Source organism: Cottoperca gobio, chromosome 4 (assembly GCF_900634415.1).
Source record: "Cottoperca gobio chromosome 4, fCotGob3.1, whole genome shotgun sequence".
NCBI lineage: Eukaryota > Metazoa > Chordata > Actinopteri > Perciformes > Bovichtidae > Cottoperca > Cottoperca gobio.
The window spans coordinates 6,920,025-7,496,740 of NC_041358.1; the positions used below are offsets into that span (position 1 = coordinate 6,920,025).

The 576,716-nt window shown below is 41.2% G+C and overlaps 11 protein-coding genes across 33 annotated transcripts in view; 7 read left to right on the forward strand and 4 right to left on the reverse strand.

The window, feature by feature from the left end:
- Positions 1-19,036: 19,036 nt before the first annotated feature.
- LOC115007580 (interferon-induced protein with tetratricopeptide repeats 1B-like) lies at positions 19,037-21,570 on the reverse strand. Its single transcript, XM_029430517.1, has 2 exons — positions 21,396-21,570; positions 19,037-20,467 (listed from the first exon to the last, which is right to left on the reverse strand). The coding sequence occupies exons 1-2, from the start codon at positions 21,401-21,403 to the stop codon at positions 19,162-19,164; spliced, it is 1,314 nt and encodes a 437-aa protein (XP_029286377.1). The 5' UTR covers positions 21,404-21,570; the 3' UTR covers positions 19,037-19,161.
- A 5,606-nt stretch (positions 21,571-27,176) lies between these two features.
- LOC115007583 (interferon-induced protein with tetratricopeptide repeats 1-like) lies at positions 27,177-30,530 on the reverse strand. Its single transcript, XM_029430518.1, has 2 exons — positions 30,329-30,530; positions 27,177-28,167 (listed from the first exon to the last, which is right to left on the reverse strand). The coding sequence occupies exons 1-2, from the start codon at positions 30,334-30,336 to the stop codon at positions 27,318-27,320; spliced, it is 858 nt and encodes a 285-aa protein (XP_029286378.1). The 5' UTR covers positions 30,337-30,530; the 3' UTR covers positions 27,177-27,317.
- Positions 30,531-32,198: 1,668 nt separating this feature from the next.
- Positions 32,199-46,096, forward strand: trmt1l (tRNA methyltransferase 1-like). The gene is made up of 16 exons (XM_029430506.1): positions 32,199-32,418; positions 34,463-34,570; positions 34,730-34,792; positions 35,701-35,814; positions 36,626-36,690; positions 37,193-37,349; positions 38,446-38,566; positions 38,673-38,752; positions 39,627-39,879; positions 41,172-41,384; positions 41,475-41,665; positions 42,323-42,389; positions 42,937-43,100; positions 43,187-43,252; positions 44,954-45,080; positions 45,552-46,096. Exons 1-16 carry the CDS (start codon positions 32,358-32,360, stop codon positions 45,739-45,741), a joined length of 2,040 nt encoding a protein of 679 aa, XP_029286366.1. The 5' UTR covers positions 32,199-32,357; the 3' UTR covers positions 45,742-46,096.
- A 1,703-nt stretch (positions 46,097-47,799) lies between these two features.
- niban1a (niban apoptosis regulator 1a) lies at positions 47,800-85,629 on the forward strand. The gene is made up of 14 exons (XM_029430452.1): positions 47,800-48,129; positions 67,966-68,096; positions 70,200-70,328; positions 70,448-70,562; positions 75,106-75,270; positions 76,147-76,262; positions 79,581-79,685; positions 80,000-80,162; positions 80,278-80,465; positions 81,806-81,952; positions 82,738-82,848; positions 83,479-83,586; positions 83,862-83,973; positions 84,064-85,629. The coding sequence occupies exons 1-14, from the start codon at positions 48,075-48,077 to the stop codon at positions 85,359-85,361; spliced, it is 2,943 nt and encodes a 980-aa protein (XP_029286312.1). The 5' UTR covers positions 47,800-48,074; the 3' UTR covers positions 85,362-85,629.
- On the reverse strand, positions 77,332-122,305 carry kifap3a (kinesin-associated protein 3a). Of its 2 annotated transcripts, XR_003832192.1 has the most exons (21): positions 122,168-122,305; positions 120,612-120,743; positions 120,314-120,459; positions 120,153-120,211; positions 119,913-120,054; positions 118,048-118,147; positions 116,411-116,535; positions 116,114-116,212; positions 115,366-115,544; positions 111,883-112,045; positions 106,903-107,003; positions 103,971-104,076; positions 103,773-103,885; positions 102,532-102,697; positions 100,727-100,852; positions 100,418-100,516; positions 99,671-99,756; positions 97,007-97,196; positions 96,803-96,893; positions 87,846-89,053; positions 77,332-77,342 (listed from the first exon to the last, which is right to left on the reverse strand). XR_003832192.1 is itself a non-coding variant. In XM_029430453.1 (20 exons), exons 1-20 carry the CDS (start codon positions 122,206-122,208, stop codon positions 88,954-88,956), a joined length of 2,364 nt encoding a protein of 787 aa, XP_029286313.1. In that variant the 5' UTR covers positions 122,209-122,305; the 3' UTR covers positions 87,030-88,953. The 2 variants fall into 2 exon arrangements, 1 of the variants encoding a protein (XP_029286313.1); XM_029430453.1 differs by lacking the exon at positions 77,332-77,342 and having other exon boundaries at positions 87,030-89,053.
- On the forward strand, positions 122,259-137,659 carry ntmt2 (N-terminal Xaa-Pro-Lys N-methyltransferase). Of its 2 annotated transcripts, none has more exons than XM_029430455.1 (4): positions 122,259-122,420; positions 131,553-131,725; positions 134,644-134,896; positions 135,418-137,659. In XM_029430455.1, exons 1-4 carry the CDS (start codon positions 122,273-122,275, stop codon positions 135,672-135,674), a joined length of 831 nt encoding a protein of 276 aa, XP_029286315.1. In that variant the 5' UTR covers positions 122,259-122,272; the 3' UTR covers positions 135,675-137,659. The 2 variants fall into 2 exon arrangements, with proteins under 2 accessions (XP_029286315.1, XP_029286314.1); XM_029430454.1 differs by lacking the exon at positions 122,259-122,420 and adding an exon at positions 126,506-126,867.
- A 30,545-nt stretch (positions 137,660-168,204) lies between these two features.
- Positions 168,205-173,599, forward strand: gorab (golgin, rab6-interacting). Its single transcript, XM_029430407.1, has 5 exons — positions 168,205-168,417; positions 168,565-168,880; positions 169,520-169,621; positions 169,734-169,874; positions 172,287-173,599. The coding sequence occupies exons 1-5, from the start codon at positions 168,363-168,365 to the stop codon at positions 172,735-172,737; spliced, it is 1,065 nt and encodes a 354-aa protein (XP_029286267.1). The 5' UTR covers positions 168,205-168,362; the 3' UTR covers positions 172,738-173,599.
- An 11,176-nt stretch (positions 173,600-184,775) lies between these two features.
- On the forward strand, positions 184,776-200,879 carry prrx1b (paired related homeobox 1b). Of its 3 annotated transcripts, none has more exons than XM_029429977.1 (5): positions 184,776-185,022; positions 191,520-191,695; positions 194,760-194,941; positions 198,309-198,374; positions 200,606-200,879. In XM_029429977.1, exons 1-5 carry the CDS (start codon positions 184,776-184,778, stop codon positions 200,736-200,738), a joined length of 804 nt encoding a protein of 267 aa, XP_029285837.1. In that variant the 3' UTR covers positions 200,739-200,879. The 3 variants fall into 3 exon arrangements, with proteins under 3 accessions (XP_029285837.1, XP_029285839.1, XP_029285838.1); XM_029429979.1 differs by having other exon boundaries at positions 200,531-200,639; XM_029429978.1 differs by lacking the exon at positions 198,309-198,374.
- Positions 200,880-216,443: 15,564 nt separating this feature from the next.
- On the forward strand, positions 216,444-318,641 carry pde4dip (phosphodiesterase 4D interacting protein). Of its 8 annotated transcripts, XM_029429097.1 has the most exons (44): positions 216,444-216,573; positions 227,854-227,906; positions 230,534-230,601; positions 264,000-264,110; positions 267,244-267,320; positions 270,936-271,059; positions 271,207-271,370; positions 272,542-272,656; positions 273,454-273,489; positions 281,365-281,502; positions 281,606-281,725; positions 281,949-282,041; positions 282,283-282,492; positions 282,636-282,794; positions 283,066-283,161; positions 283,474-283,611; positions 283,702-283,881; positions 284,252-284,446; positions 284,535-284,783; positions 284,952-285,117; positions 287,894-287,994; positions 288,731-288,897; positions 289,651-289,933; positions 290,021-290,198; positions 290,471-290,587; positions 291,595-292,072; positions 293,616-293,851; positions 293,989-294,037; positions 306,049-306,311; positions 306,824-306,973; positions 307,130-307,327; positions 308,568-308,849; positions 309,391-309,522; positions 309,845-309,964; positions 310,070-310,226; positions 310,965-311,089; positions 311,217-311,351; positions 311,482-311,586; positions 311,777-311,973; positions 313,892-314,023; positions 314,496-314,634; positions 314,821-314,867; positions 315,052-315,205; positions 316,368-318,641. In XM_029429097.1, exons 2-44 carry the CDS (start codon positions 227,900-227,902, stop codon positions 316,493-316,495), a joined length of 6,519 nt encoding a protein of 2,172 aa, XP_029284957.1. In that variant the 5' UTR covers positions 216,444-216,573; positions 227,854-227,899; the 3' UTR covers positions 316,496-318,641. The 8 variants fall into 8 exon arrangements, with proteins under 8 accessions (XP_029284957.1, XP_029284958.1, XP_029284951.1 ...); XM_029429098.1 differs by lacking the exons at positions 216,444-216,573; positions 227,854-227,906; positions 230,534-230,601; positions 264,000-264,110; positions 267,244-267,320 and adding an exon at positions 267,764-267,792; XM_029429091.1 differs by lacking the exons at positions 216,444-216,573; positions 227,854-227,906; positions 230,534-230,601; ... (4 more) ...; positions 272,542-272,656; positions 273,454-273,489 and adding an exon at positions 276,836-279,035.
- A 3,236-nt stretch (positions 318,642-321,877) lies between these two features.
- mast2 (microtubule associated serine/threonine kinase 2) lies at positions 321,878-484,550 on the forward strand. 6 transcript variants are annotated; one of them, XM_029429144.1, is made up of 32 exons: positions 321,878-322,783; positions 358,330-358,480; positions 359,071-359,264; positions 423,051-423,082; positions 440,863-440,954; positions 448,730-448,805; positions 450,579-450,599; positions 451,519-451,597; positions 453,126-453,280; positions 461,395-461,470; positions 462,062-462,271; positions 467,964-468,065; positions 470,238-470,370; positions 470,463-470,530; positions 470,777-470,880; positions 471,207-471,415; positions 471,497-471,635; positions 471,901-472,033; positions 472,255-472,420; positions 473,901-474,002; positions 474,190-474,312; positions 474,396-474,505; positions 474,895-475,049; positions 475,347-475,489; positions 475,753-475,926; positions 476,498-476,758; positions 477,669-477,895; positions 478,298-478,420; positions 478,828-478,964; positions 479,056-479,243; positions 480,018-480,550; positions 481,142-484,550. In XM_029429144.1, exons 1-32 carry the CDS (start codon positions 322,715-322,717, stop codon positions 482,699-482,701), a joined length of 6,045 nt encoding a protein of 2,014 aa, XP_029285004.1. In that variant the 5' UTR covers positions 321,878-322,714; the 3' UTR covers positions 482,702-484,550. The 6 variants fall into 6 exon arrangements, with proteins under 6 accessions (XP_029285004.1, XP_029285005.1, XP_029285006.1 ...); XM_029429145.1 differs by having other exon boundaries at positions 358,333-358,480; XM_029429146.1 differs by lacking the exon at positions 450,579-450,599.
- A 90,490-nt stretch (positions 484,551-575,040) lies between these two features.
- Positions 575,041-576,716, reverse strand: part of pik3r3b (phosphoinositide-3-kinase, regulatory subunit 3b (gamma)) — a 202,995-nt gene continuing 201,319 nt past the window's right edge. For all 7 annotated transcript variants that reach the window (XM_029430347.1, XM_029430346.1, XM_029430344.1 and 4 more), the window contains 2 exons: positions 576,481-576,651; positions 575,041-575,811 (listed from right to left, as the gene is read on the reverse strand). In XM_029430347.1, the coding sequence (XP_029286207.1) occupies positions 575,613-575,811; positions 576,481-576,651 (370 nt within the window). In that variant the 3' untranslated portion in view covers positions 575,041-575,612. The remainder of the gene's footprint in view (positions 575,812-576,480; positions 576,652-576,716) is intronic.

The following is a 576,716-nucleotide window of genomic DNA, read 5'->3' on the forward strand; positions in this document are numbered from 1 at the left end:
TAAAAGAAAGACAAAGTTGTAAATATCTACACAGACAGTAACTATGCATGTTCAACATGTGTTTGCTCAACAAGTACAGCATAAAGGTATGGTAACATTGACTAACAAACATATTACTCACTCTAATAGAAGACTTATTGAAGGCAGTACAGCTACCAAAGTATATTGCTTTATATAAAGGCACAACACATATGATAAGAACTGATCCAGTTTCAGTAGACAACAATATGTAAATGAGAAGACAAACACGCCAGAACACAAGACAGAGATATTGAAAGAGATGCAGAATGCAGCTATAAAGTAAGAACAAGCCGTTTGGACTAAGAATAATTACATACAAGACAGAGACGACTGACGAAAGAACACTTGACCAGAGAAGAACTCAGTACGACCAAGAGCATGTATAAATGTGTGTATTGAGACACGGTATTTGACCATGTCTCAAAAGGGGGAGTATTATATTGAAGTATTATATTGAGTAACTAAATAAATATGAAGGAAATAAATATAGTTTAACGATTATAGACGTGTATAAAATGAGCTGAAGTATTTCCAACACATACAGTAGACGCTATGACAGTAGCTAAAGTGTTTACCGCTAAATTAACTGTAAAATAAGGTAATGTGTGTAAAGGATGATAATAATAATAATAATGATAATAAGCTTTATGTAAGAATTGCAGGTCAAAGTACTTGCACTGCAAAAACATAAAACATTAGACAGAATAAGAACATTTACGGTACAATAATCAGTGTTGATGTAAATAAGTGTGAAAGACTAATGGTATAAAAGAACACTGGAAATCATGCCAAGTTTCCCTATCTGTGCCGGGAAAACTATCAGAGCCATATTTAGAAATATACCACCATTTGGAAAGGAAGAAGAGGGAGAGAAAAATATATCCTGGTGACACATAAATATATCACCACTCCTGTGAGAGACACTGACTCCATGAAGCAGAAACTGGACCTCTTCGTGGTGAAGTCTGACTACACAGGGAGGTGGTACCCATAGGGGCGCTTGTCTCACCATCAGTGAAGATTCAACAACCCGAAGTTTTAGAAGGGGACTGTGACATGGGGGTCAGAGTCATCACAGGAGGGTGAGTATAGCCCTGTACACCTGAGACTGCACAACCACATCAAATTTGATTTCTGTGACGTAATAACCTGTCCCTCTTCCCTAACAATATGCAGAACAGATCAGGTGGGCAGAGGAACACAGCTGCCACGGAGAGGAGTGACATGTAAGAAAATAAATGATTGTGATCCATTATTCCTCACCATCGTTTCATCGCATCCCAGAGATTAGAGACTGTTTGTTTTAGGCAGCAGAGGTTTTAGGAGCAGGTCCACAAGGACACTTTAGGATAAAGGTAGAAAACAAGAAGACTGCAATCTCCAAGCAGTCAGTAGGAAAGGATATAAAGATACTACAGTAAGAAATAGAATAGCAGGGAGACAGGATATGTGGAGAAGAATATGTGGCTTGACTGTAAACTGTATACCACTAGCTCAGTAAATATATAGTGTGTGTGTGTGTACCAATCAGGCCCCTCCTTGCTTTAAGCCCAGTCCCAGTAATACTCGGACCAATAACAGAGTAAACCTGTCTGTTAACAATGATGCACAGTGTAACAGAACCACTCAGCCCAATTTGCAAAAATCTCATTAAGAGATTTCCAACTCACAGAACCAATAGCACAAGACTGAAATATGTGCATTGATGACACTGGTCGAGTGTTTCTATGTTTGGCCCACAACAGGTCAAACTCTTGTGAGCTTGAACTCGGCTGAAGAGAAACACAGCACCTGGGGAGAGCTTCAGCTCCACAGCATACAAGAGATGCAGTAGGAGTCCCCCGGGGAGTGCCAGAGATCAAATTGGAGCAGGTTTTGACTCATTGTTTTTATGATGGGCAACTACTAATAAGAATGTGGACTAATTACATTCATTGCATCTAACAGAGGTTTATTAATTATTACAAGGGATGCCGTTAAGGGACAAGCTGAACAACAAGCAGCTTCCAGCTTATTGACATGATAGAATGTTTTTAGACATGCTCCGAGCAGAGAAAGGAGGTGTGTGTGCCATGTTGGATCATCCTGTTGCACAATTATATCAAATAATACTGTTTCAGAGAGATCAGTTACTAGAGCCTTACAAAGATTGACAACATTATATAAAGAATTAGCAGAGAATTCAGGGGTAGAGAATTAGTCTGGTGATGCTATGGAAAGACGGTCCGGGAGATGGAGAGTTCTCATGTCACTGGTATCTTCAGCATTAATAGCTATATCAATATTAATTTGTACATTATCTCCACCGATTTATATTTTGTAAATATTTATGCATTTTTTATATTCATGTGCCAGCTAACCCAGAGCAAATTCTTTGTAGGTGAAAACCTACATGACAAGAAAGATTATTCTGATTCTAAATACTTACTGTATGTGGATGTTGTTATATACCATAAATTAGAAGCCGCATGACGAGATTGATTGATTCCACAATAACAAAACAAATGTACACGAGTATCAGCCCCTCTCCATAGATTTATGCAATTTGATAGAACTAGCCTGATTACAGAACGGAATTGCATTAGACATGGTGCTAGCTGAAAAAGGGGGTGTCTGCAAATTGTTTGGCTCTGTGTTGTACTTTCATCCCAAATAACACAGCCCCTGATGGATCCTTTACCAGAGCTTTGAAAGGACTTGACCGACTCAGCAAAGAGCCAGCATCAAACAGTGGGGTACTCATAGACTATGATATAGAGCAGGAACACGACAGCCAGGAAGATGATTTCGTGTGAATAACTCTACAAAGTGTTCTTTGCTGCCATACCGAAGCCACTGACTTTATTGTAGTTACAGTCTCTCAGTCGTATACAGATATTACAATCTTATACAGACATTAAAAGTTTACTAATATTTACTGTCTTTTACTGGAAGTGTTTTTTATTATACTGAAGCTAATTGTCTTTATGCTGGAATAACAAATGAAGTTCTTTGGTTTTATACAGAAGGTATTTTTATGACTGGAATAAAAACAAGTGCACTATGAATGTATTCTTGTATACCATATGATGAATTTGTACACCACTCGGTGCCTTATATTTACTGGAGATTATACACACCATAAATGGTGTGTAAAGGGGGAATTGTCAGGTAAATTAATCCTGATCTTCATTAATCCACACTGGAAAGACTATCACATGTATTTGTCCTACCTCAATCAATATGTATTACGACACTACGAATATGTTTCTGGGGCACTTCCCCTTTAAGAGTAACAGGTCAACAAACCATCACTTCCGGACTGCTGACGGAGGAGCGTGTAGGCGCCAAACTGGGACCAATGAGAAGGTCAACGCCTACTCCATGTATTAGATGCGAATTTTCAAATGTTTGGGCACACCTGGAGCGGAGCCGTGAGACCGTAACGATGGGGCTTTTTGAGCCATGCGGTCTATGGAAACGGCGACGCGAAATGTGTCCTCAGCTGAGAATATTTTCTTTGTTTGACTTATTGCGTTAAATAAATATATAGATTACATCAGGAGATTGCTGTTTTGATTCGACATTTAAGCTCCGAGTTCTTCAGCTTCTTCCTACCCTTTAGTATCTGGCGTTGCAACCGTTCAACTTCAAGGTGATCCACAGGCCGGGTAACCGGATGGTTGTGGCTGATTTCCTCTCCCGCTCGGCGGAGGGGGGGGGGGGGGAGTTAGCTTGCGGCCGTGGGGGTGTGTGGCAGTGGGGTGTGGTTAGGGCGCCGGCTGCTGTGGAGAGACAGGAGTGTCCCAGCTGGAGGCCAGACAGCTGAACGGAATCAGGTATTCAGTCACATAATAAATGCACGGTGATGGCCTGGTTCTGGTCTCTTGCAGTAGGCTGGGTTCGAGACTCGACGGAGAAGCTTATGCAGCCACGACGCAGGACAGCCGGAGAGCAGCAGAGCGACCGACCGACAGGAGAGCGACCTGTGTCAGCTGTGCCTGTGTATAACCCGTACCTTTGTGAGAATAAAGCGTGTGTGTGACACTACCCCTCCTCTCCGTCATAATTATCCCTGACTGTGGACAAGAGGGTCCACACTTAGGTAAACTGAAGGTCATCATAAGAAACAGAAAATTGTATTCTTGTGTCTGGCTAACACCTGCCACCGTCTGAATTCTCTACCCCTCCTGTCTCTACCCCTCCTGTCTCTACTCACTGACTTTTTGGAACAATGGTGTCAACTTTGAAAGATAAGGAAAATGTATAAACTAAGAGGTGTGTGATTTGTTATTCAATCAGTCCTTGGACCGACTCGTGTTTGCTGTACTGTGTTGATTCTTCAGTAAACTCTTATTCTATTGAAACTCCTTGAACTCTGTTGATTTTTCAAAGCAATATAGAAGTATTGTTATAGTGTGGTGAAGATCCTGAGGACATCCGGCCCAAGCTTCAGGGATTTTCTCCCACAGGGGCCCAGGGAGAGGGTCCATAATGTCAATATTTGTTTTGACAACGTTGGTTTTTAAACTCTGAATATGTTGTAGATACATGAGGAAATCGTTCAGAAATCGTTTTTCTTTTTTGTAATGGAGTTTGAACTGATGCATGTGGACGAGTTCATTGACGAGCTTCTTCACTCAGAGAGGATGTGTGACATCATTCTGCCTCGACTTCAGGTACGTTTACACCACGTCTGTTCACACACTCACACACACACAGCTTGATTCAAGTGTATGGAGGTGGACCTGAAACACTTTGAAGAGAACCTACAGTGCTTCATTCATAACTAATATAGTGCTCATTATACATTTGTGCAGAAATACATGTTGTGCAATAATACATTTTGATTGAGGTGTACGAGTACATGTGATAATCATTAAATGTGACAATACAATCAGGAGTTTATTTACTTCACAAATTCCCTCCGTACACACCATTTATGGTGTGTATGTCATTCAGTAAATATAAAGCACCAATTGGTGCAAGAATACAGCATATGGTATGAAATAATACATTCTTAGTTGTTTGGTTTTTATTTCAATCAAAAACGTACCAGAATTAGAGAACAATGACTATAAAATAGGGAATACCTCAATTAAATAACGTACCTGAATTTAGAGAATGACTATAAAATAGAGAATACCTCAATCAAATAACATATCTGAATTTAGAGAACAGTGACTTATAAAAATAAGTATAAAAAATACCTTCGGTAATGTGACTTTGTCTTTGATAAAAAATACCTTTAGTAGCAGCTTTGTCTTTAATAAAGAATACCTTTAGTAACAGCTTTGTATTCTAGTATAAAAATCTCTTTTAGCTTCACCTTTTATTCCAGTGTAAAAATCCCTTTTAGCTTCATTTTTTATAAAAACACTTTTGGTATAAGACTGTAAATTTCAGCACACAGATAACATCAATAAAAAACAGTAGAAAAACAGTAAATCTCAGTATACCTGGAACATCAGTAAAAGACTGTAAATATAGGTAACTTGCAATGTCTATGTAAGACTGAGGTAGCTATATTAGACTGTACCTACAGTGTGAGACTAACTACAGTAAAATCAGTAGCTGAGGCATGGCAGGAGTGATCATTTAGTGGAATTTATTCACACGAAAACATCTACCTGCAGGCTTTGTCTTTCCTCCTCTAAGAGGAACTCGCCTTCTCCGTGCATCAAAAACTAACCTGCTTCAGCTCTCTCTTTGGTCAGGGCGGTGGTGATCAGCTTAGTGGTTAGGGTGCGGATGCATGGGATGCAGCAACATCCACACAGGATTAGTATACCTATCATTATCGGTATGATCAACAGAACGCTCAACACCATCATCTTATACTGACCAAACCAACGCTCCATGGAGCTTGTGAAGTAATTCTCTACCCCACTGTTTGAGGCTAGCTCTTTGCTGAGTGCGCTGAGTCCTTCCAAGGCTTTGGTAATGGATCCATCAGGGGCTGTGTTATTTGGGATGAAAGTACAACACATAAATCCAAACAATTTGCAGACACCCCCTGTTTTAGCCAACAACATGTCCAATGCAATTCTGTTCTGATATGACATCAGGCTAGTCTGCCCTAATTGCTCATGCACTCCAGTCAAAGCATCTACGGTGTTGTTTGCTAATCTCTGCTGGTTGTAATAAAGGTAATTAATCCAAGCTACATTTTTGTTGGCAGTCACTCGAACGAAAATGGACTCAAAACCCGCTGCAATTTCATTTCTAGCTTTGAATTCGTCAGGGACACCACGTGGTACTCCTATGGAGTCTATGTAAATTGTGGAGCTGAAACTTCCACTGGGAATAGAACGTTTACCTCGACTCAGGAGCTCATTTCCACTATACCGACCGGAGAGTTCTTCAGCAGAGATTGGCAGGATGTAGAAAGGCATTACCAACTGTATCAATGCACAGGTACCTACCCAATCTGGCGGTAGGGCTGGATACAAAGTGTTCGTACCACAGTACCACCATACGTCAGCTCTGGCAAATTTCATGACAGACATCTTTGCTCCAAACAACATCCCTCCGTGGGAAACCCTTAGAGTGGAATTACACCATTTCAAATGTCCTACCTGAGTGCCTGCGCCACTGGTCTTGGTGATACACTCATAATCGCCGTCATAGGCAAAAAATGAGGTGGAATGAAGTCAATTCTGGTCACTGGATACAACAGGGCCAGAGAGGTGCATCCTGCGGGACTGACAAGAGTGTACAAAGCATACATACACTGGAGACCTGCTGGGTCATTACTCAGATTCAATGGAAATGGAATAGTAACTAAACTAGGTCTAGCAGCGGCGCATGCAACAGTTTGATTGACCACTCTGTTCAACGGAGTATCTCACCCAATCTAGCCATGCATTACTGTCCTGATATCCTGTCTCCACTGCCATTGTTTCTTTAAGATTAGTGATGTTCAGATAAGTCACACTCATTTTCTTCTTTGCTAGTCCGGTGTACGTTTTCTGGGTCTTTTTCTCAACAGGGATTAAGCTTGGCTCTATTACCTTCAACCAAAACATGAACAGTGGGTCTTTGGCATCCTTTGATATTCCTAAATAGTACAGGCCAGAATCAGAGAGTTCAGGGTGGAAAACTGTGATGACCACAGGGTTACAATTTGTCGGATGCCCATTGCCGGGCAGAGTTCTTGGATCAGGATTAGGATTAGGTGGTTCTCTTTCACCACATTCACATGGGCTTCGTTTAATGATTCTCCATTTTTCAACCAAGGGGTGGTCTAGATTAATCCATCCCCCGTTTGAGTGTGCAAACACATTGGAATATTGACAGGGACACTTACACAGATACTTGGCTTTGTTGGAATCGCATTGTGTGCTCCATTTGAGGCCATTAACAGACATCATGGTGTTTACATCAAATTCAAACGAGGTGATCTTGTCTCTCTCTACTGTAACGGTAATCCCACCGTCTTTAATATCTACGGCTTCGTTGTTTTTTCATGCTTCTCATGCGTCTCACTCGTCGCGTTAGTATTGTGTTAGGGGGTGCAATCTCATTAGGGGATCGTTCAGTCACATCTTGGATTTGTTTAGTTGTCAGATTGTCTGGTGTGTAGTAAGCTTCATTTGGGCAAAGATTAGCTACTCTATTGCTTGGTTCCTTACTTCCTACTCTCAGGCAAAACTCCCACCATGTCAAGGGGAGCACTATAACAATTGTGAGCAGTGCTAACCCAGCTATCACCCGAGGGTCTCCCCATGGAGAGATTTTCTGGTACACTATTACCTCCGCTTATTTGTCTTTTATTGGTGGCATTTTTAACTGGTTTTATCTGCTATCCGCTCACTTAGACAAACACAAACAAATAATTGTGACAAGTGAAATTTAGATTAATCTAAGGACAATTTATCCTCTGGTGCTGATTCTAGATTCACAAATCAATTAGTCAGTACTGTTTTGTTCCAGCAGGTTCAAATCTTGACTAACTTCTGCTAAACAGCGAGAAGGCGCCAGTGCAGGTACACAATGTGTGAGGTGGTGCCAATTAGCTCCTGTTTTACCTTTTACCCGGAGCGCGTGTGAAGTACGTTCTGTCACCTCCCACGGTCCAGTCCACCTAGGTTCAGACCACTTTCTTTTGTGGACCTTGACCCTTACCCAATCACCTGGTTCAACAGGAGTCTCTGGTGGTTCGTCAGGTTTTTCTGCTGCTGCTTCCACCTGTGTAGACAAAACTTCGATGATTTTAGCCAAAGCCTTGACATATTCATCTGCCTCAATCTGCCATAGATCTAATACAGGACCGTGCCCTCCTTCGCGTGGAGGGCCAGGCATTGGTCTACCGGTTAACAGTTCATGTGGAGACAAATGTGTTTGACTGCTTTGTGAGGATCTCATTGACATGAGTGCCAAAGGTAGGGCATCTACCCACTTTAACTTGTTACCATAACATGCTTTAGCAAGTTTTCTTTTGAGTGTTTGATTAGCTCGTTCTACCAAACCCTGTGATGCCGGATGATATACTGACCCAAATTTGTGTGTTATGCCAAAATACTTTTCTACTTCTTCAAGTTTATGGCTCGTGAAGTGTGTCCCATTATCTGATCGTATGCAACGTGGAACTCCATACCTTGGTATGAGTTCATTTTTTAACCATTTGATTACAGAATTGGCATCTTCTTTTTTGCAGGGAATTGCTTCAATCCACTTAGTGAAACGATCAACCATTACCAAAACATATCTGTACCCTCTTACCACATTTTCTGCTCCCATGTCTGTATAGTCAATACATATCTCTTTGAATGGTGCATCTGGCACTGGAAAACGACCCATAGGACACTTGTATGTTCTTTTATTGTTAAATTTACAACAGGTATCACATTCTGTTACAAAGTTTTCAACCATCTCTTTCATAAATGGGTGCCACCATTCTACCTCTATGTCCCTTGTTGTTCTTAGTTTTCCAACATGCGTGGGGCCATGGGCTTGTTTGATCAACAGGTGACATAGTTTAGCTGGTGCCACGAGTCTGCCATCATGAGCTCTCCAGATTCCTTCAGTCTTGGTGGCTCCCTTATGAGCCCATTGATTATGCTCATAGACTCCTGCTTGTGCTTGCATTTCTTTGATGCTCTCCAAAGTGAGTTGCTCTTGATTTTCACTGTTCAAACAAATCATTTGCTGAGTGTAGCCGCCTGCTACTTTAGCTGCCTTGTCTGCTGCATCATTTCCTTTTGCCACTGCTGTATCAGTTTTCTGATGACCTTTGCATTTCATTATAGCAACATGTGATGGCAGCAGTGCCGCTTTCAGTAGGGCTCTTAATGCTTCAGCATGTTTGACAGGTTTTTTGGATGAAGTCAGGAAACCTCTTCTCATCCACTGGGGGCCGTCAATATGGACAGCGCCATATGCATAAGCAGAGTCTGTGTATACATTTATTCTCTGGCCTTCTCCGTGTTTCAATGCTTGTGTTAACGCGACTATTTCTGCAAGTTGTGCAGAGGCTGGCTGTGGAATGATGTGTGCTTCCAAAGTTTGTGTGTTTTCTCCACTTTGTTGCACTACAGCATAGGAAGCTACATTTCCTTCATCTCCTTTGTAGCAGCAGCCATCACTGTATAGAATTTTATCTGGATTATTCAATGGTTCGGTTTCCAAATCTGATCTAATTTTAAGATCTTGTTGTGAGACAAATGCACAGTCATGTGGGTCATGGTTTTCTGAATTCAGTCCTGTTGCCATGTTGATTGTCCCTGCCACATATGTGATGTGGGGCTTAGTTAGTGTTTCTTCTATCTTTACTTTTCTAACTGGAGAAAAAGTGAACGCTTGTGAGTTTAGAAACGCCACTACACCATGTGTAGTGTTTACTTTGAGAGGGTGGCACATCACCACGTGTGCAGTCTTTTGATTTGTCTTTGCTAGAGCAGCCAGGTGTCTTGTACAACCTGTTTGTCCTTGTTCAACATTGTCCAATTTTGAGCTGTGGTACATCAGTACATGTCTTTCTCCCCCTTTTTTCTGAAACAGGACTCCATTTACCATCCCTCCTGTTTCAGAAACATCCAAATGAAAATCATCATTGTAGTCTGGGGAGCATAGATGTGCAGCTTGTCCCAAGGCTTGTTTAGTCTTAGTGAAAGCTTCTTCGCCTTCTGTAGTCCAGATGAGCTCAGCAGTGAGGTTTCTGTTTCCTGCTTCTGAGAGCATGTCTCTGAGTGGTTGAGTCAGATTTCCATAATCTGGTACATGAGTCCTACTGTAACCCGTCAATCCAAGAAATGCCAACATGTGTTGTACTGTCTTTGGTTTTCCATGTGATAGGATTGAGGTCCTTTGTGCATTGGTTAGAGTCAGGCTGTTTGCAGAAATGAGTCTTCCCAAGAAAAGTGACTGATCTTCTTGCAACTTGAGTTTTTTCTTTCTTGACTTTCTATCCTGCTTCTGCAAGTAGTGTAAGGAGATTTGCTGTGGCTTCCAGGCAGGATTCAGCACTGGTGCCTGCGAGCAGCAAATCATCAACGTACTGTATCAGAGTTACACCTGGTGGCAGTTGTAAGCTGCTTAAGTCTTTTTTCAGAGCTTGATTGAACAGTCCTGGGCTGTCTTTGTAGCCTTGTGGCATTCTGTTGTAGGTGTATTTCTGTCCTTTATATGTGAAAGAAAATATGTCTTGTACTTCAGGGTCCAATGGTAGACAAAAGAAAGCATTAGCCAGATCTATGACTGTGAAGTATTTGTGTTCAGGATTGAGATTTTGAAGCGCCACATATGGGTCTGGAACAGGTATATTTTGTGACACTGTAGCAGAGTTGATTTTTCTTAGATCATGAACCATTCTCCAGCCTTTGTTGCCAGCTTTTGGGACTGGTAAAATGGGTGTGTTCCAGATGGAGTTTGAGTGTCTGATTACGCCAGCTTCTAGGAGTCCATTGATTGTTGCTCCTATTCCTTCAGCCTGCTCTCTTTTTAGGTTATATTGCGGTAACCAACATGATTGTTCTGTTTTGAGAGTCACTGAGACCTCATGATGAGGCACAAAACCTACATCATAGTCTCCAGTTGTCCACAAATATGATGGGATATCTTTGAGTGTTTCTTCCGTGTCAGGATGGTTGGTGTGTTCTCTTCCATGGTCTCTTTCCAATTCTTGTTCTTCCAAGATGCCAACATCCATACTGTGGTGAGTGATTTTCCACATCGTCTCATCTTCTGCTCTCCATACGCAGGCAATACTGGTTGGGAGCCAGTTGATTGACATGGCTCTCTTTATCATGGGACCTAAGGACCTTGCTTCAGATCCTACTGCCAATGCCAATGTGATATGTGGCACTGCTTCAGCTGATAATGCATACCATTGCAGTTGTTCTTTAGTGAGAGCACATAATGCAGCTACACCTTGAGGTCCCACGTAGATGTCCTTGACTTCTATTTGCTCCTTTGTCATGTTTCTTTCTTCCTCCCAGGCTTGTTGATACTCTTCGTCAGGTTGACGCAAGTAGTTATAGGTGCAGTGTAAAGGATCAAGTGGAGGTCCATATGGAGCTAATGTGTTGATCCAAGGCTTCCATTCCATGTAAGTCTTCTGGACTCCTGGAGTGTCTTGACCTTCTGTCAACAGGCGGCTCCAATACACTGTTGTGGTAGTTTCTTCAATGTCTTGGGTAGGGCTTGATGTCATCACCAAGATCCTTTGATCTGTTTGATACTGTCCATGCAGAGGTATTTGTCCAGGAAACTGTAGAGTCAGTCCATCACTGGAACATAGAATTCGTGCTCCAGTTTTAACCAGCAGGTCTCTACCCATCAGGTTTACAGGACACTTTGGGGAGAAGAGGAAAGGGTGTAGCAGGGATTGTCTACCAAGTACAGTGACCAATGGCATGGTATACTTTTGTTCTTCTGTTCTTCCCGAGTATCCAACGGTTCGAAGGGTCTTTGTAGAGAGAGGTGGTGTTTTTCCTTTCAAGGAAGTTATACAGGACGCTGTTGCTCCTGTGTCCACCATCAGTTCCATTTTTTCTCCTTCTATCGTACAGGTGACCATTGGTTCATTCTGAGCTGGAATAGCTTCACCTGCAGTTGGATCCTCTGGGCATCTTCATTGTGAGGAACCATCCCATTCCTGGGAATGTTCCCATGCAGCGAGTGGCATTTGGTGAGTGTTGGGAGGATTTCTTCCTCTTCCTCTACCAAAACTTTGCTGTCCTCTCCCTCCTGCAGGACCGTGCTGTCCTCTTCCTCCTCTTCCATAGGTGGGATGTCCTCCTCCTCTACTGTTAGGGAATCCTCCTCTTCCTTGATAGGAGTTTCCTCCTTGGTATGGGTTTCCTCCTCCTTGTTGCCCATACTGGTGGCAATCTTTGACCCAGTGAGATGCGCTTCCACAATTAAAGCATCCCTGTGGTGGAGCTCTTTCATAATTTCTGTAGCGGTTGTTACCCCCTCTCCATGCTCCTCTGTTTGGTACTTGCCATGGAGGTCCATTCTGAGGAACTTGTTGCTGTGTATGAGTCTGTATTGTTGTTTCTGGGAATTCTCCAGTATCGTACTGTCCCATTAACATCTGTCTCTTATCTTTCTTATTTCTTGAAGCCTCGGTGTCTTTCTCAGCCATTTGAGCCTTTGCCAATCTTCTGGTGGTTGTCAGATGTTCTTCTTCCTTCTGCACTTCTGTCTGCCTGTGTTGCTCATCATGATGCACAAGGTGCTCTCTCCAAAGTGCATTAGACATTGAGTCTAGTCCCACCACACTCTTCAGACAGTTTTGGACATGAGTAGATAGGGCCTTTATCACTGCATGTCTCCAGAACATGGTACATGATGGAGAGAGGTCATGTCTTTCTCCAGTGCTGTCTAACCAGACGCCTTCGCTTCTTTTCAGGAAAGCATGCATTTCTTCATCATTTCCTTTCTTTAGGCCTGTCACTGCTGTTATGCTGCGGGTGGTGGGAAAAGCGTCTCTCATAGCATCCCAGTAATGATTCCTGTGAGGATTGAAGGATTTTTCATCGTCCTCGTTATTGCATCCAGCGATGAGATCCATGTCTAGCATCGTCTTTTTTCCTTCCAGTCTGCCCATGAGAGTCCTCAAGTCTCCCACACAAACACGATCTCCTGCTGTGTATTTCTCAAATTCATTAATCCATTTCTGTGCTCCTGAGGTGAGGGGAGGCAATTTGGCCGCCAAACTCTCCAAATCACGATGACTCCAGGCGTGGTATATCATGGGTCCTCCTGGTGTTGCCATGAGTGGCATCTGTTGTGCTGCTCTTTGCTCTTCCATCTTATTTCTGGTCCTAGTTGAAATTGACTGTTCTTTCATCTTCAGTCGTCCTTCTACAAAGTATGTCTTGAAGTCACTCTTTTCTTCTGGGGAAATCGTGTTGAGACTCCTTTCAGAATTCCTTGAGCTTCTTTCAGCTTGTTCAAATTCTTCTTCATCCTCATCAGTTTTATCTTCTTCATACTCAGGTCCCTCCTTACTTGTTGCTTCTTCCTCCAGTTTTTCCAGGCTGTCATAGCCCGTTCTATGGCGTGTACCATCATGTTTGATGATTTCTCCCCTTCTTATTGCATCGTCTTTGCGTCTTTCATCCATTCGTACTGCTTCAGCTACCAGTATTTGCTGTTTGTTTGAAATGGTGTAATCATGGGAAACTGAGTATGAATCTGGGGTGCGTAGTACCTCTTTATGTGGATTTGGAGCAGGGTGAGCAGAATGAGAGGGAGAGTGAGCGTTGAGTAGCTTTTCCTCTAATTTTTCCTCGAGTAGTTGGACATGTTTCATCAGGTGCTCTAGTCGTTTCTCTGTTTCTCCCTCCTCAACTTCCAGACATCCTCCCTTTATGCCCATCATGGGTGCCTGTATTGGAGTGGGATTAACAGGATTGTGACTCGGTGCATATGCTGGAGGGGCGGAGACTTGTGTCAAATCTGGGTAGAGTTGAGATGTAGGCTGGACAGGTGTAGTTTCTTCATGTTTGGTGCCTTTTTCTTCTTCTTTTGCTTCCCTGATTACACAAATTGTCTCAGGTGCGGTCTGAGGTATGTTCTTGAAGAGTAGAAGGAGATGCATAGCTCTGGATTTTCTGTTTGCAGCTTTCAATGCGGCTTTCTTTACAGCTCCAAATCTTCGTTTTTCTCCTGTCTTCTCCCATGCTGTCATCTTTTGTTGATATTCGCCATTTTCAAATTCGTAAACTGCCCTTCTTTGGTCCTCACTTGGACCTGGTTGATCATCAGTTGGAAACAATCCTCTTTCTTGCCATGCGAGTAGTAGCTTTTCTGTCTTTGCTCGAACCTTCTTTCTTTCACTCGGTTTGGTGCAGGCATCCAATCGTTGGTACATTTGTTCTTTGTACTGTGCTGTGGACACAACCTTGACTTGCTTTGAGCTTTCAGATGGATCCATCGTGTTGAAAATTTGAAATTCCTCAAATGTTGTTCAGTCAGTGGAGATACTCAAAATTCAAATAAATTGAGCGCAAAATGAAAATAAAAATTAGAAATAAAAAATGTTTAAAGTTCAAAAATTAATTGAGCGAGAAATAAAATTAAAAGCAAAAAATGTTTACGTTTTAAATCTAAAATAGAAATGAAATAAAATTGTTTATGTTTTAAATCTAAAAATAGAAATGAAATAAAAAAAAATGTTTGTTTAAATCTGAAATAGAAAATAAAAATTGGAAGTGTAAATTTCCTAAGTTTAAATCTGGATTCAGAAATAAAAAGGAAACATGTAAATCAAAACCATAAAATGTAAATCTGAAATAAGTATAATCAAAGGTAAATCAAAGGCAGGACTTATTCAAACTTTTTCTCTAATGGGCAATTCGTGACAATTATTATAATTATAACTCTTAGTAGTTATTTGAATTTGGGTGTAAATTCAATTTTGTCCACCAGATGGAGGCATATGTCCACAACAAGAGGGTCAAAGTTCAATTTGAGTGTATTCGGTCAAAGGTCAATGGTACCGGAAACCCAAAAAAAAAAAAAAACTTTTTAATTTACGGAAATATAAAAACAGAAAATGGACTACAAGTCGAATCAATGAAACTACAAATTCTTTTTCACTCCTTGTGGAGAATTTACAGAATTACACAAATAGGAAATGGACTACAAGTCAAGTCAATGAAACTACAAATGTTCTGCGGCTTTGTCCCGTTGGAACTCCTGGTGGAGAACTTACTGTATTACAAAAACAGGAAATGGAATCGAATCAATGGAGCTACTGTTACAGCGAGCACACTCCGTGTAGGAGTACATCCCCTGGAGCCGGAGCCTTGTATTCGTTACTTTTTATCAATACACAAACTCTTCGTTGTAATGCCCAACCCCAAATGTTATCAGCGTGAGACTCAAGGTTCTGTTTGTTCCGAGGTGCTTTCGAAAGTCGAACAACTTCTTGGCGTTTGTATACGCTCGAGTTGCCGGCCCTGTTAAACACTCGTACCAACTAGTTCCTTCTGGTGAGACTTTTTTCAACTTTTAATAACCCCAACACCTTCCCGTGATTCCCCTTTATCTATCGATAGTCAAACAGTCAGTTTGCACGGTTAAATCTTCCGCTACAAACGTAAATGTAACCCCAAACAAGCGTTAGCTCCACGTTAGCTTCAGGCGGGCGCCTGGAGCTGTATAGACGTTAGCTCTAAAATAGCTTGACTTTAACGCCTCAATTCATTCACTTACAAACAACATTGCTTTTCAACAACTCACACATACATTCATCAACATATAGTTTCCAAACCACACTGCATTGATACTCGTTCTATGCCGTTATTATTGGAATAAATAGGGTTTTTATAGCCCCCGCTAGGAATAAATAGGGTTTTGATTAGCCCCCGCTAGGATTAAATAGGGTTTTGATTAGCCCCCGCTAGGATTAAATAGGGTTTTGATTAGCCCCCGCTAAAGAGAAGGTCACTCTTCTCCCACACAACCGAATTCCGTGATCTTTTAAACCACTTCAAAATGCTTACTTACTTTAAACTATGTGTCTATGGTCGTCTACGGAAGATGAATAAATATATAGTGAGACAATGGGGAATTCGTCAACCTCCTCCACGCAGTCACATCAAAATATTCACTGTTAAGGCTTTCTCTTTTTAACCAGAACAGGCCGCGTTGGCCTTTTCCTCCTGCAGACACCACCAGTCACTCAGACTGCGCTTTCTTCCCAAAGACTTGATATTTTAACTTTACACTATCAGATCGAGCGCTACTCGAAAACCTTATTTCTTAACCTTATTTCTTACACCGGTGTCACTTTTTAAAACCTTTTCTGTGCACAGTTTCATATGGTATTTTTCAAAACTTTGTCACCATCACTTCATCAATATGCAAACAGCATGGATAGTATATTTTATGAGACAGCGTTCAGAGTGTGTTCTTTGACATTTACAAGTACTATTGTTCTACAATAAACTATTGCAATTTCGTTTGTAACAGGTTTGCTCACCTTATCGTTTGTCAGGCCTGTTGTAAATGTCATTGAACGCACTCCTCTGGCTTCTCATCCAGTCGCCCTCGTGTCCAGAACTTTCAGATCATCACGTCACGGGGTCACCAGGTTTTGTTGGGTTTTTAGGCCCAAAGGGCGCTGAGGTAGTCTTTCAATTGAATCCAGTAAACTTCTAGTTGATCAAGATACTTATTTATTTAAAGTGATGATGACAGCAATATCAAAAAATACCCTCAGCCGAGGACACTTTCACACACCAAGTCCACAGTCCGAATCAATAAAGAGCCAGTTAGCTGTCTGTTGGTACAAGTGAAAGTGTTACAAAAACATCATAATCATTTTGCTATATTCTCTACAGAAGGGTGTCGTCGTCCCTCATTGGTCCATGTTGGCGCGGTTATGCCCCTTGGTGGGCCGTCTTGTAGGTGGCGAGATGGAGGTAGACCTGAAACACTTTGAAGAGAATCTACAGTGCTTCATTCATAACTAATATAGTGCTCATTATACATTTGTGCAGAAATACATGTTGTGCAATAATACATTTAGATTGAGGTGGACGAGTGCATGTGATAATCATTAAATGTGACACAATACATAATACATTTTGATTGAGGTGTACGAGTACATGTGATAATCATTAAATGTGACACAATACAATCAGGAGTTTATTTACTTCACAGTAATAATTGATAAAAGATGCAGATATAAACTAGGAACAAGATATTTAAACTTGCTCGGCACTACACTGACTCACTGCGGAGTTGCCAGTTTTGGCGGTCTATCAGCACTACAATGGTGAATGTGCTCTTGGACGGGTAGATACATGGTGGGCGAGTATAGAAATAAATTAACTTAAGCTCATTAAAAATATGTTAACATAAGCATGCTTGTGAATATGGACATTTGCAAAACAATTATTTATATCGCTAAATTTGAACATTTAAATTGAAGGATACTACGACCAACCTGCGTTAGTCCGGACAACTCGTTTCACCATTACATGCTAGTTTGCGTGTGTTTCTACAGACGTAAAATGGATCGATTTCTTATTAAAAAGTTGCACACCTGTTGGACAGAAACAAAGCGTGACCAACGAGGAAAATTAAGATTTGTCTTTGGAGCATCAAACCACCGTAAATCGAGAGGAAGATGCTGGAGATGTGGTTTGTGGACAGACAACAGCTGCTCCCGTTAAAAAAGAAAGGTACGAGCCATACAAGACGAGCATAGGAACATTCAGGAAAAGTGGACAGAGGAATTTTTATTTGTCCTCCACGAGTCGAACCCATTGTGCTTAATGTGCAAACAAACCCGCTCTGGTTTCAAGCAAAGTCAGGAAGTTACAACATGAAATACTCAACAAACTCTACGAGACATTACACATCCTTATCTAGCCTGTGTGAGAGGTGCTCACAGGGTTATCATGCATAGTCTAGTACAGTCGTATGCCCTCTCTACAGCCGTATGTCACCTCTACAGCCGCATTACACTACAACATTTCCCTAAAATAAAAAATACACCCTAAGTTCAAAAAGGTGAAGTCGAGTTGTATTGTGTTGTCTGCACCACTTATCAGTGATGAAAACACAGATGCCCCCCCCCCGCCCTCACGTTTCGCTTCTCTGATGGCGGGAAACCACACAAAGGCAGGAAGTAAAGGGAACTGGATTGAGAAACAAGAGGTAGGTACACAACAAAACAGGAAGTTACAACATGAAAAACTCAACAAACTCGACGAGACATGACATGACGCTCCTGGGATTTTATTTACAAGGAACTTTGTCAAGTAAAATAAGACATGATACAAATATTACAGCTGTGTTTTCAACAGTCTATGGGTTTCATGTTACACTATATTGCCAAAAGGTCGGCTGAAGATGCAAACATTTATACTTTGTCTTTGGGAAATTATATTATTAAACAAGGCTCCAATAAAGTTTTCAATCATCAATCAATAAATGAATTCATCTTTACTTGGGAAAAACTTCAGCATTTCTTTTGAGGAAATTACTGTTTTCCCCTGTGATTAGTACCAAATTATTATTTCCAAGGAATTATTCTGAAATCTCAAACATAAAATTCAGTGTTACTGTGATTTTAGTTTTTGGAAAACGATGAATTAACTAATGTTTTGCTTCTCTAAAGGTTTTCAAATATAATGTTGGCAGTAGCTTTAAAAGTTGTAGTTTGGTTGACGTCCAACAGAATGTCTTAGTAATGTATATTTCATAGTATTTATAGAGTGTACAACTGAGACACAGCTTACATACATGAAAACAATCAGTTGCATTTGGCTGTAATTCAGGTGATAGAACAAATTAAGCTCCATTACAAATCCAAGTTTTATTATTCACTAACATTTACAACACATTTGTACTTGTGTACTACAGCTGGCAGTTTTTCAGTGCTAATGTATAGGTATTTAGATATGTGTTGTCTTCAATGAACACTTGTTGAAACCTGCCTTAAAAGGAGACAGCTCAAAATATACAGGTTCTTTTGTTTGTTAGCCATTTATAGACTAAAACCAACAATGAGTTGATCGTATATTACATGTTCTGAGTGTGGGTGTTGCTGCCTTCTGGACAACACGACCAAGAGAGAAAAAACGTGCAACTTAATTAACGTGTAAGTAATCAAAATAATAAGTATATACAGATGTTATTGCTAATGCAATACCTATATTTGTTCTGGATTCAGAACCAGTGCTGTTAAAAACACTATGGCTCTTGCAGGTTTTCCAGAAACTCCTCTATTTCTCTACACATTCTGCCCTCGCCTCTGTCTCTAATGTTCACCAGAACTTTGAAGCTTTTCTCACGAAAGAAGGATTGTTGCCGTATCTCTGCCACCTGCATGTGATATCCGAGTGACCTGTTGCGATCCTGTCCATGGAAGTTTAAATGTTGTGCGTATTTGTAGTAAAGCATCCGTTTGTCTACAGGTTCAAGATCCCTTTCTAGCAGTTCCTGGTATATCTGCTCAGCTTTAGCTAGGCCATAAGTTGACTTTGCATATATATGTGCAGGGTCTATTTTCTTCTTAAGTGAGGAACGAGGGTAAAGAGAAATCATCTCTTCATGGAGACTGATTGCTCTGTCCATCAGGCTTTGTGTTGGAAGACTGTCATTGTCAAAGATCTTCCATTTGTAGCAGAGTGCAGCACATCCCTTCAGATAACGCTCATCTGGATGGTTTCTCAGAACCTCCTCTGCCAAATCAATGGCCTCATCAACAGATAAATAGTTTCTGTAAACAATAAGTAATGGTTTAATACCACTGTAGCGGCTGACAGGATTTCTCAAAACCTCCCTGGCTAGCTCACGTGCTTCATCTTCAATTCTTTCTCCTTTCTTAGCACATTGGTCGAGGTAGTGAACTGCGAGGTACAAGTTCTCTGGATCCTTTTCTTTGGCGATTCTCATTTTCTCCAAGATGTCAGCCCCCTGCTCTGTGCTGCTGTGCTCTGAAGCAAACATTAACCCTAAGATATGGCAGGTGTTCCACTCCACCATGTCCGGCTGCATCTCGATGGCCTTCAGGAAGTAATTTAGAGCCAGCGGCATTTTATCTGTGCTAAACCTTATGAAAGTCCAGGCTTTTTCAGCGCAGATCTCTGGGTGGAGCTTGTCCTGGGATGGAGATGGATATTCATTCATCAGGGCGTCAACCTTTGTCAGGTAAGCCTCACTCTCTGCTGGGTCTCCCAGGTGGTGGTGCAGCCAAGCCAGGTTCCCATAGTTCACCACTAACCAGGGACCCTCATCTGCATTTCTTATCTGGCAGAAGGCCTCTGTAGCCTTGTTGAAGAAACTCTGGGCTTCTTCAGTGAATCCCAGCTTGTATTCAATGAACCCCCGCAGGTTGTAAATGTGACCCAGCCAGCTGTGTCCGTCCTCGGTGCCAAAATCCTCAAACCTTTCCCTGAAACGTAAAAGTTTGGCCCTGCTGGTGTCCAGATCCCAGGTGAAGTGGCACTGCAGGCCCTGCAGTTTGGACACCAGTGTTGTTTGACTCTGAGCAGCACTGATGGAGAATAAAAATAACAATTATTAAAACACATCATCAGTAGGTTAATGTAATATGCTTTGAAGTTTGCTATGTTTTCATAACCACTGTTCATCTCATGTGGAGAAAAGGAGAAGGGAAATAAGGAATGGAGTAAGAAGCACTGAGTAGACAGCAAACAAGTAAACAAAGAAAGGAAAAATGAATGGAGCAGTCATAAGGAAAATAAAACATCCATCCTTTTTTCATTCCCTCTCACCAGTAACATTTTCAGCTCCTCCTGGGGGATCCCAGGGTGTTCCCAAGCCAGATGAGATATATATTCAGGGGTGCACATAACTGGTACGCAGGTACGCATGCACGGCACAAATATGGATAGCGTAACGTCACTTGTGTCACTACGCACCTTTGCGTACATGATAGGTCATCAAAACAACACATATTTCGTCTACACCTGTTTCTTGTCAACACTCAATGGAGTAGACTACTAGACTTGTCCAAAAAAACTAAAGACATCAAGCAGCTACTTTGGCGTTTCACCACATGCAAAATAACAGCAAACCGAGCCGGAGCAGAAGAAAATATTATTTTCTGAAAAGTGACTCCATGACGTGCGGTGGCTGGATGCTAATGATGAGCTTTCCGAAATGTGGTGCAAAATATACCGCTAGATATCCACATCTAGCAGACAAAACAGGTGCGTTTTATACAGGCTCGAAGAATTTCAATCACCCTTTGTTTGAAAAACATGAAAAGAGCAAGGAGCACGTTAATGTGGCGCAAGCTACTTAAACAAGCTAGAAAAGAAGAACTATCCAGCCACCCACTTGCTCCAAATATTAAATACAAGTAATCCAGATGCTGGGGCTCTGGGGCTTAATAATAATAAGATATTAAATACATCATAATGATTGTTATTACTTGAAAGACAGAAGCAGTTGCTCACCTCATCATTCAACTGTTTCCTCGACTCAGCAGTTCTCTAAATATTACTTAGTTCAGCTGGATTTAGCTCTTGATGCTGCTTTGGGTTCACTGGAAAAAAAGTCAGTGATTTCCAACTCCTGCTTTGCTGTAAATTATGAGATGTTGTTGAGCACGCAGCTTTAAATGTTGACTACGAAGTTGAAGTGAATGTCAGACGTTTAAAGACGCTCACCTGACTATTGTTTCCCAGGAATAGAAACCGAAAGCCACATTTCTGAAAAAAGAACTTAGACATGACTTATTAAAGTTTGTTGATTATATTTTCTGCTAAGTGAATTTCAAATAATTAGTTTGCTTTTATTCTTTAGAATAAGATGCCACATTTTTTTTATGGCTGCACCTTCTGATAAAATATTATATCATAATATAAGCCTATTCAGTATATGTGTACACTTTGAGCAGCAGTTGTCTGCAGAATGTCCCTGTCGGCTTAATGTGGAGCATTGGGGGTCCAGGTCTGTCCAAAAAAGTCACTGTGCCCCCTCAGCTTAATTCTCTCCCTGACAAAAAACTAAACTGAAAAACAACAACAAAACTGAGGTAGACTGTAGTTCAGGGGCCAACCAGTCAGAGGTTAAGAGCCAAAAATGTTACTATGGTACTGCAAAGAGCCACATCATACACACAGTCACAGATGTGCAACCCCCCCCCCCCTTCTCTCTTTGTTCTCAGCCTTTCTCTGTGCTCCCTCACTCTCTTCCTCCCCTCTCTCTCTCACACAGACACACAGACACAGACACACACTCAAAGACCCTCCCTCCCAAAGACACACACACCCTCACACAGACAGACACACATAGCTCTGCTCAGATTGTTATTGTAAATGTCACACACCATAATATTGAGAGAAATTGAATTAAACCTCTCCTACAAGTATTTAGGCGCCAGTTGTTATCAACAATGAACATTGTGTGCACTCTCACACACAAACTCTCAGTAAACAAATGTGAAAAAGTCTTTATCTTCCTATGCATGTTGCTTCTTTAAATTAGTGGGACTTCTGACATTCCTTGCCTCGAACAATCCTCCTCAAATCTGGCTTGTATTCCGTTGTGGTCACTCGAAGCAATTCTTTCACATGTGTGTCAGAACAGATCGATACTTTGATTGCACGTGTTTCAGGGTAGATAACACCGACTCACAGACGTATGTTGACCCAAACATTGATAGTAGCTTGAGCGCAGCCCGTTTGACATTGGGATATTTTTCCATTGGCACAGTTTTACAGAACTCAAGGATCCCTTCCCTCAGAACAGGTTCCAGTCGGTCTTTCTCAGAAAGTTCAATCATCTCCAACTGGGCCATCGCCTCGTCCGTGACTAGTGTGATAATAACTGTGTCGGAGGCAAACCAAGTGACCAAAGCTGAGGGAAAGATGTCAATGCTTTGCGTTAAAAACAATGTAGCCTTCAACTTCTGCGTTGATTTCAGTCGCAGTGTAGCAGACATGTTTCCTGTCTCGCAAGGAAGTACTCGTCGTGGGAAAACTAAAGCCACACAACTCATCCATCATCAAATAAATTGATGATAATAACTCATCAAATAAAATACATAAATCTTATAAACATGTCTGTACAAGTAATGCATACTTTAAATAAACATGTATTTCCTGAATGTATATACCCGTCCCTTATGTGTTTACGTTCACATTGGTGGCTGAGAGCTGTTAAGATATGGACGGAGTCCGGCAAAGAAATTCCCTTATTTTGAAATTCCAATGTTGAAAGGTATGGACTAGTGGGGCTTTCAAACAGTCCGTCTCAGCATTAAAAGGGTCGACGAGGAACGTAATCTTGTCCACTTGCTTTTAGCAGAGAGGGAAAATGCGCTAATTCTCCCTTTTGAAGAAGTGTCTTAGACAGTTTCAGTTTGTTAACACACGCAAATACACTTTGCACTAGGTCAGGCAGCATTTTTATATGAATATGAACTCTCCCACTCTAATAAAACGCCGTATGTTGGTCTTCATATTTTCACTTAGCTGTGCATTTTTCCCCTGCCATTTTAGGATCGAACTCAGATGGTCAGATATTGTTTACTCAGTGATAGGTTTTTCCCCCCTCGAAGGTGATTGGTTCACTGCATCGCAGGCATTTTTGTGATTGGCTCTTGGGCCACATCAAAATTAGATGCACTGTCATGCTCTCATACTGACAGCACACATACACAATGGAATGTACCTGAAGACCATTTTAGTGTGAAAAAACAGATTAAATTAAAAGATAAAATATGTAACATATTAGTGTTGTAGAGTGATGAAATCAAGAATACATTCACCTTTTCATTAAAAATAATAATAATTTTGATCTGAATAATGCTGTATATTTAGAGACTACAACAAAACTAGTCTTCTGCTTAACTGCTCTCAAAATAAAAGCCTGATGTATAAACATTGTCAATTCCGATCAAAAGTTTCAATCCTTTATTTGACTGTTTCCTTCCTCATCCTTCATTTATTCCTTGCATTTTTAGCTGTGATACTCCTGGAAGCATATTTTCTGTTTTGTAATGCAGAGAAACATCTTGCATTTGGTACACCTCATGTACGTCTTTGCAGCCCTGATGTCTGCATCTTTCTGCATGCTTGATATCCACCATCTCTGGCATCATGTGCCTTGCCTGCGCACAGATGGCTCTGGTTGTGGGATCTGAATGGGTTGTAGGGTCACCTTGACAGTCAGGAAGCCCAGGTAGCACAGGTGTGAATCTATATAGTTTGAGAAAAAAACTATAATAAACAAAATGAAATAATAGGAATAATAATTAAAACCTTACACTCATCTGATTGGATTGAATGTACAACATACATGCTACTCTTGGCCCACAGAGGCCGACATCTATCCTGCTCGTCCCTATCTGTCTAGGTACAGAATACATTCTGCTTCAGATCTGTCTCCTGCAACACTGTTGAGTCATTAAGTACATGAAGATGGTCTTGGTGTCCACTAGAATGGACATTAATAAAAGAGCTGTTATATAAAAACACAAATTATTTAACTGCTTTCAGAACTAATAATATCATTCCTAACAGGTTAATAAACAATATGATGTTCATATTAAAAAACCCAATATATTAACAGTATTTGACTTACCTCTCCTCTTTCGATAAAATGTTGTTGTTGGTATGTCGGCCATTTTGAATGAAAAGAAAGAGGAACTTCCCAGCATGTCACTCTAACCAATGACATATCACTGAAAAGCCCAGAATGTCCTCTGTACAATACAGCAGGGATTGATACAGTGGCTCACAAGAGTACAAGAGAACAAAATGTTCCACTACAGAGGACACAAGTCAATTTGGTCAGCACTGGTACATGTTTATACACTGCTCAAAATAATTAAAGGAACACTTTGAAACCACATCAGATTTCAATGGGGGAAGAAATAATGCTGGATATCAATACTGATATGAACTGGGTAATGTGGTAGGAACGAAAGGATGCCACATCGTTTGATGGAAATTAAAATGATCTACCTACAGAGGGCTGAATTTAAAGACACCTCGAAAATCTAATTGAAAAATTGATGCGGCAGGCTTGTCCATTTTGCTGAAATTCCATTCCAGCAACTCAAAATGGTACTCAGTACTGTGTATTTCCCCCACGTGCTTGTATGCATGCCTGACAACGTCGCGGCTCCTAATGAGACGACGGATGGTGTCCTGGGGTATCTCCTCCCAGATCTGGACCAGGGCATCACTGAGCTCCTGGACAGTCTGAGGTACAACCTGACGGCATCGGATGGAATGAAAAATAATGTCCCAGAGGTGTTCTATTGGATTTAGGTCAGGCAAACGTGGGGGCCAGTCAATGGAATCAATTCCTTCACCCTCCAGGAACTGCCTGCACACTCTCGCAACATGAGGCCAAGCATTGTTGTGCACCAGGAGGAACCCAGGACCCACTGCACCAGCGTAGGGTCTGACAATGGGTCCAAGGATTTCATCCCAATACCTAATGGCAGTCAGGGGGCCGTTGTCTAGCCTGCAGAGGTTTGTGCGTCTTCCATGGATATGCCTCCCCAGACCATCACTGACCCACCACCAAACCGGTCATGCTGAACGATGTTACAGGCAGCATAACATTCTCCACGGCTTCTCTAGACCCTTTCACGTCTGTCACATGTGCTCATCCTGGAGGAGCTGGACTGCCTGTGCAACCTCTGTAGGGTCCAGGTATCGCCTCATACTCCCAGTAGTGACACTGACTGAATACAAAACTAGTGAAAAACAGTCAGAAAAGATGAGGAGGGAAAAAATGTCAGTGGCCTCCACCTGGAAAACCTTTGCTGTTTTGGGGGTCGTCTCATTGTTGCCCCTCTAGTGCACCTGTTGTTAATGTCATTAACACCAAAGCAGCTAAAACTCACTAACAACCCCCTCTGCTACTTAACTGACCAGATCAATATCCCAGAAGTTTAATTGACTTGATGTTATACTCTGATTCAAAAGTGTTCCTGTAATTGTTTTGAGCAGTGTATTATGTGTTCACTTTGAGCAGCAGCTGTTTGCTGAGTGTCAGTATGAAGAGCTGGGACAGCTGTCACCTGGAGACACCTGCATTATGACGCTCTGCTGCTTCCACCTGCTGGTGTAAGCAGGTTATTGTTTGGTTCCCAACACGTTCACATACCTCTGTTATACAGCTTCATTTGTTTAATGCTCATCCATGTTAACTTCAAAATGTAAAGTTTAATTACCGTCCATCAGCAGCCTAAGTGCAGTACTGCAAAATGATGTGTCGTGTATTTGAATTTCTTGTATATAGTAACAACCAAAACAAAAAGAGTTTAAACTACTTTTCATAGCGTATATAATGCATGTTTATTAATTTGTACAATTTAAGCAAACTTGACATATTTTCTATACATACAATCAGTTGTATCTGGCCATAATATTAATTTTAAAATGAAGTATTACATTACATCACAGTTTTATATTTCACAACTCAAAGCTTTCAGCAAAGCAAATTTCAAAGGCTATAGTGTACGGTGTTCTTAAAATACAGTGCAAAGGAAAACATCATGGTTACAGATAGATAGATACTTTATTGATCCCGAGGGAAATTTAGGCACTCAGCTTAAAAGACATATGACATGACACATCTGTCACCCCCCTCCCCACCATTAAAAGTAAGAAAAAAAAAGAATTGAGAGAGTACACTGTGTAAACCTAAGCAGATTTATACACTAAGTTAAGGAAAACAACATCCATTCAAAATCTATTTTAACAAATAATTTCAACATGTTAACAATCAGTGTTAGTGAAGGATTCGGCGTGTTTCATAAAAATCAAGTGCTGATATTTTTTTTAACAGCCTCTGTCTTCCATTAACTACGAATGTTAACTACAAAAGTCCAGACACTTTTAGAAACCTGCCTTTAATGGACACAGCTCGATTATTAAGTACTTACAGATTCCTTTAGGTAATGCAATACCTATATTTTTTCCAGAAACTTCTCTATTTCTCTACACATTCTGTCCCTGCCTTTGTCTCTAATCTTCTCCAGAACTTGATGCTGTTCTCCCGAAAGAAGGATTGTTGCGGTATCTCTGCTGCCTTCATGTGATATCTTAGTGACCTTTGGTACTCTTTTCGATCGAAGTTTAAATATTTTGCGTAGTTGTTGTAAAGCACCTGTTTCTCTGCAGGTTCAAGATCTCTTTCTAGCAGTTCCTGGTATATCTGCTCAGCTTTAGCCTGGCCCTTAGTTGACTTTGCGTATATATTTGCAAGGTCTATTTTCTTCACAAAGGAAGAATGAGGGTAAAGTGAAATCACTTCTTTATGGAGACTGATTGCTCTCTCTATCAGGCTTTGTTTTGGGCGACTGTCCCTGAAAAAAATTATCTTCCATTTGTAGCAGAGTGCAGCACATCGCTTCAGATAACGCTCATCTGGATGTTTTTTAGAGCATCCTCTGCCAAATCAATGGCCTCATCAACAGATACATAGTTTCTGTAAACTCTTAGTACAGCTTTCATACCACTGTAGCTGCTGACAGGATTTATCAAAACCTTAATGGCTAGCTCACGTGCTTCATCTTCAATTATTTCTCCTTTCTTAGCACATTGCACGAGGTATTTAACAGCGAGATACAAGTTTTCTGGATCCTGTTCTTTGGCCATTTTCATTTTCTCCAAGATGTCAGCCCCCAGCCCTGTGCTGCTGTGCTTTGAAGCATTCTCTAACCCTAAGACATAGCTGGTGTGCCACTCCACCATGTCCGGCTGCATCCTGATGGCTCTCTGGAAGTAATCTGCAGACAGCAGCTTTTTGTCTGCACCGAACTTCATCAGAGTCCAGGCTTTTTCAGCGTAGATCTCTGGGTGGAGCTCGTCCTGGGATGGAGATGGGTATTTTTTCATCAGGGCGTCGACCTTTGTCAGGTAAGCCTCACTCTCTGCTGGGTCTCCCAGATGGTGGTGCAGCCAAGCCAGGTTCCCGTAGTTCACCACTAACCAGGGACCCTCATCTGCATTTCTCATCTGGCAGAAGGCCTCTGTGGCCTTGTTGAAGACACTCTGGGCTTCTTCAGTGAACCCCAGCTTGTATTCAATGAACCCCCGCAGGTTGTAAATGTGACCCTGCCAGCTGTTTCCCTCCTCGGTGCCGATGTCCTTCAGATTTTCACTGAGACGTAAAAGTAAGGACCTGCTAGTGTCCAGATCCCAGGTGAAGTGGCACTGCAGGGACTCCAATTTGGAGTTTGTTTTTTGACTCTGAGCAGCACTGATGGAAAATAAAAATAACAATTATTAAAAACACATCATCAGTAGGATAATGTAATAATCTCTAAAGTTTTCTATGTTTGCATAACCACTGTTCATATCATGTGGAGAAAGGGAGGAAGATAGAAATAATAAATACAAAATAATTGCAATACACATTGTACTATGTTTGAGTGTGTACGTGATGAATAAACATGATTAGATAGACAGCAAGGGGCAAAGTAAGGTAAAATAAATGAAGCAGCAGTAAAAATGTGGAAGTAAAATGATAAAGGGAAGGAATGGATGAAGAAAGGAGTGTCACATTAACAGAAGAGGAGGGAAAAAGTAGTGAAGGAGGCCAGAAGGATGAAAGGAAAGACCAAAAGGGATGAGGTAAGAGATAAGAAAAGATGGCTGAGAGAGGTAAGGAAGGAGGACACAAGCAAGGAAGGTATAGAAAGGTAGGAAGAAAAGTAAAGTAAAGACATTGAGTAAGACAGAAGAGAACAAGGAAGACAGGAAGGATGAAAAGGAGCAAGGGAAAGAAAATAGTTATATCAATAAATTAAATAGAGTTAGGCATTTCTCCAATTTCTCTACCATAATTATATCCAGTGGCGTAGCTAGGCCTATTTGTTTTAAAGCCCACCCAAATGAAAATCTAAAAATAAAAAAGTGCATTCACGTCTCATGCTCCTTCTTGTGTTGAAAGGGATTAACGCTATACAGATATTTTTAAATATTGTTTCCAAATCGCCCCAAAACTCCATTTCATACTTTACAATGTAATCTACCGGGCACTAAGGCCCTGGGGAGGGGAGAGATGGCTCAGAGTAAATCAAGGGCGCTAGGACCCTGGGGAAAAGGGTGCCGCCATAGACTGTATGGGTGTAGCACAGCTTTGATATCATGATAGATATCTGTAACTTCTGACGAGTCATGCTGGAGACCAGAGGTTGACATTTTGGAAGATGCACTGTGTGAAATTGTACTAAGTTATTAATATGTGTTAGCTCCTTAACTTTTAATAACTCTAGGAAAGGGAAAAGTGTAGTAACATTAGGTCTTCTATGTTTGTTGGTGTACTGTCAGTAGCCAATAGAAACTGGCTAGCTACAGAACAGCTAACGCTTGTTCACTATGGAAAACAATTGTAAGCAGGAAAGGGTGAAAAGTTATTCTAACAATCATAATCTGCCAATGTTCATTGATCAGGTGGATATAAGAAGAGTCCTAAGGAAAGGTGGCAGCTCTGCCACAGGCAAGCAGCAGCAAAGAACAAGTGATCATGGAGCCAACAGAGAAATGAGCAATTGTTGGATTAAATTGTAATAGGCCACAGTACTAGCTAAATAAATCACTAATGAAAATACATTGAAATTTACTTTAGTGTCTCGATCAGTTAATAAATCATTGTTTAAACTTATTTTAAAGGGTCATGCAGAAGGAGAGGCAGATATATTTTTCATATTAGTGTTGAGAGTTGTGCCCCCTCCCCTTACCAAGACCACAAAGTTCTATTAGATCTAGCATCTTAATTTTGCTCTCAAAGTGCACCAGATGCATACAATTCACTTTAAAATGTTTTAAAGATTATGCCCGGGGGAGCATGCCCCCGGACCCCCCTACAGGATGTGAAGTTCACCCTACTCCTAAGACATGTCAACACGACTAAGGCCAGGTAACATGGACCTGGTTAACATGACTAATATATTGACGACGCAACCAGCACAAAACACTATGGAGTGGCTTTGCTCAGTGCAAAACTCCCAGACTTACTTCTCCATTATCATGCCATCTGAGTTCCTTTAATGGTGATTGTATTACCATGCAGGTGCACACAGCTCCACCTCACCTCTGGGCTAATCCCACCCAAACTTGAAAACCTAGCTACGCCCCTGATTATATTCATGTCAGTGTGGAATAAAAATGACCAGAAAACGTAAAAAATAATAATACACACTTTAAACTCCCTATAAGGAAAATAACAAGACACACAGAAGAGACAAAAGTAAGTCAAGAATGAAGAAAGAAGGGAGGGAATTAAAACATCCTCAGTTAACTTCAAGGATCCATAATGTCAATATTTGGGGATCTATGACTCAATAATAAGACATTCAATAAATCCTAATTTAACTCATTAGTTACTCCTACAATAATATGCAGAAGCAGCTTCTCACCTCATCATTCAGCTGTTTCCTCAAATCAGCAGTTCGCTGGTAAAAAGTCAGATAAGTCCAACTCCTGCTTTGCTGTAAAAGATAAGAAGTTGTTGAGCACGCAGCTTTATATGTTCACACTGAAGTGGAAGTGAATGTCTGACGTGCGCATTTTTGTTTTGTCTAAACACGCCTGCCTGACTATCGTTTCCCAGGAATAGAAACCTACTGCCACATATCATCAGTCGTTTCTACTTCTTGATGAATATGATGCCACACCTATATTCAGAACAACAAATGTCTCGAGTTTCTCAAAAGTCGAAACTAATGTCAGAGGCGGGGCATTTGTGTTGTCGTAACAGGCCTTCACTTTCGTTTTCCTGGAATGAAAACATACAGCCACATGTGAAAAAACAAAATGATGACTCATCAAATATTGCCATGATATTTCCCCTCAAGAGGATTTAATGTTTTTCTTCTTCTTCTTGATGCTATAATATGATGCCACACTGAGTGAAATATTCAAAACCAAGATGCTATATTTTTTTATGAATGCATCTCCTCATTAAATAAACATTATTAAGATGTCATGTGCATTATCTTAAACACATTTCTATATTAGGTATATAGTCTTAGCCTACACTTGAGCAGCGGCCATCTGCAGAGTGTCGGTGAAGAGCTGTAACGGTTCCCTGGACATCTGCTTTATGACGCTCTGCTCCCACCTCCTGGTGTTGCAGGGTAAACACAGGTGCAATTAATAACATGGCCGGTTCCATTTAGATGCTGATCAAATGTTTACCCTGCAATGACATGGCTGCTGTGAAAAAGGCAATCCGTGTATCATTTTTTATTATTTTTTAAACCAGCAAACAGAAAAGAGACTGCAACGCTTTTTTATTTTTGCTCTTTATCTTACTAAATGGTTCAAATGAACTCTCGGAAATAGTTTCAAAGCAAAAGCCCCAGCAAAATTCATGTGATTGCTCCTGAAAACAACGTGTCTCCGGTGGGTGGAGAGTATGCATCACTGGAACCCTACTCCGGTTTGATAGTAGACACGCTCGAGAGTGGGTTGACATGAGCATTAACTTTCGCTGCCTTATCACTCAAAGACAGTCTTTTACCAGACAACACGCTGGTTACTGATTGGACGCTGCAGCTAATCATCTCAACATCACTGGAGTTTCATACCGCAGTGAAGACAGATCACAGACTAAACTCAAGTGCATCACTAAAGTTTTGTATTTTTAATGTTTTCTAATTCACCACCTTGATAAAGATCTGTGTTAATTGTAGATGTAAAGAACAAAACGGACCACAAATACCTTTCTTCATTTATAAGAAAGAAAGAAGAGTTCCGCCCTCCCCTCGCCCCTAATGTCCATGTGACCATTTGGTAAGTTAAAGGGTTAACAAGCTAAAACAAAAAAAGCATTGCAGTCACTTCTGTTTACTGGTTTAAGAAAGAAAAACGGTTGATCCCGAAGGTACACGGATTAAAGGCCTATAGTTGAACTGAAAAGCACTTCGATAAAATAAGCAGTTTTAATTGTTTCATCTTTTCATTTCATTTGACTTTTTGAAATGTATTTATTACTATAATTTTATACTTATATTATCATTAATATATATATATATATATATATATATATATATATATATATATATATATATATATATATTAAAAATATATATTTATTGTATTTTTTTAAGTAGTAGTATGGTAATGTGTAAAATCAGCATATTCCGGTGATGCTTATCACGAACATGCTTTTTTTTTTAATGTTTTCTTTTTTCATTTAAATATTTGTATATAGGCCTATATTATTTGTGTGTGTTACGTGAAGGTTCTAAAAATTGCATTTGATTGTGTAAACCTGTGTTGTAAAATGACAAATAAATTAACCACGTATTCTTGTAATCGAGTATTATGTTGAAGTCTGTTCGGTTCAACGACAGAATTCAACAGCAGTTTACGTTTACAAACTGCGCAGTTTACGTAAACTACGTACGACAGAACATTTCCTGCGTATTGCTGTAGTTAGCAATGGCGGAGCTCAAAGAGGCAGACGCCGCTCAGCTACACCAGGAGGACGTCGATATCAAACGTAAGTAAACTACACCTGCTTGTCGTTTCAACGCTAAATTTGGTACTTAAAAGTGGGGAATTAATTGTGGTATAGTCATTATCTGCGCTGTGCAGCGAATTAACGGAGAATTTGAGTTTGTAACAGGTTAACTAAACGCGGGCCTCACCACGGAGCTCCGCCATGGGACCTAAATAGTCAACAATAACAGCGACACAAGCGCTGGGGCTAATATTAGCTAAACCATTATCGTTAGCAGTTACCCACAGTAGTGTATCTCTTATCAGAGGCTTTATGTGAGTGTTGGATTTGGGTTTTACCCCACAGTTTTGATTGACACGGTCTCTTCACGGAGCTGCACTACAGGACCTCTCAGTTTGGACATCAACTGTCCGTTTTATTAACGGTTAAATGTCCGCGGAGCCGTTGGCCCAAAGACGTTGGGTTTAGTTTTACAACAAAATTAAATAAAAAAACAACGAGCGTTAGCTCAACTTCTGAGGATGGTAGGACTTAGAAAATGATGCAGTCTATGGAGCATAGCAGGGCTGTAGTCTGCGGCAGGTAGTATTGTATAACGTTCGTGTGTGTGTGTGTGTGTGTGTATGTATGCATGCATATATATATATATATATATATATATATATATATATATATATATATATATATATATATATATATATATATATATATATATATTAGGAAATAATGAGGTCATAAGACCCTCATCCCCATCAGAAGTTGACTTAACTTGACTTGTCAAAAGGTTTCTAAATTTGTTTCAATATATAGTTATATCCTATATCCTACTATGATTGGTCGTGTCCTCAATTTTATTTCTGTAAATGTGTTGGTTTTAACCACAGAGACGAGTTGTTTTCACTGTGCAACCCTGTGTTAAAATTACAAATAAGGAAACCTTGTAACGTTGTAATTATCTCCACCAGAATGATGTAGTCATATTCCTAGTACTATGGATGAGGCATTAACAGTGAAACATTTGAATGCAAATAATATGAATCAATTGAATGAATAAAATAAAAGGTGTGAAAAAGATGATATAGAAAATGTTATGTTTTTTTAGTTTGGACTCATCCTCAGTGTTAATAACAATGTGGCTACGGCCATGTGTAAAAACTAAATTACCTGTAACTTAGATCAGTGGTTTTCAAACTTTTTTGCGGCCAAGGCACACCAAAGACCAAGACAAAATCTCAAGGCACACCTGTGTTCATATCCGGGCAAAATACCCTCTATAACACATAGTATCACTGTTATCACTCCGTGATTTTTTTCTTTTTTTTATAAGGCCTATTGTTTCTATATTGTGAAATAAGTGTGTAGAACAAAGTACCGATAAAGTATTTTATCTTGGACAAAACTCATTGCATTAAGCAGTTTCTTTGCGTTGATTAGCAGATAGTATTATGTTCTCAGGGACTAGCCTACCTCTATTCACTGACTTTTAAGGAGGACATTGTTCAACACATGATAGTGGATTAAAACTTTCTTTAAAGATGGGTTTGTTCTTATTTTATTGAAAGACTTGGTCTCTTGTCTCTCTTTGCTGTTTCTTTTGGTAGAAATATGCAAACCATTTACTTTCACCAGTTTGAATGACAAACACTGCCAGCAGTAGGTTTTAGGGAGCCAATCCATTAATATTTAATCCACAACAATTTCGATAATTTAATAATAGTTTGAAGTGATTTTGTCAAGCAAAAGAAACATACATACTCTACTTGAAGTTTCTTCATTGTCTCAGAATTCTATTCTCTGTTTTATTTCACAGTAAAGTGTAAAGAGTATCTTTGAGTTTTGGGCTGTTGGTCGGACAAAACAAGAACTCCTTGCTTTTCATGATTTTCTGACATTTTGTTGTTTGAAAGATTAATGATTCAATTAATCATCAGTTTAATGATTGATTAACAACAAGTTAAGCTGAACTAACTGGTTTTTCAGTTTTTTTGTGAACTGCCTTTAACTGTGTAGCTGACAAACACTCCGTAAAATAAACAAAATAGTTAAGGGAACAATTTATTTCCCTTCCTGTCTGTGTGTGAAGGTGAAGAAGGTGGAGATGCACCATCAGCTGGCGACCAAGCTGCAGAACAGGCAGAGAAGACTGAAGCTGCTGCAGACAGCGATGCCAAACCCTCAACAACAACTTCTGGTGATTTAAGAAAAGCTGTTTGTGTGTTTTGATCAGTTTACATCAATGATATCTTCATACCATCTGTATTCACTGACTTCAAGGAGGAAACTTTAATGACCTGGACTTGAACTTTACAGATAAATGTTTTCTAAAAGTATTCTCCTTTTTTGCAAACAGACAGACACGTCTCCATCCAAACTAAACTGGATGGACTGGAGGTGCTGGTTGACCTCAATGGTGGTGAGTTCAGTTTTGCAGTAAACCTTCATCATTCGTCTCTTTTCTTGGGCTGTACAGAATGTCATTACAGAAGCTGTGACTATTTTATGACCTCATCATCCTAAAAAAATGATACCACACTGTTAATACAGGTGCCTGCCTCTCTTTGTGTGCGGCAAGTGGGAGAGAAAACACTTTTTGACTGCAGTAAAAAAAAAAAAAAAAAATATGGATTAAAGCAGTATTTGTTAGGTAAAACATGTTGTGAATTTTGGAATTGATTACATCGATCTATTGTTGAATAAATGTTGACTTTACAACACGCTGGAGTTATTGGAAATGTTTGGATCACACAAGTCAGATACAATCCTACGTAGCCACCAATAGAATATGATTCTACAAATAGCATACTACTAATAATATTGTGTAGCCTAATCTTAGTCCTCAACTGTGCCAAAATGCTCTCTTTAAACAGAATGAATAGACATGAAATAAAAGAAGCTGCGCATCATTCAAATGTTGATTTTGAAATCAAATGTTACATATGAATGAAGCTTTAAGCTATTTTCGGAGCAGCCCTGCTGTTTCTTTCTGTTTTTCTTATTTTGATAAAAGAAATCAGATAACATAGAAGAAGAACGTGAGGACATGTTGACTACTCGATTAAATAGTCATGAATCAGACTCTATTATGATAATTGATTTAACTGTTTAAGTCATTTTTTTATGCGAAAAATGAAACTTGTTTAAGCTTCTCAGTTGGTACATTTTGTGGCTTGAAGCTTCTTATCATTCAACTTCATTTTAAAAATACTTTTTATGTTACATTTTACAGAGCAAAGAATTAAGAAAAATTATCTGCAAATTAATTTAATGAAAATGATCTGTAGTTGCAGCCCTGCTTATTGATTTTGTGTTTTCACTCATCAGCGGGACGTAAGTCGTGTCCTTTGTGTCCTGAGGAGAAGTTTAAAGCCTGCTACAGCCACAAGCTCCGCCGACACCTGCAGAACCTGCACTGGAAAGTCTATGTGGAATTTGAAGGTAGGAATGTGAAACACACAGTCGCACACTGATGTTTGGCGATCAGGTCTGGCTCACAGTCAGTGTTCCAGTTCATCCCAAAGGTGTTGAGGTCATGAGGACAAGCTCTTCCACATCAAACTGGAAAAACACATTTGTTTATGGAGCTGGCCGTGTGTCATACTGAAACAGGAAAGAGACAAAAACAAACTTGAGGGAAAGTTGGAATAATACTGTTGTCCAAGAAAATAGCCACACAGGCAAACACTGTCAGTGAACATTAGTGTTGAAAGAATGACAATTTGTAATATCAATTCATCATTTAAATCTCTTATCGAGTAAAAAATATCAAAGATTTATTGGATTATCTGCTTTAAAAAAAGATTCAAATTGTTGTAAACATTAAATTGATTGCTTGAGTTATAGAGTAGGAGCATACTTCTTCCTACTCCTTTTCTGACATGTAATATTTATTAACGTTGTTTGCTGTTAATTTTATTTGTTTGTTTTTAGTTTTACTTATTTGTTACATGTTAATAAATAAAATGTCTGTTGGTCAGAGAAAATAAGCAGTTTTAGGAACTAACTTTGGGCATTAATCATTATATTTTTGTATATTGTTTTAGTAAATGTATACTGGTAGCTATGGGGCCTCGACCCTGAGAACATACTGTATATTGCAGACATACAGGTCTGAAAAAGTACACAAAGCTAATGGATAATGTTTCCCAGATCTGTAAACCTATATACATTTGTGTGAAAGTGACATCTAATGATATCTTGGTCTCATGAAATCATCATATCCTAATTCATAATTGTTTACCTTTAACAGGCCAGAGGATGTGCATCTGCCACCTGCCCTGCAGAAACCTGAAGCCCAGCCTCAGTGGAGATCAGGTGAGAAATTAGACACACAAACTGTCTGCAGATCAAGTTGCCTTCAGTCTGGAACAAGAAGAGCGAACACTGTTGCTCCAAGCTGCACACCACAGAGGAAACTCAACTCTCACATAAATCTTGTTACGCTACAGTAATACTTAATTTTAAGGGTAATGTGAGTTCTGCTTTGCAACTTTCATTTTGAAATGTAACCTCAATATTGTAAATCAGAAAAAAGATACTGGTTATTTTCTCTAAAAACTAAAATACATAAATTAAATGAATGTCTCCAATGTGCTTCCACCTAATCTCTTCACTTTCTGAAATATACATCCTTTATTCAGTCTATGCATTAACTTTTCCCAATAATTTCTGAGGTAAATTGTTGCAAAATCGGGATTGGTAATTATTAAATTTAAATACATGTCCTGCAACATGACAATACTGAGAAGTAGCTGCAGTTCTTTTCTTCTTTCACCGCTAAAATTTTGTTTCCTTCACCTGATATTGTTCCGTCCAGGCCTCGGGGAGACACGTGGCTCACTATCACTGTGTGGTGTGTTCTGTCACCATCGCCCGCAAGACGGACATGATCAGCCACCTGAAGCGACACGTCAACAAAGGAGAGACTGAAGCCAGCTACTCCGGGAGCTCGGACGTGCAGTTTGAGGAGCCGGGTAATAAACACTGACACCATCTTGGCACAACGTGCTTCACTGGATACACCTGAGCCGCTATGGGGACTCACAAGGAACAAAACAGAACAGAATAAATTAAAACAGAATAGGTCAGATTGAACCAACTTTCAGTCGACTGTTGGGGCGGAAAGTTTAAACTCCAAAAAATACTAAATCCTACACTTTCATGTCAACATCCAAGGTCTGTAGATCATGGAACCGGGTCGCTAAGTTTTCGTGCAGGGTTTCAACCAATGTTGCATTTCGGCTTGTCCACTTGCTTTTAGCAGAGAGGGAAAATGCGTTAATTCTCCCTTTTGAAGAAGTGTCTTAAACAGTTTCAGTTTGTTAACACACGCAAATACACTTTGCACTAGGTCAGGCAGCATTTTTATATGAATATGAACTCTCCCACTCTAATAAAACGTCCTATGTTGGTCTTCATATTTTCGCTTAGCTGTGCATTTTTCCCCTGCCATTTTAGGATCGAACTCAGATGGTCAGATATTGTTTACTCAGTGATAGGTTTTTCCCCCCTCGAAGGTGATTGGTTCACTGCATCGCAGCCATTTTCGTGATTGGCTCTTGGGCCACATCAAAATTAGATGCACTGTCATGCTCTCATACTGACAGCACACATACACACACTCACAAATAAAATTTGATATGAACTGAAGAGCCGCATGAAACTGGGCAAAGAGCCGCATGCGGCTCGAGAGCCGCGGGTTGGCCACCCCTGCAGTAGGGGGTCCTTAGCCTGAAAAACGTTGAAGATCCCTGATATATACGCTGTGGCAACACCCACAATCTTCCATCCTATGAGAGACGGCTACTAGCTGAGTGTAGGTACAAATACATTTACACTGCCACTGTCCCTCCTTCTGCTGAAGACATGATTTATGTCCAAACGTTGCTACTTATTAATAAGCTCTTAGTTCCATGTGCTCGTCCACATCCTACCTCAGTAGTCTCTCTGCTGAGGCATCGCTTGGAGTTGGTTAATCCTCAGAGATTCCTTTGTCCTTGTGCAAAAAAATACAAAAAAGTTCATGATGCCGTGATGATCTTTCTGTGTCCGTCTTTAATGTGTCTGCAGCGCCGTCTGGTCAGCCGTATGAAATCATGAAAGAACTTGGAACCAACGTTCAGCTCCTCCCGAACCACACCACCCCGCAGAAGAGCGACACCTATTTCAACCGCAAGATGAAGACCAACAGGTCGGCTTGCACACAAGACGAGTGCTTACAAAAACACATTTATGTAATAGTATGTAAAGTGTGATTACAAACATCCATTTAATCAGAGTTTCATTGTGTGTTTTAGGCAGCTGGTGTTTTGTTCGTTGGCAGTTCTGGCGGAGGAGAGAAACCCGCTCGAGTGTCTGGATGCTTTTGGAGCCACTGGTGAGATTTAATTGACCATTTTATTCTATATTACGTTAATATGTTACACTGATCATAAGCATCATAAATCACACAATTGTCGCTTTAGCTCGGAATTATTTTCTCCAAATGATCTTGTATTGTTAATATTATGTCTTATTTTAGTGTAATACATATCTGATGTTCCTCCACCTTTTTGTATTTCCTGTGTCACAGTTTGAGCTGTAATAAAATCTACTGTGACACAAACCGCAGCTGCTTTTTGCAGTGATACAAACCTGTGGTGTTGTGATACATTATTACGTATGACGTGTAATTTAGCCCAAAGATGTTATTAACTAAAAACAAGTGAAAAAAGTCTTCCTGCTGTCAACTTATTTCAAGAACTTAGCACGTTGACTCGATTCTAGTGGAGTCAAATTCCTGCGAATAAGAGGAATTATTTTACCCTCTGAAACAACGTGTTGATTAATCTATCAGTCGATTGTCATTTGTTTTTTTGTTTTTAGACTGTAGGTCGAACCAAATAAGTCTTTTAAATGTTTTTTGTATATATACATATATTTTATTTATAACTTTTCCAGAAAGAAAAGACACCAAACATTGTAGTATTAACAAACAGGAACATTACCTGCCTCCTTCCAACTGTCCTCTACACATGGGAGGAAGAGCAGACAAGTCGTTCGAAGTTGTAATTCGGGAAATTGTGATGGACATTTTCAATTATTTCTATTTTCTGACATTTATAGAACAAAAGAGTAATTGATTAACGGAGAAAAGATGAATAATGAAAACGATTGTTTGGTTGCCGTAGTTTAAAGAAAGTAAAACATTGAATCTGAAAGACTTGTTAAGACAAATGTCTTCTGTGTGCTGTATGTGTCCTGTCTCTCAGGGATTATGGGCCTCCAGTGGGCGAAGCACCTTCGTAGCGCAGTCAAAGTGACCATAACCGATATCAGCGACACATGCGTCAAAATGATCAAAGAAAATTGCGAGCTCAACAACATCCGGGTGGACGGAGGCTCGCGAGGCCCCCGGGGGCCCGACGGGGCCACCAGCGAAGTCGAGGGAGCGCCCGTTGCTACGGTGGAGGTCGCCAAGATGGACGCCAACGTCACGATGCACCTGTGGCCCTTCGATTACATGTAAGTAGGAAGATTTTATCAAGTTTGTAATTTCGATTATTTAGAGTCTTTAAGTAATACATTCTGACACGTTTGGGTGGAAAAGAGTGAATACAAATCGTGTGTGTGTGTGTGTGTGTGTGTGTGTGTGTGTGTGTGTGTGTGTGTGTGTGTGTGTGTGTGTGTGTGTGTGTGTGTGTGTGTGTGTGTGTGTGTGTGTGTGTGTGTGTGTGTGTGTGTGTGTGTGTGTGTGTGTGTGTGTGTGTGTGTGTGTGTGTGTGTGTTAAAGCCTGATATATCTTCTTTTTCAGAGCCATAGAGCTCCATTGTTGTCCAAAAACTATTAATAACACGTCAATGAGGCACACTGTTGTACTGGCTGACATGTTCCTTCATTACCATGAACACACACACACACTGTAGTTTATTCTGACTATATCCCACATCTACCGTTAATCTGCCACTTAAAATAGTCTCCAACAAATGCACTATTTCCTCCTCTTTGTTTGATAAAAATTTAGAGAGCAGCTGTTTTGGGAAATTGTTTAGCTTTTTAAAATCTTAAAAGTATATATTCATAACCCATTTTTACAGACTTCAGTAGGAACCAATGGGCTTGGAGTTGAGAACCACAGACAGGAAGTCTGAAAGTATTGAGAGACAGACTGACATGTTGGTTTGAGTCGGAAAACATGAGTTATTATTGGACAAATATAGACTAAATATAAACTCTTACATTTTTTAAGTTTTCATTGCTTGTATCAAACATTTGCCGACTACAGTAGTTTTGTAGTGGCTTGATTTAAGAAATATTATCAATTGTTATTTATTTTACCCCATTATTAATTTACACATTTTGCTTTTCTCTAAACGGAGCGTGGCCTGCATGCTACTTACACTTTTACTACACTTTTAAACTTTTACTTCCTGTTTTAGAACCTTTTATATTGCTGTGTGTGTATATATATTTAATGACTTTATTAATCACTTCTCATTAAGCGTTTACTACATTCCTGTTTACATTCACACAAATATATAATATTATATATATGTTATATTTTATCCCTATAGGTTAACTGCAATATTTTACGTCTTATTTCAACTTTTTTTTAAATACATATTTAATGAGCACTGTTGGAGGGAGCCTGAGATTTTCATTCCCAACGTCATCTGCTTCTCTGTGATTGTTGTGCATATGACAATAAATAACATGAAACTTCAAACATTAGGGTTTTTTAAATTGTGCCGAATCAAAGAAACTAAAGCTTCCTAAATATTTGCTGTGAGTGATTTGAATCTTTTGAATCTTTCAGTCACTTGGATCCGTTTGGGACGGCAGTGAACTACCTGGATGCTGCGTTCAGAAACGTGCGGAACCTGGGCATCATCTCTGTGACGTCCACCGACACATCCTCGCTGTACTCCAAGTCTCCCAACGTCACCCTGCGACACTACGGCTGTCACATCGTACGCACTGAGTACTACAAAGAGCTGGCTGCACGCATGGTGGTAGCCACTGTGGCCAGGTATGACGTTACATTTTGTAGTGTGTTTGTCCTGATGTTATACTGCGACCTGAAGAAAATGTAACCCTGAATTCTCGCTGTCTGCTAAAGAGCGGCGGCTCGCTGTAACAAAGGCATCGAGGTGCTGCTGGCGGTGGCGTTGGAGCATTTCGTCCTGGTGGTGGTGAGAGTCCTCCGAGGTCCCACGCAGGCTGACGAGTCAACGAAGAAGTTACGGAAACTGGTCCACTGTCAGTGGTGCGAGGAGAGAGTCTTCCTCAAACTGGGAAACATGGTGGACGGTGAGTTGGTTGTTGTAGAAGGCCGGCGTAGTTCTCTCCTCTCCGCTCGATCGTGAGCACCCCTGCACTTTATGGACACAAGTATTGGACCACTCCTCTAATCATTGAATTCAGGGGTTTCATTCAGTCCCATCGCCACAGGTGTATAACATGAAGCACCTGGCCCTGCAGTCTGCCTTTACAAACACTTGTGAAAGAATGGCTCGTTCTAATGAGCTCACTGAACGTGGTTCTGTAATAGGATGCACCGTTGCAACAAGTCAGTTTGTGAAATGTCTTCTTCTTGATATCTCTCCTTGATATTCCACGATGAACTGTAAGTGGTATTATTGCAAAGTGGAAACGTGTAGGAACCACAGCAACTCAGCCACGAAGTGTCAGACCACATGAAGTTACAGAGCGGGGTCGCCGAGTGCTGAGGTGCATAATGGGTGTAATGTGTAGGTGGCCCAATACTTTTGTCCATATAGTGTATGATGATCTTATAGAATATGATGCATTGCTGTAGATTAAACTACCCAACAGTATATAAAGGAGTTCAAATTAGTACAACCATAAACATCTACAGCAGGAATATGCGACATACACATTAATGTAGCAGTAATATTAATCCAATATATTAAATATAAATCATGTCTTATGTTGTGTTTCCTCCAGACACGCTGCCCTGTAACTGTCAAGGAAGTCTGCCTGGGAAGACGGCAGTGCAGCTGGGACCATTGTGGTAAATCACTGCACACAGCAGCATCAGTCACAGACAGACACACCCCGCTGAGCTGTTAAGATACACTACTGTTCACACCTCCGGATGAATGCTTGATTGTCCAGTCAGATGTCTGGGTGCACCTCTCTATATGTTTGAATGGTCTTTCATGCTTTTAGGTTGTAGAAAGTCCTCTTTACAAATAGATGTTATTTTGTATGAAATCACAGTTTAAACCGCTTCAATCTAAACACCGAGTAGACTGCAATAAATAATAATCAAGGGTCACTTACGCTTTCCTTGACCTGAAAACAAATTCAAAATCCAAGTTCCAACAGTATTCCTGTCATGCAACACTGTGGGGACATCGACTAACTGGAAGTTTGAATCATTTCATTTCTTCTTCTTTTGACGCCAAAAAACTATTTCAAATGTACACAATGTATTTGGTGTCTGAATTATACAGTTGTTTATCTCTAAAATAGCCCTAATTGAAGGATCGAAGAAAAGCATTGCTATAATAGGTGATTCCAAACTTTTCAATAGTTGTGTACGTGTGTGTGTGCAGGTCTGGTCCTCTGTTTAACACGGGCTTCCTGAGGAAGATGCTGTCGGCGGCGGTGAAACACAGCATGGATGACATCCAGCCGCTCGTCAAAACTCTGCTCTGCGAGTCTGACTGCACCACCCTCAAGTCTTTAGTCCATGGGCCGTCCGCTCTCACCAACCAGGGTGAAACATCCCCCCTCTCTTCTGTAACGTGTGATGTTTGTATGACAACACGCGTGTTTACAGAATATTCTGTTTCCTCTCTGCAGTGGAGTGTGGAGTCGTCATCAAGAGCCTACAGAGGGGAGATGAGTCGGGTCAGGTTGAGCTGTCTGGTGAGTCACAAGTGTTATCAGAATCAGTTTTATTGGCCATGCATGTTTACACATACATTGAGTTTAACTCCGAGTTTAAGTTGTCCTCAATGTACTTTTCCACAGAAATAGACATACATCTCAAAACAGGGACAACAAAGCTGAGCGAAGATAAGAAATAAAATAAATGTAATTACGTGACAGTTCATTTAGCTGACGTAATGTAGGTGTAGGTGGAAAAATAGATGTGAATATATAAAAAGCAATGAAAAAACTATGTAATGACCTGAGTTTGTACCAGTTGGAATTGTAGCCTTAAAGAGGAACTCCACATTAGATCGTTTTTTTCCGTCGTATTCATTATCGCACAGATTCTTGTTGTTGGATTTGTACCAACAACACTCATGTTGTGTGGAAAACCAGATTTGGGTTTAGCTCAAAAGTAGCTTGTACGTGTCTCTTTGGAGTTGAAAGATAAGATAAGATGGAACTTTAATTATCCTGAGGAGAATTGTTGTGCAGCAGTTGCATAACAAAGAAGGAAGAGTGCAAATACATAGAGGTTTTCATATAAAATGCAATATATATAAAGAAAAAGATCAACATTAAGATGCAAACCAAATCTATACAATGCCAGGAATGTGGTTAACTGTAAGAATAATACAAATATTAACTAGTGAACAGTAAGGTGCAAATCCAAAATATACACAATGTCCATGACTTATAAACAGGTTAAACGGTAAGGATCCTATATATATGTATGACATGACATAAAGATGCGTATAGGTTTGCTTATAAGTGTACATTGTTAATTCCAAATGTTCAGGAATTATAGCCCTGATATTGCAAAAAGCCACAACCTGTGGCTCTTCCTCAGCCGGGACACGTTCAAAAAGCAGAACACTGGCTGACCTGCTCTTTTCAACAAATAATATAATGACTGCTGTAGTAATGGTATCAAATACCAAAATACTTTTGGTAGTAAAAATGGAAAAAGGCCATAAATGACTGGAGCCATGTTTTTTTTGTAAAAGTGACTGATGGGGACACAAATTATTTTAATTGGTCCAGTATTGAGTGACAGCGCTGCAGTGTAATCATAACGGGCTATTCCACAACGTGAATGTACGTCCACTAAAAGTGCTTGTTTTTGCCAATGACAGGGTCAGATTGTTATTATATGTGTCTGACACCATTATGGAAAGAAGACCCTAAAGAGAAATAAAACGTTTTTCTTTGTCTCAGTTCCATTTATTGTTGCCCCTCTCACACGTCACCACTTATAAAGCAAAGAGAGGCTTATCTACAAGGAAAACTGTGTTTCGAACAGACCTGTTACACTTACTGTTGCTGTCCTCTAGAGGGCAGTGTAGCTCAACTGCACCCTCAACAGAGAACTTACAATGAAAATGCTCTGCAGTGAAAACCTACATTTGAATGACCTCTTTAACCTCTTAAACTCTTAATTTTACCCTTAAAAAGTTTATTTTACTTACAGAACAGCATTTCCCCACTCTATGACAGTTTGACTTACTGTGTACTCTATATTTCCTTGTTCAAAAAAGGAGACAAACTTTTTCTGTAGTTGCAGCATCACAACATTTTACGTTATATACACGTCTCCCCAAAATCCAGACATTACCTGCTGGGTTTAGCAGAGATTGACAATAATTCCTCTCAGTTTAGGTTTCTGTTCAGATCTAATTTTCAGTCTTTCTGCAGGGAAGAGGAAGATGGGAGAGGAGTCAGGGAATGTAGTGAAGAGGATGAAGTCTGAGGCTTCTCTGGATCACCCGCCCTTCTACTACAGCATCCACCGCCACAGCATCCGAGGAATGAACATGCCCAAGTAAGTGACCTCAACGAGCCGCACTGTTGCATTGGGTGACATGTTCCTTCATTACCATAAACACACAGTGTAGTTTGCTTTGACTCAATCCCACTAACACCGTGCTGCTGCCACAAATACTCACTAGAGCACCAGATGAGGATTCATCCGCTCCTGGAAATGGTTCCCAACTAATGCTCCATTTCCTCCTGTTTGTTTGATCAAATCTACAGTGAGCAGCTGTTTTAGGAAATTACTGAGACTTTAAAAACAATGTAGATGAAGAAAGATTTATGTCTTCAGTAGGAACTAATGAGCTTGGAGCTGAGAGCCACAGACAGGAAGTCAGACAGTATTAAGAGACTGAGTAACATGTTGTGCTCATAGAATAACACCAGATGTATCCTTTAACATACTGAAGATGTTTTAACTTTAAATACACACATAAAACCACTGGAACATTTTATTTATGTTTATTATGTTTCTGCACAGGTTGAACAAGTTTCTTCAGTACCTGACGGAGGCCGGCTTCAGGGTGAGTCGGACCCACTTCGACCCGACGGGGGTTCGAACCGATGCCACGCTGGAGCAGTTTAAATCTGTCCTCACAAAGTACAGCGTCCCCACGTACACTAATGCCACCGCCACTCAGACGAGCTTGAGCACGGAGAAGACGGTGTGAGAGAAACGTGCAGGAACGAGGTCGATTCACACAAAACCTTCCACACTTTGAAAACAAAACCGAACTGCTTGTCTCGTTTCTACTCCACATCTACGGTTTCTATTAACCTAAACAAAGTTCTGACTGCACTGATATCTAAAAACAATGTGGACATGCTTTTACTGGAACATTTCTTTAATCAAACCAAAACTGATGTGGATTTTACATTAAAACTTTATCCACTGTTTCTCTATTTATTTCAGATTTCTCATGAAAATCTACAAGTTGTTTTTTCCTTTTGTTGCTGGTGTATTGTCTTCTTTTGTTTCTCCTGTGTTATAAAAATGTAATAAAAATAATTCTGCAATGCCTGAATTTGCTGATTTCTCAGGTATGTAATGTCCTGTAATTCTTAATTGAGCCACATGAAATTGCTCTGTTTCATCTGAGAGCGATTACAATCTATTAAAAGAATAAAGAATTGTTATTTTTGTTGCATAAAGGTTTTTCTAATTTTTTTGTAATAGCAATCTAAGTCTCCTCAATTACAAATCCATTAACATAATGCAAAGCAAGGCAAGTTTATTTGTATGGCACCTTCCAACAAGGTAATCCAAAGATAAGATATAAAAGGCATTAAGCAACGAAACACAGGGCTACACAAAAAAGAAAAATCAAACAATAAAAATGACAGTGCAATTCATGAACAAATAGTCCCATGTTTAATTAAATAAAATGCAGTGGCAAAGAGAAAATGTTTAACTGCAGTACTGGTTTCCATAATGATAAAAGCATAGTTCAACTTTTTAAAGTCAGCAGGTGGATAACTGATAAGTAGCTGTGACGCCATTTAGGAAAAACAGAATCCATACTGTTCAAACTCGTCAGAGATGACGTTTGCAAAGTTTCCCTGGATTTATGGCTTTTGCTGGTGACGATGCAGCTAAGGAGTCAGACACTTACCTCGTCTGTGTGCTGGAGATCAATATGTCAGGGTGAAAAGATGATTTCATTTGACTGTATTTGTAATGTTTATAAGATGGATCTTCTTTGCCCTGTTGCCTCTGCTGATGTGGACATTGGACTTGACTGCTGGTTCTGACCCTCACAGGAGAACCGTAGTCGAGGAAGATGTATTGAGATCTGTCACTTAAGTTAAAGTAGCAATACCACTCTAGAAGTACTCTGTTACAAGTTAAAGTCATGCTTTCAAAATATTATTCGCATCACAATATACTCGAAGTAAAAGTTCTCATTATGCAGAATGGCCCATTTCAGAAAAAGAATATTATTGGATTATAATTAGTGACTCAATGTGTTCATCACGGGGACATATTAGGCTAATTTTCATACTTGTATTTTGAGTTTCTACGAGAACATATGAACATGCTTTAACCTTCAAAAAACACATTATGTTTCTCATACAGTCTGTCTGAATGCACCTGTCTTCACCCCCTGTCTGAAACACTGTCTCTTTAAGCCGCCCTCCCGAAATAGCTCAGTCTGCTCTGATTGGCATATGAGAAAAATAAGGTGCACCTTTGCAAAGGCCTGGGTGGAGATACTCAGATAGGGTGGTGTTAATTCTTATAAGCATGCATGTGATGTAGGAATTGGAGTCAAATCTGAAAGACTTGTTGAATCTCTAACTGTCTGGGTCGTCTTATTATCTCAGTGTGTGGGTTGGGAGGCACTCCAGATACCCAACAGTATGTGCACACACATACTGAAAAAGTCAAGTTAATATTGCAGCTAGTAAAGGTGGAGCTTCTTTTTTTTACATCTACTGCTACAAAGCTTAATCTAAAATAATGCATCATAATTAATTAGTTGATTTATATTTTGTTTTATTAATCTGAATCTGCAGAGTAACTAAAGTTATCAAGTAAATGTAGTGAAGTAAGAAGAACAATATTTCATATGCAAGTACCTCAACATTGTACCTAAGTACTGTACGTGAGTAAATGTACTTAGTTACTTTGCACCGCTGCAATACATAAACTATTTTCAGAAAATGAATGATTAACTATCTGAGGGCATTAACTAATATTTTGATGGCAGAATTTACCGCCACAATTATGATATTTGATCTAAATTAAATTGAATGGTGTCAAATTGTTGTTGAATTACGTAATTAAAGCACCTGATTACCCAGAGCATCATGGGTGATTCATAGCGGTAAAAAAAAAAGTGAGCTAGCTTTTCTGGCTGGACGTCACTGAATGACACAGTGTTCAGAGGAGGGAGGAGGGCGTTTTCCTCCTCCCTTCTTCGCTGCTGCTGCAGATCGATGTGACGGTGCTTGTACCTGAGGACTGAACCTTACCTGTGGATCCTCTCGCAGCAGCAGCACCATGGGGATCTCCACGTCCAGTCTGCTGGATGAGACCAAATCCAACTACATCAAAGGTAAAATTAAAAAACCCAATACAAACGTTCACGTTTTGGAGCGCGTTTTTGGAGCGAGGACGCACCGAGCTCTCCCCGCGTTTGCTTTAACATACGGCGTCTCTGTTGATTTTCTCAGTAAACTTCCCCTTCTTTAGCTTTGTGTTGTTGTGAAGCTTCACATATGATTGTTAGTGATAAGTGGATATCGGTAAATTAATCAAAGAAGTGCGTTTTCCCCCCTTTTGCGCTTCAGGGGAATCTGTGAATTCCAGCTTCTTGATCGGAATGTCTCATTCAAATCGAGTCTAGATCTCATTCAGCTGACAGTTTCCGTGGAAACAAACAGCCTATTATTTTCACCTGAACTTGTTTCTAGAGATCTAAATCTGTCCGTCAGGCTGTCTGTTTTCTTTCCACATAAATATTTACCTATATTTAAATCCCCCTTCCTCCAGGCACTTTTTCTGACAGATAATAAACTCTGGAGGGGATTTAATGCTGCTGCCAGTGTTTTCAGATCAGCTATCTGTGGGGCTGATCAGGTCACTCCTGCCTTTCCAGTCCTGCAGGGGAAAAAGAGAAGTGAGATGGGAGAGAGTGCCAAGACCTGTTAACCCCTTTTGTCTCCTGTGCTGCTGGGTGTGTCCCTGGGTGGATATGTGCAGAGGACAAAAGGTGCTTCTGCTGTTTTCATTGTGTACACAGTGAACACTACACAGGTGGGGATGCTAACAGGTGTTCATGCTGGGATGCTGGCCTATCAAAAAGCTCAGCTGAATTCGACTTATTTGAGCAAGAAAGTTGGTTTTAAGGAAGATTATGATGATGATGATGATGATGATGATGATGATATTTGATGTGCTTGATTTAAGAAGAAGCAGGAGTTTTGTTTTGTCACCATAGTCATATCTTTCGTATAATCAATGTTAGAATAACGGAGCAAGGATGACACAGTCAGCAGGTCCCCACATATCCAGCAGAGACCAGCTGACTGGAGGCATATTTCTGTAGTAGTATGGGCTGTGTCGATGCAGTGTGGATCAGGGAAGCTACTCATCTTTTTTAACGATTAATCTGTTTGTTATTTTTTTTGTTATCTTGATTACTGATTAGTCAACATCAAAAAGAAGTGAAACCCTTCACAATTGCCAACTAATTTTCTGTTGATCGATTTAATCGAGTAGTTGCAGCTCTAGTGTGGATGCATTTATGTTCTGGAGTTATGGATAATGCTCTCACTTTGGAAATAAATTCCCCCCTCGGGCTCAGTAACACCTCTGGGTGTCTGCACACACTTTGCCCTCAGCACTCGGGCTAAAGCAAGAAACAATCTAATGTTAAAGGGTGTTGTTTGGAGACACACATGCATCTCTTTTGTTTTACACCTGTACAGATTTAGGTGAACATGAACAGGTTTTTATTTTTCTGTTGTTGAGATTTGGGAGGAGGTTCCCGCAGCGCTTTACAGTGGAGGTGTCAACAATGAGAGGAAATGACTGCATACATATGACTGATATTAAGCTTCAGGGAAACAAGCAGCAGAGACTAAATGAATCCGGATTCAGCTCAGCAGGTGACGATGATTAGTCAGATTGTACGTTCACTTTGTGGAATCAGAGTGGCTTTAATCACGGCACAACATCAGCAACAGTAAACCTGTTGTGAGAGGCACAAGTCACCACTGCAATGCAGGTCAGACACCAGACTGACGTTAGTTTGATAATCATCAGCTGGACACACATTTTACCCAACAGTGTGCATCAAACAAGTGGGGTTGTGAGGTACTAATCCATATTCAGTGTATGACCTACGGTAGATGGCAATCTGACCGGAGTACAAGCACCAAAGTAAAGCAATGTACTGCTGTGGACGGGGTACGCTATGTTTAGAATATTTTCCCTGCTGTACCTTGCCGTCAGACGCATAACTGAAGTCGTTACATTTAGTGATGTCATGTCTCTGTTCACTGGCTGCTAAGCTAACGGCTAATGTTAGCTAGCTTTCCTCCTGCTGATTTCAACACATATTTGTTGTTCACAATGTAGCATTATCAGGGAAGAAATATGAGTTCCCTGGACATGTGGATAGTGAGTTTACTGTGTTTTTCTATTGTCCAGGGGACGGCAGTTAGTTTCAAACCCTTACGGTAGGTTACGACCGTGCACTACGGCACCTGCGGTACTGTAGAAAAATGAGTACCATCAAGTTTTCAGAATTTTGGCATCGACTATGGCTGTCTGACTGCAAAGTAAAGCATTAAAAATATTCTAAATATAGCGTACAGCGATGGATGTTTTTAGGTGGCTAAATGCGTTTTGCTGCTGCCCCCCCGTCCACAGCCGAACATTGCTTAGCTTCTGTGCCGTAACTCCAGTCTGCTTCTCTAAACTGGGGTTGTTCAGACCGCCATGTAGCCTACTGTAGGCAAGTCCCTCATACAACCCCACTTTAAAAAACTCTGAGCTATCTCTCTATGGTTGGATATTGAACGGCTGGACTTGTATCCGTAGCCCCATTTTGATGACTGCGATCAGAGCGTTCTAGCGCTTCATTCATGAGTCTGACATGAGTCTAGAAACCAGGTGTGTAGGATTGAGGCCATTTCTGGCTTCTTGGGTCACGTGAACAACAGACGGGGTCAATGCTCTGCAAAACCACACCGTTGTAAACAAACAAAATAAAGGTGAAAAGTCAGAGAAAGCTGAGAAAAAGGTTAAACACAAACAAAAGAGAACAAAAAACAAAATGGCAACAATGATTTTAAAAATGCAGAATAAGCTTGTGGTGTCCCTTTTTAGATATTTTTGTTGTACTCAGAAAAGATAAATAATCTTCTGTGAAAATATCTCCGTGTCTGTTGTTGATGTTGACACAGATTGCCGCTGCTGTTGCCGTGGTTACAGGACAGAGTATCATATGATGCAAATGGAAAAAGTAAAATTATTGATCCTATCCCACAGTTTCCTGTGAAGTGGAAAATCATGGAAATGTGTTTTATTTTTGTAGATTGTAGTCGTCACTGTAAACACCTCTGCCTGCTGGTAAATAAGATGCTGTATGGTCATGGTTAAAGGAAACCCGACTCTCTTGTTTAATGGGGTCCTTTTGGGTAATGTTTATCTCTGGCAGCTCATGTAGTTCTCTGTTGTAGAAGCAGCTCAAAGACTCTGTGAGGAGTCTGTGCATTCATGTTTGCCTCCTCAGTTTTTCCTGGCTGGCCGTTTAGTGGATGGCGAACTCACAGCATCGACACAGTGCGTCCATTTCTTGTGGTGAAAACATTCCTCTCTTCCAGTCTTCAGCAGTTAAGTATGTGTACTGGGCAGAGGGTGGGGTGGATGTGTACGGGAGAGTTTGTTGAGTATTTGGTGGTAGTTTTCTGGGTTGGGTTGGATGTCTGCAGTCTGCAGTTCAGTTTTGGTGGAGGCTGGTCCCTCCACACATTTGTCCTCTTTTGTGTTTGGGCTGTAACATTTTATTTTTCTTTGGTTTCTAACTCTATCTGACATTTTTTCGTCATCATCCAGATGGCCTAAACAATATAATTGCTGAATGTAACGGGGCATAACGTATATTCTATAAAACTGTCTATATAACTTTTACGCCGTTCGTCTGACTGAATGCATTTGATGAATAAAATTCACAATAATTCTAGAGCTGCAATGATTAATCGATTAGTGGATCAACTGCAAAATAATTGGCCACTATTTTGATAATCAATTAGATTGTCCACAATTTAATTGCTCGCGGATGCCATCGTTCTCTTAGACCAGGGGTGGGGGGCCTCCGGGCCGTATACGGCCCGCGAGACCATTTGATCCGGCCCTCGAGGTAATTCGTAAAAAGCACGCAAAACAAATCCACTAGCAAAAAGAACTTGATGGCAATATTTTAAATGGGCAACTGACTGTTTTTCTTGGCCAAGGTCAGGGTCCTTGAACACAACACGAGCGGAAAGTGTCATCACGTGGTCACGTCATGTCAAAAAACTTCAATATTAAACGAGACGGTCATTGACCTCAGTGAACGCAGCATGGCGAGTGTAAACAAGAGAAAGCTGGATGTGGAATGTCGCACTTTTCAGGAGAAATTGGACGAACGATTATTTCTATGTGGAAGTAAAAGGCCAGTGTGTCTAGATTGTGTGGACATACTTGCGGAGATGAAAAATAATCTTGAGCGTCATTACTGCATGAAACATGCCGAACTGCACGAGCTGAAAGGACGAGTGTGTTCGGATAAAGTTAACGCTCTTCGGCGGAGTTTGGCCCAACAAGCAGCTCTGCAGAGCGGAACATGACAACATGGAGAGATAGAGAGGTAGACCACCACACCAAGAAAAGACTAGTCCACCACTGCTGTGCAATTATCACTGCCATGTGCAATACTCACTTTATTTTCTATCAACCACTTAGTACTTATATTATTTTTTATTCTATTTAATTATTGTGTACTGCCTTTTTACTTCATATGTTCTTTTGCTGTGACAAGATACATTTCCCCGTTGTGGGACTAATAAAGGATTGCTGATAAAACAGAAAGAATACATGGATACAAAAGTTGCTTTTTTGCACAGCATAAAACAAAAGTAAAATGAATGGGCTGTGTCTTAAAGAAAATTTGCAGAAGTTATGAGTTGAATAATTAGTATGGCCCTCGAAGGATGTTGTAAAAACAAACAAACACTAAAATAGGTCCACAAATGTACTATGTCTGCGGTAAATATACCTGGGCGTCGGCCTGACCAAGTAAAGTCTATATGTGGGAAACACTGATGTAATTTTCCAAACCCCAAAAAAGACCCAGCATCCACCAGTTGTAGTTCGTCATTTGCGAAGATTTGCTGCGTTTCTTATGTTTTAGTAAATTGAGTATCTTTAGATTTTGGAGTCTTGGTTGAACAAAACAAGCAATCGCCTCAGGCTTTAAACTGTGACAGGCATTTCTCACAAGTGTTCTGATATTTCATAGACCACGTGATTCAGTGATTAATTAAGAAAATAATCAGCAGATTAATCGATAATAAAAATAATTGTTACTTGCAGACCTAATTACAATCATAAGAGATACTATCCCAATAGAGCTGAATGTCTTATTTTAATTGTCCACAAATGGAAAGAGGCATTCAATGTCTGACCAAAGAAATGTTGCAAACCTTCCATTGAATAATCTGGAACATTTTTTATATGTCAATTTTAAAACCTCAAAGGAATGCACCAGGATGCAACCCTTTAAAAAAAAGTTTTTAATACATCTGTCTGTACATTTTCTTTGGATGGATTTTACTACATCCAGCTGAACAAATGCACCACTCTCTGCGCTGTCATTGGTTTCTGCTTTCAACCATCAGACTGGAAAACATGGAGGCTGTTGTGAAACATTGTCAGATTTCTTCCAAACTCTCTCCAGCTAAATCGGATTTGTCTCTGATTTTGTTTCTGAATAAGTCTGAGGAGAGAAAAAGGCTGTGCAGATAGAGAACTGTGCTTAAAATGTGATCTGCAACTCCTACTTTAAATACTTGATAATGAGCTTGTGGAGGCCATATTTCACTAATTGCTCCAACATGTGTCTGTTGGGCTTTATGGATTCTCAGGGGATATTTTCCACACTAAAATTTAACAGCAGCAACAGAGTTTGTGAGATGTAATTTGACTCTGTGAGACTTTGAACATGTGGATCCCGAGTAAAGGAATACACCAAACCACAGGCATAGATGTACAATGATGATGTTTCTGAGCATCTTTAACATCTGGCATCGTGGAGACGCATGTTTGTCCTCCACATATTTCACCCAAGACGACAAACAGAGAAGCTCAACAGGGTTGAACATCTGCTACGCTGTGAAGTTTCTGCATTACTCAACATGTTAAACTGTTGAGTAATGCAAAAACATTGTGACTGCTCAGTGAGTCATGTGTAGGGATTGGTACAGAAACTGGTCTTAAACTGGTACTGGTTTCTGACTGATCTGAACCAGAATGCACATTAGCAGTGGGTGCTGGGAAAGTCATTTGTTACCGCTAATCAACAGTCCACAGATTGAATTGAACAACAAATCTGAGCCAAATCTGAGCCAGCAGCTACTGTTAACTGAGGTTCATTCGAGAAACATTATGATGTATGCAAGGTCTATTCAGTAAAGATTTTTATTGGGCGAAGAAAAATTATAACGTTAACATGATCAAATGTATTCATATACAATGAAATACAAATTGAAACTTGAATAAATACAGTTGTTTGAATGAGATGTTTTCACAGCAATATAAAATAGAGATCAGTGAGGGGATTATGATCAGATATGATATATGATCTTGATGGTATGATCTTAATTGCTCAGTCTTATTTTCTCTTTTGTATATTTACTATTGCACCTTTTCAAAAGTATTTATTTTATCCACTTTCTCGATTAATCGGTAGTATACTGGATTACTGAAATAATCGATAGCTGCAGCCCTACTAACACATTTATTATTCCCTACGTAAAGTCATCCGCCAATGATGACTAATTAGAGTGGACTAACTATATGAAAGTGAATGAAACGCTGTGTATAAATAGCTGTGTGTAATAGTGGTCACACAGATGACCCAGAACAAACAACTCCACAGTTGCGCACAACAATAATGTTGAAGATGACAAAAGTTATGTTTACATTCAGTGAATTCAGCTTCAACAAACATATTAAATGCATTTCCTTCCTCAGAAATAATTTAAAATCCAGTATTGTTTGCATCCATGTTTAGCTTTCAGTCTTCTTCCCCTCTAACTTTGTTGGTGCATTGTTGTGTTTCTTGGCGTCTTACTGCCACCTGTAGTGTCAGATATTTGCAGGAATGTGCATGCGCATCCTGTTGCTTGTGCATGACTTCTAGAGGTCCAAAACTAAACGGAGGACCTTTAACTAAAGTTAGTGTGGCTAACTGTGATGGTCCTGATTGTCTTCCTGCTGTCTAATGTAGGCAGCTGTCTGCTGTTGAGTGCCATAAATACATATTTTTACATCTGATGTGTTATTGCAATTAACTACCTATGCACGTGCAGTATATTGAGTCACAGCTAGATGTTCCTTTACAGAGTTGGTATTTGATTCTGATTGAGGTGATTCTTTAGTGGAGTAAAACTGTGACTGTGTTTGCAAGTCTCCGTAATGGCTTCAGAGACTTAGCTCAGTTTGCAGCATTACATCATTTGTTCAGGCAGTATGTATGCCATAAAAAAAAGATTATGTGTGTGTGTTTGTATTAAAATGCAAGACAGTTTGTTCGTAGCTACAAAACATTTATTCAGCATCACAGATTTCCCGAACATGGTTGTAACAGATGTAGAGATGTTTTTGCTGTCAGCTCTTCATGCTGTGTCACTCCAGCTGCTATTACACAATCCCTCAGATATTCAGAGAAGCTGAGAGGACTGAGACTTTCCCCCCCTTTTTAGATCTGAATCCACTGCTCTGCACAAAGAGAGGAAGCTGCTGCTGCTCAGGCTCTCTGCTGGAAACCCACCTGCTGTTTACGCAGACGGCCTGACCACACAACACAACGCAAATACTGCGAATCTGCTGCTATTCAAACTAATTTTAACTATGCAAACCAACGCTGAGTAGCCAAGAAAGTATGTATTTACAAGGGGTCCAAAGGATCACAAAACTCATGGTTAGTGTAACATGGATTTCAGTCACTACAGACTAACTATTTTCAGCACGGTCCCAACATTTCTTTTTACGGATCATAATTCCTTCTCCAATATCTATTTAATTTTTCTGTGAAAATATCTCCGTCAAAACAACTGGATTTATTCAAGTTTTTTCGCCCAAAACTATATTTTACAGAATTATATTTGAACATTTCATGATAACGTTATAATTGATCTTTGCCCAACTAATTTTCGCTGAATAGAGCATGAACACATCATAACGTCTCTCAATGGAACCTCGTTTTGGCTGCTAACTGCTATTGTTACTAGCACTCCTGCCGATTGGTGGTAGTAGTAGTAGTAAAAAAATCATATTTACTATTGTATTCCTGAGAGTGAAATATTCAGATGGATATCACTTTCTTGTCTTGTTTGTTAAATATGGAACTGGAATCAGGATGTGGTTAGCCTAGTTTAGCATAAAGACTGGAAGCAGGGGGAAACAACTAGCTTGGCTCAGTCCAAAGTAAAAAAACAACAACAACAACCTAGCAACACCTCTTAAATTCACTAATTAACGTTCTATCTTGTTTGTTTAAATCAAACAACAGAAATAACAGTTTGGGGTTTCAGAGGGAGTTGCGTGCCTAGAACTATTTCTGTTATAATAAATAACAGTGTTTACTTCTGCGCAGCGTCTCCAGCTATAGGTTGTCAGATATGGTTGGATATTGTGTTTGGATAAAGATACAATTTGTAAATCAGTCAGCTTTGGAGGCGTTTGTAGTAGGACTGCAACTAATGAGTGTTTTCATTTTAGATTAATCTGCAGATTATTTTCTAGATTAACCGTTTGGTCTATGAAATGCCAGAAAATAGAAAAGATGTCCATTAATGTTTCTCAAAGGTCAGAACCTTCAATTTTGTCAGTCTAAAACCCAAAAATATTCAACTGACTCCAGCTCTGAATTTAACAGACAGATTAATTGAGATCAAATTTTCTCGATTGCATATCCCAAAATCTTGCTTGTTTGTTTTTAAAGTAAGGTTTTGTGGTTTAAAAGTGAAGCTCAGGTGTGAAGAAACAGTCAGTTCCCTGGTATTATATGTAGTCTCATATCGGTTCATTTTGTGCTTCAAGCTCAGTGCAGATGGAGCCTTTTTGGTCCTTCAGCTGACGGTTCCTGTTTGTTTGCATCTTATTGAGTGTAAACACAAGCTTGGCGTCAAGACCTTGACTTTGTTCTTATTACATCATTCAGGTATGGTGGAATGCAAGCGTCAAACAGGCTCTTCTGATTGTAAAAGTCCCTAACGGATAGATTAGTTTATTATTGTTTTAGAAAATCTCTCGCATGTTGACGCCCATCCGAAGCTGCTTCTCAATTCTCATAATGAGGGTGTGTGTGAGAGTCGGTTGCATAGAGACTGTAAATAAAATCACATCAGGGCAGTGAAACCTGTCTGCTGTGAGGGATGTTTATTGAAGTAACCTTTCCAAGTGCAGCTCTCTATCATTACTGACTATTCCCCCTCTGCCTTGTGTCTCTTATGTAATCTCTCTGCAAACAAAACACAGAGCAAAGCATCCATTTGTCTAAGAGATAAATCCCTGACCATCTGTGAAAAACCCACAAGGTCCTTAAACGACACTGAACCCTCTTTCAATTTCTTTTTCAACCATCTGGATAAAAAATATATTGTGTCTGCTGCTAACCTTTTCCTACCGATATGGAAGATGGAGATGATTTAAATACATTGGCCTTTATACACCGGGGGCAGGGCTAATAAACAACATGAAAATGTGAAATACTCGCTTGCCAATGTTTTGTATGAAAACTATTCAAAACAAAGTTGCAATACTTGCTCAATTAAAGGTTTGAATAGATTTGGACCAACTTCTGAGATCCTGTCTGTCTGAGGTAAATGTGTGTATAGTTTAAGCTACTGTAAGCTATATTATTGCGTTAATTTGAGTTTCTTCTGGTAAACAGTTACATACATACATCTACAGCTTTTATTGTAAAAGGCAAGAACTGAAGGATCTGGTATGCTCTGCCTTTGTCAAGGTTGAAAGGAGTAATGAAGTTGCCGTCTTTGTTCGGACTACGGAGTCTCTGTGTTGTGGTTTTATAATCCTCATCTACACTACAGAGTATGGTTTGAATATTTCTGTAAATGGAAAAACAAGAAAGGTGTGTAATTTTCATGGACTTGTATTGAACTCTCTACTCTGCACCTCGCTGTGGGAGTGTCCATTCTCAGAATTAGAAAACGAGAGAACTAAATACAACAAATGCACACACTCATATTTCTGTCACACACACACACACACACACACACACACACACACACACACACATACACACTCTCATTCAGTAACTTGCTTAGTGTCTTGGGTAGTTCCTCACTGACAACACAAAGAGGCTCTTCTCTGAACGTCACGGTGTCCATGTTGAAGAGTGTGTGTGAAAGCACACATGACGTGCTGACATGCCAATGTTCCACACACACACCAACAGACAACCACAAGATCTTTTTTAACAAACATTTCTTGGGGTTTGATATGTAAATCTTACAATCCTCAAAGTGTTGTTACTCATTGAGCACAATGCAAACCAAAATCAATGCTGATTTTTAAACCTAAACACTTGATATAGAGTAATAATATTGAGTACATCACAAAAAAGACATTTTAATAGTAAATCTTAGCTATATATTAGTGGAGGTTGAACCAGGTGTGGTGATAAAGATTCAGTGTGCGCAGGTGAAGTGACTTATTTGTGTGTGATTTTGCATATTCACATTTGTCTTGTTTCAGCTGTGCCACATCTGCTCTGCATGTGTTTGCAAGGTCTTTGCAGAATTTGAAATTGTTTAGCAAAGGTGGTAAGGCATCCAGATTTGGTTTTGAAATATATTCAGTTAGTAGATGACGGCCTAAACATCAGCTGCACTCATTCACAGCTGCACAGAGACGGCACTGGTGAAAGTTACCAATGACCTTCTATTGGCATCAGACAAAGGACTTGTCTCTGTTCTTGTCTTGTTAGACCTCAGTGCTGCTTTCGACACTGTTGATCATGACATTCTACTACAGAGACTGGAACATTGTGTTGGTATAAAAGGAACCGCACTAAGCTGGTTCAAGTCCTATTTATCTGAGCGATCTCAATTTGTACTTGTTAACGATAAATCCTCCATGACAGCCAAAGTCAGTCTTGGAGTTCCACAGGGTTCTGTACTTGGACCGATTCTATTCACCTTATATATGCTTCCTTTGGGCCATATTATAAGGAACCACTCTATAAACTTTCATTGTTATGCGGATGATACCCAATTATATCTATCAATTAAACCAGATGAAACCAATCAATTGGCTAAACTTCAAGCATGCCTTAAGGACATAAAAACTTGGATGTCTAGCAACTTTTTGATGTTAAACACAGACAAAACTGAAGTTATTATACTTGGCCCTAAACGCCTCCGAAACGCATTTTCTAATGACATAGAAGCTCTGGATGGCATTAACTTGGCCTCCAGCACCACTGTAAGGAATCTTGGCGTCATCTTTGATCAAGATCTGTCGTTTAACTCCCACATAAAACAAATCTCAAGGACTGCCTTCTTTCATCTACGTAACATTGCAAAAATAAGACACATCCTGTCTCAAAATGATGCAGAAAAACTAGTCCATGCATTTGTTACTTCAAGGCTGGATTACTGCAACTCATTGTTATCAGGTTGTCCCAAAAAGTCGCTTAAGACTCTTCAGTTGATCCAAAATGCAGCGGCACGTGTATTGACTAGAACAAGGAAACGGGATCATATTACTCCTGTATTAGCTGCACTGCACTGGCTACCGGTAAAATACAGAATAGAATTCAAAATCCTTCTCCTGACTTACAAATCAATTAATGGTCAGGCTCCAGCATATCTTAAAGATCTCATAGTACCTTATAAACCAACTAGAGCATTACGCTCCCAGACTGCAGGGTTACTTGTGGTTCCTAGAGTCTCTAAGAGTACAATGGGAGCCAGAGCCTTCAGCTATCAAGCTCCTCTCCAGTGGAACCAGCTTCCAGTTTGTGTTCGGGAGGCAGACACACTCTCCACATTTAAGAGTAGGCTAAAGACTTTCCTTTTTGATAAAGCTTATAGTTAGGGCTGGCTCAGGTTTGCCCTGGATCAGCCCCTAGTTATGCTGCTATAGGCTTAGACTGCCAGGGGACACCTCCCTGCTCTCTTCCTTCTCTTCCTCTCTCCTCCCCTCCCTCTCTCTTCTTCTCCCTCTCTATCTGTATGCATTTATGTAAATGTATATTACTAACTCACCATCCGGGGTATCATCCCCGGAGTGTCTGTCTCTCATGTGGCAGGTTGCCACTGATAAAGTTTACGTCAGGATCATGAATCGTGACAGCGCCTGCTGACCTGGTCCTGCTGGACACCGGGAAGCCTTATTGACGTTTTCCTGGATTCATCCATACTTTCTATTTCTTTTTTTCCAACACAACATAATTTCTGTCAAATGTTGTATTTGTACTATGTTGTTTATCCTGTACACACGACATCTATTGCACGTCTGTCCGTCCTGGGAGAGGGATCCCTCCTCAGTTGCTCTCCCTGAGGTTTCTTCCATTTTTTCCCCTTTAATTTTAGGGTTTCTTTTTAGGAAGTTTTTCCTTGTGCGATGCGAGGGTCTAAGGACAGAGGGTGTCGTAACCTGTACAGTCTGTAAAGCACACTGAGACAAATGTATAATTTGTGATATTGGGCTATACAAATAAATTTGATTTGATTTGATTCAATATAATGGCATTTCCTGTGTGAAATAGCACTGCAGGTGCTTTGGGCTGGAAAGTTGATGTTTTATTTAGACGACGATTAGTCGATCAACAGAAACACTGTTGGCAATTATTTTTATAATCGATTATTTGTTAACTTAATTATTATGCAAAAATGGCAGAAAATGCTGTTTTTAGCCTCTCAATATTGGATATTTCCTTCTTTTCTTTGTTTTTATATCCTATTAAGACAGATTTAAGTGAACTACGTTGAAAAGGGGCCATAAACACAAGTGATTAGTTGTTTGTTGTTATACTTTTTAACATTTCAGTATTGAGAATTATTAATATTGAAGGTGGTAGAGCAGGTCTCTCCGGTGAAATGGAAGCTTGTAGTCGAGCTGATGAATCACAGCACACAACTCTCACTCACAGTTCACATACTAAACACTCACATACCAACATACTTTAGAGGATCGGTTGGCATGTTTTAAAAGTTTGTCTTGACACAAGACTCGTATGTTATTAAGAAAAAAAGTAAAGAGTTTTTTTTAAGATGTCTAGATGACCTGACTGAAGTTGTACACATTTGGCTAAAAAGTGAGTCCTTGACACACACCGCAGGATTATTCTGTGGGTTCACAGTTAAGATACACCTACAACATGGATTTGTGCACAGGTGTGGCTCTTCATGGTCCTGTTGAAGCGTTAAAGTAACTCTTTGAAGTTTTGAAGTGTGAACAAACAGTAGAGACTGGTTCTGTGAGTCCCAAAATGTGATGAACTATATTAACACAGTCATAGTTGGAAGAATGTATACCATGGATGTATTCAGGAAAATAACCAAATCTAAGCTTAAGATAGTGATATTTCATCCCTTTATGGCCGACACCAACACTCATGTGACAAAAATTCAGTGAAACTTTGACTGAACTGAAGTCTGTGTACACAGCAGACATAAAAGAGAAAGAGAGATTGTAGACTAAGTACAGGTTGTAAACATGTAAATACCAGTACTTCAATATGTATAACATGTATAGCTATCACATTTTTCCCAATATAAGTAACACTTGTGGGCACTTGGAAAATATTATTTTATAGATAGATAGATTACATTTCCCCCATTTTTTGTAAAACTAATTATCAAAATAATTCAACTTGTTTTTTCTCTTTGTTAAGGATATATGGCTTAACTGTGGTCTACCTTTTCCATAGAGGAGCAGGACTTGTATATGTGATGGGAACAAAGAACGCCCTGAAACTGCTTGATGGGAAAGAAGTTATGGTTCTCTGAGAATACACCTTAATATGTCTCTGCAAGTCTACTCAGAGAGGGGTGTTATGGGTAAAGATGACATCCACACCTGTCAACAATGTGCGGACATAAGCGGCCCTCAGCTGATTGGTTGATCGGTTGATCCTGTTCTTGTCATGAAGCAGGTAAACAAGGCCTTGAGTTAGATTTGGTGACAGTTTTTCCCACAAATGGTGCTGCATCTAAAGTCCCCCGTTGATCTGTGGATAGAGAGGCTGTACAGGGGCTCAGTAGTGAGTACTGTCACCTCATTGCAAGAAGGACCTCGCTGGGTTCTTTCTCTCTCCATGTATGCGTGGTGATTTTCTCCCGCAGGCCAAAGATGTGTAAGTTAAGGTCTGGACAAGCATCACCATATATGTTTTAGGTGTCTGGTTCAGTTTGTCAGGAGATAAAATCATTGTTTGCCTTTAGATCATGTTTCTGGTTTTAAACATTATTTACAGCTAAAATCTGGATTGTTGACGTTGTGCAGTAGGAGATATCTGAAACTGTCTGCAAACGTAACGTGGAGTGCAGAGAGTGAGGGTGTGTTTGTGTCTCATCTAAACTCTTGAACTTGTTTCTTCCTGTGTGCAAAACCTAAATAATGTGTGGGGAGCTAGTCCTTTAGGTTTCAATAATCTGAAGGTGCATCTTGAGCTAATACGAGAGTGAATGATTATTTATATTTATTAGGCCTTGGTTTGCTCAACCTCTCGCCCAGTGCATGCTGGGATAAGATCCTGCACAGATTAAGTGAACATCAAATCAAATTTATTTGTATAGCCCAATATCACAAATTATACATTTGTCTCAGTGTGCTTTACAGACTGTACAGGTTACGACACCCTCTGTCCTTAGACCCTCGCATCGCACAAGGAAAAACTTCCTAAAAGAAACTCCATAATTAAAGTGGGAAACATGGAAGAAACCTCAGGGAGAGCAACTGAGGAGGAACCCTCTCCCAGGACGGACAGACGTGCAATAGATGTCGTATGTACAGGATAAACAACATAGTACAAATACAACATTTGACAGAAAATGATGTTGTGTTGAAAAAGAGAAAGTATGGATGAATCCAGGAAAATGTCAAAAAGGCTTCCCGGTGTCCAGCAGGACCAGGTCAGCAGGCGCAGCCACGATTCCTGATCCTGACGTAAACTTTATCAGTGGCAACCTGCCACATGATAGACACAGAAACTCCGGAGATGATACCCCGGATGATGAGTTAGTAACATACATTTACATAAATGCATACAGATAGAGAGGGAGAAGAGAGAGGGAGGGAGGAGAGAGGAAGAGAGGCAGTCTAAGCCTATATCAGCATAACTAGGGGCTGATCCAAGGCAAACCTGAGCAAGCCCTAACTATAAGCTTTATCAAAAAGGAAAGTCTTTAGCCTACTCTTAAATGTGGAGAGTGTGGATGCAGTACTTTAATTTATTAGACATTACACAACTATGGGGCTTTGGGGCTTTGCTCCGATTTAAAAAGCACCAAGTATCTGAAAGAAAGTCACTCATCATCAATCCGAACTTTAAAACCATGAAGATTTATTATTTCTATGTGTCCCTAGGTATTTGGGCTGAGCTGGCAGGTTACGGTCAAAGAGTGGTTGAGCAACTTTAATCTGGATTAATTGTCACCATCTTGGAACAGAACATCCAGTCCTCACAGTGCATGCTCAGTGTTGGCTGCAACGCCCTTACAGTAACGAGACAAGGAAACGCCCATATCTGACTCCAACTGTGAGCATAATGTCACCAATGTATAATTGCAGTCTGTGGTTAAAATGGCTCCACCTTTACATCCCTGTAGTAGCCACAATAATGTGTCACTTGCTGTGTGGATGCGTCTGGAAATGGCCGAGTACATTTAGAGGCGATGTCTGTCGGCTGTGGTTAAGTTGCTCTGAATGACCCACTCGTGCTGTGTTCATGACACGCTTGTCTTTCTCTGTTTTGCTTTATATAATGTTTTTACGATGTGTGTTTGCCGCTCAGCTTTAATGAGCCAGGGGACAGCAAATGAGAGGCAGGCAGATGGCTTTCACTGGCTCATTTACAGTCATGCTGATTAACAAGAACGGTCCTTGCAAAAAGGCAACAAAACAAAAACAGAGCAGTTATTGTGAGTAATCTGTGTTTATTTAAATGAATCATTTATTGTTTTGTTTTTAAAATATCAAGTTTTCCGAGCACAAACTCATTTCTGAGGGACTGTAGGAAAATGACTGTGGGTGGTGAGAAGGCCTGGACTATATATTTCACTTTTTTGGAGTTTGAAGACATTTAAAAAAATATCTTCAAACCCAACCCATGACTACCCACACAGCCACCCCCATCTAGTAATAGTATCCATACATTGTTTCTCAATTGACTTTCCAGGCAATTTACAATAATATATCATATAAATATGGTAAATTTACATGTTTTTGCATTCAAGGATTTTATCCTTATCGCCAACTGCTAGAAGTTTGCTGTGTTTCTCCAAACTGACATTATTTGATATTATTGATCTTTCTGGTGATTCGTATGTCAAAGTTAGCCTTTAGGAACCACGGCAATCTTTTTTTTAATGTAATTTGTATTTATTTTTTCAATGATCGGTGAGAAGGCCCTCCCCTGCAGTCAGACTACCCTCCCCCCTTTTCTGGATAATTTTCACTCAGACTCTAAAACTGCTTATGTTGTCTGAACAGCAGTGACTGAAGCCAAAGGTATTTACATTACTATATAAAACTCCTCGCCTTTAACTCTTAACGTTTTAAAGGTTGTCTGACTATTTCATCTCCCTTTCGGCCACCTCTCCGTGTTTGCATAACCACCATTAAACAAACAGCGGCTTGAGATATTTTGCATAAAAAGCAGGCGAGCATAAGTTGAGGGCCGGCGTCGCAGCCATTCAAATCAACAGCAACGTGAACCAAGATGAACTCCGAGCAGAAAGAATCACTGAAGAAGAAGTTCCTCCTCCACCCTGAAATGTGTGCTTCAGCTCGCAGCACAGCTTGCAGAGAATGAGTCAGTCAATTATAACAGAAAACGTATGTGTCTCACAGCTGGCAGCCAGAGCAGACCGAACCTCTGAAGGACTGAACCAGCTGACAAATAAAACACATTTCCTCTCAGGGTTTGCTTCTCTGGTGTCTGTACGAGTTTCTGGTCCTCCCTGAGTGACTCACAGCTTCTACTTTATTGGATAAAGGTTACCCTCCAACCTGACTAGATGCTGTAGTGCAGAAGTAAGACAGCAGGCTGCACTGAAAGTTACATAAGCAGTGTCTTTGTTTCAGAGTATGTGGAGGACTGGGTGTTGTCTTGGTGGAAACATATTTGGGGATGCAGAATGGTGTACATACAGGGATCATAGTGGGTGCCTTTCACTGTACGGTGTTTTATCTACCACGATTTTAACTTTTCCGGATGATTTACCCCCCCAAATTTCTTTGCATTTTAGGGTTAAATTTAGTCTTAAATGATAGTGTTCATCCTTTTGTGGAGCTTTGTTTTGTACTCATGGTGTCACTAGAGAAGAGGTCAGGGGGTCAGCAAAACATTTGGATTCTCTTGCCAAAATATCCACAGAAGATCAGATGGGGAAACTTGTTGAGTGGTCTTATTGTGGTCCAGGTGAACAGACTCCTCACCAATGTGTGTGGAGCGTTACTGGTCAGGAGATGGAAACCACCCACGACTGGGAGCAGGATATCCATTCTTGTCAGCTGATCAGTGGGGGAAAGGCCTTGTCGGGGTCAACGGGCAGACGAGACACGGAGCTAACCTTTTTACACGCTGCATTGTTGAGGACTGAGGAAAAAACAAGCAGGTCCCCTGAGATCCTCCATCCACAGCTTCACACTGCAGCTGCTGGTGAAGAATCAACCTCTGCCCTGAACAACAATCCTTTAAAAAAAAAAAAAAAAACCTTCATTAAGCCTTCATCCACACCAAACACCTTCATCTAAATGAGTGACTAAATGTTTGGTATGGTGGCCAGAAATCTATTTTAAAAACTTTATTTCAAGTGGATTTCAAATGACTTTAACCTTAATTTCCACAAATGGAAACACTTGACATTCATTATCAATTCAAGATGTTATTAAAGTTGGGAGTTGGGGTTTACAATATGGCTCTGTAATATTTTCAAGTTTCAAATAAGGATACATTAAGGGAACTTCAGTCAGTATTCAGTCATTTAATAAGGCTATTTTAATGATAAACTAATGGATTATAAAGTATTAATGCCTTTTTTTTTTAATGGGTTTTCTGCATCGATTTAAGGAGTTAATTACCCTTACAGTATATACAATTTAATATTACAGCTTCCCCAAATGTAGACCTTAACAAAATCTTAAAATAAAGGTGCAAATTCAAGGGGTTCGCCAAAATTAAGGGGTTATTTATTGAGCTATAACATAATAAGGGAGGTTTTAATGGATTATCTCCATGGTTAATGGGATCTTTAAGGGGTAAAAATGTATTGAGATTTACAGAGTAGCATGAGAATCATCGCTGAATTTGACCTCAATTGAAAAATAAAGGTCCTTTTTAATGAATTCATTAACACATTTTAAGGTACAAATTGAGCCATTCATTCAGTTAGATACTTTTCTCTGCCCTGTTACTGAGCCACAGAAACCTCACATGTGTTTTAATTCCTCGACTCAGTTTTCTAAATTCATCTCAAACTCAGTGTGTTGGAGCTCCGCAGCTTCTGTTTCCATAGTGACGTGGAGTCGGGTTGTCGTGGCGCCGTGCCATCACCCCTGCTGTAAAACATCCCAGAGAGATAATGACAGAGCTCATGGACCCCGACATTAACACTGACTGCACAGTGAGGGAGACAATAAACAGCAGCCGCACGCTCGGGCATGTTTATCCATTAAGTGGAGGATGTGTCACTGGGAATTACCTCTCATAGTTTGTGGATATTGAGCATTTAAGGCCACGTAAATACTCATTTTGTGTTTTTATTTTTTTGCCCTGGTGATGTGGTTTGCAGCCGTGCGGAGAGAAGACTGACAAATGGGGAACTTTCTGCAGTGACTTTAACAGAGCTTTATTGTTTGTTGTGTTTTTCCTAAGAAACTGAATCCCTCCGCGTCAGGAATCTGGCCGGGTTTCAGCAGGAACAGAGTGAAATCTGAGAGGTTTCTCTTTTCTCTCAGTAATCATGTGAACGTACTGCCAGCTAGCCGTATTTTGACAGACCACAGCAGGGACTGAGGAGGTAGTGTGTCTGTATGATGTCGTGAGAGTGGACTTGGACAGAGATGCAGAGTCTGATTGGACATCTTGTAATCTGGATAGTTACTCGATTGCGATCCATAGAGACTCACAGCAGCCTCAGTGACCTGATTACAGCGTTATGCAGGGATCACCTCGGGTACAGTGTGATGTCATCTGGTGTTTGTTACCCAGGCGGGAGGAAGACTTTGGCATGTCTCAGCACCGACGAAAAGATGGAAAATGAGCGTATAGATGAGCTCAGGTTTTGTTAAAGAAAGCTTGTGCATGTGTTCCATAAAGACTTGAAAACGGTGACGATACAGGAGAAACTATTGTAATGCGAGTTGAATTTTGTTTAAAAAACATTCTCAAGAACAGGGACTGTTTCTTTTCATTTATGTTTCTCATTAGGTTCAGTTTTTACAGACTGTTGTAATCAAGAACAAGATGGACCGCTTTATATTTTGGATTGACTGATGTGTTTGGCTTTCTTTGTTTCCTTGTGTGTGTCCAGCTCGTACTTTACCACCCTGAATATTTGTAGCCTTGTTCATGTTTGTTTCCAAATGACTCAAAGGATCCACAGCCTTCCTCTTGTGTGACACCAGTTTATGAATCACTGACTTCTTTGTAGAATCTGATCTCAGGTGAGTACAAATGTGGCGTCTTTTGTGTTTGAGACGTCTTCAAACTGAACTTTCTGGTTCATATTTCATCCTCTACCTGCGACAACATGCCCACACTGGGCCGGCCTCTTTCTTTTTGTTAGGCTGAAACTTGACCAGGAGTTCAACTTCAATGTCTCAGTATTCAACACCCGTCCTCGAGCATAATCTGTGCGCCCCCCCCTCAATAAAACTATTCAGTGACTGTTCTTTCTGCTTCTCTCTCTGTGTGTTCCTGCAGGCCAGGCCGAGGCCGAGCTGAAGGAGTTCAGTCCGTACTACAGGAAGCAGTTTTCTGTGGCTCGTTTCTCTCAAGTAGAAGATGACCTAGGGCAGCACAAGGAGAAGATCACGCAGCTGCTCCAACAGAGGGTACGTGTCTGAATGTTTACACTGGTTCCAGACATCTGAGTCAGCATTCACTCTGTAAAAATAGGTCGCATGAATCAGAGGTTTGGTTACAGGTTGGCATGAAAACTGCAGCAGTAAGAACTTGTGCGGGTGTGACTAACATCTGTGACGTTATCCAGCTGTGTGAGACAGATGATTCAGTTCACCTATATTACAGATTTAGGAGTTCGGATGAAAAGCCAACAGCAGGATCCAAGAAGTACTCAAACTCTCTAATGAAAGGACTAATGGAAAAAGAATCTGTCCTAAATAATGACTTAAAAGTAAAAAAAAAGGTTATGTGCCTGCCTTTTTATCCCAATTAACCAATAACATGTGAACAAATTTATAAAAAGGTCAAGCTGAGGTGTTTTCTCCTGCTTTTAATCCTGATGAATATTTATCATCAAACCCCGTCTGTTATTTAAATTGTCCATAGACTTACTAGAAGGGCACAGAAGTTAAAAGGGGTTTTTCCTCCGTCCATGCTACACACTTCCACCAAGTTTCAGAAAACTCGGGCATGTCATTTTTCCGTTACCCTGCTGACAAATCAACAAACCAAACCGAAAATATGACCTTGTTGGCGGGGATAATAATAATGATTATTTGTGTGACTGTGATTTGACCCAGACAAGAGGCAGCAATTGGATGGATGTGTGACTGCCTGACATTTTGTTTTAGGTACAGGATTTAATGACTTTTTTTCAGTGCACCAGCAATGGTTTCTTGAGTGCGGAGTCTTGAGTCTTTAAAGGTCCTGTCACACAGTACGTATGCTGGTGCATATGAAAATTAGCATATACAACGTATATGAACATATACAGAGCCTATTGATGGCGTATCACATACTTATACAAAACGTATCAGAGCGAATGGCCAACGTATTCGATGAATGCCCAACAGAACCATAACGCATTCCTAGTGTATTGGGCTGTGAAAGGTTTTTGAACATGCTCAAAACATTTTCACAGCCTCAGCGTTGAACAACGTACACCAGCCTATTGCCGATATTTTTATATACACAGGCATACGTTTCCGCCATACGGCGAAGGAATACGCTAGGAATGCGTTATGCATCCGTTGGGCATTCGTTGAATACGTTGGCCATTCACTCTGATACGTGTTGTATAAGTACGTGATACGCTATCAATAGGCTCTGTATATGTTCATATACGTTGTATATGCTAATGTTCATATGCACCAGCATACGTTTCTGCCATAGAAACTATGTGACAGGGCCTTTAGGACTTAAGCTGGATTTATACCTCTCTGAAGATGCACGTAAATGTTTCAACCTATGCGTAGATGGAGCTGAATGGCCCTGTATCTCTGGATACGGGTGGGTCTGAAAGTGTTTATAGCTAAACCAGAACGTTCACACTCGAAGGAAGGTGAACATGAAGGGATAACAGCACACATCTCCAGGCAATCTCTCCTGGAAGACATTCCTAGTGTCCACATGGAAAGTGACAGGAATAGTTGTGTCAAGAACAGAAAAAGAGAGCCGAGAGAGAAGTTCAAACTCTGGCTCCTATCTCATCACAGCTGACCAATCACATCATGAAGTGTGTGTGAGCGTCGCTTCGTCGGTTACAGGAGATGGTTGAAAACAACTTAATCCACAGAACACAGTGAAGACAGTTTTTGGATTGTTTCTGCAAGTAGTGTCTAGAAAAACTGGTCACATGTCTGTTGATTATGAAAAGTTGCAGGTTCACTGATTCCTGAAGGAAATACATGTTTAGTTATTTTGGTTGAACTGACCTTTTAATCAATACAGTCGGATTATTGGTTCACAGTTCCCCAAAATGTTCATTATAGTTTATATTGTAGTTTGGAGATGTTATTGTGTATTACTATTAAACTTTCTCCAGTCACATTAAATACATGCTGGTTGCCTAATATTCAGTCATTTCAGGGGGTTTGTGTATAAAATACTTTTGTTTTGCTTTAACCCTTTTCTGAATAGTTACTTCAAAGAAAGAGACGTTCCCTGTGGAGAGAATTCAGAGGGAAAAAATCTTATATGTACAACATTTTTAGCTGTGTGTATATTGTATGTGTCCTGTGTGTGTTGACCAGGGCGCTCCTGAGGGGGGCGAGGTGCTGTATGAGGAAGGTGTCCTTTTCTTCGATGACACCAGGAAGTGGAAGGAGAGGTACGTGGTGGTGAGAGCCAACTACTGCCTGGAGTGTCACGATGGCCTGGAGGTGAGCGGCACAATCAACTGGCCACATGGATCGTATCTACACTCGTTTACAAAAGGACAGTTTGATCTCTGTTTTTGTTGTCGCCCTCTGTTCATTCTTCTTCTGTCCTTTGGCATCAGACCTTTGTTAAAGGGATTGCGCCGCGCCAGAAGCTGCTGCCTACAGGGGGCACTGTTCTGACTACAGAGGAGAAGTACATGGCCATGGTGGACACGTGCTTCCCTGATGACAGCAGTGAGTAATAGACGCAGTAACTCTTGTCATGGTTTGAGTAATCGAGAATATAATGAAAACAATACAGAGCATTGATGACTTGTACAGTGTCCTCTCTGTCGAGACTATATAATATAATTATTCTAAACTAGTTCAATCCATTTCCTATGAATATGTTGTCTGTTCAGCTGTATTTTAATAATGCAACATCATGTGCTAATATGCTAAAGATAGCCAGCAGGTGGAGTGTAAGTACAAATACACATTTCTATTAGAGCTGTACTGAAGAGTTTGAAGCTTCTTAACGTTGACATTGTTATTCTAAATCAAATACTGAATACTGCCAAGTTTTCTTTCTTTTGCATTCTGTTAAACCCTATATTTATACACAGTTGCACATAAAGATTCGGCTACACTAATACTATTAGTTTTACACTATTTGTAAGATTAGATTCCAGTGGTGGCTGCGTAGAATTGTTTCAGACTCGTGTGATCCAAACATTTCCAATAACTATTGAGAGTTGTAATTCCAAATATCCTAAATTGATTGAAAAAAGATGGATGTAATTATTTCCAAAATTCACAACATGTTTTTATCTAACAAATGATTCTGCTTCAATACATGTTTGTTGGCATTTAGCCTTTTAAAAACAACAAACAGAGAAATCTAGCAGCACTCAAACAGCTCCATAAATGATATTTATACAACCACAATAACAGAAAGAATAACTCATTTAATCTGATGAATTACTTAAAATTAAGGATTTTCTTATAGGATATTTTCATTTTTAGGGTAATTTTTGTTTGAAAACCTCAATAGCAAATGTTAAAAAATAACATTCAGTAAAACTCTAATTTCTATTCTGTGCTTCTTAAATTTCTACATTTATTTCACAGGGAAATATTGTACTTTTGACTCCTCTACATTTATTTGACACTGATACATGCACACATGCTATACTTGTATGATATGATGCCATAATATACTACTAATATACACAGTAAAAAATCTAAATAAAGTTGGCTCCATGTTTGAAATTACAACATTAAAATGTGGTTACATGTATTCATTAGTGATAACAACTACTTTTACTTTTCATAATTGAAGTTATTTTGCTTATAATACTGCTGTACTTTTACTTAAAAGATCTGCGTACTTCTTCCCCCACTGAAGGCAGCATCTTAGATCTTAACATGAACAGAAAATGAAAACTTGTCTCTGACTTTTTCATCTATCAATGTTTAGTTTGTTGGTGTGCAGCGCTACTAATGTGTCTGCAGACTTTAAAGTCTCCGCTCCCGATTATCTGTCCTGAAAAATGTCCCTGCAGGTTATTTGATCACAGGCCAATTATCGGGGTCATTTCTCCCTCTGGTGTTTTGAAAACATACGTGTGTCTGTGCTGAGTAAACAGTTTCCTCTGCAGAGGATGAGCTTCTGACGTAATGTTGACACTTGGCTGTTTGCACACAAACATGCTCTCATAAGGGGATGCTGGGTATCTTTCCCAGAGTGCTTTGTTCTCCTGTTTGTTACAAATTACACAAAAGAAAGAATGATGTATTTATTATTATCTTTACAGATTAACCTGCAGAAACATGTGCTCCGTAAGGTAATGCAGAATTCAAGCTGCAATAAGGAATCTAATGTTTCATCACTTAAAATATTGTCCTTGAATAGTTCTCTTTCAAATTCCATAAAATAATTTTATTTAAATATGAAATAATTCTGAATATAGACTTAAATTTCACAGACTGCATTTACTATCTTAATCATCATGTAAAATACATTATCATACATCAAGACAAAGCAGCTCATTATTATCTCTTTGATTTGATTATATTTTTAAATCCTTGTATTTTCTTGTATCTAGAGAAAACTGAAGTTTTTCTCACTGTGATTTTGAACAACAAACTCTCACCCACGGGTGCTCTAAAAGCAGCTCAGGTGGGAGTTTGGGGAGCCAAAAAGGACTGAAGGAATTTACTAAGAACATTGTTTAAAACACACACACACACAAAGCTGGACTTTAATCATGATGATTGATTTAGCTTTCCCTCCCTCCCTGTCTGTGTTTATTCTGAATATTTCAAATTGACATAAAACACTAACATACATTAATTTTAAAAAGCATATCTTGTAGTTGAACTGTTTATTTAGTTTAGTTCTACGGACTCCTTGTGAGCAGTGTCTTCTATCAGCCGGAAACAGCTTTCAGGTGTCATGAAATCTAGTTTAAGTTGTTCTACTTTGAGAAAATGTGGTTATATTTTGGTTAAAAAAACAAGCAATGAACTTTAAAGGGATAGTTCACCCCAAAATCAAAAACACATATTTGTCCTCTGACCTGTAGTGTTATTTATCAATCTAGATTGTTTTTGTGCGAGTTGTTTAGTGGTGGAGATACCGGTCATGGAGATTAGATTAGATTCAACTTTATAGTACAGAGTACAGGTACAAGCCAATGAAATGCAGTTAGTATCCAACCAGAAGTGCAAAGATGTTGAATATAATGGAACTAGATGGCACTCTACTTGTGGTGCTCAAAGATACATTTGAAAACTCAATGTCTCTTTCCAGAAATCCTGATGTGGTTACTCAAGATAAGGGTCATTCTGTGGGTGAAGTATTCTTTCAAAATGCTGAGCTGTGATGCCGCTCGCTCATGTGAGCTCACGAGAGCCTCTCGTCCACGAGTAGATCCGCGCTTCCTTCTGCGCGGTGATACGGTTGGCGGGTGTAGTTTGGTAGAAATAAAAATATTCCCAACATGAAACTGCTCACAACAAGGTCTGTGGATTATCTTGAGTAACTGGGTCATGATGTCTGGAAAGAGACATTGATGTTTTTTTGTTTTTTTGCCGCTTTGAGCTCCACAAACCGAGTGCATCTAGTTCCATCATACTGGAGCGAAGACAGACATCTCTACAGTTGATATCTCCAACACTGGGCACCAAAACAATATAGATTGATAAATAGGATTACAGGTAAGAGGAACATTATGTATTTTTGATTTTAGGGTGAACTGACCCTTTTTTCTCTTTATTTTAAGAAATACACCACCAAACAAATGTTTTCAGAGCCCACCTTTCAGCCTGCAGACATCGAGTGTTTGATAAGATGAATCATTTCAGTGGAATATTCCTTGCAATCATACCAATAGGTTTCCTTTAAACACAGGCAGGTTTGAACAGGCTCCAATGTTTCCATAGTATTTACTCTGTAGTTTCCCACAAACCGCAGCCGAGTAAAGAACTCCATCAGACTCAGAAAGCTGCTGCCTCCAGACCACAGGCTCACTTGGATTAACCTGCGTCACACACACACCTGATCCTACCGGGATTCACTCGCCTGTTCTAACACTCGAATCAACTATTTTATCCCACACGGGGATGTCCAGACACGAAGATACCAAGTCCACAGTAAAAACAATACAATAACATAAGACCACGATATAATCATAGTTAAACACAGTTTATCACATTGAGACAGAATAACAATAAAGTCAAAACAGTCGATCCATAACAGTGAAATAAAATGTGATATGAAAGTGCAAGTGAGCAGCTAAGAGACCAGGGGTCACACACATTCAGATAATACTCTGACAGCTCCTAGCTTAAAGAAATATAGCAAGGAGTACTAGCTTGTGAGGGATTTAGGAAATTTCTCAGAGCTTGAAGGGACAGAAACTTTGACCTTTTTAGAGGAGGTGTGGTTGACCCCGTTGCTATGTATGACATGTATCATGGAGCTACTCTTGTTCCAGTGTTTGTAGGATGAGTTTAGTTTACAAGCTAGTGTAGTGATGGTTCAGGCAGAGCATCAGAGCATCGTCTAATTCATTCAGCGCTGTTTGCTCTCTGCACCACCCGACCTTCTCCTCATGTAGTGAAGCTTTTGCTGCTGTTGACTTTACTAAGTTTTAATGCTCATGTATGTGTATATTAGGAGAACTAACTAACTGTATAACTATTCACTATAAATGCTGAAGTCCTTGACCCTTGTTGTTGTGCTGCCACTTGAACTAAGGGCCTTTTTGGTTTTAATAAACTTGAAGGAGGTCAAAGTCTCATCTGGTTTAGTGGTTTTCAAAGTAGAACAGCCACTGAACCTGTGAGAGCCTATAACATGATGTATGAAAGCTCAGGAGTCAGTCATGCATCTCTTTCCTCTCAGCTTTGAAGAACAATGATGCGTGATGGGGTGTTAATGCTTCAATGTGCTGAACAGAGATTTTTAGAGCAGAAGTGAAAAAATATTTTTTTATTTCCACACTACTGCACTTCTATATACCTTCTATATGTTCAAGTATCTCAATATTGTACTTCAGTACAATACTTGAGTAAATGTACTTACTTGCTTTCCACCGCTGCTACCATAGAAGGCCCCACTGAGTTGATGTGGTCTTTAGTTTTGGAGATATTCTAGATCATGCTAAAAGTCTCTCTGGACCAAACACTTAAACCGACCGACCAAATATTAAGCTGCTAGTGTGGATAAAATATCGCCTTTCCATTTAATGTGGTGCTCACCGTCAGCGGATCTTCATGTTTTCTGTTTCAGATGTGAAGGAGGACTTTGCTCCTCCTCTGTCGGGGATGCCTGGACAGTTTCCCGTTTACCTGCGTCTGCCGTACCGGAGAGACTCGTACTTCTGCTTCAAACAGCAGGCCAAACAAGCCGCCTTCATCACCATCCTGACAGACTGCATCAGACACCAGAACCAAGGTGAGACCAGGCGGCAACCTCTGCATCTGAAAAGAGAAGCCGATGCTTCAGGTGCCTTTTAAACTTGCATTCTCCCTAATATCCAGCAGGGGGCGATGCCACTGGTTTATAGAAGTCTATAAGAAAATTATCCGACTTCTCACTTGATTTATTACTCAGGAAACATTTGAGGTTATCGTCTCAATCACTAGTTTCAAGTCTTCTTCAATACAGCAGGATGTTCTTACGGGTTCCAGTTTCTCAAATATGAACATTTGCTGGTTTTCTGAAACTTACAAGTACGTTGAATTATATATTTGGGTTTTTGAACTGTTGGTCGGTAAAACCTTTAAAGACATTTTTGGATGGACAGTTTTACTATCATCTGACATTTTAAGGATTTAACAATTAATGTGTTAAATGGAAAAAATAGGCAGATTAATTGAAGATAAAATAATTGTTAATAAGCGTGTAATGATATTGTCCTACCTACAGTGTCATGCTAATTAAACAATACTAACATTCATAGTTCAATAGATGGTCACCATGTTACACAGAAATGCATCATCTTCATCATTTGTAATGGGCTGAATGAACAGGAACTGATCACAGCTCGCTGATGAGAGATAGGTTTAGGTTGCATAGTATCACTTAAACCACTTTTGACAGTTGCCATGGCAACAGACTCGCCACACCAGCTCCGAGGAGCAGAAACGTTTTAAACCTTTTTATAATCATGTTGAGCAGAACATCTCTGCTCCGCGCAGCCGAGCGAGTAGATGAAGCTTTATATTCAATTCACATCGCAGCTTAAAACAAAGACTGATGACTCATTATTCAGGCGGTTTCTTCATCCGCTTGTTTTTTTAATCTCTCCATCTCTTCCGTCTCCGTCAGACTTCCTGAAGAAGAAGACGTGTGAAGTGCAGGCCTTCCTCAAAGCCATCCAGCTCTACAGACAGGACAAAGACAAATACGAGTCCTGGGACATGCTGATAGGAAGTGATGTCAGGGTACGTCCCAAACTCTCAACTCATTCTATATGTGTTTAGATCCCCAGCAGATGTACAGGATGAAGAGTGAGATGTTGAGAGGTGTTTGGTAGGTGCCAGGCTACCGGTTTCCCCCCCATTTCCAGTCCTAATGCTAAGCTAGGCTAACAACGTCCCGACTTAACACACAGACATGAGATTAATATTTCATCTCAATTGCAAATAAGCATTATTCACAAAATCAATCATTTATCACTATAACCCCACACAATCACATAAAAAACAAACACGATAACATCTGATCTACAGAAAAGCTTCCTGTTGAATAAAAGATGAATAAAGACAGAAATACTGTCTTAATTTGTCCTCTCTTGCAGTTTGTCTGGATGTACTCTCTGATGAACCATGAACCATTATCTGTATGTCAAACAAGTAAACTCGTTCCCACAGACGAATAGAAAATCTGAAACAGATGTTCAGCTGTGAGACTAAAACATTTATGTGAGGAGCAGCACACTGTGGCTGAATGATGATGATGATGATGATGATGATGATGATGATATGTTGTAGACAGAAGAATCAGACAGCAGGGGTCAGATGTACAAACATTGTGTTTCCCACACATAGCATGACATTTATAAAAACAGAATGTGTACTCATGCATACTTTGAAGACGAAAGAGTCTTTCTAAAGCAATCTGAGGGTGATATGAAATGGAAAAATAAAGTGACAGAGGAATTGTAATACTAAAACATGAATCCACTGATGTGTGATTCTTTTTAAAGTCTACACAGAGACCTGAGAAATGATGCCTTTTATTTATATCTGAGGCATCATTTCATTTCCTTTTGTTCATGTCTAAAGATGTTGTTTCTCAGTATTAATATTCAAAGCAGTCATTAGTAAGAAAGTAGTTTTATTTAAGTAGCACATTTTGTAAGAGCAGAACGTCACAACGTACTTCACAAAAGTAACCGACATAAATACAGACTTAGGAAGATCTGGAATGGCAATGGAGTGCATACTTCCACCAAGGCTAGTGGTGCATTCATGTTGTCTACAGATGGTCCCATATCCCTGGTCGGTAAGTCGCTCTTCCGACTTCGGTGTGTTCATGAGCTTTAAGTCGTAATGTTACAACAACATAGAGGCTACAAATAAGATGTCTTGTATTTAATGTTAAACCACCATCTTTGACCACCATTCACCATTGTTGTTCCGACTTCATGTTCATTTTTTCAGTTGGGAACACATTTTTCAGATTATTCAGACACGACATGAATGCAGCACAAAGGCCACATCTTGCAATGTTAATGAAAATAAAAATTGTGATTGACATCTGCTCCAAAATTGAATGGGTTCTTCATTGGCCTGTGCTACACCCTTCCACCAAGTCTCATGGAAATCAGACTTGTAGTTTTTCTGTAATCTTGCAAACAGGCAAAAACATAACCTCTTAAGGTTAAACATATCTATCTATCTATCTATCTATCTATCTATCTATCTATCTATCTATCTATCTATCTATCTATCTATCTATCTATCTATCTATCTATCTATCTATCTATCTATCTATCTTAAAGCTAAGTATAGCCCTCAATTCATCATTGCTTAATTTTAAGTCTATAATATGCTGAAATTCAGAGACGCAACAATATAAAAGCTTTCCCTCTTTCCTATTTACAGACTGCAGTGTATTTGCATGATGAAGGATGCAGGGCGTGTACTAACACAGTCACGTCTCATTTGCGTTATCTCACTCAGACTGTCCTCCTTACTCTCTTTTTCTCTTCCCCCTTCCCCGTACTCTCTGCTCTGCCGTTGTGCTTCCTGCTGTTTTCCTCCCTGTGCTCTTTAAAGCGGAGCAGAAATCCTCCCACATGATGACATGATGGTGTAAATGCGCCATTGTCTTGTTATTCGCTCACATTGTGTTTAGTCACAATCAGTTGGAGGTGAGAGGAAGTGTGACTTGCTGCTGGGACACACACACACCCTCACACACACAGTCAATTTGTATTAGCAATAAGTCAGACATTTCCTGTTTTCTCTGCTCCAAGAGTGCAGTTCATGCACGTGGAGTAAAAATACATACCAAAGTACACATGCTTGCCCTCACTCACCAGCATTTTTTTTCTTTTTCTTGCACATAGCTCTCGTCTGATGCACACACACGAGTCAGAGCTGAGACACGCAAGGAATGAATGAAATGTCGGCACACAGCACAAACAGTTTCACTAGCTGCAAAATCATAAATCAGTCAAGTTGTCAGACGGTTATTTGGATAGAAAGTGTGTGTTCACGGACATGTTCAGTAATCATTTAAGTCATTTATTAAAAACCCAATACTATAATATTTCCAGGCAATATTTAGTTTGGTTAGAAAACAGACCCGTAGGCTTACAGATGGCATGTTTTATTTCCAGACACATTTGTCAAAAGGTGACTTATAAGGTCTTACTGGTAATGTTACCAAAAAGTGCACACGAGTGAAAGTTGGCTCCTTAAAACAGTTTGTAGTGAAGCATATCATTTAATTCTACTTATCAAATATGGTATCTGTTACCTGATTAGATGGGTTGCAAAAAAAGAAATCTGGGATGTGTATCCCATCAGTGTCTGTCTGTTTGATACCGATCCAGCTCTGAGCTCTCTGTAGTTTGGCTTATTTGACCAAAGATGGATTACAAACTTGGCAAAGTGGGCAACTTCAACATATCAACTAAATGTTTAAACGGCAGAGTTTCAGCAGCGAACTTCAGAAGATTTATCCTTTTCTCGTTCCAAATCTATTAGGTACTTTGCACCACTAAAGCACATTATCAATAGAAACGAGGCTCTTTCTTGTCTCAAGACCTTATTTTAGTCAATTCTACGCTTACATTCGCAAATGAATTTGTTATGTAATAAACATATAATACAATAATTATAACCAGACTAACTTGGGGTCTCACAGCTCATTTTTACCCCCAAGGGCTCCAGTTTGTTTATCTGGAGTTTTGAAGCCAATACTGATATCAATGTTTGGGAGTTCTGATTTATGTTTTCCCTTAAAAGAAGATGTATTACTTCAAACCATGTTTGGAATTTCTGTGCTGCAATTTCTTGTTGTATTTATATATTAATATATATATCTGCAAAGAGCTAATATGGGAGCCTGTATGTGTATCTCTATTATATAATGCACATTTCTGTTTTATAACCAAACTAACTTTAGCGCCTTAATAAAGGGTTAACCCCAAAGCAAAGAAATCCACTTTGGGTTTTGTTAACCTGAGATATTTTAGACTGTTGAAAGGCTTCATGATGTGTTGTTTTCCATTGTGTGTGTTTGTGCAGGTGATGGCCAACGTGGTGATGGAGCAGCTGCTGCCGTCTCTTGAGAAAGACTTGCTGCCTCGTCTCAAAGCCAAGAAGACGGAGAGGAAGAGAGTGTGGTTTGCTGTGAGTCACACTGTTAACTGGATACCTTTATGTCCTTTATGACTCATGATTCTGCCGTATACTTGTCAATGCAAATAGAAAATAATTGTATGTATTTGCAAGTTGGCACACGAAGAGCCTTTCAATCCATGTAAATGTACGTTGCGAGTTTTGAACCCAGTTAAATCTGAAAGGATACATTGTGGATTCATGCCGTGGGCCATTCCCCATATTATATTATGGACACTATTTCTTACTGCTTGACAAAATGAAGATTTAAAGAAATCTTGGAAAGAATTGACTTTATTTTTGATTAATTCCCCGATTGTGCCCAGACGGTGGAGGCGGCGTACATCCTGATCCAGGAGCATCTGTTGGAGGGACTTTCCGCACTGAAGGAGGAATGTCGAACGTCTGTCCGACAGCAGGAGGTGCTCCTCCACTCCGACATGGACCAGATCCTCAGCTCCAGACTGCAGCTGGAGGAAAAAGTCAGAGGTATTGTTTTTATTGCTCGGCACATTAAGAGGCCGACTGTCAAACACAAGATGAGCTGCACTCCTCTGTGAGAGTGCTTGTTTCCTGAGAATAAATATTTCATTTCTTCCTCCAGCCAAAGTATCGGAGCCAGCAGAGAAGCTGTGCTGCGAGTCCGTCCAGCCGTACCTGGGCTCAGTCCTGGAGGAGCTGATGGAGCCGGTCAGCTCTGGTTTCCAGGAGGGACGGCAGCTGAGTGAAAACATGATGGACCAGGTGTGTCAGGACGTCCTGATGGTGGTGGACAACGAGCAGCTGAAGAAGGTTTGGATATATTGTTTGATCTCATCAAAAGACCAAACCTGACTCATAAGAAATGAGTCACTTAACAGTACTGAGGAGAAATTAACTTTTACTGTCACCTCAAGATTTAGTTTTCTATTTGCTGATTGCGTCTCCTTTTCCTCATTAGTGTGGCCTAATTAGTTTTTAAATCTAAAAGGTGTCTCCCCCACACAGTGTGAGGGCTGGTTAATCACATGCTGCTGTCGAGCAGGTGTCGCAAAGAAAAACAAAAACACATTTTGATAATTGAATTAGTGCTCTTGAATTCATCATTTCTGTCTGTGAATCCCCAGAGTACGATAAATGATTGTGTTTAAACTTACTTGTAGGAAAGATAACACAACTTTAACTGACATAATCTGAAGTTTATCCACATCTGTTCCAAAAAAAAAACTGTCGGGCTGACACGATGAAAATTAATGAATGATATTCAACGACTGCTTCGCTGTACTTGTTGTGCATATGACAAACACTTGAAACGATTATTGGAGGAGGATCCTCATGTGGAGGATGTCGGCAGCGGCTGCACTTCCTGAGAAGGCTCAGAACATTCAGTGTGAACTAGGAGTTGCAGCTTCTGTTCTACATACATGGCCAGTCATGAATATCATGGGAGTCTGTCAACGTCCCAGTCTTCAGGCTATTTAGCAACAAACTACACCAGAAATGCCCAAAGAAAATCATCTCAGAACGCAGTCATGATCAGCAGGTCAGGCATCACCGTTTCAAACATTCCTGTCCATTAAAGCTCTCAACACCGTCTAGGCTGAAATGTGTGAATGCCGTATTTGTCCTTATCACTGATCCCTGTTAATGTCTTGTGTGTGCTGTCTGATTTGGCATGTGCAATTGATGGATGCATGTATTTGTTGTTTTGATGTGATTGTATACTGCAGGCACAGCTCCAAGGCAATAATGACAATAATTGCTGCAGCTCTATAAAACTGTATGAAATCCAAGCAGCTCATTTATACCTGATTGTCCCAGTGTGGCATCACAACTGTAAACAAATGACTGTGGAACTATTAGAGAGAAACGTAATAATATCACAACTTAATTACGTATTTGAAAGCACTTGAAAACCAAAACCCAGCTGCTAACTGTAAACATAATGCTAACATAACTCTGGTTGCTCCTCATCCCTGACTGAAGCATACAGAAACCTGGAACTTCAGTTCCTACTAGTTACATTTGAGCACGATCCGAATACAGTCGTCTTAGGCACACATTTGTTGTGTTTCTGTGGTTTGTTACCCACAGCTGTATCTACATGAGCAGGCTGTTCTTTTAACCCCCTCCTCTCTCTCTTTGGCCCTCAGGCTCTTGCTAACATGGCGAGACCGAACCTGCTGAGCTGCTACCAGAAGATCGGCTCTCTGCAGGAGAAACTGCAGCACCTGCAGGAGAGATTTGGGTTTTCCAACATTAAAGGAGTGATCCACAGCGCTCAGATCGACCTGCAGCAGGTACGCACGCACACAAGTAACTAAGTACATTCATTCTAGTACAAGTAAGTATATACTTCTACGTCGTTTCTTTTCTTTCTGAAAAAAACGAGATAAATGAGAACCTTATAAAATACAACACAATATAAAGATTAAACGGGTGTTTCTCAACCTTGTTTTGCTTACTTCTTACAAAACACAGTTTAAGCCTCCTGTCATGTGTCAGATGTCTAAGTGGTTAGTAGTTCCCCTTCTAATATTCACACATGGTTTCATTTAAATGATTGTTTTTAGTCCAAAGAGCTAAAATTATCCAGTGTTTTACTAAAAAAGCAAATATTAGAGAAAGTAAACACAAATGAGTGTATCATAGGATACACTTTTACCTTTGTACTTACTTTTGTACTCGTTGTCGTATTGGTACTTTTATGCAAATAAAGGACCAGAATACTTTTTCCACACAGTATTTTTGTCCCTCACTTCTTCTCCGTCAGACTGTTCGGCTCTCGTTCCGCTCAGACGGAGTGGGTGGAGGAATTTTTCTGTCTGAGGCATTTTATTAGCCAGCATTTCCCCCAGAGTATTTCTGATTATGACACACTTGTGATTGTAACGTATGTTCCTTCAATACATTGGCATTACAGTGAAAACAATGAAACCTCAGTTGTATGAACACATGATGTTGATGATATTTCACACTGATGGGACTTCCAGCTGCTTTTATTCTCGCTCTGTATTTGGGGCATTAAACTGCTGTCCTGATCTGATCTCATCCTGTGTGTGTGTGTGTGTGTTGTGTGTTTCAGCTGAATGAGAATGCATCCTACACGTTTGAGCAGCTGCTCCACAAAGCCGTCCAAGACAACCCTGACAACCCCGGCTCTGCCATCGAGAAGGCCAAACACAGAGTGCTGAAGGTCAGAAAACCTGGATGCTGGAATTATATTCATTTTAATTTATGTAGCTGCTTTAGTTTTCATCAACTGTTTTAAAGAGATCATTCTGGCATCCTCCATGTTTCTGAACTGCACATTACTCAAAAAAATGTTATCAGTGGGGAGCGAGAGGGAGACCATAGAAGGACGAGAGAGAGGGGTAAAGGGAGAGGTGGGAAATGGACGGGCGGGATGATGGGAGGAGAAGGAGAGAGGGGAGGCTAGAGGAACGATGGAGGGGGAAAAAGGGACGCTAGGGGGGAGAGACGAGGGTGAAAGAGTAGGAGGTGGGAGAGGGATGATAGTGGGAGAATGAGGGAGGAGAGAGGAAATATAGTTGAGAGAGAGTGGGGGACTATAGAGGGGAGAGGGATGTGAGGGGAACGATTGTAGGAGAAGAGAGAGGCACGATAGGTAGAGAGAGAGACATCTGCACAACTACAATAAGTGTAAGCCACAGTTGAAAATACGGACACTTGTTGAGTTGTCAAACTTCATGTAGTGAAGCTGGTGTTGGAATGCCATCATACCTGAGAAAACTAAAACTAAAGTCAAAACAAAGACTTTCCAGCCCTGAAGTGATGATTCCCATCTCTCCTCTGTGTCCTGCAGCAATATGACTATGACAGCAGCACAGTGAGGAAGCGGATCTCCAGGGAGGCTCTCGTCGCCATCACTCTGCCCTTCATCAAGAAGAACCTGGCTCCCACCTGCAAAACTGTGAGACACACACACACACACACACACACACACACACACACACACACACACACACACACACACACACACACACACACACACACACACACACACACACACACACACACACACACACACACACACACACACACACACCTACCTACCTCTCTACAGTGTCCTCTAACTGTAAGGTTGAGCCATTATTTACGCAGAAATGTACCATTATTCTGAAAGCTACGAGTTTCATTCAGCATCCATAGTTTCAGAGCATGACCCGTGTTTGTCTCTCTGTACAGGAGCTTCAGAGTGTGGAGCAGTTCATCTACGCCGACCACTCCGACTTCATCCATGTCGAGAACGTTTATGAGAGCGTCCTCCTGCAAACTCTGGACAAGGAGGTCACCAAAGGTATGATACACTGATGATGACAAGCCAGCTACACTACACACACATTATTCCTCAGAGACACACTCTAATCCTTCCTGTTGTCTCCTGCAGTGGTGAAGGAGGCTGCGAGCCTGAAGAAGTACAACCTGTTTACAGACAGCAGAGACCTGCTCAGTCAGTCCAGCCGCTCCAGCCTCTCCTCCCCATCCGCCTCCACTCCAAACAGCCCCGCCATGGGGCTCGCCTCCCCCTCCAAAACCTCCTCTGAGCCCCAGCCCGCTTCTCCTCTCGCGGTCAGCGGTCTGTTGTCAAGCCCCCAGAAGGAAGAGAAGCTGGAGAACAGCGTGCTGCGTAGCGAAGCCTCGACGGACGCGGCCGTCATTGAGACACCTCTGGGGAAGGTCGAAGAAATAGATGCAGCTCAGAGTGTCGCTGTCAGTGAGGAGGCAACGCCACCCGAAGCAGAAGAAGTCGTCCAAACTGTGAAAGCAGAAGCGAGCACCCCTGTTGCACTGGAGACTCCAGCTGTAGCAGATACAACCAACCAGAGTGAGACGCAGGAAGCGAATGTAGAAGCAGCTCCAGAGACTGAGATCCAGGAAGATGTGTTTTCTGTCGAAACTGAAGCAGTCGATGCGGCTGCTGAGCCGCAGAGCACAGACGCTCCGAAAGAGGCAGAAATCATTTTGTCAGAAATCCCCACTGTTGTAGAAAGCATAAAGACAGACGCAGCAGCAGCAGCACAGATAGAAGCTCCTGTACCAAGTTCTGATCCTACTAATGAACCAGAAAACGCTTCTGCAGAAGGTGCTGGTTCCCAAACTGTGGCCAGCAGTGAAGAAGAGACACACTGTGGAAGCTCAGAAATCAAGTTAGAGGCTCCCTCTAGTGGTCTACTGCCTGCAATCACATTTGAAGACATCAGTTTGGACATGAAGAGACAGGAAGCAGAGCCAGGGAATGTCTCAAACGCTAATTCTATGAACGTGTCAGTGGGAAGTGAGTCGGCCCCGTCGGATGTGGAGTCCATGGAGGAAGAAAAAACTACGCAACGCAGCGAGGACGAAGTCTCAACGACCTCTGACGTCCTGGAGGACGAGGCTGACATCAGTACGTCTCCCGTGAGCTCAGACGATCACGCTCAGGACAAAACCTTGGTCAACGAGACGTTCCCCGAGGCCCAGACAGAAGCTGTGAGCGGGGACGTAGAGGCAGGTGCCAGCATGGTGGAGGCAGAAGATGCTCCAACCTCTCAGTGTCCTGAGCCCGCCCAAAAAGAAACCTCCTCCAGCCCTGACGCTCAGCCCGTTGGCTGCATCAGGGAGATCCGTGACCTGGTGTCGGAAGTGATCGAGGTGGAGGAGCTGATGAAGCTTTACCCCAGTGGAGTTCCAAAAGAGGAGGAATGAAGCATCGCAACTGCATTACTGTGCTTTCAGCAAGACGAGGGACAAAATGATGAAGTGTGTTCTGCTGGTGAAACTGATTATTACCTGAATTATTACTGAACGGTAGCCTGAAACTGTCCTGGAGTCAAAACATTTGTTCTCAGCAGAAACAGGAAAAGAAACATTCACAAAAGCTTCCATGAACTTAAAAAAAAAAACGCTTATGCATGACATTATGGTAAATTATTTATACAAATCAATATAATCCGCTGTGTCAGGTGTATAAAACCATCAGGTGTGTCATTAAGGGACTTAACACTATAACTATTTTAGCACCAAATTGTTTTAGGAAAGCAGAACTTTCTGGAAATGTCAATATGCTGTGGTAGATTATGAATATATTTTGAAAGCAAGAGTTAGAAAGAAATTGATGAAGAATTTTCTAAAATGTCAGAAGGATGGATATCAATCTCATGCCAGGACGAGGTTAGCCTAGCTTAGCATAGAAACTGGAAGCAGGGGGAAACAGCTAGCATGGCTGTCCAAAGTTTAAAACATACACAGAGCAACCAAACATGTATGTTTCTTTAATTTGTAGACACACAGACATTGAAAAATGTTTTAAAAGGGAGTTACGTGTTGGAACTATTTCTTGGTGAACAACAGTACCTGTGGTGGAAGAAGCAGCTTAACATAAATAAAAGTAGCGCATTACAAATAAGTCCTGATTTAGACATTTTACTTTAGTAAAAGTATACAAGTATTAGCAGTTTAAAGTATCGACAGTAATGATGATGCAATGTGGCTGTATTCAGTGCGACAGTGTATCGCTGTATCATATTATACAAACTGCAGATAAGGAAACTCGAACTGTCAGATAAATGTAATGGAATAAATGAAAACAATATGTTCCTCTTAAATGTAGAGGAGTAAAAGTAGAAAGTAGCAAAAAATGGAAATACCTGAAAGTCATCGAGAAGTAGTTCTAGCAAACGGCATGCCCTCAAAACACATTTTACATTTGTCTTTGTGTACGACTAAAGATACATGTTAGTGACCTGTAGGTGCTCTGTACTTGACACATCTGATTATCCATCTGAACATCTCGCTGGGGGGGGGGGGGAGCAAATTAATTATTTCCCCAAAATGTTGAATTATTTCTTTAAAGCAGACGACATGACAAGCCTCAGTAGTGTCACATTGTTTGTGAATTTTAGATATTTTAATATATTAACCCACATGTGCTGGATAATTAAATACCACTTCCAAATTCATATTAAAGCTGTAGTTTAGGCACATTTCTTTCTCTTAAATGTGATTTATTTTTGACTTTTTTTAAGTAAAAAAAGAAGCTCATCAAAGTGCCTTCACAGTACCTCCATGTTGCCATCACATGCCTTACGTCACATGAAGGAGACCGGTCCAAGTCTGAACACCTGTGCCTTTTTACCTGTGTGGAGCATCTTACACAGACAGTTTACAGTGCGAGTACACTTGACCATTTACTGTCAATCAGATGAATGTTGGTTAATAGAAACATTGTGTGGAAATATGAATAATAAAATAAGAGTCTATAAAACAAACACACCGTCAAAGTATTTCTGTGTGAACTCTCCAGTCTCTGCTTTCAATGTTGGGAAAACAACACAAACAACAAACTGTTTAATTTGCCAATAAAACAAACACTGCTTCAGGCTCTACATATTTATTTATGGTGCACAACTTTTTATTTTTGTTTAAACAATCAGACGCACTGTGCTCAGAAATATCAAAAAGATGCAAGTAATCCAACATCTGTGCCGGATTAAAATCTAAATACAGTTTAACTACAATAATATGCCTTCCATTTATTTAATATATTGCACCACAGTAAAACATGTCTCATATTTCAGCGGGTCAGCAGCGCTCCAGGCACATCAAGAACAAGATAAAGAATACAAATAAATTATTTAACATTCGTTCATATTTAAGACACATTTTTCAAGATAAGACAATAAAGGCTGTTAACATTTCTTCTTAAATTACATTCACGGAAAAGAAGATAAATGACATTTTAATACAGCGCCGGGACTTTTTACAGTCTCCTGCAGAGCTTCCAGTGAGAGACTGTGTGTGCAAAAACAAGACAATACTGATCACTCTTTATTTTATGATGCATCATTTTCTAGGATATTTCCTGGAAAGAACTGTAATGTGCTTCTTATTATAGAGACACTAATCTGAGACGGTTACTTTAGTTTATTTAGTTGTGTGGAGTTTATAAAACATGTTGATTTATGAGTAAGACCTCTGACTTGCTTTACACTGACTGAAAGACTCCACATTATACTAGCAATAATAATTTAAGAGTGCACCAATTGAACACTGCGTCTACAGTATTTCCATATAATATGTAACAAATTACAGAGTTCTTTCCAGCAAACTTCCTACGAAATAAACCAGAAAATACAGACCTGTAACATAAAGTGAAACTATCTTAATGCAACTAAATGTTTACTGCATAACTCAGTGGTTCACAACTACAGCTGCAACAGTTAGCAGAAACTATTTTGATAACCGATTAATCGTTGAAATGTTTTTTCATGATAAAATGACAGAAAATGCTGTTTTCAGCTGATCAAATATGGAGCTTTTCTTTGTTCTGTATCGTATTAAACTGAATGTGTGTTTGAGTTTTGGATTTACAAAAGCAGTCGGTTAAATATATTACCTTGAATTTTGAGAAACTGATCGACATTTTCTGACATTTTCTAGATTAAACAATGAACTGATTAAATAATCGGCAGATTAATCGATAATGAAAATAATCGCCCTATTACCAACTTCTGGGTAGGAAATCCCCCTCGAGCGCCCAAGATTGAAGTCACAAGATGATAAACGGGATAAGACAAAGTGTGTTTTCTCATTTTTGCTTTTTCACTTCCACCTCTTCGGGCCTCAAAAGCAAAAAAAAAGAAAACTACGTCAGCCAGCGATCCGGGCTGCTTTAAATCTATAAAATAGATAGAATTATCTTTCAAAACGCACTCATTCATTTTTGCTGTTTTCTTTTGAAACAGTGTTTATGAATGAACACATAAAGCTGACTAGTAAAAAGAAATATATATATATATTTGGTTGTGTCAAACAGTAAAGTCTTAAAATAACTGAATGCAGTGTATTACAGTGTTACAGCTGCCTCGTCTATCATGAAGCAGAACAATATTAAGCTTTGATACACAACACATGTTCTTCAATCACTTAAGTAACATTCAAACTGTGTCAGAACAAAAGTCAAATAAATCTAAGACTGACCTTAACATATACGAAGTATATATAAGTTTGAAAGACGAAATATACGTCTGTAGTAATAGGTACTTTCACTTGAAGTCTTTAGGATTTTGCGGGTGAGATACTTGTTCCCTGTGTTTTCTCAAATCAGTGTCAGTATATTCAAATAAGATTACCTTTGGTGCTTTAACATAAAAACATTGATTCTAGAAAATTCTGGTTCAGATTAACATTTTTTGCAGTGACAACTTTTGATACAGTCTAGACGCAGCTCCGGTAGCACACAGTGGATGTCAAGGACACAACGCTCGTACAGTATTTATGTGTGAGAGGTTCCAGCTTTTTACCGGGAGGCCGTGTTGTAGTTGTAGAAAAACTGTTCATCGGGGCGGAAGCCGTAGGCGCTGACGGGTCGATCTGCCGGGACAAACTGCTCTGACACACTGACAGGACAAAAGAGGGGAGAGATGGGAAACATTTATACAATCTGATACAGCGAGAATAAATCATATGTTTTACATAACGCTCAATATGTCATAATCAAATCAAAGATTGTTGTATACAGATACTTTTTAGAGGTGTTGTTTTATCTCAAACCTTGAAGTGAAAATGTATTACGTTATTATATCAGTTATCAAAAAAGATAACATAAAATAGGCATCCAGGAATTGAGATGCAAGTAAACTAAGGGGCAGAAATAAGAGCCACACATTTACCCATTTAAACTGGGAATTTCAGAACACAATGAAGTGCTTTATAACACAAAAACAAATCCTCCCACATTGGAGAGACAATTTGGAGGGATTAGCAGAGATTCTAAAGATTTGACATTTAAAAGATTCTTAATCACAGCACATTTTATAAGCCTGTGGAAAGTTCAAGTGTGGAACCAGTAAAGTGTGAGTTGAACGTCGTAGAGTAAAACGTAAACACTATCACAGAATGACATTACCCCATCACCCCCCCCCCGATGTCCCGAAGGATGGATTAAGATTTATAGACATTTTCTACATTATTCTATTTTATTGTAATAAAGTTTGTATTCTATTTATTTTATTAATCCCTCATTTTATTATTTATGAATGTAGTTTTTATTTCACACTGTTTTACTACTTTTACTGTTATTATATCTTTAAAGTCTAATTTCTTACATTGTTATCATTTTATTGTGTCACGTACATTAGTCTCAAACTGTCAAATTGTTTTGTATTTCCTGTCGTTTTTTACGGTCCACATTTGTTCTGTCTTATTTTCGAAAGGTGCTATAAAAATAAAGTTTGGTTGATAAAGTGATGGTTCCTCAAAACTGTACTTGAGTGATTGATGTTTTTCAGCGTGGACACAACTGTCCACACACTTTCTTCCTACAACAGTACGCCTCTGAACAGTTTGTGTTGGTCTCTTTCCTGTTTCAACATGATGATGTAAATACACAAAGCCAGCTCCATAAAGAAATGTTTTTGGTCTGCACAGAGCTCTGGCCTCCAACACGGGAACACCGACTGTGAGGCAGACCTCATCACCCAACATCAGTGCTGGACCTCAGTAACGCTCGTGTCTGAATGGCAGTAAATCCCTGCAGCAGGTTTATGGTCTGCTGGGAAGACCCTGGCAGCACCACCAGGTGGAGCTCTGACACCAGACAGCTCTCGGGAAAGCTTCAGGGCAGCACCAATCACTCAGTCATAGGTGAAAAAAACCCTCATAAAAAGTTAATGTAATATTCATCTGCCCTGATGCAGGTGTTGGACATCCACAATGAGTGTGTGAGTTACAGACAGCTAATGGCTGGAGGGGGTAAACAGCAGAGCGGCCAAGATATTTAAAAAAAACGGAGAGATGTCAAAACACAGCGCCGTGACGAGGGCAGAGGCTGACGGCCAAACCTGGAGGACCTGGCTGCCCTCCGCTCGGCAACAGGGGCCTGTTGAGGGAGATGATAAAAGGCCTGTATCTACACCGTATAAATCAGTTACTATGGGCATGTGGATAAAAAAGGGTGGGGGCCCATTTCACGCTCCATCTTCTGACCAGCTGCTGGGAGTTTTGTGTCTGGTGGTGGGGTCACAGCGACGGGCCCGGCCGCCTCGTCAGGATGGAGTGCTTGATGGATAAACTGGGCTCTGATGGATGACACCACATCTCACACGTATTTCCCCGTCTCTCTCTTTGGGAGTGTTTGCTGCCCGGCCCGTCGTCCTCTCCCGGCCTTCTAAAATACGAGCTGTTTGCTTTGCCCCTGCAAGCGCCTATAATGACGTGTTGTTTTTAGCCAAATCACTTCCAGCGATCAGTTACACAGCTTGCAGCATATCCCCACCCGCCCCCTCCTCTCATCCTCCTCCTCTCAGTTTTGCGTTGAACCCCCCCCCCCCCCCCAAACCACCATCTCTCCCTCCACTCCGGGCAGAAATATGTCTTTTTCCTCTCCGCACGCTACGGCTGTCAGGGGGGATTTGAGAGCCAGGCTAAAGGAGGCTGGAGGGAACACTGGAGCTCTGAGTCACACCATCGGCCCGCCTGCCTGCATGTCAGCCGGTGTCTGTGGCTGACTGAGCGGTTACACCCCAGCATGGACTTCCAGGATCTGTGCAGGACCTATACGAGTCCTGATGCTCAGCCATCGTTTAGGACAATCGACAGGACAGGACAGCTCTGCTTTACAGTACAATTCTGAATATACACACGACAGTTTAGCTGTTCAATTCCCGAGAGTTTGTTACATCGATCACTATCAATTCTCCTTATTGATTATGGCTTGTTGTAAAGAGGTGATGGCCATTCTTTATTATCAATCAATGTCTTCATTCTTTTTTGAATTCATTGTTTTATCTATAAAACATATAGTTAAATTAAATGTGTTGAACCACATCATGACTCTTAAACCTCAGATTGTTATTTTGTAATATTTTTAAGAGAGATAAAGAGGCACATTATACAATAATTCACATGAAAAAATAAATATTAAAAAGCCCAAAATCATAATTTTGTGCAACTTAGGTGTGTTTTTTCCCTGCTAATCATCAACCTTCAGGGGGTTTGGACGGCCAGAGGGCGATTAATCGACAAATCATCAATTGTCTGATTGACAAATAGTTCATTCAACTTGAAGTGTCTTTTCATGTAGAGCTTCAGTTACAGTATAGAAGTAACAGATCTTTATACAGGACAACATGATATACAGACTTAAACTTTATTTGACTGCCAGTAAATTCCAGGAATGTGCAGTTTTTTATGGTTTACAGGTGAGTGCTGCATCTCCTCGAGCATCAGGGGTGTTCATCCGTTAGCTCAGTTTAAATTTAATATAAAAAGATAATGTTAACATTAAAGCCACACAGGCAGTTTGGGCAGACTTATTGTTTTTCCTTAAATAGAAACATTTATTATAGCGTTTCTACTATTCAATCTACTTTGGATGTTAGTCAGACTCCAGTCAGCAGTCCCAAAGCACTCGTGATTTATTATCTTTTTTAAAAGTTTTGTTGATTTTAGGGTTTTTTTCAATATGTAAAATTACTTCAGTGAAATAACGAAACAATAAAACTAAATTAATGTTGTAAAATCTGCATGTGCCAAATTATTTATTTAAAAAATAATCAAGAAAAACAGAAGGACACTGATGATAGAAACCAGATCGATCAAATGTTCCTCTATAGGAACATACTGTGGCTCTCAACCAGGGCGGGGATCCAAATCTTCATATTGGTGTCAACCCAAAAAGCTCCAGTCACAAGCGGAAGTAGATTTAAAAGCACTGTATCTGAGGGAATCCAATGTTTCCACGGGGTGAGTCTGCAGGACAGGACACCGGAAACGACGCCTGACACAGCTGCTGATATTTCTCATAATGAAACATGCAAATCAACCTGTCCGCCACCTTCTTCACTTCATGTGTACCGTGACACGCCGACAAAATGAGGAGAGGGTGGTTGGAGGTCGTTTAGGCAAGGGGCCCCGGTGTTCCCACAAATGCCAATTTGGCCCCAGAGGAGCGGCTGCAGGACACGTCCCATCCCACAGAGAACATTCCTTGGTAGTGAACAGGAAAGGGAATCAGGTCTTTCTCCTCCCTTTGGCGTGACCCTTTGCCTCCCCCCCCCTAGCGTCTGTCTCTTGTAGGGCCCCCGGCCGGGCCCCGCTTTGATCTCTCCCCGCTGTCACTGCTCAGGTTACAGCTAACCCACACGCCAGCACCAGTAAAGAACCAGGTCTCGCCTCCTCCACCCTCCCCGCGTATCTCCACGTCTCACCTGATTGTGACGGCGCTCACTTCCTTTAGTTTTTACCTCACTTCACTCCCCGGCGCCCCGTCACATCCTGACAGCCTCTCAAAGCGCTCATTGATTCTCCTGTTGGCGTGTTCGTGTTCACAGTCACACGCACTGTCCGTCTGACTCTTTACGGGACTGAAGCACGGTTAACACGAACACATCTGCCCCTCTGTCCTTACAGCGCAAGACATTTAATCAGACTAGGACTTATTATAGCATCTCTTGAGACAACATTTAGAGTTTAGAAAATCTCCCATTAGTTTTTAACATAAACTAAAATAAAAGGCTCCCACTTATATTGAGGGGGGGTATTTTACTGCATAGCATAACATAGCTTGAGAGAATCTGATCGTGATGTATCGACAAATAAAACATTTCTTAACGTAAAAACAAATGATAAATATTTTAGTTTAGTGTCTTGGACAGGCAGAGAGGGGCGAGCTGCTCTACCTCCTGAACCACAGCTGCCTCTGGTCAGCAATGACTAATGTGACTTTATGTATTTAGAACTCATTTTGCAGTTCCTCAGACATTCCTGCACTGCAGTGTAGTTCTCATACAGCATGCAGATCTGCTACCCTGAAATCAACCGATGAAAGTGTCCTGGCCAACGTATCGGTCAGGCCGTTAAATGTATATAGTTGGTATAGAAGCTCATTCTGATATTCATACAAATAAAGGTGATTGTCCAGTATTACGTCCATTTAAAAAGGCCCCGTTCACACCATGTTTCACACATAGTTTAAAATAAGCGGCGGAGCTGGCTTTGATTATTATGTTAACCTGGATCACTCAGAGTACAGCGGCCAAATTAAAACAGTCTCACAGACTCAGAATCCCCCGGCGCTCGCAGTATATTTAAAAGGTATCAGTTACAAAGCTGAGAGAGAGAGCGAGAGAGAGAGAGAGAGAGAGAGAGAGAGAGAGAGAGAGTGACAGAAGGAGAAAAGAAACAGACAATAAAGAAATGGGTGAAGGGAAGTCAGATTGGGATTTCTCTCTCATTGGACGGACTGTGTCGTGGATTCAGTCGGTCACAGTCAGCCTCTCAACAGCAGCCAAACTAAACATGCCTGCTGGCGAGGGGGAGAGAGAGAAAAAATCAGTCGACACAAGCGTTATCGCACGCAAGGAGGAGTTTGATAATAAATAAGACAAATTACTCACAATAAACTCTCTATTTCCTCAACTATTCATCATCTCAGCAGCGTATCGAATTAGCTGCCGCTCGATATTGAGGAGAAAAAACGGACTCAAGAGTCCATCGTAGTGATAACAGGATTGACTCTTTAATTCCAAGGCTTCAGTTTCGTGTTTCGCTGCGGAATGTCAGCGGCGTATTGGGACTAAAGTAGCTGATGTATTGGAGCCACAGAGGAATGAGAGAGAGAGAAACATGGAGACTGTAAGAGAGAGAAACATGGAGACACAGAGACAGCCGGAGAGTGTTTGTTCTCAAAGCTGGAGTACTGCTGTTCAGGGTGGAGCGGTGCCTTCTGGGATTGGCGAGGCTTGTTGACTCAGGCCTGGCCTGGTTCAATAACACAGATCAGCGAATAGTGATTCAGAAAAACAATACGAGAGGGCAGAACGCTGGCTGGTGGACGAGCCGACTGAAGGTAAACACTCACAGTTTAGCGTTTCCTCTCCGACACAGCCAGCGTTTCTGGACAAAGACAACCTGCCCTGCTGACAGCCTCCGTCACACTCTCACATTCACAATCATGGTGCAGAAACGCAGGGTGCAGGTTCGGGTTGGGGTCCGATAGCTGGCTCGGTTTTGCATCCAGTTCGCTAAACGCCCAAATTCACTGAGATCTGAGGTTAATAAATGTCTTCAAAAATCTTTAAACAATATTCATATTTCTTTTATTGCTTTCACAATATGAAATACCAAACATTATATCAGCTACAGCTACAGCAATTAATGATAACTCAGTAAGTCAGTGATTCGTAAAGTAGGGTCCGTGGCACTGCCGGGGGTCCGTGAAAAGTTTTTAGATTCATTCATTTAAATACTCATGATATAAAAATGGTATTATTTATTATTCAACAAATAATAAACATTTTAAAAAATCCTATAATAGTTAGAATATCTTCTGATCTAACAAATCTATAGTATAGTAATATTGTTAATACATGACGAATATCTTTATAACACATTTCTCTTGTGTTGTTCTTTCACATAATTTAAGACTATAGTATAGAAGTATAAAACATATTTCAAATAATTCCAAGGAGCATACATGAGGTCATACACCTGGTATATTCTCTATCTTGTAAATGGTCCTGGGAAAAAATAAAATAAAATAAAACTCATCTGTTGTGATTGATGTGCTCTATGGAAGCTGGTGTGTGCACCCGGCGACATAATATTTAACAGTGAAATAAATGAAGCAGCAGCCCTCTCACACATCACTTTACTGCTAACCTGTATCTTGGCATTGCATATATTGCATGTATTTTGGATTTGCACCTTATTATTATTTTAGATTTTTAGATTTGCACTCCTACTTTGTATTGCAACTAGTGCTCCGCATAAATAAAAAGTCTTATGTCATCTTAATTGCAGGTACATTTTTGAGTTCTCTTTCAAACCTAACTGTTAAAAATAAATATTGTTGCCTGTATTGTTAGTACAATTGTATCAAGAGCTGTCAATATGAGGTCACATGGACCGGCAGGTTCTGTCCTCCTGCATCATCAACGCTACATGGACCCACGTCTGGAAATCAGATTCCAGTCACAGCAGGTCCAGCAGCACTTTACTGAACCTTATGAGATCCATCTGTCATTAATAATGATGAACAGGCAGAAACGAGGCGTCTTGATTGCTAATATTACAGGGAGATGGTTACTGTGGTCGTTACCTTTCAGCTGTTCAAACAGACGACACCTCTGTTTGAACTCTTTTTCACTTTCTGATTGATCAGGGGAAATCCCTGCGCACACATGCTGACATGTTACTATGGTTACTATACTGTATGATCTTGATCATTATACAAATTGCATCTTCATATCATTCCCGATGTCGCTGCTTTTGACAGGCTCCATAACCAGCAGAAGGATCTAACGGTAGTTTAAGGGTTTGAATTCAGGCTACAATCATGTGTCTACTGATCACACAGTACAGGTCATTCTTCTTCTTATTGTTTTTCTTTCCAAACATGTTAGTTTGGAAGCAGACAAAGACTGTCCACAGTTCGACGGACTGCCTAACCAAACTCGTTTGATTTTACACTGACTCTGGTGCATTTGCCAAACATGTCAGGTATAAATGTTATTTTCCTTACAGACGTTAAAGATAAACCTGAATACATATGAGGAGGGATTCAAAATGATTGGTATTCTCTCAGGCCTTGTTCAGACTGCCATCCCAAATCCACTTTTTGGCATACACAGACTGATTTTTAGAAGTAATTTTTTCAAATAGTTTCCACATTTAGCCACATTTGGGGTGATTTGCAATGCAATTCCAAATGGATTTCTACACATCTTACGTCTCAGTCCGGACGCTCAAATCGGATTACGAATGGTCTTACAACGAGACACACAGCGACAAATCGAGTGACAGAATCCATGCTGCTAGTAGCAGAGCACTATGGAGAACAGCAGTCTGTGGATAGACGCTGCAATACCTGCGAATGCACTGCGACTTGACAGCGCGGTTGTTTGGAGGGCAAAATGATGGACCTCCATTCCTCATGCTGCCATGTTGGAAAACCGCGTCACCTCCTAGCTTCGTAGTTACTGACGCCTATGTCGTAACCACAACAACTCAATGCAGATCGGTGGGTGATCTCTGAACACACACATCTGATCTGATCACTTGCAAACAACCTAGCCTGACTGGATTGTGAAACCGGATTCAGACTTGATAAGTGCTATTAAACCCCAGCCCAACGGAGAGCTCCATACCTGCTCATGTGTGCAGTCTGTCCCAGCTCTCCATTCTGGAAGTCGGCGTAGAACTCCGGACTGATGGCACCGTCTGCTGAGACGATCCCCTCTGGATGAAACAACACAAACACGGGTTAATTTGAATGTAAATCAATCTTCTCATCTCACTGTCAGATACAGATAATCCAAAATAGTGAACTATTCCTTTAAAGCTCTCAGTACCGGCGCTGTAGAACAGGTCGGGTCTCTCCAGGATGTCTCTGTCCCCGATGAAGGATTCTCCGTCCTCCCCAAACAGGAAGGGCTCTCCCGCTTCATCCATTGGACGGTTCTCCACCATCTCCAGCCACTGACCGTTGTACCAGCGGAACTTCTCATTCTGGATCTTCTTCCCCCACTCCTCGTCATATTCCTGGGTCAATGTTGGAGGGAAGAAAGAGTTGGGTGGAGGGAGACAGAAAACCAGAGTCATGTGTCCACAAATCTTTGGCAAAATGCTGCAGATTCATTTGTATGTTGAGCACTTGACCAACACTATATTAGCATGATGAGCTCCTGCAGGTTACAGGACACATTATTCTTCTCTGGAAATTAACTTGTGACCTTGGGGTTAAAGGACTATTTCAGTATTAGGACTGTTTATGGTGCAACAGGTGCAAACAAGTTTTTGCCAGGATAATCTTTACTAGAATTCCTTCATTTATTTCCCCATGCACTCTAAACATTGGCATTAATGTTACAAAACTTTCCAAAACAAAATATAAAAAGCAAGGAACTTGGAGCAAAATCTTGTTTTCACCTGTTTAGATCAAGATCACACTTCTCGCTCTTTTTACAAAAACGTTGGTCTTTGGTACGGATGCGTGGAAGCGGGGCATGAATGTTTTGCCTACAGCAGTTGAGGCAGTTATCGCCATGTCAAGGCGTGTTTGTAAATTCTATCAGCCTTTATTGCATCTTCTGATTCTTGATACCAACTTTTACACAAAACTACATTTTCTTTCTCCCGCCCATTTCTAGCTTTTCCACCAAAGGTGTTTTTATTTTATTGTACAATTAAAACATGATGAAAATGTAGCTGGTGGTAAGAGCAGTGAGCCAGGGGTCTTATCAGTGTTAATATAGAAGAGAAGCTTCACTTTATACGTTTAACGTGGCAGAAATGTGACCTGCTATACTGACCAATCGCCGCATGGCACTTATTTACAACAGGCCATACAAGTAAAATCAACAGCTCCATATCAGGTACATGCATGTTTGACTGCGTGTCGTCTCCATCCTCTTAACTGCAGCTAATAAAAACCTCCGGCCGGCTCGCCTGTTTGCGTGCGTAGTCCGGGTGGAGGACGACCACAGAGTTCTGTTTTCTTTACTCTGCGGGGGCTGGAGGGGGAGCGATAAAGGCGGCCTTTGAGACCGCGACGCCCCGGCTCGAAAGATTAATCATTCAGATGCAAAGCAGAGCCCCGTGGGCACTGACAGCCAGCCGAGACCCCGGACTCAAACGGGCCTATTGACCGTCGCACAGAGGCCCCCCCACACCACCACCAAAAGCGCTGGAGGTGACAGTGACACAATTTGTCAGCGTGCTGATACATCAGAGGCTGAAATAGCATCATGACTCATGGTTTTCACAGGAGCAATCAGGTTCATGTATAAGTTTAATATGACTAATGAGTTATTAGCATCTGAGCATATGACAGCATGAGCTCATCACAGCAGGGGTGAGGAAGTGCACGACCGTTTTGGGAGCTTTTCAACATATTCCTCTGGAAATGTGGTCGAGCTAAGAATATATCATGATGAATTAGGCCTCTGTCCCACTTGGAGCATCTACAAAGGTCCTCGTGAAGCCACGCGTGTGTTTGTACATGAGCAGGGCCACGATGATCAAAGGCCCAACATTTCAGGACTGCACAGTTATGGCGTGTGCTGCCAAAAGGATCCCGCGCCGAGCAGTAATGATTGTGTGTGTGTGTGTGTGTGTGTGTGTGTGTGTGTGTGTGTGTGTGTGTGTGTGTGTGTGTGTGTGTGTGTGTGTGTGTGTGTGTGTGTCTGTCCCCGCAGCTCTGCTTTCTCTCTCACCTCTGCTGTCCAGCCGCTGACACACTCCAGAGCCCACCGGCTGCCTTTCATGTGGCTCGCGGCTTAATAGGTCTCACTGATAATTTCAATGAAACACTTCCTTTGCCCCGCTGCACTGCTTGGCTATAATCTACAGCTAATTACGCTGATCTGAGGTCTGGCAGCGATCACTCACTGACTGGGAGCTGACCACACCTGTCAGTCAAAAGGTTATTCGGGAGTCCATCGGTTCGTTAATTGCCAATGTCAAATTTTGACTCTGGCCCATCAGGAGCAGGGGAGGACTGCAGAAAAGGTCAAAACGTTTCAAGTTTCTATAGAAATGAGCTGAATAAATTAATAATCTGAAAATAATAAAAAACCTAAATTTAATTTGACATGACTTCCAGCAGTGTCATTTTAAGGGTGAGTACAAACAAACAGCTTCCAAAGGTTTTTGAACATCTCATATCCAAGACTGCAATACCAGCCAGACATCCCCCGGGCCCAAGACCCCTAAAAGCATCCGTTTCCGTGTGTGGTAATCTGATCAATTGTCACTTTGTCTGTTAAAAGAACTGCAGGCTCATTTTTTTATAAAGGTGCTCTATAAACATAGTTTGCTGTGAGGGGGGGGGGGGGGGGTTATATAGGGGCTCAGCATCCTTGCATCCATACTTCTATCTGCATATAAAACCAGAAATATTATTTAGAACATTTATTTTGTATCCCTAGTCTTGTGACCTTGGAGCCGAGTAAAAAGTAAAAGTAACCATCAACTTAATTAAGTGTGTAATGTTTATCAGACGTCTGTGTACTCACAGCGATGATATCCAGCGTGTTGTCGCACACTTTGCGGATCTCTGCGTTGCTATCGTGCATCAGGTCGATGAGGTACGCAGGCGCTTCTGAGATTTGGACTCAAGGAAAAAAACAAAGACATTTCGTCCTCTCTGGGACGATGCTGAAACAATGGTTTGAGTGTCCTTAATGAATGGCAGGGGGAGAGATGGGGATGTGGTGGTCCTGTGGTACTTTCCCACTCAGACAGGGACAGGAGACAGGTGCCCTGCGGCTGAAGGAACCACTGTCTACATTTCCTGGGATGAAGTCAACACTTTCCTCCCACAGCGGTACTTACATCAGATTTCGTCGTTGTATTCTTTTCACGCAGAAAGAAAAACATCAAATCAGAACGTGATGACAGAGAGCATATTGTAATTTGACACAAGCCTGCAACCAGCGACCATGACTGTGAACATTTACAGGCAGCTTAGAATACCCAGAGGGTTAAAAACAACTAAATCAAGGGGTTAAAGAGGTTGCTATGGAGATGTAGATGGGAATAAACAGCGAGGGGAAATACATCCAAAGCAGGACAAGGGAGTTACCATCGGGACTTAAGAAGACTGAAAATAGAGGAACAGCTTTAGGGCAATAAGCAGCCAGCGTTACTATGACTGTGGTGGAAGATACTCATTACATTCTTGTCGAAGTCTCGTGTCTCTAAACATTTATCCCTTTCAATGGGACAGAAATGTGTACAATACTTATAAGCAAAAAGGATACGCGTGTCTTTGACGATGACGTCCCTGGTAGCTTTGTGAAAGACCATCTGGTAGAAGACGTAGACGATCTGGCACACAAACTCATCATCCTCTTGTTGGGCTGAGATGGAATCAGGTAGAGCGGGAAGGGAAATAAACAAGATTTATTTTCAAAGTGTATCACGTCTTTTTTTAAATTATTCAAATATCAGTCAATATTTGTGTAGAAGATGGCGAGATATCTTGACTTTTAGCATTAAAAAAGTAAAAAGTAGTAGATGGTACATTTCATAATGCTTTGGAAAGCTGTAGTACGGGCTTTGGTTCTTACCATTGAGCAGCTCAATGAGAGCAGGAATGATGCCGGACTTGGCCAGCATGGCTGCACAAGAGTCATCTATGGAGACGGTGCCGATCATGATCACCACCTCCAGAATGAGGTCATCCTCAGCAGAACCTGACATCAGGGAAAAGTACACGTTGGATTAAATGAAAAACATTTGGCCTCTGAATACGAGCTGAATAAAATAATGCTGAGCCGGGGAAAACGTCCATGTTCTGTGACTATATGGGTGCACATCTGTGTGACCACACAGAGCTGATGGAGTTCAGGCTTTTGACTGCTGTGTCTTAATGCAAATGCAGTCTGGAAACCTTATACATTTATAAGGTTATAAATAAAAATGGCTCTTTTCCACTTGTGTCTGAGGACATCAATTTGGTTTTAAAGGATCCCAGTGGCTCATTTAAAGATCAATAAATGACTCATCAAGGTTTCAGTGGTGGATGAAAATTACAGAGGATCACGCAGATCTCTGGTTCCCCACCCAAAACAACATCACCGTTGGTTTCAAAACTCAATGCAATGCTCTGACTGACAGAGCACCTGTACAGAAAACAACCACTGGAAGCCAGTAAGGAATGAGAGGTTACATTAACACTGTTCTCCACTTGTTCTTTGATAAAGCAATTTAAGTTATTTAAATAATAACAGTACATTTTGATCACATTTAGTCAACGTTTTTGATTGGCTTCTTAAAAGACATTGAAAACTTTGTGAAATGAAAATCAGGTTTTGTAGAAAAACTTCTGGTCTACTGCTCAAAGTCAGGTATCAAAGAACTTGTTCTGGTATCGGAGCTGTGGCACAGCATTGGTACCAGCATCAAAGTATCAAATGACACCCGAAGAAGTGCCACTGAGCCTGGGTGTAAGAAAAAAATTAAATTAGGAAGGACAAATATGGACATTTTAAATATGCAGGGTTCTCCTTAGAAACTTCAGCTAGTGAATCCTTTAGGTCTTGGCAGGTCTAAATGTAGCACTTGATGTGAAAGGAAACTTTAAAAATACTATTCAAACCCAATGTGTATAAATCTAATTTCAAAAAGGGCCCAACAACATTGTTCACACTCTCAGAGGGCGTAAAGAAATGATGACACACCACCTGATAATAAGTCGATCCACTCGGGTATTAGAAATATTAACACACCTGCAGCAGTCCAGGACCCAGTCGTGTCCCAGGTCAGATCTCAACTAACAATGTGTTACCTTCCTTCATCACAGTGAAAATGATTCAACAAAAGAAAACAGGGAAATAGATTTGTGAAGAAGAAGACTCGTGTAATGTAATACTTTCATGTTTCTCCTTAATTCCTTCAACTTTTCTGTGATTCTTCATTATTTACTATCATACACTGTACATTAATTACCTAAATATATCGCACTGGACTTTTAATTCTGCTTTAATAAAAGACAAAAAAGGGAAGTCTAGGGTCAGGAGGTCAGTGGTCATCAAAGGTAAAGATAAGGCCCGGGCCTTAATGTCCTCTGTGCTCATATCATCATGAGCAGTGACACTTCGCTGATAGTGTGATGCCGGGGGAGTAGTTAGAGGTTACGGCAGGGCATGGGAGAGACCTGGCCTCTGGTTTTAAAGAGAGATAGATGAGAGAACTGTGGCAGGGTCATCCTGCCGGAGCGTGCATGGGGTTGCATTACTGCGTGTTATGTAACAGTGGATTTAAAAGATATCGCAAGAACATTTTCACCATGGAACAAAACACTCTCAGACGATGCAGCTGATGAAGACCATAGAGGTCCATGTAGTCAGTGAAGTGGTCTTCACACACACACCTGGTTTGAGTCTGTCTTTCAGGTAGGGCACCAGGTTGTACTCCTTGAGTACCAGTGCCCAGTCCAGGTCAGGGATGGTGAGATTGGCCAGCGTGCCCAGACACTCGATCACAAACTCCTCAGCCGCTTCCTCACTGATCTGAGCTGCCAGGTCCCCCACGTGGTCCTACCAGCAGAGCAACATATCATCAGCATCATGAGAGTTTTAAATGAGGGCTGAAATATAGACAAATCCAGGATTGCTACATGTTCTAGCTACACATGCCATATGTCGTTATTGTGAGAGTTAGGTAGGCTACTCAGATATACCATTAGAAAGGTTTTTGCCTGTATGTCCACAGGTTTTCATCACACAGTAACTCTCTCTATGTGGATGTCTGAGGAGAGTGTCCGTGTTACAGCGATATAAGAACAAGGTTGATTTGACATCTTTACAGCAAAACTATTTACTGAAAAAGCAAAACCAAAATAGGTTTCATGAATATTGTCACTCCTACCTACCGGTTCTTTTCTTATTCAATTAAAACATTGAGATTTTGCCATCAGGGTTCCCACCATTCCTTAGGACCTAAAGGTGGGAACCCTGATCAACTCAGTAACGTAACACTTCCTCTTTACATTACCTAAACTTTAGGTTTTGTAAAGAGGAAGTGTTACGTTGCTGTGGACTCACTGAGTGACCATGTATTTCTTCACAATTTGGTGAATCTGCACCATGAGAAGTCCTAGTGCATAAACTACGAGCAGTTCATGTTTGTACTGCCACCGTGGATGCACACTAACTTACTTTTGCTACTGCAGAAAATATCTAAACTTGATATGAGACAAAGTCTGAAGTAACAAAAAGCACCATTTGAACTATACTTATGGACATTCATTGCTAGATTGCCCTCACAGCTGCCACTGAAAATACTAAATTAAGCTGTTTCCAGCGGTATGTGTATAATATATTAAACATTAACATTAAATATTATACCAGTTTTAAAGTAATTGAATTGAACTAAAATGTCAACTCATCATAACTGTAAAGATCCACCAAGCAAATAATCAAACAAAATGAGGTGAATATGCTCAAATATCTTAAAGACTTTATAGAAATTTTGACATTAAAGGAAAGGGTGAAGGAGAGAGAAGCGTATTAAACTGAGAACATTGTGATCACTGTGTGTGGAGTATCCATTTTAAACACGAGGCCATCAGGAGGCCCAGGAGTGTTTGCGTTTAAAAGACAAAGTACTGACCAGGAAAAGACTCTTGGTGGTTCCGTTGTGCTGAGAAAGGTTTCTGATCATCTTCATCACCAGAACATCCTTCAGCTTCACAGCACGCTTCATCAGCATCTTCAGACCGTTGCCTAGGAGGAGGAAGAGTAAATTGTAGAACTTAGGGTGGAATAAAATGTCCACATGTTGTGTTTCTCCTTTCTTTGGAGGTCATACCTTCACAGATGACCCGCGCATTGCTCTTGTTAGCAGCCAGGTTGATGCAGAGCGAGATGAGCTCAACATCTATCTCCTCCCCACAGTCAAACACCATCTTCATCAGCTGTCAATCACAGATTCAAAATGTCAGTGAAACATTATTACTGAGAATCAATACAAACAAATCCATAATGCGCATAAGTAGTCGTGTGTTTGTCGCATAGGAATAACGTGGCGTTTCAGTGCGTTCATGTGATGTGCTGGAAGTATTTCCTGGATGAACTCAAACAAACCTGGAGTGAATCACGACCGCTTGATGACAACTTGAAAAGTGACCATAACAGTGAGTCATCCTGGTCAACCACATCTGCTCTTCTGGTTTAAAAGAAGCAGAAGGTGGTTCCCAAAGACGAGCGACATTTCTTCATGCTGTGTGTTTGTTTGTGTGCCTGGTTGTGATTTGTCATTTTGAAAAACTTTTTTTTAAAGAGCATCCCTGAAATCTCCTCCAATTATGTTACAGCCAGTCATCGGGATTTGAGCCATGGAGAGTAAAGGAGGGTGATGAGAGATGAAATGAATGATTTGAGAGAATAAGAGTGAGTTAGAAAGAGAGTGTTCGAGATAAAGGAGAGCGTCATTCCTAACCTCCTCAACACCCACCTCCCGCTCCCTCCCTGCGTCTGTCTGTCCGTCTCTCATGCACTGATTTAACATTAAACAGGAAAAGCTTTGAGCTGAGGGGGGGGCGGCGGTGAGGGGGGCAGAGGTGCACTGCTTCCCTGTGAGGAGTCAGGAATCAGAGAGAGAGAGAGAGGGGGGGGGATAAAAAGGGGGAGAGAAAGGCTGGGCTGGGCCTGGGTTAGGTATCACATACCAGGGGCCCCGGACCCCAAATCAGCCCCGTCTAGACTCTCTGGCACCTGCCTCTGCTTATTTACCACAGACAGCTACCGGAGGCCCAGTCAGGGCCCAACGCCACGACCAACGCAGCCACCTCCGCCCCCCTCACCTCCACCTCCACCTCCACCTCTATTTCTCTCCTCCCTCACTGCTGACATCCCCGTTCTGGAAACCCCACATATCCAGCACCAAACGGTGACCCCATTAAAAGCTGGAGAAGCGGAGAAGGGGCAGGTCAGTCACTTGCCTGGGAAAGTAATAAAAGAGAGGGGTCTTAAAAGTACTAAATAGGTGAGAGGATAAAAAGGTGGGAAATAGGGTGAAGCAGTTTATAAGGATGCATTTTTTCATAAATGGATATAGAGATATCATGTGCGACAAAATACGTTTTGGTGAGGGGAGTTGGACTATGACTTTGGAGAAAATGACGGGGGATAAAGTGAAACAATAAATAATAATAATTAACTATTAAAACTGAGACTATGTCCAGCCCAAATTTTGAAAAGGACGCTCAGCCATGGTGTTTTCAGGTTGTGTTCGTAAAGATCTGCGTCCATATTCTAACACCTAAACAACAGGGAAAGGGTTAATAAAGATTTGACCACGGCTTGATAGACAGATTCTACCTGTTCACCAAATGAACAGTAAATCCTGTTTCGCCGCACTGAGACATTAATCTAATCACTTTAAGATATTAATATAATTAATAACAATACATGTTGATGTGTGATCAGCTACACTGGCCATTCAAATTAAATGGCAGGTAGGGCTGTTACAGGACTTTACAAACGCCAACCGCACCCTTCTGATTATTAAGAAAAAATACATTCTGTTTTTATTCTTTTAACTTATCAGTTATATCTTCTGCACATGTTGTCGCTCTACATGATTGTCGTAGAAGATGCTTTATGTAAATCTAGTGGAAATAACTGAATCCTTTTCATTTGATAAAAATGTCCAATGTAGTCTAAATTGATCAGACTCATCCTTACTGCAGTGTCCCGGGTTTGAAGTCGACCCACGTCCCCTTGCTGGCAAAAAGGCCAAAAAACAATCCTTAAAAAAAACAACAACCTACAATTAATATGTGTATAACTGTATAATGTAAGTCCTACTCATGCTATTAATCAACCTAAATACAGAGAGCTGTCTTCTCATTTTACTGTCACAAAGCCTCTGGCCTTGATTGAGCGTACGTCTAGCTTATGTTTATCATAAACTTAGTTTTTCTCAACCAGATTTTCATGTTTATCAGATTCTGGATTAGTGTAGACAAAAGGTCAAATCGAATAGACAAAGATTCAACTTCACATTTTGGTCAATGTGGACTTATTCTAAGCAAAAGATGGATGGATAACATTCGAGAAATGGAGGCAGAAGAGGGTGGTGAGGTGAGAGTGAGCGGGCCTCGGGGTGGGGTCGGAGGTCGCATCCTGGTCATGCTGCTGGCCCAGCATCCTTTCTAGCACAGGGGGAGCCTGGGGTTCAGATCTGCTGCTGACGTGACCTTCTGAACAAACAGCCGACTCTCCCGGCCACATCTGGCCGACATTTACACCCAATCTCAACAAACAAACACAACGCACATTTAGCTAATCGCCAATGATGAGAGGAGCGACTGACCGGGTCAACTCAATCAGGAGGGAGTGTAACTCAACAAAAATGTTGTGATCGAAAGCTGAAAGAAACCAGAGGGGGTTTTGAACTTTAGCGGTAAGCTTAATTTTCCTGATCATAACTCCTTTTCATTTTGGACCAACAACTGTTTCTGTGCTGGTGTCACAGTTTAGTAATGCCAATTAAGAGGTGAATAAGTGGAGAAGATGCAGAAAAGGATGATTTGTTTTTGCAGGAAAGAAAAAAAAAACAGAGTTGTCATTACAGCGAGAGCGAAGACTGAGCAGCAGTCCTCTGGTGGTTTTTGGTTCCAGATGTGGCGCGCGTCCCTCCTTCTCGCTCTGTTTCGCATTAATTCCCGGGTGCCGTTAGCTGCCCATGCTAATGTGTCTGTCTTGGTCTGCTGGCGGTGTACATTAGCCAGTCTTACCTGCGGTATGCAGTCTGTTTCGGCAAACATGGACTTGAATCTGTCGTCCATGCTGATGTGGTACAGAATGCACATGCTGAGCTGTCTCTGGCCCTCGTCAGCTGCAACATAAACACAGGAGGAGGAAAGTCAATGGATGAATGACTGGTTGTGCCGTAACACTCTGCGGGGTTGCCAATAACCACATCTAGGAGAGCTGTGTGTTTTTTGAAAATATTAATGAGCTGAATGGCCTTTTTAACAGTTCAAATGGCATTCGGTGCAGAATCAGCACCAGTCGACTGCAGTTACTCAGTTTGTCGTGTCTCACAGGCAGTTTAGCAGAGGAAAAACAATATTTAAAAAGGTTAAATGTGGAAGTGCTGAGAAAGGCAAGCTTTTCATGCTGCTTAAAATGGACAGTTATACCAAATAACAAAAACATATTTTTTCTCACATTATTTGTGCAGGTTTTGAGATGTCCAGGTTTCCAACAACAATGGAAGTGAATGGAATTTTAGTTTGTGCTACTCACAGCATTTAGAGATACGTCTGGCAATATACATTTATATATAAATATATATATATATAGTGTCTTATTGTCAACAAATTCCATGTATGGAGCCAAATCAACAGTGAATGTATCTAGTAACAAGTATTGTGTGCGTGTATCACAGCCTGATATTTCTTCTGCCTCTGTGCCATAGAACACATTAACACATCAATGAGCCCCTCTGTTGCACTGGGTGACATGTTCCTTCATTACCATGATCACACACACTGTACTTTATTTTGTGTAAGTCCTCAAATGTACTATTTCATGTTGTTTGAGTAACTCTTTTACAAAATGTTATATACGAGTCTCTTCAGTAGGAACCAATGGGCTTAGAGCTAAGAGGCACAGACAGGAAGTCCGAAAGTATTGAGAGCCGGACTGACCGTTGTTGGTTTGGGTCTAAACATGAGATTTGCTGAGAAAAGGAAACATATAGAATGATGCCAGGCTTATTATTTAAAAACCTCTCTTCTCCCTCCAGCAACAGTGACCCTGTTACTGTGGATACTCCACAGACCTTACTGTGAACAGTTTACATAGGGACCATTTCTACGGTAGAAAGCAGTTCCAATGAAAACTGTGGTCTGTGGATTATCCAGAGAACCCGGGACACTGTTTGTGGAAAGACATTCATGTTGAATTTTTAAAAAGCTGCATTAATAATTTCTTTGCTGTTTGTAGGCGGCCTGGGTTTGAAACCTCATGAAGCAACGTCTTTTACACTACATACAGTCCATCGATCTATTTTTATGCATTGTCACTTATGCTCAGTCTCACATCTACATCATCACATGCACACACATGAAAACACACAATGTCTTATTCCCTTTACATACCTATTTATTATTTTTATACCTTTGACTTATACTTGATATGTTATTCCTCCTATGTAGCTTGACTCAGCGTACATGTACAATGACAATAAAAGGTGTTTTTTTTGTTTACATTAAGATATTGTTTATGTTCAACGGGTTGGAAAAACAATTGCCATTATTTTGACTGATATTGCAAATGCAACATGATTCACAATATTGTCATTGGAAAAATATATTGTGTAAAATGATAACGGTGATTTGTTTTGCGCGGATCTGTACCAAACTAAATAATTTCCTTTCTGTAGATTTCCTTCATCCAGGCATACTCGTCTACTGGCAAAGGGAAAGGAGTCCAGCGCCTATTTTTAGCGGGTTTTCCTGAGTTTAAAAACCTGCATATATGAAATAATGTTGGTGGGAAAAGGATTTATCATTTCCAATCACCATTCCATTGTATTGTGGTGTGTCCAGAGATTATAGAGTCAGATATCTCAAAACGACTGCCAGAGGTAAGAAAGAAAACATGTTTCTTTTTTTGTAATTTGGGTGAATTGACCCTTAATACTTGTCCACTAAAATGATTACATTCCCTGTCACTACAGTTTTGTGAGCTTATCAAGCCTCTGCAGCAGCATGGAGGAGATAAAGACAGAATGGATTGAGTGTTAGACTGTCAGTGAGCCCAGGACTTTCATGAGTTTGACCTCTGACCAGAGATGGGGGAGGGGGGGGGGAGAGACCTGGAGGAGGAGCCAGCCAGGGGAGAATTAACAGAGTTCAGACCAGAGTTTGACCCGGGAACTTTTCATTAAGAGAAGTGTTAAGAGAGAGGCTCTTCACTGGAGCAGAACCACCGACAGACCTCCTGTAATGCCCACCAGCCTCCAAAAGCCCCAACCAGGTCCAGTTAAAACTGGTCCCAGCCGTGTTCGGTCACTGGCCTTACAGGGAGCCTTATCGCTGAGTATTAGATCCAGATGTGCTCAGAGAAGCCCTGGAATCACAGGAGGGAGAGACGGACTTCTAGCTTTAATTGGGAAAACAGGAGGAAGCATCAATTTTACTGCCTTTAATAAGTTAAAGCTACGCTGCTCTGGACCTTCCAGCGCAGCCATTGGCCAGAACATGTGCTTCTCATTAGCAATCCTTTACCTCAACCAACACACACACACACACACACACACACACACACACACACACACACACACACACACACACACACACACACACACACACACACACACACACACACACACACACACACACACACACACACACACACACACACACCTTGCGGACTCCCTCACTTTGCTCGTAGGAACATGGAGGATCCTTTATGGGCGAAGAGAGAGATCCCATTAAATGTTCAAAACACTGGTAGGGTTGGGGGAAGAGAGAGAAAAAAAGGTGAGGGGGAGCTGTTAAGAATTAACTAGACTATTCAGGGGCAGTTAGTGAGCGAGCTAATCTCCAATTACACCCCAGCCTGATTTAAAACCGCCCAACCTTCGTAAAATTACACCCGCAAACATTAAGAGGCGTCTGGGCTCGCTTTAGTGGACAGCACCGCTCCGTTGTCATTGCATTTTCTGGATAAATAAGCAAGCTGGGTTTGGTCTTCGGAAACATCACACACCACATAATGGGCTAAATGCTCTTAAAAGCGGACCCACCCTCACTCAAGTCTCCTAATTTGCTTCTGCAATGTAATGACGTTCAACATGCTGCATCACAAGAGGGAAACAAGGTTGGGGTGAGTGGCAATGTTGGAAGTAAAGCTGCAACAAATAAATCTGTGGAATATGTTTTGGATTAAACCGATTCTTTATTTTTGTTATATAGTCTTTGAAATGTCAGTCCAAGGTGACATCTTCAAATTATTTTTAGATATTATTTTTTATTTTAATATATGGTCCCAAACATATTCAGTTTCCGATGATATACAATGCAATTTTTTGCTTAAATAAATAAACTTAACACTAAATGTTCTGTCCACTAACCGTTTTAGCTCTCTTTAATTGATCACGTCAGTCTATAATAGTGTTAAATCAAGATAAATGTGATAACACATTTAAAGGGTAAGAGAGAAAGTAAATGTTTATGTTATGTTAGGGTTATTTATTATGTATTTTGTACAAACACATGCAGACTTTTGGTCAATGTGTACAGTCCACGCCACGCTGACGTAAATGTCGGGCTTGAAGGCCCTGATATTCTCCCAGGATTGAGCTTTGTTTACACTCCTCACTGAGCGTCATCACAGGTGGACGTGTGGATTACGCACGGACTTAATCAAGAAATCTGCATCGACTTTTACAGACATAAACGTACAGAAGATTTACGTCACACAGACTGAGCTATGTGGATGCAGAAAGTATGGTTTAAGGCCATAACCTGTGATGGGTTAAAGAGGTTGTGAGTCCAAGTGACATCTTTAAATGTTTTGTTTTGCCCGACCTGCTGCCCAAAACCAAAAGATATTTTATTCAGTTTACTGAAATATCAAAGACAGAAAAGCAGCAAATCCTCACATGGAAAGCAGACAATGTTTGGCAGCTTTACTTGCTAAATCACTTGAACAATTGACTGACTTTTAACATTTTTGATCAGAATCTGTCGATCAACTAATCGCCAAATTGTTTCTGCACTAGCTGTAAAACATAAATCCAAAAGATGACAAAGAGGAATCTTCTGTTGAGTTCAGGTGGTGGTGGGATGGATCGAGTTGGAGGTGATGATGATGATGATGACAAGTGGAGGCTCCCTCTCCACTTTCATCTTATCATCAGGGGTCCTGACCTCGGGTCAGGTCTGGATGGCGAGAATGGAGGCCGACACACCCTCCCCCTCGCTGTCTTCTCTCTTTAGAGATAAGACCAGAGTCCTCATGCAGAGTGTGTCAGTTGAAAAAGAGGACAGTAGGCAGTGAAAGCAGATGATTAATGACGCATCGGCTCACATACAGAGCGCATTACACACTTGCGCAAACACACCAATACAGGCAAACTCAACAGTGTCAAAACTGTGAGCAGGCGTAATATTTCACTGTTAAGTTATATTATGTGCACGCCTCGCTTCCTGTACGAGCAACCCCCACCCGCCACTTCCCCCAGAAAACAGCCCTCCTTTCCCTAAATCTCTGAAGACCTCTCCACCTCTCCGGCCTGCTCCTGCAAAAACAACATTTGTGCAGAGGCTCTGGCATGTTATTCTAACAAATATATTATATTAATTATGCGCTGTTACCCGAGCCTCCCCCTGAGAGGCTTCAAAAGGCACGTCAGAGATGCTTCTGACCGTGTCACACGACCTCGCGGAAGAGACAACTCACCAATCGCACGCTCTGGAGCTTTTAGGAGGTCACTGCTGTAATGGTCACCAGAGGCCTGGGTGCTGTGTAAAAGCTGCACCTGCACGTACGCCGCAGTAATAACAAATTAGAGGCTCGGGATGGATGAGCGTTTCTTGGACATGTGTCCGTTTAGGTCAGTGAAAACCTGAAGTAATGGTTCCCCTGATACAAATACAGACAGTACAACCTCAGTCATAAACACACAGACACACACACAATGAACCCGTGGACACATCCACAGGAACACAGTCAGTCAGAATCATTAGTAAACAGATTACCGAGCAGTGAGGAGACTTTGGGAAGGAGTCCTGTCTGGACCATCTGGCTGCGCAGCGACGTGTCGAAGGAGAGATTGAGCAGGAGGCGCAAGTTGGTGCTCAGGAGCTCCTCGTGCTCGCAGGGAACCAGCCGAGCCAGCTTCTCCACGGCAAATGTTTCAGCCTGCAGAGAACGGACAAATAAAAATAAAACTTCCAGGTTCTGCTCCACAAGCAAACTGACAACTGTATACTCAGATTACTAAAAATCCAGCTCTACAATATAACCTTATTCAACAGTATTTGTCAGAGTCCTGCACCGGGGTCGGGTAACCACAAAAATGGTTGTGTAAGTGGTAAAAAAAATACATTTATATAAATCATTAGTCAAATTTAATTGAAGGTGGATGAGGAGCGGGTGAGAACAAAAACATGCTGGGTTATTCAACCCCCGTACTGAGCGCAGCCAGTGAAAGACACTTTTCTTCGGCTGGATTTGTGATTCAAGAATAGAACAGCTTAAACCAGAGTAAAATTAAAGCCCTTTAAAGTGAGTGAGTGTGTAGCCCGTGTGTTTAGTAGGTTCTGGTACTGAGCTTTGTGGGAGCAGGTTTGCAAAAAAAACCTGCCATGTGGTCGTCCACATTTGTCCAGACGAGGTCATTATTTTACTAAACCCCGTTATATTGTTGATTATACAAAATTCCTGCTTTGGGCCTTTAAGGAACACATTTCCCAGAAACCCCAATACCATCATGGATTACATAAACTAACATTTTTAAAAGATGACAGAGAGAATAATAATTTGTATGGATTATATGATTATCTATACTTCTATACAGCCCTAAAAAATAAGTGAGCAGAAAGTTTGTGTTCAATTATTCCACAGAGTGATTGTTTTATATTATCCGTCAATTTTAAGCATACAGACCTACCATCCTGTAACACGCCTGTATGTAAAAACAGGAATGTCATAATTTTATGGAAATATGATGCATTATAACACTGAGATAAACGTCTGCATAAAACAGTCAAATGTTGCCTTTTCCTTCCCTTTTCTTTTTTAAACCTAGTGTCCAGCTCAGAGAAGGTTCACATGACCTACAGGCAGGTGGAGGTGTTGAGCTGATGACACTGAACACAACTGGAGAGACACAAACTCACGACCCGCCGACTCCTTAGTGGATCACTGATGGGTGAAAATGTGAGCGGCGTGGTAGCGCCTGGACTACATTCGGTCACTGGGACTGTGACACAGCAGTGCTCGTCAGTCCGGTGTTAACATGCCTGTCTCCCCTCTACTGTGGTCTCCCCACAGCCAGATATCACGGTGACGCAACCTGCTCCCAGTTAACAAACGCACTCGCTGCTACTGTGTGCAAAACCAGCTCCAGGTCGCACCATCACAAACCAGACCTCGAGCAGCATAATCAACTGCAGCCTGCGTCAATTACCACTGACATTCCCCTTCCATTAGTGACAGCGGCAGCAAAATAAACTTATCAGACTGTGTTGGGAGTCTTATCTGATTTGGAGAAAGTCACAATATGTTTGCTGAGCAAATAAAACCCGATGACACACAGTATCATTAAGTGATCAGGCTTTTTTGAATCAATTAAACACCCATGTCCTTAATTGGAAACCCATTTCCCCTTGTGTAAACTGATATACTCAACCGAGTCAAAGTGTTGAAACCACTATTTCCCTGCTGGACACATGCTTGAGTGGGTCCAAACCCCCTGAAGGGTTCTTTAATCTGAATCAAAGATACACTGAAGGGGAAACAAGGAGATAAAACCAGTTCCTAACAGGGTCTGGCTTTGATAAAGACCCGCAAACTGAGTGAGATTGGAACCAGGTGGAGCTGGATTAGGAGAAAGTCGGAGCACTGAGGTTCCTGTACGAGCGCTGTGGGACACGTGGCCAGAACCGGACCTTCTAAGCATTTATTAAATTGAAATTTGATAAGGGTGGTTTCAACTGACATCACTACAGGGAAACGGCCATTTGTCAAAATGACTTTAGGAGTGTTTTACAGAACAAATAAAGAATGATTGTTTCCTCTAAATTTGACTAATTGAGTTTAAATGTCTCAAAACAACGTTGTTAAAGAACACATTCATTAGTGATGTAAAGAAGGTAGACTGGTAGGAAAAAACTCACATCACACAGACAATGAACAGTTTGGCTGAGCTGCTCCAACAAACAGCACATTCATTAATCCAAGTTAAATCCAAGATGTGTTGATCCGAGAGTATTTATACAGGGTTCCTTCAGCCTTATGCAAGTTGCAGTCAACACTTTTGAATGCCACCCGGAATGAAATTTATGACCAATTTTAAAAGCAATGTTTTTCATTATCTGGATCTGCGTGAAGTTAAGGTGAGAGGCATTATGTAAATTATTTTACAAAATTAGATGTTACCAATTATTTTTGAGATTTCAGAAAATGATAAATAAAATGCTGCTTCCAATGTCTGAGCATTTTTAAGACTTATTTTTCGATGCATGAATTCAATGCGTTATAAGACTTTTTAAGGGTCTGCAGGAACGCTGATATAACTTCATTGCGTGATTATTTTCTTGTTTTGCTTAACAAATCCATGATTTATGTCATGTTAGCTTTTACTCTGAATCAGAGGAACATGAGAAAAACCTCTGTGGGTCAGAAATGCGTAACTAGTGACCTGTTTAAAATCCAGAATCTGAATTGAAAAATTGAATCGCAAAAGCAGAAATTAAATTTTCACATGTAAACAAATACTGAAAAGCAACAACCACCCTTATGATTTCAGGCTTTCCACCAGACTTTAGAACCTGCTGCAGGGATTTGCTCCCATTCACACACAAGAGCATTAGCGAGGTCCAGCACGGATGTTCGGTGATGAGGGCCGAGTCTACCTGGCAGTTGCCAAAAAATGTTTTACTTCTGCAAATGCATTTACACAAAAAAAATCATACACATTTATTTGTGAAGATAATCTTGCTGAACAAAACGTGTAAGTATCATAAAATTATTTGCCACAGAATTTATTTTCCTAATAATCCAAAATCTAATGGAAAAATCCCACTGGCTGTTTTGTCGAGGGAATCAGAGCAGTGCTCATTTCCGGGTCGGCCTACGAAAACACATCATCCCTGCAGCACTCGATTAGTGACACTCTAGAAATGTACTAAACCTTGACTGTTACAGTAAAAAAAAGTGCCATTGGCCAAAAGCTCTTATAGTTTCTTTACCAAAACGTTCTACCCTAACTGTCCACGAGCTTATCAGCATCCTGCAGACGTGCTGCATTAATTTCTGGAGGACACGCAGAACTCGAGCTCTGAGGGAACGCTGGATATGTGGAGAGGCCAACAAGCACATGGGGACACACTGTTAGAATGAGGTATGTGTTTTTAGTGAAAAATCAATAGTAAGTATACATCTTTATAATGTATACAGTTGATCGACAATACCATGAAACCTCCCTTTCCCTTTTACTCCATCCCTCCCTGTCTCACCATGTCATTCTTGTTCTCCAGGAAGATGGAGAGCTTCTTGAGGAAGGAGACCACCACCAGCAGCAGTTCCTCGTCCTCCCGGTCCAGGATCTTCACCAGCATGTGGACAATGTTTTTGTTCCTCATCTTCAGCTCTGTGCGGGTGTCTTCAGCCAGGTTGAGCAGCAGACCCAGAGCAACTACAGGGTCAAACAGGTCAGAGGCAACAGGATCAGCCCGGGAAACGTACAGTTATCTAGCTGCAACTCACTTATATTCCCTGCTTTTATGATTTAATTTACTTTTTTTTTTGTGCCTCTTGGGGCTGCAAAAAATTCATTTCATTACCATATAATCTGTCAATTATCCTTATGAATAATCAAAACACTGTTTAGTAATTTTTTCCAATCCAAACTGCAAAAACATTCAGATTAACAAATATAAAAGAGAGAAAAGCAGCAAATCCTCACATTGGAGAAGATTGAAACAAAAATACTTCTCCAGTATTTACCTAATAAATTACTTAAGTCAATAGTAAACATCTAATGAGGTACAGTTTCATACCTGTATTACTTATTTGTGATACTAATGTTTAAATCTCTGCATAATTACATTCAACACACATATTCTAGATGTCTTGCGCATAACTTGGTCCAAATTACCCAAAATGCAGCCAAACATATCTGATAACTGTGGAAACTTTGTCTGATATCTCTGCAAACTGTGTTTGATAACTCTGGAATAAAAATAATAATACAAAAACAGTTACCTCTGAGAATCTGCTCCTGCTTGGTCAGAAGGCTCTGGTACTTTCTGAAAGACTTCTCATGTTCTTTCTTCAGATTTAGGTTCTCAGAGAATTCTTCATGTGAAACAAGTCAAGGAACTCAAATGAACACAAAAAGCAAGAGTGTCCTCTTATACTGTCCCATGAACACTGTCACCAAGCTCAGTACTGTGCTCAGCTTGAGTTACATACAAATAACATACTTTCCATAAACACAGCTATTGTATATGGCTTTTAGATGAAATACGTTTCAGTTGTACGACTCTTAGAAAAGGATATAGGCCTTCTTCTTCTTCTGTAGTTCGTCTTGCCAGAGGTCGTACCTCTTCAGCTCATGCTCAATGATATTCATACACAGGGCCCCAATCTTGAAATGTGTGACCAGGCCATGGAACTGGGAGAAACTAGAGGAGAAAATTAAGAGAGAGAGAGAAAAAGACTTCCATTTATCCAAAAGTGTATTTTCAAAAGTGAAAAATTCACTTTTTTTGGGATTGGGGATTCCAGCTGGGAGCTGTCATTAAAATGACCCAATCCGTCACCCCTGAAGTAGTTTACAAAGTAAACTGTCAAAGTCAAAACACATTCAGTCAAACAGTACGTCCTGGTCCGACTTATAATCAGTCCAACCGTTTCACAATCCAAACAGCATAACATGGAGATGGACACGAGCCAAGAGTGACGATCAGTTTTCAGACGAACACGTCCTCTCGCTGCCTAAATCAGCTTTGACAGACATTTATGTATTATTCTAGCGAGGGCTAATTTTAGTATTTCCTAACCCCCAGTTGGAGAGTGAAACTTCAGTACTAGGTACGCTGCCAAAAGGTGGATGACTACTGTAAGAAAGAGGGAGAGCAGTGAAAAGAGAAGAGAGCGGAGGCTGTGAGGGTCAGTGCTGTTACAACTGCAATTTAGAAATATTACACATAAAGAGGTGACCATACGCCTCGTAAAATGTTTTAACTTCCTTAATCTGGGTCTGTGCTTCAAATACAAAATAATATACACTTTATTATTATTATTACACTTGTGTACTGTTGATCTGTGTCTGCCTTTCCTGGTTTGGGGTCTTTAATCCCAATGAAGGGAAATCTTAATACCAGTCCCTTTCCTGTTAACATCACAATGCCTCCTTGCATGGGTTTTCCCAGTTTGGTGTAGAAGAATTTGACTGGCCCTGACCTCAACCCCATCCAACACCTATGGGATGAACTAGAACAACGACTGTGAGCCACACCATATTATCTCAAAGAGGACATATTGTGAAAAGTTTACTTTTTCAGTGCTTGAGCACACACATTTAGTTATCTGGAGTGCCCACCAACCCACAAACTGTGAAGCAAGACAACCCAGTAGGTCAAAGCAGACTGGAAGTTTTTAGGGTGCTTCAGGGGTGATGTATTTGTGTAGGCTAACCTGGAAGTTAGCATCACCCTGGAACCCTTGAAAAAAAAAGCGATTGGATTTTGGGATATTTGCAGTAAATAAGCTCTGTGGCAAACAAACGTTTATGATACTTTTATGTTTTGTTCAGCAAGATAATCTTCACAAATGAACAGCACTTTATCATTTTTGCAGCTTTTACAACGATTATGGGCGTGATGACGTTTAATGTCCCCGACAACCTCGGTCTCATTTAGCTATTTGACACGTGAAAGCTTCAAAAGTCACCTGTTGGGTATTTACTGACGTATGTCATAGAACAAAAAAAGGAAAACTTTTAAGCGTGTGTTAACCACAAAACTTATTTCAGGCATCGCACCAAAAACACATTCAAAAAACCCTTCGACTTTGAGACGGGGGGTCAGGAAGTGCATAAATACTGACTCATTTCCGGATTTTAGGACTCATTCCTGCAGCACTCTGTTGGATTAGCAGACTGTGATGTGATTTGTTTTGAACAGCTGGTTTACCTGGAGAAGCAGAAGAACACATAGATGATGGTTGTGGCCAGGTCCACGCTCTGCTTCCAGTCCTCCCTCAAAACTCTGGCCAGGGCTCCAAGGGCCGTCTCTGACCACAGACATACAAACGCATGTCAGTAAAGACACTCACACAAAGGCAGATATAGAGACAAGGTCAGACAAAAAGAAGGCAAGACAGAAAGGAAAGACTAGAAAGAAAAAGAAAATGCAAAGCGTCTGTGTGTGGAATTCAATCAGACTCAGACTGAGCAGAGACAGTGCAGCTGGAGGTTCATTTAAAGAAGCGTGGGGGAATGCGATGAGGTCGGGGGCTCGCGAGGATTTTTGAGCTATGGGTGCTTCTCAGCGTAAGGACGTGCGTCCCAGGGTTCGTCTCCACTTTCCACGCTGACCCCAGGCCTCTCAGTTCACATGAACACTCGGCTCTTATCAACATCGGACGGGTTGATGTGGTGCGGCAGACGGAGTGAGTGGACGACGCATTATGACAGATACAAATGAAGCTGTGCCATCTCACCGCTGCTGCACGGGATGATGGCTCCGTGCTGTTGTGAGAGAAACAGCCCGGTTGTCACGGAAGGGAGCAGAACTGAGGCCGAGCTTTGTTTTCTTTAAAAGGGGAACAGAGAGGACAAGCTGAAAGAAGCCAACGGATTCTACACTCAAGCAATATTCTATCAAAACAAGTCCCCTTTTGTCCAGATCCAGTTTTAGCTTGAGAATTTGAAACATGGCTGCACTTTTAATCTCAAGCCACTGGATGCACTTTGCCAAGACAAAGCTTATTTTCAGAAAATTAATGCGTTCTGAATAATTGAGCATCAAAGTTCATCCTTGACCTTTTCAGAGCTGTCAACCGCATCTCAAGGTCTTCGTCTGCAGATGGAGTTTGCTCAGTTGTCACAGAGATAGCCGTCATACCAACATCGGTCATTGGATGGCCAGAAAAAGATCATGGAGGCCATTCACATGCCAGAGGTCACCATCTTCATTCCATATACGACCACGTGAGCAAACTCCATTGCTGAGGAAGACCACAGGATGCTGTTAATGGCACTAAGCAAGGCTGGTAAATATACTTAAATGTTTTAGAGGTCAAATTCTGAAAAAAACAATTCTGGAAAGGCATCTGTCTAAATGATGATCAGCTTCAGTACGTGAAGGGACAGAAATAGTACAAAAATGGACACTGACAGCGGACGCACACACGGTTTTGTTTATACTACATTTGGTGTCTGTGTAGGCAAACATGTTGCTGACCGCTGTGGACCTTCACGGTCACCTGGATGTGGAAACTACAAATTGTGCTTTAGTAATCGTTCACTAATCACTAACTGAAATGTGAATGATTGTAATGATTCATTATGAGGTCACGTTGTCATGCAATATACTGTATATTTATATATATTTTTGTATTTAGTGCTGTCTGTACACTGAAATGGTCAACATGCCAGTAGGACTGGGATGACATGTTTTGATACCGGTGCCAATACGATACCTGAGCTTTAGTTCTGACACTGAAATATACTCGCTGCCCAACGCTATGTTCACTCTACAGGCGACAAAAACAACAAAAACGCTAAGCATTGCCCAGCTACATTGTCACCGTTGAAGTGTTGCTCAAGGGCTCGTTGACGTATTTATGTGGCTTTATAGCACTGGGAGGCGCCTTGTAGCTCGCCTGGTAGAATGGGATCCCGAAGTGGTCGGACTGAGTCTTTACCGCAACGGCCCGCGTTCCAATCGTGGAAAAGTGGACCCCGAAATGGTGAAACTAAATATATTTTTTATATGTTTTTTTCCTTTCTTCCACTTAAACTAATTTAAATAATGATGTGGCAAGAGGAAGGTACCGTTCTGTATGAGCTCCTCCAAGTTGTCCGGGTTACGAGCCAGTTGGAAGATCAGCGTGGCTCCTCTGATCTTCTCCTGGATGTCCTCATACAGCAGCTCCACATACGCATCGATGCTGTTGATGCTCGCCTCCTCGTCCAGCTGAAGGGAAATAAAACATTTCAACACAGTGAGGACTGTTGAATGTCTTCAGAACTGTATGTACACACACATATTGTACTGTACAGTCCAGTTCCTACCTCCACTCCTGCGTAAGGTGTGAAGTCTCCAGGTGAGATACGTTTCTTCTCTTGGTTGTCTGTGAAAAGCAATATTCAGCACCACAAAGATAAATTACTTCCACTTTTACCTACAATACTTTTAACTAGTCATAAAGTAGTCATGATGGACTCTTCAATACCATTTGTCGGTTTGCGGTTTTGCAAATAGAAGAGCAGCTGCTCCACCTCGAGGAGTTTGGACGAGTGAATCAGTCGACATTCCTCCACCACCTTCCGGGCCAAAGAGGACGTATCTGTGTGGGCATTCAGGCTCTTCAGCCGAATACTGAAGGGAGCGTAATCATTCAGACAGGTGAAAGCTTTTGAGAGAAATACTGGTTCTCAGATGTAAGATAGAAAATGAAATCATAATAGAGAAACAGATGAATATTGTTTGATACATTATCATAATTTCTCTTAAAAAGGTAGAATTCTCACATTTTCTGACACTCCTTGCGTTCTCCAACCATCGGGTTCCCCAGCTCTCCCAAGACAGTGGCTTCCACCTCATACTGAACGATAAGGGCTCTCTCAGTGGGGTGGACATCGAGAGTACAACCCTTCACTCTCCTGTGCGTCGTGAACACATAACGGAAGCAAAACTAAAACATTTAATCCAACAATAAATAGTAAAATACTTAATTCTCATTTCTGGTTTGATTCACCCCAATTTGCCTGATTGAGATACATTACTTTCAAAAAAGTCACAACACTTTCAAAAATATAAATTGTAAAATGTAACTAAACTGATTCAGTAAACAATAACTAAAATAGTCCAATCAAATGCATTAATATTGCTAAAAAGATAAATATAAAAGCAGGATGTGTATACAGGATTAAATGGCAGGTGTTTTAGAAAGTGTGCGACTAAAAAAGTCAAACTTCAGTGAAAATGTATAAAAATATGCTTCTTGGAAGCGTATGTGTAGATTTAGATATTAGATTAGATTTTAGAGGGTTTTTTTTTTTAAACGCTTTTATGCCAGGTAACTGAATGATGTGTAAATGTAACATTTTAATATATGTGCTGTTTGTGTGTGAAATCTATGAATATTAAATATGCATATCACACATTCTGTATAAATGTGTAATATAATATAGACTGCAATTTGTTTATTATCAGGAATTATAAAAGGCCAGGGACACTGAAGAAATGTTAACATTTATTGATTCAACTGTATACGGTGTCATTCTTTTTTAAATTTCATGTGTAACACTTATTAACCAGATTTTGTTATATAGATGTTATGCTGTGTGTATTATGGACGTTGTGTTACACCAAAGCCTAATTCAAACCTGAAACACCAAGAGCTTCAGTGTAACACACACACACACACACACACACACACACACACACACACACGAGTCAATATTTGACATAAACTTGTGAGTAAAGTTAGGAAAACACTGGAGTTGAGTAAAAAGGTTCGCTCAGTAATAAAGTTGAAGTATAGCAGAGTTTGGAAAGACTCAAGTGAAGTACAAGTAACGATACATCAACTTTGTAGGCTACATGATGAGTTGCTACAGTACTTCAGTAAATGTACTTAGTTACTGATATTTCCAGACTAATTACAATCTTTCCTCTGCAAACATGCACGAATACATCATTTTAGCAGCAATGCTAAACTGTAATCAGCAGGACAGTGAAGTCTAATCGACAGTAATCGTTGTCTTTAGTTACAAAAAGTCTTAAATCGAGGTTTTTCTTTTTCATTGATAACGTTACATCACGGTTTATCGATGTGTCTTGACGTAACGTAACACACCCTCAGATACGTAAGGTTAATAGTATGGTAAGGGTAACTGCTGTTAGCTACTTTAATCTGGCCGTACTAACACCAACATATATCATCATGCATCTTTATATTAGAGCACATTCACTCATGTACATGGCCTGTCACGCTGTCAACGAACAGCTGAGCATCCTGCTGCTTCACCGACCTGTTTACTGACGGTACACACGTAAACAAGCTAGCGTTAGCAGCCGTTACCTTTTCAGATACCGCGGATCTCCTGCTTGCAAACTGTCCATTTTAAATATGAAAGAAAGCCCACGTTAAAATGTCCTTGTTCCCAACCGGGAGCAGCTGATTCTGATGAAGACAGGGCGGATGTTTTATCTCTGCAGCTTGTTGCTAGGGCGGCGACTGAGCTCCCAGCATGCACTGTATCTAAAGCAAGCTCGCGCTGCTGCCATCTGTAGACACGGAGGACGAGGCTGCTGCCGGAAACCTGCTCGTTCAGGTAAAATAGGTTTACGTTACAAAAATGTGTGTTAAGAAGGCTACATTTACTCAAGTACTGTAACAATACAAACTTGAGGTACTTGTTCTTTATACTTTCACAGCTCAGAGGGAAATGTTGTACTTTTTATGCTCAGCCTACTTGACTACATTGGTCATGAATAGTGGTGCATTTGCACCAAAACGCAGGAGTCTACAGGAATGTAAATAAATACTTTTATTCAAGGTTTGTGCAAGCAAGGCAAACCTTGTCATTACATAACAAAACCAGGGATTCAACAAAGACTGAACTGAAGGACTTAAATACAAACTAATCTGATGAGAGGGTGAAGTGCAGGTGGAGAGATGTGCAGAGAAGCTCAGGTGAGGGGAATGAGCTGATTTGGCAGGAGGACAGGCAGGACACACGAGGCTGATTGGGAGCAGGTGTGTAGATGGGCAAAGGAGGTAAAAGCAGCACAGGAACAGTGGAGGAAAGACAGAAATATGAGAAACCCAGAAAGACACTCGAGTCCACTCTTCACAAAAGGTCTGAGGGCATCTGGACACAGAGCCAGACTGTGACAACAGTTATCGGACACCTTAAGTTACTTTACAAATTAAGATTTTTTTACAAAACAGAATAATTTTTTTTTGTCATACTACATGTCATATAACAGTTTATACAATGGAAACAACAGTTGAAACCATATGTTGATTTATCAATTAGTCAATCTAAAGACACATATTTAAAGCAAAAACATTTCATGGTTCCAGCTTCTCAAATGTGAAGATTTGCTGCTTTTCCTTTTTAATTGTAGTAATGTTCATGTAATAATGTTGATGTGTGTACTGTTGGTTGGACAAAACAAACATTGTGATGGCATTTCTCACTATTTTCACAAATTCTACAATTCAAACGATTAATAAAGAAAAGCATCAGATGAATCCAAAATGAAAATCATTAGTTAATAGTTCAAAATAAGCTTCACCTGAACCAACTACAAAAGTAAAATACTACTTTTACATTTTTGCACGAGTAATAATAATCTAGTGATATAATATAATAGTTTAACAGTCACAGGGAACATTTTTCTACTTATAATACTTTTATTACTACATTTCACTTTGTTTAATGACATACTTTCACTTAACATATTCAATGCAGGTATTTTACTTAACAGTATTTTTACACTACGGTATTTGTACTATCTAAATATTTCCTCCACCTATTGTATTGTGTATCTGATGATGTTGCTGGATGAAAAGTCAGAGGATCACCAAAGTTATTACAAAGGACTTTTTTTACGGCACTGACTTGTAACAGCAGGAAAAGCACAGGTGTCACTAATAACACTGACGATGGCTCTGTTCTATTCAAGCGTCCCAGTGAGAGTGACAGTATCATTCATTTAAATATTTACGTCTGTGTTTTTCCTACTGTGACAAGTCAACATTGCTTCTGTGAAAAATACCTATTTATCCTGAAGGAACCTAAATATCTGAACCACATTTTGTGACAATCTATCCAAAAGATATAAATAAACCACCTCATGGTGGCACTAGAGGAAAGGTCAGGGGATAATTTAAGTCAGTAGGACACATCATCTGGGAACCATGAATGTCTGTACAACACTTTGAGCCAATCTATCTAGTAGATGTCAAGGTGATAAGTGAAAACCTTACGTTAAAAACACTGTGCAACTAATTATTATTGTTTTAACAAAATCGGTGATAAAGGAATGTATGTTCAGATATGATGCATGGTCTGGGTGCAGGCTGAAGTGACAGGCCACCGGGGTGAGTCGGGGTTAGATAACTCCGAACATGACCTGAAGTAAAGTAAAAACGGATCCTGTGAGCTTGGGGTGTGTTTCTCTGCTTGTTAGGAAACCTGATACTAGTTTTAACTCTCCTTTGACTATTAATACTTTGACTTTTGTTCATTGCTTAAAGCTTCACATTAACCACAGCTAGTGTTGTCTAATATACTCTATTGTTAGATGTATTTATGTCCACTATAGGTTTTAGAAAAAGTGTTGAAACAGGAGGAGGTTGCAAAAAAACACTGCAAAAATCTCCATCCTAGCAACTATTTTTTAAAAGTCTATTAGCCTATTGAGTCTTTGAATCAAAGTTTGTGATTGTTTCCAATACAATGCAATTACATTATTTAAATAATTTATGAGAAATAAGTATCGGTGCCTGAATGAAGACAGAATAAGGAAGATCACTACACCAGATCGAAGAGAAAGGAAGAAGATATCAAAGAAGAACATTTATTTGTTGTGCACTTGCAGATTTGTTTACTTGTTTTAATTAATTAATTTTTTTAAACTTTCTAATAACACAAAATATTGTTTTTTAGGGAAGGATTTTACATGCCTTGTATCTATTTAATTAAAGTTACAAGTGAGAATTAAACAAATGGCAAGTAGGTGTAATCAATACTGTAACATGGTAGATCTGCTCTCCAGAAAGTATTTGCTTGTCTCTGCACCAGTGACAGCTGATGTCACTGCACTAAATTTAGTCTGTGGCTCGTGATGGATATATCAGAATATTATTTGTGTTAGGGGTCAAAAATATACAGTATTCCCTGGTGACAAACTGAAGGACTTCTGGTGCTACAATGTCGATCGTCTGTTTTTGTTCGTCTGTATAAGATTTGCGCGCAGCTTTAGAGATGCACTATCCTACTCTGCAAAACAGACACCTGCAGCCATTGTGGTTTAAACACGTCATTTGCAAAGCTTCCCATTCATATGTTAAGTCAATGGGAACCACAACCAGATGCTTAAACCACTGGACTACTATAACAGTGACGCATATAGCTGGTCAGAAGTGTTGAGGCAACATAACTGAGGCACAGGGGCAAAGCTTCAAACTCCACAGCTGGAAACCATAAATTTAGAAAGAAATCATGAATAATCAACAGTTTGTCAAAGTGAGAGTTCATGTAAAGACAATCAGCCTAATATTTTTTGTGCACATTATGACCGTATGCTCAAGGACCTCTTGTGGTGCAGTGATTGGCATTTTTTGAAAAACCTATTTTATTGACTGTTTCATACAGACATTTACTGCTGACTCCTCACATTTTTAGCGGGCTGATAGGGGCTGCAAGTGATCAACAACTGCATCAGTAGCAAAAGGCATTTCTGGCAATCGGTGAGACCAAAAACAAGCCTTACTTCATCTGTTGCAGGCCCCATTTTGGTCTTTGTCATGGCTCAAAAACTGACATCCATAGAAAAGTTGATCTCATTTTGAACTGGAGCGTCTGCAGATTAATTCCATACACTACATGTTATGATCCACTAAAGTTAGGCACGATATGAGATAAATAAATCCCAGTTTTGGTCATCATCGCCGTCATCTCGACTATAAGGGAGCCGGGAGAGACTATTGAGTGAGATTCAATCCCTTTTAGCTTGGGAGGGGAGAGGGAGACACACCGGTCGGAGATCTGCACTCTACTGAGTTAACTTTTCTAGTTGGTGTTACATTTGGTGAAGGACACATATGGAAACAAAACAGAAAGTTAAAGACTTGGACTTGACTTGGGACTTGTTGGTTTGAGTTGGGACTTGATGCTGGACTTTAGCTTATAGACTCGTGACTAAATGGTGATGAGTTAAGTGCTGAGGTGGGACAACTTACATCACCACCATTTTTAAGTAAAGTAGGTTGGCTACCGGTCTTTGCTTGGATTAGGAAATGAATCACAACTAATCTTGTTTTGTTAACAACCCAGATGCCTTTATTCTACATTGTTAATATACAACGGAGATCACAAGTTAAGTTTCGTCTGTGTACTAAGACAATATGCTGACTTGTACAGTGTACTCATTGTTCTCTGGGAAACAGGAGCCACGATGTATACAACATGAGAAGACACTGCACATTTTAGCACCACATTACATGACAACAAGGTCTTGAGGTCGGATGTATGGACTCTCATGTGCGGGTGGAATTTGAAGCCTGAAATGAAGTCACCTCTGTTTATCCTGAGACTAGCAGGTGATCTGTAAATCTAGCGGGTCGTCCTTAGCACCGCCCTGTGAAAAAGATCTCTGCCGATCACTTGAACCCTGGCAGAGACGTGTTGAACACTCAGCGAGACAGATATAGCAGCAGCTGGGGAAACAGTGTCCCAAACCGGCACCGTAACACACTGAGTGTTACTCTCCTCTACTATTGCTCAGTCAAGCACCTTCTGGATAACAGCACTGCTCCGTGAGGTGCTGCAAGGCCACACACAGGCAAAATGGAGATTTCACTTGAAGATGATAATAGCGTCTCAGCACCCAACCTAGCGTACAAGGGCGCTCACCAGGCCTTCAGGGATCGCTGGAAAGAGACGGATGAAACGATGTGTCGCCACAGCATGTCCTTCCACCTGAACCACTCACTGAGGAGTGAGTTCTTTGCCAGCTACCTGTACCTGCTGGAGAAGATTCCTGTGGGTAAGAAAAGGGGCCACACAAAGTTCAACCACACACCAACTTCACAGTCAATAAGTCAAGATTTACAACCTTTACTTGACCCTTGACTCCATTAGGTTTGTGCAAAGCTGAAGAAGCATGCTGGAGGTTTTGCATGTTTTGGTTGAATACAAATCACTTTACATCTTTTTTTAAAGTTTACCATATGCAGTGAAAGGGAACAATGACATGTTGGCTTTAAACTTTAGTTCAGTAAACATCATATTCTAAATAAGTCACATATTCATCACAAGGTAATGCGTTTGAAAGAGCATACTGATTGGAAAGCTGTGTACTGCATTATCAATATGTATGCCGCAATGTGTGTGTGTATATATATATAAAAATATATATATATATATATATATATATATATATATATATATATATATATATATATATATATATATATATATATATAAAAATATTTGATAATACATTTAAATCAAGTATTTTAAATACCACATACTTGCAGAGACTCTCATCACATCACTCACTGTTTTTTGTTTACTATGTTGTTTATCCTGTACACACATCATCTATTGCACGTCTGTCCGTCCTGGGAGAGGGATCCTCCTCAGTCTCTCTGAGGTTTCTTCCATTTCCTCCTTTTAATTGTGGGGTTTCTTTTAGGAAGTTTTTCCTTGTGCGGTGCGAGAGTCTAAGGACAGAGGGTGTTGTGATATTGGTCTCTAGAAATACATTTGATTTGAGTTGACTGTGTGGATGATTTATGATGCTGTCTCCTCCATTTCTATAGGTTATCTGCCTTTTTTATAGACTCAAGAGAAGAGAGTGCATGCAGAGATGTATACATATCTTTAATAAGTATATGTGAATGTACTTAATCCCAAGGGGCAACAGCTACACTGACTGTTCTAAGTGTCAACAAACACAACTAAAGCTAATATAACAATAAAGTTGTACCCAGATTATTTAACCTGTACACAAACAGAAATGTAAAAAACACATTAACAGAGAGGTTACTACATGCTGGAACAATTTATTTTCTTCTAATTACATTGGGGGACATGACAGGATTAACGCTACAGGGCACAACATGCATTGGGTACTGTGTGTGTGTGTCGCTGTTGGTTGTGTGTGTGTGTCGCTGTTGGTTGTGTGTGTGTGACGCTGTTGTGTGGATGCAGCTGTAGAGGCAATAGGGGGCAGACGTTTATAAGAGGAAAGAAAAGAAAATAACTATTGCTGGAACTATTTCTTAATAAACAACAGTGTATCCATCCGCCCAGCCCTTCTGTGCAGCTTCTCCGGCTATAGCGCTGATAAATTCAGTGAACACAGATTTTGGTTGCTGCACAGACGTAATGGTACCAAGGTTGCCAACCTCGCTGTGATGACAAGACATTGAGAAACAAAAGCTAGTGGAACAGAAGCTTTATATTACACTGAGTATAATGTCAGATGTGGTGCTGAGCTGAATATATTCATTACTGAATTCTTTATACTTTCTATTTATTTCTTCTTACTGTGAGATGCAACATAAAAGCACCAGGAGAAATCATATATTTAAACATAATCAGAAATCCTTTATTAGTCACGGGGAAATGTACATTCTTACAGCAAACAAATGATTTCTTTGAGCAGCACTTCAATAAGAAATCAGCTGTAATTAGTCAAATAAACTGAGCATCAAAATGTGTGCAGATTTAAATAGGAACAGCTTCAGTGTCAAGTGCACAATAATGCCTCTAATATGCTAGAATAACAGGCTGGTAAAATAGCCATTATTGAAGGAAAGAAGAAAAACCTTAATACAACAGTTGATTACACACTTAGTGGTGTATGTATTTGTAGAAGGTCTAACCTAATACCTCTGAGTGTGGACTTGTTCATCATGAGTCCTTAGGCTGCAGAAACAGGAGATCCTGACCTGTTGACCATTCTGTCGCAAACACTCCTTATTTTCTTACCACTCACTTGATACAAAGACCATTAATGGCATGGCATGCCAAGCAGGAAAGCACTAATTCATGTCAGTCAGTGCTATACATGACAGTCAGAGGGCTGCGGTTGGATTATTTACAGTTTCAGATTGACTGAATGAAATATTGATTTTGTTTTTATGTCTTAATAAAGAAAATGTTAAGCAAAAGGAGAATAACCATACTGTACACTGGTTGGGGGTGGGGTCACTGGAGTTACATTTTGGCCTAAGAAATAGGAATTGAACATTGATCTTCAGACCCTGTATCATTTAATCAAATGCTGCATTCTGTCACATCAAAGGTCAAAGGTCAGTCTCAACTTCTAATGAGCTGGTCCACTTTGAAGGTGCAACATAAAAGAACATGGTGGCACTGGATTGACACTTCCTTGGCAGACGTGTATGTCATCACGCTGTCTTCCCCCCTTCTTGTTCTTCTAAAATTACCCTTCCTCTGAAAGCCTTCTGAGGGGTCTCATCACATGCAATCAAACCTGATGTCAGGACTAAATCCTCAAACATTTCAGTGGGCACTTGTACAGGAAAGTCACGGCATGGATTGTCCGTTTCTACATTTTGTTTTTAGCGTGACTTCCAGCTGCTGAACGATTCAGTCCCATTCGTGGCTACCTGCTTCGTCCTGATGTTTCTAGCATGGATGAAGGGGTCCAACTGAAAATAAATCCCCCCTCTTAATGTTTCACTGTGGTGTCATGAATTCAGCCACCGGAGATTCTTGACAAGCAAACGGACATTCCCCTGTGAACCCCACCTCCTGCCTCCTCTACGCCAGAATCGTGTCATCTAAGCCTTCGGAAATGTTGCGTTCATTCTGCAGGATTTATTTCAGATCAGCAGAACTGAGGCAGTGAAGGGTTGGAATAGTGTAATAAGTTCTTAAGTTTCTTAATGTCACAGTATGTCATTGACATCATATTATAAAACAGGAGTGTTGTAGTACAACACATAATTGAACACTTTGAAAACAAGATCTACCATGATTAAGAACTGTTGTGGTTCTCCTGGCTACAAAAGGCTCCTCTGAGGTTCACAGAATTATAAACGTTCTGCTAATTGATGACCTTTAAAAGCGTGTGAATGCACACAATTGGAGATGAATCAACCAGCATGTTACTTTATATCATGTAACAGCTGAGCAGAGTGTAAAAGTAGCTCAGCACATCCTTATTTATAGTCTTCGGGTAATCAGATTATCATTCTACATTTCCTTCGAGATCATGAACAGAGCAGTGTCACATCCCATCTATCGTTGGAAGTGATTCCTTACTACTTGCTTTAGAAGGTCAACACTAATATAACATTAGATTTGGTAATCATCCTTAACTATTGTTTAGTTCTATAGTGGTGATGTTCTCTGGTCTGGTCCACACTAAAATATCAGCTGTCAGATTCTAATGAATTTCCCCAGAGGATGACTCTTAGTGTCAGTGGCTGAAATAAGCACTTCTACACCAAAATGTTAAAATCTTGTGGGCAGATTGTTGACATTGACATATTCATGTTTCCCAGAGGACGACCCCCTTTTTATTTTATTGGCCTTTGATTTGCAGGTAAAATCTCATATGTGTATCCCCATCACTGGTGAGACTGAATATTCTTTCAGATTGATGCAAAGCGATTATATTGACTTTGACTGTTTTTGCAGTTGGTGTTAATTTTCCTCAAACAGCCAATTTACCAAAACTGTCTCAAAATGTAAACAGGAACCACAGTTCTTTCAGTTTTATCATCCAAATGTCCCTCCTTTTCTTCTTAAAGTCTTATTCTAGTTGTTGATATTCAAACATTTTAGTCATAACTCTTATAGATGAGCACAAAGTTTTAGCTCAAGTTCTCACATTCTGAACTTCTCCTGTCCAGGAGGAAGTGATGTCTGTTAACGTCCACTTCCATCTGAACTAACTTACTATGTAGTCACATAGAAATTGCTCATTCTGAACACACATTATCATAAACAGGTTGTGCATTCCTTCTAGCATCAACTAACTTTTAGTTAGGGGACTTCGTTGATGATTTCATTGGGTAAAAATAAATGTTCTCAAGTGATGTCACTTGAGTCGGTGTCGTTTGGGGCTCAAGATTAAAAATCTAACAAATTGGGAGTTGAGTTAGAAAGAAGTGAGTTTACCAGACCTCTGTAGCCCGCTCCTCATCTCTGCTGCAGGCTCGAGGACACATTAGCTGCTACTGGCATAACAGCATCCGAATCAAATGTCAGTGGTCAAATTGCATTCTGGGTAATGTAATGTTTTTTTTTTTTTATGTTATATCTTCATGTTTATGTTATATGTTATAAAAGCCCTGGTATTGTGCATGACGTCTTACTGGAAAGGCTGTGAAAAGGGTTGATTGTGAGTCTGACACCTCCTGAAAACTCTTGTTTTTGCTGACGTCCAGTTGTTTATCACCTTATTGCAATGATGTACAGGTAGACTCTAGGACACCGTGACATCACTGCTGCGTGTGATTACGGGTGCAACAAAGCACATTTCTGACCACATCCACCCTTCAGTGCTGCTGGCTGCAGTCAGAGGTGAAACAAGCTTGAAACTTTAAACCAAAGAAGGACAGTGAAACAGTGCTTTCCATCCTGGTGTTAAGCTACACTTTAAAGACTCATCAATAAGTAATCACCAGTATTAAGAATCTGTCTGTAAAGGAGAAATCCTGCCTCTGTTCTCTTTATGTGTCCGAATAGTGAAGCTGTTTCCAGTCACCTGTGAGTACATCAAAGGGGAGAAACAGTTTTACTACAGAGCTCAGAAGTTCTACGAGGACGTCCCCGCCTCGGAGGAGGGCATGCTGGGAGGTTTTGTGGAGATATGCAACGTTGATCTGGAGAGTTCCCGGCAGTTTCTGAAGAGGTTTGTGGTGAGTCACGAGTTCACAGAGGCTCAATCAGATTTGTGAAACTGATGCATTAACATTTCATAAGCTGTGTCTCCATCATTTACACATTTTACTGTAGCTTCTCACAGAATATACATGTCACAATCTATTTTGGGCGAGGAATCTTCCTTACTGCATAAAAGGAATGTCCCCTTGTTTAATGTGGGAGGAGGCCTCAGTGCAGTTTCTAATAGTAGCTCAGATTTGATGTCGGCCTCATAAACACCAAAACAAGCTGAGCCAACAGCTGGTAATTACTTTGTACTATGGTCAGTTTTTATGGCCACTAATTTGTTCACAGTGGAGACAGAGGAGATATTTCTTAGTCCTTTGTGTTGATAAATATATATAGTTTCATAAAGTACAACGTGGTGTATACTTGACCTAAGGGAAGAATTAGAATTAGATGAAAAGATTGATAAGTATGAAACTACTGGCAGCAGCCAGCTGACTTAGCTTAGCATAAAGACTGGAAACAGGGGGAAACAGCTAGCCTGGCTCTGAGGTGACAACATCTGCATTTCAGCACCTCTAAAGCACACTAATTAACACGTTATATCTTGTTTGTTTAATTTGCACAAAAACCATGTTCACGCAACAATTTGCTGTTTTATGGACAAATGTTTTTTGTCCAAACCAGTAACTTTCTGGAGTCCCTGCTCATTGCCTGGCATCTGGTCTTGGCCAAGAAATACTGTTTCACGCGTTAACAATATTCTAATCTAACTCTCGGCATGAAAACGAAGAAGCGTTTCAAGTTTTTACCTTATAATATGTCATCAGCTTCTTATAGTCATGTGTCTCAAAATATCTGCATGTGTGCACACATGCATCTGTGACATACACTCACATACACTCACAGAGGACTAGAGGGTTTGCCCAAGAGCCCAAGTGCTAAATCCGGGGAATGGGTTTGGCCCAGAGACGGGGTTATTTAGAGGATCAGTTTTACAGGAGCTCTAATTATAAACTGCTAAGATTGGATGTTTTAAAGGAACTGTAGACGGCTAAGTGGCTACTTTTCCACTAGTGCTAATGTAAACACAACAAGCCCTGATTTAACACAGCTCACCACTACTGATTAATGCAATACAGCAAACTGAGTATGTTACATGTCAGTTTTCTGTTCTCAGCTCTCTTTCTGTCATGAGACTGTGATCGGTTACAGGGTGTGCTTTATTACCACATGTATGTACATTTCACTAAACTATCATTGCAGAAAATTATTTTATTTTTTTTAATTAATCAATTTGTTAAAAAAAAAAAAGGCTGAATTATTGATTACAGTAATAAAACAGCAAATTTAGCTCCGAACAGGATGAAAATAGGCTTTGCTACAAAGCCGAAAGATGTGTAGTTTACCTATTTCTCTTGTCATCATTAAAGAATAGACTTTTGCAGCACATGGAAATGATAGGTTGTTGAGAAACCTACTGCTTCTTCTTTTCTTCCTAAATGCCCAATGTGCTTAAAAGATGTTGACAGAGCTTCCTCTCATTGACTAAACCATTCTTGCATTGTAGCAGGGAAAAACAAATGCACTGCTGGCATTAGGTACAGTATTTTATGACACTGATAAAGACAACAAGTTCACAGAAATGCATATCATGTAATTCTATCATCTTTTCTAAATGAAGATGTATTTCTGTTATTTTAAGGCCTGAACTCTTTTCCATTGGACTGTTAAAGCCAGTGAGAAGCAGCGCTGGCAGACACTGGAAACCAAATAATCAAAGAAAGACAACAGGACAACTATGTTTCAGGAAAAACTACGGTACATTCAAATCCGTACTGCGATGCACTAAGAACTGAGCGTGCATGAGCTCACCAAGTCAACTGCAGTGGGCTCTGACTACAGGCTACACTCTGCATCCACAGGAAGCATTTTTGTACCACAAAACTTGAGGAAAAAGAAACCAAACTTAACTTAAACCAAACACAAATTGTGAAACACAAAGAGTTTATTGGGAGCTTTGAAACGTTGCACGGCATTACATAATGAAGTTCAAACACTTCATACTTGTGTGGTGCATGTCTCTTCAGGGTGATGGACTGCATGTTGTGCTCTTGAAACAGTTGTTTTCTGATTTTAAGGTCTAGTTTGCTTCAAATTCCAGGGTTTTGTTTCTGTGCATCTAATGTCCAGAAATTCACGTTCAACTCCTCACTTGAATGCAAAGACCCTGAATGATAAACCACAAACGTCCAAAGAATTCTCTCTTTTTCACCATCTCTTCTACTAATGTGTGCTCAGTTACACATCCTCCTCCCTGGCTGTGAACAGCTCCTGTTTAAACCTGACATCTCCATTAAAAACAAGTTGGGGAAGGAAAAGATTTAGAATACATCCAGATTAAACTGAGCTACAAACGCACAGAGCAATATGGCAGTAATTCACAGAAACCAGGAAACGTCCCGTAACAAGCACAGAGCTCCTCGGGGCCTCATCTTTCATACAAACACACACTGGGGCCCCTGATGTAGAGGGGTTGGAGTGAGGTCAGAATACCAAATGAAAAAAGGAAGAAAAACCAGCATGATTCAAGTGAGGTGACTTTTTGTTCCCTCGTGGTAAAGTTCATAGTTTCGTTGCCCTGAGGAACTGAGGTTGACTTGTTTGTGCTGTTGGTGCTTTTGAGGTATCGATGCCTGACATCTGGCAACACAGACAATTAAGTATAGATCCCTGACCTAAAGATATGGTAATAACATGCTGCAGGGAAACTGACATTTAAATGTACGTTTTGTTTTCTGTGAAACATAAAACATATTTTTTATGGTTCCTTACAAACGATCTTCAGTCGAGGAATTTTACTGACTTTATTCTCTAGATAAACCTCTAAATCAGGTGACTTTTGCTTCAACTGTGAATCTTTTATCCACTCTTTCTTTACCCACAGGGTCCTGGTATGGCTGGCACTCACTGTGCCCTGGACTGTGGCTCCGGGATTGGCCGTGTGACCAAAGGAGTCCTCCTCCCTGTGTTTGAGAAAATGGAGATGGCGGACATGATGGAGCACTTCCTGCTCCACGCACACGAGGAGTACCTTGGAGATGACGCCGACCGCATCGAGACCTACTACTGCTACAGCCTGCAAGATTTCACGCCTCCAAAAAGCAAGTACGACGTCATCTGGATGCAGTGGGTGGCATGTAAGTATAAGAAGGATCTTAGTTTATAGTCTCACTAATTACTTACTGCTTAAAGAGCTCACCGCTCATTGACATTGAACACAAGTCGCTGCAGAATAAACCAATATGAACATAATTCCAAGGGATACTGAACTACTTTCTTTTTTGGCTGCGAACAGCGTCACTCAGGTCAGTCTGTCAGTCCACAAAGAGTTCCCTACATTAGGCGGCCACGGTTATGATGAAGACGTAGCTGAGCCTGAAGCTTTATTTACCAGTTGATCCGTGTTCCAACCCTCACCTCTGGTCAAGAGCTTCAGATAGTGTCCGAAAAACTAATATAATGGACCAGTCTGCAGTAGGTCAAACAATGCATGAAGCAGTGTAACTTGCTTTTATGTCAAGTGCCGTTGACTCCATCTACCTGTGCAAGTTTTGGCGAAACAAATAGGAAACTAATGGAAACAAAGATCCCTGCAGAGATCTCGGTTGTGATTGGTTGTTTTGTTACCTCTTCATTCCTTATCCGTTTTTCTTTTCAGGCCACCTAACAGACAAGGACCTGATGAACTTCCTGTTTCGCTGTAAGAAGAGTCTGCGTCCAAACGGCGTCATCATAATGAAGGACAATATGGCGCGGCAGGGCTGCAAGCTGGACTCCATCGACAGCAGCATCAGCCGCCACCTGGACATCATGAAGTACATCATCGCCAAGGCCGGCCTGGAGGTCCTGGCTGTAGAGAGGCAGGAAGGCTTCCCTGACGCCATCATGCCTGTCTGGATGATTGCGATGAAATAGTGACATTATTACTTTTAAAAGATGTTGTTGTTCCATTTGAAAAAAACTAAGAGGAAAATCCAACCAAAATCTGAATTCACGTGTTATTCCTCTCTTGTTTAAGTCTAGATTTTTGATCATGTCTCTGAAAACTACCACAACACACCAAGAAATCTTCAAGATGTCACCAGTAGATAAATCATGAAACGACCGTGTGGACGGCGTGATGGCAACCAGGGAGATTTTATGGAGACTATTATTTTTCTGCTCAGCCCAGAAGTGAAATAAAGCTTTTACGTGGACATTAACCTTCTACAGAAGCAGTCTGTACGTCCACAAAAACTGTAATTTATTGTCAGCCGACCATCTCCGGGGTTTGTATCTTGACGACATTAAAGAGCGACCCTCAGCTCTCTGGAGTGTAACTGTGGGAGAAGCTTGTTCCTGTCTGAGCCACGAGGATCATCGGAATAACATGTGGATTCAGATGGTTTCTCCTCCGAGTGAAGGATTTGTATCCGCTTTAGACTAAATCTAACATGTTACAGCACAAGTACAACGTACAGTCATCAGCAAGAATGTATCATGTTAGATTTCTTTTAAAAACCATGTTGTTTTATATACTAACAGGATTATCCTGTGATCTGTATCTGCATAATGACATCTGATCACAAGCCTTAACAAGCGTTTCTTCCTATCTTGATTCTGCCCACTTAGTGATCGGATCTCAATCTGCAAGTTAAGCAGGAGCAGATGAACCTGTCAACAACCATGCAACACGCATCCCAGTTTAAAGGTAATAAGGCAGGAGACTCCCAAAAAAGAGCCGCAACCGGCAAAACAAGGTTCACATGACAGACGGAGGCAGTTGGAAAGATCTGTAGGCCACATATCAGTAGCCTTGATTTAGCTAATTTTACTGAAGCCAGTTTCAACGTGAATAAAGAAGAGCAGCATATAATCCTAAAAGGCAGCTAACTAGGATGCTACATCAGAATGTAAATAATCACAATATTAAAGGGAAACTCTGATGAGTATCTAGGTGTTTGGGGATTTCTACTGCAAATGTGAAAAAAGTCAAAGATCACTTTTTCAACTTTCAATAGTGTCTTTTATCTGAGCAATGCTTAACTTCCAATGTTGGCATTGAATATGTTATACTGTAATAATCAGGGCCATTTGAGATGCTTACTAGCATTAGCATTAGCATTAGCGTTAGCTCAGATACCCCCCTCGGTTATGTGACCCTTGTCTTGCAGGTCATTGCAAAACCGCTTTTCTAGGCTTTGGGAAAGTTTACAAATATAAAACCTCCATGGATTAAAAACTCTTAATACAATTTGTTGGGACTTGTTTGTTTTTAAGATTATGACCACAAATTGCATTTACAATAAACTAATCTCTATAAACAGATATCTATGAATGCAGAATTGGTAGGCAACAAGATTTTGGAATCAGAATCATTCTGGATATCCGCTGTCTACGCCGGAACCCAAGAAATATTGTATGTTGCCCAAAGAGGCTTATCGTCGTCAGACCAATAAACAAAGGGTTCTGAGATTAACAACATACCACCTCCAGATGGGGACTGTCCCATGTGATCGTATTCCAATTGCGATGTGTGCATTTACATCCACATTAGATATCCAGATACAGATCACATGTTAACACCAGGTGGAGATGAGGTCTTAATGTCACCTTTCAGTGCAACATGCAGTTCACTGTTACTTTACACTGCAGGAGAAATAATGTTCATTCATTGCTCTTAGTTCAGGGTAGTCAAGTGTAAATATTAAAATGTGTTTGTATGTAAGTTTGTGTTTTATACTTTTTCCTGTAATACTGCAGATTAATAGATTTGTAATTTTTATATTGATTTGTGCTTAAATCTAGCAACAGCGTCAACACTTTTTAGTGTATGTTACTTTACGTTTGCTTCAAATCAGCTGAAGACGTTTACCTGCGTTGTTTTTGAAAAGAATAAATAATGCCGAGCTCTGAACGCATATGGATGTAGTTTTATGATTTTTGAATGCTCATTTCATATATAATGTTTTTCCTCCCATGTTCCAAACAAAGGCTAATAGGATTAGCGATAGGTAATCACCATTGGCTATTATAATCAAGGCTGCAACATAAATGCTGACCAATTTTCCCTAAATGTTGCAGCCCGTCCACACCGCCTTCAGTGACCGCGCTGCAATCTTCCAGAGTGGGCTGAGAACTCACCAGATAATTGAGATCCCCTCAGACCGTTATGGTAATTCTCCTAAGTATTATTACTATTATGATTTTGTTCTACTAACAGTAGAAGCAGCACATTGTTTTGGGCTAATGACTTTCAGCTGGGCCCTGAGGTGGATGGTGGGGTTGATTATTTCCTGGTTTTGACAGACAGTGCCGGCTTTCATATCTGCCCTGGCTTCATTTCAAGCCTGTCAGATGTTGTCTGCCTAAAACACATCCAGGAGTCGCCTCAAATATTCAACATATACGTGCGTGAGAGCTCGACATGAGTGGTGCGGAGTTGTTCCTCCCTCAGCTTTTTTATGAAAGGACAGTTTGTCAATGAGTCGACTGGCACTGAGAAAGAACAAAATCATCAAAGTGTTGAAGGCGCGATGGCGTGAGATGATCTCCACGGCATGTTTCTCTCATCAGAATGGCTCTTTTGAGATGCGAATAGACCAAACACATTTTCCACATCCCGTATGAATTAAAGATCAAAATGCCCCAAAGTTAAACTTGTAGGTGTTTTTTTTTTCTCTCTCCCGCAGCAAATAGCAGCCAAATGTGCTGTCACCTTTTCAGGACTGGTTAGCGTCGCTGACAGTCAAGGCTATCGTTTCTAATACTTCTCAATGTTCTCTGCAGCCGCTCGGCAGCAGTTTGAATATATTAGTTAGAGTAACACTAATTTGTCCCATCAAGTCAGCAGAGCAGAGCTTTGGGCCGGATTCCAGACAGAGTATATCTCAGACAGCTCGCAGAGACCACAGAGGGAAGTAGTGACCAACACTAAGTGTGGTCGCCTCAACATGCAAAACACTATTCATTTGGTTTGCTATGAATCAGACTTATCTCACTCACACGTGTACGCCAACATCATCTCTGACTCGTTACTTTAAAGGTGAAATGTGTAAGTACGACAAATGATCCGAACCCCACATAACCTTTTTTTAAATGGTGCAATTACTTCTGTAATAGTTTTATCCTGTTCTGCTTCTGCATCTAAAGGATGCTTGAAAGCAGCGGGGATAAGGAGTTGGGCCCATCTTGGTGCTGCTGTTGATTGTGCGTTAGCATGTTCGATCTACATATCCGTAGATTAAGCTCTTGCACCCATTAATGCTAGCCATTTCACATTGCACCTTTTAAAATGGTGAAGAAATGTCCTTGTGTTTTGCCTATTTGCATGTATTTTCTTAAGTTGCGGTGCATTGAGCTCTGAGATCCTGTCACTGCTGACAACACCATTGCAGCCTTCAGCATTTCATGAAATCCGCTGTGTCGCCTAACTGAGTGACACAGAGTTGTTTCAGTATGTTTGAATAGAAAGTAACCTCAAATAAGTACTTAAGTTACGTTTTATAGTTTTATGTTTAGTAGCATGTTTATGCTAACATGTACTAGTACTAGTCGTTGATTTCATACATCATCCTGATCATGATTGTGATCCCGATGCCGTTATATAGCGATATTACTGTCCTTTGAAAACTTGTGGGCCCTATGAGATGACTGTGATTCGAGGCTCTTGATATGTAATATCGGCGAAGCGCTTTAGCGATGGAGAGAAACTGTTGCTAATAGTTTAGCCTGCTGCTTAGCTAGCTGCGCAAGTCTTCCTTTTTTGGATTGCTTTGCAGCGTAAGCAGTTGTTGCCAATGCTGGAACAGCATACTAGGGACATGCATCTGCGTTTGTAGAAGAGCCAATAAGAACGCCGTCTCTCTGAAATGACCTGTGATTGGCCTCCCATCACAGGCTAGTGTTCTAAAGCCTGAAAACAGAGCCAGGAGGAGGTACAGGAGTCTAGTTTCTGACTCAGACCACCTGAATTACAATATTCTGAAAGGTTATTATGGAATCTTTTCCCAATGACCCCAACAATATACTGCCTACCCCAGCTTTAAGAACATCATCAAAAGAAAAATGTCAAAGGGAATATACAGCGAGGGAGACATCAGTATACATGACCAAGGAGGTACAATAACCGGGTCACTGTGGTGATTGGGGAGAATTTGGCCTCTGAATTATTTACCCTAACCCTTTTTATAAGATAAAAACCAACATTTTCATTAACATTTCCTCTTGTGCCTCTTCTGGACTGACTTTATTAAGCCCCATTACCAGTAAAATAACACAATAATAGTGTAATGAACACTGCAAACTGTAGGGGGTGCTAACAGAGCCTCTTTAGTTTTTACTCTTGTTGTAAACTGAGTGATGTTCACACATAGCTTCCACCCTTGTGTGAAGACAGTAAACACCCCCAGGAAGCAGCAGAGGGGTCGTTTTCCAGAGCAGAGCCATCAGCTCAGACAGCCATCAGCTTTCATCCTGAACACACTGAGTCTTAGAGGAATCTGCTGTGCAGAGAAACCTCAGTCAGTCTCTGGAGCCGGGACGGTTTCATCGAGACAGAGAGAGGAGCCTAACCTCCCTTCCCTGGGAGAATCCACACCAGAGGAATGTGCTTGCTCTTCATCTCCAGTTCTCATAGTAAATCATATCACTGAAAAAAAAAAAGACCTGATGATTTTTGGGCTGCTTTCCCGTTGGCTGCCCACGCGAGGTTTTAACTCTCTCAGCATATCGTCGAGGGTTTGAGGGTGTTTTCTTCCCCCCCCCCCCACTCAGCTCTCCTCAGCTCAGAGGGCAGGGATTAGTTACACAGACTTTTAATCGGCCCAACCGCCGAACATGTAATATTTCATGCAGCGATGTGAGTTGGGTGCCTGGATCAGGTGCTGCTGACTGTAAGAGTTTAATCTGTGAGCCAAACAAAGGGTGACAAGTGACGACATTCATACAGTAGGTTCCACCTTCAGCTCAATATACCCTGAGGTTTCTAAAACTATGTTCACTAGGAAAGAAACTGTGGAATCATTTCTCATCCCAAAAATGAGCTCCCTGCTGAGCAGCGTGTGACGGAAAGCATTGCTCACAACAACAAAAAAGTAGGAATTTATTCCCATCTGGAGAGAGAGAGAGAAAGAGAGAAAGAGAGAAAGTGTGTGTGTGTGTGTGTGTGTGTGTGTGTGTGTGTGTGTGTGTGTGTGTGTGTGTGTGTGTGATTCACCATGACTATGATGGAGCAATGCAGGGTAAGTATGTTCTTGGCTATATGTGCAGAGCCATACCCTAAGGCCTACACAATGTGAAAGACGTGTGTGTGTGTGTGTGTGTGTGTGTGTGTGTGTGTGTGTGTGTGTGTGTGTGTGTGTGTGTGTGTGTGTGTGTGCATTCCTGTCAGTCTTCTAAATATATTACACACCACACAACACACAACACAACAATTCTTTAGTTGATAAACATACAACAACATTGTCCTTCCTTTCTGCCAGATTACTTTCATTAACTTCCTTCCTTCTTCTTTCCCCCTGAATTTTCTTCTTTCCATATTTCTGTCCATCTTTCTTTTCTTCTTCAAGTCACCCTAAAGCAAAACTGGAGATTTGGGGGAAATGTTTAGTGAATTGTGTAAGCTTACACAGAAACGCATACGGAGGCTCCTGGTTCCAGCAGGTTAAGGAATGGATTGTGGTTAGGCACCTAAAACACTTCTTAAAGTCCAATTAACACCTTAGAAAACGAGAGACAAAGTAGGCAAACTTGCGCTGAATCATTCCACACCTGCATCTTACCGGACCCAAGACACATTTGCAGGTACGTTTACATGTTTTTCAATGTGCAACAACTGAGCAGCTAATTAGCTATTTAGCCTGCAAACTGACATTAGCAGTGCACTTTTTTCCCCCGGTGAAAGTTTTTGATGGTCCGTTCAACAAGCTAAGGTGCGGGACAATACATGTTTTCATGTTTGTAAGTTAGATAAGGAGACTTTAGCAAGAAAGCTAATGTGTGTCTGGTGTTGTGTAGCAGGCTGCTCTCTGCCTGTGATACAACCCGGACATTACTGCTTTGTTCAGAATTTGATTTGTTGTATCGAAATATAGTCTAGATATACGTATATAGCAGAGCAGGATTCAGTTGAATTAATGCAGAACTGAGGGGGAATCATCATGAAACCTACACATCTACACTTATGGTTTTGGCACAGGACAAGTGATTTATAATTCTTGTGTTCTGGAGCAGAAGAAAAGGTTGATTGTTAATTGAAGGACTGTGATGAGACTTGGTCTCCTGTCAGATGTGTTACATGCCCATCCACCACCCCGATCACCTCGCTCACTTACGGCCTCGCTTCATGGCACATGATTTCCTGCATTAAATGGTAAAGTGTGTAATCGACATGACAACATCCTGCAGAGTCCTGACCTCAACCCCATCCAACACCTTTGGGATGAACTGGAACCTGATTCTCAATTCAGACGGACAGTCAACTTTGTTTTTGTTTTCTCAAGCATGACCGCGATGAGCCACAACCTACACCACATGGTTATTACAGTATCCATGATGACAACACTCTCCTTAACTTCACAAAGTACTTATTTGAACCCAAACCAAACCAGGATATTTGACAATCCAATAATGGCCACGATGTTGCAAACGCATGTTAAGCTACTACATGTGTGGAATATTTTGGTGTCTAAGTACTTCTTGTATAAGTTCTCCAAACACACAGCAATTTACAGCTGGAAACATACACCACAGATGATGACACGTGTGTGTGTGTGTGTGTGTGTGTGTGTGTGTGTGTGTGTGTGTGTGTGTGTGTGTGTGTGTGTGTGTGGTGTAAGTGAAAGTGTATTCATTAATTCAGTGTAATTTGGAACAACAAACACCTCATTTTGTTCCTCTGACTGAGGTTTTTAGAGCAGAGCCACTCAATTAGATTTACCCACAATCCACGCCGCTGCCACCGCCTGCCGCCCTCCTCAGTGTTGCCGTGTTAGCTTGTTGTCTGACAACATGTGGAGCCGCTCTCGGGGCCCTGCGCTCTCGGTGCCCTTGGAAGCCTCGTCCCTCATGCTGGTTTCAATTCCATAACCTTCCAGATCACGACGTAATGAGCCGAAATGGCTCGCACATGCACATTATGCCCCGACGAATCATTTTTCCACCAAGTCAATTTACTCCCATGATTAAATCTTTTTTTCCTACGTGAGTCAGAGCAGAGAGCCAGGCGAGGCAGGGTTTGGAGCGTGTTGTGTGTTTTCAGGGAGTCAAGTGTGTGTGGGGAGTCAAGTGTGTGTGTGTGTGTGTGTTGTGTGTGTGTGTGTGTGTGTGTGTGTGTGTGTGTGTGTGTGTGTGTGTGTGTGTGTGAGAGAGAGAGAGAGTGTGTTGAATGACAGAGCATCAGAGGTGTAATGTAACTCAGTACATTTTCTCAAGTTCTATAGCGTATTTTAGTTTTGCAGGTTCTTGTACTTTAAATGAAAATTTCCAGACATTTTACTTTTCTTAATAACATTTTACAAATATTGTCAAAAGAAATGTCTCCACTACATTTATCTGATGCCTGCTGGAGGTAAAACAAATTAAACATCACTCTTATTATCCTTCTTTCCTTCTTTTTCATCTTTTCTCCCTTTTGTCCTTTCTTTTCGTCGTTTCTTTTCTTCTTCCTCAAATGTATCCAGAGCACAGAAATCACCCACACTGCATACGTTTTTAACTCGACAGCTAACACTAACTAACCATACTTTTGCTTTTTGATATTTGGCAAAAAATAAAATGTGGCAAAAGAGAATTTGCGAACATGCAAGTGCACATTCCTGGTACAACACATGTCCAGTGTTTACCTTGTGATCGTCATGATCGATAAACTAATTGCACTATTAACAACTCTCCACTAGTATTATGAACTGCCTTCGGAGTGTTTTGGCGTCTTGATAAATCTTCAAACTCAAACTGGATTTCCTGGATCGAATTTCACTGTGTTGTTGGTGACTGGTACAACACGCCCCCCCACCTCTGCAGCCCCTTGCTTGTTTCTTCTCTAAACGCCCAGTAACTCATGTTTACTTTTATTAATCAGTTCATTTAGCAGAATGTTTATGTAAATGAGTATTATTTGACATTGTGGTATGTGTGCATGGGTCTATATCTGCCTGTGTGTGTGTACTTTGGCCTGTGTGTGAGTGTGATGTGATGTATTCATGAGGAGGGCAGAGAAACAGGCCCCGCTGCTGGAGCCATTAGCTGCTCCAGTAAATCTGCTGGGACCTGAGAGAGTCGACCCTTCAGCGGCAGGTATTTCCTGTCTCTTGATCTTGGGAGGCAGAGCTCATTTCTGCTGGTGGGGGTTCAGGCCTTCATAATAAGTTGCGGTTTGATGCCAACAGTTTATTATTTAATTTCATTCTGTGGAGCCTGGTGTGTGTGTGTGTGCGTGTGTGTGAGTGTACATGTGTGCCATTTATACAGTGAGAGCATGCAGCCCACTTGCCAACTGTTGTAATTGGACAATTCTGTAAAACTCCACATTGGTGATGTTTTTGAATGTTTACTGCCAATTTCTTTTTTAAATCAAGTATTCCCACAATATTCCTGCAAGGTGTGGTTATCATAAAGCAGAACACTTTATTAAAGCTCGACTAATCAAATCTTTTATATTAGCAATGAACAAAACAACTATGTGTAATGTGAACTTGTTTTCATCAACAACCTCTGATAAATCCTCGGTACACCCCCGCTCAGCGGTGAACAGCACACTGACACAGTTAGGGACTAGCTGGTGAACAGTGGAGCATTTAGCAGCTACACTAACCCTGTCTCCTAAACATTAATGGTAACGTTGTAAATTTAACCAAAACGAAAATGGAACGGAACTACTTTGTTATATTTCGGCAACAAAACCATTTGGGTTAGGGTTAGATCATGGTTTGGCTTAAAATAAGTGCCTTTGTCATGTAACCTAAGTTACGAAGTCAACAGTGACTTTTGGTTTCACACGGGACACAAACAGCGTCCACCCCAACCTCTTCATTCTGCAGACTTTTGCAGACTATGATAAGAAATGTATTTGTAATACATCAAAAACAAAACAGGCTGCCTGAACAGATAGATATTTCCCTCAGTAGTCGGTTGATACCAAAATTAAAGCTTGGGCTTTCACAATATCACATTTTCACTACATGATAACAGGCCAAAATAATTCACAGTTAAACTGATATTATCGTGATATCTATAGAGCATTTTAAATAGCATTATTATTATTATTATTATTATTATTATTATTATTATTATTATTATTATTATTATTATTATTATTATTATTACTATCAGTCAAATTCATCTTGAACTTCTTTTTTGTGCGTTTTGTCTTTTTCTTTGGTAAAATAATTTTATAAGCTTTATAAGGTGATAATATGTCAGAGGCTTGAGTTTGTCAGCTTCTTGAGGAGTAACTCTTCCCTCTAATGGCCACGAAATGCAATAGTAAGGTAAGGGAAAATACTGTCAACAGTATCTGTGGTAGACAGTAGTTCCAGTTCCCCTTGTGCAGCGGCGAGGACACATTGTAGCAAACAGATGAGGGTATTTGCAGACTTGGTCTATTAGCTTGCATTTAAAACTTTATGGCCTTGTTGTCACTGCTGTCATTAAGCCCTGACCCTGTCGCATCACCATACTGCCCCCATCGTGGTATCTTGCGAACGCGTAGCATGACATGCACAAGCAATGCAAATATATCTCCGTCTTTATGATTTAGGTTTGGTCAGGTGTAGAAACACTACTTTGGTCATTTTAGGTAACCTTCGTCTTCATAGTTTTAAAGAACTACTTGATTAATTTTAGGTAAGTTTTAGGACTAAAAAATGAGATTATTATCAAAGCAATGTCAGTAGTAACGTCACGCTACTTCTTTCTTTCCTTGTGTAGAACAAAGATCAGAATTCACGAGAGGTCGCCTATCAGATAACCATTAATATAGGGTGTTTTAGGCATTTTAACAAACAACTGATGCTGTTCGTTGTTCTGGTAAAGACAGGAAGAGACAGTGAATGCCTCTTTTGTCTGATGACTCCTTATTCTCTTCCCACACAGGAACAAGCAGCAGCATCTTTAAGCTTCTTGCATGTATTTTTGTTCCTGTTCTGGTTTTAAGCCACTCGACGTTCCTCAACCTCAAGCAGGGTGTTTGCATTTGGAGGAAAACAGGATGTGAACCTTTAAGACCGCACTAAAGGAGTTTATGATGGAGGGAGACATTGTTCAGTGGTGTTCCTGGGCTTGTATACAAGGGGAACATTGAAACACTCCGGTGGTTAAGATGTGAGGGGGAAATTTATTGGACTCACATGGGCGACATTTTTAGTCAAACCTAATAGTAATTTGCCCTCATATGGGCCAACTGTTCCAGGGAAGGAGTTAGAAGTAATTTGGGTAGAACTGCATGATAAGTAACGCCAATTGTTAAAGTTAATGATCAAGCGTGCATCAAAGTGTTTCACAGTTGACATCAAATATTTAGATTGATGTGGATAGGAAATACTTTTCTTCAGCATTTTATCACGGTTTACTTCTTGAAACAGAGGTTTGTTTGTTTGTTTGTTTGTTTGTTTGCTTAGTTACACATATGAGAGAATTAAAGGAAGAATCCAGTGCTGTTATAAGGGAATATGTGAGAGAATCATAAAACCCCACTGGGGTTAGAAAGGAAGTGAAAGTTCATTCATGCAGCACCTCTGAAGAGCAGCAGCAATATGTCATGTGTGTAAAATGCATAGACTGTATATAAAAAGTGGACGTACTGTAGTGTGACGTCACCCAATAGTTTGTTAGTTTTAAAGACTCGGGTTTGGCATTTTAGCCATCGCCATTTTGTTTTTGGCTTTTGACATCTTGGTTTTTTTTGGAAGTGGAAGTGACACGAGAGTCTGGAGAAACTAAACTAGCCAACCAAAATGTTACATTAATTTTGGTTAACTGAAAACACACTGTAAAAAGATTTCTCATAGACTTCTATACAATCTGACTTCTTTTTGCAAACAGTGGAGTCATCCCTTGCTGGATGTTAGAAAGAATGAACGTTTAAGGCACTTCAGCATTGGCAAGACATAAAAAGAAATGTACAGAAATAATACAAAACATGGAAGAACTACACCTAGCAAAGTTTAAAGTCTACTTAAAATCATCACAAGACTCAGCAAGAGGATTGATTTACTGTCATGATTGGCTGGCACCCCGGCTATGCAGCTGCAATTTTATTTAGCCACTTGGGGGCAACGCAACAAGCTGTCAACACAACATGGACATAAAGTAGACATGGTGAACGTGTTTGGTGGCAGGAGGTTGTGTCCAGCCTATAAATGTAAGACCAATCTTAACTGTCTTTAAGCTATGTTTTGTTTTTTATCAACACTTGTTTGAAATATGTGACTCTTTAGCTGCTGGAAGTTCCACTGTGTTCACCAGCTAGTCTCAAACTGAGTCTGTCTGCTGTTGGCTGCTGAGCAGGTAGTGTACAGTAACAGTCAACCTGTCAGCTGTGAAATGCTAAATGGTAAGATTGTGATAATTACACCAATAGATCGATCATTTCTTGAAATTATGTCATTATGCAGCTAACCGTGAATACGCTGCACTTCTGAACAGAATAACCTGTGGATGTTGACTGAATACAAATATATTATTCTTTAAGCTAATTTAATAAAGATTTAATGAAATATGTGAATTGGTCAAAAGTGCAGGAGATATTAATTCTTAAGCATATAGCAGGTTAGTGAAAGCTTCAACAGTGGGCCTGTATCTGAGCAGGGAGAGACTCTGTCACACTCATGTCTCAGTCATCACAGTATTTATGGTGTGAGGAAATTTGCTGCCATGTGTTCAGGAGCCAAGACTCAAACCTGAACCTGATGTGAGCCGAGAAATCCCGATCTGAGACGGCAGCTCACAGCTTCGATGTGCAGAAACTGTGTGAAATCCAGTGCAAACCCATCCTCTCTCTGAAGCTTTGCATCGGAGAGCCAAGAGGGAACGGAGGAGGAGGAGGAGGAGGAGAGGAGGGGGCTGGTGAGCAAGCCTCCTAATTTGAAGCAAGTTGAGTGATTTTATGAACTAAGCTGTGAAATATGACTTTAATAATGGTTGCAAATGGCAGCGCCGGCGTCTGGGAGCATGGGAGGGAGAGGAATATGTCGGAATAAAAGTGGGGAAAATAAAGAAGTTGAAATTCCAATGCTGGGATCAACACCAGCCCACGCCACCTCCCTCTGCCTCCGCCGCCACCCTGGCAAAGCTCGTGAGCTAATGAAATGTGAAAATACTTGTGGGTGCGACGACTATGGGTTCAGCGAAATCCAGCTCCATAAACTGATGATTAAACCGATGTCCCTGCGGCAGGGGCTTAATTCTGTATAGACGTTACACTTTGCTTTGGTGGTTTGCAGGGTGAAGTTTGGGTTCTGACGAAGAGGAGCAGACTGAGACAACCGACGTCTGACGAGAGGTTTAACGGGTACCGCGGTACGGTTTAATGGGGCACCGCGGCACCACCCTGGCTTCACCCCTACCCTGTGGTTGGACTTTTAAACCATGATGCTGGTGTTTGGAGTCTCTTTTTATAGCTTTTTTGGGTCTAAATTTAGATTGTGAAACAAACTTAAATGAATGATTTTGTAAAGTTGTACTAACAAGCATTTAATCAATTCAGCCATTGTTCTTGTTTTGAGGTTTAATGCTTGAGTAATGTGGGGCATTTATCAACATTATAGCAGAGACACCTCCCTGACAACATAAGAAGCACATGTTGGGAAAGTCCCTGTTTTGGTGCGATCCTCCTCTTCCTGTGGACAGGATCCCTGTCTGTGTGTGTACACAAACGCATGATGCCTGCCACATTTGGTTCTTGGTAGAAAACATGCACGCTGCACACATTTACATTTATGAGAAATGAGAATTTAACGACCGCACCACCACGGACTGCTGCTCCGAATCCACCGAGCGATCCTTGGAAAGAGTTAAGGGATGTTGTTCATTGTCACATGACATTAGGAGCACCGACAAAAGCTCTCCACCTCCTCCTCTGAACCGCCTTCCTTCCTCCATCCTCCCAAACCCCCAGCCCCGTACACACATCTTGCCTGCAGATGTGGCGAAACCGCAAACACTTCAAAGTGCCTCTCCTCAGACCAACAGCGTACCCTGACGCCAACTGTAAATGTCCTGGACACAGTGCACGGAAAATATTAAACCCCCCTAACTCGCAATGAACAGCCGGGCTGAACCAGGCAGGCAGTAGAGGGGGGGGAGCAGACATCTAAAAAGGCCTCCTAAAAACACTTAATGACTCATCATTCTGCTGCGCAACAACAAGGGAGAGTCATCTCTGCTGTCTGTCTGCAGGCCAGAAACACAGGAACGCTGCGGCTTCTGCTGCCGCTGACAGACACATCTGGGGCCCACTCATCGCTGTGTCAGATGCTTACCTGGCATCCCACGGAGGTGTGTCATCAACACATCTCCTCTGTTAGTCACAAAAGCAAATACTGCAAAAAATTATTAAAAAGAACCGTGAGAGGAGGAAAGAAAAAGGCCTTTGTAATGAATGTTCTTCTGATTGTGTTTGGAGAAAAGGGTCTCAAGGCCTCGCCTCAGTCAGCTTGGTTAAGATAATGATGTAATTGGCAGGGGCCCCTAAAGAGCTCCATCAAGTCCACCCAGAGACTTAAATAAAAAGCTGGGTCTTTTTTGTTGTGGTTTTAGCCATTATTCTTATTGGTTATGATAACATTTTACACAGCAGCTTAATTGCAGAGACACGGGAACAGCTTTACAACGTCCAATGAGCATCGCCACATGATCAAAAGTACAATTTAACACAATTATATAAACCACAGATATTAATAATTCAAACGAAGGTAGACTTTCAATTATTCCCCAAACTGTCTGGTGTACACGTACATTGAAACTCCCTGACTTACCATCATTTTGAAAAGCAATGTACAACTACAATGGACAGCTTTGTGCAGTATGAAAATGTACTTTTTAAAATGTGTTAAATTGATCATATTGCGCCACGCACCGAGGAGTAAAAGTCTTCCATAACTGTTGGAAATTAAAGCTAAAACTACACAATATCACCCAGGTTGTATAAAATGAATAAATAGTGAACATATTGGAATATTTCTTGGTGTGTGCGTGAAATCATCTGCAGCAGCACATGTGCTCGCGTGCTTGCATTACACATCATACGCAGGATTGCGTGCCTGCACAGACCTCTGCACGCCGTGTGATCACACAGCTCTGCGTCGTCTCCACCGTGCAGCTCGCTGCCGTTTCTCATGGAAGATGAAAAACGCTGCTCGCTATCCCAGAGGGACTGCTGGGAAGGGTTGAAAAACGAGGGAGGGGAAACATAGCAACATCTCCTCTGATTCCACATCCCAGGGAACTTTGACCTCCAGCAGAGAAACCAAAATAAAAATCCCCTTCTCGCCGCCAAGCCAGCACAACAGGAAGATGGGGTCGTGGAGGAGAGGTGGAGGGAGGGAGAACAATGAAGCCTCTCTCTTTGGCTCCAGATGGGCTCTTATTGACAGCTTAAAGCTTTTGTTCTGCTGAAATAAGGGGGCATTGCTGTGCTTTGTGAGATTGCCAGACTTTGTATTTTTCTCATGATGACGCGCCGCACCGGGGGTTCAATATCACAGAGCGGAGGATCCTCCACCGCAGAGGAGATGTGGTGAGGAATGGACTCCCACCAGTGTGATGCATTACCACTGCAGGGTTTTTACTCCACTAACACACAATGCACACTCTCAACTACATACAGTACATGCATACGCACACAACAACGCATGCAGTTCAGGTGCACTGTTGCACAAGTGAGTGTGTTAATGTACATGCAGGAGCAAAGCTCCAAATGTTGTTGTAGCTATGTCACAACAAAACCAAGGACAATATTTTAATGTTTTCTGTCTTCTTATTTAAAAATGTTGTTTTCCAAAAGAATGACACCCGCACCAGATACTTTTAAGTTTAATACAATGTTTGCTTAGAGCCATCAAACAGCCAGGGTCAACCCTGTGTGTGTGTGTGTGTGTGTGTGTGTGTGTGTGTGTGTGTGTGTGTGTGTGTGTGTGTGTGTGTGTGTGTGTGTGTGTGTGTGTGTGTGTGTGGCAGTTGTCCAGCAGTTGGATGGATGAGGTGCGATGCTGGCTTTATTCTCCCATGACAGAGGAGCAGCCAAAGCTCAGGGCAGCGACTCGCATGTCTCTGTCTCAGATGATTCCTCTCTGTGACTGAGGGAGTAGAGCAGGCAAATAGTGACTAAATGTCATTAAAGCTCCAAATAAAACAATTACTATGTGAATTTGTTTTCAATTACAGTCTAATTTAGAAAACCAAACACTAATCTAAACTTTTCTCATCCTGGATAAGAAATGTGTCTGTGTTTGCAATTGCAAATATGTTATGGCACAAATGGGAATCAGATCTGATTATGGGTTCACAGAGTGAGGGTGTGTATGTTTTGTGCATGTGCGTGTCATGTCCTTGGACACTGTTAAGCCAACGGAACCCTCTATTTATAAAATCAAAGTGGATCCATGTGTTTTTGTTTTACCTCTTCCTCATAAAGCGAGTCACACGTTTGACTCATGAAGGATGCTGTAATCTCTGTTGCAAGTCATTCTTCCTGTGATGGCTTAATGTGTGTGTGTCTGTTTTCATTAAGCTAAGTTCTTGTAATAATCTGTCTTCTGCAGGCTAGAGGTTAGTCAACTTGTTGTACAAAGCTAGGCTGTGATGGTGGGAAATTGTTTCTTTTCACTATAATTCAGGCCATGCTCACGCACAGTAACAGACGTGAATGTTAACAGGTGTCGTAGTTTGGTGTATGCAATACTTCATGGAGGAGCTTGTGTGTGCCTTCTCTCTGTGTTTGTTTGTGTGTGTGTGTTAAGGGGAACAGTGATCAGAGCACAGCTCGGTCCCCATAAAAGACAAGTTAAAGTTCCTTTTGTTTTTGAAAGTCATGATGTTTCTTTGAATTGCTTCATTATTTTCTTAATTTCATAATGTCTTAATGTCATAGCCAGCTCTTTAGTTTGCCCCTCTCTTTTACCCAAAAGGCCCTCTAATCATCCCAAGTGTCCCTCTTGGTGGCCCATGTGCTCCTTTAGTTGACACTTGCACCTTTAGTTGGTGCAGGGAATGACAATGGCCCAAGAGCCGTTTTGGTCTATCTTAATGAACCACTGTTTAACACTAGTAGCCCTCTGGTTGGCTCAAGGGCCCCGTCAGATGGACCACGTCAGCAAGTGACCCTCTAGTCAGCCTTACTGTCCCTCTGATCGACCCCAATGCCCCTCTGGCCAAACCAAACAGCACAAGTGTTCCCCTGATCAATCCAAGTACCCCTCACAGGTGCACCTGTTGTAGGCAAAGATGAACCCTTAGGCCCCGAACACACCCAGGCGCGTTGCTAGAAACGTGTCTCCAGCAAAAGCATTTGTTTTCCTAAGGTACTGGCATGCGATCCTCTCTTGCGTTTAACTTTTTTCCGGTTTTAGACGTGCAGAAAAGTTACAATTTTCTCAACTTTTCATGCCGTTGAGTCGCAACTTGTCAATGTCTCATTTGACCAAGGCAGCCAGTCAAATTAAGCAAGAAGCGGACTTTACTACCTTACCACTTCCTGTTTTGATGCCAGTATATGTGATCTGAACAGTGGGACAATGGCAAATGCAGATGAAAGGTTGATATTAGAGGTATTTAATTACAATGAACTATAGTATATAATTCAAGGTCACCCCATTATTCAAATACTAATCACAGAACGCACACGTGCAGACACACACACACACACACACACACACACACACGCACACACACACCAGTTACGCACCCAGCCTTACCCTAAATGTAACCCTGGTGCCCCTTCTGCAATTAGGCCCCTTGACCTCAGAAAATCTGTACACACCTCTGCAGTTGACACACACACACACACACACACACACACACACACACACACACACACACAGAGTGATTGTCAGCCATATCTATTACCATTTCCATGACCATGGATTTGATTTGCAGCAATAAGACAGTACGTGTAATGACAGCATTAAGGCTTGTTCTGCATATATAGAGTTTCGCAGAAAACGAAGACAGATGCTTCTCCCTCGCTGCTTTTACACGTCAGCCGAAATAAGGCAAAAACACATTCCTGGTGGCTACGCTGGCTGTGTTTAGCCCGGTCTGTGTGTGTTCTGCCCCGGCACTTGAAGGGTCCAAATAACAGGCGATGCTGGATGTCTTGACTTGAAGCCGAGGCTCCTTGCCATCGTCAGCCGGTAACGTGAGTAATGAGCTCTGTCAGACACTGGCGGCTGACTGACGTTTTCCACCGCAGACGAACCTCCCTGAGAGCTGACGGCCGCATGCTAACGACAGATCCATGCATGCAAATGGTGGCGTTTCTGACTGGCCCCTGTAGAGGAAGGCGATGAGAAGACTGGCGTGATACGCCCACTAACTTCTCAGCTCGAGGTCACGACCCAGTGGAGTATTGAGATTTGGTACTGTGTGTTCTTTGGTAAAGATTACAACACAAGGGAGAGAGAGAGTATGCCTTCAGCACAAGCAGTGCACACCACAAATTCACTAACACGTATGACTTTTGTGTCTGAACTTCTTCAGCTATTTCAACTTCCATCTGTCAAACCCTGTTGTAATATCATTATGTGCTAATGTGACTTGAGTGGTTTGGAATGGCAATTTGGGGGAAACAAGGAACAAGTTAAAAGCTCTGAGGGAGTTCAGTACTGTTTCTGAAAATTATAAGTCAAGAAAATGGGGCTTGATTTTGTCAAATGGCTTGACAAGAGCACGGTTTTCACTCCATTTGCACAATCTGTTGCACAAAACTATATCAAGTCTTTACACCAATATGTTTTCAATGTATCATTAAGATTCTGAGTTACACACATTATAGATTGTTGTCTTTTTGCATCTTGTGAATGTACAGCATTCTTTGCTTTAGATTGGAGTCTCTTAAAAAGTTCTTAAAGTTGTATGTGGGATTTAGAGTGAAGAACTAAATAGTCAGCAGCTACATAAATCTCCTAAAGTAAAGTAAATGTGCTGAAGTAGCCATGGTTGCGTTGGTAAACAGCTCTCTCGAGTTGCTGCATTATTTCATGGTTTGTCATGCGGCTTACATCCTGGTGGAGCGACAATGTTGTTTTTTCCACTTCAGGGATGAAACTTACACATTTCATCTCACAGCCTGCAGACCCAAACTAGCGAGAGCTCATTTTTACTCTTGTAATGTGGGAAGCCTTCTGACACAGACTAATTGCCCATTTGGATCCGTAGTTTAAGAAATAATGACACAGTGCAGCGAAACACAGATCCTCATGATTCAGTATGAAGGCCAGACATTGTTTCTTTTCGACACACAGCTAGAGTAGAATATGAAATAGAAATGCTTCCCTATTTGTTTTACTTTGACTGATTGTTTCCCTCGTTGTGCTGGTGGAAATTTAAAGAGAAGAAACCAAACAAACAAAAAGAGCATTTAAAACCACTGCTTTACAGGACACACCCTTTGTGTTTCTAACACATTAGGGAAACCTTGAGGCCACTCGTAAAATAAAACAACATCTTTCTCTTTTGGCCATAAAATAAAACAAGATTGTCTGCCTCCGCAAAAAAACACACAGGCAGCACTTTTCTCCCTGTTTTCCTCTGAGAATAATGATTGTAAATGTGTAATTAAATTAATAAAATAGTCCCGGGTAGTAAATCACTGCCCCCGAGGATGCCTAATTATTGCACAGCTGTGTACAGTAAGTGTGTGTTTGTGCATGAATGCGTTTTTGCGTGCAAGCAACATGTATGCAGAGGTAGGTGCGTGCAGCAGTGTGTGGTTAAGGGTTAGCATATTAAAAACAAAATGGCAACACAGGCCTTAAATGTTCCCCAATCCTGAGGGCAAGGCGCTCACACAGTATTACCTCTAGCGGTTAGTTAGTGAGCTGAGGTGGGGGCGGCGTGGCATTAGGCTTCGGTACGTGGTGCCAGTTTCTGCCATAATAAAGGCATTAAAAAGCTCCTCATTAAACTATTTTGGGCACAAGGGTTGACGTGGTGGGGCGCTGAGGGTTGGGAGGGGGCACAAACATTAAGGCAGAGGCACTGGCTGCCAGTGATTCAGTGCCAGGGCACCTCTATGTCACTGGTGGATAGAGGGATGTAATTACAAACACATGCTTATTAATGGGGCTCCAGGGGACCTGTGTGATGAGAGAAAAGAGGCTGAAAAAGAGAGAGAGAAATGTTCAAGAGTGTAACAGAGAAAAAGGTGTAACAGTTTGCAAATTAGGCCACGTTTAAACTAACGCAGATAAATGTGGGAATGCATGTTTTATTTATTTGTTTTTGGCATTGCGTCACTGTGAAGCCACAGTCAACGCTGCACTCCCCAGACTAATAGTAGCACAGGTCTTATGTTACAATAGATTACCTTCTCCTGTCTACTGTACTCTTAGAGCAAAACCAGAAGTAGTGTGACGTCCTTGATCGACAAATCAAGAGTATCAATACTGATTGCTATTGGATTGAAAGCACATTTTATGGTTCTGCCCGCTGTTGTTATCTGATGGCAGCACAAGTTTAGAAAATGCTCATATAGCTTGTGTCTCTGCCAGGCGCAAGCCTTTGAGGAGATAATGCGTTTGTGCGTGTGTGTGTGTGTGTGTGTGTGTGTGTGTGTGTGTGTGTGTGTGTGTGTGATGCTCCATGATGCAATGTTTCACACTTTTGTGCCAACGTGTTCATATTGAGGATGGAGAAAACTCAGCTCTTTGAAATTGCTTATGTATGATAGTCAGACACAGACGGTATTGACCTGTGGTGCGTTATTGGCTGCATTTTAAAACTAAACAAGATCACAGATGGAGTCGATGGAGACAGAACAAAGCTTCATCCTGCTGAGAGACTCAAGAATGGGAATGGACCATGTTTGTACCAGATGCTGGTGGAAGTAGTTTTAGCTGTTTGGGAGTTCTAGAAAACAATGTGAAAATGCAAAGTGTGGAAAAGAACTGTGGCACATAAAAGACATCTTTAAATGTATCTGTATTAGTGTGGAAGGGTCCTAATGTGTGAAAGCATGCGAAGGAGTCGGCTCAGGAACTCTTCTTGTAAAAAGGACAAGATCATACCAGAACCAGTGAGAAGTTTGGGAGGGAGAAAGGTTGTATCAGGAGTATTAGACTGACATAAATAATAAGTAAGGGTTGAGTAGCTCTGGCGGGCGAGTGGTGGAAAGCAGAGTGTTGTGTAACGCTTGAGGTGCCTGATAATTACGATAGGAAAGAAAGTGGGCACAAATGGGCAGCCCGCCCCATGGCAACCCCTCATGTTTATGTTAAATGTGGGACATATAACAGCGCTGGGGCTCTGATGTGGTGCCGTGGTAATCATGTCACCATAGACAGAGACAGACAGAGAGAGGGAGAAGCTCTTTGAGAAATGATCAACACCAACAAGCGCACTGATGAAAGAGTTTGGCCGCAGATTCAAACGCCTCATTTCGTGAATAGATTTAGACGGGCGGTAAGAAAATCTGCTGTGGTGGCGACAGCAGATACATTTATGGGGCTGTAACTCAAATTAGATAAACAAACGGCAGAAATCAAATTACTCGGTTGTCTATTGTGCTCGACTGCTGCTGCTTGAGAAGAAGGCAGAGACTGTTTAAAGCTGTTCACAGATCCCTTTGTATCTGTGAGAATTTGTTATTTTCTCACATGATAACTGAACCACATCAGTTCACTTTACATCATAAACACTATGTTTCTAATTAGCAAATAGATGCTGTCCAGTCAATAGTGTTTTCACTGTCACAAACAGTTCTTCCTTGGGGTTTATAGAAACGTCCTCCTAGCCCGATATCAGACTGAATTCTAATTTTTACCTGTGCCATAGAGGTTATGTTTTCGGTTTGTTTTTGTTGGTTTGTTGATGAAATTTGGTGGAAGGGTGTAACATGGGCCACGGATACGGATCAGGGGGCAATACAAGCATTATTGCTTTTTTTGGGGGGGGAGGGGGTTATTATGACCTGTCAGATGTGAGTGTCAGGTAACAGAAGCTGTAGGACAGTAGTAGCAGTTAACTTAGCGTTTGTCATGCTGTTCAAAAATATGTTGATTTAAGGGTTTCCTTTTCTGCAGGTATAGCTGCGTCAATCTCATCTATATGTGCCCATTGTTCTGTATCTGGCACAGGAATACAAAGTCCTCATTCTTAATCTCAGTTGTATAATAAATGAGTAAGTAACAGACAAGAAGTGCAACATCCAATTTATGTGGATTGTTGAAACAATCAGGGCTGCAATCCTTTTTTTGTCATATCTAAAGAAACACGAGCCGAGGACTTGTGGAAGCAGACAACATATGGCAACGACCTTCCTTACCTAAAAACTTCCTATGACAAGTAGAAAAGTTCCTACAAGTAGAAAAACCAGAGAAATTTAACACAATGACATTTGAAAAACAAACCCGACCACAACCTTCACTGAGCTTTGTCCCAAACGTATTCCTGCAGCATTCAACACTACAGTAAACATGAATGAATGTTGAATGAAGGGGCTCCTCTACAGTAACCCCACATACTGTATTTTAAGGAGCCCTTCTTACATGAGTGTGTGTGTGATGGCAGTTTTAGTGTATGGACAGTATACATGCAAACCAAGTGTCTGGTTGTGTTTGTTGTGTCCATTGTTTGCCCGACTGTGTACCGGTTTGAATATGTGTGTTGATCTCTGTAACTGGTTCCCATGGCACCAGAACACCATGTTCCCATTCCCCCAGTATCAGCTGGCCTGTTGTGGTTTGATGCTGCAGCTCAGGAATCTGTCACCCGGAGCGAAAAACGTTGGGATGTTTAGAATCAGGCCCACAAAATATGGAGGTGGTTTCTGAGGGGAATAGCTCGGCGACTCTGTCCCTGGATCTGATTAACTGTGTGTTTGTGGGAGGATGTCTTGATCAGTGTGTGTGTGTGTGTGACAATTTATCTTGTGACCTTTCAGTTTGCCATCTCCTCCGATATTTCTTTCAGTTTTTTGTACAGCAAGTAGCAGCTGCGGATGATGTACTCCTTTATGGAAGCTACAAGCAGCAGTATGACAGCGTAAATATACTCAGTTACAATTTAAACACTGTTGCTTTTCTTACTTAGGTAAACATGGAGAAAATGTTATTATTTTTTCTAGTTTTGGTGGACAATCATTTAGAAAGTATGCAAGAACAGAAGCAATGAAAGACTTGAGAATAGTGTACAGTCTATATTAAATGTAATTTCTACTGTGCTTCTGGTGTAGTGAGTGGGTACATGCTCTTCTATTTCTAACTTTGTTTTTCATTATTAACATCGCATCCTTGTTGATTTTGTCCAATGTGACTCACAGTTTGTACGAATATTTTATAGGACATTTTTGTAAAGTGAGGACACTTTCGGAACATGAAGACAAGGGGGGACGTTCAAGGAAAGTGAGGAAGTTCATGTAAAGGCATTTTTTAAACTATTCTAAAGTGAGACCATTTTTGGGAAAGGAGACATTTTGGGAAATTAGGGAATTGTTTTAAAAATAGGGAACATTTTGGAAACAATGGGGACATATTAGGAAGTGAGGATATTTCAGAATCATAGGGGCAAAGTGAGGATATTTCAGAATCATAGGGGCAAAGTGAGGATATTTCAGAATCATAGGGGCAAAGTGAGGATATTTCAGAATCATAGGGGCAAAGTGAGGATATTTCAGAATCATAGGGGCAAAGTGAGGATATTTCAGAATCATAGGGGCAAAGTGAGGATATTTCAGAATCATAGGGGCAAAGTGAGGATATTTCAGAATCATAGGGGCAAAGTGAGGATATTTCAGAATCATAGGGGCAAAGTGAGGATATTTCCAGAAAGAAAGACATTGTTGGATCATGCAGACAGTTTTAAAAAAGTAAAGACATTTTTGAAAAAATTACGATAATTCTTTGATAAGCGAGGACATTTGGAAGTTGTGACAAGTGGTCATGGTGAGAATATTTTTTGAAAAAGAAAGTGAGGTCACTTTTGGAATGTGTACATTTTTGGAAAATTAGGACTTTTGGGGGAAAGTGAGGACATTTTGTCCAGTCCTCTTTGGGTTAGGGAATGAATTATGTGTGTGATGGTGGTTGGGGTTTTGGTCATGCTGGTATTAAGGGGGTTGAGAGTTCATCACCATCAAAACTTTTATTCTTCTGATTCACTTCATCATGTTTCTCATCAAATGTTTACACCCGGACTGTCTGTGCGAGGAAACAAAACAAGTTAAAACAATCCCAACAGATGTTTCAAAGACAAAACAGCATCGGGGATCTTTTACCAACTAGCTGCTACTTTTAATAAAAGCTTGTGTACAGGAATGCTTTTCTATTCATCTATTTTGAAAATAATCAAATCAGTTTTATGTAATTGTTTATGAAGAACATAAAAAGACCTAACAAGGGAAGGTCATAAATTAACGTAATTATCTCAGCTTTTTCTGTTTGGAACAATGAGTCATTATTGCTTTGCATATCCACAAACACGACACATACTTGGGTTTAATGTGATTAACTGAGCCGAGGCTCGGCATTTCTGTGCCATAAATCTCTATACTCTGCTCTCAGAGGGGGCTCCTTACCTCCAGCACTGCCAAAAAAGTCCAAATCCATGACTCCTGTTCATTTTGTTCCCCTCATAATGAAATCAGGTATTAAGGGCGTGGCAAACGAGCTGATTTAGAGCTTGTACAGCACAAGACTACCAGAAACTCCAGGGGAGATGGGGCACCACTCCTCACAATGTACCTATGCCAGAGGCTGCAAATAGGCATTCTCGCTCTCGCTCTCCCACTCCCTCTCTTTGATTGGGACCAGATGTGTGTGCGTTACACTCTGGGAAATGGCTGAGATGAGAGACAGCGAGGGCCGCCAGAGCCACAATAAATTTGTGGAACGGCTAATGAATAAAACAACAGCGGATTAAATGTGCCATAGCTAAAAATAATTTGATTAAGAATCTGATTCGTCTGCCAAATTGTTGGAGGCCATGCTGGAGACAGCTGTGTCTTTATTTGAGCTCTGGTGTGCGAGGCCACATTTCCCTCCTAACGAGCTTCTACGAGACTTCGTTCGAGGTCTTTTTATGGGGATTTCTGGGCAAAGCTCGAGGCCTAATGAATCAGTTGTCATCACGTGTGATTGCCTGTTTAAAAAGTCCCAAACTTTCTGACTCTGTTTAGTCAGGTTCAGCTAGGGTCAATGCAAGGTCAAAACACTCCGGCTCTTCGGCCAATAAGCTCCAGCTCCCCGTCATTTTCATTAATCACAGATCTCAGGGAAGGTTCAAGTCTCTTTGTGGCTTGACAACAGCCTCCACATGTATAAAAGAGCACCGTAAGAATTAAATACAGAGTATGAAATTTAGAGGAATATTTCAATTTGGGGTAGGAATATTGGCTTTCCTTGGTAGAGTGAGATAAGAGCAATATCAATGTCATGTCTCTGCAACCCTGTCTCCTACAAAATTACATTTCCATACAACTAACTACGTTCCTATGTTTCCTGGCAAATGTATCTTCTCCCGTGTTACGTTGCAGTTTAACGTTGGTTAACATTGTAAATTGAAACAAAACAAATTAGAACTATTTGGTAATGTTAAGTAAAACATCATGGTTTGTTTCTTACGTCATTAAAGTTTCGGACGTAAGGACTTTTTGTTTCACACGGGACACCTATGATTAGAAAAGATATTTGTGATCTGTCAGAAACAAATATAATTACAATATATGTTTTCCTCAAAATGTAATTGACATTGCAGTTTCATTGTATGGGAAATGTTTTTTTTAGGAGACCAGGCTGGTCTGTGTGTTCAGTACAGAGCTAGATTCAGGATGTGGTTAGCCTAGCTTAGCATAGAGACTGGATCCAGGGGGAAACTGATAGCTTGGCTCTGTCCTAAGAAAAAATAGAATTTCCACCTTGTGGTTGTACGCCAACCAATCAAGTTGCAGTTTACATCCAGGACTGTGCAAAATGTCACACTTCCACATTTACTGTTACACATAGCCTATTTGTGAAATTGTCATAATTAGTGTATGAATTCTTGAGTTATAGTGTTTTGTGAGGTCACAGTGAAATTGGAAGGTGAGTTCACAATGACCTTGACCTAAAAAGTACACCTACTAACAACTTAAACTGACTTTCACAATATGTTGTTGGTCAAACCTATAGGCTACTTGAACTTGTGGTTTTAGGGGGAGTTACATACTTACCGGAACTATTTTGTCAGGCAATCATACTTCTGGCTCCGGCTATAAAGATACGGTTGAGCACAGGTTTTTGTTTTAACAGGTACATTGGTACCAAACCTGGCAAGAAATAGTAGTCCAAGATGTGTTTAGCCTAGATTAGCACACACACTTGTAAAAAAAAAAAAGGCAAATTTCACTTACCAACAACTGCAAAATGACCTATAATGATTTGTGTCTTGTGTGCTAGGACACTCGTCATCATCCCAACTGAGAATCAGCTGGGTCTGTTTGTAGGTATGTAAGTGCAAAAGTGTGTCCCTTTTACAGTGTGGTCAGGCACCCAGTGGTGGTTTGTTAGAGAACTGCTCCATAAACCACATCTTTTCATTGACTACTTCTACACCTGTTCTATCAACAGGTCCCCTCAAACTAAACAACAGTTAAAAGTCGGAGGACGAAATGTGAACAGTGACCCCCGGTGTGAAAGTCAGACACTGACCCAACGTTGACAGAACCATTCATCCCGTCATACCTGCCTTTGCTTCTCTGAGACTGAGAAACGGACATCATTTGCATGACCACAAGAGACTGTTTGAGATATTGTGGAACATGTAGACAATTTGTTTATTGGAACAAACAACCTATTTTGTAGTTTCTTGAGAAGAGGCTCCAGTCAGCTGTTACATACACATGATGCAACTGGGAGTTGATGAAAGGCAATTTTGATCAAGTTAGGCTGTTTCCACCTGCTTCCTGTGTTTGTCCAAAACTATGCTACAATCACTGAGATTCATGTCCAAACAAGCATATTTCCCATATTTCTGTGAAATACTTTTTCCCCCATAAAGAAAGAAAGAACAGAGGAGCCCCAATAGAGTTCACATTTGCAGTTTGTTTGAGAATCCCTGTGATGGATGAGGGGTCTGTATGCCTCAGGCCGGCTCCTTATTTCAACTTCTAGTACTTCCCTTGTGTCCTTTTGTTCTACTCCTGCCCTCCTCTCTGTCTGAGTGTCTGTCTTATCGAACTGCTTGTATGTTTCACCTCAACACAAACTGACAGCCAGACTCCACTCCTGACTTTTACCCGTCCGCTTGCTGTAGCCTCGGCTCCTGGGACGAGCCCGAACGTCTGGCCGTTGAAGGGCCTGTTGAAAAGCGTTGAAAACCTGAACGCTGTCCAAAGAGCTCTACGGTTTGTACAAAAAGGACCCGCACACCGATTTCCACCAGACTGCCAGGGAAAATAGAGCTGGGAGGCAGGTGAGACAGGGAGGCATTGTTTGGTCCCGTTTCTCCCCCGTACAGGTGAGACTCCTCTGAGTCTGCAGCAACAGACCTCTGTTCAGATGGATCAGGGATGCTCTCCAAGAACAGTAAGAGGGCTTGGCGTAGTTGGCATGACATGGACTGAAAGCCAAGTCTGGGGGAAATGCTAATGATGGTAGAGCAGCTCAACTGCTGGCTTTGAGGTTTGATAGTCTTTACCTTTAGCAGAAGTAAGTGATAATATCTTTAGTTTTGTACACGTTTAACCTCATCAACACCAAAGGCTGTTCAAGCTTCAGTTGAAGGTTTCCCACGATTTCTCATAATTAATTAGGTTTGATTTTAAAAACAGGACGACATATTATTAATCATTAAATTATGTTTATTCTAATCATCTTAAGTTACTTTTTCTTAATAATATGGAAATGTGGTAATATTACTTATTTGATAGCAAAACAAATTAATGAATAATTGTTTAGTAAATATAAAACTCAATGCTGACTGAAAATAACAATTTGATCCTCTGCTTATCCTCTTACCAGTTTGACAGATGAGGGGCTTCAAGGTAACATCTGATCAGTTATTGCTGTTCCAGTTTCAGGGAAGGAATGTTCATATCTGCACCGTATTTCAGTGTTTTGAGGAATGGGAGCATTATCCTTGACGTTAAGTTGTAACATTCAGACATCTTCTACACTCGACACAAATCTTCCACCAAATTAAATGACAAAACACATTGTTTGTCCTCTAGAACGACACATAGAAACATGTTAATACAACATCATCCGTCAGTGCCTCTTAACATTGTTACAAATCCCTGTTGAAAAACAAATCTGTGTTATGAAGTGACAATGCTTCGGTTAAGGTTTGGTTAGGTTGAGGCGCAGAAACTACTGTTTAGGTTTAGGTAAAGATCATGGTTTGGGGTTAGAATAAGTGCTTTGTTAAGGTCACGGTGAGAATAATAACACATGGTTACAATAACCCTTTACTTTGGTGAAGATTCCTGGCAAACGCTTGTTCTAACCCACGTAATTGTATTTAAAACGGTGTTCAAGATGCCAAAGTCTTGAATTGACAATATCACATGTGACATTGTCAAAGGAATGAAAAAAGCAAATTAGACGAAAAACATTCAAATTGAAAAGGAAAATTCGAAGGCTTAAAAACATTCATATAAATCATAACGAAAGATTACTAAAGCAAAACAGAACTGCTGAGAGGAAGAAGATAAAATAGATGACAGAATCAAAGTAGCACTTTCTTTTCTAGAGAAAACATGGAGGACAGAGAAATACACAGGGAAATTGAGAGACAGACGCTGAGGGTGACGAGAGTAAGAGATAAAAGGAAACAGTGTGCATGATGTCAGGCCGCTGTTTAGCTCTGCAAACTGGCTGCAGATGGCGGGACGAGAGGTCAGGGATGGAAATGAAAGAACAAATTCAGAGCAGCAGCTGAGGGGGAGAGGAGGTGCTCTGACCGGGACGAGGGTCAGCGTGGACCCGGCATACAGATTTTTTAAAACAGCAATTAGAAGTTCCTCCAGCTTCCAGCTCAGAGCCATGCCGACGGCCTGACCCCTAATCATCCTCAATTTCGTTCAGGTTTGAGACATGTCTCCACGGATTGGCTGTTTATTTTTCACAGCGCTTCCTGTTTGATTGAGCACCACAGGCTGTGTGTCTTTATGGATAGCAGGGAGGGCAAAGGTGACGTGCACACTTACTACACGTGTTAAATCATCCAGCACCACAAGCAGTCAATCTTCTTTAAAACTAAATATATATCTCCTAAATTCTCATTCCTTACACAGAATAGGGCCAAATGTATGTAGACAACCCTGCAATCGTCAATTGTGTTGGCTGAAATGACAACTGGTAGATTTATCAACTGTAGCTTGCAAGCTAATTAACTTTAACTGGTTGCTGGCTCGCTTTAAAGTGAAAAACCATGTATCATGCTGAAAGACTAGTGGTGAGGCTAAAGCTGCCTTCAGACAGAAAGCAACATTTATTTTCATACTGCCTCATTTTTCATGCAATCTGTGTTGATTCACCCAAAACAGCCAATGTAGCCTACACACTGCACATAGGCTACGTTAGCTGTAAGCTATCTAGCTAGTCTGCCTGTCTGTGTGGTGATTGACTGAACTCTGTGTATGTTTGTGAAGAAGATTCATAAAAACTCTGGAATAAGAGCAAGTTTTTTACTCGTAATAAAACATTTTGTCTCATTTTTGTGGGCACGTCTTTGTATCACTTTACTAAATTAGAAGCTAATCATTTATTTCCATTGACTTTCTATACAGTTGTGCCGTCTCAAAAATGTGCCTTGTGTTATGTCTGAACACAGTAACACTGCATGGCCTAGAGGACCTCTATGTAGCTGCTTTAACCAGTTCAGCGGCTAACGTTAGCCTAAATGCTTATATTGTAGCATGCAGGACTGACTCCCACCCACAACATAATGTTGATAGGTAATAATAGGCCTATACTCCTTGGTCTTGTAAGTTGCACCAGGTTACTGCTGTAGGTAATAAGCTTAGCGTTCATAGCAGTTTACGTTAGAGAAGATAAACAAACGGTTTAATCCATCTTCCCATAGCCGACGGTGTTATTTCTGTGTTTTTGGACATTTTTATACTGCAACTCTATGTACATCACGGCAACATGTGAAAAAATCCAAAGCTTGTGAGGCCTGCTGTGCCTTGTTACAGTTGTTAGGGTGTGACCACTTTTCAGCTTAGCATTGGGGAACAAAACATTTCACCATAGTTGTTGAATTCCTCCCAAACTGACTCGATTCAAACCGTTGAATGTTTAATCAGGTTTCTCACAAAGTGCAATCTTTAACGTTCACTTACATACCGAAGCTCTGTGATTAAATGATTCATATCGAAATGCACCTTTGGAGTCATAGTTGACTTCTCTCCTTCAGTTTTTATGTCTACAGGCCTTGACCTTTATCAAAGAACCAGATATTTTCCGACACGGTTGTTAAATCTTTTGTCCTGATGATTCAACCAGAAAAGTATGTTGAAGAGCTCCAACTGCCGGTCACGTCACTTTGTCTATCAGCAAATTAATCAGATTTTTACTTCTGGAAACCTGGACACTCAAAGTAACTACTGGCGTGCTTTGAAAAATGATTAACAGAAATATAAAGTATATATGTTATTTAGTAAATGGAATAAAATATGCAAAAGTATCACATTTTGATTAGATTCGAGGCACAGTTTGAACAATAAAATTGCTTAACAGGTGATTAAGTTGAGATTTGAAGGTTTTACACAATCAATCGTCCTGGTTCATACCCAGAAAATACATTTTGTTTAAACTAACCGTGTATAATTTAATGTCCACTTGCTGTCAAAGAGAGGAAGACGTGTCTCGACACACGTGGATGACAGAGCTGACATGTTGAACTTCTGAACTGAGCGCAGCCATCGCGGTAACCTCCTTCTCTCCTATCAGTTTCACCCATTCCTACAGGGGATTTATACATTTCCCCCACCTCTAACCCTGATGTGCCTCCGCAGGTCACCTCAGTAATGAGCCATGTGGTCCCCTCTGGCGCTCACTAATCAGGGATCCAAGGCAGTCCCATCCTCAGCCCGCCACCGCAGCAACACACACTCCGAACCCAAAGTGGTTGTCTCTCTGCCATCTGGCCTCCATGCCTGGCCCTGTCTCCACTCTGCCGGCGATTTATGCCCTCCTGAGGTGTTTCGCCTTTTAACTTGCACATAATTGGCCCCCAGATGCAAAAAAAGATGTGGAGGCCAGTTTTTATTAGTTGCCAAGCAGAGGTCATTGTTTTTGCATCGCCTCGACTCCTCAGCACTGCCAAGGTTAAAAAGACACGCTCTATGTTTGACCAATTACTGAAAGAAATAAAGAGTCCGTACAAAGTCATGCATAAATGACGGTAATGGTGGAATTTAGAGCTGAATGAAGGCAGTGTGCGATGGTGTGTGCTGAATGACAGTGGTGAAGGAAGCAATAAAAAACTAATCACATGGACTCAGCCCTTTCCTACAAAGTCCTGAAATACCTTCTGTCCTGTTTCATGTCGGTAGACTCCACCTCCACGACTGACTCACCAGACATGATATGCCTGCTGTCAATTTGCATGAGTTAATAGGCGATATTTACAAGAAAAGCACACGACATGACAAGAATAAGAAACTTTATGGCTTACTGGGTAGCTTCAAAAGTCTGATTAAAAATCAGACATCACTTTAAAGTGTAACCCCACCAAGTGATAAATGGTGGAACCTGTTCTAATGTTCTATGTTAAGACTGACGATAGCACTGCGTGAAAAAATGCAGCCCCCTAAACACTGTAACATGGTACAAAGGCTACAGCAAAAACATGCAGGGTATTCTGGCAAAGCAACCTCTGTACTGTGTTTTGACTTCTAATTAGCCTTCAAAGTCATGTCTGTTCCTCAAACCATCCAGCCTTCCTGGATCATATTTCATCTTCCCTGCAGTACCTGAAGCCAGCCTGAATGTGAAATAAAAAGCTATTTTTATGCACTTATTTTGCAGCCTTGCTAGACATTTGGGAATTAACAATGAACTTGATGAAAATGGTATGAGAAGTGTTTACGGATGGGTGGATTGATGTGTAAAGTCTTTATGATTAAATAGTTATGGAGGAGCTTGTCTGCTGAATTGTTTTTCTGGTTAATTCTAGTTTATTAGAAGTTCTGTATCATAACAACCAGCCTATTCACAAATGGGGAGCTAATATAAAAAGCCACACTCTGACCACAGGGTGTGTCTAGCCCTCCACTTTGCAGTACAACCACTTAAATTTCATGCTGCTTTCACATGAAGCACTTCTTTAATTAACCCTTGACCCCTCTGACACACGGGTAGTCCCTCTACAATAAAAGAGCTGGTTGGGGCAGTGGATGAGAAATTAAGTGGAAAATAGGTGGAAAATTTAATGAATACCCTGAATTATTTGCATAATTTTTTGCATCTACCAATATCTTTAGGGAATTATTGAAATTATCAGTAACCTATAGTGGTGGAATGCATATAAGTAACTTATACTTATTGTTTTACTGCACTACATTTACAACTTTAGATACTAGTTACTTTACAAAATAAGATTTTTGCACACAAAATATATGAAAATGTTATTCAATTGACATAAAATTAATAGGCAATAATTTTGATAATTGCTTGTTATTTTTCATATAAAAACATTTCATGGTTCCAGCTTCACAAATGTGAAGATTGTTGCTTTTCCTTTTATTAATGTTAATAATTGTAATGTATTTGTAATAATGGTAAGGCTTTGGGCTTTGGGTAATTCTGATGGCATTACAAACAATTAATCAATAATTTGAGAAAATAATCAGCAGATTAATGAAAATAATTAATGCATAGGTAGCCTAATATTAATCTAATGATATAGGTATATTAGAGCGACAAGGGACACTTTTAATAGCCTTCTGTAACATAATTTTCCATTTTTCAATATAGTACTTTTAATTTCACCAGAGTGTTTTAACATTGTGGTACTTTAAGACTCTGAATACATCTCCACCACTGCCATAAAGCCAAATCATTTAATTAACGGAAACTTTCAAAGGAGATTTATGGAACTATGTAGCTCACCATAAATATGCCTTCTGCATTATAACATACAAAGTAACATTTACGGGCAAAGATGCATTAAAAAAATCTAAATTGAATTCTAACGGCAACAATTATTTATAGAGACGACAGGAATATGTGTTCTCCGATTTAGATTTCACATTACATTAGTGTTTATATTTATTTTATTCAGGCAATATCTGCAACTTCAACTTCGCGGGTCTTTTTAGGGTCCTTAACGTGGCATCAATAAACAAAGATGGCGGTGGCGTTTAAAGCTTCACAGTTAATCTGCCTTTTGGAAGTTTAGAATGATTATTTTAAGTCATTACGCAGAATATTTCATGCATTCATAGTTCCTCCTGTGTTATTTTAGGTATTTTAGGTGTGAAGCTGTAAAATGAGTGGCTGGGCCGGTTTTTCTGACGAGGACTTACGGAAGATGCAGCAGAAAGGTAACATCTCTTCCTGCTAATGTTAGCCGAAGAAGTTAGCATATGACTCTGCTCCAGCTTACCCAGTTGTTGACATGTTTTAACCAAACTTTATATTTAGTCTTCATCATTTCCTGTAAAAAACGTTTTTACTGCATGCATTTTCAGAGTCAGCGCTGGCCGCAGCGGCTGCCCGCGGGCGGAAACCGGCTCCAGCCAACCGGAGTCGACAGCAGTTACAGCGGGAGAGGGCCCTTCAGGTGGCCGTTCAGAAAAACACTGAAACCGCTTCTCATTGCCTTCCACCGGAGCAACAGCTCACCAAACCACCGCCGAAGACAGAGCCTGAGCCTCCGCTCACAGCCTCTGCAACAGGAGGTCCGGCTGTCAAACAGGATGTGCAGCACAAACCCAGCGAGATGAAACCGGCTCAGCAGGAGGAGACCCCCGTCGTCAAAGAGCTGGAGAAACAAGAGGTGGCACTGTTAGTATGTTTTTGTTATCGTACTTACTATTGAGTTTTCACTGTATTTGTGTGACAGTTAAAATTACTTTTCAGATTACCATTTTCATCCCCTTCCTGTCCAGTGAAAACCATATATCTCCAGTTGTGTTGATTTTGAATGATTGTGATAAACTGAAGGATACAATGTTCCTTATGTGTTCTTCTTAAGCTAATTAAACTATTCAACCGCTTGGATCATGTGGAAAATACATCGACATAAAGCTGAAAACAGGGCTTAATATAATTTTTTTTATATATATATATATATATATATATATATATATATATATATATATATATATATATATATATATATATATATTAATATTAATATTAATATATATATATATATATATATTAATATTAGGTGGATTCTACAAATGCTTGAATCTTGTTATGTTGAGATAAGCATGTGTTGCACCACCAATTTCACATTTCCACACAATTTAAGGTCATTTTTTATTAACTTTTAATAAAGATTTACATATTTGTTTTAATGTCTCTTTGGCATCAAACCCAAAACTCCTTTCATGGTGTGGAGCTAGTTTCTTTTTTTTTTTGGCCATTTTAAAATTGAAAAAAGCATTTTTGTGTGTTAAATTCTCTGTTTGATCTCAGACGGGAAAAGACGCGTCTGGAGCAACTGCAGCATGAGCAGAAGCTAATCGAGGAGAGGAATAAACGCAAGAAGGCTCTGCTGACAAAAACTATTGCTGAGAAGTAAGAACGGCTGTTTTGGTACTCTAGTGAGCAACATGTTATTATGAGAGTAAGACCAGAATTGAGGCCAAAAGATGAAATGTATCTTATAAGAGTTTGTTATCGTCCATAGGTCCAAACAGACTCAGGCAGAGGCTGTGAAGCTGAAGAGGATCCAGAAGGAGCTCCAGGCCCTCGATGACATGGTGTCCAATGATATCGGCATCCTGAGAAGCAGGATAGAACAGGCCAGCTGGGAGTACTCCAGTGCAAGGTAGAGGGACAACACGTGAACATAAGAAATACAAGAAAGGGCATGTTCTTGCAATCTCACAATCAATGAAGCAGAAGCTTCACCAACTTGGCTAAATACTTTCACATGGCCACAGCTCTGTTCAAGCTCAATCAATGAAGAATCTATTCAGACATATCCCAAACTTCTCCCCTGGCTGTAAGCTCCTATACAAGTCCTCATTAAGCAAGTGTCAGAGAGGGTGAGACACTTCTATTCTAACTTCTATTGAACAAGTGTAGTGTTACATTTTGACTTAATAAACAGGTACTTCTTTATGTAACAACATACCCAAAGGCCCCTACACACTGTGAAATGAAATCTTGGTCACAATCTTTACTAGACTTTACCATATCAATTTTGCGGGAGGTCAAATGATGGGTCAAAAATACTGGTGAGTTGCAGCACTACAGTGTAAATGGAGAAAAATATGCAACATAGACACGTCATCAACTCAAATCATTCATCTGCTCTCGTGTTTGAAGATACCGTCAGAGTTCTTAAAAGCTCCCACTTAAAACAAGTGGCCTTCAGTGCAGCCTCAGCCGGTGTACTCTGCAGCTCACATATTGAGATCATGTGGTTGGAAGTGTTAACATTGTTTTGATACAGGCTGTCTTTGTTCCACAAAGCTCTAAAGGGTGTCTCACTGTGAGATCTAGGACTGGGGTTTTGGATGGACAACCAAAGATTTCAACATGTTTCTCTCACTACTCTGTCATCAGGGACAGCCCAGCATTACACTGCCTTAAGTAGCTCTAGGTTAAAAAAAGAAAACAAAAAGTGAACAACCTTCCACCGTTGGAATCTACCAAGTTAGTTAATGTCAAGATATGTTGAAATACCTGATGTTTTGTGGCAGAGTGTCTTGCTCAAGGACATGTGGACAGCTGAATAACACTAAGACATATGTAATTGTAAGTGCCACTAAGCTCTCAGGATTTTATAAAATCATATTTGACATTGCCAACAGTCAGTCTGATTTGAATCAAAGAAATGAGCAGCTAATGAACTGTACATCCACTGTGAATGCTGCCCCCTGCAGCTTGTTTCCAGTATTCCTGTTATAAAGAAAGGTTTCTCCAACACTTGTAATCCACATGTGTTCTCAAACACTTTGAGCCACTTTCAGCAGACACAGTCCTGTGTCTGGAGCTTCAGCACACGGAGACTAATGACGCTGCACAAACTAAAACACTGAACAATTAGCTAAATGTAACTTGAAGTAATTAGTTGGTCTTTCTTCTACTGGTCTAAATCAGTGCAGCATTTGTTGCTGTGTTTGACCCTGTGCTTGGAGCTGTGATTTTGCAGCCGCTGGTGAAGTGAGATTAGCTCCACGTCATGAACACTCTGCATTACAGATGTTTGTATAACGGGAAGAGGACCCGACCTTCACACACTCATTACACTGGGTTCTGTTATGATTATGTTGATATAATCAATTGTTGCGATTTCGCTGAGGTTCAACATAAAAACCTTGAGGTGAAATGTTTGACATAATCTGTTTAGTCACCGCGATGTTTCCAAACAGCATGTGACGTTCTGTTCTTCCCAATTAAAAGAATGTTTCTGTATTCAGACGTGTGGGGGTTTGTACCAGCAGCCTTAGTTTTAATACAAATACCACAACGAAACTTTTATTTGTAGAACTATACCAATGTTTTTTCTGCAAAAACATGTTTTGCAGTTACCAAAAGAAGAAAAGGTTCTCCAATGTTAAGTATTGGAACTTTGGTAAAGAAGATCCTTTAATGAGCAGACTTACTGCCAACTCTCCGACACACCAAACCAGTGTCAGCCTTCAAAACTCAACGAGGGCGTTTAACATATCATCAATTCAATATGCGATCAATTTCTTTCAAATGAATTAACAGTAACGTCTTCATATTACCTGTTTGTCTGACCGACAGTCCAACACTTAAAGATATTCAATTTCAAAAGGAAATACAGATATCAGAAAATCATCAGATTTTAGAAGCTGGCACCAGAGAATATTTTATATTTTTGCAAGATGTATGATTTAAACAATGAAGTAGAGATACACCATCAGCGGATTTATCAAATAATCTCTAATCTAAAATGCATTTGCTGAATTCTCTCTTGAGGAGTCAGACTTCTCTCTTCATTTCCGTCTTCAGTTACACTCGAGGTTTGATTAAAAGCAGGTGTTAAACGAGGAATATGTTGCGTAATGTGAACTCTGTGTATTTGCTCATAAAGGATATTATCAACGGGCGTGGAATGCAGACGGGAGTTTTTTTATTTGTTGCAGCAAATATTCTAAATGGAAACTCCACTCCACTGTCACAGAATGAAAGTTATTCATTGCATGTGAAAGTTAGATGTTCTCAAATGAGAAGTTGAGGAGTTATTTTACATTTTCTCAAACAGAAAGCGTTATGAGAAGGCGGAGGTGGAGTACGTGACGGCCAAGCTGGACCTGCACAAGAAGTCGGAGGTGAAGGAGCAGCTGACGGAGCACCTCTGCGCCATCATCCAGCAGAACGAGCTGCGTAAAGCTGACAAGCTGGAGGAGCTGATGCAGCAGCTGCATCTTCAGGCCACTGAGGAAGAGCTGGAGAGGCAGAAGGAGGAGGATGAGCAGAAAGCAAGGTGTGTGGAGACGCAGAGAAAAGAGAAACAGGAAAACGGTTCGGTGGAGAATCGGGAGGGAACGGTGCAATCCACCAAAGACTGTGCACCCGCAGAGAAGGAGACTGTGAAGGAGGAGAAGGGAGGCGACCTCCAGCAGGAGCACCACCCGATGACTGAACCACCAAAGACCGAACAAGACTGTAAAAAACTAGAAAACTGTTTTCAGAGTGAAATTGTCGCGTCCTGATGCTCAGAAAAGATGCTTGTCATAGGTCAGCTGTAAAATATGGACCTTATCACGCATGGTGCACTGTAGGGATTCAGATCAAACACTAACGTTTGCACTAACACCGTCCCCGAGAAGAAGTGATGCTCGCTGTAACATCCAGGGCTGCGTATGGAACCGCTCTCCTCTTACACTACTAAATGTTTGAGTGGAGTCACTGGCAGCAGTTTGTCAGTGTTGACGGCCCCGAAGGTTTTAAAGGTGGTGGGAGAGGGAGACGGGTTGTATCCGGATTCTTCTGATCAGATAGTTCCAGATTCAGAGCTGCAACGATTGGTCGTCTTATTAATTCATTGATTGATTGACTGATTGATTTACCGTTAAAGTCACTTTTCATGCACAATTGGGGAAAAAATGCTGTTTCCAAACTTTCAAATATGGATATTTTCTTGTTTTTCTGTTTTATAATATATTAAAGTGAATACCTTTTTGGTTAAAGACCAACTTGAACTTTGAGAAACTGAGATGGACATCTTTTTACTTTGTGACATTTTATAGACCAAACCATTAATCAAGAAAATAAGTTGTAGCCCATAGACTCTTTTTATTTAGGCCAACTTCTTTATATAGACAATGTTTAACATTTGAGAACTTCTTTTTGTGAAACGAAAAAAGCCTAGAACAAACGAGCCCCAGCTCTCTGCGTGTGTACCGGCAGGATCAGACAGAATCATATTCAGCTGCAGAGTAAATCCGAGTATCTTGCAGCCATTATCCTCATTCGGTCACTTTTTATGTGTGTGCTTCCAAAAAAAAAAAAAAAAAGAGCTCATCTTCCAAACATGTGGTTTTACATCACATGTGAATTATCTCTCTGAGCAAAGGATGTATTCCAAAGATGACTGTTTTTGATGGTTGTCTCTTTGTGGCAACAGTGAAAGATGGGTCCAGTTTACTTCCTGGAAAGTCTCAGTTTCATGCAGATGGAAAGGAGGCATGAATCCATTTCTATTCCGAACATAAACCCTCCTGTCTTATGTGTTGTAGATGAACATGTTAGCTGGCGCTGGGCTCGTGTTTCACAAAGCTAATTCTCGTCTTGTCAGTGCAGTTGAGGAGCAGCGGGCCTCCTGAAGGGTAAGATGATATCTGTTAATGTATGTACAGATGCTTTCAGTTGCATGTGTTTCTGCAGAGTTGACTCTCTCGCTGCACCATGTGTCCAAAATAATATGTGACAATAATCTAATGCTAAGCTTCTTATATGTGGGCCTGACCAAAGCCTGCTTGTATGTTCTGAAGCATATACAATCTATTTATGTGGGGTCAATATTTAAAAAGGTGATACATGGACATGCACTACAGTATGATATTTTACTAAAATAAACTCCAAAAAAGATGTATAATCTGTCCGTGTATGTTGTCCTCATGTATATCTGTGTAGATGATGAGTTATCTGCAGGACTGAAGCTTGTACTTCTGGAAGGAATTTAAACGGGGAGCACTTTGGGACTCTTGTCGCTTTTGCAAGTCGCTTTTAAAGTGCAGTAAGTGTTTCTGTAAACCGCTTTGAGATTTTACAGCGCTCCGGTCACATCTGGCCGTCTGAAGGGAGAGGCCGTAAAAGCAGCTTTTTTAATTAGTCGGGAGGTAGAAGCTCAGAGAGGGAGAGTGACCACCGTCCTGTCTGTCCCACCTCCAAGGACAGCGTTTGAAGTCCCCCGGAGCAGATCAGACCAAATTATGAGGACATTCAGATAAAAAGGAATGAATTATGTCATTTCCATAAAAGCCACTGGTGGAATGTAACTAAGTACATTTATTCAAGTACAATTTTGAGTTACTTCCCTGAAGTGTTTTCATGTTATGCTACTTTATACATCTTTTCCACTACATGTATTTGGTCTCTATGGTCACTTTGCAGATTCAGACTTTTCTGCCCTGATTCATATGCAGTAATACATCAATATCATTTTAGTCTGAAATTGAGTTCTATAAATCTTATTTTCTTTTAATAAAAAGGTCAAATCAAGTATAATTTTTTTCATAGTTGTGCAGCAACCTGCATTATTCTGAGGAGAAATATTCTGCAGTGGCAATTATTTCCCTTCTTTGTGAAAATTAAGTTTTAGGAGTGATGGATGTGTCTGTAAGATTTGGCTATACCAGCAGCAACATTAACATGCTGCTTACATGTGAACACATCAATAATAATAAAGATCCATAATGCAATACAGCGATATAACAATATGAAAAGGGCCATTTTGCACAATAGGTACTTAGATACTTTTAAGTGCTTTTAAGTGTCAAGTAATATTTTGAATACATGTGTTTCCTGTAGTGGAGATTTGGATGGTATTTTTTACATGTAATACATATTTGTAGCACCAACAAATATTTTAAATGAAATATTATGTAAAGCAACAAAATAATGTGCAAACTGAATTTAAGGGTGTTTATCCTCCTCCACATTTCCACTTGATCCTACTGCCTGCTTCATTTTTAAATGGGAATATTAATAATTGTCAGGATCCTTAGACAGACGGGGGTCCATGAGAAAATAAAATGTTCTCTGGATTATGACAATGAATAATGAGAAGATACAGGCTGCGAAGATTAAGGCATCCAGTCGGGCTTCAAACTGCAGAATTGGCTTCTATATTAGAAATACATTTCCATCGGGGAGAAGTGTGTTTCTGTGCGTGTGTGTTGGGCGCTGCGCCGGACTTCAGAGAGCGGAGGGTTTATAAAGTAAAGTGTGATTTATGTGGCGCTGGCGTCCCTCGACAGGTCGAGAAAGACCCTGAAACCCGAGGAGTCCGAGAGCCAAGAGAAAAAACAAAAAGACCCAAATCAAGTTTTCCTGAAAATCTCAGCCATCTGGAGGAGCCGGGCTTCACCTCCATATCAACTGAACTTTGAACTCACTCGGTACAACTGTGAAGCGCCAGAAAATGTATGAGTCAGAGTCACATACGAACTGTTTTAATGTTTTTTTTTCCGTGATAAGAAATACTGCATGGAGGCTTAATATTGGAAGCCCGCTCATCCTCCTCTTTTATTCGCTTTGGCAATTAACACAATCGTGTCCGGATTAATTTAGCTGCTCTATAATGAACCCAATCTCATGTATACTCTTGATTTAAAGCTTCACCGTTGTAGCCGAATTAATGTTATTCCCCATAGAAACCCACTTGTAGACTCGAAATAGATTAATCCACAAGATAAATTGAAAACTAGACACTTTCAACGAAAAAATGAAAGAAACTTTAAGCGAATTTGGCTTCATAACACGGCTGCTTAAATATTTGATGAAAAATCATTTTCAAATGTGACCAAAACCGAGTGTAGATGTTGTTCATGAAAATAAAACAGAAATAAAAATATGAACGAGTTTGGAAAATTATTCACCGTAATTTTGAATATAAAATGAAATCAACTTTAACGTAGCAAATAAAAGTATCAAGTCCCAAAGAAATACAGCCAGTAATTAACTGATTTATTTATTTAAGTTCTTCGGTTATATGTTTGCGGTTTTAAACGGCCTTTCTGAGCAAGTTTTGGGGGTTTGTAATAATGAGAATCAGTGCGGCTGAATTAATTTCACACGGCCACTTGCTCTGTAAACTCTGCGTGTTGTTTTAATCAGGAGCAGATTTGCTGTTTTATGTCGGGACGCCACAGACCGTTTACAGTTACAACAGTGCAGCATGTGAGCCGCCTGCAACAATGGAAACAACAGCAGAACAAAACGAGTCGTAAAATATAAATAGGGGACACAGATAGTTCATATAAGTAGGCTACATTTACTCACAATTAAATACAATTACTGGCAGTGTAGTATTTATATTTTCTTGCTACACCACATTTATCTGACAGCTGGAGTTAATTTGCAGATCATATCATAAAACATCGCTGTTTTCTCAACAAAAAAAGCTTTTCTGGCTTATTTGAGCTTTATGACAAAGACGCATCTCAGGCATTATCTAGTTTTATTTATTATTAGCCCAGAGGAACACGTGATCCTTCAACTTAATTGGATGCGCGAGAATAGATGGAAGATTTGAGGTTTTTCCATGCATGGGGGGGAAACCTCCTAACTCTAATTTTTGGATGATTTCATTATTTGACTACATCATATAAAGTTGGGGATTTATTGTTTTATTAACATGCATTAGCAATTTAACAATTACATTATTTAACAAGTTTCTATGTAGCCTATATTTTAATATTAATACGTCTTTTTTTAATTAGGAACGTTTATCTTTAATTTACCTTTTTCGTTGTAATAGGCCATATGTCAGAATCCGAATCAGGCTTTATTAGCCATTGAGGAGGGACATTTATCATTGCAACACCACAACACACATGATAGACAGGATGCATATAAATAAAATAAAACATAAAATACATGTAAATAAAAGTTACCTTAAACCCGTGTGATCCAAGAAGTGGAAAGCATTCAAAAGTAACAATAGCCTCCTACAATATAGCCTAAAACATATCACACATTACAAATTAAACTCCTGCATTCAAAAGTCTACTCTTGTGAAAGGAACATTTCTCATGACGCAACATAGACAGTCTGTGTTAATATTATATTAATGGATTATTATTATTTTTCAACGGTATATAGGCCTAGTGCTGGGTTCTACAACAATGTGATGAACTGAAACAACTGATCACATGTTTCGTGTGTACAATCTGCACATTTTCAACAGCTGTAATGTAGAGGAATAAAAAATGCAATATTTTCCCTCTAGAATGTGTTGAAATACAAGCAGAAAGTACAAGTAGGCCTACATGTACTTTTTATTGATCTATAAGAAATATTTAGAGGTATAGTGTAAACAAGTAAAGGATGTGAGTACTTCCTGCATGTTTAACACAACAGGCCAGGTGATTTGTGCAGTTGACATGTGTGCAGCTGCAGTGTTGTGTGAACCCTTTCACAGCCTCCTCTGATCAGCTCAGAGTCTGCGTGAGAGGTCTGCAGCTCAGCAGCAGCCGGTGCTGGGAGAAGTCCCGCTGCAGCCGCTGCAATCAGGCGCAGCGCAGCCAGGGGAGCGTGTCTGCGACATATGGTTCCCTGCACAGGATGTAGAGAGTCAACAAGGAGGCCATTTACTCCCAATTAGGGAAATAAAACAGGACAGGGGCCAAAGTGCTGCTCCAATCAGCACCAGGGGTCAGTGGACAGCGGCGGCGACAGGGCGGCCTCATCATCATCTCCTTCATCATCATCATCCTCCTCCTCAGCCCGGGGCCAGAGCTGCACTGAGGGACTGAGCTGATACAGAACCAGCAGAGAAAGGAAGCACATTAACACAGGAAGGGAGATTTTATTTTAGTGCCTCCAGTTTGATTGACAGGTCTGGTGGGAGACGTTTTTAGATCCTGCTTAATACCACAGTGTACTTCTTTAAAAGTAAAAGCAGTGCTTTTAAAACTTAACTTAAAGAGAAGTATTATCATAATGTGGCATGGTACTATTAATAATGAGTTTAATAGCATGTCAGCAGCATTATAATACTTACGACTGTATATAGGGCTAAAGCTATAACAAGATGGTCATGTGGTTTGTAACTATATCTGTCAGATGAGTAAAAAGTACAATTTCCCTCTGAGATGTAGTGTAATGTTGAAATACTATGTACCTTGTAATTGTACTTTAGTAGATGTACTTTTTTTTACTTTCCTCTACTGCTCTATATATGTTTAAAAACGTTTATGATTTTAGAGATATTTACACAAAAACAGGTTTGTACATGAAAACTGTGATATTTTATGATTTGATGTCATATTAAATGTAAAGTCTGAATCTGAAAAGTAACTTTATCTGTCAGACAAATTTGTAAAAGTAGTATTTAATAGACAGGACTCATTGTCATGTAAAAGTCTGTGATGAGTGATGGCAGCTGGCGAACATCATTGCATCACATAGTTGGGTCAAATGTTGGTTATCAAATGTGCCCGTAAATGTAACAGTTAATGCTCATAGTGTTGGGCTGTTTTGAGAGATTAGCTTTTTTGAAAGATTAAGAACAATGTTTATATTGGTTTGAAAAACGGGCACATATTCTATGAAATGTTCATGTCTTCGGGTTCTTGTTTGAATTAAATGTTCAAATGTTTCTATGGGTTGCCTTTTTTGTTTTACTATAGCATTTTAGGAATATGCCAACTGGCTGGGACTGGTGGTTGGCACACATGCACAACGTGACTTTTATCTTCTTTTATAAAACATTTGTGCACATTAAAACACATGTATTTATCGCTGACACCTCAACCTTTCATTTGCTGCTGGTTAGAATATTCTAACAAGAATGATGTCAGAGAGAAATTCGGCACAGAGTGAAAAGTGTGGCAACCAGCATGCTTCTGAAATGTAATATTACTGTAAATTGCTTTCTGGTGTAGGTACGCTCCTTTTTTTTATTGTTTCTTTATTCTTTGTTTGAAAAATACCCAAGTGCAGATTTTAGTCACCATTGCATAAAGACAGAATTCAGAAATGTGTATTCACCTGCCTGCTGAATTCTCCTCATTAAGATTTACGCTGGTCCCAGAGGGTCAGCAGGCTTTTGTGGGTTCACCCTTCAGTTACCACCCACAGTCTCCTCGGGCCAGACCAGAATACACACCGGTACGAACCCTAATTATCCCTGTTCAGGCTTTCATTCCTGACATGAGTTAAAGTGTGGAGTTTCATGACTCTCTGTGATCATTTCAAACTCACAAAACCAATTTAATGAAGCTCAGCATTCATTTACGATCATCCAATTTTTTGGCGTGTGCAGTTTGCTATTGTATCCGAAGATTTATGTGTTGCACTTTATCAAAGTGAAACGTGAGCTCAGAACCTGCCTGTCAGACTCACACAGACGACACTTGGAGCCTGTAATGACCTGTTGCTTCAGAGGTAGGGATTAAATACTTATAATACATACAGTGTGCCTGCAGACACAAATTCACATGACACAAAATATATAATTTCTGCTATTACACAGTTGTGATAATATAACGCAGGCTCATGTATATTACTTACTTATTAGTATGGGGCAAACTGTTCATTTTTGATATTGAGACGTCCTGTCTGTGAGACAGCTGCTCATGCTTTATTTTTGTAAATGCAAACACTATAATGATGCTGTTTGCTGCAGACAGGTGGACATGTCACCTGTGACATTGTGAAGACTGCTGTATAATAACCAGAGTGATGAGGAGAGAAGCAATGACATCTTTTACTAAAAGTAATCCTCCAACAATGGAAATTAAATACTCAGGTTACAGGTAAATTAAAAATCTTACTTAAAGTAAGGTAAGTAAATATTAGCAAACAACATGAAGATAAACTCATAAAACTTATTTTAAACATACTAATATTTCAAAACAGCCACTCCCAGAGTGTGCATATTGCTATATTGCTCTTAAATGTCGTTGAGTGCAGTGAAGTACATAGTGTCATAAAATACAAATACTCAGGTAAATAGTGAATATTTGTACCTTTATGAACATAAACAGCTGTGTTTTAGATGCTTTCAAGTAAACAAGAGATTCAAGATGCTGCACGTTTTTACACAGAATTTAAACAGAACTAATCATGAAGTGTTGATTGTTTTAAAGGCCTATAACACCATTTATTTTTCAGTTTAATGACAAAAGTGTCTCAATACTTTGTCTATTGTAGATTGATTCAAGATTCAAACATTGTTTTGTTGCTCACTTCAGCCTTTATTCAGTTCAGTACAATGAAGAGGCAAACAGAGGTTGCAGGCCGGATTCACACTTTCATAAGAACTTTAACTGCTAACCTCTGAAATGATCTTTTAATAGTTTGATGACCTTTTAAATCAGCTTTTTGTTATGAAGTAGATAAAGCTGTTTTTTTCTTCATCATGATTTATTTTGGCCAAATAAAATAAAACACAGAAAGACTTCCAGCATTTCTAAAAAACAAAAGCCGACTTTCTAAATGAACCCGAGCACAGATGTATTTCTCCTGATGCATATTCTTTCAGCGCCAAAGCCCATTTTAGCCTTTTTCAAAGACTCTTCCTGCAGTATGGCATTTTCCTTTCGGAGATGTTTGGACGTTTCCATTCGCCAAAGACAAACTGTAGCAGCCGGAGCAAACAGGCCACTTTCACATCGAGCTCTGAACAAAGAATAGGGGCCCTGGAGGAGAAGACTGTGAGTCTGAGACATGGGGAGGCCTTTTTTTTTCTTTTTTTTCCCTCTGCCCTAGCTGGCACCGGAATGGACTTGTAGGCAGGAAAGAGAATCTGGAGGGAAAACTAATGATGAAAAAGTCTACTCTATCCCTGTGCCTTCATTAAATACATGGAAAGAACGAGAGAGGCACATCTGGATTCAATCCGCGTCCCTTTGATGGCATCAAGTGTTCTTTTCCCAGATCAGGGGGCTGGAAGCTACGGGATGTCTATGGCAGCTTGGAGCCCAGAGTCGACTCCTGCCATCTGAACACATGAACCCCCCCCCCCCCCCACCCCCCTACATCACCTCCACCACCCAGCTCCCTCTATTCCTTCATCCCTTCACCCCCACCACCTCTCCAACCCGACTAACCTACAGTTCAGTACCAACGCTGAGGTGGGACGTTCAGAAGTACTTGGAGGGAAACACCTTGGCTTTTTACTTCTTACCACATTCTTCTGACGGGTGGAGTTACTGCTAGCCTTTGCAGATTCAGATACAAGTGTGTAAGATAATAATATACAATAACACAAAGCCTTTCTGACATGACCGAAATAAATGTTTCCTAACAGTTTTGGAGTTTTTTATGCGTAACCTTTATTTACTACTTACTTACGTACTTACTACTTGTGGCACAGCGGTAACCTCCGGTGCTGAAAAATGAAGCCAACGCGGAAGTGAAAGTGAAAAACTGCGGCTACTCAAAAGGCTACTTGAGGCTGGCTCCAAAAGCCAGTCAATCCCCATGACCCCCGTGTTAAAATGCTCACCTTAAATAAATATGCCTGGTACAAAAGAAAAACCTGGTTTTGGTCTCTATAGATCATTTTCCCATTCATTACAACATTATGGGGGATTTTATACAACTCAGACGTTTTAATGAGTGACAGGTTGGTGCTATCACAGGCCGCTAGCTGTGTGCTCTGCTCTGCACCGGGCCGCCTCAGCTCCACCGAACCTCCACCTCTTGCCTACTTTTAGATTAGCCGGGAGATAGGTGGAGTCGGCACTGCCAAGATGGACGGAGCCGTGCACTTTGACCTTCTCAACAGCTCTTCAGAAAGATTTAGGCTATTTTAAAGCATTTTTAAAGGACATAAGGTATAAGGATCCACAAATATACAATATTTTGAGAGTGACCCTTCAAAAATGTTTGGGGACTCCTTGAGAGGTACCGACCCCCGGATTGTGAAAGTCAGCCTTTTTGAATTTACTGTGTCATTTCAGGGCGTTTTTTAAAATGTTTTACAGCTGCTGTACTTTTGGATTTTTATTTTCACAACACACTGACGCCTCAACTGCCAATTTCTCACCTTCTCAGATCAAACTGCAAGAGACTGAAATTCCTTCAACTCAGAGCTCAGTGGATGGAGCAGCCGGTCCAGACTCTCCTCAGCTCTGATTGGCTGAGCCTCTGTAAAGAATGGCACACATGTTGCTGTCGCCTGATTACACTGTGAGTCTGCAGCTGCTGCTTGTGGACTATAAAGAGCTGTGTTTTAATTCAGTGCACAAACGACAAGACAATGAGATAAACCTCAGCGCAGTAGTTTTATATAATAAACCAAATATCAGGAGCAACATTTCAGTCACGTGTCCATCGAATGTAAGTCCAATATTCTGTCTCCTTTTAGCAATAGTTTGGTCTCCACCAACTCCTGAGACAAATATCTCAGGAGTTAAAGCTAAAGTTCTTTTTAGCTGCTAAATGCTCCTCTACTTTCACCTGCTAGTCTCTAGAGATCTATCTGCTGTTTGCTGCTGAGAACAGGTGGAAGAAGTACTTAAGTAAAAGTAGTTCATCATTTTAAAATGGCAGCTGGTGATGGTGGAGATATGTATAACTACCGCTCAATAATCAATAAAGCCTCATCTTATTTTAACTTGTGAAAATACATCATAATGTATTTGTTAATTACATTTTGCATTATTAATCTGAATGCATCATTGTGTGGAATATTCTGAATCTGCATAATAACTAACTGACTGAGTAAAAGGATGTACTGAAGTACAGTACCTGAGTTTCTCCCCCCCCCTGGTGCTGGGCAGATGGCGTCCGGTGGGTTCATCAGAGCGTGTTCGATGGAGATGCTAAAAAGCTCCGTGGAGCTCTAGCGTCGGGGATAACTCTCTGTGGGTTTGTTACTTTGAGTGACACTTTTCACATTAGGGGAGACCAGGTTTGGTTGGCACACTTTTCACTCTCTGCCGTATTTCTCTGGCATCACTCACAATATTCTAACCATCTGCAAATGAAAGGTTGAGGTCTCAGGGATTAATACGTATGTGTTAATGTGCACAAATGTTTTCTTAAATTAGGTGATTCATGATTAGTCATGTTGTGCATTTCTGCCAACCACCATCACAGGGTTGGTGCACAATGTTAAAATACTATAATTACAAGAAATGAAACCAATAGAGCCAACTTTGTGATGAAATGTTAGCCAGCTGCCATCCACACATCACAGACTGTCTAATTACTAGAAGTAATACATGTCCAATACCTCTATCTAACAGTTTTATAATAGCCTATGTTTAGACTACAGACCACCTTTTTTCTTTTGATACTATAAAACTGAAATGTTACCCTCACCAAAAAAGTGAAACTTTTTAACAAGAAACTTTCTGTGACCTTCAAAAGACCAGAAAATAGCAGAGTGCCAACCAACCCTGGTCTCCCCTATATGTAGCGTTAATTGTTCATATAAAAATGTCTTTAAATGTCTCATTTAATGTTGGGTTTGCATATTTGGTGGCCCCTGGTGGCCCTTAGCAGCTGCTTGGATACAGTTATTTATTCCAACCAAATCATAGATTCAGTTGGACTTCTTTATATTTGTGTTCCCTGCTGCCCTGGCAGCTCAGCCTCATGCGGACAGATCTGTGGATAGACTGACTGGCACGGGTTATGGTTGATTTAATTGGTGGCAGACCACAGGACAGTCAGAGTGGCTTTATCAACACATGAGCAGTGATAACAGCAGCATGTGTGTCTCCCTGCACACTCTGCTGGCTGCAGATCCACTCACACTCATTAGGTGCTGAGGTTTGCCAGCCAGTGGAATAAAAACAGGCCAAAGCAGGGTGTTGATGGTGCTGATGGGGATGTTTCTGCCTAAGGGAGGTGATGGGGGAGGGGTGGAGGAGGTGGTGGTAGGGGCCTGTGAAACGTCAGACACAACATAAAGGCATTGCCACGTAATTACGGGGCTCTCTTTCATTTAGTAGAGAGAGAGAGAGAGAGAGAGAGAGAGAGAGAGAGAGAGAGAGAGAGAGAGAGAGAGAGAGAGAGAGAGACTATAGGTTCCAATAGCCTGGAGGTGCGGCGGTAACGTCCTGCCTCCCCGCGCCTAGCTGCCGCTGAGCAAGCTTTGCGCGCACACGGAGCTCCGCGCATCTGGTCGTCATCAGCAGCAGCAGCTCTTCCTGCTCAGATGTGACTCAACCAGAGTGGGAAGACAGCTTCTTCTTCTACTCAGAGGACTCGTGTGAAAAACTTCTCTCTCCTTTTCGCTCTCAGACAGCAGGACAAGCTGATGTTTTTCTTGTTTCTCCGTTGACGCGCGCCACTGGATGGATTGTCTGTAAAGGGTTTGATCGGGAAAAGCAGGCGAGGAGAAAACTTTGCTGAAGTTTGTTTGAGCCCTGCGCGGCTGATCTGGATGTGAGCGGATCTGCGTTCTGCTCGGAAGAACCGAGTCTCTCTCTCTGTCTCTGTCTCTGGCTGGTTTCTGGAGGCGCTGCTCGGACGTTGCGCTTTGCATGCAAGGATCTTCTTCTTGTGGTTCTTCTCTTTCTTCTTATTACCGCTGCGTTTCCCCCCGCTGTACCCCACTTGCGTCATGACTTCTAGCTATGCACATGTAATGGACAGGCAAGCCTCGATATCAAACCGGCTGGAGAGTCCGATCACGTCTAACCTGGACAACCTGCAAGCCAAAAAGAACTTCTCGGTCAGCCACCTGTTGGATCTGGAGGAGGCCGGGGAGATGGTCGGCACCCAGGCGGACGAGAGCGTCGGGGAGGCGGGGAGGAGTATGCTGGAGTCTCCGGGGATGACCAGCGGGAGCGACACGAACCAGCAGGAGAGTAAGTGAAAAGCACACCGAACTGAAGTCTTGGACTGAGCAGAAGAGATCAAAAACAACTTTTAAATATTGTGACCAAAATATTAAAATTCCTCTATAGTTTGTTTTAGTGCAAAACTACGAGTTGCTAGTCTCGATCCCGGAAAATACTACAACTTTCACACAAATGTAGTTCTAATGACCAGCTGAAAACTAAAGTCATTTGTTTTCATTATGTTCTGGCATGTGTCCGCGTGCAGAGCGCATGAATGGAGCTCTGCAGAAAGCAGCGCGCATGGAAAGGATTCCTTTAGTGAGTTTTGGCAATGCATCATCCCTGACGGCCTCCCCCTCAAAACGGCCATTAATTTACCATTAACACTTTGATGTCAGTGAGGTATGGTGATGTTGGTGGACATGGTCAATGCAGTATCCTTGCTAGTCAAACTTGGGGGGTAATAAATCTCTTTCTCAAGACGTAAATGAGACAACATTTCTTTATCTTTTTATTTTTAAGAGGAAAAAAATCGAGTAAACATTATTACATTTATTTTTAAAATACTAAGAGATGGTCACATGATGACTGTATCGCGTGCATGATAGTTTAATGCTAAACATCTGTATTAATGTATGACTAAATAATGATAAAAGCCCCTTTTTTTCAAACACCAGCGCAAAATTGAGGCCGATCTAAGCCGAGTTTGGTGAGCTAAGAAGCGGGTACTGGTCACTGAGCTGCCGCTGGCGACCCAACGTGAAAATCAGAACTTCTATTTCCAACTTTATAGTATTACAATGTGCCGCTGTGTGCATGGAAGTTAACTAAAACTCAGATAAACCCGCCGCTCGCCCTCTCTGGCTCACCGTTGAGAGAGTAAATAAACGCTCCCTCCTTCCTCCTCCTCCTCCTCTTCGTCTGCTCAAAGGGCCATTTGCAGCGGCTGACAGAAACGTTATAGGCTTTAATGAGTGTTATTGTTAGTTTTTTAAAAGGCTAAAAATCGTGTGAGAAATATGCGGGAGGAAGTCCCAGGGTCACGTCGTTAATTCGCGGTTATTTTCGTCCTGTCAAACACTTTCAGAATATCGGAGCCTAATCATTTGTCATAATTACCGCGCGTGTCCTCGCGCCAACAATTAAGGATTAAAATAACAGCATCTCATCGCATCTTAAATTGTTGAGAGATGACTTTACAAGGAAGGGTTTAGAAAACAAATATTGTTTTGATAAGTAAAAACATTTGTGCTGTTTTATTGCGTAAATAATAATGAGGAATTACAGCGTTATCGACAGATTTACGCAAGAAATAGAAATAATGACACGTGATGATCATGTCATCAGGCCTACATTTTATTTTTCCGATTTACTGACAGAAACGTGAAAGTAACAGCTGCTCTACATTTTATTCTACTTTACAACTTGCCATTGATAGTACCCAAATTAATCATGACAAAATAAAACATTTCAAAGTAAAATAGTAAAAATTTAAATATAGGTTTTTTTTCCTGTTTTATTATCAATAACATCTCCTGTCGTGAAACAGTTTTGACAGGACTAATTGACTTTCATTGTAATTACACGTGTTTGCACTCTCGAGCTGCACGATGATGATGATGATGATGATGATAATGATGATGGTGATGGTGACAGGAATGGCTTTGATTAGCTGCTTTAAATGTCACCCTGCTACTTTAATTAAAAGCTTCCCAAGGCCAAACCGCCGCTCCGGCTCTGCGCGACTATTAAAAGAAACACAGTGAGAGAGTTCCGTCTTTGGGACATTTGGATTTTATATTTTACACAGTTGTCCACTTGAAACCGAACTCAAAATGAAACACTTGGATCCGTCATCAATAAAATCTAATTTGAGGCTCGTAAAAAAGTTAGTTAAGTTTAAATTAGATAGCTAATTTTGTCCGTCAGACTTTCCGTACCACATTTTCACTGCGCTAATAAAAAATAAAAAATAAAAACAACTTAAGTAAATTATTGCATACATACAGGAACAATATATCCACTATTTTTAGTCGTAGTGGTTTTTAATGCTTTAGTTGCTCTTCAAATGCTTCGAATCTAAATGTAAATCTTGAACTCCTCAATCATATTTAATAACTAACTTTATGTCATTTTAATACATATTTTTCACCTCACTGACAGCAGATAAACCTCATTTTGTTGTCGCACTTTTCTGCGTCTGTAACGTCATCAAACGGGCTGGCGGACTGATGAAGTGCGTCATGATCTTCATTTGAACCTCCAGCCTGCAGAGCGCCTGTGTTTGGGGAAAACTATGCGCGGTCTGTCGCTGGTTAGCCATGTGCGGCTGCCATCAGCGTTTACAGCCGCACTTTAACTGCGTCCTCTTCACTCTGAATTTTCCTCGATTTACCAAATGGTCCCAAACTGTACAGACTGCAGAGCTGCTGCACTGATTTATAGCAAACTGATTCATACAAGATGGAAGTTAGAGGAGAGATTTTTGTTTGGTTGGATAAAATATTTCCTCATAAATACATTCAGAACTGCATGAATGTGATTTATTTACAAACACCTCATCTTTATGTGAGCTCAGTTTGAAATGATTGATGCCACAGAGGTGAGATTTCTTTAAATCCTTAGAAAGAGAGAAATATTGTTATTTTTAGGCAAAGCAACTTTCTGCATTTAGCAGATTTAATTGCAGGTAAATGTGCTTTAAATACAAAGGGTATGGCAGTATTATGTTCAAAAGAATGGATTGTAATAATATAATACTAAAAATGCAACCATAAATCATCCACTTATCTGGCAGCTGGAATCTTACTTTACAGATTTATATTTTACATCCAAAACCCAATAAATTAGTTTAATATTTTTTATTTCAATGGTTTTAATCTGTTGATGTTCCACACCCGGGGTCAGGAGTCAAGACTCCCACAGAGGGGAGGCAAGATAAATCGGAAAAATCACAAAAGGATTAACAGGATTAGGAAGAAGAAGAAAAAGATTTCTGCTTTGCAAAATTCAGTTTATTTTTCCTGATTGTATTTTTAATCCTTAAGTCTTTTAAAGAGCAAAACAAAACACAAACAAAAGGACATGCCTCTCCACAAACACAAAGAAAAGAGGAACAAAGAGAGTAAACAATAATTAAAAAAGCAAAACAACCTTAGCTTATTTTCTTTAAGTAATTATAGTTTTACATCTTTTGGTCGCTGAAAAGTCAAGACTGATGAGTCGTATTTGATTTTAATAAACGTTGAAAGGCCAAAAACAATGTGAGCAGCTTATTTTAAACTTCTCAACAATACATGAGGCTGCAGCTGATAACACCTACAACTCATCAATCATTTATCAGTCTAAAGAAATGAAAATGATCCCTTTTACTTTAGATGTTAAAGTACATTCCACTGTCAAGTATATTAAGTAAATTAGTATTAAAAATAAATTGATATCGGTAGTTTGACCCGGGTTTCCTCTTTTGGTCTGCTGTTCATTTGTATCATTAGCTCATCATCAGCTGTAAAAAGTGGAAAAACTCTGCATCTCAAAAAGGGTCCCGAGATAAAAGTGAAAGATCACGGGATGATCGAATTAAAAAACAACCAGACTTGTTTTTTCTTTCATGCTAAATTTTCTTGACTTTTCCCTAATTTGAGCTTTTTTCATGGTGAAATATTGAATGAACTCATCCGGCCTGTAAATCTATTTTGGTCAAACTGTTCAAAAACTAAACAGTGTTTAAAACACAAGCTAATATTTGGGGTCTCATATATATATTGCTTTATCTAAGAGGTCTCTCTGTTCTGTATATTTAAAGCAGCAGATAAGCAGAGTTTACATTGAGTTTGCTCTCAGCTGTCTCCTGATTGGCTGAGAGTGCAGGGGGGGAAGCTTTTCTCTCATTAGACAACAAAACAAACAGGCTCAGTGTTGACACGCTGCAGCATCTGCTTCATGACACATGAGTGTGTGACACTGAGCGAGGTGTGTGTTTGTGTGTGTAGAAGAAGTAAAAGCAGTATTACCTCGAATAGTTAAACTCAGATACAAAACTTTTACCTGAACACAACAAAGCTTTCTGACAGTGATGGAAGGAGGACTCACATCTGTGACTGGAGTAAAATACAAGTGGAAAAACCTCGACATTTCTACGAAGAATTCCGTTTCACAAACTCCTTTATTACATCAGCTAAAACGTAACGCTGCAGAGATTGCATTTTATAATCAATATATGGACAAAATACTCATACTAAATATGTTTTCCTTACAATAACACAACCTAGTTCATGTGACAGTTTTTCAACCAGTTTTATGAAAAATATGAGGAAAAAAGAAAACATTCACTATCATTGTGTGAACGCCCAACAACGCACAACCAAACTGCAGACACATTTGGACGGGTCACATTTATCTAAGAAGAACTCTAAAAAATACTTTTTGAGTTTTCAACGGTTTGTAACAAACAACTAACGTGAGGTTGATTTAATACTGCTCTCTGTTTTGCATAGAGACAAGATTTTTACATGCCAAGAGTTATTATTTTATTTATGTTGAATATAAAGTCTGAATCTGCAAAATAACTTGTTATTCCAGCTGCCAGATAAACGTGGTGCAGCGGAAAATAAAAAGATTTCTCTCTGAAATGTAGGAAGTCTCTCAACATCAAAATACTTAAATAAAGTTTATGAAGCTCTTAACTGCACAACATAACATGAGTGAATAGTAACTTCCCACCTCTCTCTATGAGTGTGAAGCTGCAGATTGTGAAGTGTGTGTGTGTGTGTGTGTGTATGTGCGTGTGTGTGAGTGTGTAATTACACAGGATGATCACAGTCTGTTTTCCGATGTGAAAGTGTTATTTCGTGGTCTTGCTGTGGAGCCACAACATCACTGGTTCCACCCTGCAGGAGCGTTTAGACCGAACAGCACACACTGAGCAACTGGAAGGTGCAAAACGGATAACATATTTATCTTTATTTGTTAGCTGGTACATGTGTCTGTATGTTGGTTAATTAAGCTGTGGATTAAGCCACAAGTGGGTTGTTTTTGGTTGTTTTAGGATCTTAAAGAATCCCAAATGAAAACAACAACATGTCTTCTTACATAACGTTAGTATTATCTCTATATGTCGATAGTTTTGCTTATATTTGTCCACGTTTTGAGATAGCCGTCTCTGACATTTCTCCCTAAATTTAGTCTGTGCTGCTCAAAACATTACTGTGGACTCTCCGCGGAGAACACTTTCCCACAGTTACTGGAAACTGTTTCTGGAAGAAGATGTCACTGTGGAATTATTGTAATGAGCACCACACATATATCTTTTTTAACACTGCGAGACACACACTGATATTTTCACTATTTTCTGTATTTTCCTTTCATAAGATACATGTTTTTGCTTTAGTTGATGGAATATGGTTGAGAGGCAGACAGGAAGTGTGTAGAGAGTCAGAGATGCAATAAAGGTCCTCAGCCAGATTCAAAATAGAGACGTTGAAGTTTACCTGGTGCGAGTCTTAGCCGCTAGGCCACAGAGATGGCTGCCACTTATTGTACTTTCATGCACATTCACATTTTCTACTAATTCAGAGGTTTGTGTTTTGGTGAATGTGTTCTCTCTTTAAATACAGTTTCTAGGTTTTCATTAGATTTCCAGTCAGGGAAACAGTGTTCAGCGTACAGAAGTCAAAAGTAAAAGTACTCGGTAGCATCTGCAGCTCAGGCTGGTAGCATAAAGCTGCAGGTTTACAGGTTGTAGGTTTCAGGTGCTGGTTTATAAAAACAAAACAACGCAAGAATCAGACAAAGATCCGCACACTGCATTACTACTCTTAATTGTGCCATGTTTCAATCTAACAGATATCTTCGTCAGGCCTATTAATAATCTCTGTTAGATCGAAACATGGCACAATAAAAGTAGCTGGGAGCTTTTTAGAAAGTGTGCGCATTGTTTGTCTGATTCTTGTAAAATAATTTAAAGTTGCATTGGACAAAAGTGTTCAAGTAAATGCAATGTTATGCTTACTTAAAATATATATATATTAATGTGTAAGCAGTATTTTAATGCTAATTAAAAATAATTTGTATCCTATTGGGTAGTTTAATTATTACAATGCACAATGTAAAAAAAGAAAAACTTAAACAAAAAAGAGCGAGTACGCTGCTTCTTTTAGATTTTTTTTTTTTAAACTGTACTAACAATATATTAATAATATATAATAATATAACAATATACCACCAGGCATTAAAATTTGGATGAGTGTCTATGTCGCATTCTTTAATGCTCTGCTTTTATTGTCATTTCTGATTGAAGTCTGAGGAGGCAGCATCTTTTCAGAACAGCCCGCAGCAGCAGTTGTTGCATTAATGCAGGAAGCTCTATTTATTATTAAAATGTGATGTGGGCTGACACGGGGCTTTTTCTTATTTTATTGTACCTCCTCCGGCAAAGTGTCTGTAGCTACAAACTACAAGGACCTCAAGTCTTATTATTGTTACATAACATCACCTTCTTCTTCTTCTTCTTCTTCTCCCTGTAGATGAACAGATGAACACGGAGGAGAAGAAGAAGAGGAAGCAGCGCAGGAACAGGACCACCTTCAACAGCAGTCAGCTCCAGGCTCTGGAGAGAGTGTTTGAGAGGACACACTACCCCGACGCCTTCGTCAGGGAGGACCTGGCCCGCCGGGTCAACCTCACCGAGGCCAGAGTACAGGTATGTATGGGGGCTTCGCTGCGAAACAAAACACAAAGAAATGTGATGATTCCCTCAGACCTCCAGAGTCATTCTAAACTTCAACCACAGACTATTTTCTTTTACCAAATAAAACCCTAATTCCTATAGTGTTAAGGTTTTCCTGCAGCAGCAGTGATTTATCAGACAGGTTCAAACTTTGATGAAAGAAGAAGAAGAAGCCATAAAACTCATCAGAAGTAGGAAGAGGCTTGTGGTTATTATACTGTAAACCACTTTGACTGCAAGGACACAAAAAATAAACAGGTTTTTATAAACACTCAGACACTCCCTGTATTACTTGGTACATCAAACATAGTTCTTGAGGTTTTGGCACCCCAGTGGGAGTTAATGAATCCTTGTGCACAACATGATTTATTAAATGATTTATGAACAGCTTTGTTTGTATTAAAAGCAGGACCCGCATGTTATTGGAGAGAGGTTTTATATGAGGACATGCAGTCACAAAGCAGGACATTTTCCTTCATCATCTGTTAGCTCTTACAAGTTAATAATCCCACTTTGTGGTTCGTAGTTATCAGGGCCTATTCATATGTTTAGATTTTCTGTTATGGGGTTTCAGAGGAACTGATAAGAACGCCTTACAAACTTCCTCGATCACACTTGTGTTATCTTTTCAATGAACGCTGATAGTGTCGAGTCTGTGAGCAGTTTGTAAACTCCCCAAAGGGACTGGATGTGATCACAAAAGTGGATGTAGGGATGTGTAATTTCCTCAACGCTTTACAGATCAGTGATAAACGGCTAATGTACAACACATGAGGGCTGCAGCACAACAGGAGCTAAATATGTGTATAGGCCAAATGAGTGAGATCCCACCTCCAAATGTCATCAATTAAACAACCTCGAATACCAAATTCATTCTTTGGGAAATTGTAGTAGTGGGTGTATGTAGGCATAATAATGTCATGGTTTCTTCATCCAGTCATTACAGGGCATTCCATTAGCTGCCTTCGTTTCTGTATGAATTATTCTGTGTTTTTAATTCATTATAATAATAACCTTTAGTTCCACTGAAAGAGAGCTGAGACTGATGTATGGCTGTCTTAAGGCTTCATCTTTAACAACAACATGAGGAATAAACACAGCAGCTAAAGAATGAAATAACTTATAGTCACCAGAAGACAATTCTGGTCTCTGTAACATTGCCCGTCGCTGCCTAGTGCTTTGATTCATATTCTCTTCATAACCTCAGGAGGTGGGTGCTGTCGCTACCTCACCAGCCAACGAGGAGCGCAAGTAACACAATCCTGCTCACATGAAAGCTCATGTGCAGAAACATGTTGTTGAAATAAAAAAGATTCTTCCTGTTAGTCAGCTGGTGTTGCTGAGTTTTTTTTTCTCATACACATTCCTCTCTCTTCCCGTATTGGGTGTAGTGTAGAGAAAAAAAATCCCCCTCAAAAACTGTAAAAAGATAAATTAAAAAAAGACAAATTGTCACCCGCAAATCAAAATGTGTTGCTTTTTTCCAACAACATATGAATACATTTTTTTTTTTTTGCTCTATGTTATGTAAGCAGAACATCTCTGCAGGCTGCGTACAGCTCCATCATGCTCTACCAATCAGATTGCTAGGGAAACCTATTTGTGGCCTGACAGACAAAACCTAGGGAAATAAAGTCCACAAATACATCAGCATTTATGTAATCTGATTTTCTTTCCTCAGGATTGTAAAAGATATCAAAAAGGACATTGATTACAGAAATGTTGCTTAGTCACTCAAACAGCGACTGTAAAAGTGAGAGGAAGAAAACTGTGACTTTCAAAAGGGAAAATATGCTCTTAGTTGTACGGGATAAACTTTGAAATGAGACGGATTCTCTACTTATAAGTAGCTCAAGAAAAGTTAATAAAACCTTTCTTGTAAATACATTCAGGCCTTTGCACTTGTTTAATAACGATACGAGTTATAACTATATGACTCAATAAATAATGCATTTACTGCAGATTAATATGCAGATATAATGCTTTTGTTGGTGTATTTTAATTGCCTGTTTTCTGAACACAACAGTGAAAGTATTTGTTCTGTGGGCAGAGAGAGAGGGAAAGAGGAAACAGTGAAGTTGGAGGGAGAGAAGCAGCACATCTGTGAATAATGTGTAGCAGAGAGCGATGCTTTGATAAAAGAGACTTAGGGCTCATTCCTGAGGCTGTGCGTCAGCGAACAACGAGCCCATGTGAGCGCCCACAACATCTCATAATGGATTTGATTTCACAGCAAGGAACAACATTAACACCCCCCGAGTCACTGCGTCATCTGTTTCAGGATGTTGAGCGCTGTGTGTGTGTTGCTTTGATTTGTTTTTTTGTTGAATATTTAAGATTTGTTTTCAGATTCTTATTGTCTTTGTTCCTTTATTTGACTTCACATTGTACAGATAAACATGAACCTTAGCGAGTTTAACCCTCTGATGAAGACTATGAGAGGTGGTTGAAAACTCCAGAAACGCTAGTTGGTGGAGCTTCGAGTTGAGTTTATTTTGTCACACGATTAAAGAGCATACCGGGGAGCAAAGCAACATTTTGCACTCCACTATGGTTTGTTAAGGGTCATTTGTTTTACCCTTTAAAGTGATTGGTTCTAGACACATTGTTTCTGATTGTTCTGCATATAATGTGAATGCAAAGCCTCCACACTTCGTACTGCTTTGGCACTGGAGGTAAAATGTTTGTTGCTGATTCATCCAATGGAAACTCTGCACTCCTGACAATACTGTGGCTGCACTGCTCCACACTCATGGAAATATTCTAGATGTCTTTTTCATCATTTTCCATCTAAGTTAGTGCTGAACATGTGGAACTTTGAATTTGAACGCTTCCTTAAAGAGCTGTAATGATTGTAGTGTCCACAGAGGTTACATTTTTATTTATTTTTAAAGTAGGAAAAGTGGCTTTTTTCCCCTTTTAAATGTAAAGCACATTGAGTTTATTTTTAATGAAATGTGCTCTATGGATAAAGGCTCCTGGCCGTGCCTTTATGATGAGACCTTTTTCATCAGGTTGTCTTCTCTTCTGATCCCAGGTTTGGTTCCAGAACAGGAGAGCTAAGTTCCGCAGGAACGAGCGCGCCATGCTGGCCAGCAAAAACGCCTCGCTCCTCAAATCTTACTCGGGAGACGTGACGGCGGTGGAGCAGCCAATCGTACCGCGTCCTGCACCACGCCCAAACGACTACCTGTCCTGGGGCAGCGCTGCCCCCTACAGGTAGAGTCCTCTCCGCTCTCTCACCTGACATCACCCAGTAACCTCACATTCACAACCCAACAACACACCCTGTTTACACACTGCTGCTTCTGCACTAACGCCTCTGTTAACACTCTGAACACAAGGGAAAGACACTAAATGTTTCAAGTATCAACAGTAAAGTAAAGTTATTGTGAAGAAGTGTAGAGTTTAGCTTTGCTGTTGGAAACCTCATATCTCTAGTTTCGATATTTGAATGCTTTTAGTTTAGTTGAAGTGGGAAGAAAAGAGAGAGACAAAGAAATAGGAGATAATATGGGAAAGAAGGAAGGAATGAAGCTTCCTTCATTCCTTCCTTCTTTCCCATATTATCCCATATTATCCATATCCCATATTATCTCCTATTCTTTTCTAAAGCCACAAGGGACATTAAGAAGAAATCAGGAGAAAAGTAAATAAATGACGGAGAGAAAGGAGGAAGGAAACAAGGAAAGAAGGGACTGACGTGAGACAGGGAGGAGGAAAGAAACAAGTAAGACATAAAGAAACAAAGGACAGAATAAGGAAATAAGATGAGGAAAAGGAAAGTTATATGAAAGCATGTCGATTATATGACTATATATCTCATATTGGATGTAAAATCTCAAACTGCAATTAGTTGAATGCAGTGGAGTAAAACAAGTCTACCTACAGTACCCCAAACTGTACTTCACTACTGACTTACCTCTCCTCTGCTTCCTGCTGCAGAAAGTGTCTCCAGATGAACAAGCACAAGCTGATACCACAATAACCACATGTTACCACCGTAACACACACACACACACACACACACACACACACACACACACACACACACACACACACACCCACCCACACACACACACACACACACACTGGCACTGCTTTCTGTTATTGTTTCATTTCCTCCTCCTCTTCTTCCTGCACATACTCCTCATACTTCCTCCGACCATCTTCATCTCTTCTGATCCACCTGAACTCAAACTAGCGGGCTGAAGGTCATCACACAGTTTACTGTGTATTGTTACAAGTCTGCTCTCTTTCTATATGTTTCCTATTGTCATCAAATCTCATGCTCAGACACAAACCAACAATGTCTCAGTACTTACCTGAATTCAAGAAGATGTAAATCTTCAAAAACAGCTCACAAATATAAAGTTTCACCAAACAGGAAACAGAGAGTTTGTTGGGGACAATGTTCAGTGGTGGATGAATTCATATTTGGTGCTCTAGTGAGTATTTGTGGCAGCAGGACGGTGAATGTGGGATTGAGTCAGAATGTGTTCTTGGTAATGAAGGAACATGTCACCCAGTGCAGCAGTGTGGCTCATTGAAGTGTTGTTAAACTATTAAAAACACTTCAATGGAGCTGTAAGACACAGAGGAAGAGGATATATCAAGCTCTGACACACAATACTTGTTAGGAGATACATACATTGTTGGTTTTTGTCTTTTTCTATTGGGATGTGTTGACAAAAGGAAAAATACAAAATAACTCCAGACTTGCTTTAAACATTGTTCCAACTATAGACAACGTAAGTCTGGTTAACTTTTTATTTCAGCATCCTGTAAAACAGAGTTGTGTTGCAACTTATTGACACAATGACTCTCAGACATGAAGCTGTATAAAATACTTCCATGTGCAAATATTCTTGTTAATATGCTAATTTAACAAAAAAACAGTCTGTTCAGCATTATGTTTCCCCCTAAATCTATTTAGTAAATGCAAATTAAATGTATATTAATACAGTTCCTAAAAGAAGCAGAAGATTCCCAATTTACCTTTTTACTCAAGTAAACTTTTAAAAGCCAAACTTTTACTTGTATTCCCCCGCTGTGATATTACAGGATTTTGTGGTCGCTTTGGCCTAACAACAAAACTCTTACTTTACTTAATTTACTTTTTTTGCACAAACTGCTGCGCTGACATACAAAGTGCAAAACATTAAATCACAAGCTCAGCCCTCCGTGTACATCGCAGTTGACTGTTTTATGCTTTCCAGTGAGTGATTAAAATATCTAAAGTTTGATGTATTGAATACAAACACAGACAGATTTACTGTAGTGTAAAATCAGGTTTGAAACCACATTATCTTCTTATTATAGTATTAATCTGAATTTAGATAGCTAGTAGATGAGGGCTTTAATTTTGAAAATCCACATGAGAATGTCCTAAAAATATCTTAGTGACACTGGTCTGCTTTTAATCACAAGTGAAATCGGTCTGTGGCAACAGGAAGTTTCCTTCTAATTTTAATCTGAATTTAGAGGGAAGATGTGACATTTTAGAGGGCTTTGGTTTTGAAATTCCCCATCAGAATGTCCTGATATTCTCTGAGTGACAATAAGATGCAGCCAGAGAAGTGCCACCCTGCATCATCTCAAATACTTACTTCTGTGTAAGTTGCAACAAATCTGAAAACTCTTCTTCTTGATAGGGAACGTTTAACAGCATTGTATTATTATAAAATGCAGCAATGATTGATGAACATAAACAATGTTGCCATACATGGTGCATTACCTATTGTGATACAGTTGATTTCCTGTAAATTTGCATCCTAAAATTAGGAATATAGCATTTATGTTCAGCAAGAGTTATCTGTCAAATGCAATCTAAAGACTAAATTGTAGTTTTTTGGCAATAATATTAAATCCTAACGGTAATGATTTTTGGATTTTTTGTCATCTTCTCTTTAAGTTTTGTACATTGAAACTCTGGTATGAAAATTAAGTCATAAAATACTGTAGTAAAAGATCGGAGTCTGTCCTCCATTGCTGTTAGAAAGCTTTGCTTTGTTCATCACAATTGACGTGGATACTCTCTGACTTTTCTTTTTCTGTCTCTATACTCTGCTGTGTTTTGCTGCTGTCTCTCCTGCAGCCATTTTCCTACACTGCATATATAACAGTCCTTTCTTGCACATATCTAACTCCAAACTCTCAAATTGTGTTGAATAAAAACACCCTTTTCCTCGCCCTCAGTCCCATCACTCCCCTCTGTCAGCATGAGCAGGGCGGGCCCAGATCCTGTGACCCTCCTGACGAGGTGATAATGTGAAAACAAACCGTATTAAATCCACTGTTGACCCCTGTGACCCCTGTCTGCTACACTACACCAGATAATGAACGCTACACAGAGGGACAGAGCTCTACTGGGCAACATTTTTTGTGACTCTGGTTACATTGGTCATGATTTACAGTAATCCTCCGTTATGAAACTCGGTGTAAAATGTCAAACCCTGCGGCAAACTCTCTGAGAGCTTTTTGGCCGGACGCTGAGCAGCGAGGGAAATCTTTTTGTGAAGCAGGAATAATACAATGTGGAACACGCTAATGTGGTGCTAACACTTCACTGTGTATTATCCTAAAGCTGGTATCCGATGCCGGAGGGGGGGCCAGTGCGAGTGCCACAGAAAATGCTGCCCTCAGAGAACAAGTACGCATTCACTTTACTACATTCAGTTATTTTCTTGTTAAAGAAAACTTGCGGTATTCTCCTTTAAAGAATAATACTGACGCTTTTACACGTTTTAGTACATTTACTGTTTTCAAATAAATTTTAAGTTGTTTTCTGATTGTATTTTTTTTATTGTGCCTTTTGTGTCAATTTTACACTTTTATTTAAATACATTTAGGTTGTTTTTGTCTTTAAAGGATCATATCAATGTTTTTGCACATTTCAACCCATTTTAAAAAGCATTAATTGAGTTTTTCATAATGTCTTCCTTTCCTCCAGCAGCCATTGGTTTCTGAACAGTAAAGTCAATAGAGACTTAAAACATGCTTGAGATAGAGAATCAGTGAGTCTGCTTTTTTATTTTTTGGTAAAATAATATAATCGTTTGGTAATGTACTAATGTACAGCTGCATTATCACACATGATACAGTTGATCCAAAGTGTTTAGCAAATAAAGCAGATTCAAAATGTAAAAGAAGAAATAAAAGAAAAACTGTTGGAATGGTTCAAGGCTGGTAAAAATGCATTTCAAATTAAATCTTCAAAAAAAGATGGAACATACCAGCGCCCTGCTGTTGTTCTCAATGTGTCTTGCTCTTCATGTTGACAGCGTTGTCCAGTACACCATATAAGGAGAATTGGAGACGACAGTGTTTTTAGATATAGATCTTTTTTCATCTTTTTGATGAATAATTTTGAAAAATAAACATTTAATCACTTGATATAAAAGTATGGCGACAGTTCACCTACAATAATCCTGTTGTGCAATAAAAACACATATATGCACATTAAAATGTAACTTAAGATCTGATTCAAGACATTAAAAAACACTTTATAAATATAAACTAGTCCATCAGACATCATAAACTAAAATGTTGCAGTAAGCAACCCACATGACTTCTTCCCATTTAAAACATTATAGTGAAATAAGATAATTGTTACCCAGCCCCTGCAAATCCTTTCTGCATGTATGTGTGCCTGAAAGCATAAATATAGACAAGAAAACTGAGGAAAAGTCATAAGAGCAGTCCGCAGTTTTGGGGCGGAAACTGAAAAAGCCCCAAAACATTGTTTGCGACAGGAGGACATCACTTCAACAACAACAAAAGCAGACAAGATATTTTTTGCCTCTGTAAATTGACTTCTGGCATGAACTGAAAACAAAAGCTGCACAAATTTATGACATTTTGGTTAACAAAAAACAAACAAGTCAATAAATCATGCAGAGAGATAAAACTATTTTGTAAAATAAAATAATGGCAAAAGAGAGATCAGTCCTAAAGAGGTGTAAAATACACTCAGTGCTTATTCAAGTAAGGATAAGAAATGGACACAAATACAACAATTCATAATCCTTCAAAGAAGAAAAAATTGCCAATCTGCCACATCATCAAACTCCATCCGTTGCTGAAGGCCCGGAGAGATGTGGCTGAAAGCTCTGGGATATAACAGTTAGAGAGCTTGGTGCTGAACATTTTATTTGTCATTTGTTTTACTTTATTAAATAAGCAACGGCAGGTTTCAATATTAAACTTTGAGCTCGGTGCGTTCTTTCAGCCAACTGATGTACCAGACTGAGAGGGGACACTTTACAACGGCAGATGTAAATTGATTGATTGATAGATTAATAGATCCAGCAGATCAGGCAACATTTTCTCACTTATGGACCGACCTAAGAATTGTTAAAAAAAAGATAGTAATAAAAACTTTAATACCTCCCTCCATAAAAAGAATATTGCTGGACAAAGCCAAACCATGTTCATCAAAGTGTTGTATAAATCCACAGCATAACAACTTCAATCTGGTGAAGATCTGGCAAATGTAGTGTGGGAGGAGAAATAGACTTTCTGTGTTTGAAGTTGAAGACTATAGAAATGTCTTTTTCCAAATCGCAAGTTAAAAGACTGAATATTCAAATTCCAAATGAAGTCAGTTATGTTTATACTGTAATAAAGTTTAAGCTGCACAGAAATGTTTAATGTAATGTGATGTACAGTCAGGTTACAATGTGCAAAAACACTGGTTAAGTTCCTTTTGGGTATTTTTGGGTCGTGTGTGTCTTAACGTCATATTTAGTCTAAATCTGTTCACATGATGAGTGATACCTGTTTTTGTTCCTTTTCATATTTCCACAGCTGCGGCTCATGCTGAGCTTCAGCTCGCTGTCAGCCACAGGTGATGTAACCTTTTCCCCTCCTCTTGTCTCTCAGCGCCATGGCCACCTACCCGCCCACCTGCTCCAACACCAACACGTCCCAGGGAATGAACATGGCCAACAGCATCGCCAACTTGCGGCTCAAAGCCAAGGAGTACAGCTTGAACCAAGTGCCCACGGTCAACTGAGAGGAGAGGCCGGGGGCTGGCGCAGGAGGGGAGGGGAACCTCTCTGCCGCTGGACCCCTGCGGACGGACACCGTCTCTGGGTTGAGCATCATCTTAAGTACCCCGGGTCATAAAGCCTCCTCTACTTTCTGGAGCAGCCTCCATGATGATACTACACCTATATGCAAATTGTTGGACACCGAGTGATTTCAGGATTTTCCCTAAACCGCCTTTTTTTTCTTTTTTTCTCCTGAGCATCACTGAACTCTTGTTTGTACAAAAAGACACCTAGACTGGATGCTGTAGACGAATATCTGTGTAGTTTTACATTTGTGATTGTGACTGAACTGGAGGGCGAGTTTTTCAAAGATCTTTTTTTTTTACCAATCAGAGAACTTGTTCTCGATGCAGACTCGTCTATGGACTACGTGGAATTCCCTTTGTCCCTCTGGCTGTGGTGTTGGATAACATGACACACCACATTTGGGATCAACAACACTTTTTTCTCCCTTTTTAAAATCAACAACAAACCGACAAGGACTTCCTCTGACATATATGCAATTTAAAATAAGATAGTTTTGTTTTTCCACATTTCTTTCCATGTTATTACCACTGACGAGCAAACATTTTCAACACATTTTAATTTTCATGTAATAGTCCAATATAAAGGAGAGGCTATTGTATTTCTGAATCCAAAACCATCTCTTAATTTTCTATGATATCCTTTATTTGTAACAAATTAAAAACTTGTATATTAATAAAAATGCATTTCAAGCAATGCACTGGCACAGTGTCCAATTCCACAGATCTTACACAGAAGGGAAATATACCAAGCTTTCACTTTTTGGAGAACTCATATGAAAGATATGATTGTTACAATGCAGACAGATTTAAATCATGCTTCAGAAAGTAAATAAGTATAACGGTAGTTGTGTCCATTTTGTAAGCAAAAGGATCTTGGACCTTGTGCATGCCCCATAAAAGGGAGATTTACAACTCGAGAACAGATTCTCCTTCACAAAAACCTCAAGCTGTTCCTGCTTTGTGTGTTTTCGTTTTTCCTGATTGCCACAACCTGAAATTTCCATCTTAAAAACCGGATATTTATGTTCAGGGAAATCCTCTCCTTAATATGGAGGGCCCCGGGGCCTCGTTTAACTCTGCGGCTGTCATACAAGGTGTTTCTTCTCCTTGGCCCCTCGTAACCTTCGCCGTCAACAAACACATGTCGACACTCGTCCTCGTACGGCGCACACGGGCCATAAAAGTGGGGTCGAATGAAACTGCAGCTGATGTCGTCGTGTTTCGATTTTTGAGGAAAAAGTGGTCGAAAGGTGCGGCCACATGAGCACATCGTCTGTGGAAATATGTTTTGGAGATGTTTATTGTTTACAACTCAGGAGAAGTTCAACACTGATTTACTTCTTTGTCATAAACTAAACTCCCTTCAAAAAGTTTAACGTTTAAATTTGCTTTGACGAGGGCAAAACCTTTTACACATTGAGAAACTTTGTCTACAACATATTCTAATTTTTTATATCCTTCTGTTAAATTCGGCATAAAAGTAAACGTTATTTCAGGACACTTTTATCTCATAAAAATGTTCTGTTTGCTTTTATCTCACCGCTGCAGCTAATTCTGTTCTTTGGCATCCATCATAAGTTATTCAATGTTTCAGCCTCCTGTTTCCATTTATTTCAAGTACTCTTAATTCAGTGCAGCTCTGAGATTCTGGTACTTTACTGGAATATTTCCATTTTTGAAGACTTTATATTGTGATTATGTACTTTACAGATTCAGACTTTACATGCAACACATGATAAGCTCACACTATAACCGTGTTGTTGAGTAAAAACCTTTTGTAAACTCTTATAAACAGCCTCGTTGTCGCTGGATGAGAGTGCGTTTTTGACTTTTTGTGGCGAGTTTTAGAGGGAATGAGGTCTGAGAATTTCTTCGACTTTGGCATGTAATCCTTCATTTGATCTGAAAGCAGGAAAATCCCCATGAAAGCATGAAGATTTGGGGAGCTTTCGTCATTTCATTATCTCCAATGTGGGAGGTTTTACTGCTGTGAATTTATTTAGAATATAGGACTTTTACCTGTAATGGAGCATATCTCCGCCTGCAGTTTTGCCATTTTAATTAAGTGAAGGATTGAAGGACTTCTTCCACTTGTTAAGGGTTCAGTTGTGTGTTTGAGCTGAGTGAGGGTCAGTTTAAGAAAGAGGTGCTTCGTTGACATCAGGGTTTTCCTGCCACATTAAAAAATGGATACTACTGTTTTCTTTCTAGCCGTTTTATTTTCTGCTGTTGGTTGTTTTCCTGATCACTGATCCCTGACTGTGGTGTCCAGTGTCAGACCCCTGTCCCCCTCTCCCCTGCCAGGCGCCCGGTCTCACCTTTCATGGCCAGGGCCTGGGCTGACCTGAAGTGATTCCAGATGTGGAGATCTTTTTGACCCTCCCACCCTTCACCCTCCTCCCCCTCTTGCTTTTCCTCCTCCCCCCTCCTTATTCGCCCCCAGGCCCCGGCCAGCCACTCCATCAGGGCTGACACCGTCCCCTCGGACAGCGTCTCTCCTCGCCTGAGCACATGACACACAAGGCAGCTCCCCCACCGCCGCTCCCCTCCTTCTTCTCCCTCGCCCTCACCCACCCACCCCCGTACTCAGCAACACATCTGGAGCTCATTACAGAGGAGACAGTAAGAGCGAGGGAGGGGCGGGGAGTCTGCGTGCAGAGTGTGTATGTGCAAGAGAGCGGGAAAGCGTTTCTTAACCCTTCTCCCTTAAAACATCCACCTTTTTTTTTTCTTCCTCTTTTCTTCTCTTTTCTTCTCTTTGTTTCTTTTCTTCTTAACTTCAGGCTTTTCTCGCCCCTCCCTCTCTGCATGCAGTGATCTTTGTCCTGCTGTCAGTAGTGCCACATGATCACAAATACTTTATTAATGAGTGGTTTTGGAAAAGAGCTCGGCACAAGAAAAAAAACTAAAAGAGAAAATCTCGGAGTGAAATACTGCACAGCTGTTAACAGTGTGTGGTTCGGGTGAACAACCAAAAGAATTTCCCGAGATGTGGACTTTCCACGCAAAGTCAAGTTGACTGAGAGGTTGCAGTGTTTGTGTGATTAAGTCACTATTATTACACACTTTTCATAAACACAGATGCAGGCTGGAATACACACTCAGTCTGATGCATTGTAAAGGAAACATAATTAACTTCAAACTGCCATCTCAAGGCTAATGCTGAGGACCATATGTACTGTACTCTACTCCCATCGCCAACCAATCGCTTGTTTCTTTTCTCCAGGAAGTGACTTCCCATAAAAAAAGATGGCTACTATTTCTGAAGGTAAACACATGATTTCACAATAGTGTAATGGCCTCAACAGTCATTAAATATTCTTAGAACCTGAAGACCACGTCAACTTCAAAGGATAGCTCTGGTTTATTACAACGTGGGGTTATTTTTGTAGTAAAATTGCAGCAACGATGTCCAACAGTTAGAGAAAACAGCCCAGAATCTCTCAGATTGGACATTTCTGCAGCACACAGTTGCCAGTGTTCAGTGCCAATGCAGGAATAGTGTGCACTTTATTTGGCAACACACAAAGTAAAGGCCTCTGTATGCTTTAAACAAAGTACATGTCCAATTGTCTCACTGCACCTGAAACCCCCTGACCGACTTCAGAATTTAGGGGTCGACTGTATGATGTTTGTTAGTTTCATTCTTCACACAGTCACTATTCATGGGAAAGACTGATTGCATTGTGTCGTGTACTCCATTTGTACGATTTAGGGCGTCAAAACGACAAAGACACAGAGGAGGAGGGTATGTTGTATGAACCAGTTTGTTTCAAGCATACTGAACCCTTAAGGGTGGTGGATGGATAACCCGAACCCTAAGCAAGAGAATGGAGTCTGCGTGCTTTTGCTGACCGAAAACGTTTTCTCTTTTAATTTTTTTTACCTAAACCATCACAAAGCTGCCATGTGCAGATATTCTAATAATCAACATTTAAAATCTTGGCAATGAATGTTATGTCATTACAACGCGGGTCATTTTAGCCATAATTTGTTTCAGTTATGGTAAAATTGTTACCAAGTTCATTTCTGAGATCTGGAAACACGGTGAAATCATTCAAAGTCTGACGGTTAGTCAGATTTATGAGGAGGTAAGATTGCAACTGAAATGCTACTAATAATCCCTCATTCCAGAGGAGAACGTTGTGTACACAACTACAATAAGTACCGTAGGGTTAGAGTTGAAGCAGGAAATCTCAAACAGACAGTTTGGATAATAATGGAGGTTTGTTTCCAACCTGTCCGATCGTCTGACTGCGTCTGTTTCTCAACCTGTCAGAGTTCTTCTCAGTGATGTTGCCAAGTTCCCAGGTGTTAACTATTACTTGGTGAGTACCATTGTATTATAACTGATAGAAATGATAGTGAAAGGTAATGTAATCATTCTGAATTATCCAATAGTGATTTGAGTTGATCAGGTTGATCTGGCATCTAGAACAAGCTAAGCTGTTTCTGCATACCACTCCACATGACACAGTCTTTTCAGAGTCAGAAGAACAGGCTGTCAGTAAAAGCCTAAATGTCACATGCTGTATTTTCCCATGCTGCATGTAACACAGTGACCAAGATAGTTTTTGTCTTGTAACTTAATTATGGTGAGATAAAAAGCTTCTGGCTCTTGTGAACGCTCTGGTTCTGGATGAATTAGCATTTTAATTCTCTCGACCCTGCTGAGGTCCAGCGGGGCAACGACCAAAACAACAATTATGGTGAGCGACGTGACGTGAGCTCCGAGAAATCGTCACTATATAATCATCGCCACAGTTTCATATTCCCTCATGGCACATGAACTATTTTAAGTATTTTGGAGGACTTTCTCAATCTCTTACAGGAAGTCCGGCCTCTTGCAGCAGAACATGTGCATGACCTGGGAAATCTGTACCAAGTCTCAGGAGCACAAATATTTACCGCCCGCAGGGAATATTACATTATTCCTCCAACAGGCCTTCTCGCTCGTCTGGGTTTTGTTCCTTTAAAACAGGCATTACTTTGCTCTAAAAGGCAGCAATGTCAGATTATAAGCAGAGCATGTTGAGTGCCCATCGTATGTACCAGCTGGTGTAAAGTGTGTGATACACTGTCAGAACATCAGGCTCCTTCAGCTCACGTAAGACACAAAGTGAGGGTCGGAGCTGCAAGTCCATCCCCTCCAACTGTACGGCTTCATATGAATTCCAACAGGAGACAATTTTGTCAAAAGATACGACCAACATCAACCAGACAACTGTGACTCTCACTCACCAGGACAGTAAAGCTGATGGCAGCATGAGAAGTGTCCATGTGTAACCTTTATCAGCTGTCTTACTCCCTCTGCTGGATGCTGACGGGCCACACAGCTGCAGGTCAGGAGGAGCTGTTGACCACCAGGGAGTGGAAAGTGTCAAAAAAAGTGTTCCTCAACTAATGACAAACTAATCTTGTCAATCTTCTGCCTACAAATGTTTTCTGAGCAAATGATTTTCTTGAAAGAAATTGTGAAAATGGCCACATTTGAGCCATTTTGATCAGAAATGAACTTGTCACAAAAATGGTCTACAAATGCGTCGTGAAAGAAGAACGGACGTCAGGTAGCTAAACTACAGTCAAGAACTAGATCTTATAAGATACTTGAAACAAGTTGACCAAATAATCTCACCACAAGCCATTCAGGGGCTTTCCATCATAACACACTTCTTCCTCAGCGGATGGAGTCTCCCAGTTGTTGTAGAATTGACGAGTTCATTTCAAGTTAAACACATTGAATTCCTCTCACTGCCCTGTGGACAATAAGATTCAAGACTCAATTACAGACAAAAATGGACTTGTGCAATTTATTACTGAATATAACTTTAGAGTACCATATATGCATGCATACTTCATGAGAATATTTTCTAAACCCCTTATCTAACTATGAGAGAAATGTTTTCACTTCATTTACAAACTTCCATGTAAGGTGTTCAGAAACGTTAAGGGCTGGGCAACATAATACAATCCCAATGTTTAATATCAAAACAATACTGTATCCCTACTCTGCCTTACTTTGAGGATTATAAACATATTTCTGTACAAATATTACTCCTGTTTTATTCCAGAGAAGCCGAAAAGATTCTAAAACTTAGAGTAAAATTGGTCAAATGATGATATGAATAGGTAAATATCTGATTAAACAAGTGAATTACAACGTTTAAGGACACTTTTCATGCCATACAAACAGTATTGAGGTTTGATTTAATTATCTGTCAGTGAAAACCTACCAATAAAAAGTTGAAAGATTAAAAGCTTCTCAGCTAATCTCGCTGATCTAAACTGCAGAGAGTTCTTTAATGTACTTTTGTTCTATGATGAAATCTTTATGTTTGTCTGTGCTGCTGACTGAGGCCGAGAGGAGAAAACTACAAACTCCATCTGTCGTGGCGTTTTCTCTAATGGGCTCCATGCCGGCCAGTTGGAGATGATTATTTGGAGAAACACGACACTGGGCTTAGATCAAATCAGCCACATGTGGGCACATGTTACAGGTCTGGGCATGCATGTGGACGTCCGAAAACACAGGATACAGAAATGTGTGTGTGTATGTGAAAAAGAGTAAAAAAGAGGGATACAGTTTATGTGCCTTTTGATCAGTGCCTAAACTTGAGGCTATGAGGAATGTTTCTTTTTCTCCTTTGAAGGCAGTTTGAGTTTTCTGTAATAGTTTTGGTTCAGCTGGGGCTTGTGTGTGTGTGTGTGTGTGTGTGTGTGTGTGTGTGTGTGTGTGTGTGTGTGTGTGCGTGTGCGTGTGCGTGTGCGTGTGTAGTGTGTGCGTGTGTGTGTGTGTGTGTGTGTGTGTGTGCGTGTGTGTGTGTGTGCGTGTGCGTGTGTGTGTGTGTGTGTGTGTGTGTGTGTGTGCGTGTGCGTGTGTGTGTGTGTGTGCATGTAGCAAATGGGGGCGAGCTCTGAAATGAATATCATTGTCACATCTCGTGCCAGAGCAAATTCCCTGTCCAAAACGAACAATTTTGGAGCCAACGCCTGCCGTTGGAAAATCTGCCTTCAATTTTCCTTCACTGGTGGCTGTGCATGCGCTAACCCCTCCGACTCTTTTTCTCTCATTCACACACACACACACTGAGAAGACCAGAGGTCGAGCTTTCTCCCTCTCACACACACACACACACACACACACACACACACACACACACACACACACACACACACACACACACACACACACACACACACACACACACACACAGACTCTAACTTGCAGATCTAGTTGGCCTGCAGCAAGTGGACCCCACAGTTTATTTTTTTTCTCAATTATCCATTTAGTGTAAGTGGCAGGCGCCTGATGGGCTCCACGGCGAGAGGAAATGTTTGCATTGTCCTCATTTAACAATGGCGTTTAAGCTAATACCTGATTAGCGAGAGTGAGTCACCACTGAGAAATATATTTCTGAGACAGCTGGCTGTGACGCTGATCTGTCTCTTTGTTTTTCTAATTCCAGTAATCGCCTCTTACCATCACAACCTCCACAGACTCACTGAGACTGTTTACAAAAAGAAACACTTTAATTAGCTGTTGGAGTGTGTTTTTTATACAGACACAACTTCTGTATCTGTTCTCATGAATTCTGAGCACTGAGCCTTGGCTGGAATTTTTGAATGCGCTTGATTGAGATCCAGGTTGTAATATATTTGCAGATGTGTGTGGACATGGTCAGTGTTAGAGAACCATGCGGTGGAATTAATGGAGAGTGTGATTAACATACAAAAAGAAACTGATGTTAGATGCTTTTTTGTTTGTTTGATAATTATATTCTTCCCCAGGGCGGCAGGCAGTCCCCCCATTGATCTCATCCCCAAATACCAAACAGCGAAAAAGTCTGGATTTGTTTGCTATTTGACAGTTTGATTATATATCCTTTGAGAGGTCTTAATCTCCAAATCGTACTTAGTGTATTAGTTGCATGGTAGTGGAAAGGATCAAAGAAACAAAACAATTCTTCCAACAAGTTTATTTCCCATGTCTGAATGCTACTTCAAAGCCTTCTCCTCACTAAGGTTGTCACTTTTCATCTGAAAAGCAAACCACCATTCAAAGGTACCAACATCTAAAGTCACAGTATAAGCACAACAGGTCATTTCTTGCACTCCTTCACTTTGATCTATTGCCTGACCTGTCAGCCTCTATACAGATCAGACTGTTGTTCTCTTGACACTGTCCTCTTAAGAAGAACAACATCAGTTGCTTTATTAAGTTTACCAAATAAATATGTGTTTATGTTCAAGTGAAAAAGCTGTAATAATTATTACATAAGCAAAGGAGGAGCATAAGCCAGGTTTCTATAAAGAGGCACTCCACAGGGAGGTGGTATCACAGGAGAACCCTGTTTGAATCCATTACTAAATCTGAGTCACAAAAGAATTCCCAACACAAGATCTACTTTCTTTTGGTTTCTGGAGCTTTCAACCACACCTCGTGGCCTTCCTGAGGTGTTGTTGCCAAGGAGGTGGTTTAGTTGTTATAATATATATGAAAAGTCAGTCGTGGAATAACAAGTGGTCGTATATGAGGGGAGATTGTAACCACTGTCTTTGTCTCGGATGTGAGTGCCTCTGTGATCTTTCTCTGAACCTTCAAACTCAATTAATCTGACGTCACCACTTAGTTTATTAATCGAGTAAAGCAGCGGACGCAGCTCGAGTGCACTGAACCATGTCATATTCACAATGTGATGTTAGTTCACGATTAGGCTGGTTTGAGTTTGAATTAATTTGAACTTGAATCATTTATTTATTCACTCTTGTACATTTCATTGAGTCTTACAATATTTGGATTGGCCGGTAACATACATACATCTTTGTACGTTTTGTATCGTAAAACTCTCCCAGGTTTAAAAAATCCCCCGAATTACGAGAAAATGTCAATGACATCACCTCAGTTACACCCTGCAGTTCCTGAACCGACAATCTGTACTTCTAGAAAGGGTCCTCCGTATGATCCAGACTCTGTTCACGCTTTGCTGCACGAGCACAGGAAAGCACCGATGATTCCAGTGCACACATACAGCATGATAAACTAAACCCAGCCTCCAATTCAGCCAAGCAGCCATCAAAAGCTCTGATGCTGCAGTTTCCAGAATGTGTCTGTTCTGATCTGCTGTTATTACAAGTTTCCATAACAGAGACCAACTCTGCGGAGCAGAAAGCCGAATCTGAATTGAAACAATGCCATGATAATACATTATGATCGGCGACTTATCATTAAACATCGTCCAAGTATCTTTAGTTGGACGATGTTTAATGCTTCTCGGCTCTGCAGTTCTTTATCTGAGGAATTCTGTTTTTCTTTTGACTCATCAGTCTGAACGGGTCTCATGAAATCGCCTCATTTCCCCTGAGGAACAACTCGTCTTCATTTTTATTTTCCCCTCTGCGCTCATTATGTGTGTTATTTGACTATTGTGCTGTGGAGGATCTTTTCTTTCACGGCCAGACAGGCAGCCTGCCCTGCAAACACATGTTAAAACTACAGAAACAGCAGGAATGATGGGAGTGGGAGAAAATGAGGTGACGACAAATGGAGAGCAAATCCTTTTAGAGAAACATAGTGATTCATCAAAAAACAACTCTGACCTACTGCAGAGGCCTTCGGTTTATTTTAGAAATGTACTTTATCTCATGGCAGCTACTGTAAGTCCAGTTCATCTTTAGCATGCAGAAACCAGTTTCTTGAGTCATGACCTGCAAAAAGTGACATTTCTTCAACAGACCTACAATAAAGACATTTTCTAACAAACAGCAACATTACTAACCCACTAACTGCAAACACATTGTTGTAGGATATAAGGGTTGTTCCTGTCCTACCTAGAGTCAGATGAGAATGATTGTATCATGTATGTGCATCCAGACAGAAAGAAGTCAGGGTGAGACACTTTTAGCTTAGCTTGGGACACAAAGTAGAAGCACATTTTGTAGCCTAGCTGCATCAAAGGTTAAAGAAGACGAAGCAAACTTGCTAACACCCCTAGAGTTAGCATATTAGCAACTACCAGATGTTCATACTGAATGCTGACTTTTAGCATGTAACATTGAGCTAAGGTTTGGCAGTGTGTAACACTTAGCAATAAGTCGCTAATGTTTACAATGCAAAGTTAATGCTGCATGTATGCCATGTTGGCTGAATAGGAAACCTTGTAGTCAAATAAACATAAATACATTTTGAAGTAGCAGTTTTTCATCACGGATCACAGTTTGCCCTCTTGTTGTCCTGGGGTCATTCTGACCCCAAAATAAATCTTTTGCCGTCGAAATATGTTTTTTATTAATCAAATGGTCCAAAAATAATGGGGGTTGTTCGATACTATGCTCTTATCGATTTAATTTAATAACTTCTGTTGTCCTCTGGGGTCAAAAAGACCCCGCAGCACAAAGTGGTGCAATGGGGCAAATTGTCACACAACAGATGCTTTCCAACAGATGAACACCCCCCCTCCTCCTCCTCACGGCGCACTCACATACATACACACACACACACGAACACACACACACACACACACACACACACACACACCCACACACAAATACACACACACTCACACACACACGCACACACACACACACACACACTCACACACACTCACACACACACGCACACACACGCATTCCCACACACACATGCACACACACTCACACACACACGCACACACACACACACACTCACACACACTCACACACACACGCACACACACACACACACACATACACACACACACACACACACACACACACACACACATGATGACGAGGGTCAAGCAATGTTCAAGAGAACAAAAAACATAAACAAAAGACTAACGGGCCTTTTCTCACAGAGTTTGGTGCAGTTCACATTTTAGTCTGAGAGACACGAGCAGCACAATGAGGAGGCAGAAGCGCTTTACTGTACAAGAGGCTCATGAGCTAATTTTGAATTTTGAGGAATGATCAGGAGGACAATGCTGAATATAATGAGGAGGAAGAATCTGAGGAAGAGGACCCAGCTGAGATAGAAGAATATTTCCAGTCAAAGGATGAAACATTGATCTGGTCTTCCATCCCTCCCAGTGACGGACGACGCATGTTGACAGCAGAGAGAGACAAGCTACCATGTCCAACCGCATATGCCAGGTCTCGTATTGATGACATAAAGTCCACTTTTGACCTGTTTCTGCCCGAGCCTATTGAATAGGCGGTGCTGAACATGACAAACAAGGAGGGGCGACGTGTCGATGGCAAGTGGAGAAAGATGGATCGAGTGGACCTGTAGGCATATGAGGGTATGTTGATTCTCGCTAGCGTGTATCGATCCAGTAAAAAAGCTAGTTTATGGCATGCCGAGTCTGGTCGGGCAATTTTCCGTGCTACCATGACACTCAACATGTTTCATAAAATCTCAAGAGTGATTCAATTTGATGATAAAGACACAAGAGAAGATGGCCGTGCACGAGACAAACTTACTCCCATTTGAGACGTATGGGACACGTGGGTTTCTCTCCTGCCGTTGATGTACGACCCAGGCACTGATGTGACTGTGGATGCGATGCCAGGTCCAGCTACGCATAGAACATGCAGGTATACACTGTCAAACCTGCTGGTGCGCAGTCAGAAAAGAATGAGGGCATGCGAGTTGTCTTTGATATGACAGAAGGTCTCCAGGGTAAAACGATCACCTGTGACAACTTCTTTACTTCACAAGCTCTTGATCTGGAGCTGCAGAAGGAAAGCTGTACATGGTGGGAACAGTACGGAGGAATAAGCCTCAGTCCCCCTGCACTGGTGTCACGGTTCTCATCCAAGTTTGCCTTCACCGAGACCCATGCTCCGGTGTCCTATCCCCCAAAAAACTGAAAAATGTTCTTGTGATGCGCACTCTGCATCGGGATGCTGCTGTGAGCAACAGGGATAACAAAAGGCCAAAAATGCAATGCATACATCTGCAAAGATCACGCCATTACTACCTGCCCCACTGAGGGCACATTCACTGCTTTTATTCTGAAAAGTTAGTTTTTAAAAGTGTAATGTTTTGGAAATGAATGTGAATGTTTTATATTAGTTGGAGTAAAGTTGAAGTGATAATTTACACTTTATGCTTTTTAAACAGTCAAACCAGACGGGGTCATTTTTGACCCCAGAGGACAACAGGTGTGATCATTTGATGCTATTAAGAAAATTGAAGTGTTTTAAAAACAGCATCCTAACTCAACTTTGACATATACCAGTCTGTGATGATCCATCAACACACGTGACTCTGATCGTTAACTATAGTCACAATAATTGATGATTTAATTTATGTTTACTCAAAACAAAAGGTAAAAGTTCATGTAAATAAGGTCTTATTGGCCTTAAATTCCAAATGGAATAAATAAATGGGGTTAATGTGTTTGAATGAAGTTGGCATTAAAGGTGTCACACAGAATTGGGTGAAGTTTCCACTTTATATTCTTTAAATAACAGTGAAGTCAGACGGGGTCCCCAGAGGACAACAGGTGTGATTATGTGTTGCCATTCAAAAAATGTAAATGATTCAAAAACAGCATCTATACTAAACGTTGACATATACCAGTCTGTGATAAGACAAATAGTCGCAATAATATATAGTCAACTAAATTCATTGTTTCAATTATTTTTGAACTCCAACAAATGGTATACTTTCACGTAAATAAGGTCTATTGGCCCTAAATTCCAAAACAAAGGAAAACATGTGTGTTAATGGGTTGGACTGAAGTAACACTAGAGGTGTTGCACTGAATTGATTGACAATTTATACTATATGCTTTAAATAACAGTCAAACCAGGCGGGGTCATTTTTGACCCCAGAGGACCAAAGGTGTCAGGCAATCGGGAGGACGTTACGATGGTTAACAAAGGAAATGCAGCTTATAGCTCCATAAAAAGGTAAACAAGACTTCTAGATGTGCACATGCTGAATTATTAGCTTGTGAGGTTCAGCAAAAGTACACATGTATAATAGTAGCAAACATTTAGTATGTAACATTTAGCAATTTGTTGCATGTGGTTTATATTGCATAATGTTATGACTCGGGAGTACCTTACTCCAGGTGTTTAAACCCTGTATGACACTAGAGAAATGGAAATGGGGCAGTTTTTAGTTTCTTAACAACTTTAACCTGTTACAAAGAAGCAAAGCAGGGGTTATATAACTTCTTTTAAAATTGCTGTGTCCATTGTATTAGTGTTCAGGTGTGCCCTCTGTTCAATCTTCTATCAATAATGCAAATAAGTGCCATAATGTACGATCATTTGACCATTTTGTGATTACATAACTTACAGTAGACAGCCCAAACTAAAACCAACTACTTACAGTAAGCAGTTGGTTTTAGTTTAGTCAAAGGGGGAGTTGAGGTTCAAGTGATTTGTTTTGTTACTTTAGAAAATGTTTGAATCCGAAGTTCATTTTGAGTGGCGTTTTGTATACTTTCTAATTAGTCATCATTGAACCTTCATCTCAAGAACAGCCTCGTCAATCACATCAACACTCAATAGTGAGTAACTCAACAAACAGACTGCAAAAGTACACATTAAAAATACCTTTTTTTGGGACATGTGTAACGTGTGTGGTAGGCCGGAGACAGGCGGGGTGTATCTGTCAGTGATGAAGGTTTTGATATGTACATCAGCTCTGGGTGCAGGAATGAGCTAATATTAACAGTCAGCTGAAATGTCCTGACTTCAGCCGGCACATCAAGCACAATTATGACAAATTCAAACAAACACAGCAGGAAACTGAAGAGAGGGCTGCGTATTTTCTACAGCAGAGTAATCAGCGCAAATATTCCTAAACGTAACGTCACTCATCAACATATCTACACACCCACAGTCAGTACACACAACATTTTGATCCAAGGGGAGCCGTACTCACACAAATATGCAGACCCATCGATTTCCTCTTAAATAGCTTAAGAGCTTAGAACATCTCGTTTAACATTATGACTTATATAGTCTGTAGCTGCCTGTTTACTTAGTGTAGCTATGTGATGATCATTCACCAAGAAATACTTCCAACACATAACTCGTTGTTGTTTTAACATTTCTGTGTACGTACAGAGCCAGGCTAGCTAATTCATCCTACTTCTGGCCTGTATGCTAAGCTAAGATAACAGGCATGCGATTGATACCAAACTGAACATTTCACTCTCAGAAAGAAATTAAATAAGTGTGAACTATGACTTGGCTTGGGAACCGGATGGTCATAGGTTCAAGTCCCCGAACAGACCAATTATGGAGTGTGGACTCGTCACATCCTGGCACTGCCGAGGTGTCCTTGGGCAAGGCACTGGACCCCCACACTGGGTTAAATGCAAAATCTAAATTTCACTGTGTGTGCTGTGCTGTTTACATGTGTGTGACCATTAAAAGATTTCCATTTTTGGAGTTTGGGCAGGTTATTTGCTGATACACACACACACACACACACACACACACACACACACACACACACACACACACACACACACACACACACGCAGCACTTTGCATGACAACAAGTGAAACACTACTAAGGGATGTCGTTCAGCATTTGGCCACCAGGTGACATAAAAGCAATTTTTGGCACAGGCTCATGACTTTGGAGGAACTGTGTGGGAGAACTAAGGAGTGATGAAATGAAAGCTAAACATATCAAATAAGCAAATGGAGGATGATGTGAGGTGAAGACGTGAGCACCAACATACAGAGATAGATTATTATGAGCATTATGTCATTAGGAGGGAGCTCTGGAGGTTAACAGAAAAATAAAATAAGGTATAGGAGTATACAGTAGGATACAATAGAAATGGTCAACAAGTACAAGAACCTCTAACTGTAAGCACTTTAGCACTATTTATTTCACCACTCTGATGTCATTGCTATCTTCTTGCACAATGAATTTGAATGTATGTTTATTTGATAGGGACGATGCAATTTAAGATGATTCCAATACCGAGCATGGAACTGCTACACAGAGAGTTTATAGGTATTTCTGATTTGCCTCTCTTGTCCTAGATGGGCTTTTTACATGTGCAGTGCAGTTAAAAATAAATATAGATATGTATATATCAATTTCATAAAACCATATTACAACTTTTGCTCATCAACTTGTGCAGCCATCCCCTAAAACAGTCTCCTTTTTAAAGGGCCATGTTTGTGTAATTGTACAATGTAAATCGCTGAACCCTCCACATTCCCACAAACACACAGAGGAGATTCCCCCACCGTACCCTACATGATAACTTTAATGATTATTACTCTCCACCTTGTGTGTGAGATTTGATCTCCCTATTTGTTTACATCAGACCGTGCCTACTGTTAACACGTTTAATTCCACAGACTCATCTCTCACATGATTGTGAGCTAAAACGAGTGCACGGGCTTGCTCCGCATCACGAGGCTTTTCTTTGATGTTTGGGTACACCGCACCGCTGGGGGGGGGGGGGGGGGTTAGCATCTGACGCGTGAAAATCCAGTCTGTAGTTTATTGGGTCGCAGGTGGGGGGGTGGGGGGTCCCTGTCTGCTACCAACCAATGAGCTGAAACGGGAGCATCGGCGGTGCGTCTGAGTGGAGCTGCAGCATCTCTCTGACTCCAGAGTCCAGGGTCATAATCGCGGATGCTGGCGGATGGATCCGGACTCTAAGCGTTATATGACGGATGGTTAATTTAAGGATGCCGGTGATCCGGTGATTTGCCTGAAGCATCCCGTCGACGTGATTAGATGAAAATGGAGAGGGGACTGCTGCTGTCACCGCCACACACAACACTAGTCAGGGACTGAGAGGTAATCCACTGTGTGCTGCAATAGCGTGTAACGGAAGTGGTATTACATATTGCTTTATGTGAATATATGTGAACAATGTGTTGCTTTTTATTGCACCAGACTTATACAGTTTATAGTTCCAGCAGGCTCACTGTGTTATTGGAGTTAATTATAAACCAGGATCCAGAGTGTCGATGTTGTCAGAGGGTGACAGCTGTCTGTCTGCTGCTCTGAGCCAACAACTGTTTCCTGCTCAGTATTGATGTATTGATTTGTGAGCTGTGTGACACCCAGCATGCCCAGTGTGTGTGTGTGTGTGTGTGTGTGTGTGTGTATGTGTGTGTGTGTGTGTGTGTGTGTGTGTGTGTGACAAGTTCTGCCTGTTTGTGTGTGTTTAAAATGAGCATACTGTTTGTTATGAATGATTAGCTATCCAGCAAGTTCTAAGTAAGTCGATTTGTCAAACGGTAGTGAATGAATGGAGGCCGGCAGCTACCTGGATGATGGGCGGGGGGAAACACATTCATGAATTTGAAATGTGGTGCTTTGTGATATGTACCTTAAATCCACGTCTTTGCTTCATTCTAATAGATTTAAAGTATTAGTATGAGGTTGTGGTTGTATGCAAATCCCATTATAGTGTGTTGGTTTATTCTTACTAGGAAAATAAGAGGCAGAGCTCTGAAGCAAACAGATCTATTGACAGATCATCAGATCTGACACAGTGGGACCTCAGACTTTGTCCAAACAAAGCTTTTTCTCTCTGTTTTAGCCTCTAAACCGAAAATGGTGACCTACTGTAAGTCTGCTCAGACACTGTTGGAGTTATGTTGCATGAAGACGAAGATATTTTGCCATTTTCCTTTTGTTATGGCATTTCGTTGTGGATGAAGATCTTTGTGAAAACATTCTGAATTTAGTCAGTTTAGCATTCCAAGTGATATTAGCTTTGTGTTAAAGCAATGCAAGGGGCTGCAATGCATTGGTGGTGGTGGTGGGGGGGTTGCGGGGGATGTTGCTTCAGGCACATGTGAAACATTGATATAGTTTGAGTAACAGATCTGTGAATTTGAAGGCTTATCAGATGCAACACTCAGTAACTTTTTTTGCTGTGCTCGAGGTAAGCAGTAGAAATCTGGTGTTCTACCAGGAATGTGCCTTTGCACTTATTTGATTGGCCACTGAAGTTTTTTGCTGTATGACGTCACAGCAAAGGTTGAGGCAGGTTCAACTTTTTTATCGGACGACCCTGCATTTTTATGGGGGGGGTGCTGAACTGGCCTCATTTTTGCTTTTTTCCCCCACGTAATAATTCCGTACTTGCCTTCAGGTCATCATCAGCCACTAATTAACACATCACGTGAAGTTGACCAATGACAACGCCTGTGCAGGATATTAACTCAATATTAACTCAATATTAACTCAATATTAACGCTTAGCTGTGGTCTGTTGGTGTGTGAGCAGAGGTTCAGTCCAGCTTGTTGAACACTAACTAGAAATATAAAACCAGACTTCACACTGGCATCTACTTGTCTATTCTATGTTTCACTTATCGTAGACAAGCAGATGCTATTTTCTGCTTCTGATTTCAAATCATAGGCAATGACCACATTTCACAAGACTTTTCAAATATTGTTATTATCATCAAGTTACTACTACTACTACTAGAGTCAAAAGTCATGAAGTATACTTACTCCAGTACAGATTCAAGGTTCTGTTACTTCACTTGCTTCTTATTCATTTCATTCGTGTTTTTATTTCTTTACTTTCTCAACTGATTTGAAAATCCCCCAAACTGGAGACACAATGTTATCACTTACCACTATATTGACTTTGAGTAAGTGTTGCATACATTTAGCTGGTTGTTTGTGTATGTATGCTGCAAACACAAACATAGCACTGGGGGTTTTAAGATGTAAAAAAAAGAAAAGAAAATACCACCGAATATCAAATCACCAAATATGGAGATTCATGCTTTTCAATGGACAGCAGTCATGAATGCAATACTTGCAGTGAAGTGTTTTAAGGAGGTTATTGTTAATATTTGAGCCAAAACATCACACTGACTTATTGATTATGTTTGTAAAAGTGGTGTTTAGTAATATGAGCCTTGGATGGGGGGGGGGGGGGGGGGGGGGGGGGGGAGTCTGATGCTTATTAATAATAAATGCAGTTGACTGCTGACTAGGTTTTAGTGAAAACATCTGCATGACAATAATTATGGCTACATGCTCTCAATGAACCAAACAAAGCTTTGTGTTTGGAGGTAAACGTTGCCACAGATTTTGAAATCATCACTTTTCTGTTAGATTAGCGTTACAGCACTGTGATGCTTCCTGGATGGATTTTGGCCTCACTGTTGAAACATGTTTCATCATTCCTGCTCTCTCGGCTCTTGACCTTGTAAAGACACACTGCACATTCTGAGATACTCATTGATGCAGAAATGACCGACTTAATAAGACAATTACACCCCTCCCAACAGACACAGGCCCTGGACATAATCAGAGTGATGAGGTCTGTACAGAGGGTGAAGAAAGATTTAGAAACCACATCTAAATCTCATGCTGGATGGTGAATAACATAAAGTCCAGGGAAGATTATGTAAAAAAGCACCTGCCTTTATCAGCCTGAACTGCAGTTTAATTGCAGCAGACAAAGTTTTTGTAACCTGACATGTCAGATATTGTAGATTCTCTCAATTACTAAAATATGTTTCTGATGTTGGGATCAAACCTTTTGTGTGAAATATAATAACTTTTAGAAATGTTGGACTCCATCAGAATCCTTCTCTCATCTCCTGTTATCCTTTGTTATTAACTGATCAGAGAACAGCTGTGTTGGTAATCATGAGAGTGATCCCAGGACTTCTGGGTCAGGAAGTTAGAAAAATGTAAACATTTAAAGTGGCAATAGATACATTTTTTGCTTTAACTTATGAAGTAAATGTTGATTGCACAGTAATGGCTGTATAATAACAACACCATTAGCGTTTAGATGGGTTTTCTGTAAGCCTCTAAGGTCTACCACCTGGGACGATCTTCCGGGACAATGAAGACTCGATTTACAGCACAAAGCTGTGGAAAACACAATGCAGTGTGTCCTGTGCAGTATTGGGAATGAATTACAACATAATATATTTGAAAACATATATTTATTGAATAATCGCTAAGTTCTTTGCTAGAAGCAGGCTCTAAGGGAAATGGAGAGCAATCCTGTTGTGCAGCGGCAACGATAATACCACTTGGAAACACTACGGGGGAAAGTTGAAAAGTTATCTATTGCCATTTTAAGGCAGATTGTACTAGTGACATTTTGAATTCCTGATTGTGGAGTTTAGCAGGTGTCCCACTCGGGCCACCCAAGTCAAATCAAATCAAATCAAATTTATTTGTATAGCCCAATATCACAAATTATACATTTGTCTCAGTGTGCTTTACAGACTGTACAGGTTATGACACCCTCTGTCCTTAGACCCTCGCATCAGCACAAGGAAAAACTTCCTAAAAGAAACCCCATAATTAAAGGGGGAACAATGGAAGAAACCTCAGGGAGAGCAACTGAGGAGGGATCCCTCTCCCAGGACGGACAGACGTGCAATAGATGTCGTGTGTACAGGATAAACAACATAGTACAAATACAACATTTGACAGAAATTATGTTGTGTTGAAAAAAAAAGAGAAAGTTTGGATGAATCCAGGAAAATGTCAAAAAGGCTTCCCGGTGTCCAGCAGGACCAGGTCAGCAGGCACTGTCACGATTCATGATCCTGACGTAAACTTTATCAGTGGCAACCTGCCACATGAGAGACAGACACTCCGGGATGATGCCCCGGATGATGAGTTAGTAACATACATTTACATAAATGCATACAGATAGAGAGGGAGAAGAAGAGAGAGGGAGGGGAGGAGAGAGGAAGAGAAGGAAGAGAGCAGGGAGGTGTCCCCTCGGCAGTCTAAGCCTATAGCAGCATAACTAGGGGCTGATCCAGGGCAAACCTGAGCCAGCCCTAAAAAGGAAAGTCTTTAGCCTACTCTTAAATGTGGAGAGGGTGTCTGCCTCCCGAACACAAACTGGAAGCTGGTTCCACTGGAGAGGAGCTTGATAGCTGAAGTAAAAAATGTGTATTTGAAAAGTTGTTTGATGTTAAAGAAGGTGTGGTAACCCTTTTTTTGGATATGCACAAATATCGTAACAGCGTTGACGGAAGCTGTGTTGAATACGTCTAATAAATCCGCCACCGGTGGAAAATATTGACAAATAAATGTTACATTTGAATTTGTATGCATGGCTGCATGTAAGCATGAATATCAGTGGCCATGAGACAACTTAGTAAGAATATTGTCTTTTTCTTAATAAGGGCAAAACACACAATATTTTGTGCATGTGAACGTAGTCAGTTAAATCTGTAGAAGCCACTTGCATTGATGCCATTTTGTTTTCGGGATGCAGACACGTGGGTGCTCCAGATTTCGCCTGTTAAACAACATTTTGTTGGCTTTGACATCTTTGAACACCTGCTTGACTATATAATCAAGTTATCACTAGTCTGCTGTTTCCTGTACATCTATATCAGTGTATGTGCTAATTGGTTACTTGTGTCGTATTGCTGAAGTTGATGTCAAACAGTAGTTTAGCTGCCAGCTGATGTCTCTACTTTCTGTTAGCTGTTTCAGTCTTTTTGTTTGGTGAGGCTCAGTTAGAGGTTGTCAACTGTGCTTTCCTTCTACAGACAAGTCTAGATTTATCTGAGTGTGAAAAACTTTAAGTGCAGCTTTATAGTCTGAAAGTATGAGGTTTAGGTGATGGAGGTTTGGGAGTGAAGACGGTGTCAGAGCTGATCTGGTGACAGCTGCCTAAACAGAGGAGGAAAAGGAGGAAGTTAGTGAGGGAGGAACCAAGGTATGGAAGGTGACCTGGGAAGAGAGGAGGAACGGTGGAGGAAAGGTGTGATCAGGATGGTTACAGGATGTAAGTTACTGTCAGCAGACTCCCCCTCTTCTACCACATTGCACATCTGTCTCCTCACTGTTTTTCTTCTTCTCTTACTGTAACTCCCTCCTCCTTCACTCAGCCAGGGACTTGAGAGGACGGCCTCGCCTCAAACCAAAATTACAACCTTCTAACATCACTCCTCTTGGTTAACTTTGGGATGAACTCAGTGTGTCATAACATCCAGCTGTCACATATGACGGATTCTAAATCCAGAACAAACTGATCATTAGAGCCAGTCTCAGGTTATCTGTTCACAACTGCTGTGCTGAAAATAAATATGTTTATGTATATGTGGATAGCACCAAGTGCTTTTGCTAATAGAAAACCAAAAAGGTTGAGTTGATAAGAGTTGTACCATGCAGTGGAAATGAGATATATGTGACAGCTCTTAATCAGCGCACTGGTTCCTAACTTTAAAAAAGAAAAGCAATGTTTACTCGCAAGTCACAGGTTGCAGAAGTCTAAGAGTTGCAAGCGGTTCAACCAACAAGGGATGTTCCCTTCTCAGTTTGTCCTTAGGGTATAATTACGTTTTTCAGAAATTAGAATGTTAGAGACAAGTGAACAAAAAGCAAACAAGCATCATTTATTTATTTATTTTCCTTCCTATTTTGTTAAACATCTCGTGATCCTTGCAACGTTTACCTTGCAATCCCTTTAGGGGGATTATTTCCCTCAGGTTGTCGCCAGTGTCTCAGACTATATACTCAGCATGCACAAAGTTGAAAACAAACTAATAAACATCTAAAACTCCAAGTGAACTGAGCCGTGAATCATAGAGTGAACGGTTGTTGTTTTGGTTGATTGCATAACGTGTTTGGCTCAGCAGAGGGGAGCCTTACAGTCCAAACCCAGATGCTCTGTCTCCTCCCCTGCTCAGACCTGCAGGACTGCAGGCCGGCTCAGCCTCCCATAACACCTCAACACTGCTGCATGTGTGGAATGTGAGGCAGGTATGTGAGGACACCCGGTTGACAGAGAGAAAGTATAGAGAAAGGGAGGGAGAGAGATTCCTCAAATTTTAACACAGGCCAACAGTGCATGTGTCTGCAGACTACAGGTAACACAAAGTCCTGAAACTGGAATGAACTTTATCAAAAGCTTTTCTCCCCCATGCTGCAGGTTTTCAGAAATATCCAGTATTTAAAGGGCGTATACAAAAGCAGCAGGTTTGTAGAGGAGTTTATGTGCTGAACATAATTTACATACTCAGCTCAGTTTGTTCGGTTAATATCTGACATTGGCATGTGGGCACACGATGATACTACTTAATTTCACTCATCGTTTTGTTGCAATAGATCTTTAAAGTCACATTGTAGTGAGTTGGGAAGCCATTGATCCCCATGATCAGTTTTTCCTCCATTTAGTTTCAAGCTTCTTTACGTGAACATCAAAAATAGACCATATAAAGACTAAATAAGTGTTAAGATGCTGTTGATGAAACAATAAATGCCAATGGGACACTGAAGCTGTTGCTAAACTATGCTCTCTCTCTAGCCACCAGACTCCATTGATAAAAACAGTAATTTTACTTTATTGTTGATCATCCACTGCCTCGATCGGTTAGTTAGTTTTTGTTACCGCGTGACTTTGGTTGGATCGGATTCACCAAAGTCACACAATAACACAAACAAACTAACCTCCAATTTTCATTTTCTGCAAGGTACAATTACAGTTTTTAACACTGGAGTCTGGTGGCTTTGAAGAGAGCAAAGATGGATATAACGGCTTCAGCTTCCCCTCTGAAAGGGCTGTCTCACGGCAAGGTAAAGCTGTGAAAATATTCTAAATATAGTGTACACTTAAACTGCCTCCGTCCACAGCAGTACATTGGTTTGCTTCTGTGTCGTCACTCCTGCCTGCTTCTCCATCTACTGTAGCTAACACAATGACCATGGATAATTACTTCATACTACCCCTCTTCAAACAATCCAAACTATCCCTTTAATTTGAAACGGATCCTGAAACAGATTTTGCAGAAACAGCAAAGAGCAGCAGTAAATGGTAAACGATACCTACAAATGTGAGCCGGTCGGACTTCAGGAAGATGCTGTAGTTTGACAGTTTGTCTGTTTATGTGTTCAGGTAAATAAGGGCACCATTTGATTATTTACGATAATGGACTAAAGAACCGAAAACCACACATATAATCATTTAAGTTCAGACTAAAAACTCAAGTTTTTTTGTCCAGAACATGCACAAAAACGCACACTCCAGCAGACCCCACCCTCCTGTTTGGAGAAGCACTGAGGAGGAATTTCCATAGCCGTTGATCCAGACTCCAGACCTTTGATCCTGCGCTCGCACCACCGGCCTCAATGTGCTGCCCGTCTGTTTGAATCAAGTTAGTACAGCTGCACTGTTTGTCTTTTAAACGGCTTTTCTAAGAGAGCGATAATAGACTCAGTTAATGTGGTTTTATAAGAAAGATCCTCAGATCTGTCGCGTGTGTGTGTGTGTGTGTGTGTGTGTGTGTGTGTGTGTGTGTGTGTGTGTGTGTGTGTGTGTGTGTGTGTGTGTGTGTTATGACCTGCAGGCAGAAATGTAAGGAAGCTCGATGTGTGTTTTGTGTTGGAGGGAGGTTTGGATTCATACCCTGTTTTACCTGCTGGAAGCGTGCTCTGACATGTCACACACACCTGCAGGGGGAGGAGGGGGTGCATAAACATACACACACACACACACACACACACACACACACACACACACACACACACACACACACACACACACACACATACATATGAGTCTACTTTTTGTGCTCCACCCTGCCTTCAAAAAACACCAGAGGCAAATAGTCAATTGACAGCTTAGTGACTGTTTTACCAGCAACTGCAGGAAGACGTTGGTGCGGTTTGTGCGCATGCTGACACAAACACACTCTCACACACCTAGTGAAGCGTCTGTTTTGGAGCATACTGAAACAGATCACTCTTTCATGCCTAACTGGCCAGTCTGTGTACCTTTGCTCCCCACTTGTGTTTACCTCCCCTCTCTGCCGCTGCTCTCTGCCACGTCAAATGACTGCCTGGGTGCTTGGCTCGCTTCTCCGGGAGCCTCGCGGCCAAACGAGCCTGACTGTGGTCACTCTGCTCTGGGTCTGAGGAGTCAGAAACTACTGGCTGGAAGATTCCTAACAACTCACAGCTCTGCTTCTTCGCTGGGTATTTTGGCCGCGTCTGCTGGAGCTCTGCTTGTTGGAAGATAAACGGATGGTCTGTGGAGGCAGCCAGACTGAGGACTCACCTGACAGTTGAGGAGATACTGGAGCAGCTGTTGGAATGTATTTGCGTTTTGTTTTTATGCTGTTGAAAAATTAGTGGATATCTTTATAGAGGAAGGTAAGGCTTTTTGGATGATAACAACTCTTGTGATGAGTCATGGGGGGTGTCGTTGTGGTTTTCTGTGTGTGTGTGTGTGTGTGTGTGTGTGTGTGTGTGTGTGTGTGTGTGTGTGTGTGTGTGTGTGTGTGTGTGTGTGGGTGTGTATTCATGACTGTAATGTGAATAGAAAAGCCTCTCCTCTGCAGTGAATACAGATACATGAAGTGAAAAGTCTTCTTTACCTTGCAATGAAAAGAGGACCTTTGTGCCAGTGTTACATAACGAGCTCTGGACTCCCACATGTGCTGGTCCTGCATGATGGGCAGCCATTGGCTGAGATCATTTCAGTTGTTTCAAAGCAAACACCTGAATTATCTTTGTTCACTACTGTCATGTTGACCTCTTCAAGCCTGCCAGACACAACAGTGGGTGTTATGCATGTTGTGACATTTAACTCCTAACCTTTAAACTTCTTAACAGTTCCCCCTTTTACCCCTTAATAGGTCTTATTCCACAATGTCAGACTGTATCATATATATTGTGTATCATTCAATTACAGCTCTTCATTGAAGCTTCATGATGATTTTTACACTGAGGGAAACATTCAAACCCTTTTTATGGCGCCATCATTCCCTCAGATGGACTGAATAATGCATTTCCTGAAGTTCAGTATGACATATTTGGTATCTTCCAATACTTTAAGACCTCCACTACAGTACACAGGTCACTTGTGTGGGTTTGAGAAAAGTTTGAACAGCATGAGTTGTCATCGAGAGACAATGTGGATATAATGAGGACTACAAGTCTTGATTGTTTGCATTATTGATTTTATTTGTTTTCATCAAACTGATGTCTTAGGGCTCTGCACATCACAGTAACAGTTGAGCTCCAACGGGCCGTTGTTGATCATCTGTTGCTAACTAATGTGTGTGGTGTGTCCCACACTCTGGGCTTTAGTTGGCACATGCCAAGTCATCTACTATGCCTTTTATTGAGAGTCAACAGTAGAGACATGACAAGAAAAAGCTGGAAGCGAACTTGGGATGTTGCAGTTCATGGTTGCCATCTTTTATCTTTAGTCCACAGTCAGTGAGAGAGAGTGATTTTACCCAGTGAGTACAAAAAGAATATAAGTAGTAGAACCACAATATCAGTGAAAGCTTTACGTGCTTTTTATTAGACATATAGTACATTTATATTTTGAGCAAACTGTATGCTGAGACTTGTTTGCTTTTTGGTTGTTCCATGATCCTTTTTGGATTAGAGCACAAACATCTGATCTTTGTAATGAAGTGCAACTCTTACTGCACACGTGTAGCTACACATCCTTCTTTGTTGCCGCCGTTTGTTTGAAGTTGGCTTGTGGAAGTCGAGTATCATGGCCCCTAAAGCCTAAAGCAGTTCAAGCTAATCTTTATGTTTTAGAAGCTGTAACCAACAACTTCTCAGTAATTTTACTTGATTAATAACACAAATCAGCCATTGATCAGCTAATCCAGAATAATTTAGGGATGCCCTTTAGTGCTGTCTGAAGATATTTTATACAAGAAAATATATTTACACCACCAATTAAATAGATTTATCACCCATATACAGTTTCAATGAAGACGTATTAGGAAGATGTATACGGCATACTGTGTGGTAGAATGGACTTCATAGGACATTTTAGGGGAACATGATGAAGCAAGACCTCGGTGTCCTTTCAGAAACCTCCGCCCAGGTTAGGGGTGTGTTGTAAGCATTAGTTGCATCAGATTGTTGAAACATTAGTTAACAGGGAACTGATTTGCAGAGGTTTGATGACGAGTAACCACACACAAGAACACAAATATTGTTCTCACGCAACACACACAGCTGCTGTTAGAGGCCTTTACTGTTCTCAGCTTCTATTGTCACACATGTACCCCTCCAGCTGTCACCACCAAGTGTTCAGGCCAGCATGGAGGTCCTGTAGTACCCACCAGCACACACACACACACACACACACACACACACACACACACACACACACACACACACACACACACACACACACACCTAGGTGGTCAATATGTTGTTAAATCAGTTGATTAATCCACTTAATCACTGAGAGCCTTTGATTCCTGTGTTATTCAAAGAGTCGGGGCTCATTACCTTCTCACCCTGACGTGATCCTTCGTCTGCCTGATCTTCACTTTAGTTAATATAAGAAGCCTTTACAGCCCTGCAAGATCAGCTTTGACTTAATCTTGCTCATGTATTAATCATGAAAGGCTCCTAGGAAGTGCTAATGGGAAGAAAATCCTGCCCAAGTTCTTCTGATCCTAAAAAGATCCTCCTTATTAATCAACTTTAAGCCACATTGAGACGTCTCGGAAGCCAAAGCTAAACACCTTCACTTTAGCAGCCTTAATTAAGTCTTTTCATTAGCTAAACTAACAATAACAATGTGATTCTATAAGTAGTACTCTCAGAAAGCCCCTGAGGATTTCATTTCTTAATAAAGTTTTGACCAGTTGGTGGAAGGATTTTACGGATTCTTCCACTCTCCGTCTTTGTTTACTGTTTCTCAGCTGGTGAGTGATGGCTGTGTGACTTAAAGCATGCGCTGACTCAGTTTCCACCACCACTGTGTGAGTGTGGCTGCTGTCTCTGACATGTCAGTGGGAAGCTCCTGGACTATTTTTGACCCGCTGTGCTTTTTGAGAAGTGAAACACTTTTTCAGTGACATGGTGACAGGTACGGTATACTGTAGGTGAAAGATAGTTCCCCACCATAGATGTGGAAGAACAGGTTTCAGTGCAGGGATAAAGAGCAGTGTGTGTGTGTGTGTGTGTGTGTGTGTGTGTGTGTGTGTGTGTGTGTGTGTGTGTGTGTGTGTGTGTGTGTGTGTGTGTGTGTGTGTGTGTGTGTGTGTGTGTGTGTGTGTGTGGCTGCTGGGGAAAACACATGGGACTGTGTTGAGTCTGAGGGAACTGGGCTGATAGCTGTCTCTTGTTTCAGGCACTGTGGTGCAGAGAGACGTCCCAGGCCGAAGAGCATCGGACCTATGATGGGTAAGTAAATATCCTAAATATAATTAATACTCTGATAGATGTTTCACCCTTTTTTTTCTCCATAGGTTTTTTTAATTCTCCGATCTCGAATCAATGTGTTCTTTGTCTCATTTGTCGTAAAGACCTTTATTTTTCCAGGAAAAACACTTCATTACAGTTTAACACCCTCGGCCTAATTAGCTGTTTGAAGGAGCAACAGTGTGTTGCCACTGTGAGTCTATGAATGACTGAGTGTGTCTGCAACAGCCACCACCCCTTTAATAGGTGTGTGTGTTCTGGTACTTGTGGGTGTTAAGGTCTTAAGCTAGATTTAGACAGCACGGCTGGTAAAATGGGTCTTGATCTGATTTTCTTTTTTATAGGTTCGTTAATTGCCTCATCATTTGTTAGGTTGCATCCTTGAAAGAACTGCAATTTGGTAGTAATTTTAGGAAAAAAATTAAAATATTCTAAGACAGTACCTACTCATCTATGGGTTTAAGAAATAACCAAGAAATTATAAAGTAGTTATAGTTATTTGGAGTTTATGTTATGTTTATGAAAAAGTCTTAATTACTGCAAAACTCTGACAGAGATGTTTTTAAGTAACTCAAGTAAATGTTAGTAGTTTTTATTCAAAGTCTAACATTGTTTCTTATTCATTAAACTAGATGTTCCACAACTAAAAGACTCTAAGGTTTACATTCATTTGAAATAATTGATTGAAAGTGTACCAAGTGAACACTTTCCCCAATGATTAGAAGATAAATACATAAAGCTTTTCAGGAGCCTTTTTTAAGAAATGAAAGGTATGGCAGTTACTTTCAAGGAAGTAGTGGGATCCATAAAAATAAATAAATTCCTACAGTATGTAAGTAAGACAGGTGTGATTTGTAGTGACAAGGTGAACAAGAAAGAGATCCCAGATCATTTGAATTGTGATTTGGACTATTTTCATCAGATACATTACTGTTATCTGATTTGTGCTGTCTTTGTATTGAGTTGCAATTGTTCAGCACTTTAGATAATATGTTTAGTTCTTTGTTTAGGGTTTGGACAAAAGGAACTACAATCAGTGTCAATGAGGGTCCTCATTGTGTGTGTTTGCATGGTTGTACCAGTGCGTCATTCATATCAGTGTTGTGTAATATTTCGTACCCCGGCCTGCTCCAGGCTTCGATCCAGAATAACCTTCTACCTTTATGTTACAGAGCAGCTTTTTAAGATTATTTAATGTACCGCAGGTTTAAGGAACCGTCAGAAATCTGTGCTCTGCCAAAGCTGTCTTGATTACACCCCTTAGGATCTGGCACTCCACCACCCCTCCCCTATTCCACTGCAAAGCAATTGGCCTGCTTTTTAAGGAATAAAACGCAAACTGTTGTACAAATCCCTCCTGTGTGGAGTTTTCTGGGAACGATCCTGGCCTTTTAGAGACGATAGATTTGGCTTTGAGACGTCTTAAGACCTCTGGAAGTGTTTCAGCTGGATGGTAATATACCATGTCGGATCTGTGTGTGTGTGTGTGCGTGTGTGTGTGTGTGTGTGTGTGTGTGTGTGTGTGTGTGTGTGTGTGTGTGTGTGTGTGTGTGTGTGTGTGTTCCAAGTTTAATAGGGTTATAATGATGCGTGGGTTGATCGGGACGTCTCAGAGATGATGCTCAGAAAGCCGAGAGTTGTTTACATTTGAGCCCTGTTGTGTTTGATTGATGATTCTCACAGCAGTTGAACTATTATAAATGTAGTTAGTCAGGATTTATTGTGCATGGTTATTTGCATTAAACACAGCACAAAAATGCTGCGAGGGGGGGAGGATGCTGTCTGAGGTTGGGGTGGGGGGGGTTCACTCCTCTCCTTTCCTCCGCTCTGTCTCTGACTGTAGGTGTGTGCGGGAGCGAAATAGAGCGGAGGAGGGAATTTGAAAGCGCAAGGCAAAAAAAAAAAAAAAACTTGAATTTCAGGGGGTGCGGGGTTCCGTTGGGGGAATATATATATTTTTTTTTTTAACGGTGCGCGATATACCCGCACTACATCGACCTTTTGGGCACCCCTGTTGTAGAGCTTACAGACGTAACCTGTAAAGCTTCCATCCTCCCCTTAAAATATTAACTTGAGTTTAACTTGACCTCTCTGGCAGTAGGTTGCCACCATGTTCTCACCTCCCAACACTCTGATTGGTTGAGTTTGTTGAGGGGAGTAGGTTGTCCTGACAGGACACTGCAGACACTACTTTGGTCTGAAAAAATAACTACTATCTTCATCCTGATGTCTTATTTGTTATTTGTTTATTTATTGGTTGAAGAACGGCCAACTTTATTGTGTTCAACCTCAATTCTGAAACTAAACCTACGTGCATGTCTCTGTCGACGAGGAGAACCAACCATTTAAGAGAAAGAACAACAGAGATCATTCGTTGGACAAACCAAGATGTCCAGGCTCTCATTAGTATTTGAGTAGAGGTAAACACTCAGATAGAGCTTGAGTCAGCAAAGCCAAAAGACGAAACAAGATTAAGAAAGATTGAGGAAATGATTGATAACAATGGACACAATGGAGCGAAGCTTTCTACATTGTTCTCCGCCACCTTTTCACTTATAAAGATATGTTTCATTTGATCTATTTACATCCATCCCTTTCCATCCGTGCAGATTTCTCGTGTGATGAGCCGGCTAAAGGCCCACCGGTCCAGATGCACAGCCTCAGAGAGTTTGAACAGGTAAGACCATGTGTTCTGACATCTGCTGTGTTCTCACCTGGAGACACGCATGATATATGCTGTTTGAGGAAGTTTAAGAGTTTGATGCTGCAGTTGCGATGAGAATTATAGCTGTCTAAATAAGGAGCAACATAAAGTGTTGCTGGTAAATAAACTTGTGGAGATGAGGCTGCAGTAATGTTAGCGCAGCGCTGCGTGTCAGAGGTGTCCAGGCTTGTCTCTGCTCCGTGGTAATCACTAGGTGTGTTTGGAAAGATGATGTGGCAACTGACACGCTGCATGAGTCAAAGGTTTTCCTTCTCTCACGCTGGCTCTCCACAGTTATTCTGTTTCCTATTCATGCTGTTATACTCTTTCTCTCATTATGTACGCACTTACATGGATAATATGGATGTCGCAACTCTAGGTTTTTAAAAGTCTAAAACTATCTGACGAACATATTTCGCACGCACAGTAATATAGCTACACAGTGCACATTTTGCAATCCTGTCCCCTAATTATTATGTTCCCATACATTACGGTCACAGCAATAAACACGTGATTAACGCTATAAATTGAAACAAAACTACTTGGTTAGGTTTAGTAAAAATCATAGTTTGGCTTAAAATAAGTAAGTTTGTTACGTAATTTAACCTGATCTGGGACAAAATACTTTTCCCTCAAAACGTAATTGACAATGCAGTTTTTATTGTATGGGAACGTAATTTTTTTAGGAATCCCGGCTGCATTTAGGGCTCTATATTTAAATGGAAAAATATGTTTTACAGCTGAGGAGCTTTGCATTAATCGAAAGCGTCTCTGATCACATTACAGTTCCTGTTGTCAGTGGATATGATCAAATGAAACTGCTGATTGTAGTTTATGTGTTCTTCCTGCTTTCATTGGTCTCAATTCCAATCCTGTGGATGAACTCGGAACATCTCTGCCAGACAAATGTCAAAACATTTCATGTCAAGACACTTCATGTCCTTCCATCTACATTGGCTTTTATGACAAATTCTGTCCCCTCTTTGATTTGTTTGTAACCTTACTCAAAGTTAGTCCTAATTGGATAACAGATTTCTAATTGGGACTATTTTATAACCCCTGAAAAACTGAGCTTTTTCCAAAACACTTTCGAAACAGATTTATTTATGTTCCAAAAATCTGAAGATACAACGATACAGCGATGCTTCTCTTCTCTGCAGGGCGCCAGCTGGTGCAGGGTAAACCACAGTAAACCAAAAGTGTGATTAATTTATGTGTCAACCTTTCAGAAAACATGGCTGACATTCTGGTAGTTGTCAGTGACATATTTTTGTGTTTCTGTTATTTAACTGCACTAAAAGATTGTGACTTTTTTTTGAAGGCCCAGAATTAGTGTTTCCTTTAGTTACTGGATGGCATTCATGAGCCACGATCACATTACAGTCATTGACAGAAACAGAAAGAAATGTCAGTGACGGCATCTGTGTTGTGTTATTGGACAGATTTATCATCAGACTGCTCTACATTACAGCTATGATTGGGCCATTAAGTTGTTTCCTAACAGCCTTTAACCTTTAAAGACCAGAAACAGAGATTTAAGATTTATTTCTGCAGTTTTATTGTCTTAGTTTGGACACAAACACACGTATACCATCATTTACCTTTTGACAACTAAACACCTTTTCCAAAAGTATCATGTGTATGACTTGCTGCAAGTATCCATGATCACAGCAAAGGCCTCAGACAGAATCAAACATTGGAAGGACATATATGAATACATAAATGAGAACCGCATATGCAGACATATTTTTAGAAGTTGCAATCAAACATTCTGTATGAAAAGCCACACAGCTAAATAACATGTGCAGGGCTTTGAACTGAAAAAATGAGAGGCATAGTTTTTGTCTGGTTTTGTGCCAGAGTAATGGATTCTGGGAGCTTTGCCAGGTGCATTATGGGTCTGATATAACTCTGGAGGTGCTTGCTGCAATTATTCTGTTCCCCTTTTAGTGAAGGATAGAGCTATAGGAGAGGGAGGTGCTGGTTCTAGTAATGTTGAATTAATGTGGAGAGTTTGGGTTGTATTGGGGAAAAAGGTCAAATGATATGAAATATGAAACTCCAGCAGGATGAGATCAAATCCGCTGGTTCCTGTAGAACAAACGGTCTGACTGATTCTGAGACAGAAAGCCGCAGCAGAAAAAAAACAGACTTTTATATTGAATATTATATTGTATTTTTTCCACCTAAAGGCCATTTTGACTTTTTAAACAGGTGGTCATTTATAGAATGAAAAGCAACATTTTAAAGGCTTTACTCCACACCTCATTTTACTTCACTTAACATCTTTCTTTCCAACTTTGGCACGATCTATAAACAATATGCTTTACAACTACACCTCTTCAAGGGTCTACTCCGCTCTTACTAACCAAGACCTGATCCAAGATCCCAAGTTGAGCTGCTTCTAAATAATATCAGTCTAATCTGGGCCAAGTAGGGGTTGCTGCAAGATGGACACTGTTCTTATCTTATATACCTATTTCTATAGGTAAATGAATCCCCCTGAAGTGGGTAAACGGTTTATTACTGTGCATACTACCTCTGCCAAAGATACATGAAACCTGCAGGAAGACGCAGCATCATTTTAAGGAGTTACAAGCCAAACAATGTGAAAACCACTGTGTTATAGCTTAGTGTTAAAGTGTAAGACAGGAGAATAAATAAGGGGTATAATTAAAGCCTTGGCTGGCAGACATACTGCAGTATAATATGACCTTTTGAATCACAATTTTCTGATAATAATTTTCTCAAAAATAGGTCAAGCACATAAATTAGGACTGTTTTAGTTGTTGCTTGTGCCTGAGGAAGGATGTTCGACACTGTGTACATAAAGCTGAAATCGGTAACTTTCCACATTTCCTTCTACAGCATTGAAATGTAATATATATTATTGAAGAAAAAATATTTAATGCCACATGTGGAAACCTGCTGTTGATTCAGATCAGCCAGTCCAGTGTGCCATACGCAACTGTGCTGATAATGTAAATGTTTATCCTTGAATGACTTGACCGGTGTGACATTTGAAGAAATTATATAATTGTGAAGAATGTCTCTGGCCATGCTAACGGTATTGGTTTTAGGTTTATGTGACATTTCACCATACAGATGAATTATAAATGAAAATCAATGGATACCAGCTTTATGTGGGTAAAATGCATCTTGAACTGCTATAAAAGCTTGAACAATAAAGCTTTGTATTTCCAGAATGAAGAGATATTTTCCCTGCAGCTATACAGTACGAGCAGAGGCAGAAAGCCCAACTCTGGGCTGGCTGGCTGGTTGGTTGGTTAGTTGGAGGCTATATTTTAGTGTGCGGGAAGCTTTCCTTTTGAAGTTTCCCTCTGACTCTCCCACAGAGGGATGAAGGGATGAGTCATGCTATGTGCAGACATACAGCGCAGACAGCAGACTGGGAGGCAACCTGAACACCGGCTTTGTATGGAGGGATGAGGGGAAATGGACTGAGATCGCTGATGTTGTGTGTCTGAATTACAGTCGACGGGTTGCAGACCTGCAACAATCCTTTTAAAAAGGAGCAGCCCAGTGTCTTTACATGTTTCACACCATTTACCACAAATCACACAATCAGTTTAAAAATAAATAAATGTTGCAGCGTATGTAGATGTTTGAATGTGTTTTTCCCACCTTTGAAACAGCCATTGATATCCTTGTATTTCACAGCAACTCGACAATCAGCACATAAGCTTCATGCCTGCTTTTGTAACCTCATTAATAATGGAACTCACGTCTGAGCTCTGTTTGATGAAGTTATTTCCTCTTGTTGCATGGTAACAGTTTCATCTGAAAGTCTGCTCTCATACACATACCAAGTAGGAAGAGAGTCTATATATATATATATATATATATATATATATATATATATATATATATATATATAATTTATAGAAGATTATCAGTGTGTTTTCTTGTCGGTTTCGTTCGTGGCACACTGATAAATTAGACCAGACATCGAAACTATCCCTCCTTTACGAAAGGCCCAAGTGGTTTACATAAGCGGGGGCAGCACTTCTCCGAAAATCGTGGCGCATCCATTGTTTGTCCCCCACTTTTCAAAGACTCCATGGAACTCTTGAAAGTTCCTTCTCTCTTTTAGATCCGGTGTTGTGGAGGCAGCGGTGGAGATTTGGTAGCATTTTCTGTGCAAATTCAGGAGAAGCTTCTAGCTTTTGGTTGGTTGTGATCGATGGTCTGTGAAGAGGATGTTATGTCTCAATCGGAGTTAACAGATGAAAACTAATCCAGTGAAAAGTAGGGCTTTTAAAACATTAGAAAACAGACATGATGTGTCTGTGCTTATCTGTGCTTATAACGCAGAAACAGAGAGAACTGACAAGAAATAATAGAAAACTTAAGCTGTGAGAGTTCATGATGTGATTTATCTGATTTCTATCAGTGGTAGAGGATTGTTTACAGTTCAGATTCTCAAACTATAACAAACAACTGATTTTCAATATCGAGGCGAGACATAACAGTCAGGGTCTTGTCTGAAACTGTTCCACATTGTGATGGAGCAGATTAAAGTTTGTTGACCTTTCTCTGCCACTGTAGTTTTACATTAAGTTCTTCTGACAGTGGTAGCGCATGTTGGTCCTCTCATTTTAATAGAGCAGTCTGGATTATTGAATCCAGGTTATGTGTGTGTGTGTGTGTGTGTGTGTGTGTGTGTGTGTGTGTGTGTGTGTGTGTGTGTGTGTGTGTGTGTGTGTGTATGCAGTTTGTCCTCTCTCCACATTTGCGTCAGTTTAAATCCTCCGGCAGGCTGGTGGGAAGAAACATGAACCAGCCAGAGCCGCGTTTGTAACTGTCAAACATCCACGCTCTGCACTCCTGAGGTTTTTAAAATAAGAAAAAGATTACCCAATCAAAATGCTCCTTTCTCAAATGGCCTTTATTAGTCCGCAGGAGAAATTGAAAGCACATGGCTTGCCTATAAATGTGAATTCAAACCGACCACAGAGACACTTAGATTGATAGAAGAAGGGGGAGGATTGCATATAATTTTGACCATTAAAACCTCAGGACAAATTAGGGCTGTTAATCTGTTATTTTGCCCTCGGTCTCAGTGTTCACTTCTAAAAAAGCCACATACGCTATGAAAGGTCTGTCAGAGTTGGATTACCATCACCAGAGTGGCAGTAATGGACTGTATTCAGTATTGTGCAGAGACAACACAGGGAGAACACCCGATCTCGCAGCTGACAGCAAAGTGAGCATGTGATTAAAATTCCTCATTTCCTTTAATTCCCTTTATCTCCCACGTCTTCAATCTCCTCCTCGCTTCTTGTGCTCTCCTAGTTTTTGTTGTGGCATTTTAAAATAGGTCAGAATACTGTGGGTGACTGCATGCGTGTGTGTGTTCAACCCTCAAGCTGTTGGCTCTGATTCAATGCGTTATGCAGCTGATATCTACAGCTCTGCATGTGAACACTTGAAACACAGGAGCGGAGATAAAGACATCACAGAAACATCCAGACACCTTACAGATGATGCCGAATAATTACTTCAATGTTGATCATCTGGAAATGTGAATTTAGCAGGAGGGGATGACAGATGCACAAAAGCTTATGTTACCTCATATTACAAATTCTGTAACTTATCAACACACAAGCCAATTTAAGGTCACTTTCTTTCAACCGCTCCCTATAATAATAATCATTACTATCGGATTTCTGAAGAAAAAGTGTGGTTTTTGCATGTCTCAAGAATGTGCTAGCTGTTCGCGTGCACATCAGCTTCTACTGTCAATTTTTAGGTCCAAATTCAAATATCAACAGGACGTTTAGGGAAAGTATATAATAAGTACTTTGTTAAGGTTAGGGGAGCTTCATCGTCATGGCTACAATACAAACGACATAGTCACGGTTGCTTGGGTGTGGTTGTTAGAGCGTTTAAGGCAGGTTTGTTGTGTGTGTGTAGGCAACAACGCAAGATGAGTTTCCCAGTAAATGTGTGTGTGGAAGAAAAAGCGTATTCCACAGCAAGCTGAAATAAGACAGACGGACGGACGGACAGACGGACGGACAGACAAACAGACAAACAGACAGACAGACAGACGTACGGACGGACGGACAGACACCTTCCTAACAACACTTGTGAAATGTGTGTTTTTGAAGAGGAGATTTATTTTGGTAAGTGAAGGTGGTCACTGTGGAATTCAGATCAGAGAGATTGTGTGTGCCTCCACGCGACGCTCAACATGGCATCGCAGCATAGTCGACAGCTAGCAGCTAACGGTGCTAACATCAAAAGCAGTGCAAACAACAGCAAACAGTGTTAATGATGGGGAATCACAGGATGGTCGGTACGCTCCTCGACAACAGCGTGGGTTGGGACGGCGTTATCAGAGGTAACCGGGGTATGAGAGCAGCGCAGAGCGGCGGCCAATAGCTAGCCACACATGCACTGACATGTTCACCAGCCCTGACCGACTATGTAAAATAAGCACAGAGAAGCTCAAATATAACACAAACTGAGGAAGAGTGACTGCACTCTCTTCAGGTTAACATTACTCCACTATGTCTTTACATAGTAAATAGTTGTTTGCTGCTATATTAATGCTCTGAATATGTTGATAACCTTTAAAACCTGAAGAGACTATCCCATTGTTACAGACTGCTGTCGAAGAGTGTGTTTCTAACAAAGTCATTGGTGAAGTTGTATGTGCGGACTAAAACATGATGGGAAATATAATTGAACTGTAATTATACGCTGAACCTGTTTTTAAGACAAAAACAAGACGTGTTTGGACAGAGAGAAGAAACTAATGAGGTGGAGGGGAAGATGAGTTTTAGGTCAAATGGGTTTTTGGGAAGGTTATTTAAGTGATAATGAGGCGTCGTATGAGTTTATAATTTGGCCATGTGGCTTGTACTGAGAGAGTAGAACGAGAAAGAAATAAGACAACTGGCTTTAGGAGGAGAGATGTAGGAAATGAAACAGAATGGAAGAAAAAGCTGAACGAGTTTTGGACATTGGCTTTCATAAAAATAGCGTCTTTGAGCAGGGATAAGGCTTTTGATGTGTTGCAGAATAGGAAGAAAAGATCAGAAGACAGAAGCTGTGCAGCTTTGTAAGAACAGACATTTTCAGACTGTTCTCTTTTATTCAGGAAACAACATCCGTACGCACACTAGTTCACTCATATTGAAGTATGATACAAATTTCCTCCTCTCTAGTTCGCTCAAATCTCTCACTAAGAATAGATATTGATGCCAGATTGTCTGTCTGCGTCTTTTCCGACCTACACTGCAAAAAACGTTCAGTGAAATCAGAGTCTTGTTTTTTTCTTTTAGCTAATAATTGAAAAAAAATGGTTCTTAGATTAGATTTATATATAACTTATAAATGCTTATTTTACTTTTACTTATTAGCCACATAACTTCTTAATCAAAATGTTCTTGTTGTTAAACTTTATCCCAGTTGTTGCACTCACTGCCAGACCTGCAGCATCCCTCCTGCTACTTCTTTCCTTTAATAAGGTTATTTAGGGGATCTATGTTTGTCATGTAACGAGTCACATAACTAAGAATGGCACTCGGAGAGCGCAGACCTCCGCCAAGGCCATTGGGGCATTCATATGCTCCTCAGATGGTCCCATTTTCCGAGCTGGGAAAGTTGTTTTTCCAACTTTGGTGTGTTCATGAGTTTTGCAGAAACAACATGGATGATAAAAAGAAGATGTGTCATATTTTATTGCTCAGAGCATTTAAACAACATGTTGATGGCTGTTGGCAGTTTTTCTTATGACTTGAGGGGACGTTCACATTGAAAGAAAGTCAATGTAAGCAGATTTGGGGGGGATGGTGGCATGATGATGTAGAGTATATTTTTTTGCAGTGCATCCGGTGGATGAGCTGATGAGCGCTAATGGACATGCTGACATCACAGGAGTCAGTTTTCACCACAGCAGCACTCAGACAGGCTGCAGATCGATACACAGCAGCTCAGCTTTCAGCTCAGTCAACCAGCAGATCTGTTCCTGCTCAAATTAGCCATCTGACACACACACACACACACACACACACACACACACACACACACACACACACACACACACACACACACACACGCAAGCACACGCACAAAGAAATGTTCTCAATGGCCAGTTGCGGAGAAGGCATGACGATTGTTTTTCTTCATCACATTTGCTTCAGAATCTTTGGTATGTGACACGCACAATCACACATTCAGTCATACTTCACGTGACGACAATGAGAGCACGCTGTTGTCACAAAACTGTGAAACCAGCAATAACCGGCAGTGCAGCTTGGAGAGATACTGTATCAATGTATCCATATTTGATATGATATGAGACCAGATATAAGCTGTGATTATGTCACATATCACAGTCTAGGATTCCCTGCAAAGCCTTCGAGATGTGGAAAGGTCTGGAACTCGATTTGAAAACTTTTTTATAGTTTTTGTTTCCCTCAGTTGACGGAGAAGCTCAGGAGGATTTACTTCACTTGAAAGCCTTAAAATCACCAAAACTGGAGATATAAGATTTTTACCCAATAGCAGCAGGTTCTTTTGTCCTGCACTAAGTACACTACCACAGTCAAGGATCACCATACAGGCAAAGTAGGCCCGAAATCCCCAGAGGCCCAAAACGTCCAATTCACTTAGTTTGTTTTGGTAATTAGATTATTTGGAGCTTTAAGTCATAATGTGGAAAACATGGGCCGTACCAAGAAGATATGTTGTATTGTATTGCTCAGGGTCACCCTAACAGGTTACCCGGCCACTTAATTAAAACTATTTATTTTTAAGTTAAACATTTTGAAACACAATGTTCTCGCAGCAATGATGGTTGAAAGACTACAATGGTGGAGTTTCACCACAATCATCTTCACTTACATACAAAAGCCACATAAAGATGTCATCAGCATCTTGTAGCATCTGTGGCCCCTCGGAGGATTTTTGTGACTGGTGCTGATTTCAGTCGGGCTTCTCAGTACGGCACTAGCGCCACCATCTGGACCGAGACGGAGAGAATGACTTGACTGAGAGGTTCACAGGTAGTTTGAGCCCGACTTTGTTAATTGATCCCAGGCGTGTGCAATACATTTGTGCTCCTCTCCAGCGGGTCAGAGAAGACATATTGACTTGATCACAGCGTCGGTCATGGATGATAATTGTTCAGTTAAAGTGTACAGTAATCTGCTCCCTGCGGTAATACAGCCACTCTGACTATTAACGTCAAACACCTGACAGACAGGATATGTGTGTTTCATATCTGACAAGCGTGTGTCTCATTCATCACGTGTGTTGGTGTGTAAGGCAGCAAATCATCTTCAGCATGATTTTTGTTTTGTCTGACACGTGTGTGTGTGTGTGTGTGTGTGTGTGTGTGTGTGTGTGTGTGTGTGTGTGTGTGTGTGTGTGTGTGTGTGTATGAATCCTTTTATGATCTTCACATTTAATTTTGTTTTCTCTATATTGTTTACAGTATGTTGCAAAGCTCCATCATTGTGTGTTTTTCTGTTATTCATAAGGTATTTATGGATTATATTTCAACATTTCCCCTCCCCTGAGCCCACAGATCATGTGGAAGCAGTTAACAAACAAAAAGGCAAAAGAAGGGGAGAAGAAAAAAGTATTTTTATGAATCAGTCTTCTACTTAGTGGCAGGCCGGATCCTGCAATTATCCTCACGGTATAAAGCCGGGGTCAGAGAGGCAGAGAAACCACAGCCTGTATACACTCTGAACATCTGACCAATCACATGCTGAGGATGAAGTCAGTTAACATTACACTCACAAGACTGAAACTACGATTCAGGGAAAGAAAATGAAAATTATCAATTGTGAGGGAACATAAAAACATAATGATTTCCGTCATGGTTTAGACTCTATTAGTAATGATAACATGCTGGAAAGGTGTGACAAGTAGTCAGACAGCGATAAAAGTGAAATCTCAGTGCATGTCAGTGAAGCAAAGAAGCTGCTTTTCAAGATCTAACGGTCGTTTACAACAGTGATTCTTTAAACGAGTGCCTTTATGCAGGAAGCCCCTCCTACGGAGACAAACCACTGCCAGTTTCATATCAATAAATGCTTCAATTTAATGTTTTCCTTTAACACTACTAAAACAGAAATATTTACAATATACATTCATTAAAGAACTAGAAATATCAACCCCAATAACCCCTTAACCCCCCCCGCCCCCGCTCCCCTCCACTTATTCATTTGGATTCTCACTTCCACCTGGAGGTAACAGGTGCGGGTACACACAAACAATCAGTCTGGAGTTGCTGTTGCTTGTATTTCAGTACATAAAATATAATTTGGAACATGTGCATGTTCAATACACACATGCTAATGCTAACGCTAACACTAATGCTAGTGTCAGAGTCAAGTCACCGGGTTTTCATGTTGCCATCCAGCTGGAGAGCAACAGTAATGAGGTGACATTAGAAGCTCTGCCATCTTGTCTGATGGTTTAAGGAGGATTTGATGGATTTTAGCTTTAAAGTTTGCATTTCACAAGACAAAACATATGGCTCAGCGTGTTACATACTTTTATAAAGGAAAAGACCAGGCATTCAGGGAGTGTGGTTGCTTATCATTTAAAATCGTTTTAGCAATCTTTTGGGCAATAACAGCTTATATTGCCGTCATGAAACCAAAACAGTGTTTTATTTCTCAACACCTTACTTTGAGAACTGTGCTGTAAAACACAATGAGGAAGAATGACCTGTACTGCAGTGGCTCACATCGTAAACAAAGACCATTTACAAAACTCTGTTTTCATTTAAGAAAATAACCCTAACCTAACCATCTGGAGAAGAAGAGTACAACGTTAAGCATGTGTTCAATGCCAACTTTCAGTGCTGGATAGTTTTTGATACTTTGAGCTACAGACACATTTTGGTGAGTCCCATGATTAGTATTTGTTGGTTACCCAGCCTTAGCTCATCCCATCTAGTCCCATCTTTGAGACGTTATGTGCGTGTAAATAAATTGATCAAAGTGTTCTGGTTCTTCCCCCTGCGGAGAGAGATTTTATAAGGAACACCATCTAATCAAAATGATGTGGGCTTTAATGTTACACAATACTTTTAACTGGACAAATACAGCTTGTTTAAAGGCAAAGATACACAAATAATATAATAATCACCACTTCTGCCAGGGACAAGTTGGACAGATTTGACCGTTATCCTCCCGAACTGGCAACTGTGACACCTTGCTATCAAACGCACCTATGCATGAGGAGAGGAAATGTAAAATGTGTTCATGGTTCCTTTTGTATCTCTTCAGTCAGGCTGCTCTGATCATTAGTAGGTGTATTTCCCATCCGCCGACTGGTTGTCGTAGCTCATTACAGATGGACTGACTGATGGTCTCCATTTGTTATTGTTTTATAGTCTCTCTGAAGGCTGGTATAATGGCCAGATCTGTGTCATCAAAGCCGTCTCTTCATCTACTCTTCTCCACCCTTCATTCTGCAGATTCCCCTTCTTCTTTCCTCCTTTAAATCTCTTTCTCGTTTTCCCTGTTGGGATAACTTATAAAAGGTTGTGAAAGAGCGACATGTGCAGAGCAGACCTCCGAACAGACAGCCCTCCCCTCCTCCCCCCTCCTCACATACCAGAGAAAAGCTCACCCACTTGCCAGAGAAAAGGGAGGAAAAATTAAATTTTTGAAAAAAAAGAAAATCCTAACTTGGAACCGGCCTATACGCACGCATGTGTCATCATTTATTTCCAATGTAGGATTCCTGGAATCAGCGCATTAGAGTGGGGTGTTGAAATTGAGAGTTTTTCTGCTGTGCTTTGGGGACAGGTGCTTTTTGGTAAAACCCGCTGACTTATCGGTGATTGAGGGAGCCTTTTAAATGGAATAATTGCTAACAGAGAGGGGAAAGGAAGACCAGGAGCAGCGAGAGAAACTCTTGATTTCATCAGCCACTCTCTTTTCTATTAGAAATCTTCTTTCGTGTCTCTTTCAGTCCCCTTTGTCCAGCTGCCTCAGTTTCTCTTTAACACTCTTCCATTTGTTTTTAAACTCTCTGTCTCCGACACTCTAAGTGTTTTTTTTTATGAGTTTGACCACTGCTCAGCAACTTCTTTTCTTACGTCCTCATTCTGCAGGGCGCTGCAACATGTTTTCAAGCCTGATTAGATTTTGAACAGCCTTGTTTTCCTGTCCAACATGACTCAGGAACATGTTGTTTGAAATATAACAGTGAATGTATTTACTAACAACTATTGCGTGTGTATCAAAACCTGATATATCTTCTTGCTTTGTGCCATAGAGCTCCATTGTTGTTAAAAAATACATTTTAAACTCATCAATGAGCCACACTGTTGCACTGGGTGACATGTTCCTTCATTAGCAGGAAAACACACACACACACACACCCACACACACACACACACACACACCCACACACACACACACACACACACACACACACACACACACACACACACATACACACACACACACACACTGCAGTTTATTTGACTCAATCCTACAAACATCGGCCTGCTTCCACAAATACTCCCTAGAGCACCAAAAGTGGATTATTCCCCCGCTGAAAATAGTCCCCAACAAATGCACTACTTTCTGTTTGTTTGAATAAAAACTACAGTGAGCAGCTGTGACCAGCAGCTCTATAGCTTACTCGCTCAGTCGCCAAATATTTTGTGGCCACAGTTTTCGCCCATAGAGGCTGAAATTTGTCATGGAGGTCAAGTGTTGGTGTGTGTGTGAATGCATTACCGTGTGAATCCATGTGTGCACGTGGTCGCAGTTATTGCGAATTTGCGCTAGTTTAAATTGTATTAAAAGTATGTGTATTTGTGTTTTCAAAGGTTTAGTCAACGTCTTTAGTAGGAGCTAATGGGCTTTATGGATTGACATTTTCAAGCAGGGTCAAAGGGACTTTTTAAATTATTTAAATCCACTTCTTTTTCTGTGAAATGGCAGTAATCCCTGTTAACAGAGTATCCTCTGCATCCTGTGAAAATATTTTCACTTGCCAGTGAGACATAAGAAATGGACCATCAAACTGTGCGCTGAAGGCCTGCTGCCTGCAAAAACCCCACAAAATACGCAACCTCTGTCCAACACATGTTAACTTTTACAAGCCTGATCCTCCCATTAAATGTCTCTTTAAGTAACTTTACAAAAAACATTTTTCCACGATTTTGGATATACAGTATTTCTGCATTCTTTTTCCAATACTTGATCAAAACCATATGATGTTTACACTGAGTTATACATTCAAAACCAAGCTTGTATTCATGCACATGCACACAGTTTATTTTGTCTTTGTGCAGTGTCGCTGGGAAACCATAAGGCAACCGAAAGGTAGCTCTAAAGGACATCTGTGCCTCCTCCATCTTATTGCTTCTCTTGCCATGAATTATGCATCCACAGGCTAACTTGGTTTAGCTAGTAAATAACAACTAACCCACTACAAAAGCTTTTTTTGTGGGCGGACTAGCACTTAAGAATTTATGTTTCACACATGCTTAGACTTAGACCTCATTACAGTATTAGGCTAATTCAGTCATTATTTGGTTTGTAGGGGTACCACACGAAAAAGAGACTCATGCCAAACTGAACATCCTGTAGCGTCTTGTGTGAGACAAGTTCACCTACTGTTATACCCCTAAATGGTTCTAGATGTCTTGTAAGAGATAAGTAACAGGGGACAAAATATAGGAAAGGATGACGACAGCTAGCGGCTAGCAATCTGTGACTCATCAATTTGTCACTAAAAAGCAGCCATGCCTTTAATTATGTATATAGCTTTAAGCCTTAATATCATTGAAATGGTGAGCTATATACAAATCCACCCCCTGTACAGTTGTTATGTATGGGGAAATTAGCTACAGAGACCAAAACTGTTTTATGTGCCAGGCTTTACGTGTTTCATGTTCTGCTGTAAAGTTGGGCATTTTAACATGGGGGTCTATGGGATTGCCTCACTTTTGGAGCCAGCCTCAGGTGGCCATTTGAGGAACTGCAGTTTTTGGCACTTCCCCTTGGCTTCATTTTTCAGCACCGGAGGTTGCCGCTTGGTACACATACACAATCCCACATACACATACATGTTACCCCAGTTACCTGCTTACATTTACAGTTATATTTGAGTTGTGGCATTAGCTCACAGGCCGCAGAATGGATCTGAGAAGTGTTGAATATATGTTTTTGAACTGCAAGTTGTTTTTTGCAGATATCTGTTGTTTTAGGAGATCCAATGGTTTATCTTTTTCCCCTTCTTTTCCAGTAGTATTGTTTTATTGGCTATAATTAAGGCCACAAGTAGGGGTATTAAGATTTCTGTTGAAGATGTGTTGAGTATATCCAGATCGCCGAGTATGCATACGAGGAGGGGATATTGGAATTATTCCAGATTCCATCCTGACATGTTTTGTATCTGTGGGGACTTTAAACATTTTTTAAGTAAATGTGTGAATGTTGTGGTAGTGGATGAGCGTGAAGCGAATCCAATTTTCACACAGAAAACCTGCAATTAATGTTCTCCCTTTTATTAAGCGTAACCATAATCTTTCCCAAACCTCAACCAACTGTTTTAGTTGCCCAACTCTGACAAAGTTGAAGCTCCAGCCCTGGAGTAAAGTAAAACTGTTGTTGAACATAAAAAAAAAGCATGAGGGAAAGTTTAAAAATAGACGGTGATGACACTGAGGAAAAATCAGGATTTCTTTAAAGCTGTGGAAACTTGACCTTTTGGAGATAGCTGGTTTCTGCAGGGCACAGACGATTGGCAGGTAACTCACAAACCCAGAAGGTTGAGCGTAGCCTGGCTCGGATCTCACCGGCCCAGTCTGCGCCAGCCAGTGTTGAGTAATGCTGTTAGTAAATACCAGGACAATTATTGCTAACGAGGGCCTAATTGGAACCAGATGAACATTTATTGAATTTGTCAGGGAAAGGTAGAGTGGAGATAGCTAATGAAGTGCAGCCGCCGCACCGGGCCAGGCAGCCAGGAGCTGGGGGAATGCATCATTCACCTGGCAGTGCCACGATGTTTTCCCATGTTTGTGGTTTTATACTTATTTAATACTGCACAGACATTTGAACAATAAGTAGCAAGTCAAAAGTGAAAAAAAGTCAATTTTATTGGCCAGTCGATATAATCATTTTTCCAAAAAAAAAAAAGAAGAAAAGTCTTGGAGTCGAGCCGTCGATGTGTACCTCAATTTAAAATTCCATCCAAATAGTTTCTGAACCCTAAAATCTGAAACGTTTAAAGTCTTCACATGATTCAAAGCCACCAAGTGTCGAAGCTGATGTCCTGAAGTCCCCTCAGGATAATTACATGTTTGGCTGCTTCACAAAGAGAGACTGACTGACACCACCGCACACACAAAGCTCTACAGATACTGAGTCCCGCTCAGCTGTTATTGGTTACCATATGTAACGTGGGAAATTCAAGCAGTGACATCACTGCACAAAGTCTGTCAGGAGGATACAATTTGTATTAATTTCATGATAAATGAATACGTTTTGTAAACCAGCAGTGGAATGTAAAGAGTACATTTACTCAAGAACTGTACTTAAGTACAATTTTGAGTTACAGAGTTAGTTAGTTATTTTATGCTACTTTAAACTTGTAATCTTGTACTTTTTACTCCACAACTCTTACAGCTGACATCACAGATAAAGATTTCAAAGACAAAACATATAATCAGTTTATAAAATATAATGCAGTGCTATAGATTAAAATGTTGCTTTTACTTTTGATACTTCAGTATTACATTTGTTGTACATTTTGCTGATAATACTTAATTAGAATATGTTTAAGAGTGGTATTGCTACTTTTACTTAAGTATATGAGTACTTTTACACTACATCTCAACTGTATCTCATACACATTACATTCAACAGTTTCTGTAACTCATCACATGTTCATCTTGTACGTGTACCGTAATGTGAAAGGTCTCACTTGTAGTGACCAACCGATGAAAGACTTTTGACATGTCAACTTAGTTGATGAAGTTCATACAACTAAGAATTTTAAAGCGTCAGTTTTTTTAACCGTTAACGCTGCGCTGGATAGTGTTTCTTTATATCGATAATGGATCAAATTACTGTGTGTAATGTAAAAGCTGTCCCCGCAGCTCTTCTGACCTTTAAATCTATTTTAGCTCATGGTTTCGATCATGTTCGGTTACATTTAGGCATCGAAAACCTCATAAATGAAGAAATACTCTTCCAAAAAGTACAAATCATTGTAACTGCTGTGAATCTGAGCTGAAGACATCCACCCATTCCAAAAAGCACATTTTTAAAGAGATTCTTTAAAGGTGGGGAAATATTTTGGTTATCAACACTGACGACTGGTAAGAGAGTGGACACCAAATGAGGACACATTGAAGACGAAGGCCAGTCACTGAACACGACCCAGAGGAGGCTGCGGTGGTTTTAATTGGCTCGCATCCTGAAATGAGGTCGACCTCTGCCCTAATTCATTCCTACATCTCCCTTCTTTGTCGCTCCATGCTCTTCTTCCTCCTCCCTCCATCACGTAATTCATTCCTCCTATCAACCTCCATTTCCTCACCACCACCCTCCTCCCACCCTCACCCTTCCTCTTTGTCTCGTTATACAGTCGCTTCTCATCCTGCCAACTGATGGTTCAGTGCAGCGCGGCCCTCGGGCTCCGCTCTCTGTCCCTTTGATTTCCATCCACAGACAACAAAAAGGAGGGCACACATCCAGTGTATACTGTACATGCAGACACTGATGCACGCATGTGCAACTACTGTACTTTATATGCATAGACTTTAGGCCAACACAAGGCCTGCGGAGTAAATGGAGTCCATCTATGCTAACATCTATACAGCTGATGCTCAGCCATGTGGACATGGTGTGTGTGTGTGTGTGTGTGTGTGTGTGTGTGTGTGTGTGTGTGTGTGTGTGTCTGTGTGTGTGTGTGTGTGTGTGTGTGTGTGTGTGTGTGTGTGTGTGTGTTTACAGAGCTGCTGTTGGCTGAAAGCCTCAAACCTCAAAAAGTTTCATTCTTCAGGAATAAATAAAAACAGTCCAGCAGCTAATTACCAGCCATTTGTTGTTGTAATTAAAGTTCAACCTGTGAACACATACTCTGCACCTAAACCAACACATGCACACTTGGATTAACGCACTTTAAGCAGGGCCTCCTGGATGCATGACCTTCATTAGTTTTAAGACATTAAGGTTTAAGACAAGACAACACCTGAGATGAGTTGTACCAATAAAACTTTTAGTTTTACTTACTTTGAGTTTTCTCTAGAATGGCAATGAATTAGTAAAACAAAACTATGCAGCCTAGAATAATCATATAACAGTGTTGCCCAATAGTTGACCACCATGTGTTGCCATGATGGAAGCAAGTCCAATCGATGAATCCATTTTGCTCCACAGGCTGATAAATGCTCAATAAATGAATTGTATTAGAATTAGAAAGTGTCATGATTGCTCTCAAATTAGAACACATTTGTAAAAAGCATGATATATTTCAAGGTACCATGAAAAGTCTTTTTTTATCATTGTATGGTATTCAATAATTTTTTCAACCACAAAAAAGATAGATCGTCTCTTAATGGGTCTTATGTAACAGACATTACCGTGGTTATGTTGTAATATGCGTCCTGTCATATTTTGCTCAGCCGACTTTACTTTAGAGGGACTGAACAAGGATTTGACAGCTTTATGTTCGGCAACCATGGAGAACAGTTTCCTCAGAATCATGTTGGGATCATTTTGATTTCCCCGTGATCATTGTTGTGTTCTGACCTACATGCTGACTGAAAGCTTTCTGACACCTGACTTTCCTCTGTAACATCGCCATCTCTTGGAATACTTGTGTATTTCAAATTCAAGTGAAGTGACACAACATAGTATTATAGAAACAATTATAGAAGCATGGCGATACATCTTTGAATTGCATCTCCCTGTCATTACTGTCATGGCAGTGCGTGTGTCTGTGCATATATGTAAGGGTGTGTGTTGGTTTTAGAAGGCTGTATGAACTCAGGCTTGCACACACAAACATCATGAGGCCCGAGTCCTGCTCTGTTTGTCAGCTGGGCTTCATTCACAAAACGTGGCTCTGCCGGCAGCATTTTCTGTGCTTTCTATTTGTGGAAAAAAACTTTAAAAAATAACCACTAACTTTGTTCTGAAGGTCTGTGTTTGTTTTTTCAGACCTGTCTGCTCTCTCTCTCCCCGTACGGCAAAAATGAATCCAAGCGGAGAGCCAGATATTCGGAGATAGATTGGGTTACACTACTTCCCAGAGACTAAAGTGGTCTAGATGGGAGGGTCGGCCATGACAGTTGGCAGTTGGTTCGGTTTGGGGCGAACCTGATATCATAATTTAGATCTGCCATAAACACAGAAATGAGACACAGACCTACTCTCCCTCTGAAATACAACCATGAGAAACCTGGACATTCTGGCTGCAAAAGCCCGACCATAACATGAAATCCATGCTTCTATGATTAGACGTAACGTGTTTATCATTGCTTACACAAACTGATGGAAAGTATTTGCGTGGCCTTGCGCATTCTGCCTGCATGTGTACAGAGCAGTTTGGGAACAGGTATTAGTTTCTGCCATTGGTAATGAGTCCGTGTTTAGACGTGCAGATTGTGCTGACTCGCTTTGGTTTCCTTGTTGTCCTTGAGGTCGAGCGTGCTCGTTGATCTGAAGATGAATGAATTGTCATAATCATTGTTTTCAACTGTTGGGGTGTTCGGCACAGAATGTGTGTGCAAATGCGTGTTGATGTCTCCTGATTAGCTTTGGAACCGGCACAGAGCGAGAGGAGGTTTGTGGAAGACTTGCTTAGCGGGACGGTTTCCTGTCAGATCTGCAGAACTCAAGTGCTTCCAGTACAACAGCCAACAGTTGGCAAACACATGGGGTGCTCGAAAGATGTTATATTGTGGATGCAACTTTTCTGCCAGTTCTGTGGAGCAAAAAATGTGTTGCTGTCAAGCAGCCAACACCAGCTGAGGCCAGTGCCATGGTGTTAAGATGCACTGCCACTAACAGCCGCTAGATGCTATAGCTCCAACATTGTCACCATAGAGAAGTTGATGCTTGAAGAAAGGTTTCTTGCTCGCTTCTTGGTGGAGAGGTGTCTGATTCAGCATTGATATAAAGGTATTTCGAGTGTCCTGTTCATTTTCCTATGTAGACAATGTGTGGTGACTGACAGCTCTTCAAGTCTTCAGCCACTCTTGGAGGAATTCATTCTTATCCCTTCTGGGCTCCCTCGTGGTTGTTTGCTGTAGCTGTTGTGATTAACGTGCCATGCCTTCTTGTTTGTTGTGTTGGTGTTTTGCCCCATACTGTAAATCAAATGTCCCTTCGAGGGACACTAAAGATCTGACCTGAACTGGTTGAATCATCAGTACAAACGAAGAGTTAGAGAATAGGTAAGGAAAGAGCCTGTGGACATAAGAACTGAAGAAAAGAAAAGAAATCGACTCCCAAGGTGCATTTCACTAAGAAACAAACAATAACAGAGCTAGAAATACTTTTACATTGAGCAGATTAAATCAGTTCCCTTTCTGATTCTGGATCAGTTTTGGTTGAATTCAGAAAGAAAGTGTTGTTCCCATTAGCAACAACAAAGCATTTATTACTGGCTTCTACAACAGTGGCTCACGGGTATTGTAGAGTTTAGAGCCATCCACCAAAGCTAATGGAAAAGAAACATGATTTATCAGAAACAAAGTTAATTGGCGTAGCATAAACCTATAGTATTGTAAATTATCCAGTGGACACACGTGTTTCTCTCTGTGGGTTTGTCACTGTAAGCAACCTGAAATTGTTGAGCAGGGCCCTGATGGTGATGGCTGCCATGTTTCTGCTTTCTGATAGGAGTCTTGGCTTCACTTGTTGAGCAAATGCAGTGTCTTTAGTTGTGTCATACAATCTATACCAGCGGTCCCCAACCTTTTTTATGCCACGGACCAGTTTCATGTAAGACAATATGTTCGCGCGGGGGGAGGTAATGATACGGCCCGCATAAAAACAAATATAAAGTGCATAAAAAACTCACCATTACGCTGAATTAGTGGGAGCCCTGAGCTTGTGTCTCTGCAACGAGCCGGTCCAATATAAGGGTACAAATTCTTCTCCAATAGTAAAAGGCTTTCTTCTCTTAGCGACACGGTTAGTCACTAAGTATGACGCTCTCAGTGCACTCGCATGTGTTGATGTGGTGACCATCAGTAAATGTTTATGTCCTTCTTGTTCATGTTTTTTTCTTTAAAACAACTCCAAGGGCTTGTCTTTTAATGCCAGGTGCCGACGTTATGAAGTGAGGTGAGGTGAGGTGTTTATCGCTACAGGTACAGGATATTTTTTTATTCAATCTTTCTGTGCGGTACCGGTACCGGTCCGCGGACCTGGTGGTTGGGGACCACTGATCTATACAGTCTAAGTGGTGAGGTGTCACATTTTGAAAACTTCATTCAGCTCCCAGGGAAAGATCATAAAACAGGAAGAAGCAAAGACTGAAAGACTGAAAGACTGACTTATAGTGAAGCATACCTGTGAGAGAAAGGCTAATGACGGGAGAGATTTCCTGGGTAGAATGGCAAAAACGTGTTATTCTATCTGGGCGTCAATGTTGTGTCGTCACTTTGAATCAAAGACGACAACGAGGCAACTCAATTATGACACAAGTTAAGACATGTGGAGTTATGCTGAGCTGTCGTGTCAATGAAAAGTGAAGGGAATCTAACCAAAAAGTACACTGAAGTACTGACATGTCCACATACTTTTGGCCATATAGTAAATTCCGTCTCCTTCTTTCTTCATTCCTTTCACTCTCCTTAAACCTCTAAATAACTCCTCTCCTGTCTGACAGATGACTGAGTGTAAGAATCATACAGAGGGAGAGGGGGAGAAAACTCAATGGGACGATGTGTGATTGACGATGTGGTCATTAAGATGAATACGACATGATGTCACCCTCTTTGCTCTGCAAGGACTGTGTGCATTCCCATTGGTTGGAGACTCTGATACATACACACAGATGAAATAAGAGCACATACTCTACAGACAGTATGTTTGCTACTTATGGACTAGACCAAGTCTTATAATGCACCTAGTATTTGCACTTACAACTATGGCTTCTTCTTTCATCTTCTTTTTATTCTCAGCAGTGTAGACGAAGCATCGGTGTTATGTCACCCAACAAAAATACTGCACAGCATGCAGAGGAGATTACCTAAAGTACTGGTTTATTAAGACCATATCATTTGTAAAACATCATTGATTTGTAGAGGATTTACTGGTGCTGTTTTAATATTGTAAACTTGTGCTATATTCAATACAGCATATTAATATGCGTGAGCAGAAAATGACACATGAAATATTAGAACCTTGTTGTAACGCACATAAATTATCAACACGTACACAGGTCGGAGCATATGTGGTAAATGTATGCCGACAGATTTGCACAGTTGAATCATTTAAAAATAAATCTCTTGTCTGTGACTGTTTACTAATCCATGCAATCAATCCTTGATTTCCACGTCTTTTTTCTCCGTGACCCCCACTTAGTTTTGCCAGCTTTTTTAACTTAAAGGTTTTGTCCATAATATGGAAAAATCCATAAATCCTCTGACAGGAGAAACTGGAACCAGAGAATCTTTTCACAATTTGTGCTTCATAATGTCTTAAATGTTTAACTAATTTTACTTCCTCATTTGTTTTAATCAGCCATTACTGTAGTTGCAGCACCAACATTTGGATGCACACACACGACACACATATGCACACATTGGCCCCCGAGCTGTAAAGTGTCCCTACCTCGTCTGTTCATCTCAGCTCTACTTTTTAACCTCCAACCCCCCTCCCCTCTTGAGTACACTTTGCTTTTATCTTTGTGTTGATGCCCCATTCACTCAGTCCCTGGATGAGGTCATTTCCTGTCGGGCTGACTCACAGCACTCACACCTCTGAATGCAGGAGAGATGGAAGCAGCGCTGTAAAAGAGTGTTGGGTGTCAGATCTGCATCCAGGCTCATATTTTTCCACCTCTTGCCTTCGTCCTGGCAAAACACAGTGCAATTAATGCTCAGATATACATACAGGGGTGAGATGTCAGCATGTCCACAGGCATAGGGACTTTCATGCATCACACACATATGTATATGTGGACACACAATATCCCTGGAACTCAACCAGAAGATCCCTTCATGCTTCCCTTCATTTGGACATTGACATTGACCCGTCAGAGTTGCATTGACGAGGTTTCCTCTTTGGCAGCCATCAGCAGCAGCAGCAGCAGCAGCTGGGTTTTAGCCTCAGGAGCTGCCTGAGTCCCTGCTTCCCTCTCTCCTCCATCCCTCTCAGGGAGTATCACGCTGCACCATCAACCCGAGCTCCGGGCTGCGGGCCATCGGTCACAGCCTGCACTCACATCCGGAGGGTCAGGTATCTCAGACAGCCTGGGTCAGAAGGGGAAGTGGTGCTGCTGGAACATCTGATCCTGATCCAATGAACACGCTCCCGCAGACCTGGAGTCAGTTCCAGCCTCTTAAAGTCACCCGTCCAGTAAAATTGGACCTGTCCAGCTTGGGTTCCACCTGGAAGCGAGTGATCTTTGTGTATGTGAAGTGACTCTGTGTGATATAAAATACAATCTTTGTAGCGATTGATGGGCCCTGGTATTGATTAGCCCCAGAAGACCTTTGAGTCAGGCAGCAGGGATAAATGACCCACTCGGCCCTGAATCAGGTACTGTATTTATGACTCCGTGCTCCCCACAAAATACATGACATCAGATGTGGTTTGAACTAAAATAGGCTAGTAACTCCACACACACACACACACACACACACACACACACACACACACATACACACACACACACACACACACACACACACACACACACACACACACATACACACACTATGGAAGCAGTAAGCTTTTAACCTGTGTGACTGTTTGGTCAAGAATAGAAAACTGTGGTTTCCACTGCAGAGCCGAACAAGGCCAAACCGAGGCCTCGTCATATTTATTTTCTATTCTTGATTCTCAATTTTAGAGATGGCTGGTTTATTGCAGCTCAGTTTCTGAGAACCAGCTGATTTGTGTCCATAGCACCGAGTTTTGAAAGCTGTGAAGCACACATGGCACTGATTGCTTGGTTAGATCCTAAAACAGACTCTACTGCTTTGTTAGGGCAAAATAATCCTCCATAAACCATAGACTGTGTATAAGAAGTGGACGCAGTCACCGTGACGTCACCCATTGCTTTGTGGACTACGGCTTTGAAAACTTGAGTTTGGCATCTTGCTTTTTATTATTTAAGGAACTTGCCGCCTGTCTAAAAATGTTTAATTAAATAAAAGAATGTCTTTGAAGAAATAGATATCATTATATACATTATATATCACAATTTGATAGCAATAACCATACCACAACAGTATACAATTGAAGTTTTAATGATGTAAGGGATGTATGGGACATTGAGGATGGAATGAAGGGAGAACGTCTGGCACAGATTTAATGGAGGCTGGAAAGGAGTCAGTTTTGGGGTTTCATGTGGATTAGGGGATGAATACAGCAACGAGAGGATGAATGGGTCTGAATAGCAATGTGTACGGAGGAAACAGCAGAATAATTATGTTTGACAGGTGATTAGAAATGTTTTCAAGCCATGGACTTGCTCCATAACCTCAGTTACTGTAACTTCATTAGTTGTGCAGGAGAATTATTCCGATTCAAAGCAGAAATGTTCTGGTTTCCTCAGGTCATGTCGCAACAAAAGCCTTGGCTGAGCAGAGAACAATACCATGTACCCTAAAACCTTTCTGTGATTCATTCCTGTTTCATACAGAGCAAACACAGGGTTTGCTTGTTATTTATGTCCCCTGCTTCCTCCCAAACAGCCTTTAATGTGATTTCATTCAGAACCCAATGCCAGCCGAGATGATTTGCCGAAAGGCTTTGATTTCCTATAAATGGAGAGTGCTTTTGATCCTGTGTTGTAAAGTGGATTTGGCTCCGGCCCTCGTTCGTCCCCGCTGTGGAGAAGAGGTGAATAATCCGCTTCCAGCTCAGGACTCGCTCCGGAGCCACAGTCTGCATCTGAACGTCTGGAGTCAGTGTGTTTCTGTGCGCTGTTAAAGAGATTCAGATCCTGTTTTGCTTCATGCATCTTGTTCTCTTGGCATCATTAAAGCAAAACAATGGCACGCAGAGTAAATAGCCATGGAAACGCAGAGAGGACTACAGCTAAACACAGAGGCCGGCCAGCTCTCTTTCAGCCGTCTGACCGGCTGTTTCCCAGCAAACTGCCGCCTCAGGCTGCATGCACCTCACTCGTCTTGACCTCGTCTTTATGTGCAACACTTAGTTTAATCCTCGCCGTCCACATTACGGGGGTGTGCATTATGCTTTTGCACAGCATTCGACAAATCTTAGAGAGTAAAGAATATGAGTAATGCGGGTAAATGCACTTGAACTTAAAGGGGACACATTATGCTAATTTCCAGGTTCATTCTTGTATTTTAGGTTTCTACTAGAACATGGTTTACATGCTTTATTGTTAAAAGAAACACATAATTTTTCTCATACTGTCTGTCTGAATTTAACTGTCTTCACCCTGTGTCTAAAATGCTCAACCTGACTCTTTAACCCCCCCCCCCTCCCAAAAGAAATTGAGACTTCCGGTTCACCTTTGCAAAGGTAGTTCTTAAGTCATAGGTGGAGCTGGGGGGCGGTTTATTCTAATGAGCCTGCATGTGACAAAGCAAGGGCTCAAATCTGAATGGCTTGTTGAATCCCATGTTTTCTGACCGAGGCAGCCCATAAGAAACTTTCTGGGTCGTCTTATTTCAAAGTTTGTGTTTTGGTAGGCACTCCAGAAACCCACATGTAGGCGCACAAGCACTGAAAAACTGATTTATTTTTTAATGATAAGTCCTATTTAATATGTAGATTTGAAACACTGTCGGATGCTTTTTATTTGTTTTGTCTTTTTTTTCCCCGTCGCATTAAAGTTGGCAGACAGGCTGGAAAAGCCATGGAGCGGCCTCGGTGCAGTTTCATGTGATGGGAGGCTGGCACTGAGCTAAAGACTCCCCACCAATAGACCCTCCTTGCCACCTCCTTCACACCGCACCATCCTTCACTCTCATACAGCTGCTGCCATCACATCTGGGAATGATTTTTTAACAAAAACCAAAGAGTGAGAGGAAAGTGAGAGGAGGCTCTAAGTTCAGATTTCTTCCACCCCCTGTACTTTTTGAGTTCCCATTAGAAGTAAATTAGCAGCGGAGGACGACTTGCGCGTTTGTGAGCGTAAAGTATGTGATCTACAGATGAGAGTTTTGAATGAGGTTCATTTAAGTCATACAATTTCTTATTTCATTCTGTTCACTCAAGATAAAATCAATATTGCTATCATTCTAATATCTATCTGTATTAGACCATTGTGCGATGTTGCAACAACAAAGAAAGAGCAGCACTGTTTTGTTTTATTTTAATATATTTATGGGATTTTTGCTTCAAAGTAATGAAGGAACTTGAATTTTCAACTATTTGATTCAACTGGCATTCTCATCTGGTTATTTTATCTGTAACGTATTCCCTAACTGACCTTCCATTACATTTACCGCATCGTGAATATATACTATATATCAAATTATACCTATTATATTCCTACAGCAAGACTTCTAAACCCTCCTCTTCACTGAGCATGTGTTGTTTCAAAACAGGAATATTTCAACTAAAATATGGCTTAAAACAAAGCGACAGTTTGCCACGAATGGTTATCTGCTCATTGTTAGCAAATGTGCTTGTTTATGTGCGTCCCAACATACAACAGATCTGACAACAGATTTAAACAGCTTACTGTGATAAATGACATTCTTGGCATACTTGCTGAGGATCCAACTACAGCATTTTTAGAGCCATGTTTCATGTTTGATATCTAAAACATATGTTTTTGGTAAAGTTTTTCTTTTGTGCAGTTTTTCTTGCATTGGAAAGTATATTGTTTCCTTCTTCAACGTGAAGTCCTTGTTGCAGCATGTTCACTAATGAAGTTTGATAAGTAACACTGTGCTGTAGTGATTCTCTTATATTCTGCATTACACAGTTATTAATGACTATTTCGTGCGTCTAGCTGTAACTTTGCAAAAAGTAGTTTTGACATTCTTTAGTTAGTTCTTCTGCTGTTAGCCTGCAGTTCATTACATTATGTTGTATTTTGGTCGGGCCCTCTCGCCCCTCAGCCGTCTTTGCTTTGGAGACAGCCAGTCTTTAAAAGTTTTGCTTGATAAGTTTTCCTCATGAGTAAATCTTGAACTCTGAGCTGTGTTTTCTCTGAACGTCAGCCCAACTGTTTTGTCCGGCAATATGAGCCTTGTGGTGTGAGCAGAACTTGACTATTGGCTGGAAAATAAAATGGAAATAAATATATTCCCATCTCAGAAAAATAAATGGGGTTATTTTTACACACTTGTTAAAAGTTGATTGATGCATTTAGTTTTTGTTAACATTGTGAGAACAGTAGCACGTGGCCTTCTCTCCCTCATTAAGCTATTTTAAGGGTGAAGTGTAATGTAATCAGATGCAAGGACTTTGGCATGCAGCGTTATTTTAATATGAACATTTGCAATGACTCTCTATTATATGGTCAGATTTAATATGGCTAATAGTCTCTGTGCCACACTCAATAATAACAGCGGTGTTACCTCTGAAGTCTGCAGCTGTATGAGTGATTTAATGCTGTTTCACATCATCACACACCATTTTATTGTTTTAAATATAGAAGAAACTGGCCCCTGCTGTGTTGCATTTGGAGTTTTGTTAATGGTGAAAACATACAACTTTTTTTCCTCTGAATCTCCAATGTAATGTCAAAGTGAATCGACTTGAAAGCCTCACTTTGGTTGAAGCATACAGTATCAGTCCTCTCGCCACTCATATTCACCTGTCTCAATACTTTCCATTAACATCTAACTTGGTTGGTTCACTCTTGCTGCTTCCAAGTGGCCATCACAATCAATTATTGCAGATTTGAGTTGTTGAGACTTTAATAGCCTGAAATGAAAAGATGATGAAATCAAAACAATACAGACCGGGTCTATTCCTTGGCGTGTTCCAGGCAAACAAAAGTGGCCAAAATGTTTAACACACTCCAAGACCTAATACATCTCTCTGTGCTTCTCAAAGTTTTCAGATGTCATGGTCAAAGTCAGGTAGCTTAGCAAAGCTAGCTGCTTCCCCCTGCTTTCAGTCGTGATGCTAAGCTAAGATCTCCAGTTGATAGGCTGTATAGAAGAGGTGGACGCAGTCACCGTGACGCCACTTATTGGTTTATGGCTATTTATTGGCTATCGTTTTGAAGCCTTGAGTTTGATACTTTTGCTGTCTCCATCTTGGTTTCTTAGGAGCGAAGCCCGATGGGAACAATTAGTAGCAGCTGTGATAGCAATTATTACATGTTCATGTACTTTTCTATTTGTCTGTAACTATGCAAAACATTAACTCGTCCTTAAGCAGAAAACTGCTATGTGTGCAAGGCAGTCTGCCTGCAGTCTGCTGTGAACGTGTTTTGTGTATCCAACTGATATCTTGTTGTTAGACCAAAAGAACATCTTGCTCAGGACAGATGTCCCGACAGCAACTAATGTTTTGCGAGGTCACCTCAATTTGGATATAAGATATATGTTTTCTCTCCGTGTGAAGCACTCTCCTGCAAACTCCGCTGTACTCTGTATGACTTGTGCCTCTGAGATCTCAGAATAAAGTGTCAAAGACGAACCTGGTTTCCGTAACTTTGTTGAACATCTCACCGAGAACTTTATTATAATATAGAAGAATATTCCACAACACAGCTAACCATAGCGCTAGCTAACTCGATTGGTTAACAAGGTGCATCTATTTTACTTTTATCATTTACAAAAAATGTGCTGTGTTGAAGAAGACTTGAAAAAATAGCGTTTTAGCAACTTATTAGGAAAATGTTTACTAAATGAATAAATCAAGTGAGGATTAGGGTCATTTTGACAAAGACTTCTGTACAAGCTGATGTCTTTTTTGGAACCAGTGGAGTCACCCCCTGCTGGCCACTCGAAATAATGCAGGTTTAAGTCACTTCCGCATTGGCTTCACTTTTCAGAGCCGGAGGTTTCCCCTTGCTCCAGCTCTGTATTTACACAAAGATATGACATTGGTGTTGATCTTCTCATCTCACTTAAAACAAGCAAATAAGCCTGCCGGTAACTTCTAAATATGTGGAACTAATTCCATTTAGGCACTCTATGAATGAAAATGAACTGATGTTGAATATAATAACCGATGCTGCAGCGTCCACACAGCATGCAGGTTTTATCTCTACACTGTGTCTCCCTTCTTTCTGGCCACAATTTTTAATTAGCTCCTGGGGATATTTTTAGTGGCTCTCTTGATGATTTAATTAGGTTTACAAATTATAATTTTTAACCACCATGTCTCCCGTGGACCGTGGCAGCACAATAAACACAATCAGACATTCCCCTGCAGAATTGCATTAGGGGTTTGGCACTGCCAGAGAGCGGGGCTGGAAAATGTCGAGCTAGCTGGCATCAAGGAGCTCCTGTTACCGGTAAAGGGGAAAAACTCCCAGCGCTCTGCCAATCCAAAGCACACACACACACACTCACATGCAAACTCCCAATTACACTCCTATTCCTGTAGAGATGGTTAAACCTCTCTCGACACAAAGATGAAGCAGAGGGTAGGGGTTAGTAAACTGCCATGGCAACAAAACAGCCTTCAATGGTGCATGCAAATGGTCAGGAATGAGGAAAGGGACAGTGGAAACAAATATCTGATATGGATCCTCCCTTATACCAGATATTTCAGGTCTTAAGACTTTCTCATTCCAAAATCGGACTCCTAGTTTGTTCACAAGTAATAAGACTCGGTGGGGTAGAAGTTTGAGCATCGTGAGGCTGGAAAAACTTTCTAATGCTTCTTCTTTCTTTTTTTCCATCTTTGTATTGGATTGTGCTCTGATGCTGGAAAAGTCCTGCAGAATTAAGATGATTTAATTTCACAGGCACGTTGTGTTAAATTCAGTCTTTTCTCTCTGTGCGTGACCTCTGGATGAGCCGCTGCAGTCGGCGTCTCTTCTCCAACTCTCTTGAACTCCAGGCTTTCGGTTTTCAGTTTTCAGTTTTCAGTATAGGTGATGCGCTTGTTTCTAACACCCTCAATCATTTTTGCCAAAAACCTCTGAGTGTGTGAGTGTGTCCACTTCAACCATTTATCACCTCTTACAACATGTATCCCAAAACAGATGACAACCCGAAATCTCATCTGGTTTACATTGTTTGGAAGAGGAATTATTGTGGTTTTGTGTTTTCAAACTCTGTCAAATTGAGATTGTTGTGAAGTGTTGTCATCAGCAATATATTTTCTGTTCAGTCTCTCCTCTTGATTATTCATTATTTACAAATGGCTCTGGCTAACGTGGTCAGGAGTCAGCCAGTGTTGCTCCTTCACGGCGCCTCTGAGGACTCTGCGTGTGTCTCGAGGTTAGACGTGGACCTCTACATGCTGCATGTGGCCAACAGTATGTGAACGTGTGAACGTTGCAGCTCATACTTGGCGTTTATCAAATTCATCCCAAAAGGTGTTGGATACGGTTGAGGTGTCATAATTGTCCGCATAAACAACACTGAGTATATACAGGACACATGAGGTTGCAGGCATATGATAGACTACTCATACAGTTTACAAATTGAAATATCATGTCTATGTTTTTTGCAGTGCCGGTCATAAGGGTGCACCCAGGGGTGCAGCGGGCCAAAGGTTTCGTAACATGTGAGGTTTTACTAGAAAGTAAAACCTAATTTATATCTGGTGTGAGCACAAATCTTTGCTGTTTTGTATTTTTTGAAAGTAAGATTTGGACTAAAGAAGACATTTAAAGGTGTCACGCTGGGTTCTGAAAAATCATGACTTTTGATGATTTTTCACTATTTTCTGATATTTAAACATATAAGTAAAAATACTTGATAGATTAAAATAAAAATAATAATGAATTTACCTTTTTTCCAGCCTCGTTGCTTTACTGACAGATCCTCTTCTCGAAAGAAGCTTATATAATAATAATATGTATATAAGATGAGTAATAACACATGTTACGTCTCTTTATTATACTTGATCTTGCCTCTTCTATTTATTGCAATGGTAGTTCTTTGGGTAAAATAAATATTTTTTAAATGCATTTTCTGAATGTGTGAAGTGGGTTTGTTAAAGCTGAGATGTTACATATTCATGTTTTTGTGTGACACAAGGCTTCACTCAGTGCTGATGTTACATCCAAATGCAGAGGGAATCCCTCTGTTTCTACTCTGTTTTTACTGTGCAAAGGTGTAGCAGTTATTAATAGATCCAAATCTACACTTTTCCCCACTTCCTACAAGCCATAATTTATCTGTTTGGATTTCAGAAAATGCTAAAATTGCTGGCAATAAATGTGACTAAATTAAATGTAAGTAAAATGACAATCATTGCTTTATTGACCGATGAGAAACAGATGTGTGGTTATTTTACACAGATCTGTAGTCATAATTATGTGGTCTATATCAGTGTTACACAAAAAAGGAGGTTTTAAAAGAAACACAAATAAAATGAGTATTAAATATAACAGGCAGGGGGAATTTTGAGATTAGGGGCCCATAAAGGTCTCAATCCAGCCAGGAGATGTGTGTCTGTGCTGTATTTCTGTCGTTCAAGCTATCTGCATATATTTCCTCTTCTTTCTGAGTGAAGCTCTGGTGTGCATGTATGTGCAGAATGTGAATACAACATGTGTTCCTGGATTCAGCCATATGCTCGTGTGTAGCTGTAATCTGCCGTCAGTCAGTCTCGTACTGTGTGCCAGCACCTTGGACGCTGCTGCATGTGCGATCAGCGTCTCACCACTCTAGCATTCCTCAGTGACAGCCGCAGGGCAACGGCTTCTGTAAATAGCCTCTGGCTCGCTCTCTGTCAGATCTGCAGAGACGTGCGGACTCTCTGAGCTCAGGTAGAGCGTTAGCGCCTCCCTGTGGTCACAGATTAATGAGACGTGTTCATACCAGGCTCATACCTGGGAGGTTAGAGCAATCCTACTCCATGGGATTTGCTCTTTTTCTGCTCGAGTGAAGTTGAAAACTCATCTTTTATGATTAAGATTCTTCAGTGAGTGAACTGACCTGGATGTTTTAATTCTCTGAATGCAAAGTAAAGGAGCTTCAGTGCTTTCTTTTCTGCTTCCTTTTGCTCATTTCCTAGAAAGTTTAGTTTGGGTCATTTTCAGGTTACAAGAAGTCGAGATGTTTAGGTTACATGTAACTGAAAGGGGAAATGTTTTTTAGACATCAAGGTTACATTAAAATATTTTGTTATCAGCATTTCAAAAACTGTAATTCAATGTGCATTTAGGATCCTCCTCATAATGTAATACATTAATAAATACTGAGGAAACAATGGTCATATTTAATATTATAATGTCTTTAAAGAAATGTTCATCTGTCAATCAAATTATTGCTCAATTTTAAGAGGAGACACCAAAGGTGAAAAGGGTGCAAATCTTTAACTAACAAATATCACCAAGTAACTTTTCTAGTTGATAACTTACATTAAGACAATTGTTTTTTGTACTACAAGTTTTCTGAAATGATATATCTAAATATGCAAATGATGCATTATCTAATGCTAACTTTATTAAAAAAATTTAAGAGAAATCTCCAGACACCTAAATGTGTATTTTGTATGTTTTTTTTCCCATTGATGTGAAATAAGACATGTTGTGCAAGCAAAATAGTCCAAACCTTTAAAGTTGACCATTGCATGAAAAAACTATGTTTTTCGACTTGACATTTAGACGTCCTTGACTTGCAAATCACCAAATTAAATACTGAGCCATGAAACAAAAGGAGACTGTCTCACAATGCAGATTAATTCATTCAGATTTGTAATATTGTGAAAGGGCATTATTTTGGGATTATTTGGGTTCTTCCTCCGCTGCATTCTCCTTGTTCTCCCTCACAGTCTTCTAAGTCTGTATTAGTGTCGCCTCCAGCAGCTGTCAGCAGCCCGGTGAGGCTTCTCTTTAGCCAGTAAAAGGAAACGGCTCAGCAGTTGTCCTCTGTAGGCCTTGATCTCATTGTATAATTAGAAAATATTCTGGTCACCTCTCTGTGTGCAGTGGTTTCTGTTGATGGAGGTTGTTCACTGGCTGTTGCTATTTTACATTAGAAGATATTTAACAAAACTCCACTGGTACTACTGAGGGTATTTTAAACAGCTTGCATCATGTTTTTCTTTCTGTTTCTTTCCATGCTTCAGGTAAAAGTCACAAAACTAGTAAAAATACCCAAAATTACAAGTAAATGTCCTCCAACATAAACAGCAATACAGATGTCAGTGCCTTCCAAAAACCATTACAAAAATATTGCTATTTTTGATCCGTCACCTCTCTATATTTAAAGGTTCGGTAGAGTTTAGGCAACTGAAACTACTTGGTTAAGGTCAGAGAAAATGGTGGTCATGGTTAAAAGAAACCAACGTCGACTGTTGGAAGGCGAAGAGATGCAAACAGCTGTGTGCAGTTCCCAAACATTCTCTCCCTGTGAGGTTTTGTGGCAGTATAATACCACGCTTCATCTGCCTTCGCATTCTTAGAGGTCGTTGTTTTAGACAAATGTCAACACAGGTTATTTTAAATGTGCTTGAACGTGAACAACGCTGTCGTTTTTGTGATATGTCGTGTTGTCTCCTAATTAAAGGTCAAATTGAAGAAAAACGCACACGGATCAAATCTGAGTGTTAAGAGGCTTCTACAGCAGCTCAGCACTTGTGCCTGTTATCTACACTCACTCACGCACACACGCACACACACACACACACACACACACACACACACACACACACACACACACACACACACCACACACACACACACACACACACACACACACACACACACACACACACTCTCCTGTCTCAGATTCTTGGCATGACTTTCTGGTGGTAAAAAAGGAAACAGCCCCTCATCCCCCCTCCCGCCTCCCATAATCCCCTCCTGCCCCACTGTGTACTATCCCCGACGCTCCTTTAACTGAGAGGGGCTCATGTCCACTTTATGTTTTCTTGTTCCTGCCTGTTGATGTGTGACAGCAGGACAGAGCACATCTGAGTTCTGTATCGTCAGGACAGTTTGTTTCTTCGTTCAGACGGCGCTGTTTCTCTTCAGCCCTGTCTTTTCACGTATTATGCGGTGCTAAATGGGGGGCTGCGATGCCCCCTACAAAAGAGCCACCTGTCATCATGACTAACTCTGGTTTCCACGGTTGTCGCACTATCTCGCAGCACCTGAACGACCTGAAGAAGGAGAACTTCAGCCTGAAGCTCCGGATCTACTTCCTGGAGGAGAAGATCCAGCAGAAGTTTGAGGAGAGCGGCGATGGCGTTCACAAGAGGGTGAGTGAGAACATTATTAATGTGTGAAATAATGGACTGATACATGCATGAAAGTATCAAAAACCTCTTTCCACTCTTTCCTGTAGCCATCATCTCTGCAGCCTTGTTGTTTCCAGAGCTGCAGGTTTGTGTTTGACAGTTATTAGTACTGGCAGCAGGTCTCAGGCTGCTCTGCAACACTTTATACACACTGTCAGTCATAAGCCTGTGAGGCTGATTCAGAGAGACGACAGTTTGTCTCAGTGCTTTTAGAGTGAAACCAACAGGTTACTTAAAGCTACGGTAGGCAGTTTATGTTTGGCATCATTGGGCAAAAATTATATATTACCCTTTCAGCATATTTAAATTCAAGTGGTCTGAGTCAGAAACTAGACTCCTGTACTTCCTCCTGGCTCTGTTTTCAGGCTTTAGAACACTAGCCTGGGACTTTGGCCAATCACAGATCAATTCAGAGAGACGGCGTTCCTATTGGCTGTTAACGTCCCTTGGTGAAAGCTTGATTCAATGGCGGAATATCCTGCAAGAGAAGGTTATATTCCAACAAATGCTTACGCTGCAAAGCAACCAAAAAAAGTAGGACGGACTTATTAAAAAGAGAGCCGGAGTTCAGCCTTCTGCTAATGTAACCAAAGGCTTAGCCGCAGCCCTGACGGCTACAGTTATCAGAAGGCTAAACTATTAGCAACATTTTCTGTCCACCTCTGAAACTTGAATTACAGTCATCTCAAAGCGCCCACAAGTTTGCAAATAATACAGGACGGTAATTGTCATAGAATTGCTGCTATATAACGACATTGTGATCCCAATCATGATCAGCATGATGTTTATAATGAAAGACTAGTACTCTGGAATTGTTATTGTATGAGGCGCCTGCATATGCCTGTGATCTTCTAGTGGGAGAGGCTTAGGGCAAAGAGGGCAGAGAGGAGGTATCTGTATTGTAAAAAAGAAATTCAAAGTATTCAAATATGCTGAAAGGTTATTGTAGAATTTTCCACCAATGACGCCAAAAATAAACTACCAACCCCAGCTTTAAGGCCTCTCAGTCACGATGGGGCACTCGAATGAATCAAAAAAGTTTTTCATCCACTGAGCTCAGGAGTATTTTTATTTATCAACTTGTGAGAATTAATGCTCTTTTAAAATGAGAATGCCAGAAATAAACAGCCTGAAAACACTAACAATTGCAAATAGTTCAACGTTATGCCATCGCAGGCTATCAGTGCAGCACCTGTTCACAATTTGTGTAATAAGAATCTGTTTATTGGAACATCTCTTCTCATTTTACAGCTAACTGGGTCAAAATCTGACTACGCTTTTTTATGGGCTTTATCAAAGAACCTTTCAGATGTGTGAAAGCTGTTCTATATGCACACTTGTGATGTGTTGCCAGTATGATCTCATTCTGAGCTGCCCTTGACCCAGAGGAGCATGTTTATTGTAAACAAATGCTCAACAGTATTTTCTTGTTGCAAGAAACATGACGACTTTGTAATGCTTGACGATTCAAAACAGTTCAAACTCATCTACTCTTTATGAAAAATGTGGGTTTTCTCAGTGAAAATTGGTAGATTGGATTTGTTGTTTTTGGACAGATGAAGGCACAACCAGGCAGTACAGTGTATCTAAAGAGCCCCACATGTCTGCTGAGAGAATAGTTGTTTTAACTGCAGCCTTCGGTAACTGTCTGACCTGATTTCTGTCGGCCACTATAGACCCAATGACCCACATTATGTTAGCCTGGAGCCCTCAGGCCTGCTGACGAGCTGACACTGTGCATGCGTGCACACTGTGCATTCACTCTATTAGTTTAGTTTCATGTGTGCCCCTTGCATGTGAAGGAAAAGCAACAACACTTGTGTTGTGTGTCAGTGTGCCAGTAATCTGACCTGCTGCACACGGACATGAAGTTCACTGCAGGAGCACTTAACTCCAGATTGATGTACAGAAATAAAAATCTCCACTGCAGGCAGATACCTGCACGTGAGCGAACTGACGGCCAGTTCAGTCCAGTTTGTTGCTGCGTTCAGAGCCAAGAGTTAAAAGTGGTGGTGTTGCTGGGTGCAGGGGGGAGGGAGAGTAGTGGATATTACACTGGGGCGACGGCAGCGGAGACGGATACAGCAGGTGCTCGTATCCCTACCGGCTATTTGTAGTCGGACAGAGCTCCCTGAAATGCAGGTCAGCACGTGTAACTTGGGAAGCTCATTTCGTGTCTCTCTGCTGTAGCTCTGAACAGAACTCCATATGGGAAAGAATATACTGTGTATATACTGTAACACCTTGGAGTGTGTTATTCTGCTCATTTATTCATTCATTCAACCTTTGTTTATACTCGAGAGATGATTGAGGGGCGACCCTCATCTACAATGACATCAAGTCGATAGATTAATTAAAGCGATCAAAATGTCAAAACAAATACAGTTATGTAAAACATTTACAAGTACAGGTCAGGAGGTTTGAGATCAAATGTGTCCAAAAGTAGATTTTAAGGTTTTAAGGAGGTGCTGCATTTAGTTTCTGATACCAGGCAGTTGTTAAATCGTCATTGATTTTTAAAGTGTGTTTGTAGCCAGTGTGACTAAAAGCTTGACAATATGACATAACACTATATAATAATTAACAGTTGTTTTGATAAATAAATGCAAATATCAGTATTTTAAGTTGGTACGTTAAGAATCAATGTATCAATATTGTGATATTAGACCAGCTATAACCTGATTATACTATTAAAATGATGTATCGCTGTTTTCTATAGACATGAAGACAAAACTGCATTTGTGATACATTTTCCTAAATAGACAGCTGACTGACTATTAATCATTTCTCAAGAAGCGTATATATACCGTATATATACATATATAAGTATAAATATTGACAGCATTTACCTTTGTATGGCTTTGCGAGCTACAGCTATAAATGTCTCCTGAAAGCACAACAAGTCATCCCTGACATATTCTCACACTGTCAAGGTTTTAGGTCCAATATAACATAATATGTGATCACCAAACCCTAATATTATTTCTATATTATCAATGAATATGTTGCTTTTACTCCATCTGTAATCCTTAATATCCCGCTGAGACAATGAATGAATAATCATTTAAGATTGTTTGATTAATCTCTTTTCCAGAACATCGAGTTAAAGGTTGAAGTGGAGAGTCTGAAAAAGGAACTGGAGGAGAAACAACAGTTTCTGGACAAAGCTCTGTGAGTATTTGACTTCTTTCTGCATCGATAACTTTCATGTTGCACGTGTCTTCATGCCCTCAGTGACCATGACTATTAGACTATTGTTAGTTTGTGAATCCTCAGGCCTTGAACGTTCAAATGTATCCAACAAACCACTCACCCGTAGTACATTACATCTCTGGGACAGTCTAAGTCTGCTTCTGCTGCACACTGATTTGAAACGCCTTAAGGTAAACCTGACAGAAAACTACAAAATGTTCATTGCTAGTTTGATTATTTCCCATGAGTCCATCAGTACATCAGAGCCCGGGCGCCCTCCGGACCCGGCAGCCTCTCATCACACGCGAGCCCGCTGGCCTGTAGACTCACCGAGCTATCACAACACCCACTAAGCTCTATGGAATGTCATGTATGGACTCAGCACTGAAATGCTTTTGAAGAGGATGAAGTGGGTCTGTGTTCTGGGACGGAGGACGGAGAGGCGATGAGGGTGAGGAGGTGAAGAGGGGGTGAGGGACCCACTGTGGGTTTGTTTTGAAGGGGGACGGTGTATGGGAGTAGGGAGAGTAAAGGGCAGAGTTGTTTTGTGGTTTGTTGTGCTGCTGAGTCGGGAACTAGTTGAGCTCCAGCACCTGTCTGTGGAGCAGCTGTCTGTCAGTTCCTTCAACGCCTCTCCTCTGCAGACTCACACGGCATCAACAGTATGATGATAAAGAGTCGAATACGACAGCTTGGTTGGAACCCCTTGGCGTCACGTTTTTACGCACTGGGTACCTCTTTAGCATCATTTCTCAAGCTGCAGGGTAGTCTGATAAACTCCGACACATGGTTAAAGTTACGTACATTATGTTATTACTTGGTTTGAGTTCAAATACGTATGTTTGTTACGCAATGTACAGTAAGTTACGTACGGAAGTTAAGTATGTTATGTACATAACAGTTCTGTACATAATGTACGTGACAATCTCGGATCATCGGCTATGGATCTGATGTGATAAGCCTCTGGGGGCATGGCGCTATATTTAGGGGGGTTCCGGTGTAGCCAGGGGGTATCCGGTGTCAAGACGTTCTCTACCGTGCGCTGCTCATTGTTTACAGTCCATTTAGCAACTTAAGTTAATAAAAAGCTAAATTGTTGTTAGATGCTAGCTGATGGGTTCCGAGGTTGCATTTTGGTCATTGCGATTCGTCTCTTGTGCGCTCCACACGGGACAGTCCTGTGTTCGTTTGACCCATCCATCCACCCCGTCCTCCTCATGCAGACTTTGTCGCTATTTAGACTTCACCTGACTTCCTCCTTTACTCCCTTCATAATGCCTATGGCCACTAGAGGCAGCGCTGCACATGATGCTACGTGGAGCGTCATAGTTTGTAATGCGTAGGGCCACTGACCAAGAAATCTTAAAAAATATATATATATCTCAAAACCTGGATACATAAAAACATCACCAGAGGGAAGTCACTAAATGTTTTTGTAAATGTGGTGAACTGATCCTTTAGGTAGGGTTTAGTTAAATAAGCTACTTGGTTACGAACAGGGATCTATCTATGCAGCACATCTTTTTTATTGAAACCTTGAAGTAATAACCTGGAGATGTTGTGCCATTGGGTTCAAACTTTGTTCTTACAAAATACTCTTGTGCTTTGAGTGCACACAGATGGAATTATGCACGTAAGGTAAAAGGAAAAGAAGAGCTGTTAACGTCACAGATTGTAGAAAGCCAGAGACATGGTGTTTTTATCGTGTAATACTTGATCATTTTCCTAGATGGACGTAAGCAAAACACCATTGGCTCAGTTACACGGTGTGACCGTGCAGTATCGGCAGTAATTAGTTCAATCAGTCAATTTAGCACTTTGTCAAAATAATGAAAAGGAGCAGAAATTCCAGCATTTGAGGAGAATGAACGTTAGAGTGGAGTTTAGAGAGGGGTCAGTGCTGAGGCTCTCCGTGCCCTGCTGTTTGATAAATAAACTCTCTGGCCACAGTTTATCATTAGAGCTATTAACAGAGCCCTGGCTGATAGATGTGAGGAGGAAAAGCTGAGTGTGACCTTCTGGCTGTTGAAGTTTGCTGAGTGGTGGAGCAGTGACAGACCGGCCCTCAGAGGGGTTCAGAGACATTTCCCTCTGGAGTCCATGTTTCCTTTCCCCTGGAGACAAACGTCACTCTGTTCAAGTCTTTTTGTTATTTACCTCCACTGAGGAGGGTCTGTTTTCTGCTCCATCTCTCTGTTTGTAAGCAGGATGTCCTCAAATTTCCATTTCATTTTGTGGTAAGTTAGGCAATGCGCATGGAAACAAGTGCTTAGTTTTCCAGATCCAACAGCCTCTCCATGTGGTACTTCATAAAGCATGTTTCCCACTGCAGAGGTGGCCCACTCGCCTGAAATGCAGACCACCTCCACTAGCATCATAATAAATGTATATGTCTGAAATTAAAGAATAATTGCAGGCGAAAAGAGCAGAGGTGTTTCACAACTTTCATGAAATGAGATGTGTCAGAATGTTTGTGTGGTTTACAGTTTTATTTAGGAAAACCCTGGAAAACCCTTTTTACTCCTTTCACCATTCATTGTACAAATCCAATCTATTTTACAACACATTTGGTTTATTACATCCTTGGTAAATACTATTTTCTGTTATTTGTTCAATTAATCAAGAATAATTGAGAGCTTTACATATGATCTTGAATTGGTTTCCATTGGTTGTGGATCTGGCGATTTGACGTAAACATATTGTGCAGTCACAACCACTTTTCCACACTGAGCGATTTTGCCTAATAAAACAGCATTTTGGCCCAGATGTTGCTATTTGACATTTTTCAACTTTAATGTTTCGATGGGAATTTGCCCAATCAAATTTGAGCATATATATATATATATATATATATATATATATATATATATATATATATATATATATATATTCAATTCTTTTAAATTGCAAATCAAGAAATGTCATCACATTTTATTTCAAAGGGGTGAATCAGAACAAATACATACATCCATAAGTCTCTAACTTCTTTTCTCTTTCTGCTTATTTGGGTTTACAATCAAGAGAAAGAGGATTTATATTATCAGCAAAACACTAAATAAAACAAGCTCAACATTGATGCAAGTTGCCAAACTTGTGTTACAGATTTGTAATATTTAAAGCACATGTTCTACTGTGACAGCAGCACCAGAAGAATAACATCCTATAAAACTCATATTGCTTCTTACGCTTATATACGCTCATATATAGCTGACCAGCTTGTGTGGAGTGCAGAGACTGAACACATCCAGTGCAGGACTTTATGAGCTTGTGAGTCTTTTCCACTCCTGTTAGTAATGACTGATCTAAGTGACCAGACATGAATAAATCATTTGTGTTTGTTGTCTACGAGGAAGAAGAAGCCAATGAAATAAACCCATCTGCTTCTGAAGTCGGCTGGTTTTATTGCATCCATTTATTATTTAGTGACTTCAGGGTCTCTTCAACAAACATTTATTTAAAGACGTCTTATCAATATATCAAAAGAGAAATTCTATCATCAAAACATTCCAATGTTTTAAGACAAGAGGTTTTGTCCTTAAAGTTTAATATTGCAGCTTACCTTATAGAATATGTTTTGGAACTACAACCCCATAGGTCAATGGCAGAGAGCCTGTCCAATCAGAATGAAGCAGAGCTGCAGCGTCGCCTGGCAGAGCGGCAGCAGGAAATCATCCACATGCACGAAAACCTCGAAAGCAAAGTTCAGCTGCTACAAGAGGTACAGACACAAACACACATTCACTCACAGGATTCATGAGCTAACTGATAATAAGACTCAATGTGTAATAAAGGGGAATTATCAGAGATCACTGACAGACAAAGATTTGCATTCATTTGATTTTCCTCCCGTCTGTGTTGCGTTCAGGAGGCCGAGCTGGCGCGAGGCGATGCTGAGCGGATGGCCTCGCTGGCGGACTCTGAGGCTCAGCGCTGCCTGGCTCTGGAGAGAGAGATGGTGGAGAGGATGGAGGAGGAGAGTGGAGGCTCGGGGGGGCTGTTCAGCCAACAGGCCCTGACCGACAAAGACAGGTGACTTTAACTTCACGTTAAAAACATTCACGTAGTAGTTAGTCCCAGTTTTTTCTGTAATATTTCTTGACTTTATGGACACAATTTATAGACGACACAGTTTATGGATTCATTTAACAAAGAAAACAGATTTCAGTTTTATTTTCTTGCTTTATTGGCGTGTGTACAATCCATAGTGGAAAGGTACACGACACCAATATTTTTTTAAGAATGTTAAACAAGAAAACACAATCACAAAATAAATATATATAAAAATAATAATAAATAAATAAAATTAAAAATTAAAGGAAAGATTATATTTCAAATAAATAAACAAAAGAGCCAACTGACCATTACAAAAGATACATTTCAAAAGTCCGGCAATATAAATCTTATAAATCCTAATCTGGTGGGGTTAGAGACTATTTGTGTTCATCTGTCACAAATGGTTGCCTCCTCTTATAGAAGGAGTCTGTCGAGCCTTTGACGTTGTACTTAATGTTTTAAATAAGAGATTAATTGAACTTTAGAGTTGCTTTCTTTGGTTCTGGGAGGCGTCTGCTGGTCACTGTTGATATCGGTGCTATTCACAGCCCTGTCGACACTGATACGGCTGCTGACGCTGGTATTGACTGACCTTGACAAAAACAGTCTCATGCCTGGAACAAAGAGCCAGAGCTCTGACCTACAAACTGTAAGTGACCCCCGGGGTTAGAAATGTGAACCTCAATGCAGCTCTAACCATTTTAACCTGAGTCTCTCTCTCTGTAGAGAGGGGATAGAGAGAAGAGAGAGATAGAGACGAGAGAGGGAGAGAGAGAGAGAAGCAGAGAGGGAGGAGAGGGAGTAGAGAGAGAGAGTAGAGAGATAGAGATATAGGGGGAGAGAAGTAGAGCTAGATCTATTAGATCTACTTAGTTATTATCTATAGTCTTGCTTCTCTATTATTGTCTATCTCTTCTCTCTCTCTCTCTCTCTCTCTGTTGTCTCTCTCTCTCTCTCTCTCTCTGTCTCTGTCTCTCTCTCTCTCTTTCTCTGTCTCTCTCTCTGTCTCTGTCTCTCTCTCTCTCTCTCTCTCTCTCTCTCTCTCTCTCTCTCTCTCTCTCTCTCTCTCTTTCTCTGTCTCTGTCTCTGTCTCTCTCTTTCTCTGTCTCTCTCTCTCTCTCTCTCTGTCTTGCTGTCTCTCTCTCAGGCTGATTGAAGAGCTGACACAGCAGAAATGTTCTCTGGGTCTCCAGCTCGAGGAGCTCGATGTCAAAGTTCACAAACTTTCCTCTCCTGTCAAGACCAAAGAAGGAGGAGCTGAGGTATTTTTGCCTCGTCCACAAAGTTGGGTCAGATGACTTTGAAATGTAGACAATGACTGAATACAAATTACATGGCAACTTTAAAAAATATATATAATCTTAATCCTTTTGGATAACTTGAAAAAACAATATTGCACCTGATACTAAATAAATGGACGCAGCCACAAAAACATTGAAGTTCAATGCAAATAAAATGCATTTTGCATATTCAGCATTTGATAAATGAATAGCATTGGTTATCATGAAATAAGTTTTGTAGTTTTAAAATTGCCATATTATGAAGACGTAACAATAAATGTAATCAAGAGATAAACACAGTGAGTGAGAATAATAAACGTCTGAGCATTGCACTTAGGAATGAAGTCTGAAAATCCTCATCCGGTTCCCCTCATCCTTCCTCTTCTCCCCTCTATCTTTGTGTGTTGGCTCCAACCCCAGACAGACTGACAGACTGAGATATCATAACATTACATGGACAGTCCCTGTACGGCTATGTTGTCATTGCAGTGGATATAATGACCAACACCCGTACTCATCTCAAAAGTACCACAAACTCCACTGTAGATAACTTATTTTTGCTTTTCATAAGTACTGTACTTGTTATTTGATATATTTGAGGTCCTGCCTCACGACACATAAATAGATAATAAGCCAGGGTGGGATTTGATCTGGAAGAAAAGGGGGTGGGAGGTGATAGCGAATACATTTCGTCAGTCCTGCAAGAGACGTACAGTAATTATAAAAGCAGATTTTACTTTGTGCTTCGGTGTAACTTAAGTTCCCTTCTTTCCCCACAGAATCATGGTGAGAGCCGAGTCCACGCACAGATGCAGGTAGGAAGAAAAACATTCACTCACACTGTGTATGAGTGAGGTGTGTTGTTTATATGTGCGGCACACACTCACCTTGTTACTGTGCATCTTGGTAACTGACTCCTCTCTCGTAACAACACATGTCATTTCACTGGTGCTGAATTGCACCTAAATTTGCATTTAAGACGAAAGCTTCATGACTCAGTTTTCCCACTTGTTCCTCTTTTCAAATCACAGAGATAAAGCTCCACCTAGTGGTGCCTACACTACACTGCATGGATTACTTCAGCCTCCACAGTGCTTTCATTTCAAGTTTTGGTGGACTTTTCCTCCATATTTCTTGAAGAAATGTAAAATATCAGATGCAAGACTTTATCTTTTAAATATTTAATCCATTCTGGTACTTCTTAATATAATACATCTAAACTAAAGTTTCACCTTGCCCCAGACTTCCTGTTTGGTAATTCACTATTTTATAATATACAACATTTGAAACTGAATAGAAAGAAATGACAGTGAAAGGGGCCTCAGAATCAGGTAATGATATAGTGACCATGCAGCTAATGGCCCTAATCGTATCAGTTGATATAACTTTATTATTACTTTTTATCCAAAATTACTTTTTATTTCAGTTATCACAAACGTCCTGTCTGCCCTCACATCCCGCTGCTTGGTGCTCTCTGTAATATCATGCAGAGACTCTCAGGCCGCTCACATCAGCAGCGATCAGAGAACCCGGGTCACTGCAGAGTCAGCTCTCATGTACAGTAACAGTCCTGCTAATTTAGCCTCACTTCTCTCTCTGACGCCAGTTATAATTATAATCAGTTCACTGTCTGCTGGCTGCTCCACACAGAGACTCGTTTCACGAGGCGGCTGCAGAGTGCACAGAAGGAATCACTTGTTTACTTGGCAGGGCAACAAGTCGACGTTTGAGAGAGGAAAATCAGCAGAGACACCTCTTCTGTCCGCGTGGATGTTAATTCTCCGCTGTCACACTTTGGTATTTCTGCCACTCTGAGAAAAATAAACAGCGGAGTGCAGTCTGTCAGCGGTGTTTGGAACTCGTCTCTGATTAGGATTAATTGATTTTTGATTGCGTGCCTCATTCCAGCCGATCAGTGTTTTGGTGTCGTGTCTCCAGAAGCCTTGCAGGGTGACAAATGTAGTCAGGGCCAGAAGAGAGTCAGTGAGTCCTGCGGTGGTCCACACACACACACACACACACACACACACACACACACACACACACACACACACACACACACACACACACACACACACACACACACATCCACCCTGGTACGATAATGAAAGATGGATGAAGACTTGTGTATCTGTGAGTCTGTGAGAAAAAGATTCTGAAAGTCTTTTTAAAATCAGAGTCTTGCTGCTACATTAAAGCGCCATGTGATCCACTGACACGAGTTCCAGCTCCCCTCCCTCCCTCCCTCTCATTCTGTGACATGCATGTGAAGGCCAGACGAGCAATGGGTGCCCCTGGGAAATGCATGAACTCATTCCATGCTGGCAATTCAGAGAATTTAATGAACCTGATGATAAACACTCAGGCCTGTTTTTGTTTTTGTTTTGTTCACAGCCAGCACACAGAGTTATACTGACATGAAAAAGCTTTATGGAAATGCAAAATGTAGTATTTTGAAATACACAAGTTGAAACACAATGTTTAGATCTGTTATTGCCGGCTGAAGCTCCTTTTGATCTCAACTTTGGGAGATTGAATGCAGTGGTTTTAACCAAGCAGACAGAATTAACAGCACAATGAGCAGGAGGGACCAATAAGTATCGCTCAATATTTCTTTATTTACTGATGCTGTGCAATGGTTCACAAGGTACTAAACATCATTATAAGATTAGCATTAAATACTCACATACAAGTAATTAATAAAAGTAACTGTCCAGTGGCGACAGCCTAAGCATATCATGTATTTGTTTTCAGAAACAGTGTAATTAGCTGCCACAGTTGACAACACTTTAAAAGCAACACAAAATGGTAAACAGTCAGATCAAACCCCACAACAGAAATACAAATCAAATAAGAAATTAACTAAATTAAATATATATAAGGGGGGGAAATGTAATAAAAAGAATACAGTGAGGAAGATGAAAGGTATCAGTCAGGTCATTTCAGGCAAATTAAATGTCCAACGAACACTATTTTTTGCATAATATCTTTAAAAAAACAACACAATTTATGATTTTCACACCTGATCTGAAACATTTCATCATCTTAAACATGTATCAAATCAACTTAGAGAGTTTGGCATCATAAACCTGGACAATAACTAAATAAACTAAACTAGTGCCATTTTATATATTTGTGTTGGTTGACATCAGTAATGGAAACACAGCAGTGAAACAGGCGTAGCTATATTTTGTATCACGATGATAAGTACTCAAAATGCTGTTTAATGCTGTTGAAAATATATTTGATTTGGCCTTTACTAAAAGGGAAATAATTAATTTAATTTAAGCATAATTAATTAAGGAAAGGGAAAATTAAGTGATTTAATGTTTCACCTGAAGGAATCCTAAATGTTTATTAAAAAGAGACTGCACGGGCTCAGCAACCCTCCGGTTTCCAGTAAAATGGTTCAGTCCAGGCTGAAGCACGAGGTCTCGCTCCTACACCAATGTAGGGGACAGAAAAACTGAAAAAAATAAAAAAGTTAAACAAATAGCAAACATGAGATTCATCATCTGACACGTCTCAATGTTTTAAATCTTTATTTTGTTTGCAAAATGGGTAACGCACACTATAAAATCTTCATTATTTAAAACCCATGTAGAACAAACGAAATGAAAATAGATATTTGAAAATACAAAATAATATAAACAACATTAATGCATAATACAATAGAAGGAGAAGACCTTATGGAACATAATGGAAATCATAATGCATTCGGCATTATTTGTTTCCGCTCAGTTTAATACGTAACAATGGACCACACAGTATTTTATCAACTGATGGTGTGTTTTATATGTAATATCTTAATTGTATTATTGCTTTTAAATAAATGTAGTTAGGAAATGTGAAATGTTTCTCTCAGAGAGAAGTAGCCTACAAGTAGAAAGTAGCAAAACATGGACATACTTAACCTACACAAATTGTACTTAAGATAATTAATAATTACAGCCTAATTGTTAATCGATGCAAACAAATACTATTTTTTTTAAAAGGGAGTTATGTCTGTGGAATATTTAATTAAACAATTGTTTTGGATTAGAGCCATAGTCCACTTTAGCAGACCCGGACTAGTTAAAGCTGCGGAGTGAGATATCAAGTAAACATAGACGATCTTTGGTTCCTGTCAACGTTGCCTCGTTGTCTCGTTATGAAAACGGCTCGAGGTGTGACAGCCTCTGCCTCCATCCTCAGCTGATGAAGCCACTGAGAAGAAAGCGGCTCGGGCACCCGCACTGTCTGCGGTTAAATAATAAACATCCAAACCGTCGACGAGGAAAGATCGTGTTTTTTCCGTGTTCGTGTCGGATTTTAACAGGCAGCTGCTGCAGCAGGGGGATGCTGTCATCTTGAGAGACGTCGCTGATTTAAAAGGCAAACAGAAATACAGCTGGGACATCATCTGGGGATCGTTTCTCTCACTGGAATCATTGAGGCAGGAATATAACAAGCAGACCGATCCGTCTGCAGTGCACCACCGAGGAAGTGAAAATGTAACCCATGACAGAGCTCACATCTCACATCCGTTCTGCCTGGAAATCTTCATTGAATTAACGCTTCTGGTCACGTTGTCATGTCAGCGTGATCCAACGAGATTTGTGATTTTTAATCATGGAAAACTTGAAGGATGCGCCAAACAGTCTTTATGCTGAATTTCAATTTTTCTGGTCATTATGAAATTGCTCTTTAAAACTTTAAATTTTAAATTTGAGATTGAAAGTTGATTTTGTGACCATAGACAATCTCTCACTGCAAGGTCACACGATCTTAATCAGCAGATGGAACACATGAACACTTAAACATGTACAGAAAAGGAACTCTTTCATGTGATTTTAATGTATCCAAACTTTTTTAATCGGTTTTGATCAATGAGACTTCTGTTTTCTCACATACCTGAAAAAAAGAACTGTTAGTCCACACCTGTGCAAAAGTCCAGGCAAAGATTTTGCACATTACTCTGAACACTTTCATCCTTCAATACAAAGACACCTTTTACATTCAACAAAAGAAATAAAGGAATTGACTTTAAAGCGCTGCTATATTATTAGGAGTCTTTTCACTGCTACATGCTGTTGTGATGCTGGACGTGGTGAAGATGAAGGAAGCGTGTAGGATCTGCGCCCGCGAGCTCTGCGGCAACCAACGCAGATGGATTTTCCACCCGGCAGCCAAACTCAACCTACAGGTGCTGCTGTCCCACGCTCTGGGCCACGAGCTGACCCGGGATGGCCGCGGGGAGTTCGCCTGCTCCAAGTGCGCCTTCATGCTGGACCGCATGTACCGCTTCGACACGGTCATCGCCCGTGTGGAAGCGCTGTCTCTGGAACGCCTTCACAAGCTGCTGCTAGAGAAAGACCGGCTGAGGCACTGTATTGGAGGCCTGTTCCGGAAGAACAACGCAGAGGAGGGGAACGTGGTTCCGCCCGGGGCCATTGTGGGCGTCGTTGAGACTGACGTGGGGTCCGAAGACTCTCCGGTGGTGGATCTGTCAGCTCTGCAGGATGGAAGATACTCCGATATGATCCAGGATGATCTGACTTACTCTGTGTATGAATCCTGGGCTGATAAGGAGGACCCTGCCCTAGACAACCCCACTCACCACCACCACCACCACCAGTGCCCCGGAGCAGACTCTCTCTCTGGCCAGAAGCCGAGGCGGTGCAGGGGTTGTGCAGTGCTTCGTGTTGCTGATTCTGACTACGAGGCTGTGTGTAAGGTGCCTCGCAGGGTTGGGTGCAAGAGCGGGCGCAGGAGCACATCTTGTGGCCCGTCTACCCGCTACTCAACAGCCACTCCGGGGGGCGAAGACCCCGCCAGAATCCCCGGAGAGTCCGAGGCTACAGCTGTCACCTTTGATTCCTCCTTAGCTGAGTTGGACACTGATAAGATCATGTTTGACCGGACGAGTCCCAGCCCGTCATCGTCTGTGGAATCTCTCGACACCGCCGTGGATGTGAGTTGCCTTCCTGTGAACCACAAAGAAAGAGAAGAAACTGAACCAGAGAAAGATCCAGAGGAGGTTCCAGCGAGAAGGGATACTTTATGGGATAAACCCCTAAGTGAGAGTTCCCTCTCTGGGCTTGAGGTGTTGCTGAGCCTCCTGAGGGACTGGGACTACCGGCCAGTGAAGCCTCAAAGAGGCAGCAGACTCCCAGTTCTTGTCAAAACCAAAGGCTTGTCCCTTCCCCTCCCCATCCCACTGAGGTTGTCCTGTGGAGGGGCAGCAGACTGTGAGTTGTACCCCCATCAGCCCGTTCCGGAGGTCATGACCCCATGTCCCCAGCAGGAGCTACAGGTGGAGCTGGCCGAGATGGAGGAGCAGTGGTTGGATGATTATGTTCAGTGTGGGCCGTTTCAGCAGGTAGCTTAGTAGCGACAATACCTAGTTACTGGACGTCTTCTGACCTTACTGTAGCCGATCCTGTCATTGCAGATTTGTTGTCTTTCCTTTCAGCCTGGTCTCCTAAAAATTACTTTCTCATACAACATAATTGCACCGTCAATTGTGTTTCGAGGGAAACGTATTGTCTCCCGGGTTTGTTTTTGGCAAATATGTTTATGATCATAGTCTGCGTAGGGAGGAGGTCGGGGTGTATGGGTGGCCCAAATGCTATTCAGTTGCATTATATGAAACAGTAGAATCTTGGTTTTTGGGAGATTGCCGCATTCAAGGACCCAAAAGTCAGGATTTCTCGGCCTCTGCAGGTTCTTTTTTTATTTCAATCTCTCTTCTCCAAGTCCCCCAAACTTAATGGAACAGTTACAGGAGTAAAACTTAAACTGTAAAATTATAATTTCCTGTGCAAATATTCTGTACTTTCTGATATTTGATGATTTGACGCAACAATGGCAGAAGTGTAATTACAGGCTTTTGTTTTTTGCATGTTCTCACCTATTCACGTATTAGTGGAATCATATTCTACTGAGAGATGAGGGCCTGGTAACTGTAAAACACAGCTGATGTGTCCTTTTGTAGTCATGTTCCTCTAAATCACTGCTCACAGAAAGGTAATATCAGTGTAATTATCAGACTAAAACCGAACAACTTGTATCAGGAAGGAAAGAAAGGTTTAGAAGAATACCAAGGTTGTTTTTCAATGAAAATCTGTAAAAACTGAAAAAGTACAGCAAAACAAATCTGATGAAGGCTCAGTCTAGCTGATACAAAAGGCCTCCTTTTTTACGAAGGTCAAAACAAATAATTCTCTGTTTATGCGCCCGCCATCCAGACTGAACGAGCTTTTCTGTTCTACTCATCTCCTTCAACGCTGACGAAGCTGAACGCTGCCTTGGTTACTCTCTCGGGGAGCATAAGCACTCTTCCTCGTCGGTATCCTAGCAACAACTCCGTTGCCATGGGTTCAGTCTCCAAGCGCTGCGGCAGTCAGTCCGTGTGAAGGGCTCAGTCTGATCCAGCATCATAACTTCTATTGTTATGTTAATGCTTAGTGTGAAATGTGGTTCAGTGTGTCAGGAGCGAACAGGCCGAGACGAGACAGCTCTGTACCTCTCACTGCAGTGACTGAGGACATTTACACACGACGAGAGACTCCAGAGCATTTCAAACTAGATACTGGTGAAATAAATGTCCTTTAACTGCTGATTCTCTTTTATACCAGAGGTCTGTTTCAAGATTTGGCAGTAGAAAACAATCATTAAAGATCTCTCCACACCATGCAGTAACGGCTATATTAGAGGTTTATTGTACGTCACACTGAGCGAGATGGGACAAAACATTTTATTTTCTTTGTTCTCAAGTTTTTTCAACATATTCATTTTGAGGCAAGCCAGATTGCTCGACAAATGTCCGATGAATCGCAATGCTGAGAAAATCAACAGCTGGCATCATTTGTATCAAATCAAACAGAATGAATTGAATGTAATTCACGTCAGCCCGTGTAATCTGCGTGTCATCATGTTGTATTCCCAGTAATGCGGTTGTTGGTGGTTGTTGTGTGTAGCAGTCACGCTGTGAGAAATGTGTCCTAAACGGCTCCACATCACACAGTTTGTAGCCTCATTGCAGAGTCTGACACTTTCTACTTTGTGGCTTGCAGATTATCCCGTCAGCTCTTAAATGTAAATCGTGTACTATAGAGGCAGACATTAACCTCTAAAACATTTGTTTTGGTAATAAATATTTACTTGGATATAATTGGAGCTGTTCTTAAAAGGGAATTTCTCTGAACTTAACATGGTGAATTGGTCCTTTTGAAATGTGCTGTCTCACAACATTATCCACATTTCCTGATAACTCGTTATTACCGTTAGATTATTAGGAAACTCTGGGGACACAGTGTTGTTTTGGGAGCCAGTTGAAACAGCTGTAGAAAAGGTTGCACATATGTCCCAAAGGGCAGAGTGACTCACATCATTACACAGATCCTAAAAATATAAACAAAAACAAGGAAGTCAGCAACACGCTGCCGTGGCAACAACCGCTTCCCCAGGAAGTCATCCAACAGTGAACTGACATCACTTTCCACTTTCACTCTATCCTTCACACACCAGCTGCAGCCACAACACACATGAACATGTGTGTTTACAACTTTTCACCACTGATTAATCTATATGCTATCGCTTTTGATTAATAATGTTAGTTTCAAGGGTGAAAAAGAACAACACATACAGTACAACTCCTACACATCTTCATTGTTAGTTGACCTGTATTTTGCTCCTTTGTCTTTCAGAGGCTGATTGATGAGCAGCAGGGCCAGCTCAGTCAGTATGAGAGCGCTGCAGGTCAGTGTGTGGGTGAGCTGCAGAAGGCCCAGGACCAGGTCTGCTCGCTGCAGGCCAAGATCAGAGAGAGCGAGACCAGGAACCAGGTACTGACACCTCCAGGCCTGCTCTTCATCCATCTGAACATCGTTAAAGTCTACAGCAAAGCTCGGAGATGGTTTGTACTAAGCTTGTTGTATGTGTGTGTAGAAGCTGCAGGTGCGTCTCGGTGAGATGGAGTTGGAGCTGCGTGCGGCCCGAGAGGAAGCCCAGCGACAGGAGCGAAACATCCAGAACATCACTGATACTGCCAACTCCAAGGAGGCAGAGGTAAGGATGGATGGATGGATGGATGGATGGATGGATGGATGAAAAAGGCAAAAATGCAGACAGGCAGAAAGAGACAGGAAGGAATAGACTTCGACAAAGAAAGAAAATATTGAACACAGCTGAATGTCAAAATGGAATGCGTAGTTTCACATTTAAACTGTGTTTGTATATGTGTGTGTGTGTGTGTGTGTGTGTGTGTGTGTGTGTGTGTATGTGTGTGCAGGCTGCAGAGCTGTATCGGGTGATTGAGGAGCAGAATAAGATGCTGTGTTCTCTGAAAGAGCTCACCAACCGCAACCAGCTGCAGCAGCTGCAGGTTTGTCCTCCATGCTGACACTGAATGACACCAAAATATTTTCACAAAATAAAATATTACACAGATTCAGACCACAGATACTGAATTGACTTGTTTCTGGTTTACTATAATGTTCTATCAGGAAACCTTAGATCTAGCTTAAGCAAAAAAAAAATCATTATTTCTCTTTTAACACCTGTCCCTTTCTGCCCTTCTGTGTTTGTCCGTCTCTTCCTCCCTCCTCGCTGGGTGGTACCCGCAGGTGTCGGGTGCAGACAGTATTCGAGGTCATAGTGAGGTGCTGGCTCTGCAGGCGTCTCTCTTCCAGGCTCAGCTGGAGCTGCAGGCCGATCAGCGGGAGCAGCGGCAGGCAAGCAGGACGCAGGAGGATCTGAGCCGAGCCCTGCAGAGGCTGGAGAAAGACCTGCAGGGGGCGCTGCAGCACAGGAGGGAGACGGAGAGACACAACCAGGTGAGGAAGACGGGAGTGTGACTCTTTTACTCATTTTTTTTAACAGGTTTGTGTTTAAATGAGTGGAAGTAAAGATGCTGCTCCCTTAAAGATGACCTGGCATCTTGGCTGTCTGTATTTAACTTTGACTGTGTGCTGATCAGGATCTGCAGCTGGCTCTGGAGAACGCCCGATCGGCCCTGCAGGAGAGAGAGGAGCAGCTGAGAGAGGGCGAGCAAAAGAGACAGAGGCAGGACGAGGAGAGAGAGAAGGCCGTCAGAGAGCTGAGGACGTCCCTGCAGACTAAAGAGCAGCTGATAGAGGTACGACTGCTCTATGCGTTTAGATAAACCTGCACCAACACTTGCAAACATACACAGGATTCCTCTTGAGGGCACGTCCCAGGAATACAGTCTGCTGAGCACTCGATGCTCACAGAAAACTCAACTCCGTCCAAACTGAATTTTCAGATCTGTTCCAGTAGAATTTAGAGTCTCTGTTGATGGTTTCACTTTCTTTAATTGGGGTGTGGTTTGTTTTTTATTCCCTGAACTGCTACATCTTAAACTAAACTGAGTATTTGTTTTCAACCAGGACTACTGTGAGCTGTTGGAGGATCCAAAGGACAAGAGAGACTCTCTGCTTCAGAAACTCCGCCAGCGTATCAAGGAGAGAGACCGAGCTCTGGAGGTAAACAACACACACACACACACACACACACACACACACACACACACACACACACACACACACACACACACACATATACACACACACACACACACACACACACACCGATGGTCATCCAACACTCATTGTGAATAAAAATCCATAAACCTTTAGTGCCCTTTTGAAAGAGTCTTAGTGGGAAAACTAGATACTTTGTGATTACGGCACCAGGCTCAGGTCCAAACCAAATCCTCTGTGGTTTAATACCGGCCTGGCCAAACCTAAACTGTCAGTTTCAGTGATGATTGACATTTTATTTGGTCCAACCCCCAGCGAGCGGTGGACGAAAAGTTCCGCAGCGTGGAGGAGAAAGAAGAGGAGACTCGTCGGCTTCGGCTGCTGCTCAGAGAGAAGGAGAGAGACCTGGAGAGGCAGCACTGCGTCCTGTCCAACAACGAGGAGACCATCACTGTAAGAACACACAAATCACACTTTTTTTTCCCACTCACTCACTCTGCCACCTCCACCTCTCATTGTTGGTTTTGTGTGTGTGTGTGTCAGAGCCTGGAGGTGCTGGTGCGTGGTAAGGCTCTGGAGCTGGAACATGTGTGCGACGCCTGGAGGAACGTCCAGCGGCAGCAGCAGGAGAGTGGAGAGAGACAGAGCAGCATCCTTAGAGAGAGAGACGGCATCATAGGCCAGCTGCAGGCGGCGCTGCACGCTCGCACGCAGGAGGCTCAGGTACAAACAAGTGTACAAAAGGAAATGGATTTACACAGTTACCTGCAATTTAAAGCATTCAAAGAACTAAGATATCTTAATGAGAATAAAAAGGATATTTTTTGCTGGATGACATCATGTTAGGTAAACCGGTTTAATACAACAGGTGGGAAATTTATGATACAACTTTGCAGCTTTATTGTCAAAGTGATCATCGCATGTTGGCTTTGAATCATGAACTGGAAACATCACCAAAATATGAACATGAAGCATTAAAAACACTGCAGATAGTAATCCACCGATGTCATCAGCTGAATGTTGAATGTTGAGTGTTTCTTTCTCTCGATTTCCTCCCTGTGTGGATTAATGTTTCTTCTTCTCTCGGCTGTAGGACATGCGCTGCTCTCTACTGGCTCAGATCCAATCAGCTCCCAGCGACGTTCTGGAGGAGCTGAAGATCCGCCTCCAGCTCAAAGACCGCCTCTTCCAGGAAGTGCTGGCTGATCGGACCCAGCAGGCCCAGGAGCACCACGAGCAGGTCCAGGATCTACTCAGAACCATCAGCTCCAGGGACCAGTACATTCAGGTAGAGCAGAGCCGCTCAGTAGAAGCAGGTTCAGGTTCAATAAAAAGTTGTATTTGAAAAAAAATAAATGACATGAATCTTCTTTCAGGACTCTGCGAGCCGGCTCGGTGAGGTGATGGGTGAGCAGACAGGGAGGCTCCAGGAGCTCCGCAGACAGCTGAGCTCGGGTGTCAGGTCGAGGTCAGACTCGGACTCGGCTGTGGAGCTCCAGGCCATGCAGGAGGAGCTGCGCCTGGCTCTGAGGAGGGAGAGGGAGAGCCAGGAGCTGAGCAGGGGTCAGGCTAGCAGGGAGGACTCCCTCACCAGGACGCTGCATGTGAAGGAGGAGATCATCAGGGTCAGTGAGGGGGAGAGAGAGCGGGATCCTTCTGTTATATTTCTATGTCTATGATATATGTTTGTCCTTTTATCTTTACATTCCCATATAAGAAGCCAATATTCAAATCATGGCAGTACTTATCCAGCCTTTCAGAGAGCAATGTGTGTGTGTGTGTGTGTTCTGCAGGACTTCCAGAGGCAGATGGTGGAGCCCTCCGGTCTCCCGCTGGTAGAGCGGTTGACCCTGGAGGTCCAGAAGCTGAGGGAGGGCCTGGTCCAGCGGGACGGACCCCCAGACAGAGGCCCTGTCCCGGGCCGTGACCGGCCCAACAGCAGGCAGCCTGAGTTTGGAGGTGGGCATCCGAGAAGCATGGGACAGTATCTGTAACAGCATCAGGGAGCCGTGGCTGTGGTGTGGGTCTCTGAGTGTCCTGCTGGTGTTCATGCTGATATAACACAATCTAACACTTGGGACCTTCTGGGTGTAAATGCTACTGAACCTTTTTTGTATTGTAACCAGTGATTGTGACATTTTCAACATTTGTCAGTCAGCCGTCACCACAGGTCTTCACGCTTCTTAACACGGATGGTTTGATGTCTGTTTGACAAAGGATACAGTTAATTGTATCAGTTTAAAACCACTTAACAAGCAGCATGATTTTGTTTTTGTACCTCCTTTGGAATGGCATTGGGTGAAATAATGACTCAAAAAGCCTCACACCTCCATGAGTGTAAACCATTTGAACATCCCAATATCACTGCAACAGCTTGCTGCTTTTGTAACAGGAGTGCATAGAAAACAGAACGATAAAAAACAATGTTAAAAAAGCGAGTAGGGGCTGACATTTGAAGCCTCGTGGATCAGCATGGTGCTGACTTGTTGACAGTAAAGCTTTTCCAATTACTCTAATCAGTAGTTATATTGTGGGTATGTTATTCCCAAACGTGTGCACAAAAAGCAAGGCTCTTATTAATATCAGCCTTCAAACAGCAGTGGTGGAGGTCCTATACCAAAATGCAAAAAAACTAAAACATTTTTAAAAATGCATAAAATAATTGTTTCAATTCATTTTGTAAATATAAGACTTATTTCTAATTATTTTGTCATTTTGGAACAAAGCTCATGACATCATCCAGCTGGGTTTTGTCCTGAGTAATGGCCACGTTTAGAAATGGCGGGAAACATTGTTTCATTTAATTGTATTGTAAATGTTTCAGTGCCGTTAAACGGCTTTCTCTTAAAAATATTTTTTATTTTGTAAAAAGCATCATTTACTCTGTTACATGGGGTTGTATAAGTGTTGTATTTGGTTACGTATGCAAGTGATAGTATAATACCTTACATGTGTTTGTGTGCCTTTGCATGTTCAGCAGCTTGAATGAGTTTATGAATGCCGTAAATTGTATGACAATTGAACCTAACTGTAATATTAAGTTTTACTGAACAATATGAAGTTATAAGCACATTCCACATGGCCTCTACAGGATTATGATTCTGTATACTTTACTAGTTTACTGCTGTCTTTTATGGAGAAAATGTTTCGATTTCTCGAATGCTTGCAAAGGTTTTCTTTTGTGATTGAATGTGCAATTCAACAACCATCGGTTCCACTTCTGTGGTTAATAATGAATATTATCATACAATTGAGTGTCACACTGGACCACAGTAAGTATGAATGTTTTCTTTCTTCCCATAAAGTTGAAGAAAGTAAAGTGTGTGTCTGCGAAGACTCCATAAAGGTTTGCGCCACATTTGTTGGATTGCAGATATTATATTTTATTTATACATTTTCAAACCCTAACATGTAATTGAGCCGATCAATAAATAAACCTGCGGCATATTCCATCATGCATTTGTGATTTTAGGAGGTTTTCATGGTTTGTAAGCATGAAATAACAATTCACTTTGCACACTGGCCCAAGATGTTGTATTACTTCCCCGCCTCTATAGGGACATCCTTACAGTATCTGTCTCCACTACATACATGAACACACACGCTCACACACCAAAAACAAACACAGTCACTTGGGCACTGAGTCCAGTTCCAGAGATCACACACTCTCCCCTTGCTGTGTGGATTATGAATTATGTGTGACTGAAGCACCAACAATACAAAATGATGACATGTATAACTTCAACGTCACAGAGCCACCATTGAGTTTAATAAATATCAGGTTTTCCTGATTTACAGTTTGCAAAGTTACTCGGACCGTACCCTGAAACCTTTCCAAATATTAAATCCAAATTTCCTGAGAAATGTTGGACTATTCTCCCCACAATTCAGATTTTATTTATTAATTTACAATAATATTTGCCCCCTTCATGATGGTGAAATGGAAAGAATTCTCCACACAGTTAGTAACATACTTCTGGTTCTCCCCTCGTTTTATTTTGATTTAACTTTTTTTTGCCACATATATAATAAATATTCTAAAGAATCAATCAATCAAAATTAAAAACATGTGTTTTCAAAATCCCTCAAACTCTCAGAATGGATACTGAGTACTTAGCTTCAGTGGTTTCTACAGCCCTGAAATCCACATTGATATGAGACCAAATGTGAGTCGTAATGAGGGTTTCATAGTTCTAGAAAATGAATATGGCGCTGATGATGCTAATAAGAGCCAGCCCTGCATTAGCCTTTAATCCATTTCCTCACCAGTGCATTCAAGAAAAGTCGAGGCCATGATTGAGCTCACTGCAGTTGCATGTACAATCCCAGACTGAGATTACCCAGAATCCTGTTCTGTTTGACCATCCCCCTCCATTAGTTCATTCTGTTCCTGGAGTGTTTTTCAGTGTCTTCATACTGAATAATAAAGTGTAACCACAATCAAGAGCAGATAAACACAACGATCCTCGTATCAGTGAACTACGAGCTGCTTATACGCACTTACAGTTAAACTGTAACGTATGATGTTCATAGCGTGACGGATGTTGCGTTACAAATGACATCATGATGAAAGAATAATGTCACCTGTCAGCTGAAGCAGATGTCCTCTCTGTGTAGTGGGACTCTCTGGCTGCTGGTTGCTGAATTGCACAAAGTAAACAGAAAACTGAGAGAAATGTAAAAGAAGTTCTCGTCATGGTAGAAATGTGACCTTTGTTTCCTCTACTCCTTGCAGAACTGAGCTCAGAGGATGAAGACGAGGCTGATGATGATTTTAACAGCGACTACACCGAGAGCGTTGATGAAGAGGAGTCCAGACTGAGGGTCAACACCCAGGTAGGATACATTTGATTTAAAGCTATTTAAGAGAGGATTTAAGGGGAATGGAGGCCAAACATCCCATAATAAACATGACAATCTTTTATTGCTATTGATGAAGTTAGTCGAGGGCTGAGAGGGCAACGTTCACTTCTTTAGGATTCATAATCTCAGAAGTTTGCACCCAAGAGGGATAAATTAGGATTTAGCAGGAGATCGTTTTAATAGTTAGGCTATCTAATAAAAAAGCTTTTTCAAAGTCTTTGACACTTTAATTGCATATATCTTTTTATATTTCCCATAAGTTAAAATAACTTTGTTGTGTACTTTTATTCTGAAAATCCTGGCCCTTCATGTGTCTGGTTCTCATTGGATAACTAGGAAAGTTTAAGCTGTTTTGGAGTTTGTACTGGTGTGTGTTTTGTTTTTTATCCCATTCACTAAAATACTTGTTTAAAGACACCGCGACACAATACCTATACTGAAAAAATCTTAAATCTTAAAATCCACTCTGGAAGTTATTTTTAGGAAACACAGTGCAACAATTTAAACCAACTGCAAGCAGGAAACAGATTTATATCTGAGGGCTGGAGTTTTACGAGGCATGAAGCTGCTGTGAACTTTCAATATTTATCTTGGATCTCTGGTCTGTTTACTTAAAAAAAAAAAACATGCGTTCAATAACGTAACTGTAATTTTGCCTGGCCGTGCTCTTGTAGTAAGTTACACCTAATGATTCTGACTGTTTGAACAGGGTTCTGGAGGTACAGGAAAGCCTCCATCCCAGGATACGTTGTTTGAAGGTCAGGGACTGATGGAGGTCAAGCAGTTGGTGGAGCAGAAGAGGGCGGTGGAGAGAGAGCTGGGAGAGCTGAAGGCTCAACTGGAGAAGGCCGGCTTCTCCTCGCTTTCACAGATGCGGTAAGACGATTACGATAAGGATTAAGGCTGAATGTGTCCCACCACCAAGTATTGCGTGTGTATTCTTGTTCCTCTGAGCCATAGAGCTCCAGTGTTGTCTAAAAACTATTAAAAGCACATCAACGAGCCCGACTGTTGCACTGGGTGACATGTTCCTTCATCACCATGAACACACACACACACACACACACACACACACACACACACACACACACACACACACACACACACACACACACACACACACACATGCTGGCCCAAATGTGGCCTTATGTGAAAATATATATATGTGTTTCTAAAGATTTATGTTTGTAGAACCACGGACAGGAAGTCAGAGAGTATTAAGAGATTGACTAACACATTATTTTAATCTTCTCAAGGGATTTTCTGTGAGTAAGAAAAATATAGAACGAGAAGGGCACTCAGAGAGCGCAGGCCTCTGCCAACGCCGTTTCCATAAGTGAAATATAATGTCCGTATCCGCCCCGTGATTCGGATCTGCTTCCACATTTAAATGTTTCCTCCTTGGCTCACGCTACACCCTTCCACCAAGTTTACTGGAAATCGGTAGACATTGGTAGTTTTTACGCAAACCTGTTGAGAAACAGACAAGCAAACCAAGAAACTAAACAGAAAACATAATAATAACGTCACACTTATCCATTCAACTTAAAGATGCATGAAGTCCTTTTTTGGCCACTAGAGGGCAACAGGTTATTTCTAACCGTCCATCTCTCTCTGTCTGTTTTAAAGGAAAGCTCTGTTCAGCCTGCAAGCAGAGAATGGAGGTTTAAAGCATCAGCTGACTGAAGGGCTGCAGCCTGACAGAAAACAAAATGAGTTGGACGGCGAAGAGGAGGAGGAGGAGTTGGATGTGACCATCGAAGGGGTGGAAGAGGATGACGAGGAGGAGGAAGGTTCTGAGATGTGGGACACCTGGGATGGCGAGCCGTCTCTGTCGCAGACCAACATCCAGAGCTGTGAGCTGAGAGCCAACAGACCTGAGTCTCTGCACCTGATCACCGACTCCTCACAGGCAGGGAACACTTAGAAGGACAAAAACTTGTGCATGAAAATAAAATCGTTTTATTTTATTTCACGTGTTTTCTTGTTTGTCTTCCAGGATGTCCCGGGCATCGAGTTGTCAGCCGGGAAGCAGCAGGGCGCCGCGTCCTCTGTGATGTGTGGGAAGAAGGTTTGTCTGCAGCAGAAGAGTGAAGAGCTGCAGGAGAGACTGATGGTGTCTGAAGCCACAGTGCAGGCTCAGGCCGAGCAGCTCAAAGACTACAGGGAGCTGCTCAGTGAGTGGACGGACATGTCTGAAGTGTCATGTGTTGTGTCAATAATGTGTCATATATGTCTATTTATCAAAGTAGGCGAAACAAACACATCAGTAATTATAAGAATTAGAGATGGTATCAACTGCAAACACTGGTGTTAAGCTTCTTCTTCTTCTTCTTCTTCTTCTTCTTCTTCTTCTTCTTCTTCTTCTTCTTCTTCTTCTTCTTCTTCTTCTTCTTCTTCTTCTTCTTCTTCTTCTTCTTCTTCTTCTTCTTCTTCTGTGTCTCCGCAGCGGAGACAACAGTACAGCAGGACAGTAAGCAGATCCAGGTGGACCTGCAGGACATGGGCTACGAGACCTCCGGCCGCAGTGAGAACGAGGCGGAGAGGGAAGACACCAGCAGCCCAGGTACGTCTCTGCTACAGACTGTCAGATGTCTCTGTTTTGAATGTACTTTACACAAAGACAGTAAAGGAAACTAAACTTTGTATTGTTTGCTAAGGGTTAAGTTATGTGAGACATTTCCTACTGGGTAGCTGTAGTAGCCTAATTAAAACACCAGAGGGCAGCAACGGACAGTAAACAGTATCTGAACATTAACATATTTAAAGTAGTGGAAGAAGTGTTCTGATATTTTACTTAAGTAAAAGCAGCTACAGTGTAAAATTCTCTGTTACAAGTAAAATTCCTGAATTTAACAAAAATATTATATTATAATATTATACAATTTTAAATATAAAATACCAAAATTGAAAGTACTCATTATGCAGAATGGCCCACTTCAGAATGATATATATTATATTATTGAATTATAATATCTTGTTAAATTAATGTGTTCATTACTAATGCTGCAGCTGGTAAAGGAGGAGATAATTTTAATGATTCAATTTTCAATCCATAATATATATATATTTTTTTATTTTTTTTAAATAAATAATCTAAACCTGCAAAGTAACTTGTAACTTAAGCTTTACTTCTCTGAGATATATACAGTATATCTATATGATTATTCATTATAGGTTTTAATATCAGATTATATTTAGTATTTTATCTTAATACTACCATACTATTATACTACTACTACTGTTATTATATTTAGTTAAATAAGTTTAAAGCTCAAATATTTATTTTAATTTGTGTATGTCCAGCGAGCATAGTAACTCATTACTACAAATTGCTGCTTTTACAATGTCCTTAAACTCATCTTAAAACAGTTTAAATACAAAGAAAGCAATGTTACCTACCTACAAGTCAGGAATCGTTGCAGGCCTGTTGTATTACCCTGCATTAGTTCTAGTTCGGTGGATCTAAGTGCATATGTATGTGATGATAAAGGAAACATGGGAGAGTAGTTTTACTGCTTGATGCTGCTTCCAGGACACAGATAAATGTGTGTTCTGTATGTTCCCTGACAGAGTTTGATGACCTGGAGATGTGCACATCTCTGGACTGTGGTACCCAGTGGTGGCCTGCCGACAGCAGTAGCAGCAGCGCCACCTTCACTAAAACCACCACCCAGAGCTCCGGTGATGGAGACGAGATGTCATCTCTCCAGCACCTGGTCGAGGACCTTCGGTCCCAGCTGACCCGCTCTCAGGGAGTGATCCGCGGGCTCCAGAGCCGGCTCCGCTCCCTCTCCACCTCCAGCGACAACGGACCCTCCACACCCCGCAAGGTCAACTGGTCATTCCAGGCCTCGCCCTCCCAGAGCGCGGCGGAGGACGACGAAGGATGGCAGTCGTCCGACGGAGGTCCTCTGGCTTCGCCCCGTCACCCTCACCCTGACAAGGGCCTGCAGGAGCTGGTGTGCCGTGTGGATGCACTGGAGGACCAGCTGAGGAAAGGAGGCAAAAAGTCTGTCAGCGAAGATGTGAAGTCTGCCACCTGGCCAGGGTGAGTGAAGCTACTCTTCCCTTTTTTTATCTTTTTTATTTGGATGGGAGTTAATACCTCTAGACATAAAATACAGCAGTTACATAATTTTATTTAGTTTTAATAAATACATAACATTTTAGTTAACAGTCAAAATAAAATACAAAAAAATACAAATACAACATGTTAAAAATGTTTAATTTAGAGACAGAGCACTACAAGTCTTTCTTCGTCTTTTATGTAATATCTATTTTTGCCAGTGTGGTCAAACTAGGTAAACCTGTTTTAATACAAATCATCTCGTAGCGAGACTTTTCTAGAGATGAATGTGAGTGATCCTGGAGAAACGTTACGTATTACAGCAGTACAAAACGCATTTGAAAATATAATACCAGTAAATCTGATACATTATGGCATTCTCATGGCTGCTTCCCTCCTAGGATTTAATTATTTAATTTTCCATTTTAAGTGTCTTCTGATCCTCCTGTGCCTAGTTTATGTTTTAATCCCCATGGTGATAGGGAGCCTACGAGGAAAGAGAGGGATTGTGCCTTTTAAGTGCTGGAAGGCTTTTGATGTGAAACATCTGTAGAGAAGGAAACGTTGAGTTGATGGTGCTGTGGAGTACTGTGAATTAATGAATAATAAACAGTATTTCTTGTGTACAGAAAGTGTTTTCTGTAGTGGTGACATGAATCTGTTGTTGTACTGATGGAAATAGTGCCACTGTAATGGACAATATAATGAATTAATCAGAGAAGCATGTTAACTACAGTGCATCAACAGACATCTTGCTAAAATATTAATATATGATGCCTGTAAATCAGAACAAATACTTAAAAAAAGGTTTTGTATTTTAAGTATATAAAGGTTCTTGCCACTTTTTTAGATTGAACTGTATAAATGATTTATTATGTATGAGCTAAAAAAAATATGCACAAATACTGGTTTGATCCTTTCTTTAAGAATGATCTAGAAGTAGGAAAGACGTTCCCAGCGTCAGCCTCTCTCTGATGCAGTTCACACTGTATAGTGATCCATTAATCACTGCAGGCATCAAGCCTCCCGTCAGTCTCCGTCCATGTTAATCAAGCGTAACCACAGATGTTTTTTATGTAAACTCAGCTGCCTGAAAGTCAGAAGGGATTAACTGACACGAGAATGGGAACACGCCGTCCCATTTGCCATGTGTTACCAAGTGAAGCTTTAGTGCTGTCATTTAGAGGCTGATCAGGTCCAACTTAGGAATCTCCTCCGCTTCAGAAACTATCCAACAGACATGTATTTATAATTCTAGCAATTTATACTGTATATTAAAGATACAAACACAAACAATTTACAGTAAAGATATTGAGCCAGTTACAGAAACTGAACTTTATTGCGTTGTCATTGTTGAGAAACTGTTTTAATCATACAATCAAAACTACAGTATGTCAATCAAAAGATTGGAAACCAAACCCACATATTTTGGATGTGAATATGCTCTACAGCAGTGGTTGTGTATCATGTATCAGCTCACAGACTGAAACATATAACACTCATTTCTCTTTTTCTCTTTCTATAGTAAATTCGACACTCTGATCCAGGCTCAGGCCAGAGAGCTGTCTCACCTCCGCCAGCGGCTGAGGGAGGGTCGGGGCGTGTGCAACATCCTCACCCAGCACCTGGGAGACACCACCAAGGCCTTCGAGGAGCTGCTGAGGGCCAACGACATCGACTACTACATGGGCCAGAGCTTCAGGGACCAGCTGGCTCAGAGCGGCGCTCTGGCTCAGCGAGTCAGCGCAAAGATCAGTGGACGTGAGTGGCTTGGTTTGACTTACTTTATGTAATATGCAGTCGAGATATGTAGTCTCAGAAATGACAGATTTAATTTGATTAATTTAAGGGTGTAATTAAATATATATAAACAAATGATATTATTATATCTCCAACAGGAGATCATTCTGAAGATCCAGATGAGAAGACAGAGCTGCTCGCCATCCGGTCAGTGCTCATTTACTTCTGTGTGTGTGTGTGTGTGTGTGTGTGTGTGTGTGTGTGTGTGTGTGTGTGTGTGTGTGTGTGTGTGTGTTTGAGTTGCTGTTGTGGTGTCGAGTTCAGCGTAACAGCAGGCTCGATGTTGGTCAATGGAAAGTATTGGTGTGTGACGCTCGGGCGATGTTTGTTCCTCAGGGCAGAATAATCAGACGCTCACTCAATGCGATGATCTCACAGGGATAGTTAATGACGGAGCTAATTGGTTTATTAATGTGGGAGGGAAAGTGGGGGAGGGCTGGATATAGACATCTAACTGACAGAGGGGCATGGAGAAGCTAGATGTCTCTCCCAATACACTCCCTTATGGATTGATTGACAATATTGACATTTTTCAAACTCAAAAAGCACATTTGTGACTGCTCAATGTCAGCCAAGGCAGTGGCAATTATTATTTTACAGATTATTTTATTTTATGATTTAAAAAAACTATGTTTTAATTAAAATAAGATACATTTCATGATGAAATAATGATTAAATAAATATATATGTTTTGTTATTTCACTACATTTATTAGAGTTGTGACTTCCTTCTTAATATATATTTAACACATTTCTTAACAGAGTTGATACATATTCTGTGATAGAGAAATAAGAGAGTAACTTACGTGATTTTAAATGTCACGTAAATAATTCAAAATGTTTGAAATGTTTAAAATCATTGCAAGGTGTAATGTAACGTATTTTGGAGGGAGGTTGATTTGTTTGTTTCACAATCAATTTTACATTTGAAAAGCTCTTACTAATAGTTACATTTAAATCAGAGAGATAAACTGCTGCTCTTTCAAAATCAGATAGCAAAATAAAACAGTTTCTACCCACATCGACTAAACAATGGCTACATATTTGTACGATCAGAAAGGGTGAGTCAAACCATATATTTCCGTGTTAACTGGAAAATGTTCATCTTAAATCATTGTTCTTCTCTGCCAGATGCCCTATTTGGTTTCTTCCGTTGGCTTTTTTTGTCACACACCATGTCAAGTCTTATTTGCTGCTACTGGTCGCAGCTGGCTGGAGCATCTCGCCGGGCCCTTCGGCAACTTGTTAAGTCAGCAGCTCTGACATCACTGCATTACAAAACCACAAAGTCCTGCAGGGCAGAGCCATGATTGGGTAACCCTCCACCACCCAAACCATACAACTCATTAATTTTAGCTGGGGAGTCGTGACCACCAGGGTTCAGCCGATGTCTGAGCGAGGACCTTAACTGCCCGGTCAATTGCACTGCTAATTAGGCAGACAGCAAAAAGAGAAAGAGAGAGATGACGTAAAACAAAAGGACAGCACAAGAGATGTCGGGACAAACACAGTTTCATAAGAGGAACACACAAGCCTGAAGTCCTGCTCTAGATGTCTTCACCAATATTGTTTTGTGCTGCTTTGTGTTTCCTTTTTAGTTACCGTTTATACTAATATGCAATGATATTTTTTCTCATTTCTCACCTTTGTATCCTCTATTTACAATAAGTTCCCTTTGTTTTTCCAATCTACTGGTTGTTCCCTCCCTCTTTCACCCCGTCTTGTTTCCTTTCGTAGTGGTCCCCTTCTCCTCCCTCGAAGTTTTGCTCTTGTCCGCCCTTTTTTTTTTTCTTTCTTTTCTCCCTCTCTCTCCCTTCTTTGTCGTTCTTTTTGTTTTTTTTTCCCAGTGAACTCATTTCTTTTCGTTTTGTTGTTGTTTCCCCTCTCTTTGCTCTCTTCCTCTTTAACTGGTTACATTATGCCACCTCTTTTCCTTCATTTTTGCCGTTGTATTTGTTTTTTTTTTTTTTCTGTTTTTTTTCCTTTTTTTCCCTTGTAAGTGTGAGAACTGGGCTGGATTTGCAGGAATGGTGGTTGGTGGATATACCGTCTCTTACAGGCATCTGGTTGAAGGGCTTAAGTGTTTGATAGTAGTACATTATGTTCATTATGGGTGGTGAGTTCAACGATTGGTGGTTAAGTCAGAAATCAAAACTACTGTTTCCACGCTTGCGGATCGGGGCGTACGGAAAAAATATGTAAATTTCTTTTTTTATTTTCACTTTCTCTCCAACCATTGCATTACTTCATCTTACCACTCTTCTACTTTTGCGCTTCTCGCACACATGCCTCCCCCTTTACAGTTACACTATTGGCAAGTGAACTTGGGGGGACAAGCCCGCGGAACCACCCCATTAGAACCAACAAACAGGGCAGACCCAGGATTCGAAACGAACAGCGAGGGGCGGAACAGAGACTGAGCAAAACAAGAAACACACACGAATACTTAAGGGAAAGGAAGAAGGAAATAGGTGGACAGGCCATACCGCCCCATAGTTATGTTTTCGTGCGGAGGCGCGGCAGAGAAGAAAAGAGGGAAAACTCCGCGAGGGGATCTAAAGGTGGTGGTGAAAACCAGAGAAGGAAAAAAAAAGTGTGGGTCCAAGGAGATAAAATGAAGAAAGGAATAACAGGATAGAGGGAGTCCGGTAGGTAATACATATGACAGAGCAGGTACACTAAGTAAGCATAGGCGGAGAGGAGGAACAAGAAAAAGGGGTAGATAGAAAAGGGGGGGGAATATGAGGGGGGTGGGACAGTGAAGACATGTGGTGCGAGGGGGATAGGGTTGCACCACGACAAGTGGTTCAGAAGGCACCGAAGACACAGGGTGTTAAAAAGACAAAAAAAAAAGTGGGTATTGACGGAACATAGAAAGACAACTTCATCCAACCGAGCAATTACGCAAAAAGGTAAAAACCAGAATTCATGCCGAAAAGACTAATTAATGCAAAATTGGTGTCGTGAGAGAAAAGGATAGGAAAAGTGGTGGTGAGGAGACGTACAATAGGGGAAAAAGACTACAATGTTTGATAACAACTTGGACAGTCTGCAGAAAATTGGGAGTAACACAACAGGAAGCAAAAAATTACTAGAAATATGAAGTGCCATAAGTGGAAACACGGCAAAAGAGGACAACCATAAGATGAGACGAAAATCTAAGCCAGAAAGCGTGAATAAATAGTGTGGGGATTGGGAAATCATTATTTATAGAGGACCACACAACAGTGTTTGGTGTGTTGAAAACAAAAAAACGCAAGGATAAAAGAACTAACAGAAACAACAGGGGTGATATTACCGGCTCAGGGCGGTAGGGATGATGGCCGGATTGAGGCCAGGCCAGGCAGAATAAAGGACCGGGCAGGTACACAGGCTCGGCAAGGGGCATGATCGGGGTGGAAACTAAAAATAGGGGGGGGGAGGAATTCTGTATGACATAAGGATAGCAAATAAACACGGAGGGGGGGTAGACAGAGTGGAGTGAGACAATTATGAGGACAGCGGGTACGTATAAGGAGAAGGGACTAAAGGGCGGGAAAAAATAAGGAAGCGGAACACGCGTAGAGAGGTTCCGCCAAACAACAACAGGCCGGGGCAGAAAGGGCGCAAGCAGAAAAAGGGTGGCGAATCAAAGGGGACTGAGTAAGAGGCACTAAAAAAAGGTGTGTTAAACACCCCAACCGCAAGGGGGCATCAGGATCGTAACTGGTACACACCCCCTCATGGCCTCTACACCACACGACAGGTAGCACCGGCAAGGCGGAACCGAACCCTACTCCCCACCAGGGTTGGAAACAACGACAAGACAGTGAAACAACCCGAACAAAAGGTTAGTAACCACCACCCCCCCCACGCATGTACAGCTGTGGTTGGGATGGGGGGACACCCCCAGCATTGAGGTAGGAATAGTGTTGGTAACGTATTTCTGTGAACGCACAGCTAAGAGGAGTTGGGGGGGGGGGGGGACTCGCAAGAAGATAAAGATGACAACACACATGGAAGAGCTCCTCAAAATGCTACAGGGGATGAAACAACCACACTCTCCAAAGAAGCCCGTCGGGGTTTAACCACAAACTCCACGTTAATGTTGTAAGCTAGTTGTGTTTGTGTTATAGTACAAAGGGTGGGGATGTGTGGGGACGGAATGGGTCTGGTGGGGTGTGGTGGGTTGGGATGTGGTGAAGGGTGTAGACTAGGAGCGGGTGGGGGTGGGGTAGAGCACGGGCACATAGGCGGAAAGCAAATGTGTTAGGGGCAGCATCAAGGTTTTCCCAATACGACAAAAGTGCTTCAAGGCACAACGGGTGGGGAAAGGAACCAAATCGATGTGGGGAGGCTCTAATGGGGAGTGGGAGGTTGATTCTGTGGGGGGAGAAAAAAACAGAAAAGTGGAAAAATTTTTTGTAAGTACAAACCACACAAGAATAGAGCCCGGCCCAACACAGGAAAACAAGCCAACACTATAACAACCCACGGTTTGGGACGGAAAGCCTGTTGGGGAAACACGGAAATCCCCAACCCCGCCAAACCACACCCACCACACTGCTGGGGGGGTTGGGGTTTGGTCAAAAAACCGAGAGAAAAAGAGCCCGAAAAAACACAAAAAACAAAACACAAGACACACAAGGTTGGGGACAGGGGGGAAAAGTGGTCCTACAGAAAAAACACACACAAAAACAAAATAAAAACTAAAAGAGGAGCGTACGGCACGTAAAGGAACAATAAGAGAAAGAAAAAAAAAAGCAAAAAAGAAAACACAAAAGAAAACAAACACAAAAACAAAAAAGGAACACAAAAAGGACAAACAAAAACAACAAAACAAACCCACCCCGCCCAAAACAACACAACACCGACACAAAACAACAAAAGACACAGAGGGTTGTTTTGGAGAAAGACCCGTACCCCCCAACACAAAACCACATCAGCCAGAAGGGGTAAAAAGGGGAAAAGAGGTGGGGATTGGGAGAAAACAAAAATACACTGGTAGACTGGTGTATCTCATAGTTGTAACAAAGATTAAAGAATAGATGTTTTGTTTCGTTCGGGTTGAACGCTGGATTGAGCGTTCCAATACAGCCCAGGAGGCCAAATGTAAAGGGGTCCCTAGGAAACGGCAAAAAAACGAAAAAAAAAGGCCATAAAATCTGGGTCTAAGTAGGGGGGGTGAGTGGACCACTACACACATATTCGTAAAAGGCGCGAGGGGGTCAGATACATCTTTATGTGTAGAACAGGGAGAAACAAGGAACCGAAACAACAAAAAAAAACAAAAAAAAACACAAAAAAAAAAAGCACCAACAACCCCCCCAACGGGATACCAACACAAAGACCACAAACATCAAAACCAAACCAGCAAACCATGATTACCCCAAAATAAGAGGGCCAATTAGGAAAGTTAGAGTATGAAACATTTCCCACACTTTAAGCAACGAAGCCATGGGTAGCCCAAACGTTTTTTCACTAGATTTAATGTTTTAGGTAACATAAAACCAAAATAGGAGTGGAAAGAAACAACCCACGTGGTGGCGATGTCAGGGGATGAGGTGTCACCTTACATTATTTATCAACCTGGTATATATTTCCTGCCTTATCGTATGCCAAAATCCGACAACACTGACAAACCCTCCTTGGTCGTGCAGTCAGTCTTGTTCCCGGTTAAGACAAACATGGCCGTGTGGGGGGGGGTTAATAACTTGCGTTGGGGGGCGAAACCACAACTTATGATTCTTGCTGGGGGAAACAAAAAAGGGAAACACAAAAAAGCAAACAGGGGGGGGGAGAAGTGGTAATTGTTCATGAGGTTTTTACCTGGAGCCCAATTATCTGCAAAGGTCTCCTCTCCAAAACAAACCGCTGTGTTTCTCTGACGCTGTTCTGCTGCAGCTAACACTCGCTCAGCTTGTTCTCTGATAACTTAAAATATGACCAAGGTCTAAAAATGTGGCGTTGTAAAATGTGGCTTAAAAAACTAAACAAAAAAAAAACACGGGGATAAAAGTCAATTTTATGCATCTGCAACCACTGAAACAAAAAATAAAATAATAAGAAACAACATAAGCAAATCTTATCTTTTTAGGAGACTTGTTTATACGGGAGACAAAAGTTAGGTGCGTGGGGGGGAAAATTATTGTAGGGGTGGCAAGGCAATGAATACCCAAAACACAAGAGAAACGACAACAAAAAGCCCTGGGGGGGTCTTTCCATACGATGTGGTATAATTATTCGATATTCCGTGTGCGTAGTTATTGAACAGAATCCAGAACAGAAACGGGGGAAAAAAGAAGCTACCCAGACAAAAAACCACACAAGGGGAAAAAACACACAAGAACCACCTGTACACAAAAAAATGGTGTCTGCTGCGTTGAGCTCAATAAAAAGAAAAAAAAAAATACATGTTTATACGAGCCTCGGGGGGTGGAAAAACCACTAATCAGTTTAGAGTACTAGCGGGAGGGGGTTAGACTCCATGGATAGTGACTAATAGGTGTCATAGCAGCTAAAAAAAAAAGACGCGTAGAGAGAACAACATACAAAAAGAGAAGCAAAAACGAAAACAAACAAGAGTGTGGGGCCCAGAGGCGATAATAGGAGGCTCAGTGTAGGCACAGGTGCATGGACGAGAAGTGTTGCGTGTAGGGGGGAGCTAAAAAATAGGAAAAAAAGCGACAACAGAGCGGATCGAGGGATAGTGTTGAGTGAATAGATAGATATAGATGAGAGTACAGGGAGAGATTTATAAGTTGAGAAAGAGTTAGAGAGTAGATTAAGAGGGAGAGAGAGAGAGTAAGAGATAGAGATAGCAGGTGATCTCAGAAGAGGATGTTGATGAGAGATAGATAACGATGTATAGAGATAGTTATTAAGAGAGAAGAGTGGAGAGAGAGATCGAGATAGCGAAGAGATATAGATTTAGATAGAGAGTAGAGGAGCTAGAGATTATAAGATAAGAGAGAGAGAGAGAGAAATCATGATATAGAGTGAGATAGGTAATAGATAGCTAGCAAGCTGATAGAGATTAGTTTTAGCGTATCTACGATGATTGTTGAAGAAATATAGGTGTAGCGGAGCAAAGAATATAAGTGGAAACATGACATAGGTGTATGAAGTTGGGCGGTGAAGTAGAGATGGAAGGAATCATACGAGGGAAAATCACCGGGAGGGGGGAAGAGCAAGGGGGGGGTGGGAGGTAAAAAAAAAGGAGAGAAACTAAAGACGAAGTGAATTCGCCGGTGTCGATGTGTCGCAAGCACTTCGGAAAATGGTAAGAAAAAGGGAGAAGAGGAAGGAAAACGTACTATGGCAAGACAGAGCTCGGACCGACGACGCGTAGCTGGCATGCGATGAATAGATGGGAGATCTGTGGAAGAAATTACATCGCTAGTTACGAGAGCGCGCAGACGCGGCCCGATCCTTGCTCAGTTGCAGAAGGTGCGCGCCGCGCGCTCTAGCGCTAAGCCTCTCAAGCGAGAAAGACTACGTGGATTCTCGACCTCACAGATCGCAAGTGCAAGCATGACGACAGCGCTGAGCAAGGTATGCTCCATTAACAGAACATGCAGGAAAAGCGGCGGGAACAAGGGAGGACCAAGTGAACCTCGAGAAACAAGTGACATAGAGACAGTGACCAACCGCATCCGAGTAACAGCTCGTATCTCAGTCATACGCTCTCTGCGCTCACATCTCGAATCGCCCGCGCCGAACAAAAAGAAGTGCTAACTCTCTACGATTAACAGCGTGTATCGCGAGCTACGACGCAGCGCGATCCGACGCGCGGCGACTCCTCGCTCCACGCGGTCTCGGGACGCCGTATGCTCTTGAGTGCGACCTGCCGGGCCGTCGGGGGCGCGAGCAGCAGGAGTGGAGCGCGCGCGAGCTCTCTCTCCGCCGGAGCGCATAGCAGCCCGCCCGCCCCCCTCGCGCCCTCCTACTCTCCTTCTCCTCATCTTTCTCGTCTCTCTCCTACTTAGAACGCTCCCGAATCTAACATTTTGCATTTACATTCCCAGCCTTACCGTATCTCCCCAGGAGAGCATCAGTTTGCTCCAGCGTATCAGGGGCAGCACATGGTGCTAAACATCCAGCACGGCTCTGATCTGTATTAAGATTTACTCATAAACCTGGATTATTTTTTGTGGACGGAGATTAATGCAGTTTTGACTCTAACGTATCTGCTCTTCCATTCTTGAGTATCAGTTTTTGGATGTTCTGCTAAATAAAGCTGGATGTCTAGTTTTCTTCTGCTGGAAAGCTTCTTCTTTCAACGAGGGACACATCTTTACATATTCAACTCTTCAACAAATCCTGAAAAGAAGAATCCATAAACATTTATTTATGAATTCACTCTTGCAGCAGAGAGGAAGCTTGCATGTTTTTTTGCAGGTGGACAGAAGAAAAAGGAAGTGCTGCTTTGTGGAGGATCGTTCATTCAGCTTCTGTTTATCTCTTTCTCTGATGGGCACTGCAGCGTGAACACACGAGCCCTCGGGATCCGGACATCCGTTTTAACGCACATCCCTCTCCTCCCTCTTCGTGTTGCTATTTAGTCACTGCGTCTCTCTCCTCAGGGCAGTTGCTGCTGCGTTAGCTGGTGGGATAGGTTGTGTCCAGAGTAGTAATAAGAGGATTTCTTTTCAGGGCATAATTCAATGCAAAAAAAGAGTTATTTTGGGAGCAGAGGCGGTCAACAGTGAAAAAAGAAAAAGGAAGATTTAGCAGAGTTGCAAACCAAAACAAGAAGGAGACCCAGAGTGCAGCTGCAAGTTTCCTCAGGCAGTTGAGTCAGTTTGTTCACCACAGAGTTAATTATAAGAATCATTTTGATATTTAAGCATTTAAATAAGTTTGATGGCCTCATCACACGCTGGTGGGTAAATATCTGCACATCATCCTGTTGTTGCAGCAAATGCACAAATCCTTTAAATCTGCTGTGTGAACCAACATTCTTTGGTTTTCTGTCGTCAGGCTGAACCCTCCACATGCTCGTCTTTGTTCTGGCTACCCTTAGAATCTGATTTGGACCTGTGATCCTAGCTCATACACTTTCAGGATCTGTGCATGAAGGATGCACCAAAATCTCTCTCCCCCGGAAGTCGGAACTTAATCGGAGGATTTGCTTTGCTTTTCACCTGATCGGCCACACGCTCAGTCATCCCGCTATCCGTTTATCCCTCGCTCACGCTCTGCCTGTCCACTGTACCTGCTGCTGTCACAGACAGTCTGGGGTCAGGACCTCAGGAGCTAAGCTAATGAGCCACGCTCCGTTACCTCTGGAAAAACGGCTGGGAGGAAAAACTGTTACGGAGAACGTTTTAAACGTCCAAAGAGTCTGAGGTAGAGGAGAGAAGACAGGGATGGTCAGTCACTAGCCCAGGCAGAGGGCCGTCGGCCAGGGGAATAAGAGGCGGCTGTAGGTGGCTGATGGCTCCTTTGTGGAAGGCCATGCTGTCCAAAAGCAGCCCACTGTACAGAGACTCTCTGTTTTCCTTCTCTCTGTGGGAGTGGAAGGCTCAGGAGCGAGAACTGCTGCTGCTCAAGAAGCTCACCGACAGGGAGAGGAGGGCACTGCTCGCACAACTCGAAAAGTAAGACGGACACAACAAAACAAATGGAATGACCATGATAGTAACTTACTGAAGTAGAACTTTTTAAAACAACATTACAACGTACTTCTTTATCATAAAAATAAATTAAATAGCAAAAGTCTTCCTCTGCTTCCATTCTTTATGCTAAGCTAAGCTAACTACTTCCTGACTCCGGCTCCTCACATCATCTGCCCCACCATGCGTGTTGGTGCGCAGCTATGCAGCAAGCTCAACAAACTGTGCGACCCCGTCCGTGTTGTTACAAAAACTTGGAGTGCACGTCTCGCCCTAGCCACATTTGTGCATTATCGCAGTCCGCACTGCGCAGATGATATACATTAACTGTCATGCAAACATGTTCATGTATTAAAGGTTCAATACATTAGACAGTGTTAATTAGTGAGCTTTTGAGGCTAGGGTTATATTGTTTTACTTTGGGCAGAGCCAGGCTAGCTTACCCCTGTCTCCAGTGCTAATCGTCTGACTACAGCTCTGTAGCCTACTCAACACAAAGCTGGAGATTGATATTGAACTGAACATCTGAACATCAAACTATTCATCTAAGGCTATAAATAAAAATAATATTGATCGTCTCATTTCACTCTTGCAAAGGAAGCAAAGAAAGTGTATTTTTTTAAATTCCTACTTTGTTGCATTTTAAGTCCGAATGGAGAGAAAATACAAGAAATAGCAAAGACACGTGATGTGAACATCAACAGATGGAAAGATACTGTAGACTGACTCTGATGTCTGTCTTTATGTAAGTGTGTGTGTGTGTCATTGATTCAGATGAATGACCTTCACCCCAACATCTATGTACCAACCCGTCACTGTTAATTAAATCAGCTGTAGGGGACGCATTGCAATATTATTTATCAGTATGTTGTCTTGTCATCCCTCCACCTTCCTCTCTACTTCCACTCTCTTCATTCATACATATCACGTCAGTGTAAATGTGTTATTCTTGTGAGAGTGTGAGCCTGCAGTTTTTCCTTTGTGCAATGTGATGTAGTGTCATGTATACGTGAGTAGCTAAGAGGCTTCCCTAAAGCAACACAATGCAGTCAGCAAAGCCTCTATGGGACAGTGCAGATCAGCAGGTGGCTCACACAGCTGGTACATTGTGACTCATTAATGCTCTTATCTTATAGTCACACGGCAGCTAATGCAGCTGTTCTCACATTCTCTCCGTGCACTAAAGGTTACTTTAAAAAGAGTTGTATAGATTTTCTTTTCTTTTTTTAAAAAGACCCGTGTAGGAGTAAGTTAACACATCTTTTTGATGAATGATTAATATGTCATTAACTAAAGATCTAAAATGTATTTATTGCTAACTTTTCAGTTTGAAAAGTTGGATCAGTTCAATCATTTATGCATGTCATTTATTTAACTAAACACATTCACACACATGTTTTATTATTGTTGACTAAATCACTTTAGTTGCTTTTTACATTTATGGAGCCATTCATTTTAGAAATAACATGATTTGATCCATTGAATCTTTGCCGAAACTGTCAAAATCAATCCACACATCACATTTAAATTCTTCAGCACGAGTGGTTTAAAGGTCATTCTACCTGCTTTTTATAATATTTGTATAGTTAATTTACCTTATTATTTTCTTGTTAAAAAGCTAAAAACATCTTGTTTTTTGTTTTAATGCAGTAGCAGAATCTTTTTTGCACCTTTTATTTATTTAGCTTTCACTTCAAGTATCACTGAGAGCCGAGCTTTCTTTTACATGAATGCCCTCATTGAACTCAAACAGTTATACTCAAGAACTCCTGGAAGCTTAAGTACTTTTTACTGAACAACTCCACAGGAGCAGATGGGTATTAAGGGCTTTGCTCGAAGGAAACTCAGTGGTGTTAATGAGAGAGGGGCGAGAGCTGGTCTGTCACTTTCCCCACCAGGATTTATCCGGCTGGTCAAGGAACAGAAACCTAAAACCAATAATAAACTGGTTTTGTGGTGATGTATATACAGAAGCCCTGAGATCCAAGTTGGAGCAAAACAATTCTGGTAATCCATTTTTTCTAATGATCTAAATTATTTTCTTTCCTGTGTTAAACTAAAAAAACTGTGGAAAAAAAAAAAGTTTTACAAGGATAGTTTTTCCAAGTTTCTTTATTTTCATTTGTGTAAACCGGTAATAAAAACGTTTTTTCAGGTTAAAATAAAAACATTTCAGTCAGGATCATTTTGAAAAACAAGAATGCTTTTAGTCCTATTTTGAACCTATGGTAGTGGTGCCCTTCAGCTCTTGTAGCCAAAATGAGTATTGCAATAACAAACCTGTTTCACAGATGAGAAACAATTTCAGGAACTAAAAAAACATTATCCTTTGTCCTTCCTGTTCTGAAACAATAAACACAGGAGAGCAAACTATTTAGATCAGACTTTGAAAATAGATCACCAGAATGTTTTTTTCTCACTTGCCTCTCAGGGCTTCCGTATATACATGTATGGGTTTGCACTAAATTCATATGGACTTGTGGTTTAGAATAAAGTAAATGGATTGACCTGACTGATAACTGAAACACATATTAATTATTTATATGTATGTTTGTGTGTACAGGCTCAGTAAGGAGCTGCAGCAGAAGGACAAGGTGATCGAGTCCCTCCGCACTAAACTAAACGAGCATCACCACCATCATCATCGCTCCGACACACCCAGCAGCAACCACGCTCTCTCGGACACCACCGACCAATCAGATCGCATCTCCTATGTGTCCGACGAGCATGGATCCACGAACGAGGACCTGGATCTTTGCTCTGAAATGGACGCTGCCAGCGAGCTCGGTCAGAAGGAAACACGGACTTGTACCAGAGTCAGCACAGGTGAGAACGTGACACTTCACAGCTTCACGTGTATTTGTACCTGAATGGTAAATGTACAAGTGCTGAGATCAATAATTGATACAACTAAATATAAGAGATTGTGAACTAATACAGCGAACAGACCCAAACCAACAACGCGTCAGTCTGTCTCTCAATACTTTCTGACTTCCTGTCTGTGACTCTCAGCTCCAAGCTCATTGGTTGAAGACATACATCTTTAAAAACAAAAATATATAGTTTCATTTTTGAAAAGGCTCAGTGATTTCATAAAACAGCTGGTCACTGTAGTTTTAATAAAAAAAAAAAAAAACAGAGAAAATAGTGCATTTTTTGGGAACTATTTTCAGCGGCAGATGAATCCACATTTGGTGCTCCATATAACAGAAATGTCCTGACTAGATGTGAAGCTTTGAGTACAGAAATTATTTGAGGTGAAACACAAAGACACATACACTTGTTTTCTGTTCCATCCATCATGTCCTCCGGTGACAGCAGACTCTTTTCATTTCCAGATTGCCACTCTCACAGTGGCACCTCGTCTCATCATACATCTGTCCCACCATCCGTCACCTCACCCCACAGATCCCAGTCCTTCCTCAGCAGTCCCAGCATGCATTGCCCCAGCTCACCACACAAACCCACAGACATGCTGACTCAGAAAGGTAGGGATGGGCTCATGAGTACAAAAAATGATGAGATAGCTCATGAGAATTAGTTTTCTGCTGCATTATTTCACCTCATACCTCTGCTGCGTTCTCTCTTTCTTGCCTGTATCTCTCTTTCATTCTTGTGCTTTTGAATTCTTCTTTTCCTCCCAGCTCCAACTTCAGTCTTCACCTCTACCCCCTTCCACCCTCCCCCCTTCTCCTCCTTCACCCAGAGGGCACCTTTGCCCTTCAATCCCCACCCCACAACCCTGCGTACCCGTTTCCCAGGCAACGGGGGAGTGGGTTTCTCCCTGGCTGAGGTGCATCAGGAGCTGCAGATGTTACAAATGCAGCTGGGAGACAATGACAGTGCGTCGGTTGGACTGTATATGCATGTGTTTGTGTGTTTGAGTGCGTTAACAAAATAGATTTTGGTTGAAGTTCAATAACACTTTGCAGCAAACCAGACAATCAAGACATTGCTGGCAAAGAAACCTTTAGGGAAAACTTTTATTCTGCGTTGAACACTGAAGATGATGAAAATCTTCCAGCCCACATCCTAACTCGAATGTCTTCCCCAGCATTATAAAGTCAAACTTTCTAGAGAGTCTTGACATATTTTTTATAACTTCATTTGTAGATTTATCACATCACAGAATGTTAGAAAATGGAAACAAAGGAAGGAAAAACAATTATGTCACAAATAAAAGAGAAATCTGACAGGAAAGAGGATCCTGTGTAGCTCACTGTAAGTTATATTTTGAAGGTGTCTCGTGCTTATCATCTTGTAAGGCAAGCAGGCAGTCTTTAACAATGTAAAACACCAAGGTGATAATAATGCTAAAGAAACTAAATGGAATAACCTAAGTCTATTGCAGACCACCAGAAGTGTAGATGCTTCAACAGCTTACAGACATGATTGATTTTATTTGATTGTAGCCAAAGTCAAGCACATGTAGTTAAAGCACCATGAGGCTGTGGCAGTGCAGTGTTTGTGTGATAGTACCACCAGAGGGCGCCAAAGTTTGAAGTTCTTCGCACAATGGCCTCAATGAAAAGAACCCAGACTGATGGGTGGGATGATTTATGACCTTTTCTCGAATAAAGGAGTAGAGCAACATGTCATCATTGTAATCTATGGATTGAACATCCAAATAGGATAAACCATCGAGCTGCCACTTTACAGCTGTCTCAGCATCAGTATGAGGATCATTGATGTTAATGCTGCTGCATGCTACACATGCATCTTTTCTTCTCCTCTTCCCTTTGCCTTTATCTTTAACTCACTGCACTGTCTTTCTCATTAAATATCTGTCTTTCATTTGATACTTCATGAACCCAGAGCACTCAGCTTGAGAAGGATTTGCTGTGATTTTTAAACACTAATGAGGGGATGAAGTTTAAAAAAAGAAAGAAACCAGACCGATTTTGATGACTGATTAAGTCGTTCACTACGTCAAAAGAAATTCCTTCATCTTCCTTCCTTTGTGTCCCACTAACATCATATTGCTTTGTCTCTCTATCCCTGTCAGGCTTGTTTGCAATGTTCTGTTCCTTTATTAACTGATATTTAATTGTACTTACTTACTTCATGTTACTTTATCTTCAGGGTTTTCCACTCCGCAGTCCAAACCTCTTCAGGGTTTCCCATTTGCCCACCAGCAGCCCGACTCCTCCGCCTACATGCCTCTCTCATACCACGGATACCAGCCGTCTCCTTTCAGCAGCGCGACCAGCAGCAGTCTGGATGCCAGCTCAGCGATGAAAGCTGGGGCCAGTCTGCTGGAGAGCAGTGCATTGTGGGATATGAGCTACGGTACCCGGCCGCTGAGACTCGGAGCTGACCTGTCTTCAGGATCCTCGGGGTACCAGTCAGGCACCAGCAACGCAGGTAGACACCCAGACACTACCAGCTCCATCCACTGAGGGATGAAAGCTCTGAAAACTAATGAGTGGATTAGATTCTCTTTGTTGTTTTTGTGTCATTATTCCATTTTATATGCACGTTATGCTGAATTTCCAGAAAAAAGGTTATACCACTTTTACATGAAAACATGTTTAATACATATTCAAATGGTGGCTGAGTCTTAAATAATACTCATTGTTGGCACAAACCAATATAAAGGCTGGTCGCTGATAAAGGCCACACTCGTAGCTCACATGGTTGAAAACTGTTCTTTTCCACAGAGCTAAATCGGTTCAACAAAAGTTTTATTTTTTTGGAGGAAAATGCTGTTTTCATTCAATAATGAAGTCAAATTGTTTATTTTACTATCATCAATGAAACTCAACACTTCCTGAATGTTTCACAGGCCTACCAGGTCCTTTAGTACTTGTACAAACCCGCCTTTGTATTTTATATTTCTAGTGAGATACTGCAGTTTAGAATAAAGAATAATGTGACAAAAAAGACTATTGTGTTTGTGTTGTAGGTTCAGACCTAATGAAGGAGCACCTGAGAGAGATCAGGAGTCTGAGGCAGAGACTGGAGGACTCCATCCAGACCAACGATCGCCTCCGGCAGCAGCTGGAGGAGAGACTGGCCCGCACCTCCATTGAGAAAGGTAACACACACAATTATTCCTTTCAAAGAAGCTGTTAATGAGTAAGAACCCAGAACAGGTTGTGTCATTTGTTAGGACAATGGACGAAGTAGACAGTTGGTAAATACTCTCATTATAGAGATAAAACACCTTAAATATAAGCAAAACATTAGCTTGTTAGCTTGTTAGCACGTTAGCTCAACATTATGCAGTGGTATAAAGTAATTAAGTACATTTACTAAAGTAGGTCTACTGTAGCCTACTTAAGTACAATTTTGAGGTACTTTACTTGTGTATTTACATTTTCAGCTACTTTATATTTCTACTTCCTTGTCCTCTCCAGGTGCTCCTACCAACATCTACATCCAGGGTCTGGACTCGGTCGGCCAGATCTCCACTGAGATCAGACTTCTGAAGGAGGAGAACGTCAGTCTGCAGAACCAGCTGAAGCAGGCCACCAGAGGTATAGTCTGATGCTCACTGTGGGCCAGAACCTGGAGAGAAATCCATAAGTTGTATTTGGCAGGTCGGTATAATGTAAGTATTTAACGTCCTGTGTCCCCTGCAGAGGCCAGCAAGGAGGCGGAGCATCTGAATGAAGCAGAGCTAGAGGCGGAGAAGTGGGCGGAGCAAAGCAGGAAGCTGCAAGCTGAGGCTGAAGCTCGCAGCCAAGAGATCGCACAACTGAAACAGTACAGACAAACGAACCAGGAAGCCATCAACAGGTGTGTGTTCGTGTACTTTGTGTTGACATTTCAGGACATTTTTAGAAAGTGAGCATATTTTTGGAAAGAGACCATTTTGACAGGTGAACCCTCAAAAGGCTGTTTCAGGGTTAAGACTAGTTGTGCCTCATTTGCGTTCTTCCGTACTTACACTTGCTATTTTGAATGCACAAGTGCGTTCACATTTACAAGTATGGCAAAATGCAGTGCATTATGAGTACCCAGGTGGTGTACTCATGACGGTGAAAAGGTTGAGTGTACAGGCCACATAGCGGAAAGGGAAGGATCACCAAACTTGTGAAAATGGTGGCAGAGGAAGCTGCAGCCTTTGTTGTTGCGCTGGTGAACTTCGGAGTACAATTAATACAATTAATTGTCAAGTGAAAAAACACAAGTAGGTCTATATGCGAGTACACAGTACTACAGGCCACGGCTACTACATGACACACTCTCCTAATGTTCACTGTTTGGTTAGGTTTAGGAAAACATCATGGCTTGGTACACTGTGATAGGTTACAGGTGCAACAAAGCACTCCTGACTGCGCTCAGTGTGGTTAGAGGTGAGACAGACTCTCACGCTCTTTAACCTGGTCAAGTTACTCTTTAAGGTTAAGTTATGGGTCTAGGAAATGACCTCCATTACCTCTAGCAGAATTTTCTGATAATTTGCTTCATATAATTAGATCTCGATATGACATTAACTAAATAACGTGTGATTTCATGTGTGTGTTTTCTTAGCCTCCAGCATGAGGTGAGCGTCCTCAAGCAGCAGCTCTGTGAGAGCCACAGTCTAGTCCACTCTCTCCAGTGTGAGCTGCAGGTGTACCACAGAGTGTGTGGAGTCAACACAAACACACATGCAGGTAAGAGGTTGCTATATGAACTTCCGTCATAAGACGTCATAAGCCCCTAAAATGTGTTTTTTTTACAGTGTACCTGTAAAACTATTTCTCAAAGAATTGTATATATCTGTGTTTGTGTGATTCCAAGCAGGTCAGGCCAGTGACGGTGACAAACTTGGACACAGCGCTGTGACCTTTGACCCCAGAGATCTGCACATTCAGCTGGAGCAGCAGCTGAGCGGACAGGACACACATCCTCGATCTAGGAGACAGCTCTTCAACGGTCAGTATGGCAGAACACTAGGATTAAGAAAAATGACTCTAGATTCTTTTGGAGCTCAATAACAGAGAAAGATGTGATATTAAGAAGCAGATTCTTGCAGTTCAGCACTGATGGAAATCTTCCTCCACAGAAAACGTTCCCTCCCCGCCTGTGAGAGACACTGGACTCGTCAGTCCTTCCTCTCCTCTACATCCTGCGCAGAAACAGGCAGAAGAAAGTGGAGCAGCTGATCAAGGTGAGAACCGAACAGATGTACCTGAAACAGTCATCTTCACTTATGAAAGCATCACAGTCCTCTCCTTTAACTCCCGATATACTGTATGACACAACATTTGTAATGTTCACTAACTTATCAGATTGTCTTATTATTCTGTTGTTACCTCACGTGTCTCCCTCCTGCCCTTATTTCTAATCCTTCCCTGCAGCCTCGATCCTGCAGGGTCAAGCCCCCGACGGCTCATTCGCCAACCATCATGGCCGCCACGCAGTGGGTCATATTGATGACTTCAAGGCTCTGCAGCAGCAGATCCTGGAGGGCAGCGCTCTGCTCCTGAAGATGGAGACTGGTCTTTATTCCCTGAGCACCCCACAGGAGTTCAGCCTTCATCAGGTGAGAGAGACAGTAAGCAAAAAACTTAGATTTATATAAACATATTCATTTGTTTATTCATTCATTTATGTATGCAATATACTGTATATACATATAATTATTGAGACTTCTAACAGGCTGAGGACATTTGGTTGACTAAAGGTCAAGGTCAACACTTTTACGAGAAACAACTGTGTGAAATAAAACTTTTATAAAAATGCCATTATGGAATAAAAATAAACTTTGAACTCCAATTACTCTCACTCTTAAACAAGAATAATACAAATTACATCTCATAGTAAATAAATAATAACAATTAATTCAATTATTTCATTGTTCATTGATTTAATTAAATTTTTCTGTAATTATTTATATTATTTATTTTATTATGTCTACATAATTTATTTTACATCTACCCACACCAGTGTTACTCATTGCGGGGCTCGCGAGCCTCCTGCGGCTCGCCAAGCTTTAATTGGTGGCTCGCGTGGCAGTGGGCTAAATAAAGGGGTGATAGATATGATTATGGAGTCAATACAGATATTTCATAAAAACACTAAAAACAAGCTATTACATATAACCCATTAAAACACTGAGTCTGCTCTATTAGCCCACAAATAATATGTATGAATAATTGATAATAATAATAATTGATAAAAGATGCAAATATAGACAGGAACAAGATATTTAAACTTGCTCAGCCGACACTGACTCACTGCTGAGTTGCCAGTTTTGGCGGTCTATCAGCACGACAATGGTGAATGTGCTCTTGGACGGGTAGATACATGGTGGGCTAGTATATAAATAAATAAAACTTAAGGTAATTAAAAAATATGTTATCATAAGCATGCTTACGAATATGGACAGTTGCTAAAAAATCATTTATATCGCTAAATTGGAACATTTAAATTGGAGGATACTACGACCAACCTGACACTTTATACCTGCGTTAGCTTGGCTCCGGTCGACTTGTTTCACCATTTCATGCTGGTTAGCACGTCTTTCTACAGACGTAAAATGGATCGATTTCTTATTAAAAAAAAAAGTTGGACAGAAACAAAGCGTGACAAACGAGGAAAATTAAGATTTGGCTTTGGCACATTCAACCACCGCAAATCCAGAGGAAGATGCTGGAGATGTGGTTTGTGGACAGACAACAGCTGCTCCCGTTAAAAAAGAAAGGTACGAGCCATACAAGACGAGCATAGGAACATTCAGGAAAAGTGGACAGAGGAATTTGTATTTGTCCTCCACGAGTCGAACCCTTCGTGCTTAATGTGCAAACAGACCCGCTCTGGTTTCAAGCAAAGTCATTTGGAGCGAAATTTCTAAACGACGCATCCAAAATTCTTCTTCTCTTTCTGGAAAACAAAGGCTCAAACACAGGACAACTAATACAGCTGAACGATTAACTGAGGCATCTTTTGACATCGCATGGATTTTGGCTCTGGCAAAAAAAACCTTCTCAGACTCAAAAATTGTGAAAGACTGCTTTTTGGCTTCAGTATTAAAATAATCCTGCTTTTATTGGTTGGCTGCATTGCATATTGTTTGTTCTGGGTGAGATGACAGATTAATAAACAGACAGACTTTTTATGACTGGATGTAGCTTTTCATACTTTGCGCTAAAAGTGGCTCTCCTATTGACTTTGTCCTATCAATGCGGCTCTCATCTAAAAAATAGTGAAGACCACTGACCCACACTGTTACCAATACTTCAATAAAAAAAATATTGTTTTTCTTTTATTGATTATCGTTATTATAATTATGTGAATACTTTTAGCTGCTGGTCATTTTAGAAGTTTTAACTGTAACTTCAAACATGTGTACCTGTGTACATATGTGTACCTTTGTGTGCTTTTATTGACTTGATTTATACATTAACAGGGAACATAGATGATGGATTAATCACTCGATATTTCATTAACATCTTGTGTTGTGTGTGTCTCAGCCTTCAGACTCAGGTTCTGTCAGGAAGATGCTGTCTGACACTAAAACCCTGCGACAGATCCTGGAGGAGGCCGGCTCTCTGCTCAGGATGTTCTGGAGAGCAGCTCTGCCAAACCACCAGGAAACCAAACAGGTCTGAGCAAACGCCTCGTGGTGTGACAGAGACAAACCACAGAGTGTGATGTAAAGGAGCCGAGAGCAGACGAGTTTTGAAAGCCTTCAATATCATTTTTATCTCCTGCCAGTGAAGTCAGCACAGACATGCATATTAAATACATATTTTTCCTCTTACCTGTAGAACTGTTCTAGATAGACAATCTAGATTGTTCTGAGTTGCCGAGTGTTGGAGATATCAGGCGTAGAGATATCTGCCTTCTCTTGAATATAATGGAACTCGATGGCACTCGGCTCGTGGTGCTCAAATCAAAAGATTTATTCACTTTGTTGTAGAATACAAGATTATAGGACTCGATCATAAACTACAAAAGTTGATTTTACGCATTAAAAAAAAGAAGAAAACAGAAGAAGATAGCCATTGAACTTATGCACCTGGATGTGTGGACAGACTCTAAACACTTCCTCCATCTGTGCGTGTGTGTTTACAGGATCAGTCTCTGAGGGAGGAGGTCGTCTCTCTCCGTCTGAAGCTCTCGGAGCAAGAGCAGGCTCTAAAGGACGCCATGGAGAGAGTGAAGAGCTCCAACCGCACCAAAGATAGCATGGAGCACTTTATAGTCAACCAACGTGAGTCACTCGTGTTCCTATCCTTTCTGGATCATATAAAACCATTAAGCATATTGTTGTTTCAGTCCCAGAGCAGCTGTGGAGTTGACTGAGTCAGAGTTATGTTTACCGCTCGTCTGAAAGCTTCTGCTTAACTGATTGATGAACACATGATTACTCACAGATGCTCTCTGTGCTTGTTTACAGTGTCAAGAACACATGACGTGTTGAGGAAAGCAAAGACAAACCTGCAGGTGAGTTCATTCTGCTCTTCAGCATCATGATAAACCTTTTAATCTAGCAGGTGAGAATAATTTACATAATCACAAGTGGAACAGTGAAAGTAAAAACATCCTTGTTTCCTTCTCGTCTCTGTAACGCCCTCTCGCCGCCCTCCTGCTGTTTCTCTTTACTCTGACTCCTGCTGAGTCACCTCAGGAGAACGAGCTCAGGATTTCCTCTCTTCGCCGTGCTTCTTTCTCCCCCTCCCCCTCCTCCTCTTTCTCTTTCTCCCCCACCTCTTTCTCTTTCTCCCCCACCTCTTCCTCTTTCCCCACTTCCTCCTCTTCCTCACCCCACTGGCCTGGTAAAGGTATGGTCCCCTGGCTTTGCTGTGCTCTGTTCACTGTCCCGATAACATGATAATGCTGCTTGTTTTGGATGAAAACTCTGGTATTAGAAGTATTTTCATAAACCAGTAAGAGTCACTGTTCTACGCAGACAGAGCCACTTTAAACAACCCATATTAGCTTTTTGCTAATGTTTCCTTTTTTTGTGTTGCATTTTCTCTCACAAAAAGAGCTATCAAAGCTTAGCTGTAGCACAATGAGCAGCTTAAAAACATACCTGCAACAAAACACTATCTGTCCTCGGCTTGCAAACTTGAGTTTTCAGTGGTCTTTTTTAAAAATTCTGCCTTCATGCCCTTATTATCAAAACAGTTTTGTCCTTGCCTTTAACAACAACACATTAACAATACAGTTGAAAGCATCTTGATAATAATTGTTTTCTACACCAGAGGTGACGTTTGTGACATTTCAGTGTGTGTGCACATACAGTACAGTTGGGTATCTGGAGTAATAAGACAACCCTTTGTGGCCTGCCTCGGTCAGAAAACATGGGATTCAACAAGTCTTTTAGATTTGACTCCCCTTCCTATATCATATGCAGGTTCATAAGAATACACCCACCCCATCTGAGTATCTCCACCTGCGGCATGAGAACTACCTTCGCAATTTTTCATGCAAGCCAGTCAGAGCAGACCAAGCTTTTTCAGGAGAGGGGTTTAAAGAGCGTTTCAGACACAGGGTGACTATAGGTATATTCAGACACAGTATGAGAAAAATAATTGTATTTGTGTTCTCAAGTTACAAATCATTGCCTTAAAATGACTAACTTGTGTGTACAGTAAGTTAATTCCCTCAAATGATTGTGTACACCTACCCAGCAGTTACATCATTTGACTAAATTGTGCTTCAAATGACTTAATTTGCCCCAACATTCTGTTCAGATTCTTTGCTTTTTCTTTTATACATCTGTACCCACGACATGCTGCACTAGAGCTTGAAACTGAGATTTTTAAAACTGGATGACAATCCTTCATGAAGTAAACAGTATTCATTTGAGGGAATTAATTACGTTTTTAAGGGTACTAATTACTAATTTGAGATGACAATTTATTTAATATTTTTCTTCCCAGACACTCAACAAGTTATGCAGCAATACCACAATGTCTCCTTCTTTTGTGTTTTTAGGTGAAAACACAGGACGCTTCTGTGAGCTCTCCTTCTCTCCTGATTGGGGTTTCCTGAAGCCTCGGACTTCCTCCAGCTCCTCCTCCTCTGCTGTCCACCAGCGCCCCCTGCAGTCAGCCACCCTGTAGTGCACCGGCCCCAAGTTCCCCACCATCTTCTCGTTCAAACAAAACAAACTGGAAATTCTGGCTCTCTTATTGGCTGGAGAAACATTTCAGTTGAGTGAAGTCTGTCTGAGTGTGTTTTGAGATTACTGCTGGTTCATGATTGTTTGTTAATGTGAATGATTGTAATTGTTTTATTGTTGGTTGAGGCCATCAACTGAAGTGTTTTCTCTCATTCGTATGAAACCAGTCGGAGTTTGGCTGGAGTTGGTTTATGATTCATGGCTTCTGATTAAGTTTTTTTCCCCCATTCACACAGATACAATCAGGTTTAGGCTATCAGAGACACTTAAGTCTAGGTTTGATAAGTCTGACCAGAGCAGTTTTAATGTAAAACTAGTCTTATGCGGTCTTGGCACATGAAAAGCAGCAACATTTTTATTGTATTTTCTGAATCCAAATGTGATATCAAGTATCTGTTTGACAATCATAACAACCACATAAGAGCAAATATTCTCCCTTGACTCGTAAATCAGAAGCTCTTAACCAAAAGCCAACTTCAGCCCCGTACTTCAGCAGGGATTCAAGAAACAAAAATCCACATGATGCCAGCAGGAAAGCGGCTTTGAAAGCTAAAACCAAACTGCAAAGTGCTTCCTCTGAGCCTCTGTTGAGGCTCGTGTGTGTAGTTAGTGTGTAGAATAGTTGCATGTGGTTTGAGCAGCTCTTGGAAACAAAGCCATACTCTTTGACGGTACAGTAGATATGTTTTAGTTTTGTCCTAATTGCACAAAAATTGTCATACAAATGGCCAACTACTGATAACATGGAACATACTATAGAACTACCAGTAGACAGTTTGGTCAAATAGCTGGTAGATAGTGTTCTCTTGTATTTACCCACAAATATAAAACCAATTTAGGATTATTTTGCTCATCGTCTACAAACTCCTGAGTAATACTGTTAAATATGGAGTCAGTTCTCTTCAGATATTTAATAAAGTATATGGGTCCAACCCAGTTTTTCCTGCTGAAACACAAACCTGCAGTGAAGGCCTTCTGATGAAGCTGCTGTAATATGCAGCATCTTGGTAAATAAGTGTTAATAAAAACAGACCGTCATAAAGCTGCTCAGCGGTTTGTGTGATGCCTTTCGTAAGCGATAAAATAAATGAACTTTATAGTGCACGGTCCAAGAGAGATGACATTTCATTTTTGTAACCAGAAAAATGGACCACACATTTATCTTTAATTTTATTATTATTATTTTTTATATATATCCTTTTTGGTGTTTTGGTTTTTTTTGCTAAATTTGTGCATCTCTTTTTGAACTTCCCTCAAGATCACTTTAAAAAAAAAAACAATCGTCAAGGGAGAAAACATCTGTATGTAAGGATATCTTTTTCAAAACTTCCGCAGGATTTGTGACGTTCACTGTGCAAATTATGTTTTCTGAAATTGGTTGTTTTACACTGGCTCCTCCAAATCTTATTTCTTTTTTTTCCTTTTTGTTTTTCTTGATTTCTCGGTGGTTAGCTGTTTTTTTTGTGCATGAACTGTGGCTTCACTGCCCTCTGATACTTTTACTGAAATATGCAATTTTTGGGTTACTGTGCAATAATAGCCTTTCTTGTTGCTTTTTGTTGATGTTTTCGCAATGGATATTAAAGTGCCATGTCATCTGTTTTAGCTTTGAAGTGGAATTGATTTAAACAAACTTACTTTTGGATAAATATGTCCAGTTTTGTGACAATCAATTTAAAGCAGTTTTAATGGCCCACTAATTTTTGGCTTAACACGAATCAGAGTTTTGTATACAATATGCAAAAAAAGGTAAAGTAACAGCATAAAAGAGTACTGTAATGATATAATTATAAAGCAATAAGGTAAACCAAAGTGAACGACTTGTATGTTGTCAAATCAGGTGTAAATTAATCACGCTTAGAGATTTTTTGTCTAATTCCCCACTTGTCAAAGGTCAAACTTGGTGTCTGTGTGGTTTTAGGAACCACATCTCATGTATGTACATATTAAAGGAAGTGTGTACATCGATGCAAGTTGTTTTGTTGCTGTTCGACAAAGACCGTCTGTATTTTTATGCATGCTCTCTTTATTAAAAATGTTTTGGGGTAAAATAAAATAACCTTTGTATTAAAAAGGGGACAAAACAACATCTGTCTTGTTTGTCGTCTTTCTTGGATCAACTATATTACAGGCTTCTTTTATTTTGCTTCTCTGGAGTGAAGTCAAATACAGCCCCACAAGCAACAAGCAGCACCAGCAACACTTCAGGGTACAAATTGCAAAGATTGCTGAATTATTTTTATAATAATGATGTAAAATAAATATACAATAATGTTGTTATTGGGGGAATAAAATAACACAAATTTATTTATAGCACAATTCATACACGTAGGTGGTTTCAAAGCAATAAAAAAAGAAAATGTTGTCAAGAAATGATTTAACTATAGTGTAGTATGTTGTATAAAATATATAGGGCCAAACTGAAATTTACATTTCAAAGATATGGTAAAAATATATATAACAAAATATTTATGCTCTGTATAAATCTACACATTTCTCATAAATACATCATTATCAGTTTCTTCTTCTAATCAGATCTTTTATCCATCCATTCATCGTCTACCGCTTATCCGGGGTCGGGTCGCGGGGGCAGCAGCTCCTAGTAAGGAACCCCAAACTTCCCTTCTCCGGGCCACATCCACCAGCTTCGACTGGGAGATCCCGAGGCGTTCCCAGGCCAGTGAGGAGATATAATCTCTCCACCGAGTCCTGGGTTTTCCCCGGGGTCTCCTCCCAGCTGGACGCGCCTGGAACAACTCCCTAGGGAGGCGCCCTAGGTGGCATCCTTACTAGATGCCCGAACCACCTCAACTGGCTCCTTTCAACGCAAAGGAGCAGCGGCTCTGCTCCGAGTCTCTCACGGATGGCTGAACTTCTCATCCTATCTCTAAGGAGAGACGCCAGCCACCTGTCTGAGAAAACCCATTTCAGCCGCTTGTAACCGTGATCTCGTTCTTTCGGTCATGACCCAGCCTTCATGACCATAGGTGAGGGTAGGAACGAAGATTGACCGGTATATTGAGAGCTTTGCCTTCTGGCTCAGCTCTCTTTTCAGCCACAACGGTGTGGTAAAGCGATTGCAGTACCGCCCCCGCTGCTCCGATTCTCCGGCCAATCTCTCGCTCCATCGTCCCCTCACTCGCGAACAAGACCCTGAGGTACTTGAACTCCTTCACTTGGGGTAAGGGCTCATTCCCTACCCGGAGTAGGCAATCCACCGGTTTCCTGCTAAGAGCCATGGCCTTCAGATTTTGAGGTGCTGATCCTCATCCCAACCGCGTCACACTCGACTGCGAACCGATCCAGTGACTGTTGAAGGTCACAGACCGATCATGCCATAAGGACCACATCATCTACAAATAGCAGCGATGAGATCCTCAGGCCACCGAACTGCAACCCCTCTCCTCCACGACTACGCCTCGATATCCTGTCCATGAAAACCACAAACAGGATTGGTGATAAAGCGCAGCCCTGGCGGAGGCCAACATTCACTGGGAACGAGTCCTGACTTACTGCCGAGTATCTGGACACAACTCTTGCTTTGGGCATACAGGGATTGGATGGCCCTCAGAAGTGACCCCTCACCCCATACTCCCGCAGCACCTCCCACAATATCACCCGGGGGACCCAGTCATACGCCTTCTCCAGATCCACAAAACACATGTAGACTGGATGGGTACTCCCAGGCCCCCTCCAGGATACTTGCGAGAGTGAAGAGTTGGTCCGTTGGTCCGTTGTTCCACGACCAGAACGGAATCCGCATTGTTCCTCTTCAATCAGAGGTTTGACTATCGGCCGAACCCTCCTTTTCCAGTACCTTGGAGTAGACTTTACCAGGGAGGCTGAGAAGTGTGATACCCCTGTAGTTGGCACACACTCTCTGGTCCCCCCTTTTTGAATAGGGGAACCACCACCCCGGTCTGCCACCCCCTAGGCAATGCCCAGACTTCCAGGCAATGTTGACGAGGCGTGTCAACCAAGACAGCCTCTCAACACCCAAAGCCTTCAGCATTTCTGGACGGATCTCATCAACCCCTGTGGCTTTGCCACTGTGGAGTTGTTTGACTATCTCAGTGACTTCCATCAGGGAAATTGACGATAATCCCCCATCAGCCTCTACCATAAAGGGTGTGTCAGTCGGATTCAGGAGTTTCTCACAGTGCTCCTTCCACTGCCCAATAACCTTCTCAGTCGAAGTCAGCAGGGTCCCACCCTTGCTGTACACAGCTTGGATGGTTCCCCGCTTCCCCCTACTGAGGTGCCAGATGATTTTCCAGAAGCACCTTGGTGCCGACCGAAAGTCCTTCTCCATAGCTTCTCCGAACTTCTCCCACACCCACTGCTTTGCCTCTCCATCGTACTCTCCAAGTAGCTTCTTCAGGCTCCGTTGCAATCCCGGCCACCAGGCGCTCGCTGTCGGGCCCTCCCTCTGGACTTGCCTCCAGACGGGGGTCTCGGGCTTCCTCCTTTCCTTTCCCTTAGTTTCATGAGGTCGTTTTTGAGATCCTTTAATAAAAAATAAATCAATAAAAGGTTAATATGACTGAAACTAACTAAAAGAAATAGTATAAAACCCTCAAGGCATGATTTTATTATCTTTCGACAGGTGGCAGTAGAGTCCAACAAAACTAATACTTGTCACCCTCACACATACACACACACACACACACACACACACGCACACACACACACACACACACACACACACACACACACACACACACACACAAGAAAGACAAGGGCAGACATTTAATATGAAAGAAAATTGATCAAAATTACTTTATTAACTTTATTTATTTATGTATTTATTTTTTATAAATGTCTCGCATGGGATAAGTCTAAGTGTAATTTTATATAAAGAAATCATCGCTCAAGCTGTGTCTCAAGTGAAGCTGAAACCAGAGAAAGGAAATAGATCAGTGTACTTTCAAAATAAAATATGTGACAAATACGATATGACATTGTAGACCAAATACCTGAATGTCAATATATATTTATGTAATTATTGAAGGCTATAAATGAAGTATTTCAGAGGGATACTCACACAGAGCATCAGTAATATTGTTTTAATTTTAATTGTATTATGTTAAGAGGAAACATTTATTGAAAAATGTCGAGTAAAATGTTCTTGTTGTGGGTTCTTGTGCAATACGCTGTAGCTACAGAGCGCCATGAGGGATAAATACATACAGAACATTTATACAGCGCTTACGTTCTGATTCCGAATAAACGATGTTTTTATTATAGTAAACTTCAACCGGACGTTGTTCTCGTTCTTGCTAGCTTGATGCCGCAGTGACCGTGTCAGAGTCAGAGTTAGGAAACAAGCTGAACCTTGCCGTGCAGCGGCTGTAGTTCAACACAGAGCTCGACCCGGTGTCTACACACAGAGCTTAGCATTTTTTATCTGATGATGGAAAAACACCTGAAAAGGACATTCACTGTCGGATAAACCACCAACACGGATAATACGTGCAGAATTCAGGTGGGAATCATCCGGAGCCGTCCGTTCAGAGTGAAGACCGACCTGTCATGGGTGTCACGGTGTTCCTGTGCAGGTAAACGTTAGCAGGCAGCCCGGCTAGCCGCGCAGCTAGTCACGCAGCAGGAAGCTAGCTTAGCAACAGCCCCTACTAACGAACTAAGTAACGAACTAACAAGTTGGGTTGGATGAACTGCTGCCGCAGACGACAGCCAAGCATGGATCATTTTTACCCCGCAAATTATGAACTGTCCTTATGAACGACCACAAACCGTCATTTGTATTGTTTATTTTATTGTCTTCAAGGAGAAACTAGTGGCTGGTGCTGCAAGGTTGATTGACAGCTTGTCACAACTGATATTCCAGATGTGCAGTCAGCACCAAAAGTGTAGCTAGGCTCTTAAATTAGCTAGCCACAGCTGCAGGACTGGCGACTGATCAGGAATGGCTGGTTGGATGGAACAAACTCTTCTTGAGTGGACTCTCAACAAACTACATCAACAAGCGATGAATTTCATTTTGGCAGCGAGGTGTCACTGAAGTCGACACCATCCCAGCTGACACGTTGCTAGTCTGCTAAGTGACTGACGTTACAGAGTGGATACAGCCACACCAAAACACGGGCTGTCAACTGGGCCAAACACACACACGCGGAGTGTTTATACAGTTCAGTGAGGAATGAAGAAGACAGAAAATACAAGCAAGAGGAAACTCAGCAACATGGAGAACCGGGGAGCAGAAAAAGATGTGAGTAGTAAAGTCTTTCAGGCACTGTGTCACTGTGTTATCAGCTAACACACAGGACAATAAACACCATAAAGTATATTGGCTTTTCTTTACATGCAAAACGTCATTGAAACATTTATGAATTCATTTTGATTTGAGCTCAGACAACATGCTCAGCTTTGCAATGTGGCACAACCTCCTTATCTACTTAAAGGACCATATCGGTGTTTTTATTTTAATTACATTTTTTATAATATAAATGTTTTTTTAGTAAACGTATTTATTTGTAATTGTTTTGGTCCATTTTCAACAAATCATGTGTTTGTTTCATTATTGTATTATTGCAGACCAGTGTTCAGGGCAAATATAAAAGGGTGGATTTCTGTCTGATACTGATCAGGATTGGTATCCAACGATTCACAAACCATGAATAAGATCTTCATATGACTTACACCTAGTCACACGGTGGTATAATTTAGGAGTGTGTTAATTGCATCACAGGCTGCTTGTATATGTGGTGAATAAGTGTTAAACACTGGGCACTTCAGGTGCAGAATTGAATGTAACACGTAACAGATGAATGAATTCATAATGTGTTACTACTACTTTCATTACTGAAGCTACGTAGTTGCTAGAGGTCATATAAAGCATATCTGGATATTACTGGATATTGTGTATGGATGTCATTGAGGGATTCTCCCTCCACCTTTCTCTGTTCCTGCAGGTCTGCATGGTTTTTCTTGAGATTAACTTTGATCCTTCTGATCAAATCTGTGGTTTTGCTCAGTCATTGTGGACGCTGGGTGCTGGGTGCTGTGGCCAGGTGTACAATTGCGTATATGCGTCTGTTGGGTTGCTTGGTGAAGCGAATGTAAAGTGGGGCACCGGGGGAAGGTCTAAAGTGCATTATGACAGCTAATCTCTGCTTTGACAGTGAGCAAAGATGTTGGGTTTGTAGTGATTGAGCAGTAAGTGGAAGAAGGGGGCAGCATGCATTGGTATCAGTCTTTCCCCTATTAATACAATTAGAATTAAAATGTAATCAAAATAAAAACACAGGTATTGCAGTATTAACACTTTTGCCATTGATCCATCCACCCCTAGCCATTTGTTTGTTTAACGTGTGGCTTTATTGGAGTCTGTGTCAATCTGAGATAGCTCACCAGTTAGTTTCATTCGTGTCATTGCATTGCAAAACATGCTTTTGATCTTGGCATCACTGGCAACACTGTGTATGTTGTGGCTCTGAACAGGATGACATACAAGCAGCTGTATTAAGACCAATGATCTCCAACATACTAACATAAATATTTAAAAGAGAAGCTACTGGAACACAATGATCATAGATATTCAGGCATAATGCAGCTGTTTGCAGTATTACACCACTGGTACAAGACTCTCTGGAAATAACTTCATGGAACTATTGGCAATTTTACAGATTAGATTAGTTGTGATGGTGGACTAAGGAGCAAGGTTCTGGCGCTTTCATGTGATTTTTCTTTTAACTTTTTCAGATATTGTAGGATTGTGCCGCCTTGGTTGACATGCATTATAATTGCTTTCTATTTTAATATGTTTGTCCCATCTGTCAGGCAGCAGTTCATTCATTCCTTTCATTTTGCTATGAGACTTGAAACTGGCTCGAGTAAGGTAATCCATAACAGTGGACATCATGTCTGTATTTACTGATTGTTGCGTGATAATGCAGACAAGATAAAAATATTTTATTTTCATGCTGGACTGTTATGAATCAACATCAATGGCTGCTTGTACGAAACACTATTCAGGAATCTCAAACACTACAGCAGATGACTAGCATTGATAAGCCAACATTGTGTTTTATAGAAACTGTTAACTTCAGTTTAAAGATTTAGATTCAGTTTATGCGTGCAATAAACATAGACATTGTCCTTTTTAATAATAAGAGCTGCTTCCAAAGATTAAGTCATCCTTGTAGCTCATAAATCCACATTTCTGCATGAAGTCATGTTCCTTATCCTCCAGACGTTAGATATGAGTGACTCACTCAGTCATGCAATATTACCGCACCACCCCGCCATTTGGGATTTTATGTGAATAATAAGATCAAATGTGGTCTAATTAATAAGATTTGCCCTCAACTGTCATGGTTCATAACCTTTTCCAGTTATTGAAATATCAGCACTTTGTCCTGAAATCAACTTAACAGGGGGAGAATTCAATTTCTTAGCTATGTTTGAGTCATGGCAGGGAGGTGTTGAGTTTGAGGGAGTGTGCTTTATGGTATCATGGGAAGTCAGACGTCAGATGTTTTTGAGTTGCTGCTGTTTTTATGTGTTTTTGTTTGAAACAGTATGAAATGGAGGACCAGACTGGGCGTTTTCATCTAGTGCAGGGGTGCCCACAGTTTTTGGGCTTGTGAGCTACTTTTAAAATGACCAGGTCCAAGTGATCTACCTGTATTAAAAAAAAATGCTGCGACGGGGGGTTGGGGGGTTGGGGGGGGGGTTGGGGGTGGTGCGTGTGCGTGTGCGTGTGCGTGGTTCACTCCTCTCCTTTCCTCCGCTCTGTCTCTGACTGTGTGTGCGGGAACGAAACAGAGCAGAGGAGGTGAACGCGCAAGGCAAGAAAAAAACAAAGAAACTTGAATTTCTGGGGGCGCGGGGTTCCGTTGGGGGAATATATATGTATATTTGATCAACCTTTTGGGTACCCCTAATCTAGTGCAACTTCTACCTATTGCTTACACTGTGACATGCAGGGGAATGAATCATGTCCCTGACTCTTTGTTATGGCGCTTTTATACTTCTAGCGGATGTCTGCTTGGATTTTGCGGTAAATTTGTCCAACTGAATTTTGAACAGGATCAAGGCTACAGCTAACAATTACTCTCATTACCGATTAATCTATTGATTATGTTGTTGAATAAACAGTTCCAAAGAAACATCGTCAAGTGTCTTGCTTAACCAGCCAAGCACGGAAAGATCCTCACATTTTAGAAGCTGGAAAGAGTTAATAACCAGCATTGTTGCTGATGACTTAATTAGCTACAATTTAGGGACGTCGCAATATCAGAAATTTAGTAATCGATCCCAATAGCAGTGAAATTCCACGATTCTCAATAACAATTCGATACCTCGGGAAAAACTAAAACAATAGATCCCATGTACTTCAAGACACACTAGTTTATTATCGTTTGCGTATTGGTTTCTACTAAGAGGTTAACGGCTAACGTTAACTACCTTTCCTCCTGTCAATTTTAACACAAATTTGCTGTTCACAATGTAGCATTATCAGGGAAAAAGTATGAGTCCCCTGGACGTGTTGATTGTGAGTTTACTGCGTCCCAAACACATTTTCTGTCGTCCCCGGAATGACGCGACCCTTTTGAGATCGAGCTCTGACGGTACTCACGAGCCCTTCTTTACCTCGGGTACTGTGAAAAGAAATTAGCAGAATTATTGCATCGACTTGGTAACAAAGTATCGGTTCTCGTGACATCCCCAGCTAAGTTGTTGTTGATATACATTTTCTGTCCATCTGCCAATTGTTTTGGCATTAAACAAAAGCTAAATCTTTTCAATGTAGCAGGTATTGCAGACCAGGCACTAACATCCCTTCTGCAAGTTTGATAATAGAACAGCAAGTTGCTTCCTTGTAAACATAGAGCCTGTATAAACATCTGCTGTTTAACTTGACTTTATTGCAGTTACATTTGAAGGCCCTCATAGCATCTCGTCTGACTTGTCTAACACATGTAACACACGCAGGTTTTTGTGTAGGAGTGTTAGCCTCAAGATACAAACAGCAGCTTCTATCAGCAGCCTGTCCTCAGGCGTCTCTTCACGTTCTGTTTCACACCGTCAGTGTCAACATCAAAAGCAGATTTAGCTGATTACAGTCACAACATTGGGACATTAATGATGTCATTGTCATTTCCTAACATGAGTGTGTTCCTAACACACAACATCCTGTGCAATCAAAGAATCCGTCAGCTATCCAGGGACTCTTTGTTTCCAACGGATGAAGAAACATTGCATGGAACCTGTTTACACGAGTCTGTTTGAAATGACCAGTACAGGAATGTATGAGGAATGCACCGTTTGTAACTGACTGGTCACATGTGTTCTCTGACATGCTTAAATGGGAGCAGTAAAAGCCATGCTGTCCACTAAACACAACAAACACTGTCAGACAATGTTCCTGCAGTGGCATTTAGTTCAGCTGTGTGAACAGAACGCCTGCTTCCTATTCCTTATTGTTTACTTCAGCTCTAAAGGTTTGCTGCATTGTGTTCACATCAAACCCAACACAGTAAAAAGGCCAGCGCAGTCTCTTATTCACTTTGGCATATATCTGACTAAAAGCGCCCTTAAATGCAGCTTTTGCTTACATTATTTCGATATTAATTTGCATCTTCCTTCTTTTCGCTTCAGACATTTTCTTCTTTTGACTTTTTCTTCTTACTTGATCCTTTGTTCTTTCATGCAAGACGCAGTTTCTTTCATGTTAGGGTGTAACAACAATTACATTACTGTAATCACAAATTCAAAAAGTAGTGTGGTGATTTTTAGCCATAAAAAAGGTAATCATTAGAAGTTGGCAATAAATGCATATTGTATAATTTATTAGGGTAAAATAGTTTGGGGAAAAAAAAGATATTTTAGTTTGGGGATTAGACTGGTAAAATATTTTGAGTTACACCCAGCTGTAGTTTACTTTGTGTATGTATCCTCTGATCTAATACCTGTCAACACTTGGAGAAACCTTTTTAAATGTTCTGTTTTTAAATGTCCTCAGCTTAAATTTTTCTCTGTGTTTCATGTTATTACCAGCTGCAAATCATATTTCCCTCGTTGGGAAGTGTATTTAGGCCGTTTGACCTCCTTTCCTTCTGCTCTCGGCATTGTCACTGTACTGCTGTAAATATCGCCTCAAAATGTTGCCTGTGCTTCTTGGCTTTAGCTGTATTTGGTGCACTGATTGCATAGCGGCAGTGCAGCACCAGCAAGTTCAGACCTGCACTTCCAGTTTTGTCTTGTTTATATTCTAAATATTAATTTAGAAAAACATAACACTTTAGTTCACTAGTGTACTGGGTTCATACAGCTCTCTGCCAACTGGTAAGTGAGTATGCTCTTAGGTGTAATTGAAATCATTTATATCTGATGTTTATTTGTAGAACTGTTTGTTCTTTTAAAATAATTAAAGTGTAATAAAGGCAGGTGTAGCCAGTCTTGTCTGCAGCCTAGATTTTGCAGCTAAATGTGAAACGAGTAAGTTTGTGATTGAGTTACAAGCCCATGTAACATGTCATATGTCACATCGATATATCGATCCAGATCGATGGATCGTTACACCCTTAGAAACTATGCCTAAATTTCCCTCGGGATCAATAAAGTATATATCTATCTGTGGTCTGTTTTAACCTTTTTTTGGGGGCGCTGTGATGAACTTTGACCTTGAGCTCCATTAAGTGTGACAAACCAGAAGATGGCAATGACCAAAAGAAACGCATCCAGTGATTTCTCCCTGGAGCTTAGTTGGTTGATAATTAGGGATGAGAGGATAATCCGTTACACTCAGGAGAGAGATGTTCCCAGTTGAAGCCCACCAGCAGGATCAAGCTAATTAGGGCAGACTGGAAGTAGAGTGAAACCTACGGCGGATTACCAATGCTACTGTACAGTAGAGTGTTGTAGGGGTGGGAGAGAAGAGGTAAGCCTGAGGGTTTATCACAGCTTGTATGTCATGACTTTCAAATGTTGATAGCATTTCAGATTTCACAAGTTTCATCACAATATGTCATTTCAGTTCTTTGGACAATGATACGATATTGGCCGATATCACAAAAATTTCAATTTGATTCGAGTCATGAACAGAATCGGTAAAATTTTTATCAACTCACAAAAAGCAACGAAAATATGCTTGGACAATTTTATTACTGGCCTCATCCAGACATTGAAAAGAAAAAGAAAAGACAACTTTTCTTTTTATTAAAAATAATAGAAATAGTCGTGTTATTTGTTGTCTGCTTGCTGGTCAAAGCTAGAGAGCAACTGTTCTCTAAGAAGAGAAAAGCCGGTCCACCTTAAAGGTTAACCCACCTTAATTGAGCCCTTGTTGTTGCTAACTTCGGAGCTAACCCCCTTCACTTTAACCCTCTGGAGTTCGGGGCTAATTTGGCCGTTTTTGCATACTTTTGATTCTGCCTTACTAAACCCCATTAAGAAATGTTTAGCATGTCAAAGTTTGGTATTGTTTGGCTTTGTTTTCAGCAAAACCTCACCTATATAACCTGATAGTTATTTCTTCATTTTGACATACTATATGAACATGTTGGACCCAAAACCACACAAAAAACGTAAAAACTGATTTTGATAATGATATTATTTTTACTGTGGGTGACACAAACATGCACAACGAAACATTTTGAAAGCTGGAAATATATACATAGGATGTCACTATGATAATGTGAAAGTTTGATTGAGGTAGCATGAACCTAAATACACATTTTATGAACAAATAGCAGGTGTATCCAGAGGCGTTTCCTCTCATTCCCTCAAGTTCTTTTGTTTTTGCTCCCATTTTTCATGAGCTTAAATCAAAGATCTAAGACTTTTTCTATATACACAAATATACTTCTCTCAAAATTGTTCACAAATGTATTGCAATCTGTTTTAGTGAGCACTTCTCCTTTGCTGAGATAATCCATCCACCTCACAGGTGTGGCACATCAAGATGCTGATTAGACAGCATGATTATTGCATCATATATATCCTTATCCTTAGGCTGGTCACAATAACAGGCCACTCTAACGTGCAGTTGTATCTTGTATTCGGACCAATACTAAATCTATCTAACTGTCTCTCAATTCTCAATTGTTTCCGTCACTTTCCTTCAATCGCCGCCTCCCATCGTCTCTTTCCGCCTCTTTCCGCCTCTTTACGCCTATTTCCGTATCGCCTCGTTTCGCTTCGTTTTGCTTCACATCACTCTGTTTACTCAATTAACCCCCCTCCCTGGTAAATGCTACCTGATGAGCAGGATCTACAGTCTCCAGCGTTATTTGTGACGGTCGACTCCTAAGGGTTAATCAGCAGGTTGACCAGACATGGGAGCTTTGCTTGGTTGTATAATTTATTCAACGACAAATGAACTGTACACACGGCTATAATGTTACTGCTACTCGCCATCACACGACCTCTCTATCAACTCGGCAACGTTACGCAAATATCACTGCTCCCTAACGGCACTAGCACTGCTCGCAAACGGTGATAAGTCTAGATGTTTTCACTTTGCATTGATTGTTTCGGATAGTTGATCATTGAATCGATCCAGAATGAATCGTTACACCCTTAGAAACTATGATGAGCTTTGACCTTTAGCTCCATTACGTAAGTGTGACAAACAAATGGAGAAAAACGGCTGAGTGGATGAAAAAAGATCCGACAGAAACTGAAATGTTCTTGTCGGAGAAACCTAAGATGGCTTTATGTTTGACAGAATGAAAAGCTACAGTATGACTTCGTTACTCAGTAGTGCAGGACTGTAACACTCACTTTGACAGACCAGATGGTCCAGCGACTGGTTCTGAACAGTGTTATCTAAACATTTCATATTTTCTACATCCGCTGCGCCCACATTTATTTGGCTCTGCAGTTTATGTGATCAGCGTTCCCTCCTGCATTTGTTGGATTCCAGCAGGTGCTTAGAGAGGTTTTAGGTAACAGGAATGGAGGCCGTGTTATAGTAGATTTAGGTTTGTTTGTTCTGCTGTACAAAATCATATCCTCCCCATCTGATCAGCAGAATAAGTCACGCTTGTCGTCATGATCGTCAAATTAGTCAAATGCTTTGTGCGGCAGTGTGTGTGTTCCTTTCCTAAGCAATTATAATACAACTAGGACAGACATGATTTGAGTTCTACATATGCAGTATGTCACCGTCCCTTGATATTCACTAAATGTGTTAATAAGAGACTTTCTTAATGAAGATGCCAGTTTTGTTTGAGATAATTCATTCACTGGAGCAGGGGATTAAACCTATTCCAGTTCAGCCTTACTAGAATGAGCAATGTATGGTCCCTGATTGACTTATTTCCAACAGTAGCCTTGACTCTTTGCTCTTTCCTGTTCATTAGCTATCTGTTAGGTTAACTATTAAACCTGCTCCCCTCCCTTGCAGTGATATGGGAGAGTGATTTACTTCTCCCATGCTTTAACCAGCTCTGTGCGACCAGAGTGCAGCTGAAGAGCTCTGAGCCAGAACGACTTTGGGGACTCACGGCTGATAGTCATCCCAGCACTGCGCAGGCCAAGGGGCTGATTGATGGAGCCCAAATGGTTCATGTGTGCCACTTTAGGGTGCCTTGAATGGTGGTAATTGGGAGGCAGAGATGAAGGAGGATGAATGACATTAATTATAAAGCCCTCATTAACCAGAATTATAACCGAGGAGGGTCCTATACATCAATGCATATAAATGGTATTTATTACTGTGCAGCTGCAGATTATCTTGTGGCAATCTGTGTTGAATGATGGGGGCGGGAGGAGTTGAACCACACACAAGATTAACCTAAGGGGATGAGACAAAGCGTTACATCTTTGCTTGACGTGTGTGTTTTTAAGTTTCCGGCTCAAGTTTTAGATGTGAGGTCAGAAGTTGTCTCTCTTAGACCTCGCTGCAGTTCCTTAACATCAGCTTTACACATGTAGCTTTGAATTAAGCTTTGGCCTCTTAAATCCTGAACAGCGAGATTCAGAGCCTGGGTTTTAGCTTCCAACACAACAACCCTAATGAAGAAAATCCATCAATAATGAATGAAATGATGAATAAAGTATCTATCTATCTATCACTCTGCCCCTGCTCAGTGCCACATTATGCCTCTCTGTTTCAGCCCCCCCCCCTCTTACCCCCCAGTCATTGTATCTGAGCGATGTGCTGATTTCACACTGAGCTGAATGCCACATTACTCTGCCGTCCACTGACAGAACCTTTACTAGATGTTCCTTGTCCTCCTCCTCTATATTGTCTTTGTCCTGTGTGTACCCCCCGCTGTACAGCGATATAATTAAGCTGTCCAATTACCAGCCCACCGACCAAATGTTTGTTTTGGATTAAATTCCGGAGAAGCTAATGCTTCTCGCAAATGCCCCAAAATCGAGATTTATTTCTGGTAAATAGAAAATGGAGTCCATGAGCAGTGCAGCACACCTACTTGATGCTGTGTTTCATGCGAGAAAATAATGGCTGATTTTAAATGCCTCGATAATTCAACAGAGTTAATAGTTTTTTGTTATTGCTGTGCTTCGAATCTTCTCTTGAAGAGATACACATTCTTCAAGTTGGAGAATATAACTTGGGGGTATGTAAACAAAAGCCAACAAATAAAAGAAATTGCACATCAGTTACGAGTTTATGCGGGAGATATTTGCACAAAACTAATCAGTAAATGTTAATGTGGTGGTACATGGAGTTGAGGCATGAATGTTTGCATGTTAGTGATTGAAGAAAGTCAGATCAATCATTGTGCGTGCATGCGGCGTGCATATCTAGTTTCCCTGTGGCTGATTAGCTGTGTGTTAGTGTGCAGTGTGGATTTATGGGTACACGATCAGGACAGATGGAGGGAAGCTGGAATGTTACAAGCAGAAACCTGCAGGGTTGACACTCGCTGCGGCTGCTGTTTGAATGAAAACACACACTCTGCACTTCACTATGAAAATGGAACATATAGCTGCAACCAATGCTAATTTCATTATCAGTCAAACTTTACATGTTGTCTTGATAGATTATACACATTTATACAGCATTAATTCTGTCAGTACAACAACATAGTCATGTCATATATCAGAGCTTCTCTTTTCTTAAAGAAATAAGCCTACTGTCTTCACTCACTAATGAATTCCAGTTGCTTCTACTTTGCTGTTTTTTTTCGATCTGTTGGAGAGAAACTCCACTTGTCCTGCAGACTATTGACATCTGAAGCCTACAACATGCTCAACAGTATAATCCCTCCTTTTCCTGGCAGGTTTTTTAATGTGAAACATTTCATTGACAGTAATAAAAGTAAAAAAACTGATCGTAGCAAAAAATGTCAAAGTAGAAGCAATGTTACAATGTGAGCTATTATAACTTCCATATTTTAAACCCACTTTCAAAGCCTGCATTTGTTGGGGTGATTGAGAGCAAAACAATATATGATATGTTCGAAAGCTAGAACGTAAAGTTAGATTGTTATATTGTTTCCAAGTTTAGAAGGTACATTTAAAGCTTGAATTTGTATCCAACATGGACCAACAATCCTTAATCCTCAGTGGATACAATCAAAAACTCCAGAAAAGCTTAAAGTGGAATTTTAGTTTAATAGTTGTTTCATCAAATGTATTATTTGAGACTGAGACATTATTTGAATACCTAATTATAATGTATAATTGTCTGTAAAAAGCGCTTTTTCATTAGACATCGCCTGTTTCTGACTTTAATAATGTGTGATTTATGTGAGAGTGACAACTGAAATATCAGACAACAATATTAAAAAAACGTTTTTTTTATCAAAACATATTTTGTATATGCAAATGGTATGATGTACGTGTTTATTTAAATATAGAGCGGGGAAGTGAGATCCAATCACAAGTGGTCACTGGAGAAGCATGTGGAGACGAATTCTAATGCCAGGTGTGAACTGACGCACTCAGAGTGGTCCACTTGTGATCTGATATCCCACAGGTCTGAGCAGGGCTGTGCAATGCATCCAAATGTAGTGGAGATCAACCTGGCAGGTTGGGTGCATATGAGGTTTAATGTGCACTCCAGTGTTTGACGTTTTTCCTGCTCATGGTCAAGAAAGATAATAATCAGATCACTAATCAGAAAACCAGGTCGGCATTACTGCGCTGCATGAGGTGGTATGACTACAGCACAGATGGTGGCTCAATCACGGTGTTAAAAATAGCAGCTAAATTATATTTCAACGAGCACAACCAGAGGTGTAAGACAAAATCTCAACACTTAACAGAAGGTTAAGTAAAGATTTAGCACATAAAGATGACCATAAATTAAAAAAATTCTTGTACTTTATTTAGAAATGTGTGGCTCTAAATGAAGCTTCTGTTGCTTTGTGTGACTTGTTCACCGGCCTGGTGAAAAGAGATGCTGCTGCCCAAAGCTGCTTTAACTCCCGGCAGGTTCTGCCCGCAGTGCTGCAGCTGGTAGTGAGTTAGTTAGTTAGTTAGCATGGTAGCTTCTGTGACACGTACCGAAGTGTCTCCACAATGTGCCGCTTTGCCGTCGCCCCGCAAATGAGACATACACACTTTTCGTTCACTGTTGTAAAAAATAATTCTTCCTCCCAATCATTGTGAAAATAGTTTGTTTTCTTTTGTTTTTTAAATTCTATATTCAATATTGTCATTTTAAAATAAAGAATAATTCAAGTGTTATTGATAAAAAAAAGAAAAAAACAGCAAAACAATTAAATACAAATTTTAGACGGAGCTCCATGGTGACTAGTGCTATTTTTAGAACATGCTCTGCGGGCGACTCACGTAGTCCCTGCAGGCGGTAGCCAACGCGGTGCCCCTGGTCTGTAGCCACCCCTGACCCAGCACAGGAAAAGCAGTAAGATACAGTAATGGACAGATGGATGGATGTATTTCCCAAGATATTAATGTTTTAGTTGAGTAAGAATAATCCAATGTGGAGCACATTTTTGGAATTGGGAGCAAACAGGAAATAGCCCAACAGATAAAAAAAGAAAAACTAACTCTTTGACCTAATACATGACGAATATATTCCATGGACGAAAGAGCCCTTTTAGCCCCATCTAAAGCATTCTCTGAGGATCTCTAACTGTAAGGAAGAGCTTTAACGGAAATAGAAACCCACTTATGAATTCCACTATTAGCCACTTTCACTACTTCTCTTCAGTGAAATGAGGTCAACCAATCAGCAGCCGGCGGGCAGTGTTTAACAGGTGTTTGTTGCTCGTCCGACTTCCTCCACTGAGTGCTTTTAGGTGCTGTTCTGAGGCCAGAGCCTCCTCTTCGTGTTACATGGAGAAGGAAGCCGAGGTCATGTGATCGCAAAAAAGGCATCTCTGTAACTCTGCCCCTGTTTCGTATCATAATGATCTCACTGTTTACACACATGGACTCTGTCAATACACGTCTCACGAGTTGCTCCACTTGTGTTTGAGTGGGTGTGACAGTTCGATGTTCCAATCTTAAGTGTAAATCAAACAACACGAGTGAGCCGTCTTGTGTGTGTGTGTGTGTGTGTGTGTGTGTGTGTGTGTGGTGTTTGTTGAAGTCACTGTCCTGATTGGGGGTTATTAACCTTTGGGCTGTGGCCAGTAAAGGAGCTTCCAACAAAACATCCTGCTTCCTCCGCCTCACCAGCTAACTATAGGAGCACAAACACACCACTGAAACAATCACAAAGCATGGGCGCTTGTCCACCTCAGAGAACACAACAGAGTTACTAGGTACTTTGATTTAGTGGACAGATTTAGTCACAACCTTACAAGATGCAGTCACAAAACTTTTCAGGTGTGTAGTTGAGATCAAAGTCACAGATTAAAGAAGGGTGTGGTCTGATCGGATCGAGGGCGCCGGCAGTAGGTGGTGCGATGTGGTGAAGGGGCCATTGCCTCCCCAGTTTACGCACCTGGCATGGTTGGGGTTTGCGGCTGTTGGGAACCCATCACATGATGGTCTCTAGTATTATCTGTGCGATGGTTTTACTGGTAGTGTGGAGAAAGAAGATCCCATGGACAGTTCCTGTTGTTGACATTTATGCGTCAGTGTGTCAATAAACACAATGCAAAGATCAGAGTGGATGTGATTCATAAAGCTAGTAGCTGTTGCTCACCATGTGGCATGAGTGTGTAGTCGTCAAATCCTGTAAGTTCTATATTTCCATTTAAACAGTCCTGTGAATTGATTTTGACTTTTGGCCTCAAATGAACTTGTACAACGGGATATGAAACTTCTATATACCGTATATGGTTCAAACAAAACTGCTTTTCTCCTGTGACAAGCTGCTTCTCCGAGCCCCACCCCCCTGCGACCGACAGGCCTAACAGCTTTTCTGGCAGGAACCCTGCATATGATGTGCCCTGAACGGAATTACAATCAAATGCTAACATGCTTGACAAATGTAAGTATTGGTTGAAAAGATTGTGTACAAAAAGAAAATCCACTCTTTTCCCCAGCAGAATATTTCTGCTCCAAGTCTTTCTTAAACACGTCATGCGCACGTGCACAAGTGAACATGAAGGACTCATGGTCTTATGAGATACAGACTCCTGGGAAACAATGCTCATGCTTTTCTTTTAATTTCAGTTTCTGTGGACTCTCAACAATGAAAGATTGTGGCTTGTTTAGTAGCAGAGCAGGTCTGATGCGTGACATCACCCCTTTGAAGTTATTCAGATAGTGGTGAAAGCCCAAACTTAAGAACTTTTACTGTAGAACACCTCACTTTTAATCTAACCTAATTTTTCACAGTCACACCTTTTTAGTGCTTTCAACATAAACCTCCTCTTTTCTGCAAACAGTCCCCTGGCCCTGAGATTATTGTTTTTTTCTCCAACCAGAAGCAATCTGGGCCTGCAGATGTGACTGAGCTGAAATGTGTGATAATGCCACACGCCCACACGGCAGGGACACGCCTGAGATTAAAGCATTCAATTTCGGATATCAGTTTAATCCTCAGGGAATTAAACAGGCGAGCAGTGTAGAGTTGGCAAGCCAGTTACAATACAAACATTCAGAGCTTTTTTATTCAGTTCAGACATGCAGTGTGCCTGTTACTGACATGTTACAACGTTTGATGGATGGCAGGTGTAGCTGCAGAAATGTAAACCAATAAAGACTCACTCACACTCTCTCTCTCTCTCTCTCTCTCTCTCTCTCTCTCTCTCTCTCTACTCACTCACACTCACACTCACACTCACACTCACACTCACACTCACACACACACAATATGCATCCACACACTTTCTGGTTTCAATCCTCATTGAACCGCCTGAACAATAGGAACATGACTAATCTCTTCCAAATCTCTACTTCTTCTTCTTTTGGTTAGCAAACTAAATTGTGCATCACAGCCCACATGTGTTCAGAAATGGGAGAGACAGTGTGGTTACTCTGCTCAGCTGGTTAAACATCTGTTCTGTCTCTGTTGTCCACAAATTAGGCCTGTCGAATTAACGCGTTAATTTCGATTAATTAATCACAGAAAAAATAAAGTGTTAAAAATATTAACGCAGATTAATCACGCTCCTAGATGCCCCTGACGGAGCTCTGACAGCCTGTCCCCCCGTCGCATGGAGCTCTCACAGCTAATATTGTTATATGCGATTAATCGCGATTAATTAATCACAAAGCTTGTAATTAATTAGATGAATCGCTTGACAGCCCTACCACAAATATAACATTATGTTGCTATGATTTGTGATTTGATTGAAATGCATAAAAGCTACCTGTTCTCCAGGTGAACATTAATCACTGCATTGCTTCACTGAGACGTCAATAAAATCACTGGTCTCACAAAATAAATGCATAATGACACCTGTGTAGTTAGGCCTCAACGGACACTTACATTAGTTAGAGACCACAGAAAGTTGTCTCTTTCACTTTGCTGACACTTGAACATGTCTAAGAAGGCCTAAGTCATTGTTTTGTGCCGATGTTTTTCCGAGTCTTTCTGGAGACATTTAAAAAAAAACAAAACTCATTTTTCAGGCGATTTGCAACATTGTGTGCAATGGCCAAATACAACCAGCAATTTTAAAAAGATGTATATATGGTCAAGACACTGTTGTATCATCATATCACCCAAACTGATTTTTAAAATGTAGCTGTTTTACAGTGGTTGTACTCTAAAATGTAACCTACACAGGCAGAGCATCTTCCATCATGCCATATGTCGTGGCATAATTTCCTAGCACAAACGTGACATGCCATACAGATAGAACATGTTCCAATACAGGGAGTGAATGTGATGCAATTTTGGCTTTTCCTGAGCCGTGATTTAAGACTGTGGCATATCCTGATGTGTTGAAGCTCAGGCTACATAAAAAAAACCCAATAGAGGCTGGTGTTATAGTACATGTTGTACGCCGCCAGTGTGTGTTGCCCTTAACATCTCCTGTTTGTGCTGCAGCGAGGCAGGCTGATTGTAAACATCTATGGCGTAAACTGTACACTGCATATTTTATTGATTTACTCACATGAGCTCATAAAAAGTGTGGTCATATCAAAGAGGCCGCCAGCTCAGAAAGAATGAACGTTTTCGTGGAAGCCACGATCGTAACTTCAGTAAACTCCAGAGTGTGTTTCAGACTGTGCTGCTGTTCAGGAAGAATAGTCGGAGCTAAAAAAAACTGGTGCAGTGTGCTTTCTCTTCCTGCCACACACATGCACATGAGCTCACATGCATATGGGCTTATATGGGACAATGGGCTTATACATCCAAACATGCAAACAAAAGACCTGAAGTCCGTCCCAGGACTCAGGTGCTATTGTACTGCAGAGAAGGTGTGTGTGTGTGTGTGTGTGGTATGTGTGTGTAAATATCAGATCAGACTGAGCAGATACTCACTATTAGAAGACTCAGTTTGTCATCTGTGACACATGATCAGGATATCCTGTTTTGGAGGAAATCTCACGCTGCACAATGTTTATCTGACATTTTTTATCTGTGGCTATGTTCAAAGCCAATGAAGGAAGCAGCAGGTCAGCCTGTATGCAGTGAGAAGTGTGTGCATGTCAGGCTTGTAGATGGGCTAATGAGCGTTGACACCAGTGTACATCCTGTCTCTCCAGAGCCCAGCAGGTGTCTTCAGCTCATCTACATAAGTGATTAGTTTTGTAATTTTCTTTCAGACTATGGACAATAATGCACACATGAATTGAATTTAGAGAAAAAATGTATACTCAGTTATATAAGTTTCTTTATAATGGAGGTGGGCCACCTCACCTGGAATGAGGACCAAATATAACATTAACCTTCAGGGAGAAAAGAGAAAAGTCACACAGCATGCCATATATATATATATATATATATATATATATATATATGCCATATTTCTTTAAAGAGTGTGCCTATTGTTTAGACTTTCATCTTCTAACTAACATTTTTTTGTTGAAAAAATAATCATGATGTGGGTGGCTTACCACTTTGACTAAACAATTTCCTTGTGGAAACCATGAAATAATGTTTCTTTCCCACTGACTGACCACAACCTCAGTGTCTTCATCCAACCTTAGAATAATGTTTTCAGTCTCTTGTCACGTGTGTATAGTGAAGTAATATCCAACTAAAACATGTTGGCAGTAAATATATTACAGCTGCATTACATATCTTCCCAAACATAATTGCTGATGCAAAAATATTTTAATTATGAATGTCCCCTCTGGGATCATTAGTTTGTATTATACTTTAATTATAGCAGTCTAGGAAGTGTGTGTGTGTGTGTGTTTTAATTTGTTTTATAAAGAGGGTGAGTTCTGTTTAGTTTGTTTTTGTCCTCGGGCATTTCAGACTTTTCCCTGTAACTGTTGCACAATAGATGGAAAGTATGTGGTAAAGGTGAAGGTTTTCATTCAAATTTTTATAAGTATTTCCTTTTGAATAACATTACCAAGTCCTTTTTAAAGGATTAAGCTTTAATTTTTCTCCGTACAGTTTCCGTATTGTCGGGAAATCTCATTTTTAATCAACAATGTGTTAGTCTGTCTAGATAAGGTTTTTTGGTTACACACACAATAGCCTACTTGTTAGTAGGATCAAGTAATTATTGGTTTGGATCCTTTGATGAAAAATATTGCAATATAATATCACAGATTGTGATTTATGCAATATAAAAGTTAATACAACAATAATCTTTGTAGATAATAGAGGACATGGAAATATTAGTGATATCTGTAGAGCTTTACCCAAGGCAATAAAATGGAAAAGTATAAAAGCAATTGGAAAACTTAATTCGGCCAGAAGTTTGAAGTTACTGGAAGGAATTTAAAGTTTGTGTTAATTTTGGCAGCCCCTGTGGACACAAGCACCACCATATCGTGTTGTAAAGCTCCGCAGCTGCCAAACTCCCTTTAGAAAACCTCTCATTTTACTGCAGCAGGGTCTTACAGTCTGCCCTGCTCAGTCCTGGTTCTCTCAAGCAATACGGCCTGGGCCTCCATCAGCGTGGTGTCAGTGTTGGCTCCCAGGGAGTGGGTGGCGAGCTGCATGTCGTGCAGCTGCAGACTGATCCGCTGCCTGGCTGCGGTTTATCTCCGTCAACCAGTACACGCAGTGGAACTTTCCAGTGAAGTTGATGTACAGGTCTTCCTGCTCCACGTGAAATGTCCTCCTGAGCTCCACCTTGTCTTTGGTTGGTCAGCGGGGGCCGGTGTAGCGGCGAGGCTCCGACTACAGCTCGAAAGTGGCAGCGAAGCCGAATCTGGATCTGTCCAGGGCAGGCAATCCCAGTGGCCCCCGCTGGAGGCTGAGCTGAAGGAGCTTCTGGTGAACCTGTATGCCGTGAATCGTTTTGTCTGATGTCGCGGGGAATCGGACCTGACGACAGGCATACTCTATAGATGAAGCCAATGTTCTCGCTGATGGTCTCGTTTACTCATGTAGGTCATATAGAGGCATCAACATTACATTGAGACTGTTTCACAACCAGCAAAAAGTTCCTTGCAAGTAAACCAGTTTCCGGTATAACATAAAAAAGTTAAAGAAATATAAACTAAAGTTAAATCAGGATATTTTCTTATTCTAACTTGTTTTACATAACCTAAATACCACAGCTGATCTTCCTTGACCTCCTTCACCCAGGAGGTGAGGAGGTTGGAGGCCTGGAGGGTCCCGTCACCTCAGGACCAACATGGAGACTCTCGAAAACACTCCATTACTCTCTATGTTCACTGATCTTTGACAGACAGCCCGGGCCAAGACTGAAAAGAGAGAGCACTCGTTTAACCACGCTAACCCAGCGGCCAAACCACACATTTATACTGGCAGTCAGCGCAGCAGGACCCCTATGGGAATAATGTAGCATGCTAGCTTTGTATTACGTAGCCAGAGAGGGCCTGACTGTGCTTAGGAAAAGTAATGGCTTGCCACGGCGAATTATGAAGATGGATTCCATTCCAACAGCAGGCGGTTGGATGCAGGAGTGGAGCTTTTATGAAAGCACTTGATTGTTATTCCTCTGCATAGCGTGAGAGGCCAGTGTCATTGGACCCCAAAGCCAGACCTCTTGCATACGTGTCTGAAGGTGATGATGAAAACATGTGGAATGCTTTGTTTATCTCATCATGCATACGTCTCCTTGTTTTATCTGCTAGACACGGTTCAGGTTCAGGCGCATCCAATCAAGTTCAGATACGGGATCATCAGAGTTCTCTTATGATTAAGATGTGCGATGCAGTTAAATCCCTGTGATTTGATGTAGACAACATCTCCCGCCTTCTTTCTGACTTGCTGTTGAATCCAGAGGATTTATGTTGCCGGATATAACGCTGTGTAATCCTCAGATTCCTGGCAAATGATAAACCTGAGTTGGAAAATCGTCTTTGAATGGGCTGCTCGCTCTCAGCCAAGCTGCAGCTCTCCCTGCGTACCTTTCTGACATTTTTAAACGCCTTCCCTCCCTGCTTTCTTGGCTCCAGCTTGCTGTGCTGCCAAACTCCATGTTGTTTCACAGCTCCCTGCACACCAGATCTCTCAAGGTTTTTCTGTATTTCTGCATGCTTTAGGAAAAAAATAAGTTATTTTCTTTGGATCAAACGCTGCGCTCGACGTGCAGCCTTTTCAGTTTTGCTTGTCAAGCTGCCAACACGTCACAGAATATTTGGACACAATTGACTCTCATGACCAATAGATTAAACAGCATTTAAGAAAGAAAAGAAAAGAAATGCATTACATTGTACTTATTAATATAATTGTGTGATCTTATTGTTTTAATGATTACAACAATAAGATCACACAATGATATTAGTAGGTACAATTAAGTTTTATTGGCCCAAATATTATAACAGATGTATTTTAATTTGTATATTTGCTTCTGTATTTGTTTCAAACCTGTCACAATGTTTCTATTACATGCTACAATTGCACAAGAAAAAACCTGTGGAAATTAAATGAAGGCACTACAGTAGATTGATTATTTTTTATTATTTTTTATGTGTAATTACATTCTAAATAAAGAAAACTGACTGGAACTGCTTCCTAACTACGTTTTGTAAGTGAAGGAGAGCTTCAAACGGTTCAGTTAGGGGGTGAAATGTTTCTGAATTGAGCTGTTGGTGCACTCAGAAATAAGAAGAAAATCAATAATTGCTGTTTGAATACATATAGTGATTAATGAGCAACGAACCAAAAACATTTTCAGGTTGCACAGCTTTGATAGTGCCATTATGGGAAATGTCTTCCTCCAAAATCCTCCTTTTATCTGCTGCACAAAGCCATAACGAGGACACAGCTCGGGGGCCATTAAAGCACCCTCTGCCCCGGTTGTGTGTCTTTGAAATCCAAAGCAGACAAATTACATCATGAAAAGGACGAGCATGGAGGTTATGCAAAGCAGAGAGGAGCTGTGAAAATCCAATTTGCTGGTTCCTCAACCCCCTAAACAAGGAGCTGCAGAGGGGGGAAGGAGTCTGAGTGTGGCACGCGGAGGCTTTTGTGATGGCCAGGCTAATGTTTAGAGGCAACGTTGCCTTTTGTTTGTTAATTCCCGTGATGGATGCCTACACAACCCAGGGTTTAAGGTGGTGTTGGCTGGTGGGAAGAGGTGGAGAAACCGTCTCTTCTTTAAAATAGTTCCCTCTAGAGATGCTGCATGGGTGTAAAGACGGGCACTAATGAGAACAACATCTGGTTCGTCTTCAATTAACCGGCTTGAAAAAGCATTTTTTTGTTCTTTCTTTCAGTAATAAAACATCTTAGCAATACATTTCAAAATTACTTTGATTTCAGTTTTACACTAGAAAAACACTAGACAGCTTCTAAAAGTACTTTATTAATGTTTCTAAAGCCTTTAAAATGTTTACATCAGTAGTCTGTAAACAATCATATTAATGTTTGAGAGAAGAGAATATTCTAATTATTGTCTGAGAAAAATTGGCCGTTAACGGCAGCTTTTAAAATCAGATCAACTCGCACATAAGCTACAGAATGTTACAATATGTAAATTCCAGACATTATTCCCTCTGGCAGTGAGTCTCAGACTGGTAGACACCCTGGTCAGGTGTCTCCACTTTAAGACTGCATCTACTGAGTCACTCTGTTCCTCAGGGAAATAACGGCTGCACACACACAAACACACACGTGCACTTACACACAACACTCAGAGAATTGTACACTCATTTCCTCGTCCTCTTTGTGCACTTGGGTCAAAGCCAGACATTTAATGAGCTTTGTCACTGGCAGAGTAGCTATATGAAAAGCCGTGTGTGTGTGTGTGTGTGTGTGTGTGTGTGTGTGTGTGTGTGTGTGTGTGTGTGTGTGTGTGTGTGTGTGTGTGTGTGTGTGTGTGTGTGTGTGTGTGTGTGTGTGTGTGTGTGTGTGTGTGTGTGTGTGTGTGTGTGTGTGTTTAGGCTACTTAAGTGTTCAGGCCATCATTTATTCATGAGCAACTGGTGGATTTTGAAGCCTGCTGTTTAACTAAAACACCAAAACCAAAATGAATGGTAGTTTATCAAGCAAAACAAACGTTTGCTAATACCAGCTTCTCGAATGTTAAAATTTGCAGCTTTTCCCTGTTTTAGGTCATATAAATAGCATCTCTTTGGACTTTTGGTTAGAAAATTTGAACAAATTGTTTTCAACAATTTTTTAATTTCATAGATAAAAAATAGTTTGTTTTTGTTATGATGGCTATAGTCCACACATTGGCATGCGTCTCTGGATTTGGAAACTTAACACACATTCACAGAGAAAAAAGCACTTTTGCAAAAAGCAATTTTGGGATTTTATCAACTGAAAATCACAAAAATGTCTAGTTTGTGAATTATTTACAGTACTCTGCTGGATCAGCAGTATTGTAAATATTTTTTATGTTCAATCCACCTAATGCAGTTTATCAGTTTATTTCAGTCCTCATTACTGGACTCCATCTCTAATCCTCTCTCATAAAAAAATATATAATTCTCCAAACAAACTGATGTGTGAAGACTAAAATGACAGATTGTCTGTTTTCCTGCTGGAATACTCATATTCCCCGAATTAAACTCTGGCCTGCGTCGTTACCTTCTTCCTCTCACAACAGAATGTGAGTGTTTTAGGAAAGAAAAGGAAAAATTCAACCTTTGTATGCCTCTAGTGCATCCTGGCGCAGACAATTTGCCTGAATACAGACAGACGGTATATGAGGAGGAGGAGGGGGGTGACATTTTACGACGTGACATTTCCTGAATGCGACCCACTGTTCACAAAGAAACCTCCCTCCCGTAACATATTCACTCCTCATTTCTGTCTCATGGCTGCTTCCAAACCTTTCTCCTTTTTAATGAAGATCCACAGCAACCGTGTTGTTTTCTGGACTGTGTTTGAGCCGTGGTTTATTTACCTCTTGTCCCCCGGTGGGACTGTGCTCTCCAGTGAAGGTCACCTCACACTGGGAGAGGGGGCATTAAAGGAGTCAGGCAGGCTACCTGCTGAGTATGACCTCATATTGGCACACACCTCATCTACAGTTCCTCTGCTTCTTTTGTTATTTCTGCCGTTGTTTGTCTTTTTTTGTGTCTGTCCTAATTTTGTAGTCTCTTACTCTCTGCCTCTCTGTCTGTATTGCCCGTATATTATCCGAAAATCCCCCAAAACTGCGATAAATGTCCCTATAGAGAATAAAGAGAAATTGCTGTGAATAGAGCTCAAAACTACCCCTCTTTGGAGCCATACTTTAACCTAGAAAAATTAGTAAAGGTTTAAACGGGTCAGAAGACTTAAGACTTTATTGGACTAAATGATTATTCTGATAGCTAGCACGGTTTTCACAAAATCGCAGTTCACGCTTCATGAAATTTTCAGACCGTTTCCGATTTTATAATGGGTGTGTATTGGTTAGAGTTGGTGACATCACAGCTATAGTGGAGAGGAGCTTTAAAATATTCAAATTTTCCTTTTACGAAAACTTCCCACAATTCTTCCCCCTTAATACATCCTTTTAGGTTAAAACCAGTGAGATTTGTGGCGGTCGCAGACATGTTACTATAGAATCAAACGGACATACACATTTGGCTCCGTGAGCCTAAAAGTGACTGGAACTCCTTTTTACAACTGCAGCATTGAACTCAATCTGTATTTTATCTGTATATTCTGACAATTGGACTCACAGGTCTAAACTGGGAAGCAGGGCTTTGAGAGGAAGGTTTGTTAAGTTGTTGCCCCTTCCTCCTCTGCTCCTTCACAATGCCCTACATTTGTGTGGCCCATGAATCCTAAATACACAGATGATGGGAGTTTTTAAACCTGTGATAGCTCCTACTTTTTATGTATGTATGTAAAAAGTGTGTAAACACTATATATCAGCGTCTTCAGTGAAGCTGCAGTGTGACTGGTAGAAAATCAACAAAATAAATGTTGAGGATGTTTGGACCTTTTGCAGCACTTTCATTTTTGCAACAACATTGTTGTTAGCAGCGGTGGAGGACTCTCATCCTGTAGCTTCTCATTATGGATTAAAAGATGTAGTCCGATGACCAAAACCACCTCTTCATGGTTTTGAAAGGTTGTGGTTATGGAAAGTTCGAGGTTGACATTTTGGTTGGCAAACAAGTAGACTCTGCCTCTGGCTGAGTGGGCTCTTTTTCTTCCTCTTTTTGACCTCGCCCTCCTATCACACTGTGTGTGTTGGGAGGGCAGACATGACCTCATGCTGACCCGGTGTTGGAGTCTCCTCAGAAGGTCTCTTATCTCTGCCAGCCTGGCCTGGGTGTGGGCTGACAGTGGGCGGATCCCTGCTCTTACTTTTTAACCCGTGGCTATTTTAATGTAGTTGTTACTGATGCTGGTGGACTCACACAAAGGCCAGGGCTCATTTTATAGCAATTTAACAGACTCCTGGAGGTGGTTGAGTGCTGCTGACATGGTGCCTTTAACCTGGGGCTTAGTCTTTTAAAGATGACCTCGCTACCCGCCATGATGTCATTTCTGCAGAGCACTGATAGACAGAATATAGGCTGCAGTAAACCCACTATAAACACACACAAAGGACACACATAGAGATTTTAGCTGCATCTGCTGACATTCGAACACCTCACAAAGCCAGCGGACACATTCAGTTGTGGTCACTGTGGTCTGGCATGGCTCATTAGGGATTTGTCTGGGCATTTGTTTTAATTGTTCAAATAAAACATTGGGATTCTCTGTAACTGTCCAGCTAAACAAGATTATGAAAATTCAGACACAGAATATGTAGATTTAGAATCGTATTTTCTCTAATTAAATCATGGCTTATTTAGAGAGATCTTTTGACTCACCCTCCCGCTCAGCTGTAATGAGGTAGATACTTTAAATAGAAAACAGAGCAGGTATTACGGAACTGTATTTGGGTTCTTGCAAATGCATATGCACAGACACAGGTGACACACAAGGGTTTCATATTAATTGCATCTTCTCTTTTTTAATACAACGATTTACCTTCTGAAAAGTAAAGACCTGCAAGGAAAGTAAGTTCATGCTCTCCCAGGTGTGGGCGTAGTCCACGGTGCGAAGGGTCTGAGGTCTGACCCTGCACTCAATTCAGAGGCTGTACTATGTTCAATCACTACTGTGTTGGGACGGTTGCCGTTAACAACAGTGTCGAGAGGCAGAGGGGATGCTGTGCTGTGTTACTGATTAACCATAATGCGCTGTTCCTTTGCACAGATACTAAACTCGCAGGGAACAACGCGAACAAAGAAACCATAAATTTGCCTCTAGTCCTGGTTCCAGATCCAAGGCACAATCTATAATCTGTCTATCATGTGAAACACTTTTTATTGTTAAAGCGGTGTGTCTTACTTTTCTAGCATGTGTGTGCAAAGATCATTTATATGTACTTGCAGGAATTTGAAGAAACATTTAGTCCACTTAAAGTGTCATTAAGAAGAACGGACTGCTTATATTTCAGCAGACATGCTTGGCGTGTTAGTAATGCCAGGAGCCAAGTACATTTGGGATCTGTGCTTCCTCTAGAGCAGTGGTTCTCAACCTTTTTCGGGCCAGCGCCCCCCTATGCATTATCCAGGTTCCTTACCACCCCCATCAAATAAAATGTAGGCTAATTGTCTCCCTTGAATTTTAATGTTGATTATTATTCTATTTGTATTATTATGATTATTATTCTTAGTATTTATTATTTATATTACATATTGATTATATTAATTTTGTATTTAAATTCTTATAATATTTTTCTTATCATTAGGCTGCTATATTATGTAATTATAAAATCTCACATTTTCTAAGATTGAAGTTTCGTAATAAAATGTCTAAATAATAATACAAATTATATTATTAAAATATATTTTTGTTCAATTGCCCTAATATGCCATGTACCCAGGGAGCAAACAAAGCCATTTTATTCAGGAGTGTTAAACAAATGCAACGGTAAAAAGTTTGAGCTTCAAACTTTAATTGGTGCCATAGACTGCAGCCAATCAGAAACACGTCAGACATTCAAACTTTAATAGGTGTTAAACACAGCAACCTCAGAAATGCAAAACAATTTGCACTCTTAAGTGTTCCAACGGAAAACAAGCAGCCAACGAAGGATCAAGCCTGAGGTGCTGCCCCCCCCCTCCCCCCCCAACGGTTCCTCCTGAAATTTAAGGTCTTTTTTTTTTTTAAATATATAGCGCCAAACCACAACTCACTTTTTACATTGAACAGGTGCTCTTTTATTAAATAAACTAAACGCTTATGTTATTTATCTAATTTATGTGCACGTTTCAGTGTCTACTGCGTTTCGCGAAGGGTGGGGCTCCACTCCCCACACACACACACACACACACACACACACACACACACACACCTCCAGTCAGAGACGGAGCAGAGGAAAGACAAAAACAATGTGCAAAAAAAGTGGAGTGACGTCGACCCCAACATTCGAAAACTCAGGCAAAAATATCTGCGTTTTTTAAACGCACACAGCCTGAATCGGCACCAGTGATGCAGATGTTAGTTCTGCTACTACGAGCAGCCAGAGTGCAGCTCGTCTGCTGCTGGTCCAAGTCCCGACCAGAGCGTTAGTGTTTTACCATTAATTCTCATTAGTTTTATTCATGCTGTATCCTTGGAAAAACATTCATGCTTTCGAGGGGGGCGGCGGCGCTGCTGTTTTTTTTAAGCAGCACTTTATTGCTCAGAAAAATAAAAATAAAAGTCTAAAAACAACACAAAGTTGCCTGAACACTGGTCAGAATCAATTCAGAATTTGGTTTATTTTTCAAATCTCAGATTTAACAACATAGCAGAGCCTATAAAACAGGTGGGGAACCTTTTTGTTGTGTTCAAGGTCCCTGACCTTGGCCAAACAGTCAGTCGCCCGTTTTATTCTATTGCTGACTAGATTTGTATTTATTTTTTTGCGTGTGTTTATGAATTACCTTGAGGGCCAGTTCAGTACACGGCCCGGTGGCCGGAGGTCCCCCCGGCCCTGCTATAAAACAAACACCCCGCAAAAACACATAAACGCCCCCCTTTCAAAAATATTGCTTCCAGTGCCCCCTGACATTCTCTAAACGCCCTCTGGGGGGCGCTACCGACCCCGTTGAGAACCCCTGCTTTTAGATGGACTCGAATTTGGTTGTTTTATGGAAACGCAAAAATCACAATAACATTCCTCACAGTTCTTTCATGTCAGGACCTGAATTACATTTTTACCACACATAAATCTTTTGATTGTGGTATTTAAGCTCATTAAATCATTTTATTCTCACCCGTGGTATGTGGGGATTGTTTTTTCCGCTTTTGTTTTCTCTGAACCACAGCTGAGGATAGGCAGCATTTGTCCTGGCTCGCTTCACGCTCCTCCCTACATTCCCTTCATCTCCCTCCATCATTCGCATCCATCTGTCAGAGTACTTTGCTTTCTAACATTTTTCATAGTTTCCACTCCCTTTATTTTTCCCGAGTACCTTGTTCCAGCTCAAAAACATCTGGAACACATCATGTATTGGCTCTGATTATCAGCCTTATATTCACACACACAAACTCGGACACTGAGCTGTGACGCAGCACTGCAGCCCGTACCCCCGCTGACAGGCAGGAAGCAGAGATGATGCAATGTAATCCTGCTCAGACACACACGCATGGGATTAATCTCATGATGTAACTGACTGAATTCTCTCAGTTCACCCGACAACACGAGGCATACTGTTAACCTGTTCACCTCCAACAGCGACAGCAACACACACTCAACTTCAAAACCAGCTGGGTTCAGACTTGTGTCGGTCAGTGTCTTCATTCTGCAGAGCACCTTCCCTCAATCATTTGTGTCTAGTGCTGGGTATCAAAACGTCCACATGTTTTTGAGTATTGAAATCTGTCTAAGTGTTGAAAGCTTACATTTGATTCTTTGATTAAATAGTTCCTGATATGAAGTTTTTGTAGGCAAAGTTCCTTTACAGCTGCTTGACATTTGAGAACTTCGGCTTCTTTGGATGAATGTCAAACTATTGAAAATGTTCAAACAATGCCCAGAGTGTTTAGCTTGATATTTTTTTTTTAGCAATTGGTTAATCATTTGGCCCATGAAATGTTCGAATATGGTATATAATGCTCCAGTTTTCCCAAGGTGATGTCTTGAATTGGGTTCAAGTGTTTGTAGCAAAACGGTGATTTACAACACCGCAATATTTGTCCGGCCAGATGACATCAGATTAGCTGGAATCACTGAATGTTGAGCATTTTTGACCTGATTAATGACTTAATTAATCAATTGTCAATATTGTTGGAGCGCCTCTGTACCTGAGTGGTTCTAGCACATGCTGTATAACCGCAATGTCCCGTGTTCTATTCCACCTTTTGGACCTTTGTTGCATCTCATACCAGCAACTTATTCTTCCATCAGAGAGTTCCCGATTTGAATCACAATGTTTCTGTTTCAGGCTGGATTTTTAGTAAAGCGAATGTGTCAAAATTAGTTTAGTTTAATGAGTATTCAGGTTGTGTCTGCGCTGACAGCTGATTCATTTAGGTTGAGCTCTTTGCTTCAGGTTCAGCGGTGGATTGGTGAAGCAGAAGGTACAGGCTGTACTGTGAATGTGCTGTGTGCTCCTCGGTGTACTGACAGCAAACATCCCCATAGTCCAAGAGCTGCAAAAATGTGGCCTCTAAAAGCCGTTTTCTAGCACTGGTGGAGAAGCAGGCCTTGTTTCTAAAAAAGTTTTAATTTCAGTTTCTTTAAAAGATTGTCAATATGGTGTGAGGTTGTCATCAATAGTGATGCCTAAGTATTTGTAGGTGTTTTCAATGGGGGTACCCTGTGCAGACATGATGCAGGGAAGAACAGCTGGTACCCTTTTCTTATTGGAAAATAACACGACAATGTACCTTTAGTCTGCTGACACTGTCAGACACAGCTAAAGGGGCCTGAAGGAACAAATGACGATGATTCACAGCGGAGAAGCTGGTGTCACCAAAGTGCAAATTACATTTGACACATACTTATGGTCTTTGTATAGAGCCCCGATACGATCCTCCCCGGGGAATAAAGAGATCACTTATGATCTGCAGTGATGGGAAATTAAACCTAAAGGACAAACACTGGACAACAAAGGATAATATGAATTTGGCTGCTTGTTATGTTAAAAAGGTCACTGTACAGCTGTTTACTCATTTAATAACAATCCCTGCTTGCAACTGCACTGCCATGTGACGGTAATGACCGAAGAAATAAAGTATTTGTTTACTGTGCTTTACTTATATTAAGAACAGTCTCTACAGTTGGACCTTCTTACTGAAGTTAGAGGAAACCATTGGCTGTCTGGAAAGTAGGAACTCTGGCTACTCAGTCTCAGACAACATGTTGAACCTCAGCAGTAATATAACGTATAGGTGATTTGTTGTTAAAAAAAGGTCAAGACACACAAGCAGTCAGAGGATCAGGCAGGTTGTAAACAAGCCGGTTATATTTATTATTATCTAAATCACTTTATATGTAGGTGAGCACTACGACCGTCCTTGACTAAAGAAACTCTTAGTCGACTAACACTCATACGATTAATCATTTAGTTGATTTATTTTTTACTATGCAAAAGCACCATTTTAAATGTTGTGTTCACCAGCTATGTGCTCATAAGTTTCTTAATTCAGCGTGACAAAAGCATAAAAAAATAACTTATCGACTAGTAACAACACCTGAAATGTCAGTAATAATCCTTCCTTCCAAAGGAAAACCTTGTGTTTTGGACATAATTGTACTATTGGCCTAAGTTATGTATTTGTCAGACTGACTGTTCCAAGATCTTAAAACATTTCCTCTTTGAGAACAATGTGTTTGTAACTCACAGAAAACCTTAACTCTAACCAAACCTACAGAAATAAGATCAAAGTTGATCATAAGCTTTGACACAGTGAAGACCAGATACTTCCAGGTACTTACTCCTACTAAGGCATACATCAATCATATTGTGGCATGTTTACAGGAAACCGGTTCCTCTGGTGGAAACGACAGCTGACAATATTCTTCCACTGAAACAAACTAAAGAGAAAATGCAACAAAAAAAGTGCTGAATGTTGAAATGTGCTTTCCACTGTGCTCTGTTCTGCTGCTGAGGCAACACACACACACACACACACACCAACAACAACCACCCTTATGGACGTTTCCTCCCTAAACCAGCAACAAAACCAGCAGAGGGACTGTTTAATCCTTCATTCCACACGGTGCACTTTGCTGTGTAATGTCCACCCATCTATCTCCCTGTGCTGTGCATTCGCATCCGTTGCATTAAAATTCACTCGCAAGCCATTTGGGTAATTTTGCAGCACTTTCTTAGCCGCCAGCTCATTGAATCAAGTCAACTCACTCTGGAGCCAAGAGAGTTTTTCTATCACGTTTTGGATCGTCCGGCCTCTTTTGCTGCCAGGAAAACAATACACAAGATTGATTGAGCCCATTTTTATTTTGTTGTGTGGGCCTGAGCTGCAGGGAAATTGTGAGACTGTGTGAGCTGCACTGCTGACGAGCATAACTGTCTGTCCACTGCCCGTGTGTCCGTACGGCGGGTGGGAGAATTCATTATCTTATCATCCTGTGATGCACCAAACCATTAACTGTATCATCTTTGCATTCTCCGTGTGTCTTTGTGAGGGAGAACCTCAGCTGGGAGCTTGCTTTCAGCCCGGTGAGGTGACAGATGTGATAGATTGTAGATGCACATGTTACATATAAATTCTGGCGCTGCTCTCCAAGGGACATGACAAGAGATGAATGACGTCCCAAATGTGATGCAGCAGTAAGACGAGTCCGGAGAGAAGCTGGGAGAGTGGGTGAGGCGGAGAGAGAACAGAGGAAAGGAGAAGAAGATTAAGAAATCCTGGTTTTACTTCCCTCTCAGTGTTGTGTGTTTACACGACTTTCTGTCCATTGATCACATGTTTTGGCAGTTTGGCACTATCAAATAACTCAGTAACAAATCCCTTTGTGAGAGCTGATGTAGCCTGATGCCATTTTGTACTAAAGGGAAGTTGGATCACAAACTGATTTGCTATTATTCCCTGTTGAGCACTACATTTTTGTTTCTCTCCAGTGCCTCAGATGTTTCTCTCTTTTTTTTTTTTACCACTGAACTATTCTTTGTCTTCCTCTTTTAAAGCCTCAGTCACAAATAATCACCGTTTTCAAAGAGGCAAACAGAAATCTGATTAATTTTCTTAATTAAAGACCAATCTGGTGCCGTCATGTGACAGTTTTGCATTTTCAGAGAGGTTGTATCTTGCCCTGTGTTGTTTACAGTCTGCCATGATGAGTTGTTACGCAATGCCACATATCGTTCGAAAGCTTAGAGTCTCGTCTATTTAGTGAGCAAAACTGTTTTGAGTTCACAATCACAACAGCAAGTACAGTAGGCATCTCACACAAGCAAGCAAACTCAGTCAAACCCATAACTTTGAGCTAACTCACCTATGAAGTCTCATCATAATCCTGTAATCAGTAATAATCCAAAAAAAACGCTCCTGTGTCCTTGAAGAGGTCCAAACGATCGTTTCCAGTAAAACATATATCCATCTTGAACATCATCACCTTGATAAAAGCCCATGAACAGCTGTTGCAGTCTTTGAAATCAGCTGATCAATGTGTTTATTTTCGCGATGATAATCGGTAAAAACTGCAGTTTGCAAGCTATTAGCTGCTATTTTGATATTTGCTAATGGGATGCCGAACTTGATTGACACTTAATTTGAGCCAATCGGAGCTTCCATGCATTATCTACATCCATCAAGAGCCAATGAGTGTCAACTTGATAAGGAAGTGCCAGCCCTCTTCTTTTGTTTACAGACGGAGCCAGCAGTCTCCCGGCGGCTCACGTATCCTGTAACCAATGAACTGCTAAACATTTAGACATGTGACAACCATGGTTTTATTTTTACAAATGTTATTCTTTTTTCATAATTGTATTTATTAATTACAAAATACAAAATAAACACAAAAATATTACAATCTTTTTTTTTTATACTTCACTTACTTTGTGTCATTACTACTGACGGGGATAATTGGGTATATAATAGTTATTTATGGCCTTTTTATCAATAAATATTATCATATCTCCAAATGCACAGCTTGTGAACGCCTGGTGTTACTCTTAGAAATACCTGTCTAATAAGTTAAGTTTTTGTCCCTTTTGTCTAACATTTGAACCTGAACTTGGTAACACTTGGTGCTATTCCAGCTCACCACCAGCAGCTATACCCATCTTCATGCATCATTTTCAACAAAAACATTCAGGCAAAGTGTATTTTCTTCAAATGCAGTATATTCAGACCACTATTACTCAGTGCCAGAAGCACTTGGAGTGATTCTTCAATGGTTTGCAAGGACTATAAGAGAGTTATCTTTTGAATGAGACCAAAATCATGCAGCTGGTGCAAATGGTTGAAGAGCAGCTTTCAATTTACTTTAAGTATGTCGTTTGTAGGTATTTTCGGGTAAATTCTCCCACACTGTAAGAGGTTAATCAACAGCTTTGATGTTGAGGAAGACGGTGTGTCGTCATTTTGTTTGTCCTGTTGTTAATCACTTAGCCATGTCACTAAAGGATTTTTTATGCACTTTACAAGTGCAGTAGGGCTGGACAATTTGAAAAATATATATAAATTGTGATTCTTTTCATTTTTTAAATGATCATGGTACCAGTATGTTTTTTTGCGAGGATCTGTACCAAACAAAGATTATTTTATTATGTCTGTAGAATACGATGTGTAGGACGTCTCTGCAGTACCACAATATTTAATCCAGAATGGTATTTTGACATATTCTGTCTTAAACAAATATTGTCCCCTGGACATACAGTACCCCAGCAGGGTGTGTTCAGGGGTCAGGTGGTGTGTCGTTAGTACGTTACTTTAGTACTATAGTGCTACACTACACAGGGTGTGAAAAGAGCAGTCAGTCATGCAGGATTATGAGACTGCAGTTACTTGTTATTTGTCCTTTTGCAGAATTCTCATTTTTATGAGTCTGCGGGAAACATTAAAAAGTTAGAGATGGAATTTTCACCAAACTCACAAAGTTAATGTTAATTAGCTACAGCTGATAAATCCTGCCAGCAAAGTAGCCACTGCAGTGACTCAGCAGCTAATGCTGAGAAGCTGAAGAGAAGTCTGACATCAAGGAGCCATTGTTTTAAAAAAGAGCTGTCGCTGCTGTGTAGAGCTGCAATCTATCAAGACACTTGATAACATTACTTGATGATGAAAATAATTGTTAGTACGAGCACGCCTAATGCTGTGCTGCAATGCAAAGATTGATGGTCACAGTCTCTAAAGAGGGCAAGGCCTGATCAATTAGCAGCTAATGCACTTAGGCAGCAGCTCATCAAGCAATACTGCTGCGAGTAAAGGAGGACACTTTTGTCTCTGGTCACTTTACTAGTTGACACACGCTGTAAGTCGTTTTATTGATACAATTAGGATTCACTGTATTTTTTTACAAAACTGTGTCAGTGTTTCAAAGGAGCTGGTGTATGTGTAGCACCGGGGGTTACAAGGGAAAGGATCAGGCCTTATACAGCCGATACCAATGCATTACAAATGACCTTAATTGGTGCCAATTCTGTGGATTGGCCTGGACATCCCGAGCACGTTTCACTGCAGTGTAAATAAAACACACACCCTCGCAAACAGTAACCATATCAGCTCTGTGGAGTTTACCTGCTGCACTAATGACTACTGAACGCACACGACTGTTGATATATACGTTTGTCATCAGCCGCTTATAGACCTGAAGAGGTTTGCATGTGAATCAAATAAGTGTTTACTTCACAAGGTCACTATTTTTGCAGTGTGTGTTGATAGCAGACATTTTGTAAAGGTGACTGTTTGTGTCTGTGCAGTGACAGCGGGGATACAACACAGCCCAACACGCACACACACACACACACACACACACACACACACACACACACACACACACACACACACACACACACACACACACACACACACACACACACACACACACACACACACACACACACACACACATATATTTAAATGTTCATTATGAACAAGAGGCTCAGATCAGCAGATCACTTGTGATCACACACAGATGACTGTCTGTCTGCCCCCTGCTGGTTATATACAGAGCAGCAGCAGATGAGCAGACTGTGACAATGGATTCAGCGTGCTGCAGCACTCCTTCCCACAGAGACATACCAACATCAGCTGCACAGCAAATGAAGCTGTCAATCAACAACATTGCAATAGCACACATCAATCAGACTTATGTTGGACGGGTAGAAAGTCCTTCTCTTTAATTGAGACGACAGCATGGGGACCAGAGACAAGGTGGCGTCGTCTTAAATTCAGGGATGCAGCCGTTGTTTACCTGGAGTGTGTCTGTTGGAGGTTTAATGTTTATCCAGACTGCAGTCATGGCCGACAACTCTTCATCTAAACAATCCCCTTTAGCTAGAACTGATCAAACAAAAAGTATCTTAAGACTGTAATTCAACACCTTTTGTTGTAAACCTACTGTATAGAGTTTTATTTGACTTCTTTCAACAATTCTTATTATCTTATAAGTGATTTGGCACACATTCGCCATATTGTTATGTATTGTTATTGGAAAATATTGATTTTAGTCATACGAAGTTATTTAATCTATAACTGAAGACTTCCTTTAAGTTGTCTTCTGTGGAAGGCCTTTTTAGGAAGTGTTCTGTATAGCTTCATTTCATATTTTATATTGAATTAGGAAACCTTTGAGACTGTAAAGTAGATGTTGTATTTTGTGACTATAGTATGAAAATATAGCAGTGTCTGTAATTAATACACATTGTATTGTCTGGGACTTAAGACACTGAGGTATTTATATTGTTTTAATATCTCTTATTGCAACACTGTCTCACACAAAACTAAGTTTCCATACAGCTAAACCGCATCCTCAATTACGCTTCGAGGGGAAACTTATTTTCTTCCGGATTATGATCGCAGTTTTCAAGACGTGGTTATAATTTTAAAAGAACAAAACTACTTGGTTAGGTTTAGTAAAAGATCAAGGTTTGGCTTAAAATAAGTTTGTTGTTAGGTCATTTAAGTTGCAGACATACATTCAAATAAGTTAACCTTGACTTTCTCACGGGGCACGACCTGTCACAGACTTTGATTGTAAACGTATTTATGATACGAGAGAGAGAAAATCATTTTCCCTTTGAAACCTAATTCACAAAGCACTTTCGTTGTGAGGGAAGGTCATTTTTTACGAGACCACGTTGCTTGTCGTAAAAACATTGCAGACACTGTTGCACATTAATGAGAAAGACTTATGTCAGTCTGGCAATATTGGATTTTTACATGATTTCTATATAAATGTAATAAAAGTATAAACAGACTCTTTCATCCATCAAGAGTCTTAAGTGAGACTGAAGATCCTTAGATAACAGTATAACGCATGATAGAGGATTTTATCCATAGTGCCCCCGTTCATCCTCACTAAATACTGACCTGATGACCACGGTTGAACTGGCAGCGTCCTTCTGACTCACTAAGACGAGGAGCCGCGCGAACATGACGAAGCAACACGTCCATTAGTTTCATATGTTAAGGTGAAGCAAATCTATGTTAACGTTCACTGATCACTCCAGCCTGAGCAAGCGGATACTGGTTTCCCATAATTACACTGTGTGTGTGTGTGTGTGTGTGTGTGTGTGTGTGTGTGTGTGTGTGTGTGTGCGTGTGTGTTCGTGTGTGTGTGTTTATCAATGTGTTTTAGTCATTTTAAGGGGAGCGGCTGGTTCAGGTTTTATTGGCGGAGAGTAACGGAAGCTTTCACTAAAGCTCTTTCATACGTGCAGCCATCTGGGAGCTGAGTGTGTGTCGACGTGGGCCGTCCAGATGTTTCTGGAAAAGTCTCGTCAAGGGCTGGTCCACAAGCAGAGGGAGAGGAGGATAAGAGCCCAGGCGGGCCTTGTTTCTATGGTAACAGCAGATGTTTCCAAAATCTTCCAACCAGAATACCGCACAGAGAGAGAGAGAGAGAGTGTGTGTGTGTGTGTGTGTGTGTGTGTGTGTGTGTGTGTGTGTGTGTGTGTGTGTGTGTGTGTGTGTGTGTGTGTGTGTGTGTGTGTGTGTGTGTGTGTGTGTGTGTGTGTGTGTGTGTGTGTGTGCGCTCCACAGTATTTTCTCTGGAGTGTCTCTCAGGCGAGCGTGGGGATATCGAGGAAGTCCAGAGGAACTTTTCCTTTATCCCACTGACTATCTGAATTATACATCAGACTCTCCGCTCGCTCTGCAGCTGTTTGGTGGCTGAAAGTGTCGGTTAGTGACAGAGCTGAGCGCCTCTTACGCTGCTACCTGCTCCTGGTGCGTACTGACAAATACAGGTGTGTTTGTGTGTTGAAGGAGACGTGGTGTCGGACAGTGGTCAGCGTTGTGCTCTATGACTTTGTTTTGGCTCTCAGCCAGCTCTCTCTCAGGGACCGCACACTGTCTCCTAAAAGTCCTGGAATTGTTCTCTTCTTTACTTGAAACCAGGTTTAGGATGTGCAGTACATTTCATTTCATAGTTTCAGCAGGGCTCAGTTCTTTTAGTTTCTTTATTCCAGAGTAGAATATACACAAATGTGTAGGTAACAAGTAGGAAATATATATTTACAAATAATGAGAATTGGACCATAGCAAGAAGGAGTTATGTGTTGGCCTATTTTATTTCTTTTATATTTTAATTGCAAAGAAAATACAAATGTTTTAAGTGGTTAGACTGACTCAATGTATTTTTCACGGACAGAATCTCCGAGCGTAGCCGAGTACAGAAAAACAATCCGTTTCTTCATGAGGGATTCTTTGTGAAACATTATGAGCGGATTGAAATATGAGCTGACACATTATATCTAAACAAAGTCTAATCTCTCTCTGGATCCTCTTCATCTTTGCAGAAGGAGTTTACAGCTCCCCCTCCTCTCCTCTTCAGGAAGATGAGTAACCCTGACCTGTCGCCTGCAGCCACCGCTGCCACAAAGTCCAAACTGCACCGACAGCTGAGCCAGGACGAAGGCTGGGCCCGACGCAACAGCATGGCCATGACCGGTAACATATAATCATCATTAAACATTTCTCAAATCCAGATGTGCTGAAAGACAGTTGGAATTAAAAAAAAGCTTTTACAGTTTGAGCTGTAAACGTGATCCCCAGTGTGAGCACATAAATCACATCCACAGTTGTGTTGACGCTCCACCCACACGGGGTCAGAGTTACCTGAGGTCGACCTGTGATTCCTGATCTCTCGTGTTCTCAATCCACCACAGATTAACTGCCAAACAGAGGTCATGTGATAATGTTAATCCCATGTGAAACCGCAGCGCAGAAATGTATGACTGGTTTTTATTAAGGACTGATTTGTGTTTCTTTTGTCTTTGGGGTTTATTAAATTGACAGCTGCATTGGGAATGATTAATGTGAACTGAGATTGAGCCAGTTTGAGTCTCATCCAGTTATTCAGGGTGGAGACCAATAATAATATCTAAGATTATGAATCACTAAACTTTAGTGAGACACAGACAGCTCCACAGGGGATTCCAGTCCAGTGTGAACAAGCACAAGTGTTTTCCAAATGTGACTGAAAAGCAGGTTGTTTGGGTTTGAGATGAGTCTTTGTCTTTCGCTCCTCCCCTTCACAGGTAAGCAGCTGCTGCCTCTGTCCAGCAGTCTGCACACCGGGGTGAGTCATCTGGCCTGGCAGGGGCCCTCTGGAGGTTTTGGAGTTCACGGGCCCGCGGGGGGAGCGTCTGCAGGAGGAGGAGGAGAGATGAACAGCCTGGTCCGTATGAGGAGCCAAAGCTTGGGACATTCGGCTCCGTCACTCACCGGACTGGTCAGTGCACACGCACACGCACACGCACACGCACACGCACACGCACTTCCACATCCACAGAGATGCTTGTTTACTCAGTGCTGAGAGGAAGAAATGGACCAGAAATGTCAGTTTGCGTGTGTTCTTCTGTATATGTGTGTGTGTGTGTGTGTGTGTTCACTTGCTTGTGAGTGTAATGGGTCAAGATGCAGCGCAGTGCAGTGCTGACCCGGTGTGGCTGGAGTCTAGATGAATGCTGCTCTGCAGTGTGTGCAGGTAGCTGTCTGGTTTTTATCTGTGCAAGCTCTTCTCTGCTCCCTGCTGGCTGTGGAAGGGATTACTAGAGGAATGTGGCCACTTACACAAGACTAAACATGTACTTTTTAAAGTATTCATTACCTAGAGGTGTAAGGTTCTTTCTTTCTGCCTTTTGTTTTGTCTGAATAGGTATTTATAGTAGTATATATTTCATATATAGATTTAAGAAGTGTCTGTGCTTAAGATACACTGTGTGTAGCTGCTTGTAGGATTTGTTAATAGAAATTATAAATACAACTGTTAGATACCTCTCACAATGGGAAGGAGAATAAAAACAGCACTCTGGTCACTATCAACCCTGTTTGGACACACACTGCTTTCCACCAGCAGATGGCGTCAGTGTTTAATGTGAAGAACATCACCCACAGCTTTGTCTCACATACAGTATGTTGTATTTGCATGGCAACTGTGTGTACTCTGTAGTGTGATGAGAACAACTTGTGCCTTTATCACTGTTATCATTTAACTCACATGTTGAACATTTAAAACTGTTACTGTGTGTGTGAGTGTGAGTGTGTGTGTGTGTGTGTGTGTGTGTGTGTGTGTGTGTGTGTGTGTGTGTGTGTGTTGGCATTGTCCAGTCTGTACAGCTCATACACTCTAAAGATGAGTCGCATGTTTAGCAGTTCTCGACACATAAAGTCTGTAAATACTGATCCAGGGATAACAAAAATACATGTTTTTCAACGTCTCTGTGGTCGGACTGGTTAAATACGTCCATTTATGGTGAAAGTTAGTTGGACAGAAATCAATTGAGCCAAAATGACTCTTATAAATGACTCCGTGTTTATCTTTTCCTTCCCTCTCTGTGTGGCTCTCAGAGATCGGTCGACGCAGCCAGCAGGAAATTGCTGCATTGATTTAAAACGGAAAATGTGATCCGCAGAGTTATTCTAGTTGAGCAAATAATCACAGGTTATTATATTTCTCAAGGGCACGTTTAGTAACGCTTTCTTTTTTTCTTGGCAGACTCTACACTGTTCCACTGTTTTCATTCTCTCACTCAGATTCTTAGTAAACAGCAGTTTGTGAGCGTCTTATTTCAGTCCAGTGTGGTTCTTCAGGGTCACGGCTGTCAGAGTTTGGATGTTCCTTGGCTTAAAACTCCATCTCATGGTTTGAATTGACTTGCATTAGGGTTTAGTAAAAACACCTGAGCCCCTCTGGCTCGTCTCACTGCTTCTCTTCTGCTTTTCTTCTCTGAGTCATATTGAGTTATCATATGAGAGTGATTCCGATAGGATCTATTTTTCTCATTATTTTGCTCTTTTTTAAACTTAATTGTCTTCTATTTGTCATGTTTACAATAAAATTCCTGCGCTGCTTTCTTGGTTGTGATTATTACATGTTGATAGTATTGATTAGACTTTATGGAGAGAAGCAATATTTCGATAACCAGAAGTCCCTTTTCTGATCCTGCATACAGGCGACACTCAGTGGTCTCGTTATTAGGCTCACCTGTACAATTTAATGTAGGGAAGGGAGGCAGGGGAGAACCCGACCCAGGACTCAGCGTGGCAGACACGCTGCAGTTAAATGAGAAGTTTTCTAAAGGGACTCTGGTGTTCGGAAACACTACCACTTCTGTCCACAGTGACCTCCAAAATGAAAGTTCCTCATTACAACTTTCAAGTCATTTTTCATGCAAAAATGGCAGAAAATCTCTCAAATTCGGAGATTATCTGCTTTTCTCTGTTTCATACCACATTAAACCGAAATGTCTTGACTTGTCAGTCGGAAACCCAACAATATTATCACCTTGGACATTAAGAATCTGAGATGGACATTTTCTACTATGTCCTGACATTTTATAGACCAAACCATTAATCAGCTAATCTAGAATTTAATTGGCAGATTAACCGAAAATGAAAAGAATCGTTAGTTGCAGCCCGAGTGAACTTAAACATTACAATCCAACTACAACCATCATAACCTTCATCATCACACTCAGCGCTGTGTATAAGTCAGTAGACGGCATTAGCATGTTGCTAAACAGTAAATACTGACATATCACCTGGCCCTTGTTGACATGACATCACTTATAAAATCTCTTTAAGCGCCTCCAGGAAGAGGATTAGTGTTGCACAATTTATTTCCCCTCTGTTGTGGATTAAAAAAGTGTGTGTTGCCACCCAGGACGTTAATGGGCAGAAGACTTCCTCCCTCAGGGTGTCTCATTCCATGGATGTGTGTTCTTAGCGTGTGATTCAGTGAAATGAAAGGTGTGTGTGTGTGTGTGTGTGTGTTTCAGTGAAATGAAAGGTGTTTATAGAGTGTGTGTGTGTGTGTGTGTGTGTGTGTTGGGGAAAACATTTGTGGACGTCCAGATGGTGTTTACCTCTTGACTAATGGACGAGGGTCTGTTCGCTCCTGTTTCCTCTCTATGACACACTTTAAGTGTACGTGTGTGTGTTCCCAGACTAACAACCAAGTGTTGCCTGGTTACCACTGCAAGTACCAGGTGGTGTGTGTGTGTGTGTGTGTGTGCGTGTGCGTGTGCGTGTGCGTGTGTGTTGCCCTGAATGCTCAGCACCTGGACAGTATATGGACTCGCACAGTATTTGAAAAAGACCCTTTTTGTCCCTGAGTGTCTTTGAGAGCTCACTTCTCTTTCTTTGGCAGAGCAGCTTCATTCACTGAAGAGGTGAAACTTTTGCAAAAACACACAATTAGATTAGCATATTATTAGCATTTGTTTTGGAGGGGGAAGAAATGAAAGACCCTGCATGAAGAGAAACACAGGGCTGAAGATGAAAGTGAGAGTGCTGCTGTATTGTTGCAGCTCGTGCTCAGGCACTTCATTAAACGCAGTGAGACTCTGCAGACACACACGAGTTTGAAACGAGCAGATCACGACCACATTCAGGTGAATAAATAAAAGTTCTCACCTTGTTATCTGCAGACCCACTGTCACTCCTCCTGTCCTGAGACAAGAGAGCGCACCAGTTACTTTAAACCATGTTTTGTTTTTTACCTTAAAGGAATAGTTTAGTAATTTGGAAAATATGAGTCATGAAGTTTATTACTTAGGGCAAAAAAGAATATTAATAAATTCATAAATGTGTTTTTATTGCATTTTTTAAATGTATTCTACTCTTTAAAATAATATAATAATATCATTTTTACTTGGATGCTGCATTATTTATACAAGGAAGAATTATGTGAAATTGCATAAACTGGTTCCTCATTTGCGAAGTGCGATATACTTTATGCAGGACAAATAATGATGTGTCTTGTCTGTTTATTTATCGTTCTTTTTTTCCTACTTATTCTTAAATGTTAAACATACATTACCACACCTACGCAGAGTAGATATATATACGGTAGTTTAGTTTTTCTAGTTTATGAATATATTATAATAAGTACAAGATAAATGTATCATATTTTGGACACGTGTATTTGTTGTGTGGATATATTACATCTTGTTCTCTGAAACACAAGACGCACAGTTCTCTGCGAGATGTTCATTAATGCACACAGAGGCAGAGCCTGGAATAAAGTGATCCGTGCTCAGAGAGAACAGCGTGCGAGCACTTCATGGTGAAGTACACCTGCTGTCTGCAGACGTCAGGCCTCAGCCTCAGCGACCTCATCGTCCATCACGGGGTGTTGGAGCTGTGGGAGAACAGGCTGACGCAGCTGCCACTTAAATATACATGAGAACATGTTGAATAATTACTGCGCTCCGACAGAGTCTCCTCCGCCCTGACTGACGGGGACAATGTTGGAGAGGGCCGCTTTAACGGCTCGTCAGACTTTGATATCAGAGCGTTTTTCCACAGGAGGGACTGAGTTTCACTGAATACACTTGTGAGAGTCTTATCTTCGAAGATCGATTCATAACGTCCAAAGAAAATGTTCTGCAGAAGAACCTGGATATTGCTGCCGATGGACAGTAATCCTACCACCACGTTAAAGTTGTGTCGAGCTTTATTGTGCCATTTGTTGAAAAATCACACAAAATACCTGTTTTTACTATTTGTGTTTCTGAGAAGAAGACAGTTCTAGTCCGAGTGTGTTGGCTGTTGACAGTTGGTAGATCATATGTCTGATAATTGATCCCAGTTGTTCCCATTAAAAGTATTTCAGGCAGGTTTACAATCAACCTAATGAGTGTGAACGGGAGAATACGGCAATAATTGGCAAAGAAACAGAGAAAAACATGCGTTGTGTATGATTTATTTTAACGGCCAGATTTAGATTTCACTGAGGACCCTCCCAGTACAACACTCCCAGTACAACACTCCCAGTACAACACTCCCAGTACAACACTCCAGTACAACACTCCCAGTACAACACTCCCAGTACAACACTCCCAGTACAACACTCCCAGTACAACACTCCAGTACAACACTCCCAGTACAACACTCCCAGTACAACACTCCCAGTACAACACTCCCAGTACAACACTCCAGTACAACACTCCAGTACAACACTCCCAGTACAACACTCCAGTACAACACTCCCAGTACAACACTCCAGTACAACACTCCCAGTACAACACTCCAGTACAACACTCCCAGTACAACACTCCAGTACAACACTCCCAGTACAACACTCCAGTACAACACTCCCAGTACAACACTCCCAGTACAACACTCCAGTACAACACTCCCAGTACAACACTCCCAGTACAACACTCCCAGTACAACACTCCAGTACAACACTCCCAGTACAACACTCCCAGTACAACACTCCCAGTACAACACTCCCAGTACAACACTCCCAGTACAACACTCCAGTACAACACTCCCAGTACAACACTCCCAGTACAACACTCCAGTACAACACTCCCAGTACAACACTCCAGTACAACACTCCCAGTACAACACTCCAGTACAACACTCCCAGTACAACACTCCCAGTACAACACTCCAGTACAACACTCCAGTACAACACTCCCAGTACAACACTCCAGTACAACACTCCAGTACAACACTCCAGTACAACACTCCAGTACAACACTCCAGTACAACACTCCAGTACAACACTCCAGTACAACACTCCAGTACAACACTCCCAGTACAACACTCCAGTACAACACTCCCAGTACAACACTCCCAGTACAACACTCCAGTACAACACTCCAGTACAACACTCCCAGTACAACACTCCAGTACAACACTCCAGTACAACACTCCAGTACAACACTCCCAGTACAACACTCCAGTACAACACTCCCAGTACAACACTCCAGTACAACACTCCAGTACAACACTCCCAGTACAACACTCCCAGTACAACACTCCCAGTACAACACTCCCAGTACAACACTCCCAGTACAACACTCCCAGTACAACACTCCCAGTACAACACTCCCAGTACAACACTCCAGTACAACACTCCCAGTACAACACTCCCAGTACAACACTCCCAGTACAACACTCCCAGTACAACACTCCAGTACAACACTCCCAGTACAACACTCCCAGTACAACACTCCCAGTACAACACTCCCAGTACAACACTCCCAGTACAACACTCCAGTACAACACTCCAGTACAACACTCCCAGTACAACACTCCAGTACAACACTCCAGTACAACACTCCAGTACAACACTCCAGTACAACACTCCAGTACAACACTCCCAGTACAACACTCCAGTACAACACTCCAGTACAACACTCCCAGTACAACACTCCAGTACAACACTCCCAGTACAACACTCCAGTACAACACTCCAGTACAACACTCCAGTACAACACTCCAGTACAACACTCCAGTACAACACTCCAGTACAACACTCCAGTACAACACTCCAGTACAACACTCCAGTACAACACTCCCAGTACAACACTCCAGTACAACACTCCAGTACAACACTCCCAGTACAACACTCCAGTACAACACTCCAGTACAACACTCCCAGTACAACACTCCCAGTACAACACTCCAGTACAACACTCCCACTTCACCTTTATTTGCTTGCACACATATTTGCTGGAGGTCCTTTGCTACTGTTTTCACAGGATTTGGAGGTTGGTCTCGAGGAGTCTCTAAGTTTCCGTCCTGTTGTTGAGTTTTCACACTATTATTTTCACTGTCAAGGCAGAAAGTGTAGCATTTGAAAAGTGTACACTTCCGTGGTGTGACCCGCTGTGGTAGTATCAAAAAGACACTGTTGTATTAGATCGGCCCCCGGAGACACTGGCATGAATGGGCTGAAGCAACACGTGGACTAATCCAATTTTTACGATGAATTCCTCCTTTTTTACAAACACAAGATACTGTTGTCATATCACAGGATTAAGCCGTGCTAGTGGCTGATGGGAATGTCATTCATTGTGTAGGTGTTTGATCAAAAAAACACATTTTACTGATGACTGGTTACTGATGCTCTATCGATGACGTCATCTCGCCACATGCTCTCAAATATATTCCATAAATGTAGTAAATGGAAACGGGTACTGATTTGCATTTAAGTTTTTACCAAAAGTTAAGAAATCCATGTAACAATTGTGCAAAGAATATAAGGGTGTTGAAAAAGAGTGAGTTTGTTGTTTTTAACTTAAGTGGCGACGGTTGCTTGAGTTTAAATAACAAATCATCTGAAGTCGTTCCCCTGTCGTAGCTGCTGCGCGAACACAGTTCTGTACCATGGTTCATCCTCGAGCAAAGCGGCCACATGAAACCATTAAACAGTCTCATGTGTTTCTCTCAGACTGCAGCATTAGTATTGTTCCCTGTGAAAAGCACAGCAGCAGAGTAGAAGTGCTTTAAGTGCAGCCTCTGTGGCGATGACTCATGCTGAAGGATGGACTCTCTGAGGAGATGGTGAACAGAGAGCGCAGGGTGTGTGCGTGCTTCTGTGTTTCCAGCAGCTTATCTCCCCCTTGCATATCTACATGATGTCTTTCCTGCTTATTTTCACATTCACTTGTCTCACGTGCACATGTGCGCACACACATAGACACACTTCTTCAGCTTGCCGCAGGCTGTCAGCTGTCCTTGTCATGAGCATGATTCATAGCTAAAGGAGGAAACTGTGTCCCTGTACTATTCTTACTTCACCTGTGGATTAAACAGCAGGACACACACTCATCATCCTTTTAATGCACACACAAACAGTATACTGGATACACACATATTGGACACATATTCAAACACATATTCTTTCTAAATGATGATAACGTGACTTGATTTGTCTTAAAACTCTATATGATAAAGCAGGTGGTTCCCAAACCTTTCCTGCAGGCCCCCCCCCCCCATCTCCCACCTACATGCATCCACATAGACGCATTCTCAGACGCGTGCAAAGCTGCAACTTTAGTGTGTGAAATCTTCAGGATGCAGTTTGTGTTGCTCAAAATAGTCCCTATAAATCCACTGACATTTTGCCGTGTGAATCAACCCTTTAAGTAAGTCTTTGGGAATATAAGAACCACGGATCAGCCTGTTTCTCCAGTACAGCAAGCACACATGCCTATTATATAACATATAAGCTTCCTCTGTCCTTCATGCTCAGATTGAGTGTGTTGAATGCATTAATCTATAAAACAGAGAAGCGCTTTTCCCAAATGGATACGACATTCCATGCATCCGCCTTTCTATATAATCCCCTTAGTGTAAGATTTAAAATTACCTGATATTAGCTTGTGCTGCAGCTCAGCTTTCTTTCTTTTTCATTTTCTCGTCCACTGTCGTCTTTGCCACTCTTTATTTCAATTTCTCTTTATCTCTGTATTGCTGCTGCTATTTTCTTCAGTCCCATTCTTACCCATCTTCTCTCCGTCTTCACTCTTTTTTTCTTCCTTCGTCTCTCTGCTTTCATCTCTTGATCCTCTTTAAGTTGAGAAGGAGAGGCTTAAGCTTAAGACGAGTCACTCGATGTGTTTGTGCAAGAAAGCAAAGCACAGAGCTGGCAGGTGAACAGTATCTGGGGCCCAGGTGAGAGACGAGTCCGCTCAGCTGGGCTCCGCTGAATGCGGTGTCCTGGTTTGAACTTGGACTCCTCAGTAGAAAGGAGACGCAGCAGAGAGAGGGCTTTTAAAATCAACATCTTCACTTCAGACGTTTGGCTGTCTTAGAAAATGGGACAGGATTTCCCACAGGTTGTGAAAGGTCTGGAACACTTTGTGAGTTTATAGTGGTGTATTCCTAGTCAAGGCAAACATCTTCTAGGACCTCCACATATAATCATGTTGTAACAACATTTTTTATTTGAACCTTATTTTGCCATTTAAAGCCTCATTGAGATAAAAATGACCATTAATTACACAAGTGTGATACACAAAGAACATAAGACCGCTAACACAAGATTTGCAAAATCTGCAAAATCATGAATAAAATGTCTAATTTAATCATATGATGTGTTTTCATTGTACAGACCACCTAAATGGTACCTTTAAACAACCCCTGAGTTGGCCAGAACCATAGAAATGAATAAGACATATCTTAAACTTAACAAAGCTAACGCATCAAGATTCTGAAATACGCCAAAACATCAACAGTTAGGACATAGAGAGCAGAGCATGTAGCAATTACTTCAATTCAGATAGAGATGATTTTGTAACTTTGGCTATCAAAGACCTGAGTTTACCTGGAGAAACAGAGATATACAGGTGCGTGTCACCAGCATGAGAGTGGTAATGGTAAATCATAAGGCATCATCATATATATATATATACAATAGAATAGGGCCCATAATGGTTCCTGGAGGAACTCCATATTCAATCTTATCTTTGATACAAAAAGTATAACAAGCGAGCATGATGCCAGAGAGCCAGCCCTTTTTAAGATACACACGTCAACAATTATGCTATGCTCATTTACTACCTTGGGTGGCATGTATCTGCTCAGCTCAGTGGCTAAAGCCTCTAAAAGAAATCTGACTTCTAACTTCATGACATCAAAGTGTACAAAAGTGTCTCCCACAGCAACTGTTAGTTTACTGCTGACATAATCCATTGACACACTGGAAATGTATCTATGACGGTTTGAAACTGAAATCATTTTTTATTTGCAATTCTTGTCAGTTGTTTGTTAGACTCAGCAATGATGCCGTTGAAAAAAGTGAAATGTACCTGCTCCTGAATGCAAACGCGATGTTGTTGACTTGGTCAAATGTGAAGGGCAGAGAGGAAGCCGAGAGAGTTGCCGGTCTGACTTCCCATCTTACATCTCACACCTCACCAGACAAGAGATTCGACAAGTCCAGCGGTGCATCCTGTGATGAGATGGGAAATATTATGCAGAACGAGGGATTGAGGGGAAAAGAGCACCGCCGTGATGGACAGAATAAATAAATCATGGCAGAGTGTAATAACAGAACTAACACAGGGGGTAGAGGAGGTGCGAGAGGGGCGGATAGATATGGATGGAATTGGAGATGGAGGTGAAGTAAACAGCCCTGTCTGGCCTTTTGCACCTGCTGTCTGCTCTGTCAGCTCTGTCAGAGGAGGGAAATGTAAAAGGCAAATTCACAGATAAATGATGCTCAAACTTTGGATATTTTGTCTTGAAAAGTAGTCTCCGGGTTTATTTTCTATTGACCCTCTCTTATCACTTTAGCTAACCCCAACACCCTTGACATGCATGGTTTTGCCTGCTGCAACATTTCTTTAAAATAGTGTAATGGCCCTAATTAAAGATTGACTCACACTTTTGCAACAGCTGTTTTTTCAGACTGGTAAAGTTTTAAACTTTTTTTTCTTCTTCTAGTGAAACTGAACCGTGAAATACTTCCAATACAGCCCAATGTAAATGCCACATTGTGAGGCTTGCCAAAAGTAAAGACGTTGGGAGATGCTTTCGGCTTGTTTTCACAATTTATTTAGTAAGTAGCAGCAAAAGACGTCACACAAGCTGCCAACACTTGTGTGTGTTAAAGCGGGCTTCCTCAACACCGTCAGGGCTGATTAAATCTAAACGACACCCTATAAACAGACTTATAGAAACCCGCTAGCCTAGCAACATGAAGGCTACTGTCAACCATAGCGCAGCACTTGCTCTATTCACAGAGAGCATCTGTTATGAATATGTAAATGTACTGTCCTCCAATATAATAATCCACTTGTTCAAATGTGCTTTCAAGACATAAATACAGAACTCCATCTGGCGAGGCTGGTTGTATGAGGCTGTGTATTGAACCGCAATGTTTGTGTTACTGACATGTGTCCGTTACACTAGAACATGTCCAACACCAGATCAGATGTTTGGTCACATTTGTAATATTTTTAGCTGATTATAGTTTGCAGAGTCACTGTGACACGACACCAGTATAGAAAAGGTCTTCTGGAGCCCAGTTACAATAAATGACTTTCACATTGAAACTTTTGTCAAGGCAGGATCATCTATAAAGTGGTATTTTTCCTTTTTATGATCTTACTCTTAATGTGGTCCTTAATTACAAGATTTAAATAGGCTAATAAATAATTAAACCGTGCGACTGGTCTCACATATTAAAAGCTCTTTATACACCCCAGCAGGAGTTTCGGGGGGGATTGACTTCATAACAAACAGTCCCATTTTTCCGATTTAAGCTCATGTGCTGTGCAACTGTGCAGCCCCTCGGGCTCTATCTGCTGCTCTGCTCTCCTCATTTGTCATTTCCGTAACCTTTACAATTTCTCCTCACGGTGACAGACTTTAATTGGGTGAGAACGTGGGGAGTGTATTCAACAGTGCAGGGGCCCTCGACTCACCGGTCAGCCGCCGCTGAACCTGTAATTACCACCAGCCTCCTCTGCATATTTGCCAGCATATCTTCATTAAGTCTCCTAAATCTCTTTTCTCACTCTTGCATATTTGTTAATTTTCTCCATCACTCGCTGGTTCTTCCTGGCCTCATGTACTTGCTGTTTTCTTATTCTCTGCCTTCTCTTTCTCCAGCTTCTGTTTTTTTCTACACGCCTTGGGTTTCACCTCCTACCTTATTAGCAGCGAAGGGCTTTTAGCCTTCCAGCTAAGCATGGGAAAGTAGAGTTTTGGATGGATAAACCTAAGTGTTTTTTTCCCATTGTGTGTGTGTGTGTGTGTGTGTGTGTGTGTGTGTGTGTGTGTGTGTGTGTGTGTGGACGCAAATATTAACCTGACTCAATTTCCAGCCCTGCAGATGTTCTACTACTTTGTAGCTAATGGGAAGGAGTCAGATGGGTTGTTCATTTTCCCTTTTTCTTTTGGGTAGGACTATATTCGGCTAATTACCTCCTGCCTGCACGTGACAATCATCCACAGCTACACACTCAGACACACACCAGAATTAGGTTTACTGGTTCATTTGTTTCCACTTGATTTTTGACTATATTGAGTTAATTACCTGCCAATACACACACATGCACACACGCACACACACACACACACACACACGCACACACACACATACACTTGCAAAGAGTCACCTCCTGCGGTGAGATCCAGCATGACTGACTGCAGACAGCAATTAGGGACAGACCATGAAAAATGAAGTGTCTGCATGCGATCAGTGCACATTTGGAATGCACAGAGGGAAAACAAAGCACAACATCAGCCGAGGCTCCAGGCAACTCATTTCTCTGAAATAATTAGCCAGCATAAAGATTTTATTTTCAGTCTTTTCTCTGTCGGTTTATCATAGATGAGAAGAGAGACTTGCTTCAAGTGGAAATTAGAGCAGGGAAACTTATTCCATTTGTTCTGCCCTTATGCCTTCTGAAGACCGCCGGCATGCATTTAAATGAGAATAAATGTGGGAGGCGTGTGTGGGGAAGAGATCTGGAACCAGGCCAGAATCATAACCAACATTAGCTTGTCTAATAATACAATCAATAGGGTAATAAAGATTATAGTTATGGTATGCATTAACATACACAGATAAATAAAGAAATGACTGTGATTATGTTTTGAAACTCCGTACACACCTGTGGGTGAACGTGCATTCATACAGAATAAAATACAAATATTTAATTATCTATTTATTTATTTAATTGGGCTGCAACTAACAATTATTTTCATTATTGATTAATCTGCCAATTATTCTCTACATTAATCAATTAATCATTTTGTTTATAAAATGTCAGAAAATACTGAAATGTCCATCCCAGTTTGACAAAAGTGATAAATCTCATATTCACTTCAGTATGATAATATAAATATCAATTTTCTAAATAGTTGGTATAGTTTCCAATATTCACATCTTTCTTTTTCCAACGTTTTAAAAGGCTACATAATGTTACAATTATAATGTAACATTATGTAGCGTGCCCATTAGCACGCTATGTTAGCATACATTACGAAGTACAGCAGAGGATGACTGGAGTTCCCTCATTAGTTTTAGGATGTTTGATGGTTTAGGAAAGTTGACTTGTTGGTGGCTCGAGATGAAAAGTAAGAAGATCACCAGAAGAAGAGTCATCCTCTGTGGATCATGCATGTTTGTACAAAATGTCATGACAATACATCCAATAACTCTGAACCACAAGTGTTGACCCAACAGACTGATGGACATTATCTTTCTTAGAGCCATGTTGCACACGTGGCTGGAAAACTATCACACATACACTGACACAAACCTACAAACACACACAGACACACACTTTGTCAGTTCTAAGCCTTGTCATCGGCCGCTCTAGTCAAACCGCCTCCTTCTCTCTGGGCCTCTGTTGTCCACAGTGTCGTACAACGTTCACTGTTAACATTCACTCTGCACTGCAAAGATCCTGATCCTGCACGCACGCATACATAAACATACAAATACACATGCCCACGCAAAAACTTTGCAAGAACGCAGTGTCCTTGTCACCTTGGTAACTGTCACTTGAGAGAGGCTGTGAATGTGTGCCTCACTCACCTCTTTCTTCTCGTTTCTGTGTCTCCTCCCGTTAGGTTTTGCCTCCCGTATAGATCGATGGTTTTATCGAGCCTCGGGTTCTTGTATGTGATTAACTTTGGGAGTGTGTTTGTGTTCAGCAAGGCGAGCTCGGTTTCATCCTGGAAAATCTCTGTGTTTGTGTTTGTCCGCGGGTGGGGGGGATTTGGGAGTAATGCAGGCTTTATTTATTCCCATACAGCAGATAAAAGCAGAGTGGAGATAAAATGTGGCTCTGCCGTCTGGATCCCCACAGGCCTCTGCTTTGGTCTCGCCACTGTTTACTCCAACAGAGTGCACTGTTAAAGAAGAGGGAACACAGACGTGCAAACACATTTTCACAATGTTCTGAACAAACAGAATGTCTGTGGGTGTCATTGGGGGACTAGATTTTACTTTCCCCACCTTACCCACAATATTTAACACCATGCACAAGTTTGTTTTATTCATTCATGTGGTAGAAAGTTATGTTCTGCTGCGGGTTTGTTTCTCACCAGAAACACTCCAAACCAGGGATCCATTTCATAACACATGTCAATGACAATGCTGTACACTGTAAATGACATTGTTGAGGACAGGAGTTCTGTAAACATGGTTACTTTGCACGGCAGCTGGATTCTTGCAATATCACACAAAATCCATCTTGTCAGGCTTCAAGTAATAAATTATTACTATGGACCAATCACAGTCCTGTGAGGAGCTATTGCCAGCTGTGTGTGTGTGTGTGTGCGTGTGCGTGTGTGCGTGCGTGTGCGTGTGTGTGCATTCATTGAAAGAACAGCAGAGAGCATTACTGAAGGCTTTTCTGTTTGAATCTTTTAGCTCTGCTCCCCACTGGCTTTGTCCAGAGTTTGATTGACAGATGATTCATCAAATCAGTGTTTAGAGCATTTGATATTGACTGTGGACCTAGACGACATTTCTGGACCGCACATAAGTTTGGTAACAGCATTCAGACTTCATCAAACACACCAAACTGTTGGGGAAGACCGCATCGGGCCTGGAAGAAACTCTTTAGCTCAAGTGTAAAAACATGAGAATGTAGATTTTCTTTAGACCTCATTCTTGTTAGAGAAGTTTCTTTGTGTCTGTGTTTCCTGTCAGTTTCTCTCATATTCCCTTGAGAACAATAACTCCTCTGTGGTCTGGTGATGGATGTTTGTTCCGAGTCCTCTCTGCTCAGAGATTAGCACATTTACAGTCAGTCAGTGTTTATTTTTCATCAGCAGTTTCAGCTCCCAGCACAAACCTTTTACTGTTACGCTATTCTATTGTCTGTCTGAAAGTGGCGTCCGTGACTAGAATTATACAGTATGTTGGTGCGTGTGTGTGTGTGTGTGTGTCTGTTACAATGTATTCTGGTAACCTACAGAGTAAAAAAAACAATAACTTCATATTCCTTTCAGTCTGCAGCCCTCCTCTTCTCTCCATCCAAATCTTTCTATTTTCTTTCCCTTCGTTCCAGGTAATTGAATATCAGAATGAGCACAAGTGCAAACAGTGACACACACACACACACACACACACACACACACACACACACACACACACACACACACACACACACACACACACATACTTATGTACAGAGGACACACTTCTTATTGATCTCAGACACAAATCCTGTTCTTCAATCCAGACTCACTGAGGCAGCTCTCAGTGGTTAGTGTTTTATTTATTGGACTTTACACACACAGACACACAGACACACACACACACACACACACACACACACACACACACACACACACACACACTTCTCTCTGCCTGACTTTGGTAAGCGGACCTGTCACTGTGGCTGAGCCATTGATTGACAGGTGGACTGATTGCATGCAGGGATTGATTAGTGAGGTCTAGTGAGGCAGAACTTCCTCCTGTCAATCAGAACAGGAAGTGGAACATGTCTGTTGTAATTCTAGGATCTCATTGGCGTTTGGCTCAACGTGTCAGAGTGTGTCAGTGTCCGTCCTGTATTTTGCTGGCTCTATAAATAAAACAGTAAAATTGATATAATTGTAAATGAAAGGCTTGATCCACGTCTCTGTCTGTGTCTCTGTCTGTCTGTCTGTCTGTCTGTCTGTGGCTCTGTCTGTGTCTCTGTCTGTCTGTCTGTCTGTCTGTGTCTCTGTCGGTGTCTCTGTCTGTCACATAATGAACCTCATGCAGTCAATGTGAGCAAACCTGATTGAAAGCAAAAGAGTAAGAACAAATATTCTTCACTGAAGCCAAATAGACCTTATCTATGGATGTGGGATCAGACATTCCACTTTGTTACACCTTTTATTTGTGATGTGTGTTCTGCGTGTGTACACATATTGTTTCACAGAAAGATGTGTGCTGGTTCTGCTTTAACATTAACACTAGTGGGAGAGAAACACCAAAGTGGACATGAGCGGGGACTTAAAGCTAGAACTCAGACTGTGACTGTTGCTGTCCTCACACCCTGGGAGCTCTGGGTAATGATGTTTTGAACGCAGTGGGGTTTTCTCATTTGCACTTTGAGACGAGTGTGTGGGCATGCTTGGTAACTTACACAGAGAGCAGAGTGTGACAACAACGACACATGAGGTGGCAGTGGGAGGGATAAACACACACACACACACACACACACACACACACACACACACAGTGCTTGGTCTCCCGCAGAAACTCAGTAAGGAGGCCAGTCGTTCTCTGTGACTGCTTCTTATCTGCCTCTGGTTAACTTACAGAAATAACTGTCAGTGTGTTTTGTCTTTGAAGTTTTTAGGGCTCATTATTTTTATGTATTTATTTTTCAAAAGTATTCTTTGAAAACACAAACATTTGATCTGCAGGATCATCAGCAGCTCTTCTGTCTTTCCACTGTGGAACCATATTTGCGTCTGATCTGAGTTTATTGTAAACTACAAAGTGTCATCTTGTAACGAAAATCAAATTATTTTTTTTACATAGGGCTGAAAATAAGCGAAGGTCTGCTAAACTTCAGTGAAAATGTCTGAAAACAAAATCTACAAACAAGAACAAAATCCAGTTTTTTTTTGTTCTATGTCATTAAGACTGAATTTAGCGATATTTTTTTATTATTTACTCATCTGCAGAATATTTTATAATAGACCAAACAGCTGAACCTTGGTCTGAAGAAAAGAAGGTGTCCCGGCTTGCATCACATTTAACCATGGTCCGGTTCATTTCTAGTGTGAAAGCATTTTTTTTGGTTGATTCAAACTTTTGGACCAATTATAGAAAGTTCTAGGATGTGAGAGTCCATCTACACACCAATCAATGTAGTGTAGAGACGCAGCTCATGTAGGGGATGACGACAGGACGTAGGTGTGTCCTGTAGGGTTCTTTAGTGCGCTCGCTTCTTTGCAATGTGAAACCAAAACTAACCGTAAAAACGTGACCATTGGTTCGGACTGCAAATATGGACATTAAAGAAGCTGAACAGTACATTTTGGCATATTTACATAAAACATGAACTCTTGATCGACTTGATCATTTAACCAACGAATCCTTTCAGCTCTCTGTGTTCTCAACGTTAACAGTCAAGAGATGGAAGTGTCTTTGAAGTGGCTCATAGAGAAGTAAAAGCACCGGATCATTGCTCCAAACACAAAGACAGTTGTTAGTTAGATCGCTTATTTGCGTGAGTGTATGAACGAGTATGTTAATGTACGGTCCCTGTGTTTCTATCGTCCAAACATATGCACAATAAATCCAACCACTCAAAGTACGCATGGCAGGGAGATTATTGGCAGCTTGGTGGCTTATTTGGAAATCTGCTTTACTTAGTTTTATTAGCTCCCCCCGCTTTTTGTCTTGTACACACACACACACACACACACACACACACACACACACACACACACACACACACGCACACAAATGAATGGTCGTTAATAGAGTGAGCTATTGCTTCTCTAATGGAGCCGGGCAAAGACATTCTGCACTGAGGTGATGTATAGTTTTAGGTCTGATTCTACCCACCTGTCTCTTCTGGTCTCAAACCTAATGTCCAACATCAATCACACTAACTGGGTTACGGCACACTTTCTATAGCGTCCGTTTCCTCCTGCTAACTCCCCCTTTGTCTCTTCCTTACCTCTGTTCAGCCAGGTGCCTCCCACTTTAGGTGGGCCTGTGTTATTGTGATAGTCCTGCTCTGTTGCACGTCATTAAGAGCTCTAGCCCTGGTGTCCATTTACATCCACAGATCTGGGGTCGGTCAGATTCAGCAGATATGTGATCTCTATCGAGCCCTTTAGTTCAGGAGAAGATCCACTTACTACTTCTTTCTCTATGTTTTCCTCCGTCTCACCCTCTGCCTTCCTCCCTCCCTGTGTATCTGGATTTCTTCTTCTCTGTGTATTATGTTGCCAGCCATCCATTTCACTGTGAACGTATCGATCATTACTGGAGGTATTAGTTATTGGAAGAAAGAAACCGCCTGAGTGTGAGCATGTGCGTCTGATGGTGTGTGTTTTGTGCGTATAAAAATAACCAGAAAAGTTTAATCACTGACGATATCTCAACAAAAAAATGAACATTACAAGCATCACAGAGGTAGTTTGTTGCTCTGGATTGTTTCACAGAATATTTCACTGGTCTGATCTTATTGATCCCATCTACAGTTGGGTTTAACACAGGATCCGTTTCTACGTTTTTATGGAGTTTGAGCAGCTTAATTAAACAAATAATAGAATTATTGTCAACAATCAAAAGATGCTATATGCTGTTTCAAGTATAAACTGCCAGCCAAAAAGCTACAGATGAGATCTTCCTCCACAAAAGAAAAATAATTGGGATGCGGCTAAAATGTGTATTTCAGTAGATCGGCATCAGCACTGTTGCTGACTTGGTTATTGGGCGGGTTGGGTTTCAGCCAGACGTTACTGATCCACCTCAAGCACTGTTTCTTAGTCATTAGCATTTTAAAATTCAGTGATTCCACATTTATTCTGTCAGATCTGGGCCTTGCAATCCCCTGAGCATACTGTTACCTTATTTATCATTGCCAGCGGTTGTTATTCTAGCGTTCTCACAGCAAGACCCTCATTGCTTTCTGCTCTGCTGCATTCATGTCATGCTGTGAGCTAATGTCACTAAATTAATAGAAACTTCTTACTGTACAGACCCTGTGATCAGATCATTATCCAGATACACATTGCAAATGTAATATCAGGTGTGGATGGGGAAGGTCACTAAGTCCATCTCCTGTAATTGTCATTACACTTTTTTAGCTCAAGCTGCACCATAGAAATCATCCTGTGGGAGATTTCAGAAATTTCCAGAAAACTCTCCCAGTTGGTTTTCATGTCTCGCTGTGAGCTAATACTCTGGCCTTCAACTCGCTCACACAGCAGACACCTGAAACTGTCCACAAGTAGTCATTCCAATGCCACTTGAAGGACACTTACAAGGTATTCATCTCTGAGCGCTGTGGGTCTCTGATAGAGAGGACAAATTAAGGAAAAAGGGACATTTTCTTTCCTATAACATGTATATACAAATGTAAGAAGGTGTTCTCTCCCAGCTTCTGCGACTTCAGATATAGCTGTTTAACGTAACGGCATCAATGCCAGATGAAGGGTCTGCAAATCAGGGCGTCTAAAAGGTTCCTCAAAACATGAAGGTAACACAATTATACTTGGAAATACTTAACCTGGAAGCAATAATAAGACACTTCTGATCAGTTTGGCAGTGGCAAGCAAGCGTCTTGGTTCTGCTGGCTGGGAATCCTACATTTAGCTTGGAGCAGACATGTACTTTTTAACACAGTAAATACAATTGAGTTTATTTTTCTTAGCGGAGGCTCCATGAATCTGCTCTGTTGCATCATTTACTCCTGCTTGTATAAAGAGAACTGTGTTGTTACTCTGGCTGTGTGTGAACCTTAGTGATATCTTCCTCATATTTTTGCCCGGCAACAGTGCTAATGGTAAATGGTCACTGTAGCTCGTACAGATTGTGTTTGCGTCTGGTTTCCCCAGAGAATTCCACTCGCCATCGATCACTCCTTTTCCTAATCAATAGCGACCTAAATACAGATCCCTTCCCAGCATCCAAGGACATCCAGGCCATCTCCCTTATAACTCCCTCAGCAGAGCTAACTGCTATCACCTTAGTGAACATACAGTGATGTTTGGAGTCAGAGCAGGAATGTTAGTGATGGAAATTGGACCTCCTTTAGTCTTATTGAGTTTTTGAATCGGCAGATTAAAAAAAAAAAGTATTTAACTTCACTTCACCTGCGACTCACAACATACTACTTAACTTAAGTTCTGAAGTGTCTTTTTATTCTCATTTCCAAGTGGATTTATTTCTGGTTTATTTGCATTGGACATCGGAGATAATGATAACCTCGGGAAGAGTAAGTCACACTGAATAATATCAATAGGCTATGTGTTCATGTCTTCAGACTTCATTGAATTATTAATTTGAGAAGGAGTGTGAATTTAGACTCAAATTCACCTCACTCAGTATCTTTTCCTCACATATCTTCCTCTGTGCCTCCCCTTCAAGTATCCCCCCCCCCCACTTTATAATGGTTGAAATGCAGTACATACCATTGAGTTAAATTAGCAAGAAGCAAATATTTATTTTAATTCTCACCTCCCCTATAATGTCAATCCTCTCCGGATGGGACATATGCCATTCTAATTCACTTTATGCTGGAGTTATAGTCATTATAATGGAAAACCTTGAAATGCCTGTCAACAACAAACTACCAGGTTTAGTCACGGTAGAACGTCAAACAATTATAAATATTCCTTTGTCGGCTGTTGGAGACTTTTCAATGGTCTTTGTTTTGTTGTTAATGCGTTTCTTTGGCTTCCATTTGATCCTCACGGTCATCTGTTTTCCTCTCTCACTTCACTTCTAATAGCATTTTTCATCATTTGCCAATAGCTTTTTTATTGGATTCACAAGCCAGAATGTATAAAAGGAGGGTGAAATTACAAACTACAAAAATAATCCTGCGCTTTGGCAGCTGGATGGCAAACACTATTAATTCTCCCATTAGAGTTTGATTAAAACCAAAGACATTTTTCTCAAAAAACTTTTAATGAAACTGGTTTCTTGTCAAAAAGCTTCGACAACAAAGAGAAATTACTATAACATGCTTCAGCAGCAGCAAGAAAGCATGGGGCCAAAGGTTTAGATTGTGAGAAAGTTCCAAATGAGAATAGCAACAGCGGAGTCATCCCTCACAGGCTCTCTGAATACGACCTCAGCGCTCCGTCTTCCTGTGGCTGGCTCCCTCCTTACAAACAGGATAGTTTCTCAACACGTTTCCCATGATGGTGTTAAGACAATGAACCACAGAGAAGCCAGAGATCGGGATATTGAGATGGAAAGGAAGGCGGAAGATTTGTTCAGCTCACATCTACAGTGCAGATGGATTGTTATTGAGCGTTAGGCAGTAAGTCCATGCTGTGTGTTCCTTAAACCCGAGGGGGGTAATGGATTGACCTCGCCACGTCGATACAAAACTCTCCCCTTTTAAGCTGTTATCGGAAGCTGATGAGTTCTCATTTGTTTTCTCAGTGATCCACAGAAAACTCAAAAATCCCCTTTGATGAAGGACGTTACAATGGACTCAACGTGACTGCATTGATTTTGTAGTAATATGGTTTCTACACGTGAGGAAAAATGTGGGCAACAGTTACACAATTAATCAGATATTATACTATTTCCACAAAGAATACTAGATTTGGGCTATTATTTTCTGGTAGCAGCTTATTGTATGTATCTACAGTATATCACCAATTATCTACATTAATATAAAAAACTTGCCACTGTATTATATTGTGATATAGTGAAGTCTATTGTTTTATGGTGCTAATCGTAAATAAATAAAGTAGCCTACTGATCGTATATTCAACACATAGTATCACGTCCATGCCACACAACCTCCACCAATAAGGCCAATGTAAACAATACAACCTTAATATTTCGATTGAACTGTAACATATAGTATAGAGCAGAAACTAACTCATACTAACTGTATTAGTTATGAGTTTGCTAACGTTAGCTAAAGTATGCTAGCAATGCTAATGTCCTCAGCAACATTAACGTTGGCACAACCACAACAGGAAAACATTGCAAAAAGCTTAATGTCATAATGTCAGAGAGTTGACTGATGAGGTTAGTGCACGTTATGTGCTGCTCACACACGTTACCTAACTTTATGAGTTACTTATTTTGAAATATTAAGGTTGTGTTGTTTACCTTGGTGTTATTGGTGGAGGTTGTGTGGTTTATTCGCTTTCTTCTCCAAGCTTTGGGCCGGAAAGGGTCTGACGGTGGAGCTCTGTAGCTAGACCCTAATCACTTCTTCTTTTGTTTTACACATCCAGCAGCCGCGGAACCAAATGATCTTTTATTTGGAGTTTGGGGTTTACTGTCCACCTGATGAATGGAAGTCTAATATTCACTCTCTTTTTGCTCCTGGCGAAATATCTCGCTCTGTAGCCGCTAAATGTTCCACTTTCCTCACTGTAATATTAGTACAGATTTAAGAAGATACTCAGATTTACGACTCATTTTGTTTAAATGACAAGGAAAACTTCATCCCTCCATATAAAATAATACAATCGGATTTACCGATGTTTGTTACAGACCGATCGTCTTCCAGTCCATCCCAGTTCAGCAGAGAGCGCTTTGACTCCAGTGAAGCATTAGACCAGTGCTTCCTCCACACCCACTCACATTAACATTCAGACATCTAAACCCTGTTCTGCTCTGTTCGGGATGAGGTAATCCAGTTCTGACCGTATCGCCCATCTCTGATGACTGAGAGAAAATTGAATTGTCTTTCCATTTCACCAACGCTCCTCCCCCCCCCCCCCATTCGTCTCTTTCTATCGTTGTTGTTTCTCGTCTTTCTCCTCCACATCTCTCCTTTTGTGCCTGTGAGCATGTGTTGTGTTCTCTATGTTTACGTCCTGTTAGCTATGTTTACGTCCTGTTAGCTGCCATTATCTCCTTTACACAGGGTAACAGGATATACACAATGTGAGTCTTTACCTCCCTAAATATTAGACTACACTGGTCGCTGAGTACAAAAGAGTTGTCAATGTGTTTATGTTAATAATGTGGTAAAACACATCCGTCTGAACCTCAAACTTTATTGGACACAGAAAGAAGAAGAGAAGAATATACTGATTCAGTGTAAGATTACATCCACAGTGTAATTTGATTTGTGTGTATCATCTGGGTTGTGTTTACTGCCTCCTGGGACTGTTGAGGATCAGGCAGTGGGCAGTGGCGTCCTCAGTCTTCAACAAACTCTCTCATCCTTCCACATACATCATGTCAACCTGTTTTCTTTTATGTCTCTGGCACAGTGTTTCCACAAGCTGAGATCATGCTCAAGCTCCATTCTTCCCAGAGAAATTAAGTGATAGATTTTTTCCAGGTTTTCAGTCCAGTGTGAATGACTCAGTATGAGATGATGAGGAGAGTGAAAATCAATATTTCTCAGCTTTTACGGACTGGCCCTTTTCTCGTCATAAAAGCTGTGAAACATCTTTCCAACACTTACTGGATGTCAACGCAAGTTGCCTTTTAATGGGGCCAAGCTTTCAATCTGCCAGACATCTCTGCCTTTAAGTCTAAGGTGAATCTGTCTGCATGTTCTCAGTAGTGCGAATAATTCTGATAATAAACCTCTTCCTGTTTTAGCTCAATGTTTGTACTAAAGCCATGTTTCAAATTGAAATTGAGATTTCCCTGGAAGTGGGTCAACTTAAAAACTCTTCTCTAGCTTTCAGCAATCGTTGATCAGTGACCAGTTGTGTGTTAGCGGGTTCCTCTGCCTGTTTCCAGTCCGATATTCTCGCATCTGTCTACGCTCATGGCCTTCAGGTCTCTGCTGTGTGTCTGCCTGCAGTTGAAAACAGAACTGAGTGCATGTGCAGAGGAATGAACGAGGACAGAGCAACAACAGCCCGTCTGTCTGTAGAAACTCAGCCTCACTTTCAAACAGGCGGCATTGTTTGCTGTTGACACTGAAAAGTCTCCAGTGATGCTCCATTGAACGGACAATAAGCACAACACACACACACACACACACACACACACACACACACACACACACACACACAGAGAAGTGCATTGACAAGAGATAACAACTGCAACGTTTTGAACACACAAACTCACATTTGTTATTATCGAGGTTGAACTTTTCCACCCGCTAGTTAAACAGTAAATCATAAAAGTAGTTTGCAGATAGAACATTGATAAAACAGCCTCCAACAGCTCTTTTAAATAAGTTCACCCTGTGTGCGTGTGTGTGTGTCTGTGTGTCTCTGTGGGAGCTCTGTACTGTCGAAAGCTTGCTTTCCAATTGGCTTTTCTTTTTTTTTTTTTTACCATGAAAGAAGAACTAGTCAAGTTGATGCCCAGAAAGGCCAGACTAGACTTTTACTGCTCTCTCTGATAAGACACCATTTGACTCCTGCACAGCTGCTGCGGACTCTGGGTGGTTGGAAACAGAACAGATATTCCTGCATACTCCCGCATTCAGTGTGTTCACATGGATGTAAACAACCGGGATTCATTAAGAGTTTAGAGAAACTGATTTCTCCTCCTAAGTTTATCCTGGAGAAAGCAGATTTCTTGCGGACGCAGAACAGGGCTTCTGATCTGTTGTGCATGAAAGTAGTCGACTAGTCAATTAATCACGGGAGATATACAGTATACTGTATTTTGTTTTTTCACCTAATAACAATAATCAGTTCTCGTCAAAACGGTCTGAAATACCAGCAGTAGAGGGTTAACTAATGTTTACTGCGGCGTGCTATGAATGTGTCGACGAGTGGTTTTGATAGTGGACTATTTTGTGAAACCCCTGGTGCATCACAAAGAGACAGGGAAAGTATTGCTTTGATGGTTGAGTAGCTGAAGACTATGCCCTCCCTCCCCCCTTTGAAAAAGAAAAGCTACAGTAGTCGGCGAATTAGATTGATTGACAATTAACTTAATGTAACTATTTGAAATGGGATGCCACTCGCTAGTTGTGCCCAACATCCTTAGTAGCAACAGCACTGGTCACCATGTCTACACATTGTTTTCTACGTTGGGTCACCTTGAATCCTCTATCCAATGTATTTAGGTTGACCTTAAGTAACTGATAAACAAAAGTCCAACATATATTTGAGACGTGTGATCCACATTTGTTGACTCAGAAGCCAGAAAGACTTGCAGTGTTCAGTGTCTAATTAATGTTCACAACCTGTAGCCTCCAATCAGAAAACGAGATTAGCAGCAGAAGATGTGACATGTTCATTAAATATATCCGTCACATTGAACGCCTACAACCGATATGAATCGGAGTTCAACTGCGACAGTGAAATGACTTTGAGTCTGTCAGCTAGTTTAGTTTCAGCAGAGACTCATGTTGGTGTTGTTGAACTACAGAAACATTCCCCCGGCCGTATGGCGGTGTTACAGAGGGGAGCAGCTTGCTTTGACATGGGGTCTTTGGCCCAGTACGCACACTAACTTGCTGGTTTGTCCCTAAAAAAAAAAGCTACTTAATGTCAATTCCTCCATCTCGTATACTCAGCTACCGGAGATGTTTGTCCTTTCAACCCGTGAGAATGACGAGCCTGTAGCTAAATGTTTCGTGTGTTGCACTTTAAGTGTTTTATAAACCTGAAACCGAACCGGCTATGTGCTGAAATGTAACCAAGTACGTTTATTCAAGTACTATACTTAATTACAATGTTAAGGTACTTGTATTTTAATTCAGTTTTAAAATACTTTATAGTTCCACTACACTACGATTCACATGGAAATATTGTACATTTTACTCCACTACATTTTACAGCTTTAGTTACTTTGCAGATTCAATATAAATCACCTAATAATTGATGATATATTGATATGGAGTAAGTTACCCAGCTGTATACAAAGTAATTAAAATGAGCTCCGCCTTTTAACAATAAAGCGATGAATACATTAATTCATCAATGATAATAATCCAATAATATATCATTTATCATTCTTAAATGGGCCATTATGCATCATGAGTACTTTCACATTTGCTCATTTAAGTCTATTTTTAAAAGCATTCATGTTGTACTGTTAAAGTAACATTTGTAATGCAGGACAAACTCTACACGATGGTATTGCTCTTTTTACCTAAGTCAAAGATCTGAGTACTTCTTCCACCACTGCAAATCTTACTGTCCTCTACCTGAACTCGTTGCAAGGTATTATGGGTAGCTGTTGATGCAGAATTCAGGACTGGGAGAGAGCTGAGTAATTATTCAGTATAAGGACACTGAAATCATAAAAGTGAGGAAAAGTCGAGGTTGAGGGTAAGATTTGGGACACAGCATAAGTCTTCGTCTTCACAGTTTGTCCTCTGTTTGCCTCTCTCCCCTCTTTTTTGCCTCTCTCCCTCTCTCTCCCTCTCCCTTGTTCTATTTCATCTCCCCTCTCTCCCCATCACTGTATAAAGCTTGTTCTCGCTCACTCAGCGTTTTCTTATCAACCCCCTCCGATGGGGAATAGGCTTTATGCAACGCTGTGTCCTTTTCATCCCCTCCCTTCCTCCCTCCTCTCCTTTTCCTATCATTTTCCACTTCCCACTCCCTTCTTCCTCTTAAGCTTTGATCTGGTCTGAGCTTCATCACAAGATGTGATGCCTCCATCTCCACGTTACTAAAATTGGGAGCACAGCCCTCTTTAGATGGCTTTTAGCAGCAAAGTGAGAAGGGAGATCTGTGATTAAAAGGCTTTTCTTGGGGAAAGGCAAAAGACTAGAAAATGTAACTTATCTCGACACTTTTTAAGTTTTGCAGTTATATGTGGAAAAATAAGTTTTCCTGCTTTTTTAAAACCGTCAGTTCTACGACGGCTGAAGACTGTTTTGCATCCGGTTGGCAGTACTGAGAAATGTACAGTACTCCATTTGTAGACTTTCAAAATCAATAATAATAATAAGCTTTATTTGTATAGCACCTTTCATACAAGAATTGCAGCCCAAAGTGCTTCACAGCAAAATCTCCACTTAACTACATTATTTCACCTAAATAATGTCATACTGACAACAATTTGCATGCAAGACTGCACCTGATATTCATAACCTACTGAAATGAATGGAAGCCACTTGCTGACTTTAACAGTAGGATAACAAATAAAAAAAAACAGTACAGCATGCATTCAAAAGTCTGTTGCAGCTCCAACCACATCAAGCGTCACTGAAAGGCGTGGCGGTCACAGTGAGGTCACGGTGTACTGACACACCTGGAGGAAACTTCCACATCACTGCTTTGACGTGAGAGTCAAAGATTTCCTTCTCCTTTTCTAAGTTCCTTTCTAATGAGCTAAAAAGTTCAGCAAAAAGGAATTGTATATGCTAATGTGACCTAATAGTTAATTTCCATGGATGTAGGCTAGATTTCAACACATGAAAGAGGTGAAAGCTTTTGGTATAAAGTCTTCTGGAATGAATTCAGTTCCCATGACACTTTGCTTCTTACACCAGCATTAAAAATATCTTGTTCTTCTGTACATATCCAGCCTCATTAAGCCGAGCCTGGATGATAAAGAGAAGGCAGTGTGAGACTGGGAAGTGATTTCCAAGTCTTGTGATTATGTAAGGTCAAAACTCTTTCTATTGTGAGTCAGAGAGATGTTCACGCTTTGATTCAGCTTCTTCTTAAGGTTTTCAACCCCCCCTCTACTGTCTCGGATTCGCACATCAGAGCTTCGTCGGCCTGTAACTTATTTATTTATTCAGGCTGAGCTCTCTCCTGCGGTCCTGTCTGAGGAGGCTGACACACACATTCAAACACACCGTCAGCACAATGCGCAGACAGACCCGCATGCAACCTGTCAGCATAATGCAGAAACACACACTCTGTCATCTTAATACGTGATTTTCATTTTCAGTCCTTTTAAGCCGTCCATCTTCGCACTGGACGGACGTCGCATTGGCTAGTATTGTGTTTATTGTGTTGCTTCCTATTCCTTGCACTGCCATTATCACCCCAAAGCTCATTGTACCCCCATTGTTTTTGCTCCGGTTCAGTGTATCTGAACACACACTCTCCGAGCGGAGGTATCAGCCGGGCTGTTGTCCAGACCAGCTCATCAAGCTGATGAATGAAGTGACACAAACAGGAGCTCTTTATCTCCGCTCCTTTATTACACAATGCAGATGACGTCTGGCACAACAGTGTGTGTGTGTGTGTGTGTGTGTGTGTGTGTGTGTGTGTGTGTGTGTGTGTGTGTGTGTGTGTGTGTGTGTGTGTGTGTGTGTGTGTGTGTGTGTGTGTGTGTGTGTGTGTGTGTGTGTGTGTGTGTGTGTGTGTGTGTGTGTGTAAAACTTCCTATTAATTGTTTCTTTTCTTTTTTTGATGACTTGGCCGTGACTGTGTAACAGACGTGTTGGTGGCTGTGAGTTAGTGTGCACATCTGGGCTTTGGGTCCTGGTCAATAGTTTCTAATTAAGTAACCAAACTGTAAATGAAAGGAGGCTTCCATAAAACGTGTATATGACTCTCTGTGGGAGAAGCGCTGGACTGCAAAATGAAGAGGCACTCGTTTAATCACATCCATATTCATGAAGCTTTGGAGAGGAAACGACCTGCATCACCACGGTATTGAAGAAATATATCCTGGAAGGCCACCAGGGCAACACTTTAACACACTGAGTGCAGCTACATAGTGGATATCATATCTCATCTCATATCTTTTTATTCATTTTTGCAATGCAATTTTCAACAATATGATGATGATCTTTATTCGTATTTATAGCAATTTTCAAGTTTAAAATATAGGCCTAAAAATATGATGACAAATTATTTTCATTATCCGAGTTATTTTCTAGATCAATCAATTAATAGTGAGAAATAGTGAAAACATCCAACTACGTCAACAAATAGATTCTTATTGTTCGGCCAACAGTTCAAAACATGATGATATTCACTATTATCAAGTATATTTACTATCAAATAAAACGACAAAGAGCAACACACCATCACAAGTAAGTCTGAATTAAGGAAAGTGTGGCATGTTTCCTCAAAATATTACTTTAATTATCTAACTAGTTTATTACATGTCTGTCGATCAACTAATCGATTGAGCTCTTTTACAAAATCAAAAGCAGACAGAGGCATGGACTACAACAATCAGAACATGAACAACTCACAAGAGCACATCAAATACATAATAAATATGTCATTTACAAGAGAAAATATTTCAATACATCAATAATGTTACAGCCAAGGCTCAGAAAGCACCTGCTCCTTCCACCAGATGATATAATTGCTTTAATGTCCAGTTCTCTTTGTAGTGTTTCAAACAAAAGGTTGAAAATACAGCTCCCGATGGCGGGGCCAACAGTGTGTGAGTGAATGTTTATGAGCATGACACCTTGTATGCCTCTGACTTTGTATGAATATGTGAACGCTGACATGTGTTGTAAAGTGCTTAAAAGCACACATACATGCAGTCCATTTACCGTGTGTGTGTGTGTGTGTGTGTGGGGGGGGGGGGGGAGGCTCTATGGTCAGAGCTATTCTTTTCTATCTTCAGCCTCTTCCAGTCAAAGGTCACTTGTTTCCCTATCGTCATGTCAGACTGAACGTTGCTGGAATGTGAAACGATAACATGCCTATGTAAAAGTGTCCAGTGTAAACTCTCAGGCGTGTGTGTGTGTGTGTGTGTGTGTGTGTGTGTGTGTGTGTGTGTGTGTGTGTGTGTGTGTGTGTGTGTGTGTGTGTGTGTGTGTGTGAACATGTGTACGTGCCTTCGTCACCTTTGACCACCTAAAACCATTTGACTTTACAAACTTTCAGCAAGTGCCACGATAAATCCCCCTGTATTATGGGATGTCTTTATGCATCTTCATGTCTTCTGAGTGCGTCCAAATGTTCGGCTACTTGCATTCTGTCTGGCTTTGTATGGACTCATTATTTGAAGATTGAATTCAAAGTAAATGAATAAATCTGGTATTACTATGAAGACTCATCAACATTTAATCTGAAATGCTCTTTTGCAGCACAACGTTTTTTGAAGTTTCATGATTTACGGGGATATTAAAGTTGCTATGTTTGGGAACATGAAACCGGGATGAGCAAACCACATTTGAGAAGATGTTGGTATTTGGTCTTGTAATTGTAGTGTCCAGCTGTTGTGGGTTAATGTGTCACGTTGGTGCCATTATGGAAAGGCTTTTATTTTCTCCAGACTGTGGTAGTTGTTGTAATGGACCAAAAATATCAAGAGAAGTGTTTATTCTGTCTGGTTCTCCACTGTGTCCGCAGTCTCTTGTAAAGACACGCAGAAGGTCAGGTAACTGGGTATTTGGTTCAACAAGCCTGGTGCCGTCAGCTAAAAACAAACCTGCCACTATCTGAGCGCTGCGTGTGTCTCTGACAAACAGTGGGAGCTCAAACTCTTCTTTCTTTCTTTTCTCTTTTTATGAGACTCAAGCAAGAAAATGCTGCTCTTGGCATTTTCTTCGTCATTGACTAGAACCACCGCTTCAATTAACCTCCAATACAGCAGGGACATAAAACAGAGCAGGGACAGGCTTTTGGTTTAATTAGTTGTGTACGAGGCAGAGAAGAAAACAGAACTTATCTCTCCCTTGTTCATCATCATTTCTCTGCTGTGGTTTCTGAGCGTCTTGTGTTTCGCAGTATCTCTTTCTGTAGCTTAAGATACAGGTAACAGAATCCAGAGGTTCTTGTTGGTCAAGGTAAACCTTCTATCTATTCATCAAGTGGTAAAAGTATAAATGTGGATTTGCGTGAAAGACAAAAACAAAATACTTCACTTTTACTGCTATTCCCAAATGTAAGAATTTGATTTGTTTGTAATTTTCTTGCTTGAACATTTTTTATAGCCGGTAATGTTAACCAGCTATATACATAAAAATAAATCTCAACATCTATTAGAAGCATTGCCATGATACTGTATATGTTGCAAGTATTCATGTCCCCCTCCGGATGAATTGCCATCTCTTTGGTGTTCCTCTGACTTTTCATCTATAGCCATCATTATGTTATAACCAGATACCTGAAAAACTAATGATATTCTCATCAGCCTCAGCTGCACTTTGTGTTTTGTGCTAATTAGCAAACGTTAGCATGCTGACACGCTAACCTAATACAATGAACATGGTAAACATTACACCTGCTTCGCCTCAGCATAGTGTCATTGTGAGCTTTTTGAAAACAAACCGCTGTGCATTAGTGCAGCCTCACAGAGATGCTAACATCGCTGAAGACTCTTGGTCTAGCTTGTCTGTGTGTGAATGTAGCACTAAATTGCTATTTCATAGTTTTCTCTCACTTTCCTGGAAGAGATTTCAATGGCACTCCTGAGCATCGTAAATAAACACTTGCTCTTTAAGGTTACTCCTACACTTCATTGTCACAATCAAAGCCAGTCAAATAATAAACATTTTATTTTTCCACTTTCAGTCTCATACAGTAAGTTGTTGTCTTTTCCTTATTGCCAACAAGTCCCATGAAAAGACTAAAACTAACACTGAATGTATCTCCTAACACGTGTTGTGTGTGTGTGTGTGTGTGTGTGTGTGTGTATCACAGCCTGATATATCTTCTTCCTCTGAGCCATAGAGCTCCATTGATGTCCAAAAACTATTAAAAACACATCAATGAGCCACACTGTTGCACTGGCTGACATGTTCCTTCCTTCATTACCATACACACACACACACACACACACACACACACACACACACACACACACACACACACACACACACACACACACACACACACACCATCCTGCTGCCTCAAATACTAACTAGAGCGCCAAATGTGGATTAATTTCCCGCTAAAAATAGTCTCCAACAATTGCACTGTTTCCTGCTGTTTGTTAATGTTAATTAAAGTACAGTGACCAGCTGTTTTAGCAAAAATACTGTGACTGTTTAAAAATGTAACAATGATGTTGGAGATGTATGTCTTCTGTAAGAACCAACGGGCTTGGAGCTGAGCCGCAGACAGGAAGTGAGAAAGTTGACAGACAGACTTAGATATTGTTTTACTTATATACTTACGTAATAAGATTTGTTTAATTCTCTGAACTTAATTAAATGTGAATATAAAGTATTTAGGATGTTCTCACACCTTGAGCAAATATATCTAGATGTTTTTAGTGTGTTTGACTGTATGTGTGTGGACCCCAGGAAGAATAGCCAATGCTTATGCTAGTGCTAATGGGGATCCCAATAAAGAATGAAATTCAATATTATATGACAAATATGTGACCGGTATTTCTGAGCAAACCAGCTACGTAGCCGGGCCTCTGTGTTTGTAGAACCAGCCAGTGAAGCGCCAGTCGGCCGACCCAGTCAGTCAGTAAGCTGGTGTCAGTCAGTCTCATTGTGGCTGTGTGAACATTCCTCTCTGTGGCCCCTTTGGCCTTTGCTCTCATTAACACAGAGGCTCTGACCAGGAGCCGGGGGCCCGACAGAGAGAGGGGAGGGGCCTCACACTGGTTCACCAACATTACTCAGGGTCTGGTTTCTTTTCACAAAGAGACACCAGATTGTGAACATACTGATCCGTTCATAGAAGCTCAGTATGTTGAGTTCATGCTATGCAATCACAGCTGTAACTGATAGAGAAGTGCTGGTGGTTTGACTGGACTACAGCAAAGGTGAGGTCAGCACTTTAAACGTGTAAGTCTGACACTGGCTGAGTCACTTAGTGAGGAAGTTACAGCATTGGTCAGTTGAGTGTTGGAGTTTGCCTATTGGCCGTTGCTCTTTTGACGGCGTGATTAATTATCTGATCTACTTCCTCAATACATACGCAGTTGTTGTTGTTGCTGCACAATCCTAATGTTTGTAGAGGGTTGACACAGTTTGATGCACATATTATAAGAGTAGCTGCGTAGCGAGAGTGTGGTCGAGAGAGAGCAATGGTGGAGGCTCTCAGAGCAGACAGGACTTAGTGAACAGAGCAGAGAACAAATTGCAAATGGCAGTAAATATGTAGGTTTCAGTTTGTCTCTGATTAAATGCTGCAGCTCCTCAAGACCCAAGTAAAGAGCATCTCCGCTGAGCCTCACGACCACAGTCTGGGAGCTGAAGCAGGAACGTTTTCTTTCTATGTTTCAACAGTTGAGGCTGTGGGCATGTTAATATAATTGTCATGTGATGCAAGCTAGGTCTTGTGTGTTCCTCAAAGTGACTGAAATAGGACAATAACACTTATTCCAGAACAACTCATTGATGAAATTAGCATACATATATTGTTGAATCTATTGAACTAAAGCAGTCCTCAATTATTTGACTCAAAGCTTAACTATGTAACAAGAACAAATATAACTGTGACCACCACAGGACATTGCAGATTAACATTTAATATCCTGGAATTTACATCATGGGCACCACTGACTATACTTGTTACAATTTGGCTACCATTTATCACATTAACCATACATGGTCCAGCCCTGTACTAGGTTTACACTTTGTCTTGTTCTTGGTTATTCAATCTAACTATTCTTCATCATTAACAAATCTCTTCTCTCTTTGTGAGTCATCAGTACATCGCTCTCTGTGGAGCGTAGGAGGACACCAGCCACTCTGCCTTCTCTCCCTTTCTCTACCACAAAATCTCTGCCTCTATGTCCCTTTGTATGTTTTTCTGTCCTCATTCTCCCCGTCTTCTCCCTTTTCTGTTCCTCAGTCTGTTTAGCAGAGGAGGCTCACCAGCTAAAAAAAGAGAAGTCTTTCAACATAGGCTGTTATGCATTATCTGTCATCCTGTCTTTACTCAGATGGAAGGTCAAAGTCAATCCACATCAAACAACTCTCAAAAAACAGGATTTTTCCATGAATTAGTTCTGCAACTCGCATGTCCTGTCCTTATTGATAATCTAATTTCAGTTGATCATATCAGTAAACAAATGGTGATAAATGTCTATCACAATTTCTAAGAAACCAAGAAGACTAAACTTCTTCTTTTGTCCGACCTACAGTCCAAAATTAAAGAGTATTCACTGAACGGAGAGATACAGTGTAAATTATTCAAAGGACCGTTGCAGTGTTTTTGCATGTTTCAGCCACGTTACTTCAAATCAAATCACACATCTTCCTACCCCCGTGCACAAAGCCAGCTCCATTAAGAAATGGTTTTCCCAGCTCGGTGTCCAAGAATTGGACTGTCCTGCACAGAGCCTTGACCTCAACCCCATCCAACACCTTTTGGATGAACTGCAACAACTGGAACTCATCACCCAACTGCTCTTGTGGCTGAATGGGAGAAAATCCCTACAGCCATTTTTACAGCTAAAAATCTGAATGGTGGCTGTTGGAGCAGCAAATGAATGCCCAACGATTACATTGAGATCTAATGTTTGTGTGTCGTCACATTTGAGAAGATGTCAGTGAATGTTGAATAAGAAAAAACCTGCCTGTGTTTGAATGCATTGTGTTGAATAAGTAATCGTCCAAAAACCTATGATCAGTGCACTCATAATTAATTCACCAATACACAATAAGAGAATAAGAACCACAGATTTGTGTGTGTGTGTGTGTGTGTGTGTGTGTGTGTGTGTGTGTGTGTGTGTGTGTGTGTGTGTGTGTGTGTGTGTGTGTGTGTGTGTGTGTGTGTGTGTGTGTGTGTGTGTGTGTGCGCGGTGTGAACACACCCTCTTGTTTTGATTAGAGCTAGCGAAGCTGTGGCAGCAGACACACAGTGCAGAGGAGTGAGGGGAGGCGGAGCGCTCGTCGTGCCTCCATTCATTGCGAGCAAAGTCTCTGTCTCTTGCTCACGCCTCTGCAGAGAGAGACAGGGAGAGAGAGAGTGATGAAAGAACAGGGGAGGAGTCACAGCATGTGAGCATACTGACACATCAGAGAGAGCAAAGAAAGCAACAACAGAAGGGAGCGCGAGGACTGGAAGGAAGGGGATCTGCTCAGAGGCCACATCTGCACTTCTCTCAGAGGGAGGACAACAATATCTCCACTTGTCCTTCCTCCCTCGTTCCTCCTCTTGTGTTTCAACTCTCAGCTGTGCTGGATCTCTTCCTTCCTGCAGCCTTTTGGAGCAACACCAAAGATCAAGAGCTGCCGGAGAGGACGGTGGAGATGAATAGATGACAAGTGTGTGTGACAGGCTTGCATGCAGTTGTGTGTGGGAGTCCCAGAGCTCCTGCCGGCTCTAACCAGATGGAATCCGGCCCAGCCGGTTGGCATGGAGATGGATGCGAGGTGCCTCCTCGCTCAGTGGACCGCTGCTAGCAAACAAACAACCTCTTGTTTTCTGTCAACTCTCTGTCGTGTTATTGTTTTGTTTTTTACTCCTTTTTCTCTCTTTCTTCTTGTCCCATAGAGAAAAAGTGTTTGAGAGAACACAGGCCTTTTTATTTAAACTCTGTGGACTCGCTCATAAATCCACACACTCTTGACTGACGCCTTCTTCAAAGAACCCCCTGAAAGCCGGCTCCCTGCTTGTTTTTTTGCAGTTATTTCAGGACCCTGTTCGGGACAGCTCGGCTAAGCCAGAGGGCTGCAAGCTGGTGCCTTCCCCATTTATGTTTTGCCCCCCCTCAGTCCTCTTACCCCTCCCTCCATCCATCCCCTGAGGCCCCATTGTCATCATTAATTTCTATTGCGAGTTGCCCCCATGAATAATGGAGGCAGTGGAGTCTCCTCAGGACTAGTGTCTTAAGGGTGGTAGGCGGACGGAAAAGGAAAGGACAACAGAACGGAGCGTTAGAAAACAGAGAAGAAGAGCCGAGCGCTGGAGTGGACTCTCTCTTCCTCTGTGGGAGCGAGGCGGAGGGGTGTGTCCAGAACGGATGAATGGAAGAGCAGCCGACAGAGGCCGAGCTCGGGAACAACACGTGCTCTGACAGCAAAAGAGAGCAGAGGACCATCCTCAGTCGTTTACACCCAGACCGCACCTTCCTCTACAACCCAACCAGCTGGAATAAACAAAAGAGATAAAGGAAGGAAAAACAGAGCAGTGATGCTCTGATTCAGAGCCAAAGCAAAGAAGACCAATTTGTAATGCCTTTAATTCTCCTCCCTACGGTGTCTTCTCGTTTGTCTTTTTGAACATTTGTTGGAGTGATTCAGAGATAGCCAAATAGAATATCCCTGAAGCCTTGGGTTTTTACATTTTTGATCGACTTCAACTCCCACTTATTTTGCACCATTTCTCTTTTGAAGTTTTCACAGGGATGCTCTTCAAAAATTCAAACCAGGTCTGCTCAACCGGAGACTCACTTGAAGAAAAACCTAGTCGTATAGAGCTTCTAACAGACCTGGAAAATGAGCAGAGGACAGTCTCTTAAATAGTGGATAACTTGCTTGGCAGATCAATCTGTTTTTGGATGGCATGGTCTTTTGTTGACAGTTAATGGACAAAGAAAAGAATAGGTTATAATGTAACTTCATTCACGCAGACAGACTTCTTGGAAAGTGCCTGAACTTTGTAGCTTTGTAAAAAGAAAACCAAAAGGAAAAGATACCGAAGCTCACGGAATCATGGATGACTCAAGTATTTTGAGGCGCAGGGGACTCCAGGTAAGATCCAGTCTGTTACTCAGTGGAGCTCGGGATTCCTCTGTAGGTCACTGTGGTCAAAGGTCACAAATTGAGAATTTGATTTGAAGCGGTTGATTGGGTAAAGGGTTAAAGAAAAGAATGTGGGCAGGAAAACACATTCAGCATGTTTGCTCACTAAGAGCTTTGTAGACACGATTTTTTGATACAGCTTCATTGTTCATACGCACACTCGGAACAGTCGCATTAATTTACTATATCACATTTTACAGCAGGTGTAAGGACAGGGAGCATACCAGCACTCTTAACACACACACATGCATGCACACACACACGCACACACACAGCTTCTCACCAGAACTATCCAGTTTCTCTCTTGCGGTAATCGCTAAATGACGCCTTTATGTATCAAAACACACAGATATTTATATCAGACCTTTACAACTTTAGAAATACATTAAAAGGAACATGCCAATGTATTTGCATATTTTTAGCTCATTATTGTATTAGTGTTATACATTGTAGATAAATATGTTGTTCCCACTTTGGGGTAATTGGTTGCCAATTGGAGTTGTATGTAAATCAACAGGCGCTAGAGGAGTTTTGGGCAGATTGATCCCTGATTCACTCCTTCCCAACAATCGCAGGAGAAATGGTGTCTGGGACCGTGGTTCAAAATCTGCATTCAAATCCAGTTCCTTAAAGTCATTCACTAAGCAAAAACATACTGCGGTATCGGCTTCTCTAATGTGAAGATTTGCTGCTTGTTAACTGAATATATTTGGATTTTGGACTGATAGTATGACAGAAAAAAAAGAAGTCCCCTTGGGTTTTGGACTCATGTGAGGGGCATTTTTAACGATTTCATCTCCTTTTTTTTTTTTACACTTCAGCATGACTAAAATAATGATTAGTCAAATGAATAATCAGCAGACATGTAGAAAAAAGACACTTGTTACAAGTGATCTGTTACACTCAACAATGGTGTTATGTACAACAAGGTCAATTTAACAGCAATATCAAGCAAACATAACTGGGATTAATAAGGTCCAGTATCTCAAAGAACTTCTCAAGCTTTTGCATGTTGATTCTTATTCTCAAGTCATACATACGCTTGAGGGAACATGTCAGTAGCACATTTATCGAGTGTTTTTTCTTTTTTCATTTTTGCATTTATCCGATGTTGTTATTCCAGTTTCATTACTGTAGATGAAGAGGCTCCAGTAATGTTGAGTCAGCAAACACCAGTCTTCCCCCTCAACCCCCTACCCACCCCCTGAGGGAGGGTGGGAAGAGTTGTGTATGTTTGAGTCAGTTTTAGCACTCAGCCTCATATAACCTCTTTCCCATCAGCCCCTCCCTTACTCTCAGAAGCCGTCAGGATAAATTAGAATATAAGGATTTGTGCACAGAGACACTGAAACTCTGCTCTACATCCAGTATTTACAGTGTTTAAATAGCTTTGTGTGGAGACGAATAAGGCCTTGAATGAGGACACCCGGCCGGTAAAGAATTACCTATATACGCTGAGATTTCAGGACTTCACGGCACCTGTTCTAACTCAGGTTTTAACTTCCAGATACAGGTTTCACAATGTGATAGTTTCTTGGGACCATGTGTACACAAAATATAACAAACTCTCTTTATATAGCCTTTTAATTTATTTTCTATTATTAAATTAAAACAATGAAGCATTGATTATTTTAACCACTGTTAAATCATATCTACGATATATCATTGCTTGAGGTGATTTTTAAAGTAATATCATATTGAAATAACAGATTTAAGAAGAAGTGTTTGCTGGTTAAAGTTTAGTCTTAGAAAAGGGCGTTTTTTTGCCCTTAGTCTCGAGGCTTATTGGACTCTTGACTTGGACTTGACTATGTTTACTCTTAGATTTTTTTGACAGCACGGTCTGTTTTGAAATGAAAGATTTCAAGCAAATATTAATAAAATGCTTCCAAAATTAGTTATGCAAGGCATTGTTTTAGACGTGAGCTTTTTCATGTAATGTACAGCAGTGGAACACATTACATTGCAATAACCATTTTGATTTCTATATGTTGATCATTTCTTATGTGATTTTCACATGGATATATCAATATTGGAAAAAATATCAATTTTTCTGACAATCGTTCTAGTAGCATCACTAGGATTGACAGGGAGATATTATTGCACATCCTCTGCATAGAAATTAAAAGATATATCACTTCTACTTATTTTGTGGCCAAGGGGAAGAACATGGAGAAAAAAATAGGGCCCAGAATTGACCCTTGAGGTACACCGTCAGTGGTTGGTTTATGCTGTATAGTGGCTGAGCAAAGAGCTGCTTATAGTTGAGGTGAAATCACAAACCTTTAACTCGCATCATCAAGGTGGTCAACAACTCTTCATTGATCATGTTTAATCTAATTTTTATTTTGCATTGCAAACTTCAATGCAACAGTACTTTCTGTTATGAGTAAAACATGTTTCGTTATATGATACGTTTTGCTGCATTAAAAAAAGCTAGATTAATTTTCCGATGTCAAAACAAGTGTTTATACGTGACACTAGAGCTTGGACAAATACAAATAAACTAGCATAATACAGATGGCATTTAGCAAATTAAAGAATATTCCCTATCAATTATTAAGAGCACCCTATTGCTATGCAGTGGCTTCTTAGGATGTTTTATCTTCATGCATTCATGCTCTCAAAAAACGGTTCAAAGGTCTCAAGCTTCATTCTGAAACGAGAAGCACATTAACTCTATAACTGTCACACTTTTTTAATAGGAAATGAAAATCTGGCAGTGTGTGTGTTTTTGTAGATGGATAATTCCTTTATCACCAAGCAGACAAACTGAGACATTGATTGACCACTGCATATTTGTTTGTCCCCACACAGCAGCTCTGTTTGTGTTTTTTGGGAGGGCTGTCGTCTGGCACGTTTTGATTCTGTAAATCCCTTTTTGTGGCTGGATGCCCATAGTTGGCTACCAATACATCACATACGTCATCTGGGCAGATTAAAAAATGTGACCAACAGTCTGAAACCTCGGCCCATAGAGACTGCAGTGTTGAATAGAACCAACTACACACTCATAATTTAGGCCCGCTTAGAACCTTACAAATGGTGGAGATGAAATGTTTCTCCCAAAGCGTGGTGCAAGAACAAACGTAATGCGGTAATTGAAATCAAAAGGCTTCATCCTCTGGGGAGCAGGAATGTGATCAGGAAATACCGTGGCCTTTCAGATTGTTTTATTTCTGCTTTACAAGCGGGACTTATGGCCCAAAGGTCAAGCAGTCACAAAAATCATCCTCTGGAGTCCATAAATGTCTGGAGCAGCTTTCATGGAGATTAGGTCATTCGTTTTCTCGAGGAATTACCATGCATCAGAGTGTTGGTGAAACAGACATTTAAGTCTGATGATGGCACTAGAAGAAAGGTCATAGGAGGTCACCAAATCCAGCTCCTGGGGTTCACGAATATCCATACCAAGGCAATATAGCTAGTTATTATTATTGCTACAGAAAATATATCGGCGAACATTTTAGAAATCAATTAAGTCATTCCTCAAGTAAAATAGGTCCCATCTTGTGATCTTTTAAAGCTAGTCTAGATCTCATAAAGGCCTGCAGGTAACAACTATTTTCATTATCTATTCAAATATCTTTTAATCAATCATTTGTTTAAATGTCAGATTAGGAAGGCCATACACATATCCAACCATAACCGTGATAAACAACATAAAACAGGAGAAACATTTGATGCATTGAAGCCAGCTAATAATAAAAGTTTCTTCTTAAACCATCAAAAATGTTGACAATGAACTTCGATAGAATTTGTCGATATACTTGTTACTTCAGTACTAATGTCATATTATCATAAACGTAACAATTTATGGAGAAAAATCGAAAGGTCAGTTATGAATAGATAAGTTGATTATGAAAATAATCCTTACAATACCAGGTGAGTTCTCTTACTCTGGACTACAATGGATGGATGGATCAACATTAACATCCCCAGGACTCCCCTTTAACCGGATATGAAAACAAACCAACCCATGCTTACTGTAACATTACACACAGAACTTCAGTACTGAGACTGAGTTTGTTCTTTGCATGTCCTTGATGCCCTGTTAGGTCACGCTTCCTCTAAATTAGCCTGCTGGTCAGATAGCATATAGCCTGAGGTTGGAGGTCACCACTCCATCAGGACTCTATCAGGCTGCTCTGATGCACTGAGGATGATACAGATGATGTAGGGCAGAGTGGTGTTTAGAGACCAGAACGGAAAGCAGAACTCCACCACTTGACCTCTGCTGTGAGAGAGGGTAAAGAGAAAATGTGGCTAGGGTGAGAGGTCAAAAAGATAGCGACAGTGTTTAGCTTCTAGGCCACTTTACTGGAGTGTAGGGGGTTACTGCCTTCTATTTGTAGCTCTCTGTTGTTTCCATTACAGGACGTTGGGGTAAAGTGGGACATATGAAAGGAGGAGGGGTAAGGGCCAAATTAATGGCTTCAGGCTGTTCTTAGAGAAATACAAATGACTGAGAAACACAAAGGGCAAAACAATAAACCAGCTTTGTTCAATAGCCATTAGTACAGAGGGCTTAAGTGTCTAAACGGGATATGTTAATGCCTCTGAGGGGACTGGTTGAGCTTGATGGGTAAGGTTTAACTGTTTATCGTTTCGGTTTAACTACAGACTGAATATGCGTCGAGAAGGTGTGATATATTAGTTTTTTACTGCGTGCACGTAGACTGCTGCCATCCAAATGACATTGTTCATGCTTGCACTGCACATCCTAACACACTGCCCCCAATGGCCATGTGCTAATTGCATCTTGTGGACACATATAGTGTTCATTTCACAGTATGTGCACAATGCTGTGAATGAGCGCACCTATAACCTCAATATTTCTTTGTTGCCAACTGAAATGATCAAAATGACACAAGAAACTAGAAATGGCACTGTAAAATGTAATGAAATTTGAAACTAGCTTTTGTTCACCAGCAGTTTCACACACATTTAAAGATTATTCTACGTGTGAATTGTACAAATTGGACAAAGTGTCTAAGTTTATACTTTCCTTACAACATGGTTCCATTTGAATTCTCTTGACCTTCACAATCCCTGTCTATACTCTTGTTTTTCTGTATATTTACTGTAGTATCGCCATCTGTAAAAGTACTTTTGTTGATCCACCTTCACACATCTAGAGAAGTTTACTTGTCTAAGCTCATTTTCAGATTGTATGTTGTCCCACAGCTGGAGAGCCTCTGTTCTGGCTCCCTGTGCTGTTATTTGTGACAAGGTGTCCTTGAGCAAGATACTAACACTTCCCTGTTTTACTCATGCGCTGCAGCCAGATGGCACCAAACCAATACCTTCCCTAATAGAAAGAAAATTAATGAAACAACACAGTACATGACATAGCCTTTAATGGTGAGGATTGAGTCTGTAAAATATGTGTGCGAGTCCTTCAGCTTGTGCATGTGTGCTGAATGCTGGAGTGTGAGAAGCAGGATTAGTGCTGCCATTCATAGCTCCAACAGCATCAGGGCAGTTTCCCAGAAACAAAAGCCTGCCTGCCTGTGTATTAAATCTTTATCAAGGCTCTGTGCTGACATCAGCCTGTCTGGGTACTAACACGCATGCAAACAGCTCCTATCAGGTGGCGTCTGATTCCTGCCCAAATTGCTGTCACATGGATTTAGAGACAAGTCTTCACTGCCGTACTTCGTGTGTCTGCTCTCTCAAATTTCATGGAAATGAAAACCAAGCAGGTTTCCCGATCTCCTTATTCCTTAGGGACTATTTCTCCAATAACACATGTTGACAGTGTGTCACATTATCCAGAGGTACAGTAAATATTTCTGACATGAGATGTACCCTCTTTTCCCCCTTTACCGACCTAACCTTGCTGTATTGGAAGTGGAGACAGAAATCTCAAAATTTGGACAAATAAAACCAAAACTTTCTGCATGACTAGAGACCAAAATATAACAATAAACCGTTTACAAATGATATATAAGTGAGAAGTTGGTACTTAGAAAGCTGCTGTAAAACCAGAGTGAATTACAGAGTCTGTTCGTTAATCAACCAGCGATCCAGAACACAGAGTCCAGAGTGAGAGCTTCTGTATGGTAAACATTGACAGAGGCTTACAGGAAGAATACCACAGTCACACACACACACACAGACTTAAAAAGCCTTTCGTCACACAAAAGAAAGACGCATGCTGAGAAACCATAGCAACTGCTAACAGCTAAAATGGTCATTTTCTTTTTTCTGCTTTTTCTTTAATGTTTGTTTCTTTAGCGTTGAACTGACAGAACAGCAATACCCACTTTTTGATAACGGATCTACTTATTTATTATGCAAAGATGGCCAACATTTAGTGATTCCAGCTCCATCCGTGCAGATTTGTATCTGTTTTGTGTTGTAAGCACAAACATATCTTTGGGTTAGGGGTGAGTTGTTGGTCGGGCAAAGCAAGAAATATAATTGTGAAGTGGAAGGAGCCGCTGGTTCCAAAAGTGTTTCCTGTTTGAAGGTTTTCTTTAAATGATCTCCTAACTGACAGGGACTGAGTCTCCTTGGTGATACATGTTTATGTTATGGTATGGTGCATGTTTCTAAGAATACAAGGAGCCAGTCAGGGGCAGAGTTCTGTACTGTAGCAAAGTATTAGCATTTGTCATTTCAGAGAAATATTGTACCGCAGCTGAATTCATCCCAAACTGACCTAAATCATGTTACTGCAGAATGCAACCTTTACAGTAGGTGCACTTCGCTGTTAGACGAGCATACAACAGCATTAGAAGCTTTGAAGCTGAACCTGAAATGCACCTTGGGAGTCACAGTTGACTTCCCTCCCTCAGTTTTTATGTCCACAGGCTTTGACCTTTTATCAAAGAAGCAGACTTTCTGCTCATATTTTGTACTAATCGTTTAACCAGAAGAGTCTCAAATCCTTCCAAGACTCATCTTGCTCCATTTGTTCCATTAGTCACTTCACATTGTGACTGAGTGAATGAACCTATTACTTACTACCTGAAACTCCTCCTCCCACCTCACAACTCTATATCTTTGGGTTTTGGTCTGTTGGTTGGACATAACAAGCACTTTTGCGTCGTATTCCAGGTCGTTTGGGAGTCCTGTGTGGCAGTCTATCTACACGTATAGGATTTTAACGACACATATAAATCATACAGTGACAAACCAGACTACCTATAGTGGTGTTAAATATGTTCAACCTTCGCAGGGTTACTATTTCCCACCACTCAGCTTCTCCTTTGCTTCTTTATTTTGCTCATTAGTGTTATTCATTTTCTCTCTTACTTTTTATTGATCTCGTCCTTTTTCCTGCTCTCTTTTAATCATACACTATATTGGCTGTGTAAGTTATAATGGTGCCCTGTGGAGGCATGGCTCTCAGGATGATGGAGTGATTCTGCTCCTTCCCTCCTCCACCTCTTCTTTCCTCTCCTCCGGCCACAGTCGACTGAGCGTGCCGCTCTCCCTCCCTCGCTCTCAGCCTTGTGAAATATTGATAACCCTGAGGTACCCAGGCTGAGAGAGAAAAAAAATAAAAAGAATTTTCACTTTTCTTTCTAAAGCTTTAACCCCTGAATGCCTCTTCTCCTTTCCGGGCTTATAGTTTAGCAACTCTGGCTAATCTTGTACTTTGGCAGAGAAACAGTGTTTAAGCAAAATGGTTTGAGGAATTATTAATAGGTGTGTGTGAAAGAGAGATTTCACAAACCCAGATGAGGCTAATAGATGGTAAAAATCCAGCCAATTAAAAGCAAAAGAACAAATCTTCATGGATTATGAGTTATTAAAAGTGTTGGCTTCACTGGGAGTGGACTGCAGTCTTGCCGGAGCTGGGAGCTTTGAGTGTGTTTGTGATGGCTTGTCCGCGGGTGATACAGACTAATGAAGAAGCAGGCAGGGACCCGAGGTCTCTGGCCTGCAGACGCTCGGTCAGCTGGTACGGTTTAAGGTTGAATATTATCAAGGAGACCAATGAGATGACGTCAGAGCTCAGCCAGGTAAGACTCGGGACATTAGGGTACTCCCATCGCACCTCCCATCTTTTACTTCCTCACAATTTAGCACGCAGATGCAAAGATGGAGGAACTGAGTTTACCAAATGGTGCGTCCTGTCTCATTCCAGCATCGTTTTGAGTAGACAGAAAGGATAGTTGGTTACTTCTTACGTCTCACCACAAGGTCTATTTAGTAGCTGTTCTAAGGCTAAAGTGGGTGGAGTTCCCTCATGTTAAAGTTCTCCATGGCATCTAATATTATTAACAACATTAGACTGCTGCTCCTTGACTTTTTTTTATTCTATTGCTGGTTTCACAAGATATGAAATTGAATATCAACAGAATTAAAATTTGTTAAAGACTCAGAGTATTACTTGTAGTGTTGTAGCTGCTTATGTTGGAATATGAATATATGATATTTTATAAGCTGATCTAGGGACTACTAAGTACAGTAGCCTGATGGTAATGGAGTAAGAAGTACAATATGTTCTGCTGGAATGTAGTGCAATAGAATTTTTGGCAAAGTGTAGAATACAATTTGCAATATGCAAGTTCAAAAAACTTCCAGTATCCTTGGAGTCAAAGAGAAATGGCATTTAGTGTCTTTAGCTGCCGGTAAAGTGTGTGTTTTTATTAGAAGGGCAGGGTTTGCTGAATGAATGTGTAACAGCTCAGAATGAGTCATCATACATATGCAACCGTTACATATACAAAGAGATGACTCAACTATTAACACCGTACACAGGATAAGGACTTGATTTTATTTCCCTTTGGCTTGAATATTACACCAAGGGAAAGTGCTGAAGAAGTTCACGAGAGTTCACGTTAAGCATCTCACAAACTACAGTAACATCTTGTTCTCTTCCAGTTGGTCATTTGAATCGATATGCTCACTCAGTTAAGCAGTGCAATAACTTGTGACGCGGACTACTGTGCTGCTGAAATCACTGCAGCTGCTGCTTACCAAGTATCCAGATAATCCTCCGCTACGGCTGCTCAGCTTTATCTGACAATGTAGGGAGCTGTTAATGGATTCTCTGCGCTCCAAGAAAAATGGACGTAATTTCTTGCAGCTTCCTGTTAGCCGATCAATAAAGCAGACGTGTAGAGGACAAAGAGTATTTAATGCTGTCGACTGGAGGCGTCTCTGTAGCAGTGATTGATTATCAGTGATGGAGACACGTTTCCCCATATTGAAATAACCTTGTCTCATAGAGTAGAGTTATCCCGAGTATTGTCCTGATTTGTCTTCATTGAACGTCACAAAGAAAGTTTATTTCATGTGTTATGTGGACAAATGAGTCCTTAAAACACACAACCAAAAATCTATTATTGATAAGAAAGATAGTCTGAGTTGCACCCTGTAAAACTGAAGCCAAGTTCAAAGACCTTCACACTACTCTATAATTACAATATATTCTGTGGCACATTGTCATTCTCCCAGCTTCCTCTCTCAGTTGAACCCCCAGAACCTTCCCTGCATGGTTCCACAACCACTTACCCTTTTTTCTTTTCTTTACCCTCCTCCTCCTCCTCTTCCCGCTTCACCTTCCTTTTATGTGTCGTCCCGCGGGCAGACATCTCTCGACATGATAAAAGTTAAAGCCCAGAGGGTGGCAAGCCTGCTGCCATCCTGGTGTCGAAGTTTAAAAGAGAGACAGAGGGTAGATAGGAGGAAAGTGTGAGCCCGAGTGTGAGAGTGATGTACAGCACGGTTTGACTTATTGTAATCACCCACAATAACCTCACTGCTGAAAGAGAAAAGGGCATAAAAGAATAAAAAAGCAGGAGACAGCACAGTTTGCTTCCCCCCTCTATGGAAGTCAGACACACTGGATGCTTGTTGCTTGAGATGAATTGATTAGTTTTATTCTTTTCTATGATTTGGAGTCTTTCTGTGAACAAACTGCATCTTATTCCTTTTCCTTGTCTCTTCAATACTCCTGCCAATATAATACCTGAGTTTCAACACAGCTATCAAAACTGTACTTTATCTGACATCTGATGAAGAAAGCATTGGGTTTGAAATGTTCTACTTTTCAAACTAACGTCATCCTGATACTGTGAGCAGAATATCTGCTGCTGCAGCGCATTGATTAAGTAATTAACTTTGGTTCCCACGGATACTTGTAATCAAGGCCTTCAAAGTTTCTGTAGCACATAGCACATCTTACTCTCATAGTAACACGTAGAAAACACTTTTCGGTTTCTCAGAATTCCTCGTATAGAGCAGTCAGAACTATCAACTGTCAGAGCAGCGATGGAAAGATTTGACATTGTGAATAGATCTTAAAAAAAAAAAAAGGTCACGGGGGAGCAGTTGTCTAAAAAAAGCCTGGGAACTTTTCTGGATCGGTATCGGTACAAATACCCAAACACGTAACCTTCACTTCACAAAATAACATGTGTTCTATAAAACCTTTAAACCAAAGTTCACAAACATAAATAAAACCTGTCTAAAAGTGACACAATCTTAAAATAAGGATCTATCCCATCAAAAAAACAGGTATTGCCAACTTTTCACATGAATGTTTCCAGCACTTATTGCTACATACATATTTCATTCAGGTCCATTCTTCACTACGCTCCTATAACTCCACTCTTGTAGCACAAGGACGCTGTCATTTTAAACCTTCATGAAAAGTTCCTCTCACAAACTTTTTTCTTCCCACAGTTGTTTATGTAACCACTCTTGTTTTGGAATGCGCCACAAATCTGGTAATTAATTACCCATGGCGCATTGCGTCAGCTCAGCAGATGTACCCCGGTTGGTCCCGGGGGTTGTGAGAGCAGCCGGTGTTTGTGGCCAATCAGGATGAAAGATTGTGCATCTGATGCAGTTGGAAGGACATCAGGAGCTCGTCAGGGGAGGCATTCCCTGACTTAAATATCTGATGTGGACGTATCTCATTGCTAACATATAACCAGACATGTCCTTCTTGGCAAAAGCGGGTGGATTCAGAATTCATACAAGAGTCATGACGCCCACACAGAGGGTTATTGTCAGAATATGATGTGTGTGCATGGGTGGTTGGGAATGAGAATGGGTGGAAAGTATGTGGCACTGTGAAACCCATTTTCAGCTCCACGGTCTGTCAAATAGTTGTCATTTTCAGGGCCTTTTCACCGTTTACTATCATCCATTTGGCAGACACACTGCAGCAGATGTGGGTCAAGACTCAAACTCACTGCCTTGTACATGATGAGCACGATTGCAACAAAGACTTCTGACAAATATCAACACTCCTCCTGCATTAGCTGGGACTTTGACAACTCCTTCGCTGACACTTAGAGGACACTGAGTCACTTGTACAGGATGATAAACTGACAGACAGACAGAACGAGTACACTGTGTCTGAACGACGCTGACGCACATCAGTCCCAGTCATCGTCACCTGCTCTGACACCTGAAGTCGCTCTGACTCCTTCTCCCTGCCTGAGCTGTTCAAGGAACCATGAATCTAACACAAGAATTTTTTTCTTTCTTCAGTTTTTCGCATAATTCAAATGCCCTGATCTTATGATTTGTCCCTACTGACCTCCACCTGTAACCTAACTGGGTTCATCCCCAAGTGTTAAGGTGGCTCAGTATATTTGCTGGATGTAGAGTAGTGTTGACTCTGGGCATTTTAGTCTCATGTTAGTCAAACTGTAACTACTTTAGTATTGTTTAAGTCAATGGAAGCTGTTGATATTTTAGTCTTTTTTAGTCATCAGCTTATATAGAACATTTCAGTGTAATAAAGAGTTTTTATTTCTTAAATGATCTTTTTAGACGTCAACAATATTGCATGTTGATGTAGTTAATGTTTAATGACATGAGTGCCATCTTGTCTTAGTCATGGAAAATAAATGTTGTTGACGAACATATTAGTCATAGTTTTCCTTAACGAAATAAACAGAGATAAACGAGGCAAACGTGTGACAGACCGGAGTAAAGTTTGTAATGCTCCATGTAAATATCATCAAAACCAGGGTAAGACTCAAACTCAGGATAAATAGTGTTCATGTACAAATGCTCAATGTCAACCCTGGTTTAATTCTTGTTATAAACGGAACTCCTGAAGCTAGCTCAAGTTCAAAACTTGCTGAAGGTTTGGAAGGTGTAAAGTAAGACGTAAAGTAAAGCCACACTACTGAATCCATGAGCTCTCCACAGACGCTGACGCTGAACTGTATGTGGTGTAATACGGTCCCGTCGGGGTTCAGGGCTTGTTTAGATGCTGAGTTAGATACAGTAAAGCCACATTGAGCCCCAATAGCAGGTTAAACACAGCTTATAGGTCTTAGCTGGACTTTGGCTGTTGGCTGGGTCTCTTGTTGTTTGTTGGAGAAACAGCGGGATGGATGGGTTGAGTGAGAAGGAAAGTAGGAACAAGAGTTCTGTTGTTTGTTTCCTGTCTCACTTTCTCTCAATCGCTGTACTTTGATGCTTTTCTTTCTGTTTTACTTTATTACTCTTTCTTTTGTTTTGTGTAAGCCACACACTGCAACTTTCTCTCTCTATCTCTCTGTGTCTCCCGCCAGCACACTGGATTAGCCAATTAGAAACGAGCTATGAGCTCATCCGGTAGCCAAGGCGACCGCTGAGAGAATAATATGAGCTCATCCTGTGAACAGAGAGAGAGAGAGGCTGAGAGAGCGACCTGTAACCATAGAAGCATTTCACATCAGCACTTCAGCGAGCTGCTCGGACAGACATACAGGCCTTCACACGTCCCTACAAACACTGCAGTATCATGTGAGAAATATACTGGATCAGTCCGAGCGATGGGCAACATGGACCGAGAGAAGAAGACCAAAGCTTATCACACACCTACGTGTGCACATGTTTTAAGGTTTTGTGGCATTTTGTTACTTTAGTTAGATAGTATTGCAGTATAGATACAGATACACTGCCTCTTTCCGCAATGTAGATAGTGGTTGGGTTAAGGAGTCAGTTCTGAAACTAGCTTACTAAGTAGCTCTCCGGCTAGCACATATGCTACGGAAGTAAGCTAGCAACCTAGCATGCTATTAATCAACGAAGCGGGCTAATGCCAGCTAGCTTGCACACTAAGATTCTAATGGTTTAAGCAATGCTAAACTGTGACTCTTCTTAGACCCAAGTACCCGCTGGCCTTTCATCAAATATTACACCGCACACCGGGCCAGTGAGGAACACTCCTAACCGGGCGACAGGAGCGCACACTGCGTACATATTGATTTCAGCGGGAATTAAAATATGTTTCGGTATTTTAAAAAAGTGATTGAAATGGCTCTTATGATATACGCAATATTGTTTTCGGACAATGGTCTCTAGTGTTTAGACGAGTTGACAATTCTTAGTTTACTTAAACTAGTCGATAGGAACATCCTTAGAGTTTATTAATGTAACATGTTTTGGAAACACCATTTTTTAATGGCATTAACAAAGGAACTGCCATATATATGGCTAAATGTGGATCTGCAAATACCTTAGCATTATATTCATAACATGTTAATGAATGGATGTATTTTCATCACGCATGCTTTTCAAAGATGTAGAGACAACTAAACTGCACTAAAATACACATTTTAGTTGAATGAATAATGATATAAATGAGTAATCATAATAAAACATAAGCCCCACTTATCGTCAGACAGGCGAGCGGCGACTGCTGACATGAGGATTTATCTGAACATACTGTAAACATACTCAAACCCTGATCTCGACTCTCCACAGTGATACTAACATGAGAGATATCACAGGGGGAATGAAATCCTTTGCTCATAATATAAAAGAAGAGAAGGAGGAAAAGGCAAAATGAAACATCCCTACTCCTCCTCCCTACTTCCCTCTTGTTGTCTCTTCATGTTCAGTTCATCCACACGGCTGCGTTTGGCCAGCGGGCAGAAAACTTCAAAGAGTGTGAAATTGACTGTCTAGACGTCAACCCCCCCCCCCCCCCCCACACACACACACACACACACACACACACACACACACACACACACACACCACAGTCCTGTTTCCTCCGGACAATTTATCTTCTTACCCTTTTATTCTCAACAACAACAAACACGACACCGTGCAGTCTATTTGTTTGTTATTTATTCATTTATTTCACATAGAAAGCAACAAAAAGATTATTTGCTCTTTTGATTCGCAATGAATTTAAAGTACATGGTTGTCTTTTCACTCTTTGCTTTGTTGTTCTTAACTTTTTCATTTGCTGTCTTCTGAACAAAATTGGTTGCAGCCAAACATTCCTTCACAAATTACTTTTCTATTTGCTGTTTCATCACAGCTGGAACAAATCAGTTTTCCTCACATTAACAAGCAGGTTGAACTCAATCACTGTTTGTGCTTCTAATTACCTAAAGAAATGCACTGCAATTCATATATAACCTGCGTAATCGCGAGCCAGGACTTGCAGGGATTCCTCTAAGGAAGAGCGACAAAGTACGCGTAGGGGGGGGTTGAGGTGAATGGGTGGGTCAAGATGACCCCGGGTGAAACCAAAGGTCAACAGTGACGTATTTTTCGACGTACTTTTTTTTACGTAACTTACATATGTGGTTTTATTTAAGAATGCAAGTTACGTAACTGAATAACTTCCTAATATATTAAATGAACCTTTGCAATAATTAATTAAATGTCGGCATGTAAAGTGTATATAACGCCAGGGCCTGTTATTGCTTATAGTTCAGGTTTTACTCCACACTTATAAACCCACTGTGCACTACCTGCCCAGCACCTTAATACCTCCGCTGTGTGTTTGGACTCTCTGGTCTTCGGTTCCTCAAACAGCTGCTAATTGCGGGAATTCCGTTACAATTGATGTTGACCGCAAACTTTGCTGTTTGCTGGAGATTGTTTCCTCTGCATGTCAGTAACACTGACTGTAGGGCCAGCGGATCACCTCGAGGAGCAAAGACAGAAATCAAATGTCCATCAAGCAGCTGGATTACAATTGTCTGGAGCGACCAGAGAACGTGTTTAATTGGATTTTTACTCCCAGTTGTGAACTTCCTCCTATTTTAAATGAGCACTCACACCAGAGTGCTTTATGAAGCCGATGCTGATAATTGTTGAAGTCCTTAGTGGCCGGCTGCTCTCGATTGTGGAGCGATTTCTGCAACCCCTCCAACCCAGATAATTGTGCTCCCTTCATATCTCCCTCCTCCTCATCCCTAATATTCGGGGCTACCCTTAACCGCTTTAAGTCAGATCAGCTTTAGCGATGAAGATGAGCTGTGAGCAAAGCGGGGGGAGGCGAGGCAGAGAAAGAGAAAGAGCACTCCCTTTCAGATGGATCAAATGTCACTCTTTCTCCTCTTTGCTGTCTCCCCAGGGAATAAACTCCCTCTCTTACTGTCTACCACACTCCTCTCTTTTTCACTCTCACTGCCTCTAATTATTAATCTGCCTCCTCCTCCTCCTCCTCCTCACTCTGCTCACTCTCATTTTCTTCTAGTGTGATTCATCCCATTACAGAAAGTTTGCCTCTGATTGGAAATCTGAATATTCTTTCTACATGTAAAGAAAAAGTTGAGTTGGCAGTGAAAAGTTCAAGCAGCTGAAAGTGTTCAAACCTCAGAAGCAGCCAGCGAGAGAAGTGAATGAGCAATACTTGTTCCCGCCCTTGAGCAAGGCACTCAACCCTTAACTCAACAAAAACAGTCTGAGGAGCTGTGTTCAGATACAGCCTGCTCTTTGTATTCTCCCTGTGTGAAACATGGTGGAACAGCCACAGCAGGGTTTGGAGGAACAAAGAGATCTGTGGCTCTGAACCCTGAAGACAATCGCACAGTAAAAAAAAAAATCATGATCTCCAGTACCAACAAAGAAATATATTTAGTTGCATCTTATAGTCTGGCTGTGTTTCACATTTGGGTTGATATTGGTGTGAATCTCAGCAGGAGTGTTACAGTCTTTGTTAGATGCAGCACTGGGGGGGGGGGGGGGGTGTACAGTAGACTGATAGACAGACAAGAGGGGGGTCTTGCAGCAGAAAGGTGCAAATTGAAGCAGTTTTCGGCTGAATGAGGAGAGGAAGACAGGCGGAGCAAACTCATCTGGTTTCTTAATAATGAACTGAAACTGCAGGAGCGAGGAAGGGTCAGACCGGAGGGATGAAACCAGAGCGAGAGACACACACGAAGGAATGCAAAATGACTTCTCATACATATAGACCACTTTGTTTCTGTAACATACATTTGATCACACAGCCTGCCTCCTTTTTATGAATTCATAAAAGCAGACAGAGGGTCTTGCTCCAGCACGCTACATCTGAGAGCGCCGCTGAAAATCTGGGTCACACATCACAGTGAGGCAGCTTCACCTCCTTTCTCAAAACCACTTTTCACATTGTTATGAAGCTACGGCCTGTGTTCTTTCAAACAAGCTGCTGAAGTGCATCAGATCGTGTTTGCTGTGGGGGAGTAGAAGAAGGAGAGGGGGGGGGGGAGTGAAATCCCACCTCTGTCACTCAGGAATAATTCCCATCAGGCCGTTGGACAGAGTCAGCGTTAACGCCGGTCCACAGCTCAGTGCTTTACACCCTGCGGGGCAAAGACACTCATCTCATCAAGTCATCTCATTTACATTTTTATTTCATCTTTATTAGATGTGGTATTTTACACCTGCTCACATTTTTATAGTTTTTAACAACTTTTCTGTCTTGTTAGATCTTAGAAGATATTTCATTTTTCTACTTACACCTCTAACATTTCACTCACTCACATCTTTGCCGGTCAGGCAGCATTAGGAGTGTTCAGAAGTGCCCACAATATGTGAAACTGCACAGTCGTCCATTGCACTGATAAACCACGTACATTACGGTGGGTTATTAACTGGGTACATTAAGCTGCAGCCCCGGAGCCCGGACCTCCAGGGGCCCCTATCAGGGCCCTTTAGTGCATCCTGCTTTATAACATGATCACAAGGCTGGCCTGTAAGAGGGTCCCTGTGTTGATATGCAGTTTTAAGACCTTCATTATTTAGTTGTTTCATTTGCTTAAATTAATGTGTTCAATGAAATGACCATGCAGCAAATGTGGACCAGGCAGTAATCCAGCACAGATACAATGTACAGGGTCGGTTACTAGGAGACCGGCAGTCCCCCAGCAGGTACATTTGACCATGACGTACAGTACAGTGGGTTCAAGTTGATACAGAAGGTTGTTTTCTAAACCAGATGTTTCCAACAGACAGTTTGCATAATAATTCTTATACATTTTCACTTAAAGATATGAGGTGTTGTTGGTAAAACAGGAAGCGTAACCTGTGACCACCTGACCAGTTATTGACACGAATAATCTGCAAACCTCCGATTTCAGAAATGAATTTGGCAAGTAGGATAGCCCACTCCTAACTACAGTATGTTTAGTTAACTACACAGTATAGTTGCAGGTTTTATGGAATAACGTATCTTACAGTGAGGCTTTCAAGCACTGACCTGCTGCAGAGAACAAACCCAACGACAAAGATGTTTGACAGGAAGATTGTGTTACACAAACACACACTTCCAGATGCTGAATACACACTCCTAGTGCGGATGGGATCGGATCAACTCGGCATGTTGAAACTGACACCAGACAGCTTTTTGTTTTATTTATTGTAAGGGAGCTTGTTTTAAATCCACCTGCCAATCTGTCACACACACACACACACACACACACACACACACACACACACACACACACACACACACACACACACACACTCTCCATCCATCCCTCCACCCTGCCACTCCCTCCCCGTATTATCTGCAGATAAAACCCTTCCAGCGAGGCGTTGCAGATTTCATTTGAATATGTAAATTCTAATTAGGATTAGCTTGTTTTCTCTGCCGGCGCTGATAGTGGCTTTAGCGTGTCGCGAGAGGAAGTGTCGGCCTACTGGAACTCATGATAGACAAGCTGATGAGGCCAGATTAGCTCCTTTCAGCTATGTGTGTGTGTGTGTGTGTGGGAGGGGGGTGCTCTTTATAGCTGAAACTAATTAGCAGGTTGTCTGTGTGGAGGGGACGAGCAGCAACACGCTACACATGTGGAGGCCCTGCGGTGTCACAGGAAGTGTGTGCAGTGATGTGAAGAGTGCAGCTGTAGAGAAACACTCGATGGAGGGAGGGGTGTAGGAGGTGAATGCCACTCTAAGCCATTTCTGACCACTAGGGATTTTCTGTAAATACTGTAAGATATAGGCGGTTCATAAGACTATGGGCCCCCGGGCACAGATGCGTGAGAGCGTTAAATAAAGTATCGATACATCTGTAGTCCCATTGCCCACTAGGCCTGCCCCGGTATTCTGTGTTACCGGGGCACACACTGATTACACTACTTGCTCCGTCGTTTCTTTATTTTTCTCCTATTTTTATAGAAATAAAACCCATTTAGTTCATGGTCACATCATCAGCGCCCACATTGATCAAAGAAAAACACTTGTAATCAATACCAGTGAAACTAATGCTACATTTAACACATTTTTACTTGAATCATAATCATTGATATTTTTGGATGAATGAACTCGTCAGCTATTATAATTATGACAGCAAGTCCAAGTGACCTTTGCCTGATTTAATTTTCCACACTCATTTTTGAGAAATCACAAAGGGTAAAACATTCTACACTCGGAGTTTATCTCGTAACCGCCGTCAGATAAGATCGAGTTAAAAACACAGTAATCCTGCCTTTAATTCTGCGTTTGGGTCACAGCTGCACTTATCTCAGATCAGAGTCGCAGTTTCACTTCAGTCAGTCATGTCAACTATTGAAAACACACACACACACACACACACACACACACACACACACACACACACACACACACACACACACACACAATTTAGCAATCCCATAATGACTGTCCTCCTCCTTCACATACACATTACCACACAAACACACACATTCTTCCTAAGTGAACACAATAATTGGCTGTTAGTGGCATTAGTGTAGGAAGAGTTATGTCTGCTCATTTGGAAGATTAAACGGCAGCCCAAGCAGGCGTCATCTCCCTGGTGCCACACACACACACACACACACACACACACACACACACTCTCTCTTTTCTTACCCGGTAATGGAGATTAGTTGAGTTAATGTGTCAGTGTGTGGCCCAGGTGAATTATAATGCTCTTTGATAGTAAAGTGTGTTATTCTGGCACACACACACACACACACACAGTAAAAGACAGACACCCCTCTATTAGAGCCTTACTGGTCCCAGTGGGCCTCTCTCTGTGGTGGAGAGTCTCTCCTGGCGGCCGTTAAGCAGCAGCAGAGCTTTCATTAGGACGCTGCTCGTGTCCTCAGAACGACTCCAGACAATTAGCTCATTCACTTAGAGCAGCTTTATGTTGCTGATAAAGGCTGTGTTGTACTCCAGCACTACTTTTTCATTCTCACATGCATCTCCAACGTTATGGCTGTTGTCCCTTATGTTAGCGCTGATGTTCAGCACAGAGGTTTCTTTATGTTTGTCCCAGTTTATTATAAAATAGAGGGAGAGATTTAATTTAGTCAGTCAGATGTCATCGAAGAAGCAGATTTAAACAACAAATCAACTTTGAAGTGATCATTTGCAGTCCTGACAAATTCTAAATAGCAGTTTGGTACACTTTAAGATTATTCACATTATCACCAGTCATTACATAAATCCAGATTAACGAGGAGTTTTAGCTGCCGCTCCGTTCTGTACCAACCCACTAAGATGTTAATACATTTTACTGCAATTAATGCAGATTCCTTTAACGATTGAAGCCCAAAGTCAGTCTCTGGTCTCTTACCACACCAGACTTTGTAAAGATGAATCAGAAAACCTGAAGCTAAATCCCCCACATGGCAGCATTTACATCCCTGTCCCTTCCTTTTAGAGTCACTGCTGAGATTCATTTGCAGATTTAAGGCCGAACAGGTCACTTTGTCATCTGAGCCGGTTTGATTATACAACCTGGAATTAGGCTGCTGTGAAGTATTGAAGGGGGTACTAGTGTGTGAGTGTGTATGTCCGAGTGCTGACACTGTGATGGCTTGGATGAATGTGTTTGGCTGTGTCTCCATTCTGGATGAAAGTCTCCGATATGCCTTTTGTATTTGTATTTTTATGCAACTGATTATTATCTTGACGTGTTCATTACTTTTTTAATGAAATGGTAAAGGGCCTGTCATTTTGTCAATACAATGGTAAACATGACACAAGTGCATTACACGGTATTAAAGCTGTGAAATGAGAAGTGCTCAGTGGTATTTTTACATCATGAATTTCCTAAATTATTATTAATTGATTAAGTTTCTGTTGAACCTCTGTTGCAGCCTTGCTTGTTAGCAGCTAACATTGACTTAGGCCTGTTTGGCAAAGTGTTGTAAGCCTCGTAGTGTGTTGACTACTTACAGGACAGTGAGGACAGTGTCTAGCCTGTTAACTGCTAATATCCTATCTAGTGGTTATCATCATCATCATCATCATCATCATCATCATCATCATGCTGCCACCATAAAGCCAAGCGGACAATATGTTTGTACCATCAGCACCTGTCTCACAACGGGCTGCAGACATCACCACATCTCTTTATATTGTGACAGGGCTGGTTATGAAGACAAAGCAGCACAGCTAATGTAAAAGATGCCTTAATGTTGGATTCTCCAGCTCTACATCCCCTCAAAGGTCAACTCTGTCAGGATGCTTTGCAATTGGTAATTACACAAAGAAGCAAATACTATTTAATTGGGCAATGTCATAGTAATGATTGTGTTCTAAAATGTTTCTTATGGAAGGCCATAAAGGACTTAAATAAAATGTTAATGTTAATTCTTTTGTTTGTACTTTCAAATGGTTATAATGTGACTTAAATGTTGCTTACATTAACAGGAAATCAGGTTACATTGCTCATATAGCATTTTCAAACTAGAATGAACATTTGAATACTGTCCACTGTAGAGCGAGATACAACTTTATAAATTAAATCTCTTATTCCATTTTTATTTTAATATGGTCATAGAACATCCATACGAGTATGTGAAAAATGCAAATGGATATTTAATTTACATTTTAATCAAATAACACACAATAATAATGCTATTGTTGAATTACATTTTTAATAAAGTCCCCTAAGGGCTTTCATCATAGCTCTTATAATTGTGTTATGAAAATAACAGAATGTTCCTGTAGCAACGGATCACTTTGTACTTTTTGGACAATTTACACACTAAACATCGGTGTTTCTTTCTGCCCTGCATCTTGTGTCAATGCACTGTGTGTGTCATGCTGGAGTCTCTTTGTTGTCACTGTTTCCTCATCAATATTCACAGTGTTGATAATGAATTATGACTGCCGGCTGCCTGCTGCTGCTCTAATTGTCTCCGGTGGAGCTCGGCTCCCCGGCATCCTCCTGTTAATTGCATGTTTTAGCTCGACTAAAGTATGTTATTATGGTCGGGGCCCCGGGGTGGAACAGCTAAATACACTCACATTTACACATGTACTGAACATATAGATTGGTTAGACACACACATTTACACGCAAACACACACACTGTTATCCAAAGACTCAGAAGAACATTTATTCTCATGATGCTGTCGAGTCCTAAAGGCCTGTTTCTTGGATAAATGCTCCTGAATTAGTTTGTCCGCTGGTTATGGGGGTGAGTTTTTCTATGGTTATGACGTACCAGTGTCTGATCATCATGGCAGACAGAAGTCAAGTGTTTCAGCTGAATCCACTACTGTAGTGTTGCCTGCCTGTAAGCAAGCTGAAGTTCAATGAACTTGAATTAGCGAACATGAAGAAATCTGAGAGTAATGTTTTTTTCAGCGACTTGAGAAGAAAACCTTGCCGTACTCTACAAAGAACACACAGAAAATGGACTTAGTTGTAAGAGCCAAGAAGCAATTAAGTGTATCGATCGTCCTTGTGCCATGAATATGAATCAGTGTAATGGGTTCACTAGGTTGGAAAGTACTGCACATAAGTGTTCTTTGTCTTTCTAGATCATTTCAGGCTTTAAAACAAAAACTGCAAAGCGGTACTGTACACATTTCTATCGTAACAGGAACTACCTATACCATGATTAATTGCAAATGGCGCCTGGCCGCCTCAGGAACGTTTAAACTAACCGATAAAAATCTAATGAAGACGGATTCAGCAACTGCATGGTTATTTTATATGTGCCTCAAATGTTTTCAGAAAGTCATTTTGTTGAACTATTTTTGTAATATAAGAGAATGTTTTTTAAACGAGCCGCCAAGCCGAATCACGGAGCAGAGCACGGAGCCGACACTGTAATCAGTAACGCCTTCCCCGCCTGAGGTCTATGTCTGGCACATGCTCTCTTCTAGAAAGAAACCTGGTTACATATGTGCATAACCAAATCATTCTCCAGGATTCTCTAAATCTTTACCCCGGTAACTTGCACAACTGGATCCGTGTCGGACTCTGATTCAAGACTACATTTTGGATCCAATCACAAAAGCAGGATTTTGTGTTTGACCAGTGCACTTTCCATCAGCAGCCCAGGCTCTGACATCACATCTTTACATGTGTAGCCTGAGCTGTTACCTTTTAGCCTCCATCTCTTCACCTCCACTCACCCTCAATCCATCTCTGTAATCACATTACCCTCCCAACCCTCCTCCCTCTCCCTCCCTCTCCCTCCCTCTCAGCCATAAAGCGTATTATCGATGCCTGTATTCCATCGGGTAAATTGCTTCAGGCTTTGTGTTCTGCTGCCTCTATCCTCGCCGTCACTGGGGATAATTTCATCACAGCTCGCTTTGTGCCCGTTTAGTTTATTTAATACAAGTTGTGTGTGTGTGTGTGTGTGTGTGTGTGTGTGTGTGTGTGTGTGTGTGTGTGTGTGTGTTTTTGATGTTGGGCATTAGGTTATTTTCCCTCCTGGGTTATTTTTGTAGGGTGGCTTTGGGGTGAACATCCTCCCTCAGGCCTCAAATAGCAGCAGCTGCAACACACACACACACACACACACACACACACACACACACACACACACACACACACACACACACACACACACACACACAAAATATAATGCAATAAACTGTCTGACAAGGGTTTCAGGCGAGCGTCATTCACATTACAGTTCTCTGTGTGGGCGGATGGATGATGCGAGCATAAGGTACTTAAACACACGGACAATCCTCTTGTTCTCTCCCCCCATCTCTAGTTCTATTTTCTTTTTGTTTGTGTGCGTGTTTCACAGCCAGACAGGAGAGTCAGACTGAGGAGGTGAGGTAGGAGGGAGAGAGGGGGAAGACGGGTAATGAGGAAAAGGTGAAGAGGTTGGTGAGCTGAAGGAGGTAAAAGGGTCTAAAGAGCCTGTTGAAGCGACGTTCTTCCCCGACTCACTGGGTGAACCGCACTATTGTTTCTGTTTGCTTGCAGCTTTCTGTCAGTTTTATATTTGGATCATATCTTTTTTTTTAATCTAATCTTATTGCCCATCATTTTATAAAATGATAATACGGCATATTTAATAGCAATAAATTGGCATTCATGTATTTACATTTTTAAATAATTAATATACAACACTTCAGGTATCGGCATGTGTTGCTGAAGCATACCATCAGGCACTATTTGATCTCTGCGCTACTGTTGTGATAGCGTGCGCACCTCCTGCAGCAGCAGCGCCGCTGCTCCTCCAGGAGAGGAGGAGAGAAGGAGAGAAGACGCGCTGTGTATGACATAAAGTTACGATAGATCGCCCTCAGTCAGTGTTCTTATCCGTCATAATGACAGACGGTCTTCAGAATTATCCATAATTTAAAAACAATTTCAGTTAACGCGACCTCTTGATCTGATAAGTCATGACAATCAAGTCAATAATCATAACGTGTCCCCGACCTTTTGTTATCTGTCCTGTTTGTGTTTTGACTCTGCTAAAAGGTTTGGCTCACATTTAAGGTTTTGTCTTTGTTTTGAGTGTAATCAGACGAACAGGTGGAGAGAGTGAAACTCCCTGCTCTACTAGAACCAGGCATTAAGACCTGCAGTGTAAACACAGCCTGCAGAAGGGAAACAGCGGGGGGGGGGGGGGTCTCCTGCTCTCCTGCTCTCCTGCTCTCCTCCTCTCCTGCTCTCCTCCTCTCCTTCTCTACTCCTCTCCTGCTCTCCTGCTCTCCTCCTCTCCTCCTCTCCTCTCTCCTGCTCTCCTGCTCTCCTGCTCTCCTGCTCTCCTGCTCTCCTGCTCTCCTCTCCTGCTCTCCTGCTCTCCTCTCCTACTCTCCTGCTCTCCTGCTCTCCTCCTCTCCTCCTCTCCTGCTCTCCTCCTCTCCTGCTCTCCTGCCTCTCCTCCTCTCCTGCTCTCCTCTCTCCTCCTCCTCTCTCCTTCTCTCCTGCTCTCCTCCTCTCCTTCTCTCCTCCTCCTCCCTCCTCTCCTGCTCTCGCTTCTCTCCTCCTCTCCTCCCTCTCCTACTCTCCTTCTCTCCTTCTCTCCTCCTCTCCTCTCTCCTCCTCTCTCCTTCTCTCCTCCTCTCCTGCTCTCCTTCTCTCCTTCTCTCCTCCTCTCCTGCCTCTCCTCTCTCCTCTCCTCCTCCTCTTCCTCCTCTTCTCCTTCTCTCCTTCTCTCCTCCTCTCTCCCTCCTCTCCCTCCTCTCCTCCTCTCCTTCTCTCTTCTCTCCTCCTCTCCTCCTCTCCTCTCTCCTCCTCCTCCTTCTCTCCTCCCTCTCCTTCTCTCCTCCTCTCCTCCTCTCCTTCCTCCTCCTCCCTTCTCTCCTCCTCTCCTCCTCTCCTCCTCTCCTTCTCTCCTCCTCTCCTCTCCTTCTCTCCTTCTCTCCTCTCTCCTCCTCTCCTTCTCTCCTCTCTCCTCTCTCCTCTCTCCTCCTCTCCTTCTCTCCTCTCTCTCCTCTCCTTCTCTCCTCCTCTCCTCCTTCTCTCCTCCTTCTCTCCTGCTCTCCTCCTGCTCTCCTCCTCTCCTCCTCTCCTGCTCTCCTCCTGCTCTCCTCCTCTCCTCCTCCTCCTCTCCTGCTCTCCTGTGATGCTCAAGCAATTTCCCATCCCTCTGGGTCTGGACAACGTCTGTTTACAGGACTAATATAATCACTGGGTCCAGTCTGACTGACAAGAACACACACACACACACACGAACACACACACACCAGCTAATTGGCTATGTTCTGTTCTAGGGAGGCCAAATGAAAACTAGCACAAGTTTGATTGATGTTATCATAGCACACACACGCTGCAGACCATACAGCCACTCACCCACACACTGTGCTCCAACTATACTCCATTATGTCCATTAGCCTATCTGCACACAGCGATAAGAAGAGATAGAGGGAGACTCTGATGACACAGCCGTCCCACACAGGAAGAGTGTGTGTGTGTGTGTGTGTGTGTGTGTGTGTGTGTGTGTGTGTGTGTGTGTGTGTGTGTGTCAGAGTGAGTGTGATGGACAGAAAGTGTGATAGAAAGATAAATGCAGGTTAGAAACGGAGGCAAAAGGTGCTTCAGTCTCTCTCTGTGCCGAGTGCTCTAGCGTGCTCAGCTTGCGAAACATAAATGTAAGACTCGGGAATGATTATAAATAAACAAGCATAAGCAAAATGTGTTGTCTATCACATAATGGTAGAAAATTGTATTAGGTTAGGGGCTCACAAACGATACAAAAACATTTGCACCCATGAAAGAGTCGCATGAAATTACATTTAAAACACAAACAGTTCCATAAATAAATTAGAGCAGGTGTGCGAAGCTGCATTAAATAGTCGTTACAGTCTATATGACCTTGTTCAAAATGGATCTTACAGTGGGAATGAAAGAGCTTTTAGTACCCAGAAGTGTTCTTCTTCATGTGCTGTTGGGAAGCTGCTGCATTCACACACTCACAGGTGATTAGGGAAGTCATTTTTACATTCAGTGAAATTGCACTTGAATGCAACATTTCTGAAAACTTCAACAGTTTCACAGCTGCAGTTTATTAGTCGATCATCCGAGAATCAATCGGCAAGTATTTTGACAATGTTTTCATATATTTACTTATATTTTCAAATAATCGTTTCAATAATTTCTACCATTTTCTGGTTCCAGCTTATAAAATCAAACAATTTGCCATTGTTTCACTATTTCTTTACATTTCATAGACCTACCAATGAATGGAAATAATAAGGAAGTTAATCCATAATTATTTTCTTCTTTTTTTACTCTTTCCAAGCATGACTTTTTAAAAAAATATATAATTATGAATAGGAAATAAACACACACATTTAAAAAGGTCTGTGTGTGTGTGTGTGTGTGTCTGTGTGTGTGTCTGTGTGTGTGTCTGTGTGTGTCCGGGTAGTATTGCTGCTGTTCAACACTGATGGATGATGATTAAGGTGTTAATGATGTTTTTCAAAGTAAAAACCAGCTGTTGACCTGCTTTGGGAACCTGGCAACACACACTTTCAACATCCATGTACCTCAACCACACACACACACACACACACACAGTAATTGGTGCTATTGGCCAGATGGTGCTCTCCGGGAAGTCTGTAATGTCGGTGGTCTGTCTTCTCAAACTGTTTGAAGGCGCTGTCAGGTTACAGGTTGTGTACAAACGTGTTCTGTGATGCATCTTTCCAGACATACTTTTCACAACATCAAGAGAATGATATCAAAAGGATAAAACTTCCTTTCACAAAAATAAGACCTTCACACATTCAGAAGTGGCAGGAGACATGCGTCGTGTGTTTATGAATCACGCAGCAGAGTCGTCTCCTCGTGATGGTTGCCATGGCGCTCCTCTGCCCCTTTGTGGTCATTTGTAGAATGTGCAGCTCAGGTGCACAAATGAAACTCACCTTTGTATACATGGATCGAAGCATTGTATGAATAGAACCTATCTTTGAAACGAAAGTGAATAACAACGTCTTTACACCACTGCTCCCGACTCTGAGGTTTCCTGGCTTCTTGCAGTTCAGTATTTCCAGATGTGGAGACTCGTACCACTCACCCTAAGAGATGAGATTATCCGGGAACACTGATCTTAATGTAATTAACTACCGTCCTTCATTTGATTTGCAACATATATTTATTGTATTAGTTTCTGTAAATTAGAGTGCTTAATCTTTGTTTCCCCTCAAATAAAGTTCCAGCTCCCGCACTCCTGCACTGCTTGACAGCCCCTCCATCAGTAGCTAAATGTTTTTTAGTTTTGACCCAACATCCAAATAACTCTGAGGGAACATGAGCAGGTTGTTGGGCAGTGAATGACTGAGGCAGGATCCTGCTGGATTGATCACATTGGGCTCTGAGTGCTTATGTTCTGTGCCCTCAGTTCAGACTTGAGTGGGTTTGTTTGATCAAAACGTTGTGCTTTGTCTCATAGTGGCGTTTCACATCACCACTGTTAATGAGCACCGCGGTCTCTGAGCATATGAGACGCTGGTGTTGTGCTCCAGTGGGAAGGATGGACATGAATGAGTCCATTCTGGGTTGAAAGCTCTGTTTTCACAGTCCACTTTTCTCTCCTTAGAGAGCGCCATGTGTGGTTATTTCTCTCCCTGTCTGCCGCTGACTCGTCTCTCCGTCTTCTCTCCCTGTATCGCTAACTCGTCTGATTGCTAATCAATTTCTGCCTGAGTTTCCTGAACTGCAAAACCAGTGCCGTAAATACGAGAAAAGCTGCGCCGGTTAAAATAGAAGAGCCCCGTCAAAATTGAAAACCTCTCAATAATTTATTGATTATAGGTCCGGATCCGGATAGGTCGGCGTCTGGGTCCGGACTCGGACCGCGGTCCGCCTGTTAGTGACCCCTGCTCTAAATGATATAAGCCCCCCCGTTATTGTTAGTTGTTCTTCTTATATTTGGGTCTGTTATATAACCCTGTAGTTTCTTGACCTCTCCTGTCACATTTCTTACTTTTTTTATTATCAGGATTTTATGCAGTTTTTGTCTGCAAAATAAAAAAAAAGAAGTAAGGCTGTAATACCAGCAGTTTCATAAATGATGGTTTGTGTTGTTCATGTAGCCTTTAAGCACAATAACCAACTTTAAACACTGGTGGAATAACATGAGATCTCATGTAGAAGCTGCCTTGTGAAACTATGTCACAGTGACACCTGTTGGTCAAACAGCTGTACTGACGACACAAGTGCGTCACTGACATAAACACTGTTGTCTGATTATTCATGATGTTTTTCACCAATTGTCCCCAAAGTGATCACCTAAATAATGAAAACATCTTTCTTTCTCTCTCTTTCAGAAGGAGCTGAGCCTTCCCAGAAGAGGCAGTTTGTAAGTACCCATCATCCCCTCTGTCTCCTGTCCAATCAGACGGAGCCTGTCCTGTCTGCACTGTTTGTTTTCCCCTAGAAGTGTCATGTGGAAAGCTTTGAAGGATGCAATGCAATGAACCAAACACAGATACACCATAAGCTGGCATTAGGTGTGAGCTATTGAATGACAGTGGAAGAGAAGCTGTTCGAAGGTGGCGTTCTGTGGAGACTTTGAGTCCATTGTGCAGAATTTAGCAAGAGCTGAATTCTAGTGTGTGTGTGTGTACATGTGTTTGTCTACTTTTATTTGCCTTACATTCACCTACTAGTCCTTTAAATATTGCTGTTCATTTAGTCTCTGCTGTTAATCCCTATCAAGTTTTACAGAGATAGCTTCCAGTTGAGGGTTAAAGGACAAAGTTGAAAAGCCTCTGAGTCCAGGTTGGTGTGTGTATGTTTGTGTGTATGTGCCAGAACAGCTGAGCATCCCTCTGTGTATAGATGCAGACCTATTTATATATATGTGTGTGTGTGTGTGTGTGTGTGTGTGTGTGTGTGTGTGTGTGTGTGTGTGTGTGTGTGTGTGTGTGTGTGTGTGTGTGTGTGTGTGTGTGTGTGTGCCAGGCAGCTGATTTATTGTCCTGCTGGGAAAGTTCTGCATGTTTGGAAACAAAAGTCAGACTTACAGTCATACTTCTGAAGAACTGTTGGAATATAATGCTGTGTCATAATAGTTTTATCTTCATAAGTCATCCTGTTTCCCTGAGCGACCTTAAAAACACAACCGGGGTCAGACAGAGTGCAGGTCACGTCTTTCAGCACCGTTTACTGCAGTGGACAAACAAGCCGCAGGTCCACCAGTTTTCAAGTACTACTAGTATCAAGTTTATGCTTTTAAGGTATAATATGTAACTTTCCTGCGTTACAAACCTCGAACAATCTGTCATTTTAATAAAGGTTACGATCCGTTTCATTTGGTCGCCTGTTATGGCAACGCTTCCTCTTTCCGCATGCATCAGCGTTGTGGTTGTCATAAAGCTTTTTTATCCAGTTTAATGCCACATTTGTACAATACACGTTTTACACACATCGTCCTGATCTCAAGTTATCAGATAAACTAGCCAAACAAACGTTAGCTTCAGCCAAACAACGTCGGAGATGCACGGATTTGGATTGTTTTAATCTGTCTGTTTATTTTGAGACCGCTGCAGATTTTTCGACTTTTGGTAAAAACTTCCTGGTGAAGGCGACAACTCCCAGGATCCCACGCTGCTTCACGATGTCACCAAACTCCGTCTTTTGTTATTGTTTTGGTTGAGAGACCCCTAGTGGTAAAAATGTCATATCGTATGTTTAATACACTGAGGATGGAAAGATTTAAATACACACCAGTATCCTGATTTTGATCATATTCAGGAATTTTTTTTTTTACATGGAATCAGTATTATTTAGGTTTCTGGTCATGCGTGGGGGGGGTCCTGATAAGGATAGAGGGCTCTGAAACCAGGATATGCTGTTAACGTGCCAGAACATGACAAGGCCATTCTACATACCTAAATATTAGCAAGTGCGCATGTGAAAGAGCTTAAGCTGTTATGAGTTCTGACACAAGGTTATTAGTGCATTTTCTAGGATTAGGAAATGGAAGTAAATAAACAGAACTTTTGAGGCGCATAATGCAAATAATGAATTAAATGTATTTTTCTGCAAAGAACCGACAGACACCACCCCAAACACATTATGAAGGCTTCCTGCTGTAATATTCTGCAGTGTTTCTCTTGAACATCCAAAGGTTTTCCCTGGTGGTCTGAAGAGAAAATCCTGATTTCCCAATTTCCTTTAGGATCCTAAAGCCGTCGAACCATAGTAATGATATTAAAAACTGTGAACGTATAAATGTGTTTCTGTAGCTGCAGTCCAAACCCCAAATACAAACTTTTGGCTTTTATCGCTCCAATCCTATCAGATTCTTAACATCAGAGCAGGGTTCAGAGAGAGTGTGTGTGTGTGTGTGTGTGTGTGTGTGTGTGTGTGTGTGTGTGTGTGTGTGTGTGAGAGAGAGAGAGAGAGAGAGAGAGAGAGAGACTGGTAGTGTGCTGCTGTGAAGCCTCTGTGTGTCAGAGTCAGAAGAAGTCCTCATTGGTTCACTGTTTTACTGTATCAGTGTTTTGGTTTCTGCACATAAATCAGATCAGTGTTTAACCAAACATGTAAACATGTATCAAGCATGTAGCTATGGGAATGGCTCATGCCAGTGTTAGATTATAATGCATTATACTATTGGATTATAATTACTCATGTGTTAACATATTAGCATTTTAATGTTAAAGCCTGTTCAGGTGGAGCTCATTTATATTTTGTATATAGTTTATATATATATATTTATAGTTTATTATATAACAATGCATTTTAAATTAAAAGCTCATTAAAGGTTTTTCTATTTTTTTCAAAATTACTTTATTTTCTTTTGAAATGTAGTTAAGTAGAAATAAAAAGTAAATAACATATTTACGTGTAGTACAAGTACATCAACATTGTACTTTAGCATTAGGTCATTATTCCACCAGTGAAAATAATCACACCACCAGTGTTTTGGCAGTTTTCCGCTCTATCTCTTAATCTTCATCAGCGAATGAGAAAGCTCAGAAAAAGCCGCCAAGTGCACCATTGAAAACCATTGTGTTACACACACTAATACTTTGCCAAGGTCAATAATGAACTTTCATCCTTATATTCAATATTATTCCATTAAAAAAACATCCTTCATTTCAGATCCAGTAAGTAGTTTTAATTCCCACGACACAGTACATTGGTTGACAGCAGTTACATAGTTGTCCATATAAGGTCAACAACAAAACATGACCTCTCACAGCTTATTATGACATTCCTTTGATTAGATTTTCAGATTATAATTAGATTTAAAACATGAGTTGCTACTCACAATGCCATTTTGATAAAAAGCTATAATCTGTTCTGCACTAAATGAGACTTTGAACTTTGGCTTTTTATTTGTTTCGACCGACGGCTCACGGAGGACCTTATACAGACAGAAGATGCTTGCTGTTGGGTATTTTCCTAATTCAATTTGTCTTCAGGGGAAATCACTGCTTTAAGGTTTCATTTTAAACTGGCAACAGATTATCAAAGAGCACACACACACACACACACACACACACACACACACACACACACACACACACCCAGGTCCAGGTTGGTGTGTAATAACATCCCCGTGTCTTGCGGCTGCTCCTACGTCATTTTGGTTATCACTCCACATTGACTGTGTGTGTGTGTGTGTGTGTGTGTGTGTGTGTGTGTGTGTGTGTGTGTGTAACCCTACCCGTGTCAGAGCCGCCTGTGATCCAGTCCATTGTTTATGAATTAGCAATCTGGTTTGTGAGCTGCATTTAGCCCATTAGGGTCAGCGGTGTCCCCGGGCTTCTGAGAAACCAGAACAGAGACCGAGAGAGGACAGCTGGTCTGATAATACTGTATCATAGCAACGTCCCCTGAGTCAATGTGTCGGAGAGAGGAAGAGAAGTTTCCCTATGAGCTTTGTATGTACGATCAACGCTGGAACTTTTCAGCTTCTGCGAGTTTTCAAAGAGAAATACCTGAAGTAAATATTTCTCTGTAAGAAGTTCTTCACCTGTATCTTTAGTTTTAATGCATCAGAAGGTTTTTTGTGTTTCTGCTGCCAGAGGACTGTTCAGTGCAGGCTTCTCAGATGTTTTAATTAACTGGAAGCATTTGTGGACATTTTTATTGTTTTGTTTCAAAAAGTTCACAATCGTAAAAAAAAAACTTAGTTAAATGTGAAGAAAAAATTTAAATTTATTTTAAAAAGTAATTAGACATAAAGTATTTTTTAAAGTCATTAAAAGCAGAAAGTAAAACTTCACTTAAAAGTTTTACTTTTATCATTTAAAGAATGACATTTTAAAAAGGCCAATGTTTTTGAAAAGCTATTTAAAAAATATATATTTTAATGTAATTTAAGAAATAAACTTTGCTTTTAAATTCATTAAAAAATAATTAGAAACTTATTATTTTAGAAACTCTAGCTTGTTTTATGTCATTCAGCACATAAACTGATTCCTAAAAACTAATATATAAAGTCACGAAACAACAAACAGACCTACAAAGGTAAACATCTTCTTCTTTTTATTATCTTGTAAACATCCAACGTATTAAAGGCATTCCTGCTTCTACATTCATTTTCTTTACACAATAAAAGCTCTAAATAATGGGTGTGGAGCAGAAACGAGAACAGGCTCAGGCTTCCCTCCTGTCTTCATATTCTCACCTCCCTCCCTCTCTCTCTCACCCTCCTCCCTCCGTCTGTCTCTCCGTCCCTCTCATGGCACGGTTTGTTTAGGACTCGGTCAGTCCTCTCGTGTCACAGCGGACAGACTGATCTCAGCGATCACACAACCTGAGATTTACAGGAACTGAGATGGATTAGCTGCTCAAACTGTACTCGGGGAAGGCACTCTGCTCCTGGGCCATGCAGCCGGTAGTGTCCCTCACAGCCTTTTGTCTGGTGGATCAGTGGCAGGGGCTGAGGGTCCGCTGCAAACAACTAGTCTGGACTTGAAGGATCCTCTTCATTATCTGACATGCTGTAGCTACTCAGAACTTAATGTTCACTCTAACTTCTTTTGGATTCTTTTTTTGTTGCAAGAATTGAATTATTTTGGATTATTCAGAGGAAGACAAAAAGGAGTTTCTTTGCTTATTGAGCTCAGAGAGAAATGTGTGTGTCTGCACGTCTCTCCGCTGTTTGTGTGTGTTTTTGAGACGGTCTGTTAGTTTGTGACTCAGCAAGCCCGTGCTTGCTGGTGAAGGAACACTTTACCCCAGATACCTCACATAACTATGTGTGTCTCTGTGTGGAGATAAGAGCAGGTGCTGACACAACACACACTCTGGTCATTCCTTTATATTTAAAAGTCAGTGGCATGACTCTTGGAGAACTAACTGTGGGAACGTTTTTGGTTCAGTGTGAAGCTGGCGGATGGACAGAACAGTATGTGTTTGACAGGCACATGAGCCGATGCAGTCCGGTGGATTATTAAAGATTACAGTTGAGCCTTTTGTCCCGGGACACAAAATGAAGAGGAGGAAGGAGAGAGCAGGAGCCCCACAGCTACACCTCCAGTAAGAGTGTGTTTGTGTGTGTGAGAGAGAGATAATGCAAATCAGATTCATAAAGAAACCAGTATTGTATTTTTCATAGTTTTTGTTTTATTTTTTCAGTATGTTCACATCCAAATATGTCTGCACATTGATTAGAAACATTAGGGTAAAGAATCCAGATAGTCTTTTGAAAAAGGACGACAGTCATGCTAGCAGCTCTGTGAGGCTGTACTTGAGCTGAATGCTAACATCGTCATGCTAACATGCTGATGTTTACCATGCTCGACGTATTAGTTTAGCATTCGCTAGTTGGCACTAAACACAAAGAACAGCTGAGGCTGAATGTCAATTTGTAGTTTTTGTTTAGTTTTGTTAGTATTTGTTCCTAAAATGGAGAAATATAAATGTTTACCTGATTGTGGTTCTCAAGAAAAAGACTAAGGATCACCAAAGTTATTACAGTTCATTCTATGGGGACAAATATAATTAAATAACTAACATAAATGTAGAAACCAACTATGAAATGCTTATAGGTTACTTAGTTTAAATTTTCTGGCACAGATTTGATTTTAAAATCTTGTTGCGTCTTCTTCAGAATATTGACAAAGCTGATTGAAAATCTTTCTTTTCCTTCAATACCTTTTTGGAAACTTTTTTGGAAACTTTTGGATGTAAACATACCTTGTGTCTGTAAGCTCTTCTGTCAGGATGTAAACATTTCTGTTATTAGCTGTAAAATGTAAAATTCCTGCTGAATACCACCCCAAAAATAAATGCTCGGCAGGCCGACATTGTTTTTGTAGATATGTCACTAGATATATGGGTGTGAACAGGGGTTAGGGTTACATCACATACACACATTCATAATTGAGTACATGCATAGTGTACATACATACTGAGCCGGTGGAGCAGAAAACCGTGAGGAGACAGAAACATGAGAAGGTATCAGAGTGAGATACCAGCAGGGAAGGAAGTTGTTTATCAGCTCTACAGGCTCCAGTGACCAGGCTCGCTATTTCCAAACACATGTCAGTGTTTCCCCTAGCTGTGAGGGTCATCTGTGGGGGTCATTAGTACACTGATTCAAACGTTAAATTAATGATGTTCAACCAAATTACAAAATATCCAAATTAAACGAACTAAAATACAGATGGTGCTGCATTGCACAAGCTGTTTAGTCATTCCTGCTAGATTCATGCACAAGTCATTTTCTGTCCCTTCCCAGCTAGTTACAGCCCAGAACGTTAAAATAAAGGTCCCTTCCAATCGTACACGTATTTTAAAGCAGATCTCCGAGTATTTGCACAATGCTGTCACTGAATTTAATCAGCTCGTCGCACTTTCTGTCAACGTTTTTGTTCATTTGAAGGATCAGAACCAACACAAGGTGCGTTTCATCCACCTGTTTCAATTGGCACGTACCTCTGGACAAGAAAGTCTGGACATTTAAATGAAAGAGTTTGCTGTACCAATGGAAGTGAAATGTGAATGCATAATTCGAGATTAAATGATGAGCTAAGAAGCATGTGACTCCAGCGTCCACTGAAGCTTCTTAAAGCAGTCTCCTCCTCGCTTCACACAGATGTGATGGAACCTTCCTCACATTATGAAACAAACAATGTTTTCCACCGTTTAGGTTCAACTGACGCTCTTTTAAGCACGCCATCTTGTTGCACCATCTTATCCTGCAATGGTATAATGGTTTTCCCACTGGAGTTTTGGCCCCACCTACTTCTTATCTGGATGAACCAACTCCTAATAATTGTGTAATGGTAGTGGATGGACACAAGCATCCATGCGCATTGTCTCAAAATTCAATTAAAAAAGTTATGAATTTGGATGGAAACCTGGCTTTAGACACAAAAAGAAAAAACCTCTACGCAACCTCTAGCTGCGTGTTTATGACTGATGTGGTCTTGGCCTTGGTTCTGATCTCTCGTTTGTTAATTAATCCTGGTCAAATGATCTTCATATGACCTGATCTCTTATAAACTATTCCCAAAACTCGACCTTTTAACCTGGTCAAACTGCTCTGCACCCTCATCTGTGACAGCAGCGCTGTTTGTCCACTCGTGTGCCAGATGGCTGGACTTATTATCGGATCTAGCATTTCATTATGGAATTGTCTTTAATTTTGTCCCTGCGAAGGCCAGGCTCAATCTGTGGCGGTGCACCACAGATGGCCCTATATTATCTAGGGGGGAACACAGCACATACTAAAATGTGTGTAGCCCTTGACTTCCCAGCAGGTGGTCTCACCCATTCTGTCCTAGCCAGCAGGGAGGAGGGGACATGGACACCACCACCATACGGTCCTCATGCCCTGCAGATTTGTGCCAACTGCCATCTGAACTCTGTAGAGCTCGGGAAGATGTTTTCAGGACTGCTTGAAATCTAAAAGTTCAGTTTGGACTTTCTTAGACGGGTAAAGCGATTTAAAAGTTCCAATATGCCTGAGTTCTTCCAAACATCTCGTGGAGTCCTGCCTGAGCTCTGTGAAGTAGATCCAGAACTTTCTGTCCAGTTGTTTCCAACTGTGATAAGTTAGTGTGCGAGGCTTCCTGCCTGCTGTGAGGGGACATCTGCAGGCAGGCAGAGCCGGTCCGGATCAGTGGGTAGAGCCTGGCACTGCTGCTGCCTCAAACATTCAGCACTCGGGCTTTACACTATCGACTCAATACTGTCAGCCACCGTCTAGTAAAGCTTCCACCAAAAATACCAAAATCATGTCTACGCAAACTACTAAAATGAGGCAAAGCTATACTTTTTAGTTGACCAAGCAATGTCTTAATGGACAGTGTCATTAATCTAAATTTTTATGTGATCCGTGCAATATTAAATCGCAGCAGTATTTTCTTTTGAGTAAAAAAAGCTCAATATGACGATTTGCTGATGATATCTCAATGTCATACCATTCTAAACCGACTGGCTGCATTTTGAAAGCAAACGTATGTAACTTCTTACAGAAATTAAAACAATGAATCAAATGAAACCTGTTGTTTGGTACACTCAGGAGTTTTTCTTTAAACTAGTCTGATAGTAAATCTGGTATGAACAAACTTTACACTGATATTTGTGTAATTGACGTAACTGAGTCAGTTTGCTGCCCTCATGACCTTCTGTACTTTCATTTAGTTTTTACATCTGCTCACTTATAGACATTATTTTGGTCTCCGCTAACTTATGACCATTAAAAAATTATTATTATTAAATTATTTTAGACTGAACCGTCCAAACGATTGTAGTCAAAACTATTATAATTACATGTTATAATTAAAAGTTATATTGCTAAAATTATGCACGATATTTCACGCTATTGTGCAACTGGACAGATGTTAAAGAACGATGGATGTTTCCACAACAGCTTCTTAAATACAGTTTAACATTGATGTCTCCTCACAACACACACACACACACACACACACACACACACACACACACACACACGCGGGTCAATCAGTCCTCATCACACACCCCTCTATCCTCAACCTGCTCTCTTCCTCCCCTCTTCATCCTTTCTTCCACTCCTCCCCTCCCTCCTCTGTTGGCAGAATCTGGTCGCCAGCTCAGCTGCGTTGCCACGGCAACAGCAGCCTCCTCCAGCACCTGCTGTCCCCCACTTCCTTCCATCCCTCCGTCGTTCAGCCCCCCGTCGTCACCCTCTCCCCCTTGTCCTCCTCTTCCTCCTCTCCCTCCCTCTGTTACTCTGACGGCCCTCTGTCGGCCCCTATTCACCAGCGAGGAAACCCCTTCCTCTGGAGGTAAGAGCTGTCCCGTCATAACACACCTGTTTGTTAGGACTGTTCTGTTGGATTTGCTACTTCTTTTCGTAGTTTTGGCCATAACTCATCCTGATTATGAAATGGTACTCACCAATAGCTCTTTTCATCCATAAAGGTTCTGGGTACTGAGAAGCCCCAGGAACTAAATCAGAAACTTTTACACACAATCTGGAGTATAAAATGAAAACCTGCGTGCAGGTTGTTGTAGCAGCTGCAAGATTTGTGTTCGACCAATTAGCGACGTTCAGCTCGACCAACTGCTGCCTGCAACTTTTTTGGGGTCGAGGAATTGTGTCAGAGTGTAGGGGTCAGCGATATGGAAACAATCCTCTTTAGGTCTGGGCCATGTGAGGAATTACTGAATTAATTAGTATATATATTATATATATATAGATATATAGATATATATATATATAGATATATAGATAGATATAAGCTGGGCCTGTTTTATTTGTTCTCTATAATTTCATTAAAAACTGTTATGTAATGAGAAAATACTCAAATGGGCAGAACATGGAGACTGCCTGAGTATATATGTATAAACTGTATCATAAATGTTTTAGTGTATTTTCATTACATTCACAGTAAAGAGTAAGAGAAGACTATTAAATTGCACTGACATTATTATTCATGACTTTGGTTTTAATGATGATGACTTCCTTGACTGGAGCCTCTTCACCCCATTCAGGGGCACCGGGCGACGTGCCTCCACCAGAGCTCGTCATCGCACTCTTTTCTGGGGTTAGGCTTTTGCTTCTTGCCAAAGTGTCCACACTTGAAGACTTTGGAGAAGTTGGAATAATGATGATATTACCTTTGAAATGTTGATTATACAGTACATACTAACATACGTATGTTTTCCAATAGAAACGCATTTAGCTAAATATCAGCGATGCAATTCACTGGTAGAATCAAACATCTGTAAGCTGGTAACCAGCCCGTCCCTGCTCTGAGGTCAGTACGAGCTCCACTCAGAAACAGAGGGGTGAGAAGAAGAAAAGAGCATCAGAGAGGGAGGGAGGGGGCTCTGCTGAGCAGAGGGAGAGAGCATCAGAGGAAAAAGGGGAGCGATAGAGGGAGGGAGCAGGCGGTATAGACACACCAGCAGCTCTGACACACACACACGCCGGTGTGACAGGTGCAAGCCAGCGTCTGTTTACTAACCACGTCCTCTGCCGAGTGTCGGAGCGATGTTCGAGCGTTAGCATGTCTGACTCCTGGACGGTGCTCTCCAATTTCTCACTGCCTGAGAGAAGCATGCTGCGGCGCTCCAAGAGGTACCCGCTTATTTTCACTCCATCTTTTTATATATATATTAGTTCAGATGGTATTTTTGGTCTCTGGTAGCCAAAGTCTTTTTCTCCCCTCCAGCCTCGTCTTAAATTAGTGTCTCAATTATTGTTTTGTTCCCTCTTTATATTTTCTACTGCTCCATCCTCCTCCTCCTCCTCCTCCTCCTCTTTGCAGGTCTTTAATGCTCAGCAGGAGTTGCTCTAATGTGAAGGTCAGCTAACTGGATTTGTCTTTTGATGGATAAATAGGACGCTCTGTCTCACTGTGTGTTTGTGTTTGAATAGGAATCACATGTAACACTGCTGGTATGCATCTGAGGACTGCAGTGTCTGTGTTCTCTTTAATCAAATGTTCTCTATCTGCGTACCATTTACGTGTTTATGATTCAAGTCTAGGTTGCAAGGAGCGATTTAACGTGTGTGCATGGGACCCTATGTCGTAATTTCCCCTTTTCCCCCCTTCGTCCCCTCAGCTGACCTCCCCTCGCCGCTCCTCTGTCAGTCAGACTCAGTGGCTTCTCCAGCAGGGAAGAGAAGCCGAGACAGAGCTGTACTTATCACTTTCACGCAGCAATTCTCTTCCTCCTCCCTGTAATAACGGGTATAGCTGCCACACACACACATGCATCGACAGATTTCTCCTTCTCTGCTCCTCGTCGCCGCCGCCTCCTGTTGTGTGCAATTTGTCTCGGAAGTGTTTTTAAAAGAGAAAGCGGTTGTGAAGTGACTCCTGCGTAGCAACAGTTTTGGGATTGGAGTGGATGGAGCCGACAGCTCGCTTTGAGCTGTAATCAGGACAAGATTGATTCATGGCTCGCACAGAAAATGGTCGACCTGAAGGGATCAGAGGCATCTTCCTTTTTAACACCACTTGTCATATTCAGTTCAAAAGGATAGTAATTATTGATCCACCCGATACATCTCTGGCTATTTTCTGACCTTGTCTTAAGATATGTCAAACATACAGGTTTTTCCACAGAGTTATTTTTGGCTCACTTCACTGCCTTTCTAATGCAATTATCCACATTTACAGATGTGGAATATTCAATGTCCGGTTTGATTTAGATAACATACATAGGTGTTAATGCGTAACTGCAGGCCGATGCACACGGATCCAACATCTGAACAAGCTAGAAGGTTGATCTGACGTCCTGTGGGAGGGCGGGTCTCTAATGGAACGTTGGAACTGAACGTGTTAGTTTTTGTCTTCCCGTCCCTGTGTCGTCACCATTGTATGGAGGCTTTGTATGTTGGAGTTGCCCCTTTAGCAAACATGCACCTCTTGATGAATGAAACTAACATCAGGGTTTTAAGGAGATTTTGATTTAGTGAATGGTAATGGTGTTTTAGTGAAAACAATATGGAGCATGTAGAATAAAGGCCCAGTAATGTTCTCTTTCAGTTGAACTGGACTGATTTTTTTTTAGGGCAAACTATAAAGAAACTAAACTAAAAGGATAAACAAGTCACATGGAATGTCAGGTTAATGGCAGATTTAATTTATAGGAATTGTGATGTCATGTAATTGTTCAATACTTTTTGTTATCCATACTTTTTGAAGTTGTTGTTTTGTTCTTCAAAGCCTTTCATCTCATTTAACAAAAGTAGCCAAAGTTAAGCGTAACGACCGCTGCATCGCTCTTATTGTTCGTAATGTGTTTTTCCTTAAGGGCGTTAACCCCTTTAGCTACTGACACCAGCTCACAGCAGAGCAGGAGACCTGTGAATAAAGAAGAAACACACACACACACACACACACCGTCACACACTCTGGTGCGGGCCGTCGCATTGATTTCCTGTGGTGGCTGTAACCCTCAGAGCAACGTTATTGAGTGGACTGTGGGAAATGAGATTAGCTGTAGATCTTATCCACATACACTCACCTGCTGCCGTGTGTGTGTCTGTGTGTGTGTGTGTGTGTGTGTGTGTGTGTGTGTGTGTGTGTGTGTGTGTGTGTGTGTGTGTGTGTGGTTCAGTTTAACGCCCACACAGCTGTTTGCTGATCGCTAGTTTCCACTATCTCTCTTGTCAGCTCTGTCACATCACTGTCTGCTTCTCTGTGTCTTATGAGTTTTCCAGTTGCAAAGTTATTACATTCTGAGGTTATACGAGTACTGAGTTGCTCATATCGCCGATAAAACAGGAGTAAACACACATGTGCAAACTCTTAAACATACACGCCAGCTCTTCCATTCTACTCTGCTTTCAGTCGTTTACTGACGTGCTGCTGTCGTGTTGTGCTGCGTGTGAATCCCACAGACCTCAACTTATTATCACGCTAATCTTCACCCATGTAAAACTACAACTTCAAAAACGTATCTGCTTAGTTTTTAGTTACAATTTACTTTATTTATACAATAGGATAGTATAGGATCGTATCATCACACAATTATGATATTATTTAGATTTTAAACATTTTGCGATATGCTGAGTATTGCGATAACATATTTTGCACTAAACTGTGATTTATTACATGTTTTAAATAATCCAGCACGTAACTCCCTCTAAAAACACAAACTGACATTTCTTTGTATGCACGGCTTAAACAAGTGAGATACAGCATGTTAATCAGAGAGCTTTAGAGGTGTTAGTGGGTCTACTTCCAACTTTGGACAGAGCCAGGCTCGACATGAGTTTGATCTTCTCATCTCATGTTGGAGGGAAAGCAAATAAGCATATTTCCCACAATGTTGAACTCATCATTTAAATGGCTGACAGCTCAGTGGGACTGCTTTGTGCCTCTGCAGTTACTGAAGCCGGGGAAACATAAGGACTTCTTGGATTCTCTTCCTCGCTTGGTTAAAAAGCATGACCAATCTTAACAGAAGTTTTGCTCATAGAAGCTGCTTCAGCCACAGAAAGTAATGAAACTGAACAGCAGCACTCAGTCACTGTGCTAACACTTGACAGGCTGCTGCTTTGATGGAGATGAGAGGCACTCAAAAAGCCCACTTCTCGCACACAGACACACACACACACACACACACACACTTGCACAAATGTGTTGCCTTCAGTCAGTTCTGCATAATGGAAACATGTTTCCCAGCAGGGATCCAAACGGCCTGCAGGAGAATAAAGAACAAGAGAACAGCAGTTTCTCAGTGAGTTAATGTTTGTGTCAATGTATAGCGAGTCAGTGGAGTCCCCGTGTTTCCTCTCTGCATCGTACACCAGACAGAAAGTGATTAAGGAGTTGAAAATGTTTTAGCGTACTCAAAACCCCCTTTTTGAGCCTCCCTGTCTCTAGCTTGTCTTTATTAGAGACACTCAATGCACATGTGATGCCTTGGACTTGCTCAGATGTAAATCCATACTCATGAGTCACTGAGCTTTGTTCATTAGCCGGTGAGCGACAGTCGCTGTAAATGAACCTGCACAAACGGAGCAGTGCTTTCGTCTCAGTTGGAGTCAGTGTGTCGTCTTTATGTCCTCCCCTGTTAAAGGTTGTTCTCTTGTGTCGTTTGTTTCTTTCCTATCAGGCCCTTATTGTCTTCTCTCTGTACTGTATGTCCTTTTGCTCCGCTTGCACTGGAGCAGATATCTATCAATCTAACTTGACCTTTTCAATAATGTCAGATCTGGTATCAGCTCAAAATCTCTAAATGTCTGACAATATAACAACTGATGGCCAGATGGCCCTGGAATGCGCGATGCATTGTTGTTCTCAGTTTCCTAATAACTTCATAGAAAGGAACGCATGACATTGGAAATTGATAAAGGACATTTTTCTGCTGAACTACTGTTTAATTTGGTACCTATAACCAGAAAATGGAGGCAGTGTTCAATGAGTGCACATTCACTTAATTCATTACACTTCATTACTTGTGTAAGCTAGTCATTGCACTGCAGCTCAGCTCCTAATTTGTAAAATTATAAGATGTGTCTGCGGGGGAGCTGAAGTTCAGCATATGGTGAGAGTAAAACGTCCTGAAAAGCTTTAAAAGTTCAGACAAAGTGCAGATTTCTATCACACTTCCGGAAAAATTAAGAAAGGTAAATACTAGTGTGTGTGTGTGTGTGTGTGTGTGTGTGTGTGTGTGTGTGTGTGTGTGTGTGTGTGTGTGTGTGTGTGTGTGTGTGTGTGTGTGTGTGTGTGTGTGTGTGTGTGTGTGTGTGTCAGATAAAGAAATTCCCTAAACACGCATCACTGAATATCTAGCATGGCAGCTCATCCGTCATACAGGTGTGTGTGTGTGTGTACCACATGCTACGCTCAAACCGCTGATGCTGCACACCTCAACAGATGGCAGGACACACACACACACACACACACACACACAGCATGCCATATCTACATCACATGCTGTAATTATTTGTCAGGTGAGTATGTGAATTAGACACCAGCATGCTATAGACACGTAATGTTCCCCACATGAACACATAAACGTGCACACATGCATCATAATACATTTGCTCGAACCCTCACCTTTACCGAAACCTTATTCCAAGCCAAAAGTATCCTTAAACTTAATACCTAAAAGTACAAACTGGTCCCCACGGATAAAGGAATAGAAAAGCAAAGATGAAGAGCTCAAGAAACTCGACAAGACGTCACGCTGAACATTTGACTGTAGCAAAGATTTCAGCCCTAATCGCTTCACGTGTCTTGTGATCATCTCGGCAGGTTCGGCCTGTCACAAACACTTACACTACACTACTACTTAATTACAGCCAGCAGATGTGATGGGCCAATTAACACCACACGCACATTCTGTTAGTGTGCAGACATCCAGCGTTACTGCAACAGCCTGTAAGAAGTGTGTATACGTACAGTAAGGAGTGTGTGTGCGTACAGTAAGGAGTGTGCGTGCGTACAGTAAGGAGTGTGCGTGCGTACAGTAAGGAGTGTGCGTGCGTACAGTAAGGAGTGTGCGTGCGTACAGTAAGAAGTGCGTGCGTACAGTAAGGAGTGTGCATGCGTACAGTAAGGAGTGTGCGTGCGTACAGTAAGGAGTGTGCGTGCGTACAGTAAGGAGTGTGCGTGCGTACAGTAAGGAGTGTGCGTGCGTACAGTAAGGAGTGCGTGCGTACAGTAAGGAGTGTGTGTGCGTACAGTAAGACAGTCATTTCAACATTGGTTTGAGTTATTTTGGGATAAGAAATAGACGCAGACAGAAACTAAACCAAAATACTTCAGGGAAGATGGTCTCGACAACGAGTCGTGATGTCTGAAGCACGACACTCTCCTCCCTTCTTCCTGTACTCTTATCCTCTGGTGGCTGCTTGACAGATAAGACCTGCTCTCTTGAAGCTTGGCAACCAATCACAATGACAGCCTGGGACCGTCACAATTGAGGTTTTGATCAACAAGTGATCAAGAACTACTTCAGTAGCAAAATCGGCTAGGCTAAAAAACAAGTCTTACCTAATCTGTTGCAGGCCAGACTTTGGCCTCTAAACTGACATCTATAGACAAGTTTGGTCTCATTTGAACTGGAGCGTCTTCAAATGTCTTCCATACACCATATGTTATGATCCACTAAAGTTAGGCATGATACGAGATGAATAAATCCCCGTTTCTGTTATCCTCGCCGTCATTTTGACTGTAAGGGAGTCGGGAGAGACAATTAAGTGAGATCCAACTCTTTGTTTGGGAAGAAAATATTTATAGACCTTATCAACACAAGTGCAATTAAAAGTGATATTCATTCATTAATTTGTATGTTCTTGCAATATCCATTTAGTTTTGTCTGCATTTAAAACAAGTTTCAGATTAAAATGTGCTCTTTGGAGATTGTTAAAGTGAAGCTGCAGCCGGACTGACAGACTGAGCGTTAGAATATGAGACTGCACCATCGGTAACATAATGACTTTCATCAGTGTGGTACAATGTAATCATTATACATATACTGTATATATGATGAACAGGACAGGGCTCAGATTAGATCCCTGCGGAACACCTTTCCGATACAGTGATTAGCTCAGTATTTGGGTTAAATTTGTGATGGTTTACATTTAAAATAAAGCATCTGTTGCATTATACTCTGCCAGTCTGATTTTGGACTTGAGAGGTGGCAGCTGTAGAATTGTGTTACTTCAGAAAGACATCATCCCAGTGAACCTGGAGGCCTCATCACAGCTTCTTCTTCATCTGTCATTTCCTCTACATGTAACGATCCTCGCCTCGAGTCATTACGGACACGTTCCGGTCTTAGCTTCTGAGCAAAACAACGAAGTGGGAAAATCCTGCGAGCTCGACCTGCGGTTGTGTTGGAGCTGTTAGGTGTGAAGGCTGCCGCTTCATTTCCTCCTCTTCCCTTCTGTCTGAGGACGGATGTCACAGCTTTAAAGCAGACTGCTCTTCTTTTTTTTGCAAGCATCTTTTGAACAGCAGCATGTGCACACACCCACACATACACATTCACAACAAACACAGTCATCTCACCTCAGAGGGGAGCTGAAGTCTAACCATTTCACTGCAGGATCAACATCAGAATGACTGTTCAGCCATTAGCGATGGAGCCTGGGTCGACATTTTCTAATAGAACACTCCGGTGCTGCACAAGCGATGTTTTCAAAAAGCTAATTACTGGCAAAAACCATTTCCTAGCATAATGCTCACATTCAGTTGAAATTAAATGATGTTTCTATCATGATCAATCTATAACAAACAATATCAGATCAGACATAAAAAACAAATGTACGGGTGCATAACATATCTTGAGGGAAATAAAAGATTGAAATTTGCCCAGATGAAAATACATACAATATATTAAGATTCAGTATACAATGATGTTGTTTCCATGGTATTGTCTATAAACATTTGTGTCCTGCAGTAGAGAGGTTGGAATATTGTGTTTTTAAAATGTCATTGTTTAAAGGGACTTTAATTGCTGCTGTTGTCTCCACTTATAGACCAGAGACAAATTACAGTAATCTTGCAGACAGGGCTGCTGTACCCGGTGTTCAGATCGTTCTTTTACAAACTGATGGAGCGCCGCATCACATTTTTATTTATACTAGAACATTTATATCGGACAAATGTAGACAAAACTAAAGTCTTGGACTTGCTCAAGATGCGCTGGAAGACGTTAGCGACTGTTAGTCGTGCGTTTGTGCACGATTGCAGCTGTGATCGCGACTAACTGATGTCTCTGTGTGTCCTCACTGTCCTCTGGTGTGAAGGACAGACGGTGTGTGGAGAGCAGCTCTCGCTTCAGTGGAACTATAACATCTGTGAAAGCTACACACAAACATACGCTGTGTAATGTGTGCAATCGGATGTGTGTCTGACGGCCAGAGTGGACACCTGTTGTTACTGACGCAGAACTGCCAGGGGTTGTTTGGCCATTTTTGTAAACGGTACAAATGACTTGCTTTTACATTCAGGAGAGTGTTTGAGGTGAACGTGTGTCTGACGAGTGTGGTTGTTAGCAGTGTGGAGAAACGTCTAAAGAAGGCTTGGTAACATTCAGAGAAGCCAGCTGCACAATGATTGGATATAAATGTTTGTTTCATTGCAAAGCTTTGTGAAAAATTCTTACTGCTACAGTTGTTACGCAGATAATACACTTCTCTGTTGTATTGATTTAACATCTGAACATACGTGAATTCACTGAACTGAATTTGTTTTTTTTTGCCCTCAGCTGTCGGACGAGCAACAGGAAGAGCCTGATTGTGACATCCAGCACCTCCCCCACCCTGCCACGACCACACTCCCCTCTGCATGGACACACAGGTAACACACACACACACACCCACACAGATTCTTGCCTGACACTTGAAACAATAAGATGTATTTGTCAGATGCGCTAACAACACCTTGGAACCAGCAGCCGTTTGAAATCTAAAGAATTGGCAGTTTTTTAGCAACTTTGACTATAGTTTGAAAATAAAAGTTTAGTAACCCAAACTGATTCAACTAATGGATGTACCAGACTAAACATGGTGGACGCATATCCCGAAACCAGTTGATATCCAGGTATATACAGATATGTGGGCTCTTCTTGTGGCCATGTATCTGCCGTAAACAGGCAAGAGGCCGTGTTTTGCAAACTGTAATAAAAACCCCAATTGAGACACATATTCTAAATGCTCTGTATACATGTCCAAAGAACGCTCCCAAAACCTAAATAATATCGGCATATCCTACATGTCTTAATCAGAAAATGCTACATTCGGAATAAGGAATTATTTGGAATATCCAAATGGAATATGCCGTTTGCGTGACCTGTATACAATTTCAAATATAGTCATATTCGGAATAATAGTGGAATATTATTATTATTAGTAGTAGTAGTGTGCATGTAAACAATTGTCAATGACTAGGGGCCATAAATATCCACAATATTTTTGGCAATCTGCCCAGCAGTTATTGGGATGTCTCGCTCTGGACCAAGTGTTGGACAGACAGACGTCGCAAACTCTAGGCCCCATTGGAAGCATTGATCAATAACTAACAAAAACCCAAATCATTATCAGTTGAAGGAGTTGTATCCTCTGTTTCTGCAGCGATGTTCATTTGTTCCTCATCTGCTGACGGTGTGTGTGCAGTAACAGCGGGTGAGGTGCGTTACATGGCGTCGTGTCGTTTACCATCACACACCAACAAAGCTCAATCAACAGCTTAGACCGCACACTGAGCTCAGCACAGCGACATGTTTGATTGCCTGGATTAATGCACAGGCCGACATACTGCACGCGACTAATAGTGCAGATTTTTAAAATACGACTTAAATTGGTTGATATATTTGGAGTGTTTTGTACGTGAGGATGCCGAACGAGAGAATGACCTTCACCTTCAGCTGCTGACATTACGCACTGTTCCCTGTAAATGTAGAACGCCATGAAGCTATCAGCATGTGCTCTTCTTGAGTTGATTGATTGGGGCATGTGGGTATAAACAGATCATATAAATTCAGTTTGGGACAAATTGATACTTAAATTGCTGTTGGAGCCTGATTGATATATTGGCGTAGCCTGGATGATTCTTAGCGTATCACAGATATATCTGAGAGCACTGACAAGTTTATTTGAATTGTAAAATGTCCCACTCTGCACACATCGTGATGACATATATAATATATTACATTTGATAGATCCTTATCAAAAGTGCTGAGTTATTCTAACAAATGTGTGGCGATATATCCTTTCGATATCTGCATTAGACATAAAATACATCACATTACATTACAGGTCATTCAACAGACGCTCTTATCCAGAGCGACTTACAGTGAACTAACTACAGGGACAGTCTCCCTGGAGCAACTCACGGTTAAGTACCTTGCTCAGGGGTACAATGGTGGCAGCCTGGTATTGAACTCCCGACCTTCTAGTGTTTGGTTTGGAAGGTAGACCACTACCCATCACCCCCCACAGTACCCAACACAAATACAGTATTGGTTGGACTGAAAGAAAGAATAAAGAATTGCATTGTCTCGTTTTCCAGCCTCTCAAATGTGACGAGTTGCTGCTTTTTATACTAAAGATGAACTAATTATATTTTGGTGGTCAAAGGTCAAGGTCGCTGTGACCTCACATCCGTCCCATTCTCGTGGCATACAAACATAATATAGTTCTAGTTTGTGTTTGTAAACTGTTGTTCTTACAAAACAAGCTATTTGAAGACGTCACCTTGAGTTCTTATTTTACAGATTATTTCAAAAACATTATAAATTCAAAAGATTGATAAAAACAAACAAACTGTTGATTCTGACTCTTGAAATGCTTCTCAGGAAAAGCAGCAGTGGGTCCTCTCTCAGGCAGCACACACACACACACACACACACACACACACACACACACATGCACACATTATGGAAAACACTTCACATGTTGTAAGTGTGTGTGTGTGTGTGTGTGTGTGTGTGGCAAATGAAATGTGCGCTGACAGGATTTTTGTCGAACACGTTTGACAGCATGTACGACAAGCACACAAAACCCCCAAATCCACCACCAGCAACCCCATCCACTCTACCCCCTCCACCCTACACCCTTCAGATGTAAAGAGGGAGAGAGATGGAGAATAGATGAACAACGGTGATATTGATTGATGGTGACTGAAGGGGAGCGAGCGACAGAGTTGAAATATAGATTGGAGGGACGGAAGAAAAATGGATTGGTGACAGTGACTGAATGGGAGGAGAGAAAGACGGCAGGATGGATATGAAAGATGGAGAGATGGTAAAATATCAACAATTATATCTGACTCGGAGAGAGAGAGCGAGAGAGAAGAGAGAGAGAGAAGAGAGAGAGCGCTTCTTGTTAACGGTGTAGGTTAGAGCTGACAGACATTCGCACATGTCTCATTTCCGGCGAAATAATGGAACTCGACAACCTGTCAGTCACACACACACACACACACACACACACTCACTTACTTTGTTTGGATAAGTTTTTTCTGTTCAAATTGCTTTTTCTCTAGCAAGTTCTGACCTCTTAAGAGGATAAAAGTACACAAGTGTGCCAAGTTATGGTATGAAGTGTAAAGTGTGTGAGAGATAATGATGAAGATAAAGTTCTAGCAACTGATTGCAATAATGTAAATCCACAAAGGACAACCTGAGACGAAACGTTACATTAGTTTGAAATATATTTTTTAAAAATCCTAAACTTAACAAATAAACAGTTTTTACTAAAACATTTTTAGTATTTCTCAATTCTCAGTGACTTCAAGCATAACAAGTTATACAACAAATGTTGCCTTTTTATTTATAAGAAACAAAAATAAACTGTACAACTGGTATTTTGTGTGGTTTTTCAAACACAATAACGCTCGACACGACTTTGACCTGGTGTAAAGGATTACTGTCCATCACTAGCGATATCCACGTTCTTTTGTAGAAAAGAAAACGCTTTGAAAAATCTATTTGTTGGAAGTTGTGAATCGATTCATGACATGAGATAGTCTGTGGCGTGTGTGGTGCAGCATCCGTAATACTCTGCCCTTCTTTCGCTTCGTCTCTTCCTCTTTTTTTTTTGACCTTCCTGCCACCAGACTGCTGTGTCTGCTGTGTTGCCATGGAAACACTGCCACCAATTTCACAGTCCGCCTCAAAGTCCTGACAGTTTGTGTCCCAGACCCTGCAGAGGAAATAAACACTGCTCGGTTAATATCACAAATGAATGTTGATAGTACACAGTGCTGTGAGCTTTGTTCTATTTAGGACTGAATGTCTGGACACATCTTTAAATGGGGGTTCAGTCTTATGCTGAGTTGATCTTACCTCCCCATCAACTTACACGTTAGCAGAAACCTTTGTCTAATCCAAGGCTGTGCTGTCTTTATATAATTAATATGCACCACTGGAGGCCATTAAACCTTTCCCTTCATTCCCACAGGCCGTCTTCATACGTAGATGATTGCTTTTTCTTCTTCTTTTCCTCTCAATCTCTCTAATCATGAGTTCCATCATGGATATAAATCATCCAGCCATTTACCGCTAATCAAATGGAGATTCCTCAAAGTCTAATATCCGGAGGGGCCGATGAAGACCAATCCTCTCCAAAGATGACTTTTATTAAATGTTGAAACCTACAGTCTCCTCTCTTTCTCCACTTCTTGTCGTCTACTTTCATTGTCTCTCCTTCCGTCCCATCCTCTCCTCTTTGAGCGTCTCCGTGTTCTCCGTTTCTTTCTCTTGCTCTCCACCCTGAACTTTGCTGACGGCACGCTGTTATTTGGTAAAGGCCAGCCGATGATTGGCAGCTGCGTGTGCTCTGACTTCTGATGAATTCTATCAAACAATCCCGCTGCTCATCTTTGTAATTGTAATGAAGGACAGAAAGACAAACAGCCGGGGATCCAAGCTCTTCTCTCACGCTTGTCAGGCACGTTTTCTTTTTTGACTTACCGCCCCCTCCCCAATTATAGCTGTATTTTGTTATCCCAACCGCTCTCTCCCCGGAGAGGCAGCGAGACTGAAGGCACAAAGCAGAAAATACATTTGCATGTATTTCATACACCGGTATATTTCTTAGTCTTTGCTAAAGTAGGTCACTGTCACTGCTGTTTGTAGCACACAGAGCTTCTGAAAGATGTGACAGCAAAGCAGCTTCTATACCTGTCGTGATGAGACCGCCTACCAGGGGCTCTCAGCTGTAATTTACATTTCACTTCATTGTTGAGTCTAAAGAGTACATTCCACAGAGTGATTTCTTTCCCTGACAAGCAAAGTCTCTGTGTACGTTGACTGTGATGAGGCATTGTGGTGTTTCTAGCATCTAGTTGCAGCTCTGGAACGACCGACCTCTGTGACTTTGGCTGATCGTCGGTGTTTGGCGTGCTGGTTCTGTATGACAGCCGTGACCAGTAACTGCTTGTAGGTCAGCGGGACAAAAAAAGAAACCTGAGTGAACAGATGGTTAACAACCAAACAGCCTGACATCTCAGAACACAAAGCTTTTTAGTCTTTCTCTGAAATGAGTAACAACTACAAGGGCACTCGGAGAGCGCAGACCTCCGCCAAGGTTTCCGTAAGTGAAAAATAAGGTGAATATTCGCCCTGTGATTCGGATATGCTCCAAAATGTAATGGATTCGTCGTTGGACCGTGCTACAACCTTCCACCAAGTTTCAGACAAACAAACAAACAAAGCAACTCACCGGACCGTAAACATAACCTGCTGGTGGAGGAAATACGTCATCAGCCGAGTCTTGTGATTGGCTTGCTCGCGCCGCATGAAAACAAACTTGTTCCTACATTGTTACTACTTTGATTCACAACGAAGCCATACTGGCATTTCCCCTGAAATGTTACTAGTTCCTGAGGTTTCACACGTTACCATGCAGGAAGTGTTTCAGGGACAGACTGCATGTGTGAAAGGGACTTTAGAAGACTGCAACTAAGGATCATTTTCACTACGATACATCTTTCAGTTATCATTCATTCAGTACATCTCAAACAGATCCCGATTTATTTTATGTCAATCAGTTAATTGATTAGTTGACTAATCGTTGGTACTAAAATCAAGTATCACTTCATGAGGTAGTTTAAGAAGCCTTGCTAACATCGACCTCATATCACACACCTGGGAGCACCAACACATTATCATGCAAACATATCTGAGAGGCCCTGACCGTCCTATATATACACACACACACACACACACACACACACACACACACACACAGTTTACACTTCACTCTGTCCTATACACACACACACACAAACACAGTTTACACTTCACGCTGTCCTATACACACACACACACACACACAGTTTACACTTCACTCTGTCCTATACACACACACACACACACACACACACACACACACACACACACACACACACACACACAGTTTACACTTCACTCTGTCCTATACACACACACACAAACACAGTTTACACTTCACTCTGTCCTATACACACACACACAAACACAGTTTACACTTCACGCTGTCCTATACACACACACACACACACACAGTTTACACTTCACTCTGTCCTATACACACACACACACACACACACACACACACACACACACACACACACACACACAGTTTACACTTCACTCTGTCCTATACACACACACACAAACACAGTTTACACTTCACGCTGTCCTATACACACACACACACACACACACAGTTTACACTTCACTCTGTCCTATACACACACACACACACACACACAAACACAGTTTACACTTCACGCTGTCCTATACACACACACACACAGTTTACACTTCACTCTGTCCTATACACACACACACACACACACACACAGTTTACACTTGACTCTGTCCTATACACACACACACAGTTTACACTTGACTCTGTCCTATACACACACACACACACACACACAGTTTAAACTTGACTCTGTCCTATACACACACACACACAGTTTACACTTCACTCTGTCCTATACACACACACACACACACACAGTTTACACTTGACTCTGTCCTATACACACACACACAGTTTACACTTCACTCTGTCCTATACACACACACACACACACAGTTTACACTTGACTCTGTCCTATACACACACACACAGTTTACACTTCACTCTGTCCTATACACACACACACACACACACACACACACACAGTTTACACTTGACTGCTGTGTGTGATTGTTCTTCACAGAGGAAGATGGATTCCTCTGTCTGTGAATGAGCCTCATGTTGACTAATGGTGCACACACACACGTGTGTTGGAGCCATGAACTGTGACAGTGCAGCGGCTGAGCCTGATAACAGCCCCAGTGAGACCTCTGTCTCGTTAAAATGTAGCTTCGGCAGCATCCACGCAACACACGAGCTCATGTATGAGACATTTCACACGCGTGGACACTAACAAGCTTCTGTTTGACTAATAACACGCGCGTTCACTCGAGTACGTGTTCCGCAGCTACAGGCGGAGGCGGAGATTCCCATTTGACAGAAACCAAATGCTCATATTATAATATTTGAGTCGCTGCTCTGTCCAGGCACGCTGCTGAGGAAAATGCATAATTGATGTGGAAATATCCGACTACTTAATCTCTTGTCTTCAACCCTCGCCGCCTCCGTCCGCTGAATTATTAGTTACACACCGACAATCGGAGCAGCGTGCTTCCGTGCAGATAGACTGGCCTTGAATATTCGTATCCATCACTCTGTGGTTATTTATGGACGTGTCCGTAGGTATATTAAATAATCTCAGGTTTATTCAGATGAGGATCATCCATTTTCCAGGTGTCAGTTTCACAGCAGATGGTTCAGTTTGTGCTGCAGGTTCTTTATGTTCAGTGTATGGATGTTTGTGTAGCCCGAGCATCAGACTTCATTTCTCTTTCGGTTTCACTTAATAAATCAGCGTGACTTGGAGGTAATGTTATCCTATTTCAGCCGTGACGGGAGGAATTATGTTTTCAGAGTTGTCCGTCCCATTTTTGTGAATGCGATATCTCAGCAACACCTTGAGGGATTTATTTTCGACAAACTTCGACTTGGAATCAATCAGGAACTGATTTACAATGTGGTGGTCAAATGTCAAGGTCACTGTGACCTCACAAAACATATTTTTGGCCACAACTCAAGAATTGATACACTAATTATGACAAAATACACTTAAAACCTTTTTCAAATGTCTTCTCTACATATATTAAGTACAGAGCGGTTGCAGCAGCGGTTTGCAACGACCACTACTGAAAGAAAACAACTTTGAAATGTTCAAATACGTCAAATAGCTTTTTCCCAAAGATTGTTTCCTGTCATTTTAGGTAGTACTTATCACGCTGGTGTTCAAGTGTTAGTTTATCGGATAAGTTGGTCATGATTGGCAGCTGCTCTGAGTGAAGTAGAGCCAGAGTTGCTTTTTAACTTTCCATCACCGAAATAGAACATGACATATTTACTAACTGAGCTCCGAAACTGTTCATTCTAAAGTCATTTGTTTCAGAACAGCTCATTTCCTTTGCTTCTTATCAGTTGCTGAGGTGAACAAATGATGGCGATGTTTCTTTTCAGCCGGGTTTATGTTTATTGTGCTTACCTATTTGTTCTCTTCTTCTCTCTCAGGTACCAGCCCGTTGGACAGCCCTCGCAACTTCTCTCCCAACACAGCTGCACACTTCTCCTTTGTTCCCGCACGCAGGTGAGGCAAACAGAAACGCTCTGACATTGGGACGAGCAGAATCAGCTTTTAGTGTTTTCTCATGATATCAGTGTTCCTAAGATTGTTATTTACATCGCTGACAGCAGGTTACTGCACTGTTTAACATGTTTAACAGTGCAGTTAATAGTCATCTCTGGGAAATAAAGCAGCATAATCAGACAGGGAGTGAAGGAAATGAAGAATGGATGAGCTGTGCTTCAGCTTTTAATATATATCTTTTTAAGGCTGTGAAACGGCTCAGTGGCCTCGCCGCTTTGAGAGCCGAGCTGCTGCTGCTGCTGATGATAGTGTGTGAGCTGATGAGGAGGCAGATGATCACTCTGGGGCTGTCACTCAAACCAGGATTATTAAACCTCTTATCTGTCTGGGCTCTCAGCACAGATAGTAATTACTGAGAGGGAAGGGGGGAGTGTGTGTGTGTGTGTGTGTGTGTGTGTGTGTGTGTGTGTGTGTGTGTGTGTGTGTGTGTGTGTGTGTGTGTGTGTGTGTGTGTGTGTGTGTGTGTGTGTGTGTGTGTGTGTGTGTGTGTGTGTTCCTCTGACAGATAGATGCATTCAGGTTCAAGCACTTGTGTGATTTTTAAATCCAAGATAAAAGTTTGCTAAAATGTAAAGAATTCAAAAGAAAGACAAGCCTGTCACATAAATCTTCATTAAGATGATGATGTTTCCATGGAAACACACCTTTCCTGACATACGAACCCCAAGGCTATTTCCATGACAGCATCATCCAATATCGCATGGCAGCCGTGCAGCAGCTAAATGGAGCTATAATGTAGAGTTGGAAATCCCTCTCTGTCCGACTGCTGACCTCAGTGCAGACTCTGGAACAACAGGGACACCTAGTGGTGCAGTTTGATATGACCGGTCACTGATCGGAGGTGGTACAAAAGCCTCATCTAACCTGAGATATTAAGCATGTTTAAAACGTGTGCTGCAGTGAACACTACGACAATATAATGTTTCTAAGTCTTTGGCTTTTTACTTGTATTATTTATTCCTCTATTTCTACGAGCATTATTTTTAGTTTGGATTTTGGATCCCTATGATGATTATAACTATGTATATATTATATATAATATAATATATATTATGTGTCCAGACCCTGCTGAATTGAATACAAATTACAATGATCTTATTCCACACAGTAATGTTATTTATTTTTTTATTGGTTACAAATGATTAAAAAAATAACTTTTTACAAAAACTTCAAAGACTTTGGGGATTTCACATGATTCTGAAAAGAATACTAAGCAGGAAGAAATAATATGTGATTGCAATGAGATGAGTTTTAAAAAGATATTGGATTATCTCACAATGGAATGGTTAAAGAGCCCAGACCCTTATTCATAAAACAATTCTATCATATATGCTAATATAATAATTATGCATTATACATTTATATTTATATATATATATATATATATATATATATATATATATATATATATAATATATATATATATATATAATATATATATAATATCATTATACTATCATAGTTAACTCAGTGAAATATATATATATATATATTATATATATATATATATATATATATATATTTAATCTTGGGGACATTGTTGGCTCTTCATTATGGTTTCTAGGGGTATTTGAAGATTTGTTGGGCCATTTTTCCTTGAAGACTTGCAGAGTGTGTGTGTGTGTGTGCGTGTGCGTGTGTGTGTGTGTGTGTGTGTGTGTGACGGCTGCTAACAGCTATAAAAAGAAAACCACTGTCTTGTCTCCCTCACAGTCACGGACACAGGGCTGACAGGTAACCTCTCAGTTTGGATCTTAGACCTTTTCGCTCCCTCCTTCTGCCGCCACCTTCCTGCCCTCCGTCCTGCATGGCTGAGCACACACACTCTGAATGACATCAAAAAGTATCTTACAGTGTCTCCTCTTCAAAGCCTGATCTTCTTCCTCTGTGCCATAGAGCTCCATTTTTGTCCAAAAAATATTCCATGTTCCTTTATTACCATGAACACACACATTCTGACTCAACCCCACCAACACCGTCCTGCTCCCGCAAATACTCACTGGAGCACTAAATGTGGATCAATCCGCTGCTGAAAATAGTCCCCAACAAATGCACTATTTGCTCCTGTTTGTTTGATTTAAAAACTACAGTGACCAGCTGTTTCGGGAAGTAACTGAACCTTTAAAAAAAAAGAGAATCAATATTTTTGTATGTTCAATATGTTTTTAAAGAGTTACATCTTCAGTAGAAACCAATGAGTGCTGAGAGCCACAGACAGGAAGTCAGAGAGTATTGAGAAACGGACCAACACATAGTTGGTTTCAGTCTTTATACGGGATTTGTTGACAATCACAGAAATACAGAACAGCTGGCTTACATTTTAATAAATCAAACCCTGAACATGTTTGGAAAGTGTAAAATGCAGCAGTGGGTAAGGAGCAGAAAGGTGGACTCCATCATGCTTTACTTCACGTCTGCGGAGTCTCAGTGGATCCTCTTCATGGCTTTGCCTGTACTTTTTGAGTCCATGTTATCATTGCGTTTGCATTTTCCCTCCTTCAACAGAAACATTTCATGTTGCTATATGTGATGGTGCTGCATCTCCTTGATATGGCTATTATGGAATATCTTTTTAAATATATATCTTTAAAAAAAAAGATGTTTGTGCTGGAAGTGTTCATGTCTTTATTGTCCTTCTCTGTCTCTCCCTCAGGACGGATGGCAGACGCTGGTCTCTGGCCTCGTTGCCCTCCTCTGGCTATGGCACCAACACTCCCAGCTCCACTGTCTCGGTAAATATCTGCACTCTACGCTATGTGTCTGCGTGTTATTGTATGTGTTTTATAATCATATGTGGATCCCTGAAAAACAGAAATAAATAATCTCTTCTCCCTCTGACTTTACCGAAAAGCAACAAGCCAACAAATCGTCCCTCAGCCCCTTGTCCTCCCGCCTGCATCTCCTCACTTCCTCACTTCCTCCCATCTCGTGCACTCAAGTGAACTTCTGCTTCCTGCTCTGTTTCTACTCTTTGTCCTTCAGTCACTACCAGGGACACATCGTCAGCCCCTCTGGTCTAATCCTTCTCCCTCTCCTTTACCTTCTGCTGTTCCTTCATCTCCCTTCTTGATACCCCGCAGAGTGCTGCTGCTCTGTGCCTGCCGCCTGTGGAATGAGGCTCAGCATGCTTCAAAGGCAGTGAGCCGAGTTAGCCGGCTGTGCGAGCTCTTAACGTGTAGATCCAGACTGTTGGCATGTCTGCTAGCACACTCTATGCAAATAAATGACTTGTTGGATGAAAAGGACTTCCCTCTGTGCAAAGTAACGATTGATTTGGAGGTCAAAAGACATCTCCACATGTAGGTTGAAAGTGGGATGAATTTTAATGTTGAACTACTGTTTCTAAATCATTGAAATGTGTGTATATTTTGGTACATTTTGGACCTTGAAATACATTCATTTAAATGCTGTTGGAGCCAATTTTGCCCACTTTGAATCCAGATTGAAAATGCTGAGCTCCATGCTGCTCCTGCATGCGACCAGGAGCCCAGATAAAGACGAGAGTCGTGCTGACTTTCATCATCTCGTCACACCAGTACGCATTGAGTGACACGGCTGGAGGCTCAATTTTCATATTGTTCTCTCCTTGTGGCGTGATTTTAACATCAGGGATTAGATTTCAGTCTCTAGTCACACAAACAGCGTAAAGTGATGAAGAAAGTGAAGAAGACAGGACTATTCATCGTTTCTATTTTAAGATCTGTGGACATAAAGCTGTGTGATCTAAAACCATCACAGCATATTGACTTCTGCCTGCGGCTGCAGGAGCAACATGACTCATTAAAACACCACTTTGTAAAGTCTTTTTTTTACATTTATCAGGCTGAAGTCTAACTTCACCATTGTGAAGGAGCATGTTTCACATAAAGCATCAGGATCAAGTTAGATAAACGTGAGATATTCAGTCTCTGGACTGATATTTTAACATCTGAAGTCGTTAGCATGACAACAGGAGAACCACAGCTCTGTGTATATATATATGTATATATATATATATATATATATATATATATATATATATCGTCAAGTGTGTGGCTATTGATGATATGTACAAGTCACAAGTGGTGTCTCATTTGAGTTGTTTGACTGCTAGGCTTCACAATTGTGTGTGTTGATAGTAGTGCTGAAGGTAACCTGGCTTCCCCGTCCTCTCCTGTAACTAACTCACCTGCACTAGCCTGAGTCTCCATTGCTCCTAACCCCGCAGTAGCTCCAGCGCTGGTTGTAATCTGTGCTCCCTCTGTGCTCCTCCTCTCACAGTCCTCCTGTTCATCTCAGGAGAAGCTGCACCAGCTGCCCTTCCAGCCCACTCCGGACGAGCTGCACTTCCTCACCAAACACTTCAGCTCCGAGAGCATCACGGACGAGGAGGGACGCCGCTCCCCTGCCATGAGACCGCGCTCCCGCAGCCTCAGGTAGGAGCTGCGTCATAAGTTTACACTTAACAACGCAAACACCGTGCAAAGCCACGTCTGTGTCTCTGCAGCAAGCCACCACAGCCGAGTGTTGAAGCCAATGTGACGGAGACATAAACATCTTCATTTAAACAGAATCCAAAATACTTTATTGATCCCGGTAGTATAAATATGTATACATGTGTGCATTGTACTACAATATCTAACAACAATATACAACAACAATAAATAAGAAATAAGGAAAAATGATATTGTGTATTCTACAATATATAGGAACATTGTAAATAACGTTAATGCTGACACATGGGATGTATGATTAAGTGTTTAAATGCAAGAATAGTATAAATAAGAATATGTCTAGTGTTGTGCAGTATTAATACAGTATGAATGCCAGAATAGATCAGAGTGCAGCACAGTTTAATTATTACACGTATTATCGTACGGGTAAGTCTGTATTGCACAGTTGAGATATAAATACATGATGTGGTTAAAGCTGCTGACGGGTGGATAAGTCCATGGGCCAGTCTATTGAGAGTGTTTGAGGAGTTGAAAGGTTTGATGTCCACAGGCATGAATGACTTCCTGCTTAACTTTAGAACATTTTCTATTCTGCATTATAAAAGGTTCTTGTTTGGCTGAAGGGCAATATTGAACACTGAATGTAAATACTGCTGCTTTGTCAAAATGCAAACTTTGTAACCAACATCGTAACCATAAATATAAAGCAACCTTGAGAAGCAAATCAAGTCGGTGGTCAAGGCCCTGTCACACATATCCGTATGACAGAAACTTATGCCGGCGCATTCGAAATATCGGCAATACGTTGATATAAATTAAGGGTAAGTTGTGATCGTTCGAAGGACGCAGACGATACGCCGAACACGCCAGACACACGGCCCTGTCACACAGCTCCGTATGGCAGAAACATGCCGGCGTATATGAAAAGTAGCTCAAAATGTGTCAGAGTCCAAATACGTCCAACTTTTCCACAGCAGTGTTGTAGCTGACGTATACATAACGAATACATAACAAATGATTATACGTATGTCAAACATTGATAGCGTATCACTTACTTATTTAAAACGTATCAGAGCGTCTGGCCAACGGAGCTGGAAAAGTGCCATCTGGTTCACGTCATGCTGATGCTGGAGAACGGCTAACATGCTGAACGCTAGCTGTACTGTAGAAACACGTTTAATAAGTTACTCCGTCGTCAGGCATAATGTTAACATAGGGTAGGAATAGGGTATCCACTCGTTATCAATAAGTTGGCTGTAGGATTCACCGTCAGCCGACTTCCTGATCCTCGGCCGGCTGCAAAGAAATAATGCTACTTTACTTTTCACTGGCACAAAAAAATAAAAAGGCACCACGTCTCTCCCGTGCTGGAGGTTTGATTTTAGAATTGTATTATTTATTTTTAGGGTACTCAATGTTGCCTCTCAGAGCTGTTAAGTCTCCTCCAGGACTTGAGGTTTTATTGACCTAATGGTCCCGGACTGCATTATTTTTAAATGTATTTTTAATATTGTTTTCCCGTCATGTTTCTAAATGTGCTGGACAAAAATGTGAGCGACACGTCATAATATGATGCGGTCAACTTTAACACCACTGCACACTCCGGCCTCACCTGTTCTTCTGTGTTTCATGCACTCTGTCCATCTCCAGCGCAAAAGTCTTTATCTTTTTCACAATTCTCCGCCTCACCCTTTTCTTTCAGCCCGACACCACCTTTCTATGTCATCCTTCCTGAAACTTTTCTTTATTTCCATCTCTCTCTCTCTCTCTCTCTCTCTCCTCTCACCCATATTTTGTGTGTCACCTCCATCTCCGGTCTCAGCAGCTTTTCTCCCCGTCTTTATCTCTGTTTCTTTACGGGGAGATATTGAATTCTTTCACCCTCCGAGATGAAAGAAGGCGAGACGTGGACGCATAGTGTGTATCTGATTAGAGTCCCACTGTGTTTGATGATTGATTTCAGGCCGTGTGTGTGTGTGTGTGTGTGTGTGTGTGTGTGTGTGTGTGTGTGTGTGTGTGTGTACTCCACCAACACCCTGTGTCCTTAAATAACTTCTACTTTAGAGTGTATAGTGTAGAAAGAATGACATGTTGTGTCAGATATATAATGTGCTTCAAGTGCTGTAATTACAGCGACGAAGTAAACAAGTTAATGTAAATGGAGGTGACTTTGAAAAGGGTTTCGGCTGCAACCCATATGTGCAGGGTTGGATGAGCCTCAGTGGAAAGCCTGACTTCATATCAGTCCACCAGCAGTGGCTGTCATTAAAAAGCTCTTAGTGAGCAGTCTGCAGACTGTCTGCATAGGCAGATAAATAACCAACAGAGGGGGAGACTCAGGATTAGGGGACGGATTCTATTAGCCAGTTCACTTTTGGACCCAGTTCCAAGTTGATAAAATACCCTAATGAGGATACCAGTGTGAGGAGAATGTACTGGGATCTGAAGAGGATGTAGAGAAATGACGTGAGTGACTGAAAGGGGAGATGATGATGATTGGACCCAGAGGGAGGAACAAGTGTGTCTGTGTATGAGAGAGCGTGAACAAATGAAATTGAGCTGCAGAGCACAATTATATGCTAATTTTACGACTCTGCCGTGAGTGATGGCAGTCATCTTATTTTTTTTTTTTATCATTTAACAGTATCTCTGTTCGTGCCTAATTTGTATTCTCCCCCTCTCAGCCCCTTCTTGTCGAGTTAAGTTTCTGCAGTATATCTATCACCTCTCATCACTGCCCTATCTCTCCGTCTGTCCACCGTCCACTCTTCCGTACATTAGGAAAGAGCAAACCACATCCATCCATCATTCATGCGCCATGAACTGTTACAGGCTGCACCCCATTGACTTTCTGTCTAGAAAACCACATTACCTATTCTATCATACGTATCAGTACTCATGTAATATATACAAAACTAGCTCCACCTGCTGTGTAAGCAAACATATAATCATATTTTTCACATTTTAAAATCTCCAAACTACCACTTGATCAGTAGTAGAGTCTGACAGATTTAACTTATCACAGGTGTGTCTAATTGCAGTAGATGTAATACTTAATACCAGGCAGGCAGGCAGACAGGCAGACAGACAGACAGACAGACAGACAGACAGGCAGGCAGGCAGACAGACAGACAGGCAGGCAGGCAGACAGGCAGACAGACAGACAGACAGACAGACAGACAGACAGACAGGCAGTGCATAATAAATACAACACTTTGAACTGCACTTACCAGCATGAAACATACAAATAAAGTTTAATGGATGATAATCTTTAAATGTGACACATCTGCAGGAAGTGTTGAGTTTCATCAATAAAACAGCAAAGTAGAAGCGATCGGAATTAATGAGTGAAATGGAAAAATGTACTTTATGCTGAAGACAACAGATAAACACGGAGGAAGTATTACGTTTGCATTAATATGTCTTATTAAAATGAAATAACATACACTGGTATATATAACAAGAATATAGGCTTGTCTCTAAAATTGGCCAGTTTTAAATAAAGGTTTGTTTCTCCCTCTACTATTCCACCAGAGCGTCTTCCTCCTGCCCAACACTTTGTAGTATCAGGACATTTTTACGAAGATGTTTTTTAAAGGTTTCTGCGGTGAACACATACAATCACAGCACTCATTACACACACACACACACACACACACACACACACACACACACACACTCACACACCTCATCCCCATTCTGCCCAGCTCTCTGTCACGGTCAATTAGGCCTCTCATTTCCCGAGTCGCCCGCCTCAGTTGTGAAGCATCAATGTTGTTTTTCTCTCTAACACATGCAGCCTCTCTCCCCCCTCCTCCTCACCTCTTCCTCCCACCCGCCCCACCGTCACCATGTGATTCGCTGTCTCGTCTGATTTACTTCAATTACCCTCTCTACCAATAACCTCTTTTGCATGTGCAATGCCTTTTGTCACATGTGACATCACCACTTAGCTGGGGGAGAAAAGAAAACGCCTTTCCATCAATGTTTTAATTATCCAATTTTATAAAAGACCCTGGGGTTGGAATTTAATCTTAAATTCTATTTCATTAATATTTCCTTTCTCTCGCACACTTTTGAACTTGTTGCCTACACTAAAACAAAAGTAACCTCCCGCAACTTCCTCCAAAGCCTCGTTTCCAAGGCCGTTTCTCAAAATAATGACAAAGACGTTTTTTGTAGGGATTGCCGCGGGGCGGTTTTTATTTCCCATTACAGTAGAAATATAGCCGCTTTCTAATTAGCCTTTGTCTGCCTCTCTCGTGTTATTCATCCCGGGGATTCACTCCGACCTCCGCTGCAGCTCGCTCAGCTTTATTTTAATAATAAAGACTCAGACTGCTCACAGCCCAGGCACACACGGAGAATAACCCAGAGAGGAGAGGAAGATATTCTGTGAAAATTAAAGAATGTACATAACAGCCTCTGGCACTGAATCCATCTCTGTCAAGGCTAACCTTTAATTACTGAGCCCGCTGGCAGAGCCGGCTGCCCGGGCTTTTGATCGATTTTTCTTTTTCACGAAACACGAACATGAAAGGAGAGTTTTAAAGTTGAAGCGTGTTACAGCTACGTGTGATTGACGTACATCAGTAACGGTCGAGTGTGTGTTTGTGTGTGCGTGCGCACAGTTGACGCGTGCTTTGTTTAAAAGGTCAGTTCAGACTAATGATAAATAAACAACTTTCTCCCCTACCTTCAGAGTGATGCTCGGAGAAACTTTGTTTTCCTTCACTGATTAACAAACGCTTCTACTGTGCAGTTTTGTTATTCAGTGTTACTTCCTGCCTATTCTAACAGTAAAAGCTTACCAGTAAAGAAAAGGATTGTGTTCTTTGAGCTGCTGCAAGCTGCACGTTTCAAATGTCAGGGCAGGGACTGATTAGTAGAAACCACTTCAACTTTAATTTCTCTTTAAGTTTCTTTACCACTTTAACTATATTGTTCCCCAAGCTGACACGCACACAGACTAAACACAGGATACATACAACATCTACAAATACATAAAACACATTACGAAAATGTGTATAATGTGGAATCAGTTTGTGAATCTTGAATATTTATGTCATTTTCAGTGCTGTAATTACCACAAAATAAATGTTAATTGTATTGAATTGGGGCAGAGGCAGAAGTTACATATATCTCAAAACCAAAACTATTAACATGATAAGATAACATCAGCGGTAAGGGCGGAAATATTGTGTTTTTATGTCATTTGGGTGAAACAATGCTTTATTCCTGCTGTAAATAGTTGGATATGAACAAAATGAATGTCACAACAAAGCAGGTGAAACAAAAGCAAAATGGAAGCACAGTTACGTACTCTATTTTGTGTGTGTGTGTGTGTGTGTGTGTGTGTGTGTGTGTGTGTGTGTGTGTGTGTGTGTGTGTGTGTGTGTGTGTGTGTGTGTGTGAGAGGTTTAGCTCATATGTCACATTCAGGCTGCTCTCATTCCTATTAAGCTGGTAATTGGACTTGGAGCTGCCGATGGATGACTTAAAGCATTACCTCATCACACAGGTCACGTGTGGGGGTGTGTGTGTGTGTGCGCCCTTGGATGTTTGTGTGGTTGTGTGTAATGATGACTCATACTAACAAAGACATCTGGAGCCCCAAATTCCTACTTTTACCTCACCTACCTTGCTCTCAGTTTTGAAATACCTTGGGTTATTTGGTTTGGTTGATTCTTTATTTTGATTAATATTGCTTTATATTGTATTGATATTTTAGATTTATTTATTTATTCTGTAAAATCTTGTTTTGTTTTATTCATTTGATTTCCATATCACCAAAAAGTCTTGATGCAAAATACTCGACCAATTTTTCTAACTTTATTAACAAAGTTTTGGTCATACATCAGGAAATGTTGTGAGTAAAGACTGTTACCAACAGTGTCTGGGTTATTAGGTTCCTTAAAACAAGAAGAAATGTGCAAGTTGTTGTGAGATAATCCCACGAGCCCTTAGTTTTTGTAATTTCTTAGATACAAATGTCTGTATCTTGTAAAACAAGACGGACTAAGACAGAATTGATATCAAGAAAACAAGTCTTGATTATTCATTTCTTTATTTAAAACAAGCTGACTTGGAAAAAATTATTTATTAACATGGAGATTATTTTCATGTGTACCAAATGCTGAAATTGCATCTGCAATATTTAGAAGGAAATATTTACAGTCATGGATGGATGGAATGAATAATACAGCAGGCTAACAAAGCCTAACATTGCCTGGAATGAAATTTCTCTCCCATGACACAAACACACACACACACACACACACACACACACACACACACACACACTCACACACACTCACTCACACAGCCTGTCACCTGTCGTCATCCCCTATTCTCCTGAAAGTGAGACATAGAAAGGTCAAGGATATTGCTGCTGTTGCTATTTTGTACTATTGTAGAGAAAGGTTGGAGGTGGGGGGGCGATGTGTGTGACAGAATAAGAAAAGAGATGTCTCCCCGGAGGAGGGAAATAGAGAGAAGATGAGGTCCAAAGTGTGAAAGACGGATGGATTGATATTTTGTTAGAACCGGTATAGACTGAAGAAGACATCACTGTCAGTCTGTCAGGTCATGAAAACCCCCCTGAGAACTGACGGACACTCACAGCAGTGAGGCAGTTGAGTTGCGGAGAGCCTTGGATTTTTACTGACAGCTACACACACACACACACACACACATGCTGTCCGAAGTCCACCGGTCTCCAGAGGCATTACCTTTGTGCCGTTCTGTGTGTGCAGCCATGCGAGTCCAGAGGTTGTCATGGTTCTCAGTTTACATCCCTGAAGGCACACATATGATGAAGACCCCAAGGTCCCTTTAGCGTGCGTGGCCACCATCCAGCTTGTATTCCCCCTGTGCTCGGGTGACCTGGCCCGTCCTGCGTGTCACATGCATTCTGGTCAGTTGTGTTTCTGCAGCTCAAGTACAAGCAGCACTCCCTGCTGTAGGAGAATAAAGAAGATCGACCAGGATGTATCTTTCAGAACTAGTGCTTATTATCTGTCTTACTCAAATGCAATGATGAAGAGAAGGGCACATGGAGAGCGCACACCTCCACTAAGGCCGTTTCCATAAGGGAAAAATAATAAACCTATAGCTGACAACAGTATGCACACTGAGCAGGTATAAAGATGTGTATAGACCATTATTACCAACTTCTTTGACATGAGATGTGAGCATACACTGGATATAAGAAGTGGCCGTAGGACGGTGACATCGTTTGTTTGTGGACTATCGTTTTAAAGCAGCGAGTTTGGCATTTTGGCCGTCACCATCTTGTTTTTTGGAGCCAGAAGCGACCATATTAGGGCGAGAGCGTGGAGGCTGGGGAGGGATACGCATTTGCCATGGTAGTGACAGGTCGAACCACAAGGTAGCTCCAACCCAAAGCATACACTGCTTTATCATGTATTTTACTCCACACATGACCATCATTTACAAAATAAACATCCTGCTGTATTGAAAAAGACTTGACACTAGGGATTGAGACCATGAAGCTATTAGGAAAAAGGTCTTCTGAGGTAATAATACAAGTGAGAGGTAGGTTCATTTTCTCATAGACTTCTATACAACCGGATTTGCTTTTGCAACCTTTTGATTTCTTTGTTGTCAGATTGTTTTATTTGAAGGATTCTTTGAGACTTTAAAGTATCAGGTATTTCACAAGAAAAGTCCCAAAAAAATAATGATCGTGTACCAAGGAGAGAACATTTTACTCAAAGAAGAAGAATTGTAGTTATAATTCTAATCTTATATTGGGACCCCATGATGCTCCTTGTCGGGGACTTTCCAAGATGGCACCCCTTTCTTTCCAATAAAAGTTTATAACTTGCACATACACCAAAAGGTTCTTCAGATGTCTGGGCCCATAAAGCATTCTGACTCCATGCACACTACAATATAATATATATAAAATGATCATAATTGTGGATGATGATACAATATAGATGCATTGAGCTTTCCATTGAACTACATACTTGCATAACAGGCTGCTTTAATTGTATTTCTTAATTTCAACACATTTAGGTAATTAAAGCTTTTATGACTTCACTAACATGTGTAATTGTTTTTCATTCCAGCCCCGGGCGTTCGCCTATCTCCTTCGACCATGAGATCGTGATGATGAACCATGTGTACAAGGAGAGGTTTCCCAAGGTGTGTGGTGCAGAGACACACTTCCTGTGCAGAATTAAAGGCACTGTGGATGTAGCAGAGAAGGGAAAGGGAGGAGAATGCACAGCAATCGATAACAAAACCTGCAAACAAGTCACTAGAAAAAGTCTTTATCTATTTATTGTGTTTACCTTAAGGATGTGTTTTGGAAGTTTGATAATAATACCAAATTGTAAAAAGCATTTCATGTGTGAAAAGTCGATTTTCATCTAGATTGTGTAGATCTTTACATAAAAAGGCTCAATGACTGCTCTTAGCTGGAGGGCTTTTACTTTGAAGCAGCTGCAGGAAGTGTTGCAGTAGCAGCATGAGAACGTAACACGCTCTAACTTCATGTTGGTCCTGTTCTAAAACTCATTAGTTGCAGTTTGAAAGGTCTCAGTGTTTCAAATGTTCTTTAAATTATTAAGTATTTAGTTTTAGAAATGTACTCTAATATAGGACATTACCCTGTTCACATGCAGTTTTTGGTCACGTACGTCTCTCCATATGTCTGGTATGCATGTACCTCTACTGTGACTCATCCTTCTCCCCCCCCCTCTAATTGCCTCCCCCCTGCTCCCCTCCCCTCAGGCAACGGCTCAAATGGAGGAGCGTCTGGCTGAGCTGCTCTGTTCCACGGCCGCGGATAAGGTCTGCCCGCTGGCCGACGGGGTCCTGAGCTTCATCCACCATCAGCTGATAGAGCTGTCCAGAGACTGCCTGGAGAAAAGCAGAGAGGGCCTCATCACCTCCCGCTACTTCTACGAGCTCCAGGAGAACCTGGAGAAGCTGCTGCAAGATGTAAGTCAAGCAACAGCTTATTCTCTGCCCTGCAAACAGATGCTTGTGTTTTCAAGTAAGCAAAGAGTCTCTTAAAGGTTACTATAAGGTGAAGAAACAATATTCTATCTGTAACATTTACTTGCAACTAGATTGCACTCCTAGTGCATTTTTATATCAAAGACAATTTAAAAAGGTCTTCTCATGCAAATTCGAAACATTAAAAGAAAAGAAATGTCTTGAAGGAAAGAAATAGCCATCAAGATATAACATTTAAGGAGAGAAAAAGTTATTATTTTAATAAGTAATATATGTTGTAGTGTTTTGAAATGGCTACATGACAAGGTAAGCTTATTCATGTAGCACCAGTACAACAAATAGCCAATTGGAAGTGCTGTACGTGATGCATAACATACATTAACATATCAACATTTAAATTAAATTAAATAAACTAATATGCATCAGTCTCTCTATGTAGCGTTTTCATGAACATTAAGGCTGGCTTTGTTTCTTTGAAGTGTCCCAGAAAGCCAATGATCATGGGCCTGTCAAAACTAATTGGAATGCAGCCCTTAATAATATGCTGAACTCAAAACAGTTTGGCTGTTTCCAAAATCCCTCCCTGATTCTCTCATCCATTGTTCCATCCATAATAAACACTGGATAGATTCCTCAGCAGTGGGCAGTAAAGCTTTCAGACACTTATGAATCAGCATCATTCCGGCGTCATCGCTGACGGATGTGGATGCTACATGACTCATTTTTTCACATCTCTCAGGGCTTTGCATTGTGTCCATGCTGTGGATGCTTTTCACGGTGCTGTATACAGCATATATGTCACTAAGAGGATTTGGACACGGGACATTTATAATGGTTAAGAGCAAATATAGTGCACTAGGTAGCAAATGCGGAGCTAATTCAGACTTTATTTTACAGCTCTCACAGTTTCCTAATTAGTTCCTAGAACTATTTAACTGGTAATTCACGGGCAGGTCCCTGGAAAGGATTATGCAAATTGGTAAACTTCCAATTAATGAATTCCAATTAACTGCTAAACAAAACCACTTTGAGTCGGTGCAAGGCAGGTCAGCTGAACATATCAAATGCAAAAAGCCAATATGAAGAATAATAAATTCATATTTACTTTATATGGAACATCTGTTTATAAAGTCACCACCATAACTGCCTTCAAACCTTTTTACGGATCCCTAAAATAACAAGTCCACATGCCTTCTATGTCAGAAGTCAGTCTTGAATGAAGACATCATTACTATGGCCGTCACGCTCGCTTTACTGTGGAACAACTCACGCCGTGACGCGCTCCTTCGTTCACTCATCATGGCTACAACCGTCCGTGCCATGTGATGTCATGCGAAGGCACAAAGACTGTCGCCCAGCTGCAAACACATAACACTCCCTCAGCTCTTACACATTCCTGCACAAACATTTGCTCTGTTTATGACCCTGATATGCTAATCGCAGCTTGGCGTGATGGGATGGTTTGGGAGAGTTTTTGTGTATTTGTTTCTAAGGGTGTGAACGCACAAATATATTTACATGCGTGTGTGGCCGTGGTGACATCTCTATTAGCTCAGTTTTCCAGTGCCTTGGGGGGGGGCGCGACATTATGGCTCCCACCAGCCTCTTATTGACCTTCTGTTCTACTGACACACACACACACACACACACACAAACTATCTCTCCATCATAGACACACACACACACACACACATCCTTCCGATTTTAATTTCACACTCCAGCAGTCACCGGGGGCTGACAGATGACTCTCCCAGACGAACAGTAAGGAGGTGCAGTCGGAGGTTTTTTTTTTTGGGATGGGCGGGGATTTAAGGGGATTCCACTGTTTCTGATTGGCCGGCGGGCTCGCAGGGAGGGAGGTCGATGTATGTGCACGAAGCCTGTTCGAATGCTTTTGGAGGGTGTGAGGAACTGGACTTGAGCACATCTGGAGAGAAAACGCCGAAGCTGCAATGCGGGCTGGATGATGACATCATCAATTAGGCAGCATTAGGCTGTTTTGTTTTTTTTGGCGGGTGGGACAGCAGCAGGTGGAGCAGACCTACAGAGGAGAGGAGAGGAGAGGATGGAGGCCGTGAGCAGGTGGACGGAGGTATGAAAACAGCCTCCCTGCCTGCGTCGTTTATGGGAATTCTTCGGGGTTTTTTTGTGGTTTTGGTTTTTTGGCGTAAGCATGTCTCGCATCTCGTGGCAGAGGAGGCTGGAGCAGGAGGAGGAGTTGGTGCTGGAGGATGTGATGAGGCGGAGCAAGTGGAAGGTGTTCACTCACAGCTGGGAGGAGGAAGAGGAAGCAGACGCAGACTTTACAGTTGAGTCAATTTCGGTTTGATTCGGTTATTGGCACTCCGAAAATAGTTTTCAGTCATTCCAGGCAGACTCCTTTTAATGCTGTTAAATAAAAAGTTAGAGCATATCACTTCAACTTTGAAATCACTTTCAGCTCAGCTTTGGTTCTGATTGTGATGCCTCTGCTTATTCAACTCTGTTTGAAACTTCCTGTCAAACACAGAAAGTCCTTGATTCTTAATTCTTATTGTTACTTCATTATAAATGACTTGAAACAAAAGCATCTTTTTGTAGCTTGTTTTGTAAGACATGGTTTGAAAATATTCCAAAAAGCGTGTTCCAGCGGTCGATGACAAACACATTAATTATTCAGTCGTCTTGTAATCAGTCAACTGCTGTGGGTGTTTTTTTATCTGTAGCCGGTTAATAATTCAGACTTTTTAATGAGTCTTCAGTTCTTTTTGACTGGTTGGTCTGACGGTGTGATGTATTCCTTTGGATTCGTTAATAATGAAGTAGTAAAGGGGCAATGTCATTTTAGAATATACTTTTTAAACTTTTCCATTAGTGTAGTATACAAAGATGATGTTTTATTAAGGGCTTTTAGATGTTGTACAACTTGTAAGGATATCTATGATTAGTTTATATTTGGGACATTAAGGACTAGTTAGTGGTGCCTTCACTGTGGCAGTGAGTTTAGTTCATCCAGACTGACCCTATAACTGCAATTCTGCAAAGAAAAAGATACATTGAAAGCGTGTTTCTTAGGGTCTCTTCCTTTGAAAAATAGCGCCTTCAAGTTCTCCTGTTGAAGAAGTATTCATAAAACATGTTTCCTCCATCAGTTGACATGTTTTATAATGTCAGGTGTGTTTTCAGTGTATCAAATCTTCCTTCCTCTTTTAGAATGTAGTTTTCACCTCTCCTTCTGGTCATGCCCTGGCTCTGTCCTTTGCCTTTGTCCTCCTTGCTTATCCATTCCTTTATTCATCCATCCGCTCTCGCTCTCCTCATGTCATGACCCCATTACAGAGCTCGCAGGAGGCCGACTCACCTCTCCTCCTTCTGCCCTCCTCTCCTCCTGCTCTCGTCTTTAATCTCCTCCACCTTTACCCCATCCCCTTCGTCTCTCTCTTTTCTCCACTGCTCGTCCTCTCTTCTTCTTCCTCACCCATGCCTGTCATGGGGGGCCTTAGTGACCTGCCTGGCGGTCACCATGGCAACCTGTATCCAGGCCATCCTCTCCTGGAGCCCCCGGGGAGACCCCGTTAGACCCCTGTAGGTCACCTGAGGGCAGAGTGCAAACTCAGCTCTGGTGATCTGTCACCGCGTGACACATGTTTATCACATACAGCTGCAAACATCTGGGATCAATTGGCTCTGTGGATCCATTACCTGCTTGGAGAAAGTGATGAGTGCTCCCTAACAGGCTCCACAATGGGTGACGTCACCTCTGTCCCATTTATTTCTAAGGGAACGAGTTGCCTGCAAAAAGACATACGATACTTTATCTCCTTGAATGTTGTGCATTTTTCCCTTTTGACCACAAACCAATATTCAGGTGTTTTTTCATCATAAAATACTTGGATGTAACAATATATTTCATAACTGAACTATTACACAATTAAATGACAATAAAAACATTATTGTTATTTATTTTTAAAGGATAGGAAATGCTCAACTTTTATACTTGATATCTGCCTACCAGGTGCGACTGTGAAACCAGTAGAACAACAGTAAGCGTTATTGTGCAGATGTAAAAGAATTACAATGTTAATAATTCAAAGAAAACTTTCAAAAGGCTAAAAATGGCACCTTTTTGTTTCTCACTTTTCATGATCAAATTCTTTTTTGGGACACTATCAATATATGAGTTACAGACATGTTACAGTGTAAATACAAACGTGAGCCGAACAGCAAATACTTGGAAAATGAAGAAGTACAACGATATAACAACTATAAGCAGCAACACACGTTTAACAGAAATATAAGTTGAGAAAAAAAGACTCAAATATATAAAAGTGTTGCCTTAAAAAGTCAGAAACAATAAAACACTTTTAATGAACAATAACAAATATTAAATGAAGTCATTTATGTTTTAAATGAGCCTTTATTATGAACATAAATTATTTTTCACAGTTAAAATAGCCTTTATGTAAAACACTATCCTGTCACATATTTCTTGTGTCTGAACAATGCAAAGATCTTTCCAACCAATATTTATGTCAAAACATTGAACTCTAATATATTCTATGTACTCTGACACAATATATTTGTGATAAACTCAAATCTACAGATGAGAACATACAGTGCACACATACGTTTGAGCTGTTAAAGCATATTTTCTATAATGTGTAGCCACCAGGGAATCTCTCTCATTAGACATGCAGACTGAATACACAGTCTGTCTCAAACTCACACACACACACACACACCCACACACACACTCAAACTGACTAGTTAATTAGCCGCTGCGCAGTGGGAGTCCGTCCCTCAGCTGTCCATTACTCACCGATCACTGGCCTGTACAGTCACCTCACACACACAACCACACACACATTCATTCTCCTTCACGCTTATATATACGCACCCTAATACATATTTAGCGTGCACATACAGTATATAACCCCCCCCTCCCCTCCAGGTTTCATTACAGTTATAAATAATTCAGGAGGGGGTCGGGCATCTGTCAGCATGGCTCTGTTAGACAAACAGCCACGAGCTCCCCATGCTTTGTTTATGAACCACCGCCTCCTCTCTGTTAGACTGTCAGACACATACATACAATACATACATTATACATGCATACATACATGCTGCATTCATACATACATGCACACATGAGACCACACACACACACACATTACCCCCTCTAAGAATGAAACATGTTTTACAGTGTGTGGTTTGTAATTGTTACAGCTTCCACTCTGCACACACACACACACACACGTACACATTTTACTTCCACCCCATTTCTTTCCGGGGATAAGTGTTCGCTCCAGATGCGTTTCCAGTCAGTTACAGTGGATTGCTGGGTAAATTGCTCTGTCCCCACACTGACAGACATTTCACGGTGGATATCAGGGAGCGCCTCGGAGGTCGTTCTGATTTAGATTACCTCTCAGGTGTCACCGAGGGAAGGACTCCGCCGTCCGTTTGTCCTCAATCTGTTTGTGAAGGACAAACACAACACAAGAGATGTTCTCTGCACAGCTTCAAGGTCAAAGAAGCCGTCATGATGATACATTATTGAAACTGTGATTTAAAATGAATGAGGGGAAACTAATTAAGAATCTCTTTCTAACACATGACAATAAACAAAGGTAAAATGTTTTCTCTCGTGCTGCTCAGCTAACTTTCCTCCTGTTGTGGTGTTGTCTTTGTCCAGGCTCACGAGCGCTCAGAGAGCGTGGAGGTGACCTTCGTCACACAACTCATCAGGAAGCTGATGATCATCATCGCCCGGCCAGCGCGTCTGCTGGAGTGTCTGGTGAGAGGAACACTGACGTCCACACGATGGTTGTCACACACTGACTGACTGTTGGCATTAGTTGAAACACAGACAACATCTGGAGTTAGAAAGGAGTGAGCTCAGCAGAACCATGCAGCTCCTCATCTCTGCTGCAGGCTGGAGGCTCCAGGCGACATTACATCATATAAAAGATTGAATAGAATAAAAAAGACAATATCCCTGGTTCTCCGTCATCAACTCTAATAGTTTGAATAAGTCTTCTGCCACTTAATAAATCTACTCTGCTACATTTCATAGAGAAATATTATGCTATATATTTAATATACTATATATATTATATTATACTTTTTACTGCACTACATTAATCTGACAGCTGGATATTACACAACGTATTTAATCAGCTTGTAAAATATGATGCATTGTTCTAGTTAAGTATTTAAAACTGCTGCTTACACAGTAATACACCAGTAGCAATAATCCAGTGCTATAATACATCATAATATACAGTATAATAATAGCACACGGAGCCATTCTTCTGCAATATACTTCAATTTTGGATTCTACTTTTTTCTAAAATAGCTTTTGAGTAAGATACAGGATACTTGGACTTGTAACAGAGTAGTTTTACATTACGGTACTGCTACTTTTACTACTTTACTTTAATATGCCACATTTAGACAAAGACAAAAGACAAACCACATTAAACCATGAATAAAGCAACATGAAACCCATATGAAGATTGTGACATTAAAGCAACAGACCACATATTGTAAGGACAATCTAGTGTTACGATCAACTGCGAGAGGACAAGAGGCCCATAACACACACAAACATGGAAACAAGTACTGTGCATTACTCATGCATATTCAAATATGTTTTAATCATGTGTTGTATTATTACATGTTTTTTTTATCAGCCTCGTCCTGGTTGGTTATCCTCATCAGTTACACGCAGTAGTCGTTGCATTTAATCACACGACTGCACTGTGCTGTAAATGAGTCTGTTTGAATTCTGATTGCTTTGAAAAACATTAGCAATATTGACTAGAATAGCTTTTCCACACTGCACAGCTCGACTCCACGCATGGTTAATAAACAATTTAGAGCTTCCAGCTCCCCTCTGTGAAATGATTCAACCACAGCAGTTCATTTATGGACTTCCTCTGAGCATTTTAAATCAGCCCAATGTACTCACACACACACACACACACACAAACATTAACACCTCTCTCGCTGGTAGAGCTGAGTTTTATATATGAATTTAAGAGGCACTTTCACCATCCGCCACACACAGCTCCATCAGTCTGGGTTGAGATGGTGCACATCTGGGCTCAAATAGGTGAATCCCAGAAATGAGGCGAGGAGGGAGGAAGTGCAGAGGAGAGGACCAAGTGTAGAGGATGAGGATAATTGGAGGAGGCGGAGGGGGGAGGGGGGAGGGGGGCAGGCTGCCTCGGTGCTCACATTGCTAGTTTTGACTAATCACATGCAACTGAAGCTGTGACACCGTACGGGATGGGATTTTACAAACGGAAGCACACAGATAGAGGTGTGTGTGTGTGTGTGTGTGTGTGTGTGTGTGTGTGTGTTTGTGTTTGTGTTTGGTCTATGTGTATTTGTCAGAGGACACAGAAGTTAAATTGGAGTGTGTGAGAACAAAACACCTCCGTCCTCCTCTCATATCTTGGTCTATCTAGTCACGGGGTTATTGTTGGTCCTTAAAAAGACTTGAATTAAATTGTCTGAAATGTACAACTACCAGCACAGTGCTGAGCTGTGCTGGTAGTTGTACCTAGTTGTTGTCTTGGTGGTTGGTAAACAGGGCTGCAGTCAGGACCATTCAGCTCACGTCCAAGACTGAAACTCAAAGGGCTTGAGATAAAAACAAGTCCAACAAGAAACCTTTTTAATTACTTAGATCTTTAGTGTGATAAGAAAAGGAAATCACCAGGGATCGGGCCTATTGCTAATATGACCACAATTGCTGTCTGGCAACACAGCTCTCATTTTATTTTCAAATGGAAATAAACAACCTTGATACAAAACTTACATTCTTGACAAAAATACTTTTTGGCAAATATTTATAATTGTAATTGTTAGTTTCTGCCATTTTACAAGCTTACATCTTGTAATCACTTTTCCCTATGTCCCTCTCCCTCTTCCTCCCTTCACTCCCTCTTCCTCCCTGCAGGAGTTTGATCCTGAGGAGTTCTACCACTTGTTGGAGGCAGCAGAGGGCCATGCCAAGGAGGGCCAGGGCATCAAATGTGACATCCCCCGATACATCATTAGCCAGCTGGGCCTCACCAGGGACCCCCTGGAGGGTAACGCCATCTCAGACTCAACATTTAATTTTAATTAAAAAAAAAAAGGATTGTCTGGCTCAGTTTGGTAACTTGTGTGTGTCTCCGTGTAGAAATGGCCCAGCTGAGCAACTATGACAGCGGGAACCCAGAAACCCCAGAGACTGATGATTCAGTAGATGTGAGTACATAATCATATCCGTATTACTTTAGTAGTTGGTATGTCTGTCTTCAAACAGTTGTTAAAACACACTGGAATAGGAAATGATGTAAAGAGTTACTTTCTCTTTAATTAACATACAGTTAATTATTTTTGGGGAAAATAATGAGCCTTACTTTAAGCCCTCGTTAGAACATAAATAAATAATGTTCTTCACATCCCTTTAATAATTATAAACATGGCTCATGTATATTTCATGTGTTTCAGGGTCAGTGCACCACAGTCCCAGCAGCTCCTCCACAGCCTAAGACCAAAGCGCCCCGAGAGGAAGACTTTGAAAACATCAAGCTCATCAGTAACGGAGCCTACGGGTGAGACGGCATGAGATTTACGCCTTCAATATTCTAATATTGATACTTAATTGCTGCGTTACAAAATAATACATTAACAGTTTAAAAGGTAACTTCTGTATTTTTCAACCTGTACCCTATTTACCATGTTTTGTGTCTAAGTGACTAATGAGGACAACAATTTTTGAAATTGCTCCAGAATCGAGTAAAAGCGCTGTGGGCGGCGGCCGGCAGCCGCAGAACAGCCTGCGAGGCTCCTGCAGAGAAATTTAGTCAAGTTGTTATAATTTCCTGACTGTTGGGTATATGTTACGACTGAAGCCACTGTCTTTCTTCGTCCTGTGTAGCACTGTGTTTCTGGTGCGTCACAAGGAGACTCGGCAGCGTTTCGCCATGAAGAAGATCAACAAGCAGAACCTGATCCTGAGGAATCAGATCCAACAGGCCTTCGTGGAACGAGACATCCTGACGTTCGCTGAGAACCCGTTTGTCGTCTCCATGTTCTGTTCTTTCGAGACCAGGAGACACCTCTGCATGGTGATGGAGTACGTGGAGGGTAAGATGATTATCATTATAGCAAAAGTGTATTGTTATTGGTAGGAGTTGTATCGTGTTTAATACCAAGTGTCCTCTGTAGGTGGGGACTGCGCCACGCTGCTGAAGAATATCGGAGCTCTGCCTGTTGACATGGCGCGTATGTACTTTGCAGAGACCGTCCTCGCATTAGAGTATCTTCACAATTATGGCATCGTACACAGAGACCTCAAACCTGACAAGTAAGACACAAACACACACATACACCATCCTATTTCATCTGCATACCATCCTTTTATATTCACCATCATGTGTTTCACCATATTGTTTCTAATATATGATTTTGGTGATAGTTATCTCTATTAAAGAATCTGGTTTAAGAATAATATTTGGATGGATTTCACAGCTACAGTAAGAAAGTAGAAGTGCTAACTTGTATTGGAGTTCTTTCTAAAAAACAAGTTGTTCTAAGACTAAGCTGTACCTTTTATATTCTCTCTCCTGCAGTCTTCTTATCACTTCCATGGGACACATTAAGCTGACAGACTTTGGGCTCTCAAAGATCGGTTTGATGAGTTTAACCACAAACCTGTATGAAGGACACATAGAGAAAGACACCAGAGAGTTCCTCGATAAACAGGTAACAGTCCATACATTCTTATTTTTATGGTATGTTTGTCTCAAAACGATTACATTTGCAGCTTTTCCAAAATATTTTGGTACAATTGTCAAGCATTCTTCTAGTTCCATAAGTTTTAGCAGAACAATTGCAAGCTCGTATAAATCTGGTGTGGATTTGCCCTTATTGTTATTGTTACGTTTTGTCCCAAGCTGATTTTCTGTGCGCTGTTGCGTCTTCAGGTGTGTGGCACGCCAGAGTACATCGCCCCGGAGGTTATTCTGCGTCAGGGCTACGGCAAGCCGGTGGACTGGTGGGCCATGGGAGTCATCCTGTATGAGTTCCTGGTGGGCTGCGCTCCCTTCTTCGGAGACACACCAGAGGAGCTGTTTGGTCAGGTCATCAGTGGTGAGTAGCAACAGACATTTTACTCAGTAGCATCGCTGTAGAGCAACACTTGCAGCAGACACTTTACAACCTGTGAAAATCCAGACAGTCCAAATAAAAAAAGCTGTTATATAAGCTGTGTGGCATCATGCAATGTCTGCGCTCTGCTGGAGTATAAACTGCTTCACAAGCTCTGCAGACAGACTGTGAGTCTTGAGACAGCAGGAGTCGATTGGTACGAATACATTTCCGGCAATCTAGCATGTTAGCAGTTAGCTTACCAGCCAGAACAGCTAACCACTAGTCCAGCGAGGGCTAAGTCCTGAGCTGGAGGTCAGGATTCACCCGAGGGGTCACTGGGTAAATGTGAGTAACAGACTAATGGGATAAGAAAAAATCACAAACTACATTTCCGCAAATAATAGCCATAAAAACAAAATCACATGTTTGGCATCGCAAGGAGACGTTCAAATGCAGGTGTTATAAACCAACATCTTTGGAAACCACTGATCTAAACTTATTAATAAGATTGAATGAAGGTGGCCATTACAATCACCAATAAGTGCATATACACTTACACACAGTAGATCTAGTTTAAAACGGGAAACAATTCATAAAACATTTCATCCAACATAAAGACATTACATAATTATTTTCCATTGCACGCACGGTAAACTGAATCTGAATGAGTTTTATGTGTGCAGAATACATTGTTGTGCAGAAGAAAAGGGCAAAGATAAATGTATCCTTACGATATGGATCAAATGCTTAAAAACGGATGTTTTTCTACTTCCTGTTCTCTTATTAAGGCGTTGTTACAGTATGTCTGTGTTTTACTGTGAATGTTTCATGTTGGAGCCTGAGGGCGTCCAGGCTGACTTGATGAAATCATCTGAAATGGAAATATAGAGACGTTTCTCTACAGCAGAGAAGCACAGGCTTGACTTACAGGGAATAAAATCAATTGTGATTTCTCCTCTGCGTTTTATTTTCTCCTTTGAATTCCCTTTGATGAAAGGGCAAGTCAATGATCATAAACTCGTATTGATCATGCCTTTTTATGACCATCTGAGTCTGTCTCTCAATATTGATGCTCCGTGGTGATAAAGAACTGCGGTCCTCTTCGTGCCTTGCATGTGTTTTTATCTGTCTGCAGGATGTTTGTCAGTAAGGTGCATCGTGTAGGTCATAACTCTGGGGTGCCATCACAAAATCTGTGTCATGCAGGACCAATTAACAGAAACTACTAAGACTAGCTGTAGCAAGAATATGTTTACACAGAGAAACATTATTTTGGTGGGAAGATAAAGACGTGAGGATTCTCAAAAGAACATAGCGGCTACTGGTTGCTAGTGGAAGAAATATTTAAACAAACCTTCTGGATGAACTATTGCCTTTGCATGAACACCAGATCTCCACTGCATAACTTCTCATTTGTGTCCTCACTAATAGAGACACCTGAGATCCAAGTGTTTACACTGTGTTTGTGTGTTTGTGTTAGATGAGATCATCTGGCCGGAGGAGGACGAAGCTCTGCCTCTGGATGCTCAGGACCTCATCTGCAAACTGCTGAGACAAAATCCTTTGGAAAGACTGGGCACAGGTAACACACACACACACACACACACAAAATGAAGTTGCAACCAGACTCCACCACATGTTTGGCCTAAAGCTGGTCAAATCTGATACTGAAGCTCCTGCTGTATGTTCTCATCTGTTTCCTCTTTCTCTGTTCCTTCACTCCCCCCCCCCCCCCCCCCTGTTCTCCACCCTCTCCTACATCTCCACAGGAAGTGCCTTTGAGGTGAAGCAGCACCAGTTCTTCACAGAGCTGGACTGGAACAGCCTGCTGAGGCAGAAGGCCGAGTTCATTCCCCAGCTGGAGTCTGAGGACGACACCAGCTACTTTGACAGTACGTCTCTGACTGCTTCTTCCAAATCTCCTGCTCTGAAAGTCACATGCTCACAACCTAACCCTCGTGTTTGTCTCTCTCAGCTCGTTCTGACCGGTACCACCATGTAGATTCAGAGGAAGAGGACGACACCAATGATGAGGAACATGTGGAGATTCGACAGTTCTCCTCCTGCTCACCTCGTTTCAGCAAGGTACACATGAATACATCCACGCATCATCCAAATGATTCACTGAAGACACTGATCCAATAAAAGGAAATTAATCAAATCCCTGTTTAAATCCAAATGCAGTTTTTTTTTTTATCACAATTTTGCAGCTTTGGAGGAGTGCTGTAACGGTTTTGACATTGTTATTGTCTGCGCTATCTACATATAGTATATCTCCTTGTTTGCTTTAGAACATATTACAATAATCAGACTCGCGTAACAATTTGACTTACTCCTTACTCCGTCCTGAATCATTGGTCCTAAACATGGGGTCACAGGTCCGAAAGGTGTCGCTGTAAAGGCCTAAGGTAACATCAGGTGCGGAAATGTTTGAAATTTGAAATGCCATAACCCAAATGTCATGTTGTGTGCAGGTGTACAGCAGTATGGAGCGACTGTCTCTGCACGAGGAGAAGAGGACTCATCCTCCCACCAAACGCAGCCTCAGTGAGGAGGGAGGAGATCGTATCGACAGCCTGAGCGGACTCAAGTCCAGAGATCGATCCTGGCTGGTGGGATCTCCAGAGATGTGAGTTCTTCCCCTCCATAAAACCACACAAGATGATGTATACACTTGTGCAGTTAACATAATATTTTCCTACAGTTGTGTATTGATTCATACAAAAAACCAGCTGGGATGTGAACTGTTGGCTGGACCTACTGTATGTTTGAGGTGTTATGATATGATTTTGCAATCAGAAATGTGTATGTTTCATAGCCATGGTATACGCTTTCTCAGTGGGATCTGGTCTGTGGTTCTGTGTTGCGTTGCTGTTTTCTAGACGTGTGCATATTTCTCATCTCTTCTCCTACTTCACCTTCCCAGCCTGCGGAAGCGTCTGTCTGTCTCGGAGTCGTCCCACACAGAGAGTGACTCCAGTCCACCACTGACTGTCCGGAGACGCTGCTGTTCAGCCATTATTGAGATGCCACGCTTCGCCATCTCCTCAGAGGAAGAGGGAGGTCAAGGTAAAACAGGGGAAGGATTTTCTGATGGCCTGTGCTCACTAGATGTCAGGATGGAAGTAGAGGGGTGTAATATTCTGTGAAAAATGTGTGGGGGGGGTGTAAATGTAAATGTTTATTATTTTTTCCCAGAATATTAACCCCCTTCCCTGGCGCTGTATTTTATTATCATTTTTTTTACCTTCAATTGCCTTAGTAGGCAACCGTAGGCAACACCCTAAAGTAGTTCTAATCCTGGATCTGTATCGTTGGTCTCTCCGGTGCAGCTGTAAGCCGTAAGAGTCCCAGCCTGTTGGGCCTGAGTGCAGTGAGGGGCCCCCGTAGTGATGAGCTCCCCATCGCCATCCCAGAGCTCCCAGTGGAGAGGGAGCTGAAGCTGGACGAGTCTCCCACGACACCGAGCTCCGCCTCCAGTCAACTGAGCAAGGCCACGCTCACACGTCAGTACAAACGCTCACTGTGCCGTCTCACGAGTTATGCAACAACACAAGGCAAAGATATAAATGTCCTGTTTTACTTTTAAATCAGTGGTTAAAGCCGGTCTCGTCCCGGGGGATTGATCAGGTTGCATGAACATCAAAATGTGTTTAGTTGTAATGAGGAATAAGGCGTTGCTCATAACGGCAGCACTATGGGACGAAGATGTGTTCCAGGTCAATTTTACAAATATTGTTTTACACTTTATTAAGATAATATATTTCACTTTTACACTGATTCTTAATGTTCTGTTTTGAAATACATAAACCCAACTTCTCTGCCTGTTGTAACTTAACTTCAGAGAGAAATCAACAGAGAACTTTCTGCTGGATTTGTCAAAAAATCCATCTTGAAGTTCTTTACATTTGTCCTGAACAAGTAATACATTTAATATGTTTGATTGTGATTGTGTTAGACGACTGATTCTCTGAACTCTATTCAAACCCAATATTATGGTGTTTGACTGACATGCATGGTTGAAAACCAAGAAACCTTTATCTGAGCTTCCTCTCTTACCTTCCTCTGTTCCCGCAGCGGGCAGTTCAGGCGACACATGTGATCGCGGTCACAGATGTAACGTCAGTAATGGCGGTGGCAGTGGAGCCGCTAAAGTTGCGGCAGAAAGCGACTCTCCATCCACTCCCAGAGCCATCAGCGACCTGGCGGCTCGTAGGGCTCGCCACCGGCTGCTGTCTGGAGATGCAGACAAACACACAGCGACGCCGAGCTCCAGACCGCTCAACAAGGTCATCAAGTCAGCGTCCGCCACTACGCTGTCACTGATGATCCCTGCAGGTCAGTGTGTGAGGAGTGTGGCGTTACAATGCTGAGCAGCAGGATCGTATTCAATGTATTTTTGCAAGATTAAAGGGATAGTTTGGATGTTTTGAAGTTAAAGTTAAAGCCTTTTATTGTCATTATACAAAAAGTACAACAAGATTCAGAGTGCCACTCTGTCTCAGTGTGCAAAAAATACAAAGACATACATAACATTAAAAACACGGCAGTAGGACAGACAACATAAGCAATCATGTATGAGGTAGATGTCGATCGGCACGCCCGGTGGTGCATGGATGTAAAGCAATGTACTGCTGTGGACGGGGGCAGCAGCAAAATGTATTTTAGCCAGCGAAAAGAAAGGCTCATGTGAAAAAAAAAATATTGGTTGAAGTGTACGTGATATTTCTGAATATTTTCACCGCTTTACTTTGGCATCAGTCACCATCAGTGACCCTTTCTGAAAGGAAACTGAAGCCGTTATCTATGCTCTTTACAAAGACACCAGACTTCATTGATAAAAGCAGTAATTTTACCTTGCAGAACATGGAAGTTGCTGATCTACCCCTGCCTCGATCAGTTACTTTGTCTTTAAAATGCCAAAGTCAAACAATAGCCGAAACTAAGGCAGCGGTAGACCAGCCACCTCTGTGTTCTGCAAGGTAAAATTACTGTTTTTGGATAAGTACCTCATACAACCCCACTTTAAAAAGTCCAAGCTGTCCCTTTAAAGCTCTGAGCTCTGTGCACAAATCTTGTATCGCTGATTAAATGTGATTTTCTGAAGAATAAAACAGACCAAAAGACAATCAATTATATAATAATTAAGTGTGATCCTGGCCTGACAAGAGAATAGAAAATATGTGATTGTACTTAAAGGTCTCCATATGGCCACCGACACAAATGTTCGTTATCTGTCCGTTCTTAGACCACCACGGAGCCTCTCCATTGGCCAGCCCAATGTCGCCCCACTCGCTGTCGTCAAATCCGTCGTCGCGCGACTCCTCCCCGAGCCGAGACCTGTCCCCAGCTGTGACCAATGTCAAGCCCGCCATCGTGATCCAAAGAGTGGGCAAGAAGTACGGGTTCACCCTGAGGGCCATCCGGGTATACATGGGAGACTCTGACATCTACACTGTACACCACATGGTCTGGGTGAGTCCTACAGAAAAGTACTGATGTAACTATGATGTGTGTTCATTCAAAAGATGTTAAGCTTAATGATTCTGAGTTTCTGACAGTACAGAGAGGACAGGAATACATTTATTTAAACAGCGTGTCCTGAATGTATTTAAATGAGCAGGTCAGGTTCAATTAACTTAATGTAAATAAAAAGTGTAGAAGAAGAAGAATAACACAGCTATTAATATGAGATACGTGTATTGTTATTAGTATGTATGCAGTGTGTTGGGATTCTAGTTGTTGACAGAAGATGGCAGTAAACAACAGCAGGACACAGCTCAGCCTGTAGGTCTGCCTTCCTTCCATCTTCCTCTTTTCTCTCTCCACCCTTCTTTCCATCTCTCCTCTGACCATCTTCTATCTGCTCGCCCTCAGCATGTGGAGGATGGCGGTCCGGCCCACAATGCAGGGCTGAGGCAGGGAGACCTGATTACCCAGGTCAACGGAGAGGCGGTTCACGGTCTGGTTCACACAGAGGTGGTGGAGCTCATACTGAAGGTACACACAGACACACAACGTATATTCAATTCTACTTGTTGTGTTAAACTCACTTCTTGGATGCACAGTACTGATGAACAGACACAGTGTACAGCAGGTTTTTAATTGATGTTCTTGTTTGTTTTCCTTATTCTGTTACTAAAGACTAAAATATTTGTATTACTTAGTGCTAATTAATTAGAAAGACTAATGTAAATTCATCCCAAAAACATTGCCTGATATATGTTGGTGACAAAATAGCTTAATAAAAAGTAAAGAAACTTCGGCATAAATTACACAAATTAAAGTAAAATATATTTAACGTAAACATTTTTAAACTTAAATACATTTACACCTGATATCTAAGTGATCTGAAACTTAAGTAAGACATGTAACTCCACATCTGTAACGCTCCATCTGTCCCTCAGAGCGGCCCCAAAGTGTCCATCGCTGCCACCCCGTTTGAGAACACGTCCATCAAGGTCGGCCCCGCCCGAAAGACGAGCCACAAGTCCAAGATGGCGAGACGCAACAAGAAGACCAAGACCAAGGAGGGACAGGAGAGGTGGGACACAGCTGTGTTGTACCAAACATCACTTTGTTTGGGGTTAATGTGGAGATTCGATGAGTGAGCTGTTGTGTGTTTTCTCTCGCAGTAAGAAGAAGACGTCTCTGTTTAGAAAGATCACCAAGCAGGCGTCTCTGCTCCACACCAGCCGCAGTCTGTCCTCTCTGAACCGCTCTCTGTCCTCCGGGGAGAGCGGCCCCGGCTCGCCCACACACAACCTGTCACCACGGAGCCCGACACAGGGCTACAGGTCCACGCCAGACTCCGCACACTCAGGTGAGAGACAAACACAGCGCTGCAATAATAACTTTGTAACATATCTTCAGGGGAATACGGGCTGTGGTGTCAATAATTCATTATGATGAAGAAATTCTGTATTTATTCCTCGTCAGGAGGGAAACGCTGATTCTTCATTTTTAAAATATTGTTTTGTCTTCATCTACACAAAACTAAACAAAGAGTGAAAACAAATCTACATGACTGTACCGATAAAGATAAAGAGAAGAGCACCTATTAATGATTGTTCTAATTATTGATTAAACTGTTTGTTATGTTTTCACTTCATTGTTAATTGTGGTGCATAGCGCAAAACTCAAATATATCCAGTTTTACAGTTTAATAAAAGAGAAAAACAAAGAAGCACTATGACATTATGCACTTAATATTACATACTCATTGCATACAATCAAAGCAATGTTATTATGTTATTCTTTGGGACTCATAACTGGTCTAATGCACTAAACATTTCTATACAGTTTTAAGCTCTATGAAGCATATTGTCATCTTTAAATATGATGATAACTGTTACATGTAAAAGGACTTCTATGCTGACTGAAAGTTATATCCAGTAAAAGACCTTAAACAACAAAAGAACACTGATAAAAAACGTATTTTTCTACATGCAATCCCTTATATAATTGTGCAAATATGAATGTGTAATTTACTTTACTAATGTACAATTACTTATGTAAAATGTAAAAAAAGAAACTGCCAGTATATAAAATATGTGAACCTAATATATTATTAATGTGCTTGTTCTCTCCCCCTCAGTTGGTGGAACCTCGTCTCAGAGCAGCTCTCCCAGCTCCAGTGTCCCAAACTCCCCGGCGAGCTCCGGCCACATCAGGCCCAGTTCCTTGCACGGCCTCGCCCCGAAGCTCCAGCGCCAGTACCGCTCACCCCGACGCAAGTCTGCCGGCAACATTCCCCTTTCCCCTCTGGCCCGCACGCCTTCACCCACCCCTCAGAGCAGCTCGCCACAGCGCTCACCCTCCCCTCTGCCCAGCCACTCTCTGGCACAGTCTACAGTGGGTCAGTCCTTCCCTGTGAAGCTCCACTCCTCCCCTCCCCTGGTGAGGCAGATATCCAGGCCTAAGAGTGCAGAGCCCCCACGCTCTCCCCTCCTGAAGAGGGTGCAGTCAGCTGAGAAGCTGGCCTCCTCCCTGTCTAACTCCCCCTCGATTCCCTCTGGGGTGGCAGCGGTGTGTTCGGTTGTCGGGAGCCGGAAACACAGTCTTGACATCTCACATTTGGAGTTTAAGAAGGAGATTCTGCAGAGAGAGCCGAGCCTAACCAGCCTTCAGGTATCGGTTCATCACACTACATGCACGTTGAAAATATATTGATTTCTTGATAGTGTCTTTAAAGAAGAAGTTTTAACCGCATATTGATGACGATATGACTTTACAGAGATTATTATACCCTCCCTTAATGATATTGTCTTTAAAATGAGATGTTATTTACATGGTGTTAAAGCAGTGGTTCTCAGATGTAGATGTAGGGGGTGCTGAGGCAGTGCTGCAGGAATGTACATGACCGGGAAGAATAATGTACAGTAGATCTACAAAGCTGAATGAATATTACATCAACAAGAGTGCAATCATGTAAATAGGGCTTTTGAGATCTGGGTTAGCAAGGAAAATGAAATGTCAAGTATTTTCTACAGGTAACAAAAGAGGCAGAAACTAGGCAGCACAGGCACACGAATAAAGCCAATTAAATTTAAACCTTTTTTATTTTTTATGTCCGACAAAAGGAATCAGCCACAGAGAAATCCACAGCTACACAAAGCTGTGTAGTGCAAGTCTTAGTGTGAAAGCTACCTCATCTGTGTGTAACTGCTTAACTGAATATCGTTTAGATTTATATATTCTGTGTTTTTCCCCCACCTTTAGGAGTCAGCCAGCGAGGGTCTGCTGTCCTCAGCAGGACGCGGCGTAGAGAAGGGCAGCCTGCAGAAGCACTCCTCCTCATCCAGGAAGTTAGGGCGTCAGGAAGGCGACGGCTCTCTCAGCTCTGTGTCCGGCTCTCTGGGCCTGGCCCCCGGGAAGAGCAAGCTGAAGGACAAACTGTCTGCCATCAGGCAGGACAGAGCCGAGCGGAGGGAATCGCTACAGAAGCAAGACGCCATCCACGAGGTCGATTCATCAGAGGACGAGACCGATGAGGGCTCAGAGGACAGCCAGGATGGACGCAGGGGGGCGACCTTCACCCCTCCTCCCCTGCTGAGGCCAACCACTGTGCGAACGGGCCCCGGAGGCACGCTGCCATCCCTCTGCCTCTCCCCATGCACCCCTCATGCCACCTTCACCCACACAGGGCCCTCGCAGGTAGGCAGGCCCACTCCCTTGCACACTCTCCCCTCCGTTGCCGAGACAAAGCCCGGTCAGAGCGGAATAAAAGATGCAAGGTCTGCCTCATCCACAGAAGACAGCGCAAGACAAGAGAGGAAGGTTCTGGAGCCGAGCGGTAACACAAAACCCACTCAGGGCCCCCTTCCCTTCTCCACCCCAGGCAGTGCATTCATCTCAGTCAGCAAGGACACTTTCCTCAAGCCAGCTCCTCCACTAGACTCAAAGATTCTCAGGGGGAAGCCTGCACCATCAGAGCCCAGGGCAGAGGCCCTAACCCTGGACAGCCCGAGAACCACAGTCCCCTCTACCATAATCACAACAAATATTACCGACACCACAGACTCCAGCACCACCACCAGTACCACAGACTGTCAAACTGCTGACAGCCAAGAGACACCCCGCGTCTCCTGCTCCTCTCCTGGCATCCCCAAGGAGAAAAAGGAGGCTGACAACCGGAGACTTTGTGCTGCAGCTGCTGCATGTCTGAATGTGTCGCCCTCGTCCACTTCTGGCTCCAGCTCCAGTTCCTGCTCCCCAGTTCCGGCCCCTGAGAGTGCAGTGGAAAAAGTTGTGTCCCAGCTTGCAACACTAGCTAAGAGCGTTCTGGGTCCCGTCAAACTGAGCACCACTGCAGAAAAGATCCAGAAGGACGAGAAACCATCCAGAGGTGGCACCCCAGAAGGCCCTCCAACTGACCTCCTCTCATTTCCCTCAAAACAGCTACCAACATCTCAATCACCTCGACTTTCAGAGTCCCAAACCAGACAGAAAACTGAGCAAGTTGCCCCACCGACCACCTCACAGAGGTCGGCCAAACCCTCAACCCAGAAAGACTTTGCAGTCCTGCTACCATCGCCGTGCAAGGACGTCCCAGAAAGGTCCGCATCAGGGTCAGAAGGTAGGGAGAACGCTGCCACATGTGCATCTGCACAGCGGCTGGGCACAGCAGCCGCTCCACCTGCCCTCATCACTCTCCCCAGTTCCTTTGCAGCACCTGAGTCACAGCGCAAGATGTCCGAATCCCAGACGACAACTGCCACCACCACCAATGCCATGTCCGCCTCCTCGCAACAAGACAAAGCAATCTGCAAGAAGACGTAGCAGCAGAAACGCAAAGAACAAATTGTACAGATGACACCACTCAGTGCTGGTTTGAGGTTTTAGAACTCACACAACCTGCATGTTTGGAAGAAAACATATTAGTAACTTCGCACTAATCTGAGAGTTTGACTAAAGCAAAAGAAAGGCGTAGAGAGAGACGAAGAGCTATCAGAAGCAGAGACAGATGCGGCAGTCCTAGTTTCATTCCAGCTGTTCTGTGCTCTTGGTGTTCATGTGGGTTATTTGTGTGTCCTGTCCTCTTTGGTTTCTGCTTTCAGGCTTAATGCCAATAGGAGTTGGCGTTTTTTTTTTCTCTTTCTGCAAATATGTACGGGGCTAGAAATAAAGAGCTCAGTGGTCCGTGCACATACAATTTATGCCGACACATTACACACACCTTTCTCACTCTCGATCTACTTGTGCTGCCTCATTACTTTTCCACCTTGATGTTTGGCAGAGTCTACACGCATGTTCGACATACAGATCAGGACGAGCCTTACTGAACACACACCTCTTCTTCTCCTCCCGTCCCTCCTTCCCTGACGATGACTACCGAGCCACGACTGGAAAATTATTGTATCTCAGCAATAAAGTGCAGCATATGTTTAGCAATCGGTGTAAATGCATTACGGTGTTTTTAATAGGACTAAATCTGCACCGTCAATGTACACTCAGCACCCAGCTAATTTAAATTAAATTGTCCTGTAGCTGTAGTCCCTGGTGGTATGGCACTGCAGGCCTGCAGTGCGGGGGATTTATTCCCTGAGCACGGACTCCAGATGTGGTTCAGTGATTTAAAGAGATTCCTGGGAATGTCAGGGCTGGATTAGATTAGTGTACTTCACCAAATCTGTACAGAATTTCGATTTATTCTACAGTTTCAATCCTAAACTGAATGACTTTCCTCACCCAGCTGTATGTTTAAGGGCCATAGTGGTGTTTATTGTATTGCGACACCATACTTTTTCCAAGGTTCTAGGCATTTATCTCCAAAATCTAGCACAGATTAAATTCTTTACTGGGTTTTTTTAAACATTTGACTGCCTAGAAAGTAGAAACATTTTTGCTTGTAGTCCAACATGTGACCACTAGCTAAGATGCTTTAGGGTTAGGATTCAATACTTGGATCCTGTTCCATGTTGGACAATACCCAGATTTTCTATTTACAGTGTTTTATTTCTACAAGCTCTTTTTTTATTAGCAAAGAGAATCGCTAACCGTCGCTTCCATGTGTTGCTGGTGGCAGATTATACAGCGTACCAGCTCTAGCTAATAGTTTCCTATAAATGCTGAAAGTTAAAAGTGTTCAATAAGGGATTAGAAAAACTTCATATTTGACTGATGCAAGCTGGTTAATGCTGGATTCAGATCCAATAAAATCCTTTTTTTAAACCCAAACGTAGCATATTAGCATTAGCACCATTACAGATGTGTCATTGTGCTGGTGCTTCTCTTCATACCACTGTCAGTAGGCTTATCAGATGTGTTTTAACTCCGAACTTTAGATTCAGACGCCCTTTACACAGTTTTACTTCCAAACACGCATACGGAAATGAAGCCAAGGATTTGAACACACACCTGATTTTATTGGTTTAACCTACACTCAGCTGAGGAATTCAAACTGAGCATGCTCAGACTGACTGGTTATTTTAGAAAAAAATAATTCTGTTGGACCACCAACTTTTTATTTCTCGCCCCATCAGCCTCTCAAGGCTGCGGTAGTTTTATTTGGTATCTGGACCAACTTGCTGTGTTTTTTGCCTTTAATCCTATAAAGTCATCAGACTTTACTTTGTATATGTGTGTGTGAGGGAGAGAGCGTTTGTTAATTTGTGCATGATTATCTGTGTGTGTGTTTATATATATATATATATATATATATTATATATATTTATATTATATATATATATATATATATATATATATATTATATTTATATATATATATATATATATTTATATTATATATATATATTTATATATAAATATATATATATATTTTTATATATATATATATATATATATACTTTTTTTATATATATATATATATATATATAAAGTTCTGTTCTGTTTTATACCCTGAGTGTGTGTTTGCGTGTGTTTTAGGATTACACTCTGTGTATGTGGCCGAGGTCTCTACGTGTCGGGCGTCAGGCTTTGCACAAAGCTTTTATCTAATTTGTCAAATGAAAAAGACAAAAAAATCACTTAAACGAAAGCCGGTCGAGATGTTTGACCGCTCACTGTTGCGTGTTGGGTTGGAGCTCAATACTGCAATTGCTTCACTCTGTAAAAACTCAAATGCAGTTAGCCTGTTAAAGTCAATTCCTCTTGTTTTTTTTCTTGGATATACCACCTATAATTTTGTGTGTGCTGTCCTGATCTCTTCTCTGATTCGTACTGTACATTTGAAGCAAGAAACATGTATTTGTTTTTTTGACATTTTTTGGAAATTCCCCTTTTATTGAATGCACACCGAGCCCAACCCTGGTGTGAGTCCTCTCACGTCGCACATTTGAACGTTTTCTGAAAAGCAGGATATTCCTCTCCTGAGTTTAAGATGAACTGAACCTCCCTCAGTGTCACTGTTGGGAGAGAAAGCAGAGCTCAGTGACTTCAGTTTAAAGTAAGAGCTTTCAGGCTCACTTTCAAGGACACTGTTAAACTGACATCAACACTGACTGTGGCAATCTCTGTAATATGTTTACATGTTCTTGTTTTGTATCTTTATGTGGGGTTTTTTTTGTCAATGGAACTTATTGCCTGTAGCAATCAAATCTCCTCTGACAGGCTAGGATAATTACCAACGACGTGTTTAGGTGACTCCTGATCATAATGTGGCGTGTGATGAAGAGGTCACCTCTGATGGAGGGCTCGTAGAGCGGAGGAATATTCAGCGCACACTCATCTCCGCTCTTGTGCACGTTGTGCCGGCTGTCTCGTGGCGGCGCAGAATGGAGTTAGCAGGTGCGTCTGTGGAACAGATCAGTGGCGTAGAGACTTGTGGGGAAGAAGCAGCTCCCATCGTTTGAGCGGCTGACCTTTCAGGATTTATCTGCAGTATGCTTTGGCCAATCAGAAGGGCAGGATGTTGATGATATACGAGATTAAAAACCAGTCAGACTTGAAAAGTTTTGTCGATTAACCGACCACATTGGATGTTATTCACATACACAACACAAGCTTCTTCCTCCTACCGTGGTTTCACCAGAAAGCCGAGATGACTGACTCAGAGACCAAAGACACCGAGGTGGCAAAAAAACAAGATTTGAGAGCGAGCACGGACAGATTTGTTAGCGCTGACGAAGTTTAAGAGCAAGCGAAGACACAATTGTGAGCTTTCATAAAGTTTTGAGTCCAAAACACAAGATTTGTGGGTAGATTTGAGTGAAGCCGGGTTGGAGAACCATTGGCCGGTGTTGGGTTTAAATTCCAACGAGTATTGTGTCGTGGATTCAGATTCGCTATCAGACCTGAAGCACACCTAAAGGTTTGAAAGCAAATGATTTCCTGTTAAACTTCACCTTTAAGTAACTTTTATTATAGTTATATCTTATAAGGTATGGTTTAAAAGAGATTATGATACTTTGTGTTTAAGTGCTCAAAATCTGGGAGAAAATGTAAACTGGTGGCACCAAACATCTGGATTATGTCTAGAGCAGATCTAAATCTAGAGCAGAATTTAAACATATCACATGTATATCAATATCACTGTATATGTTGGGCGATTACAAGTAAGGTATGTACAGAAATGCCAAAGATATGTTCATTTAGAAACTGTCTCCATTACTACCATTATTACTACCAAATATTGGCCGATATACATCAATCAAATCAGAGATCGGTGCCTCAGAAATCCCCTAAAGAAAAACCGTGTTTGTTGCTTAATGATTTGTCCCTGTGTGCTCTCGAATCCTCACTAATTAATTACAGACTGGTTAATTAAATCCTGAAATTTGGTTCTTCCTCAATAGTTTTGTCACTAGAAATCTTTCAGTAGGAGTTCAGGTCGACACTTTAATCTCTTCCGGCCGTCAGAGTTCCTGTTTTACATCCTGATTAAGCACAGCTGTCGAAAGCGCTTGTGAATTTCTGTATGTAATTGGAAGTTGAGTGTGTTTGTGTGTAATCACACAAACAGTCCATCTGCTCTCAGCTGGGCGTCCTATTAGTGCTGCACGGACAGCTGCATCAACACACACACACACACACACACACAGATCGATACTTGTGCCATCTAATGTAGAGGTGCCAGTTTTACCGTCTCCTCTAACAGTATTAACACACACACACACACATACACACACATACACACACACACATACACAGCTCCCGAGTGTAAAGATGATGATCCAGCCATCTGCTGGAGGATGAAGCAAATGCCAGGTTCCCTGGTGGAGTCATTAATCTCGAGCCCTGAGCCTGTTGACACACACACACACACACACACATAGGCCAACACAAACATTACCCAGCCTGCCCCTCTGGCCCCTCGGGCCCCCGGTCCGGTCCGGTCGGTTCAGCAGTTACACTGTTAAAGTCTGTTTGACCTCCAGCCTGTGTGTACCCATCATGCACCTCTGCTGCTCTGTGGCCCACAAACGAGACACACCTTTACAGAAGTTCATTTACCAGCTGAGAAGTCCAATTGAAACTGTAATCAGTGTGAGTCAGGTTTTGAGAGCTTCCACCAGCATTAGGACTGAAACCACACGTTGAACAGAAACTTACGTCAACAAAGATGCTAAAGTTGTCAAATGTAAAAACATACAACAAAACTGCATTGTCAGTTATGTTTTGAGGGAAACATATATTGTCCCGGATTACATCACAAATAAGTTTCTTATTATAGTCCGGGGAAGTCGACGTAGAGAGGTCGGGGTGAACCGATGGGTCAAACAAACGGGAATTTTACGTGGGATCCCTCTTTTCCTGTCCCGTGTGAAAACAAACGTTGACTTATTTGAATTTACGCCCGTAATTTAAAGAACGTAACAAACATACTCACAAATCTCACCGGACCGTTTGATTCCAGCTCGCAGTACTTGATAGTTAATAATATCATCTTTTGCAGTTGTTTTGACGTTAATTAACTTCCATGCATATCAGTGAGTCCTGTCAAAACAGCTGCGGCAAACTTTGAGCAGATTTCCAAACGGAGAGTTAAATGTTTGTGCGTGTGTACGTTTACAAACAGCAGTTTTTGTCAATAAAAAGTTTTAACGTTGACCAAATGGGGAATTCTAGCATTTCAAACGTGTGCAGATGATTCTGTCCCTGCTCGCTACCAGATGTCAAATGGTGATTTACAGATTGATGGAAGCATCAGTTATGGTTTTTGTCACCAATGAGCTTCCGTACTCCTCTGACTCTGAGCATGTAGAGCAACCAGCTCTGTCTGTGCGGCACATAGATGATTCATGAGACTTCGGGTATGACGAGGTACGAGGTGAAGCCTTATTACCACTTACACACACACACACACACACTCTGAACCACGTTACATGAGATTCAGTGATGTTTCAATGTCCCTTAAGCTCGTATCTGTGTTTGAGGGGGTCGTCAGTGAAGACCGACTTTTATGTACTCAACTCTTGCAGATGAGTGCAGTATTTCCAAGCTGTGTGTTTAGTGTGTGTCTTTAAAGAGCGAGGAAGATTCAGCTGTGCACCGTAAAAGCTTGAGAAAGATGTTAAGAGAGAGAGAGAGAGAAAAAAAAACATTGCTAGAGTAAAACCAGTGCAATATCTTTTTATTTTTTATTGTGGTAAAAGCATGTTGTTGTCAATCTTACCTTACAACAATAATAAAGTTTTTTTTAATGTACGTCTTGATGGTGTTTTATGATGTTTTTTCCTTCACTCTGCTTTAGCATCACGTTTTATGTGGCACATCATGCTTTTTACATTAAGGCTACATTTTCTGAAGAGAGATTTCTGCCACTAAACTCACATTAAGTCCGAAACAATAAATATATAAGTGGCTCCAGGTTTACAAACATGCTTCAGGCTGCTGCTATACACTGCAAAAAACATCTCCTTCTAATCAAGTCATCTTTGAGATGCAGGAGCACGGACATATTGCTAAAATGAAGTCCAACACAAACAAACACTACAATAAAAAATAAAATAATTCTTATATAAGTACATTTCTTTCTCTCGGCTCCCAAGTTTATAGTTTTTTTTATTAAATGATGGAGTAATTCGGTCTTTCTTTTTTAAAAACGTGCAAGGTTACAGTACAGTAGCTTTCTGTTGATACAGTAATGGTATCGTCTCCAAATCGCCTGAGGGTTGAAGTGTTATAAAAAAAAAAAATGGGATGAGGCTAAATATCAGGCAGTAAAAAGGAGGCATCACAGTGCACCAGTGCAGACAGTGTCTTGATGCACCACTGCCCTATTTGCCACTAACATCGCTTCAGAAAAGCAGCGATTCAGCACATTTTTACGACACTACCTTGACCATTTTAAATGTGTGTCCAGTGCATGCTACAGGCGCCAACTGATACGTGACGCTGTGTGAGGTTTACTGTGGCGGGAGGGTTACTGTGTAGTTCTCGTTTTTTGGTTCACACCAAAATGAATCGTGTGCATCCTTGAGGCCTACAAAACATGTTTTTGGCTACATTCACACTGCACTTTGGGACGTGACTCATTGTGAACATCGCAAATCACGTGGAATCTGATCTTTTTCATATCATCATATTTCGTCCTAATCAGATACAGGTCTGATGTTTTGCAATGCGAGTCTGAACGAGTCATATCTGAATTCATGCGACTTTTATGTCTCGAACTTCCTCACAATTCTGCGCCGGTCGAAGTCACTCTGAATACAAACATGGAAGACATCAGCGATGGAGGTAGTCAGTGGAGGCACAGAGAGGTGTTAAGATTTACATGTTAACATTGTAACAGCGACAAAATACATTCTACAAAACAAATGTCCCATGAAGAGTGTCTCTCGTGTGTTCTCTGGAGTATCCATAGTTACAGGGATGAGGTTGGAAGAGAAAGTAAATTGCATTCATCTCCATTAAATAGAAGTGGAGGCAGAAAGCTCCAGATGTGAACACATTAAAGCTAAACGGACAAATACATTTGGAAGTAAGAGAGTAAATGTGTTTGTATATAACTTTTGTGAAATAAGCCTTTAGCAAAATCAAGCGTTTAGGCCTCAGACTTCTTTTCTTTCTACAGTGCATTACACCTTTTTGTTCTCGGGGGGAACAGGAGACCCTTTCAACCTGCTCTCTTCAGTTCTAATAAATGTAAAGCCCCCCCACCCCCTCCTGCTTCATGCCATGCGTTTAATTCTCAGTGGTTTGCTCTCATCACGTCCTGATTTCTGTCAGGAGAGAGTGAGCAGAAAAGTAGCAGTAAATTATTTGTAAACTCTTTTTCTCTGCAGTTCTGCGTGTTATGAGTAAAGTGGCTTCATCCAGTCAGTTAAGCTGTGGTTTTGCAGCGCCCAGCTCCCTAATGGGGCTTTCAAATGGGCCAATCGGCTGCTAGATGCGTGTCCGCTGTCTGTCTGTGTCTCTGCGGGAGATTTCTGGCGTCTTAATGGTCTTGAGAGACAGCTTCAGCGGCGCTTTCGATGCATTTACGGGGGGTAATGGCTAATCTGTGCAGCGCTGCAGGGAAGAAATGACGGTAAAATTGAGCTCCATTAGCTTCCTTCGCCACTGGTGCAGCTTCTTGCTAAAGCACCTCACTCTCCCGCCAATGGACTGCTGAGGTCAGGGGTCGCAACGCCTGATTTAAACCCCACCTACCGCTGCATTCAGGGATAATTGGGTCCCCCCCTCCTCCCCTCCTGCCTCACCCTACTTCCACATCTATTCCTTCCATCCATCCAGGGTTTCCGCAGGGAGCTGTCAGAGCGGAGGAGGAGAGCGAAGGGCCTCTCTCAGTCTTTACTGGATATCCTGAGGGAACGGAGGTACACATGGTGTTGGTGAGGAGCTCGGACAGCAGGCGAACAGCCGTCCAGCACACACACACACACACACACACACACACACACACACACACACACACACACACACACACACACACACACACACACACACACACACACATACACAAGTGTGGAGGAGCAGTGACAGGCAGGCAGCAGGGTGATGAATTGCCAGCTTCGCCTCGCTCTGACACGGCTCTACATGACCGGGCAAATTCATTCCAGGCTGCCGGTGAGAGAGTGAGGGAGGGGAGAGAGGGCGGAAGCATCGAGGGAGGGAGAAGGGCGGACAGGGGAATGTAGGAGAAGGAAGGAAACAAGACCCAAATATATGGATTTGACCTGTGTTTGGGCCAGGCCTCATGCCATCAGTAAAACAAGACAACTGAAGCCATCAGATGCAGAAATGCCTTTAACTTTCGAATGACGATAAATGATGCTACCTGACATCAAGGGTGCAAAATATGGTTTCCATCTCTATAGTTATAATTCGTCAGAACATTTGACAAATGCAAAAACCACCTCAAGCAAGCGTAAAAAACGTTTTGCGGAACCGAGGAAGTTTTCGTTTCCATACATCTTTTCTAAAGCAATACTTCAAAATGCGAATAATATATATTTATGCAAACACGGGGTCTTATGGGATCCTGAACCAAGGAACGTGATATCCATATCCTCATCTGACTGGATGAAATGGACAACTGGGGGGTTCCCTATTAAAATGCACTGCAGCATGAAACTGGATGTTTGAAATGTAAAAATGAGTTACGTGCTGCAGTTCTTCTAATGACCACTAGAGGCTGCATTACTGAAAACATTAAGTGAACTGATAAAACATTGAATGCAATTATTTCCACAAGTGTCTCAATGAATCAATCTTTGCGAAATATTCGTTTTACCATGTTTCACTTTGTGCTTTTGCAACGCCGATCAAATGTTTTGTTTTAGCAAGACGCATGCAGTTTACAGTAGGAGCAGCAAATTTACAACACAATCTTTCTTTTTTCTTTTTTTTACCAATGGCTATTTAAAAACTCAATAATGTCCTGTATGTTTCTATATTTAGTAACGGTGACATTCTCTTGACATTTTCTTGCACTCCTTTTGAAACTAAGCCTCCCCTCGGTCTCGCTCTTGGCCACCTTGCTCATTCATTATCAGCCACAAGGGAAAACAAAGAACAAAGTTACTTCAGTTTTCACCTCAGCTTCCTCCTCATCATCATCATTAATGGGTAGACTGAAGTGATTAAATCTGGCTCGTGATTGGCCACGGCCTGGCAGAGAGAGATTACATCCCATTACTGCCGGTGTTCTAATTGGTCTCTGTAGGTAGCAGGTGCCAGGTACTTAATGAGGCCTGTTGTGGCTGATGTATGGCTACTGTAACGTCCATCCCGCCGCAGCCGACACGATGACGCCTATGAGACTAACAGCACATGAAATAGCTGCCCTTGTTGAGAGGAACAGAGACGGATTGTTGAGGCTGACCGGCCATTTCTGTCCAAATCAATAAATCTGACAGGAGGTCAAACTTTTCTCTTTGTTGAAGCTGTAAAAAGTAACAGACATGCAGAGAAGTCATTCCAGGACAGAGCCAGTTGTTATTGACGCAATCTTACATTTTCTTTGTTGAGATAAATTAGTATCTTCTACAGAACTTGGGATCAGATTTTGAACCATTTGTGAGTTTAATAAAGTTAACAACAATTCCTTTGTAAGCAGCTCTCTACATCAGCTCTCATTACGTTTTTTTAAAGTGGCAGTGTGTGCATTTTAAGTCCTCCTTTATATCCCTATATATGATAAGGGAGATCTTTACCTGGGATGGTCTTGGGCTCATGGGAAATTATGTTTCTTAAAGGCTGCTAAAAACAATTATTAAACTAAAAGGGCCCTTCAAGGCCACTCCCCCAAAATTATAATTATGAACCTAAACAACAAACATGGCTATTGTTAGTACTCACAGCTGTCAAGCTAGCAGCTTGTGGAAGACTGTGGCGATGCACAATGAGGTCAAATGAAATGATTGGACGGGCTTATTACAGTCCTACGACCGCCATAGATACAAGCTTTAAGTTAAAACATCGCCCCAAATCTGATGGATGCAATTCTGCTTCAGTTTTTGTTGCATTAATGAAAAAGAAAACATCGCCACCTGTCTCACATATTTAGAAGTGAAATCAGTGGCTGAGGTCAAAATTCTTGCTTTGGTTTTTGTAGTCGCATGTAGTGAAAGTGACTCCAATACACGCGTCATCTAGTGGCCATTAGCGGTCTTACGTTGTTCTAAAGAGCGGACTATAGCATTAATAAGGGTGTTGTTGCAAATAAAAGACAATGAAACAAATCTAACACCTAAAAAATGAGATTATTTGTCCCAGTTTTATAAATCAATGATTGTTTTCCACCCAAGATCCTGCCGGTGCAGATAATGCAGGTTATGTGTTCTCCCTGTAAACATCACATTCAAACCATTTTATAACTGAAACATTCTGTTTATTGTTCATCTGATGTGACATTTCTTTCTAAGAGCTGTTTACATTATTGCATCCCCCTGCAGATTTAACAAAGGACATCGTTAAGGATTTCACCTGGATTCACTTCATCAGACAAGTGTCCCGCAGAGCTCAGGTGTGTGTGTGTGTGTGTGTGTGTGTGTGTGTGTGTGTGTGTGTGTGTGTGTGTGTGTGTGTGTGTGTGTGTGTGTGTGTGTGTGTGTGTGTGTTTGTGTTAAGGGTGAGACTACAGACACACGATCAGGACCTGACAAAGACCTTCTTCCTGACTCTGTGAACAAAGAGGCTGCTGTTCAACAAAGGACAGATAGGAAGGGGTTAACAGCTCCAGGTGTGTGTGTGTGTGTGTGGTGTGTGTGTGTGTGTGTGTGGGCACCCTGGGTCTCCATCAGTGTCTGGCTGATTGATTGGGACGTCAGCCAAGATAAAAGATCCCGTCCTCACAGCGCGGCCACGCAATGCCCTGGGGAGGGAAAGACACACACACACACACACACACACACACACACACACACACACACACACACCACACACACACACACACACACACACACACACACACAGGCATGCACTTGTATACCTGTACTGAATACAGAATACAGATCTGGCTCCCGCTCTCCTGGCTCTGTTTACACTCCTGGGGCCCGGTGCTGTGTTGGTGCATGACTAAATATTCAAGACACAAACATTCATATTATTCTTTTCATCAGATTTTGTAAAGCATTTGCATTTTATATGAATATAATAATAATAATAATAATAATAATAATAATAATAATAATAATAATAATAATAATATATAAATTAACATGTTGCAAATTCCCTTATGAGCACATGTGGTTTGGAAATGTTACATGAGGAAACAAGTGACAACATCAAACATTTAAAGACATGTTATGTGGTAATTACAGAAATGAACATTTTATCATATGTTTAAGAAACGTGATGAGTGTACACAGTATTTGAGCGCCTGTGGGTTTTGGACAGTTAACACATTAAATCGTATTACACATGAAATCATTTTTTGATCCCCAGAGGGAAATTGAATTATGTAACAGTTGCTCAATTTTAGAATAAAATATATATATAAAAAGAAAGACGTGTTTTGGGTTTAAGTCCCAAAACGAACCAAGTTTGGGTACCTGGAGAGGTTCCGGTTCACCTCCTGGGCACTGCCGCTGTGTCCTAGAGCAAAGCACCGGACCCCCGCCATGCTCCTAATACTAGGGAGGGGTAAATGCAGAGTCTACATTTCACTGTGTGCTGTGCTGTGTATGTGTGACGATAAAAGGACTATTCAACTCCTTCATTTCCAAGTTCCAACTTGAAAGGGAAAATAGAAATAAAATAAAAATGATATACAAATAAATCATTTAAAATACATTTCAATTGTCTTTTTATGGACTGTAATGCAGTGAAATCAGCTTGCAACCTGAACAAATGTCCCTTTTTTACACTGATGATGAACTTTATCTGAAAACAGTCGGGACCTTTTTCACATCTATGATCTTATCACACCAACACACAATAAACAATATTTCCACGTGTTTGTTTCTGGCTGCAATGACACATTAAATGAGTATTATTAGGAAGCATCACACTTCCCTCTCAGAAGTACTGCATGTCCCGACTTTATATGTTTTTGAGTGGAAACTTGTATGCGTAACTTTAGTTTGTACACGTTGCCCAAAATATCCATATATGATTGATTTATTAACCCCTTCTTTGTATTTTTAAAGAGAGCCATATTGTATTCCCATGTTTTCCACCCTGCATGTGTACAAACACAATAAACTGTAGAATCCACCAGCAAGTGCAACGTCTGAGTTGCGTCACTTGTAGCATGCAGTGTAAACTCAGCGTCCTGTTCAGTGTACGACCTGCAGGGGCTGCTGCTGCAGCACATTTCTCTTTGTTGTGTCTCTCAGTTTTCTCCTCATTCATTTTTTCCCCCGGTCCAGACATCTCATTCTGCTTTTCAGAGTCCACTCTATCATTCTCTTTATCTCTCTCTGTGTTGTTGGAGCTGTAGACTCACACCACGCTCAAACCCTCCACCTCTTCCAGCATTCATTGATTTGAACTCGTGTCTCCTCTCCTCTTCTCTCTCCTGCTCCTCCTCTCCCCTCTCACTCTTTCTGACTTCTGTTCATTCCTCCATTCATTTTTAACCTCCCTCCCTCCCTCCCTCCCTCCCTCCCTCTCTGATCCTGCAGTGGAGAGGCTGTTTGATGTGTCTGACATCTCTATCAGAGAGCAGCGAGGAGTTGGTCTGCAGGGAGAAACAGTCTGAAATATACACGAGAATCTTTCACATATATTTAAGTGTCTACAAAAACACAGATAGCAGAATATAGAAGAATACACACAGAGTCCAGGCACAGACAAAGGAGGATCACGGTTTGTATGCATCCTGGAAAACCTGGAACAACCTGGGTTCTTCAGGAGTTTAAGTCATGGAACAGTCCACCACTAGAACAAATTATGAAACTAATTTTATAAAGAATTATAAAAGTACATGTTTACCTTCTATAGCTGTCTTTATTTGCATCCTGTGGTAACTCACAGTTAAGTGCTAAAGAGTTTTACTCTGTTTGTGTGGAGACGGAAATACTTTGTAAACACAGACATAACTTAAGTTGTAATATTAATACCATTGAAAGTCAACTTTTACCCGCCTGTTTGCGATCCTGGCTCCAAAATGGTGGAACGAGCTCCCCATTGATGTCAGGACAGCAGACGGTCTTCACACCTTCTGTCATAGACTGAAAACTCACCTGTTTAGACTGCACCTCGGCGAATGAAGAACATTTTTTTATTTTTTTAAACGTATGTTGCACTTATATTAGTTTGACTTATTTGTAGCTAATAGTTGAATTTGTATTCTATTGTTTCTGTATGTTGCACTTAGTTTTGCTTATTTGAAGCTATTGTTCTGCACTTATATGACTATACCTATTTGAAGCTATTGTACTTGCAAGATTCTTGTTGTTCAGAGTTGTATCCTCACGATTGTTTGCACTTTTTGTACGTCGCTTTGGACAAAAGCGTCAGTTAAATGAACTATAATGTAATGTAGTGTATTGAAAAAAATATATACTTTAAATCTGAGTATATATGTTACGTGTAATTGTTTATTTTTGTATCATCTGAAAATGTATGCACTACATTTACTTTAGGTTGCTTTTACTTTGTAGTATCTTGTATGTCTATGTATGCTGATCATTACCATCATACCATCACATCTATAAACACAATCTTCACCTTATTTTAACCTCAAAGGCTCAGTATGCTTCAAAGGAAGTGTTGGATTGTCTAACCGTGTCAGGAACCCCCCCCCCACATCTTCGTGGCGCTGGAATCAGAGGGGACTCCATCTCTAACTTTCATTAACTAACAATCCGACAAGCACGTCTGCTGTATGAAACAATTGTGTGGTGGAGGTGTAAAAATAAGCGAGGTTTGGATTCTCTTTCAAGCTCTCTTTAGTTCATTCTTTACATTACTACTTGTGTCACTTCATGTGTGTACAGACTGCTCTCAGAAAGTGTGCTACATTATCCCAACTCGTTCGTGCTTTGTGTCTCGCCCCCTCTATGATAGCAGGCTTCTCACATTGCCTCTGAATGTGGCCATTCAGAACAGGTATAAACACTTTGTACGAATGAGTTCATTTGAAGAAGACTGAAGCGAACCTATAAAACAAGTCTTTACTCTGAAACAGCCCTCTGCAGAAGTGAGGACTGATTCCCTCACAAAGATATGTTGGAGCACACACACACTCCTATCATGCACTCAGTCATCGAAACACTCAGTCATACAGCTACATACACATGGATGGATTACTGAACGGGCCTACCAGGCATAGGTCCCGGAGACCCCCCTGGCCTTTACCTACAAAATGTCACTATAAAGAGACACAACCAGGAAGAGACACAGCATGACTTCAAAGAGGCATAAAACAACTACAAAGAGACACAAAATGACCATACAAAGAGATTCGAAACAGCTTTAAACTACAGAAGTGTGTGTGTGTGCGTGCGTGCGTGCGTGCGTGTGTGTGTTCAGTGATCAATAATTCAATGAGACTGTATAGATCTGGCTTCACACACATAATGAAGGAATACATATTTCTCAGTAATCGCTCCCTCTGAATGTTTCTTCTTGTACAAACTTTTCTCCTCCCTGAACACTTCTGATTATCTGCTTTTCTCTCCTGCTTGTGTTCCTTCTTCTTTCAGTTCAACATCTTCCTTTTCTTCCTCTGTTGATTCCTCCGTCCTGCTCGGGTTCTAAGTCAGTCTCATGAGATAAACAGAGAAGTAAACACGTGGAGATGAGAACAGCAGCTCAGCATCTTTGTTCTTCGTTCCTCTCCTCTGCTCTCCCTCGTCTCAGATCAGTTTTTCTCCTCAGTGCAGCTGAGCTGGCAGTCCGATCATTACCGCCACGCTTGACGCTGTTCTTTAACTGTAATAGTGTTGCGGCCGCGAACGATCACCCTGTGCTTCATCAATGTCACTCACTGAGCCGGAAAACAAGTAGATATTCAATTACCAGCTGGGGTTCGGTGGCGTTGGGAGCATTAAAATGTAGATTACCCAATTAAACCATAGGAGGGCACTGTTTGATTAGATTAAGAGACACACAGATCTTTATAAAAGATGATGCTTTTCGAAAATAATTACAAAAAAAGTGCACACAGTACAGCACTCAATGTTTAATATTTTGTTAGCTTTATATCCTTTATTAGTCCATTTTGTAAATGTATTCCAGTTTACTCAATCAACCAATTGTGGGCTACAATAACTAAAAGGCTTGGCAGAGATTTTGTATTTAATTATCCCCTTGCACAAATGTGTATGTTGATATAATACACTGCAGGGTGCTTTAGCGCAGATGAAGGGAAAGCCTATTAAAAGCAAGCAAGAAATGGTTTTCCCTGTTTGGTGTGGAAGAACTTCTCTGTCCTGACCTCAACCCAGTCCAACACCTTTGGGACGACCTGGAACGCCCACTGTGAGCCAGACCTCATCACCCAACCTCAGTGCTGGACCTCAGTAATGCTCCGGTGTCAGGAGCAAATCCCTGCAGCAGCTTTAACATCTGGTGGAGAGACTGAAAGCAGAAGAGTGGAGGCTGTTGGAGCAGCACATTAATGATGTTGAAATCACATGTAAAGCTACCATATATATTGTATCAGTGTACCGTGCTGCGTTACCATTTGTGTCTGAGGTTTCAGCACACACTTTTTATTTTATTCGTTTTTTATGAGAAAGTTGGCTCGTGTTCCTTGTACAAGCGTAGAATAAAACTCAAGGCCATATTACATGAAGTGCCACCTTCTTTATGTTCTCCACTGAGCAGCACCCTGCGGTCACACGGACAGATTATGTACATCATTCCTCAAACCCTCAGTGTCTTTGGTGAAAGTGCTTTTAAGGTGTATTTTACTTTCTAAGCATGAATGATTTTAAAAACAGGATTAAGGACTTTTTAACCGCTGAATGTACATGTCCTGTAACTGAACACTGAAGTTGATGCTGTTTTGCTTTTAAGTCTACTGTTTGTGCTTTTATGTGAACCTGGACTCTCTCAGAAAAAAGATTTTCAATTTCAATGGGAGCACCCTGGGCTTTTCTTCTGGCTCTGGGTTGCCCGATGTCATGCATGTTGATTTGATTTGGTCTCACTTCATCATTTATGGGATACTCGTATTTATGCAGCCACAGCAGCAAAAATATAACATTTATTTTTCCTCCAGAGGGGCAGCTCTGGCAAAGAGGGCAGATAGGCTGTTACTCGAGAAAAAGGAATCCTGGCCTTGTGCACGTTCCTGCAGCAGATACAGTACAGAGTACAGTAAAGTCTCTGTATCCTGTTACATTGACCTCTGCACAGGTCACCAAATAGCAGCTTCAATGTGCATTTTCACTGTTTTCACACTCACTTTCAAATTGGATCTGTATCACTGCAAATAAATCAGAATCCACTGGATTGATTTAACCAGGTTGTGTGCAGTACACTGTAAGCAACCATTGTTACCCCCCTGGTGGACACGGTGGGACTTACACCAAAGAAAAGCCACCGGTTCCTTTGTCTCCACTAACTGAGCACAAAACACCTGTGACCTGACACTGACCCACTGAGAAAGTAGTTCCCAAACATGCCTCTGTTTGTTTCCCAGCACAAACACAGTTTGACCTCTTTTATAATTAAATTGAAGATCTCTTCGTTTAACCGAGAGGGAAACAAGCTCAGACTGGAATACAGCCACACATCATTTTGTTAAGGTTTTTTTGTCTAATTTTGGAGCCAATTTCTGTTCTACCTGTTGGAATAAGTGAGACAAATAATTAGCGAGGTGTTCACAGAAAGGTAAGAAGTCTTTTATTCATTCTCTGAGGCGTTCATCTTGAATCAGATTTGCTGCTGTGTATTGACTTTCCCCCTCTGTGCCTTGGCTGGTAGTGAAGTGATTACAGAGCTCTGTAAATTTGATTTGTCCTGTTTTCGTTGGATTTATTAAATCCTGGTGGATTATTATTTCTCTCTCTCTCTGTTTCTTCACAACATTACAGCATGTTATTGTCCACAGCAGCCTTTGAGAGCTGCTTTCAGGTGATTTCTTAAGAGTATTTTCAGACAGGTACTTTTCCCCAAGAGTTTTTTTTCTTCAAATGCCCATCTTCCCCTAAGTAAAGAGAATAATTAAGGTGATGGCATGTTGAGATTTGCTGTCACTAAGTGAAGCTCTTTGGTGACGAGTCTTTGGTAAAGCCACGCTTCATCTAAAGGAGGCCACGGCTCTCAGGAGGAGCCCAGGAAAAACCTCCCTGGCGAAAACCAACTTTAAAATGTTCTATTAGCTGCCGTCTATATGCAGATTAGATTCACTAGGTGGCCTCATTTCATACAGCAGATCATGAATTGATCATGCTTAGAAAGATTGTGGAGCGCTGCTCAGTATTACAGTCAATATGGAGCTTCATCACAGACCCAGCTGCACAGAGCATGAGTTTAGATGTGTTGTATACAGTAATGATTGTTATTGGAAGGGTGCAGAGGGAGTTGTGTGTTAAAGTCTGTTGTTCTTTTTAGTTTGCACTGTGTAGTTCATGTAATATTGGATTTAAATATGCTTATATCATTGTTCATGTGTTTTTCTGTACCATATTGCCAATTTGGACTCCTGGTTTTAACTTAGTATGGTGGTTCGGTCGCAGTCAGCCCAAATAAAAGATGTGATATTCTAACTTGGAGGGGGGGGGAATAAAATTGATTAGTAATCACAAACTGTAAATAGTGTAAGAGAGAGTTGGTGTGATATTGAACCAAAACAGGCTGGAATAATGACTTCTCAGTGCATCCGTGTTTCTACTGTCTGACTGTGAACATCTGCACTGTCAACTTCGAACTAACGGCTGAAATTACATGAACATGAATTTTCCACCCTAAAAAAGTTTCGATAAAAATGAATGGCAGTGAAATTGAACTGTATGTCAGTTCTAGTTCTTTTTGTCAACAAAGATGAAAGTGTAGTTTTTGTCATTGAAATTTCAGTAGAACTTGATTGTTGATCAAAAGGAAATCTGCAACAATTATACAAATATAAAAATGTTTATGAAACAAAAGATGCAGAACGTTCTCTGGCTCTTAAACGGGAGGACTTGCTAAGTTTTCTATCACTGAACATTGAATATGTTGTGTGGACAAACTAAACAATTTGAAAGTGTCACCTTGTCCTGTAGGACATTATAACCACTATAACCTAACAATTAATTAAAAAAGAACAATCAATAGATTAATCGATAATGAAAATTATTGTAAGTTAAAGCCTTACATTTAATTATCATTGTGACATTTGTATTGTTGATGTCCTCTGAGCTTCCTGACACTTCTTCAGTCTCCATCGTTGATGTGGACACTTCAGGTGTTGTTCTCCGGTCGACCTGTTTGACTCTTCTCAGTGTTCACTTCCTATTACTAACCCTTTCTGTTCGAATGGAGCCTCTCTCTCTCTCTCTCTCCTGTTCGAATGGAGCCTCTCTCTCTCTCTCTGTCTGTCTCTCTCTCTCTCTCTCTCTCTCTCTCTCTCTCTCTCTCTCTCTCTCTCTCTCTCTCTCTCTCTCTCTCGTTCACTTGACATTATTGCAGCTCCCAGTTATCTCCACTACATAGCAGCTGCATTTACTCACTCGTTCACTAAGATGCTCTGCCTGGTGTAACTTGACGCGAGCAGCTAAAATGTTCACGTGTGGATAATGAGACAATGGCCTCCTGGGCTCAGACATACAAGAGCTCCTACATAGGAGAAAGACACAAAGACTTTATAGTTGTTTAGCCTTATTTTATAATTGTTTTGCACTTTTGTGTAGTTGTTTTGTGTCTTTGTAGTCATTTTGATTCTCTTTTAGTTGCTTTGTGTCTCCTGTTTTGCCCTTTTTTATAGTAGCTGTGAGTAGTAGTGTAATTGTGTGGGTGATGGCGAAGGGAGGCCCGTTCTGTAATCATTCAGTAAACACCTAGAGGAAGATTTGGATGACTGAGCCTACATTAATCCTGATATCCATGAATCAACAAATATTTTTCCTCATAGTTTTTGTTGACGACATTAACGCTGCATGTTGCAACTTTTTGAGGAAGTTGAAATCAGTTGAATTGCTCTTTTTGTAAAAAGCCTCACTAACTAACAGTCCCAGCTTGACTCAGTCAGAGAGCATTGGCCCAGATTCACTCTTAGATCACATGCTTTGGGAGCTTTCCAGTATATATATTTATATACCTGTATACTGTATATGTGTGCAGATTCTTTTAAGCGGCTCTCTGGTGGGCTGTATTTAATGACTATGAAGATACATATTCTGGGATGTCAGAAATATGTGTTTGGATGTCAGTTCATGAGAAGTTTTCTCACTCTTGCCATCAGCAGATTATACAGAATATTTGATTTGCTTCTCCAACTGGCACTCATGGGGATTTGGTAATACTGTCAAAAAAGATGTGAGGAGAAATTGTGAGGAGAGATGGAGAGAGATGCCAGGAGAGAGACGGCCTTTGATCAACAGGAGATCTCACTGGCTCTTTGGCAGCTAAAGCTTGCTCTCCTAAAACGCATCTCTCTCTCTCCCCGTCTCTTCCTGTTGTTAGTCCTTGAATCTGCCCTTTACTCTCAAACTTACAGTTCTTTACGTTTTAGATATACAGCATATAGATTGCTTTCAACTTTTCTTTGTCTTCCTTACAACTCCAAACTCCTCAGCTCACACACCAGCAAAAATACACTATATGGCCCAAAGTTTTTCTAATGAAAGAGAAATACTGTTGCCCAGCTGAACAATCCAACCCTCTCAGCTGGAAACCTTTTTCGAAGTGATATCACATACTTTGGTTTTGACAGGCTGCAGTGTTAGAGAGCCTCAAGGGGCTGGATTGGCAGGGAAACACTCATACTGTGAGCCAGGCTGGGCCATCAGCCATTAGACTGTCACTGGTTCAGAGTGTCCCTCTTTGATGATGAGCTGTGGGATCTAGATGGGTAACTCCAACATTACAGTTCACTTGGAGGTTAGAGGAGATATTTGGACTAAATTGGATGAGAATCAGTTCCTCCTCTCTCAACTACAGCCCACAGAGCAGCCTAGACCAAAGCTTTGGGCAAACAGCTGCTGCTATAAAAGCTTTGTCCAATCCGCCTGCGTTTATTCTGTGTTCTTGTTATATGGGAGTTACCGTTACGTTATCAGTCTGCGCTGATGATAACATTTAAATAATACAACTTTAGCCTGCTTCTCCAGGTTGCACAGAAGGGATCATGAATAGGAGCTGTAACGTTTCTTTTATATGCATATCCATTTTCAGCCAATTAATGGTCACGTTTACTTGTATCCAGCCCTTTACCAGAAGGTGTATTACTCCTCTTTGAGCGAAGTTTAGTCGCTTCACTACACGTCCACCCCCATATCATCACCTTCAGCTTGATACTGTGAACTTGTTAGCTTTATATCCACATCCAGCAGTTACATTGTCATATGTATATGTATATATATATATATATATATATATATATATGTATATTATATATATATATATATATATGTATGTATATATGTATGTATATATATATATATATATATATATTTATAAAACGGACATGTCAAATCAAGCAATCTGATTGGTTCTTAGCCGTGATATAATGAGCGTATATCACGGGTAGAATTGTAGTTACAAGTCAGTATCCCTCTGTGTCTGAGAAAAAACTACAACCGTTACAGCTGTTAAATTACGTCCGTTAAGAAACAAACTTACAAAGCTTTACTATGTAAATAAGAACAGAGTTCCATTCGTTCGGTTGCTTTTATTATAAATAATATCAGCTTGAAATGACAATAATCAAACACGTACTATAGAGGCTAAAACACAGACGCGTCGGGCCGAACCACGGCCCTTAACTGTAATATAATGAGCATATACCACGGCCTGTCGTGAGCTATTGCTTAAATATATATATATATATATATATATATATATATATATATATATATGTATATATATATATATACATATATATATATATATATATATGTATATATATATATATATATATATATATATGTGTGTATATATATGTATATATAAGTATAAGTGTATATTTAAGCAATAGCTCACGACAGGCCGTGGTATATGGTCATTATATCACAGTTAAGGGCCGTGGTTCGGCCCGACGCGAAGGCCCTGTCACACATGCCCGTATGGCAGAAACGTATACGAAAAATAGCCGACAATTTGTCAGAGTCCAAATACGTCCAACTTTTGATCGGATCGGATTGGATCCGGAACGTGCACAGAGTCGTATGTCTAACAGATTTATACGCATACATAACATATCCCATACATGCACAAAACGTATTCAACTAATACATAATGTAATGGTTCTGTCACAGGTCCGTATGGCGGAAACGAATGCCGGCGCATACGAAATACACGGCATTACGCTGGTGTGCGTCAATGTAAATTAGGGGTATGCTGGACATAAGTAGTATTCGTGAGGAACACGGCATTTTACGCTAGGGTACTGTGTTGAACGCTGAAGCCGTAAACATATTTTGAGCATGTTCAAAATATTCTGACGTACCTAACGTGTGGGTCATAGTGTCATGCATACGGAAAGTTACGTAAGACATACGTGATGACGTCAGAGGTACGGCAGGCATATATATATGCATATACGTTGATATACGAGACGGTGAACCCAACAGCCGATTTATTGATAACGAGTGGATAACCCATTCGTGACGACGGAGTGACCTATTAAACGTGCTGTACAGTACAGCTAGCATTTCTGGAGCGAGAGTATAAATAGGGTCCCCGTGAGTAGCTCATCCTCACTTCTTCACAGCACGTCTTGCTGAATACATAAACCCAGCATCAGAGAGCATGGAAGATGCGGAGAGGCTGTGTCAGGGGTACATCCTAGCCGTTCTCCAGCATCAGCATGATGTAAACAAATTGGCACTTTTCCAGCTCCACGCCAGTAGGAGAAGGAGGAGAAGAGGGCAACGGAGGAGGATCTGGATCAAAGCATGGATCGGTAGGCGACGGCAGTATGGCATATACGACCGGCTCCTGCTGGAGTTCCGGAACGAGGACCACGCCCCCCGAGATGTTCGAGTGGGTCCCAGGATAACCAAGCAGCATACCTGGTACAGAGCGCCAATGAGAAGTCCAACTTCTTGGCCCTCTCCTCTTCCTTTTTGTTGCCTCCTGGGGCTGCACAGAGGAGTTGGAGGCGACAGAAGACTCACGGGAGCCACAGGCGCCATTACAGGAAGGAGACGGAGACTCTTTGCGGCCTCTGGAGGAGGATGTTGATGGTGATGATGCAGCAGCCGGTGGAGATGGTGGCTTGGTCCTCTTGCCCCTCTTGCCCTTTCCTCTACCTCAGCCCCTGGGTGCTTTCTCGGCCACCTTTCCTGTTTTCACGGTCCTCTTAGGTTGCATGTTGACTGCTTGGGTAATGTTGTTTCTGTGATGGGATCGGCGACATATTTATAGGTATGGGTCACGTGATCGTTCGAAGGCCGCAGACGAAACACCGAACACGCCAGAAATATGGCCCTTTCATACGTCTAAATATGTTGCAGATACGACAGAGACGTCAGACATAATTTATGCATAGCTAACAAATAGGTTGTCCACCCGGTATCAATTAGTTGGCTCTAGGGTCTTTGACATGCTCGACATATGTTTACGGCTTCAGCGTTCAACACAGTACCCCACAGTAAAAACGGCGTGTTCCTCACGAATACTACTTATGTCCAGCATATCCTTAATTTATATCGACGCACACCAGCGTAATGCCGTGTATTCCGTATGCGCCGGCATTCGTTTCACCATACGGACATGTGTGACAGGGCCTTTAACTGTGATATAATGACCATATATCACGGTCTGAAGTGAGCTATTGCTTTTAGAAAACGGTTACCAAGTGTGGCCATATGAAAGAAAAATACACACTCCAATTTAAATATTTTTTATTATTAAATAATGATGTTCAAAATAAAATAGTCCCTCCGTTGCCTTCTGCACAAAACATAGTGCGAGGTGATTGCTATGCAACAACACTAACAGCTAGCGCGATGTTCTGTTCGTTTCAGTTTTTTTTCATTTGGTCTACCTGCTCTTCACGTAGCTCTGCATGTCGTCTTTTAGGGGCTTTTTTCTCTGGAGATAGGCGCTGATCAATCCACTCCTCCATAGTAAAGCTTCGTAAATTTGTTTCTTAAAGGACGTAATTTAACAGCTGTAACGGTTGTAGCTTTTTCTTAGACGTGGAGGGATACTGACTTGTTGTGAAAAGTAACTACAATTCTACCCTGTGATATACGCTCATTATACCACGGCTAAGAACCAATCAGATTGCTTGATTTGACATGTCCTTTTCATAAATATATATATATATATATATATACACATATATATATGTATATAAATATAGCAAATAATATTTAGATAATAATAAAGTGCAGATATTGGAGCTAACCACAACTTTGCTTACATTTTTTAATTAGAGATGATGTCTTCATCACCTAAAAGGTCCGATTTGTGTCATGAGAAACCTTTTATAAAGCACTGTTCTGCAGAATGATCTAAAATGTTCTCTCACACTCACTTAACAGTTAATCTGTAGATTGAGGGCGTGTGGGGGAGGAAAGATCTCTGCAGCTCCAGCGCAGAGGCAGTAAGATTGAGGTCGCACTTGTCGATACACACTCTGTGTGTGTGTGTGTGTGTTTGTGTAGGTGTTGCTCTCTTGGAGACTACAGTGTCGATGGGCTGAACTCTGTGAGTTCACGAGCATTTGTTTGCTCTCCGGTCGGCCAGTCAGTGATCTGAGGTCTGTCGTCCTTTTACTTCACTTCTTTGAAGTTCTCCACCGAAAGCACTGAGCAAAAGAGGTCAGCGTTATTATTTAACACTATGGCCCACATATACAGTACACTGTGGTTATCGCAAAGCATCAGCTGAGAATGTGCTGTGCAGCATTTCAGATGTAGCAACTGTTAATTAATTCTGTTACATCATAAGGCCATGAGGCATGTAGTCATTTTGTGTAAACTTAACTACTTGTGTTATATAAATTCCTGTACATCCTTGCACTGTGCTGCTAGTCATGACCCTACTGTTGCAACTTTTTCTTTTGTCGATATTCCTTCGACAGCTTTGCTGTCAAGTAAATACCACAGAATAATGAAAATTAGGCTCCCAGGTTTGGAACGAGATTGCTGTTACAAGCGGATGAAATGGGTTTTCTTAGACGGGTGGCTGGCGTCTCCCTTAGAGATAGGGTGAGAAGAAGGGCTAGGAAGCGACGCTATAGACCTGTCCTTCCATCCATCGTAATGGGAAATGTACGTTCACTTCGCAATAAGATGAAGGAGTGTAGCATCATGATATTCACAGAGACCTGGCTAACCGAGCTAATACCGGACACTAACGCCACATTGGATGGATTTCATCTGATACGGGAGGACAGGATGAAAGAGAGTGGTAAGAGGAAAGGAGGAGGGCTGGCTGTGTTTGTGAACGATATATGGATTAACTCTGGGCACATCACTATTAAAGAGCAAGTTTGCAGTGGGGACGTTGAGCTACTGGCTGTTGGCATGCGGCCATATTATCTGCCACGGGAATTCTCGCATGTTATCGCGATAGCGGCATATATTCCCCCTTCTGCTAACGCCGATGTGGCTTGTGACGTCATCAACTCCACTGTAAGCCTCCTTCTGATCTCTGGTGACTTTAATCATGCCTCTCTTTCCACCACTCTGCCCACATTCAAGCAATATGTCACCTGCCCCACCAGAGACAATAAAACACTGGACTTACTCTATGCCAACACCAAGGAGGCATACAGCTCATCACCTCTCCCTCCCCTGGGTAGATCAGACCACAACCTGGTACACCTCCTGCCTGTGTACAAACGCCTTGTATGCAGACAGCCAGTAACCACACGCACGGTGAAGAGATGGTCGGCAGAGTCTGAGGAGGCCCTGCAAGACTGTTTTGACTCCACTGCGTGGGATGTGTTCACGGACTCTCATGGGGAGGACATTAACAGCCTCACAGACTGTATAATGGACTATATTAACTTCTGTGTGGATAACGTCGTACCCACCAGGACTGTACGATGTTTCCCAAACAACAAACCATGGATGAATCCTGAGATAAAGGCTCTCCTCAAAGACAAAAAGAGGGCCTTTAGGTCAGGTGACAAGGAAGAGCTGAGGATTGTTCAGAGGGTGCTAAGGTGGAAGATCAAGGAGAGAAAGAACACTTACAGGAAAAAGATGGAGGAGCAGCTGCAGGAGAGGAATGTTAGCGGTGTCTGGAGAGACCTGAAAACCATCGATGGGTACAAGGAGTCAGAATCTCAGCCCAAGGGGGACCTAAAGTGGGTGAATGACTTGAACATTTTCTTCAATAGACGGAATTGGAGTTTTGGGCTTCCGGTGGAATCGCAATGCATGCTGGTGTGGCAAGCCTAGAAAAGTGAGCACCAACTCTACAAGGGCCGCCATATTGGATTTCTTCTCTACGTGTTTACATTGTATTTAGCTTATTCTTCAAGCGTGTTTACATTGTATTTGGCTAGTTTTTAGTGTGTAATCATCGCTTTTCTAGTTATGGGATTTGGACACCGAAATTGTGTGGTGAAAGGATGTTCAAACAGTGGGAAAAAAGCTCATTGTGAGCTTCACGATTGCTAAAATTGCGACTACAAGCCCCCGTTCGAACTATTTCCATTTCCAACAGCACTAAAGAACAATGATAGAAGGCTAGCATGGATCAAAGCTGTAAAGAGACAGGATTACAATGGGAAGTCTTGGGAGCCCAAGAAATCTTTGCGGATTTGCAGTGAGCATTTCATGCAAGGAAAACCAACAAATGAATTCCCATTGACCCAGCCATCCTGCAATGTCAAGGGATCAGGCACTGAAACGCCACTCGGCATAACCAAAAGCTTAGTCTTTTCTTTTTCTGTGATTGAAAGTCTTTTGTTAGCTGTTGGTTGCTCCTCAATGCAATCTCTGATGCAGCAAATACCCTGGCAATAAACTTGAGTTTTGTTCCTGAAACCTTTAAATTCCGCTTGCAGCAAAATACTTTCAAAGCTTCGACTTTCCACATCTGAACCTCATCATAAGAAAGGAGTTCAGAACTGATTGTAGAGTAGTAGGTTTGTTTACAACACGCTTGAAGAATAAGCTAAATACAATGTAAACACGTAGAGAAGAAATCCAATATGGCGGCCGTGGTAGAGTTGGTGCTCACTTTTCTAGGCTGCCACACCAGCATGCATTGCGATTCCACCGGAAGCCCGAAACTCCGATTCCGTCTATAGATTTGATCAGGCGCCCCTCCCCCGGCTCATTCCCCCATGCTGCAACCTCCATTGTTCTTATCACCGGTGAACAACCCTGCCAACTCCACTCTACCTCCTCCCTCAACCCCCCACTGTCAGCTACTTCACGCACTTTGTCCCTCACAACCAACCAATCAGGTGAGGAGTGAGCTCAGAAGGTGTAAGGCAAGAAAGACTGTGGGTCCTCTGTGGGGACTATTGCTGGCCTCATCTCTGATGGGGATGACAAGGAGTACAGAGAGCTGACACAGGACTTTGCCCTCTGGTTCCAGAGGAACAACCTCCTGCTCAACACAGGTAAAACCAGGGAGCTGGTTATGGACTTCAGGAGGCGCCATCATTCCCCCCAACACCAGTGAGCGTCCTGGGCTTGAGATTGTAAAATCTTACAAGTACCTGAGTGTTCACCTGAACAATAAACTGGACTGGTCAGATAACTCTGCTGCTCTGTTCAAGAAGGGACAGGGATCTGCTAAGGATACTGCTAAGGATACTGAGGTCTTTTGGAGTGCAAGGAGCACTCCTTAAGACCTTCTTTGACTCTGTGGTGGCATCTGCTATTTTTTATGGAGTGGTCTGCTGAGGCAGCATCTAAGCTGCTGACAGGAAGAGACTGAACAGACTGGTTAAGAAGGCCAGCTCTGTTCTTGAGAGCCCCTGGACACTGTGGAGGTGGTGGGAGAGAGGAGAATGATGGCCAAGCTGGTTTCTCACGGAGAGATACCGTAGGTCCTTTCTTCCTGCAGCGGTCAGACTATACAATCACCACGGCCCCTGGTAGTCTACCACACCGAGAAAAGTCTATTCCAACACTGTGTGCAATTATCAATGCCTTGTGCAATATTCACTTTTTTTTATAACTTTTGCAATTACCATTGTCACATTTATTTCCAATGACTGTACTTATATTACTGTTACTGTATTTTATTCTATTTAACTTTGTACCAGCCACTTTACTCTCTTGCTCTTTGCTGTAACAATGTAAATTTCCCTGTCGTGGGATAAATAAAGGATTTCTGATTCTGAAGTTCAGCCATCCGGGAGAGACTCGGGGTAGAGCCGCTGCTCCTTTGCGTTGAAAGGATCCAGTTGAGGTAGTTCGGGCATCTAGTAAGGATGCCACCTAGGCGCCTCCCTAGGGAGGTGTTCCAGGCTCGTCCAGCTGGGAGGGGACCCCGGGGGAAGACCCAGTACTCGGTGGAGAGATTATACAGTATATCTCAAAAGTGAGTACACCCTTTAGATTTTTGCAAATATTCTGTTATATCCTTTTAGGGGATAACATTATCCTACTGAAACTTTGATATAACTTAAAGTAGTCAGTGTGCTGCTTGAATAACAGTATAGATTTATTGTCCTTTGAAAATTACTCAGTACACAGCTGTTAATGCTCTAAACAGCTGGCAACAAAAGTGAGTACACCCCATAGTGAACATGTCTAAATTGTGCCCAAAGTGTCAATATTTTGTGTGACCACCATTGTTATCTAGCACTGCTTTAACCCTCCTGGGCATGGAATTCACCAGAGCTGCACAGGTTGCTTCTGGAATCTTCTTCCACTCCTCCACGACGACATCACGGAGCGCACGGATGTTGGACACCTTGCACTCCTCCACCTTCCTCTTGAGGATGCCCCACATGTGCTCAATTGGGTTTAGGTCTGGAGACATACTTGGCCAGTCCATCACCTTAACCTTCAGCTTCTTCAGCAAGGCCGTTGTCATCTTGGAGGTGTGTTTAGGGTCATTATCATGTTGGAAAACTGCCCTACGGCCCAGTTTCCGAAGAGAGGGGATCATGCTCTGCTGCAGGATGTCACAGTATATATTGGAATTCATGTGTCCCTCAATGAAATGCAGCTCCCCAGTGCCGGCAGCACTCATGCAGCCCCAGACCATGATGCTGCCACCACCATGCTTGACTGTAGGCAAAACACATTTGTCTTGGTACTCCTCACCAGGGTGCCGCCACACACGCCGGACACCATCTGACCCAAACAGGTTTATTTTGGTCTCATCAGACCACAGGACATGGTTCCAGTAACTCATGTTCTTGGATTCATTGTCTTCAGCAAACTGTTTGCGGGCTTTCTTATGCATCGGTTTCAGAAGGGGCTTCTGTCTGGGGCGACGGCCATACAAACCGATTTGATGCAGTGTGCGGCGTATGGTCTGGGCACTGACAGGCTGACATCCCACTTCTGCAACCTCTGCAGCAATGCTGGAAGCACTCGCACGTCTATTTTTGGAAACCAACCTCTGGATATGACGCTGAGCACGTGGACTCAACTTCTTTGGTCGACCCTGGCGAGGCCTGTTCCGAGTGGAACCTGTCCTGGAAAACCGCTGTATGATCTTAGCCACTGTGCTGCAACTCATTTTCATGGTGTTGGCAATCTTCTTATAGCCAAGGCCATCTTTGTGAAGCGCAATAATCCTTTTTTTCAGCCGCTCAGAGAGTTCCTTGCCATGAGGTGCCATGTTGTCCAGCATTCAGAGAGAATTGTGCCCAAAACACCAAATTTAACAGCCCTGCTTATCATTTACACCTGAATCCTTGTAACACTAACGAGTCACATGACACCAGGGCGGGAAAACAACATCATTGGGCACAATTAGGACATGTTCACTATGGGGTGTACTCACTTTTGTTGCCAGCTGTTTAGACATTAACAGCTGTGTACTGAGTAATTTTCAAAGGACAATAAATCTATACTGTTATTCAAGCAGCACACTGACTACTTTAAGTTATATCAAAGTTTCAGTAGGATAATGTTATCCCCTGAAAGGATATAACAGAATATTTGCAAAAATCTAAAGGGTGTACTCACTTTTGAGATATACTGTATCTCCTCATTGGCCTAGGAATGCCTCAGGATCCCCCAATCGGAGCTGGCGGATGTGGACTGAGGGGAGAAAACATTTCAGACATGTCTGTGTTTGATAAATATTGTATTGTCATGTCTCAATCCTGTCTGTAATATTAGTGTCCTGCTCCTATCGATGGCCTGATAATTGTAGTTATCAATACTACTGCTGCTGAGAAGTTTGAATCTGATTAGTATCTACTTAATCCAAGTTTGTATCTCCGCTCTGCTGGTTAATGTAATGTTGGAATGTTTAGGCAGCAGGAAGCGGCTGCTGAGATTGTCTGGAGGCAGGAAAGTAAAAAGAACCGGCAAAACTGAAGTCTTTTTTTCTAATAATTCTAACTTTATCTATCTGTATAATTTAAAGATTTGTCTCCGTCATATATATTCTGTTATGGCTCTATTCCAACTGTTACGGATAGAATATATATATATTTGAGTGCAAACCACATTTTCCATCTCACCATTGTGGCAGATCTGCTGGAGAACATGTGTGAGTTGGAAAATGATATCAAGTTATGAACCTTTTAATATTTATTTTGCAGTTGACTATATATCCATGCCTTAATTAATGTACATCATGAGCACAAGTAACACTCGTCCTTGCTTCGAACTTGTCTACTCAACCCAGATCTCCTCATAAAGTTGTCATCTTCTATTTGATACAATATTTAATTTATAACTTAATATTTAATATTTAATTCTGCTGCCTACAGGTCCGTCAGCACCCAAACACGGTTGAAAATGAGGAGAGAATGTGGCAGGATACAAATAGCGGCCTCTCTTGTCCAGGTCAAAAGCTTTATTGACTCTTATGAGGATTTTCAGCATTTCCATAATGGACCATTAAGACGTTTTCACGTGTAGATAATGGCTCCATTCCATTTAGCTGCTTTCATTTTAAGGTTCCAGGTATGTGCATGCTGGCTCCCTCTCACTGGGACAGGTGTATAGAAGAGAGCCAACGTTAGTGTGATGAGTAACACCTGTGCTTTTCCACCTATGTTCTTCATGTGACAGAAGAATGTATCACAGAGAATGTTGGAAATTCTAGAATACTATTCTCGACTATTAACCAACTACTGAACACTGCCCCCACCCCTCCGCAGTCCTCTGCATCAAAGTGTGAAGAACTCGCATTGTTCCTCAATAATAAAATAACTTCAATCAGAGCCAGCATCACTTATGATGCAGACACAGAGAACATCTGCAAACATTGTGATGTAACCATGGGAACATTAACCTGCATCACATTAACTGAGCTTCATAAAACTGTGATGGAATGTAACTCCTCCACCTCTTGTGTTGACCCGATACCTACAGCATTCTTTAAGCGGATATTCGACAGCATTTCAAGTCATGTCCTAAATATTATAAACACGTCTCTTCTAATGGGTATCTTCCCAGACGTCTTCAAAACAGCCGTTGTAAAACCCTTGCTAAAGAAACCTAACCTAGACAGTAATATGCTGACCAACTACAGGCCAATATCTAACCTTCCATTCATCAGCAAAATACTAGAAAAAATTGTCTCGGTCCAAATAAACTCCTTTCTTAAAGAAAACAACATCCTGGAGGAATTTCAATCAGGCTTCAGAGCATGCCACAGTACCGAAACTGCTCTGACTAAAATAATTAGTGACCTCAGACTAAACTCTGACACAAACAAGGTATCAATTCTTATCCTGCTAGACCTAAGTGCAGCATTTGAAACGATCGACCATGACTTCCTAATTAATCGTCTAGAAAAATTGGTTGGTCTTTCTGACTGTGTATTAAACTGGTTCAGAACATATATCAAAGGGAGAAAGTATTTTGTCAGGCTTGGAGCCTCGGTCCATTACTATTCTCCCTATACATGCTACCACTGGGGGACATCATTAGAGAACACAATGTGTGCTTCCATAGCTACGCAGATGACACACAACTGTACATCTCTGCTGAACCAAATGATGCTACAGCTGTTAACTCCATCACCACCTGTCTGTCAGCAATAAATAAATGGATGAGCAATAATTTCTCAAAATTAAAAGAGAACAAAACTGAAATCCTACTTGTAGGTCCTGTAACAAAAAGAGAGATGATGCTGAATAACATGGGGAAACTTACTCCTTTGATTAAACCTGAAGTCACAAGTATTGGTGTTATCATAGACTCAGATCTAAGCTTTAAATCCCACATAAGCAAGGTGACAAAAACGCTGCAGCGAGGCTGCTGACTAGAACCAAGAGGAGAGACCACATCAGCCCAGTGTTAGCCGCTCTACACTGGCTTCCAGTAACTTTTAGAATTGATTTTAAGGTCCTCCGTCTTGTATATGAAGCCCTAAACGGAACCGCACCAAGTTATACTGCCAACTCTCTAATCAACTATCTGCCCCCAAGAACATTACGATCATCCACTACTGGTTTATTAAATGTTCCCAGAAACATCCAAAAGAAAACTGGGCATGCAGCCTTTTGCAATTATTCACCAAAGCTATGGAACACTTTACCTGTAGATATTAGGGAGGCAAGCTCGCTCAATATATTCAAAAGTAACTAAAAACATATCTCTTCACTTTAGCCTTTTAATGGAGATATTTTATATCTCTTTACTTTAGCCTTTTAATGGTGATATTTCATATATTTTTATCTTAGCCTTTTAATGGTGAATTATTACTGATTTAACATTGAATGTGTTAAGGTAACTAGGATACATTTTCAGTGTGTATTTTTGAAAAACTTGAGATCAAATTGACTGTTTTACCACGGGAAAAAGAGGAAGTTTCTCTGATAAATGTGTTTACATGTTCTTTACACAATTAGTGGAAAAGTGAAAGATTAAAGAATATATTGGAGAAAAACTTTAACCGATTCCATAAAACTTAACAAACAGGGGTTTGTTTATGAAGCAGGCTTTAACTAAGATTTTGCCAAAATAATCTGGACTCACGGAGACGTCTGTGTTTTATACGTTAAAAGGTCCTTGTACTAATTGTTATGTTTTTGCTGTGAAGCACTTTGGGCTGCAATTCTTGTATGAAAGGTGTTATACAAATAAAGCTTATTATTATTATTATTATTATTATTATTATTATTATTATTATTATTATTATTATTATTATTATTATTATTATTATTATTATTATTATTATTATTATGTGTGAGAGGTTATGGAAGGCTCTGTAGATGTGGACTCGAGTCGACATGAGTCACTTTTTGATGACTTGAGACTCGACTTGGAAGACTTGTGACTTGACTTGAGACATGATGACTCCAATGACTTGTTTCTGTTTAATTTAGGTTTTCAGTTAACATATGAAATACATAAAATATAAACAAATTTCAATGTTGTCATTACTAGTGCCTTTGCAACATTTCCTGGGTTACGATTGCACACTGGGAATATCGTGATTGAATGACTTGACTTGGGACTTGGACCAAATGATTTAAGTCACACATCTGCTCTGCACCATGTTCTCCACTGGTGTTATTGTTGAATCACGATTAATAATTCAAATGTACAACAAGTACAGCTGGCAGGCCCTGCTTTCTTTGCAGTGAAACAGGAGTTACTGGATATTCTCAACATTCTGTTGAAAGAACAATATTCACAAAATAACGTAAATGTTTTAGTTAATGTTTTTAGTTTTAGTTTTTAGTCATAAAGGCGCTACTATAAGTAATATCGGCCTGTCGTAGTCAAGGATGGCATACTTGGATGCGTGTTTGCTTGTTTTTCCCCCTCAGGCTATTTGACAGCGGTCCTTGGGGGCAACAGGGCCTGGGCTTCAATCAATCCCTCAGAGGGAGGTCTCATGGGTGGGTGACTGTGCTCTTGGTTTTGTCTGCTGTAGGTCATTGTGTGGATGATTTGCCAATATGCTGCCTTAGTTGAGGGAATGTGTCGTCAGGGTGCCACTTTTGCACATGATTTCCCCTGCTGAACTCCTTCCTCTCATGACTCCGCTGGTTTTAACTCTCTGTTCTGGTTTTGTTTTGTTCTGTTTTGTCTTTTGCTTGCATCTTGTGTGTACAAACTTGTATATATGTCTGTTTTTATACTTGTACAGAATGTTTCTAAATTGTACAGCGTCTTTGTGTATCTAGAAAAGCGCCATATAAATTAAATGTATTATTATAATTATTATTATACAAAATGTATCACAAAGAAAGTGTTTTTACTACTACAGTAAGTCAAATCTATTCTCATGGCTAATAGACAGGCGACAAACATGCTGTTGTGTTTCCTTTTGTTTGTTATATTCTCTTTGTTTCTGAGGAGCACAGTCTCCTCCTGATTTGTAGTTGGATCCAAACAAGTAAAGAAAACAGATTTGTAGTTAATGGTAGATGTTAGGGTGTGCCAGCTAGGAACCTGAACGAGGACGTCGGCTGTGAAAAAACGGTATGTCCGACTGGATTTTGTTGAAATATTGTTATATGCCCTGTTGGCCTTTCAGAGGCAGGAGAGGAAGGACAATGGTGAACTAAATCCTTTCTCCTTTCCATCCTGTTTTTAAGAGACAGCTGTGAAATGAAGGTGTTAATTATTCATGGGGTAATATGTATATATTTAAACTGCAGGAATGGAGACAAGCATCCATTATTCAGCACGCCAGGGCTTTTTCTGAGATTAATCATTATTAAGTGAGACTTTGTGGGTGGTCGAGTGGACACAGGAGGACGAGATCCATGTATGTGTGTGTACCCTGCGTGCAGAATCATAAATCACCCAAGTTGATCTTGTGTGTGTGTGTGTGTGTGTGTGTGTGTGTGTGTGTGTGTGTGTGTGTGTGTGTGTATTTAATTACATTTCACTACTGTTTAATTATTGCAGGGTTTCAATATTAACATTCAGAGCTCGAGTGTTTGTGTTTATATAGGATATATGAGTTGCATAATTGCACATGGGAGTATTTTGTGCGTGTGCGTGTGTGTGTGTGTCCAGCTCGGCAGTCAGATTACCAACAATCATGACCACAGTCTAATCAATACTTCCTCTTACCATGCTGGTCACACCTTACTACCTCCTTCTTGTGTGCTTCTAAGTCTGTAGAAATGCTAAATTAGATTGTGTGTGTGTGTGACTCCATCAACAATTGGGAATTCCTGATTGGGCCTTTTTATTCAGCCAGTAATGAATTTACGGAGTTTGTAATGCATGAAATAGTGTGTACTGACGTACGGCCTGTGATTTTATACAAGAACAACAAAAAATAATAATGGAAAATACAAGAATTACAGAAATGTTCAGTCAGAGATACAATAACACGATTTCTGTAAAGTCCATATACAGAGATGTGTTTCTGCTATTTAGACAGTTGAGATTTGTTTGCTGGCTACAGAAAACTCAAGTAAAAGGTCTCGACTCTGATGCACATCTTTTGGAAGGCCATAACGTTTTAATTCATGCCGACTTTGGGGATCTTTCACTGGGGCATGAGAGTGGAGGAGTACTATAAGCTCAGGATGGTTCACACAGCCCTGAAAACATCCACATTTTTACGGTCATATGGCCTGACACCACTTCCAATTGGACGGCTGTAGTCCGTAGGGACTTGGCTTGGGAACTGGAGGGTCACTGGTTCCACCCCGAATGTACCAAGTACGTAGTGTGGACAAGTACCTGGAGAGGCCCCGGACCCTGCTCCCCGAGCGCTGTATAGTAGCTGCCCACTGCTCCCAATACTAGGATGGGTTAATTACAGAGTCTAAATGTTACCTTGTGTTGTACTGTTTACATGTGTGACAATTAAAAGTGAATCCAATTTGAATCCTACTAACAGATTCTGACAGGTCCCCATGACTATTATAACGGCCAGCAGTCTAAAATAGCGTCTTGCCGCAGAGCTCCGGGGTCGGACCCATCTCCATCGCCAGGACCCATGGTGGAAAATCACTTGTGTTTATCACGCTTCCTTATCAATAAATAACGTTTACATGCCACTGCATTTCATTATGCAGTTTATTGTTTTATTGCACTTATCGTTAATAAAGCAGCATACTGAGCGTATTTTTAAGATATTGTATCACGTCCATTGTATCATGTTCACGTCCATGCTACACCATAACACCAAGGTAAACAATACAAACTTAATATCTCAATACAACTCAAACTTATAAAGGTAGTTAAGGTAACGTTAATCATTAAATAACTTGTACTTGCCTTATGATTTAGCTAACATTAGTGAACTAGTTTGGTTATCCACATACTATTTGGGCATGTGGTTTTTTCTTAATACTCAGTTTGATATGTTTAATAGTATATTCCAATGTTGTATTGACCAAACACATTTATTTACAGAAAATACACTTCCATTACATTAGTGTGATGATCCATAAATAATGTTCTTTTAGACTTCTTCCTGTCTTGGCTGCAAACCACATGTGGTTACTTGACGTACTCTTATAGTTGCTATCGTCATCCTACCACTTGAAGTTGGTCACATACAGTACACTGTATAAACTGCAGTGACTTTAGCAGTTTGCAGAAGTGAGTGAACGTTCACCTTGAGTGCTCAGCCAAGGCCACCTTCACTGCAAAGAGGTCCACATGGAGATTTAATTAGCTACCAATCAATTTAGTCAGCTTTTGGATTGGCCAGCCGATCAGTCAATTGATCAGCTCCCCTATCAGATAATCAATTTATCTCTGTGTGAACCACTGACCCTTTTATGGAGTCGTGTGTTTAATGAAGTATGGGCTGACAGTGGGATCTATTGAGAAACATGTCAGGTACTTCTGAGGCCTCGGATAGATTTCTCTCTGCAGTCTGATCACAAACATCAAATCCCTTCTGAAAATCACTGACTTCTCTCAAAAACATGTGTCAACTGAATTTAATGTGGATGGTAGGTAAACATCTTAAAATTCAATTTTGATTTCAAAGTTAGAATGATTGACTTCATTTAAAATTTAAATAGCTTTCTGAAAAACACTGTTATTACTCCACTTGCTCGTGTAGAGCCGGAGTGACTCTTGTCCCTCGTAGCAACAGTTACTCAAGTTGTGATAAAATATTCTGTATAATTTTCTGCCTCCATAATGAATTCAGAGTAATTGCTTTCTCTAAGGAGAACCTGTCAAGTGAATCCAGCTTATTTATGTCCGAAACCTTCAAAGAGTGAATCAACTTTTGTTAATTCTGAGATGTGGATAGTACAAGAAGTGGAATCACTATGAATAACACAAGTGATGGTTGCGAGTTCTTAAACTTCTACAGCCCAGGACTCGCAGAGGATTTTCAGAGTCTGGCCCCCATGACTGAAGTTTATTAAAACTGTCTTGTTATTACTCATGTCATGTACCCAACTGAGAAAACCCACTTTGGATCTGAACTGAAATAAAAAGAGATGAGAAATATACAGTATTCATGTTCCTTGTTTCATTTTCTGTGTAATATTCACTTCTTATCTCTGGTCTTGAATTGTGGGAATCTTCCAAGAAGTTTTTCAGAATATTTAAGTTTATGTTTAAAATAAGTATAACTTTGACAGCTCCTATAGACTAAAACGTCCATTTCATCCCATGATTACTAATAAAGCAATTAGTTATTAATTGATTGGAGAATTGACAGAAAACTATCTGACAACAATTGTTCTAATAACTTAGCAAAAATGCCAATTTGCTGGTTCCATGAAGAATTGCAACTTTTATATTGTTTATTAAAGGTATGATATGCAGCATTTTCATAAAAACAAAACAATGTATTGACTCATGAAATTGTCCCTCTCAATCATCACTTCCCAGTAGAAGTGCAGCATTCTGCCTGGATTTTCTCTTTTATTTTTATTTTGCTGTGTTGAGGATGTTTCTGGGCATCAACAAAGAGCTTTTGGATCTCACATGGGTGTGTAACTCTCAGCCAATAAGCAGGGTGTGCAGTCCGTTATCTTTCCTAGGTCGTCAAATATCGCCACTTTGTCACACCCCTTGGTGTCTGATACCTGGCAACAGACGTGTATACAAAGCAGATAACAGCAGATGTTTGTGATATCTTTGGGACTGCTGATTGGACAAAATAATCAACTTAAAGATGTACTCAGATGTTTTACTTGAATAAAAGTAGCAATACCACAATGAAAAAGTAAAATTACATAAGTATGGGCAGCAAATTGTGCTTAAATAACTTTGCGACATTGTTTTTGTTGTTGTTATTTCTTCAGGGTCTTCTGCTGACTAACTTAACTTCCTGATTCAGTGCCTCCACTGTTCACGGGCTTAATTGCAATTTACGTATGTATAATGTTCTCAGCATTTTTTAGGACCTGCACCATTACAGTTCAAAACAGATCCAAACAGTTCAAAGTAAGTATACCTCTGGCTCAGTCGTCCCATCACATTTCAGCTGTGTTGGTTGCTGCTCTGCTGATCACCAGGACAAATTGAGTTTCCTCTTTCAGTGTAAAGCTCCGTCTCAAAGGTCTGGAGTTCTGTGTGTATACATGTGAGTGTGTGTTCCTGCTGCCTGCAGTGTGTCACCATGACAGCACTGTGCTCTGACTAGCTCAGAGTTTGTGTTCTGAATGAACTACAGGAGGATGTTTATACAGGGTGAGAAACTGCAGATGATAAACTCAGGTCGGCACAGCAACAGCAGCGTTTACCACCTCGCCGTGCGGAGAGACGGTAACGTACATCTAGGGGGGAAGACAAAGATAAAGTTAACTCGTCCTTCAGCTGATCACACTGTTAACAACAATATGAGAGCAGGTTAGGTTACACACACACACACACACACACACACACACACACACACACACACACACACACACACACACACTGTGGTTGTGTGGATGGGGTCATTTGATCCGTCCTATCTGTCATCATTGGATCAATCGGCAAGCAGAGGTCAATTACTCTACACCTTTCATGATGGTCACAGAACTATTACACTCTTTTCATATCTCCAGCCAATGATGGATGATTGATCCCCAGAGGTGTGTGTGTGTGTGTGTGTGTGTGTGTGTGTGTGTGTGTATGTGTGTATGTGTGTGTGTGTGTGTGTGTGTGTGTGTCAAGAGAGATTTCATTATCTTTTAACCTTTCTCTCTTTTCATCTCTCTCTCTCTTCTTTGTGTCTGAGCAGTAGGTTTAATTAATCCACAGTGTAATTGTGATGTATCTCTGTCATACAGTCCGACATGGGTCCAAACCTGTACCAGCATCAGTGAAGCTCAGTGAAAGAACTTACTCCTGACCTTTCAGTTGACATAGAATCAGGGCTATTTTTATTCGAGAGTTGATCTACCGTTGAACGTGGCTCCAAACTAGTGTGAAAGCCTTGTGGATTTGACACCGCAGATGGAAGAAATTGTGGATTAAAGGCTGTTTGCGGATTTACAGTAACATTAGAATTTGTTGGAATTTAGCCATAACGGTAATAATTGGTAAATGTCATCTTCACTTGTTACTGTTTACTTGTCAACTCTCTGTCACTATTTTTTCTGCCATTACCTCTAGTAACTTTAAGTTATGTTTGGTTTTTATCTCTTTACTTTGGGATACATTTTTTATCTAGTATGCATTTAGATATCCATCAAAATGCAATTTAACCACTATTCTGTCATTGACTGACAGTGACTTAACTGTCAGACAGCAATCTTTGAGCAACAATCCTCGTTAGCTTTCTGGCTAATCTCTTTCTCTCTTATCTACATGCATGGCCACTTGTCTGTAGTTGAACCTCAGCTTGCTGAAGAAGCTACCAAACTAACATTGTACAGGGAAAAAGCAAACTTCTAACGTCGGATTTCTGTCTGGAAAACTAATTAGCCCGTCAGCTGTAGTGCATTGAACAGCTCGGCATTTATTAATCAGATGCATTTAGCATCTTAACGGCCCGTCAGTCAGATGATGCCCCTGTCTGTTACCAGTGCAACTTTATTAGAGAGTGAACAGTAGAGAGAGATGACCGCAAATGAGAGGAAACAGTCAGATGCTAACCTGCAAGGTTGTGGTTCATGATCGGCTCTTGCACCTCCATCCCATTAGGGTGCCCCCCCGACTTTGTGTTTCTGCGTCAAGAAACATGTAGGCCTACACGACCGTCTCTGATGTTGAGACCTTCTTTTGTGATTTCAGGTACTTACACTGCAGATATTTGTACTGCACGGGCAAACATGTGAGTACGTGCACATTTGTGTTTATGTGTGCGCTTGTAACTTTTAGTAACGATAATCAGTGCACACGTACGTAAACACTTAAGAGCTCTAGTAGTTAACTCTGCCTTACAGAGGCACATTAAACTATATCACAATCAATGCATCCAGTTTAATTATAGTGGTGTATGTGTGTATGTGTGTGTGTGTGTGTGTGTGTGTGTGTGTGTGTGTGTGTGCATTGTGTGTGTGTGTGCATTGTGTGTGTGTGCATTGTGTGTGCATTGTGTGTGTGTGCATTGTGTGTCTGTCTGCCAGTCAGTCAGGTAACAATGCTCTCCGTCAGTTAAGTCACCTCTCCATATTGATCGGCTTTCCTAAAAATGTGTTTTCCATTGATTGACAGAGAAGTAATTAAATGATGAAGAGGGAGGCCGGAGCCCCATGCATTGATTGGCTCCAGCAGGTTTAACAATAAACTGCATCTTAGATGTGAAATGCTATTTAATAACCTGATAAATTGTATTTTTTTATGGTAAATCATTGTCAACAACAGGTAGCAATCATTCCCCAGTAATTGCTACTTCTGGCTCTCCCTGTTGGACATCCCCCAGAGTTCAGAGCTGAGAGGATCAGACAGAAACAGAGAGAATGGAGTAGAGAGAGCTTGTTGTCAACAAGTTCCTTCCTCTCTCTCCTCTCGTTATCTCGACGGCCTCGATATGAACCTGCGTTCACAGCATGCTCCAGGAAACATGCTTTTTATCTTTCCGGGTGTCAGAATGTTTTCTGTGTGTGTGTGTGTGTGTGTGTGTGTGTGTGTGTGTGTGTGTGTGTGTGTGTGTGTGTGTGTGTGTGTGTGTGTGTGTAAGATTAAATGAAATGCAGCAGATCAGATTCGCTCTCACAGCACTCCCAGGCAGCCTCTGCTGTGGAACTAGTGACCGGAGTTTGACTCCCGCATTTGTCAAATCCCCAAAATATCCAATTTTTACAAGAAGATGAGAGAGAAGAGAGGGGGAGGGGAAGGGGGAGGGGGATTGGATTATAGTAAGTAGTAAAACGAGACAGTCTTTCTTCACGAGTACTTTTTGCCTCCTGATATTAATATTTATTATCTATTGTAAATTTTTACTAGCATGGTAAAACTAATAAATGCATGTTAAAGTAAAGTATGCGCAAAATCAATGTAGTGTATGAGAGGAGATATAAATGTAATCAATAAATATAATATGAAATGAATAATATTATAATATAATATATTTAGAACTATGAGATAATATGATAGCATCTTGTAAGAATGATGACATAATATAATAAGCCAGTGAGACACATGATTATACAGGAAGATGAGTAAAGTATTCTGTGATATAATGCAAAAACTGCACTAGTGTCTTTTGTTTTGATAATTACTAAAACAAGTAAACTTTTATTGGACACTCATTGGACATACTTTTTTACAGAAGCAGATTTATTTTGCTGGTTTTAATATAAAGACTTTTAGTAATAATAATGGACAACAATGACTTGATAAGATGGATATGCTTGCAGTGTGGAGGAGGCAAGAGGTTTATCGGTTTGTTTAAATAATCCAACACTTTTCGGATTCAATATTAGACAAAGTTGACTCGATAAGATGAAGATTATTGCAGTGTGGAGTTGTGCACAGTCATAAGATTGAGCCTCAACAGTTTGTTTATATCTTTCCTTAACATCTTTTAGCTTGCGGGGCTAATGCGATGCATTGACTACTTATTGTTGAATTATGAATGTATTTGCAACAAATGACACAATCGGAGAGGGGAAGGAAAAACTTCTTAAAAATCAAACTTCACATGAACCAAACACAAAGGATTAATCATAATCAGAACGCAACTGTGGGGAAGTTCAAAGGTAAGCATCAAAAGTTGAGTAAATAGTGCTATATAAGTATACTTGACTTGATTTAAAATGCACCAGACATTTGCCTGAAAAGCCAAGCAATCACCTTTTGAACATACAAAATATCAGAAAAGTATGCACCCAATCAAGAGAGTAAGAAAGAAGAGAGAGAGATACAAGGTGAGCTAGGGCAGATCAGAGGGGAAGAGCACATGGCTGTGACAGAGATGGAGAGTGAGAAAGGGAGAAGGGTGAGTGTGAAACTAGTGAGAGAGGAGTTGGCTGAGGTTACTCCAGGTTACTGCTCATCCCTGCTGACGGACCTAATGAGCTGACTTCCGTGGCTGCTCTGCTCTCACAGGAGATAATTAGAACTGCAGCGATGCAGCGGCTGGAGCGAGCGCCGGGTGGATGGATGGAGACGTGAAGGGCCCTCGCTCTTTGATAAGAAACTGTTCACAGACAGGACGGAAGCCTGTGGGCTTTCTAAAGCAGGCGGCTGTCACTACTGCCCCACTGGCAAAAGATACAAACAAACCCCCTCTTGTAAAAAGGCCCAGACACTGGCTTGAATGCTCTGAGAATGCTGTGAACAGTGACCCGTCGTTCACCCCGTCCCTCCATGAAGCACGTCAGACAGTTTCATAGAAAACCTTTCTGATGTTTCGGTGCCTCGTCAGGACTTGACAGCAAGTTGTATACGCAGCGCGGCACCAACTCCGCTAGCGGTGGTGGCTGCGGTAATGCCCTTTGCCTTTCTATGTGTGCTGCAGGGCTCCTGGATAATGAGGGTGACTGTGGGGTTGTCGTAACATCGTGTGAGAGAACCCAGGGTCGTAGTCTGGATACCTCCTGTGGGGTGTGAAAGGTGTGCAGCTCTAGTCAGACTCTCCAGGCTGCTGCTCTCGCTCTCTCTCAGGGTGAAGTTTCCCAGTGGGGCTGTTTTAAAGCTCTGATGGAAAGAGAATAAAATATTTAGAGCTTTATACACTGGCAGCCACAAAGAGATGATGATTGACATTTAAATTTGTCTACGTATGTTTGTGTCAGCACTGACCTGAATGTGAACTGTGCCTCATTCATAGTGTCACAGTTGTGTTTAGGTAAGGCAACATGTACAAAGTGATTATGTTTCCTTCGCAACATATATTTATATACTCATAATTTACATTGCCAAATACATTTAGGACGTAACGCAATTACTGCCTGGATTATGTCATTTTCCAACCAACAACATATGACATACTTGTACCACAAGTATCAGTGTCAGTGTCCTGAGGAAGAGGGTTGACTGGAAATACTAACTTAACTTGACTTGTCCTGGTTCAGTCTGTGTTTCCAGTAGCAGCAGGCAGCGGTTTCCATCATACAAGTCGTGATAAACCCACTGTACACTACCTGCTCAGCTGCAAACAGCAGACACACAAAGTTAGAGACTAGCTGACAAACAGTACTTCACTTTAGGAAAGTTACTCACAGAAATAGATTATTAGCTACAGCTGAGATAAACTGCCGCTGGCAACCCCTTTTAATCGTCCGAAGCAACTTCACTATAGTTGATTTCTTCAAATTGCAATTGGTAAATCAATAAATCAGAGTTCTTTAGTGAGTGTGACACTGCCCCACGGATGTGTGTTGTCACCATAGCGTGTAACAACAATTGGCAGTGTCTTGTGACATTATCAAATGACCACGGCAAACATGATCAATGTCCGTTCTACTCTCATTCTGTTTGTATGTCTGCAGCATTCACTAGTTACATCTCACAATTACAGGAGCACTTCACTTCCAGCACGTGTGTTGTTGTGATTGTGTTGTAAGTGTCCTTGCTGGATATTTGGAGACAAATTTCAAAGCCTTCGGCTCGGCCCCAAAATCCACTCAGCTGTTTGCAGTTTAAAAGCTATTGTATTGTTATCAATGTGTGTGTGCCAAAGTCATCTTTTGAAATTGCATGCTACAATAGGAGAATGAGTTTTTGTGACACATGACCTAGTTTCCTTTTTTAGTTGCAGCAGGCCAAAGGCTAATTTTAGGATTGTAAACTGCCTCGTATAACATTATTTAGAAAAAATGCTGCACAATGTACAACAAAGACTTTAATTGCAGAGCAGTAGAAGCTGTACAGTAATGATGCAGCTGCCATCGGTGCACTGTTTACCGGAGGCTGCAGTGTTGCCTCTTGCAGTACAGGAGCAAGCTGAATCAATTAAACTATATATATGTCTATATGTGCTGTTTTTATTTTTATCCTGCTTTCTAGATGCATACATTTTACTTTGACATGATAAAATCAAAGTAATGCTCCTTGTTGGTGAATGGGTTCGGAGCAGTTCTTTCCCTGAGAGCTCAACATATGCGCTGCAAGAAACTCACAAGCAAGCAGAAACCTCCGGGTCTGAAAAGTGAAGCCAATGTGGAAGTGCCTTAAACCTGCAGTCTGTACACTGGTTACACAAAGAAGTCGGATTGTAGAGAAGTCTATGAGAAAATTACTTCTCACTTGATTTATTCCCTCAGTAAACATTTCCCTGATGAGTTTATGGTTAGCATGATGTTCATTTTCTAAATGATGGTCCCATTTAAAGTAAAATAGATGATAAAGCAGCGTATGCTTAATGGCGTGGCAACCCTATGACAGACAGTGGTTTGGATGTTTTCGTCTTACAACTTTAACCCTTTCACAGTGTGTTTTCAATTCATGAACTTGTAACATTTTGGTCGGCACAAATGTCAACAAGCGTTTGGTTGTACTTGCTCCACTCTCCACTTTAGGTTGCAAAATAAAAAATGTCGATGGCCAAAACACCAAACTCAAGGCTTCAAAACGTTCATCCACAAACCAGTGGGTGATGTCACGTCCACTTCTTATTCAGTCTTATTATCAGCACTTGTTGCATTTTGTGGGTTATGAACTTACTGAATCCGTTAATCAATCGCTGGTGTTGGAAAATTACCTAAAAAGTGTTTTGGCTTATTTTAACATGGCATAATTGAGATAGTATTATTGTTAACCTAGCATTAGCCTTTTGCAGATTATTATAATATCTGTGTCATGCGATCACAATGACGCATAGCCAACTTCAATACCTTCATAAGCCACAAAGCATGGCAACAACAAGTGTGTCCCAGCCGTAGCTGAAGTTCCTCAGTGGCAGCGAGGAGGGCAGTTGAGTGACCTGCCTTGAAACCTGATTGGTGCGGATCAAGCTGGTTGTTCTGACGAAGGTAAGAAGACCGTTGCACTCAAGTTTTTTAGAAAGAAATTGAAGTAGAGAGACCGGTCTGTAGTTCTTTGCTTCAGAAGGGTCGAGTGTGTGTTTCTTGAGGAGAGGGTTCACTTTTCCCTCTTTAAGAGTGTTTAGAAAGCAACCAGTTGTTAAGGAAGTGTTGATGAGATGTGTGAGAAAAGGAGGCAACGAGGGAACGAGGGTTAGAACTTAATTAGGAGAGAGGGGGGAGAAAGCAGTTAGAGTGGGGGGAAGTGATGTGGATGGTGAACGGTTGATGTCAGTTGGTAAGTTGGGAAATGAGAGCGTATTCCATCTATCTTTTTTACAAAGCAGTTGACAAAGTGGCTTGGTAGAAGGGAGGAAGGAGGAGGGGGACTGGGGGGATTGAGGAGGATGGAGAAGATAGAGAATAGTTGTTTGGGGTTGGAAAAGAAGAGTTGAATTTTACATTGAAAGAAAGCGCTTTTTGCTGCAGAGAAAAAGCTTTTTGCTGCTACCAAAGTAATGCATTTCACTATCTTGCTTTTATACCTCATTATATTTTTTACAGATTCTATATATCACTAGTGCATATAAAGATTTTACAAGTGTGAAGCACTGTCATATATTTAACTACCAAACAGTATATAAACTAATAAAATAACTACACCATAACCAGTTACAACATTAAAAATGATGCATGGGTTTTAATTCAACACGGATAATAATTAAAATATATAATTTATATGGTAATAAGACTCGCTGAAAGGGGCCCTTCAGTAGTTTTACTATTGCTCTTGATCCTATGGCGCTTTTGAGCCTTTCAGCTCCTAGTTTTGGTGTTTCTGGTTCAGAAGCTGTAAGCAATGAGAGATTATTAGCAACATATCGGGTGAGCTCACTTTTACATCCAAATAAAGGGCTCTAGATGATCAGGACAAACTGTGGCATTCTCTTGCACTTGTCTCATATCTGACTGCTAATTCTTCCAACTCTATTTCGGGACACTCTACAGTACATACAGTATTTTACTGTGGGGAATTAGGGTGTTAAAGACGAAGGCCTGGCACTAAAATCCACCCCAAACCACATCTTTATGACTGTGTGTTACTGCTGCTGGATGCTCTGTATTGCTTTTCTGTGAACCTCAGACTAATTATACAACTGCAGCACAATCACACATTCAGAGCAGCGGAGACTGGGACTATATTTTCATTGGGAACACATGAGGCTTAATGTAGCTGAGGCATGAAACGACACGCAGCAGTGGTAGAGCAGGGCTGCAGACAAAGAGAAATGACAGTGGTAAACCTGACCATGCCTGACGACCCTGGCTCACATGTGGGGCAGCACATGTATCGTAATCCACAAATGAGACATTCATGTCCAGTGTGTTTATGGTTTCCTGAATGCTCTGGCCTTATAAAGCCGGCACAGGAGGCGGCCATGCATCTGATGGCCTTTTTAATCGATTCCCTGTGTATTGATTTCTACCTGGCCCTCGTGATTCAAGATTTCTCCCTAGCCTGCTTTTGATTTGGCCTTAATGTGTTGTTAATGCATGAGAGAGGCTGAGATGATAGCCTTTAGTGTGAAATATATATGAACAAGCCCACCTCGCCAACCACACAGTGCAACGAGAGCCAACTCTTGTTTACATTTCACAATGGCTGCCATTTCTGTCCCAGCTGTCTTTAAACTCTTTCACTTACAATTCATAAAGCATCTATTATATATCCCAGACCGCTGGAATAGCACCATTTTTTTTCTTTCTACCCGAATCCCGTAAATGTAATTTTAATTAACAGTAAAAAGCATGCAATGACTTGGAAAGGCCGTAATGACGCTTTTTACGCAGCGTGCAATTTACGGTGTGCGGTTTGGGTGTTTCGATGATATAATCATGGAGGCCGGTTCACATCCAGACACAAGCACAACAGAAGTGCCTTTGTTTGTCGGCGACGCGCCAGAGGACAAATGAAGAGACGGTTAGGGAACAATTGAGCAGAGTTAAAGCATTGTGGGATTGCTGTCTCATCGCTGCTGCGGCTGAATGAGGTCGGAAGGGAAAGGCCGTCTCTGCCGAGTCGAAACAATGAGAAGAGTGGCTCATGACTGGACTTTTGTGTACGATCAACAGAGTCTCATGATGAAGATGAAGTAATACACCCTGCAGGGACACACAGATAGAAGGCTCTGCTGTACATCTCTCCCAACCACATGTGGGCTTTACTGGGGCGTTCAAGAATATTTTAACATCTTGAGAATTTCACTTATTTGCTTTCTTTGAGAGCTCCCTCCAAGAGTCTTTTCTGCCAAATCAAACTGTAGATGTTCTGTAAATGTCAGTTTTTTTTCCACTTTTAAGTAAAACAATTATTTTATTAAAGCTGCACAAGCCACTCATTTAGAAAACATAATGCATTTTAGTCTTAACTTAATTATGTTCAAGTCCATTATTTCTCAGTCTTTTGGGCTGTAGCCAGATTTCAAGTTTGTTGTCATTGCATATCAGTGTAACTGTCTCTTGCCATTTCCTTTAATCTGTTGTCCATACGTCCGTCCGTCCCATTCTCTGTCTGTCCCTCCCGTCACATTATTTGATGTCAAATGATTATTTTCATTTTCAATTAATTAGAGCGAAATCTCGACTAGCACTTAACTTAAACTTGAATTCCTATCTGTATTATGAAGGTTTTTACAGAGTGGTTTGGTTATATTAATACTATACTATATAATATATATATATATATATATATATATATATATGTATAATACTATAATTATATAATATACAGAAAACTGCTTCTATAGTAGTGAGGATGAGCGAGGCGAAGGTCCTGCGAGATACCACGACGTTCCCACAGTTTTGCACTCTGCAACTGGTTACGTTAGCAAGAAAGCCCTCTATATCCCCCAGCACAGACGCACACATGGTGCAATAAGGCGGCACTGAGCAGACACCTGCAGCTCACCGCAGAGCAATGAACTCTGGGAGGAATGGAGACGCAGCCGGTGAGAGAGATGGATGCAAAGAGGAGAAAATGGCCTTCGGTACTACCTTGTACAACAGTTATGGTGACGAGGGGAATTGAGGACACTGAGTTTGATTTTGGTTGTAGTCAGTGAACATGTCTTATATTTGTTATTTTACGGGATGCATTGGATTATTGTTGTGCAATATGTAAATTGTAGTTGTCTGTATCAAATAAACATTAAATGTATGAATGAAATGAAATGAATCCGGGACACAACAGCAGCAGCCTTTTGTGAGTGTGCGTCACACGTTTTAAAGCTTTGTTTGGCTCTTTGTATTTCTTTTCATTTTATTCTTTTTTTATTTTTCATTTTATTCTTTTTTTATTTTTTTATATTTTTCTCAGAATAAATTGCAAATATCAATTGAGCTTGATCACCATAAACAAAGAGCTCTAACATTAGCATAATGTAAAACAAAAGATAACACAAAGAAAACAACTCTGTGCATTTACAGCCTTGTCAGATAAAGTCCTCTTTTCTTCGCCTGCAGTGAAAGTTTCTCTTCACTGCTGCTTTTGTACTCAACCTTCGGGAGAATGTGATATACAGAGAAGTGTGAAAAGTCTTCTGCTGCTGTACTACGTGACTCATACGTCTTTTTCATACATGCTGCTGAGGATACAAGTGGATCTCAGGTCACATCATGTGCAGAACGAGGATGCTCAGTGTAACTCGGCTCATTAACTCCATCACATGGACTTTTAAAAAACCTTTATTCTTTCAAGGAGAGGTTAATGCACATGTTTCCCTCCCTCACATTCATACAGCTACACAACCAAACCCCATTCAGCTCCTGCTGCTGGCCTTGCCAAAGGGAAACCTCTCAACTGTTTGTGGAATAGTGGGATTTCTCCATTCACATTTTCCCAGTTGGTGTAGAGCTTTGAATCAGTGCGTGCAGGCGAGGTTGCCCAGTCTTTTTGATTAACATGTTGGATGGATGAAACCATGTGCTCAAAGCCTCCTTTAATGAGCCACTTAGGGGCAGAATAACTCTGCAACAAGCTGACAGACACACAGTCCTCATTACATTTTATTGGCTATCAACATTATCATTTTATGTGATATTCCTAAAGCAAGGTCCGATTACTCGCTTTTTCCAAGGCTTTCTACCAAATCACAGCTAAAAGAGTTGGCTCAGGTGTCACTACGTGATTTATGCAGCATGATAACAGGTGTGTGTGTGTGTGTGTGTGTGTGTGTGTGTGTGTGTGTGTGTGTGTGTGTGTGTGTGTGTGTGTGTGTGTGTGTGTGTGTGTCAGGATGGTAACCCCCATCTCTGTTCAAAGACGTCGGACGTGTGAATGCCCTCCTTGAGCTAACGTTTTCCACAGTGCAGTAGTACATGTACACATCATAGATATTCTCAAATGATAATTCTATTTTTTTAGAGTGATCTATTGGCAGAAATGGAATATAATATTAATTACTATGTGTGAGACAGCCCTGCTCTCACCCAGATAAAATGACATGAGGAGAGTAGGTTGAGTGTGGAAATAACAGGGTTTATTGACATACAGCTGCGCCAGGTCTCGCACACAGACACTTTCTGCCGTCGCTCTCCTCTGGCCAACCGTCTCTCTGTCTCTCTCTCCCTCTCTCTCACATCTCTCACGTACTGCCATGTTTCTACAGTAGCTCTGAACGGACAAAGCATCTGAGTCTTGAGAGGGCTATAGTATGAAAAATATGAGAAAAGTTTTAAAACAATAAAGGCTGTTCCTGTTTTGAAAAAGTCTTTACATGTTCATGTTCATTTATGCACTGATACCAGGTAACATTTCACTATACTGTTGATGTGCTTCAATTTCTAGTAGAAGATGTTTTTGAATGCATCATTCTGTGTGTATGTTGTTGTGTTTGTGTGTGTGTGTTTGTGTGCGTCTGTCTAAGCCAGGTGGTGGGAGTGTGTCAGTGAGTTCAGAGCTAAAAGTGAAGTGAAAAGTCGATTGCGGCGAGTCATCGAGGATGCAGGTCACATCTGAAGTTATATAATGTTGACTTCACTGTGAGTGGCTCAAGCCAAATATAAATAAAAGCATCAAAGCAAGTTTTCCCTCCTACTGAACCCCTCAGGGGTCACGTGGTGGAAGTCTGCTGGCATGATTCACCTTATCGGTCATAGGGAAGTTGTACAGTAGCATCTATGAAAGCACTGTAACTGGGTTATTGACAGCTTTTATGTGCAGCTCCCAGAGTCAAAATAGGACACACAGTATTTTGTATTATTTCTGTGACACTATGACCATGTGATTTTATTTTGTAGACATGACCAAACATATAACAAATTAAAGGGTATATATTCTTCATACTTGTATTTTGCGTTTCTACTAGAACATGTTTAGATGCTTTACTTAACTACAAACACGGTATTTTTGTTATACTGTCTGTCTGAATATGTCTGAAACGCTCCATTTTAGCACCTGTCTCTTTAAGCCCCCTCTAATTCAACTGGGACCGGTTTTAATGCTGATGCAAGCATTATAAGTGCTCCAGCTGTAAGTCACTTACAATTGTTTCTGGGAAAAATGAATGGGACTCCCTGAACCAGCAGCACAAAAAATGGATCCTCCTACTTCACAAAAATAGGTTTGCAGGGACTTTAACAGTCAATTATGCATGTTAATATGCAAGCATATAATAACCAAGAAAATCCCACTGGTGGTTTCTAGAAGCTACAATTGTCAAAATCATCTATTTGTTGTTTTGTGTTCAGTGTAATTACATCAATCCCCAACCAGAACTGAACTGGCAAATGTGGTTGTATAGTGCACATATTAAACCTCTCTGAAAGGTTTTAAACCTAAAATAAGAAACTACAGAACATTTTGAAAACAAAATACAAAACAGGTATAGCTTGCTGTCCGTGTCTTTTCATCTTGTAAAAGGAAAAAAACTAACAAAAGTGAGATCTTTGCAGCTTTAATGTTGTGATCCAGATGGTAACACAGACCCACGCAGAAGCTCCTCTTTACTAGAAGCTCTGGTCTTAAATCCTGCTGTCAGCCGCAGCCGCAGAATCTGGTGAGACTCTATCACTTCCCTCCCACCACTCTTATTTCTCCAGACTGGACACGCACACAAACCCACAACTTTCCCAGAGGTGCAGCACAATGAAATAGTGTGATTATGTTGAATCCCTGTCAGTGGCTTTGTCTATACCAATAATCCTTCCATTCTGGCTGCTGCTCGACTCTCTGCCACAGATCCACTCAGAGCAGAGCCAGGACAATATCAATAACTGAGGGGACTCAGCAGGAATCTGTCCACAGCTCTGAGACCAATACTTGCTGTGTTAATAAGGTCCGTGTGGGTACGGCGTCCACTGAGCTCTGATGTCTACTCGATACAGTATAGGTACGATGGAGTTAGAGGGTGATTATCTGTTATTCAAGAGTTTGATGCAATCGAAAGGGTTAAGAAAATTGAGTAAAGACATTGTGCTCAAAACAGCACTTGGGAGATATAAACTTAAAAGTGGTCTTCCAGGTTTAGCCCTGCATTACCGCTATCCTGACATTCAGTCCCTAGTATGCGTCAAGCTCAAAAACACTGTATCCTACAATTCCCATAATGCAGCTTGATACTTACTGTAGCATCCCTGCGATACCATCCTTTCTGCTGCTGCCATATTAAAGTGTGTGCTTTCTGTTGGAATGAACGCTTCATTCATTCATGTCAAGTCACTTTTATTCAAAAAGCCCTCAATCCCAAATCTTTCTTTAAAAAAAAGAGCCAGGTGTTGTTCAGAAAGTCTATCAATCAAACATGCCCCCACAGTCAAATACCACGAGACGTTGACTTTTTAGAAAAAGAAAAAGATTAATTAAAAATGTATTTTTATAAAGAAAGGTTCATAAAGGTTTGGAAAGAACTTTGGTATTTTTGGTATCAGGCAGTTTAATGTTATGTGCCAGTAGGGAATTATAAAAGGTTTTGACTTTATTTCGAAAGTTTCAACAATGTATCTAAAAACTATTCAACAGATTGTCAGGGCCAAAAATAACACACGCACACACACGCGCACACGCGCACACATGCACACACACACACACACACACACACACACACACACACACACACACACACACACACACACACACACACACGACAATGATGGACTTGAGTAGGTGAGCAAATCTTGGAAGCTTTCTAAGTGGAAAATAGTTTCAACCTTTCCAAAAAGCAGACTTCTGCATTCTCTCCTCCCCATCTTCTTTCATTTCTCTCTCTTTTTTCTTTTCCCAAATATATATTGACCTACATCACTACACTACACTTCTTTTCATCTCCGCCCACATCTTTCTTTCCCTACACTTGTCTTACAAACAAAGAGATGTCTGTCTCTCTGGCTCATGGCTAGTTCACACTTCCCAGCAAACTTAAAGTGTCTGGTTAGTATGACCACACACACACACACACACACGGTCAGTTTCCAGTTCAGGAATTATAAACATGTCACTGAGCAGGAATTTAGATGCATCTATCATAAGGTAGCAGTCTTTGTTTCCTGGTCCCTACACTCACATACTTGCACACTCACTCACGCACACACATGATCGATTGCATGATCCCCTCGCGGAGATAACTACAAAGAATTGCCATGTGATTTGAATTCAACAACTGACCGTGTACATTTTAAGTAATCTGACCCAACCCTGTTGCTCAGTGAGATGCACTCACATGTTGGTTGTTTTACAGCAGCATCTTACAGTACTGACTAGATTATACAATATGTTAATAATTATATGGTGTATTTTTAAACTAAACCAACATTACTCTCTTTTGGACAATGTCCTGTCATTAACTGAGGACTATCACTGTGTGACCTCTCTGTGCAGATTCCCTTCTGTTATTTAACTGCCATTCAAAGTTTAGTTTGATTTCTCACATGACCAGCCAGGCGCAGAGTCCCAGTAGGAGAAGTAGGACTGCCAGTACGACTAATGACTATCAGCTGACTGCTTCTTTTCACTAGACGGACAGACACAGACATTTTTATTCAGTGGACAATGAGCTGAGTGACTGTCCTCAGTGTTGGGGCTCACAGAGGGACCATGTGAGTCTCAGCTGATGCCAGCTATAGCTGGGCTGCTAGTTTAACAAGGAAAATGAGCAGCTGGCGATCATTTTACTAGTTCAACTGTTTTTACAGCCTGATGGCTGATGGGAAGAACGAGAGGACACAAGTATGTGGTGAAGAAGAATGAGCCATAAATTACAGTCGAGTAGTCAGCTTATTTTCACTTTCCCCAGAAAGAGCTCCAACAACTGACGTACCTGATTAGTTGTACTTTTTTCTAAGCCCATGTTATTTGGACGTTAACCCACCATGCACTGAAAGAGTTCACGCAAAATACTGTAATTTAGTTTTAGTTTATACTCTGGATGTTCTGGACTCCCTGACTCTCTGTAAGTCAGCATGTCAGATGTGTTATAAGAACTGGATACCAGACTTAAAGATGACACCCAGCTAAAAATGTTTTCTAGCTTCCAGGGTTAGGGCAAATGTGCATTTGTGTTTCTCCTTCAAGTGGAAACAGATAGCTTTTCAACTTTTCCCCTCTAGCTTTTCTAGGTGGTATTATTGTTGGTGCCAGTGTCGCAGAGACAACCGGATCCCTTTGCGTTTTCTTTAGAGCTACCAATAACACAGGACAAACTGCATTTTTTAAAATAAACTAACTGCAGTGGAGACGGTGATAATGTAGTTTTTGTAAGTTGATTTTCATATGAGCAAGAATATTTACTGTTCATATATCGTTAGCAACATGGCTACTGCTAGCACCCTAGCTACTGTCCGTAAGAATCCCAAAGAACTACAACCCCGGTCTCAGAGCTGAGATAAAGTCAGAGTATTAATATGTACGCAGGTTTTGTTACTTACTGATCTAGCTTAGTAGAAAGAACGTTTTTTATTATTAATATTCTCCCTCTTCGCTTTTTCTGCCTCCGGCTCTTGGTCATTACATTGTGCAATCAACATTTACTTCATAATGATGAGGTAAACCAAGATTGTCTATTGCCACTTTAAAACTGCTTTTATAGGCTATGGGAAATTAAAAAAAATATATAAAACCTTCACGGATTAAACATTTATAATACAAAGAGGAATAATTGACCTTGTTTCTTTTATAATGGTGGTCTATGGGGAAAATACATTGAGGGGACGCAAGCTGTTTTCTGTTATAGTACCGTCAGTGGCCACTGGGACAAGAAAGTTGCACACTTAATACATCCACATACAGTTTTTATCCATCCAAACACTTTGTTTTTGTGTGTAACGAACATTAAAGCCTCATATGGCTGCCACTGCGCCTACACACATTTAGTCCCGTTTCTGATGCTTTGGTAGTAGCCTTCTACAAAATCACTCGGCATTTCGACATTTATCCACATTAGTGTGAACATGGCCTCAGAGGAATGAGGGCAGAGGGATCGAGAAAGACAAATGGAGAGGAAGGAGAGAGACTGAGGAGTGCGGATTTGATGAATGTGGAGACAAAGTGAGCCGATGTTGTTTCTCTGTTAACACGCAGAGCGCCAGGCAGCTCATTAAGCAGCAACCTGTTTCTCATGCTATGTTTACCCTCTCATTTATTTTTAATCCATCAATGGAGCCTTAGAAGCTTCACCTCAAGAAAAGGTCAGAGAGGAAAGAGAAACAAGGTGAAGTTGTGGAGGAGGGAGGGAGGCAGAGCGGAGGACCTGAGGAACACATTTACAGTTGACATGACACGGTCACTTCTTCCACCCCGTCTTACATGTGTTTTATTTCCAGAACATTTCCACCCACTGCTGTTTGTGTGACTTCTCTATATTTAGTATTCCATTTGCTCATTTCAACCTTGGCTCTCCCCCTTTTCTAATTTCTCTCCTCCCCCTCTTCTCCCCTCCTTCTCCTCTCCTCTCATTTCTCCTTTTCTCACCCTTTCCCTTTCCCCTCCTCTCCCCTCCTTCTCCTCTCCTCTCATTTCTCCTTTCTTCTGCTCTCCTTTTCCTATTCTCTCCTCTCCTCTCCTCTCCTCTCAATTCTCCTCTGCTTCCCTACCTTACATTTTTCATCTCCCTCTCCTCTCCTCTCCCTCTCAGGCACTTGGAGGTACTCAAGGCAAAACTCTCCGAAATGGAATTGCCGTCGCCTCCAATTTAACTCAAGCTCTTTCCGAATCCAATCTTACTTCCCCGTAGTTACTTTCTTTCTTTCTTTTCCTTTAATCCGATGGATATTGTTGTCGTGAATTTCAAGTGAGCTCACTTTCCCAGCTTGAGATTGTGCTCTTTTATTCCTGTGTTCTCTCTAAATGCCACATGTCTCACGGATAGGAGTGAAAACTCTTTCGGGAAAAGTTTAACAGACACTGATATTTTTTCCGGTCTTTCTGTAGCTCAAACTTCCTCAGAAAAATCTCCAGCACAACAACAACAAATATTGAATTTTACTGTGTAGCAGCTCATGTTCCCATCTTGCCTTTATTGACTTTTAAGATGCGAACAATCCAAACTACAAATCTCATTAGGCCTGGGTTTGGGTTAATCAGCATGCCTTGTCACACACATGTATTACCTTAAATATAACATTTACAGTAAAACACCGATATACTGATAATTTTGTCCCTGTTTCATGTCATTACGCTCACACACACACACTCAAACCACTCAGCATTCTGAACTTCTGAATAAATAAAACACAACAGGAGTCAACCAACAAGTTAGTTAAGTGTTTTGACACTGTTGGGGCTCCTTATGAAGAGTACAATTGTGTAAGGGAGAACTAAACTGTTTGCCATGTTTTGACATTAAAATGTTGATTTTGTGACGAGTTTTGGCATAAAAAACTTATAACAATGAATCCCGCTGTGTCGGAATGGAACTGAAACTTCACGACTCCAAACTGCTGCAACAAACATCCACAGAATACAGAAACAGTTTACTTGATGCAACACAGCCTTCAGCGCTTGTCAACTTCAAAGGTGAAGTCAGAAGAAAAGTTGCTGCTTTTCAGCTTTCAGTGACATTTCTCTTGACTTTGAAGGTGACAACCGCCGAGGGTGGTACGACATTCTTTAGTTTACTATGATACCATGTGGAAATGGAGGAAAAATACCCTGCCATAGTTTCACATGCTTTCACTGTTAGAAGCAGAAGCTGTAGTTTAGCGGGCAGCCAGTCAGTGGAGCTCTGAGCAGTGGAGAAGCAACGCAAACAGCAGCAGTGTCTGTGTTCGTCACAAGTGCTGACAGGTAGGAAAATCAGCCCATCTAATTATTGCATGCCGCTACATCATGTATATCAATTATCTGTATCTGTGTCTGTGCTGAAATGGATTCAGAATGCCAAAATAATTTAATGTTAAAAAAACACTTGATTTTTCTAATACTGTCATGTTATTTTCTAAATGTGCAGCTTCCCTACTTGAAAGGGATGGAAACATCTACCCAAAAGACCCAACAGCCATTTTCCTTTTTTCCTCTCCTGCTAAGGAGACTGCCTCCCACTTTGGGTTGTTCATGGCTTGATTTTGTCCAATGAACCTTTTTGCTGCCCTCCAGATCCATACAACTGTCTTGACAAGTCGGGTAAGATCACCAAACCGCTTGTCATCTACAAGGTTTCGGATGGCTGATCCTGGCCTTTTTTGTTCTGTTTGGTCTTGTTTCTCCACCTTGGTCCTTGTCAGCGCAGCAACAAATGCCTTCTTTTGCAATTTGTTGATGCTTTCTCTGGCTATGGCTGCCACATCTTTGGCTGATTTGATTGGCCACTCATTTAAAGGTAAACTCAAAAACTGTGGTCCATTCTGCCACTCCGAGTCTTCATCCAGATCTTGAGGATTGGCTCCTCTGGTGATAATATCAGCAATGATTTGTGGACCAGGAATCCACCACCAGTCCTGAATCCTTGTGCCGTTTTGAATCTCTCCAATCCTATTTGCAAAGAATGTCTGATAAACATAGCTTTCTCGCTGTACTGCACCAAGGAATGTTTGGCTATCAATAAAATGAAACCACCTCTCAGCTTGGATTCGGCTGTGCAGCTCAAAGTACTTTTTCAAGCGTGAGGCAAACACTGCTCCACATATCTCCACTTTGACCGCATCACCTTTGTGGTCCAATGGGGTTAACTTTGCTTTGGATTCCACCAGCCTTACAATTGAGCCCAGCATTCAGGACCTGTTCCACATTTGCCGTGATGGTTTTCAGTTTGTCAGAGTCATTGTGGGATGTGAGAATGTCATTGTGGGATGTGAGAATGTCATCGACGGCTCCTCTTTTAGGTGGGTGAATGGAGGAAGGTTAGCAGTTTCGTGCATTGCTACCTGTTCAATGCAACCCGCAGGCTTGTCTCCGATGTTAACTCTTGTGATTGCAAAATCTCCCAGCTCTTCATCCTCGGAGTCTCGCCAGAGGAACATATGCACTTTGCAGGTTGTCCACAGTCAAGGTAAACTACTCTTGAAAGATGCCCATATGATGAGTCTTTTCCCCAAGACACCAGGTTATTGCCCTTGCTGTTCCAGCTTAAAGCTGCCAGATTTCCCTGGTTTTCCAGTTTCACGGTTCCCCGCGGTTTTTCACAGTCAAGTTATTTTCTAAATGTGCAGCTTCCCTACTTGAAAGGGATGGAAACATCTACCTACAGTTTTTTTTAACTGGATTTCACTCCAAAAGACCAAACTGCTCTTTTCCTTTTTTCCTCCTTTTATTTTTTGCAATTTCAGCAAAAGTCAGACAAGGTATTTAGGTTAGGTATTTAGGTGAAAAACCTTTTGAATAGAAAAGAGAATTAATACATATTACACGGCAACTCAAATAAATGTCAATAACAAGATACACACATTTGTAATTTCCAACTATTTCTATTTCAACCTTAAATTAATTTACAAATGCACTCCCACTAAATGAACATAACACAAGCACAGCTGCTGTCATCATTTTAACAGGAAATGCATTTCATTTTACCGAGTAAATATGTACTTCTAACAGCATTTTAACTTTAAGTACTACATCATTTTTAATTAAATACAATTATGCAGTAACTTTTTCAATCACAAACGATATAAGAAATTAAACAAGCCGTTCTGCAAACATGTACACAATCAGTTCGCCGAGCCACACACACACAAGTGCACTACCGATCATGACATAAATCCAGCGTCAATCAAACGAGTAGTGGCAGCGATCTCCAGCAGGTAACAGTCTCTCAAGCTAAAAAGTTCAGCGTCTTACCAGCTGCCTCTTTGGTCTCGATAGATATTTGGGCCCTGCACAATCTTGCTTCGGATTTCGACGTAGTCACGAACACATCCTCTCTGCGCTCCCATAACGCCAAGCGGTGCTCTTTTGAAAAGGAAACACTCAGGCAGATTGGTCCCATCCGGTTTGTCCCATTACTATCTGGACAGCTCCAGCTTGACTTGATAGCTTCAGTTTGACTTGACAAATATCGTCTGTCTGAATATACCTGTATTCACCCTCGGTCTGAATCGCTCCGTTTTAGCGCCTGTCTCTTTAAGCAGCCCTCCAAAAAAGCCTAGTTTGCTCTGATTGGCATGTGAGAAAAATATGGTGCCCCCAAGCCATGGGTTGAGATACTCAGATGGGGGGGGGTATATATTCTAATGACCATGCATGTAACATAGGAAGGGGAGCCAATCCTGAATGGCTTGCTTAATCCCATATAGCTTCGGTCCGAGGCAGCCCAAAAAGAACTGACTGCTTTGTCTTATTTCACAGTTGGTGGTTGTTTGTGCACAAGGCACTGAATAAATGAGTGTTTCATGGAAACTTTCAAGGAAACTCCATCAGTGGAATTCAGATTCTGCTGCAAATTTCACTGTCGCTTGCTTCAAGGTGACATTTCATTTGTCACCTTGAGCACCTTGTCACTGTTGGAAACATGTGACATTGAGACATTTTCATTATATTTACTTTGTAGGCTGGTTTCAAAACTCTTATTTCTGTATGTAGCACTTACATTGGTTTGGCGTATCTCAAGCTAATGTACTTGCAAGATTCTTGATGTTTGGAGATGTATCCTCATGGTTGTTTGCACTTATCATAAGTCGCTTTGGACGAAAGCGTCAGCTGAATGTAATGTAATGAATTGTCACATCTCCGATTTCATCAGTAATTTAAATCTGGTGCTGCGCTCATTGACGGTTGTTTTTCCTAGTAGTAGACACAATGGAGGATTGATGATTTATTTTCAGACTTCACCTACTTTACCTGTAATAAACCCCAATCGACCAATGAAATACCTTATTCTGCCTTTTTCTCTCAGCTCTCTCTCTCTCTCTCTCTCTCTCTCTCTCTGTTTGTTGGTATAACAGTGCACGTCCCCACCCTATAATACACAGGCCTCCATTCAGGTGTGTGTGTGACAGGCGGTGGTTAACAGGGGGGCCATTGATGGCGATGAAGAGGTCAGCTCTATCTTTACCAACATTACTTCGCAGATTTTGTGAACCAGCCTGACCACACATCCTGTCATTTGCTTACACACCCCTGACCTACCTCTCAACCACCACTCGCCTTAGTCAAATACACACACACACGCACACACACGCACACACACACACACACACACACACACACACACACACACACACACACATACACACACACACACACACACACACACACACACACACACACACACACACACACACACACACACACGCTTCACTAATAGGCCACATGATGCATGCTTAAAAATAGCCCCTGCTGACACACCATGGGCTTTTATAAGCCATGACATAATTACTGACCAAGGTTTTTTTTAAACAGTGACAATGTTTTCTATAAAAATGAGATCTGATGTTTCTGTTTTTCAGGCATTTGTGACCAGATGAAGCTCTAATTTTACTCTTCTGGTACCAGCTTACATTTATGACATACTTTATGTTGCTAAATACAGGATATGTAACAGAATAGAACAATTTACACTGACGTTTTCATGACGGTGAAGTGTCTGTGCTCAAAGTGTTCACAGTAGTTTTCCAGAGCATGATGCAGACAGGAAAAAGTCACCTTTGCTCAACACACGATTGTCCAGACACAAACTTTGCTTTATGATTTAACGATATTATTAGGTTTTATTCACGCCCAAACGTTCCCTCTGTTAGTTTCCACAACTGCGGACTCAAACAAAAGCTGAATTGATCCAAATTCCAAAAGTGAAACATTTAAATGTTTTAATTTCGAAGTGTCTCCACCATCATCAGTGTGTAAGTGAGTGTGTTAACGGGTAAATGAGGTCAAATGAAGTGCAGTCTGGTGCTGCTTGTCAGTTTCAAAGAAGGGAAATGTCAAAGCTGAACACCGAGGGTTGAATTCATGTAAGTTAATTTGCGGCCGCTAAACTTGTGAAAATAAGACAAAAAGAAACATGTAATTCTCAAGGACTGCAACGCACTTCTAACTGTACTGCCATATTAAATCCCAAATACGGTTTCTCTCTGTCATGTCTAAATTCCTTGCCTTATGTTTTGAGGAATGCCTCTGAGTGTTGGTCCTTACCTGTGGCTCTTTGTTTGCTATTCATGGTGTTATCAGCGTCCGCAATCCATTCTCTGTGAATTTGCCCGTGTGTATGTTTTATATGCAAACAAGTGACCAGGTCAAATAAAGAAAACCCTGTACATCTGCTTATTCATGCAGTAAATCAGTATTTCTCACCTACAGACCTTATTTTGTAACCATGGCCTAATTATTTAAAGTGTATTTTAGTGATAGAAGCTATAATACTTTTTGTTTTCAGATTTCTTTGTGTTGAATCCTTTACAATTTTCTCTTTCACTTTCTTGTTTCAATATGACAATGCTCCCGTGCACACAACCAGCTCTATAAAGAAATGGTTTTCCCAGTTTGGTGTGGAAGAAGTTGACCTGACCTCAACCCTATACTTCTCACTTGATGTATTAACTCTGCAAACATGTTCCTAATAAGTTTATGGTCTCAATCACTAGTTTCAAGTCTTCTTGGTCCCATTTTAGAGTAAAATAGACGATAAAGCAGGGTATGCTTTAGGGCGTGGCTACCTTGAGATTGATAGGTTGCAACCCCGTTTTTTTTTCCGATTTCAGTGTCTGTGTCTTAGAACTTTGACCTTTTCACAGTGTGTTTTTAGGTCATCAAAGTTAATCGTAACATTTTGGTCGCACAAAAATGTCTTGTTCTGCGTTTGGTTGTACATAGCTCCACCCTCTCGTGTCACAAAAGCGATGGCCAAAATGCCAAACTCAAGGCTTCATAACCATAGTCCACAAACGAACGGGTGACTTACATACAGTAACTAATGCTCTTGTGTCTGAATGGGAGCAAATCCCTGCAGCAGCTTCAACATCAGGTGGGAAGACCAGAAGAGTGGAGGCTGGTATAGCAGCAGATTAATGGCCATAGTTTTTAGGAAACACAAGTTCAACTCGCCTATCAACAATTGCTGGAATGTTGCACTGAATGAATCTTGAAGACAAAACTAAAGTATGAAACAAACACACCCCAGTGGGTCAGGTAGCAGCAGCTGGTCTCATCTCTGTAGCAGTCTGTTCTCTCTGCTGCCAAAACCAACATCCTCACCTCAGCACCCCCTCCCCAAATTCTCTCAGACTCCCGTTTTGTGTAAACAAGGTTCAAAGTTTCTGGAGTTCTTAAAGTGCAGCTCTCCCGTGTTTGACAGGTCCCAACTGCATAAATATGTCTGTCGTTAATGTTTGCAGAGTCTGCAGGTTCCTCTGCCGTCGTTAACCAGTGGTGAACCCTCCAGTCTGCCTGCCAGCAGGAGTATGAACTGACCATTTCATGACTTTGAACTGTTGAACCAGCCAGAGAAAGAATAAAACTTCTGCAGGAAGACTCAAGCCAGCCAACAGCTTCAGCGCTATAAATTCCAGAATAATAAAACATGAACTGAAGTTTGGCTGTATTTTTCAATATAAAAAGGTTGAATGTGTTTGTTTTAAGGATGATTAGAGGTTATTGCACTTCTCAGAACTCTTGCAATCTAGTTGAATTTATGAACATAGTTTGCACAGCCAAGTAAAAAGATCCCACTCAACCGTGAATGCTTGAGAAGATGATAAATGTCTGGTAGATATCAAGAGCTCACAGTCAACACTGCACTTCTTTGGGTCCTCAAGTGTTAGGTCGATGGAATGAACGATTGTCGAGAAAATCAAAGTACAGACATACATACTGATACCTTCCATTTCAGTTAGATGTTTATTATATGTTTTAGCATTGATGTCAAAGTTAGAGGTGGTGTTTTACAGGACTAAATTATATTGAGAGCCCAATTAAGTAGCCACTGTGTGTACAAAACATACTGCTGATCAAACAATGGCCCAGTAATGAAAATATTATAACGCATAGGTCTTTAACAGGGGGTCCGCGACCCCCAGGAGGTCAATATGTACAATATATACAGTAGGGGGTCCCTGCACCACGCTACACCAGTTTGGGCGTCCTTGGCCCGAAAAGACCCCCGTTATAAAGTAATGCTGGATATTTGTGAATATTAATATTTGATGATGACGTATTGTATAGTATACATTATTTAACATAAACACGATTTGTATATGAACATCGCTTACATTTGGTTATTAAATAATGGTGACCCAGATATAGACAGAGCGAGTTATTCTACAGTCAAACACGGCACAAACAGCAAATCTCAATTTTACAGTCAATTTCTATTGCAATCTATTACAATTTCTTATGACAGGCATAAACTAGTAGACCATAGACCAGTACATCTGTGATCGACAGCATGCAAATTGAACGGTGAGGTTCAGATTGTTTCGGTGGCTGAGAGGTGTTACAGATTGCTGTTTCTTTCCCTGACAACCAATCGTTGGTTGAGTGCAAACGTTGGCTTGCAGAGAACTCATTCACCAGAAATGTTTACTTTATTTTGGTCTGTTGTCAAATAAGGTTAATTAGCTACAAAATATAGGGATATAGGAGATACAAACTTGATAAGAAGTGTGTTAGCCGTGAAGCTTCACAGTTCAAGGTATTTGTTCAGCCTTGAACTTGATCCAAAACAGCACTGGCTATTGAAAATCAGAGAGCAACCTTTCGAAAGATGTTTTCTCAGCCATGTGTTGCCTGATATGTATTATGAATAAAGCTTGGAGGGTGTTTGGTGTTACTGTCTTTGGAAATATGCTCTTAGGCTTTATTGTGTTTGTTCTTGATGATGGTCTGCTGCTTTTTAGCCACTAGAGAGATACTTAACTGCTTTACTCGGGGGCCAAATTTGCAAAATGACAGGAGGCAAGGGGACAATGAGGACATTTGAGGCTTTGCCAGACCTTTTGAGGATTTGCCAGACCAAAATAATGAGCTGAAAGACGCTAAAATCCTCTGTGGAGCTGAGGAAGCTGCAGAGTTAGGTGACAATTCTGGTTTGTTGTCCCTAAGAGTGACACTTTTGACATTATATATTTTCATTTGATTTATTATTCATACAAAGAATATGGATTAGTGCAGCTTTATGTATTTTGTCAAAAATCCAAAGCTCTGGCAGGAGTTGTGTCTTTTGTTAGATCTGGTTGATTTTTGGCATAGCGTTAATAAAGTTAGACGTGTTAGGAGTGTATTATGATACCAGATTTGGTTTGATAAGTTTCTAGAGATATTTTGATGCCCTTTTTTCCACCATGAAAATTAGTATTCATGGTAACTGACATGATTTCAAGCTGCTGCCGTAAACTAAACATTTTTACAGCCTTCAAGCATACAGCGGAGTGTTTGATGCTTTGAAGATTTTGGTTGTGGAGTGTGGGTTTGGGAACTGACTCGCAATAAATGTTACGTAGCGTTTTACCTCCTATATTGTTTATATTGACCGCCATTTCCTTTATGAAGTAATCCAGCCTGCCCGTCCGTCTCCACGAGGCGCGCTGTACTCACATCCCCGACACTGTAAGACAGACTCGGTCGAGTACAGCAAAGTCAGTATGTCGCTCATGAAAATTTGTATTATTTGAGTAACATTATTATTACGTTTTTTACTTTTGGGAGCAGCGACACGATCGGGCAGCTGGCTAATATTTACTATTTACTGCCCGCCTTATTCGTTTCAGTGTAACATTAGGGGAGACCGGGAAAAATTGTAACATCTAAAATTGCACCAATCAGATCTAACATGTGCATAAAGTAGTAAACAGATTATTATTGAATCATATTATTTATATTTATTTACAACAACCAAATTAAACTATATGCAGTTAATTTACAGGTTTCCTAAACCTTATGATGTGAATGTTGAATATACATTTGAGTAAATGTTTTCATAAATATGTATTTTTTCCTGTGAAATAAGAATGTGACTTATTTTGACCCCCCTCGAAATCAAGAACCGAAATTTATAAGCAGAACCGGAACCGGAATCGTTAAGATCCAAGCGATACCCAACCCTATTGGAGTGTCACTTCAAATCACCTGGAACAAAAGATCTAATTTTTCTTCCAAATAAATGTACATGCAACAGACAACATTTAACAAACCTTTAATATAATGTGTCATGGCAAAAGAAAGTTATACGAATGCAGACGGAGAGTGTGACTCTGTTTTGCCATGAGAAATTCAATCATCTGGGGTTTTGTTGAAAATGGAAAATGCAGTATGAGGCCTGTTCAGTTGGGTATAGATCAGGTGACTGAAACAGCCATGACTAATGGTTCATGCAGTTCTCATACTCATCAATTTCTGTGACCAATCAAGGCCCATGTTCTCACTGAGCGTGCTCCAATCAGGCTTGAAATCCTTCGCCACAGGATGAAGGATGACTATTCAGAATGATGTTGTATTTATCCGTGTTCATTTTGCCCTCATGAGGTACTTCGGCCCTGCCAGGAAAAACTTACCTCACAGGTTTAATGCTCTCCAAATCTTTCTGTTGCACCAGCGTTTCCTTATTTTGGCAATTATCTTCTTTTGCAAGTTTTGGTTCTGTGTTTTTTCCTAAACACTTTGAGTTCAGACGGCGGTCAGTGATGGAGCTCCAAAATGCCCAGCTGGGGGAAATAGATTTGCTTTTAAGATATATTCTAACTGCTAATTAAATATAGAAACACTATTTCTCAACTAAATGAACCATGTGTGTGAGATGTAGCTGGGGTTCTGGTTTTATCTGCGGTCACGGTCATAAAATACATAAATCCGCATACAGTTTTGATCAGCAGTGTGTTACAGCCTTCATTTATTCAATTCTGTGTACACAGATCAGAGAAACTTACTTAATTAACACATTAAAATGCCATATTTTTACTAGTAGGGATGCTAAATGGCATGAAATAGGAAATGTAACATGAAATACAAGTACAGGCTGGACAGAATGTGAATGTGATCTTTGACAGAAAACTGTAACATCAAAAATGTTTAAGAAATAGTTCCATATGAATGGAAATATCCTTTTTTGCTTTATTTCTTAGTTAACGTTGTGAGTTCATGCAAAAACACTTGTTTATGTTTAGGCAACAATACTACTTCGTTAGGTTAAGTAAAATATCAGGTTTTGGGTCACAATAAGTACATTTGTTACGTTACATCAGTTTCATGTAAGACAATATGTTCGCAGATCGGGGGGGGACGACGACGAGATATGACGAAATAAAACGATACGACCGGCATAAAACAAATATAAAGTGCATAAAAAAACTCACCATTATGCTGAATTAGTGGGAGCCCTGAGCTTGTGTCTCTGCAACGAATATAGGGGTATAAATTCTTCACCAATAGTAAAAGCTTTCTTCTCTTAGCGACACGGTTAGTCACTAAGTATGACGCTCTCAGTGCACTCGCATGTGTTGATGTGGTGACCATCAGTAATTGTTTATGTCCTTCTTGTTCATGTTTTTTTCTTTAAAACAATTCCAAGGGCTTGTCTTTTAATGCCAGGTGCCGGCGAAGCCGTTATGAAGGCTTCGTTGCCTCACGTGCGAGACTGTATATTATGCAGAGCGGCACATGAGAATCACCTGTAGCGATAAACACGTATTTTAAGTAGAACTCCTGATATTGTCTTTTAAATGTCTCCTCATTGGGTATTTTCCCTTTTCCAAAAAAGCTCTTTAAATACGTTTGTTTTCCTCTCATTGTTGCTTGTGGGCTTAATTTTTGAAGTAAAGTATCACGTGACTGAGACAAGCATCTTGACCTATGATCTTGACATGTGTCAAGAGACACAGACGCACAGACAGATGTATCCGGTGATTTTTCAAAATAAAACCCTTCAAAATAAAATGTTTTTTTATTCAATCTTTCTGTGCGCGGACCGGTGGTTGGGGACCACTGCGTTACAAAACTCCATGTTGAGTTTTGGTTTCACACAGGACACAAACAGTGGACTTCTGCGGTCTTCTACTGCTGTGGACGGGTTAACATTGGAGTTACTTGAATTTGTTTGCATCAGTAGCCTATCAGACGCCAAGGGTCGTCACAAAACGTCAACATTTGATGCCCTGGAACTAAGACCAGGCTGGCGCAGCTTCCTGAAGTCTTGCGGTTGCCATGGTGCTTGTACAACCATCTAACTTTGGCAACACCTTGCGATTGTCATTGATTTTTATCAAACTAGTGAAGGGGTTTCGTTCATTTCTTTGTGTCTATTTGCTGTGTTTTCTTAGGTTACAGTGCATTGAGCTCTATCAGCCTGTATTTTACTACTATTACACTTGGGTTGAGATTTTATTAAATTTTATTATTTTATAAATGTATGTATCTATGAAGCCAGCTACCACTCATGTGCTAACTGACACAGCTGTGTTTAGTGATGTCACCATGTTCAAAAACGTGACTAAAAACTAAACTCTACTCTACTAAACTAAACAAAGTCTTTGACCAGCCTAAGCCTATAGTCCATTAAAACAGCTGACATGTGTCATTGTTGACAGCTAAAGCAAATACATCAGTTATTTTTGTTGTGTTTTATCCAAATGCAGCATAAGGTTTCATCCTAACCGGCAAGAACGATTATATTTCAACATCAATGCAGCTGATTAAACCTGATTAAAGCAAGGTTACACCAGTAGCTTGTCCTGTATTTTATCACATGTGAGTCTCTCACATTTGAAGTTTAACCGGTCATACTCCTCCTAATTGAGTAAATAAAGTTTCTAGCACTCAGTCAGCATGGTGTCTCTGCATGCTTTGTTTCATTTCTTAATCAGCGTCTAGTCGACACATCCCTGCCTTCTGCCTCGTCTTGGTCAAGACCTCCGTCTGAAGGCTGTCCGTCTGACTGCCCGCTGGAAAGACCTTGCAAAGATAGGACACTCACACACACACATACACACACACGCAGACAGACATCTATATACTCAAGATAGTACCGTAGATTAGTTTTTATCAGTCCTGGCGTGCAGAGTAAGCAACAAGCCTTGAGACAGATTGGTGTGCAGGAGGCCTAGGGGGCAGCCAGTGTCATCGCCACATGAGTCAGAGCTGAGTCAGCACTTTGGCTGCAAACATGAAGGAGAACATTTCAACTGTCTGTCCTCGCTGCGGAGCCTTCGTGGTCTCATTTTAACACCTTTTTGACCTTCTAGTTGTAGAATGATCATCAGTCTTACCATCTGCTCAACACTTAGGTCTAGAGTAAGATGTATCAACTGGCCAGATTGACTTGAAATTTACAATGAATATTCATGACTTATTATTACAAATATTGTTACTTTTGTTCCATTTTACCCTCACTCGTGAACAAGACCTCGAGATACTTGGACTCCGTCGTGGGAGTAAAGTGACTCCATTCTAACAGTGCTTTCCAAAATATCATCGTATGTTATTGCAATGAGATTTCTCTTCATTGGAACTAAGAGGCCTAGAAATTGTACACGGAAGCATGTGGACAGCTAGTGTCATTCTCAAACGTGTTGCCTCTTACGTATCTACATTCTTTGCGAGCAATTTAAGTTTGATAAGAAAAATAAATGTCTTTGTCTCTGTTAGTTTGCAAATGAAAGATTTACAGAATGTTTTAACATCGACATCTATAAGAAAAGAAAAAGAACAGAAGTAAAAGTGAGAGAGGAAGAAGGACAAACAGCAGAAAAGAGACAGAGGAAGGCAGTGTTGAAGGTATGTCAAACAGCAGAGCGTTTCTTTCTTTCTGCCACACATGCCCTTATAAGGCTGCTGGAATTTTCCCGTCTGGTCCGTGAAAGACGAGGGCCTCATTAAGGAATTCAGCAGAACCAAAATAAAGTCAACATTTATTGAGCGTTAAAGAAAACTGAATATGAAAGGAAAGAAGTAAAGGATGAGGGGGGTTGAGGTGGGCTCGGCCCTGCCCACGTACTGTGTTGTTATTTTTGGGAGCTGTGAATGGAGCTGTTATAGTGCAGCTATGGGCGGTGTGTCCGTATATTATGTGTGTGTATGTTAGAATGTACTGGAAGCAGAGTGAAAGACTGGCCTTCGTCTGGAGCGAGTGGCTGGCACGTGAGGAGGAACACCTGTGACTTCAGCTTTTAAAGTATTGGAGCTTCAGCGGAGCCCACTTCAGAGAGAAGGAGACAGAGCTGCCTTCACTGCTCAGCACATGCTGTCCCGATGAAACATGTCACAATATGCAGAGAGTTTCAGTCTGTGCTGGAAACTTTGCTCAGATCCTTTACTCTTTAATAAAACGTACTGTGAATGTACACCACTGAAAGTTAAAATCTGCTTTGAAACTTTTGAAACTCAGACATTTCAGGAATGGTGCTCAGGAAAGCTTTATTCCACAGCGTAAACATTTTCTAACCTGCGTGTCCGATACAGAGATGTAGGCTGTTTTTAGCCTAGCTTAGCACAAAGACTGGAAGTAGGGGGAAACTGCTACCATAGCTCAAACTGGGGAAGAAAACTTCCAACAACTGCAAAGCTGTTTGATTTACATATTGTATCTTGTCTGCAGTTTATCCTAAACTTAGCTGGGTTTAGTTTGGACAGAGATCAAGCAACTACACAAGACTCATGCTGTCACTGTGCCCAGCAGTTGTTGATCAGTTAGCTCAAATGGTAACTGCTGTTTCTAAAAACAGGTCTAAAAACAGGGCACACCTGTAGCAACATCAGTGATACAAGGACAACAATAAGGCCAGTTTTATGGAAATATATCAAGATGAAAGAAAATGGTGGCACTAGAAACACAAGCTGTAACATATTTTACACAAGGCTCTAACATATTCTAAGTTTTAGTTGCAATCAAAGTCGTTTTTTGTTACTGATGAGTAACATACATGAGGTAAAGGTATGAATGCAAGTGGTTGTTGTACTAACAGGCTCACAATGGTTCTCATTCACCAAACTGATCGCAATTAAATTGTTATTACCTAAAAAACCTTAAGCAGTTTTTGAAGATTCTGACATTAACCAATGCTTTCTTATTTGAGATTTGTTCTTGGGTAAAAACAGAATCTAAGTACACATTTGAATGTTGACAGGTTTGTGCAAAATAATTAGTTATTGTGTTTTCTTTAATTCTACAGTTGTGTAATGTAAGGATTTAAATTACAGCAATAATTTAATCCATCCATCCATCCATCGTCTACCGCTTATCCGGGATCGGGTCGTGGGGGCAGCAGCTCCAGTAAAGAACCCCAATCTTCCCTTCTCCGGGCCACATCCTCCAGCTCCGACTGGAGGATCCTGAGGCGTTCCCAGGCCAGTGAGGAGATATAATCTCTCCACCGAGTCCTGGGTCTTCCCCGGGGTCTCCTCCCAGCTGGACGTGCCTGGAACACCTCCCTAGGGAGGCGCCCAGGTGGCATCCTTACTAGATGCCCGAACCACCTCAACTGGCTCCTTTCAACGTAAAGGAGCAGCGGCTCTACTCCGAGTCTCTCACGGATGGCTGAGCTTCTCACCCTATCTCTAAGGGAGACGCCATCCACCCATCTGAGAAAACCCATTTCGGCCGCTTGTACCCGTGATCTCGTTCTTTTGGTCATGACCCAGCCTTCATGACCATAGGTGAGGGTAGGAACGAAGATCGACCGGTATATTGAGAGCTTTGCCTTCTGGCTCAGCTCTCTTTTCGTCACAACGGTGCGGTAAAGTGACTGTAATACCGCCCCCGCTGCTCCGATTCTCCGGCCAATCTCTCGCTGCATTGTCCCCTCACTCGCGAACAAGACCCCGAGGTACTTGAACTCCTTCACTTGGGGTAATGGCTCATTCCCTACCCGGAGTAGGCAATCCACCGGTTTCCTGCTGAGAGCCATGGCCTCAGATTTGGAGGTGCTGATCCTCATCCCAACCGCTGCACACTCGGCTGCGAACCGATCCAGTGACTGTTGAAGGTCACAGACCGATGATGCCATAAGGACCACATCATCTGCAAAGAGCAGCGATGAGATCCTCAGGTCACCGAACTGCAACCCCTCTCCTCCACGACTACGCCTCGATATCCTATCCATGAAAATCACGAACAGGATTGGTGATAAAGCGCAGCCCTGGCGGAGTCAACATTCACGGGAAACGAGTCCGACTTACTGCCGAGTATCCGGACACAACTCTCGCTTTGGCCGTACAGGGATTGGATGGCCCTCAAAAGTGACCCCCTCACCCCATACTCCCGCAGCACCTCCCACAGTATCACCCAGGGGACCCGGTCATACGCCTTCTCCAGATCCACAAAACACATGTAGACCGGATGGGCGTACTCCCAGGCCCCCTCCAGGATCCTTGCAAGACCGCCGAACCCTCCTTTCCAGTACCTTGGAGTAGACTTTACCAGGGAGGCTGAGAAGTGTGATACCCCTGTAGTTGGCACACACTCTCTGGTCCCCCTTTTTAAATAGGGGAACCACCACCCCGGTCTGCCAACCCCTAGGCACTGTCCCAGACTTCCACGCAATGTTGACGAGGCGTGTCAACCAACACAGCCCCTCAACACCCAAAGCCTTCAGCATTTCTGGACGGATCTCATCAACCCCTGCGGCTTTGCCACTGTGGAGTTGTTTGACTACCTCAGTGACTTCCATTAGGGAAATTGACGATGATCCCCCATCAGCTTCCAGCTCTGCCTCAACCATAGAGGGCGTGTTAGTCGGATTCAGGAGTTCCTCAAAGTGCTCCTTCCAGCGGCCGATAACCTTCTCAGTTGAAGTCAGCAGGGTCCCACCCTTGCTGTACACAGCTTGGATGGTTCCTCGCTTCCCCCTCCTGAGGTGCCGGATGGTTTTCCAGAAGCATCTTGGTGCCGACCGAAAGTCCTTCTCCATAGTTTCTCCGAACTTCTCCCACACCCGCTGCTTTGCCTCTGACACGGCAGAAGCTGCCGCCCTTCTAGTCCTTCGATACCTTGCAACTGTTTCCGGAGTCCTCCCGGATAACATAACCCGGAAGGACTCCTTCTTCAGTCGGACGGCTTCCCTGACCACCGGGGTCCACCACGGTGTTCGAGGGTTACCGCCCCTTGAGGCACCTAAGACCTTGAGACCACAGCTCATCACTGCAGCTTCAGCAATAGAGGTTTTGAACATCGCCCACTCAGGTTCAATGCCCCCAACCTCCACAGGGATAGCTGAAAAGCTCCGCCGGAGGTGTGAGTTAAAGATCCCCAGGACAGGGGCTTCCTCCAGACGTTCCCAGTTCACCCGCACTACCCGTTTGGGTTTACAAGGTCTGTCCAGAGTCTTCCCCCACCCCTTGATCCAACTCACCACCAGATGGTGATCAGTCGAAAGCTCCGCCCCTCTCTTCACCCGAGTGTCCAAAACATGCGGCCTCAGATCAGATGATACGATTACGAAATCGATCATTGACCTTTGGCCTAGGGTGCTCTGGTACCACGTGCACTTATGAGCATCCTTATGTTCGAACATGGTGTTTGTTATGGCCATTCCATGACTAGCACAGAAGTCCAACAACAAACGACCGTTCGGGTTTAGATCAGGGAGGCCCTTCCTCCCAATCATGCCTCTCCAGGTGTCTCCATCGTTTCCCACGTGTGCGTTGAAGTCTCCCAGCAAGACTACGGAGTCCCCTACTGGAGCCCCCTGCAGGGCTTCATTCAGGGTCTCCAAGAAGGCCGAATACTCAGAACTGCGGTTTGGGGCATAGGCACAAACAACAGTCGGAGTTTTCCCCCCCATAACCCGAAGGCGTAGGGAGGCGACCCTCTCGTCCACCGGGATAAACTCCAACGTAGCGGCGGTCAGCCGGGGGCTAGTGAGTATCCCCACCCCGGCCCGACGCCTCACACATTGGGCAACTCCGGAGAAGAATAGAGTCCAACCCCTATCCAGGAGTACGGTTCCAGAGCCAAGACTGTGCGTGGAGGTAAGCCCCACCAGATCCAACTGGTAACGATCCACCTCCCGCACTAGTTCCGGCTCCTTCCCCCACAGAGAGGTGACGTTCCACGTCCCAGAGCCAGCCTCTGCTGCCCGGGTCTGGTCCGTCGAGGTCCCTGACCATCACTGCCACCCGTGTGACAGCGCACCCAACCCCAGCGGTTTTTCCCATGAGTGGTGGGCCCACAAGGATGGATGGATGGGAGGCACCACGTAGCTTCTTCGGGCTGTGCCCGACCGGGCTCTGTGGCAAACCCGGCCACCAGGCGCTCGCTGTCGGGCCCTCCCTCTGGGCCTGGCTCCAGACGGGGGCCCCGGGCTTCCTCCGGGCAGGGTCTCTCCTTTCCTTTCCCTTTCTTTCATGAAGTCGTTTTTGAACCATTCTTAGTCTGGCCCCTCGCCTGAGACCAATTTGCCTTGGGAGACCCTACCAGGATCACTAGGCTCCAGACAACACAGCTCTCAGGTTCATAGGGACACACAAACCTCTCCACCACGATAAGGTGATGGTTCCCAGAGAGGGCAATAATTTAATCATTTATAATACTTATAATTATATATTTTTAAATTTTACAAGGCATCATATTCTTTTAAAATAAATAAGAAATACACTAACACTTCATTTCACATCAATTGTGTTAATTGGGAACCATGCTATTCAATAATTAGTGACTGATCATGCTATTTATACGCTTACTGACGCTATTAAATATGCTTGTTTGACGTTCACTTCCTGCTGAAGTACCACAAAGTCAGAACTATTGAAGTTGTTTTAACGTTTGGAGTCCCATGCTCCATCCTCTTTATACTTTTGTTTTGTTTTTGGTATTCTTGACTTCATTCTCAGACTTTTCTTTTCAGTTTCTGTGTGTACCCACAGCCCTGCAGTCTCATGCCCTTTTAGAGGATTGGCAGGGCATTTACCTTCTTGGCTTGGATCACTTGGTAAATGCTTTCAATTTCAAACCAAAATCTGATTTATCATAATTAAAACACAATCTGACTTTTCTCAAGAACAAATGTAAGAAAAAAGAAGATATTGGTGAATGACCCAATGACAATGTTGACATACTGATGTTAAGCAGGTAACCATGTTGATTTAGTGTCTTTGCTTGCTAACATTTTCTATTTAGCGCTACACACAAAGTAAAGCTTAAAGCTGAAATGTTCACCCGATCACCAAAGTTATTAGAATAAGTTCATCTGAATATGAACATCTGAACCAAATTTTGTGGTAATTCATCCAATAGTTGGTCTCTAAACCAAAGACGTAGATTGATGGCCAACTGCCATTCTTAGAGACACACTTTTGGCATAGCTAAATAATGTAACAATTTATACAGTATATCACCGCTGTGGACATTTTGACAACACTGAAGCCGTATTCAATTCTCCAAAACTCTGCAAGAAGAATAGTTTTTCACCAATATACTTAACTCAGTGTATATTTTTTGCATCTCGTCAACAACGTGTTTAATGTATTTTAACATTGATATATACTGTACATAAATATACCTTGATAAATATGGAAGAGGTGCTTGGAGTCATACAGAGACATAAATCAGATGGTAATGATTCAGACATATGCAAATACAGTATAGAGATTCAGGCTAGTCAGACATGCATGTGCAATACATATATGTAAATACAATGCAAATATTCATTAAATGCATGCAACAGAAATGCACAGTATGCGAAACACACACACACACACACACACACACACACACACACACACACACACACACACACACACACACACACACAGAGGTCTTATATTGGAGTCTACTACCCTGCAATACAATATTTGTAAGTGTGAAATAGTGTGTATGTGTACAAAAGTGTATGTACCTGCATACATAAGAATTCCCCCGAGTGTAGTTGTGGGTATCCTTCTGAATATCTTTGTGTATGTTTTGGCGGTCTTTTCTGCTTAGTGTGCACGTCTGCAGTCTTACCACACTCCCTCCTCCTCCATTGTTCTCCTCTTGATGTGCTCCCTGTCATTTCGATGGCCTGGTGCATTCCCTGGCATGCCTGCTGATTCAGCCCTCATCACGACTTATTAGCAGGGTGGTAAATATTCGCTGGGATGTGCCCGGGGTTGGCACGGTGGCCAGCTGCAAACTCATTATCACTTTATTATTCACTGTGTCTGCCTCTAATTTATTCCCCTGCTGCCGTCACTGTGCTCTGTGCCGGCCTGCTGTGTCTGCCTGCTGCGCCTTGAGAGCATGCCCCAACCCCTAATTCCCGCTCCGCTGAAGGCTGTGGGAAGATGAGATGCGGTGGGAAAGATTGAGGGAGGGATGGAGAGAAAATAGTCGTTATTGGAGAGAGATGGAGGGAGCATATGGAGGTATGGAGGGAGGGATGGGCGGAGATATAGGCAGAGCAGGAGCTCATTACAGTGATGCTGTTTTGAGAGAGGGGAGTCAATCCGCTGCAGGCAGTGACCCTGAAAGCCAGTTGTACAGCTGATAAGTCAGCATTCTGGCTTTTTTTGTACTGGAGGGCCTCTGCTGGAGAATTCACACAGAATATAGTTTCCATGTCTTCTGTACATTTGAACTCCCTTAGCTACTATACAGCTGTCAATCACCAGGTAAATCTGTTTCTACAACTTCTTCCAGCAGCTCATCGAAGTTCGGGGATGATGATAGTACAATGGCCACGAGTTGCACGGCAGGAATAGAGTCACACCACCAGAGTCGTAATAACGGTGAGGCTATCAGGTTAATTATAGCCATTTAAATAATGCATTACCTTCTGTCATTGGGGATATGGTCCAATTATATTTCAATCAAAAATAATGTAAAATGGCAACAATTAGCCCATGACTCAAATATTTTCAATATGTAATGAAGGCTGTATACCATGTTTCCACTGTATGCGAAACACGTTCTCCTCGACCCCGAAACGACTTATTTTTAGGGACCAGGTACTTTTCCAGTTAGTGTAGATGGATTGACCAACTGATTGCCGTTCCTTTCATCTGCAACCAAACTTCATCAAATATGGCATGGTTTTGCTGGCTGCCATTTTTTATTTATTCGGCTGCCATTTTTTAAAACGCCGGGTTTGCGCAGGATGTCCCGTGTCACACTAGTGACAATTCTCTGACCAATAAGTGTTCTGCAGCGTTTTAAATGCACAGTATCGGCTCAGAGAGAGTCGAGTTGAGTAGAGCCGTTAATCTACTGTATGGTGATGGTAAGGAATTAATTTGTCAACCATTGGTGAAAATGTACAGTAAGTGTGATGGAAGATGATGAAAATGTAATGTCTTACACTTCTAAATGCAATTCAAGCACCTAGAGTTTCAGCAGTTACAGTTTACCTTCGAGCTGAAGTCATGTCCTCAGTGTTGTTTTCTGGGAATATGGTGGTTTAAGCAGCCCCGCGGGGCTCCGGATTCCAGTATATTTAGTCATAGTATCTTTCCACCAGGACTCAGTAGAATCTTATCCCTGGCTGTGTGGAGAAGGCTGTGAAACAGGATTTAGACCTCATGTTGAGAAATAAAACAGTAAATCATGACTTGTAATTTAAAAGGGGAATACAGTTCTATTGCTTTAGTTAGTTTATAAGCAGTAGCTGATGCCCAGATAAATGCTCGACTCAAGTAAAACTTCCAAAAAATATACTTGTTTTGGGACTTGAATTTATGACTTCAGCATTTCTAAAATCTTAGTATCAGCTCTGAGTCTAGGTTTTATTTACTTATTCAAATCTCTCTTAACAGTTTCCTCTAAAATCTAGCTGCACAAATCCAGAACATAGAGTTGCTCTGAGTTGATAAAAATGTTGATACCCTTCTCTAGCTGGCCTTCAAATATTACCGTACTTTATAAACGTCTGGCGTTCACCTCTCAAGTTACATACAGAGTGCTGATTTGTTGGGTTTTTTTCATGTAAAAAATGTTGTTACGTAACTTATAGTAACTTTATGTTAATATTCCCCTAAAAATGCTAGACCTTATTCAAACATAAAGCAATAAAGAACAGTGATTGTTTTGAAAAAAGATGCAAATACAACATTACTAACATAAACTCAGGCCTCTACTCATATAACATTAGTCTGATTGGTATTGACTGATTCTATGTATTCTAAGTTTGTTTTTATGTGCAGTTTGTCGATTAATAATACAACAATGTAGAGTATTTCAAATTGGCGAAGGACAATTTTTTATCCCCTTCTGAAACCTAACCAATGCCCTTAATGATTTGTCTACACATTATATATTAAGTGACTTTCTTGTGAAGTGCAAAGCACTAATTAAGAGTCTCATTAGGGCGTGAAGGCATGATGATTAACAGCTCCTTTAACACCAACATTTAACTCCGTCTTACACTCTCAGACACTTAGAAGTCATCCTGAGAGGCAAACAGACTAAAAAGCTATTATTACTTTGAGGAGTAAACACTTTCTTCACGGAGAAACTGCAGCTGACACTATCAAAAGCATCTCGAAAGTGGGAAGCAGTCTAATTGAAAAAGGTTTGTAAAGGTCTCGAGTAACATGGCGCTGAGTCAATCTTCAGAGTCAACATGTGAAAATGTCCACTTCAGCGAAGCAGAGAAGAATTCAGCGAGCAAGGATAATGAGAGGGAAACTTGTATTAAGTGCTGAGAGCCTTGCTTGCGCTAAATAGAGTTGCATAGTTGGAGGAGTTTTGGGTTTCCAAGGTTCTTGCCGTTAAAGTCCTTTTCATTTTCTGCATAGTTGGACCACTGACACCTGGAACACTTCAGTGTTAGATGGCAATGAGCCTCGCCTTTTTTAAATCCTCAGTACAAAAGTTTAATATAACTGTTAGAAAATATCTTGTTCTTTGACACAAAGTCAAAGGTAAGAGCCTGTGGATATACAAACATAAAGAGAGCGGTGAAGTAAAGGCCAATTAATACTTTCCGCATGTCCATAAGGGTCCGCGCTGGTCCTCGTGACTGCAAATGGACAGATTTTATAGAGACTATGTCTGTGTCCCTTTTCAACAATTATCACTTTTTTTGCCCATAGGTGGTGACATCGACATGCCTGCATCGTGGATATTTTAAGAAAAACTGAACACCGTTCTCCAGGACTAGAGGAGAGCGTGTGAGAGGGTGTTTGTGTCACTCTGAAAAATGCATTCATCGTTATTTAGCCGGACCTTCTGTAATTGTGTATTGATAAAGTGTGTTTGGGCCAGTGGGTGTCACATGATCCTGAAATAGAGTACAGCCAAATCAGCCAATAGCTGTTCTTAGGGGGTTGAGCTGATGCTGCTGTTGCTTCCCTTTGATGTAGGAAACAATTGAGAAGACATTAGCGTTTTGATAAAAATGTAAGTGCCTGAACACAAATTTGATTTCATTGATTTAATGATGCAGTGTGTCTCTGTTTGCATCTTGACATCACACATATAACAGCGATCATGAGCCCACAGATGGGGAGTGAAGCTAATGTCTGTATAGCTTTGTCTGCTCATCCATACATTAAGTTGGAGTCTTCTTCATGAAGCTCTTTTGTTCTCTGCCAGCTGTCCTGGTCCAGATCTGTAGATTAACGTCATTAATCTTGTCAAACAACATACCTGCAGATATCTCATTCTCACCAGGCTGCAGATGAAGTGTCTGCGACGGGCTCTGGATCCTTCTGAAGCCCTGATAATGCTCTGTTAATTGATATGCTAATTAGATGTGTATCATGGTTTCTGGATGATCAATGCAGGATGAGCCTGTACGAGGCAATTAACTTCTGTGATGGTGCGGAGACGCTTTGAACAAAAGACTCTGTGACACGTCTTTGTGTGCGCGTGGAGTTACATGTATACATGGTTTGGTTGTGCTGGTGGAGGTGGGGGGGTTGTACAGACGAAGGGGAAAATATCTGGCTCTTTGTTCCACTTCTGGTCACGGCCTTTTGGTCATCTTTAGCGGGAACACTACATGTTAATAGAGTAACAAATGGAACTAATAGCTAACACTGTGACACTTCCCCAGTTGATTACTTAGATTAAGACAATCATTTTTTGGTAAAAACAGGTTTTTGTATACATATTTGAACACATTTCCAGAACTGGAATCTGAATTTTGGATAAAGCCAGGTTCAAATTTGTAATTTCATTTCATTTCTTTAATTTTTCATTTCTTTTTAGCACTTCATAAATCAGCAATTTAAAATGTGAAATGAATCAGGCTATGAATGACATATGAACAAACCCCTCTTTAACAACCTTCAGAATATAGATAGGAATGAAACTGGAATGTTTGAATGTTAAAATTCTAATCATTTTGCTGGACTACAGGTGAACAGGGGAAACATTTCTCCCTAATAGGTATCACTATGAAACTTCACCAGTTGACTTTAAGACAATTCTGTTTTGTATTACAGGTTTTCTGAAATGTTATGTTTGAATATTCAAATGAGGAATTATCTAATACTACCTTTTGGTGATCTACAGTCACAAATAGACAAAGTGTAGTAAACACCTTAATGTGTATTTTGGATGTTTTCTTCCCCTGGTCCTAAAGAAGACATGTTATGGAAGCAAAATGTTTTGATCCTATAAACTCCTAGCAAGGTCTGATTATGTAATTCAACCAAAAGGTTAAACCTTTTAATAACTACACTAAAAATAGGCTTCTACGGGCAAGAAAAGTGCGGATTTGGGTGTTGATTCTCAGTGGGATCATTGTCGACCCTCATCTGATGATTTGAATTAGTGCCAATGTCAAAAATATTTAACGGAGCTTTAGTAAAACTGGCACAATTTATGTTAAGTAGAATCAAATTACATTTGACAAAATAATGGCTTTGTAACAATCCTCAAAATAAAGTTAAAGCTAAAGTCAATGAAATAACAGATTAACTGAAACAATAATGTCTATTTTAGGTCAGATGTTTTCCGTCAAGTTTTTATCTGAAACACAACATTCTGAATGCATGTCAAATAAAAACCGTGAGGATGGTGGAATTTCCATCCATGGTAGATTTGGTATAATGTACATATTTGTACATTCTCACCAGTACCACAACAGCCATGACATACTCAACACTCTGCTGCTCTCAGTTTCTCTTCACTTACAGAAATATCTTATTCTTCAATTCCAGTCGATCTGCAAAGTAGAAAACACTTCCTGCAGATATTTCACAATAAAAGTCTACCAGTTGGAGCACCTTGGTAGCCAAGTGTTTAGGGTGCAGGCCACATAACCGCAACAAGGATCCTGGTTTGATATCGACCTTTTGCTGCAGGTCTCTCTTCTCCCTATTTAACACTGTCCTCTGTCAATTAAAGGCAAAAAAGTAAAAGTCTACCAGTAAAGGGCAGTATGAGCAGCTGCAAAGCTTTCCACTGCAGGAAGTGTTGACTTCCAATGAAAGTAACTTAACAGCGTTCGAAAACTCTGCAAAGTTGAAGCAACTGGAATTAATTAGTGAATGAAAACAATACATTGGTTAGCCGCAGCGACATGACATGCCTTTGTGTTACTGATGGAAATAGAGCTGTGGAAATGCTCATTATACTGAATTCAACAACACTTAGACACAGAGTTGCATTGACAGCAAGAAATCAGATAAAAACCTCGTATTAAAATATAATAAAACAAATGAAATTAGAATTATAGGTCTGTCTCTAATTACATTTAAATGATGTCCTCTGCAGTTGAGGTGAATAAAAGAGATCTACAGTAACAACTTACCTTTATAGATGTTATATCTAAAATACACAAAGATGTACCACAAACTGTTGAAAACCTATTTAGAACATGTCAGCAACTTTTTTCAAGAAGATTTCTAGGATTAAGTGTTCAAAATGTGTTTGACAGCAGAGCGCCGAGGAAGGATGGGGATGGTTAATGGGGCCCCGAGCTGCAGACCATGACCGTTCTCCTCCAAACTTTAAGTCCTGGAGTTCAGAGCAGTCCGTCAGCTCGAGAATACGTGTCAGTGTTCCTAATCGTCTGTCTCACTGTTGATTCCTTATAATGTTTTAGCTTTGCTCTCCAGGGCCCTTCAGGGCCATACAGGGATAACCGCGGCTTTAAAGTTGTTCTTTAAGTGTTGCATTAAATTAACGTCATAGATTCTTTGTCTTTATTCTGAAGCACATGAGAAGCTGAAGGCTTGACTTGAAATGATATCTTCACATTTCTTTGCCCTGTGACACGGGTTTATAGAAGTTCAAGTCATAAATAAAAGCATATAAAAAAAACTTTCTCCAAGCTATTATATATAGGCCTTAAAAATGTATGAATTCAGAATCACGGACTGGATGCAATGCAGCATCTGAGCTGACACTGTTCCTGTCTGCACTCACACTGCAGCTGGGTTATTTGTCCTGTCCTTGGTTGCTCCCTGTGCAACTTGTTCTCAGTTTAATATGTCAACAGAACAGGTGGATCTGAAACTGATTTCCTATATTCCCTCTGTATGTATAGTATGCATTTGTAAACACATGCACAGACCTCTGCAGGGCGAACACACACAGAAACAACACAAACACCATTTCTCAGTGCTGTTGCCCTGCTGTGTTTCAGACACGTCAGAAGTATTTGTTATTTCATATACATTCTAAGTTGAAAGAGCTCGTAATAGATGGCACACAATACACACAATAGATTTTTAACCAAAATATAGTTTTGGCCTGTTACCAGCTGTGAATATGACAGGATGGTCCTCTGCTTTGCTGCTTCATCTCGCTGCGTTATTTTACATTGTTTTGGTGACAAGTGACGGTGATATTGGCATTAACATGTGTACTTTTGTACTTCTTTGTGTTTATTGTTGTTTTTATTCATTGCTGTAATTTCTGTATTTATTTTTCATTGACCTTCAGAACTACCAAGCATGTTACATTAAATACCTTATTTAAGTTTTGAATTGTTACTGTGAATTTAATATTGTCTGTCATTTTAACTGCAATGCAATATGTGAGTGTGTGTCTGACTGATGAACATCTGTAAATGTTAATGTATAGTTGATCTAACAGAGAAAGCCATAATATTGACATGGAGAGTGAATATTTATGTGTACTAATCAAACTGTATCAATAATATATGTGTGATTTGCAATTAACTCCAGAAACCTTTGATCCTGATCAAGGTTTGACTGCAGCTCTTGTAATCAATCAATTATTGAACGAATCAGAAATCATTGATTAGAGATTAACGACAGCTTGTATCCCCCAGAGTCCAAAGTGCTTGGTAACAAATAAAACATTGTTAGTCCGTCAAACATCATCAAACACACAACGCAGAGACTGTAGGCACCACTATCAGGAGAAAGAGCTTCAACAGGGCCGCGATCAACTGTGTATATATAGTAGAAAATAATAATCTTTATTTGTATAGCACCTTTCATACAAGAATTGCAGCCCAAAGTGCTTCACAGCAAAAACATAACAATTAGTACAAGGACAGAATAAGAGCATTTACAGTACAATAATCACAGTGTTGATGTAAATGAGTCTGAAGTACCATTATAAAATAGCTGAATTAAAATAGCTGAATTAAAATAGCAGATAAAATAGCAGCCTTTACACATTCTTTGACATTTTCATAATCCCTTTGTCTGTACTTTCATCTATATTTTTCTTTGCAAATAATCCACATACTTTCTTCCTAACCCTGTTCTCTGCTTCCTTCTACCATAACATAAACTGTCTTTTATGTTCTTCCATTGTTTTTAACGCTTCAGATTTAATCTTTCTCTTTGACATTACTTTTTCCTCTTGCTCTCTCAACCTTACTTTTATCTTTCTTACTTCCTCAACACTAAATGATCCTCCTTCAGGAAAACCAAGCTTAAAAATGTATGAACACATTTAAATTAGTTTAAAGTGGCTAAGATAGAAATATATAAAATATCACCATTAAAAGGCTAAAGTGAAGAGATATAAAATATCACTATTAAAAGGCTAAAGTAAAAACATATGTTTTTAGTTACTTTTGAAGATATTGAGCGAGCTTGCCTCCCTAATGTCTGCAGGTAAAGTGTTCCATAGCTTTGGTGAATAATTGCAAAATGCTGCATCCCCAATTTTCTTTTGGATGTTTCTGGGAACATTTAATAAACCAGTAGTGGATGATCACAACGCATAGCCACAATGAAACACGATCTCTATGGTGGATTGGCTGCCTGAGAAAAGGTTCCATTGCTTCAGGCATGCAGATTCTGTGATCAGTAATTTACCACATTTAAAATGTAAATCTTTTTTTTTGTATCCAGAATTAGCTACAGGCTCATTGGTGAATCTTTTATTCCTTTATATGGTGAGAGGGGCAACATGTTTTCAAGAGCCAAGGACACAGTTGATTTCCATCCTTAAAAACATAAACTCCTCCAGCTTTACAGAGGAGCTTTCCCCTTAAGAGGAGATGATGGGAGCACATATTCCCACTGGAGGCCTGTCTGCACGCTCATTAGAAAGAGCTCAGTACAAAGCGATGCCTCATTTTAAAAATGCTCATTAGAAAGGGTGTGTGTTGTTTCGGGAGGTCCACACCAAACCTCAGTCCCAGTTAACCCATTTAGGGCGGTACAGGCTTTCTCTACTGTTTAATGTCTCAATCACACACATTATAATAATGCAATAATATGCTGAGGCTTCCATCAAGTCCAGCTCACAAGGGGTTTGGTGTATTGTTGCGTGTCAGTCAGGATCTATTCAAGTGTTGGAGTAGACTGAATGCAGACCTCTGAATCCCCGACCAGTACGGCAGCATTGTACTCAGTGTTGTCTTGTCACTGCTTCGGACTCAGGTCACAGAAATGTAATAACAAGTTTAGTTTGTGGAAGTTTTTTCGTCTGCAGCGTCATGAAGGGGACATTTGGGTCTGATCTTCTTTCTCTTGATTGTTTGTGTGCATCAGGGCTGAAGAGCGTAGAGTGGGGAAGTACCCCGTAGAGGAGCATGCAGTACGAACCCCAGCATGCGTCTGAGAGGGGATAAAGAGAGTCTGAAACACACGAGGTGAGTGTATTGAAATGAAAAACTATTTTAAAAAAGCCGGTTGCTGGAAAAAGAAGAAAGTGTATGTTCATGAAAAGAGCTTGTCAAAAACAATATTAACCAAAAAACAGTCAAATATACAAAAACAGACATAAAAAGTTCCAAATCTGAACGAAAACTCATAATACAGATAAAACACATCATATAGATTCAACACAAGCAGTCAGACAATCACAGAACAAACCAACAGTCTGACTAAATGTATTTAGAACATTTAAAAAGGGAATATTATGTAAAGTCATTACTCAATCTGTCTGTTTTAAAAGTCTATATTTTGCACCCTGGTTTACCTTTGACCTGCTCGAGTTGAAGACATGTTATTTTCACTGATTGAAAGTAACTAAGTATATTCACTCTGTACTCACAATGTTGAGATACTCAAGTTTTTACATTTAATCGTCCTTTTTATCGTCCATTTTACTTAATTACTTACTTCTCTGAATACTTCCTGTTTATTCTGTGTGTGTGTGTGTGTGTGTGTGTGTGTGTGTGTGTGTGTGTGTGTGTGTGTGTGTGTGTGTGCATGTCATTGCCATTGGAGGTTACAGCATGTACTATACTGTGTGTGTGTGGGTGTGTGTGTGTGTGTGTGCGTGCTGTGTGTGTGTGTTTGCGTGTGCATGTGTGCATGTCATTGCCACTGGAGGTTACAGCATGTACTATACTGTGTGTGTGTGTGTGTGTGTGTGTGTGTGTGTGTGTGTGTGTGTGTGTGTGTGTGTGTGAGAGAGAGTCAGCAAAGACACCATTTAAAAAGGTCTATTTAACAATGTCTTGCTCAGTATTTTGCACGTGTTGTGTGTTGTGGATGTGTGACTATATTAAAGTAGATCTATAATATAACAGCCACAGTATTGTATGTGTGTATGTGTGTATGTGTGTCTGTCTGCGCGCTCCTATGATTTGATTGGCACATGTCACACACGTCTGTCAGCGAGGAAAACGAAAATTAACCTTTAAAGTGCTGAGATTCATGCCCTGCTGCTCTGTTTAATGTCTCGCCGAGATCTAATTACAGCCGCTTTGAATCTCGCTCCCCGCTTTTAATTAGCACGCCCAAAAAGGGGAAATGGAGCATAAATGTAAAATTAATTGAATGGAATTTGTAATTCAAAATGCGAGAGAGAAAGAAGAAGGAGAGGAGATCAAATACGAGTCCGTACTTTTAAGAGTTGGCTCCCCTGGGGTTTCCCACCCTGTGTTTCAAGGTTTGTGTTGTGAGTCCACAGAGGGGCCACGGCCTCCATTTTCAAAACGAAGCACCAGAATTAAGCTTTATATAGAGCAGAATAATGATGTGGATTGTTGCTGGGAGAAATAGTCTTTTAATAAGTGAGGGCTGGCAGAGAGGGCCACTCTCAAGGCTGTAGAGCCGGGATTAATGCAGCAGGCAGGAATCATTTATAGAGGAATCACTCAAGCTCACACGCTATTGATTTCACCCGACGGGTTCACTGACACACACAACAAGCACACGTTTAAGGACTTTATTCCATTCAACTTGTATTTACAAATAAAGTCTGTTACATTTTTCAATAACAATGGAAAAAAAGACTTCCTTAATTCTACGAGAAACATAAAATACTGTCTTTACAATACTGATGTGAATAAAAGGGTTAAGAGCATCAACAGATGGTGCTTTGAGAAGAAGGACTGCAACGAGCGATCGTTGTCTTTATCGATTAATCTGCCGATTATTTTCTGGATTAATTGATTAATCGTTTGGTGTATAAAATGTCAGAAAATAATGAAAAATTAGACTTCCAATATCCAATATCCAATGTCTTGTGTTTTCGATCCAAAACCCAGAGATATTCAGTTTAATACAATATAAAACAGAGAAAAGCAGGAAATCTCCAAATTTGAGAGACTGAAAACATAATTTTCCGCCATTTTTGCAAGACAAATCTCCGTTCATTTTCAAATTTCAAAGGCGTCGTTACAAATACAATACACAATGGAATAAACCAACAAATTACAGCAATGAAACGTGACGTAGCGCTTAGCAACGGAAACATGTAAACTACGGTTGGGATGATGTAGCATCAATATGTCAGTGTTAACGTTTAAAAAAATTTAATAAAAAAGGAATTGTAAAGCAAGTCATAGAAAAAGCATAAAGAAATGTCATATAAAAGTCATAGTATAGTATTTAATATAAAAGGTCATATTATAGTATGTTGTAAAGGTTTCATTACAAGTCAGTATAACATGCTATAAAAACATAGTACGTCATAAAAAGATTTCATAGTATTGTATGTCGTTTAAATTGTCATAAAAAAGTCATAGTACGTAAAGTAATGGTATATTATGTCACAAGTTTCAGAATAGTCACAGTATAGTACGTCTTAAGAAATGTCAGTATAGTATGTAATAAAAAGTCACAGTATAGTACGGCATGAAAACGTTCATACTATAGCATGCAGTGAAAAAAGAAGTCATAGTATAATATATAATTAAAATATCACAAAACGTCATAAAGTATATATTATCATAATAAAGTACCCGCGGACACCCTTATAAAGTACCTATAGTTAGAGGTATCTATATTAGAGGTAATTTATCTATTTATTATTTATCAAATTCATTAAAAATGATTACATAATTAATTACAGTAACTCAGCCACTTATTTATAATAAGGGTAGTCCATAATCAGCCACACATATTGTAGTTCAAATAACATGACTGGATTGCTAATACAAATAATGAACTGACACACTATTTTATCAAATAAATATATTTCAAATATGAGATATCAATGTAAAAGGCTTTAATGTTAAAGTGTAGTTACAATCATGACTGTTAAGTTAGCCGGAAAAGTTCAACCAAAACAAAATACAGACACTCAAATATTTGTATTCGAACAAAATATTTTTCTTTATTCTGCAAGAGAACTGAATATGGTGGAGCTCCACTGATAAACATACATGAGTTCAGCTCATAAACAAATGGAGAATCTACAACCAACAAACTATTGCAACCAATACGAGAAAGTAAAGTGAACGTGATTGGCCAAAACCGTTTACAAAGAGAGAATACCAAGAGAAGCCGGTAGCGGTATGGCAGACGGGTAACACTGAGAAAGATTACGGTCAGTCAAACAGCTGCAGGGGAGGAAAAGTCCCCACACAAGTGTCTGTGTGGTTCTTCTGTGGAATGTGAGTCCTACAGCAACATGAAAGTTCAAGTCATTTGAATGAAACTGTTGCAATCAGAGGACAGTTATGTTTATATGGGTATATGTTTCGCTTCAAGACCACATCTGGGGAAGTTCACACACTAATGTGTTGCAAACTGTCTTGACACTTAACATTTAAGGTGTCATCTAAGTGTCAAAATTATTCTGCAACGATGCGTAACGCACCTGAAGAGCATCGTTCACCGCACTGTTTAAAATCTTTACCAACATTGTTGCAATAAGAAATTAACTGCGGTTTACAGAAAATAGTCCGTCATCAGGAAAACGTATAATAATGAGGTCATAAACATTCAAAGCCCAATGTTCTTAAACAGTTTTGTATTCATCTGATGTGCCAACAGTACATTTGTATAAAGTCTCTCTCAGTGTTACCTTGTTATAGCATTATACAACCGACACAAAAAGAACTGCAACTTGTTTCCGCTGTAAGCAGTGATGTTAAATTTGCTTTATCAAATTCAGATCTGAAAACACCATAAACAGACAAATAACAGTTGTTTTTCAAAGACATCTTTTTTTTTTTTCTTTTTTTTACCATTTTTCTTTTATACACAAAAAAACAACAGTCAAGAGTACCAAATATGCATGCTGGATCTGTACATATGTCAAAAGGGGTAAAAGGGGAGGGGGGGGGGGGGGGGGGGGGGGGGGGGTGTCATATACACTTTTATTAAAAATCTTTTTTTTTAAGTTGTAGTTTTTTTAAAAGTTCTTTATTTTCATATATATAAGAAGCTGTTACTCCTCGAAGCTGTGCTGGGTACTGTGATCAGATAAGCAGTGGTAAGAACACAACATGACTCCTCGCTGAGAATCACAAACATATTCATACCTGGCTGCAAATAAAACTTTGCAGAACTGCTTGAGGGAGAGTATTAGTATTTGTAGTAATAACTGTAGTAGAGGAACAACAGACAGTTGCTATCTTAACAGTCCTGGGATGGTAGTGAGTATAACCACTCAGACAAAAGGTAACAGCAGGCGTATTGTACCTTTTTGTTACAGAGACCGCACCTTTTGTTTGAATCAAAATGTACCCTTATTTTCTGAGTGAACCCACGCCTGTTTCCTGGAGTTATCTGAGTTAGAGTTGAGTTTTCCAAAGTGAAAATTCAACGAAACAGTCTGCAAAAGTAAAATTGAAAAAACAGATATTTTGGTTTGTCCCACTAACTCTCCTAAACTGCTTTGCTCTCTACCTGCTCCTCGTACTGCTACGAGCGAAACCCTGCCCATTGGGAAACACATCTGTGGGGTTGATGCACCTGAGGGAAAACATGCGCCCCTCCATCACGAACCCCTGGCTGACAGAAAAGGGAATATTGCATGTTGTGGTGGAGTGAGACACGAAGGGAAACCGTCCTGCAGAAACCTCAAATCTGTTAAGTGTTGAATTTATCATTATTAAAAACTGATATTATATCAGGCTTGGTAAAAAAAAAAAAAGACAACTTTTTTTTGTCCCTGTTGTCTTTCCGTATCTCGCGTAGCAATTCCACTTCTTTTGGAAGTATCAACATCAAAACATATTAAGGTGAATCAGAACGAGATTTTACAAACGCTCCAAATACAGAAAGAAGCTAAATCCACAAAGAACTAAATCTAAATCTTGAGTACAATTGTTATGAATTATCACACAAGATATGATCGTGGGCACACGAGATAGTCACTTGTGGATGGTGTTCTTAATTTTTCACACAAGATAGACAAAATGCATCGGCATCCATGGAGAGAAACTTTTGTTCTTGAGATTCCTGCAGGACATTTTCATCACAGAAAAATAGAAAAGTTTTGCAAACCAAGCTAAACTCCAGCTACGGTCATCATGTGCAAATATATGAAGTAGCATGAGTGACAAAGCTGTGACTTTTGGTAGTTTTTCTTCTTCTAAATCCTTAACAGAAGTCAGTTTATACCAACGGCACACAAAAGTAAGAGTGCAGATCGAGTTAAATCTGATTGATTTTACATCGGGACATCATTGAACAAGGATTCTAAAGATGGATCCTTCCTGACGTGTCACAAAAGTACCTGTTTAAACTCTTTTAACACAAATGAACAGATCAACCAACAATCTGAGCTAGCTGTACGGGACACTCATTCACACAACATGGTTTTATCTTCTGAGTTGTGATAATATCAAGGCAATGGAGATAAAAACATCACTGAAACAACCATTTCCAATGATCAACAACTGAAGGATTAACAGGAACTGAAATCTTTGGTCTTAATGTTTTGGGGGGAAAATAAAAACAGTTAAAGAACATCGACTACAACTCAAAACAACCCTTTGAAAATGTAATATCTTTTTAGCGTTATATATATGATAGATACGACATCTCCGTGTAAATGTGACGCATACGCAGATATCATAGGTAAATATTAACACAAGTCTCTTGTAGATGAAAATGTGTGCAATTTCAGACAAGCCCTCTGTGAAGGAAAATATCTGAAACATATCTCTGAGAAGTTTCCAAAAGCGCCTCCTTCCCTCCTAAAGTAGCTCTACGTTTGTCTGTAACGAATACTGTACATCTGTCATAAAACTCTAAAAACCTTGGCCCTGCTCACCATAAAACAAAAGGGAACTCTTCGTTTTGTTTTTATTTAATAAATGTATATTTTCATATAAAGACATTCAACAGTGAGCAATGCAATATAGTTCAAGTAATAAAGTTAGGGTTTTGAGTTCCCCGTTTGAAAAACAAGTCAGCTAATAATAAAAAAAACAGAGAAAGCCTTCAGACTGTGTGGTGATGGAGGGAGAAGCAGAGACGATGACATCATTTCTGTGATGATTCTGTGTCTAAGCTACGGGAAGCCATGAGGGACAATTTACTTGAAGTGCGGACACTACAAAAATCAAAGTCGTGGGGATCTAGCTTAATCGACTGAGTGATTTAAGTATCAATGCAGAACAAACCCTGATTTATTTATTGATTCTTTTTCTAAATAGCTGGCGTTGTTGTGTGGTCGTTTCTACGGTAAACTGGAAACACCTGAGGGTAAATGACCGGAAACGTTGTGAAGGAGACGTTAAAAGTCCGCCAAATCGAACGGGCATGTATTTCCGATAGCACCATGAGAGGGGATCATCTTTTTTCCATTACGGACGAGCATGATTTGTGGTGCTTCAAAAAACAAAACAGCTTTGGACCCGGACTGATCCTTTTTGTACATTCAAGATTATATCGACAAACCCCGCCTTGCTGTCCCCTGTTAGTCCAAGAGAAAGAACAAAGACCGCTATCACTGCTGGACAGCAACAGATGCACAAAAAGACTGTGTCCCAATTCAGAGGCAGATAACTCTACAGGGTACCGGCTACAAAGGGGAAGCCTGGTCCCGAGGATTCACCAGTGTCAGCGCTAACTGTGACGAAAACACTGGATTAGATATCTGTATACATCTTGTTTACCCTGAAATATCACGTTAACACTTGTAGCCACAGTTTGTGTGAGAAACTGCACAATGCAACATTTGGAAGTGTTAAAGAAACATAATAAGCAATATAGAAGAAAAGGTTGTAGATAAAGAAGCTGGAGAAACTCCTTGTCGACGGCATAGATAGAAAATGGCGACATTTATCTTCTAAATCTGGATGTTAGCCCCTGAAATACGACCCAGCCAACACCACACCCTTCATGCTTTAACTGTCACTGTCCAGCAGCGTCGAGACGGTCTTTCTTCCTTCACACCTGCTTTTGCTTTTTACTGGGATGGTAGAGTGAGACTTCTGGGGGCCGGCTTCAAGCTAAATCAAATGTGGCCTGTCCTCACAAGCAAAACAATCAGCTTTCACACAGTTATGTTTTTAGGAATTTGCAAGTCATGTTCCGTTCCTACGTCGTCTCTGTGGAAATGACATGGATTTGAAAAGATATCACCAACATGCTTTTTTTTTTACTTGGGAAAGTTTCCGTTAATCAATGTGCCAATCCATTTACGTTTTTTGAAAGACACACCGGTGGTGCTCTTTTAAATACGTGATCTTGTTATGACTCGTAATCTTAGTTGACGGAAACAGGAACTGATTTGCATTCTCCTTCGTCAAATTTTCTGAAATTTACTGAAGTGGCTTTCCACCATTAACATGGCTGGACAGTCTGAGAACAGGCCAAATTGGATTAAGTACTGCCGGCTTTAGGGACACCCACACTGATTCAGGAGAGACCGCTTACTATCAATGGCTTTCAGGTCCACAAACCTCGCCTCCCCCAACTCATCTAGCTAATGTGAGCAGACTTTATCAAGGGCACGGGACGGGAGGGGGTGGAGAACTGTGATACCGTCAGGGGTTACTACTGTTGAGGACATTGAGACGGGGGTATAGATAAACACATGGTGGGTACAACTAAGGTTGTGTCATTCACTCCTCCGCAGAATTTCAAACAATGGCCCTCTTCCTACAACCTGATACACTCCTTCAGACGCACCTGCGCGTGTGTAGCCCATACACTCTGCTTTTCATACTGTGAAAAAGACGGCAAACGACGAGAGGGGAGGGTGCTTTGTCTGACTTTGTAACTAGCGTCTTTTAGAAGATGTTTTTGTTAGACGCCCTTACAAATGTTATCCTGTAAAACAAAAAAAAACAAGGTCAATACATCCCTATCCCCCCCCCTCCCCCCCCTACTCGCAGCTCCGCTAACTTTAACTTTTCGTTCTTAAAATAGCTGCAGACTATCAGACAGGCAGCGACGGGACGACTGTCTGGGGACACAACGCTGACCCCGTTCATCGTCTCGAGAGATGTCTTTCCAAAAGCAACAGCCAATGGGTGAGCATTATTTTTGTTCCAACAGCCAATCGGTTATACAGAATTTCAAATTTCTAGGAAGAATAGAATGCAACTTGGTTCGTGTTTTTCTCTTCAGTTTTTGAAGATATTTTTTATTGTGTGATGCTTTTTAGTCTTTGACAGAAAATGCTTCCACTGGTTATAAAGTCAAGCACCGGCAAGAAGTTCTGAGTTCAAATAAAAATTGTAACAAAATAAAATAAAAAGGAAAACGAAGCAATCAGACAAACAAAAATTTGAATTTCACTCCAAAAGCTTCACTGTGCACTTTGATTATCTCTCGGACCTTCGTGCGGCGCTCTGCTCGACTGCTGGACTACATTAACACAACACTAGATTGCACGTTCTTTCAAGTTTTCAGTATTTTCTTCTAAAGCCTGCGTCTTTAGCTCGAGACATCGCCTCCGTCTACCTGCTCTTTTTGTGTTACACATAAAACATTTTTATCAAAGCTTATTATTTCTGAAGGTTTTGTAACAAAAACACAAACAGTCCCAGTTTTTCAACCCACAGTCGTTAGCATATATTCATGTCTGTATCTCTCACTCTTTTTTTTTTGTTTTGTTTTTTAAACCACACATAAAATTGGTTTCAGGTTCCCTGGTCCGACTTGTTCTCCCTCACGCTTTCAAAAGGATGATTTTGGTGAAACGGACCATTTGCAACCTTTTCTTTTCTGGTTTAAGTGTTGCAACATTTGTGACCTCGGCACTCTGTGTGCTTTGCCGTGACTCGGTAGAAAATAGACTTATGAAAATACGGAACTGGAACTGAAAAACTATTACGTTTTGACTTTGGCTGCAACTAACTATTATTTTCGTAATGAATCTAGTATATAAAATGTCAGAAAATGTCTGTTTTTTATTTTTTTATCAAATAAGACAAAGAAAAGCAGTAAATCCTCACAGAACTATACCATAAAATGGAAGGCGAGTGAATCACAGAGGAAGTTACAGAGTGCTGAGGTCACACATGGGACTCGTTTAAGTGCTTCATACTCGACCATCTATATTTACAGAAGGTCCTGGCGTCTCTGTTTACGTACCATTTGGTTTTCCAAAAAGGCTATTTGGTGCACAAGCACGTGGCCCAAAACTCGGTTTTTATGTGTGGTCTCAAACACACCATTCGTTTGCTTTTACTTCACTACTTTCTCCATTCACAAAAAGAAAGAAAAAACTAGGAAACACACACTAGCTGACTCTTTGCCCTCCCCCTCCCTCTCCACACCAACTTTGGTCTCTGGTTCTGATCTGTGACATTGCCATTTACACATTGGCAAAAAGAAACAACGAAAACCTATGTTCCAGCAAAGCAAGAAATAATACAAAAAACCCTCTACAGTTAGTATAAAAGCAAGCCTTTTGTCCTTCTTTAAGACTACAAAACTGTTTTGTGTCACTTGTGTCCCACCCTTCCCCTCCCCTTCCCCCTTCGCCCTAAACCCTTCAGCAGCGGTCTACATGGAGGAACACTTCATAAAATAAGTGTCCGTTGTCTCGTTATGCTACATTATATTTGCTTTTTCGTACGGAGAGGGACAGGACAGACACTTGACATCATCTCCTCTTGCATTTACCGCAAACAAAGCTACGAGAAACAAAAAGGAAACATGAAAGCGACTCCAGAAACAAACAAAAAGCTCGTAATATATTCATCTGAGGTGCAAAAGAAAAAAACGTTTGGGAATGTTTTGTTGTCGTCGTTCGCGTTGTTTTTGAGTTTCTGGTGAAAAGTCTGAGCTGGAGTGTAGGTAGCAGCGGGGTCAATCTGAGACTCTGAAGTCTCCTACTCCGTTTCCTTCCTTCCTTCCTTTAGTCGCTTTTTTTTCTTCACATTCACAAACATTTAAAACTTCCTTGTGCAAATCAAGCAGTCTTTAGAAAGAATGCCCTCCGAAATTGTTCTTGTAAAAATATATAACTCCAAGGTGGCTGACGTGTGTGTTGCAGCAAGTGTTTAATTTGTTTCTATCTTTATCGGGTCTGGTGTTGGGGTTGCTTTGTATTTCAACCAATCCCCCTCCCCACCCTCGTTCCTTCCTTCCTTCACTCTCCCCGTTCTCCCTTCCCCAAGAGGGGGTTGGTTTGTTGTCCGTGTGGGGGCGTGGCCGGGTGGGTGGGGTTCATCTGCGTCCGGAGGGCATCTGTGCGTAGACGGGGTATGCGAGGCGCACGTTGAGCGAGTCGTTGTGCTGCACCAGGGAGGTCTGGTGGTAGTGGAGCACCAGGTCCTTCAGGCTGCTGTACAGGTTGTAGGGCTCAGCGAAGCCGAAGCCGCGCGGTGTGCTGTAGATCACGCAGTGCTTCACTTCACCTTCCACACTGAGGACACAGAGAACACAGGTTCAATCAAGCCAGTCAGGAATGTAGATGTGAAAGTCCCAGTGAAACGGAAAGTAAGAGCGGTGTACGTGGGAGGGAATTCAATCAAATCCTGTGCATTTGATTGGACTGCTAAAATGTGGGCGTGTTTACAATGTGGCGTAACACATATTTTGTTTTACAGGAAGTAAGGTGATTAGATTAAGATTCTTTTTTCCTAGAATACATTGTTGAATAGGTGCACAATATGACAGGGTGGGGTGTGATCATTTCATCCTGACTTCATTCCTGTAGTTAAACACAATCTGTTGTCAAACATAAGGAGATGCAGTTTAAATGTTTTCTGTCTGCATTTTCAGATCATGTCCTCAAAATCTCTTTGTTCTAGAATTTCCTAGAAAGACTCTTTGACTAAAAGACTGTCATTGTTTGTTGATAAATGCTACCTGCTAACCAAGGCTAATTGTAATAATGGCCCGCTAAGTGAACAACACTGTTAATGTCCCTTAAAGGTTGACGATCAATTAAAGTTCATGTAAACGAAAAATATAACAAATATAATGACAGTTCTACACTCAAAGTGTGGATACAAGTGTAACGTAGCCTCCAAGAAGTGGAAATCATTTACTCATTTCACATGCACATCACTAAGGTCTGGTGTACACTCACTTTACAGAGCAGGCGTAGCAGCCCTTTTTGCTGCTCTCTCGGATGAGAAACGCTCCGTCCGGCTTCCCGGTGAGCAGATCCTCCGACTGCGTCCTGTTCAGGTCCCCGACGAACCAGCTCTTCTCATCGTAGTGAGGCAAGTTCTCGTCCTCCTCAGTCACAAAGTAGCCTCTGCAGCCACACAACGAGATACACGGTGAACGGGGAGGATTTCGCCACGAAGAAATCATTTAATA

Excerpts from the sequence above, each read along its gene's own strand:
- trmt1l (XM_029430506.1), top strand. The coding sequence starts at position 32,358 with ATGGCGGAGCTCAAAGAGGCAGACGCCGCTCAGCTACACCAGGAGGAC. Across the intron at positions 37,350-38,445 it reads CGTGCAGTTTGAGGAGCCGG|CGCCGTCTGGTCAGCCGTAT; the intron begins GTAATAAACACT and ends ATGTGTCTGCAG. Across the intron at positions 43,101-43,186 it reads GTCCGCTCTCACCAACCAGG|TGGAGTGTGGAGTCGTCATC; the intron begins GTGAAACATCCC and ends TCCTCTCTGCAG.
- niban1a (XM_029430452.1), top strand. The coding sequence starts at position 48,075 with ATGGGGATCTCCACGTCCAGTCTGCTGGATGAGACCAAATCCAACTAC. Across the intron at positions 48,130-67,965 it reads CAAATCCAACTACATCAAAG|GCCAGGCCGAGGCCGAGCTG; the intron begins GTAAAATTAAAA and ends GTGTTCCTGCAG. Across the intron at positions 70,329-70,447 it reads AGTGTCACGATGGCCTGGAG|ACCTTTGTTAAAGGGATTGC; the intron begins GTGAGCGGCACA and ends CTTTGGCATCAG.
- kifap3a (XM_029430453.1), bottom strand. The coding sequence starts at position 122,208 with ATGGACAGTTTGCAAGCAGGAGATCCGCGGTATCTGAAAAG. Across the intron at positions 118,148-119,912 it reads GGAGGAGCTCATACAGAACG|AGACGGCCCTTGGAGCCCTG; the intron begins GTACCTTCCTCT and ends GTCTGTGGTCAG. Across the intron at positions 96,894-97,006 it reads CGACCTGTTCTACAGCGCCG|AGGGGATCGTCTCAGCAGAC; the intron begins GTACTGAGAGCT and ends TGTTTCATCCAG.
- ntmt2 (XM_029430454.1), top strand. The coding sequence starts at position 126,669 with ATGGAGATTTCACTTGAAGATGATAATAGCGTCTCAGCACCCAACCTA. Across the intron at positions 126,868-131,552 it reads GCTGGAGAAGATTCCTGTGG|TGAAGCTGTTTCCAGTCACC; the intron begins GTAAGAAAAGGG and ends GTGTCCGAATAG. Across the intron at positions 134,897-135,417 it reads CTGGATGCAGTGGGTGGCAT|GCCACCTAACAGACAAGGAC; the intron begins GTAAGTATAAGA and ends TTTTCTTTTCAG.
- gorab (XM_029430407.1), top strand. The coding sequence starts at position 168,363 with ATGAGTGGCTGGGCCGGTTTTTCTGACGAGGACTTACGGAAGATGCAG. Across the intron at positions 168,418-168,564 it reads ACGGAAGATGCAGCAGAAAG|AGTCAGCGCTGGCCGCAGCG; the intron begins GTAACATCTCTT and ends ATGCATTTTCAG. Across the intron at positions 169,622-169,733 it reads ACAAAAACTATTGCTGAGAA|GTCCAAACAGACTCAGGCAG; the intron begins GTAAGAACGGCT and ends TATCGTCCATAG.
- prrx1b (XM_029429977.1), top strand. The coding sequence starts at position 184,776 with ATGACTTCTAGCTATGCACATGTAATGGACAGGCAAGCCTCGATATCA. Across the intron at positions 191,696-194,759 it reads TCACCGAGGCCAGAGTACAG|GTTTGGTTCCAGAACAGGAG; the intron begins GTATGTATGGGG and ends TTCTGATCCCAG. Across the intron at positions 194,942-198,308 it reads GGCAGCGCTGCCCCCTACAG|CTGGTATCCGATGCCGGAGG; the intron begins GTAGAGTCCTCT and ends ATTATCCTAAAG.
- pde4dip (XM_029429091.1), top strand. The coding sequence starts at position 277,752 with ATGCTGGACGTGGTGAAGATGAAGGAAGCGTGTAGGATCTGCGCCCGC. Across the intron at positions 282,795-283,065 it reads CTAAAGAGCAGCTGATAGAG|GACTACTGTGAGCTGTTGGA; the intron begins GTACGACTGCTC and ends GTTTTCAACCAG. Across the intron at positions 288,898-289,650 it reads TCCTCGCTTTCACAGATGCG|GAAAGCTCTGTTCAGCCTGC; the intron begins GTAAGACGATTA and ends TCTGTTTTAAAG.
- mast2 (XM_029429144.1), top strand. The coding sequence starts at position 322,715 with ATGAAGAAGACAGAAAATACAAGCAAGAGGAAACTCAGCAACATGGAG. Across the intron at positions 461,471-462,061 it reads ACAAGGAGAGGTTTCCCAAG|GCAACGGCTCAAATGGAGGA; the intron begins GTGTGTGGTGCA and ends CCCTCCCCTCAG. Across the intron at positions 472,034-472,254 it reads GAGAGTTCCTCGATAAACAG|GTGTGTGGCACGCCAGAGTA; the intron begins GTAACAGTCCAT and ends TTGCGTCTTCAG.